General features: G+C 46.9%; 17 protein-coding genes and 17 long non-coding RNA genes across 74 annotated transcripts; 29 read left to right on the top strand and 5 right to left on the bottom strand.

Annotated features, from left to right (window-relative positions):
- The first annotated feature begins 19,167 nt into the window (after positions 1–19,167).
- LOC148385775 (uncharacterized) lies at positions 19,168–20,007 on the top strand. Its single transcript, XR_015863308.1, has 3 exons — positions 19,168–19,577; positions 19,755–19,801; positions 19,925–20,007. It is a non-coding gene; the product is annotated as an uncharacterized LOC148385775 (long non-coding RNA).
- Positions 20,008–60,761: 40,754 nt separating this feature from the next.
- On the top strand, positions 60,762–61,752 carry LOC148385774 (uncharacterized). Its single transcript, XR_015853169.1, has 3 exons — positions 60,762–61,322; positions 61,500–61,546; positions 61,670–61,752. It is a non-coding gene; the product is annotated as an uncharacterized LOC148385774 (long non-coding RNA).
- Positions 61,753–183,243: 121,491 nt separating this feature from the next.
- Positions 183,244–183,823, top strand: LOC148385773 (uncharacterized). The gene is made up of 3 exons (XR_015863341.1): positions 183,244–183,323; positions 183,460–183,564; positions 183,709–183,823. It is a non-coding gene; the product is annotated as an uncharacterized LOC148385773 (long non-coding RNA).
- Positions 183,824–195,458: 11,635 nt separating this feature from the next.
- Positions 195,459–422,057, top strand: LOC148385753 (uncharacterized). Of its 35 annotated transcripts, none has more exons than XR_015853117.1 (30): positions 195,459–195,556; positions 197,401–197,566; positions 215,107–215,184; positions 218,685–218,855; positions 237,386–237,463; positions 240,964–241,134; positions 259,048–259,125; positions 262,626–262,796; positions 280,731–280,808; positions 284,309–284,479; positions 302,348–302,425; positions 303,990–304,160; positions 304,284–304,361; positions 305,926–306,096; positions 323,403–323,480; positions 325,045–325,215; positions 325,339–325,416; positions 326,981–327,151; positions 344,366–344,443; positions 346,008–346,178; positions 346,302–346,379; positions 347,943–348,113; positions 364,481–364,558; positions 366,123–366,293; positions 384,914–384,991; positions 388,772–388,860; positions 415,738–416,071; positions 416,184–416,260; positions 416,728–416,904; positions 421,987–422,057. XR_015853117.1 is itself a non-coding variant. In XM_088356378.1 (27 exons), exons 3-27 carry the CDS (start codon positions 215,182–215,184, stop codon positions 392,373–392,375), a joined length of 2,865 nt encoding a protein of 954 aa, XP_088212504.1. In that variant the 5' UTR covers positions 195,459–195,556; positions 197,401–197,566; positions 215,107–215,181; the 3' UTR covers positions 392,376–392,390. The 35 variants fall into 35 exon arrangements, 7 of the variants coding, with proteins under 7 accessions (XP_088212504.1, XP_088212503.1, XP_088212507.1 ...); XR_015853119.1 differs by lacking the exon at positions 421,987–422,057 and adding an exon at positions 419,259–419,483; XR_015853120.1 differs by lacking the exon at positions 421,987–422,057 and adding an exon at positions 419,264–419,282.
- Positions 212,776–213,569, top strand: LOC148385772 (uncharacterized). Its single transcript, XR_015853154.1, has 2 exons — positions 212,776–212,897; positions 213,267–213,569. It is a non-coding gene; the product is annotated as an uncharacterized LOC148385772 (long non-coding RNA).
- Positions 235,056–235,849, top strand: LOC148385771 (uncharacterized). The gene is made up of 2 exons (XR_015853159.1): positions 235,056–235,177; positions 235,547–235,849. It is a non-coding gene; the product is annotated as an uncharacterized LOC148385771 (long non-coding RNA).
- LOC148385770 (janus kinase and microtubule-interacting protein 3-like) lies at positions 255,993–257,509 on the top strand. Of its 2 annotated transcripts, XM_088401166.1 has the most exons (5): positions 255,993–256,058; positions 256,120–256,342; positions 256,399–256,632; positions 256,712–256,837; positions 257,207–257,509. In XM_088401166.1, exons 2-4 carry the CDS (start codon positions 256,268–256,270, stop codon positions 256,826–256,828), a joined length of 426 nt encoding a protein of 141 aa, XP_088257292.1. In that variant the 5' UTR covers positions 255,993–256,058; positions 256,120–256,267; the 3' UTR covers positions 256,829–256,837; positions 257,207–257,509. The 2 variants fall into 2 exon arrangements, with proteins under 2 accessions (XP_088257292.1, XP_088257291.1); XM_088401165.1 differs by having other exon boundaries at positions 256,712–257,509.
- LOC148385769 (uncharacterized) lies at positions 274,139–276,362 on the top strand. The gene is made up of 4 exons (XR_015863521.1): positions 274,139–274,327; positions 274,452–274,565; positions 274,797–276,068; positions 276,205–276,362. It is a non-coding gene; the product is annotated as an uncharacterized LOC148385769 (long non-coding RNA).
- Positions 277,675–279,191, top strand: LOC148385768 (janus kinase and microtubule-interacting protein 3-like). 2 transcript variants are annotated; one of them, XM_088401162.1, is made up of 5 exons: positions 277,675–277,740; positions 277,802–278,024; positions 278,081–278,314; positions 278,394–278,519; positions 278,889–279,191. In XM_088401162.1, exons 2-4 carry the CDS (start codon positions 277,950–277,952, stop codon positions 278,508–278,510), a joined length of 426 nt encoding a protein of 141 aa, XP_088257288.1. In that variant the 5' UTR covers positions 277,675–277,740; positions 277,802–277,949; the 3' UTR covers positions 278,511–278,519; positions 278,889–279,191. The 2 variants fall into 2 exon arrangements, with proteins under 2 accessions (XP_088257288.1, XP_088257287.1); XM_088401161.1 differs by having other exon boundaries at positions 278,394–279,191.
- Positions 295,760–297,983, top strand: LOC148385767 (uncharacterized). Its single transcript, XR_015863522.1, has 4 exons — positions 295,760–295,948; positions 296,073–296,186; positions 296,418–297,689; positions 297,826–297,983. It is a non-coding gene; the product is annotated as an uncharacterized LOC148385767 (long non-coding RNA).
- LOC148385766 (janus kinase and microtubule-interacting protein 3-like) lies at positions 299,292–300,808 on the top strand. Of its 2 annotated transcripts, XM_088401238.1 has the most exons (4): positions 299,292–299,357; positions 299,419–299,931; positions 300,011–300,136; positions 300,506–300,808. In XM_088401238.1, exons 2-3 carry the CDS (start codon positions 299,719–299,721, stop codon positions 300,125–300,127), a joined length of 330 nt encoding a protein of 109 aa, XP_088257364.1. In that variant the 5' UTR covers positions 299,292–299,357; positions 299,419–299,718; the 3' UTR covers positions 300,128–300,136; positions 300,506–300,808. The 2 variants fall into 2 exon arrangements, with proteins under 2 accessions (XP_088257364.1, XP_088257363.1); XM_088401237.1 differs by having other exon boundaries at positions 300,011–300,808.
- On the top strand, positions 316,815–319,038 carry LOC148385765 (uncharacterized). Its single transcript, XR_015863523.1, has 4 exons — positions 316,815–317,003; positions 317,128–317,241; positions 317,473–318,744; positions 318,881–319,038. It is a non-coding gene; the product is annotated as an uncharacterized LOC148385765 (long non-coding RNA).
- On the top strand, positions 320,350–321,866 carry LOC148385764 (janus kinase and microtubule-interacting protein 3-like). Of its 2 annotated transcripts, XM_088401164.1 has the most exons (5): positions 320,350–320,415; positions 320,477–320,699; positions 320,756–320,989; positions 321,069–321,194; positions 321,564–321,866. In XM_088401164.1, exons 2-4 carry the CDS (start codon positions 320,625–320,627, stop codon positions 321,183–321,185), a joined length of 426 nt encoding a protein of 141 aa, XP_088257290.1. In that variant the 5' UTR covers positions 320,350–320,415; positions 320,477–320,624; the 3' UTR covers positions 321,186–321,194; positions 321,564–321,866. The 2 variants fall into 2 exon arrangements, with proteins under 2 accessions (XP_088257290.1, XP_088257289.1); XM_088401163.1 differs by having other exon boundaries at positions 321,069–321,866.
- LOC148385763 (janus kinase and microtubule-interacting protein 3-like) lies at positions 341,319–342,829 on the top strand. The gene is made up of 5 exons (XM_088401056.1): positions 341,319–341,378; positions 341,440–341,508; positions 341,585–341,662; positions 341,719–341,952; positions 342,032–342,829. Exons 2-5 carry the CDS (start codon positions 341,485–341,487, stop codon positions 342,146–342,148), a joined length of 453 nt encoding a protein of 150 aa, XP_088257182.1. The 5' UTR covers positions 341,319–341,378; positions 341,440–341,484; the 3' UTR covers positions 342,149–342,829.
- Positions 357,883–360,106, top strand: LOC148385762 (uncharacterized). Its single transcript, XR_015863518.1, has 4 exons — positions 357,883–358,071; positions 358,196–358,309; positions 358,541–359,812; positions 359,949–360,106. It is a non-coding gene; the product is annotated as an uncharacterized LOC148385762 (long non-coding RNA).
- Positions 360,202–362,933, top strand: LOC148385761 (janus kinase and microtubule-interacting protein 3-like). Its single transcript, XM_088400367.1, has 9 exons — positions 360,202–360,509; positions 360,726–360,788; positions 360,875–360,973; positions 361,063–361,296; positions 361,417–361,482; positions 361,544–361,612; positions 361,689–361,766; positions 361,823–362,056; positions 362,136–362,933. The coding sequence occupies exons 1-9, from the start codon at positions 360,441–360,443 to the stop codon at positions 362,250–362,252; spliced, it is 1,029 nt and encodes a 342-aa protein (XP_088256493.1). The 5' UTR covers positions 360,202–360,440; the 3' UTR covers positions 362,253–362,933.
- Positions 378,309–380,046, top strand: LOC148385760 (uncharacterized). Its single transcript, XR_015863525.1, has 3 exons — positions 378,309–378,497; positions 378,622–378,735; positions 378,967–380,046. It is a non-coding gene; the product is annotated as an uncharacterized LOC148385760 (long non-coding RNA).
- LOC148385759 (janus kinase and microtubule-interacting protein 3-like) lies at positions 381,855–383,365 on the top strand. Its single transcript, XM_088401156.1, has 5 exons — positions 381,855–381,914; positions 381,976–382,044; positions 382,121–382,198; positions 382,255–382,488; positions 382,568–383,365. Exons 2-5 carry the CDS (start codon positions 382,021–382,023, stop codon positions 382,682–382,684), a joined length of 453 nt encoding a protein of 150 aa, XP_088257282.1. The 5' UTR covers positions 381,855–381,914; positions 381,976–382,020; the 3' UTR covers positions 382,685–383,365.
- On the top strand, positions 396,702–398,997 carry LOC148385758 (uncharacterized). Its single transcript, XR_015863526.1, has 4 exons — positions 396,702–396,960; positions 397,087–397,200; positions 397,432–398,703; positions 398,840–398,997. It is a non-coding gene; the product is annotated as an uncharacterized LOC148385758 (long non-coding RNA).
- LOC148385757 (janus kinase and microtubule-interacting protein 3-like) lies at positions 399,093–399,906 on the top strand. Its single transcript, XM_088356455.1, has 3 exons — positions 399,093–399,400; positions 399,607–399,669; positions 399,756–399,906. Exons 1-3 carry the CDS (start codon positions 399,332–399,334, stop codon positions 399,879–399,881), a joined length of 258 nt encoding a protein of 85 aa, XP_088212581.1. The 5' UTR covers positions 399,093–399,331; the 3' UTR covers positions 399,882–399,906.
- On the top strand, positions 400,300–401,810 carry LOC148385756 (janus kinase and microtubule-interacting protein 3-like). The gene is made up of 5 exons (XM_088401027.1): positions 400,300–400,359; positions 400,421–400,489; positions 400,566–400,643; positions 400,700–400,933; positions 401,013–401,810. Exons 2-5 carry the CDS (start codon positions 400,466–400,468, stop codon positions 401,127–401,129), a joined length of 453 nt encoding a protein of 150 aa, XP_088257153.1. The 5' UTR covers positions 400,300–400,359; positions 400,421–400,465; the 3' UTR covers positions 401,130–401,810.
- LOC148385755 (uncharacterized) lies at positions 403,016–405,191 on the top strand. Its single transcript, XR_015853136.1, has 3 exons — positions 403,016–403,233; positions 403,357–403,434; positions 404,999–405,191. It is a non-coding gene; the product is annotated as an uncharacterized LOC148385755 (long non-coding RNA).
- LOC148385754 (uncharacterized) lies at positions 420,128–421,887 on the top strand. The gene is made up of 3 exons (XR_015863538.1): positions 420,128–420,316; positions 420,441–420,554; positions 420,786–421,887. It is a non-coding gene; the product is annotated as an uncharacterized LOC148385754 (long non-coding RNA).
- Positions 422,058–423,668: 1,611 nt separating the features above from the next.
- On the top strand, positions 423,669–425,179 carry LOC148385752 (janus kinase and microtubule-interacting protein 3-like). The gene is made up of 5 exons (XM_088401024.1): positions 423,669–423,728; positions 423,790–423,858; positions 423,935–424,012; positions 424,069–424,302; positions 424,382–425,179. The coding sequence occupies exons 2-5, from the start codon at positions 423,835–423,837 to the stop codon at positions 424,496–424,498; spliced, it is 453 nt and encodes a 150-aa protein (XP_088257150.1). The 5' UTR covers positions 423,669–423,728; positions 423,790–423,834; the 3' UTR covers positions 424,499–425,179.
- A 15,770-nt stretch (positions 425,180–440,949) lies between these two features.
- Positions 440,950–443,173, top strand: LOC148385751 (uncharacterized). The gene is made up of 4 exons (XR_015863520.1): positions 440,950–441,138; positions 441,263–441,376; positions 441,608–442,879; positions 443,016–443,173. It is a non-coding gene; the product is annotated as an uncharacterized LOC148385751 (long non-coding RNA).
- A 95-nt stretch (positions 443,174–443,268) lies between these two features.
- LOC148385750 (janus kinase and microtubule-interacting protein 3-like) lies at positions 443,269–445,781 on the top strand. Its single transcript, XM_088401463.1, has 10 exons — positions 443,269–443,576; positions 443,799–443,861; positions 443,948–444,046; positions 444,132–444,365; positions 444,486–444,551; positions 444,613–444,681; positions 444,758–444,835; positions 444,892–445,125; positions 445,205–445,330; positions 445,700–445,781. Exons 1-9 carry the CDS (start codon positions 443,508–443,510, stop codon positions 445,319–445,321), a joined length of 1,029 nt encoding a protein of 342 aa, XP_088257589.1. The 5' UTR covers positions 443,269–443,507; the 3' UTR covers positions 445,322–445,330; positions 445,700–445,781.
- A 14,087-nt stretch (positions 445,782–459,868) lies between these two features.
- LOC148385749 (uncharacterized) lies at positions 459,869–462,095 on the top strand. Its single transcript, XR_015863524.1, has 4 exons — positions 459,869–460,057; positions 460,182–460,295; positions 460,527–461,798; positions 461,935–462,095. It is a non-coding gene; the product is annotated as an uncharacterized LOC148385749 (long non-coding RNA).
- A 92-nt stretch (positions 462,096–462,187) lies between these two features.
- LOC148385748 (janus kinase and microtubule-interacting protein 3-like) lies at positions 462,188–463,781 on the top strand. Its single transcript, XM_088400673.1, has 6 exons — positions 462,188–462,495; positions 462,715–462,777; positions 462,864–462,962; positions 463,052–463,471; positions 463,533–463,601; positions 463,678–463,781. Exons 1-4 carry the CDS (start codon positions 462,427–462,429, stop codon positions 463,343–463,345), a joined length of 525 nt encoding a protein of 174 aa, XP_088256799.1. The 5' UTR covers positions 462,188–462,426; the 3' UTR covers positions 463,346–463,471; positions 463,533–463,601; positions 463,678–463,781.
- Positions 463,782–463,805: 24 nt separating this feature from the next.
- LOC148385747 (uncharacterized) lies at positions 463,806–468,375 on the bottom strand. Of its 2 annotated transcripts, XR_015863445.1 has the most exons (6): positions 468,132–468,375; positions 467,912–467,954; positions 467,714–467,791; positions 465,984–466,149; positions 465,783–465,860; positions 463,806–463,932 (listed from the first exon to the last, which is right to left on the bottom strand). It is a non-coding gene; the product is annotated as an uncharacterized LOC148385747 (long non-coding RNA). The 2 variants fall into 2 exon arrangements; XR_015863446.1 differs by lacking the exons at positions 465,783–465,860; positions 465,984–466,149 and having other exon boundaries at positions 463,887–463,932; positions 468,132–468,309.
- Positions 468,376–469,425: 1,050 nt separating this feature from the next.
- Positions 469,426–487,372, bottom strand: LOC148385746 (janus kinase and microtubule-interacting protein 3-like). The gene is made up of 13 exons (XM_088400844.1): positions 486,802–487,372; positions 486,578–486,624; positions 472,320–472,355; positions 472,165–472,235; positions 471,924–472,028; positions 471,469–471,779; positions 471,197–471,259; positions 471,012–471,110; positions 470,693–470,926; positions 470,500–470,559; positions 470,210–470,443; positions 470,005–470,130; positions 469,426–469,635 (listed from the first exon to the last, which is right to left on the bottom strand). Exons 6-12 carry the CDS (start codon positions 471,535–471,537, stop codon positions 470,014–470,016), a joined length of 876 nt encoding a protein of 291 aa, XP_088256970.1. The 5' UTR covers positions 471,538–471,779; positions 471,924–472,028; positions 472,165–472,235; positions 472,320–472,355; positions 486,578–486,624; positions 486,802–487,372; the 3' UTR covers positions 469,426–469,635; positions 470,005–470,013.
- Positions 487,373–488,099: 727 nt separating this feature from the next.
- Positions 488,100–493,222, bottom strand: LOC148385745 (janus kinase and microtubule-interacting protein 3-like). The gene is made up of 16 exons (XM_088400841.1): positions 493,021–493,222; positions 492,568–492,761; positions 492,330–492,443; positions 491,943–492,098; positions 490,982–491,882; positions 490,827–490,897; positions 490,586–490,690; positions 490,329–490,441; positions 490,131–490,247; positions 489,858–489,920; positions 489,673–489,771; positions 489,352–489,591; positions 489,165–489,224; positions 488,875–489,108; positions 488,670–488,795; positions 488,100–488,300 (listed from the first exon to the last, which is right to left on the bottom strand). The coding sequence occupies exons 9-15, from the start codon at positions 490,197–490,199 to the stop codon at positions 488,679–488,681; spliced, it is 882 nt and encodes a 293-aa protein (XP_088256967.1). The 5' UTR covers positions 490,200–490,247; positions 490,329–490,441; positions 490,586–490,690; positions 490,827–490,897; positions 490,982–491,882; positions 491,943–492,098; positions 492,330–492,443; positions 492,568–492,761; positions 493,021–493,222; the 3' UTR covers positions 488,100–488,300; positions 488,670–488,678.
- On the bottom strand, positions 488,953–513,678 carry LOC148385744 (janus kinase and microtubule-interacting protein 3-like). Of its 2 annotated transcripts, XR_015863475.1 has the most exons (9): positions 513,547–513,678; positions 513,274–513,336; positions 513,089–513,187; positions 512,768–513,007; positions 512,581–512,640; positions 512,291–512,524; positions 511,765–512,211; positions 509,989–510,035; positions 488,953–489,063 (listed from the first exon to the last, which is right to left on the bottom strand). XR_015863475.1 is itself a non-coding variant. In XM_088400843.1 (8 exons), exons 1-7 carry the CDS (start codon positions 513,613–513,615, stop codon positions 512,095–512,097), a joined length of 882 nt encoding a protein of 293 aa, XP_088256969.1. In that variant the 5' UTR covers positions 513,616–513,678; the 3' UTR covers positions 511,516–511,716; positions 512,086–512,094. The 2 variants fall into 2 exon arrangements, 1 of the variants encoding a protein (XP_088256969.1); XM_088400843.1 differs by lacking the exons at positions 488,953–489,063; positions 509,989–510,035 and adding an exon at positions 511,516–511,716 and having other exon boundaries at positions 512,086–512,211.
- Positions 513,679–513,687: 9 nt separating this feature from the next.
- Positions 513,688–516,614, bottom strand: LOC148385743 (uncharacterized). Its single transcript, XR_015863476.1, has 7 exons — positions 516,437–516,614; positions 515,984–516,177; positions 515,746–515,859; positions 514,398–515,514; positions 514,243–514,313; positions 514,002–514,106; positions 513,688–513,857 (listed from the first exon to the last, which is right to left on the bottom strand). It is a non-coding gene; the product is annotated as an uncharacterized LOC148385743 (long non-coding RNA).
- Positions 516,615–551,912: 35,298 nt separating this feature from the next.
- On the top strand, positions 551,913–556,949 carry LOC148385742 (janus kinase and microtubule-interacting protein 3-like). Its single transcript, XM_088401462.1, has 13 exons — positions 551,913–552,101; positions 552,226–552,339; positions 552,571–553,842; positions 553,979–554,083; positions 554,228–554,539; positions 554,755–554,817; positions 554,904–555,002; positions 555,092–555,325; positions 555,446–555,511; positions 555,573–555,641; positions 555,718–555,795; positions 555,852–556,085; positions 556,165–556,949. The coding sequence occupies exons 5-13, from the start codon at positions 554,471–554,473 to the stop codon at positions 556,279–556,281; spliced, it is 1,029 nt and encodes a 342-aa protein (XP_088257588.1). The 5' UTR covers positions 551,913–552,101; positions 552,226–552,339; positions 552,571–553,842; positions 553,979–554,083; positions 554,228–554,470; the 3' UTR covers positions 556,282–556,949.
- Positions 556,950–576,716: the final 19,767 nt, after the last annotated feature.

The following is a 576,716-nucleotide window of genomic DNA, read 5'->3' as shown; positions in this document are numbered from 1 at the left end:
CGCAGTCAAATGCCGCGGATATGACGTAATTGCCCGAACCTCCGCCAAAATTCAAATCTGTTGGCGCGATGGCCGTGAGCCACTGAGCAGCGACGATTATCAACAGAAATATCTTTATTTTCTGCTTGCAACTGGACCGTCTAGAGCGTACACGGTAAGTAACACTCATTGTGTTTAAGGAGATTTACGTTTGTAATAGCAGAAGTGTAGCCGCGTTGCGTTGTACGTGTGAAAATTGGTCGAGGCGAAATGTTAATGTTTAATTTCATTCCTTTAGGTTCCACGGTGTTTGTTGGCTGCAAGTTTTCCACTGCAAGAAGAGGCTCGTATCATTGACCAGGAGCGAGCTACAATGGTGAGTAGCCATAACATTTATGTTAAACACTTCCTATTTCATGTCTAACAGTACTTGATTTAACAAATAACCATAAATAAATACAGTGTGGGCACTGAAGTTAACATATGTGATTATACTGCCTAATCTGTCACGGAGTAGATTGTTGCAAAGTAATATAAGATCCAAAGTTGTAATTCAGAATAGTTTTCAAAAGAAGGCCATTAGAATTATATACAAGTCTGATTACCCTGAACAAGCTATTAATTAAATCACAAATTCTTCAATTCAAAGATTTGGTAGATTATCAGACAAATAATGTCTAACAGTAATTGATTTAACACATCACGATAAGTAGATTGAGTGTGGGCACTCTCAAGTTAACATATGTGATTATACTGCCTAATCTGTTACAGAGTATGTTGTTGCCAAGTAATGTAGAATAGATCCAAAGTAGTAATCCAGAATAGTTTTGAAGAGGCCATTAGAATGATAAACAAATCTGATTACCTTGAACATAATAACAAGCTAAGTGTTTAATATGTCCTATGAAGTCAAAATTGGGCACCATCATGTGGTGAAATTTGGAATTGCATCACATCCAATTTTGCCTGGGAACAAACAGATTACATAAATCTTAGTTTTGAATAAGCCACTCCTTCTCAAACAAGTAAACTCTGCCCATTTTGCGCAGTAGATGTTCTGTTAATATCTAGTATTTATACAAAGTCATAATTTAAATTGCTTTCAACCTTCATTCATCGGTTCAACCAACATTACTCGCTCTTATTACCAACTTGTATTGATTTAACTAAGCGTTTAATACTTCCTATCAGGTCTCAAATCGAGATTTGGCAAAATACAATTTCAGCAAATCCAATTTTGCCAGGGAACAAAAATAGATTAAATAAACTAAATAAGTCCTCTTCCCATTAAATAAATCAGAAAAGTCTGTCTTGTAACCAGTCCTCTTCAAACAAGTAAAGTCTGCCCATTTTGTGCCGTAGATTTTGTGTCTATGCCTAGTATTTAAACAAAATCATAATTTAAACGACTTCTTTCCTTCATTCACTTTGGAAATTTGGAATTGCAGCAAATCGAATTTTGGCAGGGAACAAAAATAGATCAATTAAACTAAATAAGTCTTCTTCCCATTAAATAAATTAAAAAAGTCTGTCTTGTAACCAGTCCTTTTCAAACAAGTAAAGTCTGCCCATTTTGTGCCGTCGATTTTGTGTTAATGCCTAGTATTTATACAAAATCATAATTTAAAGGACTTCATTCCTTCATTCACTTTGGAAATTTGGAATTGCAGCACATCAAATTTTGCCTGGGAAGAAAAGTAGATTAAATAAATTTAATAAGTCTTACTACTTCCCATTAAATAAATTAAATACGTCTTACTTGTTCCCACTCCTTTTCAAAACAGTAGTTTAAAACGAGGGCCCTTCACTCAATCTTGAACCCCAACCCCGCACGTTGTGTTGTATCTGTGAATGTTGGTTGTGGCCAAATGATAGTTTTCTTTCATTCGTTTAGGTTCCAAGAAAACTTGATGTAACTCTACTTTTAACTGCCGTTTCAGATAAGCGGGTATTACGTCGCAGTCATGTGCCGTGGATATGACGTAATTGCCCGAACCTCCGCCAAAATTCAAATCTGTTGGCGCGATGGCCGTGAGCCACTGAGCAGCGACGATTATCAACAGAAATATCTTTATTTTCTGCTTGCAACTGGACCGTCTAGAGCGTACACGGTAAGTAACACTCATTGTGTTTAAGGAGATTTACGTTTGTAATAGCAGAAGTGTAGCCGCGTTGCGTTGTACGTGTGAAAATTGGTCGAGGCGAAATGTTAATGTTTAATTTCATTCCTTTAGGTTCCACGGTGTTTGTTGGCTGCAAGTTTTCCACTGCAAGAAGAGGCTCGTATCATTGACCAGGAGCGAGCTACAATGGTGAGTAGCCATAACATTTATGTTAAACACTTCCTATTTCATGTCTAACAGTACTTGATTTAACAAATAACCATAAATAAATACAGTGTGGGCACTGAAGTTAACATATGTGATTATACTGCCTAATCTGTCACGGAGTAGATTGTTGCAAAGTAATATAAGATCCAAAGTTGTAATTCAGAATAGTTTTCAAAAGAAGGCCATTAGAATTATATACAAGTCTGATTACCCTTAACATAACAACAAGCTATTAATTAAATCACAAATTCTTCAATTCAAAGATTTGGTAGATTATCAGACAAATAATGTCTAACAGTAATTGATTTAACATCACGATAAGTAGATTGAGTGTGGGCACTCTCAAGTTAACAGATATGATTATACTGCCTAATCTGTTACAGAGTATGTTGTTGCCAAGTAATGTAGAATAGATCCAAAGTAGTAATCCAGAATAGTTTTGAAGAGGCCATTAGAATAATAAACAAATCTGATTACCTTGAACATAATAACAAGCTAAGTGTTTAATATGTCCTATGAAGTCAAAATTGGGCACCATCATGTGGTGAAATTTGGAATTGCATCACATCCAATTTTGCCTGGGAACCAACAGATTAAATAAATCTTAGTTTTGAATAAGCCACTCCTTCTCAAACAAGTAAACTCTGCCCATTTCGCGCAGTAGATGTTCTGTTAATATCTAGTATTTATACAAAGTCATAATTTAAATTGCTTTCAACCTTCATTCATCGGTTCAACCAACATTACTCGCTCTTATTACCAACTTGTATTGATTTAACTAAGCGTTTAATACTTCCTATCAGGTCTCAAGGCAAGATTTGGCAAAATACAATTTCAGCAAATCCAATTTTGCCAGGGAACAAAAATAGATTAAATAAACTAAATAAGTCTTCTTCCCATTAAATAAATCAGAAAAGTCTGTCTTGTAACCAGTCCTCTTCAAACAAGTAAAGTCTGCCCATTTTGTGCCGTAGATTTTGTGTCTATGCCTAGTATTTAAACAAAATCATAATTTAAACGACTTCTTTCCTTCATTCACTTTGGAAATTTGGAATTGCAGCAAATCGAATTTTGCCAGGGAACAAAAATAGATCAATTAAACTAAATAAGTCTTCTTCCCATTAAATAAATTAAAAAAGTCTGTCTTGTAACCAGTCCTTTTCAAACAAGTAAAGTCTGCCCATTTTGTGCCGTCGATTTTGTGTTAATGCCTAGTATTTATACAAAATCATAATTTAAAGGACTTCATTCCTTCATTCACTTTGGAAATTTGGAATTGCAGCACATCAAATTTTGCCTGGGAAGAAAAGTAGATTAAATAAATTTAATAAGTCTTACTACTTCCCATTAAATAAATTAAATACGTCTTACTTGTTCCCACTCCTTTACAAAAAAGTAGTTTAAAACGAGGTCCCTTCACTCAACCTTTAACCCTATTTATTCACCTTCTAGGCTAAGTGTTAAAGGCTAAGTGTTAAAGGCTAAGTGTTAAAGGCTAAGTGTTAGAGGCTAAGTGCCAGAGGCTAGGCGCCAGAGGCGAGTTTTTGTGGGCTGAAGTTTTAGTGGGGTTAGTGTGAATACAATCCAAAAGAATACAACAGAATACAATACAATAGAATATAATACATAGATTAAATTCAATAGCTCTTACTACTTCCCATTAAATAAATTAAATACGTCTTACTTGTTCCCAATCCTTTTCAAAAAAGTAGTTTAAAACGAGGGCCCTTCACTCAACCTTTAACCTCAACCCCGCACGTCACATTGTGTTGTATCTGTGAATGTTGGTTGTGGCCAAATGATAGTTTTCTTTCATTCGTTTAGGTTCCACGGTGTTTGTTGGCTATGTTTTCCACTGTCAGAAGGATGAAAATACAAAGTACAACGCTTGGACGTGGGCGAAGACGTCACCGGTGAGTCCTTCCTTCCTATTTATTTACCTTCTAGATGCTAGAGGCTAAGTGTTAGAGGCTAAGTGTTAGAGGCTAAGTGTTAAACACAATACGAACAACACAACGATACTGCACTGAACAACACGATACCGCACTGAGAAACACGATACCGCACTGAACAACACGATACCGCACTGAACAACACCATGCCGCACTGAACACCATGCCACACTGAACAACACCATCCCGCACTGAACAACACCATGCCGCACTAAACAACACCATGCCGCACTGAACAACACCATGCCTCACTGAACGACACCATGCCGCACTGAAAGACACCATGCCGCACTGAACGACACCATGCCGCACTGAAAGACACCATCCCGCACTGAACACCATGCCGCACTGAACAACACCATCCTGCACTGAACAACACCATCCCGCACTGAACAACACCATGCCGCACTGAACAACATTATGCCGCACTGAACATTATGCCGCACTGAACAACACCATGCCGCACTGAACAACACCATGCCGCACTGAACAACATTATGCCGCACTGAACAACACCATGCCGCACTGAACAACACCATGCCGCACTGAACAACACCATGCCGCACTGAACAACATTATGCCGCACTGAACAACACCATGCCGCACTGAACAACACCATCCTGCACTGAACAACACCATTCCGCATTGAACACCATGCCGCACTGAACAACACCATCCCGCACTGAACAACACCATCCCGCACTGAACAACACCATGCCGCACTGAACAACATTATGCCGCACTGAACAACATTATGCCGCACTGAACAACACCATGCCGCACTGAACAACACCATGCCGCACTGAACAACACCATGCCGCACTGAACAACATTATGCCGCACTGAACAACATTATGTCGCACTTAACAACACCATGCCGCACTGAACAACACCATGCCGCACTGAACAACACTATGCCGCACTGAAAAACACCATGCCGCACTGAACAACACCATCCCGCACTGAACAACACCATGCCGCATTGAACAACACCATGCCGCACTGAACAACACCATGCTGCACTGAACAACATTATGCTGCACTGAAAACACGATCCTGCATTGAACAACACCATGCCGCACTGAACAACACCTTCCTGCACTGAACAACACCATCCTGCACTGAACAACACCACCCCGCACTGAACAACACGATCCCGCATTGAACACCATCCCGCACTGAACAACACCATGCCGCACTGAACAACACCATTCCGCACTGAACAACACCATGCCGCACTGAACAACACCATGCCGCACTGAACAACACCATGCCGCACTGAACAACACCATGCCGCACTGAACAACATTATGCCGCACTGAACAACACCATGCCGCACTGAACAACACCATCCCGCACTGAACAACACCATGCCGCATTGAACAACACCATGCCGCACTGAACAACACCATCCTGCACTGAACAACACCATCCCGCACTAAACAACACCATGCCGCACTGAACAACATTATGGCGCACTGGACAACATTATGCCGCACTGAACAACACCATGCCGCACTGAACAACACCATGCCGCACTGAACAACACCATGCCGCACTGAACAACACCATGCCGCACTGAACAACATTATGCCGCACTGAACAACACCATGCCGCACTGAACAACACCATGCCGCACTGAACAACACGATCCCGCATTGAACAACACCATCCTGCACTGAACAACACCATGCCGCACTGAACAACACCATGCCGCACTGAACAACACCATTCCGCACTGAACAACACCATGCCGCACTGAACGACACCATCCTGCACTGAACAACACCATCCCGCACTGAACAACACCATGCCGCATTAAACAACACCATGCCGCACTGAACAACACCATCCTGCACTGAACAACACCATGCCGCACTGAACAACACCATGCCGCACTGAACAACACCATGCCGCACTGAACAACATTATGCCGCACTGAACAACATTATGCCGCACTAAACAACATTATGTCGCACTGAACAACACCATGCCGCACTGAACAACACCATGCTGCACTGAACAACATTATGCCGCACTGAACAACACGATCCCGCATTGAACAACACCATCCCGCAGTGAACAACACCATGCCGCATTGAACAACACCATGCCGCACTGAACAACACCATGCTGCACTGAACAACATTATGCTGCACTGAACAACACGATCCTGCATTGAACAACACCATGCCGCACTGAACAACACCATCCTGCACTGAACAACACCATGCCGCACTGAACAACACCATGCCGCACTGAACAACATTATGCCGCACTGAAAAACACCATGCCGCACTGAACAACACCATCCCGCACTGAACAACACCATGCCGCATTGAACAACACCATGCCGCACTGAACAACACCATGCTGCACTGAACAACATTATGCTGCACTGAACAACACGATCCTGCATTGAACAACACCATGCCGCACTGAACAACACCATCCTGCACTGAACAACACCATCCTGCACTGAACAACACCACCCCGCACTGAACAACACGATCCCGCATTGAACAACACCATCCCGCACTGAACAACACCATGCCGCACTGAACAACACCATTCCGCACTGAACAACACCATGCCGCACTGAACAACACCATGCCGCACTGAACAACACCATGCCGCACTGAACAACACCATGCCGCACTGAACAACATTATGCCGCACTGAACAACACCATGCCGCACTGAACAACACCATCCCGCACTGAACAACACCATGCCGCATTGAACAACACCATGCCGCACTGAACAACACCATCCTGCACTGAACAACACCATCCCGCACTAAACAACACCATGCCGCACTGAACAACATTATGGCGCACTGGACAACATTATGCCGCACTGAACAACACCATGCCGCACTGAACAACACCATGCCGCACTGAACAACACCATGCCGCACTGAACAACACCATGCCGCACTGAACAACATTATGCCGCACTGAACAACACCATGCCGCACTGAACAACACCATGCCGCACTAAACAACACGATCCCGCATCGAACAACACCATCCTGCACTGAACAACACCATGCCGCACTGAACAACACCATGCCGCACTGAACAACACCATTCCGCACTGAACAACACCATTCCGCACTGAACAACACCATCCTGCACTGAACAACACCATCCTGCACTGAACAACACCATCCCGCACTGAACAACACCATGCCGCATTGAACAACACCATGCCGCACTGAACAACACCATCCTGCACTGAACAACACCATGCCGCACTGAACAACACCATGCCGCACTGAACAACATTATGCCGCACTGAACAACATTATGCCGCACTGAACAACATTATGCCGCACTAAACAACATTATGTCGCACTGAACAACACCATGCCGCACTGAACAACACCATGCTGCACTGAACAACATTATGCCGCACTGAACAACACGATCCCGCATTGAACAACACCATCCCGCAGTGAACAACACCATGCCGCATTGAACAACACCATGCCGCACTGAACAACACCATGCTGCACTGAACAACATTATGCTGCACTGAACAACACGATCCTGCATTGAACAACACCATGCCGCACTGAACAACACCATCCTGCACTGAACAACACCTTTCCACACTGAACAACACCATGCCGCACTGAACAACATTATGCCGCACTGAACAACACCATGCCGCACTGAACAACACCATGCCGCACTGAACAACACCATGCCGCACTGAACAACACCATGCCGCAATGAACAACACCATCCCGCACTGAACAACACCATGCCGCATTGAACAACACCATGCCGCACTGAACAACACCATCCCGCACTGAACAACACCACCCCGCACTGAACAACACGATCCCGCATTGAACAACACCATCCCGGACTGAACAACACCATGCCGCACTGAACAACACCATTCCGCACTGAACAACACCATGCCGCACTGAACAACACCATGCCGCACTGAACAACACCATGCCGCACTGAACAACACCATGCCGCACTGAACAACATTATGCCGCACTGAACAACACCATGCCGCACTGAACAACACCATCCCGCACTGAACAACACCATGCCGCATTGAACAACACCGTGCCGCACTGAACAACACCATCCTGCACTGAACAACACCATCCCGCACTGAACAACACCATGCCGCACTGAACAACATTATGGCGCACTGAACAACATTATGCCGCACTGAACAACACCATGCCGCACTGAACAACACCATGCCGCACTGAACAACACCATGCCGCACTGAACAACATTATGCCGCACTGAACAACATTATGCCGCACTGAACAACACCATGCCGCACTGAACAACACCATGCCGCACTGAACAACACCATGCCGCACTGAACAACACGACGTCGCACTGAACAACACGACGCCGCACAGAACAACACGACGCCGCACAGAATAACACAATACCGCACAGAACAACACAATACCGCACAAACAGTTTTAGATAATATTACGTCGCAGTCATGTGACGCGGACATGACGTCAATAGGCGGAACTCACGGCAAAATTATAATCCGTGGGCGTGGCTTGCAACAGGAAGTAGGAAAGCGGCAGTTCTGGCAAACAAGACACAGCTGTTAGTAACACGATGACTAACAAGGCAAATATTTTTGTTTTCAGCTTGCAACTTGACCGTCTAGAGCGTACAAGGTAATTACAACTGTTTTTTTTTAGCCCTGAAAAGCAAGGGAGTGTGGCGTTTGGGAGGAATGTCGAACTCGGCGTCTGCTTCCAGCCACAGACGCCAAATTTCGACGATTATTTCGACTGGTCAACGGTTGTAAATTATTGCGTTGACTAAAAACTTTATTTAACTCTACTCTTAACTTTGCCGTTTCAGATATGCGGGTATTACACCGCGGAAATGACGTCAATAGGCTGAACTCTCGCCAAAATTCAAATCTGTGGGCGCAATGGCCTTGAGCGAGACACCGGATACAAACACGACGATTATCAACAGAAATATCTTTATTTTCCGCTTGCAAGTGGACCGTCTAGAGCGTACACGGTAAGTACAACTCATTGTGTTTAAAAAGATTTACGTTTGTGTAGTTTGCGTTGCGTTGTATCTGTGAATGTTGGTTGAGGCTAAATGTTAATGTTTAATTTCATTCCTTTAGGTTCCACGGTGTTTGTTGGCTGTATGTTTTCCACTGCAAGAAGAGGCTCGTATCATTGACCAGCAGGAGCTACAATGGTGAGTACCCCTTTCGTCTTCCATTTATGTCAAACACTTCCTATTTCATGTCTAACAGTACTCGATTTAACAAATAACCATAAATAAATAGTGTGGGCAGTCACGTTAACATATGTGATTATCCTGCCTAATATGTTTATCACAAATATGTCACTAATCACTAATATGTTTATTTGTTTATCACAACACCTTTGGACCTTCAGCAATCGATTATTTACCTTCATCTACATAGAGACAGAACGATGGTGTCTTAAACATCTCATTCATTTCACCAAATAACTTCACGCAGGTGGATAACGGCCGTCTCGGTCACGCTATGTTGCGTGATGCAGTTTTGAAGAACCAAATGCATTTATTCAATGAATAAGTCAAGCTAGTTCTATGTTTATGATGTTGTAAGTTACGGTACCGATTGAAGTTGAGTTCGAAGCCAGTGGAAAACAGCGCTGCGTTTGTGCTCTCCAGGTACAAATGTTGTGATCTCTGACTGACGACCGGGCGAGACTCGAGTAAGAGATGTCCAAACGAGCTCCGGCAGGGCGGGCCAAGGCGGAGCGAACGGACGCCCTTCAGGCCGCCAATGACGAGCTGAGAACCAAACTGATGGACGTCCAGTTAGAACTTCAGCAGGAGAAGAACAAGGTGAAAACCTCAACAGACAGACACTGCCTGCCTCCCTGCCTGCCTCCCTGCCTGCCTCCCTGCCTGCCTCCCTCCCTCCCTCCCAGTTTTCCCGATGTAGATTAGACATGCGTGTGCCATGACTGTGTCAGCCTACATCAACAAATGCACCGAGGACGTCAGCACCACTAAGAATATCATCACCCGGGGCAACCAACGACCCTGGATGACTGAGGAGGTACGTCAAACGCTACGAGCGCGGAACTCTGCCTTCAAGTCTGGCGACAAGGAGACACTGAGGACAGCGAGAGCCAACTTGAACCGTGCCATCAGGATAGCGAAGCGAGACCGCAGTCGAAAATTTCAGGATCGTTTCCACGACGTCAAAAACATCAGGAGTATGTGGCAAGGCATACGGGCGATTACAGACTACAACTCACCCTCCCCCCCCCCGGTGGGTGTAGTTGATGCTGACTTTCTAAATGGTCTAAATAACTTCTTTGGGAGGTTCGAGGCACTAAACGGCACTCCAGCAGTTAAAACTGTCCCCCATCAGGAAGAGGAGGTACTCTGCCTTGACTCCGCCGATGTGTTGAAGACCCTGAGGAGAGTCAACCCCTGTAAGGCCCCTGGCCCCGACAACATTCCTGGGCGTGTGTTCAGGGAATGTGCAAGTCATCTGGCTGGGGTCATCACAGACATTTTTAACACCTCGCTGGGCCAAGCCACAGTGCCGGCGTGCTTTAAGACTGCCTCCATCATTCCGGTGCCGAAGAAACCTCAAATCACCTCATTTAATGATTACCGGCCTGTTGCACTGACTCCGGTTATGATGAAGTGCTTCGAAAGGCTGCTTAAAGGTCACATCGTTTCCAGACTCCCCCTATTATTTGACCCGTTCCAGTTTGCCGACCGGCAAAACCGCTCCACTCAGGACGCCATCTCCTCCGTTCTTCACCTGAGCCTGGCTCACCTGGAGGAGAAGAACACCCATGTGCGGAGGCTGTTCCTGGACTTCAGCTCAGCGTTTAACACCATCATCCCACAGCATCTGGTAGGAAAATTGGAACACCTGGGCTTCAACACACCCCTTCGCAACTGGCTGCTAGACTTCCTCACCAACAGACCTCAGTCAGTCCGGGTCGGACAGAACACCTCTGATGTCATCACCCTCAGCACAGGCTCCCTTCAGGGCTGCGTCCTGAGCCCCCTGCTGTGCACCCTGATGACACACGACTGCGTCCTCAGGTTCACCACCAATCACATCGTGAAGTCAGCAGACGACACAACGGTGGTGGGGCTCATCAGAGACAACAACGACCTGGACTACAGAGAGGAGGTGGAGCAGCTGGTGGGCTGGTGCAGAGAAAACAGCCTGATCCTGAATGAGGAGAAGATGAAGGAGATCATCGTCGACTTCAGGAAAAAACAGCCTCACCACGCTCCACTGATCATCAACAGCTCAGCTGTGGAGGTGGTCAGCACCACCAAATTCCTGGGGGTCCACATCACAGAAGACCTCACCTGGACTATGAACACTACGGCACTGGTCAAGAGGGCACAGAAGCGCTTGTACTTCCTGCGGAGGATGAGGAGAGCCCACCTGCCCCCACCCATCATGAGGACGTTCTACAGGAGCACCATAGAGAGCATTCTGACAAGCTGTCTCTCTGTGTGGTGTGGAGGCTGCACCGCCTCCGATTGGAAGAACGTGAGGAGAGTGGTGAGGACAGCAGAGAGGATCATAGGGGCTCCTCTTCCCTCCATTCAGGACATTTCATCTCAGCGCTGCATGTCCCGTGCCCGTAACATCATCAATGACCCATCACACCCCCACCATGGACTGTTCTCCCTGCTGCCCTCTGGGAAGAGGTTTGCAGCATCCGCTGCAGGTCCACCAGGTTCTGCAACAGCTTTTTCCCTGCTGTCATCAGACTGTTGAACACTAGAACTGTTGAGCTCTAAACTGAACTCTGCATCACACATTCACAGAACTGTACTTTATGACACTACGGACCTCTATCTTGCACTATCTCGCACTACCAACTTTACTGAACTTGTATAAACCCTTTAAATAGAAGTTTAATACATGGTTTAGCATTCCTCTGCACACTCTTGAATACTGTTTTGCCTACTTGCACTATTGCATAATTATCACTGCTGCACTTTATACTTATTTTTAATATATATATATATATATATATATAGTATATATGTATATATATATATTTTCATAGGATATGTTACTTCTATTCAACTGCAATATCACTACTTTGTTGTAAGACGTATGCAACGGAATTTCGTTTTGTATGCACCATGTGCAGACAAGATGACAATAAAGTTTGTCTAAGTCTAAGTCATGTCAGGTCAGCTGTCTGGAGAGAGAGAGAAGTCAGGACCTGCGGGCGGAGCACCACCGTGCCACCGCCGCCATGACGGAACTCAAAAGCAAACTCCATGAGGAGAAGCAGAAAGAGTTAGCCATTACCAGGGAGACATTACTGCGGCAGCATGAAATGGAGCTGATGAGAGTGATCAAAATCAAAGATGGAGAGATCCAGCGACTGAATGCCTTGGTCCTCAGCCTGAGGGACGGCTCCATGGACAAGGTGATCCGCTCTATCCGTGTCTGACTATCCGCACGCCACGTCGGGCTTCGATGCGGCCGCTACCGTATTGTGTAGCTTGTCCCCAGTAAGCGTCGCGGCGCTCCGTTGCGGTCTCAACGGCCCGGTGTGGCGCAATGTCTGCTCAGGTGAGGAGGGGGGGCGCTTTGCTGGCGGAGGTGGAGGAGACGCGGCGGTGTCGGGAGACCGAGCGGTGTCGCCTCCACCAGGAGCGCGGAAGAAGCCCTGGCAGCGGCCCAGCAGGCCTGGCAGTCCCGAGCGGCCGAGCTCCTCCCGATCGGCTCATCACCAGCATCGGGAGGAGCTGAGCCGAACCAAGAGAGACTGCGAGAGGGAGATCCGCCGACTGGTAGGACTGATCAGATGCGCGGTGCGTGGCTATGTTCCCAATTTCGTTGTATACCTGCAGTGCAATGACACCTAAGGCATTCTATTCTATTCTATTTCACAAGAAGAAAATGTCCGGTTGCTCGCTTCGCTTTTGTCACAGCAAAGGTGTTCTAGTCGATTCCAGAAAAAAATTGGCCGGTTGCTCTCTTTGTTTTTGTCACAATTCTGGCAAATGAGTTTGCCCGCCTGCCTGAGCGCTCCCCGTTTGTACATCCAGACGGATGAGATCAAGCTGAAAGACAGAGCGGTTAGTGTTTTGGATGAAGCCCTGGGGCCGGCCACGTCCACCGCCTTCAGCTGCAGACTCAGGCTGCCGAGCAGCAGATCGCTGCCCTGAGGGATTCCCAAAGGGCGGGCCTAAACTACCCTGGAAGTGGGGTCAACGCCGCTACTAGCAATCCTCTTCATTGCGTAAGCCACCTCATCACACACTTGCAGTACGCATGACTTAGTTCGTTGCTGGAGGAAGGTAGCACAAAAACAGTTTTGAACTTTGAACGAGTGCTTGTGTGTGTGTGTTGCGGGGCGTTTTCAGTCTCAGGAGGATCGGGACACGCGACGGTTTCATCTGAAAATCGCTGAGCTCAGCGCAGTCATCAGGAAACTGGAGGATCGAAACGCCCTGCTTTCTGAAGAGCGCAATGAACTGGTAATTTATTGACGGCACGCTTGAAGGTTTGCGCTACGTTTGATGCGCGCCATCCAGCGAGGCACCCATTGCGCTTGCTTATTAGTTGAGCGGCGAGATGTCTTTTATTGGGAGCCAAAGCCACGATTCCGTTCAAACCGATGCAAAAGGAATGGATACGTTCTGGCCCGCGTGTTGTGCGTCTTTCACATCCCGCACTTCATGCTTGCAGCTAAAGCGACTGAGAGAAACAGAAAGCCAATTTCTGCCACTCCTGTACAAAAACAAACGCCTGAGCAGGAAGAATGAAGAACTCTCGCTGGTGCTGTGTCGCCTTGAAAACAAAGTGCGCTTTGTCACCCAGGAGAACGAGGAGATGGCAAGCTTGGTAAGTCGACGCGGACAACGGCGGCGTGCCAACAGAGTCCACTGCATTTGTGTTCCACAGAGAAGGCCTAGTTCGCTCAATGACCTGGACCGCGGTTGCGGCCAGCAGGACGGTGAAATGGAGTTCCTTCAAGTTGTGGAGCAGCGGCACATCATCGACGACTTGTCCAAGGTCTTCAGGCAGGCGACTCGGTGCACGTACGGCAGCGCCGCGCTCGCTCGCTGTCGCCAGGAAACCTTTTCCGTCCAAAGCTTGGCCGGCGGCCGCCATCCAAAAAATTGGCCCCTTAAATTCCGACCTTTCAAGCAGGAGCATTGTGCGCACGCGTTTGAACACGCTTTAGACTTGTTTTGCCGTTTTCAGCAGCTCAAAGCTCCCGTTTTGTCAGCGCCTTTGCCACTCGCTGTGCGCTGAAAACGACGGACTTGCCCGGCTGCTCAGCCCGTCAACCATGAGCCGCGAGCGCGACGTCATTGTCCGTAGGCAGCTAGTGGCAAAATGCACCCTGTTAGAGTTGCGCTCGCTCCAACTTATTTTGCAAGAACCACACGGGAGACAAGTAAGTTCTTTTGGACACCTGCAGGTGGAGAGTCCATCCGTTGTACGAATGAAGTCTGACTCTCGGCTCCTGCACGAGCATTTTAATTAAGAGAAACAGGGTGGGTGTAAGAGTGGATTGAATAGAGGAAGCCCTTGACCTCTAGTCAAAACATAGCAAGGGGTGTTTTACGACTTTGTGTAGGAAGGGATAAGCGATAGGGATAAATAAGGGATAAATAATATTATTTATTACAGGTCGCAGTCAAAGTCAAAGCAACACAATGATACGATAAAGATAATCTGGAAAACCCTGACACACCCTGTAGTTGTCACTTTTGGAAAAGACGAGCGTCCCTCCAATCATCGCCGGTGACGTGTTTTTCAGGCTCTGGAGACAGGAGCTCATGTCAGAAATGTCATTGTGAGTCGCGTTTGTTTCTGCGCCGGAGCCGTTCGTTCCCTTTGCATCCAAAGAATCTCAAAGGCGGATTATTTGTGTCGACAGGAGAGAGATTTGCTGCTACGATACCGACGTCGAGAATCTCTGAGGAGGAACAAAGCGTGAGGTCCTGCAAGGTGAGTCTGTTTGTTTGCGGCTGCTTGGTGTTGCGCAAGATGAAATGGCCTTTTTCTCGCTATCGTTCCTCTCGTCGATTCATCGTGAGGTGTCGCTTCAGTTTGTTCAGAGAGATGTTTGCTTCCGCGCCCGCAGGTCATCGAAACATTTTACGGCTACGACGAAGACGTGTTGGTGGACTCGGACGGATCGTCCTTGTCTTTTCACACCGACAGAACCCCCGACACGGAACCCGAAGAGGTAGCCCGCCATTTCTGCCAGCGTATTGGCACCAAACATTCCTCTTCAGCCTGGAATCGGACTCGTCTTTGCGTCGCGGGTGCTTTGTCGCCGGTCTGACTGATTCTGGTACTAGTGCTGTGTTGCATTGGTGTGTGCATGAAGAGGCGGAGCTTCGCTACCGCCAGCTGACGCAAGAATATCAAGCGCTGCAACGAGCCTACGCTCTGCTAGCCCAGACCAGCGAAAGGGGACTACGACGCCGAGAAGGAGATCAAGGTGGCGCCCCTTCCCGCAACCCCCGGCCGGGTCGCAGCCTCCCCGTTCTCACCCAGCCTCGGGTGTTCTCTGGTCTGAAAGGAGGAGGAGGAGCCTCCCTCCTCCTCCTTTCAGACCAGAGAAAAGCTGATGGTAGAAATGGGTCACTATCAAAGCAGAGTAGCAGATCTGGAGTCAGCGCTGAAGCAACAAGGACAGGTAAGCTCATCAATGAGCACACCTTTTTCTCAGACAAAATAGCTACATTCTTCAGTCACTCATCCGTCTGGCATTACTGGACCAACCCCCCCCCCCCCCCCCCCCCCGAACGTGGCTGGGAAAATGCGGAGAAAAGCAAATGTCATTTTCCAGTCAACCAAAGAATTTGTGGATGAAAATGACACAACATTCCAAAGCTGTCCACGCGTTTGTCTCTTCTAGAATGTCAAGTGGGTGGAGGAGAAGCAGCTGCTGCGTCAGAGCAATCAGCAGTTGGCCGAAAAGGTGACGGAAAGAAAGGCGCTGGGCGGAGTCGCTTGGCGTCACACCTGTCGGGAAGCCCCGCAGATGAGGTCTGACTGTCTTTTCAGGTCAGGCGGATGGAGGCGGAAGAAGCGCGTCTGAAAGAGCACATCCAGGATATCCGAGACCAAAACGAACTGCTTGAGTTCCGCATCCTGGAGCTGGAGGTGGGAAGACTCGCACAAGCGTGTTGAGGCCAGAGATGTGACGGACGGACGGACGGACGGACGGATGCATGCCTCTGCCTTTCAGGAGAGGGAGTGGCGCTCCCCCGTCTTGAAGTTTCTGCAAGTCCGTTTCCCAGACGGCCTCAGCCCTTTGCAGATCTACTGCGAGGCCGAGGGCGTGAGCGTACGTAAGGCGTCCCTCGCAACCCTAACCTTAACCCGAGGTCCCAGAACACCTTACATTGCTCCTTGCGCCTTTCCCCCGGACATCGTCATCAGTGATCTGATGAAGAAGCTGGACATCCTGGGCTATAACGCCGTAAGTGTATGTCGAACTCCTTATGTTCGCACTCCACGAGACTCGGCGGCTCAAATGTGACTTTTGGAAGGCTTTGCGCTGAAAGAAGCTTGTTGACGCTGTGCCTTTGGGCTCTTGCAGAATCTCACCAACGAGGAGCAGGTGGTCGTGATTCACGCCAGGACCCTTCTCACCCTAGCCGAGAAGGTAACGCGCACGTCCACGCACGCTCTCGCATTCTGCTTATGTGACAGCAGCCTTTCCTCAGTGGTTAGAATACATCAAAGTGACCAAGTCAGCACTTCAACAGAAGATGTTGGACATTGAAAGTGAGAAGGTAGACAGACACGCGACATCAGCCAAGGGGAACTCCGGCAATGTGCCCCAACAATTCTGACCTTGAGCTGTGCTAGGATATGTTCTGCAAGCAGAAGGGCTACCTGGATGAAGAGTTGGACTTCAGGAAGTGTTCCATGGACCAGGCTCATAAGGTAAGCCGCCCTCAAATCTCCCGCCGGACCACTGATGGACGAGGATTGCGGCCCAGAGGATCCTGGAGCTGGAGGCCATGTTGTACGAGGCGCTACCGCAGCGGGACTGCCCCGCCACGGACGGCGAAAAAGCCAGCCACGCTGGCGTGAATGACGTGCTGACGGCGGATCAGAGAGAAGAGCTTAGGAGCGCCGTGGACCAATGGAAGCGAGCCCTGATGTGCGAGTTGAGGGAGCGCGACGCTTGCATCCTCCAAGAGAGAATGGATCTGCTGCACAGCGCGCAACAGGTAAGGGCCCAAAGCCAGCCCGGCACTTACTTGCACGCTTACTGGCTTTTGAATGCCACTTTCCATTTGTCCGTCCTAGAGGAACAAAGAGCTGAAAGAATTCATCGAAGCTCAGAAGAGACAAATCAAACAATTGGAGGAGAAGTTTCTGTTTCTCTTTCTATTCTTCTCCTTGGCCTTCATTCTGTGGCCCTAACACCAGCTGGTGAGTGAGCTCCAGCGGCACCGCACTCGACACCTCCGATACACTGCCAGTCGGTCTCAGACGTTGGCAGACGCTCCGATGCCAACGTATACCCCCCGCCACGGTGACAGAGGCACCGCGTCACACCGGCGCTCATCCAATCAGAAGGCAGGAAAAGCAAATTCACATGCAGGGCACTTTTGAACCAGAAGAGAGCGCCACAAAAAACGGTTGTTGCCCCAAACGCGCACTAAAAAGGGTCAGAATAACAAGAGTCCCACTGGCCAGCCGGGGCCACCCGTCCAGCTGTTTCTTCAGGGGGGAAAAAAATTGGAGTCACCGGTGAGTACATTTTGCATTTAGCTCTGCTTTTCTGCTTCTGTCTTCAAGTGTGTGGCATCCTGCGATCAAAGAGTCAGCCAACCCCAAAGCGGTTGACCTCAACGTCCCACCACCATGCCTACCAGAGCAGGTGACGTGATGCTTTGGACATCCTTCCGTCTCAGATGCCCAAAAGTACTCTTTGCCACATCTGCGGCAATACGGTGTCTTTTCAAAGGTGCAAATAAATCCAGCGTGGGCGGAACACGCACGTCTTCGGTTTTTCCCGCTTTGTTTGTGTGACAGCTGTTGTGAAAATTTTATACAAATAAAGTTGTATAGTACAGGTTTGGCCAAGCCGCAACTCCCGAACCGCATGCGGCTCTTTTATGTTCATATCAACATTTGTGTGTGTGTGTGTGTGTGTGTGTGTGGGGGGGGGGGGTTGTGCGTGTTGGCTTCACTTGAGTTCAATTTGGTATTTTGGTCAAAAGCGCATGTGGTGAAATTCCACAAAGTAGGATGGGCAAACACATTTCTTTAAACTATGAGTGTCAATTGGGCTCTCGAAATGGCAGGGAAAAGATGCACAGCAAAACGAAAATACGTAGATGAACACAGGACGTTTTAATCAGAGTGGGAAAGTTTCTATTTTTTGTTGAACGTGATGGCAAACCATTCTGCCTGATATGTCAGACCTCAGCGCATTTCAAAGATTCAAATCTTCAGCGCCATGCACTTCAGCTCACTCCATGCTAACATTGATCAGGCGTCGAACCCGCATCATCATGCTTAAGAGGTGGCCATGCTAACCAGTGCGCCATTATGTCAACGCATAATAACTAAGTCTACTGGTCAAAACAGCGGTTACTATATGACGTCGCTACGTCGTGGTCACGTGACGCAGACAAGACGTCAATGGACGTGGGCAGAGTTAACTTGTTTAAAAGGGAGTAGGCAGAAGAAATATTTAATTTATTTAAATCTATTTTGAGTGCACACCATTATGCCAATGCATAACAACTGTAAATCTACTAAACAAAACAGCGGTTGCTATATGACATCTGCCACGTCGTGGTCACGTGACATACGTGACGTCGATGGGCGTAACTTTCGCCGGAATTCAAATCCGCGGGGAGAGTTAACTTGTTTAAAAGAGAGTGGGCAGAAGAATTATTTAATTTATTTAAATCTATTTGGTGTGTGCGCCATTATGTCAATGCATAACAACTGTAAGTCTACTGAACAAAACAGCGGTTGCTATTTGACGTCTGCCACGTCGTGGTCACGTGACGCGGACGTGACGTCGACGCCTACTTTACATCCCACCGATCACAGGACTCCTCGGCTGCATAACCGTGCCCCCTTCCCAACCAATCGGATTTGCTATACGCGAAAACGACGCCAATGGAAAGAGCTTCCGCCCAAATTTAAATCCGTGGGCGTGGCTCGCAGCAGGAAGTAGGAAAATGGCGGCGATGTTGACAAAGACACAGCGGATGGTAACATACGACTAACAAGAGAAATATTTTTATTTTCTGCTTGCAACTGGACCGTCCAGAGCGTACACGGTAAGTACAACTCATCGTTTTTAAAAAGAAGTACTTTTGTTGCCCTGAAAAGCGAGTGAGCGTGGCGTTTGTGGGGGACGTCGAATTTCGACGATTCTTTCTGGTCAACGGTTGTAAATGATTGTGTTGATTAAAAAAGAAAACTTGATGTAACTCTACTTTTAACTGCCGTTTCAGATAGATTTGGAATTGCAACACATCCAATTTTGCCTAGAGCGTACACGGTAAGTAACACTCGTTGTGTTTAAGGAGATTTACGTTTGTAATAGCAGAAGTGTAGCCGCGTTGCGTTGTACGTGTGAATGTTGGTCCGGGCGAAATGTTAATGTTTAATTTCATTCCTTTAGGTTCCACGGTGTTTGTTGGCTGCAAGTTTTCCACTGCAAGAAGAGGCTCATATCATTGACCAGGAGCGAGCTACAATGGTGAGTAGCCATAACATTTATGTTAAACACTTCCTATTTCATGTCTAACAGTACTTGATTTAACAAATAACCATAAATAAATACAGTGTGGGCACTGAAGTTAACATATGTGATTATACTGCCTAATCTGTCACCGAGTAGATTGTTGCAAAGTAATATAAGATCCAAAGTTGTAATTCAGAATAGTTTTCAAAAGAAGGCCATTAGAATTATATACAAGTCTGATTACCCTGAACAAGCTATTAATTAAATCACAAATTCTTCAATTCAAAGATTTGGTAGATTATCAGACAAATAATGTCTAACAGTAATTGATTTAACACATCACGATAAGTAGATTGAGTGTGGGCACTCTCAAGTTAACATATGTGATTATACTGCCTAATCTGTTACAGAGTATGTTGTTGCCAAGTAATGTAGAATAGATCCAAAGTAGTAATCCAGAATAGTTTTGAAGAGGCCATTAGAATGATAAACAAATCTGATTACCTTGAACATAATAACAAGCTAAGTGTTTAATATGTCCTACGAAGTCAAAATTGGGCACCATCATGTGGTGAAATTTGGAATTGCATCACATCCAATTTTGCCAGGGAACAAACAGATTACATAAATCTTAGTTTTGAATAAGCCACTCCTTCTCAAACAAGTAAACTCTGCCCATTTTGCGCAGTAGATGTTCTGTTAATATCTAGTATTTATACAAAGTCATAATTTAAATTGCTTTCAACCTTCATTCATCGGTTCAACCAACATTACTCGCTCTTCTTACCAACTTGTATTGATTTAACTAAGCGTTTAATACTTCGTATCAGGTCTCAAATCGAGATTTGGCAAAATACAATTTCAGCAAATCCAATTTTGCCAGGGAACAAAAATAGATTAAATAAACTAAATAAGTCCTCTTCCCATTAAATAAATCAGAAAAGTCTGTCTTGTAACCAGTCCTCTTCAAACAAGTAAAGTCTGCCCATTTTGTGCCGTAGATTTTGTGTCTATGCCTAGTATTTAAACAAAATCATAATTTAAACGACTTCTTTCCTTCATTCACTTTGGAAATTTGGAATTGCAGCAAATCGAATTTTGGCAGGGAACAAAAATAGATCAATTAAACTAAATAAGTCTTCTTCCCATTAAATAAATTAAAAAAGTCTGTCTTGTAACCAGTCCTTTTCAAACAAGTAAAGTCTGCCCATTTTGTGCCGTCGATTTTGTGTTAATGCCTAGTATTTATACAAAATCATAATTTAAAGGACTTCATTCCTTCATTCACTTTGGAAATTTGGAATTGCAGCACATCAAATTTTGCCTGGGAAGAAAAGTAGATTAAATAAATTTAATAAGTCTTACTACTTCCCATTAAATAAATTAAATACGTCTTACTTGTTCCCACTCCTTTTCAAAACAGTAGTTTAAAACGAGGGCCCTTCACTCAATCTTTAACCTCAACCCCGCACGTTGTGTTGTATCTGTGAATGTTGGTTGTGGCCAAATGATAGTTTTCTTTCATTCGTTTAGGTTCCAAGAAAACTTGATGTAACTCTACTTTTAACTGCCGTTTCAGATAAGCGGGTATTACGTCGCAGTCAAATGCCGCGGATATGACGTAATTGCCCGAACCTCCGCCAAAATTCAAATCTGTTGGCGCGATGGCCGTGAGCCACTGAGCAGCGACGATTATCAACAGAAATATCTTTATTTTCTGCTTGCAACTGGACCGTCTAGAGCGTACACGGTAAGTAACACTCATTGTGTTTAAGGAGATTTACGTTTGTAATAGCAGAAGTGTAGCCGCGTTGCGTTGTACGTGTGAAAATTGGTCGAGGCGAAATGTTAATGTTTAATTTCATTCCTTTAGGTTCCACGGTGTTTGTTGGCTGCAAGTTTTCCACTGCAAGAAGAGGCTCGTATCATTGACCAGGAGCGAGCTACAATGGTGAGTAGCCATAACATTTATGTTAAACACTTCCTATTTCATGTCTAACAGTACTTGATTTAACAAATAACCATAAATAAATACAGTGTGGGCACTGAAGTTAACATATGTGATTATACTGCCTAATCTGTCACGGAGTAGATTGTTGCAAAGTAATATAAGATCCAAAGTTGTAATTCAGAATAGTTTTCAAAAGAAGGCCATTAGAATTATATACAAGTCTGATTACCCTGAACAAGCTATTAATTAAATCACAAATTCTTCAATTCAAAGATTTGGTAGATTATCAGACAAATAATGTCTAACAGTAATTGATTTAACACATCACGATAAGTAGATTGAGTGTGGGCACTCTCAAGTTAACATATGTGATTATACTGCCTAATCTGTTACAGAGTATGTTGTTGCCAAGTAATGTAGAATAGATCCAAAGTAGTAATCCAGAATAGTTTTGAAGAGGCCATTAGAATGATAAACAAATCTGATTACCTTGAACATAATAACAAGCTAAGTGTTTAATATGTCCTATGAAGTCAAAATTGGGCACCATCATGTGGTGAAATTTGGAATTGCATCACATCCAATTTTGCCTGGGAACAAACAGATTACATAAATCTTAGTTTTGAATAAGCCACTCCTTCTCAAACAAGTAAACTCTGCCCATTTTGCGCAGTAGATGTTCTGTTAATATCTAGTATTTATACAAAGTCATAATTTAAATTGCTTTCAACCTTCATTCATCGGTTCAACCAACATTACTCGCTCTTATTACCAACTTGTATTGATTTAACTAAGCGTTTAATACTTCCTATCAGGTCTCAAATCGAGATTTGGCAAAATACAATTTCAGCAAATCCAATTTTGCCAGGGAACAAAAATAGATTAAATAAACTAAATAAGTCCTCTTCCCATTAAATAAATCAGAAAAGTCTGTCTTGTAACCAGTCCTCTTCAAACAAGTAAAGTCTGCCCATTTTGTGCCGTAGATTTTGTGTCTATGCCTAGTATTTAAACAAAATCATAATTTAAACGACTTCTTTCCTTCATTCACTTTGGAAATTTGGAATTGCAGCAAATCGAATTTTGGCAGGGAACAAAAATAGATCAATTAAACTAAATAAGTCTTCTTCCCATTAAATAAATTAAAAAAGTCTGTCTTGTAACCAGTCCTTTTCAAACAAGTAAAGTCTGCCCATTTTGTGCCGTCGATTTTGTGTTAATGCCTAGTATTTATACAAAATCATAATTTAAAGGACTTCATTCCTTCATTCACTTTGGAAATTTGGAATTGCAGCACATCAAATTTTGCCTGGGAAGAAAAGTAGATTAAATAAATTTAATAAGTCTTACTACTTCCCATTAAATAAATTAAATACGTCTTACTTGTTCCCACTCCTTTTCAAAACAGTAGTTTAAAACGAGGGCCCTTCACTCAATCTTGAACCCCAACCCCGCACGTTGTGTTGTATCTGTGAATGTTGGTTGTGGCCAAATGATAGTTTTCTTTCATTCGTTTAGGTTCCAAGAAAACTTGATGTAACTCTACTTTTAACTGCCGTTTCAGATAAGCGGGTATTACGTCGCAGTCATGTGCCGTGGATATGACGTAATTGCCCGAACCTCCGCCAAAATTCAAATCTGTTGGCGCGATGGCCGTGAGCCACTGAGCAGCGACGATTATCAACAGAAATATCTTTATTTTCTGCTTGCAACTGGACCGTCTAGAGCGTACACGGTAAGTAACACTCATTGTGTTTAAGGAGATTTACGTTTGTAATAGCAGAAGTGTAGCCGCGTTGCGTTGTACGTGTGAAAATTGGTCGAGGCGAAATGTTAATGTTTAATTTCATTCCTTTAGGTTCCACGGTGTTTGTTGGCTGCAAGTTTTCCACTGCAAGAAGAGGCTCGTATCATTGACCAGGAGCGAGCTACAATGGTGAGTAGCCATAACATTTATGTTAAACACTTCCTATTTCATGTCTAACAGTACTTGATTTAACAAATAACCATAAATAAATACAGTGTGGGCACTGAAGTTAACATATGTGATTATACTGCCTAATCTGTCACGGAGTAGATTGTTGCAAAGTAATATAAGATCCAAAGTTGTAATTCAGAATAGTTTTCAAAAGAAGGCCATTAGAATTATATACAAGTCTGATTACCCTTAACATAACAACAAGCTATTAATTAAATCACAAATTCTTCAATTCAAAGATTTGGTAGATTATCAGACAAATAATGTCTAACAGTAATTGATTTAACATCACGATAAGTAGATTGAGTGTGGGCACTCTCAAGTTAACAGATATGATTATACTGCCTAATCTGTTACAGAGTATGTTGTTGCCAAGTAATGTAGAATAGATCCAAAGTAGTAATCCAGAATAGTTTTGAAGAGGCCATTAGAATAATAAACAAATCTGATTACCTTGAACATAATAACAAGCTAAGTGTTTAATATGTCCTATGAAGTCAAAATTGGGCACCATCATGTGGTGAAATTTGGAATTGCATCACATCCAATTTTGCCTGGGAACCAACAGATTAAATAAATCTTAGTTTTGAATAAGCCACTCCTTCTCAAACAAGTAAACTCTGCCCATTTCGCGCAGTAGATGTTCTGTTAATATCTAGTATTTATACAAAGTCATAATTTAAATTGCTTTCAACCTTCATTCATCGGTTCAACCAACATTACTCGCTCTTATTACCAACTTGTATTGATTTAACTAAGCGTTTAATACTTCCTATCAGGTCTCAAGGCAAGATTTGGCAAAATACAATTTCAGCAAATCCAATTTTGCCAGGGAACAAAAATAGATTAAATAAACTAAATAAGTCTTCTTCCCATTAAATAAATCAGAAAAGTCTGTCTTGTAACCAGTCCTCTTCAAACAAGTAAAGTCTGCCCATTTTGTGCCGTAGATTTTGTGTCTATGCCTAGTATTTAAACAAAATCATAATTTAAACGACTTCTTTCCTTCATTCACTTTGGAAATTTGGAATTGCAGCAAATCGAATTTTGCCAGGGAACAAAAATAGATCAATTAAACTAAATAAGTCTTCTTCCCATTAAATAAATTAAAAAAGTCTGTCTTGTAACCAGTCCTTTTCAAACAAGTAAAGTCTGCCCATTTTGTGCCGTCGATTTTGTGTTAATGCCTAGTATTTATACAAAATCATAATTTAAAGGACTTCATTCCTTCATTCACTTTGGAAATTTGGAATTGCAGCACATCAAATTTTGCCTGGGAAGAAAAGTAGATTAAATAAATTTAATAAGTCTTACTACTTCCCATTAAATAAATTAAATACGTCTTACTTGTTCCCACTCCTTTACAAAAAAGTAGTTTAAAACGAGGTCCCTTCACTCAACCTTTAACCCTATTTATTCACCTTCTAGGCTAAGTGTTAAAGGCTAAGTGTTAAAGGCTAAGTGTTAAAGGCTAAGTGTTAGAGGCTAAGTGCCAGAGGCTAGGCGCCAGAGGCGAGTTTTTGTGGGCTGAAGTTTTAGTGGGGTTAGTGTGAATACAATCCAAAAGAATACAACAGAATACAATACAATAGAATATAATACATAGATTAAATTCAATAGCTCTTACTACTTCCCATTAAATAAATTAAATACGTCTTACTTGTTCCCAATCCTTTTCAAAAAAGTAGTTTAAAACGAGGGCCCTTCACTCAACCTTTAACCTCAACCCCGCACGTCACATTGTGTTGTATCTGTGAATGTTGGTTGTGGCCAAATGATAGTTTTCTTTCATTCGTTTAGGTTCCACGGTGTTTGTTGGCTATGTTTTCCACTGTCAGAAGGATGAAAATACAAAGTACAACGCTTGGACGTGGGCGAAGACGTCACCGGTGAGTCCTTCCTTCCTATTTATTTACCTTCTAGATGCTAGAGGCTAAGTGTTAGAGGCTAAGTGTTAGAGGCTAAGTGTTAAACACAATACGAACAACACAACGATACTGCACTGAACAACACGATACCGCACTGAGAAACACGATACCGCACTGAACAACACGATACCGCACTGAACAACACCATGCCGCACTGAACACCATGCCACACTGAACAACACCATCCCGCACTGAACAACACCATGCCGCACTAAACAACACCATGCCGCACTGAACAACACCATGCCTCACTGAACGACACCATGCCGCACTGAAAGACACCATGCCGCACTGAACGACACCATGCCGCACTGAAAGACACCATCCCGCACTGAACACCATGCCGCACTGAACAACACCATCCTGCACTGAACAACACCATCCCGCACTGAACAACACCATGCCGCACTGAACAACATTATGCCGCACTGAACATTATGCCGCACTGAACAACACCATGCCGCACTGAACAACACCATGCCGCACTGAACAACATTATGCCGCACTGAACAACACCATGCCGCACTGAACAACACCATGCCGCACTGAACAACACCATGCCGCACTGAACAACATTATGCCGCACTGAACAACACCATGCCGCACTGAACAACACCATCCTGCACTGAACAACACCATTCCGCATTGAACACCATGCCGCACTGAACAACACCATCCCGCACTGAACAACACCATCCCGCACTGAACAACACCATGCCGCACTGAACAACATTATGCCGCACTGAACAACATTATGCCGCACTGAACAACACCATGCCGCACTGAACAACACCATGCCGCACTGAACAACACCATGCCGCACTGAACAACATTATGCCGCACTGAACAACATTATGTCGCACTTAACAACACCATGCCGCACTGAACAACACCATGCCGCACTGAACAACACTATGCCGCACTGAAAAACACCATGCCGCACTGAACAACACCATCCCGCACTGAACAACACCATGCCGCATTGAACAACACCATGCCGCACTGAACAACACCATGCTGCACTGAACAACATTATGCTGCACTGAAAACACGATCCTGCATTGAACAACACCATGCCGCACTGAACAACACCTTCCTGCACTGAACAACACCATCCTGCACTGAACAACACCACCCCGCACTGAACAACACGATCCCGCATTGAACACCATCCCGCACTGAACAACACCATGCCGCACTGAACAACACCATTCCGCACTGAACAACACCATGCCGCACTGAACAACACCATGCCGCACTGAACAACACCATGCCGCACTGAACAACACCATGCCGCACTGAACAACATTATGCCGCACTGAACAACACCATGCCGCACTGAACAACACCATCCCGCACTGAACAACACCATGCCGCATTGAACAACACCATGCCGCACTGAACAACACCATCCTGCACTGAACAACACCATCCCGCACTAAACAACACCATGCCGCACTGAACAACATTATGGCGCACTGGACAACATTATGCCGCACTGAACAACACCATGCCGCACTGAACAACACCATGCCGCACTGAACAACACCATGCCGCACTGAACAACACCATGCCGCACTGAACAACATTATGCCGCACTGAACAACACCATGCCGCACTGAACAACACCATGCCGCACTGAACAACACGATCCCGCATTGAACAACACCATCCTGCACTGAACAACACCATGCCGCACTGAACAACACCATGCCGCACTGAACAACACCATTCCGCACTGAACAACACCATGCCGCACTGAACGACACCATCCTGCACTGAACAACACCATCCCGCACTGAACAACACCATGCCGCATTAAACAACACCATGCCGCACTGAACAACACCATCCTGCACTGAACAACACCATGCCGCACTGAACAACACCATGCCGCACTGAACAACACCATGCCGCACTGAACAACATTATGCCGCACTGAACAACATTATGCCGCACTAAACAACATTATGTCGCACTGAACAACACCATGCCGCACTGAACAACACCATGCTGCACTGAACAACATTATGCCGCACTGAACAACACGATCCCGCATTGAACAACACCATCCCGCAGTGAACAACACCATGCCGCATTGAACAACACCATGCCGCACTGAACAACACCATGCTGCACTGAACAACATTATGCTGCACTGAACAACACGATCCTGCATTGAACAACACCATGCCGCACTGAACAACACCATCCTGCACTGAACAACACCATGCCGCACTGAACAACACCATGCCGCACTGAACAACATTATGCCGCACTGAAAAACACCATGCCGCACTGAACAACACCATCCCGCACTGAACAACACCATGCCGCATTGAACAACACCATGCCGCACTGAACAACACCATGCTGCACTGAACAACATTATGCTGCACTGAACAACACGATCCTGCATTGAACAACACCATTCCGCACTGAACAACACCATTCCGCACTGAACAACACCATCCTGCACTGAACAACACCATCCTGCACTGAACAACACCATCCCGCACTGAACAACACCATCCCGCATTGAACAACACCATGCCGCACTGAACAACACCATCCTGCACTGAACAACACCATGCCGCACTGAACAACACCATGCCGCACTGAACAACATTATGCCGCACTGAACAACATTATGCCGCACTGAACAACATTATGCCGCACTAAACAACATTATGTCGCACTGAACAACACCATGCCGCACTGAACAACACCATGCTGCACTGAACAACATTATGCCGCACTGAACAACACGATCCCGCATTGAACAACACCATCCCGCAGTGAACAACACCATGCCGCATTGAACAACACCATGCCGCACTGAACAACACCATGCTGCACTGAACAACATTATGCTGCACTGAACAACACGATCCTGCATTGAACAACACCATGCCGCACTGAACAACACCATCCTGCACTGAACAACACCTTTCCACACTGAACAACACCATGCCGCACTGAACAACATTATGCCGCACTGAACAACACCATGCCGCACTGAACAACACCATGCCGCACTGAACAACACCATGCCGCACTGAACAACACCATGCCGCAATGAACAACACCATCCCGCACTGAACAACACCATGCCGCATTGAACAACACCATGCCGCACTGAACAACACCATCCCGCACTGAACAACACCACCCCGCACTGAACAACACGATCCCGCATTGAACAACACCATCCCGGACTGAACAACACCATGCCGCACTGAACAACACCATTCCGCACTGAACAACACCATGCCGCACTGAACAACACCATGCCGCACTGAACAACACCATGCCGCACTGAACAACACCATGCCGCACTGAACAACATTATGCCGCACTGAACAACACCATGCCGCACTGAACAACACCATCCCGCACTGAACAACACCATGCCGCATTGAACAACACCGTGCCGCACTGAACAACACCATCCTGCACTGAACAACACCATCCCGCACTGAACAACACCATGCCGCACTGAACAACATTATGGCGCACTGAACAACATTATGCCGCACTGAACAACACCATGCCGCACTGAACAACACCATGCCGCACTGAACAACACCATGCCGCACTGAACAACATTATGCCGCACTGAACAACATTATGCCGCACTGAACAACACCATGCCGCACTGAACAACACCATGCCGCACTGAACAACACCATGCCGCACTGAACAACACGACGTCGCACTGAACAACACGACGCCGCACAGAACAACACGACGCCGCACAGAATAACACAATACCGCACAGAACAACACAATACCGCACAAACAGTTTTAGATAATATTACGTCGCAGTCATGTGACGCGGACATGACGTCAATAGGCGGAACTCACGGCAAAATTATAATCCGTGGGCGTGGCTTGCAACAGGAAGTAGGAAAGCGGCAGTTCTGGCAAACAAGACACAGCTGTTAGTAACACGATGACTAACAAGGCAAATATTTTTGTTTTCAGCTTGCAACTTGACCGTCTAGAGCGTACAAGGTAATTACAACTGTTTTTTTTTAGCCCTGAAAAGCAAGGGAGTGTGGCGTTTGGGAGGAATGTCGAACTCGGCGTCTGCTTCCAGCCACAGACGCCAAATTTCGACGATTATTTCGACTGGTCAACGGTTGTAAATTATTGCGTTGACTAAAAACTTTATTTAACTCTACTCTTAACTTTGCCGTTTCAGATATGCGGGTATTACACCGCGGAAATGACGTCAATAGGCTGAACTCTCGCCAAAATTCAAATCTGTGGGCGCAATGGCCTTGAGCGAGACACCGGATACAAACACGACGATTATCAACAGAAATATCTTTATTTTCCGCTTGCAAGTGGACCGTCTAGAGCGTACACGGTAAGTACAACTCATTGTGTTTAAAAAGATTTACGTTTGTGTAGTTTGCGTTGCGTTGTATCTGTGAATGTTGGTTGAGGCTAAATGTTAATGTTTAATTTCATTCCTTTAGGTTCCACGGTGTTTGTTGGCTGTATGTTTTCCACTGCAAGAAGAGGCTCGTATCATTGACCAGCAGGAGCTACAATGGTGAGTACCCCTTTCGTCTTCCATTTATGTCAAACACTTCCTATTTCATGTCTAACAGTACTCGATTTAACAAATAACCATAAATAAATAGTGTGGGCAGTCACGTTAACATATGTGATTATCCTGCCTAATATGTTTATCACAAATATGTCACTAATCACTAATATGTTTATTTGTTTATCACAACACCTTTGGACCTTCAGCAATCGATTATTTACCTTCATCTACATAGAGACAGAACGATGGTGTCTTAAACATCTCATTCATTTCACCAAATAACTTCACGCAGGTGGATAACGGCCGTCTCGGTCACGCTATGTTGCGTGATGCAGTTTTGAAGAACCAAATGCATTTATTCAATGAATAAGTCAAGCTAGTTCTATGTTTATGATGTTGTAAGTTACGGTACCGATTGAAGTTGAGTTCGAAGCCAGTGGAAAACAGCGCTGCGTTTGTGCTCTCCAGGTACAAATGTTGTGATCTCTGACTGACGACCGGGCGAGACTCGAGTAAGAGATGTCCAAACGAGCTCCGGCAGGGCGGGCCAAGGCGGAGCGAACGGACGCCCTTCAGGCCGCCAATGACGAGCTGAGAACCAAACTGATGGACGTCCAGTTAGAACTTCAGCAGGAGAAGAACAAGGTGAAAACCTCAACAGACAGACACTGCCTGCCTCCCTGCCTGCCTCCCTGCCTGCCTCCCTGCCTGCCTCCCTCCCTCCCTCCCAGTTTTCCCGATGTAGATTAGACATGCGTGTGCCATGACTGTGTCAGCCTACATCAACAAATGCACCGAGGACGTCAGCACCACTAAGAATATCATCACCCGGGGCAACCAACGACCCTGGATGACTGAGGAGGTACGTCAAACGCTACGAGCGCGGAACTCTGCCTTCAAGTCTGGCGACAAGGAGACACTGAGGACAGCGAGAGCCAACTTGAACCGTGCCATCAGGATAGCGAAGCGAGACCGCAGTCGAAAATTTCAGGATCGTTTCCACGACGTCAAAAACATCAGGAGTATGTGGCAAGGCATACGGGCGATTACAGACTACAACTCACCCTCCCCCCCCCCGGTGGGTGTAGTTGATGCTGACTTTCTAAATGGTCTAAATAACTTCTTTGGGAGGTTCGAGGCACTAAACGGCACTCCAGCAGTTAAAACTGTCCCCCATCAGGAAGAGGAGGTACTCTGCCTTGACTCCGCCGATGTGTTGAAGACCCTGAGGAGAGTCAACCCCTGTAAGGCCCCTGGCCCCGACAACATTCCTGGGCGTGTGTTCAGGGAATGTGCAAGTCATCTGGCTGGGGTCATCACAGACATTTTTAACACCTCGCTGGGCCAAGCCACAGTGCCGGCGTGCTTTAAGACTGCCTCCATCATTCCGGTGCCGAAGAAACCTCAAATCACCTCATTTAATGATTACCGGCCTGTTGCACTGACTCCGGTTATGATGAAGTGCTTCGAAAGGCTGCTTAAAGGTCACATCGTTTCCAGACTCCCCCTATTATTTGACCCGTTCCAGTTTGCCGACCGGCAAAACCGCTCCACTCAGGACGCCATCTCCTCCGTTCTTCACCTGAGCCTGGCTCACCTGGAGGAGAAGAACACCCATGTGCGGAGGCTGTTCCTGGACTTCAGCTCAGCGTTTAACACCATCATCCCACAGCATCTGGTAGGAAAATTGGAACACCTGGGCTTCAACACACCCCTTCGCAACTGGCTGCTAGACTTCCTCACCAACAGACCTCAGTCAGTCCGGGTCGGACAGAACACCTCTGATGTCATCACCCTCAGCACAGGCTCCCTTCAGGGCTGCGTCCTGAGCCCCCTGCTGTGCACCCTGATGACACACGACTGCGTCCTCAGGTTCACCACCAATCACATCGTGAAGTCAGCAGACGACACAACGGTGGTGGGGCTCATCAGAGACAACAACGACCTGGACTACAGAGAGGAGGTGGAGCAGCTGGTGGGCTGGTGCAGAGAAAACAGCCTGATCCTGAATGAGGAGAAGATGAAGGAGATCATCGTCGACTTCAGGAAAAAACAGCCTCACCACGCTCCACTGATCATCAACAGCTCAGCTGTGGAGGTGGTCAGCACCACCAAATTCCTGGGGGTCCACATCACAGAAGACCTCACCTGGACTATGAACACTACAGCACTGGTCAAGAGGGCACAGAAGCGCTTGTACTTCCTGCGGAGGATGAGGAGAGCCCACCTGCCCCCACCCATCATGAGGACGTTCTACAGGAGCACCATAGAGAGCATTCTGACAAGCTGTCTCTCTGTGTGGTGTGGAGGCTGCACCGCCTCCGATTGGAAGAACGTGAGGAGAGTGGTGAGGACAGCAGAGAGGATCATAGGGGCTCCTCTTCCCTCCATTCAGGACATTTCATCTCAGCGCTGCATGTCCCGTGCCCGTAACATCATCAATGACCCATCACACCCCCACCATGGACTGTTCTCCCTGCTGCCCTCTGGGAAGAGGTTTGCAGCATCCGCTGCAGGTCCACCAGGTTCTGCAACAGCTTTTTCCCTGCTGTCATCAGACTGTTGAACACTAGAACTGTTGAGCTCTAAACTGAACTCTGCATCACACATTCACAGAACTGTACTTTATGACACTACGGACCTCTATCTTGCACTATCTCGCACTACCAACTTTACTGAACTTGTATAAACCCTTTAAATAGAAGTTTAATACATGGTTTAGCATTCCTCTGCACACTCTTGAATACTGTTTTGCCTACTTGCACTATTGCATAATTATCACTGCTGCACTTTATACTTATTTTTAATATATATATATATATATATATATATAGTATATATGTATATATATATATTTTCATAGGATATGTTACTTCTATTCAACTGCAATATCACTACTTTGTTGTAAGACGTATGCAACGGAATTTCGTTTTGTATGCACCATGTGCAGACAAGATGACAATAAAGTTTGTCTAAGTCTAAGTCATGTCAGGTCAGCTGTCTGGAGAGAGAGAGAAGTCAGGACCTGCGGGCGGAGCACCACCGTGCCACCGCCGCCATGACGGAACTCAAAAGCAAACTCCATGAGGAGAAGCAGAAAGAGTTAGCCATTACCAGGGAGACATTACTGCGGCAGCATGAAATGGAGCTGATGAGAGTGATCAAAATCAAAGATGGAGAGATCCAGCGACTGAATGCCTTGGTCCTCAGCCTGAGGGACGGCTCCATGGACAAGGTGATCCGCTCTATCCGTGTCTGACTATCCGCACGCCACGTCGGGCTTCGATGCGGCCGCTACCGTATTGTGTAGCTTGTCCCCAGTAAGCGTCGCGGCGCTCCGTTGCGGTCTCAACGGCCCGGTGTGGCGCAATGTCTGCTCAGGTGAGGAGGGGGGGCGCTTTGCTGGCGGAGGTGGAGGAGACGCGGCGGTGTCGGGAGACCGAGCGGTGTCGCCTCCACCAGGAGCGCGGAAGAAGCCCTGGCAGCGGCCCAGCAGGCCTGGCAGTCCCGAGCGGCCGAGCTCCGATCGGCTCATCACCAGCATCGGGAGGAGCTGAGCCGAACCAAGAGAGACTGCGAGAGGGAGATCCGCCGACTGGTAGGACTGATCAGATGCGCGGTGCGTGGCTATGTTCCCAATTTCGTTGTATACCTGCAGTGCAATGACACCTAAGGCATTCTATTCTATTCTATTTCACAAGAAGAAAATGTCCGGTTGCTCGCTTCGCTTTTGTCACAGCAAAGGTGTTCTAGTCGATTCCAGAAAAAAATTGGCCGGTTGCTCTCTTTGTTTTTGTCACAATTCTGGCAAATGAGTTTGCCCGCCTGCCTGAGCGCTCCCCGTTTGTACATCCAGACGGATGAGATCAAGCTGAAAGACAGAGCGGTTAGTGTTTTGGATGAAGCCCTGGGGCCGGCCACGTCCACCGCCTTCAGCTGCAGACTCAGGCTGCCGAGCAGCAGATCGCTGCCCTGAGGGATTCCCAAAGGGCGGGCCTAAACTACCCTGGAAGTGGGGTCAACGCCGCTACTAGCAATCCTCTTCATTGCGTAAGCCACCTCATCACACACTTGCAGTACGCATGACTTAGTTCGTTGCTGGAGGAAGGTAGCACAAAAACAGTTTTGAACTTTGAACGAGTGCTTGTGTGTGTGTGTTGCGGGGCGTTTTCAGTCTCAGGAGGATCGGGACACGCGACGGTTTCATCTGAAAATCGCTGAGCTCAGCGCAGTCATCAGGAAACTGGAGGATCGAAACGCCCTGCTTTCTGAAGAGCGCAATGAACTGGTAATTTATTGACGGCACGCTTGAAGGTTTGCGCTACGTTTGATGCGCGCCATCCAGCGAGGCACCCATTGCGCTTGCTTATTAGTTGAGCGGCGCGGCGAGTCGGTTGCCTGGTAGATGTCTTTTATTGGGAGCCAAAGCCACGATTCCGTTCAAACCGATGCAAAAGGAATGGATACGTTCTGGCCCGCGTGTTGTGCGTCTTTCACATCCCGCACTTCATGCTTGCAGCTAAAGCGACTGAGAGAAACAGAAAGCCAGTTTCTGCCACTCCTGTACAAAAACAAACGCCTGAGCAGGAAGAATGAAGAACTCTCGCTGGTGCTGTGTCGCCTTGAAAACAAAGTGCGCTTTGTCACCCAGGAGAACGAGGAGATGGCAAGCTTGGTAAGTCGACGCGGACAACGGCGGCGTGCCAACAGAGTCCACTGCATTTGTGTTCCACAGAGAAGGCCTAGTTCGCTCAATGACCTGGACCGCGGTTGCGGCCAGCAGGACGGTGAAATGGAGTTCCTTCAAGTTGTGGAGCAGCGGCACATCATCGACGACTTGTCCAAGGTCTTCAGGCAGGCGACTCGGTGCACGTACGGCAGCGCCGCGCTCGCTCGCTGTCGCCAGGAAACCTTTTCCGTCCAAAGCTTGGCCGGCGGCCGCCATCCAAAAAATTGGCCCCTTAAATTCCGACCTTTCAAGCAGGAGCATTGTGCGCACGCGTTTGAACACGCTTTAGACTTGTTTTGCCGTTTTCAGCAGCTCAAAGCTCCCGTTTTGTCAGCGCCTTTGCCACTCGCTGTGCGCTGAAAACGACGGACTTGCCCGGCTGCTCAGCCCGTCAACCATGAGCCGCGAGCGCGACGTCATTGTCCGTAGGCAGCTAGTGGCAAAATGCACCCTGTTAGAGTTGCGCTCGCTCCAACTTATTTTGCAAGAACCACACGGGAGACAAGTAAGTTCTTTTGGACACCTGCAGGTGGAGAGTCCATCCGTTGTACGAATGAAGTCTGACTCTCGGCTCCTGCACGAGCATTTTAATTAAGAGAAACAGGGTGGGTGTAAGAGTGGATTGAATAGAGGAAGCCCTTGACCTCTAGTCAAAACATAGCAAGGGGTGTTTTACGACTTTGTGTAGGAAGGGATAAGCGATAGGGATAAATAAGGGATAAATAATATTATTTATTACAGGTCGCAGTCAAAGTCAAAGCAACACAATGATACGATAAAGATAATCTGGAAAACCCTGACACACCCTGTAGTTGTCACTTTTGGAAAAGACGAGCGTCCCTCCAATCATCGCCGGTGACGTGTTTTTCAGGCTCTGGAGACAGGAGCTCATGTCAGAAATGTCATTGTGAGTCGCGTTTGTTTCTGCGCCGGAGCCGTTCGTTCCCTTTGCATCCAAAGAATCTCAAAGGCGGATTATTTGTGTCGACAGGAGAGAGATTTGCTGCTACGATACCGACGTCGAGAATCTCTGAGGAGGAACAAAGCGTGAGGTCCTGCAAGGTGAGTCTGTTTGTTTGCGGCTGCTTGGTGTTGCGCAAGATGAAATGGCCTTTTTCTCGCTATCGTTCCTCTCGTCGATTCATCGTGAGGTGTCGCTTCAGTTTGTTCAGAGAGATGTTCGCTTCCGCGCCCGCAGGTCATCGAAACATTTTACGGCTACGACGAAGACGTGTTGGTGGACTCGGACGGATCGTCCTTGTCTTTTCACACCGACAGAACCCCCGACACGGAACCCGAAGAGGTAGCCCGCCATTTCTGCCAGCGTATTGGCACCAAACATTCCTCTTCAGCCTGGAATCGGACTCGTCTTTGCGTCGCGGGTGCTTTGTCGCCGGTCTGACTGATTCTGGTACTAGTGCTGTGTTGCATTGGTGTGTGCATGAAGAGGCGGAGCTTCGCTACCGCCAGCTGACGCAAGAATATCAAGCGCTGCAACGAGCCTACGCTCTGCTAGCCCAGACCAGCGAAAGGGGACTACGACGCCGAGAAGGAGATCAAGGTGGCGCCCCTTCCCGCAACCCCCGGCCGGCTCGCAGCCTCCCCGTTCTCACCCAGCCTCGGGTGTTCTCTGGTCTGAAAGGAGGAGGAGGAGCCTCCCTCCTCCTCCTTTCAGACCAGAGAAAAGCTGATGGTAGAAATGGGTCACTATCAAAGCAGAGTAGCAGATCTGGAGTCAGCGCTGAAGCAACAAGGACAGGTAAGCTCATCAATGAGCACACCTTTTTCTCAGACAAAATAGCTACATTCTTCAGTCACTCATCCGTCTGGCATTACTGGACCAACCCCCCCCCCCCCCCCCCCCCCCCGAACGTGGCTGGGAAAATGCGGAGAAAAGCAAATGTCATTTTCCAGTCAACCAAAGAATTTGTGGATGAAAATGACACAACATTCCAAAGCTGTCCACGCGTTTGTCTCTTCTAGAATGTCAAGTGGGTGGAGGAGAAGCAGCTGCTGCGTCAGAGCAATCAGCAGTTGGCCGAAAAGGTGACGGAAAGAAAGGCGCTGGGCGGAGTCGCTTGGCGTCACACCTGTCGGGAAGCCCCGCAGATGAGGTCTGACTGTCTTTTCAGGTCAGGCGGATGGAGGCGGAAGAAGCGCGTCTGAAAGAGCACATCCAGGATATCCGAGACCAAAACGAACTGCTTGAGTTCCGCATCCTGGAGCTGGAGGTGGGAAGACTCGCACAAGCGTGTTGAGGCCAGAGATGTGACGGACGGACGGACGGACGGACGGACGGATGCATGCCTCTGCCTTTCAGGAGAGGGAGTGGCGCTCCCCCGTCTTGAAGTTTCTGCAAGTCCGTTTCCCAGACGGCCTCAGCCCTTTGCAGATCTACTGCGAGGCCGAGGGCGTGAGCGTACGTAAGGCGTCCCTCGCAACCCTAACCTTAACCCGAGGTCCCAGAACACCTTACATTGCTCCTTGCGCCTTTCCCCCGGACATCGTCATCAGTGATCTGATGAAGAAGCTGGACATCCTGGGCTATAACGCCGTAAGTGTATGTCGAACTCCTTATGTTCGCACTCCACGAGACTCGGCGGCTCAAATGTGACTTTTGGAAGGCTTTGCGCTGAAAGAAGCTTGTTGACGCTGTGCCTTTGGGCTCTTGCAGAATCTCACCAACGAGGAGCAGGTGGTCGTGATTCACGCCAGGACCCTTCTCACCCTAGCCGAGAAGGTAACGCGCACGTCCACGCACGCTCTCGCATTCTGCTTATGTGACAGCAGCCTTTCCTCAGTGGTTAGAATACATCAAAGTGACCAAGTCAGCACTTCAACAGAAGATGTTGGACATTGAAAGTGAGAAGGTAGACAGACACGCGACATCAGCCAAGGGGAACTCCGGCAATGTGCCCCAACAATTCTGACCTTGAGCTGTGCTAGGATATGTTCTGCAAGCAGAAGGGCTACCTGGATGAAGAGTTGGACTTCAGGAAGTGTTCCATGGACCAGGCTCATAAGGTAAGCCGCCCTCAAATCTCCCGCCGGACCACTGATGGACGAGGATTGCGGCCCAGAGGATCCTGGAGCTGGAGGCCATGTTGTACGAGGCGCTACCGCAGCGGGACTGCCCCGCCACGGACGGCGAAAAAGCCAGCCACGCTGGCGTGAATGACGTGCTGACGGCGGATCAGAGAGAAGAGCTTAGGAGCGCCGTGGACCAATGGAAGCGAGCCCTGATGTGCGAGTTGAGGGAGCGCGACGCTTGCATCCTCCAAGAGAGAATGGATCTGCTGCACAGCGCGCAACAGGTAAGGGCCCAAAGCCAGCCCGGCACTTACTTGCACGCTTACTGGCTTTTGAATGCCACTTTCCATTTGTCCGTCCTAGAGGAACAAAGAGCTGAAAGAATTCATCGAAGCTCAGAAGAGACAAATCAAACAATTGGAGGAGAAGTTTCTGTTTCTCTTTCTATTCTTCTCCTTGGCCTTCATTCTGTGGCCCTAACACCAGCTGGTGAGTGAGCTCCAGCGGCACCGCACTCGACACCTCCGATACACTGCCAGCCGGTCTCAGACGTTGGCAGACGCTCCGATGCCAACGTATACCCCCCGCCACGGTGACAGAGGCACCGCGTCACACCGGCGCTCATCCAATCAGAAGGCAGGAAAAGCAAATTCACATGCAGGGCACTTTTGAACCAGAAGAGAGCGCCACAAAAAACGGTTGTTGCCCCAAACGCGCACTAAAAAGGGTCAGAATAACAAGAGTCCCACTGGCCAGCCGGGGCCACCCGTCCAGCTGTTTCTTCAGGGGGGAAAAAAATTGGAGTCACCGGTGAGTACATTTTGCATTTAGCTCTGCTTTTCTGCTTCTGTCTTCAAGTGTGTGGCATCCTGCGATCAAAGAGTCAGCCAACCCCAAAGCGGTTGACCTCAACGTCCCACCACCATGCCTACCAGAGCAGGTGACGTGATGCTTTGGACATCCTTCCGTCTCAGATGCCCAAAAGTACTCTTTGCCACATCTGCGGCAATACGGTGTCTTTTCAAAGGTGCAAATAAATCCAGCGTGGGCGGAACACGCACGTCTTCGGTTTTTCCCGCTTTGTTTGTGTGACAGCTGTTGTGAAAATTTTATACAAATAAAGTTGTATAGTACAGGTTTGGCCAAGCCGCAACTCCCGAACCGCATGCGGCTCTTTTATGTTCATATCAACATTTGTGTGTGTGTGTGTGTGTGTGTGGGGGGGGGGGGGGTTGTGCGTGTTGGCTTCACTTGAGTTCAATTTGGTATTTTGGTCAAAAGCGCATGTGGTCAAATTCCACAAAGTAGGATGGGCAAACACATTTCTTTAAACTATGAGTGTCAATTGGGCTCTCGAAATGGCAGGGAAAAGATGCACAGCAAAACGAAAATACGTAGATGAACACAGGACGTTTTAATCAGAGTGGGAAAGTTTCTATTTTTTGTTGAACGTGATGGCAAACCATTCTGCCTGATATGTCAGACCTCAGCGCATTTCAAAGATTCAAATCTTCAGCGCCATGCACTTCAGCTCACTCCATGCTAACATTGATCAGGCGTCGAACCCGCATCATCATGCTTAAGAGGTGGCCATGCTAACCAGTGCGCCATTATGTCAACGCATAATAACTAAGTCTACTGGTCAAAACAGCGGTTACTATATGACGTCGCTACGTCGTGGTCACGTGACGCAGACAAGACGTCAATGGACGTGGGCAGAGTTAACTTGTTTAAAAGGGAGTAGGCAGAAGAAATATTTAATTTATTTAAATCTATTTTGAGTGCACACCATTATGCCAATGCATAACAACTGTAAATCTACTAAACAAAACAGCGGTTGCTATATGACATCTGCCACGTCGTGGTCATGTGACATACGTGACGTCGATGGGCGTAACTTTCGCCGGAATTCAAATCCGCGGGGAGAGTTAACTTGTTTAAAAGAGAGTGGGCAGAAGAATTATTTAATTTATTTAAATCTATTTGGTGTGTGCGCCATTATGTCAATGCATAACAACTGTAAGTCTACTAAACAAAACAGCGGTTGCTATTTGACGTCTGCCACGTCGTGGTCACGTGACGCGGACGTGACGTCGACGCCTACTTTACATCCCACCGATCACAGGACTCCTCGGCTGCATAACCGTGCCCCCTTCCCAACCAATCGGATTTGCTATACGCGAAAACGACGCCAATGGAAAGAGCTTCCGCCCAAATTTAAATCCGTGGGCGTGGCTCGCAGCAGGAAGTAGGAAAATGGCGGCGATGTTGACAAAGACACAGCGGATGGTAACATACGACTAACAAGAGAAATATTTTTATTTTCTGCTTGCAACTGGACCGTCCAGAGCGTACACGGTAAGTACAACTCATCGTTTTTAAAAAGAAGTACTTTTGTTGCCCTGAAAAGCGAGTGAGCGTGGCGTTTGTGGGGGACGTCGAATTTCGACGATTCTTTCTGGTCAACGGTTGTAAATGATTGTGTTGATTAAAAAAGAAAACTTGATGTAACTCTACTTTTAACTGCCGTTTCAGATAGATTTGGAATTGCATCACATCCAATTTTGCCTAGAGCGTACACGGTAAGTAACACTCGTTGTGTTTAAGGAGATTTACGTTTGTAATAGCAGAAGTGTAGCCGCGTTGCGTTGTACGTGTGAATGTTGGTCCGGGCGAAATGTTAATGTTTAATTTCATTCCTTTAGGTTCCACGGTGTTTGTTGGCTGCAAGTTTTCCACTGCAAGAAGAGGCTCATATCATTGACCAGGAGCGAGCTACAATGGTGAGTAGCCATAACATTTATGTTAAACACTTCCTATTTCATGTCTAACAGTACTTGATTTAACAAATAACCATAAATAAATACAGTGTGGGCACTGAAGTTAACATATGTGATTATACTGCCTAATCTGTCACGGAGTAGATTGTTGCAAAGTAATATAAGATCCAAAGTTGTAATTCAGAATAGTTTTCAAAAGAAGGCCATTAGAATTATATACAAGTCTGATTACCCTGAACAAGCTATTAATTAAATCACAAATTCTTCAATTCAAAGATTTGGTAGATTATCAGACAAATAATGTCTAACAGTAATTGATTTAACACATCACGATAAGTAGATTGAGTGTGGGCACTCTCAAGTTAACATATGTGATTATACTGCCTAATCTGTTACAGAGTATGTTGTTGCCAAGTAATGTAGAATAGATCCAAAGTAGTAATCCAGAATAGTTTTGAAGAGGCCATTAGAATGATAAACAAATCTGATTACCTTGAACATAATAACAAGCTAAGTGTTTAATATGTCCTATGAAGTCAAAATTGGGCACCATCATGTGGTGAAATTTGGAATTGCATCACATCCAATTTTGCCTGGGAACAAACAGATTACATAAATCTTAGTTTTGAATAAGCCACTCCTTCTCAAACAAGTAAACTCTGCCCATTTTGCGCAGTAGATGTTCTGTTAATATCTAGTATTTATACAAAGTCATAATTTAAATTGCTTTCAACCTTCATTCATCGGTTCAACCAACATTACTCGCTCTTATTACCAACTTGTATTGATTTAACTAAGCGTTTAATACTTCCTATCAGGTCTCAAATCGAGATTTGGCAAAATACAATTTCAGCAAATCCAATTTTGCCAGGGAACAAAAATAGATTAAATAAACTAAATAAGTCCTCTTCCCATTAAATAAATCAGAAAAGTCTGTCTTGTAACCAGTCCTCTTCAAACAAGTAAAGTCTGCCCATTTTGTGCCGTAGATTTTGTGTCTATGCCTAGTATTTAAACAAAATCATAATTTAAACGACTTCTTTCCTTCATTCACTTTGGAAATTTGGAATTGCAGCAAATCGAATTTTGGCAGGGAACAAAAATAGATCAATTAAACTAAATAAGTCTTCTTCCCATTAAATAAATTAAAAAAGTCTGTCTTGTAACCAGTCCTTTTCAAACAAGTAAAGTCTGCCCATTTTGTGCCGTCGATTTTGTGTTAATGCCTAGTATTTATACAAAATCATAATTTAAAGGACTTCATTCCTTCATTCACTTTGGAAATTTGGAATTGCAGCACATCAAATTTTGCCTGGGAAGAAAAGTAGATTAAATAAATTTAATAAGTCTTACTACTTCCCATTAAATAAATTAAATACGTCTTACTTGTTCCCACTCCTTTTCAAAACAGTAGTTTAAAACGAGGGCCCTTCACTCAATCTTTAACCCCAACCCCGCACGTTGTGTTGTATCTGTGAATGTTGGTTGTGGCCAAATGATAGTTTTCTTTCATTCGTTTAGGTTCCAAGAAAACTTGATGTAACTCTACTTTTAACTGCCGTTTCAGATAAGCGGGTATTACGTCGCAGTCATGTGCCGTGGATATGACGTAATTGCCCGAACCTCCGCCAAAATTCAAATCTGTTGGCGCGATGGCCGTGAGCCACTGAGCAGCGACGATTATCAACAGAAATATCTTTATTTTCTGCTTGCAACTGGACCGTCTAGAGCGTACACGGTAAGTAACACTCATTGTGTTTAAGGAGATTTACGTTTGTAATAGCAGAAGTGTAGCCGCGTTGCGTTGTACGTGTGAAAATTGGTCGAGGCGAAATGTTAATGTTTAATTTCATTCCTTTAGGTTCCACGGTGTTTGTTGGCTGCAAGTTTTCCACTGCAAGAAGAGGCTCGTATCATTGACCAGGAGCGAGCTACAATGGTGAGTAGCCATAACATTTATGTTAAACACTTCCTATTTCATGTCTAACAGTACTTGATTTAACAAATAACCATAAATAAATACAGTGTGGGCACTGAAGTTAACATATGTGATTATACTGCCTAATCTGTCACGGAGTAGATTGTTGCAAAGTAATATAAGATCCAAAGTTGTAATTCAGAATAGTTTTCAAAAGAAGGCCATTAGAATTATATACAAGTCTGATTACCCTTAACATAACAACAAGCTATTAATTAAATCACAAATTCTTCAATTCAAAGATTTGGTAGATTATCAGACAAATAATGTCTAACAGTAATTGATTTAACATCACGATAAGTAGATTGAGTGTGGGCACTCTCAAGTTAACAGATATGATTATACTGCCTAATCTGTTACAGAGTATGTTGTTGCCAAGTAATGTAGAATAGATCCAAAGTAGTAATCCAGAATAGTTTTGAAGAGGCCATTAGAATAATAAACAAATCTGATTACCTTGAACATAATAACAAGCTAAGTGTTTAATATGTCCTATGAAGTCAAAATTGGGCACCATCATGTGGTGAAATTTGGAATTGCATCAGATCCAATTTTGCCTGGGAACCAACAGATTAAATAAATCTTAGTTTTGAATAAGCCACTCCTTCTCAAACAAGTAAACTCTGCCCATTTCGCGCAGTAGATGTTCTGTTAATATCTAGTATTTATACAAAGTCATAATTTAAATTGCTTTCAACCTTCATTCATCGGTTCAACCAACATTACTCGCTCTTATTACCAACTTGTATTGATTTAACTAAGCGTTTAATACTTCCTATCAGGTCTCAAGGCAAGATTTGGCAAAATACAATTTCAGCAAATCCAATTTTGCCAGGGAACAAAAATAGATTAAATAAACTAAATAAGTCTTCTTCCCATTAAATAAATCAGAAAAGTCTGTCTTGTAACCAGTCCTCTTCAAACAAGTAAAGTCTGCCCATTTTGTGCCGTAGATTTTGTGTCTATGCCTAGTATTTAAACAAAATCATAATTTAAACGACTTCTTTCCTTCATTCACTTTGGAAATTTGGAATTGCAGCAAATCGAATTTTGCCAGGGAACAAAAATAGATCAATTAAACTAAATAAGTCTTCTTCCCATTAAATAAATTAAAAAAGTCTGTCTTGTAACCAGTCCTTTTCAAACAAGTAAAGTCTGCCCATTTTGTGCCGTCGATTTTGTGTTAATGCCTAGTATTTATACAAAATCATAATTTAAAGGACTTCATTCCTTCATTCACTTTGGAAATTTGGAATTGCAGCACATCAAATTTTGCCTGGGAAGAAAAGTAGATTAAATAAATTTAATAAGTCTTACTACTTCCCATTAAATAAATTAAATACGTCTTACTTGTTCCCACTCCTTTACAAAAAAGTAGTTTAAAACGAGGTCCCTTCACTCAACCTTTAACCCTATTTATTCACCTTCTAGGCTAAGTGTTAAAGGCTAAGTGTTAAAGGCTAAGTGTTAAAGGCTAAGTGTTAGAGGCTAAGTGCCAGAGGCTAGGCGCCAGAGGCGAGTTTTTGTGGGCTGAAGTTTTAGTGGGGTTAGTGTGAATACAATCCAAAAGAATACAACAGAATACAATACAATAGAATATAATACATAGATTAAATTCAATAGCTCTTACTACTTCCCATTAAATAAATTAAATACGTCTTACTTGTTCCCAATCCTTTTCAAAAAAGTAGTTTAAAACGAGGGCCCTTCACTCAACCTTTAACCTCAACCCCGCACGTCACATTGTGTTGTATCTGTGAATGTTGGTTGTGGCCAAATGATAGTTTTCTTTCATTCGTTTAGGTTCCACGGTGTTTGTTGGCTATGTTTTCCACTGTCAGAAGGATGAAAATACAAAGTACAACGCTTGGACGTGGGCGAAGACGTCACCGGTGAGTCCTTCCTTCCTATTTATTTACCTTCTAGATGCTAGAGGCTAAGTGTTAGAGGCTAAGTGTTAGAGGCTAAGTGTTAAACACAATACGAACAACACAACGATACTGCACTGAACAACACGATACCGCACTGAGAAACACGATACCGCACTGAACAACACGATACCGCACTGAACAACACCATGCCGCACTGAACACCATGCCACACTGAACAACACCATCCCGCACTGAACAACACCATGCCGCACTAAACAACACCATGCCGCACTGAACAACACCATGCCTCACTGAACGACACCATGCCGCACTGAAAGACACCATGCCGCACTGAACGACACCATGCCGCACTGAAAGACACCATCCCGCACTGAACACCATGCCGCACTGAACAACACCATCCTGCACTGAACAACACCATCCCGCACTGAACAACACCATGCCGCACTGAACAACATTATGCCGCACTGAACATTATGCCGCACTGAACAACACCATGCCGCACTGAACAACACCATGCCGCACTGAACAACATTATGCCGCACTGAACAACACCATGCCGCACTGAACAACACCATGCCGCACTGAACAACACCATGCCGCACTGAACAACATTATGCCGCACTGAACAACACCATGCCGCACTGAACAACACCATCCTGCACTGAACAACACCATTCCGCATTGAACACCATGCCGCACTGAACAACACCATCCCGCACTGAACAACACCATCCCGCACTGAACAACACCATGCCGCACTGAACAACATTATGCCGCACTGAACAACATTATGCCGCACTGAACAACACCATGCCGCACTGAACAACACCATGCCGCACTGAACAACACCATGCCGCACTGAACAACATTATAACGCACTGAACAACACCATCCCGCACTGAACAACACCATGCCGCACTAAACAACATTATGCCGCACTGAACAACATTATGCCGAAATGAACAACACCATGCCGCACTGAACAACACCATGCCGCACTGAACAACACCATCCTGCACTGAACAACACCATCCCGCACTGAACAACACCATGCCGCACTGAACAACACCATGCCGCACTGAACAACACCATGCCGCAATGAACAACACCATCCCGCACTGAACAACATTATGCCGCACTGAACAACATTATGCCGCACTGAACAACACCATGCCGCACTGAACAACACCATGCCGCACTGAACAACACCATCCTGCACTGAACAACACCATCCCGCACTGAACAACACCATGCCGCACTGAACAACATTATGGCGCACTGAACAACATTATGCCGCACTGAACAACACCATGCCGCACTGAACAACACCATGCCGCACTGAACAACACCATGCCGCAATGAACAACACCATCCCGCACTGAACAACACCATGCCGCACTGAGCAACACCATGCCGCACTGAACAACACCATCCTGCACTGAACAACACCATGCCGCACTGAACAACACCATTCCGCACTGAACAACACCATGCCGCACTGAACAACATTACGCTGCACTGAACAACACCATGCCGCACTGAACAACACCATGCCGCACTGAACAACACCATGCCGCATTGAACAACACCATGCCGCATTGAACAACACCATGCCGCACTGAACAACACCATCCTGCACTGAACAACACCATGCCGCATTGAACAACACCATGCCGCACTGAACAACACCATCCTGCACTGAACAACACCATCCCGCACTGAACAACACCATCCCGCATTGAACAACACCATCCTGCACTGAACAACACCATGCCGCACTGAACAACACCATGCCGCACTGAACAACACCATTCCGCACTGAACAACACCATGCCGCACTGAACAACACCATCCTGCACTGAACAACACCATCCCGCACTGAACAACACCATGCCGCATTGAACAACACCATCCTGCACTGAACAACGCCATCCTGCACTGAACAATACCATGCCGCACTGAACAACACCATGCCGCACTGAACAACACCATGCCGCACTGAACAACACCATGCCGCACTGAACAACATTATGCCGCACTGAACAACATTATGTCGCACTGAACAACACCATGCCGCACTGAACAACACCATGCCGCACTGAACAACATTATGCCGCACTGAAAAACACCATGCCGCACTGAACAACACCATCCCGCACTGAACAACACCATGCCGCATTGAACAACACCATGCCGCACTGAACAACACCATGCTGCACTGAACAACATTATGCTGCACTGAACAACACGATCCTGCATTGAACAACACCATGCCGCACTGAACAACACCATCCTGCACTGAACAACACCATCCTGCACTGAACAACACCACCCCGCACTGAACAACACGATCCCGCATTGAACACCATCCCGCACTGAACAACACCATGCCGCACTGAACAACACCATTCCGCACTGAACAACACCATGCCGCACTGAACAACACCATGCCGCACTGAACAACACCATGCCGCACTGAACAACACCATGCCGCACTGAACAACATTATGCCGCACTGAACAACACCATGCCGCACTGAACAACACCATCCCGCACTGAACAACACCATGCCGCATTGAACAACACCATGCCGCACTGAACAACACCATCCTGCACTGAACAACACCATCCCGCACTAAACAACACCATGCCGCACTGAACAACATTATGGCGCACTGGACAACATTATGCCGCACTGAACAACACCATGCCGCACTGAACAACACCATGCCGCACTGAACAACACCATGCCGCACTGAACAACACCATGCCGCACTGAACAACATTATGCCGCACTGAACAACACCATGCCGCACTGAACAACACCATGCCGCACTGAACAACACGATCCCGCATTGAACAACACCATCCTGCACTGAACAACACCATGCCGCACTGAACAACACCATGCCGCACTGAACAACACCATTCCGCACTGAACAACACCATGCCGCACTGAACGACACCATCCTGCACTGAACAACACCATCCCGCACTGAACAACACCATGCCGCATTAAACAACACCATGCCGCACTGAACAACACCATCCTGCACTGAACAACACCATGCCGCACTGAACAACACCATGCCGCACTGAACAACACCATGCCGCACTGAACAACATTATGCCGCACTGAACAACATTATGCCGCACTAAACAACATTATGTCGCACTGAACAACACCATGCCGCACTGAACAACACCATGCTGCACTGAACAACATTATGCCGCACTGAACAACACGATCCCGCATTGAACAACACCATCCCGCAGTGAACAACACCATGCCGCATTGAACAACACCATGCCGCACTGAACAACACCATGCTGCACTGAACAACATTATGCTGCACTGAACAACACGATCCTGCATTGAACAACACCATGCCGCACTGAACAACACCATCCTGCACTGAACAACACCATGCCGCACTGAACAACACCATGCCGCACTGAACAACATTATGCCGCACTGAAAAACACCATGCCGCACTGAACAACACCATCCCGCACTGAACAACACCATGCCGCATTGAACAACACCATGCCGCACTGAACAACACCATGCTGCACTGAACAACATTATGCTGCACTGAACAACACGATCCTGCATTGAACAACACCATGCCGCACTGAACAACACCATCCTGCACTGAACAACACCATCCTGCACTGAACAACACCACCCCGCACTGAACAACACGATCCCGCATTGAACAACACCATCCCGCACTGAACAACACCATGCCGCACTGAACAACACCATTCCGCACTGAACAACACCATGCCGCACTGAACAACACCATGCCGCACTGAACAACACCATGCCGCACTGAACAACACCATGCCGCACTGAACAACATTATGCCGCACTGAACAACACCATGCCGCACTGAACAACACCATCCCGCACTGAACAACACCATGCCGCATTGAACAACACCATGCCGCACTGAACAACACCATCCTGCACTGAACAACACCATCCCGCACTAAACAACACCATGCCGCACTGAACAACATTATGGCGCACTGGACAACATTATGCCGCACTGAACAACACCATGCCGCACTGAACAACACCATGCCGCACTGAACAACACCATGCCGCACTGAACAACACCATGCCGCACTGAACAACATTATGCCGCACTGAACAACACCATGCCGCACTGAACAACACCATGCCGCACTGAACAACACGATCCCGCATCGAACAACACCATCCTGCACTGAACAACACCATGCCGCACTGAACAACACCATGCCGCACTGAACAACACCATTCCGCACTGAACAACACCATGCCGCACTGAACAACACCATCCTGCACTGAACAACACCATCCCGCACTGAACAACACCATGCCGCATTGAACAACACCATGCCGCACTGAACAACACCATCCTGCACTGAACAACACCATGCCGCACTGAACAACACCATGCCGCACTGAACAACACCATGCCGCACTGAACAACATTATGCCGCACTGAACAACATTATGCCGCACTAAACAACATTATGTCGCACTGAACAACACCATGCCGCACTGAACAACACCATGCTGCACTGAACAACATTCTGCCGCACTGAACAACACGATCCCGCATTGAACAACACCATCCCGCAGTGAACAACACCATGCCGCATTGAACAACACCATGCCGCACTGAACAACACCATGCTGCACTGAACAACATTATGCTGCACTGAACAACACGATCCTGCATTGAACAACACCATGCCGCACTGAACAACACCATCCTGCACTGAACAACACCTTTCCACACTGAACAACACCATGCCGCACTGAACAACATTATGCCGCACTGAACAACACCATGCCGCACTGAACAACACCATGCCGCACTGAACAACACCATGCCGCACTGAACAACACCATGCCGCAATGAACAACACCATCCCGCACTGAACAACACCATGCCGCATTGAACAACACCATGCCGCACTGAACAACACCATCCCGCACTGAACAACACCACCCCGCACTGAACAACACGATCCCGCATTGAACAACACCATCCCGGACTGAACAACACCATGCCGCACTGAACAACACCATTCCGCACTGAACAACACCATGCCGCACTGAACAACACCATGCCGCACTGAACAACACCATGCCGCACTGAACAACACCATGCCGCACTGAACAACATTATGCCGCACTGAACAACACCATGCCGCACTGAACAACACCATCCCGCACTGAACAACACCATGCCGCATTGAACAACACCGTGCCGCACTGAACAACACCATCCTGCACTGAACAACACCATCCCGCACTGAACAACACCATGCCGCACTGAACAACATTATGGCGCACTGAACAACATTATGCCGCACTGAACAACACCATGCCGCACTGAACAACACCATGCCGCACTGAACAACACCATGCCGCACTGAACAACATTATGCCGCACTGAACAACATTATGCCGCACTGAACAACACCATGCCGCACTGAACAACACCATGCCGCACTGAACAACACCATGCCGCACTGAACAACACGACGTCGCACTGAACAACACGACGCCGCACAGAACAACACGACGCCGCACAGAATAACACAATACCGCACAGAACAACACAATACCGCACAAACAGTTTTAGATAATATTACGTCGCAGTCATGTGACGCGGACATGACGTCAATAGGCGGAACTCACGGCAAAATTATAATCCGTGGGCGTGGCTTGCAACAGGAAGTAGGAAAGCGGCAGTTCTGGCAAACAAGACACAGCTGTTAGTAACACGATGACTAACAAGGCAAATATTTTTGTTTTCAGCTTGCAACTTGACCGTCTAGAGCGTACAAGGTAATTACAACTGTTTTTTTTTAGCCCTGAAAAGCAAGGGAGTGTGGCGTTTGGGAGGAATGTCGAACTCGGCGTCTGCTTCCAGCCACAGACGCCAAATTTCGACGATTATTTCGACTGGTCAACGGTTGTAAATTATTGCGTTGACTAAAAACTTTATTTAACTCTACTCTTAACTTTGCCGTTTCAGATATGCGGGTATTACACCGCGGAAATGACGTCAATAGGCTGAACTCTCGCCAAAATTCAAATCTGTGGGCGCAATGGCCTTGAGCGAGACACCGGATACAAACACGACGATTATCAACAGAAATATCTTTATTTTCCGCTTGCAAGTGGACCGTCTAGAGCGTACACGGTAAGTACAACTCATTGTGTTTAAAAAGATTTACGTTTGTGTAGTTTGCGTTGCGTTGTATCTGTGAATGTTGGTTGAGGCTAAATGTTAATGTTTAATTTCATTCCTTTAGGTTCCACGGTGTTTGTTGGCTGTATGTTTTCCACTGCAAGAAGAGGCTCGTATCATTGACCAGCAGGAGCTACAATGGTGAGTACCCCTTTCGTCTTCCATTTATGTTAAACACTTCCTATTTCATGTCTAACAGTACTCGATTTAACAAATAACCATAAATAAATACAGTGTGGGCAGTCACGTTAACATATGTGATTATCCTGCCTAATATGTTTATCACAAATATGTCACTAATCACTAATATGTTTATTTGTTTATCACAACACCTTTGGACCTTCAGCAATCGATTATTTACCTTCATCTACATAGAGACAGAACGATGGTGTCTTAAACATCTCATTCATTTCACCAAATAACTTCACGCAGGTGGATAACGGCCGTCTCGGTCACGCTATGTTGCGTGATGCAGTTTTGAAGAACCAAATGCATTTATTCAATGAATAAGTCAAGCTAGTTCTATGTTTATGATGTTGTAAGTTACGGTACCGATTGAAGTTGAGTTCGAAGCCAGTGGAAAACAGCGCTGCGTTTGTGCTCTCCAGGTACAAATGTTGTGATCTCTGACTGACGACCGGGCGAGACTCGAGTAAGAGATGTCCAAACGAGCTCCGGCAGGGCGGGCCAAGGCGGAGCGAACGGACGCCCTTCAGGCCGCCAATGACGAGCTGAGAACCAAACTGATGGACGTCCAGTTAGAACTTCAGCAGGAGAAGAACAAGGTGAAAACCTCAACAGACAGACACTGCCTGCCTCCCTGCCTGCCTCCCTGCCTGCCTCCCTGCCTGCCTCCCTCCCTCCCTCCCAGTTTTCCCGATGTAGATTAGACATGCGTGTGCCATGACTGTGTCAGCCTACATCAACAAATGCACCGAGGACGTCAGCACCACTAAGAATATCATCACCCGGGGCAACCAACGACCCTGGATGACTGAGGAGGTACGTCAAACGCTACGAGCGCGGAACTCTGCCTTCAAGTCTGGCGACAAGGAGACACTGAGGACAGCGAGAGCCAACTTGAACCGTGCCATCAGGATAGCGAAGCGAGACCGCAGTCGAAAATTTCAGGATCGTTTCCACGACGTCAAAAACATCAGGAGTATGTGGCAAGGCATACGGGCGATTACAGACTACAACTCACCCTCCCCCCCCCCGGTGGGTGTAGTTGATGCTGACTTTCTAAATGGTCTAAATAACTTCTTTGGGAGGTTCGAGGCACTAAACGGCACTCCAGCAGTTAAAACTGTCCCCCATCAGGAAGAGGAGGTACTCTGCCTTGACTCCGCCGATGTGTTGAAGACCCTGAGGAGAGTCAACCCCTGTAAGGCCCCTGGCCCCGACAACATTCCTGGGCGTGTGTTCAGGGAATGTGCAAGTCATCTGGCTGGGGTCATCACAGACATTTTTAACACCTCGCTGGGCCAAGCCACAGTGCCGGCGTGCTTTAAGACTGCCTCCATCATTCCGGTGCCGAAGAAACCTCAAATCACCTCATTTAATGATTACCGGCCTGTTGCACTGACTCCGGTTATGATGAAGTGCTTCGAAAGGCTGCTTAAAGGTCACATCGTTTCCAGACTCCCCCTATTATTTGACCCGTTCCAGTTTGCCGACCGGCAAAACCGCTCCACTCAGGACGCCATCTCCTCCGTTCTTCACCTGAGCCTGGCTCACCTGGAGGAGAAGAACACCCATGTGCGGAGGCTGTTCCTGGACTTCAGCTCAGCGTTTAACACCATCATCCCACAGCATCTGGTAGGAAAATTGGAACACCTGGGCTTCAACACCCCCCTTCGCAACTGGCTGCTAGACTTCCTCACCAACAGACCTCAGTCAGTCCGGGTCGGACAGAACACCTCTGATGTCATCACCCTCAGCACAGGCTCCCTTCAGGGCTGCGTCCTGAGCCCCCTGCTGTGCACCCTGATGACACACGACTGCGTCCTCAGGTTCACCACCAATCACATCGTGAAGTCAGCAGACGACACAACGGTGGTGGGGCTCATCAGAGACAACAACGACCTGGACTACAGAGAGGAGGTGGAGCAGCTGGTGGGCTGGTGCAGAGAAAACAGCCTGATCCTGAATGAGGAGAAGATGAAGGAGATCATCGTCGACTTCAGGAAAAAACAGCCTCACCACGCTCCACTGATCATCAACAGCTCAGCTGTGGAGGTGGTCAGCACCACCAAATTCCTGGGGGTCCACATCACAGAAGACCTCACCTGGACTATGAACACTACGGCACTGGTCAAGAGGGCACAGAAGCGCTTGTACTTCCTGCGGAGGATGAGGAGAGCCCACCTGCCCCCACCCATCATGAGGACGTTCTACAGGAGCACCATAGAGAGCATTCTGACAAGCTGTCTCTCTGTGTGGTGTGGAGGCTGCACCGCCTCCGATTGGAAGAACGTGAGGAGAGTGGTGAGGACAGCAGAGAGGATCATAGGGGCTCCTCTTCCCTCCATTCAGGACATTTCATCTCAGCGCTGCATGTCCCGTGCCCGTAACATCATCAATGACCCATCACACCCCCACCATGGACTGTTCTCCCTGCTGCCCTCTGGGAAGAGGTTTGCAGCATCCGCTGCAGGTCCACCAGGTTCTGCAACAGCTTTTTCCCTGCTGTCATCAGACTGTTGAACACTAGAACTGTTGAGCTCTAAACTGAACTCTGCATCACACATTCACAGAACTGTACTTTATGACACTACGGACCTCTATCTTGCACTATCTCGCACTACCAACTTTACTGAACTTGTATAAACCCTTTAAATAGAAGTTTAATACATGGTTTAGCATTCCTCTGCACACTCTTGAATACTGTTTTGCCTACTTGCACTATTGCATAATTATCACTGCTGCACTTTATACTTATTTTTAATATATATATATATATATATATATATAGTATATATGTATATATATATATTTTCATAGGATATGTTACTTCTATTCAACTGCAATATCACTACTTTGTTGTAAGACGTATGCAACGGAATTTCGTTTTGTATGCACCATGTGCAGACAAGATGACAATAAAGTTTGTCTAAGTCTAAGTCATGTCAGGTCAGCTGTCTGGAGAGAGAGAGAAGTCAGGACCTGCGGGCGGAGCACCACCGTGCCACCGCCGCCATGACGGAACTCAAAAGCAAACTCCATGAGGAGAAGCAGAAAGAGTTAGCCATTACCAGGGAGACATTACTGCGGCAGCATGAAATGGAGCTGATGAGAGTGATCAAAATCAAAGATGGAGAGATCCAGCGACTGAATGCCTTGGTCCTCAGCCTGAGGGACGGCTCCATGGACAAGGTGATCCGCTCTATCCGTGTCTGACTATCCGCACGCCACGTCGGGCTTCGATGCGGCCGCTACCGTATTGTGTAGCTTGTCCCCAGTAAGCGTCGCGGCGCTCCGTTGCGGTCTCAACGGCCCGGTGTGGCGCAATGTCTGCTCAGGTGAGGAGGGGGGGCGCTTTGCTGGCGGAGGTGGAGGAGACGCGGCGGTGTCGGGAGACCGAGCGGTGTCGCCTCCACCAGGAGCGCGGAAGAAGCCCTGGCAGCGGCCCAGCAGGCCTGGCAGTCCCGAGCGGCCGAGCTCCGATCGGCTCATCACCAGCATCGGGAGGAGCTGAGCCGAACCAAGAGAGACTGCGAGAGGGAGATCCGCCGACTGGTAGGACTGATCAGATGCGCGGTGCGTGGCTATGTTCCCAATTTCGTTGTATACCTGCAGTGCAATGACACCTAAGGCATTCTATTCTATTCTATTTCACAAGAAGAAAATGTCCGGTTGCTCGCTTCGCTTTTGTCACAGCAAAGGTGTTCTAGTCGATTCCAGAAAAAAATTGGCCGGTTGCTCTCTTTGTTTTTGTCACAATTCTGGCAAATGAGTTTGCCCGCCTGCCTGAGCGCTCCCCGTTTGTACATCCAGACGGATGAGATCAAGCTGAAAGACAGAGCGGTTAGTGTTTTGGATGAAGCCCTGGGGCCGGCCACGTCCACCGCCTTCAGCTGCAGACTCAGGCTGCCGAGCAGCAGATCGCTGCCCTGAGGGATTCCCAAAGGGCGGGCCTAAACTACCCTGGAAGTGGGGTCAACGCCGCTACTAGCAATCCTCTTCATTGCGTAAGCCACCTCATCACACACTTGCAGTACGCATGACTTAGTTCGTTGCTGGAGGAAGGTAGCACAAAAACAGTTTTGAACTTTGAACGAGTGCTTGTGTGTGTGTGTTGCGGGGCGTTTTCAGTCTCAGGAGGATCGGGACACGCGACGGTTTCATCTGAAAATCGCTGAGCTCAGCGCAGTCATCAGGAAACTGGAGGATCGAAACGCCCTGCTTTCTGAAGAGCGCAATGAACTGGTAATTTATTGACGGCACGCTTGAAGGTTTGCGCTACGTTTGATGCGCGCCATCCAGCGAGGCACCCATTGCGCTTGCTTATTAGTTGAGCGGCGCGGCGAGTCGGTTGCCTGGTAGATGTCTTTTATTGGGAGCCAAAGCCACGATTCCGTTCAAACCGATGCAAAAGGAATGGATACGTTCTGGCCCGCGTGTTGTGCGTCTTTCACATCCCGCACTTCATGCTTGCAGCTAAAGCGACTGAGAGAAACAGAAAGCCAGTTTCTGCCACTCCTGTACAAAAACAAACGCCTGAGCAGGAAGAATGAAGAACTCTCGCTGGTGCTGTGTCGCCTTGAAAACAAAGTGCGCTTTGTCACCCAGGAGAACGAGGAGATGGCAAGCTTGGTAAGTCGACGCGGACAACGGCGGCGTGCCAACAGAGTCCACTGCATTTGTGTTCCACAGAGAAGGCCTAGTTCGCTCAATGACCTGGACCGCGGTTGCGGCCAGCAGGACGGTGAAATGGAGTTCCTTCAAGTTGTGGAGCAGCGGCACATCATCGACGACTTGTCCAAGGTCTTCAGGCAGGCGACTCGGTGCACGTACGGCAGCGCCGCGCTCGCTCGCTGTCGCCAGGAAACCTTTTCCGTCCAAAGCTTGGCCGGCGGCCGCCATCCAAAAAATTGGCCCCTTAAATTCCGACCTTTCAAGCAGGAGCATTGTGCGCACGCGTTTGAACACGCTTTAGACTTGTTTTGCCGTTTTCAGCAGCTCAAAGCTCCCGTTTTGTCAGCGCCTTTGCCACTCGCTGTGCGCTGAAAACGACGGACTTGCCCGGCTGCTCAGCCCGTCAACCATGAGCCGCGAGCGCGACGTCATTGTCCGTAGGCAGCTAGTGGCAAAATGCACCCTGTTAGAGTTGCGCTCGCTCCAACTTATTTTGCAAGAACCACACGGGAGACAAGTAAGTTCTTTTGGACACCTGCAGGTGGAGAGTCCATCCGTTGTACGAATGAAGTCTGACTCTCGGCTCCTGCACGAGCATTTTAATTAAGAGAAACAGGGTGGGTGTAAGAGTGGATTGAATAGAGGAAGCCCTTGACCTCTAGTCAAAACATAGCAAGGGGTGTTTTACGACTTTGTGTAGGAAGGGATAAGCGATAGGGATAAATAAGGGATAAATAATATTATTTATTACAGGTCGCAGTCAAAGTCAAAGCAACACAATGATACGATAAAGATAATCTGGAAAACCCTGACACACCCTGTAGTTGTCACTTTTGGAAAAGACGAGCGTCCCTCCAATCATCGCCGGTGACGTGTTTTTCAGGCTCTGGAGACAGGAGCTCATGTCAGAAATGTCATTGTGAGTCGCGTTTGTTTCTGCGCCGGAGCCGTTCGTTCCCTTTGCATCCAAAGAATCTCAAAGGCGGATTATTTGTGTCGACAGGAGAGAGATTTGCTGCTACGATACCGACGTCGAGAATCTCTGAGGAGGAACAAAGCGTGAGGTCCTGCAAGGTGAGTCTGTTTGTTTGCGGCTGCTTGGTGTTGCGCAAGATGAAATGGCCTTTTTCTCGCTATCGTTCCTCTCGTCGATTCATCGTGAGGTGTCGCTTCAGTTTGTTCAGAGAGATGTTTGCTTCCGCGCCCGCAGGTCATCGAAACATTTTACGGCTACGACGAAGACGTGTTGGTGGACTCGGACGGATCGTCCTTGTCTTTTCACACCGACAGAACCCCCGACACGGAACCCGAAGAGGTAGCCCGCCATTTCTGCCAGCGTATTGGCACCAAACATTCCTCTTCAGCCTGGAATCGGACTCGTCTTTGCGTCGCGGGTGCTTTGTCGCCGGTCTGACTGATTCTGGTACTAGTGCTGTGTTGCATTGGTGTGTGCATGAAGAGGCGGAGCTTCGCTACCGCCAGCTGACGCAAGAATATCAAGCGCTGCAACGAGCCTACGCTCTGCTAGCCCAGACCAGCGAAAGGGGACTACGACGCCGAGAAGGAGATCAAGGTGGCGCCCCTTCCCGCAACCCCCGGCCGGGTCGCAGCCTCCCCGTTCTCACCCAGCCTCGGGTGTTCTCTGGTCTGAAAGGAGGAGGAGGAGCCTCCCTCCTCCTCCTTTCAGACCAGAGAAAAGCTGATGGTAGAAATGGGTCACTATCAAAGCAGAGTAGCAGATCTGGAGTCAGCGCTGAAGCAACAAGGACAGGTAAGCTCATCAATGAGCACACCTTTTTCTCAGACAAAATAGCTACATTCTTCAGTCACTCATCCGTCTGGCATTACTGGACCAACCCCCCCCCCCCCCCCCGAACGTGGCTGGGAAAATGCGGAGAAAAGCAAATGTCATTTTCCAGTCAACCAAAGAATTTGTGGATGAAAATGACACAACATTCCAAAGCTGTCCACGCGTTTGTCTCTTCTAGAATGTCAAGTGGGTGGAGGAGAAGCAGCTGCTGCGTCAGAGCAATCAGCAGTTGGCCGAAAAGGTGACGGAAAGAAAGGCGCTGGGCGGAGTCGCTTGGCGTCACACCTGTCGGGAAGCCCCGCAGATGAGGTCTGACTGTCTTTTCAGGTCAGGCGGATGGAGGCGGAAGAAGCGCGTCTGAAAGAGCACATCCAGGATATCCGAGACCAAAACGAACTGCTTGAGTTCCGCATCCTGGAGCTGGAGGTGGGAAGACTCGCACAAGCGTGTTGAGGCCAGAGATGTGACGGACGGACGGACGGACGGACGGATGCATGCCTCTGCCTTTCAGGAGAGGGAGTGGCGCTCCCCCGTCTTGAAGTTTCTGCAAGTCCGTTTCCCAGACGGCCTCAGCCCTTTGCAGATCTACTGCGAGGCCGAGGGCGTGAGCGTACGTAAGGCGTCCCTCGCAACCCTAACCTTAACCCGAGGTCCCAGAACACCTTACATTGCTCCTTGCGCCTTTCCCCCGGACATCGTCATCAGTGATCTGATGAAGAAGCTGGACATCCTGGGCTATAACGCCGTAAGTGTATGTCGAACTCCTTATGTTCGCACTCCACGAGACTCGGCGGCTCAAATGTGACTTTTGGAAGGCTTTGCGCTGAAAGAAGCTTGTTGACGCTGTGCCTTTGGGCTCTTGCAGAATCTCACCAACGAGGAGCAGGTGGTCGTGATTCACGCCAGGACCCTTCTCACCCTAGCCGAGAAGGTAACGCGCACGTCCACGCACGCTCTCGCATTCTGCTTATGTGACAGCAGCCTTTCCTCAGTGGTTAGAATACATCAAAGTGACCAAGTCAGCACTTCAACAGAAGATGTTGGACATTGAAAGTGAGAAGGTAGACAGACACGCGACATCAGCCAAGGGGAACTCCGGCAATGTGCCCCAACAATTCTGACCTTGAGCTGTGCTAGGATATGTTCTGCAAGCAGAAGGGCTACCTGGATGAAGAGTTGGACTTCAGGAAGTGTTCCATGGACCAGGCTCATAAGGTAAGCCGCCCTCAAATCTCCCGCCGGACCACTGATGGACGAGGATTGCGGCCCAGAGGATCCTGGAGCTGGAGGCCATGTTGTACGAGGCGCTACCGCAGCGGGACTGCCCCGCCACGGACGGCGAAAAAGCCAGCCACGCTGGCGTGAATGACGTGCTGACGGCGGATCAGAGAGAAGAGCTTAGGAGCGCCGTGGACCAATGGAAGCGAGCCCTGATGTGCGAGTTGAGGGAGCGCGACGCTTGCATCCTCCAAGAGAGAATGGATCTGCTGCACAGCGCGCAACAGGTAAGGGCCCAAAGCCAGCCCGGCACTTACTTGCACGCTTACTGGCTTTTGAATGCCACTTTCCATTTGTCCGTCCTAGAGGAACAAAGAGCTGAAAGAATTCATCGAAGCTCAGAAGAGACAAATCAAACAATTGGAGGAGAAGTTTCTGTTTCTCTTTCTATTCTTCTCCTTGGCCTTCATTCTGTGGCCCTAACACCAGCTGGTGAGTGAGCTCCAGCGGCACCGCACTCGACACCTCCGATACACTGCCAGCCGGTCTCAGACGTTGGCAGACGCTCCGATGCCAACGTATACCCCCCGCCACGGTGACAGAGGCACCGCGTCACACCGGCGCTCATCCAATCAGAAGGCAGGAAAAGCAAATTCACATGCAGGGCACTTTTGAACCAGAAGAGAGCGCCACAAAAAACGGTTGTTGCCCCAAACGCGCACTAAAAAGGGTCAGAATAACAAGAGTCCCACTGGCCAGCCGGGGCCACCCGTCCAGCTGTTTCTTCAGGGGGGAAAAAAATTGGAGTCACCGGTGAGTACATTTTGCATTTAGCTCTGCTTTTCTGCTTCTGTCTTCAAGTGTGTGGCATCCTGCGATCAAAGAGTCAGCCAACCCCAAAGCGGTTGACCTCAACGTCCCACCACCATGCCTACCAGAGCAGGTGACGTGATGCTTTGGACATCCTTCCGTCTCAGATGCCCAAAAGTACTCTTTGCCACATCTGCGGCAATACGGTGTCTTTTCAAAGGTGCAAATAAATCCAGCGTGGGCGGAACACGCACGTCTTCGGTTTTTCCCGCTTTGTTTGTGTGACAGCTGTTGTGAAAATTTTATACAAATAAAGTTGTATAGTACAGGTTTGGCCAAGCCGCAACTCCCGAACCGCATGCGGCTCTTTTATGTTCATATCAACATTTGTGTGTGTGTGTGTGTGTGTGTGGGGGGGGGGGGGTTGTGCGTGTTGGCTTCACTTGAGTTCAATTTGGTATTTTGGTCTAAAGCGCATGTGGTGAAATTCCACAAAGTAGGATGGGCAAACACATTTCTTTAAACTATGAGTGTCAATTGGGCTCTCGAAATGGCAGGGAAAAGATGCACAGCAAAACGAAAATACGTAGATGAACACAGGACGTTTTAATCAGAGTGGGAAAGTTTCTATTTTTTGTTGAACGTGATGGCAAACCATTCTGCCTGATATGTCAGACCTCAGCGCATTTCAAAGATTCAAATCTTCAGCGCCATGCACTTCAGCTCACTCCATGCTAACATTGATCAGGCGTCGAACCCGCATCATCATGCTTAAGAGGTGGCCATGCTAACCAGTGCGCCATTATGTCAACGCATAATAACTAAGTCTACTGGTCAAAACAGCGGTTACTATATGACGTCGCTACGTCGTGGTCACGTGACGCAGACAAGACGTCAATGGACGTGGGCAGAGTTAACTTGTTTAAAAGGGAGTAGGCAGAAGAAATATTTAATTTATTTAAATCTATTTTGAGTGCACACCATTATGCCAATGCATAACAACTGTAAATCTACTAAACAAAACAGCGGTTGCTATATGACATCTGCCACGTCGTGGTCACGTGACATACGTGACGTCGATGGGCGTAACTTTCGCCGGAATTCAAATCCGCGGGGAGAGTTAACTTGTTTAAAAGAGAGTGGGCAGAAGAATTATTTAATTTATTTAAATCTATTTGGTGTGTGCGCCATTATGTCAATGCATAACAACTGTAAGTCTACTAAACAAAACAGCGGTTGCTATTTGACGTCTGCCACGTCGTGGTCACGTGACGCGGACGTGACGTCGACGCCTACTTTACATCCCACCGATCACAGGACTCCTCGGCTGCATAACCGTGCCCCCTTCCCAACCAATCGGATTTGCTATACGCGAAAACGACGCCAATGGAAAGAGCTTCCGCCCAAATTTAAATCCGTGGGCGTGGCTCGCAGCAGGAAGTAGGAAAATGGCGGCGATGTTGACAAAGACACAGCGGATGGTAACATACGACTAACAAGAGAAATATTTTTATTTTCTGCTTGCAACTGGACCGTCCAGAGCGTACACGGTAAGTACAACTCATCGTTTTTAAAAAGAAGTACTTTTGTTGCCCTGAAAAGCGAGTGAGCGTGGCGTTTGTGGGGGACGTCGAATTTCGACGATTCTTTCTGGTCAACGGTTGTAAATGATTGTGTTGATTAAAAAAGAAAACTTGATGTAACTCTACTTTTAACTGCCGTTTCAGATAGATTTGGAATTGCAACACATCCAATTTTGCCTAGAGCGTACACGGTAAGTAACACTCGTTGTGTTTAAGGAGATTTACGTTTGTAATAGCAGAAGTGTAGCCGCGTTGCGTTGTACGTGTGAATGTTGGTCCGGGCGAAATGTTAATGTTTAATTTCATTCCTTTAGGTTCCACGGTGTTTGTTGGCTGCAAGTTTTCCACTGCAAGAAGAGGCTCATATCATTGACCAGGAGCGAGCTACAATGGTGAGTAGCCATAACATTTATGTTAAACACTTCCTATTTCATGTCTAACAGTACTTGATTTAACAAATAACCATAAATAAATGCAGTGTGGGCACTGAAGTTAACATATGTGATTATACTGCCTAATCTGTCACGGAGTAGATTGTTGCAAAGTAATATAAGATCCAAAGTTGTAATTCAGAATAGTTTTCAAAAGAAGGCCATTAGAATTATATACAAGTCTGATTACCCTGAACAAGCTATTAATTAAATCACAAATTCTTCAATTCAAAGATTTGGTAGATTATCAGACAAATAATGTCTAACAGTAATTGATTTAACACATCACGATAAGTAGATTGAGTGTGGGCACTCTCAAGTTAACATATGTGATTATACTGCCTAATCTGTTACAGAGTATGTTGTTGCCAAGTAATGTAGAATAGATCCAAAGTAGTAATCCAGAATAGTTTTGAAGAGGCCATTAGAATAATAAACAAATCTGATTACCTTGAACATAATAACAAGCTAAGTGTTTAATATGTCCTATGAAGTCAAAATTGGGCACCATCATGTGGTGAAATTTGGAATTGCATCACATCCAATTTTGCCTGGGAACAAACAGATTACATAAATCTTAGTTTTGAATAAGCCACTCCTTCTCAAACAAGTAAACTCTGCCCATTTTGCGCAGTAGATGTTCTGTTAATATCTAGTATTTATACAAAGTCATAATTTAAATTGCTTTCAACCTTCATTCATCGGTTCAACCAACATTACTCGCTCTTATTACCAACTTGTATTGATTTAACTAAGCGTTTAATACTTCCTATCAGGTCTCAAATCGAGATTTGGCAAAATACAATTTCAGCAAATCCAATTTTGCCAGGGAACAAAAATAGATTAAATAAACTAAATAAGTCCTCTTCCCATTAAATAAATCAGAAAAGTCTGTCTTGTAACCAGTCCTCTTCAAACAAGTAAAGTCTGCCCATTTTGTGCCGTAGATTTTGTGTCTATGCCTAGTATTTAAACAAAATCATAATTTAAACGACTTCTTTCCTTCATTCACTTTGGAAATTTGGAATTGCAGCAAATCGAATTTTGGCAGGGAACAAAAATAGATCAATTAAACTAAATAAGTCTTCTTCCCATTAAATAAATTAAAAAAGTCTGTCTTGTAACCAGTCCTTTTCAAACAAGTAAAGTCTGCCCATTTTGTGCCGTCGATTTTGTGTTAATGCCTAGTATTTATACAAAATCATAATTTAAAGGACTTCATTCCTTCATTCACTTTGGAAATTTGGAATTGCAGCACATCAAATTTTGCCTGGGAAGAAAAGTAGATTAAATAAATTTAATAAGTCTTACTACTTCCCATTAAATAAATTAAATACGTCTTACTTGTTCCCACTCCTTTTCAAAACAGTAGTTTAAAACGAGGGCCCTTCACTCAATCTTTAACCCCAACCCCGCACGTTGTGTTGTATCTGTGAATGTTGGTTGTGGCCAAATGATAGTTTTCTTTCATTCGTTTAGGTTCCAAGAAAACTTGATGTAACTCTACTTTTAACTGCCGTTTCAGATAAGCGGGTATTACGTCGCAGTCATGTGCCGTGGATATGACGTAATTGCCCGAACCTCCGCCAAAATTCAAATCTGTTGGCGCGATGGCCGTGAGCCACTGAGCAGCGACGATTATCAACAGAAATATCTTTATTTTCTGCTTGCAACTGGACCGTCTAGAGCGTACACGGTAAGTAACACTCATTGTGTTTAAGGAGATTTACGTTTGTAATAGCAGAAGTGTAGCCGCGTTGCGTTGTACGTGTGAAAATTGGTCGAGGCGAAATGTTAATGTTTAATTTCATTCCTTTAGGTTCCACGGTGTTTGTTGGCTGCAAGTTTTCCACTGCAAGAAGAGGCTCGTATCATTGACCAGGAGCGAGCTACAATGGTGAGTAGCCATAACATTTATGTTAAACACTTCCTATTTCATGTCTAACAGTACTTGATTTAACAAATAACCATAAATAAATACAGTGTGGGCACTGAAGTTAACATATGTGATTATACTGCCTAATCTGTCACGGAGTAGATTGTTGCAAAGTAATATAAGATCCAAAGTTGTAATTCAGAATAGTTTTCAAAAGAAGGCCATTAGAATTATATACAAGTCTGATTACCCTTAACATAACAACAAGCTATTAATTAAATCACAAATTCTTCAATTCAAAGATTTGGTAGATTATCAGACAAATAATGTCTAACAGTAATTGATTTAACATCACGATAAGTAGATTGAGTGTGGGCACTCTCAAGTTAACAGATATGATTATACTGCCTAATCTGTTACAGAGTATGTTGTTGCCAAGTAATGTAGAATAGATCCAAAGTAGTAATCCAGAATAGTTTTGAAGAGGCCATTAGAATAATAAACAAATCTGATTACCTTGAACATAATAACAAGCTAAGTGTTTAATATGTCCTATGAAGTCAAAATTGGGCACCATCATGTGGTGAAATTTGGAATTGCATCACATCCAATTTTGCCTGGGAACCAACAGATTAAATAAATCTTAGTTTTGAATAAGCCACTCCTTCTCAAACAAGTAAACTCTGCCCATTTCGCGCAGTAGATGTTCTGTTAATATCTAGTATTTATACAAAGTCATAATTTAAATTGCTTTCAACCTTCATTCATCGGTTCAACCAACATTACTCGCTCTTATTACCAACTTGTATTGATTTAACTAAGCGTTTAATACTTCCTATCAGGTCTCAAGGCAAGATTTGGCAAAATACAATTTCAGCAAATCCAATTTTGCCAGGGAACAAAAATAGATTAAATAAACTAAATAAGTCTTCTTCCCATTAAATAAATCAGAAAAGTCTGTCTTGTAACCAGTCCTCTTCAAACAAGTAAAGTCTGCCCATTTTGTGCCGTAGATTTTGTGTCTATGCCTAGTATTTAAACAAAATCATAATTTAAACGACTTCTTTCCTTCATTCACTTTGGAAATTTGGAATTGCAGCAAATCGAATTTTGCCAGGGAACAAAAATAGATCAATTAAACTAAATAAGTCTTCTTCCCATTAAATAAATTAAAAAAGTCTGTCTTGTAACCAGTCCTTTTCAAACAAGTAAAGTCTGCCCATTTTGTGCCGTCGATTTTGTGTTAATGCCTAGTATTTATACAAAATCATAATTTAAAGGACTTCATTCCTTCATTCACTTTGGAAATTTGGAATTGCAGCACATCAAATTTTGCCTGGGAAGAAAAGTAGATTAAATAAATTTAATAAGTCTTACTACTTCCCATTAAATAAATTAAATACGTCTTACTTGTTCCCACTCCTTTACAAAAAAGTAGTTTAAAACGAGGTCCCTTCACTCAACCTTTAACCCTATTTATTCACCTTCTAGGCTAAGTGTTAAAGGCTAAGTGTTAAAGGCTAAGTGTTAAAGGCTAAGTGTTAGAGGCTAAGTGCCAGAGGCTAGGCGCCAGAGGCGAGTTTTTGTGGGCTGAAGTTTTAGTGGGGTTAGTGTGAATACAATCCAAAAGAATACAACAGAATACAATACAATAGAATATAATACATAGATTAAATTCAATAGCTCTTACTACTTCCCATTAAATAAATTAAATACGTCTTACTTGTTCCCAATCCTTTTCAAAAAAGTAGTTTAAAACGAGGGCCCTTCACTCAACCTTTAACCTCAACCCCGCACGTCACATTGTGTTGTATCTGTGAATGTTGGTTGTGGCCAAATGATAGTTTTCTTTCATTCGTTTAGGTTCCACGGTGTTTGTTGGCTATGTTTTCCACTGTCAGAAGGATGAAAATACAAAGTACAACGCTTGGACGTGGGCGAAGACGTCACCGGTGAGTCCTTCCTTCCTATTTATTTACCTTCTAGATGCTAGAGGCTAAGTGTTAGAGGCTAAGTGTTAGAGGCTAAGTGTTAAACACAATACGAACAACACAACGATACTGCACTGAACAACACGATACCGCACTGAGAAACACGATACCGCACTGAACAACACGATACCGCACTGAACAACACCATGCCGCACTGAACACCATGCCACACTGAACAACACCATCCCGCACTGAACAACACCATGCCGCACTAAACAACACCATGCCGCACTGAACAACACCATGCCTCACTGAACGACACCATGCCGCACTGAAAGACACCATGCCGCACTGAACGACACCATGCCGCACTGAAAGACACCATCCCGCACTGAACACCATGCCGCACTGAACAACACCATCCTGCACTGAACAACACCATCCCGCACTGAACAACACCATGCCGCACTGAACAACATTATGCCGCACTGAACATTATGCCGCACTGAACAACACCATGCCGCACTGAACAACACCATGCCGCACTGAACAACATTATGCCGCACTGAACAACACCATGCCGCACTGAACAACACCATGCCGCACTGAACAACACCATGCCGCACTGAACAACATTATGCCGCACTGAACAACACCATGCCGCACTGAACAACACCATCCTGCACTGAACAACACCATTCCGCATTGAACACCATGCCGCACTGAACAACACCATCCCGCACTGAACAACACCATCCCGCACTGAACAACACCATGCCGCACTGAACAACATTATGCCGCACTGAACAACATTATGCCGCACTGAACAACACCATGCCGCACTGAACAACACCATGCCGCACTGAACAACACCATGCCGCACTGAACAACATTATAACGCACTGAACAACACCATCCCGCACTGAACAACACCATGCCGCACTAAACAACATTATGCCGCACTGAACAACATTATGCCGAAATGAACAACACCATGCCGCACTGAACAACACCATGCCGCACTGAACAACACCATCCTGCACTGAACAACACCATCCCGCACTGAACAACACCATGCCGCACTGAACAACACCATGCCGCACTGAACAACACCATGCCGCAATGAACAACACCATCCCGCACTGAACAACATTATGCCGCACTGAACAACATTATGCCGCACTGAACAACACCATGCCGCACTGAACAACACCATGCCGCACTGAACAACACCATCCTGCACTGAACAACACCATCCCGCACTGAACAACACCATGCCGCACTGAACAACATTATGGCGCACTGAACAACATTATGCCGCACTGAACAACACCATGCCGCACTGAACAACACCATGCCGCACTGAACAACACCATGCCGCAATGAACAACACCATCCCGCACTGAACAACACCATGCCGCACTGAGCAACACCATGCCGCACTGAACAACACCATCCTGCACTGAACAACACCATGCCGCACTGAACAACACCATTCCGCACTGAACAACACCATGCCGCACTGAACAACATTACGCTGCACTGAACAACACCATGCCGCACTGAACAACACCATGCCGCACTGAACAACACCATGCCGCATTGAACAACACCATGCCGCATTGAACAACACCATGCCGCACTGAACAACACCATCCTGCACTGAACAACACCATGCCGCATTGAACAACACCATGCCGCACTGAACAACACCATCCTGCACTGAACAACACCATCCCGCACTGAACAACACCATCCCGCATTGAACAACACCATCCTGCACTGAACAACACCATGCCGCACTGAACAACACCATGCCGCACTGAACAACACCATTCCGCACTGAACAACACCATGCCGCACTGAACAACACCATCCTGCACTGAACAACACCATCCCGCACTGAACAACACCATGCCGCATTGAACAACACCATCCTGCACTGAACAACGCCATCCTGCACTGAACAATACCATGCCGCACTGAACAACACCATGCCGCACTGAACAACACCATGCCGCACTGAACAACACCATGCCGCACTGAACAACATTATGCCGCACTGAACAACATTATGTCGCACTGAACAACACCATGCCGCACTGAACAACACCATGCCGCACTGAACAACATTATGCCGCACTGAAAAACACCATGCCGCACTGAACAACACCATCCCGCACTGAACAACACCATGCCGCATTGAACAACACCATGCCGCACTGAACAACACCATGCTGCACTGAACAACATTATGCTGCACTGAACAACACGATCCTGCATTGAACAACACCATGCCGCACTGAACAACACCATCCTGCACTGAACAACACCATCCTGCACTGAACAACACCACCCCGCACTGAACAACACGATCCCGCATTGAACACCATCCCGCACTGAACAACACCATGCCGCACTGAACAACACCATTCCGCACTGAACAACACCATGCCGCACTGAACAACACCATGCCGCACTGAACAACACCATGCCGCACTGAACAACACCATGCCGCACTGAACAACATTATGCCGCACTGAACAACACCATGCCGCACTGAACAACACCATCCCGCACTGAACAACACCATGCCGCATTGAACAACACCATGCCGCACTGAACAACACCATCCTGCACTGAACAACACCATCCCGCACTAAACAACACCATGCCGCACTGAACAACATTATGGCGCACTGGACAACATTATGCCGCACTGAACAACACCATGCCGCACTGAACAACACCATGCCGCACTGAACAACACCATGCCGCACTGAACAACACCATGCCGCACTGAACAACATTATGCCGCACTGAACAACACCATGCCGCACTGAACAACACCATGCCGCACTGAACAACACGATCCCGCATTGAACAACACCATCCTGCACTGAACAACACCATGCCGCACTGAACAACACCATGCCGCACTGAACAACACCATTCCGCACTGAACAACACCATGCCGCACTGAACGACACCATCCTGCACTGAACAACACCATCCCGCACTGAACAACACCATGCCGCATTAAACAACACCATGCCGCACTGAACAACACCATCCTGCACTGAACAACACCATGCCGCACTGAACAACACCATGCCGCACTGAACAACACCATGCCGCACTGAACAACATTATGCCGCACTGAACAACATTATGCCGCACTAAACAACATTATGTCGCACTGAACAACACCATGCCGCACTGAACAACACCATGCTGCACTGAACAACATTATGCCGCACTGAACAACACGATCCCGCATTGAACAACACCATCCCGCAGTGAACAACACCATGCCGCATTGAACAACACCATGCCGCACTGAACAACACCATGCTGCACTGAACAACATTATGCTGCACTGAACAACACGATCCTGCATTGAACAACACCATGCCGCACTGAACAACACCATCCTGCACTGAACAACACCATGCCGCACTGAACAACACCATGCCGCACTGAACAACATTATGCCGCACTGAAAAACACCATGCCGCACTGAACAACACCATCCCGCACTGAACAACACCATGCCGCATTGAACAACACCATGCCGCACTGAACAACACCATGCTGCACTGAACAACATTATGCTGCACTGAACAACACGATCCTGCATTGAACAACACCATGCCGCACTGAACAACACCATCCTGCACTGAACAACACCATCCTGCACTGAACAACACCACCCCGCACTGAACAACACGATCCCGCATTGAACAACACCATCCCGCACTGAACAACACCATGCCGCACTGAACAACACCATTCCGCACTGAACAACACCATGCCGCACTGAACAACACCATGCCGCACTGAACAACACCATGCCGCACTGAACAACACCATGCCGCACTGAACAACATTATGCCGCACTGAACAACACCATGCCGCACTGAACAACACCATCCCGCACTGAACAACACCATGCCGCATTGAACAACACCATGCCGCACTGAACAACACCATCCTGCACTGAACAACACCATCCCGCACTAAACAACACCATGCCGCACTGAACAACATTATGGCGCACTGGACAACATTATGCCGCACTGAACAACACCATGCCGCACTGAACAACACCATGCCGCACTGAACAACACCATGCCGCACTGAACAACACCATGCCGCACTGAACAACATTATGCCGCACTGAACAACACCATGCCGCACTGAACAACACCATGCCGCACTGAACAACACGATCCCGCATCGAACAACACCATCCTGCACTGAACAACACCATGCCGCACTGAACAACACCATGCCGCACTGAACAACACCATTCCGCACTGAACAACACCATGCCGCACTGAACAACACCATCCTGCACTGAACAACACCATCCCGCACTGAACAACACCATGCCGCATTGAACAACACCATGCCGCACTGAACAACACCATCCTGCACTGAACAACACCATGCCGCACTGAACAACACCATGCCGCACTGAACAACACCATGCCGCACTGAACAACATTATGCCGCACTGAACAACATTATGCCGCACTAAACAACATTATGTCGCACTGAACAACACCATGCCGCACTGAACAACACCATGCTGCACTGAACAACATTATGCCGCACTGAACAACACGATCCCGCATTGAACAACACCATCCCGCAGTGAACAACACCATGCCGCATTGAACAACACCATGCCGCACTGAACAACACCATGCTGCACTGAACAACATTATGCTGCACTGAACAACACGATCCTGCATTGAACAACACCATGCCGCACTGAACAACACCATCCTGCACTGAACAACACCTTTCCACACTGAACAACACCATGCCGCACTGAACAACATTATGCCGCACTGAACAACACCATGCCGCACTGAACAACACCATGCCGCACTGAACAACACCATGCCGCACTGAACAACACCATGCCGCAATGAACAACACCATCCCGCACTGAACAACACCATGCCGCATTGAACAACACCATGCCGCACTGAACAACACCATCCCGCACTGAACAACACCACCCCGCACTGAACAACACGATCCCGCATTGAACAACACCATCCCGGACTGAACAACACCATGCCGCACTGAACAACACCATTCCGCACTGAACAACACCATGCCGCACTGAACAACACCATGCCGCACTGAACAACACCATGCCGCACTGAACAACACCATGCCGCACTGAACAACATTATGCCGCACTGAACAACACCATGCCGCACTGAACAACACCATCCCGCACTGAACAACACCATGCCGCATTGAACAACACCGTGCCGCACTGAACAACACCATCCTGCACTGAACAACACCATCCCGCACTGAACAACACCATGCCGCACTGAACAACATTATGGCGCACTGAACAACATTATGCCGCACTGAACAACACCATGCCGCACTGAACAACACCATGCCGCACTGAACAACACCATGCCGCACTGAACAACATTATGCCGCACTGAACAACATTATGCCGCACTGAACAACACCATGCCGCACTGAACAACACCATGCCGCACTGAACAACACCATGCCGCACTGAACAACACGACGTCGCACTGAACAACACGACGCCGCACAGAACAACACGACGCCGCACAGAATAACACAATACCGCACAGAACAACACAATACCGCACAAACAGTTTTAGATAATATTACGTCGCAGTCATGTGACGCGGACATGACGTCAATAGGCGGAACTCACGGCAAAATTATAATCCGTGGGCGTGGCTTGCAACAGGAAGTAGGAAAGCGGCAGTTCTGGCAAACAAGACACAGCTGTTAGTAACACGATGACTAACAAGGCAAATATTTTTGTTTTCAGCTTGCAACTTGACCGTCTAGAGCGTACAAGGTAATTACAACTGTTTTTTTTTAGCCCTGAAAAGCAAGGGAGTGTGGCGTTTGGGAGGAATGTCGAACTCGGCGTCTGCTTCCAGCCACAGACGCCAAATTTCGACGATTATTTCGACTGGTCAACGGTTGTAAATTATTGCGTTGACTAAAAACTTTATTTAACTCTACTCTTAACTTTGCCGTTTCAGATATGCGGGTATTACACCGCGGAAATGACGTCAATAGGCTGAACTCTCGCCAAAATTCAAATCTGTGGGCGCAATGGCCTTGAGCGAGACACCGGATACAAACACGACGATTATCAACAGAAATATCTTTATTTTCCGCTTGCAAGTGGACCGTCTAGAGCGTACACGGTAAGTACAACTCATTGTGTTTAAAAAGATTTACGTTTGTGTAGTTTGCGTTGCGTTGTATCTGTGAATGTTGGTTGAGGCTAAATGTTAATGTTTAATTTCATTCCTTTAGGTTCCACGGTGTTTGTTGGCTGTATGTTTTCCACTGCAAGAAGAGGCTCGTATCATTGACCAGCAGGAGCTACAATGGTGAGTACCCCTTTCGTCTTCCATTTATGTTAAACACTTCCTATTTCATGTCTAACAGTACTCGATTTAACAAACAACCATAAATAAATACAGTGTGGGCAGTCACGTTAACATATGTGATTATCCTGCCTAATATGTTTATCACAAATATGTCACTAATCACTAATATGTTTATTTGTTTATCACAACACCTTTGGACCTTCAGCAATCGATTATTTACCTTCATCTACATAGAGACAGAACGATGGTGTCTTAAACATCTCATTCATTTCACCAAATAACTTCACGCAGGTGGATAACGGCCGTCTCGGTCACGCTATGTTGCGTGATGCAGTTTTGAAGAACCAAATGCATTTATTCAATGAATAAGTCAAGCTAGTTCTATGTTTATGATGTTGTAAGTTACGGTACCGATTGAAGTTGAGTTCGAAGCCAGTGGAAAACAGCGCTGCGTTTGTGCTCTCCAGGTACAAATGTTGTGATCTCTGACTGACGACCGGGCGAGACTCGAGTAAGAGATGTCCAAACGAGCTCCGGCAGGGCGGGCCAAGGCGGAGCGAACGGACGCCCTTCAGGCCGCCAATGACGAGCTGAGAACCAAACTGATGGACGTCCAGTTAGAACTTCAGCAGGAGAAGAACAAGGTGAAAACCTCAACAGACAGACACTGCCTGCCTCCCTGCCTGCCTCCCTGCCTGCCTCCCTGCCTGCCTCCCTCCCTCCCTCCCAGTTTTCCCGATGTAGATTAGACATGCGTGTGCCATGACTGTGTCAGCCTACATCAACAAATGCACCGAGGACGTCAGCACCACTAAGAATATCATCACCCGGGGCAACCAACGACCCTGGATGACTGAGGAGGTACGTCAAACGCTACGAGCGCGGAACTCTGCCTTCAAGTCTGGCGACAAGGAGACACTGAGGACAGCGAGAGCCAACTTGAACCGTGCCATCAGGATAGCGAAGCGAGACCGCAGTCGAAAATTTCAGGATCGTTTCCACGACGTCAAAAACATCAGGAGTATGTGGCAAGGCATACGGGCGATTACAGACTACAACTCACCCTCCCCCCCCCCGGTGGGTGTAGTTGATGCTGACTTTCTAAATGGTCTAAATAACTTCTTTGGGAGGTTCGAGGCACTAAACGGCACTCCAGCAGTTAAAACTGTCCCCCATCAGGAAGAGGAGGTACTCTGCCTTGACTCCGCCGATGTGTTGAAGACCCTGAGGAGAGTCAACCCCTGTAAGGCCCCTGGCCCCGACAACATTCCTGGGCGTGTGTTCAGGGAATGTGCAAGTCATCTGGCTGGGGTCATCACAGACATTTTTAACACCTCGCTGGGCCAAGCCACAGTGCCGGCGTGCTTTAAGACTGCCTCCATCATTCCGGTGCCGAAGAAACCTCAAATCACCTCATTTAATGATTACCGGCCTGTTGCACTGACTCCGGTTATGATGAAGTGCTTCGAAAGGCTGCTTAAAGGTCACATCGTTTCCAGACTCCCCCTATTATTTGACCCGTTCCAGTTTGCCGACCGGCAAAACCGCTCCACTCAGGACGCCATCTCCTCCGTTCTTCACCTGAGCCTGGCTCACCTGGAGGAGAAGAACACCCATGTGCGGAGGCTGTTCCTGGACTTCAGCTCAGCGTTTAACACCATCATCCCACAGCATCTGGTAGGAAAATTGGAACACCTGGGCTTCAACACCCCCCTTCGCAACTGGCTGCTAGACTTCCTCACCAACAGACCTCAGTCAGTCCGGGTCGGACAGAACACCTCTGATGTCATCACCCTCAGCACAGGCTCCCTTCAGGGCTGCGTCCTGAGCCCCCTGCTGTGCACCCTGATGACACACGACTGCGTCCTCAGGTTCACCACCAATCACATCGTGAAGTCAGCAGACGACACAACGGTGGTGGGGCTCATCAGAGACAACAACGACCTGGACTACAGAGAGGAGGTGGAGCAGCTGGTGGGCTGGTGCAGAGAAAACAGCCTGATCCTGAATGAGGAGAAGATGAAGGAGATCATCGTCGACTTCAGGAAAAAACAGCCTCACCACGCTCCACTGATCATCAACAGCTCAGCTGTGGAGGTGGTCAGCACCACCAAATTCCTGGGGGTCCACATCACAGAAGACCTCACCTGGACTATGAACACTACGGCACTGGTCAAGAGGGCACAGAAGCGCTTGTACTTCCTGCGGAGGATGAGGAGAGCCCACCTGCCCCCACCCATCATGAGGACGTTCTACAGGAGCACCATAGAGAGCATTCTGACAAGCTGTCTCTCTGTGTGGTGTGGAGGCTGCACCGCCTCCGATTGGAAGAACGTGAGGAGAGTGGTGAGGACAGCAGAGAGGATCATAGGGGCTCCTCTTCCCTCCATTCAGGACATTTCATCTCAGCGCTGCATGTCCCGTGCCCGTAACATCATCAATGACCCATCACACCCCCACCATGGACTGTTCTCCCTGCTGCCCTCTGGGAAGAGGTTTGCAGCATCCGCTGCAGGTCCACCAGGTTCTGCAACAGCTTTTTCCCTGCTGTCATCAGACTGTTGAACACTAGAACTGTTGAGCTCTAAACTGAACTCTGCATCACACATTCACAGAACTGTACTTTATGACACTACGGACCTCTATCTTGCACTATCTCGCACTACCAACTTTACTGAACTTGTATAAACCCTTGAAATAGAAGTTTAATACATGGTTTAGCATTCCTCTGCACACTCTTGAATACTGTTTTGCCTACTTGCACTATTGCATAATTATCACTGCTGCACTTTATACTTATTTTTAATATATATATATATATATATATATATATAGTATATATGTATATATATATATTTTCATAGGATATGTTACTTCTATTCAACTGCAATATCACTACTTTGTTGTAAGACGTATGCAACGGAATTTCGTTTTGTATGCACCATGTGCAGACAAGATGACAATAAAGTTTGTCTAAGTCTAAGTCATGTCAGGTCAGCTGTCTGGAGAGAGAGAGAAGTCAGGACCTGCGGGCGGAGCACCACCGTGCCACCGCCGCCATGACGGAACTCAAAAGCAAACTCCATGAGGAGAAGCAGAAAGAGTTAGCCATTACCAGGGAGACATTACTGCGGCAGCATGAAATGGAGCTGATGAGAGTGATCAAAATCAAAGATGGAGAGATCCAGCGACTGAATGCCTTGGTCCTCAGCCTGAGGGACGGCTCCATGGACAAGGTGATCCGCTCTATCCGTGTCTGACTATCCGCACGCCACGTCGGGCTTCGATGCGGCCGCTACCGTATTGTGTAGCTTGTCCCCAGTAAGCGTCGCGGCGCTCCGTTGCGGTCTCAACGGCCCGGTGTGGCGCAATGTCTGCTCAGGTGAGGAGGGGGGGCGCTTTGCTGGCGGAGGTGGAGGAGACGCGGCGGTGTCGGGAGACCGAGCGGTGTCGCCTCCACCAGGAGCGCGGAAGAAGCCCTGGCAGCGGCCCAGCAGGCCTGGCAGTCCCGAGCGGCCGAGCTCCGATCGGCTCATCACCAGCATCGGGAGGAGCTGAGCCGAACCAAGAGAGACTGCGAGAGGGAGATCCGCCGACTGGTAGGACTGATCAGATGCGCGGTGCGTGGCTATGTTCCCAATTTCGTTGTATACCTGCAGTGCAATGACACCTAAGGCATTCTATTCTATTCTATTTCACAAGAAGAAAATGTCCGGTTGCTCGCTTCGCTTTTGTCACAGCAAAGGTGTTCTAGTCGATTCCAGAAAAAAATTGGCCGGTTGCTCTCTTTGTTTTTGTCACAATTCTGGCAAATGAGTTTGCCCGCCTGCCTGAGCGCTCCCCGTTTGTACATCCAGACGGATGAGATCAAGCTGAAAGACAGAGCGGTTAGTGTTTTGGATGAAGCCCTGGGGCCGGCCACGTCCACCGCCTTCAGCTGCAGACTCAGGCTGCCGAGCAGCAGATCGCTGCCCTGAGGGATTCCCAAAGGGCGGGCCTAAACTACCCTGGAAGTGGGGTCAACGCCGCTACTAGCAATCCTCTTCATTGCGTAAGCCACCTCATCACACACTTGCAGTACGCATGACTTAGTTCGTTGCTGGAGGAAGGTAGCACAAAAACAGTTTTGAACTTTGAACGAGTGCTTGTGTGTGTGTGTTGCGGGGCGTTTTCAGTCTCAGGAGGATCGGGACACGCGACGGTTTCATCTGAAAATCGCTGAGCTCAGCGCAGTCATCAGGAAACTGGAGGATCGAAACGCCCTGCTTTCTGAAGAGCGCAATGAACTGGTAATTTATTGACGGCACGCTTGAAGGTTTGCGCTACGTTTGATGCGCGCCATCCAGCGAGGCACCCATTGCGCTTGCTTATTAGTTGAGCGGCGCGGCGAGTCGGTTGCCTGGTAGATGTCTTTTATTGGGAGCCAAAGCCACGATTCCGTTCAAACCGATGCAAAAGGAATGGATACGTTCTGGCCCGCGTGTTGTGCGTCTTTCACATCCCGCACTTCATGCTTGCAGCTAAAGCGACTGAGAGAAACAGAAAGCCAGTTTCTGCCACTCCTGTACAAAAACAAACGCCTGAGCAGGAAGAATGAAGAACTCTCGCTGGTGCTGTGTCGCCTTGAAAACAAAGTGCGCTTTGTCACCCAGGAGAACGAGGAGATGGCAAGCTTGGTAAGTCGACGCGGACAACGGCGGCGTGCCAACAGAGTCCACTGCATTTGTGTTCCACAGAGAAGGCCTAGTTCGCTCAATGACCTGGACCGCGGTTGCGGCCAGCAGGACGGTGAAATGGAGTTCCTTCAAGTTGTGGAGCAGCGGCACATCATCGACGACTTGTCCAAGGTCTTCAGGCAGGCGACTCGGTGCACGTACGGCAGCGCCGCGCTCGCTCGCTGTCGCCAGGAAACCTTTTCCGTCCAAAGCTTGGCCGGCGGCCGCCATCCAAAAAATTGGCCCCTTAAATTCCGACCTTTCAAGCAGGAGCATTGTGCGCACGCGTTTGAACACGCTTTAGACTTGTTTTGCCGTTTTCAGCAGCTCAAAGCTCCCGTTTTGTCAGCGCCTTTGCCACTCGCTGTGCGCTGAAAACGACGGACTTGCCCGGCTGCTCAGCCCGTCAACCATGAGCCGCGAGCGCGACGTCATTGTCCGTAGGCAGCTAGTGGCAAAATGCACCCTGTTAGAGTTGCGCTCGCTCCAACTTATTTTGCAAGAACCACACGGGAGACAAGTAAGTTCTTTTGGACACCTGCAGGTGGAGAGTCCATCCGTTGTACGAATGAAGTCTGACTCTCGGCTCCTGCACGAGCATTTTAATTAAGAGAAACAGGGTGGGTGTAAGAGTGGATTGAATAGAGGAAGCCCTTGACCTCTAGTCAAAACATAGCAAGGGGTGTTTTACGACTTTGTGTAGGAAGGGATAAGCGATAGGGATAAATAAGGGATAAATAATATTATTTATTACAGGTCGCAGTCAAAGTCAAAGCAACACAATGATACGATAAAGATAATCTGGAAAACCCTGACACACCCTGTAGTTGTCACTTTTGGAAAAGACGAGCGTCCCTCCAATCATCGCCGGTGACGTGTTTTTCAGGCTCTGGAGACAGGAGCTCATGTCAGAAATGTCATTGTGAGTCGCGTTTGTTTCTGCGCCGGAGCCGTTCGTTCCCTTTGCATCCAAAGAATCTCAAAGGCGGATTATTTGTGTCGACAGGAGAGAGATTTGCTGCTACGATACCGACGTCGAGAATCTCTGAGGAGGAACAAAGCGTGAGGTCCTGCAAGGTGAGTCTGTTTGTTTGCGGCTGCTTGGTGTTGCGCAAGATGAAATGGCCTTTTTCTCGCTATCGTTCCTCTCGTCGATTCATCGTGAGGTGTCGCTTCAGTTTGTTCAGAGAGATGTTTGCTTCCGCGCCCGCAGGTCATCGAAACATTTTACGGCTACGACGAAGACGTGTTGGTGGACTCGGACGGATCGTCCTTGTCTTTTCACACCGACAGAACCCCCGACACGGAACCCGAAGAGGTAGCCCGCCATTTCTGCCAGCGTATTGGCACCAAACATTCCTCTTCAGCCTGGAATCGGACTCGTCTTTGCGTCGCGGGTGCTTTGTCGCCGGTCTGACTGATTCTGGTACTAGTGCTGTGTTGCATTGGTGTGTGCATGAAGAGGCGGAGCTTCGCTACCGCCAGCTGACGCAAGAATATCAAGCGCTGCAACGAGCCTACGCTCTGCTAGCCCAGACCAGCGAAAGGGGACTACGACGCCGAGAAGGAGATCAAGGTGGCGCCCCTTCCCGCAACCCCCGGCCGGGTCGCAGCCTCCCCGTTCTCACCCAGCCTCGGGTGTTCTCTGGTCTGAAAGGAGGAGGAGGAGCCTCCCTCCTCCTCCTTTCAGACCAGAGAAAAGCTGATGGTAGAAATGGGTCACTATCAAAGCAGAGTAGCAGATCTGGAGTCAGCGCTGAAGCAACAAGGACAGGTAAGCTCATCAATGAGCACACCTTTTTCTCAGACAAAATAGCTACATTCTTCAGTCACTCATCCGTCTGGCATTACTGGACCAACCCCCCCCCCCCCCCCCCCCGAACGTGGCTGGGAAAATGCGGAGAAAAGCAAATGTCATTTTCCAGTCAACCAAAGAATTTGTGGATGAAAATGACACAACATTCCAAAGCTGTCCACGCGTTTGTCTCTTCTAGAATGTCAAGTGGGTGGAGGAGAAGCAGCTGCTGCGTCAGAGCAATCAGCAGTTGGCCGAAAAGGTGACGGAAAGAAAGGCGCTGGGCGGAGTCGCTTGGCGTCACACCTGTCGGGAAGCCCCGCAGATGAGGTCTGACTGTCTTTTCAGGTCAGGCGGATGGAGGCGGAAGAAGCGCGTCTGAAAGAGCACATCCAGGATATCCGAGACCAAAACGAACTGCTTGAGTTCCGCATCCTGGAGCTGGAGGTGGGAAGACTCGCACAAGCGTGTTGAGGCCAGAGATGTGACGGACGGACGGACGGACGGACGGATGCATGCCTCTGCCTTTCAGGAGAGGGAGTGGCGCTCCCCCGTCTTGAAGTTTCTGCAAGTCCGTTTCCCAGACGGCCTCAGCCCTTTGCAGATCTACTGCGAGGCCGAGGGCGTGAGCGTACGTAAGGCGTCCCTCGCAACCCTAACCTTAACCCGAGGTCCCAGAACACCTTACATTGCTCCTTGCGCCTTTCCCCCGGACATCGTCATCAGTGATCTGATGAAGAAGCTGGACATCCTGGGCTATAACGCCGTAAGTGTATGTCGAACTCCTTATGTTCGCACTCCACGAGACTCGGCGGCTCAAATGTGACTTTTGGAAGGCTTTGCGCTGAAAGAAGCTTGTTGACGCTGTGCCTTTGGGCTCTTGCAGAATCTCACCAACGAGGAGCAGGTGGTCGTGATTCACGCCAGGACCCTTCTCACCCTAGCCGAGAAGGTAACGCGCACGTCCACGCACGCTCTCGCATTCTGCTTATGTGACAGCAGCCTTTCCTCAGTGGTTAGAATACATCAAAGTGACCAAGTCAGCACTTCAACAGAAGATGTTGGACATTGAAAGTGAGAAGGTAGACAGACACGCGACATCAGCCAAGGGGAACTCCGGCAATGTGCCCCAACAATTCTGACCTTGAGCTGTGCTAGGATATGTTCTGCAAGCAGAAGGGCTACCTGGATGAAGAGTTGGACTTCAGGAAGTGTTCCATGGACCAGGCTCATAAGGTAAGCCGCCCTCAAATCTCCCGCCGGACCACTGATGGACGAGGATTGCGGCCCAGAGGATCCTGGAGCTGGAGGCCATGTTGTACGAGGCGCTACCGCAGCGGGACTGCCCCGCCACGGACGGCGAAAAAGCCAGCCACGCTGGCGTGAATGACGTGCTGACGGCGGATCAGAGAGAAGAGCTTAGGAGCGCCGTGGACCAATGGAAGCGAGCCCTGATGTGCGAGTTGAGGGAGCGCGACGCTTGCATCCTCCAAGAGAGAATGGATCTGCTGCACAGCGCGCAACAGGTAAGGGCCCAAAGCCAGCCCGGCACTTACTTGCACGCTTACTGGCTTTTGAATGCCACTTTCCATTTGTCCGTCCTAGAGGAACAAAGAGCTGAAAGAATTCATCGAAGCTCAGAAGAGACAAATCAAACAATTGGAGGAGAAGTTTCTGTTTCTCTTTCTATTCTTCTCCTTGGCCTTCATTCTGTGGCCCTAACACCAGCTGGTGAGTGAGCTCCAGCGGCACCGCACTCGACACCTCCGATACACTGCCAGCCGGTCTCAGACGTTGGCAGACGCTCCGATGCCAACGTATACCCCCCGCCACGGTGACAGAGGCACCGCGTCACACCGGCGCTCATCCAATCAGAAGGCAGGAAAAGCAAATTCACATGCAGGGCACTTTTGAACCAGAAGAGAGCGCCACAAAAAACGGTTGTTGCCCCAAACGCGCACTAAAAAGGGTCAGAATAACAAGAGTCCCACTGGCCAGCCGGGGCCACCCGTCCAGCTGTTTCTTCAGGGGGGAAAAAAATTGGAGTCACCGGTGAGTACATTTTGCATTTAGCTCTGCTTTTCTGCTTCTGTCTTCAAGTGTGTGGCATCCTGCGATCAAAGAGTCAGCCAACCCCAAAGCGGTTGACCTCAACGTCCCACCACCATGCCTACCAGAGCAGGTGACGTGATGCTTTGGACATCCTTCCGTCTCAGATGCCCAAAAGTACTCTTTGCCACATCTGCGGCAATACGGTGTCTTTTCAAAGGTGCAAATAAATCCAGCGTGGGCGGAACACGCACGTCTTCGGTTTTTCCCGCTTTGTTTGTGTGACAGCTGTTGTGAAAATTTTATACAAATAAAGTTGTATAGTACAGGTTTGGCCAAGCCGCAACTCCCGAACCGCATGCGGCTCTTTTATGTTCATATCAACATTTGTGTGTGTGTGTGTGTGTGTGGGGGGGGGGGGGGTTGTGCGTGTTGGCTTCACTTGAGTTCAATTTGGTATTTTGGTCAAAAGCGCATGTGGTCAAATTCCACAAAGTAGGATGGGCAAACACATTTCTTTAAACTATGAGTGTCAATTGGGCTCTCGAAATGGCAGGGAAAAGATGCACAGCAAAACGAAAATACGTAGATGAACACAGGACGTTTTAATCAGAGTGGGAAAGTTTCTATTTTTTGTTGAACGTGATGGCAAACCATTCTGCCTGATATGTCAGACCTCAGCGCATTTCAAAGATTCAAATCTTCAGCGCCATGCACTTCAGCTCACTCCATGCTAACATTGATCAGGCGTCGAACCCGCATCATGCTTAAGAGGTGGCCATGCTAACCAGTGCGCCATTATGTCAACGCATAATAACTAAGTCTACTGGTCAAAACAGCGGTTACTATATGACGTCGCTACGTCGTGGTCACGTGACGCAGACAAGACGTCAATGGACGTGGGCAGAGTTAACTTGTTTAAAAGGGAGTAGGCAGAAGAAATATTTAATTTATTTAAATCTATTTTGAGTGCACACCATTATGCCAATGCATAACAACTGTAAATCTACTAAACAAAACAGCGGTTGCTATATGACATCTGCCACGTCGTGGTCACGTGACATACGTGACGTCGATGGGCGTAACTTTCGCCGGAATTCAAATCCGCGGGGAGAGTTAACTTGTTTAAAAGAGAGTGGGCAGAAGAATTATTTAATTTATTTAAATCTATTTGGTGTGTGCGCCATTATGTCAATGCATAACAACTGTAAGTCTACTAAACAAAACAGCGGTTGCTATTTGACGTCTGCCACGTCGTGGTCACGTGACGCGGACGTGACGTCGACGCCTACTTTACATCCCACCGATCACAGGACTCCTCGGCTGCATAACCGTGCCCCCTTCCCAACCAATCGGATTTGCTATACGCGAAAACGACGCCAATGGAAAGAGCTTCCGCCCAAATTTAAATCCGTGGGCGTGGCTCGCAGCAGGAAGTAGGAAAATGGCGGCGATGTTGACAAAGACACAGCGGATGGTAACATACGACTAACAAGAGAAATATTTTTATTTTCTGCTTGCAACTGGACCGTCCAGAGCGTACACGGTAAGTACAACTCATCGTTTTTAAAAAGAAGTACTTTTGTTGCCCTGAAAAGCGAGTGAGCGTGGCGTTTGTGGGGGACGTCGAATTTCGACGATTCTTTCTGGTCAACGGTTGTAAATGATTGTGTTGATTAAAAAAGAAAACTTGATGTAACTCTACTTTTAACTGCCGTTTCAGATAGATTTGGAATTGCATCACATCCAATTTTGCCTAGAGCGTACACGGTAAGTAACACTCGTTGTGTTTAAGGAGATTTACGTTTGTAATAGCAGAAGTGTAGCCGCGTTGCGTTGTACGTGTGAATGTTGGTCCGGGCGAAATGTTAATGTTTAATTTCATTCCTTTAGGTTCCACGGTGTTTGTTGGCTGCAAGTTTTCCACTGCAAGAAGAGGCTCATATCATTGACCAGGAGCGAGCTACAATGGTGAGTAGCCATAACATTTATGTTAAACACTTCCTATTTCATGTCTAACAGTACTTGATTTAACAAATAACCATAAATAAATACAGTGTGGGCACTGAAGTTAACATATGTGATTATACTGCCTAATCTGTCACCGAGTAGATTGTTGCAAAGTAATATAAGATCCAAAGTTGTAATTCAGAATAGTTTTCAAAAGAAGGCCATTAGAATTATATACAAGTCTGATTACCCCGAACAAGCTATTAATTAAATCACAAATTCTTCAATTCAAAGATTTGGTAGATTATCAGACAAATAATGTCTAACAGTAATTGATTTAACACATCACGATAAGTAGATTGAGTGTGGGCACTCTCAAGTTAACCTATGTGATTATACTGCCTAATCTGTTACAGAGTATGTTGTTGCCAAGTAATGTAGAATAGATCCAAAGTAGTAATCCAGAATAGTTTTGAAGAGGCCATTAGAATGATAAACAAATCTGATTACCTTGAACATAATAACAAGCTAAGTGTTTAATATGTCCTATGAAGTCAAAATTGGGCACCATCATGTGGTGAAATTTGGAATTGCATCACATCCAATTTTGCCTGGGAACAAACAGATTACATAAATCTTAGTTTTGAATAAGCCACTCCTTCTCAAACAAGTAAACTCTGCCCATTTTGCGCAGTAGATGTTCTGTTAATATCTAGTATTTATACAAAGTCATAATTTAAATTGCTTTCAACCTTCATTCATCGGTTCAACCAACATTACTCGCTCTTCTTACCAACTTGTATTGATTTAACTAAGCGTTTAATACTTCCTATCAGGTCTCAAATCGAGATTTGGCAAAATACAATTTCAGCAAATCCAATTTTGCCAGGGAACAAAAATAGATTAAATAAACTAAATAAGTCCTCTTCCCATTAAATAAATCAGAAAAGTCTGTCTTGTAACCAGTCCTCTTCAAACAAGTAAAGTCTGCCCATTTTGTGCCGTAGATTTTGTGTCTATGCCTAGTATTTAAACAAAATCATAATTTAAACGACTTCTTTCCTTCATTCACTTTGGAAATTTGGAATTGCAGCAAATCGAATTTTGGCAGGGAACAAAAATAGATCAATTAAACTAAATAAGTCTTCTTCCCATTAAATAAATTAAAAAAGTCTGTCTTGTAACCAGTCCTTTTCAAACAAGTAAAGTCTGCCCATTTTGTGCCGTCGATTTTGTGTTAATGCCTAGTATTTATACAAAATCATAATTTAAAGGACTTCATTCCTTCATTCACTTTGGAAATTTGGAATTGCAGCACATCAAATTTTGCCTGGGAAGAAAAGTAGATTAAATAAATTTAATAAGTCTTACTACTTCCCATTAAATAAATTAAATACGTCTTACTTGTTCCCACTCCTTTTCAAAACAGTAGTTTAAAACGAGGGCCCTTCACTCAATCTTTAACCTCAACCCCGCACGTTGTGTTGTATCTGTGAATGTTGGTTGTGGCCAAATGATAGTTTTCTTTCATTCGTTTAGGTTCCAAGAAAACTTGATGTAACTCTACTTTTAACTGCCGTTTCAGATAAGCGGGTATTACGTCGCAGTCAAATGCCGCGGATATGACGTAATTGCCCGAACCTCCGCCAAAATTCAAATCTGTTGGCGCGATGGCCGTGAGCCACTGAGCAGCGACGATTATCAACAGAAATATCTTTATTTTCTGCTTGCAACTGGACCGTCTAGAGCGTACACGGTAAGTAACACTCATTGTGTTTAAGGAGATTTACGTTTGTAATAGCAGAAGTGTAGCCGCGTTGCGTTGTACGTGTGAAAATTGGTCGAGGCGAAATGTTAATGTTTAATTTCATTCCTTTAGGTTCCACGGTGTTTGTTGGCTGCAAGTTTTCCACTGCAAGAAGAGGCTCGTATCATTGACCAGGAGCGAGCTACAATGGTGAGTAGCCATAACATTTATGTTAAACACTTCCTATTTCATGTCTAACAGTACTTGATTTAACAAATAACCATAAATAAATACAGTGTGGGCACTGAAGTTAACATATGTGATTATACTGCCTAATCTGTCACGGAGTAGATTGTTGCAAAGTAATATAAGATCCAAAGTTGTAATTCAGAATAGTTTTCAAAAGAAGGCCATTAGAATTATATACAAGTCTGATTACCCTGAACAAGCTATTAATTAAATCACAAATTCTTCAATTCAAAGATTTGGTAGATTATCAGACAAATAATGTCTAACAGTAATTGATTTAACACATCACGATAAGTAGATTGAGTGTGGGCACTCTCAAGTTAACATATGTGATTATACTGCCTAATCTGTTACAGAGTATGTTGTTGCCAAGTAATGTAGAATAGATCCAAAGTAGTAATCCAGAATAGTTTTGAAGAGGCCATTAGAATGATAAACAAATCTGATTACCTTGAACATAATAACAAGCTAAGTGTTTAATATGTCCTATGAAGTCAAAATTGGGCACCATCATGTGGTGAAATTTGGAATTGCATCACATCCAATTTTGCCTGGGAACAAACAGATTACATAAATCTTAGTTTTGAATAAGCCACTCCTTCTCAAACAAGTAAACTCTGCCCATTTTGCGCAGTAGATGTTCTGTTAATATCTAGTATTTATACAAAGTCATAATTTAAATTGCTTTCAACCTTCATTCATCGGTTCAACCAACATTACTCGCTCTTATTACCAACTTGTATTGATTTAACTAAGCGTTTAATACTTCCTATCAGGTCTCAAATCGAGATTTGGCAAAATACAATTTCAGCAAATCCAATTTTGCCAGGGAACAAAAATAGATTAAATAAACTAAATAAGTCCTCTTCCCATTAAATAAATCAGAAAAGTCTGTCTTGTAACCAGTCCTCTTCAAACAAGTAAAGTCTGCCCATTTTGTGCCGTAGATTTTGTGTCTATGCCTAGTATTTAAACAAAATCATAATTTAAACGACTTCTTTCCTTCATTCACTTTGGAAATTTGGAATTGCAGCAAATCGAATTTTGGCAGGGAACAAAAATAGATCAATTAAACTAAATAAGTCTTCTTCCCATTAAATAAATTAAAAAAGTCTGTCTTGTAACCAGTCCTTTTCAAACAAGTAAAGTCTGCCCATTTTGTGCCGTCGATTTTGTGTTAATGCCTAGTATTTATACAAAATCATAATTTAAAGGACTTCATTCCTTCATTCACTTTGGAAATTTGGAATTGCAGCACATCAAATTTTGCCTGGGAAGAAAAGTAGATTAAATAAATTTAATAAGTCTTACTACTTCCCATTAAATAAATTAAATACGTCTTACTTGTTCCCACTCCTTTTCAAAACAGTAGTTTAAAACGAGGGCCCTTCACTCAATCTTTAACCCCAACCCCGCACGTTGTGTTGTATCTGTGAATGTTGGTTGTGGCCAAATGATAGTTTTCTTTCATTCGTTTAGGTTCCAAGAAAACTTGATGTAACTCTACTTTTAACTGCCGTTTCAGATAAGCGGGTATTACGTCGCAGTCATGTGCCGTGGATATGACGTAATTGCCCGAACCTCCGCCAAAATTCAAATCTGTTGGCGCGATGGCCGTGAGCCACTGAGCAGCGACGATTATCAACAGAAATATCTTTATTTTCTGCTTGCAACTGGACCGTCTAGAGCGTACACGGTACGTAACACTCATTGTGTTTAAGGAGATTTACGTTTGTAATAGCAGAAGTGTAGCCGCGTTGCGTTGTTCGTGTGAAAATTGGTCGAGGCGAAATGTTAATGTTTAATTTCATTCCTTTAGGTTCCACGGTGTTTGTTGGCTGCAAGTTTTCCACTGCAAGAAGAGGCTCGTATCATTGACCAGGAGCGAGCTACAATGGTGAGTAGCCATAACATTTATGTTAAACACTTCCTATTTCATGTCTAACAGTACTTGATTTAACAAATAACCATAAATAAATACAGTGTGGGCACTGAAGTTAACATATGTGATTATACTGCCTAATCTGTCACGGAGTAGATTGTTGCAAAGTAATATAAGATCCAAAGTTGTAATTCAGAATAGTTTTCAAAAGAAGGCCATTAGAATTATATACAAGTCTGATTACCCTTAACATAACAACAAGCTATTAATTAAATCACAAATTCTTCAATTCAAAGATTTGGTAGATTATCAGACAAATAATGTCTAACAGTAATTGATTTAACACATCACGATAAGTAGATTGAAACGACTTCTTTCCTTCATTCACTTTGGAAATTTGGAATTGCAGCAAATCGAATTTTGCCAGGGAACAAAAATAGATCAATTAAACTAAATAAGTCTTCTTCCCATTAAATAAATTAAAAAAGTCTGTCTTGTAACCAGTCCTTTTCAAACAAGTAAAGTCTGCCCATTTTGTGCCGTCGATTTTGTGTTAATGCCTAGTATTTATACAAAATCATAATTTAAAGGACTTCATTCCTTCATTCACTTTGGAAATTTGGAATTGCAGCACATCAAATTTTGCCTGGGAAGAAAAGTAGATTAAATAAATTTAATAAGTCTTACTACTTCCCATTAAATAAATTAAATACGTCTTACTTGTTCCCACTCCTTTACAAAAAAGTAGTTTAAAACGAGGTCCCTTCACTCAACCTTTAACCCTATTTATTCACCTTCTAGGCTAAGTGTTAAAGGCTAAGTGTTAAAGGCTAAGTGTTAAAGGCTAAGTGTTAGAGGCTAAGTGCCAGAGGCTAGGCGCCAGAGGCGAGTTTTTGTGGGCTGAAGTTTTAGTGGGGTTAGTGTGAATACAATCCAAAAGAATACAACAGAATACAATACAATAGAATATAATACATAGATTAAATTCAATAGCTCTTACTACTTCCCATTAAATAAATTAAATACGTCTTACTTGTTCCCAATCCTTTTCAAAAAAGTAGTTTAAAACGAGGGCCCTTCACTCAACCTTTAACCTCAACCCCGCACGTCACATTGTGTTGTATCTGTGAATGTTGGTTGTGGCCAAATGATAGTTTTCTTTCATTCGTTTAGGTTCCACGGTGTTTTTTGGCTATGTTTTCCACTGTCAGAAGGATGAAAATACAAAGTACAACGCTTGGACGTGGGCGAAGACGTCACCGGTGAGTCCTTCCTTCCTATTTATTTACCTTCTAGATGCTAGAGGCTAAGTGTTAGAGGCTAAGTGTTAGAGGCTAAGTGTTAAACACAATACGAACAACACAACGATACTGCACTGAACAACACGATACCGCACTGAGAAACACGATACCGCACTGAACAACACGATACCGCACTGAACAACACCATGCCGCACTGAACACCATGCCACACTGAACAACACCATCCCGCACTGAACAACACCATGCCGCACTAAACAACACCATGCCGCACTGAACAACACCATGCCTCACTGAACGACACCATGCCGCACTGAAAGACACCATGCCGCACTGAACGACACCATGCCGCACTGAAAGACACCATCCCGCACTGAACACCATGCCGCACTGAACAACACCATCCTGCACTGAACAACACCATCCCGCACTGAACAACACCATGCCGCACTGAACAACATTATGCCGCACTGAACATTATGCCGCACTGAACAACACCATGCCGCACTGAACAACACCATGCCGCACTGAACAACATTATGCCGCACTGAACAACACCATGCCGCACTGAACAACACCATGCCGCACTGAACAACACCATGCCGCACTGAACAACATTATGCCGCACTGAACAACACCATGCCGCACTGAACAACACCATCCTGCACTGAACAACACCATTCCGCATTGAACACCATGCCGCACTGAACAACACCATCCCGCACTGAACAACACCATCCCGCACTGAACAACACCATGCCGCACTGAACAACATTATGCCGCACTGAACAACATTATGCCGCACTGAACAACACCATGCCGCACTGAACAACACCATGCCGCACTGAACAACACCATGCCGCACTGAACAACATTATAACGCACTGAACAACACCATCCCACACTGAACAACACCATGCCGCACTAAACAACATTATGCCGCACTGAACAACATTATGCCGAAATGAACAACACCATGCCGCACTGAACAACACCATGCCGCACTGAACAACACCATCCTGCACTGAACAACACCATCCCGCACTGAACAACACCATGCCGCACTGAACAACACCATGCCGCACTGAACAACACCATGCCGCAATGAACAACACCATCCCGCACTGAACAACATTATGCCGCACTGAACAACATTATGCCGCACTGAACAACACCATGCCGCACTGAACAACACCATGCCGCACTGAACAACACCATCCTGCACTGAACAACACCATCCCGCACTGAACAACACCATGCCGCACTGAACAACATTATGGCGCACTGAACAACATTATGCCGCACTGAACAACACCATGCCGCACTGAACAACACCATGCCGCACTGAACAACACCATGCCGCAATGAACAACACCATCCCGCACTGAACAACACCATGCCGCACTGAGCAACACCATGCCGCACTGAACAACACCATCCTGCACTGAACAACACCATGCCGCACTGAACAACACCATTCCGCACTGAACAACACCATGCCGCACTGAACAACATTACGCTGCACTGAACAACATTATGCCGCACTGAACAACACCATGCCGCACTGAACAACACCATGCCGCACTGAACAACATTATGCCGAAATGAACAACACCATGCCGCACTGAACAACACCATGCCGCACTGAACAACACCATCCTGCACTGAACAACACCATCCCGCACTGAACAACACCATGCCGCACTGAACAACACCATGCCGCACTGAACAACACCATGCCGCAATGAACAACACCATCCCGCACTGAACAACATTATGCCGCACTGAACAACATTATGCCGCACTGAACAACACCATGCCGCACTGAACAACACCATGCCGCACTGAACAACACCATCCTGCACTGAACAACACCATCCCGCACTGAACAACACCATGCCGCACTGAACAACATTATGGCGCACTGAACAACATTATGCCGCACTGAACAACACCATGCCGCACTGAACAACACCATGCCGCACTGAACAACACCATGCCGCAATGAACAACACCATCCCGCACTGAACAACACCATGCCGCACTGAGCAACACCATGCCGCACTGAACAACACCATCCTGCACTGAACAACACCATGCCGCACTGAACAACACCATTCCGCACTGAACAACACCATGCCGCACTGAACAACATTACGCTGCACTGAACAACACCATGCCGCACTGAACAACACCATGCCGCACTGAACAACACCATGCCGCATTGAACAACACCATGCCGCATTGAACAACACCATGCCGCACTGAACAACACCATCCTGCACTGAACAACACCATGCCGCATTGAACAACACCATCCTGCACTGAACAACACCATCCCGCACTGAACAACACCATCCCGCATTGAACAACACCATCCTGCACTGAACAACACCATGCCGCACTGAACAACACCATGCCGCACTGAACAACACCATTCCGCAATGAACAACACCATGCCGCACTGAACAACACCATCCTGCACTGAACAACACCATCCCGCACTGAACAACACCATGCCGCATTGAACAACACCATCCTGCACTGAACAACACCATCCCGCACTGAACAACACCATGCCGCACTGAACAACACCATGCCGCACTGAACAACACCATGCCGCACTGAACAACACCATGCCGCACTGAACAACATTATGCCGCACTGAACAACATTATGTCGCACTGAACAACACCATGCCGCACTGAACAACACCATGCCGCACTGAACAACATTATGCCGCACTGAAAAACACCATGCCGCACTGAACAACACCATCCCGCACTGAACAACACCATGCCGCATTGAACAACACCATGCCGCACTGAACAACACCATGCTGCACTGAACAACATTATGCTGCACTGAACAACACGATCCTGCATTGAACAACACCATGCCGCACTGAACAACACCATCCTGCACTGAACAACACCATCCTGCACTGAACAACACCACCCCGCACTGAACAACACGATCCCGCATTGAACACCATCCCGCACTGAACAACACCATGCCGCACTGAACAACACCATTCCGCACTGAACAACACCATGCCGCACTGAACAACACCATGCCGCACTGAACAACACCATGCCGCACTGAACAACACCATGCCGCACTGAACAACATTATGCCGCACTGAACAACACCATGCCGCACTGAACAACACCATCCCGCACTGAACAACACCATGCCGCATTGAACAACACCATGCCGCACTGAACAACACCATCCTGCACTGAACAACACCATCCCGCACTAAACAACACCATGCCGCACTGAACAACATTATGGCGCACTGGACAACATTATGCCGCACTGAACAACACCATGCCGCACTGAACAACACCATGCCGCACTGAACAACACCATGCCGCACTGAACAACACGACGTCGCACTGAACAACACGACGCCGCACAGAACAACACGACGCCGCACAGAATAACACAATACCGCACAGAACAACACAATACCGCACAAACAGTTTTAGATAATATTACGTCGCAGTCATGTGACGCGGACATGACGTCAATAGGCGGAACTCACGGCAAAATTATAATCCGTGGGCGTGGCTTGCAACAGGAAGTAGGAAAGCGGCAGTTCTGGCAAACAAGACACAGCTGTTAGTAACACGATGACTAACAAGGCAAATATTTTTGTTTTCAGCTTGCAACTTGACCGTCTAGAGCGTACAAGGTAATTACAACTGGTTTTTTTTAGCCCTGAAAAGCAAGGGAGTGTGGCGTTTGGGAGGAATGTCGAACTCGGCGTCTGCTTCCAGCCACAGACGCCAAATTTCGACGATTATTTCGACTGGTCAACGGTTGTAAATTATTGCGTTGACTAAAAACTTTATTTAACTCTACTCTTAACTTTGCCGTTTCAGATATGCGGGTATTACACCGCGGAAATGACGTCAATAGGCTGAACTCTCGCCAAAATTCAAATCTGTGGGCGCAATGGCCTTGAGCGAGACACCGGATACAAACACGACGATTATCAACAGAAATATCTTTATTTTCCGCTTGCAAGTGGACCGTCTAGAGCGTACACGGTAAGTACAACTCATTGTGTTTAAAAAGATTTACGTTTGTGTAGTTTGCGTTGCGTTGTATCTGTGAATGTTGGTTGAGGCTAAATGTTAATGTTTAATTTCATTCCTTTAGGTTCCACGGTGTTTGTTGGCTGTATGTTTTCCACTGCAAGAAGAGGCTCGTATCATTGACCAGCAGGAGCTACAATGGTGAGTACCCCTTTCGTCTTCCATTTATGTTAAACACTTCCTATTTCATGTCTAACAGTACTCGATTTAACAAATAACCATAAATAAATACAGTGTGGGCAGTCACGTTAACATATGTGATTATCCTGCCTAATATGTTTATCACAAATATGTCACTAATCACTAATATGTTTATTTGTTTATCACAACACCTTTGGACCTTCAGCAATCGATTATTTACCTTCATCTACATAGAGACAGAACGATGGTGTCTTAAACATCTCATTCATTTCACCAAATAACTTCACGCAGGTGGATAACGGCCGTCTCGGTCACGCTATGTTGCGTGATGCAGTTTTGAAGAACCAAATGCATTTATTCAATGAATAAGTCAAGCTAGTTCTATGTTTATGATGTTGTAAGTTACGGTACCGATTGAAGTTGAGTTCGAAGCCAGTGGAAAACAGCGCTGCGTTTGTGCTCTCCAGGTACAAATGTTGTGATCTCTGACTGACGACCGGGCGAGACTCGAGTAAGAGATGTCCAAACGAGCTCCGGCAGGGCGGGCCAAGGCGGAGCGAACGGACGCCCTTCAGGCCGCCAATGACGAGCTGAGAACCAAACTGATGGACGTCCAGTTAGAACTTCAGCAGGAGAAGAACAAGGTGAAAACCTCAACAGACAGACACTGCCTGCCTCCCTGCCTGCCTCCCTGCCTGCCTCCCTGCCTGCCTCCCTCCCTCCCTCCCAGTTTTCCCGATGTAGATTAGACATGCGTGTGCCATGACTGTGTCAGCCTACATCAACAAATGCACCGAGGACGTCAGCACCACTAAGAATATCATCACCCGGGGCAACCAACGACCCTGGATGACTGAGGAGGTACGTCAAACGCTACGAGCGCGGAACTCTGCCTTCAAGTCTGGCGACAAGGAGACACTGAGGACAGCGAGAGCCAACTTGAACCGTGCCATCAGGATAGCGAAGCGAGACCGCAGTCGAAAATTTCAGGATCGTTTCCACGACGTCAAAAACATCAGGAGTATGTGGCAAGGCATACGGGCGATTACAGACTACAACTCACCCTCCCCCCCCCGGTGGGTGTAGTTGATGCTGACTTTCTAAATGGTCTAAATAACTTCTTTGGGAGGTTCGAGGCACTAAACGGCACTCCAGCAGTTAAAACTGTCCCCCATCAGGAAGAGGAGGTACTCTGCCTTGACTCCGCCGATGTGTTGAAGACCCTGAGGAGAGTCAACCCCTGTAAGGCCCCTGGCCCCGACAACATTCCTGGGCGTGTGTTCAGGGAATGTGCAAGTCATCTGGCTGGGGTCATCACAGACATTTTTAACACCTCGCTGGGCCAAGCCACAGTGCCGGCGTGCTTTAAGACTGCCTCCATCATTCCGGTGCCGAAGAAACCTCAAATCACCTCATTTAATGATTACCGGCCTGTTGCACTGACTCCGGTTATGATGAAGTGCTTCGAAAGGCTGCTTAAAGGTCACATCGTTTCCAGACTCCCCCTATTATTTGACCCGTTCCAGTTTGCCGACCGGCAAAACCGCTCCACTCAGGACGCCATCTCCTCCGTTCTTCACCTGAGCCTGGCTCACCTGGAGGAGAAGAACACCCATGTGCGGAGGCTGTTCCTGGACTTCAGCTCAGCGTTTAACACCATCATCCCACAGCATCTGGTAGGAAAATTGGAACACCTGGGCTTCAACACCCCCCTTCGCAACTGGCTGCTAGACTTCCTCACCAACAGACCTCAGTCAGTCCGGGTCGGACAGAACACCTCTGATGTCATCACCCTCAGCACAGGCTCCCTTCAGGGCTGCGTCCTGAGCCCCCTGCTGTGCACCCTGATGACACACGACTGCGTCCTCAGGTTCACCACCAATCACATCGTGAAGTCAGCAGACGACACAACGGTGGTGGGGCTCATCAGAGACAACAACGACCTGGACTACAGAGAGGAGGTGGAGCAGCTGGTGGGCTGGTGCAGAGAAAACAGCCTGATCCTGAATGAGGAGAAGATGAAGGAGATCATCGTCGACTTCAGGAAAAAACAGCCTCACCACGCTCCACTGATCATCAACAGCTCAGCTGTGGAGGTGGTCAGCACCACCAAATTCCTGGGGGTCCACATCACAGAAGACCTCACCTGGACTATGAACACTACGGCACTGGTCAAGAGGGCACAGAAGCGCTTGTACTTCCTGCGGAGGATGAGGAGAGCCCACCTGCCCCCACCCATCATGAGGACGTTCTACAGGAGCACCATAGAGAGCATTCTGACAAGCTGTCTCTCTGTGTGGTGTGGAGGCTGCACCGCCTCCGATTGGAAGAACGTGAGGAGAGTGGTGAGGACAGCAGAGAGGATCATAGGGGCTCCTCTTCCCTCCATTCAGGACATTTCATCTCAGCGCTGCATGTCCCGTGCCCGTAACATCATCAATGACCCATCACACCCCCACCATGGACTGTTCTCCCTGCTGCCCTCTGGGAAGAGGTTTGCAGCATCCGCTGCAGGTCCACCAGGTTCTGCAACAGCTTTTTCCCTGCTGTCATCAGACTGTTGAACACTAGAACTGTTGAGCTCTAAACTGAACTCTGCATCACACATTCACAGAACTGTACTTTATGACACTACAGACCTCTATCTTGCACTATCTCGCACTACCAACTTTACTGAACTTGTATAAACCCTTTAAATAGAAGTTTAATACATGGTTTAGCATTCCTCTGCACACTCTTGAATACTGTTTTGCCTACTTGCACTATTGCATAATTATCACTGCTGCACTTTATACTTATATATATATATATATATATATATATATATATATATATATATATATATATATATATATATATATATATAGTATATATGTATATATATATATTTTCATAGGATATGTTACTTCTATTCAACTGCAATATCACTACTTTGTTGTAAGACGTATGCAACGGAATTTCGTTTTGTATGCACCATGTGCAGACAAGATGACAATAAAGTTTGTCTAAGTCTAAGTCATGTCAGGTCAGCTGTCTGGAGAGAGAGAGAAGTCAGGACCTGCGGGCGGAGCACCACCGTGCCACCGCCGCCATGACGGAACTCAAAAGCAAACTCCATGAGGAGAAGCAGAAAGAGTTAGCCATTACCAGGGAGACATTACTGCGGCAGCATGAAATGGAGCTGATGAGAGTGATCAAAATCAAAGATGGAGAGATCCAGCGACTGAATGCCTTGGTCCTCAGCCTGAGGGACGGCTCCATGGACAAGGTGATCCGCTCTATCCGTGTCTGACTATCCGCACGCCACGTCGGGCTTCGATGCGGCCGCTACCGTATTGTGTAGCTTGTCCCCAGTAAGCGTCGCGGCGCTCCGTTGCGGTCTCAACGGCCCGGTGTGGCGCAATGTCTGCTCAGGTGAGGAGGGGGGGCGCTTTGCTGGCGGAGGTGGAGGAGACGCGGCGGTGTCGGGAGACCGAGCGGTGTCGCCTCCACCAGGAGCGCGGAAGAAGCCCTGGCAGCGGCCCAGCAGGCCTGGCAGTCCCGAGCGGCCGAGCTCCGATCGGCTCATCACCAGCATCGGGAGGAGCTGAGCCGAACCAAGAGAGACTGCGAGAGGGAGATCCGCCGACTGGTAGGACTGATCAGATGCGCGGTGCGTGGCTATGTTCCCAATTTCGTTGTATACCTGCAGTGCAATGACACCTAAGGCATTCTATTCTATTCTATTTCACAAGAAGAAAATGTCCGGTTGCTCGCTTCGCTTTTGTCACAGCAAAGGTGTTCTAGTCGATTCAAGAAAAAAATTGGCCGGTTGCTCTCTTTGTTTTTGTCACAATTCTGGCAAATGAGTTTGCCCGCCTGCCTGAGCGCTCCCCGTTTGTACATCCAGACGGATGAGATCAAGCTGAAAGACAGAGCGGTTAGTGTTTTGGATGAAGCCCTGGGGCCGGCCACGTCCACCGCCTTCAGCTGCAGACTCAGGCTGCCGAGCAGCAGATCGCTGCCCTGAGGGATTCCCAAAGGGCGGGCCTAAACTACCCTGGAAGTGGGGTCAACGCCGCTACTAGCAATCCTCTTCATTGCGTAAGCCACCTCATCACACACTTGCAGTACGCATGACTTAGTTCGTTGCTGGAGGAAGGTAGCACAAAAACAGTTTTGAACTTTGAACGAGTGCTTGTGTGTGTGTGTTGCGGGGCGTTTTCAGTCTCAGGAGGATCGGGACACGCGACGGTTTCATCTGAAAATCGCTGAGCTCAGCGCAGTCATCAGGAAACTGGAGGATCGAAACGCCCTGCTTTCTGAAGAGCGCAATGAACTGGTAATTTATTGACGGCACGCTTGGAGGTTTGTGTTAGAGATTTGCTCACTCAAACAATATTTTGCATGAACCACACGGGAGACAAGCAAGTTCTTTTAGACACCTGCAGGTGGAGAGTTCACTCACTCCAGAATGAAGTCTGAACCCTCGTTCCTGCGATGGGATATTTATTAAGAGAAACAGAGTGGGGGTTTGGGTACACTGGCTAAAGCCCTTGTCCTCTAGTCTAAACATGTCAGGGGATGTTTTACGACCTTGTGATAAGGAGGACAAGGTAAGGTATTTATTACCTGTTGCATTCCAACATAATCCTATGATAAAGATAACCTGGAAAACCCTAACATCTCCCTCCTGATTTATCATATGAGTATGTCACCCCAAACAACAAAGACAAGTAAAAAAAAAAAAAACACATATATATGTATAATGAAGAAAGAAGAATAGGAAAAATAAAAAACAACAAACAATGATAGCAACACTTTCCAGTGAAGATGAGGCATTACCTCAACACCCCAGATCAAACTTATTGTGTAAGCGAAAAACCTGCTGGCCAGATGTTATTAGCAGGAAAATTCTTACACGGCCCCGTTGCCACAGGCGACCAGAATGCTATCATTAAAAAAAAGAAAAAGAAAAACAAAGAAACAGTACATCAGCGTATCCATTACTTGCGAAGCATATTTGATGGTCAAATCAACAAGTTTCCGTAATACATGCTCAACAGAACAGCATCTACGCAATCCACATCTCATTATCATTATCACATCTGTCACGTCTAAGAAGTTGTATATGTGCTCGCGTTTTCGTCAGCTGATGATGTTCTAGTCTGTAGGTGAGGTCTGTTACACACCGGCGCACACACTCGTGTCCAGTTGGCAGGCAGCATCGGACTACTCTTGTGACCACAAACCCATGATCCGTACTGAACAGGCACGTGCACTCATAGGATGCAGGTGAGGCAGTGCCTCTGAACTTCTGGATGAAGTAGGTCCCGTCCGATGGTGCAGCCATGTCGGTAGTAGAGCCCTTACACCTTGAAAACGGCTCTCTCATCCTGGCACACAGCGGTGATGTCCAAAACTCCCATCCAGTTTCCTCCTGGAGAGCAGTCGTCGTTAATGCATTTGTGGGTGCTGCAACCTTGGATGCAACATGTGTAGTCAGCAAGACTTGGAATGGTCCCTCCTGTCGTGGCTGGCCCAGTTCCTTCTTTTGATGACTTTGATGTAGACCCAGTCTCCTGGATTGATGGGGTTGTCGACCTGTGAGGAGGAAAGATCAGGCAGCAGTAAATTTGTCTTTGACACAGTTTGAGCGTCCTGATCATATAATCTGCCAAGGACTGTTCTTTATCTGTTGTTTGCAACTCTCGTCGTCAATTGTACTGCCCATTTAACTGGCAAATAGGAATGTTTGCGGGAAGAGTTTGAACACTTCCTAATGATTCCCTTTAACCAAAAACTATTTATGACAGGGGCGTTCCCATTTATTGCCTCCTAGTTTAAAAGAGATTGTCTTACCCATGCTTTCTTTCTCCTCACACGCTCGCACCCACACAGAGTGTGAACACACACACACACACACACACATCTGCATGCACACATACACAAAACGGCATACAAAGTTCAGACGAACGACAACAAGACTGTCACAATTTTACAGAGATTACTCACAAACAGAACACAGACAAAGGGATTCTAATCCATCTCTCATGTAGCTTCTTTTGATAGAATCTCCTATCGGTAACTGTATAGCAGACGTTTTAGCATATAATCCCATACTCTGCTCTCTCACTTCTACTTTTTCCTGTCGGTGCAGTCGTAGGTGGCCCCTATTGCAGTCATTGTCTTGTTAACTGTCGCCGTGTGACTCCTATGCATGATTGTGTGAATGTCAAAAATTGAACGTACCTAACTTTCTGACCATCAGACCTCCACTGTGGTACAAAAAACCTTACTGTTGTATTGAGTAGGTACATTGAGCAACCTAGCTCCCTCCTGACTGCCAAATGTCCTGTTCTAAAAGTTATATAACTCGACCTCTACGTCTTAAGCTTGATGAGCCAAAACACCAGATCTTGCTCTTGTTTCCTACCGTTTTAGCCTATTTGTTTTATCCAAATCCGTTCAACCTCTGATTATAATGCTTTTCTCTGGAGCCCTACGTATTTTTCAAATTTTTATTTATTTGTTTATCAAATCTCCTCAGTTCTGTCAAACTCAGTGCACAATGAATCTCCCTTCCACTTTGAACCAAGCTTCACCAAATTTGGTAACGCCGTACCAAGGAGTGCGATTTGGTTGTCGGACACTCCAAGTCCATATCTTTTTGCCGCACGTCACCCTCTCAAGTTGGTGTTCTTTTGTTGTTGCTTCAGAGCGACCCCATCCATCATTCTTGAATGAGTCCATTGTTCAAATGAGTCAATTTTCATCATTGTGAGTTCCTCCGCTTTTCACTGTCTTTTCTCGTCCCCGAGGATGTTGTCTGTCCTCCGGAGTGTACTTGTCCCCCTCCAAGCAAAGGAGTCTTTTCTTGTCCTTTGCCAAAGGTCAAAGGTGCTTCAGAGCCAGGCACCATTTTGTAGTTGTTCACGGCTGCAGGCGAAGACTCGGATTGGCTTTCAGGGACCCTGACACTGAGAATGACAGGCTGGGACGTCAAACTTGTAAGACTATCTCCAAATGTAGCTGCTTCCATCAGTTTGCTGGTAACGTTTGTTTACCAAACTTCAAATTCTTCTAATAACAGCGGTCTCGTTTTTATATCGTAAATCCTGCAACTCATCCTATTTATTTATTTATTTATTTATTTATTTTTTATTTTTTTTTTTTTTAGCTACATTTTATCTATAGTTCCAATTTAATCGGACAGTATGTTGTCTTCACTATCATTATTGAAAATCAACTCATCGAGGTCTGCTTTCCACATCAAGCCCTGATCTGTATGTCTTGACCTCTCACATGTTATTGTCATGCTTGCTCAAAAATGTGACTTAGAGTATGGTGCTGTGAATTCTCAATATCCCCAATGAAATTGGATCCCACCTCGTAGTTCTTATTGTTCTCATGTTCCTGTTAGCCTGCAATTGTCCAAATCAAAAATGTTTTCTTTTAACTGTCTTTCTTTTGAACCTCTAAATCTCTCGTGTTGCTAACCTATCTACACCAGAACAAAAAAATTTTTACCACAGTTTAACACCAAATGTATTCGAAAATTAATTATCATAAAGTGTTGTATTATTACTATCTTCCAATATCTGTCCTACTCACTCCCTCCTTTTGAGGCTTGGCAACGCCCATGCCTCACACCTTGACAAACTTTTTGGGAGAATGCGTTCTGTACTACATATGATTCCATCATCATTTAATTTGACTTCCTTTCCAAAACGCTTCTCAATTTCTCAGTTCACACATCTTCTACATGTGTTACTGGTTCTCCAGTTTTTTTCTAGTTAATTATCAATCCAAAAGCTACGTGTTTCTTTCTAACATTCAACCTGCACAAAATCACTCTTTCATCAAAGTCGCTCTACTAATTTTCTATAGTAGTCGCCAACGACTTCAACCATTCAACCTTTCATTCAGGCAATCATCCATCAATGCTCATCATATGCATCTCACACAGTCTCCAAAAAGGAGTCATACTATCACATTGGTCCCAATTCATCCAAGCTCACCACACAACATTCATATATCATTTTCAACTCAGGTTTCCTGGTAGAACAATCCACCAGTCCAAAAAAAACTTAACTAAACCAAACAACTGGCAAATTAATCTGAATTTTTTCTTTGTTTTTAAATTTGAAGAACTCAATCTCTCAGATTTAGCTTGCATTTAGAAGTTTGTTTAATCTTATAACACAACCAATCAATTATTCCTATTAAAGGTAGCATTGCAAAATCTTAAATTCACAATTTAGCTCCTTCCAATTCCTGAAAGCATGTTCTGTCGTTCTTTTTTCTTCGAATTTCTCATGTGGGCTCGACACTTAACATGCACTAGTGTGGATTAGTTTCTGCTCGCAAACAGACTTCTCTCTTTTCCTCTCATTTTTTTTTTTTTTTTTTTTCGTCAAATTGTTTCTGTTCTGCGGTGTAAATTGAATAGACAACAGTCTAGCAAATTTCTTTATACTAAAAGTTTAGGCAATCTTCATCAATTTGGGACTTTAACTTTAACTTTAACACATACGCACACACATGCACAGCTCTCGCGTGCAGAAGGTAGGTTCCAGCAACAATGATTCGTCACAGGCTGGCCATTTCCTGTGGTCGATCATGAGCTGGTCCCTCCCATGCACACGAGGACAGCACATTCTAATTTTATTTATTTATCTTCTAGAAGCAAGTTGCATTTCTTTACCACTTGATTTGCATATTTTAACTTTAGTGTAACGCAAATTGAGCTCTAGTCATTTGTAATTTGGGCATACAAACAGCATTGTCATACTTCTTGGATGGACAAGACTTCTAATAATCTAAAAAAATTCTAATAATCTGACAATGACATGTTTCTCAGTCATATGGGCATCTATTCTTTCTTTCTCGGTATGAGCATAAGCGGTCTAAGAGGAGGAAGCTTGTCATGCTAAAAATTTGGCTTTTCCTCTGCCCCTTCCTGCACCCTTTGATTGATATTGCTTTGCAGAACGACACTCTCGTGCAAAGTGTCCTCGTCTCCCACAGTTCCAACAGTTGTCTGAATCTGATGGGGGTTTTGATTTGAATAGTGGCTTGCGACGTTGTTGGTATCTAACTCTTCCTCTGCCCCTTTGGGAACTTTGGTAGAAGATTGTTGTATCTTCATTTAGATCATTATCATCATCTAGATGAAATACATCAAAACTTCTGCCTTTCTCAATCCCTTTGTCAGCGTCTCTGGGCCACTGCATGTTTTTTGTAAACCAAGCAGTGTCCGCTTCCACCAAGTGTTTCCTCACCCAACTGCCCAAGTCAGGGGGGAAACCAGTGAGGAGCGGAATTTTAAGATGTTGCTGATAAGCACTCTCATCTGCATCATTGAATGGGATGCCACTATGTACCCAGAATTCTTTTTCAAATCTCAATTGAATGGCGGCTTCATCACTTTTCAACTTTCCATCTTTTGTCTTTTGGATTTGTTCTCTTCTTTCTTGTGAAGCTTTCAACCACATTTTAGCACAATCCAATTCTCTCTCTTTTCTTTTCTTTTTCAGTCCATTTTTCTTTCTTTCCACGCTCTCTTCTAAAACATCAGCTACTATCTTCCACACTTCAACTTTCAATTTCCCTTCTACTCCATACTTTTTCTTCCACTTTGGCATATATTGCATACAATTAAGAAATCTACTCGCCATGTACTTCTCATCTCCGTCAAGAGGTAGAGATTTACCGTTTTTATTTCCCATATTAATTCTAGTAGGTTTAGGTTATACAATTACTTCTTCTCAAAAATATTATTATTATTATTACTTATTTATTTATTTGAGGATCCTCAATGCAGGTTTAAATTGACCTTTCAACAAATTACTAGCTTGTATTATTGCCGTGGATCAATGCTAGAACTGCTATTTAGTCAATTTATCCTATCAGTCACACACTCAATCACACAAGTTATCCCTGCCTACGCGAAGTCCTCCCTTTCTGCATAAAAAAGGGAGCTGCTTCATCCAGTGAGGGGACTCTACAACACCCCCCACCTTCCCTGGAAACTAAAGACAAAAGTCCTTGTCCCCAGCCCTGCCAACGCGAAGTTGTACTCTTTAGAATAGTGGTCGTCAAATAATGAACCACGGAGGTACTGAGATTTTATAACAGTTTGAGAACCACTGCTCCAAAAGAGACACCTCATCCAGAGGGGGACTCTACAACACCCCCTCCTTCCACAAAATTTACTTTTTCCTGTGCACTTCTACCTTTTTACGCGTTTCACAAACAACAACACAATCACACAGCTTCAGGCCTTTAACTTACTTGTCCCCTTGGTTCGTTGCACTGCCGGGTCCCGTCAATCCACCTCTGTCAGACGAAGGCAGACCTAAGATGCTGGCCCAGCGAAGAATTCTCTTCCCAGGACTTTCTTCTCCAGGTCCTCCTAATGGACGCTGGCTTGTCGACAATGCAGCACGTCCTCCTTCGTCAGCCAGATAGCGGGTATGAGGGATCCCGGGTTTCGGCACCAAAATGTTAGAGATTTGCTCACTCAAACAATATTTTGCATGAACCACACGGGAGACAAGCAAGTTCTTTTAGACACCTGCAGGTGGAGAGTTCACTCACTCCAGAATGAAGTCTGAACCCTCGTTCCTGCGATGGGATATTTATTAAGAGAAACAGAGTGGGGGTTTGGGTACACTGGCTAAAGCCCTTGTCCTCTAGTCTAAACATGTCAGGGGATGTTTTACGACCTTGTGATAAGGAGGACAAGGTAAGGTATTTATTACCTGTTGCATTCCAACATAATCCTATGATAAAGATAACCTGGAAAACCCTAACAGTTTGCGCTACGTTTGATGCGCACCATCCAGCGAGGCACCCATTGCGCTTGCTTATTAGTTGAGCGGCGCGGCGAGTCGGTTGCCTGGTAGATGTCTTTTATTGGGAGCCAAAGCCACGATTCCGTTCAAACCGATGCAAAAGGAATGGATACGTTCTGGCCCGCGTGTTGTGCGTCTTTCACATCCCGCACTTCATGCTTGCAGCTAAAGCGACTGAGAGAAACAGAAAGCCAGTTTCTGCCACTCCTGTACAAAAACAAACGCCTGAGCAGGAAGAATGAAGAACTCTCGCTGGTGCTGTGTCGCCTTGAAAACAAAGTGCGCTTTGTCACCCAGGAGAACGAGGAGATGGCAAGCTTGGTAAGTCGACGCGGACAACGGCGGCGTGCCAACAGAGTCCACTGCATTTGTGTTCCACAGAGAAGGCCTAGTTCGCTCAATGACCTGGACCGCGGTTGCGGCCAGCAGGACGGTGAAATGGAGTTCCTTCAAGTTGTGGAGCAGCGGCACATCATCGACGACTTGTCCAAGGTCTTCAGGCAGGCGACTCGGTGCACGTACGGCAGCGCCGCGCTCGCTCGCTGTCGCCAGGAAACCTTTTCCGTCCAAAGCTTGGCCGGCGGCCGCCATCCAAAAAATTGGCCCCTTAAATTCCGACCTTTCAAGCAGGAGCATTGTGCGCACGCGTTTGAACACGCTTTAGACTTGTTTTGCCGTTTTCAGCAGCTCAAAGCTCCCGTTTTGTCAGCGCCTTTGCCACTCGCTGTGCGCTGAAAACGACGGACTTGCCCGGCTGCTCAGCCCGTCAACCATGAGCCGCGAGCGCGACGTCATTGTCCGTAGGCAGCTAGTGGCAAAATGCACCCTGTTAGAGTTGCGCTCGCTCCAACTTATTTTGCAAGAACCACACGGGAGACAAGTAAGTTCTTTTGGACACCTGCAGGTGGAGAGTCCATCCGTTGTACGAATGAAGTCTGACTCTCGGCTCCTGCACGAGCATTTTAATTAAGAGAAACAGGGTGGGTGTAAGAGTGGATTGAATAGAGGAAGCCCTTGACCTCTAGTCAAAACATAGCAAGGGGTGTTTTACGACTTTGTGTAGGAAGGGATAAGCGATAGGGATAAATAAGGGATAAATAATATTATTTATTACAGGTCGCAGTCAAAGTCAAAGCAACACAATGATACGATAAAGATAATCTGGAAAACCCTGACACACCCTGTAGTTGTCACTTTTGGAAAAGACGAGCGTCCCTCCAATCATCGCCGGTGACGTGTTTTTCAGGCTCTGGAGACAGGAGCTCATGTCAGAAATGTCATTGTGAGTCGCGTTTGTTTCTACGCCGGAGCCGTTCGTTCCCTTTGCATCCAAAGAATCTCAAAGGCGGATTATTTGTGTCGACAGGAGAGAGATTTGCTGCTACGATACCGACGTCGAGAATCTCTGAGGAGGAACAAAGCGTGAGGTCCTGCAAGGTGAGTCTGTTTGTTTGCGGCTGCTTGGTGTTGCGCAAGATGAAATGGCCTTTTTCTCGCTATCGTTCCTCTCGTCGATTCATCGTGAGGTGTCGCTTCAGTTTGTTCAGAGAGATGTTCGCTTCCGCGCCCGCAGGTCATCGAAACATTTTACGGCTACGACGAAGACGTGTTGGTGGACTCGGACGGATCGTCCTTGTCTTTTCACACCGACAGAACCCCCGACACGGAACCCGAAGAGGTAGCCCGCCATTTCTGCCAGCGTATTGGCACCAAACATTCCTCTTCAGCCTGGAATCGGACTCGTCTTTGCGTCGCGGGTGCTTTGTCGCCGGTCTGACTGATTCTGGTACTAGTGCTGTGTTGCATTGGTGTGTGCATGAAGAGGCGGAGCTTCGCTACCGCCAGCTGACGCAAGAATATCAAGCGCTGCAACGAGCCTACGCTCTGCTAGCCCAGACCAGCGAAAGGGGACTACGACGCCGAGAAGGAGATCAAGGTGGCGCCCCTTCCCGCAACCCCCGGCCGGGTCGCAGCCTCCCCGTTCTCACCCAGCCTCGGGTGTTCTCTGGTCTGAAAGGAGGAGGAGGAGCCTCCCTCCTCCTCCTTTCAGACCAGAGAAAAGCTGATGGTAGAAATGGGTCACTATCAAAGCAGAGTAGCAGATCTGGAGTCAGCGCTGAAGCAACAAGGACAGGTAAGCTCATCAATGAGCACACCTTTTTCTCAGACAAAATAGCTACATTCTTCAGTCACTCATCCGTCTGGCATTACTGGACCAACCCCCCCCCCCCCCCCCCCCCGAACGTGGCTGGGAAAATGCGGAGAAAAGCAAATGTCATTTTCCAGTCAACCAAAGAATTTGTGGATGAAAATGACACAACATTCCAAAGCTGTCCACGCGTTTGTCTCTTCTAGAATGTCAAGTGGGTGGAGGAGAAGCAGCTGCTGCGTCAGAGCAATCAGCAGTTGGCCGAAAAGGTGACGGAAAGAAAGGCGCTGGGCGGAGTCGCTTGGCGTCACACCTGTCGGGAAGCCCCGCAGATGAGGTCTGACTGTCTTTTCAGGTCAGGCGGATGGAGGCGGAAGAAGCGCGTCTGAAAGAGCACATCCAGGATATCCGAGACCAAAACGAACTGCTTGAGTTCCGCATCCTGGAGATGGAGGTGGGAAGACTCGCACAAGCGTGTTGAGGCCAGAGATGTGACGGACGGACGGACGGACGGACGGATGCATGCCTCTGCCTTTCAGGAGAGGGAGTGGCGCTCCCCCGTCTTGAAGTTTCTGCAAGTCCGTTTCCCAGACGGCCTCAGCCCTTTGCAGATCTACTGCGAGGCCGAGGGCGTGAGCGTACGTAAGGCGTCCCTCGCAACCCTAACCTTAACCCGAGGTCCCAGAACACCTTACATTGCTCCTTGCGCCTTTCCCCCGGACATCGTCATCAGTGATCTGATGAAGAAGCTGGACATCCTGGGCTATAACGCCGTAAGTGTATGTCGAACTCCTTATGTTCGCACTCCACGAGACTCGGCGGCTCAAATGTGACTTTTGGAAGGCTTTGCGCTGAAAGAAGCTTGTTGACGCTGTGCCTTTGGGCTCTTGCAGAATCTCACCAACGAGGAGCAGGTGGTCGTGATTCACGCCAGGACCCTTCTCACCCTAGCCGAGAAGGTAACGCGCACGTCCACGCACGCTCTCGCATTCTGCTTATGTGACAGCAGCCTTTCCTCAGTGGTTAGAATACATCAAAGTGACCAAGTCAGCACTTCAACAGAAGATGTTGGACATTGAAAGTGAGAAGGTAGACAGACACGCGACATCAGCCAAGGGGAACTCCGGCAATGTGCCCCAACAATTCTGACCTTGAGCTGTGCTAGGATATGTTCTGCAAGCAGAAGGGCTACCTGGATGAAGAGTTGGACTTCAGGAAGTGTTCCATGGACCAGGCTCATAAGGTAAGCCGCCCTCAAATCTCCCGCCGGACCACTGATGGACGAGGATTGCGGCCCAGAGGATCCTGGAGCTGGAGGCCATGTTGTACGAGGCGCTACCGCAGCGGGACTGCCCCGCCACGGACGGCGAAAAAGCCAGCCACGCTGGCGTGAATGACGTGCTGACGGCGGATCAGAGAGAAGAGCTTAGGAGCGCCGTGGACCAATGGAAGCGAGCCCTGATGTGCGAGTTGAGGGAGCGCGACGCTTGCATCCTCCAAGAGAGAATGGATCTGCTGCACAGCGCGCAACAGGTAAGGGCCCAAAGCCAGCCCGGCACTTACTTGCACGCTTACTGGCTTTTGAATGCCACTTTCCATTTGTCCGTCCTAGAGGAACAAAGAGCTGAAAGAATTCATCGAAGCTCAGAAGAGACAAATCAAACAATTGGAGGAGAAGTTTCTGTTTCTCTTTCTATTCTTCTCCTTGGCCTTCATTCTGTGGCCCTAACACCAGCTGGTGAGTGAGCTCCAGCGGCACCGCACTCGACACCTCCGATACACTGCCAGCCGGTCTCAGACGTTGGCAGACGCTCCGATGCCAACGTATACCCCCCGCCACGGTGACAGAGGCACCGCGTCACACCGGCGCTCATCCAATCAGAAGGCAGGAAAAGCAAATTCACATGCAGGGCACTTTTGAACCAGAAGAGAGCGCCACAAAAAACGGTTGTTGCCCCAAACGCGCACTAAAAAGGGTCAGAATAACAAGAGTCCCACTGGCCAGCCGGGGCCACCCGTCCAGCTGTTTCTTCAGGGGGGAAAAAAATTGGAGTCACCGGTGAGTACATTTTGCATTTAGCTCTGCTTTTCTGCTTCTGTCTTCAAGTGTGTGGCATCCTGCGATCAAAGAGTCAGCCAACCCCAAAGCGGTTGACCTCAACGTCCCACCACCATGCCTACCAGAGCAGGTGACGTGATGCTTTGGACATCCTTCCGTCTCAGATGCCCAAAAGTACTCTTTGCCACATCTGCGGCAATACGGTGTCTTTTCAAAGGTGCAAATAAATCCAGCGTGGGCGGAACACGCACGTCTTCGGTTTTTCCCGCTTTGTTTGTGTGACAGCTGTTGTGAAAATTTTATACAAATAAAGTTGTATAGTACAGGTTTGGCCAAGCCGCAACTCCCGAACCGCATGCGGCTCTTTTATGTTCATATCAACATTTGTGTGTGTGTGTGTGTGGGGGGGGGGGGGGGGGGGGGTTGTGCGTGTTGGCTTCACTTGAGTTCAATTTGGTATTTTGGTCAAAAGCGCATGTGGTCAAATTCCACAAAGTAGGATGGGCAAACACATTTCTTTAAACTATGAGTGTCAATTGGGCTCTCGAAATGGCAGGGAAAAGATGCACAGCAAAACGAAAATACGTAGATGAACACAGGACGTTTTAATCAGAGTGGGAAAGTTTCTATTTTTTGTTGAACGTGATGGCAAACCATTCTGCCTGATATGTCAGACCTCAGCGCATTTCAAAGATTCAAATCTTCAGCGCCATGCACTTCAGCTCACTCCATGCTAACATTGATCAGGCGTCGAACCCGCATCATCATGCTTAAGAGGTGGCCATGCTAACCAGTGCGCCATTATGTCAACGCATAATAACTAAGTCTACTGGTCAAAACAGCGGTTACTATATGACGTCGCTACGTCGTGGTCACGTGACGCAGACAAGACGTCAATGGACGTGGGCAGAGTTAACTTGTTTAAAAGGGAGTAGGCAGAAGAAATATTTAATTTATTTAAATCTATTTTGAGTGCACACCATTATGCCAATGCATAACAACTGTAAATCTACTAAACAAAACAGCGGTTGCTATATGACATCTGCCACGTCGTGGTCACGTGACATACGTGACGTCGATGGGCGTAACTTTCGCCGGAATTCAAATCCGCGGGGAGAGTTAACTTGTTTAAAAGAGAGTGGGCAGAAGAATTATTTAATTTATTTAAATCTATTTGGTGTGTGCGCCATTATGTCAATGCATAACAACTGTAAGTCTACTAAACAAAACAGCGGTTGCTATTTGACGTCTGCCACGTCGTGGTCACGTGACGCGGACGTGACGTCGACGCCTACTTTACATCCCACCGATCACAGGACTCCTCGGCTGCATAACCGTGCCCCCTTCCCAACCAATCGGATTTGCTATACGCGAAAACGACGCCAATGGAAAGAGCTTCCGCCCAAATTTAAATCCGTGGGCGTGGCTCGCAGCAGGAAGTAGGAAAATGGCGGCGATGTTGACAAAGACACAGCGGATGGTAACATACGACTAACAAGAGAAATATTTTTATTTTCTGCTTGCAACTGGACCGTCCAGAGCGTACACGGTAAGTACAACTCATCGTTTTTAAAAAGAAGTACTTTTGTTGCCCTGAAAAGCGAGTGAGCGTGGCGTTTGTGGGGGACGTCGAATTTCGACGATTCTTTCTGGTCAACGGTTGTAAATGATTGTGTTGATTAAAAAAGAAAACTTGATGTAACTCTACTTTTAACTGCCGTTTCAGATAGATTTGGAATTGCATCACATCCAATTTTGCCTAGAGCGTACACGGTAAGTAACACTCGTTGTGTTTAAGGAGATTTACGTTTGTAATAGCAGAAGTGTAGCCGCGTTGCGTTGTACGTGTGAATGTTGGTCCGGGCGAAATGTTAATGTTTAATTTCATTCCTTTAGGTTCCACGGTGTTTGTTGGCTGCAAGTTTTCCACTGCAAGAAGAGGCTCATATCATTGACCAGGAGCGAGCTACAATGGTGAGTAGCCATAACATTTATGTTAAACACTTCCTATTTCATGTCTAACAGTACTTGATTTAACAAATAACCATAAATAAATACAGTGTGGGCACTGAAGTTAACATATGTGATTATACTGCCTAATCTGTCACCGAGTAGATTGTTGCAAAGTAATATAAGATCCAAAGTTGTAATTCAGAATAGTTTTCAAAAGAAGGCCATTAGAATTATATACAAGTCTGATTACCCCGAACAAGCTATTAATTAAATCACAAATTCTTCAATTCAAAGATTTGGTAGATTATCAGACAAATAATGTCTAACAGTAATTGATTTAACACATCACGATAAGTAGATTGAGTGTGGGCACTCTCAAGTTAACCTATGTGATTATACTGCCTAATCTGTTACAGAGTATGTTGTTGCCAAGTAATGTAGAATAGATCCAAAGTAGTAATCCAGAATAGTTTTGAAGAGGCCATTAGAATGATAAACAAATCTGATTACCTTGAACATAATAACAAGCTAAGTGTTTAATATGTCCTATGAAGTCAAAATTGGGCACCATCATGTGGTGAAATTTGGAATTGCATCACATCCAATTTTGCCTGGGAACAAACAGATTACATAAATCTTAGTTTTGAATAAGCCACTCCTTCTCAAACAAGTAAACTCTGCCCATTTTGCGCAGTAGATGTTCTGTTAATATCTAGTATTTATACAAAGTCATAATTTAAATTGCTTTCAACCTTCATTCATCGGTTCAACCAACATTACTCGCTCTTCTTACCAACTTGTATTGATTTAACTAAGCGTTTAATACTTCCTATCAGGTCTCAAATCGAGATTTGGCAAAATACAATTTCAGCAAATCCAATTTTGCCAGGGAACAAAAATAGATTAAATAAACTAAATAAGTCCTCTTCCCATTAAATAAATCAGAAAAGTCTGTCTTGTAACCAGTCCTCTTCAAACAAGTAAAGTCTGCCCATTTTGTGCCGTAGATTTTGTGTCTATGCCTAGTATTTAAACAAAATCATAATTTAAACGACTTCTTTCCTTCATTCACTTTGGAAATTTGGAATTGCAGCAAATCGAATTTTGGCAGGGAACAAAAATAGATCAATTAAACTAAATAAGTCTTCTTCCCATTAAATAAATTAAAAAAGTCTGTCTTGTAACCAGTCCTTTTCAAACAAGTAAAGTCTGCCCATTTTGTGCCGTCGATTTTGTGTTAATGCCTAGTATTTATACAAAATCATAATTTAAAGGACTTCATTCCTTCATTCACTTTGGAAATTTGGAATTGCAGCACATCAAATTTTGCCTGGGAAGAAAAGTAGATTAAATAAATTTAATAAGTCTTACTACTTCCCATTAAATAAATTAAATACGTCTTACTTGTTCCCACTCCTTTTCAAAACAGTAGTTTAAAACGAGGGCCCTTCACTCAATCTTTAACCTCAACCCCGCACGTTGTGTTGTATCTGTGAATGTTGGTTGTGGCCAAATGATAGTTTTCTTTCATTCGTTTAGGTTCCAAGAAAACTTGATGTAACTCTACTTTTAACTGCCGTTTCAGATAAGCGGGTATTACGTCGCAGTCAAATGCCGCGGATATGACGTAATTGCCCGAACCTCCGCCAAAATTCAAATCTGTTGGCGCGATGGCCGTGAGCCACTGAGCAGCGACGATTATCAACAGAAATATCTTTATTTTCTGCTTGCAACTGGACCGTCTAGAGCGTACACGGTAAGTAACACTCATTGTGTTTAAGGAGATTTACGTTTGTAATAGCAGAAGTGTAGCCGCGTTGCGTTGTACGTGTGAAAATTGGTCGAGGCGAAATGTTAATGTTTAATTTCATTCCTTTAGGTTCCACGGTGTTTGTTGGCTGCAAGTTTTCCACTGCAAGAAGAGGCTCGTATCATTGACCAGGAGCGAGCTACAATGGTGAGTAGCCATAACATTTATGTTAAACACTTCCTATTTCATGTCTAACAGTACTTGATTTAACAAATAACCATAAATAAATACAGTGTGGGCACTGAAGTTAACATATGTGATTATACTGCCTAATCTGTCACGGAGTAGATTGTTGCAAAGTAATATAAGATCCAAAGTTGTAATTCAGAATAGTTTTCAAAAGAAGGCCATTAGAATTATATACAAGTCTGATTACCCTGAACAAGCTATTAATTAAATCACAAATTCTTCAATTCAAAGATTTGGTAGATTATCAGACAAATAATGTCTAACAGTAATTGATTTAACACATCACGATAAGTAGATTGAGTGTGGGCACTCTCAAGTTAACATATGTGATTATACTGCCTAATCTGTTACAGAGTATGTTGTTGCCAAGTAATGTAGAATAGATCCAAAGTAGTAATCCAGAATAGTTTTGAAGAGGCCATTAGAATGATAAACAAATCTGATTACCTTGAACATAATAACAAGCTAAGTGTTTAATATGTCCTATGAAGTCAAAATTGGGCACCATCATGTGGTGAAATTTGGAATTGCATCACATCCAATTTTGCCTGGGAACAAACAGATTACATAAATCTTAGTTTTGAATAAGCCACTCCTTCTCAAACAAGTAAACTCTGCCCATTTTGCGCAGTAGATGTTCTGTTAATATCTAGTATTTATACAAAGTCATAATTTAAATTGCTTTCAACCTTCATTCATCGGTTCAACCAACATTACTCGCTCTTATTACCAACTTGTATTGATTTAACTAAGCGTTTAATACTTCCTATCAGGTCTCAAATCGAGATTTGGCAAAATACAATTTCAGCAAATCCAATTTTGCCAGGGAACAAAAATAGATTAAATAAACTAAATAAGTCCTCTTCCCATTAAATAAATCAGAAAAGTCTGTCTTGTAACCAGTCCTCTTCAAACAAGTAAAGTCTGCCCATTTTGTGCCGTAGATTTTGTGTCTATGCCTAGTATTTAAACAAAATCATAATTTAAACGACTTCTTTCCTTCATTCACTTTGGAAATTTGGAATTGCAGCAAATCGAATTTTGGCAGGGAACAAAAATAGATCAATTAAACTAAATAAGTCTTCTTCCCATTAAATAAATTAAAAAAGTCTGTCTTGTAACCAGTCCTTTTCAAACAAGTAAAGTCTGCCCATTTTGTGCCGTCGATTTTGTGTTAATGCCTAGTATTTATACAAAATCATAATTTAAAGGACTTCATTCCTTCATTCACTTTGGAAATTTGGAATTGCAGCACATCAAATTTTGCCTGGGAAGAAAAGTAGATTAAATAAATTTAATAAGTCTTACTACTTCCCATTAAATAAATTAAATACGTCTTACTTGTTCCCACTCCTTTTCAAAACAGTAGTTTAAAACGAGGGCCCTTCACTCAATCTTTAACCCCAACCCCGCACGTTGTGTTGTATCTGTGAATGTTGGTTGTGGCCAAATGATAGTTTTCTTTCATTCGTTTAGGTTCCAAGAAAACTTGATGTAACTCTACTTTTAACTGCCGTTTCAGATAAGCGGGTATTACGTCGCAGTCATGTGCCGTGGATATGACGTAATTGCCCGAACCTCCGCCAAAATTCAAATCTGTTGGCGCGATGGCCGTGAGCCACTGAGCAGCGACGATTATCAACAGAAATATCTTTATTTTCTGCTTGCAACTGGACCGTCTAGAGCGTACACGGTACGTAACACTCATTGTGTTTAAGGAGATTTACGTTTGTAATAGCAGAAGTGTAGCCGCGTTGCGTTGTTCGTGTGAAAATTGGTCGAGGCGAAATGTTAATGTTTAATTTCATTCCTTTAGGTTCCACGGTGTTTGTTGGCTGCAAGTTTTCCACTGCAAGAAGAGGCTCGTATCATTGACCAGGAGCGAGCTACAATGGTGAGTAGCCATAACATTTATGTTAAACACTTCCTATTTCATGTCTAACAGTACTTGATTTAACAAATAACCATAAATAAATACAGTGTGGGCACTGAAGTTAACATATGTGATTATACTGCCTAATCTGTCACGGAGTAGATTGTTGCAAAGTAATATAAGATCCAAAGTTGTAATTCAGAATAGTTTTCAAAAGAAGGCCATTAGAATTATATACAAGTCTGATTACCCTTAACATAACAACAAGCTATTAATTAAATCACAAATTCTTCAATTCAAAGATTTGGTAGATTATCAGACAAATAATGTCTAACAGTAATTGATTTAACACATCACGATAAGTAGATTGAGTGTGGGCACTCTCAAGTTAACAGATATGATTATACTGCCTAATCTGTTACAGAGTATGTTGTTGCCAAGTAATGTAGAATAGATCCAAAGTAGTAATCCAGAATAGTTTTGAAGAGGCCATTAGAATAATAAACAAATCTGATTACCTTGAACATAATAACAAGCTAAGTGTTTAATATGTCCTATGAAGTCAAAATTGGGCACCATCATGTGGTGAAATTTGGAATTGCATCACATCCAATTTTGCCTGGGAACAAACAGATTAAATAAATCTTAGTTTTGAATAAGCCACTCCTTCTCAAACAAGTAAACTCTGCCCATTTCGCGCAGTAGATGTTCTGTTAATATCTAGTATTTATACAAAGTCATAATTTAAATTGCTTTCAACCTTCATTCATCGGTTCAACCAACATTACTCGCTCTTATTACCAACTTGTATTGATTTAACTAAGCGTTTAATACTTCCTATCAGGTCTCAAGGCAAGATTTGGCAAAATACAATTTCAGCAAATCCAATTTTGCCAGGGAACAAAAATAGATTAAATAAACTAAATAAGTCTTCTTCCCATTAAATAAATCAGAAAAGTCTGTCTTGTAACCAGTCCTCTTCAAACAAGTAAAGTCTGCCCATTTTGTGCCGTAGATTTTGTGTCTATGCCTAGTATTTAAACAAAATCATAATTTAAACGACTTCTTTCCTTCATTCACTTTGGAAATTTGGAATTGCAGCAAATCGAATTTTGCCAGGGAACAAAAATAGATCAATTAAACTAAATAAGTCTTCTTCCCATTAAATAAATTAAAAAAGTCTGTCTTGTAACCAGTCCTTTTCAAACAAGTAAAGTCTGCCCATTTTGTGCCGTCGATTTTGTGTTAATGCCTAGTATTTATACAAAATCATAATTTAAAGGACTTCATTCCTTCATTCACTTTGGAAATTTGGAATTGCAGCACATCAAATTTTGCCTGGGAAGAAAAGTAGATTAAATAAATTTAATAAGTCTTACTACTTCCCATTAAATAAATTAAATACGTCTTACTTGTTCCCACTCCTTTACAAAAAAGTAGTTTAAAACGAGGTCCCTTCACTCAACCTTTAACCCTATTTATTCACCTTCTAGGCTAAGTGTTAAAGGCTAAGTGTTAAAGGCTAAGTGTTAAAGGCTAAGTGTTAGAGGCTAAGTGCCAGAGGCTAGGCGCCAGAGGCGAGTTTTTGTGGGCTGAAGTTTTAGTGGGGTTAGTGTGAATACAATCCAAAAGAATACAACAGAATACAATACAATAGAATATAATACATAGATTAAATTCAATAGCTCTTACTACTTCCCATTAAATAAATTAAATACGTCTTACTTGTTCCCAATCCTTTTCAAAAAAGTAGTTTAAAACGAGGGCCCTTCACTCAACCTTTAACCTCAACCCCGCACGTCACATTGTGTTGTATCTGTGAATGTTGGTTGTGGCCAAATGATAGTTTTCTTTCATTCGTTTAGGTTCCACGGTGTTTTTTGGCTATGTTTTCCACTGTCAGAAGGATGAAAATACAAAGTACAACGCTTGGACGTGGGCGAAGACGTCACCGGTGAGTCCTTCCTTCCTATTTATTTACCTTCTAGATGCTAGAGGCTAAGTGTTAGAGGCTAAGTGTTAGAGGCTAAGTGTTAAACACAATACGAACAACACAACGATACTGCACTGAACAACACGATACCGCACTGAGAAACACGATACCGCACTGAACAACACGATACCGCACTGAACAACACCATGCCGCACTGAACACCATGCCACACTGAACAACACCATCCCGCACTGAACAACACCATGCCGCACTAAACAACACCATGCCGCACTGAACAACACCATGCCTCACTGAACGACACCATGCCGCACTGAAAGACACCATGCCGCACTGAACGACACCATGCCGCACTGAAAGACACCATCCCGCACTGAACACCATGCCGCACTGAACAACACCATCCTGCACTGAACAACACCATCCCGCACTGAACAACACCATGCCGCACTGAACAACATTATGCCGCACTGAACATTATGCCGCACTGAACAACACCATGCCGCACTGAACAACACCATGCCGCACTGAACAACATTATGCCGCACTGAACAACACCATGCCGCACTGAACAACACCATGCCGCACTGAACAACACCATGCCGCACTGAACAACATTATGCCGCACTGAACAACACCATGCCGCACTGAACAACACCATCCTGCACTGAACAACACCATTCCGCATTGAACACCATGCCGCACTGAACAACACCATCCCGCACTGAACAACACCATCCCGCACTGAACAACACCATGCCGCACTGAACAACATTATGCCGCACTGAACAACATTATGCCGCACTGAACAACACCATGCCGCACTGAACAACACCATGCCGCACTGAACAACACCATGCCGCACTGAACAACATTATAACGCACTGAACAACACCATCCCACACTGAACAACACCATGCCGCACTAAACAACATTATGCCGCACTGAACAACATTATGCCGAAATGAACAACACCATGCCGCACTGAACAACACCATGCCGCACTGAACAACACCATCCTGCACTGAACAACACCATCCCGCACTGAACAACACCATGCCGCACTGAACAACACCATGCCGCACTGAACAACACCATGCCGCAATGAACAACACCATCCCGCACTGAACAACATTATGCCGCACTGAACAACATTATGCCGCACTGAACAACACCATGCCGCACTGAACAACACCATGCCGCACTGAACAACACCATCCTGCACTGAACAACACCATCCCGCACTGAACAACACCATGCCGCACTGAACAACATTATGGCGCACTGAACAACATTATGCCGCACTGAACAACACCATGCCGCACTGAACAACACCATGCCGCACTGAACAACACCATGCCGCAATGAACAACACCATCCCGCACTGAACAACACCATGCCGCACTGAGCAACACCATGCCGCACTGAACAACACCATCCTGCACTGAACAACACCATGCCGCACTGAACAACACCATTCCGCACTGAACAACACCATGCCGCACTGAACAACATTACGCCGCACTGAACAACACCATGCCGCACTGAACAACACCATGCCGCACTGAACAACACCATGCCGCATTGAACAACACCATGCCGCATTGAACAACACCATGCCGCACTGAACAACACCATCCTGCACTGAACAACACCATGCCGCATTGAACAACACCATCCTGCACTGAACAACACCATCCCGCACTGAACAACACCATCCCGCATTGAACAACACCATCCTGCACTGAACAACACCATGCCGCACTGAACAACACCATGCCGCACTGAACAACACCATTCCGCAATGAACAACACCATGCCGCACTGAACAACACCATCCTGCACTGAACAACACCATCCCGCACTGAACAACACCATGCCGCATTGAACAACACCATCCTGCACTGAACAACACCATCCCGCACTGAACAACACCATGCCGCACTGAACAACACCATGCCGCACTGAACAACACCATGCCGCACTGAACAACACCATGCCGCACTGAACAACATTATGCCGCACTGAACAACATTATGTCGCACTGAACAACACCATGCCGCACTGAACAACACCATGCCGCACTGAACAACATTATGCCGCACTGAAAAACACCATGCCGCACTGAACAACACCATCCCGCACTGAACAACACCATGCCGCATTGAACAACACCATGCCGCACTGAACAACACCATGCTGCACTGAACAACATTATGCTGCACTGAACAACACGATCCTGCATTGAACAACACCATGCCGCACTGAACAACACCATCCTGCACTGAACAACACCATCCTGCACTGAACAACACCACCCCGCACTGAACAACACGATCCCGCATTGAACACCATCCCGCACTGAACAACACCATGCCGCACTGAACAACACCATTCCGCACTGAACAACACCATGCCGCACTGAACAACACCATGCCGCACTGAACAACACCATGCCGCACTGAACAACACCATGCCGCACTGAACAACATTATGCCGCACTGAACAACACCATGCCGCACTGAACAACACCATCCCGCACTGAACAACACCATGCCGCATTGAACAACACCATGCCGCACTGAACAACACCATCCTGCACTGAACAACACCATCCCGCACTAAACAACACCATGCCGCACTGAACAACATTATGGCGCACTGGACAACATTATGCCGCACTGAACAACACCATGCCGCACTGAACAACACCATGCCGCACTGAACAACACCATGCCGCACTGAACAACACCATGCCGCACTGAACAACATTATGCCGCACTGAACAACACCATGCCGCACTGAACAACACCATGCCGCACTGAACAACACGATCCCGCATTGAACAACACCATCCTGCACTGAACAACACCATGCCGCACTGAACAACACCATGCCGCACTGAACAACACCATTCCGCACTGAACAACACCATGCCGCACTGAACGACACCATCCTGCACTGAACGACACCATCCCGCACTGAACAACACCATGCCGCATTAAACAACACCATGCCGCACTGAACAACACCATCCTGCACTGAACAACACCATGCCGCACTGAACAACACCATGCCGCACTGAACAACACCATGCCGCACTGAACAACATTATGCCGCACTGAACAACATTATGCCGCACTAAACAACATTATGTCGCACTGAACAACACCATGCCGCACTGAACAACACCATGCTGCACTGAACAACATTATGCCGCACTGAACAACACGATCCCGCATTGAACAACACCATCCCGCAGTGAACAACACCATGCCGCATTGAACAACACCATGCCGCACTGAACAACACCATGCTGCACTGAACAACATTATGCTGCACTGAACAACACGATCCTGCATTGAACAACACCATGCCGCACTGAACAACACCATCCTGCACTGAACAACACCATGCCGCACTGAACAACACCATGCCGCACTGAACAACACCATGCCGCACTGAACAACACCATGCCGCACTGAACAACACCATCCCGCACTGAACAACACCATGCCGCATTGAACAACACCATGCCGCACTGAACAACACCATGCTGCACTGAACAACATTATGCTGCACTGAACAACACGATCCTGCATTGAACAACACCATGCCGCACTGAACAACACCATCCTGCACTGAACAACACCATCCTGCACTGAACAACACCACCCCGCACTGAACAACACGATCCCACATTGAACAACACCATCCCGCACTGAACAACACCATGCCGCACTGAACAACACCATTCCGCACTGAACAACACCATGCCGCACTGAACAACACCATGCCGCACTGAACAACACCATGCCGCACTGAACAACACTATGCCGCACTGAACAACATTATGCCGCACTGAACAACACCATGCCGCACTGAACAACACCATCCCGCACTGAACAACACCATGCCGCATTGAACAACACCATGCCGCACTGAACAACACCATCCTGCACTAAACAACACCATCCCGCATTAAACAACACCATGCCGCACTGAACAACATTATGGCGCACTGGACAACATTATGCCGCACTGAACAACACCATGCCGCACTGAACAACACCATGCCGCACTGAACAACACCATGCCGCACTGAACAACACCATGCCGCACTGAACAACACCATCCTGCACTGAACAACACCTTTCCACACTGAACAACACCATGCCGCACTGAACAACATTATGCCGCACTGAACAACACCATGCCGCACTGAACAACACCATGCCGCACTGAACAACACCATGCCGCACTGAACAACACCATGCCGCAATGAACAACACCATCCCGCACTGAACAACACCATGCCGCATTGAACAACACCATGCCGCACTGAACAACACCATCCCGCACTGAACAACACGATCCCGCACTGAACAACACCATCCCGGACTGAACAACACCATGCCGCACTGAACAACACCATTCCGCACTGAACAACACCATGCCGCACTGAACAACACCATGCCGCACTGAACAACACCATGCCGCACTGAACAACACCATGCCGCACTGAACAACATTATGCCGCACTGAACAACACCATCCCGCACTGAACAACACCATGCCGCACTGAACAACATTATGGCGCACTGAACAACATTATGCCGCACTGAACAACACCATGCCGCACTGAACAACACCATGCCGCACTGAACAACACCATGCCGCACTGAACAACATTATGCCGCACTGAACAACATTATGCCGCACTGAACAACACCATGCCGCACTGAACAACACCATGCCGCACTGAACAACACCATGCCGCACTGAACAACACGACGTCGCACTGAACAACACGACGCCGCACAGAACAACACGACGCCGCACAGAATAACACAATACCGCACAGAACAACACAATACCGCACAAACAGTTTTAGATAATATTACGTCGCAGTCATGTGACGCGGACATGACGTCAATAGGCGGAACTCACGGCAAAATTATAATCCGTGGGCGTGGCTTGCAACAGGAAGTAGGAAAGCGGCAGTTCTGGCAAACAAGACACAGCTGTTAGTAACACGATGACTAACAAGGCAAATATTTTTGTTTTCAGCTTGCAACTTGACCGTCTAGAGCGTACAAGGTAATTACAACTGGTTTTTTTTAGCCCTGAAAAGCAAGGGAGTGTGGCGTTTGGGAGGAATGTCGAACTCGGCGTCTGCTTCCAGCCACAGACGCCAAATTTCGACGATTATTTCGACTGGTCAACGGTTGTAAATTATTGCGTTGACTAAAAACTTTATTTAACTCTACTCTTAACTTTGCCGTTTCAGATATGCGGGTATTACACCGCGGAAATGACGTCAATAGGCTGAACTCTCGCCAAAATTCAAATCTGTGGGCGCAATGGCCTTGAGCGAGACACCGGATACAAACACGACGATTATCAACAGAAATATCTTTATTTTCCGCTTGCAAGTGGACCGTCTAGAGCGTACACGGTAAGTACAACTCATTGTGTTTAAAAAGATTTACGTTTGTGTAGTTTGCGTTGCGTTGTATCTGTGAATGTTGGTTGAGGCTAAATGTTAATGTTTAATTTCATTCCTTTAGGTTCCACGGTGTTTGTTGGCTGTATGTTTTCCACTGCAAGAAGAGGCTCGTATCATTGACCAGCAGGAGCTACAATGGTGAGTACCCCTTTCGTCTTCCATTTATGTTAAACACTTCCTATTTCATGTCTAACAGTACTCGATTTAACAAATAACCATAAATAAATACAGTGTGGGCAGTCACGTTAACATATGTGATTATCCTGCCTAATATGTTTATCACAAATATGTCACTAATCACTAATATGTTTATTTGTTTATCACAACACCTTTGGACCTTCAGCAATCGATTATTTACCTTCATCTACATAGAGACAGAACGATGGTGTCTTAAACATCTCATTCATTTCACCAAATAACTTCACGCAGGTGGATAACGGCCGTCTCGGTCACGCTATGTTGCGTGATGCAGTTTTGAAGAACCAAATGCATTTATTCAATGAATAAGTCAAGCTAGTTCTATGTTTATGATGTTGTAAGTTACGGTACCGATTGAAGTTGAGTTCGAAGCCAGTGGAAAACAGCGCTGCGTTTGTGCTCTCCAGGTACAAATGTTGTGATCTCTGACTGACGACCGGGCGAGACTCGAGTAAGAGATGTCCAAACGAGCTCCGGCAGGGCGGGCCAAGGCGGAGCGAACGGACGCCCTTCAGGCCGCCAATGACGAGCTGAGAACCAAACTGATGGACGTCCAGTTAGAACTTCAGCAGGAGAAGAACAAGGTGAAAACCTCAACAGACAGACACTGCCTGCCTCCCTGCCTGCCTCCCTGCCTGCCTCCCTGCCTGCCTCCCTCCCTCCCTCCCAGTTTTCCCGATGTAGATTAGACATGCGTGTGCCATGACTGTGTCAGCCTACATCAACAAATGCACCGAGGACGTCAGCACCACTAAGAATATCATCACCCGGGGCAACCAACGACCCTGGATGACTGAGGAGGTACGTCAAACGCTACGAGCGCGGAACTCTGCCTTCAAGTCTGGCGACAAGGAGACACTGAGGACAGCGAGAGCCAACTTGAACCGTGCCATCAGGATAGCGAAGCGAGACCGCAGTCGAAAATTTCAGGATCGTTTCCACGACGTCAAAAACATCAAGAGTATGTGGCAAGGCATACGGGCGATTACAGACTACAACTCACCCTCCCCCCCCCGGTGGGTGTAGTTGATGCTGACTTTCTAAATGGTCTAAATAACTTCTTTGGGAGGTTCGAGGCACTAAACGGCACTCCAGCAGTTAAAACTGTCCCCCATCAGGAAGAGGAGGTACTCTGCCTTGACTCCGCCGATGTGTTGAAGACCCTGAGGAGAGTCAACCCCTGTAAGGCCCCTGGCCCCGACAACATTCCTGGGCGTGTGTTCAGGGAATGTGCAAGTCATCTGGCTGGGGTCATCACAGACATTTTTAACACCTCGCTGGGCCAAGCCACAGTGCCGGCGTGCTTTAAGACTGCCTCCATCATTCCGGTGCCGAAGAAACCTCAAATCACCTCATTTAATGATTACCGGCCTGTTGCACTGACTCCGGTTATGATGAAGTGCTTCGAAAGGCTGCTTAAAGGTCACATCGTTTCCAGACTCCCCCTATTATTTGACCCGTTCCAGTTTGCCGACCGGCAAAACCGCTCCACTCAGGACGCCATCTCCTCCGTTCTTCACCTGAGCCTGGCTCACCTGGAGGAGAAGAACACCCATGTGCGGAGGCTGTTCCTGGACTTCAGCTCAGCGTTTAACACCATCATCCCACAGCATCTGGTAGGAAAATTGGAACACCTGGGCTTCAACACCCCCCTTCGCAACTGGCTGCTAGACTTCCTCACCAACAGACCTCAGTCAGTCCGGGTCGGACAGAACACCTCTGATGTCATCACCCTCAGCACAGGCTCCCTTCAGGGCTGCGTCCTGAGCCCCCTGCTGTGCACCCTGATGACACACGACTGCGTCCTCAGGTTCACCACCAATCACATCGTGAAGTCAGCAGACGACACAACGGTGGTGGGGCTCATCAGAGACAACAACGACCTGGACTACAGAGAGGAGGTGGAGCAGCTGGTGGGCTGGTGCAGAGAAAACAGCCTGATCCTGAATGAGGAGAAGATGAAGGAGATCATCGTCGACTTCAGGAAAAAACAGCCTCACCACGCTCCACTGATCATCAACAGCTCAGCTGTGGAGGTGGTCAGCACCACCAAATTCCTGGGGGTCCACATCACAGAAGACCTCACCTGGACTATGAACACTACGGCACTGGTCAAGAGGGCACAGAAGCGCTTGTACTTCCTGCGGAGGATGAGGAGAGCCCACCTGCCCCCACCCATCATGAGGACGTTCTACAGGAGCACCATAGAGAGCATTCTGACAAGCTGTCTCTCTGTGTGGTGTGGAGGCTGCACCGCCTCCGATTGGAAGAACGTGAGGAGAGTGGTGAGGACAGCAGAGAGGATCATAGGGGCTCCTCTTCCCTCCATTCAGGACATTTCATCTCAGCGCTGCATGTCCCGTGCCCGTAACATCATCAATGACCCATCACACCCCCACCATGGACTGTTCTCCCTGCTGCCCTCTGGGAAGAGGTTTGCAGCATCCGCTGCAGGTCCACCAGGTTCTGCAACAGCTTTTTCCCTGCTGTCATCAGACTGTTGAACACTAGAACTGTTGAGCTCTAAACTGAACTCTGCATCACACATTCACAGAACTGTACTTTATGACACTACAGACCTCTATCTTGCACTATCTCGCACTACCAACTTTACTGAACTTGTATAAACCCTTTAAATAGAAGTTTAATACATGGTTTAGCATTCCTCTGCACACTCTTGAATACTGTTTTGCCTACTTGCACTATTGCATAATTATCACTGCTGCACTTTATACTTATTTTTAATATATATATATATATATATATATATATATATATATATATATATATATATATATATATAGTATATATGTATATATATATATTTTCATAGGATATGTTACTTCTATTCAACTGCAATATCACTACTTTGTTGTAAGACGTATGCAACGGAATTTCGTTTTGTATGCACCATGTGCAGACAAGATGACAATAAAGTTTGTCTAAGTCTAAGTCATGTCAGGTCAGCTGTCTGGAGAGAGAGAGAAGTCAGGACCTGCGGGCGGAGCACCACCGTGCCACCGCCGCCATGACGGAACTCAAAAGCAAACTCCATGAGGAGAAGCAGAAAGAGTTAGCCATTACCAGGGAGACATTACTGCGGCAGCATGAAATGGAGCTGATGAGAGTGATCAAAATCAAAGATGGAGAGATCCAGCGACTGAATGCCTTGGTCCTCAGCCTGAGGGACGGCTCCATGGACAAGGTGATCCGCTCTATCCGTGTCTGACTATCCGCACGCCACGTCGGGCTTCGATGCGGCCGCTACCGTATTGTGTAGCTTGTCCCCAGTAAGCGTCGCGGCGCTCCGTTGCGGTCTCAACGGCCCGGTGTGGCGCAATGTCTGCTCAGGTGAGGAGGGGGGGCGCTTTGCTGGCGGAGGTGGAGGAGACGCGGCGGTGTCGGGAGACCGAGCGGTGTCGCCTCCACCAGGAGCGCGGAAGAAGCCCTGGCAGCGGCCCAGCAGGCCTGGCAGTCCCGAGCGGCCGAGCTCCGATCGGCTCATCACCAGCATCGGGAGGAGCTGAGCCGAACCAAGAGAGACTGCGAGAGGGAGATCCGCCGACTGGTAGGACTGATCAGATGCGCGGTGCGTGGCTATGTTCCCAATTTCGTTGTATACCTGCAGTGCAATGACACCTAAGGCATTCTATTCTATTCTATTTCACAAGAAGAAAATGTCCGGTTGCTCGCTTCGCTTTTGTCACAGCAAAGGTGTTCTAGTCGATTCAAGAAAAAAATTGGCCGGTTGCTCTCTTTGTTTTTGTCACAATTCTGGCAAATGAGTTTGCCCGCCTGCCTGAGCGCTCCCCGTTTGTACATCCAGACGGATGAGATCAAGCTGAAAGACAGAGCGGTTAGTGTTTTGGATGAAGCCCTGGGGCCGGCCACGTCCACCGCCTTCAGCTGCAGACTCAGGCTGCCGAGCAGCAGATCGCTGCCCTGAGGGATTCCCAAAGGGCGGGCCTAAACTACCCTGGAAGTGGGGTCAACGCCGCTACTAGCAATCCTCTTCATTGCGTAAGCCACCTCATCACACACTTGCAGTACGCATGACTTAGTTCGTTGCTGGAGGAAGGTAGCACAAAAACAGTTTTGAACTTTGAACGAGTGCTTGTGTGTGTGTGTTGCGGGGCGTTTTCAGTCTCAGGAGGATCGGGACACGCGACGGTTTCATCTGAAAATCGCTGAGCTCAGCGCAGTCATCAGGAAACTGGAGGATCGAAACGCCCTGCTTTCTGAAGAGCGCAATGAACTGGTAATTTATTGACGGCACGCTTGGAGGTTTGTGTTAGAGATTTGCTCACTCAAACAATATTTTGCATGAACCACACGGGAGACAAGCAAGTTCTTTTAGACACCTGCAGGTGGAGAGTTCACTCACTCCAGAATGAAGTCTGAACCCTCGTTCCTGCGATGGGATATTTATTAAGAGAAACAGAGTGGGGGTTTGGGTACACTGGCTAAAGCCCTTGTCCTCTAGTCTAAACATGTCAGGGGATGTTTTACGACCTTGTGATAAGGAGGACAAGGTAAGGTATTTATTACCTGTTGCATTCCAACATAATCCTATGATAAAGATAACCTGGAAAACCCTAACATCTCCCTCCTGATTTATCATATGAGTATGTCACCCCAAACAACAAAGACAAGTAAAAAAAAAAAAAACACATATATATGTATAATGAAGAAAGAAGAATAGGAAAAATAAAAAACAACAAACAATGATAGCAACACTTTCCAGTGAAGATGAGGCATTACCTCAACACCCCAGATCAAACTTATTGTGTAAGCGAAAAACCTGCTGGCCAGATGTTATTAGCAGGAAAATTCTTACACGGCCCCGTTGCCACAGGCGACCAGAATGCTATCATTAAAAAAAAGAAAAAGAAAAACAAAGAAACAGTACATCAGCGTATCCATTACTTGCGAAGCATATTTGATGGTCAAATCAACAAGTTTCCGTAATACATGCTCAACAGAACAGCATCTACGCAATCCACATCTCATTATCATTATCACATCTGTCACGTCTAAGAAGTTGTATATGTGCTCGCGTTTTCGTCAGCTGATGATGTTCTAGTCTGTAGGTGAGGTCTGTTACACACCGGCGCACACACTCGTGTCCAGTTGGCAGGCAGCATCGGACTACTCTTGTGACCACAAACCCATGATCCGTACTGAACAGGCACGTGCACTCATAGGATGCAGGTGAGGCAGTGCCTCTGAACTTCTGGATGAAGTAGGTCCCGTCCGATGGTGCAGCCATGTCGGTAGTAGAGCCCTTACACCTTGAAAACGGCTCTCTCATCCTGGCACACAGCGGTGATGTCCAAAACTCCCATCCAGTTTCCTCCTGGAGAGCAGTCGTCGTTAATGCATTTGTGGGTGCTGCAACCTTGGATGCAACATGTGTAGTCAGCAAGACTTGGAATGGTCCCTCCTGTCGTGGCTGGCCCAGTTCCTTCTTTTGATGACTTTGATGTAGACCCAGTCTCCTGGATTGATGGGGTTGTCGACCTGTGAGGAGGAAAGATCAGGCAGCAGTAAATTTGTCTTTGACACAGTTTGAGCGTCCTGATCATATAATCTGCCAAGGACTGTTCTTTATCTGTTGTTTGCAACTCTCGTCGTCAATTGTACTGCCCATTTAACTGGCAAATAGGAATGTTTGCGGGAAGAGTTTGAACACTTCCTAATGATTCCCTTTAACCAAAAACTATTTATGACAGGGGCGTTCCCATTTATTGCCTCCTAGTTTAAAAGAGATTGTCTTACCCATGCTTTCTTTCTCCTCACACGCTCGCACCCACACAGAGTGTGAACACACACACACACACACACACATCTGCATGCACACATACACAAAACGGCATACAAAGTTCAGACGAACGACAACAAGACTGTCACAATTTTACAGAGATTACTCACAAACAGAACACAGACAAAGGGATTCTAATCCATCTCTCATGTAGCTTCTTTTGATAGAATCTCCTATCGGTAACTGTATAGCAGACGTTTTAGCATATAATCCCATACTCTGCTCTCTCACTTCTACTTTTTCCTGTCGGTGCAGTCGTAGGTGGCCCCTATTGCAGTCATTGTCTTGTTAACTGTCGCCGTGTGACTCCTATGCATGATTGTGTGAATGTCAAAAATTGAACGTACCTAACTTTCTGACCATCAGACCTCCACTGTGGTACAAAAAACCTTACTGTTGTATTGAGTAGGTACATTGAGCAACCTAGCTCCCTCCTGACTGCCAAATGTCCTGTTCTAAAAGTTATATAACTCGACCTCTACGTCTTAAGCTTGATGAGCCAAAACACCAGATCTTGCTCTTGTTTCCTACCGTTTTAGCCTATTTGTTTTATCCAAATCCGTTCAACCTCTGATTATAATGCTTTTCTCTGGAGCCCTACGTATTTTTCAAATTTTTATTTATTTGTTTATCAAATCTCCTCAGTTCTGTCAAACTCAGTGCACAATGAATCTCCCTTCCACTTTGAACCAAGCTTCACCAAATTTGGTAACGCCGTACCAAGGAGTGCGATTTGGTTGTCGGACACTCCAAGTCCATATCTTTTTGCCGCACGTCACCCTCTCAAGTTGGTGTTCTTTTGTTGTTGCTTCAGAGCGACCCCATCCATCATTCTTGAATGAGTCCATTGTTCAAATGAGTCAATTTTCATCATTGTGAGTTCCTCCGCTTTTCACTGTCTTTTCTCGTCCCCGAGGATGTTGTCTGTCCTCCGGAGTGTACTTGTCCCCCTCCAAGCAAAGGAGTCTTTTCTTGTCCTTTGCCAAAGGTCAAAGGTGCTTCAGAGCCAGGCACCATTTTGTAGTTGTTCACGGCTGCAGGCGAAGACTCGGATTGGCTTTCAGGGACCCTGACACTGAGAATGACAGGCTGGGACGTCAAACTTGTAAGACTATCTCCAAATGTAGCTGCTTCCATCAGTTTGCTGGTAACGTTTGTTTACCAAACTTCAAATTCTTCTAATAACAGCGGTCTCGTTTTTATATCGTAAATCCTGCAACTCATCCTATTTATTTATTTATTTATTTATTTATTTTTTATTTTTTTTTTTTTTAGCTACATTTTATCTATAGTTCCAATTTAATCGGACAGTATGTTGTCTTCACTATCATTATTGAAAATCAACTCATCGAGGTCTGCTTTCCACATCAAGCCCTGATCTGTATGTCTTGACCTCTCACATGTTATTGTCATGCTTGCTCAAAAATGTGACTTAGAGTATGGTGCTGTGAATTCTCAATATCCCCAATGAAATTGGATCCCACCTCGTAGTTCTTATTGTTCTCATGTTCCTGTTAGCCTGCAATTGTCCAAATCAAAAATGTTTTCTTTTAACTGTCTTTCTTTTGAACCTCTAAATCTCTCGTGTTGCTAACCTATCTACACCAGAACAAAAAAATTTTTACCACAGTTTAACACCAAATGTATTCGAAAATTAATTATCATAAAGTGTTGTATTATTACTATCTTCCAATATCTGTCCTACTCACTCCCTCCTTTTGAGGCTTGGCAACGCCCATGCCTCACACCTTGACAAACTTTTTGGGAGAATGCGTTCTGTACTACATATGATTCCATCATCATTTAATTTGACTTCCTTTCCAAAACGCTTCTCAATTTCTCAGTTCACACATCTTCTACATGTGTTACTGGTTCTCCAGTTTTTTTCTAGTTAATTATCAATCCAAAAGCTACGTGTTTCTTTCTAACATTCAACCTGCACAAAATCACTCTTTCATCAAAGTCGCTCTACTAATTTTCTATAGTAGTCGCCAACGACTTCAACCATTCAACCTTTCATTCAGGCAATCATCCATCAATGCTCATCATATGCATCTCACACAGTCTCCAAAAAGGAGTCATACTATCACATTGGTCCCAATTCATCCAAGCTCACCACACAACATTCATATATCATTTTCAACTCAGGTTTCCTGGTAGAACAATCCACCAGTCCAAAAAAAACTTAACTAAACCAAACAACTGGCAAATTAATCTGAATTTTTTCTTTGTTTTTAAATTTGAAGAACTCAATCTCTCAGATTTAGCTTGCATTTAGAAGTTTGTTTAATCTTATAACACAACCAATCAATTATTCCTATTAAAGGTAGCATTGCAAAATCTTAAATTCACAATTTAGCTCCTTCCAATTCCTGAAAGCATGTTCTGTCGTTCTTTTTTCTTCGAATTTCTCATGTGGGCTCGACACTTAACATGCACTAGTGTGGATTAGTTTCTGCTCGCAAACAGACTTCTCTCTTTTCCTCTCATTTTTTTTTTTTTTTTTTTTCGTCAAATTGTTTCTGTTCTGCGGTGTAAATTGAATAGACAACAGTCTAGCAAATTTCTTTATACTAAAAGTTTAGGCAATCTTCATCAATTTGGGACTTTAACTTTAACTTTAACACATACGCACACACATGCACAGCTCTCGCGTGCAGAAGGTAGGTTCCAGCAACAATGATTCGTCACAGGCTGGCCATTTCCTGTGGTCGATCATGAGCTGGTCCCTCCCATGCACACGAGGACAGCACATTCTAATTTTATTTATTTATCTTCTAGAAGCAAGTTGCATTTCTTTACCACTTGATTTGCATATTTTAACTTTAGTGTAACGCAAATTGAGCTCTAGTCATTTGTAATTTGGGCATACAAACAGCATTGTCATACTTCTTGGATGGACAAGACTTCTAATAATCTAAAAAAATTCTAATAATCTGACAATGACATGTTTCTCAGTCATATGGGCATCTATTCTTTCTTTCTCGGTATGAGCATAAGCGGTCTAAGAGGAGGAAGCTTGTCATGCTAAAAATTTGGCTTTTCCTCTGCCCCTTCCTGCACCCTTTGATTGATATTGCTTTGCAGAACGACACTCTCGTGCAAAGTGTCCTCGTCTCCCACAGTTCCAACAGTTGTCTGAATCTGATGGGGGTTTTGATTTGAATAGTGGCTTGCGACGTTGTTGGTATCTAACTCTTCCTCTGCCCCTTTGGGAACTTTGGTAGAAGATTGTTGTATCTTCATTTAGATCATTATCATCATCTAGATGAAATACATCAAAACTTCTGCCTTTCTCAATCCCTTTGTCAGCGTCTCTGGGCCACTGCATGTTTTTTGTAAACCAAGCAGTGTCCGCTTCCACCAAGTGTTTCCTCACCCAACTGCCCAAGTCAGGGGGGAAACCAGTGAGGAGCGGAATTTTAAGATGTTGCTGATAAGCACTCTCATCTGCATCATTGAATGGGATGCCACTATGTACCCAGAATTCTTTTTCAAATCTCAATTGAATGGCGGCTTCATCACTTTTCAACTTTCCATCTTTTGTCTTTTGGATTTGTTCTCTTCTTTCTTGTGAAGCTTTCAACCACATTTTAGCACAATCCAATTCTCTCTCTTTTCTTTTCTTTTTCAGTCCATTTTTCTTTCTTTCCACGCTCTCTTCTAAAACATCAGCTACTATCTTCCACACTTCAACTTTCAATTTCCCTTCTACTCCATACTTTTTCTTCCACTTTGGCATATATTGCATACAATTAAGAAATCTACTCGCCATGTACTTCTCATCTCCGTCAAGAGGTAGAGATTTACCGTTTTTATTTCCCATATTAATTCTAGTAGGTTTAGGTTATACAATTACTTCTTCTCAAAAATATTATTATTATTATTACTTATTTATTTATTTGAGGATCCTCAATGCAGGTTTAAATTGACCTTTCAACAAATTACTAGCTTGTATTATTGCCGTGGATCAATGCTAGAACTGCTATTTAGTCAATTTATCCTATCAGTCACACACTCAATCACACAAGTTATCCCTGCCTACGCGAAGTCCTCCCTTTCTGCATAAAAAAGGGAGCTGCTTCATCCAGTGAGGGGACTCTACAACACCCCCCACCTTCCCTGGAAACTAAAGACAAAAGTCCTTGTCCCCAGCCCTGCCAACGCGAAGTTGTACTCTTTAGAATAGTGGTCGTCAAATAATGAACCACGGAGGTACTGAGATTTTATAACAGTTTGAGAACCACTGCTCCAAAAGAGACACCTCATCCAGAGGGGGACTCTACAACACCCCCTCCTTCCACAAAATTTACTTTTTCCTGTGCACTTCTACCTTTTTACGCGTTTCACAAACAACAACACAATCACACAGCTTCAGGCCTTTAACTTACTTGTCCCCTTGGTTCGTTGCACTGCCGGGTCCCGTCAATCCACCTCTGTCAGACGAAGGCAGACCTAAGATGCTGGCCCAGCGAAGAATTCTCTTCCCAGGACTTTCTTCTCCAGGTCCTCCTAATGGACGCTGGCTTGTCGACAATGCAGCACGTCCTCCTTCGTCAGCCAGATAGCGGGTATGAGGGATCCCGGGTTTCGGCACCAAAATGTTAGAGATTTGCTCACTCAAACAATATTTTGCATGAACCACACGGGAGACAAGCAAGTTCTTTTAGACACCTGCAGGTGGAGAGTTCACTCACTCCAGAATGAAGTCTGAACCCTCGTTCCTGCGATGGGATATTTATTAAGAGAAACAGAGTGGGGGTTTGGGTACACTGGCTAAAGCCCTTGTCCTCTAGTCTAAACATGTCAGGGGATGTTTTACGACCTTGTGATAAGGAGGACAAGGTAAGGTATTTATTACCTGTTGCATTCCAACATAATCCTATGATAAAGATAACCTGGAAAACCCTAACAGTTTGCGCTACGTTTGATGCGCGCCATCCAGCGAGGCACCCATTGCGCTTGCTTATTAGTTGAGCGGCGCGGCGAGTCGGTTGCCTGGTAGATGTCTTTTATTGGGAGCCAAAGCCACGATTCCGTTCAAACCGATGCAAAAGGAATGGATACGTTCTGGCCCGCGTGTTGTGCGTCTTTCACATCCCGCACTTCATGCTTGCAGCTAAAGCGACTGAGAGAAACAGAAAGCCAGTTTCTGCCACTCCTGTACAAAAACAAACGCCTGAGCAGGAAGAATGAAGAACTCTCGCTGGTGCTGTGTCGCCTTGAAAACAAAGTGCGCTTTGTCACCCAGGAGAACGAGGAGATGGCAAGCTTGGTAAGTCGACGCGGACAACGGCGGCGTGCCAACAGAGTCCACTGCATTTGTGTTCCACAGAGAAGGCCTAGTTCGCTCAATGACCTGGACCGCGGTTGCGGCCAGCAGGACGGTGAAATGGAGTTCCTTCAAGTTGTGGAGCAGCGGCACATCATCGACGACTTGTCCAAGGTCTTCAGGCAGGCGACTCGGTGCACGTACGGCAGCGCCGCGCTCGCTCGCTGTCGCCAGGAAACCTTTTCCGTCCAAAGCTTGGCCGGCGGCCGCCATCCAAAAAATTGGCCCCTTAAATTCCGACCTTTCAAGCAGGAGCATTGTGCGCACGCGTTTGAACACGCTTTAGACTTGTTTTGCCGTTTTCAGCAGCTCAAAGCTCCCGTTTTGTCAGCGCCTTTGCCACTCGCTGTGCGCTGAAAACGACGGACTTGCCCGGCTGCTCAGCCCGTCAACCATGAGCCGCGAGCGCGACGTCATTGTCCGTAGGCAGCTAGTGGCAAAATGCACCCTGTTAGAGTTGCGCTCGCTCCAACTTATTTTGCAAGAACCACACGGGAGACAAGTAAGTTCTTTTGGACACCTGCAGGTGGAGAGTCCATCCGTTGTACGAATGAAGTCTGACTCTCGGCTCCTGCACGAGCATTTTAATTAAGAGAAACAGGGTGGGTGTAAGAGTGGATTGAATAGAGGAAGCCCTTGACCTCTAGTCAAAACATAGCAAGGGGTGTTTTACGACTTTGTGTAGGAAGGGATAAGCGATAGGGATAAATAAGGGATAAATAATATTATTTATTACAGGTCGCAGTCAAAGTCAAAGCAACACAATGATACGATAAAGATAATCTGGAAAACCCTGACACACCCTGTAGTTGTCACTTTTGGAAAAGACGAGCGTCCCTCCAATCATCGCCGGTGACGTGTTTTTCAGGCTCTGGAGACAGGAGCTCATGTCAGAAATGTCATTGTGAGTCGCGTTTGTTTCTACGCCGGAGCCGTTCGTTCCCTTTGCATCCAAAGAATCTCAAAGGCGGATTATTTGTGTCGACAGGAGAGAGATTTGCTGCTACGATACCGACGTCGAGAATCTCTGAGGAGGAACAAAGCGTGAGGTCCTGCAAGGTGAGTCTGTTTGTTTGCGGCTGCTTGGTGTTGCGCAAGATGAAATGGCCTTTTTCTCGCTATCGTTCCTCTCGTCGATTCATCGTGAGGTGTCGCTTCAGTTTGTTCAGAGAGATGTTCGCTTCCGCGCCCGCAGGTCATCGAAACATTTTACGGCTACGACGAAGACGTGTTGGTGGACTCGGACGGATCGTCCTTGTCTTTTCACACCGACAGAACCCCCGACACGGAACCCGAAGAGGTAGCCCGCCATTTCTGCCAGCGTATTGGCACCAAACATTCCTCTTCAGCCTGGAATCGGACTCGTCTTTGCGTCGCGGGTGCTTTGTCGCCGGTCTGACTGATTCTGGTACTAGTGCTGTGTTGCATTGGTGTGTGCATGAAGAGGCGGAGCTTCGCTACCGCCAGCTGACGCAAGAATATCAAGCGCTGCAACGAGCCTACGCTCTGCTAGCCCAGACCAGCGAAAGGGGACTACGACGCCGAGAAGGAGATCAAGGTGGCGCCCCTTCCCGCAACCCCCGGCCGGGTCGCAGCCTCCCCGTTCTCACCCAGCCTCGGGTGTTCTCTGGTCTGAAAGGAGGAGGAGGAGCCTCCCTCCTCCTCCTTTCAGACCAGAGAAAAGCTGATGGTAGAAATGGGTCACTATCAAAGCAGAGTAGCAGATCTGGAGTCAGCGCTGAAGCAACAAGGACAGGTAAGCTCATCAATGAGCACACCTTTTTCTCAGACAAAATAGCTACATTCTTCAGTCACTCATCCGTCTGGCATTACTGGACCAACCCCCCCCCCCCCCCCCCCCCGAACGTGGCTGGGAAAATGCGGAGAAAAGCAAATGTCATTTTCCAGTCAACCAAAGAATTTGTGGATGAAAATGACACAACATTCCAAAGCTGTCCACGCGTTTGTCTCTTCTAGAATGTCAAGTGGGTGGAGGAGAAGCAGCTGCTGCGTCAGAGCAATCAGCAGTTGGCCGAAAAGGTGACGGAAAGAAAGGCGCTGGGCGGAGTCGCTTGGCGTCACACCTGTCGGGAAGCCCCGCAGATGAGGTCTGACTGTCTTTTCAGGTCAGGCGGATGGAGGCGGAAGAAGCGCGTCTGAAAGAGCACATCCAGGATATCCGAGACCAAAACGAACTGCTTGAGTTCCGCATCCTGGAGATGGAGGTGGGAAGACTCGCACAAGCGTGTTGAGGCCAGAGATGTGACGGACGGACGGACGGACGGACGGATGCATGCCTCTGCCTTTCAGGAGAGGGAGTGGCGCTCCCCCGTCTTGAAGTTTCTGCAAGTCCGTTTCCCAGACGGCCTCAGCCCTTTGCAGATCTACTGCGAGGCCGAGGGCGTGAGCGTACGTAAGGCGTCCCTCGCAACCCTAACCTTAACCCGAGGTCCCAGAACACCTTACATTGCTCCTTGCGCCTTTCCCCCGGACATCGTCATCAGTGATCTGATGAAGAAGCTGGACATCCTGGGCTATAACGCCGTAAGTGTATGTCGAACTCCTTATGTTCGCACTCCACGAGACTCGGCGGCTCAAATGTGACTTTTGGAAGGCTTTGCGCTGAAAGAAGCTTGTTGACGCTGTGCCTTTGGGCTCTTGCAGAATCTCACCAACGAGGAGCAGGTGGTCGTGATTCACGCCAGGACCCTTCTCACCCTAGCCGAGAAGGTAACGCGCACGTCCACGCACGCTCTCGCATTCTGCTTATGTGACAGCAGCCTTTCCTCAGTGGTTAGAATACATCAAAGTGACCAAGTCAGCACTTCAACAGAAGATGTTGGACATTGAAAGTGAGAAGGTAGACAGACACGCGACATCAGCCAAGGGGAACTCCGGCAATGTGCCCCAACAATTCTGACCTTGAGCTGTGCTAGGATATGTTCTGCAAGCAGAAGGGCTACCTGGATGAAGAGTTGGACTTCAGGAAGTGTTCCATGGACCAGGCTCATAAGGTAAGCCGCCCTCAAATCTCCCGCCGGACCACTGATGGACGAGGATTGCGGCCCAGAGGATCCTGGAGCTGGAGGCCATGTTGTACGAGGCGCTACCGCAGCGGGACTGCCCCGCCACGGACGGCGAAAAAGCCAGCCACGCTGGCGTGAATGACGTGCTGACGGCGGATCAGAGAGAAGAGCTTAGGAGCGCCGTGGACCAATGGAAGCGAGCCCTGATGTGCGAGTTGAGGGAGCGCGACGCTTGCATCCTCCAAGAGAGAATGGATCTGCTGCACAGCGCGCAACAGGTAAGGGCCCAAAGCCAGCCCGGCACTTACTTGCACGCTTACTGGCTTTTGAATGCCACTTTCCATTTGTCCGTCCTAGAGGAACAAAGAGCTGAAAGAATTCATCGAAGCTCAGAAGAGACAAATCAAACAATTGGAGGAGAAGTTTCTGTTTCTCTTTCTATTCTTCTCCTTGGCCTTCATTCTGTGGCCCTAACACCAGCTGGTGAGTGAGCTCCAGCGGCACCGCACTCGACACCTCCGATACACTGCCAGCCGGTCTCAGACGTTGGCAGACGCTCCGATGCCAACGTATACCCCCCGCCACGGTGACAGAGGCACCGCGTCACACCGGCGCTCATCCAATCAGAAGGCAGGAAAAGCAAATTCACATGCAGGGCACTTTTGAACCAGAAGAGAGCGCCACAAAAAACGGTTGTTGCCCCAAACGCGCACTAAAAAGGGTCAGAATAACAAGAGTCCCACTGGCCAGCCGGGGCCACCCGTCCAGCTGTTTCTTCAGGGGGGAAAAAAATTGGAGTCACCGGTGAGTACATTTTGCATTTAGCTCTGCTTTTCTGCTTCTGTCTTCAAGTGTGTGGCATCCTGCGATCAAAGAGTCAGCCAACCCCAAAGCGGTTGACCTCAACGTCCCACCACCATGCCTACCAGAGCAGGTGACGTGATGCTTTGGACATCCTTCCGTCTCAGATGCCCAAAAGTACTCTTTGCCACATCTGCGGCAATACGGTGTCTTTTCAAAGGTGCAAATAAATCCAGCGTGGGCGGAACACGCACGTCTTCGGTTTTTCCCGCTTTGTTTGTGTGACAGCTGTTGTGAAAATTTTATACAAATAAAGTTGTATAGTACAGGTTTGGCCAAGCCGCAACTCCCGAACCGCATGCGGCTCTTTTATGTTCATATCAACATTTGTGTGTGTGTGTGTGTGTGTGGGGGGGGGGGGGGGGGGTTGTGCGTGTTGGCTTCACTTGAGTTCAATTTGGTATTTTGGTCAAAAGCGCATGTGGTGAAATTCCACAAAGTAGGATGGGCAAACACATTTCTTTAAACTATGAGTGTCAATTGGGCTCTCGAAATGGCAGGGAAAAGATGCACAGCAAAACGAAAATACGTAGATGAACACAGGACGTTTTAATCAGAGTGGGAAAGTTTCTATTTTTTGTTGAACGTGATGGCAAACCATTCTGCCTGATATGTCAGACCTCAGCGCATTTCAAAGATTCAAATCTTCAGCGCCATGCACTTCAGCTCACTCCATGCTAACATTGATCAGGCGTCGAACCCGCATCATCATGCTTAAGAGGTGGCCATGCTAACCAGTGCGCCATTATGTCAACGCATAATAACTAAGTCTACTGGTCAAAACAGCGGTTACTATATGACGTCGCTACGTCGTGGTCACGTGACGCAGACAAGACGTCAATGGACGTGGGCAGAGTTAACTTGTTTAAAAGGGAGTAGGCAGAAGAAATATTTAATTTATTTAAATCTATTTTGAGTGCACACCATTATGCCAATGCATAACAACTGTAAATCTACTAAACAAAACAGCGGTTGCTATATGACATCTGCCACGTCGTGGTCACGTGACATACGTGACGTCGATGGGCGTAACTTTCGCCGGAATTCAAATCCGCGGGGAGAGTTAACTTGTTTAAAAGAGAGTGGGCAGAAGAATTATTTAATTTATTTAAATCTATTTGGTGTGTGCGCCATTATGTCAATGCATAACAACTGTAAGTCTACTAAACAAAACAGCGGTTGCTATTTGACGTCTGCCACGTCGTGGTCACGTGACGCGGACGTGACGTCGACGCCTACTTTACATCCCACCGATCACAGGACTCCTCGGCTGCATAACCGTGCCCCCTTCCCAACCAATCGGATTTGCTATACGCGAAAACGACGCCAATGGAAAGAGCTTCCGCCCAAATTTAAATCCGTGGGCGTGGCTCGCAGCAGGAAGTAGGAAAATGGCGGCGATGTTGACAAAGACACAGCGGATGGTAACATACGACTAACAAGAGAAATATTTTTATTTTCTGCTTGCAACTGGACCGTCCAGAGCGTACACGGTAAGTACAACTCATCGTTTTTAAAAAGAAGTACTTTTGTTGCCCTGAAAAGCGAGTGAGCGTGGCGTTTGTGGGGGACGTCGAATTTCGACGATTCTTTCTGGTCAACGGTTGTAAATGATTGTGTTGATTAAAAAAGAAAACTTGATGTAACTCTACTTTTAACTGCCGTTTCAGATAGATTTGGAATTGCATCACATCCAATTTTGCCTAGAGCGTACACGGTAAGTAACACTCGTTGTGTTTAAGGAGATTTACGTTTGTAATAGCAGAAGTGTAGCCGCGTTGCGTTGTACGTGTGAATGTTGGTCCGGGCGAAATGTTAATGTTTAATTTCATTCCTTTAGGTTCCACGGTGTTTGTTGGCTGCAAGTTTTCCACTGCAAGAAGAGGCTCGTATCATTGACCAGGAGCGAGCTACAATGGTGAGTAGCCATAACATTTATGTTAAACACTTCCTATTTCATGTCTAACAGTACTTGATTTAACAAATAACCATAAATAAATACAGTGTGGGCACTGAAGTTAACATATGTGATTATACTGCCTAATCTGTCACGGAGTAGATTGTTGCAAAGTAATATAAGATCCAAAGTTGTAATTCAGAATAGTTTTCAAAAGAAGGCCATTAGAATTATATACAAGTCTGATTACCCTGAACAAGCTATTAATTAAATCACAAATTCTTCAATTCAAAGATTTGGTAGATTATCAGACAAATAATGTCTAACAGTAATTGATTTAACACATCACGATAAGTAGATTGAGTGTGGGGACTCTCAAGTTAACATATGTGATTATACTGCCTAATCTGTTACAGAGTATGTTGTTGCCAAGTAATGTAGAATAGATCCAAAGTAGTAATCCAGAATAGTTTTGAAGAGGCCATTAGAATGATAAACAAATCTGATTACCTTGAACATAATAACAAGCTAAGTGTTTAATATGTCCTATGAAGTCAAAATTGGGCACCATCATGTGGTGAAATTTGGAATTGCATCACATCCAATTTTGCCTGGGAACAAACAGATTACATAAATCTTAGTTTTGAATAAGCCACTCCTTCTCAAACAAGTAAACTCTGCCCATTTTGCGCAGTAGATGTTCTGTTAATATCTAGTATTTATACAAAGTCATAATTTAAATTGCTTTCAACCTTCATTCATCGGTTCAACCAACATTACTCGCTCTTATTACCAACTTGTATTGATTTAACTAAGCGTTTAATACTTCCTATCAGGTCTCAAATCGAGATTTGGCAAAATACAATTTCAGCAAATCCAATTTTGCCAGGGAACAAAAATAGATTAAATAAACTAAATAAGTCCTCTTCCCATTAAATAAATCAGAAAAGTCTGTCTTGTAACCAGTCCTCTTCAAACAAGTAAAGTCTGCCCATTTTGTGCCGTAGATTTTGTGTCTATGCCTAGTATTTAAACAAAATCATAATTTAAACGACTTCTTTCCTTCATTCACTTTGGAAATTTGGAATTGCAGCAAATCGAATTTTGGCAGGGAACAAAAATAGATCAATTAAACTAAATAAGTCTTCTTCCCATTAAATAAATTAAAAAAGTCTGTCTTGTAACCAGTCCTTTTCAAACAAGTAAAGTCTGCCCATTTTGTGCCGTCGATTTTGTGTTAATGCCTAGTATTTATACAAAATCATAATTTAAAGGACTTCATTCCTTCATTCACTTTGGAAATTTGGAATTGCAGCACATCAAATTTTGCCTGGGAAGAAAAGTAGATTAAATAAATTTAATAAGTCTTACTACTTCCCATTAAATAAATTAAATACGTCTTACTTGTTCCCACTCCTTTTCAAAACAGTAGTTTAAAACGAGGGCCCTTCACTCAATCTTTAACCTCAACCCCGCACGTTGTGTTGTATCTGTGAATGTTGGTTGTGGCCAAATGATAGTTTTCTTTCATTCGTTTAGGTTCCAAGAAAACTTGATGTAACTCTACTTTTAACTGCCGTTTCAGATAAGCGGGTATTACGTCGCAGTCAAATGCCGCGGATATGACGTAATTGCCCGAACCTCCGCCAAAATTCAAATCTGTTGGCGCGATGGCCGTGAGCCACTGAGCAGCGACGATTATCAACAGAAATATCTTTATTTTCTGCTTGCAACTGGACCGTCTAGAGCGTACACGGTAAGTAACACTCATTGTGTTTAAGGAGATTTACGTTTGTAATAGCAGAAGTGTAGCCGCGTTGCGTTGTACGTGTGAAAATTGGTCGAGGCGAAATGTTAATGTTTAATTTCATTCCTTTAGGTTCCACGGTGTTTGTTGGCTGCAAGTTTTCCACTGCAAGAAGAGGCTCGTATCATTGACCAGGAGCGAGCTACAATGGTGAGTAGCCATAACATTTATGTTAAACACTTCCTATTTCATGTCTAACAGTACTTGATTTAACAAATAACCATAAATAAATACAGTGTGGGCACTGAAGTTAACATATGTGATTATACTGCCTAATCTGTCACGGAGTAGATTGTTGCAAAGTAATATAAGATCCAAAGTTGTAATTCAGAATAGTTTTCAAAAGAAGGCCATTAGAATTATATACAAGTCTGATTACCCTGAACAAGCTATTAATTAAATCACAAATTCTTCAATTCAAAGATTTGGTAGATTATCAGACAAATAATGTCTAACAGTAATTGATTTAACACATCACGATAAGTAGATTGAGTGTGGGCACTCTCAAGTTAACATATGTGATTATACTGCCTAATCTGTTACAGAGTATGTTGTTGCCAAGTAATGTAGAATAGATCCAAAGTAGTAATCCAGAATAGTTTTGAAGAGGCCATTAGAATGATAAACAAATCTGATTACCTTGAACATAATAACAAGCTAAGTGTTTAATATGTCCTATGAAGTCAAAATTGGGCACCATCATGTGGTGAAATTTGGAATTGCATCACATCCAATTTTGCCTGGGAACAAACAGATTACATAAATCTTAGTTTTGAATAAGCCACTCCTTCTCAAACAAGTAAACTCTGCCCATTTTGCGCAGTAGATGTTCTGTTAATATCTAGTATTTATACAAAGTCATAATTTAAATTGCTTTCAACCTTCATTCATCGGTTCAACCAACATTACTCGCTCTTATTACCAACTTGTATTGATTTAACTAAGCGTTTAATACTTCCTATCAGGTCTCAAATCGAGATTTGGCAAAATACAATTTCAGCAAATCCAATTTTGCCAGGGAACAAAAATAGATTAAATAAACTAAATAAGTCCTCTTCCCATTAAATAAATCAGAAAAGTCTGTCTTGTAACCAGTCCTCTTCAAACAAGTAAAGTCTGCCCATTTTGTGCCGTAGATTTTGTGTCTATGCCTAGTATTTAAACAAAATCATAATTTAAACGACTTCTTTCCTTCATTCACTTTGGAAATTTGGAATTGCAGCAAATCGAATTTTGGCAGGGAACAAAAATAGATCAATTAAACTAAATAAGTCTTCTTCCCATTAAATAAATTAAAAAAGTCTGTCTTGTAACCAGTCCTTTTCAAACAAGTAAAGTCTGCCCATTTTGTGCCGTCGATTTTGTGTTAATGCCTAGTATTTATACAAAATCATAATTTAAAGGACTTCATTCCTTCATTCACTTTGGAAATTTGGAATTGCAGCACATCAAATTTTGCCTGGGAAGAAAAGTAGATTAAATAAATTTAATAAGTCTTACTACTTCCCATTAAATAAATTAAATACGTCTTACTTGTTCCCACTCCTTTTCAAAACAGTAGTTTAAAACGAGGGCCCTTCACTCAATCTTTAACCCCAACCCCGCACGTTGTGTTGTATCTGTGAATGTTGGTTGTGGCCAAATGATAGTTTTCTTTCATTCGTTTAGGTTCCAAGAAAACTTGATGTAACTCTACTTTTAACTGCCGTTTCAGATAAGCGGGTATTACGTCGCAGTCATGTGCCGTGGATATGACGTAATTGCCCGAACCTCCGCCAAAATTCAAATCTGTTGGCGCGATGGCCGTGAGCCACTGAGCAGCGACGATTATCAACAGAAATATCTTTATTTTCTGCTTGCAACTGGACCGTCTAGAGCGTACACGGTAAGTAACACTCATTGTGTTTAAGGAGATTTACGTTTGTAATAGCAGAAGTGTAGCCGCGTTGCGTTGTACGTGTGAAAATTGGTCGAGGCGAAATGTTAATGTTTAATTTCATTCCTTTAGGTTCCACGGTGTTTGTTGGCTGCAAGTTTTCCACTGCAAGAAGAGGCTCGTATCATTGACCAGGAGCGAGCTACAATGGTGAGTAGCCATAACATTTATGTTAAACACTTCCTATTTCATGTCTAACAGTACTTGATTTAACAAATAACCATAAATAAATACAGTGTGGGCACTGAAGTTAACATATGTGATTATACTGCCTAATCTGTCACGGAGTAGATTGTTGCAAAGTAATATAAGATCCAAAGTTGTAATTCAGAATAGTTTTCAAAAGAAGGCCATTAGAATTATATACAAGTCTGATTACCCTTAACATAACAACAAGCTATTAATTAAATCACAAATTCTTCAATTCAAAGATTTGGTAGATTATCAGACAAATAATGTCTAACAGTAATTGATTTAACATCACGATAAGTAGATTGAGTGTGGGCACTCTCAAGTTAACAGATATGATTATACTGCCTAATCTGTTACAGAGTATGTTGTTGCCAAGTAATGTAGAATAGATCCAAAGTAGTAATCCAGAATAGTTTTGAAGAGGCCATTAGAATAATAAACAAATCTGATTACCTTGAACATAATAACAAGCTAAGTGTTTAATATGTCCTATGAAGTCAAAATTGGGCACCATCATGTGGTGAAATTTGGAATTGCATCACATCCAATTTTGCCTGGGAACAAACAGATTAAATAAATCTTAGTTTTGAAGAAGCCACTCCTTCTCAAACAAGTAAACTCTGCCCATTTCGCGCAGTAGATGTTCTGTTAATATCTAGTATTTATACAAAGTCATAATTTAAATTGCTTTCAACCTTCATTCATCGGTTCAACCAACATTACTCGCTCTTATTACCAACTTGTATTGATTTAACTAAGCGTTTAATACTTCCTATCAGGTCTCAAGGCAAGATTTGGCAAAATACAATTTCAGCAAATCCAATTTTGCCAGGGAACAAAAATAGATTAAATAAACTAAATAAGTCTTCTTCCCATTAAATAAATCAGAAAAGTCTGTCTTGTAACCAGTCCTCTTCAAACAAGTAAAGTCTGCCCATTTTGTGCCGTAGATTTTGTGTCTATGCCTAGTATTTAAACAAAATCATAATTTAAACGACTTCTTTCCTTCATTCACTTTGGAAATTTGGAATTGCAGCAAATCGAATTTTGGCAGGGAACAAAAATAGATCAATTAAACTAAATAAGTCTTCTTCCCATTAAATAAATTAAAAAAGTCTGTCTTGTAACCAGTCCTTTTCAAACAAGTAAAGTCTGCCCATTTTGTGCCGTCGATTTTGTGTTAATGCCTAGTATTTATACAAAATCATAATTTAAAGGACTTCATTCCTTCATTCACTTTGGAAATTTGGAATTGCAGCACATCAAATTTTGCCTGGGAAGAAAAGTAGATTAAATAAATTTAATAAGTCTTACTACTTCCCATTAAATAAATTAAATACGTCTTACTTGTTCCCACTCCTTTACAAAAAAGTAGTTTAAAACGAGGTCCCTTCACTCCACCTTTAACCCTATTTATTCACCTTCTAGGCTAAGTGTTAAAGGCTAAGTGTTAAAGGCTAAGTGTTAAAGGCTAAGTGTTAGAGGCTAAGTGCCAGAGGCTAGGCGCCAGAGGCGAGTTTTTGTGGGCTGAAGTTTTAGTGGGGTTAGTGTGAATACAATCCAAAAGAATACAACAGAATACAATACAATAGAATATAATACATAGATTAAATTCAATAGCTCTTACTACTTCCCATTAAATAAATTAAATACGTCTTACTTGTTCCCAATCCTTTTCAAAAAAGTAGTTTAAAACGAGGGCCCTTCACTCAACCTTTAACCTCAACCCCGCACGTCACATTGTGTTGTATCTGTGAATGTTGGTTGTGGCCAAATGATAGTTTTCTTTCATTCGTTTAGGTTCCACGGTGTTTGTTGGCTATGTTTTCCACTGTCAGAAGGATGAAAATACAAAGTACAACGCTTGGACGTGGGCGAAGACGTCACCGGTGAGTCCTTCCTTCCTATTTATTTACCTTCTAGATGCTAGAGGCTAAGTGTTAGAGGCTAAGTGTTAGAGGCTAAGTGTTAAACACAATACGAACAACACAACGATACTGCACTGAACAACACGATACCGCACTGAGAAACACGATACCGCACTGAACAACACGATACCGCACTGAACAACACCATGCCGCACTGAACACCATGCCACACTGAACAACACCATCCCGCACTGAACAACACCATGCCGCACTAAACAACACCATGCCGCACTGAACAACACCATGCCTCACTGAACGACACCATGCCGCACTGAAAGACACCATGCCGCACTGAACGACACCATGCCGCACTGAAAGACACCATCCCGCACTGAACACCATGCCGCACTGAACAACACCATCCTGCACTGAACAACACCATCCCGCACTGAACAACACCATGCCGCACTGAACAACATTATGCCGCACTGAACATTATGCCGCACTGAACAACACCATGCCGCACTGAACAACACCATGCCGCACTGAACAACATTATGCCGCACTGAACAACACCATGCCGCACTGAACAACACCATGCCGCACTGAACAACACCATGCCGCACTGAACAACATTATGCCGCACTGAACAACACCATGCCGCACTGAACAACACCATCCTGCACTGAACAACACCATTCCGCATTGAACACCATGCCGCACTGAACAACACCATCCCGCACTGAACAACACCATCCCGCACTGAACAACACCATGCCGCACTGAACAACATTATGCCGCACTGAACAACATTATGCCGCACTGAACAACACCATGCCGCACTGAACAACACCATGCCGCACTGAACAACACCATGCCGCACTGAACAACATTATAACGCACTGAACAACACCATCCCGCACTGAACAACACCATGCCGCACTAAACAACATTATGCCGCACTGAACAACATTATGCCGAAATGAACAACACCATGCCGCACTGAACAACACCATGCCGCACTGAACAACACCATCCTGCACTGAACAACACCATCCCGCACTGAACAACACCATGCCGCACTGAACAACACCATGCCGCACTGAACAACACCATGCCGCAATGAACAACACCATCCCGCACTGAACAACATTATGCCGCACTGAACAACATTATGCCGCACTGAACAACACCATGCCGCACTGAACAACACCATGCCGCACTGAACAACACCATCCTGCACTGAACAACACCATCCCGCACTGAACAACACCATGCCGCACTGAACAACATTATGGCGCACTGAACAACATTATGCCGCACTGAACAACACCATGCCGCACTGAACAACACCATGCCGCAATGAACAACACCATGCCGCAATGAACAACACCATCCCGCACTGAACAACAGCATGCCGCACTGAGCAACACCATGCCGCACTGAACAACACCATCCTGCACTGAACAACACCATGCCGCACTGAACAACACCATTCCGCACTGAACAACACCATGCTGCACTGAACAACATTACGCTGCACTGAACAACACCATGCCGCACTGAACAACACCATGCCGCACTGAACAACACCATGCCGCATTGAACAACACCATGCCGCATTGAACAACACCATGCCGCACTGAACAACACCATCCTGCACTGAACAACACCATGCCGCATTGAACAACACCATGCCGCACTGAACAACACCATCCTGCACTGAACAACACCATCCCGCACTGAACAACACCATCCCGCATTGAACAACACCATCCTGCACTGAACAACACCATGCCGCACTGAACAACACCATGCCGCACTGAACAACACCATTCCGCACTGAACAACACCATGCCGCACTGAACAACACCATCCCGCACTGAACAACACCATCCCGCACTGAACAACACCATCCTGCACTGAACAACACCATCCTGCACTGAACAACACCATGCCGCACTGAACAACACCATGCCGCACTGAACAACACCATGCCGCACTGAACAACACCATGCCGCACTGAACAACATTATGCCGCACTGAACAACATTATGTCGCACTGAACAACACCATGCCGCACTGAACAACACCATGCCGCACTGAACAACACCATGCCGCACTGAACAACACCATGCCGCACTGAACAACACCATGCCGCACTGAACAACACCATGCCGCACTGAACAACACCATGCCGCACTGAACAACACCATGCCGCACTGAACAACATTATGCCGCACTGAACAACACCATGCCGCACTGAACAACACCATCCTGCACTGAACAACACCATTCCGCATTGAACACCATGCCGCACTGAACAACACCATCCCGCACTGAACAACACCATCCCGCACTGAACAACACCATGCCGCACTGAACAACATTATGCCGCACTTAACAACATTATGCCGCACTGAACAACACCATGCCGCACTGAACAACACCATGCCGCACTGAACAACACCATGCCGCACTGAACAACATTATAACGCACTGAACAACACCATCCCGCACTGAACAACACCATGCCGCACTAAACAACATTATGCCGCACTGAACAACATTATGCCGAAATGAACAACACCATGCCGCACTGAACAACACCATGCCGCACTGAACAACACCATCCTGCACTGAACAACACCATCCCGCACTGAACAACACCATGCCGCACTGAACAACACCATGCCGCACTGAACAACACCATGCCGCAATGAACAACACCATCCCGCACTGAACAACATTATGCCGCACTGAACAACATTATGCCGCACTGAACAACACCATGCCGCACTGAACAACACCATCCTGCACTGAACAACACCATCCCGCACTGAACAACACCATGCCGCACTGAACAACACCATGCCGCACTGAACAACATTATGCCGCACTGAACAACACCATGCCGCACTGAACAACACCATCCTGCACTGAACAACACCATTCCGCATTGAACACCATGCCGCACTGAACAACACCATCCCGCACTGAACAACACCATCCCGCACTGAACAACACCATGCCGCACTGAACAACATTATGCCGCACTGAACAACATTATGCCGCACTGAACAACACCATGCCGCACTGAACAACACCATGCCGCACTGAACAACACCATGCCGCACTGAACAACATTATAACGCACTGAACAACACCATCCCGCACTGAACAACACCATGCCGCACTAAACAACATTATGCCGCACTGAACAACATTATGCCGAAATGAACAACACCATGCCGCACTGAACAACACCATGCCGCACTGAACAACACCATCCTGCACTGAACAACACCATCCCGCACTGAACAACACCATGCCGCACTGAACAACACCATGCCGCACTGAACAACACCATGCCGCAATGAACAACACCATCCCGCACTGAACAACATTATGCCGCACTGAACAACATTATGCCGCACTGAACAACACCATGCCGCACTGAACAACACCATGCCGCACTGAACAACACCATCCTGCACTGAACAACACCATCCCGCACTGAACAACACCATGCCGCACTGAACAACATTATGGCGCACTGAACAACATTATGCCGCACTGAACAACACCATGCCGCACTGAACAACACCATGCCGCAATGAACAACACCATGCCGCAATGAACAACACCATCCCGCACTGAACAACACCATGCCGCACTGAGCAACACCATGCCGCACTGAACAACACCATCCTGCACTGAACAACACCATGCCGCACTGAACAACACCATTCCGCACTGAACAACACCATGCCGCACTGAACAACATTACGCTGCACTGAACAACACCATGCCGCACTGAACAACACCATGCCGCACTGAACAACACCATGCCGCATTGAACAACACCATGCCGCATTGAACAACACCATGCCGCACTGAACAACACCATCCTGCACTGAACAACACCATGCCGCATTGAACAACACCATGCCGCACTGAACAACACCATCCTGCACTGAACAACACCATCCCGCACTTAACAACACCATCCCGCATTGAACAACACCATCCTGCACTGAACAACACCATGCCGCACTGAACAACACCATGCCGCACTGAACAACACCATTCCGCACTGAACAACACCATGCCGCACTGAACAACACCATCCCGCACTGAACAACACCATCCCGCACTGAACAACACCATCCTGCACTGAACAACACCATCCTGCACTGAACAACACCATCCTGCACTGAACAACACCATGCCGCACTGAACAACACCATGCCGCACTGAACAACACCATGCCGCACTGAACAACACCATGCCGCACTGAACAACATTATGCCGCACTGAACAACATTATGTCGCACTGAACAACACCATGCCGCACTGAACAACACCATGCCGCACTGAACAACATTATGCCGCACTGAAAAACACCATGCCGCACTGAACAACACCATCCCGCACTGAACAACACCATGCCGCATTGAACAACACCATGCCGCACTGAACAACACCATGCTGCACTGAACAACATTATGCTGCACTGAACAACACGATCCTGCATTGAACAACACCATGCCGCACTGAACAACACCATCCTGCACTGAACAACACCATCCTGCACTGAACAACACCACCCCGCACTGAACAACACGATCCCGCATTGAACACCATCCCGCACTGAACAACACCATGCCGCACTGAACAACACCATTCCGCACTGAACAACACCATGCCGCACTGAACAACACCATGCCGCACTGAACAACACCATGCCGCACTGAACAACACCATGCCGCACTGAACAACATTATGCCGCACTGAACAACACCATGCCGCACTGAACAACACCATCCCGCACTGAACAACACCATGCCGCATTGAACAACACCATGCCGCACTGAACAACACCATCCTGCACTGAACAACACCATCCCGCACTAAACAACACCATGCCGCACTGAACAACATTATGGCGCACTGGACAACATTATGCCGCACTGAACAACACCATGCCGCACTGAACAACACCATGCCGCACTGAACAACACCATGCCGCACTGAACAACACCATGCCGCACTGAACAACATTATGCCGCACTGAACAACACCATGCCGCACTGAACAACACCATGCCGCACTGAACAACACGATCCCGCATTGAACAACACCATCCTGCACTGAACAACACCATGCCGCACTGAACAACACCATGCCGCACTGAACAACACCATTCCGCACTGAACAACACCATGCCGCACTGAACGACACCATCCTGCACTGAACAACACCATCCCGCACTGAACAACACCATGCCGCATTAAACAACACCATGCCGCACTGAACAACACCATCCTGCACTGAACAACACCATGCCGCACTGAACAACACCATGCCGCACTGAACAACACCATGCCGCACTGAACAACATTATGCCGCACTGAACAACATTATGCCGCACTAAACAACATTATGTCGCACTGAACAACACCATGCCGCACTGAACAACACCATGCTGCACTGAACAACATTATGCCGCACTGAACAACATGATCCCGCATTGAACAACACCATCCCGCAGTGAACAACACCATGCCGCATTGAACAACACCATGCCGCACTGAACAACACCATGCTGCATTGAACAACATTATGCTGCACTGAACAACACGATCCTGCATTGAACAACACCATGCCGCACTGAACAACACCATCCTGCACTGAACAACACCATGCCGCACTGAACAACACCATGCCGCACTGAACAACATTATGCCGCACTGAAAAACACCATGCCGCACTGAACAACACCATCCCGCACTGAACAACACCATGCCGCATTGAACAACACCATGCCGCACTGAACAACACCATGCTGCACTGAGCAACATTATGCTGCACTGAACAACACGATCCTGCATTGAACAACACCATGCCGCACTGAACAACACCATCCTGCACTGAACAACACCATCCTGCACTGAACAACACCACCCCGTACTGAACAACACGATCCCGCATTGAACAACACCATCCCGCACTGAACAACACCATGCCGCACTGAACAACACCATTCCGCACTGAACAACACCATGCCGCACTGAACAACACCATGCCGCACTGAACAACACCATGCCGCACTGAACAACACCATGCCGCACTGAACAACATTATGCCGCACTGAACAACACCATGCCGCACTGAACAACACCATCCCGCACTGAACAACACCATGCCGCATTGAACAACACCATGCCGCACTGAACAACACCATCCTGCACTGAACAACACCATCCCGCACTAAACAACACCATGCCGCACTGAACAACATTATGGCGCACTGGACAACATTATGCCGCACTGAACAACACCATGCCGCACTGAACAACACCATGCCGCACTGAACAACACCATGCCGCACTGAACAACATTATGCCGCACTGAACAACACCATGCCGCACTGAACAACACCATCCCGCACTGAACAACACCATGCCGCATTGAACAACACCATGCCGCACTGAACAACACCATCCTGCACTGAACAACACCATCCCGCACTGAACAACACCATGCCGCACTGAACAACATTATGGCGCACTGGACAACATTATGCCGCACTGAACAACACCATGCTGCACTGAACAACACCATGCCGCACTGAACAACACCATGCCGCACTGAACAACACCATGCCGCACTGAACAACATTATGCCGCACTGAACAACACCATGCCGCACTGAACAACACCATGCCGCACTGAACAACACGATCCCGCATTGAACAACACCATCCTGCACTGAACAACACCATGCCGCACTGAACAACACCATGCCGCACTGAACAACACCATTCCGCACTGAACAACACCATGCCGCACTGAACAACACCATCCTGCACTGAACAACACCATCCCGCACTGAACAACACCATGCCGCATTGAACAACACCATGCCGCACTGAACAACACCATCCTGCACTGAACAACACCATGCCGCACTGAACAACACCATGCCGCACTGAACAACACCATGCCGCACTGAACAACATTATGCCGCACTGAACAACATTATGCCGCACTAAACAACATTATGTCGCACTGAACAACACCATGCCGCACTGAACAACACCATGCTGCACTGAACAACATTATGCCGCACTGAACAACACGATCCCGCATTGAACAACACCATCCCGCAGTGAACAACACCATGCCGCATTGAACAACACCATGCCGCACTGAACAACACCATGCTGCACTGAACAACATTATGCTGCACTGAACAACACGATCCTGCATTGAACAACACCATGCCGCACTGAACAACACCATCCTGCACTGAACAACACCTTTCCACACTGAACAACACCATGCCGCACTGAACAACATTATGCCGCACTGAACAACACCATGCCGCACTGAACAACACCATGCCGCACTGAACAACACCATGCCGCACTGAACAACACCATGCCGCAATGAACAACACCATCCCGCACTGAACAACACCATGCCGCATTGAACAACACCATGCCGCACTGAACAACACCATCCCGCACTGAACAACACCACCCCGCACTGAACAACACGATCCCGCATTGAACAACACCATCCCGGACTGAACAACACCATGCCGCACTGAACAACACCATTCCGCACTGAACAACACCATGCCGCACTGAACAACACCATGCCGCACTGAACAACACCATGCCGCACTGAACAACATTATGCCGCACTGAACAACACCATGCCGCACTGAACAACACCATCCCGCACTGAACAACACCATGCCGCATTGAACAACACCGTGCCGCACTGAACAACACCATCCTGCACTGAACAACACCATCCCGCACTGAACAACACCATGCCGCACTGAACAACATTATGGCGCACTGAACAACATTATGCCGCACTGAACAACACCATGCCGCACTGAACAACACCATGCCGCACTGAACAACACCATGCCGCACTGAACAACATTATGCCGCACTGAACAACATTATGCCGCACTGAACAACACCATGCCGCACTGAACAACACCATGCCGCACTGAACAACACCATGCCGCACTGAACAACACGACGTCGCACTGAACAACACGACGCCGCACAGAACAACACGACGCCGCACAGAATAACACAATACCGCACAGAACAACACAATACCGCACAAACAGTTTTAGATAATATTACGTCGCAGTCATGTGACGCGGACATGACGTCAATAGGCGGAACTCACGGCAAAATTATAATCCGTGGGCGTGGCTTGCAACAGGAAGTAGGAAAGCGGCAGTTCTGGCAAACAAGACACAGCTGTTAGTAACACGATGACTAACAAGGCAAATATTTTTGTTTTCAGCTTGCAACTTGACCGTCTAGAGCGTACAAGGTAATTACAACTGTTTTTTTTTAGCCCTGAAAAGCAAGGGAGTGTGGCGTTTGGGAGGAATGTCGAACTCGGCGTCTGCTTCCAGCCACAGACGCCAAATTTCGACGATTATTTCGACTGGTCAACGGTTGTAAATTATTGCGTTGACTAAAAACTTTATTTAACTCTACTCTTAACTTTGCCGTTTCAGATATGCGGGTATTACACCGCGGAAATGACGTCAATAGGCTGAACTCTCGCCAAAATTCAAATCTGTGGGCGCAATGGCCTTGAGCGAGACACCGGATACAAACACGACGATTATCAACAGAAATATCTTTATTTTCCGCTTGCAAGTGGACCGTCTAGAGCGTACACGGTAAGTACAACTCATTGTGTTTAAAAAGATTTACGTTTGTGTAGTTTGCGTTGCGTTGTATCTGTGAATGTTGGTTGAGGCTAAATGTTAATGTTTAATTTCATTCCTTTAGGTTCCACGGTGTTTGTTGGCTGTATGTTTTCCACTGCAAGAAGAGGCTCGTATCATTGACCAGCAGGAGCTACAATGGTGAGTACCCCTTTCGTCTTCCATTTATGTTAAACACTTCCTATTTCATGTCTAACAGTACTCGATTTAACAAATAACCATAAATAAATACAGTGTGGGCAGTCACGTTAACATATGTGATTATCCTGCCTAATATGTTTATCACAAATATGTCACTAATCACTAATATGTTTATTTGTTTATCACAACACCTTTGGACCTTCAGCAATCGATTATTTACCTTCATCTACATAGAGACAGAACGATGGTGTCTTAAACATCTCATTCATTTCACCAAATAACTTCACGCAGGTGGATAACGGCCGTCTCGGTCACGCTATGTTGCGTGATGCAGTTTTGAAGAACCAAATGCATTTATTCAATGAATAAGTCAAGCTAGTTCTATGTTTATGATGTTGTAAGTTACGGTACCGATTGAAGTTGAGTTCGAAGCCAGTGGAAAACAGCGCTGCGTTTGTGCTCTCCAGGTACAAATGTTGTGATCTCTGACTGACGACCGGGCGAGACTCGAGTAAGAGATGTCCAAACGAGCTCCGGCAGGGCGGGCCAAGGCGGAGCGAACGGACGCCCTTCAGGCCGCCAATGACGAGCTGAGAACCAAACTGATGGACGTCCAGTTAGAACTTCAGCAGGAGAAGAACAAGGTGAAAACCTCAACAGACAGACACTGCCTGCCTCCCTGCCTGCCTCCCTGCCTGCCTCCCTGCCTGCCTCCCTCCCTCCCAGTTTTCCCGATGTAGATTAGACATGCGTGTGCCATGACTGTGTCAGCCTACATCAACAAATGCACCGAGGACGTCAGCACCACTAAGAATATCATCACCCGGGGCAACCAACGACCCTGGATGACTGAGGAGGTACGTCAAACGCTACGAGCGCGGAACTCTGCCTTCAAGTCTGGCGACAAGGAGACACTGAGGACAGCGAGAGCCAACTTGAACCGTGCCATCAGGATAGCGAAGCGAGACCGCAGTCGAAAATTTCAGGATCGTTTCCACGACGTCAAAAACATCAGGAGTATGTGGCAAGGCATACGGGCGATTACAGACTACAACTCACCCTCCCCCCCCCCGGTGGGTGTAGTTGATGCTGACTTTCTAAATGGTCTAAATAACTTCTTTGGGAGGTTCGAGGCACTAAACGGCACTCCAGCAGTTAAAACTGTCCCCCATCAGGAAGAGGAGGTACTCTGCCTTGACTCCGCCGATGTGTTGAAGACCCTGAGGAGAGTCAACCCCTGTAAGGCCCCTGGCCCCGACAACATTCCTGGGCGTGTGTTCAGGGAATGTGCAAGTCATCTGGCTGGGGTCATCACAGACATTTTTAACACCTCGCTGGGCCAAGCCACAGTGCCGGCGTGCTTTAAGACTGCCTCCATCATTCCGGTGCCGAAGAAACCTCAAATCACCTCATTTAATGATTACCGGCCTGTTGCACTGACTCCGGTTATGATGAAGTGCTTCGAAAGGCTGCTTAAAGGTCACATCGTTTCCAGACTCCCCCTATTATTTGACCCGTTCCAGTTTGCCGACCGGCAAAACCGCTCCACTCAGGACGCCATCTCCTCCGTTCTTCACCTGAGCCTGGCTCACCTGGAGGAGAAGAACACCCATGTGCGGAGGCTGTTCCTGGACTTCAGCTCAGCGTTTAACACCATCATCCCACAGCATCTGGTAGGAAAATTGGAACACCTGGGCTTCAACACCCCCCTTCGCAACTGGCTGCTAGACTTCCTCACCAACAGACCTCAGTCAGTCCGGGTCGGACAGAACACCTCTGATGTCATCACCCTCAGCACAGGCTCCCTTCAGGGCTGCGTCCTGAGCCCCCTGCTGTGCACCCTGATGACACACGACTGCGTCCTCAGGTTCACCACCAATCACATCGTGAAGTCAGCAGACGACACAACGGTGGTGGGGCTCATCAGAGACAACAACGACCTGGACTACAGAGAGGAGGTGGAGCAGCTGGTGGGCTGGTGCAGAGAAAACAGCCTGATCCTGAATGAGGAGAAGATGAAGGAGATCATCGTCGACTTCAGGAAAAAACAGCCTCACCACGCTCCACTGATCATCAACAGCTCAGCTGTGGAGGTGGTCAGCACCACCAAATTCCTGGGGGTCCACATCACAGAAGACCTCACCTGGACTATGAACACTACGGCACTGGTCAAGAGGGCACAGAAGCGCTTGTACTTCCTGCGGAGGATGAGGAGAGCCCACCTGCCCCCACCCATCATGAGGACGTTCTACAGGAGCACCATAGAGAGCATTCTGACAAGCTGTCTCTCTGTGTGGTGTGGAGGCTGCACCGCCTCCGATTGGAAGAACGTGAGGAGAGTGGTGAGGACAGCAGAGAGGATCATAGGGGCTCCTCTTCCCTCCATTCAGGACATTTCATCTCAGCGCTGCATGTCCCGTGCCCGTAACATCATCAATGACCCATCACACCCCCACCATGGACTGTTCTCCCTGCTGCCCTCTGGGAAGAGGTTTGCAGCATCCGCTGCAGGTCCACCAGGTTCTGCAACAGCTTTTTCCCTGCTGTCATCAGACTGTTGAACACTAGAACTGTTGAGCTCTAAACTGAACTCTGCATCACACATTCACAGAACTGTACTTTATGACACTACGGACCTCTATCTTGCACTATCTCGCACTACCAACTTTACTGAACTTGTATAAACCCTTTAAATAGAAGTTTAATACATGGTTTAGCATTCCTCTGCACACTCTTGAATACTGTTTTGCCTACTTGCACTATTGCATAATTATCACTGCTGCACTTTATACTTATTTTTAATATATATATATATATATATATATATAGTATATATGTATATATATATATTTTCATAGGATATGTTACTTCTATTCAACTGCAATATCACTACTTTGTTGTAAGACGTATGCAACGGAATTTCGTTTTGTATGCACCATGTGCAGACAAGATGACAATAAAGTTTGTCTAAGTCTAAGTCATGTCAGGTCAGCTGTCTGGAGAGAGAGAGAAGTCAGGACCTGCGGGCGGAGCACCACCGTGCCACCGCCGCCATGACGGAACTCAAAAGCAAACTCCATGAGGAGAAGCAGAAAGAGTTAGCCATTACCAGGGAGACATTACTGCGGCAGCATGAAATGGAGCTGATGAGAGTGATCAAAATCAAAGATGGAGAGATCCAGCGACTGAATGCCTTGGTCCTCAGCCTGAGGGACGGCTCCATGGACAAGGTGATCCGCTCTATCCGTGTCTGACTATCCGCACGCCACGTCGGGCTTCGATGCGGCCGCTACCGTATTGTGTAGCTTGTCCCCAGTAAGCGTCGCGGCGCTCCGTTGCGGTCTCAACGGCCCGGTGTGGCGCAATGTCTGCTCAGGTGAGGAGGGGGGGCGCTTTGCTGGCGGAGGTGGAGGAGACGCGGCGGTGTCGGGAGACCGAGCGGTGTCGCCTCCACCAGGAGCGCGGAAGAAGCCCTGGCAGCGGCCCAGCAGGCCTGGCAGTCCCGAGCGGCCGAGCTCCGATCGGCTCATCACCAGCATCGGGAGGAGCTGAGCCGAACCAAGAGAGACTGCGAGAGGGAGATCCGCCGACTGGTAGGACTGATCAGATGCGCGGTGCGTGGCTATGTTCCCAATTTCGTTGTATACCTGCAGTGCAATGACACCTAAGGCATTCTATTCTATTCTATTTCACAAGAAGAAAATGTCCGGTTGCTCGCTTCGCTTTTGTCACAGCAAAGGTGTTCTAGTCGATTCAAGAAAAAAATTGGCCGGTTGCTCTCTTTGTTTTTGTCACAATTCTGGCAAATGAGTTTGCCCGCCTGCCTGAGCGCTCCCCGTTTGTACATCCAGACGGATGAGATCAAGCTGAAAGACAGAGCGGTTAGTGTTTTGGATGAAGCCCTGGGGCCGGCCACGTCCACCGCCTTCAGCTGCAGACTCAGGCTGCCGAGCAGCAGATCGCTGCCCTGAGGGATTCCCAAAGGGCGGGCCTAAACTACCCTGGAAGTGGGGTCAACGCCGCTACTAGCAATCCTCTTCATTGCGTAAGCCACCTCATCACACACTTGCAGTACGCATGACTTAGTTCGTTGCTGGAGGAAGGTAGCACAAAAACAGTTTTGAACTTTGAACGAGTGCTTGTGTGTGTGTGTTGCGGGGCGTTTTCAGTCTCAGGAGGATCGGGACACGCGACGGTTTCATCTGAAAATCGCTGAGCTCAGCGCAGTCATCAGGAAACTGGAGGATCGAAACGCCCTGCTTTCTGAAGAGCGCAATGAACTGGTAATTTATTGACGGCACGCTTGAAGGTTTGCGCTACGTTTGATGCGCGCCATCCAGCGAGGCACCCATTGCGCTTGCTTATTAGTTGAGCGGCGCGGCGAGTCGGTTGCCTGGTAGATGTCTTTTATTGGGAGCCAAAGCCACGATTCCGTTCAAACCGATGCAAAAGGAATGGATACGTTCTGGCCCGCGTGTTGTGCGTCTTTCACATCCCGCACTTCATGCTTGCAGCTAAAGCGACTGAGAGAAACAGAAAGCCAGTTTCTGCCACTCCTGTACAAAAACAAACGCCTGAGCAGGAAGAATGAAGAACTCTCGCTGGTGCTGTGTCGCCTTGAAAACAAAGTGCGCTTTGTCACCCAGGAGAACGAGGAGATGGCAAGCTTGGTAAGTCGACGCGGACAACGGCGGCGTGCCAACAGAGTCCACTGCATTTGTGTTCCACAGAGAAGGCCTAGTTCGCTCAATGACCTGGACCGCGGTTGCGGCCAGCAGGACGGTGAAATGGAGTTCCTTCAAGTTGTGGAGCAGCGGCACATCATCGACGACTTGTCCAAGGTCTTCAGGCAGGCGACTCGGTGCACGTACGGCAGCGCCGCGCTCGCTCGCTGTCGCCAGGAAACCTTTTCCGTCCAAAGCTTGGCCGGCGGCCGCCATCCAAAAAATTGGCCCCTTAAATTCCGACCTTTCAAGCAGGAGCATTGTGCGCACGCGTTTGAACACGCTTTAGACTTGTTTTGCCGTTTTCAGCAGCTCAAAGCTCCCGTTTTGTCAGCGCCTTTGCCACTCGCTGTGCGCTGAAAACGACGGACTTGCCCGGCTGCTCAGCCCGTCAACCATGAGCCGCGAGCGCGACGTCATTGTCCGTAGGCAGCTAGTGGCAAAATGCACCCTGTTAGAGTTGCGCTCGCTCCAACTTATTTTGCAAGAACCACACGGGAGACAAGTAAGTTCTTTTGGACACCTGCAGGTGGAGAGTCCATCCGTTGTACGAATGAAGTCTGACTCTCGGCTCCTGCACGAGCATTTTAATTAAGAGAAACAGGGTGGGTGTAAGAGTGGATTGAATAGAGGAAGCCCTTGACCTCTAGTCAAAACATAGCAAGGGGTGTTTTACGACTTTGTGTAGGAAGGGATAAGCGATAGGGATAAATAAGGGATAAATAATATTATTTATTACAGGTCGCAGTCAAAGTCAAAGCAACACAATGATACGATAAAGATAATCTGGAAAACCCTGACACACCCTGTAGTTGTCACTTTTGGAAAAGACGAGCGTCCCTCCAATCATCGCCGGTGACGTGTTTTTCAGGCTCTGGAGACAGGAGCTCATGTCAGAAATGTCATTGTGAGTCGCGTTTGTTTCTACGCCGGAGCCGTTCGTTCCCTTTGCATCCAAAGAATCTCAAAGGCGGATTATTTGTGTCGACAGGAGAGAGATTTGCTGCTACGATACCGACGTCGAGAATCTCTGAGGAGGAACAAAGCGTGAGGTCCTGCAAGGTGAGTCTGTTTGTTTGCGGCTGCTTGGTGTTGCGCAAGATGAAATGGCCTTTTTCTCGCTATCGTTCCTCTCGTCGATTCATCGTGAGGTGTCGCTTCAGTTTGTTCAGAGAGATGTTCGCTTCCGCGCCCGCAGGTCATCGAAACATTTTACGGCTACGACGAAGACGTGTTGGTGGACTCGGACGGATCGTCCTTGTCTTTTCACACCGACAGAACCCCCGACACGGAACCCGAAGAGGTAGCCCGCCATTTCTGCCAGCGTATTGGCACCAAACATTCCTCTTCAGCCTGGAATCGGACTCGTCTTTGCGTCGCGGGTGCTTTGTCGCCGGTCTGACTGATTCTGGTACTAGTGCTGTGTTGCATTGGTGTGTGCATGAAGAGGCGGAGCTTCGCTACCGCCAGCTGACGCAAGAATATCAAGCGCTGCAACGAGCCTACGCTCTGCTAGCCCAGACCAGCGAAAGGGGACTACGACGCCGAGAAGGAGATCAAGGTGGCGCCCCTTCCCGCAACCCCCGGCCGGGTCGCAGCCTCCCCGTTCTCACCCAGCCTCGGGTGTTCTCTGGTCTGAAAGGAGGAGGAGGAGCCTCCCTCCTCCTCCTTTCAGACCAGAGAAAAGCTGATGGTAGAAATGGGTCACTATCAAAGCAGAGTAGCAGATCTGGAGTCAGCGCTGAAGCAACAAGGACAGGTAAGCTCATCAATGAGCACACCTTTTTCTCAGACAAAATAGCTACATTCTTCAGTCACTCATCCGTCTGGCATTACTGGACCAACCCCCCCCCCCCCCCCCCCCCGAACGTGGCTGGGAAAATGCGGAGAAAAGCAAATGTCATTTTCCAGTCAACCAAAGAATTTGTGGATGAAAATGACACAACATTCCAAAGCTGTCCACGCGTTTGTCTCTTCTAGAATGTCAAGTGGGTGGAGGAGAAGCAGCTGCTGCGTCAGAGCAATCAGCAGTTGGCCGAAAAGGTGACGGAAAGAAAGGCGCTGGGCGGAGTCGCTTGGCGTCACACCTGTCGGGAAGCCCCGCAGATGAGGTCTGACTGTCTTTTCAGGTCAGGCGGATGGAGGCGGAAGAAGCGCGTCTGAAAGAGCACATCCAGGATATCCGAGACCAAAACGAACTGCTTGAGTTCCGCATCCTGGAGATGGAGGTGGGAAGACTCGCACAAGCGTGTTGAGGCCAGAGATGTGACGGACGGACGGACGGACGGACGGATGCATGCCTCTGCCTTTCAGGAGAGGGAGTGGCGCTCCCCCGTCTTGAAGTTTCTGCAAGTCCGTTTCCCAGACGGCCTCAGCCCTTTGCAGATCTACTGCGAGGCCGAGGGCGTGAGCGTACGTAAGGCGTCCCTCGCAACCCTAACCTTAACCCGAGGTCCCAGAACACCTTACATTGCTCCTTGCGCCTTTCCCCCGGACATCGTCATCAGTGATCTGATGAAGAAGCTGGACATCCTGGGCTATAACGCCGTAAGTGTATGTCGAACTCCTTATGTTCGCACTCCACGAGACTCGGCGGCTCAAATGTGACTTTTGGAAGGCTTTGCGCTGAAAGAAGCTTGTTGACGCTGTGCCTTTGGGCTCTTGCAGAATCTCACCAACGAGGAGCAGGTGGTCGTGATTCACGCCAGGACCCTTCTCACCCTAGCCGAGAAGGTAACGCGCACGTCCACGCACGCTCTCGCATTCTGCTTATGTGACAGCAGCCTTTCCTCAGTGGTTAGAATACATCAAAGTGACCAAGTCAGCACTTCAACAGAAGATGTTGGACATTGAAAGTGAGAAGGTAGACAGACACGCGACATCAGCCAAGGGGAACTCCGGCAATGTGCCCCAACAATTCTGACCTTGAGCTGTGCTAGGATATGTTCTGCAAGCAGAAGGGCTACCTGGATGAAGAGTTGGACTTCAGGAAGTGTTCCATGGACCAGGCTCATAAGGTAAGCCGCCCTCAAATCTCCCGCCGGACCACTGATGGACGAGGATTGCGGCCCAGAGGATCCTGGAGCTGGAGGCCATGTTGTACGAGGCGCTACCGCAGCGGGACTGCCCCGCCACGGACGGCGAAAAAGCCAGCCACGCTGGCGTGAATGACGTGCTGACGGCGGATCAGAGAGAAGAGCTTAGGAGCGCCGTGGACCAATGGAAGCGAGCCCTGATGTGCGAGTTGAGGGAGCGCGACGCTTGCATCCTCCAAGAGAGAATGGATCTGCTGCACAGCGCGCAACAGGTAAGGGCCCAAAGCCAGCCCGGCACTTACTTGCACGCTTACTGGCTTTTGAATGCCACTTTCCATTTGTCCGTCCTAGAGGAACAAAGAGCTGAAAGAATTCATCGAAGCTCAGAAGAGACAAATCAAACAATTGGAGGAGAAGTTTCTGTTTCTCTTTCTATTCTTCTCCTTGGCCTTCATTCTGTGGCCCTAACACCAGCTGGTGAGTGAGCTCCAGCGGCACCGCACTCGACACCTCCGATACACTGCCAGCCGGTCTCAGACGTTGGCAGACGCTCCGATGCCAACGTATACCCCCCGCCACGGTGACAGAGGCACCGCGTCACACCGGCGCTCATCCAATCAGAAGGCAGGAAAAGCAAATTCACATGCAGGGCACTTTTGAACCAGAAGAGAGCGCCACAAAAAACGGTTGTTGCCCCAAACGCGCACTAAAAAGGGTCAGAATAACAAGAGTCCCACTGGCCAGCCGGGGCCACCCGTCCAGCTGTTTCTTCAGGGGGGAAAAAAATTGGAGTCACCGGTGAGTACATTTTGCATTTAGCTCTGCTTTTCTGCTTCTGTCTTCAAGTGTGTGGCATCCTGCGATCAAAGAGTCAGCCAACCCCAAAGCGGTTGACCTCAACGTCCCACCACCATGCCTACCAGAGCAGGTGACGTGATGCTTTGGACATCCTTCCGTCTCAGATGCCCAAAAGTACTCTTTGCCACATCTGCGGCAATACGGTGTCTTTTCAAAGGTGCAAATAAATCCAGCGTGGGCGGAACACGCACGTCTTCGGTTTTTCCCGCTTTGTTTGTGTGACAGCTGTTGTGAAAATTTTATACAAATAAAGTTGTATAGTACAGGTTTGGCCAAGCCGCAACTCCCGAACCGCATGCGGCTCTTTTATGTTCATATCAACATTTGTGTGTGTGTGTGTGTGTGGGGGGGGGGGGGGGGGGGGTTGTGCGTGTTGGCTTCACTTGAGTTCAATTTGGTATTTTGGTCAAAAGCGCATGTGGTGAAATTCCACAAAGTAGGATGGGCAAACACATTTCTTTAAACTATGAGTGTCAATTGGGCTCTCGAAATGGCAGGGAAAAGATGCACAGCAAAACGAAAATACGTAGATGAACACAGGACGTTTTAATCAGAGTGGGAAAGTTTCTATTTTTTGTTGAACGTGATGGCAAACCATTCTGCCTGATATGTCAGACCTCAGCGCATTTCAAAGATTCAAATCTTCAGCGCCATGCACTTCAGCTCACTCCATGCTAACATTGATCAGGCGTCGAACCCGCATCATCATGCTTAAGAGGTGGCCATGCTAACCAGTGCGCCATTATGTCAACGCATAATAACTAAGTCTACTGGTCAAAACAGCGGTTACTATATGACGTCGCTACGTCGTGGTCACGTGACGCAGACAAGACGTCAATGGACGTGGGCAGAGTTAACTTGTTTAAAAGGGAGTAGGCAGAAGAAATATTTAATTTATTTAAATCTATTTTGAGTGCACACCATTATGCCAATGCATAACAACTGTAAATCTACTAAACAAAACAGCGGTTGCTATATGACATCTGCCACGTCGTGGTCACGTGACATACGTGACGTCGATGGGCGTAACTTTCGCCGGAATTCAAATCCGCGGGGAGAGTTAACTTGTTTAAAAGAGAGTGGGCAGAAGAATTATTTAATTTATTTAAATCTATTTGGTGTGTGCGCCATTATGTCAATGCATAACAACTGTAAGTCTACTAAACAAAACAGCGGTTGCTATTTGACGTCTGCCACGTCGTGGTCACGTGACGCGGACGTGACGTCGACGCCTACTTTACATCCCACCGATCACAGGACTCCTCGGCTGCATAACCGTGCCCCCTTCCCAACCAATCGGATTTGCTATACGCGAAAACGACGCCAATGGAAAGAGCTTCCGCCCAAATTTAAATCCGTGGGCGTGGCTCGCAGCAGGAAGTAGGAAAATGGCGGCGATGTTGACAAAGACACAGCGGATGGTAACATACGACTAACAAGAGAAATATTTTTATTTTCTGCTTGCAACTGGACCGTCCAGAGCGTACACGGTAAGTACAACTCATCGTTTTTAAAAAGAAGTACTTTTGTTGCCCTGAAAAGCGAGTGAGCGTGGCGTTTGTGGGGGACGTCGAATTTCGACGATTCTTTCTGGTCAACGGTTGTAAATGATTGTGTTGATTAAAAAAGAAAACTTGATGTAACTCTACTTTTAACTGCCGTTTCAGATAGATTTGGAATTGCATCACATCCAATTTTGCCTAGAGCGTACACGGTAAGTAACACTCGTTGTGTTTAAGGAGATTTACGTTTGTAATAGCAGAAGTGTAGCCGCGTTGCGTTGTACGTGTGAATGTTGGTCCGGGCGAAATGTTAATGTTTAATTTCATTCCTTTAGGTTCCACGGTGTTTGTTGGCTGCAAGTTTTCCACTGCAAGAAGAGGCTCGTATCATTGACCAGGAGCGAGCTACAATGGTGAGTAGCCATAACATTTATGTTAAACACTTCCTATTTCATGTCTAACAGTACTTGATTTAACAAATAACCATAAATAAATACAGTGTGGGCACTGAAGTTAACATATGTGATTATACTGCCTAATCTGTCACGGAGTAGATTGTTGCAAAGTAATATAAGATCCAAAGTTGTAATTCAGAATAGTTTTCAAAAGAAGGCCATTAGAATTATATACAAGTCTGATTACCCTGAACAAGCTATTAATTAAATCACAAATTCTTCAATTCAAAGATTTGGTAGATTATCAGACAAATAATGTCTAACAGTAATTGATTTAACACATCACGATAAGTAGATTGAGTGTGGGGACTCTCAAGTTAACATATGTGATTATACTGCCTAATCTGTTACAGAGTATGTTGTTGCCAAGTAATGTAGAATAGATCCAAAGTAGTAATCCAGAATAGTTTTGAAGAGGCCATTAGAATGATAAACAAATCTGATTACCTTGAACATAATAACAAGCTAAGTGTTTAATATGTCCTATGAAGTCAAAATTGGGCACCATCATGTGGTGAAATTTGGAATTGCATCACATCCAATTTTGCCTGGGAACAAACAGATTACATAAATCTTAGTTTTGAATAAGCCACTCCTTCTCAAACAAGTAAACTCTGCCCATTTTGCGCAGTAGATGTTCTGTTAATATCTAGTATTTATACAAAGTCATAATTTAAATTGCTTTCAACCTTCATTCATCGGTTCAACCAACATTACTCGCTCTTATTACCAACTTGTATTGATTTAACTAAGCGTTTAATACTTCCTATCAGGTCTCAAATCGAGATTTGGCAAAATACAATTTCAGCAAATCCAATTTTGCCAGGGAACAAAAATAGATTAAATAAACTAAATAAGTCCTCTTCCCATTAAATAAATCAGAAAAGTCTGTCTTGTAACCAGTCCTCTTCAAACAAGTAAAGTCTGCCCATTTTGTGCCGTAGATTTTGTGTCTATGCCTAGTATTTAAACAAAATCATAATTTAAACGACTTCTTTCCTTCATTCACTTTGGAAATTTGGAATTGCAGCAAATCGAATTTTGGCAGGGAACAAAAATAGATCAATTAAACTAAATAAGTCTTCTTCCCATTAAATAAATTAAAAAAGTCTGTCTTGTAACCAGTCCTTTTCAAACAAGTAAAGTCTGCCCATTTTGTGCCGTCGATTTTGTGTTAATGCCTAGTATTTATACAAAATCATAATTTAAAGGACTTCATTCCTTCATTCACTTTGGAAATTTGGAATTGCAGCACATCAAATTTTGCCTGGGAAGAAAAGTAGATTAAATAAATTTAATAAGTCTTACTACTTCCCATTAAATAAATTAAATACGTCTTACTTGTTCCCACTCCTTTTCAAAACAGTAGTTTAAAACGAGGGCCCTTCACTCAATCTTTAACCCCAACCCCGCACGTTGTGTTGTATCTGTGAATGTTGGTTGTGGCCAAATGATAGTTTTCTTTCATTCGTTTAGGTTCCAAGAAAACTTGATGTAACTCTACTTTTAACTGCCGTTTCAGATAAGCGGGTATTACGTCGCAGTCATGTGCCGTGGATATGACGTAATTGCCCGAACCTCCGCCAAAATTCAAATCTGTTGGCGCGATGGCCGTGAGCCACTGAGCAGCGACGATTATCAACAGAAATATCTTTATTTTCTGCTTGCAACTGGACCGTCTAGAGCGTACACGGTAAGTAACACTCATTGTGTTTAAGGAGATTTACGTTTGTAATAGCAGAAGTGTAGCCGCGTTGCGTTGTACGTGTGAAAATTGGTCGAGGCGAAATGTTAATGTTTAATTTCATTCCTTTAGGTTCCACGGTGTTTGTTGGCTGCAAGTTTTCCACTGCAAGAAGAGGCTCGTATCATTGACCAGGAGCGAGCTACAATGGTGAGTAGCCATAACATTTATGTTAAACACTTCCTATTTCATGTCTAACAGTACTTGATTTAACAAATAACCATAAATAAATACAGTGTGGGCACTGAAGTTAACATATGTGATTATACTGCCTAATCTGTCACGGAGTAGATTGTTGCAAAGTAATATAAGATCCAAAGTTGTAATTCAGAATAGTTTTCAAAAGAAGGCCATTAGAATTATATACAAGTCTGATTACCCTTAACATAACAACAAGCTATTAATTAAATCACAAATTCTTCAATTCAAAGATTTGGTAGATTATCAGACAAATAATGTCTAACAGTAATTGATTTAACATCACGATAAGTAGATTGAGTGTGGGCACTCTCAAGTTAACAGATATGATTATACTGCCTAATCTGTTACAGAGTATGTTGTTGCCAAGTAATGTAGAATAGATCCAAAGTAGTAATCCAGAATAGTTTTGAAGAGGCCATTAGAATAATAAACAAATCTGATTACCTTGAACATAATAACAAGCTAAGTGTTTAATATGTCCTATGAAGTCAAAATTGGGCACCATCATGTGGTGAAATTTGGAATTGCATCACATCCAATTTTGCCTGGGAACAAACAGATTAAATAAATCTTAGTTTTGAAGAAGCCACTCCTTCTCAAACAAGTAAACTCTGCCCATTTCGCGCAGTAGATGTTCTGTTAATATCTAGTATTTATACAAAGTCATAATTTAAATTGCTTTCAACCTTCATTCATCGGTTCAACCAACATTACTCGCTCTTATTACCAACTTGTATTGATTTAACTAAGCGTTTAATACTTCCTATCAGGTCTCAAGGCAAGATTTGGCAAAATACAATTTCAGCAAATCCAATTTTGCCAGGGAACAAAAATAGATTAAATAAACTAAATAAGTCTTCTTCCCATTAAATAAATCAGAAAAGTCTGTCTTGTAACCAGTCCTCTTCAAACAAGTAAAGTCTGCCCATTTTGTGCCGTAGATTTTGTGTCTATGCCTAGTATTTAAACAAAATCATAATTTAAACGACTTCTTTCCTTCATTCACTTTGGAAATTTGGAATTGCAGCAAATCGAATTTTGGCAGGGAACAAAAATAGATCAATTAAACTAAATAAGTCTTCTTCCCATTAAATAAATTAAAAAAGTCTGTCTTGTAACCAGTCCTTTTCAAACAAGTAAAGTCTGCCCATTTTGTGCCGTCGATTTTGTGTTAATGCCTAGTATTTATACAAAATCATAATTTAAAGGACTTCATTCCTTCATTCACTTTGGAAATTTGGAATTGCAGCACATCAAATTTTGCCTGGGAAGAAAAGTAGATTAAATAAATTTAATAAGTCTTACTACTTCCCATTAAATAAATTAAATACGTCTTACTTGTTCCCACTCCTTTACAAAAAAGTAGTTTAAAACGAGGTCCCTTCACTCCACCTTTAACCCTATTTATTCACCTTCTAGGCTAAGTGTTAAAGGCTAAGTGTTAAAGGCTAAGTGTTAAAGGCTAAGTGTTAGAGGCTAAGTGCCAGAGGCTAGGCGCCAGAGGCGAGTTTTTGTGGGCTGAAGTTTTAGTGGGGTTAGTGTGAATACAATCCAAAAGAATACAACAGAATACAATACAATAGAATATAATACATAGATTAAATTCAATAGCTCTTACTACTTCCCATTAAATAAATTAAATACGTCTTACTTGTTCCCAATCCTTTTCAAAAAAGTAGTTTAAAACGAGGGCCCTTCACTCAACCTTTAACCTCAACCCCGCACGTCACATTGTGTTGTATCTGTGAATGTTGGTTGTGGCCAAATGATAGTTTTCTTTCATTCGTTTAGGTTCCACGGTGTTTGTTGGCTATGTTTTCCACTGTCAGAAGGATGAAAATACAAAGTACAACGCTTGGACGTGGGCGAAGACGTCACCGGTGAGTCCTTCCTTCCTATTTATTTACCTTCTAGATGCTAGAGGCTAAGTGTTAGAGGCTAAGTGTTAGAGGCTAAGTGTTAAACACAATACGAACAACACAACGATACTGCACTGAACAACACGATACCGCACTGAGAAACACGATACCGCACTGAACAACACGATACCGCACTGAACAACACCATGCCGCACTGAACACCATGCCACACTGAACAACACCATCCCGCACTGAACAACACCATGCCGCACTAAACAACACCATGCCGCACTGAACAACACCATGCCTCACTGAACGACACCATGCCGCACTGAAAGACACCATGCCGCACTGAACGACACCATGCCGCACTGAAAGACACCATCCCGCACTGAACACCATGCCGCACTGAACAACACCATCCTGCACTGAACAACACCATCCCGCACTGAACAACACCATGCCGCACTGAACAACATTATGCCGCACTGAACATTATGCCGCACTGAACAACACCATGCCGCACTGAACAACACCATGCCGCACTGAACAACATTATGCCGCACTGAACAACACCATGCCGCACTGAACAACACCATGCCGCACTGAACAACACCATGCCGCACTGAACAACATTATGCCGCACTGAACAACACCATGCCGCACTGAACAACACCATCCTGCACTGAACAACACCATTCCGCATTGAACACCATGCCGCACTGAACAACACCATCCCGCACTGAACAACACCATCCCGCACTGAACAACACCATGCCGCACTGAACAACATTATGCCGCACTGAACAACATTATGCCGCACTGAACAACACCATGCCGCACTGAACAACACCATGCCGCACTGAACAACACCATGCCGCACTGAACAACATTATAACGCACTGAACAACACCATCCCGCACTGAACAACACCATGCCGCACTAAACAACATTATGCCGCACTGAACAACATTATGCCGAAATGAACAACACCATGCCGCACTGAACAACACCATGCCGCACTGAACAACACCATCCTGCACTGAACAACACCATCCCGCACTGAACAACACCATGCCGCACTGAACAACACCATGCCGCACTGAACAACACCATGCCGCAATGAACAACACCATCCCGCACTGAACAACATTATGCCGCACTGAACAACATTATGCCGCACTGAACAACACCATGCCGCACTGAACAACACCATGCCGCACTGAACAACACCATCCTGCACTGAACAACACCATCCCGCACTGAACAACACCATGCCGCACTGAACAACATTATGGCGCACTGAACAACATTATGCCGCACTGAACAACACCATGCCGCACTGAACAACACCATGCCGCAATGAACAACACCATGCCGCAATGAACAACACCATCCCGCACTGAACAACAGCATGCCGCACTGAGCAACACCATGCCGCACTGAACAACACCATCCTGCACTGAACAACACCATGCCGCACTGAACAACACCATTCCGCACTGAACAACACCATGCTGCACTGAACAACATTACGCTGCACTGAACAACACCATGCCGCACTGAACAACACCATGCCGCACTGAACAACACCATGCCGCATTGAACAACACCATGCCGCATTGAACAACACCATGCCGCACTGAACAACACCATCCTGCACTGAACAACACCATGCCGCATTGAACAACACCATGCCGCACTGAACAACACCATCCTGCACTGAACAACACCATCCCGCACTGAACAACACCATCCCGCATTGAACAACACCATCCTGCACTGAACAACACCATGCCGCACTGAACAACACCATGCCGCACTGAACAACACCATTCCGCACTGAACAACACCATGCCGCACTGAACAACACCATCCCGCACTGAACAACACCATCCCGCACTGAACAACACCATCCTGCACTGAACAACACCATCCTGCACTGAACAACACCATCCTGCACTGAACAACACCATGCCGCACTGAACAACACCATGCCGCACTGAACAACACCATGCCGCACTGAACAACACCATGCCGCACTGAACAACATTATGCCGCACTGAACAACATTATGTCGCACTGAACAACACCATGCCGCACTGAACAACACCATGCCGCACTGAACAACACCATGCCGCACTGAACAACACCATGCCGCACTGAACAACACCATGCCGCACTGAACAACACCATGCCGCACTGAACAACACCATGCCGCACTGAACAACACCATGCCGCACTGAACATTATGCCGCACTGAACAACACCATGCCGCACTGAACAACACCATCCTGCACTGAACAACACCATTCCGCATTGAACACCATGCCGCACTGAACAACACCATCCCGCACTGAACAACACCATCCCGCACTGAACAACACCATGCCGCACTGAACAACATTATGCCGCACTTAACAACATTATGCCGCACTGAACAACACCATGCCGCACTGAACAACACCATGCCGCACTGAACAACACCATGCCGCACTGAACAACATTATAACGCACTGAACAACACCATCCCGCACTGAACAACACCATGCCGCACTAAACAACATTATGCCGCACTGAACAACATTATGCCGAAATGAACAACACCATGCCGCACTGAACAACACCATGCCGCACTGAACAACACCATCCTGCACTGAACAACACCATCCCGCACTGAACAACACCATGCCGCACTGAACAACACCATGCCGCACTGAACAACACCATGCCGCAATGAACAACACCATCCCGCACTGAACAACATTATGCCGCACTGAACAACATTATGCCGCACTGAACAACACCATGCCGCACTGAACAACACCATCCTGCACTGAACAACACCATCCCGCACTGAACAACACCATGCCGCACTGAACAACACCATGCCGCACTGAACAACATTATGCCGCACTGAACAACACCATGCCGCACTGAACAACACCATCCTGCACTGAACAACACCATTCCGCATTGAACACCATGCCGCACTGAACAACACCATCCCGCACTGAACAACACCATCCCGCACTGAACAACACCATGCCGCACTGAACAACATTATGCCGCACTGAACAACATTATGCCGCACTGAACAACACCATGCCGCACTGAACAACACCATGCCGCACTGAACAACACCATGCCGCACTGAACAACATTATAACGCACTGAACAACACCATCCCGCACTGAACAACACCATGCCGCACTAAACAACATTATGCCGCACTGAACAACATTATGCCGAAATGAACAACACCATGCCGCACTGAACAACACCATGCCGCACTGAACAACACCATCCTGCACTGAACAACACCATCCCGCACTGAACAACACCATGCCGCACTGAACAACACCATGCCGCACTGAACAACACCATGCCGCAATGAACAACACCATCCCGCACTGAACAACATTATGCCGCACTGAACAACATTATGCCGCACTGAACAACACCATGCCGCACTGAACAACACCATGCCGCACTGAACAACACCATCCTGCACTGAACAACACCATCCCGCACTGAACAACACCATGCCGCACTGAACAACATTATGGCGCACTGAACAACATTATGCCGCACTGAACAACACCATGCCGCACTGAACAACACCATGCCGCAATGAACAACACCATGCCGCAATGAACAACACCATCCCGCACTGAACAACACCATGCCGCACTGAGCAACACCATGCCGCACTGAACAACACCATCCTGCACTGAACAACACCATGCCGCACTGAACAACACCATTCCGCACTGAACAACACCATGCCGCACTGAACAACATTACGCTGCACTGAACAACACCATGCCGCACTGAACAACACCATGCCGCACTGAACAACACCATGCCGCATTGAACAACACCATGCCGCATTGAACAACACCATGCCGCACTGAACAACACCATCCTGCACTGAACAACACCATGCCGCATTGAACAACACCATGCCGCACTGAACAACACCATCCTGCACTGAACAACACCATCCCGCACTTAACAACACCATCCCGCATTGAACAACACCATCCTGCACTGAACAACACCATGCCGCACTGAACAACACCATGCCGCACTGAACAACACCATTCCGCACTGAACAACACCATGCCGCACTGAACAACACCATCCCGCACTGAACAACACCATCCCGCACTGAACAACACCATCCTGCACTGAACAACACCATCCTGCACTGAACAACACCATCCTGCACTGAACAACACCATGCCGCACTGAACAACACCATGCCGCACTGAACAACACCATGCCGCACTGAACAACACCATGCCGCACTGAACAACATTATGCCGCACTGAACAACATTATGTCGCACTGAACAACACCATGCCGCACTGAACAACACCATGCCGCACTGAACAACATTATGCCGCACTGAAAAACACCATGCCGCACTGAACAACACCATCCCGCACTGAACAACACCATGCCGCATTGAACAACACCATGCCGCACTGAACAACACCATGCTGCACTGAACAACATTATGCTGCACTGAACAACACGATCCTGCATTGAACAACACCATGCCGCACTGAACAACACCATCCTGCACTGAACAACACCATCCTGCACTGAACAACACCACCCCGCACTGAACAACACGATCCCGCATTGAACACCATCCCGCACTGAACAACACCATGCCGCACTGAACAACACCATTCCGCACTGAACAACACCATGCCGCACTGAACAACACCATGCCGCACTGAACAACACCATGCCGCACTGAACAACACCATGCCGCACTGAACAACATTATGCCGCACTGAACAACACCATGCCGCACTGAACAACACCATTCCGCACTGAACAACACCATGCCGCATTGAACAACACCATGCCGCACTGAACAACACCATCCTGCACTGAACAACACCATCCCGCACTAAACAACACCATGCCGCACTGAACAACATTATGGCGCACTGGACAACATTATGCCGCACTGAACAACACCATGCCGCACTGAACAACACCATGCCGCACTGAACAACACCATGCCGCACTGAACAACACCATGCCGCACTGAACAACATTATGCCGCACTGAACAACACCATGCCGCACTGAACAACACCATGCCGCACTGAACAACACGATCCCGCATTGAACAACACCATCCTGCACTGAACAACACCATGCCGCACTGAACAACACCATGCCGCACTGAACAACACCATTCCGCACTGAACAACACCATGCCGCACTGAACGACACCATCCTGCACTGAACAACACCATCCCGCACTGAACAACACCATGCCGCATTAAACAACACCATGCCGCACTGAACAACACCATCCTGCACTGAACAACACCATGCCGCACTGAACAACACCATGCCGCACTGAACAACACCATGCCGCACTGAACAACATTATGCCGCACTGAACAACATTATGCCGCACTAAACAACATTATGTCGCACTGAACAACACCATGCCGCACTGAACAACACCATGCTGCACTGAACAACATTATGCCGCACTGAACAACATGATCCCGCATTGAACAACACCATCCCGCAGTGAACAACACCATGCTGCATTGAACAACATTATGCTGCACTGAACAACACGATCCTGCATTGAACAACACCATGCCGCACTGAACAACACCATCCTGCACTGAACAACACCATGCCGCACTGAACAACACCATGCCGCACTGAACATTATGCCGCACTGAAAAACACCATGCCGCACTGAACAACACCATCCCGCACTGAACAACACCATGCCGCATTGAACAACACCATGCCGCACTGAACAACACCATGCTGCACTGAGCAACATTATGCTGCACTGAACAACACGATCCTGCATTGAACAACACCATGCCGCACTGAACAACACCATCCTGCACTGAACAACACCATCCTGCACTGAACAACACCACCCCGTACTGAACAACACGATCCCGCATTGAACAACACCATCCCGCACTGAACAACACCATGCCGCACTGAACAACACCATTCCGCACTGAACAACACCATGCCGCACTGAACAACACCATGCCGCACTGAACAACACCATGCCGCACTGAACAACACCATGCCGCACTGAACAACATTATGCCGCACTGAACAACACCATGCCGCACTGAACAACACCATCCCGCACTGAACAACACCATGCCGCATTGAACAACACCATGCCGCACTGAACAACACCATCCTGCACTGAACAACACCATCCCGCACTAAACAACACCATGCCGCACTGAACAACATTATGGCGCACTGGACAACATTATGCCGCACTGAACAACACCATGCCGCACTGAACAACACCATGCCGCACTGAACAACACCATGCCGCACTGAACAACATTATGCCGCACTGAACAACACCATGCCGCACTGAACAACACCATCCCGCACTGAACAACACCATGCCGCATTGAACAACACCATGCCGCACTGAACAACACCATCCTGCACTGAACAACACCATCCCGCACTGAACAACACCATGCCGCACTGAACAACATTATGGCGCACTGGACAACATTATGCCGCACTGAACAACACCATGCTGCACTGAACAACACCATGCCGCACTGAACAACACCATGCCGCACTGAACAACACCATGCCGCACTGAACAACATTATGCCGCACTGAACAACACCATGCCGCACTGAACAACACCATGCCGCACTGAACAACACGATCCCGCATTGAACAACACCATCCTGCACTGAACAACACCATGCCGCACTGAACAACACCATGCCGCACTGAACAACACCATTCCGCACTGAACAACACCATGCCGCACTGAACAACACCATCCTGCACTGAACAACACCATCCCGCACTGAACAACACCATGCCGCATTGAACAACACCATGCCGCACTGAACAACACCATCCTGCACTGAACAACACCATGCCGCACTGAACAACACCATGCCGCACTGAACAACACCATGCCGCACTGAACAACATTATGCCGCACTGAACAACATTATGCCGCACTAAACAACATTATGTCGCACTGAACAACACCATGCCGCACTGAACAACACCATGCTGCACTGAACAACATTATGCCGCACTGAACAACACGATCCCGCATTGAACAACACCATCCCGCAGTGAACAACACCATGCCGCATTGAACAACACCATGCCGCACTGAACAACACCATGCTGCACTGAACAACATTATGCTGCACTGAACAACACGATCCTGCATTGAACAACACCATGCCGCACTGAACAACACCATCCTGCACTGAACAACACCTTTCCACACTGAACAACACCATGCCGCACTGAACAACATTATGCCGCACTGAACAACACCATGCCGCACTGAACAACACCATGCCGCACTGAACAACACCATGCCGCACTGAACAACACCATGCCGCAATGAACAACACCATCCCGCACTGAACAACACCATGCCGCATTGAACAACACCATGCCGCACTGAACAACACCATCCCGCACTGAACAACACCACCCCGCACTGAACAACACGATCCCGCATTGAACAACACCATCCCGGACTGAACAACACCATGCCGCACTGAACAACACCATTCCGCACTGAACAACACCATGCCGCACTGAACAACACCATGCCGCACTGAACAACACCATGCCGCACTGAACAACACCATGCCGCACTGAACAACATTATGCCGAACTGAACAACACCATGCCGCACTGAACAACACCATGCCGCACTGAACAACACGATCCCGCATTGAACAACACCATCCTGCACTGAACAACACCATGCCGCACTGAACAACACCATGCCGCACTGAACAACACCATTCCGCACTGAACAACACCATGCCGCACTGAACGACACCATCCTGCACTGAACGACACCATCCCGCACTGAACAACACCATGCCGCATTAAACAACACCATGCCGCACTGAACAACACCATCCTGCACTGAACAACACCATGCCGCACTGAACAACACCATGCCGCACTGAACAACACCATGCCGCACTGAACAACATTATGCCGCACTGAACAACATTATGCCGCACTAAACAACATTATGTCGCACTGAACAACACCATGCCGCACTGAACAACACCATGCTGCACTGAACAACATTATGCCGCACTGAACAACACGATCCCGCATTGAACAACACGATCCCGCAGTGAACAACACCATGCCGCATTGAACAACACCATGCCGCACTGAACAACACCATGCTGCACTGAACAACATTATGCTGCACTGAACAACACGATCCTGCATTGAACAACACCATGCCGCACTGAACAACACCATCCTGCACTGAACAACACCATGCCGCACTGAACAACACCATGCCGCACTGAACAACACCATGCCGCACTGAACAACACCATGCCGCACTGAACAACACCATCCCGCACTGAACAACACCATGCCGCATTGAACAACACCATGCCGCACTGAACAACACCATGCTGCACTGAACAACATTATGCTGCACTGAACAACACGATCCTGCATTGAACAACACCATGCCGCACTGAACAACACCATCCTGCACTGAACAACACCATCCTGCACTGAACAACACCACCCCGCACTGAACAACACGATCCCGCATTGAACAACACCATCCCGCACTGAACAACACCATGCCGCACTGAACAACACCATTCCGCACTGAACAACACCATGCCGCACTGAACAACACCATGCCGCACTGAACAACACCATGCCGCACTGAACAACACCATGCCGCACTGAACAACATTATGCCGCACTGAACAACACCATGCCGCACTGAACAACACCATCCCGCACTGAACAACACCATGCCGCATTGAACAACACCATGCCGCACTGAACAACACCATCCTGCACTGAACAACACCATCCCGCACTAAACAACACCATGCCGCACTGAACAACATTATGGCGCACTGGACAACATTATGCCGCACTGAACAACACCATGCCGCACTGAACAACACCATGCCGCACTGAACAACACCATGCCGCACTGAACAACACCATGCCGCACTGAACAACATTATGCCGCACTGAACAACACCATGCCGCACTGAACAACACCATGCCGCACTGAACAACACGATCCCGCATTGAACAACACCATCCTGCACTGAACAACACCATGCCGCACTGAACAACACCATGCCGCACTGAACAACACCATTCCGCACTGAACAACACCATGCCGCACTGAACAACACCATCCTGCACTGAACAACACCATCCCGCACTGAACAACACCATGCCGCATTGAACAACACCATGCCGCACTGAACAACACCATCCTGCACTGAACAACACCATGCCGCACTGAACAACACCATGCCGCACTGAACAACACCATGCCGCACTGAACAACATTATGCCGCACTGAACAACATTATGCCGCACTAAACAACATTATGTCGCACTGAACAACACCATGCCGCACTGAACAACACCATGCTGCACTGAACAACATTATGCCGCACTGAACAACACGATCCCGCATTGAACAACACCATCCCGCAGTGAACAACACCATGCCGCATTGAACAACACCATGCCGCACTGAACAACACCATGCTGCACTGAACAACATTATGCTGCACTGAACAACACGATCCTGCATTGAACAACACCATGCCGCACTGAACAACACCATCCTGCACTGAACAACACCATCCCGGACTGAACAACACCATGCCGCACTGAACAACACCATTCCGCACTGAACAACACCATGCCGCACTGAACAACACCATGCCGCACTGAACAACACCATGCCGCACTGAACAACACCATGCCGCACTGAACAACATTATGCCGCACTGAACAACACCATGCCGCACTGAACAACACCATCCCGCACTGAACAACACCATGCCGCATTGAACAACACCGTGCCGCACTGAACAACACCATCCTGCACTGAACAACACCATCCCGCACTGAACAACACCATGCCGCACTGAACAACATTATGGCGCACTGAACAACATTATGCCGCACTGAACAACACCATGCCGCACTGAACAACACCATGCCGCACTGAACAACACCATGCCGCACTGAACAACATTATGCCGCACTGAACAACATTATGCCGCACTGAACAACACCATGCCGCACTGAACAACACCATGCCGCACTGAACAACACCATGCCGCACTGAACAACACGACGTCGCACTGAACAACACGACGCCGCACAGAACAACACGACGCCGCACAGAATAACACAATACCGCACAGAACAACACAATACTGCACAAACAGTTTTAGATAATATTACGTCGCAGTCATGTGACGCGGACATGACGTCAATAGGCGGAACTCACGGCAAAATTATAATCCGTGGGCGTGGCTTGCAACAGGAAGTAGGAAAGCGGCAGTTCTGGCAAACAAGACACAGCTGTTAGTAACACGATGACTAACAAGGCAAATATTTTTGTTTTCAGCTTGCAACTTGACCGTCTAGAGCGTACAAGGTAATTACAACTGTTTTTTTTTAGCCCTGAAAAGCAAGGGAGTGTGGCGTTTGGGAGGAATGTCGAACTCGGCGTCTGCTTCCAGCCACAGACGCCAAATTTCGACGATTATTTCGACTGGTCAACGGTTGTAAATTATTGCGTTGACTAAAAACTTTATTTAACTCTACTCTTAACTTTGCCGTTTCAGATATGCGGGTATTACACCGCGGAAATGACGTCAATAGGCTGAACTCTCGCCAAAATTCAAATCTGTGGGCGCAATGGCCTTGAGCGAGACACCGGATACAAACACGACGATTATCAACAGAAATATCTTTATTTTCCGCTTGCAAGTGGACCGTCTAGAGCGTACACGGTAAGTACAACTCATTGTGTTTAAAAAGATTTACGTTTGTGTAGTTTGCGTTGCGTTGTATCTGTGAATGTTGGTTGAGGCTAAATGTTAATGTTTAATTTCATTCCTTTAGGTTCCACGGTGTTTGTTGGCTGTATGTTTTCCACTGCAAGAAGAGGCTCGTATCATTGACCAGCAGGAGCTACAATGGTGAGTACCCCTTTCGTCTTCCATTTATGTTAAACACTTCCTATTTCATGTCTAACAGTACTCGATTTAACAAATAACCATAAATAAATACAGTGTGGGCAGTCACGTTAACATATGTGATTATCCTGCCTAATATGTTTATCACAAATATGTCACTAATCACTAATATGTTTATTTGTTTATCACAACACCTTTGGACCTTCAGCAATCGATTATTTACCTTCATCTACATAGAGACAGAACGATGGTGTCTTAAACATCTCATTCATTTCACCAAATAACTTCACGCAGGTGGATAACGGCCGTCTCGGTCACGCTGTGTTGCGTGATGCAGTTTTGAAGAACCAAATGCATTTATTCAATGAATAAGTCAAGCTAGTTCTATGTTTATGATGTTGTAAGTTACGGTACCGATTGAAGTTGAGTTCGAAGCCAGTGGAAAACAGCGCTGCGTTTGTGCTCTCCAGGTACAAATGTTGTGATCTCTGACTGACGACCGGGCGAGACTCGAGTAAGAGATGTCCAAACGAGCTCCGGCAGGGCGGGCCAAGGCGGCGCGAACGGACGCTCTTCAGGCCGCCAATGACGAGCTGAGAACCAAACTGATGGACGTCCAGTTAGAACTTCAGCAGGAGAAGAACAAGGTGAAAACCTCAACAGACAGACACTGCCTGCCTCCCTGCCTGCCTCCCTGCCTGCCTCCCTGCCTGCCTCCCTCCCTCCCAGTTTTCCCGATGTAGATTAGACATGCGTGTGCCATGACTGTGTCAGCCTACATCATCAACAAATGCACCGAGGACGTCAGCACCACTAAGAATATCATCACCCGGGGCAACCAACGACCCTGGATGACTGAGGAGGTACGTCAAACGCTACGAGCGCGGAACTCTGCCTTCAAGTCTGGCGACAAGGAGACACTGAGGACAGCGAGAGCCAACTTGAACCGTGCCATCAGGATAGCGAAGCGAGACCGCAGTCGAAAATTTCAGGATCGTTTCCACGACGTCAAAAACATCAGGAGTATGTGGCAAGGCATACGGGCGATTACAGACTACAACTCACCCTCCCCCCCCCCGGTGGGTGTAGTTGATGCTGACTTTCTAAATGGTCTAAATAACTTCTTTGGGAGGTTCGAGGCACTAAACGGCACTCCAGCAGTTAAAACTGTCCCCCATCAGGAAGAGGAGGTACTCTGCCTTGACTCCGCCGATGTGTTGAAGACCCTGAGGAGAGTCAACCCCTGTAAGGCCCCTGGCCCCGACAACATTCCTGGGCGTGTGTTCAGGGAATGTGCAAGTCATCTGGCTGGGGTCATCACAGACATTTTTAACACCTCGCTGGGCCAAGCCACAGTGCCGGCGTGCTTTAAGACTGCCTCCATCATTCCGGTGCCGAAGAAACCTCAAATCACCTCATTTAATGATTACCGGCCTGTTGCACTGACTCCGGTTATGATGAAGTGCTTCGAAAGGCTGCTTAAAGGTCACATCGTTTCCAGACTCCCCCTATTATTTGACCCGTTCCAGTTTGCCGACCGGCAAAACCGCTCCACTCAGGACGCCATCTCCTCCGTTCTTCACCTGAGCCTGGCTCACCTGGAGGAGAAGAACACCCATGTGCGGAGGCTGTTCCTGGACTTCAGCTCAGCGTTTAACACCATCATCCCACAGCATCTGGTAGGAAAATTGGAACACCTGGGCTTCAACACCCCCCTTCGCAACTGGCTGCTAGACTTCCTCACCAACAGACCTCAGTCAGTCCGGGTCGGACAGAACACCTCTGATGTCATCACCCTCAGCACAGGCTCCCTTCAGGGCTGCGTCCTGAGCCCCCTGCTGTGCACCCTGATGACACACGACTGCGTCCTCAGGTTCACCACCAATCACATCGTGAAGTCAGCAGACGACACAACGGTGGTGGGGCTCATCAGAGACAACAACGACCTGGACTACAGAGAGGAGGTGGAGCAGCTGGTGGGCTGGTGCAGAGAAAACAGCCTGATCCTGAATGAGGAGAAGATGAAGGAGATCATCGTCGACTTCAGGAAAAAACAGCCTCACCACGCTCCACTGATCATCAACAGCTCAGCTGTGGAGGTGGTCAGCACCACCAAATTCCTGGGGGTCCACATCACAGAAGACCTCACCTGGACTATGAACACTACGGCACTGGTCAAGAGGGCACAGAAGCGCTTGTACTTCCTGCGGAGGATGAGGAGAGCCCACCTGCCCCCACCCATCATGAGGACGTTCTACAGGAGCACCATAGAGAGCATTCTGACAAGCTGTCTCTCTGTGTGGTGTGGAGGCTGCACCGCCTCCGATTGGAAGAACGTGAGGAGAGTGGTGAGGACAGCAGAGAGGATCATAGGGGCTCCTCTTCCCTCCATTCAGGACATTTCATCTCAGCGCTGCATGTCCCGTGCCCGTAACATCATCAATGACCCATCACACCCCCACCATGGACTGTTCTCCCTGCTGCCCTCTGGGAAGAGGTTTGCAGCATCCGCTGCAGGTCCACCAGGTTCTGCAACAGCTTTTTCCCTGCTGTCATCAGACTGTTGAACACTAGAACTGTTGAGCTCTAAACTGAACTCTGCATCACACATTCACAGAACTGTACTTTATGACACTACGGACCTCTATCTTGCACTATCTCGCACTACCAACTTTACTGAACTTGTATAAACCCTTTAAATAGAAGTTTAATACATGGTTTAGCATTCCTCTGCACACTCTTGAATACTGTTTTGCCTACTTGCACTATTGCATAATTATCACTGCTGCACTTTATACTTATTTTTAATATATATATATATATATATATATATATATAGTATATATGTATATATATATATTTTCATAGGATATGTTACTTCTATTCAACTGCAATATCACTACTTTGTTGTAAGACGTATGCAACGGAATTTCGTTTTGTATGCACCATGTGCAGACAAGATGACAATAAAGTTTGTCTAAGTCTAAGTCATGTCAGGTCAGCTGTCTGGAGAGAGAGAGAAGTCAGGACCTGCGGGCGGAGCACCACCGTGCCACCGCCGCCATGACGGAACTCAAAAGCAAACTCCATGAGGAGAAGCAGAAAGAGTTAGCCATTACCAGGGAGACATTACTGCGGCAGCATGAAATGGAGCTGATGAGAGTGATCAAAATCAAAGATGGAGAGATCCAGCGACTGAATGCCTTGGTCCTCAGCCTGAGGGACGGCTCCATGGACAAGGTGATCCGCTCTATCCGTGTCTGACTATCCGCACGCCACGTCGGGCTTCGATGCGGCCGCTACCGTATTGTGTAGCTTGTCCCCAGTAAGCGTCGCGGCGCTCCGTTGCGGTCTCAACGGCCCGGTGTGGCGCAATGTCTGCTCAGGTGAGGAGGGGGGGCGCTTTGCTGGCGGAGGTGGAGGAGACGCGGCGGTGTCGGGAGACCGAGCGGTGTCGCCTCCACCAGGAGCGCGGAAGAAGCCCTGGCAGCGGCCCAGCAGGCCTGGCAGTCCCGAGCGGCCGAGCTCCGATCGGCTCATCACCAGCATCGGGAGGAGCTGAGCCGAACCAAGAGAGACTGCGAGAGGGAGATCCGCCGACTGGTAGGACTGATCAGATGCGCGGTGCGTGGCTATGTTCCCAATTTCGTTGTATACCTGCAGTGCAATGACACCTAAGGCATTCTATTCTATTCTATTTCACAAGAAGAAAATGTCCGGTTGCTCGCTTCGCTTTTGTCACAGCAAAGGTGTTCTAGTCGATTCCAGAAAAAAATTGGCCGGTTGCTCTCTTTGTTTTTGTCACAATTCTGGCAAATGAGTTTGCCCGCCTGCCTGAGCGCTCCCCGTTTGTACATCCAGACGGATGAGATCAAGCTGAAAGACAGAGCGGTTAGTGTTTTGGATGAAGCCCTGGGGCCGGCCACGTCCACCGCCTTCAGCTGCAGACTCAGGCTGCCGAGCAGCAGATCGCTGCCCTGAGGGATTCCCAAAGGGCGGGCCTAAACTACCCTGGAAGTGGGGTCAACGCCGCTACTAGCAATCCTCTTCATTGCGTAAGCCACCTCATCACACACTTGCAGTACGCATGACTTAGTTCGTTGCTGGAGGAAGGTAGCACAAAAACAGTTTTGAACTTTGAACGAGTGCTTGTGTGTGTGTGTTGCGGGGCGTTTTCAGTCTCAGGAGGATCGGGACACGCGACGGTTTCATCTGAAAATCGCTGAGCTCAGCGCAGTCATCAGGAAACTGGAGGATCGAAACGCCCTGCTTTCTGAAGAGCGCAATGAACTGGTAATTTATTGACGGCACGCTTGAAGGTTTGCGCTACGTTTGATGCGCGCCATCCAGCGAGGCACCCATTGCGCTTGCTTATTAGTTGAGCGGCGCGGCGAGTCGGTTGCCTGGTAGATGTCTTTTATTGGGAGCCAAAGCCACGATTCCGTTCAAACCGATGCAAAAGGAATGGATACGTTCTGGCCCGCGTGTTGTGCGTCTTTCACATCCCGCACTTCATGCTTGCAGCTAAAGCGACTGAGAGAAACAGAAAGCCAGTTTCTGCCACTCCTGTACAAAAACAAACGCCTGAGCAGGAAGAATGAAGAACTCTCGCTGGTGCTGTGTCGCCTTGAAAACAAAGTGCGCTTTGTCACCCAGGAGAACGAGGAGATGGCAAGCTTGGTAAGTCGACGCGGACAACGGCGGCGTGCCAACAGAGTCCACTGCATTTGTGTTCCACAGAGAAGGCCTAGTTCGCTCAATGACCTGGACCGCGGTTGCGGCCAGCAGGACGGTGAAATGGAGTTCCTTCAAGTTGTGGAGCAGCGGCACATCATCGACGACTTGTCCAAGGTCTTCAGGCAGGCGACTCGGTGCACGTACGGCAGCGCCGCGCTCGCTCGCTGTCGCCAGGAAACCTTTTCCGTCCAAAGCTTGGCCGGCGGCCGCCATCCAAAAAATTGGCCCCTTAAATTCCGACCTTTCAAGCAGGAGCATTGTGCGCACGCGTTTGAACACGCTTTAGACTTGTTTTGCCGTTTTCAGCAGCTCAAAGCTCCCGTTTTGTCAGCGCCTTTGCCACTCGCTGTGCGCTGAAAACGACGGACTTGCCCGGCTGCTCAGCCCGTCAACCATGAGCCGCGAGCGCGACGTCATTGTCCGTAGGCAGCTAGTGGCAAAATGCACCCTGTTAGAGTTGCGCTCGCTCCAACTTATTTTGCAAGAACCACACGGGAGACAAGTAAGTTCTTTTGGACACCTGCAGGTGGAGAGTCCATCCGTTGTACGAATGAAGTCTGACTCTCGGCTCCTGCACGAGCATTTTAATTAAGAGAAACAGGGTGGGTGTAAGAGTGGATTGAATAGAGGAAGCCCTTGACCTCTAGTCAAAACATAGCAAGGGGTGTTTTACGACTTTGTGTAGGAAGGGATAAGCGATAGGGATAAATAAGGGATAAATAATATTATTTATTACAGGTCGCAGTCAAAGTCAAAGCAACACAATGATACGATAAAGATAATCTGGAAAACCCTGACACACCCTGTAGTTGTCACTTTTGGAAAAGACGAGCGTCCCTCCAATCATCGCCGGTGACGTGTTTTTCAGGCTCTGGAGACAGGAGCTCATGTCAGAAATGTCATTGTGAGTCGCGTTTGTTTCTGCGCCGGAGCCGTTCGTTCCCTTTGCATCCAAAGAATCTCAAAGGCGGATTATTTGTGTCGACAGGAGAGAGATTTGCTGCTACGATACCGACGTCGAGAATCTCTGAGGAGGAACAAAGCGTGAGGTCCTGCAAGGTGAGTCTGTTTGTTTGCGGCTGCTTGGTGTTGCGCAAGATGAAATGGCCTTTTTCTCGCTATCGTTCCTCTCGTCGATTCATCGTGAGGTGTCGCTGCAGTTTGTTCAGAGAGATGTTTGCTTCCGCGCCCGCAGGTCATCGAAACATTTTACGGCTACGACGAAGACGTGTTGGTGATCTCGGACGGATCGTCCTTGTCTTTTCACACCGACAGAACCCCCGACACGGAACCCGAAGAGGTAGCCCGCCATTTCTGCCAGCGTATTGGCACCAAACATTCCTCTTCAGCCTGGAATCGGACTCGTCTTTGCGTCGCGGGTGCTTTGTCGCCGGTCTGACTGATTCTGGTACTAGTGCTGTGTTGCATTGGTGTGTGCATGAAGAGGCGGAGCTTCGCTACCGCCAGCTGACGCAAGAATATCAAGCGCTGCAACGAGCCTACGCTCTGCTAGCCCAGACCAGCGAAAGGGGACTACGACGCCGAGAAGGAGATCAAGGTGGCGCCCCTTCCCGCAACCCCCGGCCGGGTCGCAGCCTCCCCGTTCTCACCCAGCCTCGGGTGTTCTCTGGTCTGAAAGGAGGAGGAGGAGCCTCCCTCCTCCTCCTTTCAGACCAGAGAAAAGCTGATGGTAGAAATGGGTCACTATCAAAGCAGAGTAGCAGATCTGGAGTCAGCGCTGAAGCAACAAGGACAGGTAAGCTCATCAATGAGCACACCTTTTTCTCAGACAAAATAGCTACATTCTTCAGTCACTCATCCGTCTGGCATTACTGGACCAACCCCCCCCCCCCCCCCCCCCCGAACGTGGCTGGGAAAATGCGGAGAAAAGCAAATGTCATTTTCCAGTCAACCAAAGAATTTGTGGATGAAAATGACACAACATTCCAAAGCTGTCCACGCGTTTGTCTCTTCTAGAATGTCAAGTGGGTGGAGGAGAAGCAGCTGCTGCGTCAGAGCAATCAGCAGTTGGCCGAAAAGGTGACGGAAAGAAAGGCGCTGGGCGGAGTCGCTTGGCGTCACACCTGTCGGGAAGCCCCGCAGATGAGGTCTGACTGTCTTTTCAGGTCAGGCGGATGGAGGCGGAAGAAGCGCGTCTGAAAGAGCACATCCAGGATATCCGAGACCAAAACGAACTGCTTGAGTTCCGCATCCTGGAGCTGGAGGTGGGAAGACTCGCACAAGCGTGTTGAGGCCAGAGATGTGACGGACGGACGGACGGACGGACGGACGGATGCATGCCTCTGCCTTTCAGGAGAGGGAGTGGCGCTCCCCCGTCTTGAAGTTTCTGCAAGTCCGTTTCCCAGACGGCCTCAGCCCTTTGCAGATCTACTGCGAGGCCGAGGGCGTGAGCGTAGGTAAGGCGTCCCTCGCAACCCTAACCTTAACCCGAGGTCCCAGAACACCTTACATTGCTCCTTGCGCCTTTCCCCCGGACATCGTCATCAGTGATCTGATGAAGAAGCTGGACATCCTGGGCTATAACGCCGTAAGTGTATGTCGAACTCCTTATGTTCGCACTCCACGAGACTCGGCGGCTCAAATGTGACTTTTGGAAGGCTTTGCGCTGAAAGAAGCTTGTTGAGGCTGTGCCTTTGGGCTCTTGCAGAATCTCACCAACGAGGAGCAGGTGGTCGTGATTCACGCCAGGACCCTTCTCACCCTAGCCGAGAAGGTAACGCGCACGTCCACGCACGCTCTCGCATTCTGCTTATGTGACAGCAGCCTTTCCTCAGTGGTTAGAATACATCAAAGTGACCAAGTCAGCACTTCAACAGAAGATGTTGGACATTGAAAGTGAGAAGGTAGACAGACACGCGACATCAGCCAAGGGGAACTCCGGCAATGTGCCCCAACAATTCTGACCTTGAGCTGTGCTAGGATATGTTCTGCAAGCAGAAGGGCTACCTGGATGAAGAGTTGGACTTCAGGAAGTGTTCCATGGACCAGGCTCATAAGGTAAGCCGCCCTCAAATCTCCCGCCGGACCACTGATGGACGAGGATTGCGGCCCAGAGGATCCTGGAGCTGGAGGCCATGTTGTACGAGGCGCTACCGCAGCGGGACTGCCCCGCCACGGACGGCGAAAAAGCCAGCCACGCTGGCGTGAATGACGTGCTGACGGCGGATCAGAGAGAAGAGCTTAGGAGCGCCGTGGACCAATGGAAGCGAGCCCTGATGTGCGAGTTGAGGGAGCGCGACGCTTGCATCCTCCAAGAGAGAATGGATCTGCTGCACAGCGCGCAACAGGTAAGGGCCCAAAGCCAGCCCGGCACTTACTTGCACGCTTACTGGCTTTTGAATGCCACTTTCCATTTGTCCGTCCTAGAGGAACAAAGAGCTGAAAGAATTCATCGAAGCTCAGAAGAGACAAATCAAACAATTGGAGGAGAAGTTTCTGTTTCTCTTTCTATTCTTCTCCTTGGCCTTCATTCTGTGGCCCTAACACCAGCTGGTGAGTGAGCTCCAGCGGCACCGCACTCGACACCTCCGATACACTGCCAGCCGGTCTCAGACGTTGGCAGACGCTCCGATGCCAACGTATACCCCCCGCCACGGTGACAGAGGCACCGCGTCACACCGGCGCTCATCCAATCAGAAGGCAGGAAAAGCAAATTCACATGCAGGGCACTTTTGAACCAGAAGAGAGCGCCACAAAAAACGGTTGTTGCCCCAAACGCGCACTAAAAAGGGTCAGAATAACAAGAGTCCCACTGGCCAGCCGGGGCCACCCGTCCAGCTGTTTCTTCAGGGGGGAAAAAAATTGGAGTCACCGGTGAGTACATTTTGCATTTAGCTCTGCTTTTCTGCTTCTGTCTTCAAGTGTGTGGCATCCTGCGATCAAAGATTCAGCCAACCCCAAAGCGGTTGACCTCAACGTCCCACCACCATGCCTACCAGAGCAGGTGACGTGATGCCCAAAAGTACTCTTTGCCACATCTGCGGCAATACGGTGTCTTTTCAAAGGTGCAAATAAATCCAGCGTGGGCGGAACACGCACGTCTTCGGTTTTTCCCGCTTTGTTTGTGTGACAGCTGTTGTGAAAATTTTATACAAATAAAGTTGTATAGTACAGGTTTGGCCAAGCCGCAACTCCCGAACCGCATGCGGCTCTTTTATGTTCATATCAACATTTGTGTGTGTGTGTGTGTGTGGGGGGGGGGGGGGGGGGGGGGGGGGTTGTGCGTGTTGGCTTCACTTGAGTTCAATTTGGTATTTTGGTCAAAAGCGCATGTGGTGAAATTCCACAAAGTAGGATGGGCAAACACATTTCTTTAAACTATGAGTGTCAATTGGGCTCTCGAAATGGCAGGGAAAAGATGCACAGCAAAACGAAAATACGGAGATGAACACAGGACGTTTTAATCAGAGTGGGAAAGTTTCTATTTTTTGTTGAACGTGATGGCAAACCATTCTGCCTGATATGTCAGACCTCAGCGCATTTCAAAGATTCAAATCTTCAGCGCCATGCACTTCAGCTCACTCCATGCTAACATTGATCAGGCGTCGAACCCGCATCATCATGCTTAAGAGGTGGCCATGCTAACCAGTGCGCCATTATGTCAACGCATAATAACTAAGTCTACTGGTCAAAACAGCGGTTACTATATGACGTCGCTACGTCGTGGTCACGTGACGCAGACAAGACGTCAATGGACGTGGGCAGAGTTAACTTGTTTAAAAGGGAGTAGGCAGAAGAAATATTTAATTTATTTAAATCTATTTTGAGTGCACACCATTATGCCAATGCATAACAACTGTAAATCTACTAAACAAAACAGCGGTTGCTATATGACGTCTGCCACGTCGTGGTCACGTGACATACGTGACGTCGATGGGCGTAACTTTCGCCGGAATTCAAATCCGCGGGGAGAGTTAACTTGTTTAAAAGAGAGTGGGCAGAAGAATTATTTAATTTATTTAAATCTATTTGGTGTGTGCGCCATTATGTCAATGCATAACAACTGTAAGTCTACTAAACAAAACAGCGGTTGCTATATGACGTCTGCCACGTCGTGGTCACGTGACGCGGACGTGACGTCGACGCCTACTTTACATCCCACCGATCACAGGACCCCTCGGCTGCATAACCGTGCCCCCTTCCCAACCAATCGGATTTGCTATACGCGAAAACGACGCCAATGGAAAGAGCTTCCGCCCAAATTTAAATCCGTGGGCGTGGCTCGCAGCAGGAAGTAGGAAAATGGCGGCGATGTTGACAAAGACACAGCGGATGGTAACATACGACTAACAAGAGAAATATTTTTATTTTCTGCTTGCAACTGGACCGTCCAGAGCGTACACGGTAAGTACAACTCATCGTTTTTAAAAAGAAGTACTTTTGTTGCCCTGAAAAGCGAGTGAGCGTGGCGTTTGTGGGGGACGTCGAATTTCGACGATTCTTTCTGGTCAACGGTTGTAAATGATTGTGTTGATTAAAAAAGAAAACTTGATGTAACTCTACTTTTAACTGCCGTTTCAGATAGATTTGGAATTGCATCACATCCAATTTTGCCTAGAGCGTACACGGTAAGTAACACTCGTTGTGTTTAAGGAGATTTACTGTCAGGCAGGGGACAAGACGGAGGACTCGGATGCAGAGTCGTTTCTCTCTGGGTTTTATTCCAGCAAGCACACTGAGCAAAAGTACAAATCAAATCGCCTCTTGCGAGGGAAAACACGTGGCAAAAAGTACAAACAAAAGGTGTCGCACTGAGGCGAGTCAAAAGGCTAAAAGTACAAATCAAAACGCCTCTTACGAGGGAAAACACGTAGCACAAAGTACCAACTAAAGGAGTCGCACTGGGGCGAGACAAAAAGGCGATGGGGACCAAGGCACCAACAAAAGCGTCGCTCGGTGGCGAGACAAAAAGGAGGGTTCTTACAGAGAGTTCGGACATCAAGGGATCGCTGGTGGTCGGGACGAGGCAAGACACACTGGCACAAGACAAGGGGAAGACACGGACTAAATACACACAAAAGGGCGGGGGTACAGGTGATGACAATTAGCGTCGATTACGCAGGTGCACACAATCGGGATCAGGGAAGACAAGACAACCAAACACCGAGGAAGGAAACACGAACTGAAACGGAAGGGATGACAAAATAAAACCGGAAGTAAAGTTACGACAATTGACGAGACAAAAAACCGAAAAAATAAACGCGACCGCATGACAGAACCCCCCCCCTAGGGCCGGATCCCAGACGGCCCAGGAGCCCCAGGGTGAGCCGCATAAAAGTCATCAAACAGTCCTGGGTCCAAAATATAACTAGGCGGCACCCATTGCCGCTCCTCCGGCCCATAACCCTCCCAGTCCACCAGGTACTGCCAGCCCCGGCCTCTTCTGCGCACATCCAATAGTTGTTTCACGGTGTAGGCCGTCCCACCTCCCACAGTCCGCGGAGGCGGAGGCGGCGCAGGATCCGGCACCAATGGACTGTCCACCACCGGCTTGACCTTCCCGACGTGAAAGGTGGGGTGGACTGCAAGGGACCTGGGCAAGCGGAGACGCACCGCGGCCGGGTGGACGACCTTGGCGATGGGGAACGGACCCACGAAGCGAGGCGCCAGTTTCCTGGAGTCCCCCCGGTGGGGAAGATCCTTGGCGGACAGCCAGACACGTTGCCCTCGCTGGTACACGGGCGCCGGACGTCTCCTCCGGTCCGCCATCCGCTTGACCCGGTCCCCCTGTCGGACCAGCGTGGCCCGAGCCGCCGCCCAGACGCGATGACAGCGGCGCACCAAGGCGTGGGCCGAAGTCACCGTCACCTCCGGCTCACTGTCAGGGAAGACTGGGGGCTGGTAGCCGTACACACATTTGAACGGGGACATACCTGTGGCCGTGGTGGGCAGGGAGTTGTGGGCATACTCCACCCAGGAGAGGTTCTTGCTCCATGAGGCGGGGTTCTGGGAGACCAGGCAGCGGAGGCTTGTCTCCAACTGCTGGTTGACCCGTTCCGTCTGCCCGTTCGCCTCCGGATGATAACCTGACGTGAGGCTCACGGTGGCCCCTATGAGCCTGCAAAACTCCTTCCAAAACCTGGATACGAATTGGGGCCCCCTATCGGAGACAATGTCTTTCGGGAACCCATGAACCCGGAATATGTGGTCCATCATTACTACGGCTGTTCGTCTAGCGGACGGGAGCTTGGGCAAGGCGATAAAGTGAGCCATCTTTGAGAATCTGTCTACTACTGTGAGTATGGTGGTCCGCCCATGCGAGACCGGAAGTCCGGTGACGAAATCCATGGATATCTCCGCCCATGGACGCGAAGGAATGGGTAGGGGATGCAACAACCCCATACGGGCGCCGTGGGAGTTCTTGTTCCGGGCGCAGACGGGACAGGCTGCCACGTATTCCTTGATGTCAGCCCTCATGGAGGGCCACCAGAATCGCTGCTGAATGACAAACAGGGTTCTGCGTATACCTGGATGACAAGAGAGTCTGGAGGTGTGAGCCCAATGGATGACTTGGGATCGGAATTGATCTGGGACAAAAAGTCTGTTTTCTGGGCAGCCACTAGGGGGTGGCTTGTTTCCATTGGCCCGCTGTACCCAGCCTTCGATTGGCCAGGTCACGGCTCTCACCAGGCAATGAGGAGGCAGGATGGATTCGGGTTTCTTGAGTTCTGGATCTGAGTTGTAAACACGGGAGAGGGCGTCAGGCTTGGTGTTTTTGGATCCCGGTCTGTAAGATAGAGAAAAGTTAAAGCGATTGAAAAAAAGTGACCAGCGGGCTTGGCGGGTATTCAATCTTTTCGCTGACTTGATGTATTCAAGATTTTTATGGTCTGTCCAAACCAAAAAGGGCTGCTGAGCACCCTCCAGCCAATGTCTCCATTCTTCCAGTGCTAGTTTAACTGCCAACAGTTCGCGATCCCCCACATCATAATTTTGTTCGGCGGGTGTCAGCCGTCGAGACAGGAGCGCGCACGGGTGTAGTTTGTTATCGCTCTTGGCTCTCTGTGATAGGATGGCCCCGACTCCTTGATTGGAGGCGTCCACCTCCACCACAAACTGTAGCGACGGATCAGGAAGCGTGAGGATGGGAGCGGTGCTGAAACGATTCTTTAGCTCCTGGAAGGCCGCCTCCGCCTCTGCAGACCAGCGGAAGGGGACCTTAGGGGACGTGAGTGCGTGCAAGGGAGCCGCCGTGGCACTGAAGCCCTTGATGAACCGCCGATAGAAATTGGCAAAGCCCAGGAATTGCTGCACCTTTCTGCGTGAGTCGGGGGTAGGCCATTCCTTAACCGCGCTGACTTTCGCCGGGTCCATCTCAACCTTGCCCGGGGCCACGATGAAGCCGAGAAAAGATACGGTGTCCTTGTGGAATTCACTTTTCTCAGCCTTTACGTATAGTTTGTGTGCAAGAAGACGTCGCAGCACCGTCTCGACGTGAATCTGATGGGTCCTCAGATCTGGGGAATAAATCAAAATATCGTCCAAATATACATATACAAAACGGTCCAAACAGTCTCTCAAAACATCATTGATCATGGCCTGAAACACAGCGGGCGCATTGGTGAGACCAAATGGCATGACCAAGTATTCGAAGTGTCCTCGATGGGTGTTGAACCCGGTCTTCCATTCATCCCCTTCCCGGATGCGCACTAGATGGTATGCGTTGCGCAAATCTAACTTTGTAAACACCCGGGCTTGCTGTAGTTGGTCGAATACGGTCGACATCAGTGGGAGTGGATACCGGTTCTTGATTGTGATTTGATTGAGAGGACTATAATCAATACAGGGGCGTAGGGTGCCGTCCTTTTTGTCCACGAAAAAGAACCCCGCCCCCGCAGGCGACGATGATGGTCGAATCAGTCCTGCTTGCAGGGAGGAGTCTATATATTCGTTCATGGCTTGCTTTTCAGGGCCCGAAAGAGAATAAAGCCTCCCCTTAGGTATAGTTGCACCCGGCAGGAGTTCAATGGCGCAATCATACGGACGGTGGGGAGGTAGGGAGGTTGCCTTGGCCTTGCTGAATACCTCGGCCCATGGGTGGTAACACGCAGGGACCCCGGTTAAGTCGGGGGTTTGCGCGTCTCGAGCAGGAGGCACAGCGCGCGGGTTAGACCTGACACAGGAATCATGACAGTCGGGACCCCATCCCGTTATTTCCCCTGATCCCCAGTCTATGACGGGGTTGTGGCGCTGAAGCCATGGATACCCGAGAACGAGAGGGTTCATTGGAGAGGTCACGACATGTAGCCTTATATTCTCCTGGTGGGGACCTATTGACAACGAGACTGGTTCTGTTATGTGAGTTATTTCAAAAAGTGCCTGTCCATTGAGTGCCTTAGCTTTCACGGGGGTGTTTATCAGCTCAGTCTTTACCCCCCACCGGCGAGCAAATGCCCAGTCTATCAGGCTTTCATCTGCTCCTGAGTCGATTAGTACTTCGAGTTCTATTTCTCTTCCCATGTGTGTAATCCTGTCCTTGGGAAGCACGCGCTCCGGGGACGGAGCCGCAGAGAAGGCGCTCACCTTCAGGGTCCTCCTTACTGGACAGGAGAGAAGGAGGTGTCCGAGCTCACCGCAGTAGTAGCATCTTCCCTCTCGGCGTCGCCGTAACTTCTCCTCCTCGGTCAACTTAGCTCTGCCCAACTGCCTCGGTTCTGGCTCCTGGCGCTGCCGATCCCCGTCCAGCCCGGAGTGGTGAACGTCAGGGCCGGCTACTGGGACGAAGGCGGGGGTGGTCCTGCTTTGGTGCTTCCTCCACTCTTGCAGCCGGTTGCCAGTGCGGATAGCCAGAGCGATGAGGGCGTCGAGGTCGGTGGGAAGGTCTAAGGGGATTAGCTGATCCTGTATGGACCCAGAGAGGCCCCGGAGGAAGACGTCATATAGTGCCGTCGCGTTCCAACCGCACTCCGCGGCCAGCGTGCGGAACCGGATGGCGTAGTCCTCGACGGTGTCTTGTCCCTGGACTATCTGACAGAGTTGGCGAGCCTTTTCTCGGTCAGCGGAGATTGGATCGAACACCGTTCGCAGGGCCTTGATGAAAGCGGGGAGAGAGTGACAGGAGACGGAATCCCTGGCCCATTCCGCGGTGGCCCACGTGCGGGCCCTTCCCGTCAGGTATGAAACCATGTAGGCCACCTTGGAGCGCTCGGTGGGGAAATCTGCTGGGGCCCTCTCAAAATGCATCCCGCATTCTGTAATAAATGCCCGGCTAAGGCCGGGTTCACCGGAGTAGCGCTCTGGAGGAGCCAGTCTGGCACCGTCGGTCATGGGAGCTATGGCAAGGGGAGTAACTGAGGAAGCAGCGGGTGTACTGGAAGTCGCTGCTGGTCCCGCGTTCAAAAGCGAGAGCACGTCCTGCATTTGCTGACCCAGCTGTGCTACTTGGGTGGCGACCGCTCCTCTGAATTCTTCTTGGCACTTAGCGATTCCTCGGATTTCTTTCCCCAAGTCGCCCACTTGCTTCTGGTGCTGGGCGAGCTGTGAGGCATGGGAACGCACTGCGGCGCACAGGTGCTCCGACTCTGCCGAGTCCATGACTGGCCAGTGTGTACTGTCAGGCAGGGGACAAGACGGAGGACTCGGATGCAGAGTCGTTTCTCTCTGGGTTTTATTCCAGCAAGCACACTGAGCAAAAGTACAAATCAAATCGCCTCTTGCGAGGGAAAACACGTGGCAAAAAGTACAAACAAAAGGTGTCGCACTGAGGCGAGTCAAAAGGCTAAAAGTACAAATCAAAACGCCTCTTACGAGGGAAAACACGTAGCACAAAGTACCAACTAAAGGAGTCGCACTGGGGCGAGACAAAAAGGCGATGGGGACCAAGGCACCAACAAAAGCGTCGCTCGGTGGCGAGACAAAAAGGAGGGTTCTTACAGAGAGTTCGGACATCAAGGGATCGCTGGTGGTCGGGACGAGGCAAGACACACTGGCACAAGACAAGGGGAAGACACGGACTAAATACACACAAAAGGGCGGGGGTACAGGTGATGACAATTAGCGTCGATTACGCAGGTGCACACAATCGGGATGAGGGAAGACAAGACAACCAAACACCGAGGAAGGAAACACGAACTGAAACGGAAGGGATGACAAAATAAAACCGGAAGTAAAGTTACGACAATTGACGAGACAAAAAACCGAAAAAATAAACGCGACCGCATGACATTTACGTTTGTAATAGCAGAAGTGTAGCCGCGTTGCGTTGTACGTGTGAATGTTGGTCCGGGCGAAATGTTAATGTTTAATTTCATTCCTTTAGGTTCCACGGTGTTTGTTGGCTGCAAGTTTTCCACTGCAAGAAGAGGCTCATATCATTGACCAGGAGCGAGCTACAATGGTGAGTAGCCATAACATTTATGTTAAACACTTCCTATTTCATTTCTAACAGTACTTGATTTAACAAATAACCATAAATAAATACAGTGTGGGCACTGAAGTTAACATATGTGATTATACTGCCTAATCTGTCACCGAGTAGATTGTTGCAAAGTAATATAAGATCCAAAGTTGTAATTCAGAATAGTTTTCAAAAGAAGGCCAATAGAATTATATACAAGTCTGATTACCCTGAACAAGCTATTAATTAAATCACAAATTCTTCAATTCAAAGATTTGGTAGATTATCAGACAAATAATGTCTAACAGTAATTGATTTAACACATCACGATAAGTAGATTGAGTGTGGGCACTCTCAAGTTAACATATGTGATTATACTGCCTAATCTGTTACAGAGTATGTTGTTGCCAAGTAATGTAGAATAGATCCAAAGTAGTAATCCAGAATAGTTTTGAAGAGGCCATTAGAATGATAAACAAATCTGATTACCTTGAACATAATAACAAGCTAAGTGTTTAATATGTCCTATGAAGTCAAAATTGGGCACCATCATGTGGTGAAATTTGGAATTGCATCACATCCAATTTTGCCTGGGAACAAACAGATTACATAAATCTTAGTTTTGAATAAGCCACTCCTTCTCAAACAAGTAAACTCTGCCCATTTTGCGCAGTAGATGTTCTGTTAATATCTAGTATTTATACAAAGTCATAATTTAAATTGCTTTCAACCTTCATTCATCGGTTCAACCAACATTACTCGCTCTTATTACCAACTTGTATTGATTTAACTAAGCGTTTAATACTTCCTATCAGGTCTCAAATCGAGATTTGGCAAAATACAATTTCAGCAAATCCAATTTTGCCAGGGAACAAAAATAGATTAAATAAACTAAATAAGTCCTCTTCCCATTAAATAAATCAGAAAAGTCTGTCTTGTAACCAGTCCTCTTCAAACAAGTAAAGTCTGCCCATTTTGTGCCGTAGATTTTGTGTCTATGCCTAGTATTTAAACAAAATCATAATTTAAACGACTTCTTTCCTTCATTCACTTTGGAAATTTGGAATTGCAGCAAATCGAATTTTGGCAGGGAACAAAAATAGATCAATTAAACTAAATAAGTCTTCTTCCCATTAAATAAATTAAAAAAGTCTGTCTTGTAACCAGTCCTTTTCAAACAAGTAAAGTCTGCCCATTTTGTGCCGTCGATTTTGTGTTAATGCCTAGTATTTATACAAAATCATAATTTAAAGGACTTCATTCCTTCATTCACTTTGGAAATTTGGAATTGCAGCACATCAAATTTTGCCTGGGAAGAAAAGTAGATTAAATAAATTTAATAAGTCTTACTACTTCCCATTAAATAAATTAAATACGTCTTACTTGTTCCCACTCCTTTTCAAAACAGTAGTTTAAAACGAGGTCCCTTCACTCAATCTTTAACCTCAACCCCGCACGTTGTGTTGTATCTGTGAATGTTGGTTGTGGCCAAATGATAGTTTTCTTTCATTCGTTTAGGTTCCAAGAAAACTTGATGTAACTCTACTTTTAACTGCCGTTTCAGATAAGCGGGTATTACGTCGCAGTCAAATGCCGCGGATATGACGTAATTGCCCGAACCTCCGCCAAAATTCAAATCTGTTGGCGCGATGGCCGTGAGCCACTGAGCAGCGACGATTATCAACAGAAATATCTTTATTTTCTGCTTGCAACTGGACCGTCTACAGCGTACACGGTAAGTAACACTCATTGTGTTTAAGGAGATTTACGTTTGTAATAGCAGAAGTGTAGCCGCGTTGCGTTGTACGTGTGAAAATTGGTCGAGGCGAAATGTTAATGTTTAATTTCATTCCTTTAGGTTCCACGGTGTTTGTTGGCTGCAAGTTTTCCACTGCAAGAAGAGGCTCGTATCATTGACCAGGAGCGAGCTACAATGGTGAGTAGCCATAACATTTATGTTAAACACTTCCTATTTCATGTCTAACAGTACTTGATTTAACAAATAACCATAAATAAATACAGTGTGGGCACTGAAGTTAACATATGTGATTATACTGCCTAATCTGTCACGGAGTAGATTGTTGCAAAGTAATATAAGATCCAAAGTTGTAATTCAGAATAGTTTTCAAAAGAAGGCCATTAGAATTATATACAAGTCTGATTACCCTGAACAAGCTATTAATTAAATCACAAATTCTTCAATTCAAAGATTTGGTAGATTATCAGACAAATAATGTCTAACAGTAATTGATTTAACACATCACGATAAGTAGATTGAGTGTGGGCACTCTCAAGTTAACATATGTGATTATACTGCCTAATCTGTTACAGAGTATGTTGTTGCCAAGTAATGTAGAATAGATCCAAAGTAGTAATCCAGAATAGTTTTGAAGAGGCCATTAGAATGATAAACAAATCTGATTACCTTGAACATAATAACAAGCTAAGTGTTTAATATGTCCTATGAAGTCAAAATTGGGCACCATCATGTGGTGAAATTTGGAATTGCATCACATCCAATTTTGCCTGGGAACAAACAGATTACATAAATCTTAGTTTTGAATAAGCCACTCCTTCTCAAACAAGTAAACTCTGCCCATTTTGCGCAGTAGATGTTCTGTTAATATCTAGTATTTATACAAAGTCATAATTTAAATTGCTTTCAACCTTCATTCATCGGTTCAACCAACATTACTCGCTCTTATTACCAACTTGTATTGATTTAACTAAGCGTTTAATACTTCCTATCAGGTCTCAAATCGAGATTTGGCAAAATACAATTTCAGCAAATCCAATTTTGCCAGGGAACAAAAATAGATTAAATAAACTAAATAAGTCCTCTTCCCATTAAATAAATCAGAAAAGTCTGTCTTGTAACCAGTCCTCTTCAAACAAGTAAAGTCTGCCCATTTTGTGCCGTAGATTTTGTGTCTATGCCTAGTATTTAAACAAAATCATAATTTAAACGACTTCTTTCCTTCATTCACTTTGGAAATTTGGAATTGCAGCAAATCGAATTTTGGCAGGGAACAAAAATAGATCAATTAAACTAAATAAGTCTTCTTCCCATTAAATAAATTAAAAAAGTCTGTCTTGTAACCAGTCCTTTTCAAACAAGTAAAGTCTGCCCATTTTGTGCCGTCGATTTTGTGTTAATGCCTAGTATTTATACAAAATTTATACCAGCTCAGTGGCCTAGTGGTAGAGTGTCCGCCCTGAGACTGGAAGGTTGTGGGTTCAAACCCTGGCCGGGTCATACCAAAGACTATAAAAATGGGACCCATTGCCTCCCTGCTTGGCACTCAGCATTAAGGGTTGGAATTGGGGGGTTAGATCACCAAATGATTCCCGGGCGCGGCACCGCTGCTGCCCACTGCTCCCTTCGGGGATGGGTTAAATGCAGAGACAAATTTCACCGCACCCAGTTGTGTGTGTGACAATCATTGGGACTTCAAATCATAATTTAAAGGACTTCATTCCTTCATTCACTTTGGAAATTTGGAATTGCAGCACATCAAATTTTGCCTGGGAAGAAAAGTAGATTAAATAAATTTAATAAGTCTTACTACTTCCCATTAAATAAATTAAATACGTCTTACTTGTTCCCACTCCTTTTCAAAACAGTAGTTTAAAACGAGGGCCCTTCACTCAATCTTTAACCTCAACCCCGCACGTTGTGTTGTATCTGTGAATGTTGGTTGTGGCCAAATGATAGTTTTCTTTCATTCGTTTAGGTTCCAAGAAAACTTGATGTAACTCTACTTTTAACTGCCGTTTCAGATAAGCGGGTATTACGTCGCAGTCATGTGCCGCGGATATGACGTAATTGCCCGAACCTCCGATTCAAATCTGTTGGCGCGATGGCCGTGAGCCACTGAGCAGCGACGATTATCAACAGAAATATCTTTATTTTCTGCTTGCAACTGGACCGTCTAGAGCGTACACGGTAAGTAACACTCATTGTGTTTAAGGAGATTTACGTTTGTAATAGCAGAAGTGTAGCCACGTTGCGTTGTACGTGTGAAAATTGGTCGAGGCGAAATGTTAATGTTTAATTTCATTCCTTTAGGTTCCACGGTGTTTGTTGGCTGCAAGTTTTCCACTGCAAGAAGAGGCTCGTATCATTGACCAGGAGCGAGCTACAATGGTGAGTAGCCATAACATTTATGTTAAACACTTCCTATTTCATGTCTAACAGTACTTGATTTAACAAATAACCATAAATAAATACAGTGTGGGCACTGAAGTTAACATATGTGATTATACTGCCTAATCTGTCACGGAGTAGATTGTTGCAAAGTAATATAAGATCCAAAGTTGTAATTCAGAATAGTTTTCAAAAGAAGGCCATTAGAATTATATACAAGTCTGATTACCCTGAACAAGCTATTAATTAAATCACAAATTCTTCAATTCATAGATTTGGTAGATTATCAGACAAATAATGTCTAACAGTAATTGATTTAACACATCACGATAAGTAGATTGAGTGTGGGCACTCTCAAGTTAACATATGTGATTATACTGCCTAATCTGTTACAGAGTATGTTGTTGCCAAGTAATGTAGAATAGATCCAAAGTAGTAATCCAGAATAGTTTTGAAGAGGCCATTAGAATAATAAACAAATCTGATTACCTTGAACATAATAACAAGCTAAGTGTTTAATATGTCCTATGAAGTCAAAATTGGGCACCATCATGTGGTGAAATTTGGAATTGCATCACATCCAATTTTGCCTGGGAACAAACAGATTAAATAAATCTTAGTTTTGAATAAGCCACTCCTTCTCAAACAAGTAAACTCTGCCCATTTCGCGCAGTAGATGTTCTGTTAATATCTAGTATTTATACAAAGTCATAATTTAAATTGCTTTCAACCTTCATTCATCGGTTCAACCAACATTACTCGCTCTTATTACCAACTTGTATTGATTTAACTAAGCGTTTAATACTTCCTATCAGGTCTCAAGGCAAGATTTGGCAAAATACAATTTCAGCAAATCCAATTTTGCCAGGGAACAAAAATAGATTAAATAAACTAAATAAGTCTTCTTCCCATTAAATAAATCAGAAAAGTCTGTCTTGTAACCAGTCCTCTTCAAACAAGTAAAGTCTGCCCATTTTGTGCCGTAGATTTTGTGTCTATGCCTAGTATTTAAACAAAATCATAATTTAAACGACTTCTTTCCTTCATTCACTTTGGAAATTTGGAATTGCAGCAAATCGAATTTTGCCAGGGAACAAAAATAGATCAATTAAACTAAATAAGTCTTCTTCCCATTAAATAAATTAAAAAAGTCTGTCTTGTAACCAGTCCTTTTCAAACAAGTAAAGTCTGCCCATTTTGTGCCGTCGATTTTGTGTTAATGCCTAGTATTTATACAAAATCATAATTTAAAGGACTTCATTCCTTCATTCACTTTGGAAATTTGGAATTCCAGCACATCAAATTTTGCCTGGGAAGAAAAGTAGATTAAATAAATTTAATAAGTCTTACTACTTCCCATTAAATAAATTAAATACGTCTTACTTGTTCCCACTCCTTTTCAAAAAAGTAGTTTAAAACGAGGTCCCTTCACTCAACCTTTAACCCTATTTATTCACCTTCTAGGCTAAGTGTTAAAGGCTAAGTGTTAAAGGCTAAGTGTTAGAGGCTAAGTGCCAGAGGCTAGGCGCCAGAGGCGAGTTTTTGTGGGCTGAAGTTTTAGTGGGGTTAGTGTGAATACAATCCAAAAGAATACAACAGAATACAATACAATAGAATATAATACATAGATTAAATTCAATAGCTCTTACTACTTCCCATTAAATAAATTAAATACGTCTTACTTGTTCCCAATCCTTTTCAAAAAAGTAGTTTAAAACGAGGGCCCTTCACTCAACCTTTAACCTCAACCCCGCACGTCACATTGTGTTGTATCTGTGAATGTTGGTTGTGGCCAAATGATAGTTTTCTTTCATTCGTTTAGGTTCCACGGTGTTTGTTGGCTATGTTTTCCACTGTCAGAAGGATGAAAATACAAAGTACAACGCTTGGACGTGGGCGAAGACGTCACCGGTGAGTCCTTCCTTCCTATTTATTTACCTTCTAGATGCTAGAGGCTAAGTGTTAGAGGCTAAGTGTTAGAGGCTAAGTGTTAAACACAATACGAACAACACAACGATACTGCACTGAACAACACGATACCGCACTGAGAAACACGATACCGGACTGAACAACACGATACCGCACTGAACAACACCATGCCGCACTGAACACCATGCCACACTGAACAACACCATCCCGCACTGAACAACACCATGCCGCACTAAACAACACCATGCCGCACTGAACAACACCATGCCTCACTGAACGACACCATGCCGCACTGAAAGACACCATGCCGCACTGAACGACACCATGCCGCACTGAAAGACACCATCCCGCACTGAACACCATGCCGCACTGAACAACACCATCCTGCACTGAACAACACCATCCCGCACTGAACAACACCATCCCGCACTGAACAACACCATGCCGCACTGAACAACATTATGCCGCACTGAACAACATTATGCCGCACTGAACAACACCACGCCGCACTGAACAACACCATGCCGCACTGAACAACATTATGCCGCACTGAACAACACCATGCCGCACTGAACAACACCATGCCGCACTGAACAACACCATGCCGCACTGAACAACATTATGCCGCACTGAACAACGCCATGCCGCACTGAACAACACCATCCTGCACTGAACAACACCATTCCGCATTGAACACCATGCCGCACTGAACAACACCATCCCGCACTGAACAACACCATCCCGCACTGAACAACACCATGCCGCACTGAACAACATTATGCCGCACTGAACAACATTATGCCGCACTGAACAACACCATGCCGCACTGAACAACACCATGCCGCACTGAACAACACCATGCCGCACTGAACAACATTATAACGCACTGAACAACACCATCCCGCACTGAACAACACCATGCCGCACTAAACAACATTATGCCGCACTGAACAACATTATGCCGAAATGAACAACACCATGCCGCACTGAACAACACCATGCCGCACTGAACAACACCATCCTGCACTGAACAACACCATCCCGCACTGAACAACACCATGCCGCACTGAACAACACCATGCCGCACTGAACAACACCATGCCGCACTGAACAACACCATGCCGCAATGAACAACACCATCCCGCACTGAACAACATTATGCCGCACTGAACAACATTATGCCGCACTGAACAACACCATGCCGCACTGAACAACACCATGCCGCACTGAACAACACCATGCCGCACTGAACAACACCATGCCGCACTGAACAACACGATCCCGCATTGAACAACACCATGCCGCACTGAACAACACCATCCTGCACTGAACAACACCATCCCGCACTGAACAACACCATCCTGCACTGAACAACACCATCCCGCACTGAACAACACCATGCCGCACTGAACAACATTATGGCGCACTGAACAACACCATGCCGCACTGAGCAACACCATGCCGCACTGAACAACACCATCTCGCACTGAACAACACCATGCCGCACTGAACAACACCATTCCGCACTGAACAACACCATGCCGCACTGAACAACATTACGCTGCACTGAACAACACCATGCCGCACTGAACAACATTATAACGCACTGAACAACACCATCCCGCACTGAACAACACCATGCCGCACTAAACAACATTATGCCGCACTGAACAACACCATGCCGCACTGAACAACACCATCCTGCACTGAACAACACCATTCCGCATTGAACACCATGCCGCACTGAACAACACCATCCCGCACTGAACAACACCATCCCGCACTGAACAACACCATGCCGCACTGAACAACATTATGCCGCACTGAACAACATTATGCCGCACTGAACAACACCATGCCGCACTGAACAACACCATGCCGCACTGAACAACACCATGCCGCACTGAACAACATTATAACGCACTGAACAACACCATCCCGCACTGAACAACACCATGCCGCACTAAACAACATTATGCCGCACTGAACAACATTATGCCGAAATGAACAACACCATGCCGCACTGAACAACACCATGCCGCATTGAACAACACCATCCTGCACTGAACAACACCATCCCGCACTGAACAACACCATGCCGCACTGAACAACACCATGCCGCACTGAACAACACCATGCCGCAATGAACAACACCATCCCGCACTGAACAACATTATGCCGCACTGAACAACATTATGCCGCACTGAACAACATTATGCCGCACTGAACAACATTATGCCGCACTGAACAACATTATGCCGCACTGAACAACACCATGCCGCACTGAACAACACCATGCCGCACTGAACAACACCATGCCGCACCGAACAACACCATGCCGCACTGAACAACACGATCCCGCATTGAACAACACCATGCCGCACTGAACAACACCATCCTGCACTGAACAACACCATCCCGCACTGAACAACACCATGCCGCACTGAACAACATTATGGCGCACTGAACAACATTATGCCGCACTGAACAACACCATGCCGCACTGAACAACACCATGCCGCACTGAACAACACCATGCCGCAATGAACAACACCATCCCGCACTGAACAACACCATGCCGCACTGAGCAACACCATGCCGCACTGAACAACACCATCCCGCACTGAACAACACCATGCCGCACTGAACAACACCATTCCGCACTGAACAACACCATGCCGCACTGAACAACATTACGCTGCACTGAACAACACCATGCCGCACTGAACAACATTATTGCGCACTGGACAACATTATGCCGCACTGAACAACACGATCCCGCATTGAACAACACCATCCTGCACTGAACAACACCATGCCGCACTGAACAACACCATGCCACACTGAACAACACCATTCCGCACTGAACAACACCATGCCGCACTGAACAACACCATGCCGCACTGAACAACACCATGCCGCACTGAACAACATTATGCCGCACTGAACAACATTATGGCGCACTGAACAACATTATGCCGCACTGAACAACACCATGCCGCACTGAACAACATTATGCCGCACTGAACAACATTATGTCGCACTGAACAACACCATGCCGCACTGAACAACACCATGCCGCACTGAACAACATTATGCCGCACTGAAAAACACCATGCCGCACTGAACAACACCATCCCGCACTGAACAACACCATGCCGCATTGAACAACACCATGCCGCACTGAACAACACCATGCTGCACTGAACAACATTATGCTGCACTGAACAACACGATCCTGCATTGAACAACACCATGCCGCACTGAACAACACCATCCTGCACTGAACAACACCATCCTGCACTGAACAACACCACCCCGCACTGAACAACACGATCCCGCATTGAACAACACCATCCCGCACTGAACAACACCATGCCGCACTGAACAACACCATTCCGCACTGAACAACACCATGCCGCACTGAACAACACCATGCCGCACTGAACAACATTATGCCGCACTGAACAACACCATGCCGCACTGAACAACACCATGCCGCACTGAACAACACGATCCCGCATTGAACAACACCATCCTGCACTGAACAACACCATGCCGCACTGAACAACACCATCCTGCACTGAACAACACCATTCCGCACTGAACAACACCATGCCGCACTGAACAACACCATCCTGCACTGAACAACACCATCCCGCACTGAACAACACCATGCCGCATTAAACAACACCATGCCGCACTGAACAACACCATCCTGCACTGAACAACACCATGCCGCACTGAACAACACCATGCCGCACTGAACAACACCATGCCGCACTGAACAACATTATGCCGCACTGAACAACATTATGCCGCACTAAACAACATTATGTCGCACTGAACAACACCATGCCGCACTGAACAACACCATGCTGCACTGAACAACATTATGCCGCACTGAACAACACGATCCCGCACTGAACAACACCACCCCGCACTGAACAACACGATCCCGCATTGAACAACACCATGCCGCACTGAACAACACCATCCCGCACTGAACAACACCATGCCGCACTGAACAACATTATGCCGCACTGAACAACATTATGCCGCACTGAACAACACCATGCCGCACTGAACAACACCATGCCGCACTGAACAACACGACGTCGCACTGAACAACACGACGCCGCACAGAACAACACGACGCCGCACAGAATAACACAATACCGCACAGAACAAGACAATACCGCACAAACAGTTTTAGATAATATTACGTCGCAGTCATGTGACGCGGACATGACGTCAATAGGCGGAACTCACGGCAAAATTATAATCCGTGGGCGTGGCTTGCAACAGGAAGTAGGAAAGCGGCAGTTCTGGCAAACAAGACACAGCGGTTAGTAACACGATGACTAACAAGGCAAATATTTTTGTTTTCAGCTTGCAACTTGACCGTCTAGAGCGTACAAGGTAATTACAACTGTTTTTTTTTAGCCCTGAAAAGCGAGGGAGTGTGGCGTTTGGGAGGAATGTCGAACTCGGCGTCTGCTTCCAGCCACAGACGCCAAATTTCGACGATCATTTCGACTGGTCAACGGTTGTAAATTATTGCGTTGACTAAAAACTTTATTTAACTCTACTCTTAACTTTGCCGTTTCAGATATGCGGGTATTACACCGCGGAAATGACGTCAATAGGCTGAACTCTCGCCAAAATTCAAATCTGTGGGCGCAATGGCCTTGAGCGAGACACCGGATACAAACACGACGATTATCAACAGAAATATCTTTATTTTCTGCTTGCAAGTGGACCGTCTAGAGCGTACACGGTAAGTACAACTCATTGTGTTTAAAAAGATTTACGTTTGTGTAGTTTGCGTTGCGTTGTATCTGTGAATGTTGGTTGAGGCTAAATGTTAATGTTTAATTTCATTCCTTTAGGTTCCACGGTGTTTGTTGGCTGTATGTTTTCCACTGCAAGAAAAGGCTCGTATCATTGACCAGCAGGAGCTACAATGGTGAGTACCCCTTTCGTCTTCCATTTATGTTAAACACTTCCTATTTCATGTCTAACAGTACTCGATTTAACAAATAACCATAAATAAATACAGTGTGGGCAGTCACGTTAACATATGTGATTATCCTGCCTAATATGTTTATCACAAATATGTCACTAATCACTAATATGTTTATTTGTTTATCACAACACCTTTGGACCTTCAGCAATCGATTATTTCCCTTCATCTACATAGAGACAGAACGATGGTGTCTTAAACATCTCATTCATTTCACCAAATAACTTCACGCAGGTGGATAACGGCCGTCTCGGTCACGCTATGTTGCGTGATGCAGTTTTGAAGAACCAAATGCATTTATTCAATGAATAAGTCAAGCTAGTTCTATGTTTATGATGTTGTAAGTTACGGTACCGATTGAAGTTGAGTTCGAAGCCAGTGGAAAACAGCGCTGCGTTTGTGCTCTCCAGGTACAAATGTTGTGATCTCTGACTGACGACCGGGCGAGACTCGAGTAAGAGATGTCCAAACGAGCTCCGGCAGGGCGGGCCAAGGCGGAGCGAACGGACGCCCTTCAGGCCGCCAATGACGAGCTGAGAACCAAACTGATGGACGTCCAGTTAGAACTTCAGCAGGAGAAGAACAAGGTGAAAACCTCAACAGACAGACACTGCCTGCCTCCCTGCCTGCCTCCCTGCCTGCCTCCCTGCCTGCCTCCCTCCCTCCCAGTTTTCCCGATGTAGATTAGACATGCGTGTGCCATGACTGTGTCAGCCTACATCAACAAATGCACCGAGGACGTCAGCACCACTAAGAATATCATCACCCGGGGCAACCAACGACCCTGGATGACTGAGGAGGTACGTCAAACGCTACGAGCGCGGAACTCTGCCTTCAAGTCTGGCGACAAGGAGACACTGAGGACAGCGAGAGCCAACTTGAACCGTGCCATCAGGATAGCGAAGCGAGACCGCAGTCGAAAATTTCAGGATCGTTTCCACGACGTCAAAAACATCAGGAGTATGTGGCAAGGCATACGGGCGATTACAGACTACAACTCACCCTCCCCCCCCCCGGTGGGTGTAGTTGATGCTGACTTTCTAAATGGTCTAAATAACTTCTTTGGGAGGTTCGAGGCACTAAACGGCACTCCAGCAGTTAAAACTGTCCCCCATCAGGAAGAGGAGGTACTCTGCCTTGACTCCGCCGATGTGTTGAAGACCCTGAGGAGAGTCAACCCCTGTAAGGCCCCTGGCCCCGACAACATTCCTGGGCGTGTGTTCAGGGAATGTGCAAGTCATCTGGCTGGGGTCATCACAGACATTTTTAACACCTCGCTGGGCCAAGCCACAGTGCCGGCGTGCTTTAAGACTGCCTCCATCATTCCGGTGCCGAAGAAACCTCAAATCACCTCATTTAATGATTACCGGCCTGTTGCACTGACTCCGGTTATGATGAAGTGCTTCGAAAGGCTGCTTAAAGGTCACATCGTTTCCAGACTCCCCCTATTATTTGACCCGTTCCAGTTTGCCGACCGGCAAAACCGCTCCACTCAGGACGCCATCTCCTCCGTTCTTCACCTGAGCCTGGCTCACCTGGAGGAGAAGAACACCCATGTGCGGAGGCTGTTCCTGGACTTCAGCTCAGCGTTTAACACCATCATCCCACAGCATCTGGTAGGAAAATTGGAACACCTGGGCTTCAACACCCCCCTTCGCAACTGGCTGCTAGACTTCCTCACCAACAGACCTCAGTCAGTCCGGGTCGGACAGAACACCTCTGATGTCATCACCCTCAGCACAGGCTCCCTTCAGGGCTGCGTCATGAGCCCCCTGCTGTGCACCCTGATGACACACGACTGCGTCCTCAGGTTCACCACCAATCACATCGTGAAGTCAGCAGACGACACAACGGTGGTGGGGCTCATCAGAGACAACAACGACCTGGACTACAGAGAGGAGGTGGAGCAGCTGGTGGGCTGGTGCAGAGAAAACAGCCTGATCTTGAATGAGGAGAAGATGAAGGAGATCATCGTCGACTTCAGGAAAAAACAGCCTCACCACGCTCCACTGATCATCAACAGCTCAGCTGTGGAGGTGGTCAGCACCACCAAATTCCTGGGGGTCCACATCACAGAAGACCTCACCTGGACTATGAACACTACGGCACTGGTCAAGAGGGCACAGAAGCGCTTGTACTTCCTGCGGAGGATGAGGAGAGCCCACCTGCCCCCACCCATCATGAGGACGTTCTACAGGAGCACCATAGAGAGCATTCTGACAAGCTGTCTCTCTGTGTGGTGTGGAGGCTGCACCGCCTCCGATTGGAAGAACGTGAGGAGAGTGGTGAGGACAGCAGAGAGGATCATAGGGGCTCCTCTTCCCTCCATTCAGGACATTTCATCTCAGCGCTGCATGTCCCGTGCCCGTAACATCATCAATGACCCATCACACCCCCACCATGGACTGTTCTCCCTGCTGCCCTCTGGGAAGAGGTTTGCAGCATCCGCTGCAGGTCCACCAGGTTCTGCAACAGCTTTTTCCCTGCTGTCATCAGACTGTTGAACACTAGAACTGTTGAGCTCTAAACTGAACTCTGCATCACACATTCACAGAACTGTACTTTATGACACTACGGACCTCTATCTTGCACTATCTCGCACTACCAACTTTACTGAACTTGTATAAACCCTTTAAATAGAAGTTTAATACATGGTTTAGCATTCCTCTGCACACTCTTGAATACTGTTTTGCCTACTTGCACTATTGCATAATTATCACTGCTGCACTTTATACTTATTTTTAATATATATATATATATATATATATAGTATATATGTATATATATATATTTTCATAGGATATGTTACTTCTATTCAACTGCAATATCACTACTTTGTTGTAAGACGTATGCAACGGAATTTCGTTTTGTATGCACCATGTGCAGACAAGATGACAATAAAGTTTGTCTAAGTCTAAGTCATGTCAGGTCAGCTGTCTGGAGAGAGAGAGAAGTCAGGACCTGCGGGCGGAGCACCACCGTGCCACCGCCGCCATGACGGAACTCAAAAGCAAACTCCATGAGGAGAAGCAGAAAGAGTTAGCCATTACCAGGGAGACATTACTGCGGCAGCATGAAATGGAGCTGATGAGAGTGATCAAAATCAAAGATGGAGAGATCCAGCGACTGAATGCCTTGGTCCTCAGCCTGAGGGACGGCTCCATGGACAAGGTGATCCGCTCTATCCGTGTCTGACTATCCGCACGCCACGTCGGGCTTCGATGCGGCCGCTACCGTATTGTGTAGCTTGTCCCCAGTAAGCGTCGCGGCGCTCCGTTGCGGTCTCAACGGCCCGGGGTGGCGCAATGTCTGCTCAGGTGAGGAGGGGGGGCGCTTTGCTGGCGGAGGTGGAGGAGACGCGGCGGTGTCGGGAGACCGAGCGGTGTCGCCTCCACCAGGAGCGCGGAAGAAGCCCTGGCAGCGGCCCAGCAGGCCTGGCAGTCCCGAGCGGCCGAGCTCCGATCGGCTCATCACCAGCATCGGGAGGAGCTGAGCCGAACCAAGAGAGACTGCGAGAGGGAGATCCGCCGACTGGTAGGACTGATCAGATGCGCGGTGCGTGGCTATGTTCCCAATTTCGTTGTATACCTGCAGTGCAATGACACCTAAGGCATTCTATTCTATTCTATTTCACAAGAAGAAAATGTCCGGTTGCTCGCTTCGCTTTTGTCACAGCAAAGGTGTTCTAGTCGATTCAAGAAAAAAATTGGCCGGTTGCTCTCTTTGTTTTTGTCACAATTCTGGCAAATGAGTTTGCCCGCCTGCCTGAGCGCTCCCCGTTTGTACATCCAGACGGATGAGATCAAGCTGAAAGACAGAGCGGTTAGTGTTTTGGATGAAGCCCTGGGGCCGGCCACGTCCACCGCCTTCAGCTGCAGACTCAGGCTGCCGAGCAGCAGATCGCTGCCCTGAGGGATTCCCAAAGGGCGGGCCTAAACTACCCTGGAAGTGGGGTCAACGCCGCTACTAGCAATCCTCTTCATTGCGTAAGCCACCTCATCACACACTTGCAGTACGCATGACTTAGTTCGTTGCTGGAGGAAGGTAGCACAAAAACAGTTTTGAACTTTGAACGAGTGCTTGTGTGTGTGTGTTGCGGGGCGTTTTCAGTCTCAGGAGGATCGGGACACGCGACGGTTTCATCTGAAAATCGCTGAGCTCAGCGCAGTCATCAGGAAACTGGAGGATCGAAACGCCCTGCTTTCTGAAGAGCGCAATGAACTGGTAATTTATTGACGGCACGCTTGAAGGTTTGCGCTACGTTTGATGCGCGCCATCCAGCGAGGCACCCATTGCGCTTGCTTATTAGTTGAGCGGCGCGGCGAGTCGGTTGCCTGGTAGATGTCTTTTATTGGGAGCCAAAGCCACGATTCCGTTCAAACCGATGCAAAAGGAATGGATACGTTCTGGCCCGCGTGTTGTGCGTCTTTCACATCCCGCACTTCATGCTTGCAGCTAAAGCGACTGAGAGAAACAGAAAGCCAGTTTCTGCCACTCCTGTACAAAAACAAACGCCTGAGCAGGAAGAATGAAGAACTCTCGCTGGTGCTGTGTCGCCTTGAAAACAAAGTGCGCTTTGTCACCCAGGAGAACGAGGAGATGGCAAGCTTGGTAAGTCGACGCGGACAACGGCGGCGTGCCAACAGAGTCCACTGCATTTGTGTTCCACAGAGAAGGCCTAGTTCGCTCAATGACCTGGACCGCGGTTGCGGCCAGCAGGACGGTGAAATGGAGTTCCTTCAAGTTGTGGAGCAGCGGCACATCATCGACGACTTGTCCAAGGTCTTCAGGCAGGCGACTCGGTGCACGTACGGCAGCGCCGCGCTCGCTCGCTGTCGCCAGGAAACCTTTTCCGTCCAAAGCTTGGCCGGCGGCCGCCATCCAAAAAATTGGCCCCTTAAATTCCGACCTTTCAAGCAGGAGCATTGTGCGCACGCGTTTGAACACGCTTTAGACTTGTTTTGCCGTTTTCAGCAGCTCAAAGCTCCCGTTTTGTCAGCGCCTTTGCCACTCGCTGTGCGCTGAAAACGACGGACTTGCCCGGCTGCTCAGCCCGTCAACCATGAGCCGCGAGCGCGACGTCATTGTCCGTAGGCAGCTAGTGGCAAAATGCACCCTGTTAGAGTTGCGCTCGCTCCAACTTATTTTGCAAGAACCACACGGGAGACAAGTAAGTTCTTTTGGACACCTGCAGGTGGAGAGTCCATCCGTTGTACGAATGAAGTCTGACTCTCGGCTCCTGCACGAGCATTTTAATTAAGAGAAACAGGGTGGGTGTAAGAGTGGATTGAATAGAGGAAGCCCTTGACCTCTAGTCAAAACATAGCAAGGGGTGTTTTACGTCTTTGTGTAGGAAGGGATAAGCGATAGGGATAAATAAGGGATAAATAATATTATTTATTACAGGTCGCAGTCAAAGTCAAAGCAACACAATGATACGATAAAGATAATCTGGAAAACCCTGACACACCCTGTAGTTGTCACTTTTGGAAAAGACGAGCGTCCCTCCAATCATCGCCGGTGACGTGTTTTTCAGGCTCTGGAGACAGGAGCTCATGTCAGAAATGTCATTGTGAGTCGCGTTTGTTTCTGCGCCGGAGCCGTTCGTTCCCTTTGCATCCAAAGAATCTCAAAGGCGGATTATTTGTGTCGACAGGAGAGAGATTTGCTGCTACGATACCGACGTCGAGAATCTCTGAGGAGGAACAAAGCGTGAGGTCCTGCAAGGTGAGTCTGTTTGTTTGCGGCTGCTTGGTGTTGCGCAAGATGAAATGGCCTTTTTCTCGCTATCGTTCCTCTCGTCGATTCATCGTGAGGTGTCGCTTCAGTTTGTTCAGAGAGATGTTCGCTTCCGCGCCCGCAGGTCATCGAAACATTTTACGGCTACGACGAAGACGTGTTGGTGGACTCGGACGGATCGTCCTTGTCTTTTCACACCGACAGAACCCCCGACACGGAACCCGAAGAGGTAGCCCGCCATTTCTGCCAGCGTATTGGCACCAAACATTCCTCTTCAGCCTGGAATCGGACTCGTCTTTGCGTCGCGGGTGCTTTGTCGCCGGTCTGACTGATTCTGGTACTAGTGCTGTGTTGCATTGGTGTGTGCATGAAGAGGCGGAGCTTCGCTACCGCCAGCTGACGCAAGAATATCAAGCGCTGCAACGAGCCTACGCTCTGCTAGCCCAGACCAGCGAAAGGGGACTACGACGCCGAGAAGGAGATCAAGGTGGCGCCCCTTCCCGCAACCCCCGGCCGGGTCGCAGCCTCCCCGTTCTCACCCAGCCTCGGGTGTTCTCTGGTCTGAAAGGAGGAGGAGGAGCCTCCCTCCTCCTCCTTTCAGACCAGAGAAAAGCTGATGGTAGAAATGGGTCACTATCAAAGCAGAGTAGCAGATCTGGAGTCAGCGCTGAAGCAACAAGGACAGGTAAGCTCATCATTGAGCACACCTTTTTCTCAGACAAAATAGCTACATTCTTCAGTCACTCATCCGTCTGGCATTACTGGACCAACCCCCCCCCCCCCCCCCCCGAACGTGGCTGGGAAAATGCGGAGAAAAGCAAATGTCATTTTCCAGTCAACCAAAGAATTTGTGGATGAAAATGACACAACATTCCAAAGCTGTCCACGCGTTTGTCTCTTCTAGAATGTCAAGTGGGTGGAGGAGAAGCAGCTGCTGCGTCAGAGCAATCAGCAGTTGGCCGAAAAGGTGACGGAAAGAAAGGCGCTGGGCGGAGTCGCTTGGCGTCACACCTGTCGGGAAGCCCCGCAGATGAGGTCTGACTGTCTTTTCAGGTCAGGCGGATGGAGGCGGAAGAAGCGCGTCTGAAAGAGCACATCCAGGATATCCGAGACCAAAACGAACTGCTTGAGTTCCGCATCCTGGAGCTGGAGGTGGGAAGACTCGCACAAGCGTGTTGAGGCCAGAGATGTGACGGACGGACGGACGGACGGACGGATGCATGCCTCTGCCTTTCAGGAGAGGGAGTGGCGCTCCCCCGTCTTGAAGTTTCTGCAAGTCCGTTTCCCAGACGGCCTCAGCCCTTTGCAGATCTACTGCGAGGCCGAGGGCGTGAGCGTAGGTAAGGCGTCCCTCGCAACCCTAACCTTAACCCGAGGTCCCAGAACACCTTACATTGCTCCTTGCGCCTTTCCCCCGGACATCGTCATCAGTGATCTGATGAAGAAGCTGGACATCCTGGGCTATAACGCCGTAAGTGTATGTCGAACTCCTTATGTTCGCACTCCACGAGACTCGGCGGCTCAAATGTGACTTTTGGAAGGCTTTGCGCTGAAAGAAGCTTGTTGACGCTGTGCCTTTGGGCTCTTGCAGAATCTCACCAACGAGGAGCAGGTGGTCGTGATTCACGCCAGGACCCTTCTCACCCTAGCCGAGAAGGTAACGCGCACGTCCACGCACGCTCTCGCATTCTGCTTATGTGACAGCAGCCTTTCCTCAGTGGTTAGAATACATCAAAGTGACCAAGTCAGCACTTCAACAGAAGATGTTGGACATTGAAAGTGAGAAGGTAGACAGACACGCGACATCAGCCAAGGGGAACTCCGGCAATGTGCCCCAACAATTCTGACCTTGAGCTGTGCTAGGATATGTTCTGCAAGCAGAAGGGCTACCTGGATGAAGAGTTGGACTTCAGGAAGTGTTCCATGGACCAGGCTCATAAGGTAAGCCGCCCTCAAATCTCCCGCCGGACCACTGATGGACGAGGATTGCGGCCCAGAGGATCCTGGAGCTGGAGGCCATGTTGTACGAGGCGCTACCGCAGCGGGACTGCCCCGCCACGGACGGCGAAAAAGCCAGCCACGCTGGCGTGAATGACGTGCTGACGGCGGATCAGAGAGAAGAGCTTAGGAGCGCCGTGGACCAATGGAAGCGAGCCCTGATGTGCGAGTTGAGGGAGCGCGACGCTTGCATCCTCCAAGAGAGAATGGATCTGCTGCACAGCGCGCAACAGGTAAGGGCCCAAAGCCAGCCCGGCACTTACTTGCACGCTTACTGGCTTTTGAATGCCACTTTCCATTTGTCCGTCCTAGAGGAACAAAGAGCTGAAAGAATTCATCGAAGCTCAGAAGAGACAAATCAAACAATTGGAGGAGAAGTTTCTGTTTCTCTTTCTATTCTTCTCCTTGGCCTTCATTCTGTGGCCCTAACACCAGCTGGTGAGTGAGCTCCAGCGGCACCGCACTCGACACCTCCGATACACTGCCAGCCGGTCTCAGACGTTGGCAGACGCTCCGATGCCAACGTATACCCCCCGCCACGGTGACAGAGGCACCGCGTCACACCGGCGCTCATCCAATCAGAAGGCAGGAAAAGCAAATTCACATAAAGGGCACTTTTGAACCAGAAGAGAGCGCCACAAAAAACGGTTGTTGCCCCAAACGCGCACTAAAAAGGGTCAGAATAACAAGAGTCCCACTGGCCAGCCGGGGCCACCCGTCCAGCTGTTTCTTCAGGGGGGAAAAAAATTGGAGTCACCGGTGAGTACATTTTGCATTTAGCTCTGCTTTTCTGCTTCTGTCTTCAAGTGTGTGGCATCCTGCGATCAAAGAGTCAGCCAACCCCAAAGCGGTTGACCTCAACGTCCCACCACCATGCCTACCAGAGCAGGTGACGTGATGCTTTGGACATCCTTCCGTCTCAGATGCCCAAAAGTACTCTTTGCCACATCTGCGGCAATACGGTGTCTTTTCAAAGGTGCAAATAAATCCAGCGTGGGCGGAACACGCACGTCTTCGGTTTTTCCCGCTTTGTTTGTGTGACAGCTGTTGTGAAAATTTTATACAAATAAAGTTGTATAGTACAGGTTTGGCCAAGCCGCAACTCCCGAACCGCATGCGGCTCTTTTATGTTCATATCAACATTTGTGTGTGTGTGTGTGTGTGGGGGGGGGGGTTGTGCGTGTTGGCTTCACTTGAGTTCAATTTGGTATTTTGGTCAAAAGCGCATGTGGTGAAATTCCACAAAGTAGGATGGGCAAACACATTTCTTTAAACTATGAGTGTCAATTGGGCTCTCGAAATGGCAGGGAAAAGATGCACAGCAAAACGAAAATACGTAGATGAACACAGGACGTTTTAATCAGAGTGGGAAAGTTTCTATTTTTTGTTGAACGTGATGGCAAACCATTCTGCCTGATATGTCAGACCTCAGCGCATTTCAAAGATTCAAATCTTCAGTGCCATGCACTTCAGCTCACTCCATGCTAACATTGATCAGGCGTCGAACCCGCATCATCATGCTTAAGAGGTGGCCATGCTAACCAGTGCGCCATTATGTCAACGCATAATAACTAAGTCTACTGGTCAAAACAGCGGTTACTATATGACGTCGCTACGTCGTGGTCACGTGACGCAGACAAGACGTCAATGGACGTGGGCAGAGTTAACTTGTTTAAAAGGGAGTAGGCAGAAGAAATATTTAATTTATTTAAATCTATTTTGAGTGCACACCATTATGCCAATGCATAACAACTGTAAATCTACTAAACAAAACAGCGGTTGCTATATGACATCTGCCACGTCGTGGTCACGTGACATACGTGACGTCGATGGGCGTAACTTTCGCCGGAATTCAAATCCGCGGGGAGAGTTAACTTGTTTAAAAGAGAGTGGGCAGAAGAATTATTTAATTTATTTAAATCTATTTGGTGTGTGCGCCATTATGTCAATGCATAACAACTGTAAGTCTACTAAACAAAACAGCGGTTGCTATTTGACGTCTGCCACGTCGTGGTCACGTGACGCGGACGTGACGTCGACGCCTACTTTACATCCCACCGATCACAGGACTCCTCGGCTGCATAACCGTGCCCCCTTCCCAACCAATCGGATTTGCTATACGCGAAAACGACGCCAATGGAAAGAGCTTCCGCCCAAATTTAAATCCGTGGGCGTGGCTCGCAGCAGGAAGTAGGAAAATGGCGGCGATGTTGACAAAGACACAGCGGATGGTAACATACGACTAACAAGAGAAATATTTTTATTTTCTGCTTGCAACTGGACCGTCCAGAGCGTACACGGTAAGTACAACTCATCGTTTTTAAAAAGAAGTACTTTTGTTGCCCTGAAAAGCGAGTGAGCGTGGCGTTTGTGGGGGACGTCGAATTTCGACGATTCTTTCTGGTCAACGGTTGTAAATGATTGTGTTGATTAAAAAAGAAAACTTGATGTAACTCTACTTTTAACTGCCGTTTCAGATAGATTTGGAATTGCATCACATCCAATTTTGCCTAGAGCGTACACGGTAAGTAACACTCGTTGTGTTTAAGGAGATTTACGTTTGTAATAGCAGAAGTGTAGCCGCGTTGCGTTGTACGTGTGAATGTTGGTCCGGGCGAAATGTTAATGTTTAATTTCATTCCTTTAGGTTCCACGGTGTTTGTTGGCTGCAAGTTTTCCACTGCAAGAAGAGGCTCATATCATTGACCAGGAGCGAGCTACAATGGTGAGTAGCCATAACATTTATGTTAAACACTTCCTATTTCATGTCTAACAGTACTTGATTTAACAAATAACCATAAATAAATACAGTGTGGGCACTGAAGTTAACATATGTGATTATACTGCCTAATCTGTCACCGAGTAGATTGTTGCAAAGTAATATAAGATCCAAAGTTGTAATTCAGAATAGTTTTCAAAAGAAGGCCATTAGAATTATATACAAGTCTGATTACCCCGAACAAGCTATTAATTAAATCACAAATTCTTCAATTCAAAGATTTGGTAGATTATCAGACAAATAATGTCTAACAGTAATTGATTTAACACATCACGATAAGTAGATTGAGTGTGGGCACTCTCAAGTTAACATATGTGATTATACTGCCTAATCTGTTACAGAGTATGTTGTTGCCAAGTAATGTAGAATAGATCCAAAGTAGTAATCCAGAATAGTTTTGAAGAGGCCATTAGAATGATAAACAAATCTGATTACCTTGAACATAATAACAAGCTAAGTGTTTAATATGTCCTATGAAGTCAAAATTGGGCACCATCATGTGGTGAAATTTGGAATTGCATCACATCCAATTTTGCCTGGGAACAAACAGATTACATAAATCTTAGTTTTGAATAAGCCACTCCTTCTCAAACAAGTAAACTCTGCCCATTTTGCGCAGTAGATGTTCTGTTAATATCTAGTATTTATACAAAGTCATAATTTAAATTGCTTTCAACCTTCATTCATCGGTTCAACCAACATTACTCGCTCTTATTACCAACTTGTATTGATTTAACTAAGCGTTTAATACTTCCTATCAGGTCTCAAATCGAGATTTGGCAAAATACAATTTCAGCAAATCCAATTTTGCCAGGGAACAAAAATAGATTAAATAAACTAAATAAGTCCTCTTCCCATTAAATAAATCAGAAAAGTCTGTCTTGTAACCAGTCCTCTTCAAACAAGTAAAGTCTGCCCATTTTGTGCCGTAGATTTTGTGTCTATGCCTAGTATTTAAACAAAATCATAATTTAAACGACTTCTTTCCTTCATTCACTTTGGAAATTTGGAATTGCAGCAAATCGAATTTTGGCAGGGAACAAAAATAGATCAATTAAACTAAATAAGTCTTCTTCCCATTAAATAAATTAAAAAAGTCTGTCTTGTAACCAGTCCTTTTCAAACAAGTAAAGTCTGCCCATTTTGTGCCGTCGATTTTGTGTTAATGCCTAGTATTTATACAAAATCATAATTTAAAGGACTTCATTCCTTCATTCACTTTGGAAATTTGGAATTGCAGCACATCAAATTTTGCCTGGGAAGAAAAGTAGATTAAATAAATTTAATAAGTCTTACTACTTCCCATTAAATAAATTAAATACGTCTTACTTGTTCCCACTCCTTTTCAAAACAGTAGTTTAAAACGAGGGCCCTTCACTCAATCTTTAACCTCAACCCCGCACGTTGTGTTGTATCTGTGAATGTTGGTTGTGGCCAAATGATAGTTTTCTTTCATTCGTTTAGGTTCCAAGAAAACTTGATGTAACTCTACTTTTAACTGCCGTTTCAGATAAGCGGGTATTACGTCGCAGTCAAATGCCGCGGATATGACGTAATTGCCCGAACCTCCGCCAAAATTCAAATCTGTTGGCGCGATGGCCGTGAGCCACTGAGCAGCGACGATTATCAACAGAAATATCTTTATTTTCTGCTTGCAACTGGACCGTCTAGAGCGTACACGGTAAGTAACACTCATTGTGTTTAAGGAGATTTACGTTTGTAATAGCAGAAGTGTAGCCGCGTTGCGTTGTACGTGTGAAAATTGGTCGAGGCGAAATGTTAATGTTTAATTTCATTCCTTTAGGTTCCACGGTGTTTGTTGGCTGCAAGTTTTCCACTGCAAGAAGAGGCTCGTATCATTGACCAGGAGCGAGCTACAATGGTGAGTAGCCATAACATTTATGTTAAACACTTCCTATTTCATGTCTAACAGTACTTGATTTAACAAATAACCATAAATAAATACAGTGTGGGCACTGAAGTTAACATATGTGATTATACTGCCTAATCTGTCACGGAGTAGATTGTTGCAAAGTAATATAAGATCCAAAGTTGTAATTCAGAATAGTTTTCAAAAGAAGGCCATTAGAATTATATACAAGTCTGATTACCCTGAACAAGCTATTAATTAAATCACAAATTCTTCAATTCAAAGATTTGGTAGATTATCAGACAAATAATGTCTAACAGTAATTGATTTAACACATCACGATAAGTAGATTGAGTGTGGGCACTCTCAAGTTAACATATGTGATTATACTGCCTAATCTGTTACAGAGTATGTTGTTGCCAAGTAATGTAGAATAGATCCAAAGTAGTAATCCAGAATAGTTTTGAAGAGGCCATTAGAATGATAAACAAATCTGATTACCTTGAACATAATAACAAGCTAAGTGTTTAATATGTCCTATGAAGTCAAAATTGGGCACCATCATGTGGTGAAATTTGGAATTGCATCACATCCAATTTTGCCTGGGAACAAACAGATTACATAAATCTTAGTTTTGAATAAGCCACTCCTTCTCAAACAAGTAAACTCTGCCCATTTTGCGCAGTAGATGTTCTGTTAATATCTAGTATTTATACAAAGTCATAATTTAAATTGCTTTCAACCTTCATTCATCGGTTCAACCAACATTACTCGCTCTTATTACCAACTTGTATTGATTTAACTAAGCGTTTAATACTTCCTATCAGGTCTCAAATCGAGATTTGGCAAAATACAATTTCAGCAAATCCAATTTTGCCAGGGAACAAAAATAGATTAAATAAACTAAATAAGTCCTCTTCCCATTAAATAAATCAGAAAAGTCTGTCTTGTAACCAGTCCTCTTCAAACAAGTAAAGTCTGCCCATTTTGTGCCGTAGATTTTGTGTCTATGCCTAGTATTTAAACAAAATCATAATTTAAACGACTTCTTTCCTTCATTCACTTTGGAAATTTGGAATTGCAGCAAATCGAATTTTGGCAGGGAACAAAAATAGATCAATTAAACTAAATAAGTCTTCTTCCCATTAAATAAATTAAAAAAGTCTGTCTTGTAACCAGTCCTTTTCAAACAAGTAAAGTCTGCCCATTTTGTGCCGTCGATTTTGTGTTAATGCCTAGTATTTATACAAAATCATAATTTAAAGGACTTCATTCCTTCATTCACTTTGGAAATTTGGAATTGCAGCACATCAAATTTTGCCTGGGAAGAAAAGTAGATTAAATAAATTTAATAAGTCTTACTACTTCCCATTAAATAAATTAAATACGTCTTACTTGTTCCCACTCCTTTTCAAAACAGTAGTTTAAAACGAGGGCCCTTCACTCAATCTTTAACCCCAACCCCGCACGTTGTGTTGTATCTGTGAATGTTGGTTGTGGCCAAATGATAGTTTTCTTTCATTCGTTTAGGTTCCAAGAAAACTTGATGTAACTCTACTTTTAACTGCCGTTTCAGATAAGCGGGTATTACGTCGCAGTCATGTGCCGTGGATATGACGTAATTGCCCGAACCTCCGCCAAAATTCAAATCTGTTGGCGCGATGGCCGTGAGCCACTGAGCAGCGACGATTATCAACAGAAATATCTTTATTTTCTGCTTGCAACTGGACCGTCTAGAGCGTACACGGTAAGTAACACTCATTGTGTTTAAGGAGATTTACGTTTGTAATAGCAGAAGTGTAGCCGCGTTGCGTTGTACGTGTGAAAATTGGTCGAGGCGAAATGTTAATGTTTAATTTCATTCCTTTAGGTTCCACGGTGTTTGTTGGCTGCAAGTTTTCCACTGCAAGAAGAGGCTCGTATCATTGACCAGGAGCGAGCTACAATGGTGAGTAGCCATAACATTTATGTTAAACACTTCCTATTTCATGTCTAACAGTACTTGATTTAACAAATAACCATAAATAAATACAGTGTGGGCACTGAAGTTAACATATGTGATTAAACTGCCTAATCTGTCACGGAGTAGATTGTTGCAAAGTAATATAAGATCCAAAGTTGTAATTCAGAATAGTTTTCAAAAGAAGGCCATTAGAATTATATACAAGTCTGATTACCCTTAACATAACAACAAGCTATTAATTAAATCACAAATTCTTCAATTCAAAGATTTGGTAGATTATCAGACAAATAATGTCTAACAGTAATTGATTTAACATCACGATAAGTAGATTGAGTGTGGGCACTCTCAAGTTAACAGATATGATTATACTGCCTAATCTGTTACAGAGTATGTTGTTGCCAAGTAATGTAGAATAGATCCAAAGTAGTAATCCAGAATAGTTTTGAAGAGGCCATTAGAATAATAAACAAATCTGATTACCTTGAACATAATAACAAGCTAAGTGTTTAATATGTCCTATGAAGTCAAAATTGGGCACCATCATGTGGTGAAATTTGGAATTGCATCACATCCAATTTTGCCTGGGAACCAACAGATTAAATAAATCTTAGTTTTGAATAAGCCACTCCTTCTCAAACAAGTAAACTCTGCCCATTTCGCGCAGTAGATGTTCTGTTAATATCTAGTATTTATACAAAGTCATAATTTAAATTGCTTTCAACCTTCATTCATCGGTTCAACCAACATTACTCGCTCTTATTACCAACTTGTATTGATTTAACTAAGCGTTTAATACTTCCTATCAGGTCTCAAGGCAAGATTTGGCAAAATACAATTTCAGCAAATCCAATTTTGCCAGGGAACAAAAATAGATTAAATAAACTAAATAAGTCTTCTTCCCATTAAATAAATCAGAAAAGTCTGTCTTGTAACCAGTCCTCTTCAAACAAGTAAAGTCTGCCCATTTTGTGCCGTAGATTTTGTGTCTATGCCTAGTATTTAAACAAAATCATAAACGACTTCTTTCCTTCATTCACTTTGGAAATTTGGAATTGCAGCAAATCGAATTTTGCCAGGGAACAAAAATAGATCAATTAAACTAAATAAGTCTTCTTCCCATTAAATAAATTAAAAAAGTCTGTCTTGTAACCAGTCCTTTTCAAACAAGTAAAGTCTGCCCATTTTGTGCCGTCGATTTTGTGTTAATGCCTAGTATTTATACAAAATCATAATTTAAAGGACTTCATTCCTTCATTCACTTTGGAAATTTGGAATTGCAGCACATCAAATTTTGCCTGGGAAGAAAAGTAGATTAAATAAATTTAATAAGTCTTACTACTTCCCATTAAATAAATTAAATACGTCTTACTTGTTCCCACTCCTTTACAAAAAAGTAGTTTAAAACGAGGTCCCTTCACTCAACCTTTAACCCTATTTATTCACCTTCTAGGCTAAGTGTTAAAGGCTAAGTGTTAAAGGCTAAGTGTTAAAGGCTAAGTGTTAGAGGCTAAGTGCCAGAGGCTAGGCGCCAGAGGCGAGTTTTTGTGGGCTGAAGTTTTAGTGGGGTTAGTGTGAATACAATCCAAAAGAATACAACAGAATACAATACAATAGAATATAATACATAGATTAAATTCAATAGCTCTTACTACTTCCCATTAAATAAATTAAATACGTCTTACTTGTTCCCAATCCTTTTCAAAAAAGTAGTTTAAAACGAGGGCCCTTCACTCAACCTTTAACCTCAACCCCGCACGTCACATTGTGTTGTATCTGTGAATGTTGGTTGTGGCCAAATGATAGTTTTCTTTCATTCGTTTAGGTTCCACGGTGTTTGTTGGCTATGTTTTCCAGTGTCAGAAGGATGAAAATACAAAGTACAACGCTTGGACGTGGGCGAAGACGTCACCGGTGAGTCCTTCCTTCCTATTTATTTACCTTCTAGATGCTAGAGGCTAAGTGTTAGAGGCTAAGTGTTAGAGGCTAAGTGTTAAACACAATACGAACAACACAACGATACTGCACTGAACAACACGATACCGCACTGAGAAACACGATACCGCACTGAACAACACGATACCGCACTGAACAACACCATGCCGCACTGAACACCATGCCACACTGAACAACACCATCCCGCACTGAACAACACCATGCCGCACTAAACAACACCATGCCGCACTGAACAACACCATGCCTCACTGAACGACACCATGCCGCACTGAAAGACACCATGCCGCACTGAACGACACCATGCCGCACTGAAAGACACCATCCCGCACTGAACACCATGCCGCACTGAAAAACACCATCCTGCACTGAACAACACCATCCCGCACTGAACAACACCATGCCGCACTGAACAACATTATGCCGCACTGAACATTATGCCGCACTGAACAACACCATGCCGCACTGAACAACACCATGCCGCACTGAACAACATTATGCCGCACTGAACAACACCATGCCGCACTGAACAACACCATGCCGCACTGAACAACACCATGCCGCACTGAACAACATTATGCCGCACTGAACAACACCATGCCGCACTGAACAACACCATCCTGCACTGAACAACACCATTCCGCATTGAACACCATGCCGCACTGAACAACACCATCCCGCACTGAACAACACCATCCCGCACTGAACAACACCATGCCGCACTGAACAACATTATGCCGCACTGAACAACATTATGCCGCACTGAACAACACCATGCCGCACTGAACAACACCATGCCGCACTGAACAACACCATGCCGCACTGAACAACATTATAACGCACTGAACAACACCATCCCGCACTGAACAACACCATGCCGCACTAAACAACATTATGCCGCACTGAACAACATTATGCCGAAATGAACAACACCATGCCGCACTGAACAACACCATGCCGCACTGAACAACACCATCCTGCACTGAACAACACCATCCCGCACTGAACAACACCATGCCGCACTGAACAACACCATGCCGCACTGAACAACACCATGCCGCAATGAACAACACCATCCCGCACTGAACAACATTATGCCGCACTGAACAACATTATGCCGCACTGAACAACACCATGCCGCACTGAACAACACCATGCCGCACTGAACAACACCATCCTGCACTGAACAACACCATCCCGCACTGAACAACACCATGCCGCACTGAACAACATTATGGCGCACTGAACAACATTATGCCGCACTGAACAACACCATGCCGCACTAAACAACACCATGCCGCACTGAACAACACCATGCCTCACTGAACGACACCATGCCGCACTGAAAGACACCATGCCGCACTGAACGACACCATGCCGCACTGAAAGACACCATCCCGCACTGAACACCATGCCGCACTGAACAACACCATCCTGCACTGAACAACACCATCCCGCACTGAACAACACCATGCCGCACTGAACAACATTATGCCGCACTGAACATTATGCCGCACTGAACAACACCATGCCGCACTGAACAACACCATGCCGCACTGAACAACATTATGCCGCACTGAACAACACCATGCCGCACTGAACAACACCATGCCGCACTGAACAACACCATGCCGCACTGAACAACATTATGCCGCACTGAACAACACCATGCCGCACTGAACAACACCATCCTGCACTGAACAACACCATTCCGCATTGAACACCATGCCGCACTGAACAACACCATCCCGCACTGAACAACACCATCCCGCACTGAACAACACCATGCCGCACTGAACAACATTATGCCGCACTGAACAACATTATGCCGCACTGAACAACACCATGCCGCACTGAACAACACCATGCCGCACTGAACAACACCATGCCGCACTGAACAACATTATAACGCACTGAACAACACCATTCCGCACTGAACAACACCATGCCGCACTGAACAACATTACACTGCACTGAACAACACCATGCCGCACTGAACAACACCATGCCGCACTGAACAACACCATGCCGCATTGAACAACACCATGCCGCATTGAACAACACCATGCCGCACTGAACAACACCATCCTGCACTGAACAACACCATGCCGCATTGAACAACACCATGCCGCACTGAACAACACCATCCTGCACTGAACAACACCATCCCGCACTGAACAACACCATCCCGCATTGAACAACACCATCCTGCACTGAACAACACCATGCCGCACTGAACAACACCATGCCGCACTGAACAACACCATTCCGCACTGAACAACACCATGCCGCACTGAACAACACCATCCTGCACTGAACAACACCATCCTGCACTGAACAACACCACCCCGCACTGAACAACACGATCCCGCATTGAACACCATCCCGCACTAAACAACACCATGCCGCACTGAACAACATTATGGCGCACTGGACAACATTATGCCGCACTGAACAACACCATGCCGCACTGAACAACACCATGCCGCACTGAACAACACCATGCCGCACTGAACAACACCATGCCGCACTGAACAACATTATGCCGCACTGAACAACACCATGCCGCACTGAACAACACCATGCCGCACTGAACAACACGATCCCGCATTGAACAACACCATCCTGCACTGAACAACACCATGCCGCACTGAACAACACCATGCCGCACTGAACAACACCATTCCGCACTGAACAACACCATGCCGCACTGAACGACACCATCCTGCACTGAACGACACCATCCCGCACTGAACAACACCATGCCGCATTAAACAACACCATGCCGCACTGAACAACACCATCCTGCACTGAACAACACCATGCCGCACTGAACAACACCATGCCGCACTGAACAACACCATGCCGCACTGAACAACATTATGCCGCACTGAACAACATTATGCCGCACTGAACAACACCATCCTGCACTGAACAACACCATGCCGCACTGAACAACACCATGCCGCACTGAACAACACCATGCCGCACTGAACAACACCATGCCGCACTGAACAACACCATCCCGCACTGAACAACACCATGCCGCATTGAACAACACCATGCCGCACTGAACAACACCATGCTGCACTGAACAACATTATGCTGCACTGAACAACACGATCCTGCATTGAACAACACCATGCCGCACTGAACAACACCATCCTGCACTGAACAACACCATCCTGCACTGAACAACACCACCCCGCACTGAACAACACGATCCCGCATTGAACAACACCATCCCGCACTGAACAACACCATGCCGCACTGAACAACACCATTCCGCACTGAACAACACCATGCCGCACTGAACAACACCATGCCGCACTGAACAACACCATGCCGCACTGAACAACACCATGCCGCACTGAACAACATTATGCCGCACTGAACAACACCATGCCGCACTGAACACCACCATCCCGCACTGAACAACACCATGCCGCATTGAACAACACCATGCCGCACTGAACAACACCATCCTGCACTGAACAACACCATCCCGCACTAAACAACACCATGCCGCACTGAACAACATTATGGCGCACTGGACAACATTATGCCGCACTGAACAACACCATGCCGCACTGAACAACACCATGCCGCACTGAACAACACCATGCCGCACTGAACAACACCATGCCGCACTGAACAACATTATGCCGCACTGAACAACACCATGCCGCACTGAACAACACCATGCCGCACTGAACAACACGATCCCGCATTGAACAACACCATCCTGCACTGAACAACACCATGCCGCACTGAACAACACCATGCCGCACTGAACAACACCATTCCGCACTGAACAACACCATGCCGCACTGAACAACACCATCCTGCACTGAACAACACCATCCCGCACTGAACAACACCATGCCGCATTGAACAACACCATGCCGCACTGAACAACACCATCCTGCACTGAACAACACCATGCCGCACTGAACAACACCATGCCGCACTGAACAACACCATGCCGCACTGAACAACATTATGCCGCACTGAACAACATTATGCCGCACTAAACAACATTATGTCGCACTGAACAACACCATGCCGCACTGAACAACACCATGCTGCACTGAACAACATTATGCCGCACTGAACAACACGATCCCGCATTGAACAACACCATCCCGCAGTGAACAACACCATGCCGCATTGAACAACACCATGCTGCACTGAACAACACCATGCTGCACTGAACAACATTATGCTGCACTGAACAACACGATCCTGCATTGAACAACACCATGCCGCACTGAACAACACCATCCTGCACTGAACAACACCTTTCCACACTGAACAACACCATGCCGCACTGAACAACATTATGCCGCACTGAACAACACCATGCCGCACTGAACAACACCATGCCGCACTGAACAACACCATGCCGCACTGAACAACACCATGCCGCAATGAACAACACCATCCCGCACTGAACAACACCATGCCGCATTGAACAACACCATGCCGCACTGAACAACACCATCCCGCACTGAACAACACCACCCCGCACTGAACAACACGATCCCGCATTGAACAACACCATCCCGGACTGAACAACACCATGCCGCACTGAACAACACCATTCCGCACTGAACAACACCATGCCGCACTGAACAACACCATGCCGCACTGAACAACACCATGCCGCACTGAACAACACCATGCCGCACTGAACAACATTATGCCGCACTGAACAACACCATGCCGCACTGAACAACAACATCCCGCACTGAACAACACCATGCCGCATTGAACAACACCGTGCCGCACTGAACAACACCATCCTGCACTGAACAACACCATCCCGCACTGAACAACACCATGCCGCACTGAACAACATTATGGCGCACTGAACAACATTATGCCGCACTGAACAACACCATGCCGCACTGAACAACACCATGCCGCACTGAACAACACCATGCCGCACTGAACAACATTATGCCGCACTGAACAACATTATGCCGCACTGAACAACACCATGCCGCACTGAACAACACCATGCCGCACTGAACAACACCATGCCGCACTGAACAACACGACGTCGCACTGAACAACACGACGCCGCACAGAACAACACGACGCCGCACAGAATAACACAATACCGCACAGAACAACACAATACCGCACAAACAGTTTTAGATAATATTACGTCGCAGTCATGTGACGCGGACATGACGTCAATAGGCGGAACTCACGGCAAAATTATAATCCGTGGGCGTGGCTTGCAACAGGAAGTAGGAAAGCGGCAGTTCTGGCAAACAAGACACAGCTGTTAGTAACACGATGACTAACAAGGCAAATATTTTTGTTTTCAGCTTGCAACTTGACCGTCTAGAGCGTACAAGGTAATTACAACTGTTTTTTTTTAGCCCTGAAAAGCGAGGGAGTGTGGCGTTTGGGAGGAATGTCGAACTCGGCGTCTGCTTCCAGCCACAGACGCCAAATTTCGACGATTATTTCGACTGGTCAACGGTTGTAAATTATTGCGTTGACTAAAACCTTTATTTAACTCTACTCTTAACTTTGCCGTTTCAGATATGCGGGTATTACACCGCGGAAATGACGTCAATAGGCTGAACTCTCGCCAAAATTCAAATCTGTGGGCGCAATGGCCTTGAGCGAGACACCGGATACAAACACGACGATTATCAACAGAAATATCTTTATTTTCCGCTTGCAAGTGGACCGTCTAGAGCGTACACGGTAAGTACAACTCATTGTGTTTAAAAAGATTTACGTTTGTGTAGTTTGCGTTGCGTTGTATCTGTGAATGTTGGTTGAGGCTAAATGTTAATGTTTAATTTCATTCCTTTAGGTTCCACGGTGTTTGTTGGCTGTATGTTTTCCACTGCAAGAAGAGGCTCGTATCATTGACCAGCAGGAGCTACAATGGTGAGTACCCCTTTCGTCTTCCATTTATGTTAAACACTTCCTATTTCATGTCTAACAGTACTCGATTTAACAAATAACCATAAATAAATACAGTGTGGGCAGTCACGTTAACATATGTGATTATCCTGCCTAATATGTTTATCACAAATATGTCACTAATCACTAATATGTTTATTTGTTTATCACAACACCTTTGGACCTTCAGCAATCGATTATTTACCTTCATCTACATAGAGACAGAACGATGGTGTCTTAAACATCTCATTCATTTCACCAAATAACTTCACGCAGGTGGATAACGGCCGTCTCGGTCACGCTATGTTGCGTGATGCAGTTTTGAAGAACCAAATGCATTTATTCAATGAATAAGTCAAGCTAGTTCTATGTTTATGATGTTGTAAGTTACGGTACCGATTGAAGTTGAGTTCGAAGCCAGTGGAAAACAGCGCTGCGTTTGTGCTCTCCAGGTACAAATGTTGTGATCTCTGACTGACGACCGGGCGAGACTCGAGTAAGAGATGTCCAAACGAGCTCCGGCAGGGCGGGCCAAGGCGGAGCGAACGGACGCCCTTCAGGCCGCCAATGACGAGCTGAGAACCAAACTGATGGACGTCCAGTTAGAACTTCAGCAGGAGAAGAACAAGGTGAAAACCTCAACAGACAGACACTGCCTGCCTCCCTGCCTGCCTCCCTGCCTGCCTCCCTGCCTGCCTCCCTCCCTCCCAGTTTTCCCGATGTAGATTAGACATGCGTGTGCCATGACTGTGTCAGCCTACATCAACAAATGCACCGAGGACGTCAGCACCACTAAGAATATCATCACCCGGGGCAACCAACGACCCTGGATGACTGAGGAGGTACGTCAAACGCTACGAGCGCGGAACTCTGCCTTCAAGTCTGGCGACAAGGAGACACTGAGGACAGCGAGAGCCAACTTGAACCGTGCCATCAGGATAGCGAAGCGAGACCGCAGTCGAAAATTTCAGGATCGTTTCCACGACGTCAAAAACATCAGGAGTATGTGGCAAGGCATACGGGCGATTACAGACTACAACTCACCCTCCCCCCCCCCGGTGGGTGTAGTTGATGCTGACTTTCTAAATGGTCTAAATAACTTCTTTGGGAGGTTCGAGGCACTAAACGGCACTCCAGCAGTTAAAACTGTCCCCCATCAGGAAGAGGAGGTACTCTGCCTTGACTCCGCCGATGTGTTGAAGACCCTGAGGAGAGTCAACCCCTGTAAGGCCCCTGGCCCCGACAACATTCCTGGGCGTGTGTTCAGGGAATGTGCAAGTCATCTGGCTGGGGTCATCACAGACATTTTTAACACCTCGCTGGGCCAAGCCACAGTGCCGGCGTGCTTTAAGACTGCCTCCATCATTCCGGTGCCGAAGAAACCTCAAATCACCTCATTTAATGATTACCGGCCTGTTGCACTGACTCCGGTTATGATGAAGTGCTTCGAAAGGCTGCTTAAAGGTCACATCGTTTCCAGACTCCCCCTATTATTTGACCCGTTCCAGTTTGCCGACCGGCAAAACCGCTCCACTCAGGACGCCATCTCCTCCGTTCTTCACCTGAGCCTGGCTCACCTGGAGGAGAAGAACACCCATGTGCGGAGGCTGTTCCTGGACTTCAGCTCAGCGTTTAACACCATCATCCCACAGCATCTGGTAGGAAAATTGGAACACCTGGGCTTCAACACCCCCCTTCGCAACTGGCTGCTAGACTTCCTCACCAACAGACCTCAGTCAGTCCGGGTCGGACAGAACACCTCTGATGTCATCACCCTCAGCACAGGCTCCCTTCAGGGCTGCGTCCTGAGCCCCCTGCTGTGCACCCTGATGACACACGACTGCGTCCTCAGGTTCACCACCAATCACATCGTGAAGTCAGCAGACGACACAACGGTGGTGGGGCTCATCAGAGACAACAACGACCTGGACTACAGAGAGGAGGTGGAGCAGCTGGTGGGCTGGTGCAGAGAAAACAGCCTGATCCTGAATGAGGAGAAGATGAAGGAGATCATCGTCGACTTCAGGAAAAAACAGCCTCACCACGCTCCACTGATCATCAACAGCTCAGCTGTGGAGGTGGTCAGCACCACCAAATTCCTGGGGGTCCACATCACAGAAGACCTCACCTGGACTATGAACACTACGGCACTGGTCAAGAGGGCACAGAAGCGCTTGTACTTCCTGCGGAGGATGAGGAGAGCCCACCTGCCCCCACCCATCATGAGGACGTTCTACAGGAGCACCATAGAGAGCATTCTGACAAGCTATCTCTCTGTGTGGTGTGGAGGCTGCACCGCCTCCGATTGGAAGAACGTGAGGAGAGTGGTGAGGACAGCAGAGAGGATCATAGGGGCTCCTCTTCCCTCCATTCAGGACATTTCATCTCAGCGCTGCATGTCCCGTGCCCGTAACATCATCAATGACCCATCACACCCCCACCATGGACTGTTCTCCCTGCTGCCCTCTGGGAAGAGGTTTGCAGCATCCGCTGCAGGTCCACCAGGTTCTGCAACAGCTTTTTCCCTGCTGTCATCAGACTGTTGAACACTAGAACTGTTGAGCTCTAAACTGAACTCTGCATCACACATTCACAGAACTGTACTTTATGACACTACGGACCTCTATCTTGCACTATCTCGCACTACCAACTTTACTGAACTTGTATAAACCCTTTAAATAGAAGTTTAATACATGGTTTAGCATTCCTCTGCACACTCTTGAATACTGTTTTGCCTACTTGCACTATTGCATAATTATCACTGCTGCACTTTATACTTATTTTTAATATATATATATATATATATATATATATAGTATATATGTATATATATATATTTTCATAGGATATGTTACTTCTATTCAACTGCAATATCACTACTTTGTTGTAAGACGTATGCAACGGAATTTCGTTTTGTATGCACCATGTGCAGACAAGATGACAATAAAGTTTGTCTAAGTCTAAGTCATGTCAGGTCAGCTGTCTGGAGAGAGAGAGAAGTCAGGACCTGCGGGCGGAGCACCACCGTGCCACCGCCGCCATGACGGAACTCAAAAGCAAACTCCATGAGGAGAAGCAGAAAGAGTTAGCCATTACCAGGGAGACATTACTGCGGCAGCATGAAATGGAGCTGATGAGAGTGATCAAAATCAAAGATGGAGAGATCCAGCGACTGAATGCCTTGGTCCTCAGCCTGAGGGACGGCTCCATGGACAAGGTGATCCGCTCTATCCGTGTCTGACTATCCGCACGCCACGTCGGGCTTCGATGCGGCCGCTACCGTATTGTGTAGCTTGTCCCCAGTAAGCGTCGCGGCGCTCCGTTGCGGTCTCAACGGCCCGGTGTGGCGCAATGTCTGCTCAGGTGAGGAGGGGGGGCGCTTTGCTGGCGGAGGTGGAGGAGACGCGGCGGTGTCGGGAGACCGAGCGGTGTCGCCTCCACCAGGAGCGCGGAAGAAGCCCTGGCAGCGGCCCAGCAGGCCTGGCAGTCCCGAGCGGCCGAGCTCCGATCGGCTCATCACCAGCATCGGGAGGAGCTGAGCCGAACCAAGAGAGACTGCGAGAGGGAGATCCGCCGACTGGTAGGACTGATCAGATGCGCGGTGCGTGGCTATGTTCCCAATTTCGTTGTATACCTGCAGTGCAATGACACCTAAGGCATTCTATTCTATTCTATTTCACAAGAAGAAAATGTCCGGTTGCTCGCTTCGCTTTTGTCACAGCAAAGGTGTTCTAGTCGATTCCAGAAAAAAATTGGCCGGTTGCTCTCTTTGTTTTTGTCACAATTCTGGCAAATGAGTTTGCCCGCCTGCCTGAGCGCTCCCCGTTTGTACATCCAGACGGATGAGATCAAGCTGAAAGACAGAGCGGTTAGTGTTTTGGATGAAGCCCTGGGGCCGGCCACGTCCACCGCCTTCAGCTGCAGACTCAGGCTGCCGAGCAGCAGATCGCTGCCCTGAGGGATTCCCAAAGGGCGGGCCTAAACTACCCTGGAAGTGGGGTCAACGCCGCTACTAGCAATCCTCTTCATTGCGTAAGCCACCTCATCACACACTTGCAGTACGCATGACTTAGTTCGTTGCTGGAGGAAGGTAGCACAAAAACAGTTTTGAACTTTGAACGAGTGCTTGTGTGTGTGTGTTGCGGGGCGTTTTCAGTCTCAGGAGGATCGGGACACGCGACGGTTTCATCTGAAAATCGCTGAGCTCAGCGCAGTCATCAGGAAACTGGAGGATCGAAACGCCCTGCTTTCTGAAGAGCGCAATGAACTGGTAATTTATTGACGGCACGCTTGAAGGTTTGCGCTACGTTTGATGCGCGCCATCCAGCGAGGCACCCATTGCGCTTGCTTATTAGTTGAGCGGCGCGGCGAGTCGGTTGCCTGGTAGATGTCTTTTATTGGGAGCCAAAGCCACGATTCCGTTCAAACCGATGCAAAAGGAATGGATACGTTCTGGCCCGCGTGTTGTGCGTCTTTCACATCCCGCACTTCATGCTTGCAGCTAAAGCGACTGAGAGAAACAGAAAGCCAGTTTCTGCCACTCCTGTACAAAAACAAACGCCTGAGCAGGAAGAATGAAGAACTCTCGCTGGTGCTGTGTCGCCTTGAAAACAAAGTGCGCTTTGTCACCCAGGAGAACGAGGAGATGGCAAGCTTGGTAAGTCGACGCGGACAACGGCGGCGTGCCAACAGAGTCCACTGCATTTGTGTTCCACAGAGAAGGCCTAGTTCGCTCAATGACCTGGACCGCGGTTGCGGCCAGCAGGACGGTGAAATGGAGTTCCTTCAAGTTGTGGAGCAGCGGCACATCATCGACGACTTGTCCAAGGTCTTCAGGCAGGCGACTCGGTGCACGTACGGCAGCGCCGCGCTCGCTCGCTGTCGCCAGGAAACCTTTTCCGTCCAAAGCTTGGCCGGCGGCCGCCATCCAAAAAATTGGCCCCTTAAATTCCGACCTTTCAAGCAGGAGCATTGTGCGCACGCGTTTGAACACGCTTTAGACTTGTTTTGCCGTTTTCAGCAGCTCAAAGCTCCCGTTTTGTCAGCGCCTTTGCCACTCGCTGTGCGCTGAAAACGACGGACTTGCCCGGCTGCTCAGCCCGTCAACCATGAGCCGCGAGCGCGACGTCATTGTCCGTAGGCAGCTAGTGGCAAAATGCACCCTGTTAGAGTTGCGCTCGCTCCAACTTATTTTGCAAGAACCACACGGGAGACAAGTAAGTTCTTTTGGACACCTGCAGGTGGAGAGTCCATCCGTTGTACGAATGAAGTCTGACTCTCGGCTCCTGCACGAGCATTTTAATTAAGAGAAACAGGGTGGGTGTAAGAGTGGATTGAATAGAGGAAGCCCTTGACCTCTAGTCAAAACATAGCAAGGGGTGTTTTACGACTTTGTGTAGGAAGGGATAAGCGATAGGGATAAATAAGGGATAAATAATATTATTTATTACAGGTCGCAGTCAAAGTCAAAGCAACACAATGATACGATAAAGATAATCTGGAAAACCCTGACACACCCTGTAGTTGTCACTTTTGGAAAAGACGAGCGTCCCTCCAATCATCGCCGGTGACGTGTTTTTCAGGCTCTGGAGACAGGAGCTCATGTCAGAAATGTCATTGTGAGTCGCGTTTGTTTCTGCGCCGGAGCCGTTCGTTCCCTTTGCATCCAAAGAATCTCAAAGGCGGATTATTTGTGTCGACAGGAGAGAGATTTGCTGCTACGATACCGACGTCGAGAATCTCTGAGGAGGAACAAAGCGTGAGGTCCTGCAAGGTGAGTCTGTTTGTTTGCGGCTGCTTGGTGTTGCGCAAGATGAAATGGCCTTTTTCTCGCTATCGTTCCTCTCGTCGATTCATCGTGAGGTGTCGCTTCAGTTTGTTCAGAGAGATGTTCGCTTCCGCGCCCGCAGGTCATCGAAACATTTTACGGCTACGACGAAGACGTGTTGGTGGACTCGGACGGATCGTCCTTGTCTTTTCACACCGACAGAACCCCCGACACGGAACCCGAAGAGGTAGCCCGCCATTTCTGCCAGCGTATTGGCACCAAACATTCCTCTTCAGCCTGGAATCGGACTCGTCTTTGCGTCGCGGGTGCTTTGTCGCCGGTCTGACTGATTCTGGTACTAGTGCTGTGTTGCATTGGTGTGTGCATGAAGAGGCGGAGCTTCGCTACCGCCAGCTGACGCAAGAATATCAAGCGCTGCAACGAGCCTACGCTCTGCTAGCCCAGACCAGCGAAAGGGGACTACGACGCCGAGAAGGAGATCAAGGTGGCGCCCCTTCCCGCAACCCCCGGCCGGGTCGCAGCCTCCCCGTTCTCACCCAGCCTCGGGTGTTCTCTGGTCTGAAAGGAGGAGGAGGAGCCTCCCTCCTCCTCCTTTCAGACCAGAGAAAAGCTGATGGTAGAAATGGGTCACTATCAAAGCAGAGTAGCAGATCTGGAGTCAGCGCTGAAGCAACAAGGACAGGTAAGCTCATCAATGAGCACACCTTTTTCTCAGACAAAATAGCTACATTCTTCAGTCACTCATCCGTCTGGCATTACTGGACCAACCCCCCCCCCCCCCCCCCCGAACGTGGCTGGGAAAATGCGGAGAAAAGCAAATGTCATTTTCCAGTCAACCAAAGAATTTGTGGATGAAAATGACACAACATTCCAAAGCTGTCCACGCGTTTGTCTCTTCTAGAATGTCAAGTGGGTGGAGGAGAAGCAGCTGCTGCCTCAGAGCAATCAGCAGTTGGCCGAAAAGGTGACGGAAAGAAAGGCGCTGGGCGGAGTCGCTTGGCGTCACACCTGTCGGGAAGCCCCGCAGATGAGGTCTGACTGTCTTTTCAGGTCAGGCGGATGGAGGCGGAAGAAGCGCGTCTGAAAGAGCACATCCAGGATATCCGAGACCAAAACGAACTGCTTGAGTTCCGCATCCTGGAGATGGAGGTGGGAAGACTCGCACAAGCGTGTTGAGGCCAGAGATGTGACGGACGGACGGACGGACGGACGGACGGATGCATGCCTCTGCCTTTCAGGAGAGGGAGTGGCGCTCCCCCGTCTTGAAGTTTCTGCAAGTCCGTTTCCCAGACGGCCTCAGCCCTTTGCAGATCTACTGCGAGGCCGAGGGCGTGAGCGTACGTAAGGCGTCCCTCGCAACCCTAACCTTAACCCGAGGTCCCAGAACACCTTACATTGCTCCTTGCGCCTTTCCCCCGGACATCGTCATCAGTGATCTGATGAAGAAGCTGGACATCCTGGGCTATAACGCCGTAAGTGTATGTCGAACTCCTTATGTTCGCACTCCACGAGACTCGGCGGCTCAAATGTGACTTTTGGAAGGCTTTGCGCTGAAAGAAGCTTGTTGACGCTGTGCCTTTGGGCTCTTGCAGAATCTCACCAACGAGGAGCAGGTGGTCGTGATTCACGCCAGGACCCTTCTCACCCTAGCCGAGAAGGTAACGCGCACGTCCACGCACGCTCTCGCATTCTGCTTATGTGACAGCAGCCTTTCCTCAGTGGTTAGAATACATCAAAGTGACCAAGTCAGCACTTCAACAGAAGATGTTGGACATTGAAAGTGAGAAGGTAGACAGACACGCGACATCAGCCAAGGGGAACTCCGGCAATGTGCCCCAACAATTCTGACCTTGAGCTGTGCTAGGATATGTTCTGCAAGCAGAAGGGCTACCTGCATGAAGAGTTGGACTTCAGGAAGTGTTCCATGGACCAGGCTCATAAGGTAAGCCGCCCTCAAATCTCCCGCCGGACCACTGATGGACGAGGATTGCGGCCCAGAGGATCCTGGAGCTGGAGGCCATGTTGTACGAGGCGCTACCGCAGCGGGACTGCCCCGCCACGGACGGCGAAAAAGCCAGCCACGCTGGCGTGAATGACGTGCTGACGGCGGATCAGAGAGAAGAGCTTAGGAGCGCCGTGGACCAATGGAAGCGAGCCCTGATGTGCGAGTTGAGGGAGCGCGACGCTTGCATCCTCCAAGAGAGAATGGATCTGCTGCACAGCGCGCAACAGGTAAGGGCCCAAAGCCAGCCCGGCACTTACTTGCACGCTTACTGGCTTTTGAATGCCACTTTCCATTTGTCCGTCCTAGAGGAACAAAGAGCTGAAAGAATTCATCGAAGCTCAGAAGAGACAAATCAAACAATTGGAGGAGAAGTTTCTGTTTCTCTTTCTATTCTTCTCCTTGGCCTTCATTCTGTGGCCCTAACACCAGCTGGTGAGTGAGCTCCAGCGGCACCGCACTCGACACCTCCGATACACTGCCAGCCGGTCTCAGACGTTGGCAGACGCTCCGATGCCAACGTATACCCCCCGCCACGGTGACAGAGGCACCGCGTCACACCGGCGCTCATCCAATCAGAAGGCAGGAAAAGCAAATTCACATGCAGGGCACTTTTGAACCAGAAGAGAGCGCCACAAAAAACGGTTGTTGCCCCAAACGCGCACTAAAAAGGGTCAGAATAACAAGAGTCCCACTGGCCAGCCGGGGCCACCCGTCCAGCTGTTTCTTCAGGGGGGAAAAAAATTGGAGTCACTGGTGAGTACATTTTGCATTTAGCTCTGCTTTTCTGCTTCTGTCTTCAAGTGTGTGGCATCCTGCGATCAAAGAGTCAGCCAACCCCAAAGCGGTTGACCTCAACGTCCCACCACCATGCCTACCAGAGCAGGTGACGTGATGCTTTGGACATCCTTCCGTCTCAGATGCCCAAAAGTACTCTTTGCCACATCTGCGGCAATACGGTGTCTTTTCAAAGGTGCAAATAAATCCAGCGTGGGCGGAACACGCACGTCTTCGGTTTTTCCCGCTTTGTTTGTGTGACAGCTGTTGTGAAAATTTTATACAAATAAAGTTGTATAGTACAGGTTTGGCCAAGCCGCAACTCCCGAACCGCATGCGGCTCTTTTATGTTCATATCAACATTTGTGTGTGTGTGTGTGTGTGTGGGGGGGGTTGTGCGTGTTGGCTTCACTTGAGTTCAATTTGGTATTTTGGTCAAAAGCGCATGTGGTGAAATTCCACAAAGTAGGATGGGCAAACACATTTCTTTAAACTATGAGTGTCAATTGGGCTCTCGAAATGGCAGGGAAAAGATGCACAGCAAAACGAAAATACGTAGATGAACACAGGACGTTTTAATCAGAGTGGGAAAGTTTCTATTTTTTGTTGAACGTGATGGCAAACCATTCTGCCTGATATGTCAGACCTCAGCGCATTTCAAAGATTCAAATCTTCAGCGCCATGCACTTCAGCTCACTCCATGCTAACATTGATCAGGCGTCGAACCCGCATCATCATGCTTAAGAGGTGGCCATGCTAACCAGTGCGCCATTATGTCAACGCATAATAACTAAGTCTACTGGTCAAAACAGCGGTTACTATATGACGTCGCTACGTCGTGGTCACGTGACGCAGACAAGACGTCAATGGACGTGGGCAGAGTTAACTTGTTTAAAAGGGAGTAGGCAGAAGAAATATTTAATTTATTTAAATCTATTTTGAGTGCACACCATTATGCCAATGCATAACAACTGTAAATCTACTAAACAAAACAGCGGTTGCTATATGACATCTGCCACGTCGTGGTCACGTGACATACGTGACGTCGATGGGCGTAACTTTCGCCGGAATTCAAATCCGCGGGGAGAGTTAACTTGTTTAAAAGAGAGTGGGCAGAAGAATTATTTAATTTATTTAAATCTATTTGGTGTGTGCGCCATTATGTCAATGCATAACAACTGTAAGTCTACTAAACAAAACAGCGGTTGCTATTTGACGTCTGCCACGTCGTGGTCACGTGACGCGGACGTGACGTCGACGCCTACTTTACATCCCACCGATCACAGGACTCCTCGGCTGCATAACCGTGCCCCCTTCCCAACCAATCGGATTTGCTATACGCGAAAACGACGCCAATGGAAAGAGCTTCCGCCCAAATTTAAATCCGTGGGCGTGGCTCGCAGCAGGAAGTAGGAAAATGGCGGCGATGTTGACAAAGACACAGCGGATGGTAACATACGACTAACAAGAGAAATATTTTTATTTTCTGCTTGCAACTGGACCGTCCAGAGCGTACACGGTAAGTACAACTCATCGTTTTTAAAAAGAAGTACTTTTGTTGCCCTGAAAAGCGAGTGAGCGTGGCGTTTGTGGGGGACGTCGAATTTCGACGATTCTTTCTGGTCAACGGTTGTAAATGATTGTGTTGATTAAAAAAGAAAACTTGATGTAACTCTACTTTTAACTGCCGTTTCAGATAGATTTGGAATTGCATCACATCCAATTTTGCCTAGAGCGTACACGGTAAGTAACACTCGTTGTGTTTAAGGAGATTTACGTTTGTAATAGCAGAAGTGTAGCCGCGTTGCGTTGTACGTGTGAATGTTGGTCCGGGCGAAATGTTAATGTTTAATTTCATTCCTTTAGGTTCCACGGTGTTTGTTGGCTGCAAGTTTTCCACTGCAAGAAGAGGCTCATATCATTGACCAGGAGCGAGCTACAATGGTGAGTAGCCATAACATTTATGTTAAACACTTCCTATTTCATGTCTAACAGTACTTGATTTAACAAATAACCATAAATAAATACAGTGTGGGCACTGAAGTTAACATATGTGATTATACTGCCTAATCTGTCACCGAGTAGATTGTTGCAAAGTAATATAAGATCCAAAGTTGTAATTCAGAATAGTTTTCAAAAGAAGGCCATTAGAATTATATACAAGTCTGATTACCCCGAACAAGCTATTAATTAAATCACAAATTCTTCAATTCAAAGATTTGGTAGATTATCAGACAAATAATGTCTAACAGTAATTGATTTAACACATCACGATAAGTAGATTGAGTGTGGGCACTCTCAAGTTAACATATGTGATTATACTGCCTAATCTGTTACAGAGTATGTTGTTGCCAAGTAATGTAGAATAGATCCAAAGTAGTAATCCAGAATAGTTTTGAAGAGGCCATTAGAATGATAAACAAATCTGATTACCTTGAACATAATAACAAGCTAAGTGTTTAATATGTCCTATGAAGTCAAAATTGGGCACCATCATGTGGTGAAATTTGGAATTGCATCACATCCAATTTTGCCTGGGAACAAACAGATTACATAAATCTTAGTTTTGAATAAGCCACTCCTTCTCAAACAAGTAAACTCTGCCCATTTTGCGCAGTAGATGTTCTGTTAATATCTAGTATTTATACAAAGTCATAATTTAAATTGCTTTCAACCTTCATTCATCGGTTCAACCAACATTACTCGCTCTTATTACCAACTTGTATTGATTTAACTAAGCGTTTAATACTTCCTATCAGGTCTCAAATCGAGATTTGGCAAAATACAATTTCAGCAAATCCAATTTTGCCAGGGAACAAAAATAGATTAAATAAACTAAATAAGTCCTCTTCCCATTAAATAAATCAGAAAAGTCTGTCTTGTAACCAGTCCTCTTCAAACAAGTAAAGTCTGCCCATTTTGTGCCGTAGATTTTGTGTCTATGCCTAGTATTTAAACAAAATCATAATTTAAACGACTTCTTTCCTTCATTCACTTTGGAAATTTGGAATTGCAGCAAATCGAATTTTGGCAGGGAACAAAAATAGATCAATTAAACTAAATAAGTCTTCTTCCCATTAAATAAATTAAAAAAGTCTGTCTTGTAACCAGTCCTTTTCAAACAAGTAAAGTCTGCCCATTTTGTGCCGTCGATTTTGTGTTAATGCCTAGTATTTATACAAAATCATAATTTAAAGGACTTCATTCCTTCATTCACTTTGGAAATTTGGAATTGCAGCACATCAAATTTTGCCTGGGAAGAAAAGTAGATTAAATAAATTTAATAAGTCTTACTACTTCCCATTAAATAAATTAAATACGTCTTACTTGTTCCCACTCCTTTTCAAAACAGTAGTTTAAAACGAGGGCCCTTCACTCAATCTTTAACCTCAACCCCGCACGTTGTGTTGTATCTGTGAATGTTGGTTGTGGCCAAATGATAGTTTTCTTTCATTCGTTTAGGTTCCAAGAAAACTTGATGTAACTCTACTTTTAACTGCCGTTTCAGATAAGCGGGTATTACGTCGCAGTCAAATGCCGCGGATATGACGTAATTGCCCGAACCTCCGCCAAAATTCAAATCTGTTGGCGCGATGGCCGTGAGCCACTGAGCAGCGACGATTATCAACAGAAATATCTTTATTTTCTGCTTGCAACTGGACCGTCTAGAGCGTACACGGTAAGTAACACTCATTGTGTTTAAGGAGATTTACGTTTGTAATAGCAGAAGTGTAGCCGCGTTGCGTTGTACGTGTGAAAATTGGTCGAGGCGAAATGTTAATGTTTAATTTCATTCCTTTAGGTTCCACGGTGTTTGTTGGCTGCAAGTTTTCCACTGCAAGAAGAGGCTCGTATCATTGACCAGGAGCGAGCTACAATGGTGAGTAGCCATAACATTTATGTTAAACACTTCCTATTTCATGTCTAACAGTACTTGATTTAACAAATAACCATAAATAAATACAGTGTGGGCACTGAAGTTAACATATGTGATTATACTGCCTAATCTGTCACGGAGTAGATTGTTGCAAAGTAATATAAGATCCAAAGTTGTAATTCAGAATAGTTTTCAAAAGAAGGCCATTAGAATTATATACAAGTCTGATTACCCTGAACAAGCTATTAATTAAATCACAAATTCTTCAATTCAAAGATTTGGTAGATTATCAGACAAATAATGTCTAACAGTAATTGATTTAACACATCACGATAAGTAGATTGAGTGTGGGCACTCTCAAGTTAACATATGTGATTATACTGCCTAATCTGTTACAGAGTATGTTGTTGCCAAGTAATGTAGAATAGATCCAAAGTAGTAAGCCAGAATAGTTTTGAAGAGGCCATTAGAATGATAAACAAATCTGATTACCTTGAACATAATAACAAGCTAAGTGTTTAATATGTCCTATGAAGTCAAAATTGGGCACCATCATGTGGTGAAATTTGGAATTGCATCACATCCAATTTTGCCTGGGAACAAACAGATTACATAAATCTTAGTTTTGAATAAGCCACTCCTTCTCAAACAAGTAAACTCTGCCCATTTTGCGCAGTAGATGTTCTGTTAATATCTAGTATTTATACAAAGTCATAATTTAAATTGCTTTCAACCTTCATTCATCGGTTCAACCAACATTACTCGCTCTTATTACCAACTTGTATTGATTTAACTAAGCGTTTAATACTTCCTATCAGGTCTCAAATCGAGATTTGGCAAAATACAATTTCAGCAAATCCAATTTTGCCAGGGAACAAAAATAGATTAAATAAACTAAATAAGTCCTCTTCCCATTAAATAAATCAGAAAAGTCTGTCTTGTAACCAGTCCTCTTCAAACAAGTAAAGTCTGCCCATTTTGTGCCGTAGATTTTGTGTCTATGCCTAGTATTTAAACAAAATCATAATTTAAACGACTTCTTTCCTTCATTCACTTTGGAAATTTGGAATTGCAGCAAATCGAATTTTGGCAGGGAACAAAAATAGATCAATTAAACTAAATAAGTCTTCTTCCCATTAAATAAATTAAAAAAGTCTGTCTTGTAACCAGTCCTTTTCAAACAAGTAAAGTCTGCCCATTTTGTGCCGTCGATTTTGTGTTAATGCCTAGTATTTATACAAAATCATAATTTAAAGGACTTCATTCCTTCATTCACTTTGGAAATTTGGAATTGCAGCACATCAAATTTTGCCTGGGAAGAAAAGTAGATTAAATAAATTTAATAAGTCTTACTACTTCCCATTAAATAAATTAAATACGTCTTACTTGTTCCCACTCCTTTTCAAAACAGTAGTTTAAAACGAGGGCCCTTCACTCAATCTTTAACCCCAACCCCGCACGTTGTGTTGTATCTGTGAATGTTGGTTGTGGCCAAATGATAGTTTTCTTTCATTCGTTTAGGTTCCAAGAAAACTTGATGTAACTCTACTTTTAACTGCCGTTTCAGATAAGCGGGTATTACGTCGCAGTCATGTGCCGTGGATATGACGTAATTGCCCGAACCTCCGCCAAAATTCAAATCTGTTGGCGCGATGGCCGTGAGCCACTGAGCAGCGACGATTATCAACAGAAATATCTTTATTTTCTGCTTGCAACTGGACCGTCTAGAGCGTACACGGTAAGTAACACTCATTGTGTTTAAGGAGATTTACGTTTGTAATAGCAGAAGTGTAGCCGCGTTGCGTTGTACGTGTGAAAATTGGTCGAGGCGAAATGTTAATGTTTAATTTCATTCCTTTAGGTTCCACGGTGTTTGTTGGCTGCAAGTTTTCCACTGCAAGAAGAGGCTCGTATCATTGACCAGGAGCGAGCTACAATGGTGAGTAGCCATAACATTTATGTTAAACACTTCCTATTTCATGTCTAACAGTACTTGATTTAACAAATAACCATAAATAAATACAGTGTGGGCACTGAAGTTAACATATGTGATTATACTGCCTAATCTGTCACGGAGTAGATTGTTGCAAAGTAATATAAGATCCAAAGTTGTAATTCAGAATAGTTTTCAAAAGAAGGCCATTAGAATTATATACAAGTCTGATTACCCTTAACATAACAACAAGCTATTAATTAAATCACAAATTCTTCAATTCAAAGATTTGGTAGATTATCAGACAAATAATGTCTAACAGTAATTGATTTAACACATCACGATAAGTAGATTGAGTGTGGGCACTCTCAAGTTAACAGATATGATTATACTGCCTAATCTGTTACAGAGTATGTTGTTGCCAAGTAATGTAGAATAGATCCAAAGTAGTAATCCAGAATAGTTTTGAAGAGGCCATTAGAATAATAAACAAATCTGATTACCTTGAACATAATAACAAGCTAAGTGTTTAATATGTCCTATGAAGTCAAAATTGGGCACCATCATGTGGTGAAATTTGGAATTGCATCACATCCAATTTTGCCTGGGAACAAACAGATTAAATAAATCTTAGTTTTGAATAAGCCACTCCTTCTCAAACAAGTAAACTCTGCCCATTTCGCGCAGTAGATGTTCTGTTAATATCTAGTATTTATACAAAGTCATAATTTAAATTGCTTTCAACCTTCATTCATCGGTTCAACCAACATTACTCGCTCTTATTACCAACTTGTATTGATTTAACTAAGCGTTTAATACTTCCTATCAGGTCTCAAGGCAAGATTTGGCAAAATACAATTTCAGCAAATCCAATTTTGCCAGGGAACAAAAATAGATTAAATAAACTAAATAAGTCCTCGTCTTACTTGTTCCCACTCCTTTACAAAAAAGTAGTTTAAAACGAGGTCCCTTCACTCAACCTTTAACCCTATTTATTCACCTTCTAGGCTAAGTGTTAAAGGCTAAGTGTTAAAGGCTAAGTGTTAAAGGCTAAGTGTTAGAGGCTAAGTGCCAGAGGCTAGGCGCCAGAGGCGAGTTTTTGTGGGCTGAAGTTTTAGTGGGGTTAGTGTGAATACAATCCAAAAGAATACAACAGAATACAATACAATAGAATATAATACATAGATTAAATTCAATAGCTCTTACTACTTCCCATTAAATAAATTAAATACGTCTTACTTGTTCCCAATCCTTTTCAAAAAAGTAGTTTAAAACGAGGGCCCTTCACTCAACCTTTAACCTCAACCCCGCACGTCACATTGTGTTGTATCTGTGAATGTTGGTTGTGGCCAAATGATAGTTTTCTTTCATTCGTTTAGGTTCCACGGTGTTTGTTGGCTATGTTTTCCACTGTCAGAAGGATGAAAATACAAAGTACAACGCTTGGACGTGGGCGAAGACGTCACCGGTGAGTCCTTCCTTCCTATTTATTTACCTTCTAGATGCTAGAGGCTAAGTGTTAGAGGCTAAGTGTTAGAGGCTAAGTGTTAAACACAATACGAACAACACAACGATACTGCACTGAACAACACGATACCGCACTGAGAAACACGATACCGCACTGAACAACACGATACCGCACTGAACAACACCATGCCGCACTGAACACCATGCCACACTGAACAACACCATCCCGCACTGAACAACACCATGCCGCACTAAACAACACCATGCCGCACTGAACAACACCATGCCTCACTGAACGACACCATGCCGCACTGAAAGACACCATGCCGCACTGAACGACACCATGCCGCACTGAAAGACACCATCCCGCACTGAACACCATGCCGCACTGAACAACACCATCCTGCACTGAACAACACCATCCCGCACTGAACAACACCATGCCGCACTGAACAACATTATGCCGCACTGAACATTATGCCGCACTGAACAACACCATGCCGCACTGAACAACACCATGCCGCACTGAACAACATTATGCCACACTAAACAACACCATGCCGCACTGAACAACACCATGCCGCACTGAACAACACCATGCCGCACTGAACAACATTATGCCGCACTGAACAACACCATGCCGCACTGAACAACACCATCCTGCACTGAACAACACCATTCCGCATTGAACACCATGCCGCACTGAACAACACCATCCCGCACTGAACAACACCATCCCGCACTGAACAACACCATGCCGCACTGAACAACATTATGCCGCACTGAACAACATTATGCCGCACTGAACAACACCATGCCGCACTGAACAACACCATGCCGCACTGAACAACACCATGCCGCACTGAACAACATTATAACGCACTGAACAACACCATCCCGCACTGAACAACACCATGCCGCACTAAACAACATTATGCCGCACTGAACAACATTATGCCGAAATGAACAACACCATGCCGCACTGAACAACACCATGCCGCACTGAACAACACCATCCTGCACTGAACAACACCATCCCGCACTGAACAACACCATGCCGCACTGAACAACACCATGCCGCACTGAAAAACACCATGCCGCAATGAACAACACCATCCCGCACTGAACAACATTATGCCGCACTGAACAACATTATGCCGCACTGAACAACATTATGCCGCACTGAACAACACCATGCCGCACTGAACAACACCATCCTGCACTGAACAACACCATCCCGCACTGAACAACACCATGCCGCACTGAACAACATTATGGCGCACTGAACAACATTATGCCGCACTGAACAACACCATGCCGCACTGAACAACACCATGCCGCACTGAACAACACCATGCCGCAATGAACAACACCATCCCGCACTGAACAACACCATGCCGCACTGAGCAACACCATGCCGCACTGAACAACACCATCCTGCACTGAACAACACCATGCCGCACTGAACAACACCATTCCGCACTGAACAACACCATGCCGCACTGAACAACATTACGCCGCACTGAACAACACCATGCCGCACTGAACAACACCATGCCGCACTGAACAACACCATGCTGCACTGAACAACATTATGCTGCACTGAACAACACGATCCTGCATTGAACAACACCATGCCGCACTGAACAACACCATCCTGCACTGAACAACACCATCCTGCACTGAACAACACCACCCCGCACTGAACAACACGATCCCGCATTGAACACCATCCCGCACTGAACAACACCATGCCGCACTGAACAACACCATGCCGCACTGAACAACACCATGCCGCACTGAACAACACCATGCCGCACTGAACAACACCATGCCGCACTGAACAACACCATGCCGCACTGAACAACACCATGCCGCACTGAACAACACCATGCCGCACTGAACAACATTATGCCGCACTGAACAACACCATGCCGCACTGAACAACACCATCCCGCACTGAACAACACCATGCCGCATTGAACAACACCATGCCGCACTGAACAACACCATCCTGCACTGAACAACACCATCCCGCACTAAACAACACCATGCCGCACTGAACAACATTATGGCGCACTGGACAACATTATGCCGCACTGAACAACACCATGCCGCACTGAACAACACCATGCCGCACTGAACAACACCATGCCGCACTGAACAACACCATGCCGCACTGAACAACATTATGCCGCACTGAACAACACCATGCCGCACTGAACAACACCATGCCGCACTGAACAACACGATCCCGCATTGAACAACACCATCCTGCACTGAACAACACCATGCCGCACTGAACAACACCATGCCGCACTGAACAACACCATTCCGCACTGAACAACACCATGCCGCACTGAACGACACCATCCTGCACTGAACAACACCATCCCGCACTGAACAACACCATGCCGCATTAAACAACACCATGCCGCACTGAACAACACCATCCTGCACTGAACAACACCATGCCGCACTGAACAACACCATGCCGCACTGAACAACACCATGCCGCACTGAACAACATTATGCCGCACTGAACAACATTATGCCGCACTAAACAACATTATGTCGCACTGAACAACACCATGCCGCACTGAACAACACCATGCTGCACTGAACAACATTATGCTGCACTGAACAACACGATCCCGCATTGAACAACACCATCCCGCAGTGAACAACACCATGCCGCATTGAACAACACCATGCCGCACTGAACAACACCATGCTGCACTGAACAACATTATGCTGCACTGAACAACACGATCCTGCATTGAACAACACCATGCCGCACTGAACAACACCATCCTGCACTGAACAACACCATGCCGCACTGAACAACACCATGCCGCACTGAACAACATTATGCCGCACTGAAAAACACCATGCCGCACTGAACAACACCATCCCGCACTGAACAACACCATGCCGCATTGAACAACACCATGCCGCACTGAACAACACCATGCTGCACTGAACAACATTATGCTGCACTGAACAACACGATCCTGCATTGAACAACACCATGCCGCACTGAACAACACCATCCTGCACTGAACAACACCATCCTGCACTGAACAACACCACCCCGCACTGAACAACACGATCCCGCATTGAACAACACCATCCCGCACTGAACACCATGCCGCACTGAACAACACCATTCCGCACTGAACAACACCATGCCGCACTGAACAACACCATGCCGCACTGAACAACACCATGCCGCACTGAACAACACCATGCCGCACTGAACAACATTATGCCGCACTGAACAACACCATGCCGCACTGAACACCACCATGCCGCACTGAACAACACCATGCCGCATTGAACAACACCATGCCGCACTGAACAACACCATCCTGCACTGAACAACACCATCCCGCACTAAACAACACCATGCCGCACTGAACAACATTATGGCGCACTGGACAACATTATGCCGCACTGAACAACACCATGCCGCACTGAACAACACCATGCCGCACTGAACAACACCATGCCGCACTGAACAACACCATGCCGCACTGAACAACATTATGCCGCACTGAACAACACCATGCCGCACTGAACAACACCATGCCGCACTGAACAACACGATCCCGCATTGAACAACACCATCCTGCACTGAACAACACCATGCCGCACTGAACAACACCATGCCGCACTGAACAACACCATTCCGCACTGAACAACACCATGCCGCACTGAACAACACCATCCTGCACTGAACAACACCATCCCGCACTGAACAACACCATGCCGCATTGAACAACACCATGCCGCACTGAACAACACCATCCTGCACTGAACAACACCATGCCGCACTGAACAACACCATGCCGCACTGAACAACACCATGCCGCACTGAACAACATTATGCCGCACTGAACAACATTATGCCGCACTAAACAACATTATGTCGCACTGAACAACACCATGCCGCACTGAACAACACCATGCTGCACTGAACAACATTATGCCGCACTGAACAACACGATCCCGCATTGAACAACACCATCCCGCAGTGAACAACACCATGCCGCATTGAACAACACCATGCCGCACTGAACAACACCATGCTGCACTGAACAACATTATGCTGCACTGAACAACACGATCCTGCATTGAACAACACCATGCCGCACTGAACAACACCATCCTGCACTGAACAACACCTTTCCACACTGAACAACACCATGCCGCACTGAACAACATTATGCCGCACTGAACAACACCATGCCGCACTGAACAACACCATGCCGCACTGAACAACACCATGCCGCACTGAACAACACCATGCCGCAATGAACAACACCATCCCGCACTGAACAACACCATGCCGCATTGAACAACACCATGCCGCACTGAACAACACCATCCCGCACTGAACAACACCACCCCGCACTGAACAACACGATCCCGCATTGAACAACACCATCCCGGACTGAACAACACCATGCCGCACTGAACAACACCATTCCGCACTGAACAACACCATGCCGCACTGAACAACACCATGCCGCACTGAACAACACCATGCCGCACTGAACAACACCATGCCGCACTGAACAACATTATGCCGCACTGAACAACACCATGCCGCACTGAACAACAACATCCCGCACTGAACAACACCATGCCGCATTGAACAACACCGTGCCGCACTGAACAACACCATCCTGCACTGAACAACACCATCCCGCACTGAACAACACCATGCCGCACTGAACAACATTATGGCGCACTGAACAACATTATGCCGCACTGAACAACACCATGCCGCACTGAACAACACCATGCCGCACTGAACAACACCATGCCGCACTGAACAACATTATGCCGCACTGAACAACATTATGCCGCACTGAACAACACCATGCCGCACTGAACAACACCATGCCGCACTGAACAACACCATGCCGCACTGAACAACACGACGTCGCACTGAACAACACGACGCCGCACAGAACAACACGACGCCGCACAGAATAACACAATACCGCACAGAACAACACAATACCGCACAAACAGTTTTAGATAATATTACGTCGCAGTCATGTGACGCGGACATGACGTCAATAGGCGGAACTCACGGCAAAATTATAATCCGTGGGCGTGGCTTGCAACAGGAAGTAGGAAAGCGGCAGTTCTGGCAAACAAGACACAGCTGTTAGTAACACGATGACTAACAAGGCAAATATTTTTGTTTTCAGCTTGCAACTTGACCGTCTAGAGCGTACAAGGTAATTACAACTGTTTTTTTTTAGCCCTGAAAAGCGAGGGAGTGTGGCGTTTGGGAGGAATGTCGAACTCGGCGTCTGCTTCCAGCCACAGACGCCAAATTTCGACGATTATTTCGACTGGTCAACGGTTGTAAATTATTGCGTTGACTAAAAGCTTTATTTAACTCTACTCTTAACTTTGCCGTTTCAGATATGCGGGTATTACACCGCGGAAATGACGTCAATAGGCTGAACTCTCGCCAAAATTCAAATCTGTGGGCGCAATGGCCTTGAGCGAGACACCGGATACAAACACGACGATTATCAACAGAAATATCTTTATTTTCCGCTTGCAAGTGGACCGTCTAGAGCGTACACGGTAAGTACAACTCATTGTGTTTAAAAAGATTTACGTTTGTGTAGTTTGCGTTGCGTTGTATCTGTGAATGTTGGTTGAGGCTAAATGTTAATGTTTAATTTCATTCCTTTAGGTTCCACGGTGTTTGTTGGCTGTATGTTTTCCACTGCAAGAAGAGGCTCGTATCATTGACCAGCAGGAGCTACAATGGTGAGTACCCCTTTCGTCTTCCATTTATGTTAAACACTTCCTATTTCATGTCTAACAGTACTCGATTTAACAAATAACCATAAATAAATACAGTGTGGGCAGTCACGTTAACATATGTGATTATCCTGCCTAATATGTTTATCACAAATATGTCACTAATCACTAATATGTTTATTTGTTTATCACAACACCTTTGGACCTTCAGCAATCGATTATTTACCTTCATCTACATAGAGACAGAACGATGGTGTCTTAAACATCTCATTCATTTCACCAAATAACTTCACGCAGGTGGATAACGGCCGTCTCGGTCACGCTATGTTGCGTGATGCAGTTTTGAAGAACCAAATGCATTTATTCAATGAATAAGTCAAGCTAGTTCTATGTTTATGATGTTGTAAGTTACGGTACCGATTGAAGTTGAGTTCGAAGCCAGTGGAAAACAGCGCTGCGTTTGTGCTCTCCAGGTACAAATGTTGTGATCTCTGACTGACGACCGGGCGAGACTCGAGTAAGAGATGTCCAAACGAGCTCCGGCAGGGCGGGCCAAGGCGGAGCGAACGGACGCCCTTCAGGCCGCCAATGACGAGCTGAGAACCAAACTGATGGACGTCCAGTTACAACTTCAGCAGGAGAAGAACAAGGTGAAAACCTCAACAGACAGACACTGCCTGCCTCCCTGCCTGCCTCCCTGCCTGCCTCCCTGCCTGCCTCCCTCCCTCCCAGTTTTCCCGATGTAGATTAGACATGCGTGTGCCATGACTGTGTCAGCCTACATCAACAAATGCACCGAGGACGTCAGCACCACTAAGAATATCATCACCCGGGGCAACCAACGACCCTGGATGACTGAGGAGGTACGTCAAACGCTACGAGCGCGGAACTCTGCCTTCAAGTCTGGCGACAAGGAGACACTGAGGACAGCGAGAGCCAACTTGAACCGTGCCATCAGGATAGCGAAGCGAGACCGCAGTCGAAAATTTCAGGATCGTTTCCACGACGTCAAAAACATCAGGAGTATGTGGCAAGGCATACGGGCGATTACAGACTACAACTCACCCTCCCCCCCCCCGGTGGGTGTAGTTGATGCTGACTTTCTAAATGGTCTAAATAACTTCTTTGGGAGGTTCGAGGCACTAAACGGCACTCCAGCAGTTAAAACTGTCCCCCATCAGGAAGAGGAGGTACTCTGCCTTGACTCCGCCGATGTGTTGAAGACCCTGAGGAGAGTCAACCCCTGTAAGGCCCCTGGCCCCGACAACATTCCTGGGCGTGTGTTCAGGGAATGTGCAAGTCATCTGGCTGGGGTCATCACAGACATTTTTAACACCTCGCTGGGCCAAGCCACAGTGCCGGCGTGCTTTAAGACTGCCTCCATCATTCCGGTGCCGAAGAAACCTCAAATCACCTCATTTAATGATTACCGGCCTGTTGCACTGACTCCGGTTATGATGAAGTGCTTCGAAAGGCTGCTTAAAGGTCACATCGTTTCCAGACTCCCCCTATTATTTGACCCGTTCCAGTTTGCCGACCGGCAAAACCGCTCCACTCAGGACGCCATCTCCTCCGTTCTTCACCTGAGCCTGGCTCACCTGGAGGAGAAGAACACCCATGTGCGGAGGCTGTTCCTGGACTTCAGCTCAGCGTTTAACACCATCATCCCACAGCATCTGGTAGGAAAATTGGAACACCTGGGCTTCAACACCCCCCTTCGCAACTGGCTGCTAGACTTCCTCACCAACAGACCTCAGTCAGTCCGGGTCGGACAGAACACCTCTGATGTCATCACCCTCAGCACAGGCTCCCTTCAGGGCTGCGTCCTGAGCCCCCTGCTGTGCACCCTGATGACACACGACTGCGTCCTCAGGTTCACCACCAATCACATCGTGAAGTCAGCAGACGACACAACGGTGGTGGGGCTCATCAGAGACAACAACGACCTGGACTACAGAGAGGAGGTGGAGCAGCTGGTGGGCTGGTGCAGAGAAAACAGCCTGATCCTGAATGAGGAGAAGATGAAGGAGATCATCGTCGACTTCAGGAAAAAACAGCCTCACCACGCTCCACTGATCATCAACAGCTCAGCTGTGGAGGTGGTCAGCACCACCAAATTCCTGGGGGTCCACATCACAGAAGACCTCACCTGGACTATGAACACTACGGCACTGGTCAAGAGGGCACAGAAGCGCTTGTACTTCCTGCGGAGGATGAGGAGAGCCCACCTGCCCCCACCCATCATGAGGACGTTCTACAGGAGCACCATAGAGAGCATTCTGACAAGCTGTCTCTCTGTGTGGTGTGGAGGCTGCACCGCCTCCGATTGGAAGAACGTGAGGAGAGTGGTGAGGACAGCAGAGAGGATCATAGGGGCTCCTCTTCCCTCCATTCAGGACATTTCATCTCAGCGCTGCATGTCCCGTGCCCGTAACATCATCAATGACCCATCACACCCCCACCATGGACTGTTCTCCCTGCTGCCCTCTGGGAAGAGGTTTGCAGCATCCGCTGCAGGTCCACCAGGTTCTGCAACAGCTTTTTCCCTGCTGTCATCAGACTGTTGAACACTAGAACTGTTGAGCTCTAAACTGAACTCTGCATCACACATTCACAGAACTGTACTTTATGACACTACGGACCTCTATCTTGCACTATCTCGCACTACCAACTTTACTGAACTTGTATAAACCCTTTAAATAGAAGTTTAATACATGGTTTAGCATTCCTCTGCACACTCTTGAATACTGTTTTGCCTACTTGCACTATTGCATAATTATCACTGCTGCACTTTATACTTATTTTTAATATATATATATATATATATATATATATAGTATATATGTATATATATATATTTTCATAGGATATGTTACTTCTATTCAACTGCAATATCACTACTTTGTTGTAAGACGTATGCAACGGAATTTCGTTTTGTATGCACCATGTGCAGACAAGATGACAATAAAGTTTGTCTAAGTCTAAGTCATGTCAGGTCAGCTGTCTGGAGAGAGAGAGAAGTCAGGACCTGCGGGCGGAGCACCACCGTGCCACCGCCGCCATGACGGAACTCAAAAGCAAACTCCATGAGAAGAAGCAGAAAGAGTTAGCCATTACCAGGGAGACATTACTGCGGCAGCATGAAATGGAGCTGATGAGAGTGATCAAAATCAAAGATGGAGAGATCCAGCGACTGAATGCCTTGGTCCTCAGCCTGAGGGACGGCTCCATGGACAAGGTGATCCGCTCTATCCGTGTCTGACTATCCGCACGCCACGTCGGGCTTCGATGCGGCCGCTACCGTATTGTGTAGCTTGTCCCCAGTAAGCGTCGCGGCGCTCCGTTGCGGTCTCAACGGCCCGGTGTGGCGCAATGTCTGCTCAGGTGAGGAGGGGGGGCGCTTTGCTGGCGGAGGTGGAGGAGACGCGGCGGTGTCGGGAGACCGAGCGGTGTCGCCTCCACCAGGAGCGCGGAAGAAGCCCTGGCAGCGGCCCAGCAGGCCTGGCAGTCCCGAGCGGCCGAGCTCCGATCGGCTCATCACCAGCATCGGGAGGAGCTGAGCCGAACCAAGAGAGACTGCGAGAGGGAGATCCGCCGACTGGTAGGACTGATCAGATGCGCGGTGCGTGGCTATGTTCCCAATTTCGTTGTATACCTGCAGTGCAATGACACCTAAGGCATTCTATTCTATTCTATTTCACAAGAAGAAAATGTCCGGTTGCTCGCTTCGCTTTTGTCACAGCAAAGGTGTTCTAGTCGATTCCAGAAAAAAATTGGCCGGTTGCTCTCTTTGTTTTTGTCACAATTCTGGCAAATGAGTTTGCCCGCCTGCCTGAGCGCTCCCCGTTTGTACATCCAGACGGATGAGATCAAGCTGAAAGACAGAGCGGTTAGTGTTTTGGATGAAGCCCTGGGGCCGGCCACGTCCACCGCCTTCAGCTGCAGACTCAGGCTGCCGAGCAGCAGATCGCTGCCCTGAGGGATTCCCAAAGGGCGGGCCTAAACTACCCTGGAAGTGGGGTCAACGCCGCTACTAGCAATCCTCTTCATTGCGTAAGCCACCTCATCACACACTTGCAGTACGCATGACTTAGTTCGTTGCTGGAGGAAGGTAGCACAAAAACAGTTTTGAACTTTGAACGAGTGCTTGTGTGTGTGTGTTGCGGGGCGTTTTCAGTCTCAGGAGGATCGGGACACGCGACGGTTTCATCTGAAAATCGCTGAGCTCAGCGCAGTCATCAGGAAACTGGAGGATCGAAACGCCCTGCTTTCTGAAGAGCGCAATGAACTGGTAATTTATTGACGGCACGCTTGAAGGTTTGCGCTACGTTTGATGCGCGCCATCCAGCGAGGCACCCATTGCGCTTGCTTATTAGTTGAGCGGCGCGGCGAGTCGGTTGCCTGGTAGATGTCTTTTATTGGGAGCCAAAGCCACGATTCCGTTCAAACCGATGCAAAAGGAATGGATACGTTCTGGCCCGCGTGTTGTGCGTCTTTCACATCCCGCACTTCATGCTTGCAGCTAAAGCGACTGAGAGAAACAGAAAGCCAGTTTCTGCCACTCCTGTACAAAAACAAACGCCTGAGCAGGAAGAATGAAGAACTCTCGCTGGTGCTGTGTCGCCTTGAAAACAAAGTGCGCTTTGTCACCCAGGAGAACGAGGAGATGGCAAGCTTGGTAAGTCGACGCGGACAACGGCGGCGTGCCAACAGAGTCCACTGCATTTGTGTTCCACAGAGAAGGCCTAGTTCGCTCAATGACCTGGACCGCGGTTGCGGCCAGCAGGACGGTGAAATGGAGTTCCTTCAAGTTGTGGAGCAGCGGCACATCATCGACGACTTGTCCAAGGTCTTCAGGCAGGCGACTCGGTGCACGTACGGCAGCGCCGCGCTCGCTCGCTGTCGCCAGGAAACCTTTTCCGTCCAAAGCTTGGCCGGCGGCCGCCATCCAAAAAATTGGCCCCTTAAATTCCGACCTTTCAAGCAGGAGCATTGTGCGCACGCGTTTGAACACGCTTTAGACTTGTTTTGCCGTTTTCAGCAGCTCAAAGCTCCCGTTTTGTCAGCGCCTTTGCCACTCGCTGTGCGCTGAAAACGACGGACTTGCCCGGCTGCTCAGCCCGTCAACCATGAGCCGCGAGCGCGACGTCATTGTCCGTAGGCAGCTAGTGGCAAAATGCACCCTGTTAGAGTTGCGCTCGCTCCAACTTATTTTGCAAGAACCACACGGGAGACAAGTAAGTTCTTTTGGACACCTGCAGGTGGAGAGTCCATCCGTTGTACGAATGAAGTCTGACTCTCGGCTCCTGCACGAGCATTTTAATTAAGAGAAACAGGGTGGGTGTAAGAGTGGATTGAATAGAGGAAGCCCTTGACCTCTAGTCAAAACATAGCAAGGGGTGTTTTACGACTTTGTGTAGGAAGGGATAAGCGATAGGGATAAATAAGGGATAAATAATATTATTTATTACAGGTCGCAGTCAAAGTCAAAGCAACACAATGATACGATAAAGATAATCTGGAAAACCCTGACACACCCTGTAGTTGTCACTTTTGGAAAAGACGAGCGTCCCTCCAATCATCGCCGGTGACGTGTTTTTCAGGCTCTGGAGACAGGAGCTCATGTCAGAAATGTCATTGTGAGTCGCGTTTGTTTCTGCGCCGGAGCCGTTCGTTCCCTTTGCATCCAAAGAATCTCAAAGGCGGATTATTTGTGTCGACAGGAGAGAGATTTGCTGCTACGATACCGACGTCGAGAATCTCTGAGGAGGAACAAAGCGTGAGGTCCTGCAAGGTGAGTCTGTTTGTTTGCGGCTGCTTGGTGTTGCGCAAGATGAAATGGCCTTTTTCTCGCTATCGTTCCTCTCGTCGATTCATCGTGAGGTGTCGCTTCAGTTTGTTCAGAGAGATGTTCGCTTCCGCGCCCGCAGGTCATCGAAACATTTTACGGCTACGACGAAGACGTGTTGGTGGACTCGGACGGATCGTCCTTGTCTTTTCACACCGACAGAACCCCCGACACGGAACCCGAAGAGGTAGCCCGCCATTTCTGCCAGCGTATTGGCACCAAACATTCCTCTTCAGCCTGGAATCGGACTCGTCTTTGCGTCGCGGGTGCTTTGTCGCCGGTCTGACTGATTCTGGTACTAGTGCTGTGTTGCATTGGTGTGTGCATGAAGAGGCGGAGCTTCGCTACCGCCAGCTGACGCAAGAATATCAAGCGCTGCAACGAGCCTACGCTCTGCTAGCCCAGACCAGCGAAAGGGGACTACGACGCCGAGAAGGAGATCAAGGTGGCGCCCCTTCCCGCAACCCCCGGCCGGGTCGCAGCCTCCCCGTTCTCACCCAGCCTCGGGTGTTCTCTGGTCTGAAAGGAGGAGGAGGAGCCTCCCTCCTCCTCCTTTCAGACCAGAGAAAAGCTGATGGTAGAAATGGGTCACTATCAAAGCAGAGTAGCAGATCTGGAGTCAGCGCTGAAGCAACAAGGACAGGTAAGCTCATCAATGAGCACACCTTTTTCTCAGACAAAATAGCTACATTCTTCAGTCACTCATCCGTCTGGCATTACTGGACCAACCCCCCCCCCCCCCCCCCGAACGTGGCTGGGAAAATGCGGAGAAAAGCAAATGTCATTTTCCAGTCAACCAAAGAATTTGTGGATGAAAATGACACAACATTCCAAAGCTGTCCACGCGTTTGTCTCTTCTAGAATGTCAAGTGGGTGGAGGAGAAGCAGCTGCTGCCTCAGAGCAATCAGCAGTTGGCCGAAAAGGTGACGGAAAGAAAGGCGCTGGGCGGAGTCGCTTGGCGTCACACCTGTCGGGAAGCCCCGCAGATGAGGTCTGACTGTCTTTTCAGGTCAGGCGGATGGAGGCGGAAGAAGCGCGTCTGAAAGAGCACATCCAGGATATCCGAGACCAAAACGAACTGCTTGAGTTCCGCATCCTGGAGATGGAGGTGGGAAGACTCGCACAAGCGTGTTGAGGCCAGAGATGTGACGGACGGACGGACGGACGGACGGACGGATGCATGCCTCTGCCTTTCAGGAGAGGGAGTGGCGCTCCCCCGTCTTGAAGTTTCTGCAAGTCCGTTTCCCAGACGGCCTCAGCCCTTTGCAGATCTACTGCGAGGCCGAGGGCGTGAGCGTACGTAAGGCGTCCCTCGCAACCCTAACCTTAACCCGAGGTCCCAGAACACCTTACATTGCTCCTTGCGCCTTTCCCCCGGACATCGTCATCAGTGATCTGATGAAGAAGCTGGACATCCTGGGCTATAACGCCGTAAGTGTATGTCGAACTCCTTATGTTCGCACTCCACGAGACTCGGCGGCTCAAATGTGACTTTTGGAAGGCTTTGCGCTGAAAGAAGCTTGTTGACGCTGTGCCTTTGGGCTCTTGCAGAATCTCACCAACGAGGAGCAGGTGGTCGTGATTCACGCCAGGACCCTTCTCACCCTAGCCGAGAAGGTAACGCGCACGTCCACGCACGCTCTCGCATTCTGCTTATGTGACAGCAGCCTTTCCTCAGTGGTTAGAATACATCAAAGTGACCAAGTCAGCACTTCAACAGAAGATGTTGGACATTGAAAGTGAGAAGGTAGACAGACACGCGACATCAGCCAAGGGGAACTCCGGCAATGTGCCCCAACAATTCTGACCTTGAGCTGTGCTAGGATATGTTCTGCAAGCAGAAGGGCTACCTGCATGAAGAGTTGGACTTCAGGAAGTGTTCCATGGACCAGGCTCATAAGGTAAGCCGCCCTCAAATCTCCCGCCGGACCACTGATGGACGAGGATTGCGGCCCAGAGGATCCTGGAGCTGGAGGCCATGTTGTACGAGGCGCTACCGCAGCGGGACTGCCCCGCCACGGACGGCGAAAAAGCCAGCCACGCTGGCGTGAATGACGTGCTGACGGCGGATCAGAGAGAAGAGCTTAGGAGCGCCGTGGACCAATGGAAGCGAGCCCTGATGTGCGAGTTGAGGGAGCGCGACGCTTGCATCCTCCAAGAGAGAATGGATCTGCTGCACAGCGCGCAACAGGTAAGGGCCCAAAGCCAGCCCGGCACTTACTTGCACGCTTACTGGCTTTTGAATGCCACTTTCCATTTGTCCGTCCTAGAGGAACAAAGAGCTGAAAGAATTCATCGAAGCTCAGAAGAGACAAATCAAACAATTGGAGGAGAAGTTTCTGTTTCTCTTTCTATTCTTCTCCTTGGCCTTCATTCTGTGGCCCTAACACCAGCTGGTGAGTGAGCTCCAGCGGCACCGCACTCGACACCTCCGATACACTGCCAGCCGGTCTCAGACGTTGGCAGACGCTCCGATGCCAACGTATACCCCCCGCCACGGTGACAGAGGCACCGCGTCACACCGGCGCTCATCCAATCAGAAGGCAGGAAAAGCAAATTCACATGCAGGGCACTTTTGAACCAGAAGAGAGCGCCACAAAAAACGGTTGTTGCCCCAAACGCGCACTAAAAAGGGTCAGAATAACAAGAGTCCCACTGGCCAGCCGGGGCCACCCGTCCAGCTGTTTCTTCAGGGGGGAAAAAAATTGGAGTCACCGGTGAGTACATTTTGCATTTAGCTCTGCTTTTCTGCTTCTGTCTTCAAGTGTGTGGCATCCTGCGATCAAAGAGTCAGCCAACCCCAAAGCGGTTGACCTCAACGTCCCACCACCATGCCTACCAGAGCAGGTGACGTGATGCTTTGGACATCCTTCCGTCTCAGATGCCCAAAAGTACTCTTTGCCACATCTGCGGCAATACGGTGTCTTTTCAAAGGTGCAAATAAATCCAGCGTGGGCGGAACACGCACGTCTTCGGTTTTTCCCGCTTTGTTTGTGTGACAGCTGTTGTGAAAATTTTATACAAATAAAGTTGTATAGTACAGGTTTGGCCAAGCCGCAACTCCCGAACCGCATGCGGCTCTTTTATGTTCATATCAACATTTGTGTGTGTGTGTGTGTGGGGGGGGGGGGGTTGTGCGTGTTGGCTTCACTTGAGTTCAATTTGGTATTTTGGTCAAAAGCGCATGTGGTGAAATTCCACAAAGTAGGATGGGCAAACACATTTCTTTAAACTATGAGTGTCAATTGGGCTCTCGAAATGGCAGGGAAAAGATGCACAGCAAAACGAAAATACGTAGATGAACACAGGACGTTTTAATCAGAGTGGGAAAGTTTCTATTTTTTGTTGAACGTGATGGCAAACCATTCTGCCTGATATGTCAGACCTCAGCGCATTTCAAAGATTCAAATCTTCAGCGCCATGCACTTCAGCTCACTCCATGCTAACATTGATCAGGCGTCGAACCCGCATCATCATGCTTAAGAGGTGGCCATGCTAACCAGTGCGCCATTATGTCAACGCATAATAACTAAGTCTACTGGTCAAAACAGCGGTTACTATATGACGTCGCTACGTCGTGGTCACGTGACGCAGACAAGACGTCAATGGACGTGGGCAGAGTTAACTTGTTTAAAAGGGAGTAGGCAGAAGAAATATTTAATTTATTTAAATCTATTTTGAGTGCACACCATTATGCCAATGCATAACAACTGTAAATCTACTAAACAAAACAGCGGTTGCTATATGACATCTGCCACGTCGTGGTCACGTGACATACGTGACGTCGATGGGCGTAACTTTCGCCGGAATTCAAATCCGCGGGGAGAGTTAACTTGTTTAAAAGAGAGTGGGCAGAAGAATTATTTAATTTATTTAAATCTATTTGGTGTGTGCGCCATTATTGTCAATGCATAACAACTGTAAGTCTACTAAACAAAACAGCGGTTGCTATTTGACGTCTGCCACGTCGTGGTCACGTGACGCGGACGTGACGTCGACGCCTACTTTACATCCCACCGATCACAGGACTCCTCGGCTGCATAACCGTGCCCCCTTCCCAACCAATCGGATTTGCTATACGCGAAAACGACGCCAATGGAAAGAGCTTCCGCCCAAATTTAAATCCGTGGGCGTGGCTCGCAGCAGGAAGTAGGAAAATGGCGGCGATGTTGACAAAGACACAGCGGATGGTAACATACGACTAACAAGAGAAATATTTTTATTTTCTGCTTGCAACTGGACCGTCCAGAGCGTACACGGTAAGTACAACTCATCGTTTTTAAAAAGAAGTACTTTTGTTGCCCTGAAAAGCGAGTGAGCGTGGCGTTTGTGGGGGACGTCGAATTTCGACGATTCTTTCTGGTCAACGGTTGTAAATGATTGTGTTGATTAAAAAAGAAAACTTGATGTAACTCTACTTTTAACTGCCGTTTCAGATAGATTTGGAATTGCATCACATCCAATTTTGCCTAGAGCGTACACGGTAAGTAACACTCGTTGTGTTTAAGGAGATTTACGTTTGTAATAGCAGAAGTGTAGCCGCGTTGCGTTGTACGTGTGAATGTTGGTCCGGGCGAAATGTTAATGTTTAATTTCATTCCTTTAGGTTCCACGGTGTTTGTTGGCTGCAAGTTTTCCACTGCAAGAAGAGGCTCATATCATTGACCAGGAGCGAGCTACAATGGTGAGTAGCCATAACATTTATGTTAAACACTTCCTATTTCATGTCTAACAGTACTTGATTTAACAAATAACCATAAATAAATACAGTGTGGGCACTGAAGTTAACATATGTGATTATACTGCCTAATCTGTCACCGAGTAGATTGTTGCAAAGTAATATAAGATCCAAAGTTGTAATTCAGAATAGTTTTCAAAAGAAGGCCATTAGAATTATATACAAGTCTGATTACCCCGAACAAGCTATTAATTAAATCACAAATTCTTCAATTCAAAGATTTGGTAGATTATCAGACAAATAATGTCTAACAGTAATTGATTTAACACATCACGATAAGTAGATTGAGTGTGGGCACTCTCAAGTTAACATATGTGATTATACTGCCTAATCTGTTACAGAGTATGTTGTTGCCAAGTAATGTAGAATAGATCCAAAGTAGTAATCCAGAATAGTTTTGAAGAGGCCATTAGAATGATAAACAAATCTGATTACCTTGAACATAATAACAAGCTAAGTGTTTAATATGTCCTATGAAGTCAAAATTGGGCACCATCATGTGGTGAAATTTGGAATTGCATCACATCCAATTTTGCCTGGGAACAAACAGATTACATAAATCTTAGTTTTGAATAAGCCACTCCTTCTCAAACAAGTAAACTCTGCCCATTTTGCGCAGTAGATGTTCTGTTAATATCTAGTATTTATACAAAGTCATAATTTAAATTGCTTTCAACCTTCATTCATCGGTTCAACCAACATTACTCGCTCTTATTACCAACTTGTATTGATTTAACTAAGCGTTTAATACTTCCTATCAGGTCTCAAATCGAGATTTGGCAAAATACAATTTCAGCAAATCCAATTTTGCCAGGGAACAAAAATAGATTAAATAAACTAAATAAGTCCTCTTCCCATTAAATAAATCAGAAAAGTCTGTCTTGTAACCAGTCCTCTTCAAACAAGTAAAGTCTGCCCATTTTGTGCCGTAGATTTTGTGTCTATGCCTAGTATTTAAACAAAATCATAATTTAAACGACTTCTTTCCTTCATTCACTTTGGAAATTTGGAATTGCAGCAAATCGAATTTTGGCAGGGAACAAAAATAGATCAATTAAACTAAATAAGTCTTCTTCCCATTAAATAAATTAAAAAAGTCTGTCTTGTAACCAGTCCTTTTCAAACAAGTAAAGTCTGCCCATTTTGTGCCGTCGATTTTGTGTTAATGCCTAGTATTTATACAAAATCATAATTTAAAGGACTTCATTCCTTCATTCACTTTGGAAATTTGGAATTGCAGCACATCAAATTTTGCCTGGGAAGAAAAGTAGATTAAATAAATTTAATAAGTCTTACTACTTCCCATTAAATAAATTAAATACGTCTTACTTGTTCCCACTCCTTTTCAAAACAGTAGTTTAAAACGAGGGCCCTTCACTCAATCTTTAACCTCAACCCCGCACGTTGTGTTGTATCTGTGAATGTTGGTTGTGGCCAAATGATAGTTTTCTTTCATTCGTTTAGGTTCCAAGAAAACTTGATGTAACTCTACTTTTAACTGCCGTTTCAGATAAGCGGGTATTACGTCGCAGTCAAATGCCGCGGATATGACGTAATTGCCCGAACCTCCGCCAAAATTCAAATCTGTTGGCGCGATGGCCGTGAGCCACTGAGCAGCGACGATTATCAACAGAAATATCTTTATTTTCTGCTTGCAACTGGACCGTCTAGAGCGTACACGGTAAGTAACACTCATTGTGTTTAAGGAGATTTACGTTTGTAATAGCAGAAGTGTAGCCGCGTTGCGTTGTACGTGTGAAAATTGGTCGAGGCGAAATGTTAATGTTTAATTTCATTCCTTTAGGTTCCACGGTGTTTGTTGGCTGCAAGTTTTCCACTGCAAGAAGAGGCTCGTATCATTGACCAGGAGCGAGCTACAATGGTGAGTAGCCATAACATTTATGTTAAACACTTCCTATTTCATGTCTAACAGTACTTGATTTAACAAATAACCATAAATAAATACAGTGTGGGCACTGAAGTTAACATATGTGATTATACTGCCTAATCTGTCACGGAGTAGATTGTTGCAAAGTAATATAAGATCCAAAGTTGTAATTCAGAATAGTTTTCAAAAGAAGGCCATTAGAATTATATACAAGTCTGATTACCCTGAACAAGCTATTAATTAAATCACAAATTCTTCAATTCAAAGATTTGGTAGATTATCAGACAAATAATGTCTAACAGTAATTGATTTAACACATCACGATAAGTAGATTGAGTGTGGGCACTCTCAAGTTAACATATGTGATTATACTGCCTAATCTGTTACAGAGTATGTTGTTGCCAAGTAATGTAGAATAGATCCAAAGTAGTAATCCAGAATAGTTTTGAAGAGGCCATTAGAATGATAAACAAATCTGATTACCTTGAACATAATAACAAGCTAAGTGTTTAATATGTCCTATGAAGTCAAAATTGGGCACCATCATGTGGTGAAATTTGGAATTGCATCACATCCAATTTTGCCTGGGAACAAACAGATTACATAAATCTTAGTTTTGAATAAGCCACTCCTTCTCAAACAAGTAAACTCTGCCCATTTTGCGCAGTAGATGTTCTGTTAATATCTAGTATTTATACAAAGTCATAATTTAAATTGCTTTCAACCTTCATTCATCGGTTCAACCAACATTACTCGCTCTTATTACCAACTTGTATTGATTTAACTAAGCGTTTAATACTTCCTATCAGGTCTCAAATCGAGATTTGGCAAAATACAATTTCAGCAAATCCAATTTTGCCAGGGAACAAAAATAGATTAAATAAACTAAATAAGTCCTCTTCCCATTAAATAAATCAGAAAAGTCTGTCTTGTAACCAGTCCTCTTCAAACAAGTAAAGTCTGCCCATTTTGTGCCGTAGATTTTGTGTCTATGCCTAGTATTTAAACAAAATCATAATTTAAACGACTTCTTTCCTTCATTCACTTTGGAAATTTGGAATTGCAGCAAATCGAATTTTGGCAGGGAACAAAAATAGATCAATTAAACTAAATAAGTCTTCTTCCCATTAAATAAATTAAAAAAGTCTGTCTTGTAACCAGTCCTTTTCAAACAAGTAAAGTCTGCCCATTTTGTGCCGTCGATTTTGTGTTAATGCCTAGTATTTATACAAAATCATAATTTAAAGGACTTCATTCCTTCATTCACTTTGGAAATTTGGAATTGCAGCACATCAAATTTTGCCTGGGAAGAAAAGTAGATTAAATAAATTTAATAAGTCTTACTACTTCCCATTAAATAAATTAAATACGTCTTACTTGTTCCCACTCCTTTTCAAAACAGTAGTTTAAAACGAGGGCCCTTCACTCAATCTTTAACCCCAACCCCGCACGTTGTGTTGTATCTGTGAATGTTGGTTGTGGCCAAATGATAGTTTTCTTTCATTCGTTTAGGTTCCAAGAAAACTTGATGTAACTCTACTTTTAACTGCCGTTTCAGATAAGCGGGTATTACGTCGCAGTCATGTGCCGTGGATATGACGTAATTGCCCGAACCTCCGCCAAAATTCAAATCTGTTGGCGCGATGGCCGTGAGCCACTGAGCAGCGACGATTATCAACAGAAATATCTTTATTTTCTGCTTGCAACTGGACCGTCTAGAGCGTACACGGTAAGTAACACTCATTGTGTTTAAGGAGATTTACGTTTGTAATAGCAGAAGTGTAGCCGCGTTGCGTTGTACGTGTGAAAATTGGTCGAGGCGAAATGTTAATGTTTAATTTCATTCCTTTAGGTTCCACGGTGTTTGTTGGCTGCAAGTTTTCCACTGCAAGAAGAGGCTCGTATCATTGACCAGGAGCGAGCTACAATGGTGAGTAGCCATAACATTTATGTTAAACACTTCCTATTTCATGTCTAACAGTACTTGATTTAACAAATAACCATAAATAAATACAGTGTGGGCACTGAAGTTAACATATGTGATTATACTGCCTAATCTGTCACGGAGTAGATTGTTGCAAAGTAATATAAGATCCAAAGTTGTAATTCAGAATAGTTTTCAAAAGAAGGCCATTAGAATTATATACAAGTCTGATTACCCTTAACATAACAACAAGCTATTAATTAAATCACAAATTCTTCAATTCAAAGATTTGGTAGATTATCAGACAAATAATGTCTAACAGTAATTGATTTAACACATCACGATAAGTAGATTGAGTGTGGGCACTCTCAAGTTAACAGATATGATTATACTGCCTAATCTGTTACAGAGTATGTTGTTGCCAAGTAATGTAGAATAGATCCAAAGTAGTAATCCAGAATAGTTTTGAAGAGGCCATTAGAATAATAAACAAATCTGATTACCTTGAACATAATAACAAGCTAAGTGTTTAATATGTCCTATGAAGTCAAAATTGGGCACCATCATGTGGTGAAATTTGGAATTGCATCACATCCAATTTTGCCTGGGAACAAACAGATTAAATAAATCTTAGTTTTGAATAAGCCACTCCTTCTCAAACAAGTAAACTCTGCCCATTTCGCGCAGTAGATGTTCTGTTAATATCTAGTATTTATACAAAGTCATAATTTAAATTGCTTTCAACCTTCATTCATCGGTTCAACCAACATTACTCGCTCTTATTACCAACTTGTATTGATTTAACTAAGCGTTTAATACTTCCTATCAGGTCTCAAGGCAAGATTTGGCAAAATACAATTTCAGCAAATCCAATTTTGCCAGGGAACAAAAATAGATTAAATAAACTAAATAAGTCCTCGTCTTACTTGTTCCCACTCCTTTACAAAAAAGTAGTTTAAAACGAGGTCCCTTCACTCAACCTTTAACCCTATTTATTCACCTTCTAGGCTAAGTGTTAAAGGCTAAGTGTTAAAGGCTAAGTGTTAAAGGCTAAGTGTTAGAGGCTAAGTGCCAGAGGCTAGGCGCCAGAGGCGAGTTTTTGTGGGCTGAAGTTTTAGTGGGGTTAGTGTGAATACAATCCAAAAGAATACAACAGAATACAATACAATAGAATATAATACATAGATTAAATTCAATAGCTCTTACTACTTCCCATTAAATAAATTAAATACGTCTTACTTGTTCCCAATCCTTTTCAAAAAAGTAGTTTAAAACGAGGGCCCTTCACTCAACCTTTAACCTCAACCCCGCACGTCACATTGTGTTGTATCTGTGAATGTTGGTTGTGGCCAAATGATAGTTTTCTTTCATTCGTTTAGGTTCCACGGTGTTTGTTGGCTATGTTTTCCACTGTCAGAAGGATGAAAATACAAAGTACAACGCTTGGACGTGGGCGAAGACGTCACCGGTGAGTCCTTCCTTCCTATTTATTTACCTTCTAGATGCTAGAGGCTAAGTGTTAGAGGCTAAGTGTTAGAGGCTAAGTGTTAAACACAATACGAACAACACAACGATACTGCACTGAACAACACGATACCGCACTGAGAAACACGATACCGCACTGAACAACACGATACCGCACTGAACAACACCATGCCGCACTGAACACCATGCCACACTGAACAACACCATCCCGCACTGAACAACACCATGCCGCACTAAACAACACCATGCCGCACTGAACAACACCATGCCTCACTGAACGACACCATGCCGCACTGAAAGACACCATGCCGCACTGAACGACACCATGCCGCACTGAAAGACACCATCCCGCACTGAACACCATGCCGCACTGAACAACACCATCCTGCACTGAACAACACCATCCCGCACTGAACAACACCATGCCGCACTGAACAACATTATGCCGCACTGAACATTATGCCGCACTGAACAACACCATGCCGCACTGAACAACACCATGCCGCACTGAACAACATTATGCCACACTAAACAACACCATGCCGCACTGAACAACACCATGCCGCACTGAACAACACCATGCCGCACTGAACAACATTATGCCGCACTGAACAACACCATGCCGCACTGAACAACACCATCCTGCACTGAACAACACCATTCCGCATTGAACACCATGCCGCACTGAACAACACCATCCCGCACTGAACAACACCATCCCGCACTGAACAACACCATGCCGCACTGAACAACATTATGCCGCACTGAACAACATTATGCCGCACTGAACAACACCATGCCGCACTGAACAACACCATGCCGCACTGAACAACACCATGCCGCACTGAACAACATTATAACGCACTGAACAACACCATCCCGCACTGAACAACACCATGCCGCACTAAACAACATTATGCCGCACTGAACAACATTATGCCGAAATGAACAACACCATGCCGCACTGAACAACACCATGCCGCACTGAACAACACCATCCTGCACTGAACAACACCATCCCGCACTGAACAACACCATGCCGCACTGAACAACACCATGCCGCACTGAAAAACACCATGCCGCAATGAACAACACCATCCCGCACTGAACAACATTATGCCGCACTGAACAACATTATGCCGCACTGAACAACATTATGCCGCACTGAACAACACCATGCCGCACTGAACAACACCATCCTGCACTGAACAACACCATCCCGCACTGAACAACACCATGCCGCACTGAACAACATTATGGCGCACTGAACAACATTATGCCGCACTGAACAACACCATGCCGCACTGAACAACACCATGCCGCACTGAACAACACCATGCCGCAATGAACAACACCATCCCGCACTGAACAACACCATGCCGCACTGAGCAACACCATGCCGCACTGAACAACACCATCCTGCACTGAACAACACCATGCCGCACTGAACAACACCATTCCGCACTGAACAACACCATGCCGCACTGAACAACATTACGCCGCACTGAACAACACCATGCCGCACTGAACAACACCATGCCGCACTGAACAACACCATGCTGCACTGAACAACATTATGCTGCACTGAACAACACGATCCTGCATTGAACAACACCATGCCGCACTGAACAACACCATCCTGCACTGAACAACACCATCCTGCACTGAACAACACCACCCCGCACTGAACAACACGATCCCGCATTGAACACCATCCCGCACTGAACAACACCATGCCGCACTGAACAACACCATGCCGCACTGAACAACACCATGCCGCACTGAACAACACCATGCCGCACTGAACAACACCATGCCGCACTGAACAACACCATGCCGCACTGAACAACACCATGCCGCACTGAACAACACCATGCCGCACTGAACAACACCATGCCGCACTGAACAACATTATGCCGCACTGAACAACACCATGCCGCACTGAACAACACCATCCCGCACTGAACAACACCATGCCGCATTGAACAACACCATGCCGCACTGAACAACACCATCCTGCACTGAACAACACCATCCCGCACTAAACAACACCATGCCGCACTGAACAACATTATGGCGCACTGGACAACATTATGCCGCACTGAACAACACCATGCCGCACTGAACAACACCATGCCGCACTGAACAACACCATGCCGCACTGAACAACACCATGCCGCACTGAACAACATTATGCCGCACTGAACAACACCATGCCGCACTGAACAACACCATGCCGCACTGAACAACACGATCCCGCATTGAACAACACCATCCTGCACTGAACAACACCATGCCGCACTGAACAACACCATGCCGCACTGAACAACACCATTCCGCACTGAACAACACCATGCCGCACTGAACGACACCATCCTGCACTGAACAACACCATCCCGCACTGAACAACACCATGCCGCATTAAACAACACCATGCCGCACTGAACAACACCATCCTGCACTGAACAACACCATGCCGCACTGAACAACACCATGCCGCACTGAACAACACCATGCCGCACTGAACAACATTATGCCGCACTGAACAACATTATGCCGCACTAAACAACATTATGTCGCACTGAACAACACCATGCCGCACTGAACAACACCATGCTGCACTGAACAACATTATGCTGCACTGAACAACACGATCCCGCATTGAACAACACCATCCCGCAGTGAACAACACCATGCCGCATTGAACAACACCATGCCGCACTGAACAACACCATGCTGCACTGAACAACATTATGCTGCACTGAACAACACGATCCTGCATTGAACAACACCATGCCGCACTGAACAACACCATCCTGCACTGAACAACACCATGCCGCACTGAACAACACCATGCCGCACTGAACAACATTATGCCGCACTGAAAAACACCATGCCGCACTGAACAACACCATCCCGCACTGAACAACACCATGCCGCATTGAACAACACCATGCCGCACTGAACAACACCATGCTGCACTGAACAACATTATGCTGCACTGAACAACACGATCCTGCATTGAACAACACCATGCCGCACTGAACAACACCATCCTGCACTGAACAACACCATCCTGCACTGAACAACACCACCCCGCACTGAACAACACGATCCCGCATTGAACAACACCATCCCGCACTGAACACCATGCCGCACTGAACAACACCATTCCGCACTGAACAACACCATGCCGCACTGAACAACACCATGCCGCACTGAACAACACCATGCCGCACTGAACAACACCATGCCGCACTGAACAACATTATGCCGCACTGAACAACACCATGCCGCACTGAACACCACCATGCCGCACTGAACAACACCATGCCGCATTGAACAACACCATGCCGCACTGAACAACACCATCCTGCACTGAACAACACCATCCCGCACTAAACAACACCATGCCGCACTGAACAACATTATGGCGCACTGGACAACATTATGCCGCACTGAACAACACCATGCCGCACTGAACAACACCATGCCGCACTGAACAACACCATGCCGCACTGAACAACACCATGCCGCACTGAACAACATTATGCCGCACTGAACAACACCATGCCGCACTGAACAACACCATGCCGCACTGAACAACACGATCCCGCATTGAACAACACCATCCTGCACTGAACAACACCATGCCGCACTGAACAACACCATGCCGCACTGAACAACACCATTCCGCACTGAACAACACCATGCCGCACTGAACAACACCATCCTGCACTGAACAACACCATCCCGCACTGAACAACACCATGCCGCATTGAACAACACCATGCCGCACTGAACAACACCATCCTGCACTGAACAACACCATGCCGCACTGAACAACACCATGCCGCACTGAACAACACCATGCCGCACTGAACAACATTATGCCGCACTGAACAACATTATGCCGCACTAAACAACATTATGTCGCACTGAACAACACCATGCCGCACTGAACAACACCATGCTGCACTGAACAACATTATGCCGCACTGAACAACACGATCCCGCATTGAACAACACCATCCCGCAGTGAACAACACCATGCCGCATTGAACAACACCATGCCGCACTGAACAACACCATGCTGCACTGAACAACATTATGCTGCACTGAACAACACGATCCTGCATTGAACAACACCATGCCGCACTGAACAACACCATCCTGCACTGAACAACACCTTTCCACACTGAACAACACCATGCCGCACTGAACAACATTATGCCGCACTGAACAACACCATGCCGCACTGAACAACACCATGCCGCACTGAACAACACCATGCCGCACTGAACAACACCATGCCGCAATGAACAACACCATCCCGCACTGAACAACACCATGCCGCATTGAACAACACCATGCCGCACTGAACAACACCATCCCGCACTGAACAACACCACCCCGCACTGAACAACACGATCCCGCATTGAACAACACCATCCCGGACTGAACAACACCATGCCGCACTGAACAACACCATTCCGCACTGAACAACACCATGCCGCACTGAACAACACCATGCCGCACTGAACAACACCATGCCGCACTGAACAACACCATGCCGCACTGAACAACATTATGCCGCACTGAACAACACCATGCCGCACTGAACAACAACATCCCGCACTGAACAACACCATGCCGCATTGAACAACACCGTGCCGCACTGAACAACACCATCCTGCACTGAACAACACCATCCCGCACTGAACAACACCATGCCGCACTGAACAACATTATGGCGCACTGAACAACATTATGCCGCACTGAACAACACCATGCCGCACTGAACAACACCATGCCGCACTGAACAACACCATGCCGCACTGAACAACATTATGCCGCACTGAACAACATTATGCCGCACTGAACAACACCATGCCGCACTGAACAACACCATGCCGCACTGAACAACACCATGCCGCACTGAACAACACGACGTCGCACTGAACAACACGACGCCGCACAGAACAACACGACGCCGCACAGAATAACACAATACCGCACAGAACAACACAATACCGCACAAACAGTTTTAGATAATATTACGTCGCAGTCATGTGACGCGGACATGACGTCAATAGGCGGAACTCACGGCAAAATTATAATCCGTGGGCGTGGCTTGCAACAGGAAGTAGGAAAGCGGCAGTTCTGGCAAACAAGACACAGCTGTTAGTAACACGATGACTAACAAGGCAAATATTTTTGTTTTCAGCTTGCAACTTGACCGTCTAGAGCGTACAAGGTAATTACAACTGTTTTTTTTTAGCCCTGAAAAGCGAGGGAGTGTGGCGTTTGGGAGGAATGTCGAACTCGGCGTCTGCTTCCAGCCACAGACGCCAAATTTCGACGATTATTTCGACTGGTCAACGGTTGTAAATTATTGCGTTGACTAAAAGCTTTATTTAACTCTACTCTTAACTTTGCCGTTTCAGATATGCGGGTATTACACCGCGGAAATGACGTCAATAGGCTGAACTCTCGCCAAAATTCAAATCTGTGGGCGCAATGGCCTTGAGCGAGACACCGGATACAAACACGACGATTATCAACAGAAATATCTTTATTTTCCGCTTGCAAGTGGACCGTCTAGAGCGTACACGGTAAGTACAACTCATTGTGTTTAAAAAGATTTACGTTTGTGTAGTTTGCGTTGCGTTGTATCTGTGAATGTTGGTTGAGGCTAAATGTTAATGTTTAATTTCATTCCTTTAGGTTCCACGGTGTTTGTTGGCTGTATGTTTTCCACTGCAAGAAGAGGCTCGTATCATTGACCAGCAGGAGCTACAATGGTGAGTACCCCTTTCGTCTTCCATTTATGTTAAACACTTCCTATTTCATGTCTAACAGTACTCGATTTAACAAATAACCATAAATAAATACAGTGTGGGCAGTCACGTTAACATATGTGATTATCCTGCCTAATATGTTTATCACAAATATGTCACTAATCACTAATATGTTTATTTGTTTATCACAACACCTTTGGACCTTCAGCAATCGATTATTTACCTTCATCTACATAGAGACAGAACGATGGTGTCTTAAACATCTCATTCATTTCACCAAATAACTTCACGCAGGTGGATAACGGCCGTCTCGGTCACGCTATGTTGCGTGATGCAGTTTTGAAGAACCAAATGCATTTATTCAATGAATAAGTCAAGCTAGTTCTATGTTTATGATGTTGTAAGTTACGGTACCGATTGAAGTTGAGTTCGAAGCCAGTGGAAAACAGCGCTGCGTTTGTGCTCTCCAGGTACAAATGTTGTGATCTCTGACTGACGACCGGGCGAGACTCGAGTAAGAGATGTCCAAACGAGCTCCGGCAGGGCGGGCCAAGGCGGAGCGAACGGACGCCCTTCAGGCCGCCAATGACGAGCTGAGAACCAAACTGATGGACGTCCAGTTAGAACTTCAGCAGGAGAAGAACAAGGTGAAAACCTCAACAGACAGACACTGCCTGCCTCCCTGCCTGCCTCCCTGCCTGCCTCCCTGCCTGCCTCCCTCCCTCCCAGTTTTCCCGATGTAGATTAGACATGCGTGTGCCATGACTGTGTCAGCCTACATCAACAAATGCACCGAGGACGTCAGCACCACTAAGAATATCATCACCCGGGGCAACCAACGACCCTGGATGACTGAGGAGGTACGTCAAACGCTACGAGCGCGGAACTCTGCCTTCAAGTCTGGCGACAAGGAGACACTGAGGACAGCGAGAGCCAACTTGAACCGTGCCATCAGGATAGCGAAGCGAGACCGCAGTCGAAAATTTCAGGATCGTTTCCACGACGTCAAAAACATCAGGAGTATGTGGCAAGGCATACGGGCGATTACAGACTACAACTCACCCTCCCCCCCCCCGGTGGGTGTAGTTGATGCTGACTTTCTAAATGGTCTAAATAACTTCTTTGGGAGGTTCGAGGCACTAAACGGCACTCCAGCAGTTAAAACTGTCCCCCATCAGGAAGAGGAGGTACTCTGCCTTGACTCCGCCGATGTGTTGAAGACCCTGAGGAGAGTCAACCCCTGTAAGGCCCCTGGCCCCGACAACATTCCTGGGCGTGTGTTCAGGGAATGTGCAAGTCATCTGGCTGGGGTCATCACAGACATTTTTAACACCTCGCTGGGCCAAGCCACAGTGCCGGCGTGCTTTAAGACTGCCTCCATCATTCCGGTGCCGAAGAAACCTCAAATCACCTCATTTAATGATTACCGGCCTGTTGCACTGACTCCGGTTATGATGAAGTGCTTCGAAAGGCTGCTTAAAGGTCACATCGTTTCCAGACTCCCCCTATTATTTGACCCGTTCCAGTTTGCCGACCGGCAAAACCGCTCCACTCAGGACGCCATCTCCTCCGTTCTTCACCTGAGCCTGGCTCACCTGGAGGAGAAGAACACCCATGTGCGGAGGCTGTTCCTGGACTTCAGCTCAGCGTTTAACACCATCATCCCACAGCATCTGGTAGGAAAATTGGAACACCTGGGCTTCAACACCCCCCTTCGCAACTGGCTGCTAGACTTCCTCACCAACAGACCTCAGTCAGTCCGGGTCGGACAGAACACCTCTGATGTCATCACCCTCAGCACAGGCTCCCTTCAGGGCTGCGTCCTGAGCCCCCTGCTGTGCACCCTGATGACACACGACTGCGTCCTCAGGTTCACCACCAATCACATCGTGAAGTCAGCAGACGACACAACGGTGGTGGGGCTCATCAGAGACAACAACGACCTGGACTACAGAGAGGAGGTGGAGCAGCTGGTGGGCTGGTGCAGAGAAAACAGCCTGATCCTGAATGAGGAGAAGATGAAGGAGATCATCGTCGACTTCAGGAAAAAACAGCCTCACCACGCTCCACTGATCATCAACAGCTCAGCTGTGGAGGTGGTCAGCACCACCAAATTCCTGGGGGTCCACATCACAGAAGACCTCACCTGGACTATGAACACTACGGCACTGGTCAAGAGGGCACAGAAGCGCTTGTACTTCCTGCGGAGGATGAGGAGAGCCCACCTGCCCCCACCCATCATGAGGACGTTCTACAGGAGCACCATAGAGAGCATTCTGACAAGCTGTCTCTCTGTGTGGTGTGGAGGCTGCACCGCCTCCGATTGGAAGAACGTGAGGAGAGTGGTGAGGACAGCAGAGAGGATCATAGGGGCTCCTCTTCCCTCCATTCAGGACATTTCATCTCAGCGCTGCATGTCCCGTGCCCGTAACATCATCAATGACCCATCACACCCCCACCATGGACTGTTCTCCCTGCTGCCCTCTGGGAAGAGGTTTGCAGCATCCGCTGCAGGTCCACCAGGTTCTGCAACAGCTTTTTCCCTGCTGTCATCAGACTGTTGAACACTAGAACTGTTGAGCTCTAAACTGAACTCTGCATCACACATTCACAGAACTGTACTTTATGACACTACGGACCTCTATCTTGCACTATCTCGCACTACCAACTTTACTGAACTTGTATAAACCCTTTAAATAGAAGTTTAATACATGGTTTAGCATTCCTCTGCACACTCTTGAATACTGTTTTGCCTACTTGCACTATTGCATAATTATCACTGCTGCACTTTATACTTATTTTTAATATATATATATATATATATATATATATAGTATATATGTATATATATATATTTTCATAGGATATGTTACTTCTATTCAACTGCAATATCACTACTTTGTTGTAAGACGTATGCAACGGAATTTCGTTTTGTATGCACCATGTGCAGACAAGATGACAATAAAGTTTGTCTAAGTCTAAGTCATGTCAGGTCAGCTGTCTGGAGAGAGAGAGAAGTCAGGACCTGCGGGCGGAGCACCACCGTGCCACCGCCGCCATGACGGAACTCAAAAGCAAACTCCATGAGAAGAAGCAGAAAGAGTTAGCCATTACCAGGGAGACATTACTGCGGCAGCATGAAATGGAGCTGATGAGAGTGATCAAAATCAAAGATGGAGAGATCCAGCGACTGAATGCCTTGGTCCTCAGCCTGAGGGACGGCTCCATGGACAAGGTGATCCGCTCTATCCGTGTCTGACTATCCGCACGCCACGTCGGGCTTCGATGCGGCCGCTACCGTATTGTGTAGCTTGTCCCCAGTAAGCGTCGCGGCGCTCCGTTGCGGTCTCAACGGCCCGGTGTGGCGCAATGTCTGCTCAGGTGAGGAGGGGGGGCGCTTTGCTGGCGGAGGTGGAGGAGACGCGGCGGTGTCGGGAGACCGAGCGGTGTCGCCTCCACCAGGAGCGCGGAAGAAGCCCTGGCAGCGGCCCAGCAGGCCTGGCAGTCCCGAGCGGCCGAGCTCCGATCGGCTCATCACCAGCATCGGGAGGAGCTGAGCCGAACCAAGAGAGACTGCGAGAGGGAGATCCGCCGACTGGTAGGACTGATCAGATGCGCGGTGCGTGGCTATGTTCCCAATTTCGTTGTATACCTGCAGTGCAATGACACCTAAGGCATTCTATTCTATTCTATTTCACAAGAAGAAAATGTCCGGTTGCTCGCTTCGCTTTTGTCACAGCAAAGGTGTTCTAGTCGATTCCAGAAAAAAATTGGCCGGTTGCTCTCTTTGTTTTTGTCACAATTCTGGCAAATGAGTTTGCCCGCCTGCCTGAGCGCTCCCCGTTTGTACATCCAGACGGATGAGATCAAGCTGAAAGACAGAGCGGTTAGTGTTTTGGATGAAGCCCTGGGGCCGGCCACGTCCACCGCCTTCAGCTGCAGACTCAGGCTGCCGAGCAGCAGATCGCTGCCCTGAGGGATTCCCAAAGGGCGGGCCTAAACTACCCTGGAAGTGGGGTCAACGCCGCTACTAGCAATCCTCTTCATTGCGTAAGCCACCTCATCACACACTTGCAGTACGCATGACTTAGTTCGTTGCTGGAGGAAGGTAGCACAAAAACAGTTTTGAACTTTGAACGAGTGCTTGTGTGTGTGTGTTGCGGGGCGTTTTCAGTCTCAGGAGGATCGGGACACGCGACGGTTTCATCTGAAAATCGCTGAGCTCAGCGCAGTCATCAGGAAACTGGAGGATCGAAACGCCCTGCTTTCTGAAGAGCGCAATGAACTGGTAATTTATTGACGGCACGCTTGAAGGTTTGCGCTACGTTTGATGCGCGCCATCCAGCGAGGCACCCATTGCGCTTGCTTATTAGTTGAGCGGCGCGGCGAGTCGGTTGCCTGGTAGATGTCTTTTATTGGGAGCCAAAGCCACGATTCCGTTCAAACCGATGCAAAAGGAATGGATACGTTCTGGCCCGCGTGTTGTGCGTCTTTCACATCCCGCACTTCATGCTTGCAGCTAAAGCGACTGAGAGAAACAGAAAGCCAGTTTCTGCCACTCCTGTACAAAAACAAACGCCTGAGCAGGAAGAATGAAGAACTCTCGCTGGTGCTGTGTCGCCTTGAAAACAAAGTGCGCTTTGTCACCCAGGAGAACGAGGAGATGGCAAGCTTGGTAAGTCGACGCGGACAACGGCGGCGTGCCAACAGAGTCCACTGCATTTGTGTTCCACAGAGAAGGCCTAGTTCGCTCAATGACCTGGACCGCGGTTGCGGCCAGCAGGACGGTGAAATGGAGTTCCTTCAAGTTGTGGAGCAGCGGCACATCATCGACGACTTGTCCAAGGTCTTCAGGCAGGCGACTCGGTGCACGTACGGCAGCGCCGCGCTCGCTCGCTGTCGCCAGGAAACCTTTTCCGTCCAAAGCTTGGCCGGCGGCCGCCATCCAAAAAATTGGCCCCTTAAATTCCGACCTTTCAAGCAGGAGCATTGTGCGCACGCGTTTGAACACGCTTTAGACTTGTTTTGCCGTTTTCAGCAGCTCAAAGCTCCCGTTTTGTCAGCGCCTTTGCCACTCGCTGTGCGCTGAAAACGACGGACTTGCCCGGCTGCTCAGCCCGTCAACCATGAGCCGCGAGCGCGACGTCATTGTCCGTAGGCAGCTAGTGGCAAAATGCACCCTGTTAGAGTTGCGCTCGCTCCAACTTATTTTGCAAGAACCACACGGGAGACAAGTAAGTTCTTTTGGACACCTGCAGGTGGAGAGTCCATCCGTTGTACGAATGAAGTCTGACTCTCGGCTCCTGCACGAGCATTTTAATTAAGAGAAACAGGGTGGGTGTAAGAGTGGATTGAATAGAGGAAGCCCTTGACCTCTAGTCAAAACATAGCAAGGGGTGTTTTACGACTTTGTGTAGGAAGGGATAAGCGATAGGGATAAATAAGGGATAAATAATATTATTTATTACAGGTCGCAGTCAAAGTCAAAGCAACACAATGATACGATAAAGATAATCTGGAAAACCCTGACACACCCTGTAGTTGTCACTTTTGGAAAAGACGAGCGTCCCTCCAATCATCGCCGGTGACGTGTTTTTCAGGCTCTGGAGACAGGAGCTCATGTCAGAAATGTCATTGTGAGTCGCGTTTGTTTCTGCGCCGGAGCCGTTCGTTCCCTTTGCATCCAAAGAATCTCAAAGGCGGATTATTTGTGTCGACAGGAGAGAGATTTGCTGCTACGATACCGACGTCGAGAATCTCTGAGGAGGAACAAAGCGTGAGGTCCTGCAAGGTGAGTCTGTTTGTTTGCGGCTGCTTGGTGTTGCGCAAGATGAAATGGCCTTTTTCTCGCTATCGTTCCTCTCGTCGATTCATCGTGAGGTGTCGCTTCAGTTTGTTCAGAGAGATGTTCGCTTCCGCGCCCGCAGGTCATCGAAACATTTTACGGCTACGACGAAGACGTGTTGGTGGACTCGGACGGATCGTCCTTGTCTTTTCACACCGACAGAACCCCCGACACGGAACCCGAAGAGGTAGCCCGCCATTTCTGCCAGCGTATTGGCACCAAACATTCCTCTTCAGCCTGGAATCGGACTCGTCTTTGCGTCGCGGGTGCTTTGTCGCCGGTCTGACTGATTCTGGTACTAGTGCTGTGTTGCATTGGTGTGTGCATGAAGAGGCGGAGCTTCGCTACCGCCAGCTGACGCAAGAATATCAAGCGCTGCAACGAGCCTACGCTCTGCTAGCCCAGACCAGCGAAAGGGGACTACGACGCCGAGAAGGAGATCAAGGTGGCGCCCCTTCCCGCAACCCCCGGCCGGGTCGCAGCCTCCCCGTTCTCACCCAGCCTCGGGTGTTCTCTGGTCTGAAAGGAGGAGGAGGAGCCTCCCTCCTCCTCCTTTCAGACCAGAGAAAAGCTGATGGTAGAAATGGGTCACTATCAAAGCAGAGTAGCAGATCTGGAGTCAGCGCTGAAGCAACAAGGACAGGTAAGCTCATCAATGAGCACACCTTTTTCTCAGACAAAATAGCTACATTCTTCAGTCACTCATCCGTCTGGCATTACTGGACCAACCCCCCCCCCCCCCCCCCGAACGTGGCTGGGAAAATGCGGAGAAAAGCAAATGTCATTTTCCAGTCAACCAAAGAATTTGTGGATGAAAATGACACAACATTCCAAAGCTGTCCACGCGTTTGTCTCTTCTAGAATGTCAAGTGGGTGGAGGAGAAGCAGCTGCTGCCTCAGAGCAATCAGCAGTTGGCCGAAAAGGTGACGGAAAGAAAGGCGCTGGGCGGAGTCGCTTGGCGTCACACCTGTCGGGAAGCCCCGCAGATGAGGTCTGACTGTCTTTTCAGGTCAGGCGGATGGAGGCGGAAGAAGCGCGTCTGAAAGAGCACATCCAGGATATCCGAGACCAAAACGAACTGCTTGAGTTCCGCATCCTGGAGATGGAGGTGGGAAGACTCGCACAAGCGTGTTGAGGCCAGAGATGTGACGGACGGACGGACGGACGGACGGACGGATGCATGCCTCTGCCTTTCAGGAGAGGGAGTGGCGCTCCCCCGTCTTGAAGTTTCTGCAAGTCCGTTTCCCAGACGGCCTCAGCCCTTTGCAGATCTACTGCGAGGCCGAGGGCGTGAGCGTACGTAAGGCGTCCCTCGCAACCCTAACCTTAACCCGAGGTCCCAGAACACCTTACATTGCTCCTTGCGCCTTTCCCCCGGACATCGTCATCAGTGATCTGATGAAGAAGCTGGACATCCTGGGCTATAACGCCGTAAGTGTATGTCGAACTCCTTATGTTCGCACTCCACGAGACTCGGCGGCTCAAATGTGACTTTTGGAAGGCTTTGCGCTGAAAGAAGCTTGTTGACGCTGTGCCTTTGGGCTCTTGCAGAATCTCACCAACGAGGAGCAGGTGGTCGTGATTCACGCCAGGACCCTTCTCACCCTAGCCGAGAAGGTAACGCGCACGTCCACGCACGCTCTCGCATTCTGCTTATGTGACAGCAGCCTTTCCTCAGTGGTTAGAATACATCAAAGTGACCAAGTCAGCACTTCAACAGAAGATGTTGGACATTGAAAGTGAGAAGGTAGACAGACACGCGACATCAGCCAAGGGGAACTCCGGCAATGTGCCCCAACAATTCTGACCTTGAGCTGTGCTAGGATATGTTCTGCAAGCAGAAGGGCTACCTGCATGAAGAGTTGGACTTCAGGAAGTGTTCCATGGACCAGGCTCATAAGGTAAGCCGCCCTCAAATCTCCCGCCGGACCACTGATGGACGAGGATTGCGGCCCAGAGGATCCTGGAGCTGGAGGCCATGTTGTACGAGGCGCTACCGCAGCGGGACTGCCCCGCCACGGACGGCGAAAAAGCCAGCCACGCTGGCGTGAATGACGTGCTGACGGCGGATCAGAGAGAAGAGCTTAGGAGCGCCGTGGACCAATGGAAGCGAGCCCTGATGTGCGAGTTGAGGGAGCGCGACGCTTGCATCCTCCAAGAGAGAATGGATCTGCTGCACAGCGCGCAACAGGTAAGGGCCCAAAGCCAGCCCGGCACTTACTTGCACGCTTACTGGCTTTTGAATGCCACTTTCCATTTGTCCGTCCTAGAGGAACAAAGAGCTGAAAGAATTCATCGAAGCTCAGAAGAGACAAATCAAACAATTGGAGGAGAAGTTTCTGTTTCTCTTTCTATTCTTCTCCTTGGCCTTCATTCTGTGGCCCTAACACCAGCTGGTGAGTGAGCTCCAGCGGCACCGCACTCGACACCTCCGATACACTGCCAGCCGGTCTCAGACGTTGGCAGACGCTCCGATGCCAACGTATACCCCCCGCCACGGTGACAGAGGCACCGCGTCACACCGGCGCTCATCCAATCAGAAGGCAGGAAAAGCAAATTCACATGCAGGGCACTTTTGAACCAGAAGAGAGCGCCACAAAAAACGGTTGTTGCCCCAAACGCGCACTAAAAAGGGTCAGAATAACAAGAGTCCCACTGGCCAGCCGGGGCCACCCGTCCAGCTGTTTCTTCAGGGGGGAAAAAAATTGGAGTCACCGGTGAGTACATTTTGCATTTAGCTCTGCTTTTCTGCTTCTGTCTTCAAGTGTGTGGCATCCTGCGATCAAAGAGTCAGCCAACCCCAAAGCGGTTGACCTCAACGTCCCACCACCATGCCTACCAGAGCAGGTGACGTGATGCTTTGGACATCCTTCCGTCTCAGATGCCCAAAAGTACTCTTTGCCACATCTGCGGCAATACGGTGTCTTTTCAAAGGTGCAAATAAATCCAGCGTGGGCGGAACACGCACGTCTTCGGTTTTTCCCGCTTTGTTTGTGTGACAGCTGTTGTGAAAATTTTATACAAATAAAGTTGTATAGTACAGGTTTGGCCAAGCCGCAACTCCCGAACCGCATGCGGCTCTTTTATGTTCATATCAACATTGTGTGTGTGTGTGTGTGTGTGGGGGGGGGGGGTTGTGCGTGTTGGCTTCACTTGAGTTCAATTTGGTATTTTGGTCAAAAGCGCATGTGGTGAAATTCCACAAAGTAGGATGGGCAAACACATTTCTTTAAACTATGAGTGTCAATTGGGCTCTCGAAATGGCAGGGAAAAGATGCACAGCAAAACGAAAATACGTAGATGAACACAGGACGTTTTAATCAGAGTGGGAAAGTTTCTATTTTTTGTTGAACGTGATGGCAAACCATTCTGCCTGATATGTCAGACCTCAGCGCATTTCAAAGATTCAAATCTTCAGCGCCATGCACTTCAGCTCACTCCATGCTAACATTGATCAGGCGTCGAACCCGCATCATCATGCTTAAGAGGTGGCCATGCTAACCAGTGCGCCATTATGTCAACGCATAATAACTAAGTCTACTGGTCAAAACAGCGGTTACTATATGACGTCGCTACGTCGTGGTCACGTGACGCAGACAAGACGTCAATGGACGTGGGCAGAGTTAACTTGTTTAAAAGGGAGTAGGCAGAAGAAATATTTAATTTATTTAAATCTATTTTGAGTGCACACCATTATGCCAATGCATAACAACTGTAAATCTACTAAACAAAACAGCGGTTGCTATATGACATCTGCCACGTCGTGGTCACGTGACATACGTGACGTCGATGGGCGTAACTTTCGCCGGAATTCAAATCCGCGGGGAGAGTTAACTTGTTTAAAAGAGAGTGGGCAGAAGAATTATTTAATTTATTTAAATCTATTTGGTGTGTGCGCCATTATGTCAATGCATAACAACTGTAAGTCTACTAAACAAAACAGCGGTTGCTATTTGACGTCTGCCACGTCGTGGTCACGTGACGCGGACGTGACGTCGACGCCTACTTTACATCCCACCGATCACAGGACTCCTCGGCTGCATAACCGTGCCCCCTTCCCAACCAATCGGATTTGCTATACGCGAAAACGACGCCAATGGAAAGAGCTTCCGCCCAAATTTAAATCCGTGGGCGTGGCTCGCAGCAGGAAGTAGGAAAATGGCGGCGATGTTGACAAAGACACAGCGGATGGTAACATACGACTAACAAGAGAAATATTTTTATTTTCTGCTTGCAACTGGACCGTCCAGAGCGTACACGGTAAGTACAACTCATCGTTTTTAAAAAGAAGTACTTTTGTTGCCCTGAAAAGCGAGTGAGCGTGGCGTTTGTGGGGGACGTCGAATTTCGACGATTCTTTCTGGTCAACGGTTGTAAATGATTGTGTTGATTAAAAAAGAAAACTTGATGTAACTCTACTTTTAACTGCCGTTTCAGATAGATTTGGAATTGCATCACATCCAATTTTGCCTAGAGCGTACACGGTAAGTAACACTCGTTGTGTTTAAGGAGATTTACGTTTGTAATAGCAGAAGTGTAGCCGCGTTGCGTTGTACGTGTGAATGTTGGTCCGGGCGAAATGTTAATGTTTAATTTCATTCCTTTAGGTTCCACGGTGTTTGTTGGCTGCAAGTTTTCCACTGCAAGAAGAGGCTCATATCATTGACCAGGAGCGAGCTACAATGGTGAGTAGCCATAACATTTATGTTAAACACTTCCTATTTCATGTCTAACAGTACTTGATTTAACAAATAACCATAAATAAATACAGTGTGGGCACTGAAGTTAACATATGTGATTATACTGCCTAATCTGTCACCGAGTAGATTGTTGCAAAGTAATATAAGATCCAAAGTTGTAATTCAGAATAGTTTTCAAAAGAAGGCCATTAGAATTATATACAAGTCTGATTACCCCGAACAAGCTATTAATTAAATCACAAATTCTTCAATTCAAAGATTTGGTAGATTATCAGACAAATAATGTCTAACAGTAATTGATTTAACACATCACGATAAGTAGATTGAGTGTGGGCACTCTCAAGTTAACATATGTGATTATACTGCCTAATCTGTTACAGAGTATGTTGTTGCCAAGTAATGTAGAATAGATCCAAAGTAGTAATCCAGAATAGTTTTGAAGAGGCCATTAGAATGATAAACAAATCTGATTACCTTGAACATAATAACAAGCTAAGTGTTTAATATGTCCTATGAAGTCAAAATTGGGCACCATCATGTGGTGAAATTTGGAATTGCATCACATCCAATTTTGCCTGGGAACAAACAGATTACATAAATCTTAGTTTTGAATAAGCCACTCCTTCTCAAACAAGTAAACTCTGCCCATTTTGCGCAGTAGATGTTCTGTTAATATCTAGTATTTATACAAAGTCATAATTTAAATTGCTTTCAACCTTCATTCATCGGTTCAACCAACATTACTCGCTCTTATTACCAACTTGTATTGATTTAACTAAGCGTTTAATACTTCCTATCAGGTCTCAAATCGAGATTTGGCAAAATACAATTTCAGCAAATCCAATTTTGCCAGGGAACAAAAATAGATTAAATAAACTAAATAAGTCCTCTTCCCATTAAATAAATCAGAAAAGTCTGTCTTGTAACCAGTCCTCTTCAAACAAGTAAAGTCTGCCCATTTTGTGCCGTAGATTTTGTGTCTATGCCTAGTATTTAAACAAAATCATAATTTAAACGACTTCTTTCCTTCATTCACTTTGGAAATTTGGAATTGCAGCAAATCGAATTTTGGCAGGGAACAAAAATAGATCAATTAAACTAAATAAGTCTTCTTCCCATTAAATAAATTAAAAAAGTCTGTCTTGTAACCAGTCCTTTTCAAACAAGTAAAGTCTGCCCATTTTGTGCCGTCGATTTTGTGTTAATGCCTAGTATTTATACAAAATCATAATTTAAAGGACTTCATTCCTTCATTCACTTTGGAAATTTGGAATTGCAGCACATCAAATTTTGCCTGGGAAGAAAAGTAGATTAAATAAATTTAATAAGTCTTACTACTTCCCATTAAATAAATTAAATACGTCTTACTTGTTCCCACTCCTTTTCAAAACAGTAGTTTAAAACGAGGGCCCTTCACTCAATCTTTAACCTCAACCCCGCACGTTGTGTTGTATCTGTGAATGTTGGTTGTGGCCAAATGATAGTTTTCTTTCATTCGTTTAGGTTCCAAGAAAACTTGATGTAACTCTACTTTTAACTGCCGTTTCAGATAAGCGGGTATTACGTCGCAGTCAAATGCCGCGGATATGACGTAATTGCCCGAACCTCCGCCAAAATTCAAATCTGTTGGCGCGATGGCCGTGAGCCACTGAGCAGCGACGATTATCAACAGAAATATCTTTATTTTCTGCTTGCAACTGGACCGTCTAGAGCGTACACGGTAAGTAACACTCATTGTGTTTAAGGAGATTTACGTTTGTAATAGCAGAAGTGTAGCCGCGTTGCGTTGTACGTGTGAAAATTGGTCGAGGCGAAATGTTAATGTTTAATTTCATTCCTTTAGGTTCCACGGTGTTTGTTGGCTGCAAGTTTTCCACTGCAAGAAGAGGCTCGTATCATTGACCAGGAGCGAGCTACAATGGTGAGTAGCCATAACATTTATGTTAAACACTTCCTATTTCATGTCTAACAGTACTTGATTTAACAAATAACCATAAATAAATACAGTGTGGGCACTGAAGTTAACATATGTGATTATACTGCCTAATCTGTCACGGAGTAGATTGTTGCAAAGTAATATAAGATCCAAAGTTGTAATTCAGAATAGTTTTCAAAAGAAGGCCATTAGAATTATATACAAGTCTGATTACCCTGAACAAGCTATTAATTAAATCACAAATTCTTCAATTCAAAGATTTGGTAGATTATCAGACAAATAATGTCTAACAGTAATTGATTTAACACATCACGATAAGTAGATTGAGTGTGGGCACTCTCAAGTTAACATATGTGATTATACTGCCTAATCTGTTACAGAGTATGTTGTTGCCAAGTAATGTAGAATAGATCCAAAGTAGTAATCCAGAATAGTTTTGAAGAGGCCATTAGAATGATAAACAAATCTGATTACCTTGAACATAATAACAAGCTAAGTGTTTAATATGTCCTATGAAGTCAAAATTGGGCACCATCATGTGGTGAAATTTGGAATTGCATCACATCCAATTTTGCCTGGGAACAAACAGATTACATAAATCTTAGTTTTGAATAAGCCACTCCTTCTCAAACAAGTAAACTCTGCCCATTTTGCGCAGTAGATGTTCTGTTAATATCTAGTATTTATACAAAGTCATAATTTAAATTGCTTTCAACCTTCATTCATCGGTTCAACCAACATTACTCGCTCTTATTACCAACTTGTATTGATTTAACTAAGCGTTTAATACTTCCTATCAGGTCTCAAATCGAGATTTGGCAAAATACAATTTCAGCAAATCCAATTTTGCCAGGGAACAAAAATAGATTAAATAAACTAAATAAGTCCTCTTCCCATTAAATAAATCAGAAAAGTCTGTCTTGTAACCAGTCCTCTTCAAACAAGTAAAGTCTGCCCATTTTGTGCCGTAGATTTTGTGTCTATGCCTAGTATTTAAACAAAATCATAATTTAAACGACTTCTTTCCTTCATTCACTTTGGAAATTTGGAATTGCAGCAAATCGAATTTTGGCAGGGAACAAAAATAGATCAATTAAACTAAATAAGTCTTCTTCCCATTAAATAAATTAAAAAAGTCTGTCTTGTAACCAGTCCTTTTCAAACAAGTAAAGTCTGCCCATTTTGTGCCGTCGATTTTGTGTTAATGCCTAGTATTTATACAAAATCATAATTTAAAGGACTTCATTCCTTCATTCACTTTGGAAATTTGGAATTGCAGCACATCAAATTTTGCCTGGGAAGAAAAGTAGATTAAATAAATTTAATAAGTCTTACTACTTCCCATTAAATAAATTAAATACGTCTTACTTGTTCCCACTCCTTTTCAAAACAGTAGTTTAAAACGAGGGCCCTTCACTCAATCTTTAACCCCAACCCCGCACGTTGTGTTGTATCTGTGAATGTTGGTTGTGGCCAAATGATAGTTTTCTTTCATTCGTTTAGGTTCCAAGAAAACTTGATGTAACTCTACTTTTAACTGCCGTTTCAGATAAGCGGGTATTACGTCGCAGTCATGTGCCGTGGATATGACGTAATTGCCCGAACCTCCGCCAAAATTCAAATCTGTTGGCGCGATGGCCGTGAGCCACTGAGCAGCGACGATTATCAACAGAAATATCTTTATTTTCTGCTTGCAACTGGACCGTCTAGAGCGTACACGGTAAGTAACACTCATTGTGTTTAAGGAGATTTACGTTTGTAATAGCAGAAGTGTAGCCGCGTTGCGTTGTACGTGTGAAAATTGGTCGAGGCGAAATGTTAATGTTTAATTTCATTCCTTTAGGTTCCACGGTGTTTGTTGGCTGCAAGTTTTCCACTGCAAGAAGAGGCTCGTATCATTGACCAGGAGCGAGCTACAATGGTGAGTAGCCATAACATTTATGTTAAACACTTCCTATTTCATGTCTAACAGTACTTGATTTAACAAATAACCATAAATAAATACAGTGTGGGCACTGAAGTTAACATATGTGATTATACTGCCTAATCTGTCACGGAGTAGATTGTTGCAAAGTAATATAAGATCCAAAGTTGTAATTCAGAATAGTTTTCAAAAGAAGGCCATTAGAATTATATACAAGTCTGATTACCCTTAACATAACAACAAGCTATTAATTAAATCACAAATTCTTCAATTCAAAGATTTGGTAGATTATCAGACAAATAATGTCTAACAGTAATTGATTTAACACATCACGATAAGTAGATTGAGTGTGGGCACTCTCAAGTTAACAGATATGATTATACTGCCTAATCTGTTACAGAGTATGTTGTTGCCAAGTAATGTAGAATAGATCCAAAGTAGTAATCCAGAATAGTTTTGAAGAGGCCATTAGAATAATAAACAAATCTGATTACCTTGAACATAATAACAAGCTAAGTGTTTAATATGTCCTATGAAGTCAAAATTGGGCACCATCATGTGGTGAAATTTGGAATTGCATCACATCCAATTTTGCCTGGGAACAAACAGATTAAATAAATCTTAGTTTTGAATAAGCCACTCCTTCTCAAACAAGTAAACTCTGCCCATTTCGCGCAGTAGATGTTCTGTTAATATCTAGTATTTATACAAAGTCATAATTTAAATTGCTTTCAACCTTCATTCATCGGTTCAACCAACATTACTCGCTCTTATTACCAACTTGTATTGATTTAACTAAGCGTTTAATACTTCCTATCAGGTCTCAAGGCAAGATTTGGCAAAATACAATTTCAGCAAATCCAATTTTGCCAGGGAACAAAAATAGATTAAATAAACTAAATAAGTCCTCGTCTTACTTGTTCCCACTCCTTTACAAAAAAGTAGTTTAAAACGAGGTCCCTTCACTCAACCTTTAACCCTATTTATTCACCTTCTAGGCTAAGTGTTAAAGGCTAAGTGTTAAAGGCTAAGTGTTAAAGGCTAAGTGTTAGAGGCTAAGTGCCAGAGGCTAGGCGCCAGAGGCGAGTTTTTGTGGGCTGAAGTTTTAGTGGGGTTAGTGTGAATACAATCCAAAAGAATACAACAGAATACAATACAATAGAATATAATACATAGATTAAATTCAATAGCTCTTACTACTTCCCATTAAATAAATTAAATACGTCTTACTTGTTCCCAATCCTTTTCAAAAAAGTAGTTTAAAACGAGGGCCCTTCACTCAACCTTTAACCTCAACCCCGCACGTCACATTGTGTTGTATCTGTGAATGTTGGTTGTGGCCAAATGATAGTTTTCTTTCATTCGTTTAGGTTCCACGGTGTTTGTTGGCTATGTTTTCCACTGTCAGAAGGATGAAAATACAAAGTACAACGCTTGGACGTGGGCGAAGACGTCACCGGTGAGTCCTTCCTTCCTATTTATTTACCTTCTAGATGCTAGAGGCTAAGTGTTAGAGGCTAAGTGTTAGAGGCTAAGTGTTAAACACAATACGAACAACACAACGATACTGCACTGAACAACACGATACCGCACTGAGAAACACGATACCGCACTGAACAACACGATACCGCACTGAACAACACCATGCCGCACTGAACACCATGCCACACTGAACAACACCATCCCGCACTGAACAACACCATGCCGCACTAAACAACACCATGCCGCACTGAACAACACCATGCCTCACTGAACGACACCATGCCGCACTGAAAGACACCATGCCGCACTGAACGACACCATGCCGCACTGAAAGACACCATCCCGCACTGAACACCATGCCGCACTGAACAACACCATCCTGCACTGAACAACACCATCCCGCACTGAACAACACCATGCCGCACTGAACAACATTATGCCGCACTGAACATTATGCCGCACTGAACAACACCATGCCGCACTGAACAACACCATGCCGCACTGAACAACATTATGCCACACTAAACAACACCATGCCGCACTGAACAACACCATGCCGCACTGAACAACACCATGCCGCACTGAACAACATTATGCCGCACTGAACAACACCATGCCGCACTGAACAACACCATCCTGCACTGAACAACACCATTCCGCATTGAACACCATGCCGCACTGAACAACACCATCCCGCACTGAACAACACCATCCCGCACTGAACAACACCATGCCGCACTGAACAACATTATGCCGCACTGAACAACATTATGCCGCACTGAACAACACCATGCCGCACTGAACAACACCATGCCGCACTGAACAACACCATGCCGCACTGAACAACATTATAACGCACTGAACAACACCATCCCGCACTGAACAACACCATGCCGCACTAAACAACATTATGCCGCACTGAACAACATTATGCCGAAATGAACAACACCATGCCGCACTGAACAACACCATGCCGCACTGAACAACACCATCCTGCACTGAACAACACCATCCCGCACTGAACAACACCATGCCGCACTGAACAACACCATGCCGCACTGAAAAACACCATGCCGCAATGAACAACACCATCCCGCACTGAACAACATTATGCCGCACTGAACAACATTATGCCGCACTGAACAACATTATGCCGCACTGAACAACACCATGCCGCACTGAACAACACCATCCTGCACTGAACAACACCATCCCGCACTGAACAACACCATGCCGCACTGAACAACATTATGGCGCACTGAACAACATTATGCCGCACTGAACAACACCATGCCGCACTGAACAACACCATGCCGCACTGAACAACACCATGCCGCAATGAACAACACCATCCCGCACTGAACAACACCATGCCGCACTGAGCAACACCATGCCGCACTGAACAACACCATCCTGCACTGAACAACACCATGCCGCACTGAACAACACCATTCCGCACTGAACAACACCATGCCGCACTGAACAACATTACGCCGCACTGAACAACACCATGCCGCACTGAACAACACCATGCCGCACTGAACAACACCATGCTGCACTGAACATTATGCTGCACTGAACAACACGATCCTGCATTGAACAACACCATGCCGCACTGAACAACACCATCCTGCACTGAACAACACCATCCTGCACTGAACAACACCACCCCGCACTGAACAACACGATCCCGCATTGAACACCATCCCGCACTGAACAACACCATGCCGCACTGAACAACACCATGCCGCACTGAACAACACCATGCCGCACTGAACAACACCATGCCGCACTGAACAACACCATGCCGCACTGAACAACACCATGCCGCACTGAACAACATTATGCCGCACTGAACAACACCATGCCGCACTGAACAACACCATCCCGCACTGAACAACACCATGCCGCATTGAACAACACCATGCCGCACTGAACAACACCATCCTGCACTGAACAACACCATCCCGCACTAAACAACACCATGCCGCACTGAACAACATTATGGCGCACTGGACAACATTATGCCGCACTGAACAACACCATGCCGCACTGAACAACACCATGCCGCACTGAACAACACCATGCCGCACTGAACAACACCATGCCGCACTGAACAACATTATGCCGCACTGAACAACACCATGCCGCACTGAACAACACCATGCCGCACTGAACAACACGATCCCGCATTGAACAACACCATCCTGCACTGAACAACACCATGCCGCACTGAACAACACCATGCCGCACTGAACAACACCATTCCGCACTGAACAACACCATGCCGCACTGAACGACACCATCCTGCACTGAACAACACCATCCCGCACTGAACAACACCATGCCGCATTAAACAACACCATGCCGCACTGAACAACACCATCCTGCACTGAACAACACCATGCCGCACTGAACAACACCATGCCGCACTGAACAACACCATGCCGCACTGAACAACATTATGCCGCACTGAACAACATTATGCCGCACTAAACAACATTATGTCGCACTGAACAACACCATGCCGCACTGAACAACACCATGCTGCACTGAACAACATTATGCTGCACTGAACAACACGATCCCGCATTGAACAACACCATCCCGCAGTGAACAACACCATGCCGCATTGAACAACACCATGCCGCACTGAACAACACCATGCTGCACTGAACAACATTATGCTGCACTGAACAACACGATCCTGCATTGAACAACACCATGCCGCACTGAACAACACCATCCTGCACTGAACAACACCATGCCGCACTGAACAACACCATGCCGCACTGAACAACATTATGCCGCACTGAAAAACACCATGCCGCACTGAACAACACCATCCCGCACTGAACAACACCATGCCGCATTGAACAACACCATGCCGCACTGAACAACACCATGCTGCACTGAACAACATTATGCTGCACTGAACAACACGATCCTGCATTGAACAACACCATGCCGCACTGAACAACACCATCCTGCACTGAACAACACCATCCTGCACTGAACAACACCACCCCGCACTGAACAACACGATCCCGCATTGAACAACACCATCCCGCACTGAACAACACCATGCCGCACTGAACAACACCATTCCGCACTGAACAACACCATGCCGCACTGAACAACACCATGCCGCACTGAACAACACCATGCCGCACTGAACAACACCATGCCGCACTGAACAACATTATGCCGCACTGAACAACACCATGCCGCACTGAACACCACCATGCCGCACTGAACAACACCATGCCGCATTGAACAACACCATGCCGCACTGAACAACACCATCCTGCACTGAACAACACCATCCCGCACTAAACAACACCATGCCGCACTGAACAACATTATGGCGCACTGGACAACATTATGCCGCACTGAACAACACCATGCCGCACTGAACAACACCATGCCGCACTGAACAACACCATGCCGCACTGAACAACACCATGCCGCACTGAACAACATTATGCCGCACTGAACAACACCATGCCGCACTGAACAACACCATGCCGCACTGAACAACACGATCCCGCATTGAACAACACCATCCTGCACTGAACAACACCATGCCGCACTGAACAACACCATGCCGCACTGAACAACACCATTCCGCACTGAACAACACCATGCCGCACTGAACAACACCATCCTGCACTGAACAACACCATCCCGCACTGAACAACACCATGCCGCATTGAACAACACCATGCCGCACTGAACAACACCATCCTGCACTGAACAACACCATGCCGCACTGAACAACACCATGCCGCACTGAACAACACCATGCCGCACTGAACAACATTATGCCGCACTGAACAACATTATGCCGCACTAAACAACATTATGTCGCACTGAACAACACCATGCCGCACTGAACAACACCATGCTGCACTGAACAACATTATGCCGCACTGAACAACACGATCCCGCATTGAACAACACCATCCCGCAGTGAACAACACCATGCCGCATTGAACAACACCATGCCGCACTGAACAACACCATGCTGCACTGAACAACATTATGCTGCACTGAACAACACGATCCTGCATTGAACAACACCATGCCGCACTGAACAACACCATCCTGCACTGAACAACACCTTTCCACACTGAACAACACCATGCCGCACTGAACAACATTATGCCGCACTGAACAACACCATGCCGCACTGAACAACACCATGCCGCACTGAACAACACCATGCCGCACTGAACAACACCATGCCGCAATGAACAACACCATCCCGCACTGAACAACACCATGCCGCATTGAACAACACCATGCCGCACTGAACAACACCATCCCGCACTGAACAACACCACCCCGCACTGAACAACACGATCCCGCATTGAACAACACCATCCCGGACTGAACAACACCATGCCGCACTGAACAACACCATTCCGCACTGAACAACACCATGCCGCACTGAACAACACCATGCCGCACTGAACAACACCATGCCGCACTGAACAACACCATGCCGCACTGAACAACATTATGCCGCACTGAACAACACCATGCCGCACTGAACAACAACATCCCGCACTGAACAACACCATGCCGCATTGAACAACACCGTGCCGCACTGAACAACACCATCCTGCACTGAACAACACCATCCCGCACTGAACAACACCATGCCGCACTGAACAACATTATGGCGCACTGAACAACATTATGCCGCACTGAACAACACCATGCCGCACTGAACAACACCATGCCGCACTGAACAACACCATGCCGCACTGAACAACATTATGCCGCACTGAACAACATTATGCCGCACTGAACAACACCATGCCGCACTGAACAACACCATGCCGCACTGAACAACACCATGCCGCACTGAACAACACGACGTCGCACTGAACAACACGACGCCGCACAGAACAACACGACGCCGCACAGAATAACACAATACCGCACAGAACAACACAATACCGCACAAACAGTTTTAGATAATATTACGTCGCAGTCATGTGACGCGGACATGACGTCAATAGGCGGAACTCACGGCAAAATTATAATCCGTGGGCGTGGCTTGCAACAGGAAGTAGGAAAGCGGCAGTTCTGGCAAACAAGACACAGCTGTTAGTAACACGATGACTAACAAGGCAAATATTTTTGTTTTCAGCTTGCAACTTGACCGTCTAGAGCGTACAAGGTAATTACAACTGTTTTTTTTTAGCCCTGAAAAGCGAGGGAGTGTGGCGTTTGGGAGGAATGTCGAACTCGGCGTCTGCTTCCAGCCACAGACGCCAAATTTCGACGATTATTTCGACTGGTCAACGGTTGTAAATTATTGCGTTGACTAAAAGCTTTATTTAACTCTACTCTTAACTTTGCCGTTTCAGATATGCGGGTATTACACCGCGGAAATGACGTCAATAGGCTGAACTCTCGCCAAAATTCAAATCTGTGGGCGCAATGGCCTTGAGCGAGACACCGGATACAAACACGACGATTATCAACAGAAATATCTTTATTTTCCGCTTGCAAGTGGACCGTCTAGAGCGTACACGGTAAGTACAACTCATTGTGTTTAAAAAGATTTACGTTTGTGTAGTTTGCGTTGCGTTGTATCTGTGAATGTTGGTTGAGGCTAAATGTTAATGTTTAATTTCATTCCTTTAGGTTCCACGGTGTTTGTTGGCTGTATGTTTTCCACTGCAAGAAGAGGCTCGTATCATTGACCAGCAGGAGCTACAATGGTGAGTACCCCTTTCGTCTTCCATTTATGTTAAACACTTCCTATTTCATGTCTAACAGTACTCGATTTAACAAATAACCATAAATAAATACAGTGTGGGCAGTCACGTTAACATATGTGATTATCCTGCCTAATATGTTTATCACAAATATGTCACTAATCACTAATATGTTTATTTGTTTATCACAACACCTTTGGACCTTCAGCAATCGATTATTTACCTTCATCTACATAGAGACAGAACGATGGTGTCTTAAACATCTCATTCATTTCACCAAATAACTTCACGCAGGTGGATAACGGCCGTCTCGGTCACGCTATGTTGCGTGATGCAGTTTTGAAGAACCAAATGCATTTATTCAATGAATAAGTCAAGCTAGTTCTATGTTTATGATGTTGTAAGTTACGGTACCGATTGAAGTTGAGTTCGAAGCCAGTGGAAAACAGCGCTGCGTTTGTGCTCTCCAGGTACAAATGTTGTGATCTCTGACTGACGACCGGGCGAGACTCGAGTAAGAGATGTCCAAACGAGCTCCGGCAGGGCGGGCCAAGGCGGAGCGAACGGACGCCCTTCAGGCCGCCAATGACGAGCTGAGAACCAAACTGATGGACGTCCAGTTAGAACTTCAGCAGGAGAAGAACAAGGTGAAAACCTCAACAGACAGACACTGCCTGCCTCCCTGCCTGCCTCCCTGCCTGCCTCCCTGCCTGCCTCCCTCCCTCCCAGTTTTCCCGATGTAGATTAGACATGCGTGTGCCATGACTGTGTCAGCCTACATCAACAAATGCACCGAGGACGTCAGCACCACTAAGAATATCATCACCCGGGGCAACCAACGACCCTGGATGACTGAGGAGGTACGTCAAACGCTACGAGCGCGGAACTCTGCCTTCAAGTCTGGCGACAAGGAGACACTGAGGACAGCGAGAGCCAACTTGAACCGTGCCATCAGGATAGCGAAGCGAGACCGCAGTCGAAAATTTCAGGATCGTTTCCACGACGTCAAAAACATCAGGAGTATGTGGCAAGGCATACGGGCGATTACAGACTACAACTCACCCTCCCCCCCCCCGGTGGGTGTAGTTGATGCTGACTTTCTAAATGGTCTAAATAACTTCTTTGGGAGGTTCGAGGCACTAAACGGCACTCCAGCAGTTAAAACTGTCCCCCATCAGGAAGAGGAGGTACTCTGCCTTGACTCCGCCGATGTGTTGAAGACCCTGAGGAGAGTCAACCCCTGTAAGGCCCCTGGCCCCGACAACATTCCTGGGCGTGTGTTCAGGGAATGTGCAAGTCATCTGGCTGGGGTCATCACAGACATTTTTAACACCTCGCTGGGCCAAGCCACAGTGCCGGCGTGCTTTAAGACTGCCTCCATCATTCCGGTGCCGAAGAAACCTCAAATCACCTCATTTAATGATTACCGGCCTGTTGCACTGACTCCGGTTATGATGAAGTGCTTCGAAAGGCTGCTTAAAGGTCACATCGTTTCCAGACTCCCCCTATTATTTGACCCGTTCCAGTTTGCCGACCGGCAAAACCGCTCCACTCAGGACGCCATCTCCTCCGTTCTTCACCTGAGCCTGGCTCACCTGGAGGAGAAGAACACCCATGTGCGGAGGCTGTTCCTGGACTTCAGCTCAGCGTTTAACACCATCATCCCACAGCATCTGGTAGGAAAATTGGAACACCTGGGCTTCAACACCCCCCTTCGCAACTGGCTGCTAGACTTCCTCACCAACAGACCTCAGTCAGTCCGGGTCGGACAGAACACCTCTGATGTCATCACCCTCAGCACAGGCTCCCTTCAGGGCTGCGTCCTGAGCCCCCTGCTGTGCACCCTGATGACACACGACTGCGTCCTCAGGTTCACCACCAATCACATCGTGAAGTCAGCAGACGACACAACGGTGGTGGGGCTCATCAGAGACAACAACGACCTGGACTACAGAGAGGAGGTGGAGCAGCTGGTGGGCTGGTGCAGAGAAAACAGCCTGATCCTGAATGAGGAGAAGATGAAGGAGATCATCGTCGACTTCAGGAAAAAACAGCCTCACCACGCTCCACTGATCATCAACAGCTCAGCTGTGGAGGTGGTCAGCACCACCAAATTCCTGGGGGTCCACATCACAGAAGACCTCACCTGGACTATGAACACTACGGCACTGGTCAAGAGGGCACAGAAGCGCTTGTACTTCCTGCGGAGGATGAGGAGAGCCCACCTGCCCCCACCCATCATGAGGACGTTCTACAGGAGCACCATAGAGAGCATTCTGACAAGCTGTCTCTCTGTGTGGTGTGGAGGCTGCACCGCCTCCGATTGGAAGAACGTGAGGAGAGTGGTGAGGACAGCAGAGAGGATCATAGGGGCTCCTCTTCCCTCCATTCAGGACATTTCATCTCAGCGCTGCATGTCCCGTGCCCGTAACATCATCAATGACCCATCACACCCCCACCATGGACTGTTCTCCCTGCTGCCCTCTGGGAAGAGGTTTGCAGCATCCGCTGCAGGTCCACCAGGTTCTGCAACAGCTTTTTCCCTGCTGTCATCAGACTGTTGAACACTAGAACTGTTGAGCTCTAAACTGAACTCTGCATCACACATTCACAGAACTGTACTTTATGACACTACGGACCTCTATCTTGCGCTATCTCGCACTACCAACTTTACTGAACTTGTATAAACCCTTTAAATAGAAGTTTAATACATGGTTTAGCATTCCTCTGCACACTCTTGAATACTGTTTTGCCTACTTGCACTATTGCATAATTATCACTGCTGCACTTTATACTTATTTTTAATATATATATATATATATATATATATAGTATATATGTATATATATATATTTTCATAGGATATGTTACTTCTATTCAACTGCAATATCACTACTTTGTTGTAAGACGTATGCAACGGAATTTCGTTTTGTATGCACCATGTGCAGACAAGATGACAATAAAGTTTGTCTAAGTCTAAGTCATGTCAGGTCAGCTGTCTGGAGAGAGAGAGAAGTCAGGACCTGCGGGCGGAGCACCACCGTGCCACCGCCGCCATGACGGAACTCAAAAGCAAACTCCATGAGGAGAAGCAGAAAGAGTTAGCCATTACCAGGGAGACATTACTGCGGCAGCATGAAATGGAGCTGATGAGAGTGATCAAAATCAAAGATGGAGAGATCCAGCGACTGAATGCCTTGGTCCTCAGCCTGAGGGACGGCTCCATGGACAAGGTGATCCGCTCTATCCGTGTCTGACTATCCGCACGCCACGTCGGGCTTCGATGCGGCCGCTACCGTATTGTGTAGCTTGTCCCCAGTAAGCGTCGCGGCGCTCCGTTGCGGTCTCAACGGCCCGGTGTGGCGCAATGTCTGCTCAGGTGAGGAGGGGGGGCGCTTTGCTGGCGGAGGTGGAGGAGACGCGGCGGTGTCGGGAGACCGAGCGGTGTCGCCTCCACCAGGAGCGCGGAAGAAGCCCTGGCAGCGGCCCAGCAGGCCTGGCAGTCCCGAGCGGCCGAGCTCCGATCGGCTCATCACCAGCATCGGGAGGAGCTGAGCCGAACCAAGAGAGACTGCGAGAGGGAGATCCGCCGACTGGTAGGACTGATCAGATGCGCGGTGCGTGGCTATGTTCCCAATTTCGTTGTATACCTGCAGTGCAATGACACCTAAGGCATTCTATTCTATTCTATTTCACAAGAAGAAAATGTCCGGTTGCTCGCTTCGCTTTTGTCACAGCAAAGGTGTTCTAGTCGATTCCAGAAAAAAATTGGCCGGTTGCTCTCTTTGTTTTTGTCACAATTCTGGCAAATGAGTTTGCCCGCCTGCCTGAGCGCTCCCCGTTTGTACATCCAGACGGATGAGATCAAGCTGAAAGACAGAGCGGTTAGTGTTTTGGATGAAGCCCTGGGGCCGGCCACGTCCACCGCCTTCAGCTGCAGACTCAGGCTGCCGAGCAGCAGATCGCTGCCCTGAGGGATTCCCAAAGGGCGGGCCTAAACTACCCTGGAAGTGGGGTCAACGCCGCTACTAGCAATCCTCTTCATTGCGTAAGCCACCTCATCACACACTTGCAGTACGCATGACTTAGTTCGTTGCTGGAGGAAGGTAGCACAAAAACAGTTTTGAACTTTGAACGAGTGCTTGTGTGTGTGTGTTGCGGGGCGTTTTCAGTCTCAGGAGGATCGGGACACGCGACGGTTTCATCTGAAAATCGCTGAGCTCAGCGCAGTCATCAGGAAACTGGAGGATCGAAACGCCCTGCTTTCTGAAGAGCGCAATGAACTGGTAATTTATTGACGGCACGCTTGAAGGTTTGCGCTACGTTTGATGCGCGCCATCCAGCGAGGCACCCATTGCGCTTGCTTATTAGTTGAGCGGCGCGGCGAGTCGGTTGCCTGGTAGATGTCTTTTATTGGGAGCCAAAGCCACGATTCCGTTCAAACCGATGCAAAAGGAATGGATACGTTCTGGCCCGCGTGTTGTGCGTCTTTCACATCCCGCACTTCATGCTTGCAGCTAAAGCGACTGAGAGAAACAGAAAGCCAGTTTCTGCCACTCCTGTACAAAAACAAACGCCTGAGCAGGAAGAATGAAGAACTCTCGCTGGTGCTGTGTCGCCTTGAAAACAAAGTGCGCTTTGTCACCCAGGAGAACGAGGAGATGGCAAGCTTGGTAAGTCGACGCGGACAACGGCGGCGTGCCAACAGAGTCCACTGCATTTGTGTTCCACAGAGAAGGCCTAGTTCGCTCAATGACCTGGACCGCGGTTGCGGCCAGCAGGACGGTGAAATGGAGTTCCTTCAAGTTGTGGAGCAGCGGCACATCATCGACGACTTGTCCAAGGTCTTCAGGCAGGCGACTCGGTGCACGTACGGCAGCGCCGCGCTCGCTCGCTGTCGCCAGGAAACCTTTTCCGTCCAAAGCTTGGCCGGCGGCCGCCATCCAAAAAATTGGCCCCTTAAATTCCGACCTTTCAAGCAGGAGCATTGTGCGCACGCGTTTGAACACGCTTTAGACTTGTTTTGCCGTTTTCAGCAGCTCAAAGCTCCCGTTTTGTCAGCGCCTTTGCCACTCGCTGTGCGCTGAAAACGACGGACTTGCCCGGCTGCTCAGCCCGTCAACCATGAGCCGCGAGCGCGACGTCATTGTCCGTAGGCAGCTAGTGGCAAAATGCACCCTGTTAGAGTTGCGCTCGCTCCAACTTATTTTGCAAGAACCACACGGGAGACAAGTAAGTTCTTTTGGACACCTGCAGGTGGAGAGTCCATCCGTTGTACGAATGAAGTCTGACTCTCGGCTCCTGCACGAGCATTTTAATTAAGAGAAACAGGGTGGGTGTAAGAGTGGATTGAATAGAGGAAGCCCTTGACCTCTAGTCAAAACATAGCAAGGGGTGTTTTACGACTTTGTGTAGGAAGGGATAAGCGATAGGGATAAATAAGGGATAAATAATATTATTTATTACAGGTCGCAGTCAAAGTCAAAGCAACACAATGATACGATAAAGATAATCTGGAAAACCCTGACACACCCTGTAGTTGTCACTTTTGGAAAAGACGAGCGTCCCTCCAATCATCGCCGGTGACGTGTTTTTCAGGCTCTGGAGACAGGAGCTCATGTCAGAAATGTCATTGTGAGTCGCGTTTGTTTCTGCGCCGGAGCCGTTCGTTCCCTTTGCATCCAAAGAATCTCAAAGGCGGATTATTTGTGTCGACAGGAGAGAGATTTGCTGCTACGATACCGACGTCGAGAATCTCTGAGGAGGAACAAAGCGTGAGGTCCTGCAAGGTGAGTCTGTTTGTTTGCGGCTGCTTGGTGTTGCGCAAGATGAAATGGCCTTTTTCTCGCTATCGTTCCTCTCGTCGATTCATCGTGAGGTGTCGCTTCAGTTTGTTCAGAGAGATGTTCGCTTCCGCGCCCGCAGGTCATCGAAACATTTTACGGCTACGACGAAGACGTGTTGGTGGACTCGGACGGATCGTCCTTGTCTTTTCACACCGACAGAACCCCCGACACGGAACCCGAAGAGGTAGCCCGCCATTTCTGCCAGCGTATTGGCACCAAACATTCCTCTTCAGCCTGGAATCGGACTCGTCTTTGCGTCGCGGGTGCTTTGTCGCCGGTCTGACTGATTCTGGTACTAGTGCTGTGTTGCATTGGTGTGTGCATGAAGAGGCGGAGCTTCGCTACCGCCAGCTGACGCAAGAATATCAAGCGCTGCAACGAGCCTACGCTCTGCTAGCCCAGACCAGCGAAAGGGGACTACGACGCCGAGAAGGAGATCAAGGTGGCGCCCCTTCCCGCAACCCCCGGCCGGGTCGCAGCCTCCCCGTTCTCACCCAGCCTCGGGTGTTCTCTGGTCTGAAAGGAGGAGGAGGAGCCTCCCTCCTCCTCCTTTCAGACCAGAGAAAAGCTGATGGTAGAAATGGGTCACTATCAAAGCAGAGTAGCAGATCTGGAGTCAGCGCTGAAGCAACAAGGACAGGTAAGCTCATCAATGAGCACACCTTTTTCTCAGACAAAATAGCTACATTCTTCAGTCACTCATCCGTCTGGCATTACTGGACCAACCCCCCCCCCCCCCCCCCGAACGTGGCTGGGAAAATGCGGAGAAAAGCAAATGTCATTTTCCAGTCAACCAAAGAATTTGTGGATGAAAATGACACAACATTCCAAAGCTGTCCACGCGTTTGTCTCTTCTAGAATGTCAAGTGGGTGGAGGAGAAGCAGCTGCTGCCTCAGAGCAATCAGCAGTTGGCCGAAAAGGTGACGGAAAGAAAGGCGCTGGGCGGAGTCGCTTGGCGTCACACCTGTCGGGAAGCCCCGCAGATGAGGTCTGACTGTCTTTTCAGGTCAGGCGGATGGAGGCGGAAGAAGCGCGTCTGAAAGAGCACATCCAGGATATCCGAGACCAAAACGAACTGCTTGAGTTCCGCATCCTGGAGATGGAGGTGGGAAGACTCGCACAAGCGTGTTGAGGCCAGAGATGTGACGGACGGACGGACGGACGGACGGATGCATGCCTCTGCCTTTCAGGAGAGGGAGTGGCGCTCCCCCGTCTTGAAGTTTCTGCAAGTCCGTTTCCCAGACGGCCTCAGCCCTTTGCAGATCTACTGCGAGGCCGAGGGCGTGAGCGTACGTAAGGCGTCCCTCGCAACCCTAACCTTAACCCGAGGTCCCAGAACACCTTACATTGCTCCTTGCGCCTTTCCCCCGGACATCGTCATCAGTGATCTGATGAAGAAGCTGGACATCCTGGGCTATAACGCCGTAAGTGTATGTCGAACTCCTTATGTTCGCACTCCACGAGACTCGGCGGCTCAAATGTGACTTTTGGAAGGCTTTGCGCTGAAAGAAGCTTGTTGACGCTGTGCCTTTGGGCTCTTGCAGAATCTCACCAACGAGGAGCAGGTGGTCGTGATTCACGCCAGGACCCTTCTCACCCTAGCCGAGAAGGTAACGCGCACGTCCACGCACGCTCTCGCATTCTGCTTATGTGACAGCAGCCTTTCCTCAGTGGTTAGAATACATCAAAGTGACCAAGTCAGCACTTCAACAGAAGATGTTGGACATTGAAAGTGAGAAGGTAGACAGACACGCGACATCAGCCAAGGGGAACTCCGGCAATGTGCCCCAACAATTCTGACCTTGAGCTGTGCTAGGATATGTTCTGCAAGCAGAAGGGCTACCTGCATGAAGAGTTGGACTTCAGGAAGTGTTCCATGGACCAGGCTCATAAGGTAAGCCGCCCTCAAATCTCCCGCCGGACCACTGATGGACGAGGATTGCGGCCCAGAGGATCCTGGAGCTGGAGGCCATGTTGTACGAGGCGCTACCGCAGCGGGACTGCCCCGCCACGGACGGTGAAAAAGCCAGCCACGCTGGCGTGAATGACGTGCTGACGGCGGATCAGAGAGAAGAGCTTAGGAGCGCCGTGGACCAATGGAAGCGAGCCCTGATGTGCGAGTTGAGGGAGCGCGACGCTTGCATCCTCCAAGAGAGAATGGATCTGCTGCACAGCGCGCAACAGGTAAGGGCCCAAAGCCAGCCCGGCACTTACTTGCACGCTTACTGGCTTTTGAATGCCACTTTCCATTTGTCCGTCCTAGAGGAACAAAGAGCTGAAAGAATTCATCGAAGCTCAGAAGAGACAAATCAAACAATTGGAGGAGAAGTTTCTGTTTCTCTTTCTATTCTTCTCCTTGGCCTTCATTCTGTGGCCCTAACACCAGCTGGTGAGTGAGCTCCAGCGGCACCGCACTCGACACCTCCGATACACTGCCAGCCGGTCTCAGACGTTGGCAGACGCTCCGATGCCAACGTATACCCCCCGCCACGGTGACAGAGGCACCGCGTCACACCGGCGCTCATCCAATCAGAAGGCAGGAAAAGCAAATTCACATGCAGGGCACTTTTGAACCAGAAGAGAGCGCCACAAAAAACGGTTGTTGCCCCAAACGCGCACTAAAAAGGGTCAGAATAACAAGAGTCCCACTGGCCAGCCGGGGCCACCCGTCCAGCTGTTTCTTCAGGGGGGAAAACAATTGGAGTCACCGGTGAGTACATTTTGCATTTAGCTCTGCTTTTCTGCTTCTGTCTTCAAGTGTGTGGCATCCTGCGATCAAAGAGTCAGCCAACCCCAAAGCGGTTGACCTCAACGTCCCACCACCATGCCTACCAGAGCAGGTGACGTGATGCTTTGGACATCCTTCCGTCTCAGATGCCCAAAAGTACTCTTTGCCACATCTGCGGCAATACGGTGTCTTTTCAAAGGTGCAAATAAATCCAGCGTGGGCGGAACACGCACGTCTTCGGTTTTTCCCGCTTTGTTTGTGTGACAGCTGTTGTGAAAATTTTATACAAATAAAGTTGTATAGTACAGGTTTGGCCAAGCCGCAACTCCCGAACCGCATGCGGCTCTTTTATGTTCATATCAACATTTGTGTGTGTGTGTGTGGGGGGGGGGGGGGGGGTTGTGCGTGTTGGCTTCACTTGAGTTCAATTTGGTATTTTGGTCAAAAGCGCATGTGGTGAAATTCCACAAAGTAGGATGGGCAAACACATTTCTTTAAACTATGAGTGTCAATTGGGCTCTCGAAATGGCAGGGAAAAGATGCACAGCAAAACGAAAATACGTAGATGAACACAGGACGTTTTAATCAGAGTGGGAAAGTTTCTATTTTTTGTTGAACGTGATGGCAAACCATTCTGCCTGATATGTCAGACCTCAGCGCATTTCAAAGATTCAAATCTTCAGCGCCATGCACTTCAGCTCACTCCATGCTAACATTGATCAGGCGTCGAACCCGCATCATCATGCTTAAGAGGTGGCCATGCTAACCAGTGCGCCATTATGTCAACGCATAATAACTAAGTCTACTGGTCAAAACAGCGGTTACTATATGACGTCGCTACGTCGTGGTCACGTGACGCAGACAAGACGTCAATGGACGTGGGCAGAGTTAACTTGTTTAAAAGGGAGTAGGCAGAAGAAATATTTAATTTATTTAAATCTATTTTGAGTGCACACCATTATGCCAATGCATAACAACTGTAAATCTACTAAACAAAACAGCGGTTGCTATATGACATCTGCCACGTCGTGGTCACGTGACATACGTGACGTCGATGGGCGTAACTTTCGCCGGAATTCAAATCCGCGGGGAGAGTTAACTTGTTTAAAAGAGAGTGGGCAGAAGAATTATTTAATTTATTTAAATCTATTTGGTGTGTGCGCCATTATGTCAATGCATAACAACTGTAAGTCTACTAAACAAAACAGCGGTTGCTATTTGACGTCTGCCACGTCGTGGTCACGTGACGCGGACGTGACGTCGACGCCTACTTTACATCCCACCGATCACAGGACTCCTCGGCTGCATAACCGTGCCCCCTTCCCAACCAATCGGATTTGCTATACGCGAAAACGACGCCAATGGAAAGAGCTTCCGCCCAAATTTAAATCCGTGGGCGTGGCTCGCAGCAGGAAGTAGGAAAATGGCGGCGATGTTGACAAAGACACAGCGGATGGTAACATACGACTAACAAGAGAAATATTTTTATTTTCTGCTTGCAACTGGACCGTCCAGAGCGTACACGGTAAGTACAACTCATCGTTTTTAAAAAGAAGTACTTTTGTTGCCCTGAAAAGCGAGTGAGCGTGGCGTTTGTGGGGGACGTCGAATTTCGACGATTCTTTCTGGTCAACGGTTGTAAATGATTGTGTTGATTAAAAAAGAAAACTTGATGTAACTCTACTTTTAACTGCCGTTTCAGATAGATTTGGAATTGCATCACATCCAATTTTGCCTAGAGCGTACACGGTAAGTAACACTCGTTGTGTTTAAGGAGATTTACGTTTGTAATAGCAGAAGTGTAGCCGCGTTGCGTTGTACGTGTGAATGTTGGTCCGGGCGAAATGTTAATGTTTAATTTCATTCCTTTAGGTTCCACGGTGTTTGTTGGCTGCAAGTTTTCCACTGCAAGAAGAGGCTCATATCATTGACCAGGAGCGAGCTACAATGGTGAGTAGCCATAACATTTATGTTAAACACTTCCTATTTCATGTGTAACAGTACTTGATTTAACAAATAACCATAAATAAATACAGTGTGGGCACTGAAGTTAACATATGTGATTATACTGCCTAATCTGTCACCGAGTAGATTGTTGCAAAGTAATATAAGATCCAAAGTTGTAATTCAGAATAGTTTTCAAAAGAAGGCCATTAGAATTATATACAAGTCTGATTACCCCGAACAAGCTATTAATTAAATCACAAATTCTTCAATTCAAAGATTTGGTAGATTATCAGACAAATAATGTCTAACAGTAATTGATTTAACACATCACGATAAGTAGATTGAGTGTGGGCACTCTCAAGTTAACATATGTGATTATACTGCCTAATCTGTTACAGAGTATGTTGTTGCCAAGTAATGTAGAATAGATCCAAAGTAGTAATCCAGAATAGTTTTGAAGAGGCCATTAGAATGATAAACAAATCTGATTACCTTGAACATAATAACAAGCTAAGTGTTTAATATGTCCTATGAAGTCAAAATTGGGCACCATCATGTGGTGAAATTTGGAATTGCATCACATCCAATTTTGCCTGGGAACAAACAGATTACATAAATCTTAGTTTTGAATAAGCCACTCCTTCTCAAACAAGTAAACTCTGCCCATTTTGCGCAGTAGATGTTCTGTTAATATCTAGTATTTATACAAAGTCATAATTTAAATTGCTTTCAACCTTCATTCATCGGTTCAACCAACATTACTCGCTCTTATTACCAACTTGTATTGATTTAACTAAGCGTTTAATACTTCCTATCAGGTCTCAAATCGAGATTTGGCAAAATACAATTTCAGCAAATCCAATTTTGCCAGGGAACAAAAATAGATTAAATAAACTAAATAAGTCCTCTTCCCATTAAATAAATCAGAAAAGTCTGTCTTGTAACCAGTCCTCTTCAAACAAGTAAAGTCTGCCCATTTTGTGCCGTAGATTTTGTGTCTATGCCTAGTATTTAAACAAAATCATAATTTAAACGACTTCTTTCCTTCATTCACTTTGGAAATTTGGAATTGCAGCAAATCGAATTTTGGCAGGGAACAAAAATAGATCAATTAAACTAAATAAGTCTTCTTCCCATTAAATAAATTAAAAAAGTCTGTCTTGTAACCAGTCCTTTTCAAACAAGTAAAGTCTGCCCATTTTGTGCCGTCGATTTTGTGTTAATGCCTAGTATTTATACAAAATCATAATTTAAAGGACTTCATTCCTTCATTCACTTTGGAAATTTGGAATTGCAGCACATCAAATTTTGCCTGGGAAGAAAAGTAGATTAAATAAATTTAATAAGTCTTACTACTTCCCATTAAATAAATTAAATACGTCTTACTTGTTCCCACTCCTTTTCAAAACAGTAGTTTAAAACGAGGGCCCTTCACTCAATCTTTAACCTCAACCCCGCACGTTGTGTTGTATCTGTGAATGTTGGTTGTGGCCAAATGATAGTTTTCTTTCATTCGTTTAGGTTCCAAGAAAACTTGATGTAACTCTACTTTTAACTGCCGTTTCAGATAAGCGGGTATTACGTCGCAGTCAAATGCCGCGGATATGACGTAATTGCCCGAACCTCCGCCAAAATTCAAATCTGTTGGCGCGATGGCCGTGAGCCACTGAGCAGCGACGATTATCAACAGAAATATCTTTATTTTCTGCTTGCAACTGGACCGTCTAGAGCGTACACGGTAAGTAACACTCATTGTGTTTAAGGAGATTTACGTTTGTAATAGCAGAAGTGTAGCCGCGTTGCGTTGTACGTGTGAAAATTGGTCGAGGCGAAATGTTAATGTTTAATTTCATTCCTTTAGGTTCCACGGTGTTTGTTGGCTGCAAGTTTTCCACTGCAAGAAGAGGCTCGTATCATTGACCAGGAGCGAGCTACAATGGTGAGTAGCCATAACATTTATGTTAAACACTTCCTATTTCATGTCTAACAGTACTTGATTTAACAAATAACCATAAATAAATACAGTGTGGGCACTGAAGTTAACATATGTGATTATACTGCCTAATCTGTCACGGAGTAGATTGTTGCAAAGTAATATAAGATCCAAAGTTGTAATTCAGAATAGTTTTCAAAAGAAGGCCATTAGAATTATATACAAGTCTGATTACCCTGAACAAGCTATTAATTAAATCACAAATTCTTCAATTCAAAGATTTGGTAGATTATCAGACAAATAATGTCTAACAGTAATTGATTTAACACATCACGATAAGTAGATTGAGTGTGGGCACTCTCAAGTTAACATATGTGATTATACTGCCTAATCTGTTACAGAGTATGTTGTTGCCAAGTAATGTAGAATAGATCCAAAGTAGTAATCCAGAATAGTTTTGAAGAGGCCATTAGAATGATAAACAAATCTGATTACCTTGAACATAATAACAAGCTAAGTGTTTAATATGTCCTATGAAGTCAAAATTGGGCACCATCATGTGGTGAAATTTGGAATTGCATCACATCCAATTTTGCCTGGGAACAAACAGATTACATAAATCTTAGTTTTGAATAAGCCACTCCTTCTCAAACAAGTAAACTCTGCCCATTTTGCGCAGTAGATGTTCTGTTAATATCTAGTATTTATACAAAGTCATAATTTAAATTGCTTTCAACCTTCATTCATCGGTTCAACCAACATTACTCGCTCTTATTACCAACTTGTATTGATTTAACTAAGCGTTTAATACTTCCTATCAGGTCTCAAATCGAGATTTGGCAAAATACAATTTCAGCAAATCCAATTTTGCCAGGGAACAAAAATAGATTAAATAAACTAAATAAGTCCTCTTCCCATTAAATAAATCAGAAAAGTCTGTCTTGTAACCAGTCCTCTTCAAACAAGTAAAGTCTGCCCATTTTGTGCCGTAGATTTTGTGTCTATGCCTAGTATTTAAACAAAATCATAATTTAAACGACTTCTTTCCTTCATTCACTTTGGAAATTTGGAATTGCAGCAAATCGAATTTTGGCAGGGAACAAAAATAGATCAATTAAACTAAATAAGTCTTCTTCCCATTAAATAAATTAAAAAAGTCTGTCTTGTAACCAGTCCTTTTCAAACAAGTAAAGTCTGCCCATTTTGTGCCGTCGATTTTGTGTTAATGCCTAGTATTTATACAAAATCATAATTTAAAGGACTTCATTCCTTCATTCACTTTGGAAATTTGGAATTGCAGCACATCAAATTTTGCCTGGGAAGAAAAGTAGATTAAATAAATTTAATAAGTCTTACTACTTCCCATTAAATAAATTAAATACGTCTTACTTGTTCCCACTCCTTTTCAAAACAGTAGTTTAAAACGAGGGCCCTTCACTCAATCTTTAACCCCAACCCCGCACGTTGTGTTGTATCTGTGAATGTTGGTTGTGGCCAAATGATAGTTTTCTTTCATTCGTTTAGGTTCCAAGAAAACTTGATGTAACTCTACTTTTAACTGCCGTTTCAGATAAGCGGGTATTACGTCGCAGTCATGTGCCGTGGATATGACGTAATTGCCCGAACCTCCGCCAAAATTCAAATCTGTTGGCGCGATGGCCATGAGCCACTGAGCAGCGACGATTATCAACAGAAATATCTTTATTTTCTGCTTGCAACTGGACCGTCTAGAGCGTACACGGTAAGTAACACTCATTGTGTTTAAGGAGATTTACGTTTGTAATAGCAGAAGTGTAGCCGCGTTGCGTTGTACGTGTGAAAATTGGTCGAGGCGAAATGTTAATGTTTAATTTCATTCCTTTAGGTTCCACGGTGTTTGTTGGCTGCAAGTTTTCCACTGCAAGAAGAGGCTCGTATCATTGACCAGGAGCGAGCTACAATGGTGAGTAGCCATAACATTTATGTTAAACACTTCCTATTTCATGTCTAACAGTACTTGATTTAACAAATAACCATAAATAAATACAGTGTGGGCACTGAAGTTAACATATGTGATTATACTGCCTAATCTGTCACGGAGTAGATTGTTGCAAAGTAATATAAGATCCAAAGTTGTAATTCAGAATAGTTTTCAAAAGAAGGCCATTAGAATTATATACAAGTCTGATTACCCTTAACATAACAACAAGCTATTAATTAAATCACAAATTCTTCAATTCAAAGATTTGGTAGATTATCAGACAAATAATGTCTAACAGTAATTGATTTAACACATCACGATAAGTAGATTGAGTGTGGGCACTCTCAAGTTAACAGATATGATTATACTGCCTAATCTGTTACAGAGTATGTTGTTGCCAAGTAATGTAGAATAGATCCAAAGTAGTAATCCAGAATAGTTTTGAAGAGGCCATTAGAATAATAAACAAATCTGATTACCTTGAACATAATAACAAGCTAAGTGTTTAATATGTCCTATGAAGTCAAAATTGGGCACCATCATGTGGTGAAATTTGGAATTGCATCACATCCAATTTTGCCTGGGAACAAACAGATTAAATAAATCTTAGTTTTGAATAAGCCACTCCTTCTCAAACAAGTAAACTCTGCCCATTTCGCGCAGTAGATGTTCTGTTAATATCTAGTATTTATACAAAGTCATAATTTAAATTGCTTTCAACCTTCATTCATCGGTTCAACCAACATTACTCGCTCTTATTACCAACTTGTATTGATTTAACTAAGCGTTTAATACTTCCTATCAGGTCTCAAGGCAAGATTTGGCAAAATACAATTTCAGCAAATCCAATTTTGCCAGGGAACAAAAATAGATTAAATAAACTAAATAAGTCCTCGTCTTACTTGTTCCCACTCCTTTACAAAAAAGTAGTTTAAAACGAGGTCCCTTCACTCAACCTTTAACCCTATTTATTCACCTTCTAGGCTAAGTGTTAAAGGCTAAGTGTTAAAGGCTAAGTGTTAAAGGCTAAGTGTTAGAGGCTAAGTGCCAGAGGCTAGGCGCCAGAGGCGAGTTTTTGTGGGCTGAAGTTTTAGTGGGGTTAGTGTGAATACAATCCAAAAGAATACAACAGAATACAATACAATAGAATATAATACATAGATTAAATTCAATAGCTCTTACTACTTCCCATTAAATAAATTAAATACGTCTTACTTGTTCCCAATCCTTTTCAAAAAAGTAGTTTAAAACGAGGGCCCTTCACTCAACCTTTAACCTCAACCCCGCACGTCACATTGTGTTGTATCTGTGAATGTTGGTTGTGGCCAAATGATAGTTTTCTTTCATTCGTTTAGGTTCCACGGTGTTTGTTGGCTATGTTTTCCACTGTCAGAAGGATGAAAATACAAAGTACAACGCTTGGACGTGGGCGAAGACGTCACCGGTGAGTCCTTCCTTCCTATTTATTTACCTTCTAGATGCTAGAGGCTAAGTGTTAGAGGCTAAGTGTTAGAGGCTAAGTGTTAAACACAATACGAACAACACAACGATACTGCACTGAACAACACGATACCGCACTGAGAAACACGATACCGCACTGAACAACACGATACCGCACTGAACAACACCATGCCGCACTGAACACCATGCCACACTGAACAACACCATCCCGCACTGAACAACACCATGCCGCACTAAACAACACCATGCCGCACTGAACAACACCATGCCTCACTGAACGACACCATGCCGCACTGAAAGACACCATGCCGCACTGAACGACACCATGCCGCACTGAAAGACACCATCCCGCACTGAACACCATGCCGCACTGAACAACACCATCCTGCACTGAACAACACCATCCCGCACTGAACAACACCATGCCGCACTGAACAACATTATGCCGCACTGAACATTATGCCGCACTGAACAACACCATGCCGCACTGAACAACACCATGCCGCACTGAACAACATTATGCCACACTAAACAACACCATGCCGCACTGAACAACACCATGCCGCACTGAACAACACCATGCCGCACTGAACAACATTATGCCGCACTGAACAACACCATGCCGCACTGAACAACACCATCCTGCACTGAACAACACCATTCCGCATTGAACACCATGCCGCACTGAACAACACCATCCCGCACTGAACAACACCATCCCGCACTGAACAACACCATGCCGCACTGAACAACATTATGCCGCACTGAACAACATTATGCCGCACTGAACAACACCATGCCGCACTGAACAACACCATGCCGCACTGAACAACACCATGCCGCACTGAACAACATTATAACGCACTGAACAACACCATCCCGCACTGAACAACACCATGCCGCACTAAACAACATTATGCCGCACTGAACAACATTATGCCGAAATGAACAACACCATGCCGCACTGAACAACACCATGCCGCACTGAACAACACCATCCTGCACTGAACAACACCATCCCGCACTGAACAACACCATGCCGCACTGAACAACACCATGCCGCACTGAAAAACACCATGCCGCAATGAACAACACCATCCCGCACTGAACAACATTATGCCGCACTGAACAACATTATGCCGCACTGAACAACATTATGCCGCACTGAACAACACCATGCCGCACTGAACAACACCATCCTGCACTGAACAACACCATCCCGCACTGAACAACACCATGCCGCACTGAACAACATTATGGCGCACTGAACAACATTATGCCGCACTGAACAACACCATGCCGCACTGAACAACACCATGCCGCACTGAACAACACCATGCCGCAATGAACAACACCATCCCGCACTGAACAACACCATGCCGCACTGAGCAACACCATGCCGCACTGAACAACACCATCCTGCACTGAACAACACCATGCCGCACTGAACAACACCATTCCGCACTGAACAACACCATGCCGCACTGAACAACATTACGCCGCACTGAACAACACCATGCCGCACTGAACAACACCATGCCGCACTGAACAACACCATGCTGCACTGAACAACATTATGCTGCACTGAACAACACGATCCTGCATTGAACAACACCATGCCGCACTGAACAACACCATCCTGCACTGAACAACACCATCCTGCACTGAACAACACCACCCCGCACTGAACAACACGATCCCGCATTGAACACCATCCCGCACTGAACAACACCATGCCGCACTGAACAACACCATGCCGCACTGAACAACACCATGCCGCACTGAACAACACCATGCCGCACTGAACAACACCATGCCGCACTGAACAACACCATGCCGCACTGAACAACATTATGCCGCACTGAACAACACCATGCCGCACTGAACAACACCATCCCGCACTGAACAACACCATGCCGCATTGAACAACACCATGCCGCACTGAACAACACCATCCTGCACTGAACAACACCATCCCGCACTAAACAACACCATGCCGCACTGAACAACATTATGGCGCACTGGACAACATTATGCCGCACTGAACAACACCATGCCGCACTGAACAACACCATGCCGCACTGAACAACACCATGCCGCACTGAACAACATTATGCCGCACTGAACAACACCATGCCGCACTGAACAACACCATGCCGCACTGAACATTATGCCGCACTGAACAACACCATGCCGCACTGAACAACACCATGCCGCACTGAACAACACGATCCCGCATTGAACAACACCATCCTGCACTGAACAACACCATGCCGCACTGAACAACACCATGCCGCACTGAACAACACCATTCCGCACTGAACAACACCATGCCGCACTGAACAACACCATCCTGCACTGAACAACACCATCCCGCACTGAACAACACCATGCCGCATTGAACAACACCATGCCGCACTGAACAACACCATCCTGCACTGAACAACACCATGCCGCACTGAACAACACCATGCCGCACTTAACAACACCATGCCGCACTGAACAACATTATGCCGCACTGAACAACATTATGCCGCACTAAACAACATTATGTCGCACTGAACAACACCATGCCGCACTGAACAACACCATGCTGCACTGAACAACATTATGCCGCACTGAACAACACGATCCCGCATTGAACAACACCATCCCGCAGTGAACAACACCATGCCGCATTGAACAACACCATGCTGCACTGAACAACACCATGCTGCACTGAACAACATTATGCTGCACTGAACAACACGATCCTGCATTGAACAACACCTTTCCACACTGAACAACACCATGCCGCACTGAAAAACATTATGCCGCACTGAACAACACCATGCCGCACTGAACAACACCATGCCGCACTGAACAACACCATGCCGCACTGAACAACACCATGCCGCAATGAACAACACCATCCCGCACTGAACAACACCATGCCGCATTGAACAACACCATGCCGCACTGAACAACACCATCCCGCACTGAACAACACCACCCCGCACTGAACAACACGATCCCGCATTGAACAACACCATCCCGGACTGAACAACACCATGCCGCACTGAACAACACCATTCCGCACTGAACAACACCATGCCGCACTGAACAACACCATGCCGCACTGAACAACACCATCCTGCACTGAACAACACCATCCCGCACTGAACAACACCATGCCGCATTGAACAACACCATGCCGCACTGAACAACACCATCCTGCACTGAACAACACCATGCCGCACTGAACAACACCATGCCGCACTGAACAACACCATGCCGCACTGAACAACATTATGCCGCACTGAACAACATTATGCCGCACTAAACAACATTATGTCGCACTGAACAACACCATGCCGCACTGAACAACACCATGCTGCACTGAACAACATTATGCCGCACTGAACAACACGATCCCGCATTGAACAACACCATCCCGCAGTGAACAACACCATGCCGCATTGAACAACACCATGCCGCACTGAACAACACCATGCTGCACTGAACAACATTATGCTGCACTGAACAACACGATCCTGCATTGAACAACACCATGCCGCACTGAACAACACCATCCTGCACTGAACAACACCTTTCCACACTGAACAACACCATGCCGCACTGAACAACATTATGCCGCACTGAACAACACCATGCCGCACTGAACAACACCATGCCGCACTGAACAACACCATGCCGCAATGAACAACACCATCCCGCACTGAACAACACCATGCCGCATTGAACAACACCATGCCGCACTGAACAACACCATCCCGCACTGAACAACACCACCCCGCACTGAACAACACGATCCCGCATTGAACAACACCATCCCGGACTGAACAACACCATGCCGCACTGAACAACACCATTCCGCACTGAACAACACCATGCCGCACTGAACAACACCATGCCGCACTGAACAACACCATGCCGCACTGAACAACACCATGCCGCACTGAACAACATTATGCCGCACTGAACAACACCATGCCGCACTGAACAACACCATCCCGCACTGAACAACACCATGCCGCATTGAACAACACCATGCCGCACTGAACAACACCATCCTGCACTGAACAACACCATCCCGCACTGAACAACACCATGCCGCACTGAACAACATTATGGCGCACTGAACAACATTATGCCGCACTGAACAACACCATGCCGCACTGAACAACACCATGCCGCACTGAACAACACCATGCCGCACTGAACAACATTATGCCGCACTGAACAACATTATGCCGCACTGAACAACACCATGCCGCACTGAACAACACCATGCCGCACTGAACAACACCATGCCGCACTGAACAACACGACGTCGCACTGAACAACACGACGCCGCACAGAACAACACGACGCCGCACAGAATAACACAATACCGCACAGAACAACACAATACCGCACAAACAGTTTTAGATAATATTACGTCGCAGTCATGTGACGCGGACATGACGTCAATAGGCGGAACTCACGGCAAAATTATAATCCGTGGGCGTGGCTTGCAACAGGAAGTAGGAAAGCGGCAGTTCTGGCAAACAAGACACAGCTGTTAGTAACACGATGACTAACAAGGCAAATATTTTTGTTTTCAGCTTGCAACTTGACCGTCTAGAGCGTACAAGGTAATTACAACTGTTTTTTTTTAGCCCTGAAAAGCGAGGGAGTGTGGCGTTTGGGAGGAATGTCGAACTCGGCGTCTGCTTCCAGCCACAGACGCCAAATTTCGACGATTATTTCGACTGGTCAACGGTTGTAAATTATTGCGTTGACTAAAAGCTTTATTTAACTCTACTCTTAACTTTGCCGTTTCAGATATGCGGGTATTACACCGCGGAAATGACGTCAATAGGCTGAACTCTCGCCAAAATTCAAATCTGTGGGCGCAATGGCCTTGAGCGAGACACCGGATACAAACACGACGATTATCAACAGAAATATCTTTATTTTCCGCTTGCAAGTGGACCGTCTAGAGCGTACACGGTAAGTACAACTCATTGTGTTTAAAAAGATTTACGTTTGTGTAGTTTGCGTTGCGTTGTATCTGTGAATGTTGGTTGAGGCTAAATGTTAATGTTTAATTTCATTCCTTTAGGTTCCACGGTGTTTGTTGGCTGTATGTTTTCCACTGCAAGAAGAGGCTCGTATCATTGACCAGCAGGAGCTACAATGGTGAGTACCCCTTTCGTCTTCCATTTATGTTAAACACTTCCTATTTCATGTCTAACAGTACTCGATTTAACAAATAACCATAAATAAATACAGTGTGGGCAGTCACGTTAACATATGTGATTATCCTGCCTAATATGTTTATCACAAATATGTCACTAATCACTAATATGTTTATTTGTTTATCACAACACCTTTGGACCTTCAGCAATCGATTATTTACCTTCATCTACATAGAGACAGAACGATGGTGTCTTAAACATCTCATTCATTTCACCAAATAACTTCACGCAGGTGGATAACGGCCGTCTCGGTCACGCTATGTTGCGTGATGCAGTTTTGAAGAACCAAATGCATTTATTCAATGAATAAGTCAAGCTAGTTCTATGTTTATGATGTTGTAAGTTACGGTACCGATTGAAGTTGAGTTCGAAGCCAGTGGAAAACAGCGCTGCGTTTGTGCTCTCCAGGTACAAATGTTGTGATCTCTGACTGACGACCGGGCGAGACTCGAGTAAGAGATGTCCAAACGAGCTCCGGCAGGGCGGGCCAAGGCGGAGCGAACGGACGCCCTTCAGGCCGCCAATGACGAGCTGAGAACCAAACTGATGGACGTCCAGTTAGAACTTCAGCAGGAGAAGAACAAGGTGAAAACCTCAACAGACAGACACTGCCTGCCTCCCTGCCTGCCTCCCTGCCTGCCTCCCTGCCTGCCTCCCTCCCTCCCAGTTTTCCCGATGTAGATTAGACATGCGTGTGCCATGACTGTGTCAGCCTACATCAACAAATGCACCGAGGACGTCAGCACCACTAAGAATATCATCACCCGGGGCAACCAACGACCCTGGATGACTGAGGAGGTACGTCAAACGCTACGAGCGCGGAACTCTGCCTTCAAGTCTGGCGACAAGGAGACACTGAGGACAGCGAGAGCCAACTTGAACCGTGCCATCAGGATAGCGAAGCGAGACCGCAGTCGAAAATTTCAGGATCGTTTCCACGACGTCAAAAACATCAGGAGTATGTGGCAAGGCATACGGGCGATTACAGACTACAACTCACCCTCCCCCCCCCCGGTGGGTGTAGTTGATGCTGACTTTCTAAATGGTCTAAATAACTTCTTTGGGAGGTTCGAGGCACTAAACGGCACTCCAGCAGTTAAAACTGTCCCCCATCAGGAAGAGGAGGTACTCTGCCTTGACTCCGCCGATGTGTTGAAGACCCTGAGGAGAGTCAACCCCTGTAAGGCCCCTGGCCCCGACAACATTCCTGGGCGTGTGTTCAGGGAATGTGCAAGTCATCTGGCTGGGGTCATCACAGACATTTTTAACACCTCGCTGGGCCAAGCCACAGTGCCGGCGTGCTTTAAGACTGCCTCCATCATTCCGGTGCCGAAGAAACCTCAAATCACCTCATTTAATGATTACCGGCCTGTTGCACTGACTCCGGTTATGATGAAGTGCTTCGAAAGGCTGCTTAAAGGTCACATCGTTTCCAGACTCCCCCTATTATTTGACCCGTTCCAGTTTGCCGACCGGCAAAACCGCTCCACTCAGGACGCCATCTCCTCCGTTCTTCACCTGAGCCTGGCTCACCTGGAGGAGAAGAACACCCATGTGCGGAGGCTGTTCCTGGACTTCAGCTCAGCGTTTAACACCATCATCCCACAGCATCTGGTAGGAAAATTGGAACACCTGGGCTTCAACACCCCCCTTCGCAACTGGCTGCTAGACTTCCTCACCAACAGACCTCAGTCAGTCCGGGTCGGACAGAACACCTCTGATGTCATCACCCTCAGCACAGGCTCCCTTCAGGGCTGCGTCCTGAGCCCCCTGCTGTGCACCCTGATGACACACGACTGCGTCCTCAGGTTCACCACCAATCACATCGTGAAGTCAGCAGACGACACAACGGTGGTGGGGCTCATCAGAGACAACAACGACCTGGACTACAGAGAGGAGGTGGAGCAGCTGGTGGGCTGGTGCAGAGAAAACAGCCTGATCCTGAATGAGGAGAAGATGAAGGAGATCATCGTCGACTTCAGGAAAAAACAGCCTCACCACGCTCCACTGATCATCAACAGCTCAGCTGTGGAGGTGGTCAGCACCACCAAATTCCTGGGGGTCCACATCACAGAAGACCTCACCTGGACTATGAACACTACGGCACTGGTCAAGAGGGCACAGAAGCGCTTGTACTTCCTGCGGAGGATGAGGAGAGCCCACCTGCCCCCACCCATCATGAGGACGTTCTACAGGAGCACCATAGAGAGCATTCTGACAAGCTGTCTCTCTGTGTGGTGTGGAGGCTGCACCGCCTCCGATTGGAAGAACGTGAGGAGAGTGGTGAGGACAGCAGAGAGGATCATAGGGGCTCCTCTTCCCTCCATTCAGGACATTTCATCTCAGCGCTGCATGTCCCGTGCCCGTAACATCATCAATGACCCATCACACCCCCACCATGGACTGTTCTCCCTGCTGCCCTCTGGGAAGAGGTTTGCAGCATCCGCTGCAGGTCCACCAGGTTCTGCAACAGCTTTTTCCCTGCTGTCATCAGACTGTTGAACACTAGAACTGTTGAGCTCTAAACTGAACTCTGCATCACACATTCACAGAACTGTACTTTATGACACTACGGACCTCTATCTTGCGCTATCTCGCACTACCAACTTTACTGAACTTGTATAAACCCTTTAAATAGAAGTTTAATACATGGTTTAGCATTCCTCTGCACACTCTTGAATACTGTTTTGCCTACTTGCACTATTGCATAATTATCACTGCTGCACTTTATACTTATTTTTAATATATATATATATATATATATATAGTATATATGTATATATATATATTTTCATAGGATATGTTACTTCTATTCAACTGCAATATCACTACTTTGTTGTAAGACGTATGCAACGGAATTTCGTTTTGTATGCACCATGTGCAGACAAGATGACAATAAAGTTTGTCTAAGTCTAAGTCATGTCAGGTCAGCTGTCTGGAGAGAGAGAGAAGTCAGGACCTGCGGGCGGAGCACCACCGTGCCACCGCCGCCATGACGGAACTCAAAAGCAAACTCCATGAGGAGAAGCAGAAAGAGTTAGCCATTACCAGGGAGACATTACTGCGGCAGCATGAAATGGAGCTGATGAGAGTGATCAAAATCAAAGATGGAGAGATCCAGCGACTGAATGCCTTGGTCCTCAGCCTGAGGGACGGCTCCATGGACAAGGTGATCCGCTCTATCCGTGTCTGACTATCCGCACGCCACGTCGGGCTTCGATGCGGCCGCTACCGTATTGTGTAGCTTGTCCCCAGTAAGCGTCGCGGCGCTCCGTTGCGGTCTCAACGGCCCGGTGTGGCGCAATGTCTGCTCAGGTGAGGAGGGGGGGCGCTTTGCTGGCGGAGGTGGAGGAGACGCGGCGGTGTCGGGAGACCGAGCGGTGTCGCCTCCACCAGGAGCGCGGAAGAAGCCCTGGCAGCGGCCCAGCAGGCCTGGCAGTCCCGAGCGGCCGAGCTCCGATCGGCTCATCACCAGCATCGGGAGGAGCTGAGCCGAACCAAGAGAGACTGCGAGAGGGAGATCCGCCGACTGGTAGGACTGATCAGATACGCGGTGCGTGGCTATGTTCCCAATTTCGTTGTATACCTGCAGTGCAATGACACCTAAGGCATTCTATTCTATTCTATTTCACAAGAAGAAAATGTCCGGTTGCTCGCTTTGCTTTTGTCACAGCAAAGGTGTTCTAGTCGATTCCAGAAAAAAATTGGCCGGTTGCTCTCTTTGTTTTTGTCACAATTCTGGCAAATGAGTTTGCCCGCCTGCCTGAGCGCTCCCCGTTTGTACATCCAGACGGATGAGATCAAGCTGAAAGACAGAGCGGTTAGTGTTTTGGATGAAGCCCTGGGGCCGGCCACGTCCACCGCCTTCAGCTGCAGACTCAGGCTGCCGAGCAGCAGATCGCTGCCCTGAGGGATTCCCAAAGGGCGGGCCTAAACTACCCTGGAAGTGGGGTCAACGCCGCTACTAGCAATCCTCTTCATTGCGTAAGCCACCTCATCACACACTTGCAGTACGCATGACTTAGTTCGTTGCTGGAGGAAGGTAGCACAAAAACAGTTTTGAACTTTGAACGAGTGCTTGTGTGTGTGTGTTGCGGGGCGTTTTCAGTCTCAGGAGGATCGGGACACGCGACGGTTTCATCTGAAAATCGCTGAGCTCAGCGCAGTCATCAGGAAACTGGAGGATCGAAACGCCCTGCTTTCTGAAGAGCGCAATGAACTGGTAATTTATTGACGGCACGCTTGAAGGTTTGCGCTACGTTTGATGCGCGCCATCCAGCGAGGCACCCATTGCGCTTGCTTATTAGTTGAGCGGCGCGGCGAGTCGGTTGCCTGGTAGATGTCTTTTATTGGGAGCCAAAGCCACGATTCCGTTCAAACCGATGCAAAAGGAATGGATACGTTCTGGCCCGCGTGTTGTGCGTCTTTCACATCCCGCACTTCATGCTTGCAGCTAAAGCGACTGAGAGAAACAGAAAGCCAGTTTCTGCCACTCCTGTACAAAAACAAACGCCTGAGCAGGAAGAATGAAGAACTCTCGCTGGTGCTGTGTCGCCTTGAAAACAAAGTGCGCTTTGTCACCCAGGAGAACGAGGAGATGGCAAGCTTGGTAAGTCGACGCGGACAACGGCGGCGTGCCAACAGAGTCCACTGCATTTGTGTTCCACAGAGAAGGCCTAGTTCGCTCAATGACCTGGACCGCGGTTGCGGCCAGCAGGACGGTGAAATGGAGTTCCTTCAAGTTGTGGAGCAGCGGCACATCATCGACGACTTGTCCAAGGTCTTCAGGCAGGCGACTCGGTGCACGTACGGCAGCGCCGCGCTCGCTCGCTGTCGCCAGGAAACCTTTTCCGTCCAAAGCTTGGCCGGCGGCCGCCATCCAAAAAATTGGCCCCTTAAATTCCGACCTTTCAAGCAGGAGCATTGTGCGCACGCGTTTGAACACGCTTTAGACTTGTTTTGCCGTTTTCAGCAGCTCAAAGCTCCCGTTTTGTCAGCGCCTTTGCCACTCGCTGTGCGCTGAAAACGACGGACTTGCCCGGCTGCTCAGCCCGTCAACCATGAGCCGCGAGCGCGACGTCATTGTCCGTAGGCAGCTAGTGGCAAAATGCACCCTGTTAGAGTTGCGCTCGCTCCAACTTATTTTGCAAGAACCACACGGGAGACAAGTAAGTTCTTTTGGACACCTGCAGGTGGAGAGTCCATCCGTTGTACGAATGAAGTCTGACTCTCGGCTCCTGCACGAGCATTTTAATTAAGAGAAACAGGGTGGGTGTAAGAGTGGATTGAATAGAGGAAGCCCTTGACCTCTAGTCAAAACATAGCAAGGGGTGTTTTACGACTTTGTGTAGGAAGGGATAAGCGATAGGGATAAATAAGGGATAAATAATATTATTTATTACAGGTCGCAGTCAAAGTCAAAGCAACACAATGATACGATAAAGATAATCTGGAAAACCCTGACACACCCTGTAGTTGTCACTTTTGGAAAAGACGAGCGTCCCTCCAATCATCGCCGGTGACGTGTTTTTCAGGCTCTGGAGACAGGAGCTCATGTCAGAAATGTCATTGTGAGTCGCGTTTGTTTCTGCGCCGGAGCCGTTCGTTCCCTTTGCATCCAAAGAATCTCAAAGGCGGATTATTTGTGTCGACAGGAGAGAGATTTGCTGCTACGATACCGACGTCGAGAATCTCTGAGGAGGAACAAAGCGTGAGGTCCTGCAAGGTGAGTCTGTTTGTTTGCGGCTGCTTGGTGTTGCGCAAGATGAAATGGCCTTTTTCTCGCTATCGTTCCTCTCGTCGATTCATCGTGAGGTGTCGCTTCAGTTTGTTCAGAGAGATGTTCGCTTCCGCGCCCGCAGGTCATCGAAACATTTTACGGCTACGACGAAGACGTGTTGGTGGACTCGGACGGATCGTCCTTGTCTTTTCACACCGACAGAACCCCCGACACGGAACCCGAAGAGGTAGCCCGCCATTTCTGCCAGCGTATTGGCACCAAACATTCCTCTTCAGCCTGGAATCGGACTCGTCTTTGCGTCGCGGGTGCTTTGTCGCCGGTCTGACTGATTCTGGTACTAGTGCTGTGTTGCATTGGTGTGTGCATGAAGAGGCGGAGCTTCGCTACCGCCAGCTGACGCAAGAATATCAAGCGCTGCAACGAGCCTACGCTCTGCTAGCCCAGACCAGCGAAAGGGGACTACGACGCCGAGAAGGAGATCAAGGTGGCGCCCCTTCCCGCAACCCCCGGCCGGGTCGCAGCCTCCCCGTTCTCACCCAGCCTCGGGTGTTCTCTGGTCTGAAAGGAGGAGGAGGAGCCTCCCTCCTCCTCCTTTCAGACCAGAGAAAAGCTGATGGTAGAAATGGGTCACTATCAAAGCAGAGTAGCAGATCTGGAGTCAGCGCTGAAGCAACAAGGACAGGTAAGCTCATCAATGAGCACACCTTTTTCTCAGACAAAATAGCTACATTCTTCAGTCACTCATCCGTCTGGCATTACTGGACCAACCCCCCCCCCCCCCCCCGAACGTGGCTGGGAAAATGCGGAGAAAAGCAAATGTCATTTTCCAGTCAACCAAAGAATTTGTGGATGAAAATGACACAACATTCCAAAGCTGTCCACGCGTTTGTCTCTTCTAGAATGTCAAGTGGGTGGAGGAGAAGCAGCTGCTGCCTCAGAGCAATCAGCAGTTGGCCGAAAAGGTGACGGAAAGAAAGGCGCTGGGCGGAGTCGCTTGGCGTCACACCTGTCGGGAAGCCCCGCAGATGAGGTCTGACTGTCTTTTCAGGTCAGGCGGATGGAGGCGGAAGAAGCGCGTCTGAAAGAGCACATCCAGGATATCCGAGACCAAAACGAACTGCTTGAGTTCCGCATCCTGGAGATGGAGGTGGGAAGACTCGCACAAGCGTGTTGAGGCCAGAGATGTGACGGACGGACGGACGGACGGACGGACGGATGCATGCCTCTGCCTTTCAGGAGAGGGAGTGGCGCTCCCCCGTCTTGAAGTTTCTGCAAGTCCGTTTCCCAGACGGCCTCAGCCCTTTGCAGATCTACTGCGAGGCCGAGGGCGTGAGCGTACGTAAGGCGTCCCTCGCAACCCTAACCTTAACCCGAGGTCCCAGAACACCTTACATTGCTCCTTGCGCCTTTCCCCCGGACATCGTCATCAGTGATCTGATGAAGAAGCTGGACATCCTGGGCTATAACGCCGTAAGTGTATGTCGAACTCCTTATGTTCGCACTCCACGAGACTCGGCGGCTCAAATGTGACTTTTGGAAGGCTTTGCGCTGAAAGAAGCTTGTTGACGCTGTGCCTTTGGGCTCTTGCAGAATCTCACCAACGAGGAGCAGGTGGTCGTGATTCACGCCAGGACCCTTCTCACCCTAGCCGAGAAGGTAACGCGCACGTCCACGCACGCTCTCGCATTCTGCTTATGTGACAGCAGCCTTTCCTCAGTGGTTAGAATACATCAAAGTGACCAAGTCAGCACTTCAACAGAAGATGTTGGACATTGAAAGTGAGAAGGTAGACAGACACGCGACATCAGCCAAGGGGAACTCCGGCAATGTGCCCCAACAATTCTGACCTTGAGCTGTGCTAGGATATGTTCTGCAAGCAGAAGGGCTACCTGCATGAAGAGTTGGACTTCAGGAAGTGTTCCATGGACCAGGCTCATAAGGTAAGCCGCCCTCAAATCTCCCGCCGGACCACTGATGGACGAGGATTGCGGCCCAGAGGATCCTGGAGCTGGAGGCCATGTTGTACGAGGCGCTACCGCAGCGGGACTGCCCCGCCACGGACGGCGAAAAAGCCAGCCACGCTGGCGTGAATGACGTGCTGACGGCGGATCAGAGAGAAGAGCTTAGGAGCGCCGTGGACCAATGGAAGCGAGCCCTGATGTGCGAGTTGAGGGAGCGCGACGCTTGCATCCTCCAAGAGAGAATGGATCTGCTGCACAGCGCGCAACAGGTAAGGGCCCAAAGCCAGCCCGGCACTTACTTGCACGCTTACTGGCTTTTGAATGCCACTTTCCATTTGTCCGTCCTAGAGGAACAAAGAGCTGAAAGAATTCATCGAAGCTCAGAAGAGACAAATCAAACAATTGGAGGAGAAGTTTCTGTTTCTCTTTCTATTCTTCTCCTTGGCCTTCATTCTGTGGCCCTAACACCAGCTGGTGAGTGAGCTCCAGCGGCACCGCACTCGACACCTCCGATACACTGCCAGCCGGTCTCAGACGTTGGCAGACGCTCCGATGCCAACGTATACCCCCCGCCACGGTGACAGAGGCACCGCGTCACACCGGCGCTCATCCAATCAGAAGGCAGGAAAAGCAAATTCACATGCAGGGCACTTTTGAACCAGAAGAGAGCGCCACAAAAAACGGTTGTTGCCCCAAACGCGCACTAAAAAGGGTCAGAATAACAAGAGTCCCACTGGCCAGCCGGGGCCACCCGTCCAGCTGTTTCTTCAGGGGGGAAAAAAATTGGAGTCACCGGTGAGTACATTTTGCATTTAGCTCTGCTTTTCTGCTTCTGTCTTCAAGTGTGTGGCATCCTGCGATCAAAGAGTCAGCCAACCCCAAAGCGGTTGACCTCAACGTCCCACCACCATGCCTACCAGAGCAGGTGACGTGATGCTTTGGACATCCTTCCGTCTCAGATGCCCAAAAGTACTCTTTGCCACATCTGCGGCAATACGGTGTCTTTTCAAAGGTGCAAATAAATCCAGCGTGGGCGGAACACGCACGTCTTCGGTTTTTCCCGCTTTGTTTGTGTGACAGCTGTTGTGAAAATTTTATACAAATAAAGTTGTATAGTACAGGTTTGGCCAAGCCGCAACTCCCGAACCGCATGCGGCTCTTTTATGTTCATATCAACATTTGTGTGTGTGTGTGTGTGGGGGGGGGGGGTTGTGCGTGTTGGCTTCACTTGAGTTCAATTTGGTATTTTGGTCAAAAGCGCATGTGGTGAAATTCCACAAAGTAGGATGGGCAAACACATTTCTTTAAACTATGAGTGTCAATTGGGCTCTCGAAATGGCAGGGAAAAGATGCACAGCAAAACGAAAATACGTAGATGAACACAGGACGTTTTAATCAGAGTGGGAAAGTTTCTATTTTTTGTTGAACGTGATGGCAAACCATTCTGCCTGATATGTCAGACCTCAGCGCATTTCAAAGATTCAAATCTTCAGCGCCATGCACTTCAGCTCACTCCATGCTAACATTGATCAGGCGTCGAACCCGCATCATCATGCTTAAGAGGTGGCCATGCTAACCAGTGCGCCATTATGTCAACGCATAATAACTAAGTCTACTGGTCAAAACAGCGGTTACTATATGACGTCGCTACGTCGTGGTCACGTGACGCAGACAAGACGTCAATGGACGTGGGCAGAGTTAACTTGTTTAAAAGGGAGTAGGCAGAAGAAATATTTAATTTATTTAAATCTATTTTGAGTGCACACCATTATGCCAATGCATAACAACTGTAAATCTACTAAACAAAACAGCGGTTGCTATATGACATCTGCCACGTCGTGGTCACGTGACATACGTGACGTCGATGGGCGTAACTTTCGCCGGAATTCAAATCCGCGGGGAGAGTTAACTTGTTTAAAAGAGAGTGGGCAGAAGAATTATTTAATTTATTTAAATCTATTTGGTGTGTGCGCCATTATGTCAATGCATAACAACTGTAAGTCTACTAAACAAAACAGCGGTTGCTATTTGACGTCTGCCACGTCGTGGTCACGTGACGCGGACGTGACGTCGACGCCTACTTTACATCCCACCGATCACAGGACTCCTCGGCTGCATAACCGTGCCCCCTTCCCAACCAATCGGATTTGCTATACGCGAAAACGACGCCAATGGAAAGAGCTTCCGCCCAAATTTAAATCCGTGGGCGTGGCTCGCAGCAGGAAGTAGGAAAATGGCGGCGATGTTGACAAAGACACAGCGGATGGTAACATACGACTAACAAGAGAAATATTTTTATTTTCTGCTTGCAACTGGACCGTCCAGAGCGTACACGGTAAGTACAACTCATCGTTTTTAAAAAGAAGTACTTTTGTTGCCCTGAAAAGCGAGTGAGCGTGGCGTTTGTGGGGGACGTCGAATTTCGACGATTCTTTCTGGTCAACGGTTGTAAATGATTGTGTTGATTAAAAAAGAAAACTTGATGTAACTCTACTTTTAACTGCCGTTTCAGATAGATTTGGAATTGCATCACATCCAATTTTGCCTAGAGCGTACACGGTAAGTAACACTCGTTGTGTTTAAGGAGATTTACGTTTGTAATAGCAGAAGTGTAGCCGCGTTGCGTTGTACGTGTGAATGTTGGTCCGGGCGAAATGTTAATGTTTAATTTCATTCCTTTAGGTTCCACGGTGTTTGTTGGCTGCAAGTTTTCCACTGCAAGAAGAGGCTCATATCATTGACCAGGAGCGAGCTACAATGGTGAGTAGCCATAACATTTATGTTAAACACTTCCTATTTCATGTCTAACAGTACTTGATTTAACAAATAACCATAAATAAATACAGTGTGGGCACTGAAGTTAACATATGTGATTATACTGCCTAATCTGTCACCGAGTAGATTGTTGCAAAGTAATATAAGATCCAAAGTTGTAATTCAGAATAGTTTTCAAAAGAAGGCCATTAGAATTATATACAAGTCTGATTACCCCGAACAAGCTATTAATTAAATCACAAATTCTTCAATTCAAAGATTTGGTAGATTATCAGACAAATAATGTCTAACAGTAATTGATTTAACACATCACGATAAGTAGATTGAGTGTGGGCACTCTCAAGTTAACATATGTGATTATACTGCCTAATCTGTTACAGAGTATGTTGTTGCCAAGTAATGTAGAATAGATCCAAAGTAGTAATCCAGAATAGTTTTGAAGAGGCCATTAGAATGATAAACAAATCTGATTACCTTGAACATAATAACAAGCTAAGTGTTTAATATGTCCTATGAAGTCAAAATTGGGCACCATCATGTGGTGAAATTTGGAATTGCATCACATCCAATTTTGCCTGGGAACAAACAGATTACATAAATCTTAGTTTTGAATAAGCCACTCCTTCTCAAACAAGTAAACTCTGCCCATTTTGCGCAGTAGATGTTCTGTTAATATCTAGTATTTATACAAAGTCATAATTTAAATTGCTTTCAACCTTCATTCATCGGTTCAACCAACATTACTCGCTCTTATTACCAACTTGTATTGATTTAACTAAGCGTTTAATACTTCCTATCAGGTCTCAAATCGAGATTTGGCAAAATACAATTTCAGCAAATCCAATTTTGCCAGGGAACAAAAATAGATTAAATAAACTAAATAAGTCCTCTTCCCATTAAATAAATCAGAAAAGTCTGTCTTGTAACCAGTCCTCTTCAAACAAGTAAAGTCTGCCCATTTTGTGCCGTAGATTTTGTGTCTATGCCTAGTATTTAAACAAAATCATAATTTAAACGACTTCTTTCCTTCATTCACTTTGGAAATTTGGAATTGCAGCAAATCGAATTTTGGCAGGGAACAAAAATAGATCAATTAAACTAAATAAGTCTTCTTCCCATTAAATAAATTAAAAAAGTCTGTCTTGTAACCAGTCCTTTTCAAACAAGTAAAGTCTGCCCATTTTGTGCCGTCGATTTTGTGTTAATGCCTAGTATTTATACAAAATCATAATTTAAAGGACTTCATTCCTTCATTCACTTTGGAAATTTGGAATTGCAGCACATCAAATTTTGCCTGGGAAGAAAAGTAGATTAAATAAATTTAATAAGTCTTACTACTTCCCATTAAATAAATTAAATACGTCTTACTTGTTCCCACTCCTTTTCAAAACAGTAGTTTAAAACGAGGGCCCTTCACTCAATCTTTAACCTCAACCCCGCACGTTGTGTTGTATCTGTGAATGTTGGTTGTGGCCAAATGATAGTTTTCTTTCATTCGTTTAGGTTCCAAGAAAACTTGATGTAACTCTACTTTTAACTGCCGTTTCAGATAAGCGGGTATTACGTCGCAGTCAAATGCCGCGGATATGACGTAATTGCCCGAACCTCCGCCAAAATTCAAATCTGTTGGCGCGATGGCCGTGAGCCACTGAGCAGCGACGATTATCAACAGAAATATCTTTATTTTCTGCTTGCAACTGGACCGTCTAGAGCGTACACGGTAAGTAACACTCATTGTGTTTAAGGAGATTTACGTTTGTAATAGCAGAAGTGTAGCCGCGTTGCGTTGTACGTGTGAAAATTGGTCGAGGCGAAATGTTAATGTTTAATTTCATTCCTTTAGGTTCCACGGTGTTTGTTGGCTGCAAGTTTTCCACTGCAAGAAGAGGCTCGTATCATTGACCAGGAGCGAGCTACAATGGTGAGTAGCCATAACATTTATGTTAAACACTTCCTATTTCATGTCTAACAGTACTTGATTTAACAAATAACCATAAATAAATACAGTGTGGGCACTGAAGTTAACATATGTGATTATACTGCCTAATCTGTCACGGAGTAGATTGTTGCAAAGTAATATAAGATCCAAAGTTGTAATTCAGAATAGTTTTCAAAAGAAGGCCATTAGAATTATATACAAGTCTGATTACCCTGAACAAGCTATTAATTAAATCACAAATTCTTCAATTCAAAGATTTGGTAGATTATCAGACAAATAATGTCTAACAGTAATTGATTTAACACATCACGATAAGTAGATTGAGTGTGGGCACTCTCAAGTTAACATATGTGATTATACTGCCTAATCTGTTACAGAGTATGTTGTTGCCAAGTAATGTAGAATAGATCCAAAGTAGTAATCCAGAATAGTTTTGAAGAGGCCATTAGAATGATAAACAAATCTGATTACCTTGAACATAATAACAAGCTAAGTGTTTAATATGTCCTATGAAGTCAAAATTGGGCACCATCATGTGGTGAAATTTGGAATTGCATCACATCCAATTTTGCCTGGGAACAAACAGATTACATAAATCTTAGTTTTGAATAAGCCACTCCTTCTCAAACAAGTAAACTCTGCCCATTTTGCGCAGTAGATGTTCTGTTAATATCTAGTATTTATACAAAGTCATAATTTAAATTGCTTTCAACCTTCATTCATCGGTTCAACCAACATTACTCGCTCTTATTACCAACTTGTATTGATTTAACTAAGCGTTTAATACTTCCTATCAGGTCTCAAATCGAGATTTGGCAAAATACAATTTCAGCAAATCCAATTTTGCCAGGGAACAAAAATAGATTAAATAAACTAAATAAGTCCTCTTCCCATTAAATAAATCAGAAAAGTCTGTCTTGTAACCAGTCCTCTTCAAACAAGTAAAGTCTGCCCATTTTGTGCCGTAGATTTTGTGTCTATGCCTAGTATTTAAACAAAATCATAATTTAAACGACTTCTTTCCTTCATTCACTTTGGAAATTTGGAATTGCAGCAAATCGAATTTTGGCAGGGAACAAAAATAGATCAATTAAACTAAATAAGTCTTCTTCCCATTAAATAAATTAAAAAAGTCTGTCTTGTAACCAGTCCTTTTCAAACAAGTAAAGTCTGCCCATTTTGTGCCGTCGATTTTGTGTTAATGCCTAGTATTTATACAAAATCATAATTTAAAGGACTTCATTCCTTCATTCACTTTGGAAATTTGGAATTGCAGCACATCAAATTTTGCCTGGGAAGAAAAGTAGATTAAATAAATTTAATAAGTCTTACTACTTCCCATTAAATAAATTAAATACGTCTTACTTGTTCCCACTCCTTTTCAAAACAGTAGTTTAAAACGAGGGCCCTTCACTCAATCTTTAACCCCAACCCCGCACGTTGTGTTGTATCTGTGAATGTTGGTTGTGGCCAAATGATAGTTTTCTTTCATTCGTTTAGGTTCCAAGAAAACTTGATGTAACTCTACTTTTAACTGCCGTTTCAGATAAGCGGGTATTACGTCGCAGTCATGTGCCGTGGATATGACGTAATTGCCCGAACCTCCGCCAAAATTCAAATCTGTTGGCGCGATGGCCATGAGCCACTGAGCAGCGACGATTATCAACAGAAATATCTTTATTTTCTGCTTGCAACTGGACCGTCTAGAGCGTACACGGTAAGTAACACTCATTGTGTTTAAGGAGATTTACGTTTGTAATAGCAGAAGTGTAGCCGCGTTGCGTTGTACGTGTGAAAATTGGTCGAGGCGAAATGTTAATGTTTAATTTCATTCCTTTAGGTTCCACGGTGTTTGTTGGCTGCAAGTTTTCCACTGCAAGAAGAGGCTCGTATCATTGACCAGGAGCGAGCTACAATGGTGAGTAGCCATAACATTTATGTTAAACACTTCCTATTTCATGTCTAACAGTACTTGATTTAACAAATAACCATAAATAAATACAGTGTGGGCACTGAAGTTAACATATGTGATTATACTGCCTAATCTGTCACGGAGTAGATTGTTGCAAAGTAATATAAGATCCAAAGTTGTAATTCAGAATAGTTTTCAAAAGAAGGCCATTAGAATTATATACAAGTCTGATTACCCTTAACATAACAACAAGCTATTAATTAAATCACAAATTCTTCAATTCAAAGATTTGGTAGATTATCAGACAAATAATGTCTAACAGTAATTGATTTAACACATCACGATAAGTAGATTGAGTGTGGGCACTCTCAAGTTAACAGATATGATTATACTGCCTAATCTGTTACAGAGTATGTTGTTGCCAAGTAATGTAGAATAGATCCAAAGTAGTAATCCAGAATAGTTTTGAAGAGGCCATTAGAATGATAAACAAATCTGATTACCTTGAACATAATAACAAGCTAAGTGTTTAATATGTCCTATGAAGTCAAAATTGGGCACCATCATGTGGTGAAATTTGGAATTGCATCACATCCAATTTTGCCTGGGAACAAACAGATTACATAAATCTTAGTTTTGAATAAGCCACTCCTTCTCAAACAAGTAAACTCTGCCCATTTCGCGCAGTAGATGTTCTGTTAATATCTAGTATTTATACAAAGTCATAATTTAAATTGCTTTCAACCTTCATTCATCGGTTCAACCAACATTACTCGCTCTTATTACCAACTTGTATTGATTTAACTAAGCGTTTAATACTTCCTATCAGGTCTCAAGGCAAGATTTGGCAAAATACAATTTCAGCAAATCCAATTTTGCCAGGGAACAAAAATAGATTAAATAAACTAAATAAGTCCTCGTCTTACTTGTTCCCACTCCTTTACAAAAAAGTAGTTTAAAACGAGGTCCCTTCACTCAACCTTTAACCCTATTTATTCACCTTCTAGGCTAAGTGTTAAAGGCTAAGTGTTAAAGGCTAAGTGTTAAAGGCTAAGTGTTAGAGGCTAAGTGCCAGAGGCTAGGCGCCAGAGGCGAGTTTTTGTGGGCTGAAGTTTTAGTGGGGTTAGTGTGAATACAATCCAAAAGAATACAACAGAATACAATACAATAGAATATAATACATAGATTAAATTCAATAGCTCTTACTACTTCCCATTAAATAAATTAAATACGTCTTACTTGTTCCCAATCCTTTTCAAAAAAGTAGTTTAAAACGAGGGCCCTTCACTCAACCTTTAACCTCAACCCCGCACGTCACATTGTGTTGTATCTGTGAATGTTGGTTGTGGCCAAATGATAGTTTTCTTTCATTCGTTTAGGTTCCACGGTGTTTGTTGGCTATGTTTTCCACTGTCAGAAGGATGAAAATACAAAGTACAACGCTTGGACGTGGGCGAAGACGTCACCGGTGAGTCCTTCCTTCCTATTTATTTACCTTCTAGATGCTAGAGGCTAAGTGTTAGAGGCTAAGTGTTAGAGGCTAAGTGTTAAACACAATACGAACAACACAACGATACTGCACTGAACAACACGATACCGCACTGAGAAACACGATACCGCACTGAACAACACGATACCGCACTGAACAACACCATGCCGCACTGAACACCATGCCACACTGAACAACACCATCCCGCACTGAACAACACCATGCCGCACTAAACAACACCATGCCGCACTGAACAACACCATGCCTCACTGAACGACACCATGCCGCACTGAAAGACACCATGCCGCACTGAACGACACCATGCCGCACTGAAAGACACCATCCCGCACTGAACACCATGCCGCACTGAACAACACCATCCTGCACTGAACAACACCATCCCGCACTGAACAACACCATGCCGCACTGAACAACATTATGCCGCACTGAACATTATGCCGCACTGAACAACACCATGCCGCACTGAACAACACCATGCCGCACTGAACAACATTATGCCACACTAAACAACACCATGCCGCACTGAACAACACCATGCCGCACTGAACAACACCATGCCGCACTGAACAACATTATGCCGCACTGAACAACACCATGCCGCACTGAACAACACCATCCTGCACTGAACAACACCATTCCGCATTGAACACCATGCCGCACTGAACAACACCATCCCGCACTGAACAACACCATCCCGCACTGAACAACACCATGCCGCACTGAACAACATTATGCCGCACTGAACAACATTATGCCGCACTGAACAACACCATGCCGCACTGAACAACACCATGCCGCACTGAACAACACCATGCCGCACTGAACAACATTATAACGCACTGAACAACACCATCCCGCACTGAACAACACCATGCCGCACTAAACAACATTATGCCGCACTGAACAACATTATGCCGAAATGAACAACACCATGCCGCACTGAACAACACCATGCCGCACTGAACAACACCATCCTGCACTGAACAACACCATCCCGCACTGAACAACACCATGCCGCACTGAACAACACCATGCCGCACTGAAAAACACCATGCCGCAATGAACAACACCATCCCGCACTGAACAACATTATGCCGCACTGAACAACATTATGCCGCACTGAACAACATTATGCCGCACTGAACAACACCATGCCGCACTGAACAACACCATCCTGCACTGAACAACACCATCCCGCACTGAACAACACCATGCCGCACTGAACAACATTATGGCGCACTGAACAACATTATGCCGCACTGAACAACACCATGCCGCACTGAACAACACCATGCCGCACTGAACAACACCATGCCGCAATGAACAACACCATCCCGCACTGAACAACACCATGCCGCACTGAGCAACACCATGCCGCACTGAACAACACCATCCTGCACTGAACAACACCATGCCGCACTGAACAACACCATTCCGCACTGAACAACACCATGCCGCACTGAACAACATTACGCCGCACTGAACAACACCATGCCGCACTGAACAACACCATGCCGCACTGAACAACACCATGCTGCACTGAACAACATTATGCTGCACTGAACAACACGATCCTGCATTGAACAACACCATGCCGCACTGAACAACACCATCCTGCACTGAACAACACCATCCTGCACTGAACAACACCACCCCGCACTGAACAACACGATCCCGCATTGAACACCATCCCGCACTGAACAACACCATGCCGCACTGAACAACACCATGCCGCACTGAACAACACCATGCCGCACTGAACAACACCATGCCGCACTGAACAACACCATGCCGCACTGAACAACACCATGCCGCACTGAACAACATTATGCCGCACTGAACAACACCATGCCGCACTGAACAACACCATCCCGCACTGAACAACACCATGCCGCATTGAACAACACCATGCCGCACTGAACAACACCATCCTGCACTGAACAACACCATCCCGCACTAAACAACACCATGCCGCACTGAACAACATTATGGCGCACTGGACAACATTATGCCGCACTGAACAACACCATGCCGCACTGAACAACACCATGCCGCACTGAACAACACCATGCCGCACTGAACAACACCATGCCGCACTGAACAACATTATGCCGCACTGAACAACACCATGCCGCACTGAACAACACCATGCCGCACTGAACAACATTATGCCGCACTGAACAACACCATGCCGCACTGAACAACACCATGCCGCACTGAACAACACGATCCCGCATTGAACAACACCATCCTGCACTGAACAACACCATGCCGCACTGAACAACACCATGCCGCACTGAACAACACCATTCCGCACTGAACAACACCATGCCGCACTGAACAACACCATCCTGCACTGAACAACACCATCCCGCACTGAACAACACCATGCCGCATTGAACAACACCATGCCGCACTGAACAACACCATCCTGCACTGAACAACACCATGCCGCACTGAACAACACCATGCCGCACTTAACAACACCATGCCGCACTGAACAACATTATGCCGCACTGAACAACATTATGCCGCACTAAACAACATTATGTCGCACTGAACAACACCATGCCGCACTGAACAACACCATGCTGCACTGAACAACATTATGCCGCACTGAACAACACGATCCCGCATTGAACAACACCATCCCGCAGTGAACAACACCATGCCGCATTGAACAACACCATGCCGCACTGAACAACACCATGCTGCACTGAACAACATTATGCTGCACTGAACAACACGATCCTGCATTGAACAACACCTTTCCACACTGAACAACACCATGCCGCACTGAACAACATTATGCCGCACTGAACAACACCATGCCGCACTGAACAACACCATGCCGCACTGAACAACACCATGCCGCACTGAACAACACCATGCCGCAATGAACAACACCATCCCGCACTGAACAACACCATGCCGCATTGAACAACACCATGCCGCACTGAACAACACCATCCCGCACTGAACAACACCACCCCGCACTGAACAACACGATCCCGCATTGAACAACACCATCCCGGACTGAACAACACCATGCCGCACTGAACAACACCATTCCGCACTGAACAACACCATGCCGCACTGAACAACACCATGCCGCACTGAACAACACCATCCTGCACTGAACAACACCATCCCGCACTGAACAACACCATGCCGCATTGAACAACACCATGCCGCACTGAACAACACCATCCTGCACTGAACAACACCATGCCGCACTGAACAACACCATGCCGCACTGAACAACACCATGCCGCACTGAACAACATTATGCCGCACTGAACAACATTATGCCGCACTAAACAACATTATGTCGCACTGAACAACACCATGCCGCACTGAACAACACCATGCTGCACTGAACAACATTATGCCGCACTGAACAACACGATCCCGCATTGAACAACACCATCCCGCAGTGAACAACACCATGCCGCATTGAACAACACCATGCCGCACTGAACAACACCATGCTGCACTGAACAACATTATGCTGCACTGAACAACACGATCCTGCATTGAACAACACCATGCCGCACTGAACAACACCATCCTGCACTGAACAACACCTTTCCACACTGAACAACACCATGCCGCACTGAACAACATTATGCCGCACTGAACAACACCATGCCGCACTGAACAACACCATGCCGCACTGAACAACACCATGCCGCACTGAACAACACCATGCCGCAATGAACAACACCATCCCGCACTGAACAACACCATGCCGCATTGAACAACACCATGCCGCACTGAACAACACCATCCCGCACTGAACAACACCACCCCGCACTGAACAACACGATCCCGCATTGAACAACACCATCCCGGACTGAACAACACCATGCCGCACTGAACAACACCATTCCGCACTGAACAACACCATGCCGCACTGAACAACACCATGCCGCACTGAACAACACCATCCTGCACTGAACAACACCATCCCGCACTGAACAACACCATGCCGCACTGAACAACATTATGGCGCACTGAACAACATTATGCCGCACTGAACAACACCATGCCGCACTGAACAACACCATGCCGCACTGAACAACACCATGCCGCACTGAACAACATTATGCCGCACTGAACAACATTATGCCGCACTGAACAACACCATGCCGCACTGAACAACACCATGCCGCACTGAACAACACCATGCCGCACTGAACAACACGACGTCGCACTGAACAACACGACGCCGCACAGAACAACACGACGCCGCACAGAATAACACAATACCGCACAGAACAACACAATACCGCACAAACAGTTTTAGATAATATTACGTCGCAGTCATGTGACGCGGACATGACGTCAATAGGCGGAACTCACGGCAAAATTATAATCCGTGGGCGTGGCTTGCAACAGGAAGTAGGAAAGCGGCAGTTCTGGCAAACAAGACACAGCTGTTAGTAACACGATGACTAACAAGGCAAATATTTTTGTTTTCAGCTTGCAACTTGACCGTCTAGAGCGTACAAGGTAATTACAACTGTTTTTTTTTAGCCCTGAAAAGCGAGGGAGTGTGGCGTTTGGGAGGAATGTCGAACTCGGCGTCTGCTTCCAGCCACAGACGCCAAATTTCGACGATTATTTCGACTGGTCAACGGTTGTAAATTATTGCGTTGACTAAAAGCTTTATTTAACTCTACTCTTAACTTTGCCGTTTCAGATATGCGGGTATTACACCGCGGAAATGACGTCAATAGGCTGAACTCTCGCCAAAATTCAAATCTGTGGGCGCAATGGCCTTGAGCGAGACACCGGATACAAACACGACGATTATCAACAGAAATATCTTTATTTTCCGCTTGCAAGTGGACCGTCTAGAGCGTACACGGTAAGTACAACTCATTGTGTTTACGTTTACAAAAGATTTACGTTTGTGTAGTTTGCGTTGCGTTGTATCTGTGAATGTTGGTTGAGGCTAAATGTTAATGTTTAATTTCATTCCTTTAGGTTCCACGGTGTTTGTTGGCTGTATGTTTTCCACTGCAAGAAGAGGCTCGTATCATTGACCAGCAGGAGCTACAATGGTGAGTACCCCTTTCGTCTTCCATTTATGTTAAACACTTCCTATTTCATGTCTAACAGTACTCGATTTAACAAATAACCATAAATAAATACAGTGTGGGCAGTCACGTTAACATATGTGATTATCCTGCCTAATATGTTTATCACAAATATGTCACTAATCACTAATATGTTTATTTGTTTATCACAACACCTTTGGACCTTCAGCAATCGATTATTTACCTTCATCTACATAGAGACAGAACGATGGTGTCTTAAACATCTCATTCATTTCACCAAATAACTTCACGCAGGTGGATAACGGCCGTCTCGGTCACGCTATGTTGCGTGATGCAGTTTTGAAGAACCAAATGCATTTATTCAATGAATAAGTCAAGCTAGTTCTATGTTTATGATGTTGTAAGTTACGGTACCGATTGAAGTTGAGTTCGAAGCCAGTGGAAAACAGCGCTGCGTTTGTGCTCTCCAGGTACAAATGTTGTGATCTCTGACTGACGACCGGGCGAGACTCGAGTAAGAGATGTCCAAACGAGCTCCGGCAGGGCGGGCCAAGGCGGAGCGAACGGACGCCCTTCAGGCCGCCAATGACGAGCTGAGAACCAAACTGATGGACGTCCAGTTAGAACTTCAGCAGGAGAAGAACAAGGTGAAAACCTCAACAGACAGACACTGCCTGCCTCCCTGCCTGCCTCCCTGCCTGCCTCCCTGCCTGCCTCCCTCCCTCCCAGTTTTCCCGATGTAGATTAGACATGCGTGTGCCATGACTGTGTCAGCCTACATCAACAAATGCACCGAGGACGTCAGCACCACTAAGAATATCATCACCCGGGGCAACCAACGACCCTGGATGACTGAGGAGGTACGTCAAACGCTACGAGCGCGGAACTCTGCCTTCAAGTCTGGCGACAAGGAGACACTGAGGACAGCGAGAGCCAACTTGAACCGTGCCATCAGGATAGCGAAGCGAGACCGCAGTCGAAAATTTCAGGATCGTTTCCACGACGTCAAAAACATCAGGAGTATGTGGCAAGGCATACGGGCGATTACAGACTACAACTCACCCTCCCCCCCCCCGGTGGGTGTAGTTGATGCTGACTTTCTAAATGGTCTAAATAACTTCTTTGGGAGGTTCGAGGCACTAAACGGCACTCCAGCAGTTAAAACTGTCCCCCATCAGGAAGAGGAGGTACTCTGCCTTGACTCCGCCGATGTGTTGAAGACCCTGAGGAGAGTCAACCCCTGTAAGGCCCCTGGCCCCGACAACATTCCTGGGCGTGTGTTCAGGGAATGTGCAAGTCATCTGGCTGGGGTCATCACAGACATTTTTAACACCTCGCTGGGCCAAGCCACAGTGCCGGCGTGCTTTAAGACTGCCTCCATCATTCCGGTGCCGAAGAAACCTCAAATCACCTCATTTAATGATTATCGGCCTGTTGCACTGACTCCGGTTATGATGAAGTGCTTCGAAAGGCTGCTTAAAGGTCACATCGTTTCCAGACTCCCCCTATTATTTGACCCGTTCCAGTTTGCCGACCGGCAAAACCGCTCCACTCAGGACGCCATCTCCTCCGTTCTTCACCTGAGCCTGGCTCACCTGGAGGAGAAGAACACCCATGTGCGGAGGCTGTTCCTGGACTTCAGCTCAGCGTTTAACACCATCATCCCACAGCATCTGGTAGGAAAATTGGAACACCTGGGCTTCAACACCCCCCTTCGCAACTGGCTGCTAGACTTCCTCACCAACAGACCTCAGTCAGTCCGGGTCGGACAGAACACCTCTGATGTCATCACCCTCAGCACAGGCTCCCTTCAGGGCTGCGTCCTGAGCCCCCTGCTGTGCACCCTGATGACACACGACTGCGTCCTCAGGTTCACCACCAATCACATCGTGAAGTCAGCAGACGACACAACGGTGGTGGGGCTCATCAGAGACAACAACGACCTGGACTACAGAGAGGAGGTGGAGCAGCTGGTGGGCTGGTGCAGAGAAAACAGCCTGATCCTGAATGAGGAGAAGATGAAGGAGATCATCGTCGACTTCAGGAAAAAACAGCCTCACCACGCTCCACTGATCATCAACAGCTCAGCTGTGGAGGTGGTCAGCACCACCAAATTCCTGGGGGTCCACATCACAGAAGACCTCACCTGGACTATGAACACTACGGCACTGGTCAAGAGGGCACAGAAGCGCTTGTACTTCCTGCGGAGGATGAGGAGAGCCCACCTGCCCCCACCCATCATGAGGACGTTCTACAGGAGCACCATAGAGAGCATTCTGACAAGCTGTCTCTCTGTGTGGTGTGGAGGCTGCACCGCCTCCGATTGGAAGAACGTGAGGAGAGTGGTGAGGACAGCAGAGAGGATCATAGGGGCTCCTCTTCCCTCCATTCAGGACATTTCATCTCAGCGCTGCATGTCCCGTGCCCGTAACATCATCAATGACCCATCACACCCCCACCATGGACTGTTCTCCCTGCTGCCCTCTGGGAAGAGGTTTGCAGCATCCGCTGCAGGTCCACCAGGTTCTGCAACAGCTTTTTCCCTGCTGTCATCAGACTGTTGAACACTAGAACTGTTGAGCTCTAAACTGAACTCTGCATCACACATTCACAGAACTGTACTTTATGACACTACGGACCTCTATCTTGCGCTATCTCGCACTACCAACTTTACTGAACTTGTATAAACCCTTTAAATAGAAGTTTAATACATGGTTTAGCATTCCTCTGCACACTCTTGAATACTGTTTTGCCTACTTGCACTATTGCATAATTATCACTGCTGCACTTTATACTTATTTTTAATATATATATATATATATATATATAGTATATATGTATATATATATATTTTCATAGGATATGTTACTTCTATTCAACTGCAATATCACTACTTTGTTGTAAGACGTATGCAACGGAATTTCGTTTTGTATGCACCATGTGCAGACAAGATGACAATAAAGTTTGTCTAAGTCTAAGTCATGTCAGGTCAGCTGTCTGGAGAGAGAGAGAAGTCAGGACCTGCGGGCGGAGCACCACCGTGCCACCGCCGCCATGACGGAACTCAAAAGCAAACTCCATGAGGAGAAGCAGAAAGAGTTAGCCATTACCAGGGAGACATTACTGCGGCAGCATGAAATGGAGCTGATGAGAGTGATCAAAATCAAAGATGGAGAGATCCAGCGACTGAATGCCTTGGTCCTCAGCCTGAGGGACGGCTCCATGGACAAGGTGATCCGCTCTATCCGTGTCTGACTATCCGCACGCCACGTCGGGCTTCGATGCGGCCGCTACCGTATTGTGTAGCTTGTCCCCAGTAAGCGTCGCGGCGCTCCGTTGCGGTCTCAACGGCCCGGTGTGGCGCAATGTCTGCTCAGGTGAGGAGGGGGGGCGCTTTGCTGGCGGAGGTGGAGGAGACGCGGCGGTGTCGGGAGACCGAGCGGTGTCGCCTCCACCAGGAGCGCGGAAGAAGCCCTGGCAGCGGCCCAGCAGGCCTGGCAGTCCCGAGCGGCCGAGCTCCGATCGGCTCATCACCAGCATCGGGAGGAGCTGAGCCGAACCAAGAGAGACTGCGAGAGGGAGATCCGCCGACTGGTAGGACTGATCAGATGCGCGGTGCGTGGCTATGTTCCCAATTTCGTTGTATACCTGCAGTGCAATGACACCTAAGGCATTCTATTCTATTCTATTTCACAAGAAGAAAATGTCCGGTTGCTCGCTTCGCTTTTGTCACAGCAAAGGTGTTCTAGTCGATTCCAGAAAAAAATTGGCCGGTTGCTCTCTTTGTTTTTGTCACAATTCTGGCAAATGAGTTTGCCCGCCTGCCTGAGCGCTCCCCGTTTGTACATCCAGACGGATGAGATCAAGCTGAAAGACAGAGCGGTTAGTGTTTTGGATGAAGCCCTGGGGCCGGCCACGTCCACCGCCTTCAGCTGCAGACTCAGGCTGCCGAGCAGCAGATCGCTGCCCTGAGGGATTCCCAAAGGGCGGGCCTAAACTACCCTGGAAGTGGGGTCAACGCCGCTACTAGCAATCCTCTTCATTGCGTAAGCCACCTCATCACACACTTGCAGTACGCATGACTTAGTTCGTTGCTGGAGGAAGGTAGCACAAAAACAGTTTTGAACTTTGAACGAGTGCTTGTGTGTGTGTGTTGCGGGGCGTTTTCAGTCTCAGGAGGATCGGGACACGCGACGGTTTCATCTGAAAATCGCTGAGCTCAGCGCAGTCATCAGGAAACTGGAGGATCGAAACGCCCTGCTTTCTGAAGAGCGCAATGAACTGGTAATTTATTGACGGCACGCTTGAAGGTTTGCGCTACGTTTGATGCGCGCCATCCAGCGAGGCACCCATTGCGCTTGCTTATTAGTTGAGCGGCGCGGCGAGTCGGTTGCCTGGTAGATGTCTTTTATTGGGAGCCAAAGCCACGATTCCGTTCAAACCGATGCAAAAGGAATGGATACGTTCTGGCCCGCGTGTTGTGCGTCTTTCACATCCCGCACTTCATGCTTGCAGCTAAAGCGACTGAGAGAAACAGAAAGCCAGTTTCTGCCACTCCTGTACAAAAACAAACGCCTGAGCAGGAAGAATGAAGAACTCTCGCTGGTGCTGTGCCGCCTTGAAAACAAAGTGCGCTTTGTCACCCAGGAGAACGAGGAGATGGCAAGCTTGGTAAGTCGACGCGGACAACGGCGGCGTGCCAACAGAGTCCACTGCATTTGTGTTCCACAGAGAAGGCCTAGTTCGCTCAATGACCTGGACCGCGGTTGCGGCCAGCAGGACGGTGAAATGGAGTTCCTTCAAGTTGTGGAGCAGCGGCACATCATCGACGACTTGTCCAAGGTCTTCAGGCAGGCGACTCGGTGCACGTACGGCAGCGCCGCGCTCGCTCGCTGTCGCCAGGAAACCTTTTCCGTCCAAAGCTTGGCCGGCGGCCGCCATCCAAAAAATTGGCCCCTTAAATTCCGACCTTTCAAGCAGGAGCATTGTGCGCACGCGTTTGAACACGCTTTAGACTTGTTTTGCCGTTTTCAGCAGCTCAAAGCTCCCGTTTTGTCAGCGCCTTTGCCACTCGCTGTGCGCTGAAAACGACGGACTTGCCCGGCTGCTCAGCCCGTCAACCATGAGCCGCGAGCGCGACGTCATTGTCCGTAGGCAGCTAGTGGCAAAATGCACCCTGTTAGAGTTGCGCTCGCTCCAACTTATTTTGCAAGAACCACACGGGAGACAAGTAAGTTCTTTTGGACACCTGCAGGTGGAGAGTCCATCCGTTGTACGAATGAAGTCTGACTCTCGGCTCCTGCACGAGCATTTTAATTAAGAGAAACAGGGTGGGTGTAAGAGTGGATTGAATAGAGGAAGCCCTTGACCTCTAGTCAAAACATAGCAAGGGGTGTTTTACGACTTTGTGTAGGAAGGGATAAGCGATAGGGATAAATAAGGGATAAATAATATTATTTATTACAGGTCGCAGTCAAAGTCAAAGCAACACAATGATACGATAAAGATAATCTGGAAAACCCTGACACACCCTGTAGTTGTCACTTTTGGAAAAGACGAGCGTCCCTCCAATCATCGCCGGTGACGTGTTTTTCAGGCTCTGGAGACAGGAGCTCATGTCAGAAATGTCATTGTGAGTCGCGTTTGTTTCTGCGCCGGAGCCGTTCGTTCCCTTTGCATCCAAAGAATCTCAAAGGCGGATTATTTGTGTCGACAGGAGAGAGATTTGCTGCTACGATACCGACGTCGAGAATCTCTGAGGAGGAACAAAGCGTGAGGTCCTGCAAGGTGAGTCTGTTTGTTTGCGGCTGCTTGGTGTTGCGCAAGATGAAATGGCCTTTTTCTCGCTATCGTTCCTCTCGTCGATTCATCGTGAGGTGTCGCTTCAGTTTGTTCAGAGAGATGTTCGCTTCCGCGCCCGCAGGTCATCGAAACATTTTACGGCTACGACGAAGACGTGTTGGTGGACTCGGACGGATCGTCCTTGTCTTTTCACACCGACAGAACCCCCGACACGGAACCCGAAGAGGTAGCCCGCCATTTCTGCCAGCGTATTGGCACCAAACATTCCTCTTCAGCCTGGAATCGGACTCGTCTTTGCGTCGCGGGTGCTTTGTCGCCGGTCTGACTGATTCTGGTACTAGTGCTGTGTTGCATTGGTGTGTGCATGAAGAGGCGGAGCTTCGCTACCGCCAGCTGACGCAAGAATATCAAGCGCTGCAACGAGCCTACGCTCTGCTAGCCCAGACCAGCGAAAGGGGACTACGACGCCGAGAAGGAGATCAAGGTGGCGCCCCTTCCCGCAACCCCCGGCCGGGTCGCAGCCTCCCCGTTCTCACCCAGCCTCGGGTGTTCTCTGGTCTGAAAGGAGGAGGAGGAGCCTCCCTCCTCCTCCTTTCAGACCAGAGAAAAGCTGATGGTAGAAATGGGTCACTATCAAAGCAGAGTAGCAGATCTGGAGTCAGCGCTGAAGCAACAAGGACAGGTAAGCTCATCAATGAGCACACCTTTTTCTCAGACAAAATAGCTACATTCTTCAGTCACTCATCCGTCTGGCATTACTGGACCAACCCCCCCCCCCCCCCCCCCGAACGTGGCTGGGAAAATGCGGAGAAAAGCAAATGTCATTTTCCAGTCAACCAAAGAATTTGTGGATGAAAATGACACAACATTCCAAAGCTGTCCACGCGTTTGTCTCTTCTAGAATGTCAAGTGGGTGGAGGAGAAGCAGCTGCTGCCTCAGAGCAATCAGCAGTTGGCCGAAAAGGTGACGGAAAGAAAGGCGCTGGGCGGAGTCGCTTGGCGTCACACCTGTCGGGAAGCCCCGCAGATGAGGTCTGACTGTCTTTTCAGGTCAGGCGGATGGAGGCGGAAGAAGCGCGTCTGAAAGAGCACATCCAGGATATCCGAGACCAAAACGAACTGCTTGAGTTCCGCATCCTGGAGATGGAGGTGGGAAGACTCGCACAAGCGTGTTGAGGCCAGAGATGTGACGGACGGACGGACGGACGGACGGATGCATGCCTCTGCCTTTCAGGAGAGGGAGTGGCGCTCCCCCGTCTTGAAGTTTCTGCAAGTCCGTTTCCCAGACGGCCTCAGCCCTTTGCAGATCTACTGCGAGGCCGAGGGCGTGAGCGTACGTAAGGCGTCCCTCGCAACCCTAACCTTAACCCGAGGTCCCAGAACACCTTACATTGCTCCTTGCGCCTTTCCCCCGGACATCGTCATCAGTGATCTGATGAAGAAGCTGGACATCCTGGGCTATAACGCCGTAAGTGTATGTCGAACTCCTTATGTTCGCACTCCACGAGACTCGGCGGCTCAAATGTGACTTTTGGAAGGCTTTGCGCTGAAAGAAGCTTGTTGACGCTATGCCTTTGGGCTCTTGCAGAATCTCACCAACGAGGAGCAGGTGGTCGTGATTCACGCCAGGACCCTTCTCACCCTAGCCGAGAAGGTAACGCGCACGTCCACGCACGCTCTCGCATTCTGCTTATGTGACAGCAGCCTTTCCTCAGTGGTTAGAATACATCAAAGTGACCAAGTCAGCACTTCAACAGAAGATGTTGGACATTGAAAGTGAGAAGGTAGACAGACACGCGACATCAGCCAAGGGGAACTCCGGCAATGTGCCCCAACAATTCTGACCTTGAGCTGTGCTAGGATATGTTCTGCAAGCAGAAGGGCTACCTGGATGAAGAGTTGGACTTCAGGAAGTGTTCCATGGACCAGGCTCATAAGGTAAGCCGCCCTCAAATCTCCCGCCGGACCACTGATGGACGAGGATTGCGGCCCAGAGGATCCTGGAGCTGGAGGCCATGTTGTACGAGGCGCTACCGCAGCGGGACTGCCCCGCCACGGACGGCGAAAAAGCCAGCCACGCTGGCGTGAATGACGTGCTGACGGCGGATCAGAGAGAAGAGCTTAGGAGCGCCGTGGACCAATGGAAGCGAGCCCTGATGTGCGAGTTGAGGGAGCGCGACGCTTGCATCCTCCAAGAGAGAATGGATCTGCTGCACAGCGCGCAACAGGTAAGGGCCCAAAGCCAGCCCGGCACTTACTTGCACGCTTACTGGCTTTTGAATGCCACTTTCCATTTGTCCGTCCTAGAGGAACAAAGAGCTGAAAGAATTCATCGAAGCTCAGAAGAGACAAATCAAACAATTGGAGGAGAAGTTTCTGTTTCTCTTTCTATTCTTCTCCTTGGCCTTCATTCTGTGGCCCTAACACCAGCTGGTGAGTGAGCTCCAGCGGCACCGCACTCGACACCTCCGATACACTGCCAGCCGGTCTCAGACGTTGGCAGACGCTCCGATGCCAACGTATACCCCCCGCCACGGTGACAGAGGCACCGCGTCACACCGGCGCTCATCCAATCAGAAGGCAGGAAAAGCAAATTCACATGCAGGGCACTTTTGAACCAGAAGAGAGCGCCACAAAAAACGGTTGTTGCCCCAAACGCGCACTAAAAAGGGTCAGAATAACAAGAGTCCCACTGGCCAGCCGGGGCCACCCGTCCAGCTGTTTCTTCAGGGGGGAAAAAAATTGGAGTCACCGGTGAGTACATTTTGCATTTAGCTCTGCTTTTCTGCTTCTGTCTTCAAGTGTGTGGCATCCTGCGATCAAAGAGTCAGCCAACCCCAAAGCGGTTGACCTCAACGTCCCACCACCATGCCTACCAGAGCAGGTGACGTGATGCTTTGGACATCCTTCCGTCTCAGATGCCCAAAAGTACTCTTTGCCACATCTGCGGCAATACGGTGTCTTTTCAAAGGTGCAAATAAATCCAGCGTGGGCGGAACACGCACGTCTTCGGTTTTTCCCGCTTTGTTTGTGTGACAGCTGTTGTGAAAATTTTATACAAATAAAGTTGTATAGTACAGGTTTGGCCAAGCCGCAACTCCCGAACCGCATGCGGCTCTTTTATGTTCATATCAACATTTGTGTGTGTGTGTGTGTGGGGGGGGGGGGTTGTGCGTGTTGGCTTCACTTGAGTTCAATTTGGTATTTTGGTCAAAAGCGCATGTGGTGAAATTCCACAAAGTAGGATGGGCAAACACATTTCTTTAAACTATGAGTGTCAATTGGGCTCTCGAAATGGCAGGGAAAAGATGCACAGCAAAACGAAAATACGTAGATGAACACAGGACGTTTTAATCAGAGTGGGAAAGTTTCTATTTTTTGTTGAACGTGATGGCAAACCATTCTGCCTGATATGTCAGACCTCAGCGCATTTCAAAGATTCAAATCTTCAGCGCCATGCACTTCAGCTCACTCCATGCTAACATTGATCAGGCGTCGAACCCGCATCATCATGCTTAAGAGGTGGCCATGCTAACCAGTGCGCCATTATGTCAACGCATAATAACTAAGTCTACTGGTCAAAACAGCGGTTACTATATGACGTCGCTACGTCGTGGTCACGTGACGCAGACAAGACGTCAATGGACGTGGGCAGAGTTAACTTGTTTAAAAGGGAGTAGGCAGAAGAAATATTTAATTTATTTAAATCTATTTTGAGTGCACACCATTATGCCAATGCATAACAACTGTAAATCTACTAAACAAAACAGCGGTTGCTATATGACATCTGCCACGTCGTGGTCACGTGACATACGTGACGTCGATGGGCGTAACTTTCGCCGGAATTCAAATCCGCGGGGAGAGTTAACTTGTTTAAAAGAGAGTGGGCAGAAGAATTATTTAATTTATTTAAATCTATTTGGTGTGTGCGCCATTATGTCAATGCATAACAACTGTAAGTCTACTAAACAAAACAGCGGTTGCTATTTGACGTCTGCCACGTCGTGGTCACGTGACGCGGACGTGACGTCGACGCCTACTTTACATCCCACCGATCACAGGACTCCTCGGCTGCATAACCGTGCCCCCTTCCCAACCAATCGGATTTGCTATACGCGAAAACGACGCCAATGGAAAGAGCTTCCGCCCAAATTTAAATCCGTGGGCGTGGCTCGCAGCAGGAAGTAGGAAAATGGCGGCGATGTTGACAAAGACACAGCGGATGGTAACATACGACTAACAAGAGAAATATTTTTATTTTCTGCTTGCAACTGGACCGTCCAGAGCGTACACGGTAAGTACAACTCATCGTTTTTAAAAAGAAGTACTTTTGTTGCCCTGAAAAGCGAGTGAGCGTGGCGTTTGTGGGGGACGTCGAATTTCGACGATTCTTTCTGGTCAACGGTTGTAAATGATTGTGTTGATTAAAAAAGAAAACTTGATGTAACTCTACTTTTAACTGCCGTTTCAGATAGATTTGGAATTGCATCACATCCAATTTTGCCTAGAGCGTACACGGTAAGTAACACTCGTTGTGTTTAAGGAGATTTACGTTTGTAATAGCAGAAGTGTAGCCGCGTTGCGTTGTACGTGTGAATGTTGGTCCGGGCGAAATGTTAATGTTTAATTTCATTCCTTTAGGTTCCACGGTGTTTGTTGGCTGCAAGTTTTCCACTGCAAGAAGAGGCTCATATCATTGACCAGGAGCGAGCTACAATGGTGAGTAGCCATAACATTTATGTTAAACACTTCCTATTTCATGTCTAACAGTACTTGATTTAACAAATAACCATAAATAAATACAGTGTGGGCACTGAAGTTAACATATGTGATTATACTGCCTAATCTGTCACCGAGTAGATTGTTGCAAAGTAATATAAGATCCAAAGTTGTAATTCAGAATAGTTTTCAAAAGAAGGCCATTAGAATTATATACAAGTCTGATTACCCCGAACAAGCTATTAATTAAATCACAAATTCTTCAATTCAAAGATTTGGTAGATTATCAGACAAATAATGTCTAACAGTAATTGATTTAACACATCACGATAAGTAGATTGAGTGTGGGCACTCTCAAGTTAACATATGTGATTATACTGCCTAATCTGTTACAGAGTATGTTGTTGCCAAGTAATGTAGAATAGATCCAAAGTAGTAATCCAGAATAGTTTTGAAGAGGCCATTAGAATGATAAACAAATCTGATTACCTTGAACATAATAACAAGCTAAGTGTTTAATATGTCCTATGAAGTCAAAATTGGGCACCATCATGTGGTGAAATTTGGAATTGCATCACATCCAATTTTGCCTGGGAACAAACAGATTACATAAATCTTAGTTTTGAATAAGCCACTCCTTCTCAAACAAGTAAACTCTGCCCATTTTGCGCAGTAGATGTTCTGTTAATATCTAGTATTTATACAAAGTCATAATTTAAATTGCTTTCAACCTTCATTCATCGGTTCAACCAACATTACTCGCTCTTATTACCAACTTGTATTGATTTAACTAAGCGTTTAATACTTCCTATCAGGTCTCAAATCGAGATTTGGCAAAATACAATTTCAGCAAATCCAATTTTGCCAGGGAACAAAAATAGATTAAATAAACTAAATAAGTCCTCTTCCCATTAAATAAATCAGAAAAGTCTGTCTTGTAACCAGTCCTCTTCAAACAAGTAAAGTCTGCCCATTTTGTGCCGTAGATTTTGTGTCTATGCCTAGTATTTAAACAAAATCATAATTTAAACGACTTCTTTCCTTCATTCACTTTGGAAATTTGGAATTGCAGCAAATCGAATTTTGGCAGGGAACAAAAATAGATCAATTAAACTAAATAAGTCTTCTTCCCATTAAATAAATTAAAAAAGTCTGTCTTGTAACCAGTCCTTTTCAAACAAGTAAAGTCTGCCCATTTTGTGCCGTCGATTTTGTGTTAATGCCTAGTATTTATACAAAATCATAATTTAAAGGACTTCATTCCTTCATTCACTTTGGAAATTTGGAATTGCAGCACATCAAATTTTGCCTGGGAAGAAAAGTAGATTAAATAAATTTAATAAGTCTTACTACTTCCCATTAAATAAATTAAATACGTCTTACTTGTTCCCACTCCTTTTCAAAACAGTAGTTTAAAACGAGGGCCCTTCACTCAATCTTTAACCTCAACCCCGCACGTTGTGTTGTATCTGTGAATGTTGGTTGTGGCCAAATGATAGTTTTCTTTCATTCGTTTAGGTTCCAAGAAAACTTGATGTAACTCTACTTTTAACTGCCGTTTCAGATAAGCGGGTATTACGTCGCAGTCAAATGCCGCGGATATGACGTAATTGCCCGAACCTCCGCCAAAATTCAAATCTGTTGGCGCGATGGCCGTGAGCCACTGAGCAGCGACGATTATCAACAGAAATATCTTTATTTTCTGCTTGCAACTGGACCGTCTAGAGCGTACACGGTAAGTAACACTCATTGTGTTTAAGGAGATTTACGTTTGTAATAGCAGAAGTGTAGCCGCGTTGCGTTGTACGTGTGAAAATTGGTCGAGGCGAAATGTTAATGTTTAATTTCATTCCTTTAGGTTCCACGGTGTTTGTTGGCTGCAAGTTTTCCACTGCAAGAAGAGGCTCGTATCATTGACCAGGAGCGAGCTACAATGGTGAGTAGCCATAACATTTATGTTAAACACTTCCTATTTCATGTCTAACAGTACTTGATTTAACAAATAACCATAAATAAATACAGTGTGGGCACTGAAGTTAACATATGTGATTATACTGCCTAATCTGTCACGGAGTAGATTGTTGCAAAGTAATATAAGATCCAAAGTTGTAATTCAGAATAGTTTTCAAAAGAAGGCCATTAGAATTATATACAAGTCTGATTACCCTGAACAAGCTATTAATTAAATCACAAATTCTTCAATTCAAAGATTTGGTAGATTATCAGACAAATAATGTCTAACAGTAATTGATTTAACACATCACGATAAGTAGATTGAGTGTGGGCACTCTCAAGTTAACATATGTGATTATACTGCCTAATCTGTTACAGAGTATGTTGTTGCCAAGTAATGTAGAATAGATCCAAAGTAGTAATCCAGAATAGTTTTGAAGAGGCCATTAGAATGATAAACAAATCTGATTACCTTGAACATAATAACAAGCTAAGTGTTTAATATGTCCTATGAAGTCAAAATTGGGCACCATCATGTGGTGAAATTTGGAATTGCATCACATCCAATTTTGCCTGGGAACAAACAGATTACATAAATCTTAGTTTTGAATAAGCCACTCCTTCTCAAACAAGTAAACTCTGCCCATTTTGCGCAGTAGATGTTCTGTTAATATCTAGTATTTATACAAAGTCATAATTAAATTGCTTTCAACCTTCATTCATCGGTTCAACCAACATTACTCGCTCTTATTACCAACTTGTATTGATTTAACTAAGCGTTTAATACTTCCTATCAGGTCTCAAATCGAGATTTGGCAAAATACAATTTCAGCAAATCCAATTTTGCCAGGGAACAAAAATAGATTAAATAAACTAAATAAGTCCTCTTCCCATTAAATAAATCAGAAAAGTCTGTCTTGTAACCAGTCCTCTTCAAACAAGTAAAGTCTGCCCATTTTGTGCCGTAGATTTTGTGTCTATGCCTAGTATTTAAACAAAATCATAATTTAAACGACTTCTTTCCTTCATTCACTTTGGAAATTTGGAATTGCAGCAAATCGAATTTTGGCAGGGAACAAAAATAGATCAATTAAACTAAATAAGTCTTCTTCCCATTAAATAAATTAAAAAAGTCTGTCTTGTAACCAGTCCTTTTCAAACAAGTAAAGTCTGCCCATTTTGTGCCGTCGATTTTGTGTTAATGCCTAGTATTTATACAAAATCATAATTTAAAGGACTTCATTCCTTCATTCACTTTGGAAATTTGGAATTGCAGCACATCAAATTTTGCCTGGGAAGAAAAGTAGATTAAATAAATTTAATAAGTCTTACTACTTCCCATTAAATAAATTAAATACGTCTTACTTGTTCCCACTCCTTTTCAAAACAGTAGTTTAAAACGAGGGCCCTTCACTCAATCTTTAACCCCAAACCCGCACGTTGTGTTGTATCTGTGAATGTTGGTTGTGGCCAAATGATAGTTTTCTTTCATTCGTTTAGGTTCCAAGAAAACTTGATGTAACTCTACTTTTAACTGCCGTTTCAGATAAGCGGGTATTACGTCGCAGTCATGTGCCGTGGATATGACGTAATTGCCCGAACCTCCGCCAAAATTCAAATCTGTTGGCGCGATGGCCGTGAGCCACTGAGCAGCGACGATTATCAACAGAAATATCTTTATTTTCTGCTTGCAACTGGACCGTCTAGAGCGTACACGGTAAGTAACACTCATTGTGTTTAAGGAGATTTACGTTTGTAATAGCAGAAGTGTAGCCGCGTTGCGTTGTACGTGTGAAAATTGGTCGAGGCGAAATGTTAATGTTTAATTTCATTCCTTTAGGTTCCACGGTGTTTGTTGGCTGCAAGTTTTCCACTGCAAGAAGAGGCTCGTATCATTGACCAGGAGCGAGCTACAATGGTGAGTAGCCATAACATTTATGTTAAACACTTCCTATTTCATGTCTAACAGTACTTGATTTAACAAATAACCATAAATAAATACAGTGTGGGCACTGAAGTTAACATATGTGATTATACTGCCTAATCTGTCACGGAGTAGATTGTTGCAAAGTAATATAAGATCCAAAGTTGTAATTCAGAATAGTTTTCAAAAGAAGGCCATTAGAATTATATACAAGTCTGATTACCCTTAACATAACAACAAGCTATTAATTAAATCACAAATTCTTCAATTCAAAGATTTGGTAGATTATCAGACAAATAATGTCTAACAGTAATTGATTTAACACATCACGATAAGTAGATTGAGTGTGGGCACTCTCAAGTTAACAGATATGATTATACTGCCTAATCTGTTACAGAGTATGTTGTTGCCAAGTAATGTAGAATAGATCCAAAGTAGTAATCCAGAATAGTTTTGAAGAGGCCATTAGAATAATAAACAAATCTGATTACCTTGAACATAATAACAAGCTAAGTGTTTAATATGTCCTATGAAGTCAAAATTGGGCACCATCATGTGGTGAAATTTGGAATTGCATCACATCCAATTTTGCCTGGGAACAAACAGATTAAATAAATCTTAGTTTTGAATAAGCCACTCCTTCTCAAACAAGTAAACTCTGCCCATTTCGCGCAGTAGATGTTCTGTTAATATCTAGTATTTATACAAAGTCATAATTTAAATTGCTTTCAACCTTCATTCATCGGTTCAACCAACATTACTCGCTCTTATTACCAACTTGTATTGATTTAACTAAGCGTTTAATACTTCCTATCAGGTCTCAAGGCAAGATTTGGCAAAATACAATTTCAGCAAATCCAATTTTGCCAGGGAACAAAAATAGATTAAATAAACTAAATAAGTCCTCGTCTTACTTGTTCCCACTCCTTTACAAAAAAGTAGTTTAAAACGAGGTCCCTTCACTCAACCTTTAACCCTATTTATTCACCTTCTAGGCTAAGTGTTAAAGGCTAAGTGTTAAAGGCTAAGTGTTAAAGGCTAAGTGTTAGAGGCTAAGTGCCAGAGGCTAGGCGCCAGAGGCGAGTTTTTGTGGGCTGAAGTTTTAGTGGGGTTAGTGTGAATACAATCCAAAAGAATACAACAGAATACAATACAATAGAATATAATACATAGATTAAATTCAATAGCTCTTACTACTTCCCATTAAATAAATTAAATACGTCTTACTTGTTCCCAATCCTTTTCAAAAAAGTAGTTTAAAACGAGGGCCCTTCACTCAACCTTTAACCTCAACCCCGCACGTCACATTGTGTTGTATCTGTGAATGTTGGTTGTGGCCAAATGATAGTTTTCTTTCATTCGTTTAGGTTCCACGGTGTTTGTTGGCTATGTTTTCCACTGTCAGAAGGATGAAAATACAAAGTACAACGCTTGGACGTGGGCGAAGACGTCACCGGTGAGTCCTTCCTTCCTATTTATTTACCTTCTAGATGCTAGAGGCTAAGTGTTAGAGGCTAAGTGTTAGAGGCTAAGTGTTAAACACAATACGAACAACACAACGATACTGCACTGAACAACACGATACCGCACTGAGAAACACGATACCGCACTGAACAACACGATACCGCACTGAACAACACCATGCCGCACTGAACACCATGCCACACTGAACAACACCATCCCGCACTGAACAACACCATGCCGCACTAAACAACACCATGCCGCACTGAACAACACCATGCCTCACTGAACGACACCATGCCGCACTGAAAGACACCATGCCGCACTGAACGACACCATGCCGCACTGAAAGACACCATCCCGCACTGAACACCATGCCGCACTGAACAACACCATCCTGCACTGAACAACACCATCCCGCACTGAACAACACCATGCCGCACTGAACAACATTATGCCGCACTGAACATTATGCCGCACTGAACAACACCATGCCGCACTGAACAACACCATGCCGCACTGAACAACATTATGCCACACTAAACAACACCATGCCGCACTGAACAACACCATGCCGCACTGAACAACACCATGCCGCACTGAACAACATTATGCCGCACTGAACAACACCATGCCGCACTGAACAACACCATCCTGCACTGAACAACACCATTCCGCATTGAACACCATGCCGCACTGAACAACACCATCCCGCACTGAACAACACCATGCCGCACTGAACAACACCATGCCGCACTGAACAACATTATGCCACACTAAACAACACCATGCCGCACTGAACAACACCATGCCGCACTGAACAACACCATGCCGCACTGAACAACATTATGCCGCACTGAACAACACCATGCCGCACTGAACAACACCATCCTGCACTGAACAACACCATTCCGCATTGAACACCATGCCGCACTGAACAACACCATCCCGCACTGAACAACACCATCCCGCACTGAACAACACCATGCCGCACTGAACAACATTATGCCGCACTGAACAACATTATGCCGCACTGAACAACACCATGCCGCACTGAACAACACCATGCCGCACTGAACAACACCATGCCGCACTGAACAACATTATAACGCACTGAACAACACCATCCCGCACTGAACAACACCATGCCGCACTAAACAACATTATGCCGCACTGAACAACATTATGCCGAAATGAACAACACCATGCCGCACTGAACAACACCATGCCGCACTGAACAACACCATCCTGCACTGAACAACACCATCCCGCACTGAACAACACCATGCCGCACTGAACAACACCATGCCGCACTGAAAAACACCATGCCGCAATGAACAACACCATCCCGCACTGAACAACATTATGCCGCACTGAACAACATTATGCCGCACTGAACAACATTATGCCGCACTGAACAACACCATGCCGCACTGAACAACACCATCCTGCACTGAACAACACCATCCCGCACTGAACAACACCATGCCGCACTGAACAACATTATGGCGCACTGAACAACATTATGCCGCACTGAACAACACCATGCCGCACTGAACAACACCATGCCGCACTGAACAACACCATGCCGCAATGAACAACACCATCCCGCACTGAACAACACCATGCCGCACTGAGCAACACCATGCCGCACTGAACAACACCATGCCGCACTGAACAACACCATGCCGCACTGAACAACATTATGCCGCACTGAACAACACCATGCCGCACTGAACAACACCATCCCGCACTGAACAACACCATGCCGCATTGAACAACACCATGCCGCACTGAACAACACCATCCTGCACTGAACAACACCATCCCGCACTAAACAACACCATGCCGCACTGAACAACATTATGGCGCACTGGACAACATTATGCCGCACTGAACAACACCATGCCGCACTGAACAACACCATGCCGCACTGAACAACACCATGCCGCACTGAACAACACCATGCCGCACTGAACAACATTATGCCGCACTGAACAACACCATGCCGCACTGAACAACACCATGCCGCACTGAACAACACGATCCCGCATTGAACAACACCATCCTGCACTGAACAACACCATGCCGCACTGAACAACACCATGCCGCACTGAACAACACCATTCCGCACTGAACAACACCATGCCGCACTGAACAACACCATCCTGCACTGAACAACACCATCCCGCACTGAACAACACCATGCCGCATTGAACAACACCATGCCGCACTGAACAACACCATCCTGCACTGAACAACACCATGCCGCACTGAACAACACCATGCCGCACTGAACAACACCATGCCGCACTGAACAACATTATGCCGCACTGAACAACATTATGCCGCACTAAACAACATTATGTCGCACTGAACAACACCATGCCGCACTGAACAACACCATGCTGCACTGAACAACATTATGCCGCACTGAACAACACGATCCCGCATTGAACAACACCATCCCGCAGTGAACAACACCATGCCGCATTGAACAACACCATGCCGCACTGAACAACACCATGCTGCACTGAACAACATTATGCTGCACTGAACAACACGATCCTGCATTGAACAACACCATGCCGCACTGAACAACACCATCCTGCACTGAACAACACCTTTCCACACTGAACAACACCATGCCGCACTGAACAACATTATGCCGCACTGAACAACACCATGCCGCACTGAACAACACCATGCCGCACTGAACAACACCATGCCGCACTGAACAACACCATGCCGCAATGAACAACACCATCCCGCACTGAACAACACCATGCCGCATTGAACAACACCATGCCGCACTGAACAACACCATCCCGCACTGAACAACACCACCCCGCACTGAACAACACGATCCCGCATTGAACAACACCATCCCGGACTGAACAACACCATGCCGCACTGAACAACACCATTCCGCACTGAACAACACCATGCCGCACTGAACAACACCATGCCGCACTGAACAACACCATGCCGCACTGAACAACACCATGCCGCACTGAACAACATTATGCCGCACTGAACAACACCATGCCGCACTGAACAACACCATCCCGCACTGAACAACACCATGCCGCATTGAACAACACCATGCCGCACTGAACAACACCATCCTGCACTGAACAACACCATCCCGCACTGAACAACACCATGCCGCACTGAACAACATTATGGCGCACTGAACAACATTATGCCGCACTGAACAACACCATGCCGCACTGAACAACACCATGCCGCACTGAACAACACCATGCCGCACTGAACAACATTATGCCGCACTGAACAACATTATGCCGCACTGAACAACACCATGCCGCACTGAACAACACCATGCCGCACTGAACAACACCATGCCGCACTGAACAACACGACGTCGCACTGAACAACACGACGCCGCACAGAACAACACGACGCCGCACAGAATAACACAATACCGCACAGAACAACACAATACCGCACAAACAGTTTTAGATAATATTACGTCGCAGTCGTGACGCGGACATGACGTCAATAGGCGGAACTCACGGCAAAATTATAATCCGTGGGCCTGGCTTGCAACAGGAAGTAGGAAAGCGGCAGTTCTGGCAAACAAGACACAGCTGTTAGTAACACGATGACTAACAAGGCAAATATTTTTGTTTTCAGCTTGCAACTTGACCGTCTAGAGCGTACAAGGTAATTACAACTGTTTTTTTTTAGCCCTGAAAAGCGAGGGAGTGTGGCGTTTGGGAGGAATGTCGAACTCGGCGTCTGCTTCCAGCCACAGACGCCAAATTTCGACGATTATTTCGACTGGTCAACGGTTGTAAATTATTGCGTTGACTAAAAACTTTATTTAACTCTACTCTTAACTTTGCCGTTTCAGATATGCGGGTATTACACCGCGGAAATGACGTCAATAGGCTGAACTCTCGCCAAAATTCAAATCTGTGGGCGCAATGGCCTTGAGCGAGACACCGGATACAAACACGACGATTATCAACAGAAATATCTTTATTTTCCGCTTGCAAGTGGACCGTCTAGAGCGTACACGGTAAGTACAACTCATTGTGTTTAAAAAGATTTACGTTTGTGTAGTTTGCGTTGCGTTGTATCTGTGAATGTTGGTTGAGGCTAAATGTTAATGTTTAATTTCATTCCTTTAGGTTCCACGGTGTTTGTTGGCTGTATGTTTTCCACTGCAAGAAGAGGCTCGTATCATTGACCAGCAGGAGCTACAATGGTGAGTACCCCTTTCGTCTTCCATTTATGTTAAACACTTCCTATTTCATGTCTAACAGTACTCGATTTAACAAATAACCATAAATAAATACAGTGTGGGCAGTCACGTTAACATATGTGATTATCCTGCCTAATATGTTTATCACAAATATGTCACTAATCACTAATATGTTTATTTGTTTATCACAACACCTTTGGACCTTCAGCAATCGATTATTTACCTTCATCTACATAGAGACAGAACGATGGTGTCTTAAACATCTCATTCATTTCACCAAATAACTTCACGCAGGTGGATAACGGCCGTCTCGGTCACGCTATGTTGCGTGATGCAGTTTTGAAGAACCAAATGCATTTATTCAATGAATAAGTCAAGCTAGTTCTATGTTTATGATGTTGTAAGTTACGGTACCGATTGAAGTTGAGTTCGAAGCCAGTGGAAAACAGCGCTGCGTTTGTGCTCTCCAGGTACAAATGTTGTGATCTCTGACTGACGACCGGGCGAGACTCGAGTAAGAGATGTCCAAACGAGCTCCGGCAGGGCGGGCCAAGGCGGAGCGAACGGACGCCCTTCAGGCCGCCAATGACGAGCTGAGAACCAAACTGATGGACGTCCAGTTAGAACTTCAGCAGGAGAAGAACAAGGTGAAAACCTCAACAGACAGACACTGCCTGCCTCCCTGCCTGCCTCCCTGCCTGCCTCCCTGCCTGCCTCCCTCCCTCCCAGTTTTCCCGATGTAGATTAGACATGCGTGTGCCATGACTGTGTCAGCCTACATCAACAAATGCACCGAGGACGTCAGCACCACTAAGAATATCATCACCCGGGGCAACCAACGACCCTGGATGACTGAGGAGGTACGTCAAACGCTACGAGCGCGGAACTCTGCCTTCAAGTCTGGCGACAAGGAGACACTGAGGACAGCGAGAGCCAACTTGAACCGTGCCATCAGGATAGCGAAGCGAGACCGCAGTCGAAAATTTCAGGATCGTTTCCACGACGTCAAAAACATCAGGAGTATGTGGCAAGGCATACGGGCGATTACAGACTACAACTCACCCTCCCCCCCCCCGGTGGGTGTAGTTGATGCTGACTTTCTAAATGGTCTAAATAACTTCTTTGGGAGGTTCGAGGCACTAAACGGCACTCCAGCAGTTAAAACTGTCCCCCATCAGGAAGAGGAGGTACTCTGCCTTGACTCCGCCGATGTGTTGAAGACCCTGAGGAGAGTCAACCCCTGTAAGGCCCCTGGCCCCGACAACATTCCTGGGCGTGTGTTCAGGGAATGTGCAAGTCATCTGGCTGGGGTCATCACAGACATTTTTAACACCTCGCTGGGCCAAGCCACAGTGCCGGCGTGCTTTAAGACTGCCTCCATCATTCCGGTGCCGAAGAAACCTCAAATCACCTCATTTAATGATTACCGGCCTGTTGCACTGACTCCGGTTATGATGAAGTGCTTCGAAAGGCTGCTTAAAGGTCACATCGTTTCCAGACTCCCCCTATTATTTGACCCGTTCCAGTTTGCCGACCGGCAAAACCGCTCCACTCAGGACGCCATCTCCTCCGTTCTTCACCTGAGCCTGGCTCACCTGGAGGAGAAGAACACCCATGTGCGGAGGCTGTTCCTGGACTTCAGCTCAGCGTTTAACACCATCATCCCACAGCATCTGGTAGGAAAATTGGAACACCTGGGCTTCAACACCCCCCTTCGCAACTGGCTGCTAGACTTCCTCACCAACAGACCTCAGTCAGTCCGGGTCGGACAGAACACCTCTGATGTCATCACCCTCAGCACAGGCTCCCTTCAGGGCTGCGTCCTGAGCCCCCTGCTGTGCACCCTGATGACACACGACTGCGTCCTCAGGTTCACCACCAATCACATCGTGAAGTCAGCAGACGACACAACGGTGGTGGGGCTCATCAGAGACAACAACGACCTGGACTACAGAGAGGAGGTGGAGCAGCTGGTGGGCTGGTGCAGAGAAAACAGCCTGATCCTGAATGAGGAGAAGATGAAGGAGATCATCGTCGACTTCAGGAAAAAACAGCCTCACCACGCTCCACTGATCATCAACAGCTCAGCTGTGGAGGTGGTCAGCACCACCAAATTCCTGGGGGTCCACATCACAGAAGACCTCACCTGGACTATGAACACTACGGCACTGGTCAAGAGGGCACAGAAGCGCTTGTACTTCCTGCGGAGGATGAGGAGAGCCCACCTGCCCCCACCCATCATGAGGACGTTCTACAGGAGCACCATAGAGAGCATTCTGACAAGCTGTCTCTCTGTGTGGTGTGGAGGCTGCACCGCCTCCGATTGGAAGAACGTGAGGAGAGTGGTGAGGACAGCAGAGAGGATCATAGGGGCTCCTCTTCCCTCCATTCAGGACATTTCATCTCAGCGCTGCATGTCCCGTGCCCGTAACATCATCAATGACCCATCACACCCCCACCATGGACTGTTCTCCCTGCTGCCCTCTGGGAAGAGGTTTGCAGCATCCGCTGCAGGTCCACCAGGTTCTGCAACAGCTTTTTCCCTGCTGTCATCAGACTGTTGAACACTAGAACTGTTGAGCTCTAAACTGAACTCTGCATCACACATTCACAGAACTGTACTTTATGACACTACGGACCTCTATCTTGCACTATCTCGCACTACCAACTTTACTGAACTTGTATAAACCCTTTAAATAGAAGTTTAATACATGGTTTAGCATTCCTCTGCACACTCTTGAATACTGTTTTGCCTACTTGCACTATTGCATAATTATCACTGCTGCACTTTATACTTATTTTTAATATATATATATATATATATATATATATATATATAGTATATATGTATATATATATATTTTCATAGGATATGTTACTTCTATTCAACTGCAATATCACTACTTTGTTGTAAGACGTATGCAACGGAATTTCGTTTTGTATGCACCATGTGCAGACAAGATGACAATAAAGTTTGTCTAAGTCTAAGTCATGTCAGGTCAGCTGTCTGGAGAGAGAGAGAAGTCAGGACCTGCGGGCGGAGCACCACCGTGCCACCGCCGCCATGACGGAACTCAAAAGCAAACTCCATGAGGAGAAGCAGAAAGAGTTAGCCATTACCAGGGAGACATTACTGCGGCAGCATGAAATGGAGCTGATGAGAGTGATCAAAATCAAAGATGGAGAGATCCAGCGACTGAATGCCTTGGTCCTCAGCCTGAGGGACGGCTCCATGGACAAGGTGATCCGCTCTATCCGTGTCTGACTATCCGCACGCCACGTCGGGCTTCGATGCGGCCGCTACCGTATTGTGTAGCTTGTCCCCAGTAAGCGTCGCGGCGCTCCGTTGCGGTCTCAACGGCCCGGTGTGGCGCAATGTCTGCTCAGGTGAGGAGGGGGGGCGCTTTGCTGGCGGAGGTGGAGGAGACGCGGCGGTGTCGGGAGACCGAGCGGTGTCGCCTCCACCAGGAGCGCGGAAGAAGCCCTGGCAGCGGCCCAGCAGGCCTGGCAGTCCCGAGCGGCCGAGCTCCGATCGGCTCATCACCAGCATCGGGAGGAGCTGAGCCGAACCAAGAGAGACTGCGAGAGGGAGATCCGCCGACTGGTAGGACTGATCAGATGCGCGGTGCGTGGCTATGTTCCCAATTTCGTTGTATACCTGCAGTGCAATGACACCTAAGGCATTCTATTCTATTCTATTTCACAAGAAGAAATTGTCCGGTTGCTCGCTTCGCTTTTGTCACAGCAAAGGTGTTCTAGTCGATTCCAGAAAAAAATTGGCCGGTTGCTCTCTTTGTTTTTGTCACAATTCTGGCAAATGAGTTTGCCCGCCTGCCTGAGCGCTCCCCGTTTGTACATCCAGACGGATGAGATCAAGCTGAAAGACAGAGCGGTTAGTGTTTTGGATGAAGCCCTGGGGCCGGCCACGTCCACCGCCTTCAGCTGCAGACTCAGGCTGCCGAGCAGCAGATCGCTGCCCTGAGGGATTCCCAAAGGGCGGGCCTAAACTACCCTGGAAGTGGGGTCAACGCCGCTACTAGCAATCCTCTTCATTGCGTAAGCCACCTCATCACACACTTGCAGTACGCATGACTTAGTTCGTTGCTGGAGGAAGGTAGCACAAAAACAGTTTTGAACTTTGAACGAGTGCTTGTGTGTGTGTGTTGCGGGGCGTTTTCAGTCTCAGGAGGATCGGGACACGCGACGGTTTCATCTGAAAATCGCTGAGCTCAGCGCAGTCATCAGGAAACTGGAGGATCGAAACGCCCTGCTTTCTGAAGAGCGCAATGAACTGGTAATTTATTGACGGCACGCTTGAAGGTTTGCGCTACGTTTGATGCGCGCCATCCAGCGAGGCACCCATTGCGCTTGCTTATTAGTTGAGCGGCGCGGCGAGTCGGTTGCCTGGTAGATGTCTTTTATTGGGAGCCAAAGCCACGATTCCGTTCAAACCGATGCAAAAGGAATGGATACGTTCTGGCCCGCGTGTTGTGCGTCTTTCACATCCCGCACTTCATGCTTGCAGCTAAAGCGACTGAGAGAAACAGAAAGCCAGTTTCTGCCACTCCTGTACAAAAACAAACGCCTGAGCAGGAAGAATGAAGAACTCTCGCTGGTGCTGTGTCGCCTTGAAAACAAAGTGCGCTTTGTCACCCAGGAGAACGAGGAGATGGCAAGCTTGGTAAGTCGACGCGGACAACGGCGGCGTGCCAACAGAGTCCACTGCATTTGTGTTCCACAGAGAAGGCCTAGTTCGCTCAATGACCTGGACCGCGGTTGCGGCCAGCAGGACGGTGAAATGGAGTTCCTTCAAGTTGTGGAGCAGCGGCACATCATCGACGACTTGTCCAAGGTCTTCAGGCAGGCGACTCGGTGCACGTACGGCAGCGCCGCGCTCGCTCGCTGTCGCCAGGAAACCTTTTCCGTCCAAAGCTTGGCCGGCGGCCGCCATCCAAAAAATTGGCCCCTTAAATTCCGACCTTTCAAGCAGGAGCATTGTGCGCACGCGTTTGAACACGCTTTAGACTTGTTTTGCCGTTTTCAGCAGCTCAAAGCTCCCGTTTTGTCAGCGCCTTTGCCACTCGCTGTGCGCTGAAAACGACGGACTTGCCCGGCTGCTCAGCCCGTCAACCATGAGCCGCGAGCGCGACGTCATTGTCCGTAGGCAGCTAGTGGCAAAATGCACCCTGTTAGAGTTGCGCTCGCTCCAACTTATTTTGCAAGAACCACACGGGAGACAAGTAAGTTCTTTTGGACACCTGCAGGTGGAGAGTCCATCCGTTGTACGAATGAAGTCTGACTCTCGGCTCCTGCACGAGCATTTTAATTAAGAGAAACAGGGTGGGTGTAAGAGTGGATTGAATAGAGGAAGCCCTTGACCTCTAGTCAAAACATAGCAAGGGGTGTTTTACGACTTTGTGTAGGAAGGGATAAGCGATAGGGATAAATAAGGGATAAATAATATTATTTATTACAGGTCGCAGTCAAAGTCAAAGCAACACAATGATACGATAAAGATAATCTGGAAAACCCTGACACACCCTGTAGTTGTCACTTTTGGAAAAGACGAGCGTCCCTCCAATCATCGCCGGTGACGTGTTTTTCAGGCTCTGGAGACAGGAGCTCATGTCAGAAATGTCATTGTGAGTCGCGTTTGTTTCTGCGCCGGAGCCGTTCGTTCCCTTTGCATCCAAAGAATCTCAAAGGCGGATTATTTGTGTCGACAGGAGAGAGATTTGCTGCTACGATACCGACGTCGAGAATCTCTGAGGAGGAACAAAGCGTGAGGTCCTGCAAGGTGAGTCTGTTTGTTTGCGGCTGCTTGGTGTTGCGCAAGATGAAATGGCCTTTTTCTCGCTATCGTTCCTCTCGTCGATTCATCGTGAGGTGTCGCTTCAGTTTGTTCAGAGAGATGTTTGCTTCCGCGCCCGCAGGTCATCGAAACATTTTACGGCTACGACGAAGACGTGTTGGTGGACTCGGACGGATCGTCCTTGTCTTTTCACACCGACAGAACCCCCGACACGGAACCCGAAGAGGTAGCCCGCCATTTCTGCCAGCGTATTGGCACCAAACATTCCTCTTCAGCCTGGAATCGGACTCGTCTTTGCGTCGCGGGTGCTTTGTCGCCGGTCTGACTGATTCTGGTACTAGTGCTGTGTTGCATTGGTGTGTGCATGAAGAGGCGGAGCTTCGCTACCGCCAGCTGACGCAAGAATATCAAGCGCTGCAACGAGCCTACGCTCTGCTAGCCCAGACCAGCGAAAGGGGACTACGACGCCGAGAAGGAGATCAAGGTGGCGCCCCTTCCCGCAACCCCCGGCCGGGTCGCAGCCTCCCCGTTCTCACCCAGCCTCGGGTGTTCTCTGGTCTGAAAGGAGGAGGAGGAGCCTCCCTCCTCCTCCTTTCAGACCAGAGAAAAGCTGATGGTAGAAATGGGTCACTATCAAAGCAGAGTAGCAGATCTGGAGTCAGCGCTGAAGCAACAAGGACAGGTAAGCTCATCAATGAGCACACCTTTTTCTCAGACAAAATAGCTACATTCTTCAGTCACTCATCCGTCTGGCATTACTGGACCAACACCCCCCCCCCCCCCGAACGTGGCTGGGAAAATGCGGAGAAAAGCAAATGTCATTTTCCAGTCAACCAAAGAATTTGTGGATGAAAATGACACAACATTCCAAAGCTGTCCACGCGTTTGTCTCTTCTAGAATGTCAAGTGGGTGGAGGAGAAGCAGCTGCTGCGTCAGAGCAATCAGCAGTTGGCCGAAAAGGTGACGGAAAGAAAGGCGCTGGGCGGAGTCGCTTGGCGTCACACCTGTCGGGAAGCCCCGCAGATGAGGTCTGACTGTCTTTTCAGGTCAGGCGGATGGAGGCGGAAGAAGCGCGTCTGAAAGAGCACATCCAGGATATCCGAGACCAAAACGAACTGCTTGAGTTCCGCATCCTGGAGCTGGAGGTGGGAAGACTCGCACAAGCGTGTTGAGGCCAGAGATGTGACGGACGGACGGACGGACGGACGGACGGATGCATGCCTCTGCCTTTCAGGAGAGGGAGTGGCGCTCCCCCGTCTTGAAGTTTCTGCAAGTCCGTTTCCCAGACGGCCTCAGCCCTTTGCAGATCTACTGCGAGGCCGAGGGCGTGAGCGTACGTAAGGCGTCCCTCGCAACCCTAACCTTAACCCGAGGTCCCAGAACACCTTACATTGCTCCTTGCGCCTTTCCCCCGGACATCGTCATCAGTGATCTGATGAAGAAGCTGGACATCCTGGGCTATAACGCCGTAAGTGTATGTCGAACTCCTTATGTTCGCACTCCACGAGACTCGGCGGCTCAAATGTGACTTTTGGAAGGCTTTGCGCTGAAAGAAGCTTGTTGACGCTGTGCCTTTGGGCTCTTGCAGAATCTCACCAACGAGGAGCAGGTGGTCGTGATTCACGCCAGGACCCTTCTCACCCTAGCCGAGAAGGTAACGCGCACGTCCACGCACGCTCTCGCATTCTGCTTATGTGACAGCAGCCTTTCCTCAGTGGTTAGAATACATCAAAGTGACCAAGTCAGCACTTCAACAGAAGATGTTGGACATTGAAAGTGAGAAGGTAGACAGACACGCGACATCAGCCAAGGGGAACTCCGGCAATGTGCCCCAACAATTCTGACCTTGAGCTGTGCTAGGATATGTTCTGCAAGCAGAAGGGCTACCTGGATGAAGAGTTGGACTTCAGGAAGTGTTCCATGGACCAGGCTCATAAGGTAAGCCGCCCTCAAATCTCCCGCCGGACCACTGATGGACGAGGATTGCGGCCCAGAGGATCCTGGAGCTGGAGGCCATGTTGTACGAGGCGCTACCGCAGCGGGACTGCCCCGCCACGGACGGCGAAAAAGCCAGCCACGCTGGCGTGAATGACGTGCTGACGGCGGATCAGAGAGAAGAGCTTAGGAGCGCCGTGGACCAATGGAAGCGAGCCCTGATGTGCGAGTTGAGGGAGCGCGACGCTTGCATCCTCCAAGAGAGAATGGATCTGCTGCACAGCGCGCAACAGGTAAGGGCCCAAAGCCAGCCCGGCACTTACTTGCACGCTTACTGGCTTTTGAATGCCACTTTCCATTTGTCCGTCCTAGAGGAACAAAGAGCTGAAAGAATTCATCGAAGCTCAGAAGAGACAAATCAAACAATTGGAGGAGAAGTTTCTGTTTCTCTTTCTATTCTTCTCCTTGGCCTTCATTCTGTGGCCCTAACACCAGCTGGTGAGTGAGCTCCAGCGGCACCGCACTCGACACCTCCGATACACTGCCAGCCGGTCTCAGACGTTGGCAGACGCTCCGATGCCAACGTATACCCCCCGCCACGGTGACAGAGGCACCGCGTCACACCGGCGCCCATCCAATCAGAAGGCAGGAAAAGCAAATTCACATGCAGGGCACTTTTGAACCAGAAGAGAGCGCCACAAAAAACGGTTGTTGCCCCAAACGCGCACTAAAAAGGGTCAGAATAACAAGAGTCCCACTGGCCAGCCGGGGCCACCCGTCCAGCTGTTTCTTCAGGGGGGAAAAAAATTGGAGTCACCGGTGAGTACATTTTGCATTTAGCTCTGCTTTTCTGCTTCTGTCTTCAAGTGTGTGGCATCCTGCGATCAAAGAGTCAGCCAACCCCAAAGCGGTTGACCTCAACGTCCCACCACCATGCCTACCAGAGCAGGTGACGTGATGCTTTGGACATCCTTCCGTCTCAGATGCCCAAAAGTACTCTTTGCCACATCTGCGGCAATACGGTGTCTTTTCAAAGGTGCAAATAAATCCAGCGTGGGCGGAACACGCACGTCTTCGGTTTTTCCCGCTTTGTTTGTGTGACAGCTGTTGTGAAAATTTTATACAAATAAAGTTGTATAGTACAGGTTTGGCCAAGCCGCAACTCCCGAACCGCATGCGGCTCTTTTATGTTCATATCAACATTTGTGTGTGTGTGTGTGTGTGTGTGGGGGGGGGGGGGGGGGTTGTGCGTGTTGGCTTCACTTGAGTTCAATTTGGTATTTTGGTCAAAAGCGCATGTGGTGAAATTCCACAAAGTAGGATGGGCAAACACATTTCTTTAAACTATGAGTGTCAATTGGGCTCTCGAAATGGCAGGGAAAAGATGCACAGCAAAACGAAAATACGTAGATGAACACAGGACGTTTTAATCAGAGTGGGAAAGTTTCTATTTTTTGTTGAACGTGATGGCAAACCATTCTGCCTGATATGTCAGACCTCAGCGCATTTCAAAGATTCAAATCTTCAGCGCCATGCACTTCAGCTCACTCCATGCTAACATTGATCAGGCGTCGAACCCGCATCATCATGCTTAAGAGGTGGCCATGCTAACCAGTGCGCCATTATGTCAACGCATAATAACTAAGTCTACTGGTCAAAACAGCGGTTACTATATGACGTCGCTACGTCGTGGTCACGTGACGCAGACAAGACGTCAATGGACGTGGGCAGAGTTAACTTGTTTAAAAGGGAGTAGGCAGAAGAAATATTTAATTTATTTAAATCTATTTTGAGTGCACACCATTATGCCAATGCATAACAACTGTAAATCTACTAAACAAAACAGCGGTTGCTATATGACATCTGCCACGTCGTGGTCACGTGACATACGTGACGTCGATGGGCGTAACTTTCGCCGGAATTCAAATCCGCGGGGAGAGTTAACTTGTTTAAAAGAGAGTGGGCAGAAGAATTATTTAATTTATTTAAATCTATTTGGTGTGTGCGCCATTATGTCAATGCATAACAACTGTAAGTCTACTAAACAAAACAGCGGTTGCTATTTGACGTCTGCCACGTCGTGGTCACGTGACGCGGACGTGACGTCGACGCCTACTTTACATCCCACCGATCACAGGACTCCTCGGCTGCATAACCGTGCCCCCTTCCCAACCAATCGGATTTGCTATACGCGAAAACGACGCCAATGGAAAGAGCTTCCGCCCAAATTTAAATCCGTGGGCGTGGCTCGCAGCAGGAAGTAGGAAAATGGCGGCGATGTTGACAAAGACACAGCGGATGGTAACATACGACTAACAAGAGAAATATTTTTATTTTCTGCTTGCAACTGGACCGTCCAGAGCGTACACGGTAAGTACAACTCATCGTTTTTAAAAAGAAGTACTTTTGTTGCCCTGAAAAGCGAGTGAGCGTGGCGTTTGTGGGGGACGTCGAATTTCGACGATTCTTTCTGGTCAACGGTTGTAAATGATTGTGTTGATTAAAAAAGAAAACTTGATGTAACTCTACTTTTAACTGCCGTTTCAGATAGATTTGGAATTGCATCACATCCAATTTTGCCTAGAGCGTACACGGTAAGTAACACTCGTTGTGTTTAAGGAGATTTACGTTTGTAATAGCAGAAGTGTAGCCGCGTTGCGTTGTACGTGTGAATGTTGGTCCGGGCGAAATGTTAATGTTTAATTTCATTCCTTTAGGTTCCACGGTGTTTGTTGGCTGCAAGTTTTCCACTGCAAGAAGAGGCTCATATCATTGACCAGGAGCGAGCTACAATGGTGAGTAGCCATAACATTTATGTTAAACACTTCCTATTTCATGTCTAACAGTACTTGATTTAACAAATAACCATAAATAAATACAGTGTGGGCACTGAAGTTAACATATGTGATTATACTGCCTAATCTGTCACCGAGTAGATTGTTGCAAAGTAATATAAGATCCAAAGTTGTAATTCAGAATAGTTTTCAAAAGAAGGCCATTAGAATTATATACAAGTCTGATTACCCTGAACAAGCTATTAATTAAATCACAAATTCTTCAATTCAAAGATTTGGTAGATTATCAGACAAATAATGTCTAACAGTAATTGATTTAACACATCACGATAAGTAGATTGAGTGTGGGCACTCTCAAGTTAACATATGTGATTATACTGCCTAATCTGTTACAGAGTATGTTGTTGCCAAGTAATGTAGAATAGATCCAAAGTAGTAATCCAGAATAGTTTTGAAGAGGCCATTAGAATGATAAACAAATCTGATTACCTTGAACATAATAACAAGCTAAGTGTTTAATATGTCCTATGAAGTCAAAATTGGGCACCATCATGTGGTGAAATTTGGAATTGCATCACATCCAATTTTGCCTGGGAACAAACAGATTACATAAATCTTAGTTTTGAATAAGCCACTCCTTCTCAAACAAGTAAACTCTGCCCATTTTGCGCAGTAGATGTTCTGTTAATATCTAGTATTTATACAAAGTCATAATTTAAATTGCTTTCAACCTTCATTCATCGGTTCAACCAACATTACTCGCTCTTATTACCAACTTGTATTGATTTAACTAAGCGTTTAATACTTCCTATCAGGTCTCAAATCGAGATTTGGCAAAATACAATTTCAGCAAATCCAATTTTGCCAGGGAACAAAAATAGATTAAATAAACTAAATAAGTCCTCTTCCCATTAAATAAATCAGAAAAGTCTGTCTTGTAACCAGTCCTCTTCAAACAAGTAAAGTCTGCCCATTTTGTGCCGTAGATTTTGTGTCTATGCCTAGTATTTAAACAAAATCATAATTTAAACGACTTCTTTCCTTCATTCACTTTGGAAATTTGGAATTGCAGCAAATCGAATTTTGCCAGGGAACAAAAATAGATCAATTAAACTAAATAAGTCTTCTTCCCATTAAATAAATTAAAAAAGTCTGTCTTGTAACCAGTCCTTTTCAAACAAGTAAAGTCTGCCCATTTTGTGCCGTCGATTTTGTGTTAATGCCTAGTATTTATACAAAATCATAATTTAAAGGACTTCATTCCTTCATTCACTTTGGAAATTTGGAATTGCAGCACATCAAATTTTGCCTGGGAAGAAAAGTAGATTAAATAAATTTAATAAGTCTTACTACTTCCCATTAAATAAATTAAATACGTCTTACTTGTTCCCACTCCTTTTCAAAACAGTAGTTTAAAACGAGGGCCCTTCACTCAATCTTTAACCTCAACCCCGCACGTTGTGTTGTATCTGTGAATGTTGGTTGTGGCCAAATGATAGTTTTCTTTCATTCGTTTAGGTTCCAAGAAAACTTGATGTAACTCTACTTTTAACTGCCGTTTCAGATAAGCGGGTATTACGTCGCAGTCAAATGCCGCGGATATGACGTAATTGCCCGAACCTCCGCCAAAATTCAAATCTGTTGGCGCGATGGCCGTGAGCCACTGAGCAGCGACGATTATCAACAGAAATATCTTTATTTTCTGCTTGCAACTGGACCGTCTAGAGCGTACACGGTAAGTAACACTCATTGTGTTTAAGGAGATTTACGTTTGTAATAGCAGAAGTGTAGCCGCGTTGCGTTGTACGTGTGAAAATTGGTCGAGGCGAAATGTTAATGTTTAATTTCATTCCTTTAGGTTCCACGGTGTTTGTTGGCTGCAAGTTTTCCACTGCAAGAAGAGGCTCGTATCATTGACCAGGAGCGAGCTACAATGGTGAGTAGCCATAACATTTATGTTAAACACTTCCTATTTCATGTCTAACAGTACTTGATTTAACAAATAACCATAAATAAATACAGTGTGGGCACTGAAGTTAACATATGTGATTATACTGCCTAATCTGTCACGGAGTAGATTGTTGCAAAGTAATATAAGATCCAAAGTTGTAATTCAGAATAGTTTTCAAAAGAAGGCCATTAGAATTATATACAAGTCTGATTACCCTGAACAAGCTATTAATTAAATCACAAATTCTTCAATTCAAAGATTTGGTAGATTATCAGACAAATAATGTCTAACAGTAATTGATTTAACACATCACGATAAGTAGATTGAGTGTGGGCACTCTCAAGTTAACATATGTGATTATACTGCCTAATCTGTTACAGAGTATGTTGTTGCCAAGTAATGTAGAATAGATCCAAAGTAGTAATCCAGAATAGTTTTGAAGAGGCCATTAGAATGATAAACAAATCTGATTACCTTGAACATAATAACAAGCTAAGTGTTTAATATGTCCTATGAAGTCAAAATTGGGCACCATCATGTGGTGAAATTTGGAATTGCATCACATCCAATTTTGCCTGGGAACAAACAGATTACATAAATCTTAGTTTTGAATAAGCCACTCCTTCTCAAACAAGTAAACTCTGCCCATTTTGCGCAGTAGATGTTCTGTTAATATCTAGTATTTATACAAAGTCATAATTTAAATTGCTTTCAACCTTCATTCATCGGTTCAACCAACATTACTCGCTCTTATTACCAACTTGTATTGATTTAACTAAGCGTTTAATACTTCCTATCAAGTCTCAAATCGAGATTTGGCAAAATACAATTTCAGCAAATCCAATTTTGCCAGGGAACAAAAATAGATTAAATAAACTAAATAAGTCCTCTTCCCATTAAATAAATCAGAAAAGTCTGTCTTGTAACCAGTCCTCTTCAAACAAGTAAAGTCTGCCCATTTTGTGCCGTAGATTTTGTGTCTATGCCTAGTATTTAAACAAAATCATAATTTAAACGACTTCTTTCCTTCATTCACTTTGGAAATTTGGAATTGCAGCAAATCGAATTTTGGCAGGGAACAAAAATAGATCAATTAAACTAAATAAGTCTTCTTCCCATTAAATAAATTAAAAAAGTCTGTCTTGTAACCAGTCCTTTTCAAACAAGTAAAGTCTGCCCATTTTGTGCCGTCGATTTTGTGTTAATGCCTAGTATTTATACAAAATCATAATTTAAAGGACTTCATTCCTTCATTCACTTTGGAAATTTGGAATTGCAGCACATCAAATTTTGCCTGGGAAGAAAAGTAGATTAAATAAATTTAATAAGTCTTACTACTTCCCATTAAATAAATTAAATACGTCTTACTTGTTCCCACTCCTTTTCAAAACAGTAGTTTAAAACGAGGGCCCTTCACTCAATCTTTAACCCCAACCCCGCACGTTGTGTTGTATCTGTGAATGTTGGTTGTGGCCAAATGATAGTTTTCTTTCATTCGTTTAGGTTCCAAGAAAACTTGATGTAACTCTACTTTTAACTGCCGTTTCAGATAAGCGGGTATTACGTCGCAGTCATGTGCCGTGGATATGACGTAATTGCCCGAACCTCCGCCAAAATTCAAATCTGTTGGCGCGATGGCCGTGAGCCACTGAGCAGCGACGATTATCAACAGAAATACCTTTATTTTCTGCTTGCAACTGGACCGTCTAGAGCGTACACGGTAAGTAACACTCATTGTGTTTAAGGAGATTTACGTTTGTAATAGCAGAAGTGTAGCCGCGTTGCGTTGTACGTGTGAAAATTGGTCGAGGCGAAATGTTAATGTTTAATTTCATTCCTTTAGGTTCCACGGTGTTTGTTGGCTGCAAGTTTTCCACTGCAAGAAGAGGCTCGTATCATTGACCAGGAGCGAGCTACAATGGTGAGTAGCCATAACATTTATGTTAAACACTTCCTATTTCATGTCTAACAGTACTTGATTTAACAAATAACCATAAATAAATACAGTGTGGGCACTGAAGTTAACATATGTGATTATACTGCCTAATCTGTCACGGAGTAGATTGTTGCAAAGTAATATAAGATCCAAAGTTGTAATTCAGAATAGTTTTCAAAAGAAGGCCATTAGAATTATATACAAGTCTGATTACCCTTAACATAACAACAAGCTATTAATTAAATCACAAATTCTTCAATTCAAAGATTTGGTAGATTATCAGACAAATAATGTCTAACAGTAATTGATTTAACACATCACGATAAGTAGATTGAGTGTGGGCACTCTCAAGTTAACAGATATGATTATACTGCCTAATCTGTTACAGAGTATGTTGTTGCCAAGTAATGTAGAATAGATCCAAAGTAGTAATCCAGAATAGTTTTGAAGAGGCCATTAGAATAATAAACAAATCTGATTACCTTGAACATAATAACAAGCTAAGTGTTTAATATGTCCTATGAAGTCAAAATTGGGCACCATCATGTGGTGAAATTTGGAATTGCATCACATCCAATTTTGCCTGGGAACAAACAGATTAAATAAATCTTAGTTTTGAATAAGCCACTCCTTCTCAAACAAGTAAACTCTGCCCATTTCGCGCAGTAGATGTTCTGTTAATATCTAGTATTTATACAAAGTCATAATTTAAATTGCTTTCAACCTTCATTCATCGGTTCAACCAACATTACTCGCTCTTATTACCAACTTGTATTGATTTAACTAAGCGTTTAATACTTCCTATCAGGTCTCAAGGCAAGATTTGGCAAAATACAATTTCAGCAAATCCAATTTTGCCAGGGAACAAAAATAGATTAAATAAACTAAATAAGTCTTCTTCCCATTAAATAAAGCAGAAAAGTCTGTCTTGTAACCAGTCCTCTTCAAACAAGTAAAGTCTGCCCATTTTGTGCCGTAGATTTTGTGTCTATGCCTAGTATTTAAACAAAATCATAATTTAAACGACTCCTTTCCTTCATTCACTTTGGAAATTTGGAATTGCAGCAAATCGAATTTTGCCAGGGAACAAAAATAGATCAATTAAACTAAATAAGTCTTCTTCCCATTAAATAAATTAAAAAAGTCTGTCTTGTAACCAGTCCTTTTCAAACAAGTAAAGTCTGCCCATTTTGTGCCGTCGATTTTGTGTTAATGCCTAGTATTTATACAAAATCATAATTTAAAGGACTTCATTCCTTCATTCACTTTGGAAATTTGGAATTGCAGCACATCAAATTTTGCCTGGGAAGAAAAGTAGATTAAATAAATTTAATAAGTCTTACTACTTCCCATTAAATAAATTAAATACGTCTTACTTGTTCCCACTCCTTTACAAAAAAGTAGTTTAAAACGAGGTCCCTTCACTCAACCTTTAACCCTATTTATTCACCTTCTAGGCTAAGTGTTAAAGGCTAAGTGTTAAAGGCTAAGTGTTAAAGGCTAAGTGTTAGAGGCTAAGTGCCAGAGGCTAGGCGCCAGAGGCGAGTTTTTGTGGGCTGAAGTTTTAGTGGGGTTAGTGTGAATACAATCCAAAAGAATACAACAGAATACAATACAATAGAATATAATACATAGATTAAATTCAATAGCTCTTACTACTTCCCATTAAATAAATTAAATACGTCTTACTTGTTCCCAATCCTTTTCAAAAAAGTAGTTTAAAACGAGGGCCCTTCACTCAACCTTTAACCTCAACCCCGCACGTCACATTGTGTTGTATCTGTGAATGTTGGTTGTGGCCAAATGATAGTTTTCTTTCATTCGTTTAGGTTCCACGGTGTTTGTTGGCTATGTTTTCCACTGTCAGAAGGATGAAAATACAAAGTACAACGCTTGGACGTGGGCGAAGACGTCACCGGTGAGTCCTTCCTTCCTATTTATTTACCTTCTAGATGCTAGAGGCTAAGTGTTAGAGGCTAAGTGTTAGAGGCTAAGTGTTAAACACAATACGAACAACACAACGATACTGCACTGAACAACACGATACCGCACTGAGAAACACGATACCGCACTGAACAACACGATACCGCACTGAACAACACCATGCCGCACTGAACACCATGCCACACTGAACAACACCATCCCGCACTGAACAACATTATGCCGCACTGAACAACACCATGCCGCACTGAACAACACCATGCCGCACTGAACAACACCATGCCGCACTGAACAACATTATGCCGCACTGAACAACACCATGCCGCACTGAACAACACCATCCTGCACTGAACAACACCATTCCGCACTGAACAACACCATCCCGCACTGAACAACACCATCCCGCACTGAACAACACCATGCCGCACTGAACAACATTATGCCGCACTGAACAACATTATGCCGCACTGAACAACACCATGCCGCACTGAACAACACCATGCCGCACTGAACAACACCATGCCGCACTGAACAACATTATAACGCACTGAACAACACCATCCCGCACTGAACAACACCATGCCGCACTAAACAACATTATGCCGCACTGAACAACATTATGCCGAAATGAACAACACCATGCCGCACTGAACAACACCATGCCGCACTGAACAACACCATCCTGCACTGAACAACACCATCCCGCACTGAACAACACCATGCCGCACTGAACAACACCATGCCGCACTGAACAACACCATGCCGCAATGAACAACACCATCCCGCACTGAACAACATTATGCCGCACTGAACAACATTATGCCGCACTGAACAACATTATGCTGCACTGAACAACACCATGCCGCACTGAACAACACCATCCTGCACTGAACAACACCATCCCGCACTGAACAACACCATGCCGCACTGAACAACATTATGGCGCACTGAACAACATTATGCCGCACTGAACAACACCATGCCGCACTGAACAACACCATGCCGCACTGAACAACACCATGCCGCAATGAACAACACCATCCCGCACTGAACAACACCATGCCGCACTGAGCAACACCATGCCGCACTGAACAACACCATCCTGCACTGAACAACACCACGCCGCACTGAACAACACCATTCCGCACTGAACAACACCATGCCGCACTGAACAACATTACGCCGCACTGAACAACACCATGCCGCACTGAACAACACCATGCCGCACTGAACAACACCATGCTGCACTGAACAACATTATGCTGCACTGAACAACACGATCCTGCATTGAACAACACCATGCCGCACTGAACAACACCATCCTGCACTGAACAACACCATCCTGCACTGAACAACACCACCCCGCACTGAACAACACGATCCCGCATTGAACACCATCCCGCACTGAACAACACCATGCCGCACTGAACAACACCATTCCGCACTGAACAACACCATGCCGCACTGAACAACACCATGCCGCACTGAACAACACCATGCCGCACTGAACAACACCATGCCGCACTGAACAACATTATGCCGCACTGAACAACACCATGCCGCACTGAACAACACCATCCCGCACTGAACAACACCATGCCGCATTGAACAACACCATGCCGCACTGAACAACACCATCCTGCACTGAACAACACCATCCCGCACTAAACAACACCATGCCGCACTGAACAACATTATGGCGCACTGGACAACATTATGCCGCACTGAACAACACCATGCCGCACTGAACAACACCATGCCGCACTGAACAACACCATGCCGCACTGAACAACACCATGCCGCACTGAACAACATTATGCCGCACTGAACAACACCATGCCGCACTGAACAACACCATGCCGCACTGAACAACACGATCCCGCATTGAACAACACCATCCTGCACTGAACAACACCATGCCGCACTGAACAACACCATGCCGCACTGAACAACACCATTCCGCACTGAACAACACCATGCCGCACTGAACGACACCATCCTGCACTGAACGACACCATCCTGCACTGAACAACACCATCCCGCACTGAACAACACCATGCCGCACTGAACAACACCATGCCGCACTGAACAACACCATCCTGCACTGAACAACACCATGCCGCACTGAACAACACCATGCCGCACTGAACAACATTATGCCGCACTGAACAACATTATGCCGCACTAAACAACATTATGTCGCACTGAACAACACCTTGCCGCACTGAACAACACCATGCTGCACTGAACAACATTATGCCGCACTGAACAACACGATCCCGCATTGAACAACACCATCCCGCAGTGAACAACACCATGCCGCATTGAACAACACCATGCCGCACTGAACAACACCATGCTGCACTGAACAACATTATGCTGCACTGAACAACACGATCCTGCATTGAACAACACCATGCCGCACTGAACAACACCATCCTGCACTGAACAACACCTTTCCACACTGAACAACACCATGCCGCACTGAACAACATTATGCCGCACTGAACAACACCATGCCGCACTGAACAACACCATGCCGCACTGAACAACACCATGCCGCACTGAACAACACCATGCCGCAATGAACAACACCATCCCGCACTGAACAACACCATGCCGCATTGAACAACACCATGCCGCACTGAACAACACCATCCCGCACTGAACAACACCACCCCGCACTGAACAACACGATCCCGCATTGAACAACACCATCCCGGACTGAACAACACCATGCCGCACTGAACAACACCATTCCGCACTGAACAACACCATGCCGCACTGAACAACACCATGCCGCACTGAACAACACCATGCCGCACTGAACAACACCATGCCGCACTGAACAACATTATGCCGCACTGAACAACACCATGCCGCACTGAACAACACCATCCCGCACTGAACAACACCATGCCGCATTGAACAACACCATGCCGCACTGAACAACACCATCCTGCACTGAACAACACCATCCCGCACTGAACAACACCATGCCGCACTGAACAACATTATGGCGCACTGAACAACATTATGCCGCACTGAACAACACCATGCCGCACTTAACAACACCATGCCGCACTGAACAACACCATGCCGCACTGAACAACATTATGCCGCACTGAACAACATTATGCCGCACTGAACAACACCATGCCGCACTGAACAACACCATGCCGCACTGAACAACACCATGCCGCACTGAACAACACGACGTCGCACTGAACAACACGACGCCGCACAGAACAACACGACGCCGCACAGAATAACACAATACCGCACAGAACAACACAATACCGCACAAACAGTTTTAGATAATATTACGTCGCAGTCGTGACGCGGACATGACGTCAATAGGCGGAACTCACGGCAAAATTATAATCCGTGGGCCTGGCTTGCAACAGGAAGTAGGAAAGCGGCAGTTCTGGCAAACAAGACACAGCTGTTAGTAACACGATGACTAACAAGGCAAATATTTTTGTTTTCAGCTTGCAACTTGACCGTCTAGAGCGTACAAGGTAATTACAACTGTTTTTTTTTAGCCCTGAAAAGCGAGGGAGTGTGGCGTTTGGGAGGAATGTCGAACTCGGCGTCTGCTTCCAGCCACAGACGCCAAATTTCGACGATTATTTCGACTGGTCAACGGTTGTAAATTATTGCGTTGACTAAAAACTTTATTTAACTCTACTCTTAACTTTGCCGTTTCAGATATGCGGGTATTACACCGCGGAAATGACGTCAATAGGCTGAACTCTCGCCAAAATTCAAATCTGTGGGCGCAATGGCCTTGAGCGAGACACCGGATACAAACACGACGATTATCAACAGAAATATCTTTATTTTCCGCCTGCAAGTGGACCGTCTAGAGCGTACACGGTAAGTACAACTCATTGTGTTTAAAAAGATTTACGTTTGTGTAGTTTGCGTTGCGTTGTATCTGTGAATGTTGGTTGAGGCTAAATGTTAATGTTTAATTTCATTCCTTTAGGTTCCACGGTGTTTGTTGGCTGTATGTTTTCCACTGCAAGAAGAGGCTCGTATCATTGACCAGCAGGAGCTACAATGGTGAGTACCCCTTTCGTCTTCCATTTATGTTAAACACTTCCTATTTCATGTCTAACAGTACTCGATTTAACAAATAACCATAAATAAATACAGTGTGGGCAGTCACGTTAACATATGTGATTATCCTGCCTAATATGTTTATCACAAATATGTCACTAATCACTAATATGTTTATTTGTTTATCACAACACCTTTGGACCTTCAGCAATCGATTATTTACCTTCATCTACATAGAGACAGAACGATGGTGTCTTAAACATCTCATTCATTTCACCAAATAACTTCACGCAGGTGGATAACGGCCGTCTCGGTCACGCTATGTTGCGTGATGCAGTTTTGAAGAACCAAATGCATTTATTCAATGAATAAGTCAAGCTAGTTCTATGTTTATGATGTTGTAAGTTACGGTACCGATTGAAGTTGAGTTCGAAGCCAGTGGAAAACAGCGCTGCGTTTGTGCTCTCCAGGTACAAATGTTGTGATCTCTGACTGACGACCGGGCGAGACTCGAGTAAGAGATGTCCAAACGAGCTCCGGCAGGGCGGGCCAAGGCGGAGCGAACGGACGCCCTTCAGGCCGCCAATGACGAGCTGAGAACCAAACTGATGGACGTCCAGTTAGAACTTCAGCAGGAGAAGAACAAGGTGAAAACCTCAACAGACAGACACTGCCTGCCTCCCTGCCTGCCTCCCTGCCTGCCTCCCTGCCTGCCTCCCTCCCTCCCAGTTTTCCCGATGTAGATTAGACATGCGTGTGCCATGACTGTGTCAGCCTACATCAACAAATGCACCGAGGACGTCAGCACCACTAAGAATATCATCACCCGGGGCAACCAACGACCCTGGATGACTGAGGAGGTACGTCAAACGCTACGAGCGCGGAACTCTGCCTTCAAGTCTGGCGACAAGGAGACACTGAGGACAGCGAGAGCCAACTTGAACCGTGCCATCAGGATAGCGAAGCGAGACCGCAGTCGAAAATTTCAGGATCGTTTCCACGACGTCAAAAACATCAGGAGTATGTGGCAAGGCATACGGGCGATTACAGACTACAACTCACCCTCCCCCCCCCCGGTGGGTGTAGTTGATGCTGACTTTCTAAATGGTCTAAATAACTTCTTTGGGAGGTTCGAGGCACTAAACGGCACTCCAGCAGTTAAAACTGTCCCCCATCAGGAAGAGGAGGTACTCTGCCTTGACTCCGCCGATGTGTTGAAGACCCTGAGGAGAGTCAACCCCTGTAAGGCCCCTGGCCCCGACAACATTCCTGGGCGTGTGTTCAGGGAATGTGCAAGTCATCTGGCTGGGGTCATCACAGACATTTTTAACACCTCGCTGGGCCAAGCCACAGTGCCGGCGTGCTTTAAGACTGCCTCCATCATTCCGGTGCCGAAGAAACCTCAAATCACCTCATTTAATGATTACCGGCCTGTTGCACTGACTCCGGTTATGATGAAGTGCTTCGAAAGGCTGCTTAAAGGTCACATCGTTTCCAGACTCCCCCTATTATTTGACCCGTTCCAGTTTGCCGACCGGCAAAACCGCTCCACTCAGGACGCCATCTCCTCCGTTCTTCACCTGAGCCTGGCTCACCTGGAGGAGAAGAACACCCATGTGCGGAGGCTGTTCCTGGACTTCAGCTCAGCGTTTAACACCATCATCCCACAGCATCTGGTAGGAAAATTGGAACACCTGGGCTTCAACACCCCCCTTCGCAACTGGCTGCTAGACTTCCTCACCAACAGACCTCAGTCAGTCCGGGTCGGACAGAACACCTCTGATGTCATCACCCTCAGCACAGGCTCCCTTCAGGGCTGCGTCCTGAGCCCCCTGCTGTGCACCCTGATGACACACGACTGCGTCCTCAGGTTCACCACCAATCACATCGTGAAGTCAGCAGACGACACAACGGTGGTGGGGCTCATCAGAGACAACAACGACCTGGACTACAGAGAGGAGGTGGAGCAGCTGGTGGGCTGGTGCAGAGAAAACAGCCTGATCCTGAATGAGGAGAAGATGAAGGAGATCATCGTCGACTTCAGGAAAAAACAGCCTCACCACGCTCCACTGATCATCAACAGCTCAGCTGTGGAGGTGGTCAGCACCACCAAATTCCTGGGGGTCCACATCACAGAAGACCTCACCTGGACTATGAACACTACGGCACTGGTCAAGAGGGCACAGAAGCGCTTGTACTTCCTGCGGAGGATGAGGAGAGCCCACCTGCCCCCACCCATCATGAGGACGTTCTACAGGAGCACCATAGAGAGCATTCTGACAAGCTGTCTCTCTGTGTGGTGTGGAGGCTGCACCGCCTCCGATTGGAAGAACGTGAGGAGAGTGGTGAGGACAGCAGAGAGGATCATAGGGGCTCCTCTTCCCTCCATTCAGGACATTTCATCTCAGCGCTGCATGTCCCGTGCCCGTAACATCATCAATGACCCATCACACCCCCACCATGGACTGTTCTCCCTGCTGCCCTCTGGGAAGAGGTTTGCAGCATCCGCTGCAGGTCCACCAGGTTCTGCAACAGCTTTTTCCCTGCTGTCATCAGACTGTTGAACACTAGAACTGTTGAGCTCTAAACTGAACTCTGCATCACACATTCACAGAACTGTACTTTATGACACTACGGACCTCTATCTTGCACTATCTCGCACTACCAACTTTACTGAACTTGTATAAACCCTTTAAATAGAAGTTTAATACATGGTTTAGCATTCCTCTGCACACTCTTGAATACTGTTTTGCCTACTTGCACTATTGCATAATTATCACTGCTGCACTTTATACTTATTTTTAATATATATATATATATATATATATAGTATATATGTATATATATATATTTTCATAGGATATGTTACTTCTATTCAACTGCAATATCACTACTTTGTTGTAAGACGTATGCAACGGAATTTCGTTTTGTATGCACCATGTGCAGACAAGATGACAATAAAGTTTGTCTAAGTCTAAGTCATGTCAGGTCAGCTGTCTGGAGAGAGAGAGAAGTCAGGACCTGCGGGCGGAGCACCACCGTGCCACCGCCGCCATGACGGAACTCAAAAGCAAACTCCATGAGGAGAAGCAGAAAGAGTTAGCCATTACCAGGGAGACATTACTGCGGCAGCATGAAATGGAGCTGATGAGAGTGATCAAAATCAAAGATGGAGAGATCCAGCGACTGAATGCCTTGGTCCTCAGCCTGAGGGACGGCTCCATGGACAAGGTGATCCGCTCTATCCGTGTCTGACTATCCGCACGCCACGTCGGGCTTCGATGCGGCCGCTACCGTATTGTGTAGCTTGTCCCCAGTAAGCGTCGCGGCGCTCCGTTGCGGTCTCAACGGCCCGGTGTGGCGCAATGTCTGCTCAGGTGAGGAGGGGGGGCGCTTTGCTGGCGGAGGTGGAGGAGACGCGGCGGTGTCGGGAGACCGAGCGGTGTCGCCTCCACCAGGAGCGCGGAAGAAGCCCTGGCAGCGGCCCAGCAGGCCTGGCAGTCCCGAGCGGCCGAGCTCCGATCGGCTCATCACCAGCATCGGGAGGAGCTGAGCCGAACCAAGAGAGACTGCGAGAGGGAGATCCGCCGACTGGTAGGACTGATCAGATGCGCGGTGCGTGGCTATGTTCCCAATTTCGTTGTATACCTGCAGTGCAATGACACCTAAGGCATTCTATTCTATTCTATTTCACAAGAAGAAAATGTCCGGTTGCTCGCTTCGCTTTTGTCACAGCAAAGGTGTTCTAGTCGATTCAAGAAAAAAATTGGCCGGTTGCTCTCTTTGTTTTTGTCACAATTCTGGCAAATGAGTTTGCCCGCCTGCCTGAGCGCTCCCCGTTTGTACATCCAGACGGATGAGATCAAGCTGAAAGACAGAGCGGTTAGTGTTTTGGATGAAGCCCTGGGGCCGGCCACGTCCACCGCCTTCAGCTGCAGACTCAGGCTGCCGAGCAGCAGATCGCTGCCCTGAGGGATTCCCAAAGGGCGGGCCTAAACTACCCTGGAAGTGGGGTCAACGCCGCTACTAGCAATCCTCTTCATTGCGTAAGCCACCTCATCACACACTTGCAGTACGCATGACTTAGTTCGTTGCTGGAGGAAGGTAGCACAAAAACAGTTTTGAACTTTGAACGAGTGCTTGTGTGTGTGTGTTGCGGGGCGTTTTCAGTCTCAGGAGGATCGGGACACGCGACGGTTTCATCTGAAAATCGCTGAGCTCAGCGCAGTCATCAGGAAACTGGAGGATCGAAACGCCCTGCTTTCTGAAGAGCGCAATGAACTGGTAATTTATTGACGGCACGCTTGAAGGTTTGCGCTACGTTTGATGCGCGCCATCCAGCGAGGCACCCATTGCGCTTGCTTATTAGTTGAGCGGCGCGGCGAGTCGGTTGCCTGGTAGATGTCTTTTATTGGGAGCCAAAGCCACGATTCCGTTCAAACCGATGCAAAAGGAATGGATACGTTCTGGCCCGCGTGTTGTGCGTCTTTCACATCCCGCACTTCATGCTTGCAGCTAAAGCGACTGAGAGAAACAGAAAGCCAGTTTCTGCCACTCCTGTACAAAAACAAACGCCTGAGCAGGAAGAATGAAGAACTCTCGCTGGTGCTGTGTCGCCTTGAAAACAAAGTGCGCTTTGTCACCCAGGAGAACGAGGAGATGGCAAGCTTGGTAAGTCGACGCGGACAACGGCGGCGTGCCAACAGAGTCCACTGCATTTGTGTTCCACAGAGAAGGCCTAGTTCGCTCAATGACCTGGACCGCGGTTGCGGCCAGCAGGACGGTGAAATGGAGTTCCTTCAAGTTGTGGAGCAGCGGCACATCATCGACGACTTGTCCAAGGTCTTCAGGCAGGCGACTCGGTGCACGTACGGCAGCGCCGCGCTCGCTCGCTGTCGCCAGGAAACCTTTTCCGTCCAAAGCTTGGCCGGCGGCCGCCATCCAAAAAATTGGCCCCTTAAATTCCGACCTTTCAAGCAGGAGCATTGTGCGCACGCGTTTGAACACGCTTTAGACTTGTTTTGCCGTTTTCAGCAGCTCAAAGCTCCCGTTTTGTCAGCGCCTTTGCCACTCGCTGTGCGCTGAAAACGACGGACTTGCCCGGCTGCTCAGCCCGTCAACCATGAGCCGCGAGCGCGACGTCATTGTCCGTAGGCAGCTAGTGGCAAAATGCACCCTGTTAGAGTTGCGCTCGCTCCAACTTATTTTGCAAGAACCACACGGGAGACAAGTAAATTCTTTTGGACACCTGCAGGTGGAGAGTCCATCCGTTGTACGAATGAAGTCTGACTCTCGGCTCCTGCACGAGCATTTTAATTAAGAGAAACAGGGTGGGTGTAAGAGTGGATTGAATAGAGGAAGCCCTTGACCTCTAGTCAAAACATAGCAAGGGGTGTTTTACGACTTTGTGTAGGAAGGGATAAGCGATAGGGATAAATAAGGGATAAATAATATTATTTATTACAGGTCGCAGTCAAAGTCAAAGCAACACAATGATACGATAAAGATAATCTGGAAAACCCTGACACACCCTGTAGTTGTCACTTTTGGAAAAGACGAGCGTCCCTCCAATCATCGCCGGTGACGTGTTTTTCAGGCTCTGGAGACAGGAGCTCATGTCAGAAATGTCATTGTGAGTCGCGTTTGTTTCTGCGCCGGAGCCGTTCGTTCCCTTTGCATCCAAAGAATCTCAAAGGCGGATTATTTGTGTCGACAGGAGAGAGATTTGCTGCTACGATACCGACGTCGAGAATCTCTGAGGAGGAACAAAGCGTGAGGTCCTGCAAGGTGAGTCTGTTTGTTTGCGGCTGCTTGGTGTTGCGCAAGATGAAATGGCCTTTTTCTCGCTATCGTTCCTCTCGTCGATTCATCGTGAGGTGTCGCTTCAGTTTGTTCAGAGAGATGTTCGCTTCCGCGCCCGCAGGTCATCGAAACATTTTACGGCTACGACGAAGACGTGTTGGTGGACTCGGACGGATCGTCCTTGTCTTTTCACACCGACAGAACCCCCGACACGGAACCCGAAGAGGTAGCCCGCCATTTCTGCCAGCGTATTGACACCAAACATTCCTCTTCAGCCTGGAATCGGACTCGTCTTTGCGTCGCGGGTGCTTTGTCGCTGGTCTGACTGATTCTGGTACTAGTGCTGTGTTGCATTGGTGTGTGCATGAAGAGGCGGAGCTTCGCTACCGCCAGCTGACGCAAGAATATCAAGCGCTGCAACGAGCCTACGCTCTGCTAGCCCAGACCAGCGAAAGGGGACTACGACGCCGAGAAGGAGATCAAGGTGGCGCCCCTTCCCGCAACCCCCGGCCGGGTCGCAGCCTCCCCGTTCTCACCCAGCCTCGGGTGTTCTCTGGTCTGAAAGGAGGAGGAGGAGCCTCCCTCCTCCTCCTTTCAGACCAGAGAAAAGCTGATGGTAGAAATGGGTCACTATCAAAGCAGAGTAGCAGATCTGGAGTCAGCGCTGAAGCAACAAGGACAGGTAAGCTCATCAATGAGCACACCTTTTTCTCAGACAAAATAGCTACATTCTTCAGTCACTCATCCGTCTGGCATTACTGGACCAACCCCCCCCCCCCCCCCCCCCCCCCCCGAACGTGGCTGGGAAAATGCGGAGAAAAGCAAATGTCATTTTCCAGTCAACCAAAGAATTTGTGGATGAAAATGACACAACATTCCAAAGCTGTCCACGCGTTTGTCTCTTCTAGAATGTCAAGTGGGTGGAGGAGAAGCAGCTGCTGCGTCAGAGCAATCAGCAGTTGGCTGAAAAGGTGACGGAAAGAAAGGCGCTGGGCGGAGTCGCTTGGCGTCACACCTGTCGGGAAGCCCCGCAGATGAGGTCTGACTGTCTTTTCAGGTCAGGCGGATGGAGGCGGAAGAAGCGCGTCTGAAAGAGCACATCCAGGATATCCGAGACCAAAACGAACTGCTTGAGTTCCGCATCCTGGAGCTGGAGGTGGGAAGACTCGCACAAGCGTGTTGAGGCCAGAGATGTGACGGACGGACGGACGGACGGACGGATGCATGCCTCTGCCTTTCAGGAGAGGGAGTGGCGCTCCCCCGTCTTGAAGTTTCTGCAAGTCCGTTTCCCAGACGGCCTCAGCCCTTTGCAGATCTACTGCGAGGCCGAGGGCGTGAGCGTACGTAAGGCGTCCCTCGCAACCCTAACCTTAACCCGAGGTCCCAGAACACCTTACATTGCTCCTTGCGCCTTTCCCCCGGACATCGTCATCAGTGATCTGATGAAGAAGCTGGACATCCTGGGCTATAACGCCGTAAGTGTATGTCGAACTCCTTATGTTCGCACTCCACGAGACTCGGCGGCTCAAATGTGACTTTTGGAAGGCTTTGCGCTGAAAGAAGCTTGTTGACGCTGTGCCTTTGGGCTCTTGCAGAATCTCACCAACGAGGAGCAGGTGGTCGTGATTCACGCCAGGACCCTTCTCACCCTAGCCGAGAAGGTAACGCGCACGTCCACGCACGCTCTCGCATTCTGCTTATGTGACAGCAGCCTTTCCTCAGTGGTTAGAATACATCAAAGTGACCAAGTCAGCACTTCAACAGAAGATGTTGGACATTGAAAGTGAGAAGGTAGACAGACACGCGACATCAGCCAAGGGGAACTCCGGCAATGTGCCCCAACAATTCTGACCTTGAGCTGTGCTAGGATATGTTCTGCAAGCAGAAGGGCTACCTGGATGAAGAGTTGGACTTCAGGAAGTGTTCCATGGACCAGGCTCATAAGGTAAGCCGCCCTCAAATCTCCCGCCGGACCACTGATGGACGAGGATTGCGGCCCAGAGGATCCTGGAGCTGGAGGCCATGTTGTACGAGGCGCTACCGCAGCGGGACTGCCCCGCCACGGACGGCGAAAAAGCCAGCCACGCTGGCGTGAATGACGTGCTGACGGCGGATCAGAGAGAAGAGCTTAGGAGCGCCGTGGACCAATGGAAGCGAGCCCTGATGTGCGAGTTGAGGGAGCGCGACGCTTGCATCCTCCAAGAGAGAATGGATCTGCTGCACAGCGCGCAACAGGTAAGGGCCCAAAGCCAGCCCGGCACTTACTTGCACGCTTACTGGCTTTTGAATGCCACTTTCCATTTGTCCGTCCTAGAGGAACAAAGAGCTGAAAGAATTCATCGAAGCTCAGAAGAGACAAATCAAACAATTGGAGGAGAAGTTTCTGTTTCTCTTTCTATTCTTCTCCTTGGCCTTCATTCTGTGGCCCTAACACCAGCTGGTGAGTGAGCTCCAGCGGCACCGCACTCGACACCTCCGATACACTGCCAGCCGGTCTCAGACGTTGGCAGACGCTCCGATGCCAACGTATACCCCCCGCCACGGTGACAGAGGCACCGCGTCACACCGGCGCTCATCCAATCAGAAGGCAGGAAAAGCAAATTCACATGCAGGGCACTTTTGAACCAGAAGAGAGCGCCACAAAAAACGGTTGTTGCCCCAAACGCGCACTAAAAAGGGTCAGAATAACAAGAGTCCCACTGGCCAGCCGGGGCCACCCGTCCAGCTGTTTCTTCAGGGGGGAAAAAAATTGGAGTCACCGGTGAGTACATTTTGCATTTAGCTCTGCTTTTCTGCTTCTGTCTTCAAGTGTGTGGCATCCTGCGATCAAAGAGTCAGCCAACCCCAAAGCGGTTGACCTCAACGTCCCACCACCATGCCTACCAGAGCAGGTGACGTGATGCTTTGGACATCCTTCCGTCTCAGATGCCCAAAAGTACTCTTTGCCACATCTGCGGCAATACGGTGTCTTTTCAAAGGTGCAAATAAATCCAGCGTGGGCGGAACACGCACGTCTTCGGTTTTTCCCGCTTTGTTTGTGTGACAGCTGTTGTGAAAATTTTATACAAATAAAGTTGTATAGTACAGGTTTGGCCAAGCCGCAACTCCCGAACCGCATGCGGCTCTTTTATGTTCATATCAACATTTGTGTGTGTGTGTGTGTGTGGGGGGGGGGGGGGGGGTGGGGTTGTGCGTGTTGGCTTCACTTGAGTTCAATTTGGTATTTTGGTCAAAAGCGCATGTGGTGAAATTCCACAAAGTAGGATGGGCAAACACATTTCTTTAAACTATGAGTGTCAATTGGGCTCTCGAAATGGCAGGGAAAAGATGCACAGCAAAACAAAAATACGTAGATGAACACAGGACGTTTTAATCAGAGTGGGAAAGTTTCTATTTTTTGTTGAACGTGATGGCAAACCATTCTGCCTGATATGTCAGACCTCAGCGCATTTCAAAGATTCAAATCTTCAGCGCCATGCACTTCAGCTCACTCCATGCTAACATTGATCAGGCGTCGAACCCGCATCATCATGCTTAAGAGGTGGCCATGCTAACCAGTGCGCCATTATGTCAACGCATAATAACTAAGTCTACTGGTCAAAACAGCGGTTACTATATGACGTCGCTACGTCGTGGTCACGTGACGCAGACAAGACGTCAATGGACGTGGGCAGAGTTAACTTGTTTAAAAGGGAGTAGGCAGAAGAAATATTTAATTTATTTAAATCTATTTTGAGTGCACACCATTATGCCAATGCATAACAACTGTAAATCTACTAAACAAAACAGCGGTTGCTATATGACATCTGCCACGTCGTGGTCACGTGACATACGTGACGTCGATGGGCGTAACTTTCGCCGGAATTCAAATCCGCGGGGAGAGTTAACTTGTTTAAAAGAGAGTGGGCAGAAGAATTATTTAATTTATTTAAATCTATTTGGTGTGTGCGCCATTATGTCAATGCATAACAACTGTAAGTCTACTAAACAAAACAGCGGTTGCTATTTGACGTCTGCCACGTCGTGGTCACGTGACGCGGACGTGACGTCGACGCCTACTTTACATCCCACCGATCACAGGACTCCTCGGCTGCATAACCGTGCCCCCTTCCCAACCAATCGGATTTGCTATACGCGAAAACGACGCCAATGGAAAGAGCTTCCGCCCAAATTTAAATCCGTGGGCGTGGCTCGCAGCAGGAAGTAGGAAAATGGCGGCGATGTTGACAAAGACACAGCGGATGGTAACATACGACTAACAAGAGAAATATTTTTATTTTCTGCTTGCAACTGGACCGTCCAGAGCGTACACGGTAAGTACAACTCATCGTTTTTAAAAAGAAGTACTTTTGTTGCCCTGAAAAGCGAGTGAGCGTGGCGTTTGTGGGGGACGTCGAATTTCGACGATTCTTTCTGGTCAACGGTTGTAAATGATTGTGTTGATTAAAAAAGAAAACTTGATGTAACTCTACTTTTAACTGCCGTTTCAGATAGATTTGGAATTGCATCACATCCAATTTTGCCTAGAGCGTACACGGTAAGTAACACTCGTTGTGTTTAAGGAGATTTACGTTTGTAATAGCAGAAGTGTAGCCGCGTTGCGTTGTACGTGTGAATGTTGGTCCGGGCGAAATGTTAATGTTTAATTTCATTCCTTTAGGTTCCACGGTGTTTGTTGGCTGCAAGTTTTCCACTGCAAGAAGAGGCTCATATCATTGACCAGGAGCGAGCTACAATGGTGAGTAGCCATAACATTTATGTTAAACACTTCCTATTTCATGTCTAACAGTACTTGATTTAACAAATAACCATAAATAAATACAGTGTGGGCACTGAAGTTAACATATGTGATTATACTGCCTAATCTGTCACGGAGTAGATTGTTGCAAAGTAATATAAGATCCAAAGTTGTAATTCAGAATAGTTTTCAAAAGAAGGCCATTAGAATTATATACAAGTCTGATTACCCTGAACAAGCTATTAATTAAATCACAAATTCTTCAATTCAAAGATTTGGTAGATTATCAGACAAATAATGTCTAACAGTAATTGATTTAACACATCACGATAAGTAGATTGAGTGTGGGCACTCTCAAGTTAACATATGTGATTATACTGCCTAATCTGTTACAGAGTATGTTGTTGCCAAGTAATGTAGAATAGATCCAAAGTAGTAATCCAGAATAGTTTTGAAGAGGCCATTAGAATGATAAACAAATCTGATTACCTTGAACATAATAACAAGCTAAGTGTTTAATATGTCCTATGAAGTCAAAATTGGGCACCATCATGTGGTGAAATTTGGAATTGCATCACATCCAATTTTGCCTGGGAACAAACAGATTACATAAATCTTAGTTTTGAATAAGCCACTCCTTCTCAAACAAGTAAACTCTGCCCATTTTGCGCAGTAGATGTTCTGTTAATATCTAGTATTTATACAAAGTCATAATTTAAATTGCTTTCAACCTTCATTCATCGGTTCAACCAACATTACTCGCTCTTATTACCAACTTGTATTGATTTAACTAAGCGTTTAATACTTCCTATCAGGTCTCAAATCGAGATTTGGCAAAATACAATTTCAGCAAATCCAATTTTGCCAGGGAACAAAAATAGATTAAATAAACTAAATAAGTCCTCTTCCCATTAAATAAATCAGAAAAGTCTGTCTTGTAACCAGTCCTCTTCAAACAAGTAAAGTCTGCCCATTTTGTGCCGTAGATTTTGTGTCTATGCCTAGTATTTAAACAAAATCATAATTTAAACGACTTCTTTCCTTCATTCACTTTGGAAATTTGGAATTGCAGCAAATCGAATTTTGGCAGGGAACAAAAATAGATCAATTAAACTAAATAAGTCTTCTTCCCATTAAATAAATTAAAAAAGTCTGTCTTGTAACCAGTCCTTTTCAAACAAGTAAAGTCTGCCCATTTTGTGCCGTCGATTTTGTGTTAATGCCTAGTATTTATACAAAATCATAATTTAAAGGACTTCATTCCTTCATTCACTTTGGAAATTTGGAATTGCAGCACATCAAATTTTGCCTGGGAAGAAAAGTAGATTAAATAAATTTAATAAGTCTTACTACTTCCCATTAAATAAATTAAATACGTCTTACTTGTTCCCACTCCTTTTCAAAACAGTAGTTTAAAACGAGGGCCCTTCACTCAATCTTTAACCCCAACCCCGCACGTTGTGTTGTATCTGTGAATGTTGGTTGTGGCCAAATGATAGTTTTCTTTCATTCGTTTAGGTTCCAAGAAAACTTGATGTAACTCTACTTTTAACTGCCGTTTCAGATAAGCGGGTATTACGTCGCAGTCATGTGCCGTGGATATGACGTAATTGCCCGAACCTCCGCCAAAATTCAAATCTGTTGGCGCGATGGCCGTGAGCCACTGAGCAGCGACGATTATCAACAGAAATATCTTTATTTTCTGCTTGCAACTGGACCGTCTAGAGCGTACACGGTAAGTAACACTCATTGTGTTTAAGGAGATTTACGTTTGTAATAGCAGAAGTGTAGCCGCGTTGCGTTGTACGTGTGAAAATTGGTCGAGGCGAAATGTTAATGTTTAATTTCATTCCTTTAGGTTCCACGGTGTTTGTTGGCTGCAAGTTTTCCACTGCAAGAAGAGGCTCGTATCATTGACCAGGAGCGAGCTACAATGGTGAGTAGCCATAACATTTATGTTAAACACTTCCTATTTCATGTCTAACAGTACTTGATTTAACAAATAACCATAAATAAATACAGTGTGGGCACTGAAGTTAACATATGTGATTATACTGCCTAATCTGTCACGGAGTAGATTGTTGCAAAGTAATATAAGATCCAAAGTTGTAATTCAGAATAGTTTTCAAAAGAAGGCCATTAGAATTATATACAAGTCTGATTACCCTTAACATAACAACAAGCTATTAATTAAATCACAAATTCTTCAATTCAAAGATTTGGTAGATTATCAGACAAATAATGTCTAACAGTAATTGATTTAACACATCACGATAAGTAGATTGAGTGTGGGCACTCTCAAGTTAACAGATATGATTATACTGCCTAATCTGTTACAGAGTATGTTGTTGCCAAGTAATGTAGAATAGATCCAAAGTAGTAATCCAGAATAGTTTTGAAGAGGCCATTAGAATAATAAACAAATCTGATTACCTTGAACATAATAACAAGCTAAGTGTTTAATATGTCCTATGAAGTCAAAATTGGGCACCATCATGTGGTGAAATTTGGAATTGCATCACATCCAATTTTGCCTGGGAACAAACAGATTAAATAAATCTTAGTTTTGAATAAGCCACTCCTTCTCAAACAAGTAAACTCTGCCCATTTCGCGCAGTAGATGTTCTGTTAATATCTAGTATTTATACAAAGTCATAATTTAAATTGCTTTCAACCTTCATTCATCGGTTCAACCAACATTACTCGCTCTTATTACCAACTTGTATTGATTTAACTAAGCGTTTAATACTTCCTATCAGGTCTCAAGGCAAGATTTGGCAAAATACAATTTCAGCAAATCCAATTTTGCCAGGGAACAAAAATAGATTAAATAAACTAAATAAGTCTTCTTCCCATTAAATAAATCAGAAAAGTCTGTCTTGTAACCAGTCCTCTTCAAACAAGTAAAGTCTGCCCATTTTGTGCCGTAGATTTTGTGTCTATGCCTAGTATTTAAACAAAATCATAATTTAAACGACTTCTTTCCTTCATTCACTTTGGAAATTTGGAATTGCAGCAAATCGAATTTTGCCAGGGAACAAAAATAGATCAATTAAACTAAATAAGTCTTCTTCCCATTAAATAAATTAAAAAAGTCTGTCTTGTAACCAGTCCTTTTCAAACAAGTAAAGTCTGCCCATTTTGTGCCGTCGATTTTGTGTTAATGCCTAGTATTTATACAAAATCATAATTTAAAGGACTTCATTCCTTCATTCACTTTGGAAATTTGGAATTGCAGCACATCAAATTTTGCCTGGGAAGAAAAGTAGATTAAATAAATTTAATAAGTCTTACTACTTCCCATTAAATAAATTAAATACGTCTTACTTGTTCCCACTCCTTTACAAAAAAGTAGTTTAAAACGAGGTCCCTTCACTCAACCTTTAACCCTATTTATTCACCTTCTAGGCTAAGTGTTAAAGGCTAAGTGTTAAAGGCGAAGTGTTAAAGGCTAAGTGTTAGAGGCTAAGTGCCAGAGGCTAGGCGCCAGAGGCGAGTTTTTGTGGGCTGAAGTTTTAGTGGGGTTAGTGTGAATACAATCCAAAAGAATACAACAGAATACAATACAATAGAATATAATACATAGATTAAATTCAATAGCTCTTACTACTTCCCATTAAATAAATTAAATACGTCTTACTTGTTCCCAATCCTTTTCAAAAAAGTAGTTTAAAACGAGGGCCCTTCACTCAACCTTTAACCTCAACCCCGCACGTCACATTGTGTTGTATCTGTGAATGTTGGTTGTGGCCAAATGATAGTTTTCTTTCATTCGTTTAGGTTCCACGGTGTTTGTTGGCTATGTTTTCCACTGTCAGAAGGATGAAAATACAAAGTACAACGCTTGGACGTGGGCGAAGACGTCACCGGTGAGTCCTTCCTTCCTATTTATTTACCTTCTAGATGCTAGAGGCTAAGTGTTAGAGGCTAAGTGTTAGAGGCTAAGTGTTAGAGGCTAAGTGTTAAACACAATACGAACAACACAACGATACTGCACTGAACAACACGATACCGCACTGAGAAACACGATACCGCACTGAACAACACGATACCGCACTGAACAACACCATGCCGCACTGAACACCATGCCACACTGAACAACACCATCCCGCACTGAACAACACCATGCCGCACTAAACAACACCATGCCGCACTGAACAACACCATGCCTCACTGAACGACACCATGCCGCACTGAAAGACACCATGCCGCACTGAACGACACCATGCCGCACTGAAAGACACCATCCCGCACTGAACACCATGCCGCACTGAACAACACCATCCTGCACTGAACAACACCATCCCGCACTGAACAACACCATGCCGCACTGAACAACATTATGCCGCACTGAACATTATGCCGCACTGAACAACACCATGCCGCACTGAACAACACCATGCCGCACTGAACAACATTATGCCGCACTGAACAACACCATGCCGCACTGAACAACACCATGCCGCACTGAACAACACCATGCCGCACTGAACAACATTATGCCGCACTGAACAACACCATGCCGCACTGAACAACACCATCCTGCACTGAACAACACCATTCCGCATTGAACACCATGCCGCACTGAACAACACCATCCCGCACTGAACAACACCATCCCGCACTGAACAACACCATGCCGCACTGAACAACATTATGCCGCACTGAACAACATTATGCCGCACTGAACAACACCATGCCGCACTGAACAACACCATGCCGCACTGAACAACACCATGCCGCACTGAACAACATTATAACGCACTGAACAACACCATCCCGCACTGAACAACACCATGCCGCACTAAACAACATTATGCCGCACTGAACAACATTATGCCGAAATGAACAACACCATGCCGCACTGAACAACACCATGCCGCACTGAACAACACCATCCTGCACTGAACAACACCATCCCGCACTGAACAACACCATGCTGCACTGAACAACACCATGCCGCACTGAACAACACCATGCCGCAATGAACAACACCATCCCGCACTGAACAACATTATGCCGCACTGAACAACATTATGCCGCACTGAACAACACCATGCCGCACTGAACAACACCATGCCGCACTGAACAACACCATCCTGCACTGAACAACACCATCCCGCACTGAACAACACCATGCCGCACTGAACAACACCATCCCGCACTGAACAACACCATGCCGCATTGAACAACACCATGCCGCACTGAACAACACCATCCTGCACTGAACAACACCATCCCGCACTAAACAACACCATGCCGCACTGAACAACATTATGGCGCACTGGACAACATTATGCCGCACTGAACAACACCATGCCGCACTGAACAACACCATGCCGCACTGAACAACACCATGCCGCACTGAACAACACCATGCCGCACTGAACATTATGCCGCACTGAACAACACCATGCCGCACTGAACAACACCATGCCGCACTGAACAACACGATCCCGCATTGAACAACACCATCCTGCACTGAACAACACCATGCCGCACTGAACAACACCATGCCGCACTGAACAACACCATTCCGCACTGAACAACACCATGCCGCACTGAACAACACCATCCTGCACTGAACAACACCATTCCGCACTGAACAACACCATGCCGCATTGAACAACACCATGCCGCACTGAACAACACCATCCTGCACTGAACAACACCATGCCGCACTGAACAACACCATGCCGCACTGAACAACACCATGCCGCACTGAACAACATTATGCCGCACTGAACAACATTATGCCGCACTAAACAACATTATGTCGCACTGAACAACACCATGCCGCACTGAACAACACCATGCTGCACTGAACAACATTATGCCGCACTGAACAACACGATCCCACATTGAACAACACCATCCCGCAGTGAACAACACCATGCCGCATTGAACAACACCATGCCGCACTGAACAACACCATGCTGCACTGAACAACATTATGCTGCACTGAACAACACGATCCTGCATTGAACAACACCATGCCGCACTGAACAACACCATCCTGCACTGAACAACACCTTTCCACACTGAACAACACCATGCCGCACTGAACAACACCATGCCGCACTGAACAACACCATGCCGCACTGAACAACACCATGCCGCACTGAACAACACCATGCCGCACTGAACAACACCATGCCGCAATGAACAACACCATCCCGCACTGAACAACACCATGCCGCATTGAACAACACCATGCCGCACTGAACAACACCATCCCGCACTGAACAACACCACCCCGCACTGAACAACACGATCCCGCATTGAACAACACCATCCCGGACTGAACAACACCATGCCGCACTGAACAACACCATTCCGCACTGAACAACACCATGCCGCACTGAACAACACCATGCCGCACTGAACAACACCATGCCGCACTGAACAACACCATGCCGCACTGAACAACACCATGCCGCAATGAACAACACCATCCCGCACTGAACAACACCATGCCGCATTGAACAACACCATGCCGCACTGAACAACACCATCCCGCACTGAACAACACCACCCCGCACTGAACAACACGATCCCGCATTGAACAACACCATCCCGGACTGAACAACACCATGCCGCACTGAACAACACCATTCCGCACTGAACAACACCATGCCGCACTGAACAACACCATGCCGCACTGAACAACACCATGCCGCACTGAACAACACCATGCCGCACTGAACAACATTATGCCGCACTGAACAACACCATGCCGCACTGAACAACACCATCCCGCACTGAACAACACCATGCCGCATTGAACAACACCATGCCGCACTGAACAACACCATCCTGCACTGAACAACACCATCCCGCACTGAACAACACCATGCCGCACTGAACAACATTATGGCGCACTGAACAACATTATGCCGCACTGAACAACACCATGCCGCACTGAACAACACCATGCCGCACTGAACAACACCATGCCGCACTGAACAACATTATGCCGCACTGAACAACATTATGCCGCACTGAACAACACCATGCCGCACTGAACAACACCATGCCGCACTGAACAACACCATGCCGCACTGAACAACACGACGTCGCACTGAACAACACGACGCCGCACAGAACAACATGACGCCGCACAGAATAACACAATACCGCACAGAACAACACAATACCGCACAAACAGTTTTAGATAATATTACGTCGCAGTCATGTGACGCGGACATGACGTCAATAGGCGGAACTCACGGCAAAATTATAATCCGTGGGCGTGGCTTGCAACAGGAAGTAGGAAAGCGGCAGTTCTGGCAAACAAGACACAGCTGTTAGTAACACGATGACTAACAAGGCAAATATTTTTGTTTTCAGCTTGCAACTTGACCGTCTAGAGCGTACAAGGTAATTACAACTGTTTTTTTTTAGCCCTGAAAAGCAAGGGAGTGTGGCGTTTGGGAGGAATGTCGAACTCGGCGTCTGCTTCCAGCCACAGACGCCAAATTTCGACGATTATTTCGACTGGTCAACGGTTGTAAATTATTGCGTTGACTAAAAACTTTATTTAACTCTACTCTTAACTTTGCCGTTTCAGATATGCGGGTATTACACCGCGGAAATGACGTCAATAGGCTGAACTCTCGCCAAAATTCAAATCTGTGGGCGCAATGGCCTTGAGCGAGACACCGGATACAAACACGACGATTATCAACAGAAATATCTTTATTTTCCGCTTGCAAGTGGACCGTCTAGAGCGTACACGGTAAGTACAACTCATTGTGTTTAAAAAGATTTACGTTTGTGTAGTTTGCGTTGCGTTGTATCTGTGAATGTTGGTTGAGGCTAAATGTTAATGTTTAATTTCATTCCTTTAGGTTCCACGGTGTTTGTTGGCTGTATGTTTTCCACTGCAAGAAGAGGCTCGTATCATTGACCAGCAGGAGCTACAATGGTGAGTACCCCTTTCGTCTTCCATTTATGTTAAACACTTCCTATTTCATGTCTAACAGTACTCGATTTAACAAATAACCATAAATAAATACAGTGTGGGCAGTCACGTTAACATATGTGATTATCCTGCCTAATATGTTTATCACAAATATGTCACTAATCACTAATATGTTTATTTGTTTATCACAACACCTTTGGACCTTCAGCAATCGATTATTTACCTTCATCTACATAGAGACAGAACGATGGTGTCTTAAACATCTCATTCATTTCACCAAATAACTTCACGCAGGTGGATAACGGCCGTCTCGGTCACGCTATGTTGCGTGATGCAGTTTTGAAGAACCAAATGCATTTATTCAATGAATAAGTCAAGCTAGTTCTATGTTTATGATGTTGTAAGTTACGGTACCGATTGAAGTTGAGTTCGAAGCCAGTGGAAAACAGCGCTGCGTTTGTGCTCTCCAGGTACAAATGTTGTGATCTCTGACTGACGACCGGGCGAGACTCGAGTAAGAGATGTCCAAACGAGCTCCGGCAGGCGGAGCGAACGGACGCCCTTCAGGCCGCCAATGACGAGCTGAGAACCAAACTGATGGACGTCCAGTTAGAACTTCAGCAGGAGAAGAACAAGGTGAAAACCTCAACAGACAGACACTGCCTGCCTCCCTGCCTGCCTCCCTGCCTGCCTCCCTGCCTGCCTCCCTCCCTCCCTCCCAGTTTTCCCGATGTAGATTAGACATGCGTGTGCCATGACTGTGTCAGCCTACATCAACAAATGCACCGAGGACGTCAGCACCACTAAGAATATCATCACCCGGGGCAACCAACGACCCTGGATGACTGAGGAGGTACGTCAAACGCTACGAGCGCGGAACTCTGCCTTCAAGTCTGGCGACAAGGAGACACTGAGGACAGCGAGAGCCAACTTGAACCGTGCCATCAGGATAGCGAAGCGAGACCGCAGTCGAAAATTTCAGGATCGTTTCCACGACGTCAAAAACATCAGGAGTATGTGGCAAGGCATACGGGCGATTACAGACTACAACTCACCCTCCCCCCCCCCGGTGGGTGTAGTTGATGCTGACTTTCTAAATGGTCTAAATAACTTCTTTGGGAGGTTCGAGGCACTAAACGGCACTCCAGCAGTTAAAACTGTCCCCCATCAGGAAGAGGAGGTACTCTGCCTTGACTCCGCCGATGTGTTGAAGACCCTGAGGAGAGTCAACCCCTGTAAGGCCCCTGGCCCCGACAACATTCCTGGGCGTGTGTTCAGGGAATGTGCAAGTCATCTGGCTGGGGTCATCACAGACATTTTTAACACCTCGCTGGGCCAAGCCACAGTGCCGGCGTGCTTTAAGACTGCCTCCATCATTCCGGTGCCGAAGAAACCTCAAATCACCTCATTTAATGATTACCGGCCTGTTGCACTGACTCCGGTTATGATGAAGTGCTTCGAAAGGCTGCTTAAAGGTCACATCGTTTCCAGACTCCCCCTATTATTTGACCCGTTCCAGTTTGCCGACCGGCAAAACCGCTCCACTCAGGACGCCATCTCCTCCGTTCTTCACCTGAGCCTGGCTCACCTGGAGGAGAAGAACACCCATGTGCGGAGGCTGTTCCTGGACTTCAGCTCAGCGTTTAACACCATCATCCCACAGCATCTGGTAGGAAAATTGGAACACCTGGGCTTCAACACCCCCCTTCGCAACTGGCTGCTAGACTTCCTCACCAACAGACCTCAGTCAGTCCGGGTCGGACAGAACACCTCTGATGTCATCACCCTCAGCACAGGCTCCCTTCAGGGCTGCGTCCTGAGCCCCCTGCTGTGCACCCTGATGACACACGACTGCGTCCTCAGGTTCACCACCAATCACATCGTGAAGTCAGCAGACGACACAACGGTGGTGGGGCTCATCAGAGACAACAACGACCTGGACTACAGAGAGGAAGTGGAGCAGCTGGTGGGCTGGTGCAGAGAAAACAGCCTGATCCTGAATGAGGAGAAGATGAAGGAGATCATCGTCGACTTCAGGAAAAAACAGCCTCACCACGCTCCACTGATCATCAACAGCTCAGCTGTGGAGGTGGTCAGCACCACCAAATTCCTGGGGGTCCACATCACAGAAGACCTCACCTGGACTATGAACACTACGGCACTGGTCAAGAGGGCACAGAAGCGCTTGTACTTCCTGCGGAGGATGAGGAGAGCCCACCTGCCCCCACCCATCATGAGGACGTTCTACAGGAGCACCATAGAGAGCATTCTGACAAGCTGTCTCTCTGTGTGGTGTGGAGGCTGCACCGCCTCCGATTGGAAGAACGTGAGGAGAGTGGTGAGGACAGCAGAGAGGATCATAGGGGCTCCTCTTCCCTCCATTCAGGACATTTCATCTCAGCGCTGCATGTCCCGTGCCCGTAACATCATCAATGACCCATCACACCCCCACCATAGACTGTTCTCCCTGCTGCCCTCTGGGAAGAGGTTTGCAGCATCCGCTGCAGGTCCACCAGGTTCTGCAACAGCTTTTTCCCTGCTGTCATCAGACTGTTGAACACTAGAACTGTTGAGCTCTAAACTGAACTCTGCATCACACATTCACAGAACTGTACTTTATGACACTACGGACCTCTATCTTGCACTATCTCGCACTACCAACTTTACTGAACTTGTATAAATCCTTTAAATAGAAGTTTAATACATGGTTTAGCATTCCTCTGCACACTCTTGAATACTGTTTTGCCTACTTGCACTATTGCATAATTATCACTGCTGCACTTTATACTTATTTTTAATATATATATATATATATATATATATATATAGTATATATGTATATATATATATTTTCATAGGATATGTTACTTCTATTCAACTGCAATATCACTACTTTGTTGTAAGACGTATGCAACGGAATTTCGTTTTGTATGCACCATGTGCAGACAAGATGACAATAAAGTTTGTCTAAGTCTAAGTCATGTCAGGTCAGCTGTCTGGAGAGAGAGAGAAGTCAGGACCTGCGGGCGGAGCACCACCGTGCCACCGCCGCCATGACGGAACTCAAAAGCAAACTCCATGAGGAGAAGCAGAAAGAGTTAGCCATTACCAGGGAGACATTACTGCGGCAGCATGAAATGGAGCTGATGAGAGTGATCAAAATCAAAGATGGAGAGATCCAGCGACTGAATGCCTTGGTCCTCAGCCTGAGGGACGGCTCCATGGACAAGGTGATCCGCTCTATCCGTGTCTGACTATCCGCACGCCACGTCGGGCTTCGATGCGGCCGCTACCGTATTGTGTAGCTTGTCCCCAGTAAGCGTCGCGGCGCTCCGTTGCGGTCTCAACGGCCCGGTGTGGCGCAATGTCTGCTCAGGTGAGGAGGGGGGGCGCTTTGCTGGCGGAGGTGGAGGAGACGCGGCGGTGTCGGGAGACCGAGCGGTGTCGCCTCCACCAGGAGCGCGGAAGAAGCCCTGGCAGCGGCCCAGCAGGCCTGGCAGTCCCGAGCGGCCGAGCTCCGATCGGCTCATCACCAGCATCGGGAGGAGCTGAGCCGAACCAAGAGAGACTGCGAGAGGGAGATCCGCCGACTGGTAGGACTGATCAGATGCGCGGTGCGTGGCTATGTTCCCAATTTCGTTGTATACCTGCAGTGCAATGACACCTAAGGCATTCTATTCTATTCTATTTCACAAGAAGAAAATGTCCGGTTGCTCGCTTCGCTTTTGTCACAGCAAAGGTGTTCTAGTCGATTCAAGAAAAAAATTGGCCGGTTGCTCTCTTTGTTTTTGTCACAATTCTGGCAAATGAGTTTGCCCGCCTGCCTGAGCGCTCCCCGTTTGTACATCCAGACGGATGAGATCAAGCTGAAAGACAGAGCGGTTAGTGTTTTGGATGAAGCCCTGGGGCCGGCCACGTCCACCGCCTTCAGCTGCAGACTCAGGCTGCCGAGCAGCAGATCGCTGCCCTGAGGGATTCCCAAAGGGCGGGCCTAAACTACCCTGGAAGTGGGGTCAACGCCGCTACTAGCAATCCTCTTCATTGCGTAAGCCACCTCATCACACACTTGCAGTACGCATGACTTAGTTCGTTGCTGGAGGAAGGTAGCACAAAAACAGTTTTGAACTTTGAACGAGTGCTTGTGTGTGTGTGTGTTGCGGGGCGTTTTCAGTCTCAGGAGGATCGGGACACGCGACGGTTTCATCTGAAAATCGCTGAGCTCAGCGCAGTCATCAGGAAACTGGAGGATCGAAACGCCCTGCTTTCTGAAGAGCGCAATGAACTGGTAATTTATTGACGGCACGCTTGAAGGTTTGCGCTACGTTTGATGCGCGCCATCCAGCGAGGCACCCATTGCGCTTGCTTATTAGTTGAGCGGCGCGGCGAGTCGGTTGCCTGGTAGATGTCTTTTATTGGGAGCCAAAGCCACGATTCCGTTCAAACCGATGCAAAAGGAATGGATACGTTCTGGCCCGCGTGTTGTGCGTCTTTCACATCCCGCACTTCATGCTTGCAGCTAAAGCGACTGAGAGAAACAGAAAGCCAGTTTCTGCCACTCCTGTACAAAAACAAACGCCTGAGCAGGAAGAATGAAGAACTCTCGCTGGTGCTGTGTCGCCTTGAAAACAAAGTGCGCTTTGTCACCCAGGAGAACGAGGAGATGGCAAGCTTGGTAAGTCGACGCGGACAACGGCGGCGTGCCAACAGAGTCCACTGCATTTGTGTTCCACAGAGAAGGCCTAGTTCGCTCAATGACCTGGACCGCGGTTGCGGCCAGCAGGACGGTGAAATGGAGTTCCTTCAAGTTGTGGAGCAGCGGCACATCATCGACGACTTGTCCAAGGTCTTCAGGCAGGCGACTCGGTGCACGTACGGCAGCGCCGCGCTCGCTCGCTGTCGCCAGGAAACCTTTTCCGTCCAAAGCTTGGCCGGCGGCCGCCATCCAAAAAATTGGCCCCTTAAATTCCGACCTTTCAAGCAGGAGCATTGTGCGCACGCGTTTGAACACGCTTTAGACTTGTTTTGCCGTTTTCAGCAGCTCAAAGCTCCCGTTTTGTCAGCGCCTTTGCCACTCGCTGTGCGCTGAAAACGACGGACTTGCCCGGCTGCTCAGCCCGTCAACCATGAGCCGCGAGCGCGACGTCATTGTCCGTAGGCAGCTAGTGGCAAAATGCACCCTGTTAGAGTTGCGCTCGCTCCAACTTATTTTGCAAGAACCACACGGGAGACAAGTAAGTTCTTTTGGACACCTGCAGGTGGAGAGTCCATCCGTTGTACGAATGAAGTCTGACTCTCGGCTCCTGCACGAGCATTTTAATTAAGAGAAACAGGGTGGGTGTAAGAGTGGATTGAATAGAGGAAGCCCTTGACCTCTAGTCAAAACATAGCAAGGGGTGTTTTACGACTTTGTGTAGGAAGGGATAAGCGATAGGGATAAATAAGGGATAAATAATATTATTTATTACAGGTCGCAGTCAAAGTCAAAGCAACACAATGATACGATAAAGATAATCTGGAAAACCCTGACACACCCTGTAGTTGTCACTTTTGGAAAAGACGAGCGTCCCTCCAATCATCGCCGGTGACGTGTTTTTCAGGCTCTGGAGACAGGAGCTCATGTCAGAAATGTCATTGTGAGTCGCGTTTGTTTCTGCGCCGGAGCCGTTCGTTCCCTTTGCATCCAAAGAATCTCAAAGGCGGATTATTTGTGTCGACAGGAGAGAGATTTGCTGCTACGATACCGACGTCGAGAATCTCTGAGGAGGAACAAAGCGTGAGGTCCTGCAAGGTGAGTCTGTTTGTTTGCGGCTGCTTGGTGTTGCGCAAGATGAAATGGCCTTTTTCTCGCTATCGTTCCTCTCGTCGATTCATCGTGAGGTGTCGCTTCAGTTTGTTCAGAGAGATGTTCGCTTCCGCGCCCGCAGGTCATCGAAACATTTTACGGCTACGACGAAGACGTGTTGGTGGACTCGGACGGATCGTCCTTGTCTTTTCACACCGACAGAACCCCCGACACGGAACCCGAAGAGGTAGCCCGCCATTTCTGCCAGCGTATTGGCACCAAACATTCCTCTTCAGCCTGGAATCGGACTCGTCTTTGCGTCGCGGGTGCTTTGTCGCCGGTCTGACTGATTCTGGTACTAGTGCTGTGTTGCATTGGTGTGTGCATGAAGAGGCGGAGCTTCGCTACCGCCAGCTGACGCAAGAATATCAAGCGCTGCAACGAGCCTACGCTCTGCTAGCCCAGACCAGCGAAAGGGGACTACGACGCCGAGAAGGAGATCAAGGTGGCGCCCCTTCCCGCAACCCCCGGCCGGGTCGCAGCCTCCCCGTTCTCACCCAGCCTCGGGTGTTCTCTGGTCTGAAAGGAGGAGGAGGAGCCTCCCTCCTCCTCCTTTCAGACCAGAGAAAAGCTGATGGTAGAAATGGGTCACTATCAAAGCAGAGTAGCAGATCTGGAGTCAGCGCTGAAGCAACAAGGACAGGTAAGCTCATCAATGAGCACACCTTTTTCTCAGACAAAATAGCTACATTCTTCAGTCACTCATCCGTCTGGCATTACTGGACCAACCCCCCGAACGTGGCTGGGAAAATGCGGAGAAAAGCAAATGTCATTTTCCAGTCAACCAAAGAATTTGTGGATGAAAATGACACAACATTCCAAAGCTGTCCACGCGTTTGTCTCTTCTAGAATGTCAAGTGGGTGGAGGAGAAGCAGCTGCTGCGTCAGAGCAATCAGCAGTTGGCCGAAAAGGTGACGGAAAGAAAGGCGCTGGGCGGAGTCGCTTGGCGTCACACCTGTCGGGAAGCCCCGCAGATGAGGTCTGACTGTCTTTTCAGGTCAGGCGGATGGAGGCGGAAGAAGCGCGTCTGAAAGAGCACATCCAGGATATCCGAGACCAAAACGAACTGCTTGAGTTCCGCATCCTGGAGATGGAGGTGGGAAGACTCGCACAAGCGTGTTGAGGCCAGAGATGTGACGGACGGACGGACGGACGGACGGATGCATGCCTCTGCCTTTCAGGAGAGGGAGTGGCGCTCCCCCGTCTTGAAGTTTCTGCAAGTCCGTTTCCCAGACGGCCTCAGCCCTTTGCAGATCTACTGCGAGGCCGAGGGCGTGAGCGTACGTAAGGCGTCCCTCGCAACCCTAACCTTAACCCGAGGTCCCAGAACACCTTACATTGCTCCTTGCGCCTTTCCCCCGGACATCGTCATCAGTGATCTGATGAAGAAGCTGGACATCCTGGGCTATAACGCCGTAAGTGTATGTCGAACTCCTTATGTTCGCACTCCACGAGACTCGGCGGCTCAAATGTGACTTTTGGAAGGCTTTGCGCTGAAAGAAGCTTGTTGACGCTGTGCCTTTGGGCTCTTGCAGAATCTCACCAACGAGGAGCAGGTGGTCGTGATTCACGCCAGGACCCTTCTCACCCTAGCCGAGAAGGTAACGCGCACGTCCACGCACGCTCTCGCATTCTGCTTATGTGACAGCAGCCTTTCCTCAGTGGTTAGAATACATCAAAGTGACCAAGTCAGCACTTCAACAGAAGATGTTGGACATTGAAAGTGAGAAGGTAGACAGACACGCGACATCAGCCAAGGGGAACTCCGGCAATGTGCCCCAACAATTCTGACCTTGAGCTGTGCTAGGATATGTTCTGCAAGCAGAAGGGCTACCTGGATGAAGAGTTGGACTTCAGGAAGTGTTCCATGGACCAGGCTCATAAGGTAAGCCGCCCTCAAATCTCCCGCCGGACCACTGATGGACGAGGATTGCGGCCCAGAGGATCCTGGAGCTGGAGGCCATGTTGTACGAGGCGCTACCGCAGCGGGACTGCCCCGCCACGGACGGCGAAAAAGCCAGCCACGCTGGCGTGAATGACGTGCTGACGGCGGATCAGAGAGAAGAGCTTAGGAGCGCCGTGGACCAATGGAAGCGAGCCCTGATGTGCGAGTTGAGGGAGCGCGACGCTTGCATCCTCCAAGAGAGAATGGATCTGCTGCACAGCGCGCAACAGGTAAGGGCCCAAAGCCAGCCCGGCACTTACTTGCACGCTTACTGGCTTTTGAATGCCACTTTCCATTTGTCCGTCCTAGAGGAACAAAGAGCTGAAAGAATTCATCGAAGCTCAGAAGAGACAAATCAAACAATTGGAGGAGAAGTTTCTGTTTCTCTTTCTATTCTTCTCCTTGGCCTTCATTCTGTGGCCCTAACACCAGCTGGTGAGTGAGCTCCAGCGGCACCGCACTCGAAACCTCCGATACACTGCCAGCCGGTCTCAGACGTTGGCAGACGCTCCGATGCCAACGTATACCCCCCGCCACGGTGACAGAGGCACCGCGTCACACCGGCGCTCATCCAATCAGAAGGCAGGAAAAGCAAATTCACATGCAGGGCACTTTTGAACCAGAAGAGAGCGCCACAAAAAACGGTTGTTGCCCCAAACGCGCACTAAAAAGGGTCAGAATAACAAGAGTCCCACTGGCCAGCCGGGGCCACCCGTCCAGCTGTTTCTTCAGGGGGGAAAAAAATTGGAGTCACCGGTGAGTACATTTTGCATTTAGCTCTGCTTTTCTGCTTCTGTCTTCAAGTGTGTGGCATCCTGCGATCAAAGAGTCAGCCAACCCCAAAGCGGTTGACCTCAACGTCCCACCACCATGCCTACCAGAGCAGGTGACGTGATGCTTTGGACATCCTTCCGTCTCAGATGCCCAAAAGTACTCTTTGCCACATCTGCGGCAATACGGTGTCTTTTCAAAGGTGCAAATAAATCCAGCGTGGGCGGAACACGCACGTCTTCGGTTTTTCCCGCTTTGTTTGTGTGACAGCTGTTGTGAAAATTTTATACAAATAAAGTTGTATAGTACAGGTTTGGCCAAGCCGCAACTCCCGAACCGCATGCGGCTCTTTTATGTTCATATCAACATTTGTGTGTGTGTGTGTGTGTGTGTGTGGGGGGGGGGGGGGTTGTGCGTGTTGGCTTCACTTGAGTTCAATTTGGTATTTTGGTCAAAAGCGCATGTGGTGAAATTCCACAAAGTAGGATGGGCAAACACATTTCTTTAAACTATGAGTGTCAATTGGGCTCTCGAAATGGCAGGGAAAAGATGCACAGCAAAACGAAAATACGTAGATGAACACAGGACGTTTTAATCAGAGTGGGAAAGTTTCTATTTTTTGTTGAACGTGATGGCAAACCATTCTGCCTGATATGTCAGACCTCAGCGCATTTCAAAGATTCAAATCTTCAGCGCCATGCACTTCAGCTCACTCCATGCTAACATTGATCAGGCGTCGAACCCGCATCATCATGCTTAAGAGGTGGCCATGCTAACCAGTGCGCCATTATGTCAACGCATAATAACTAAGTCTACTGGTCAAAACAGCGGTTACTATATGACGTCGCTACGTCGTGGTCACGTGACGCAGACAAGACGTCAATGGACGTGGGCAGAGTTAACTTGTTTAAAAGGGAGTAGGCAGAAGAAATATTTAATTTATTTAAATCTATTTTGAGTGCACACCATTATGCCAATGCATAACAACTGTAAATCTACTAAACAAAACAGCGGTTGCTATATGACATCTGCCACGTCGTGGTCACGTGACATACGTGACGTCGATGGGCGTAACTTTCGCCGGAATTCAAATCCGCGGGGAGAGTTAACTTGTTTAAAAGAGAGTGGGCAGAAGAATTATTTAATTTATTTAAATCTATTTGGTGTGTGCGCCATTATGTCAATGCATAACAACTGTAAGTCTACTAAACAAAACAGCGGTTGCTATTTGACGTCTGCCACGTCGTGGTCACGTGACGCGGACGTGACGTCGACGCCTACTTTACATCCCACCGATCACAGGACTCCTCGGCTGCATAACCGTGCCCCCTTCCCAACCAATCGGATTTGCTATACGCGAAAACGACGCCAATGGAAAGAGCTTCCGCCCAAATTTAAATCCGTGGGCGTGGCTCGCAGCAGGAAGTAGGAAAATGGCGGCGATGTTGACAAAGACACAGCGGATGGTAACATACGACTAACAAGAGAAATATTTTTATTTTCTGCTTGCAACTGGACCGTCCAGAGCGTACACGGTAAGTACAACTCATCGTTTTTAAAAAGAAGTACTTTTGTTGCCCTGAAAAGCGAGTGAGCGTGGCGTTTGTGGGGGACGTCGAATTTCGACGATTCTTTCTGGTCAACGGTTGTAAATGATTGTGTTGATTAAAAAAGAAAACTTGATGTAACTCTACTTTTAACTGCCGTTTCAGATAGATTTGGAATTGCATCACATCCAATTTTGCCTAGAGCGTACACGGTAAGTAACACTCGTTGTGTTTAAGGAGATTTACGTTTGTAATAGCAGAAGTGTAGCCGCGTTGCGTTGTACGTGTGAATGTTGGTCCGGGCGAAATGTTAATGTTTAATTTCATTCCTTTAGGTTCCACGGTGTTTGTTGGCTGCAAGTTTTCCACTGCAAGAAGAGGCTCATATCATTGACCAGGAGCGAGCTACAATGGTGAGTAGCCATAACATTTATGTTAAACACTTCCTATTTCATGTCTAACAGTACTTGATTTAACAAATAACCATAAATAAATACAGTGTGGGCACTGAAGTTAACATATGTGATTATACTGCCTAATCTGTCACCGAGTAGATTGTTGCAAAGTAATATAAGATCCAAAGTTGTAATTCAGAATAGTTTTCAAAAGAAGGCCATTAGAATTATATACAAGTCTGATTACCCCGAACAAGCTATTAATTAAATCACAAATTCTTCAATTCAAAGATTTGGTAGATTATCAGACAAATAATGTCTAACAGTAATTGATTTAACACATCACGATAAGTAGATTGAGTGTGGGCACTCTCAAGTTAACATATGTGATTATACTGCCTAATCTGTTACAGAGTATGTTGTTGCCAAGTAATGTAGAATAGATCCAAAGTAGTAATCCAGAATAGTTTTGAAGAGGCCATTAGAATGATAAACAAATCTGATTACCTTGAACATAATAACAAGCTAAGTGTTTAATATGTCCTATGAAGTCAAAATTGGGCACCATCATGTGGTGAAATTTGGAATTGCATCACATCCAATTTTGCCTGGGAACAAACAGATTACATAAATCTTAGTTTTGAATAAGCCACTCCTTCTCAAACAAGTAAACTCTGCCCATTTTGCGCAGTAGATGTTCTGTTAATATCTAGTATTTATACAAAGTCATAATTTAAATTGCTTTCAACCTTCATTCATCGGTTCAACCAACATTACTCGCTCTTATTACCAACTTGTATTGATTTAACTAAGCGTTTAATACTTCCTATCAGGTCTCAAATCGAGATTTGGCAAAATACAATTTCAGCAAATCCAATTTTGCCAGGGAACAAAAATAGATTAAATAAACTAAATAAGTCCTCTTCCCATTAAATAAATCAGAAAAGTCTGTCTTGTAACCAGTCCTCTTCAAACAAGTAAAGTCTGCCCATTTTGTGCCGTAGATTTTGTGTCTATGCCTAGTATTTAAACAAAATCATAATTTAAACGACTTCTTTCCTTCATTCACTTTGGAAATTTGGAATTGCAGCAAATCGAATTTTGGCAGGGAACAAAAATAGATCAATTAAACTAAATAAGTCTTCTTCCCATTAAATAAATTAAAAAAGTCTGTCTTGTAACCAGTCCTTTTCAAACAAGTAAAGTCTGCCCATTTTGTGCCGTCGATTTTGTGTTAATGCCTAGTATTTATACAAAATCATAATTTAAAGGACTTCATTCCTTCATTCACTTTGGAAATTTGGAATTGCAGCACATCAAATTTTGCCTGGGAAGAAAAGTAGATTAAATAAATTTAATAAGTCTTACTACTTCCCATTAAATAAATTAAATACGTCTTACTTGTTCCCACTCCTTTTCAAAACAGTAGTTTAAAACGAGGGCCCTTCACTCAATCTTTAACCTCAACCCCGCACGTTGTGTTGTATCTGTGAATGTTGGTTGTGGCCAAATGATAGTTTTCTTTCATTCGTTTAGGTTCCAAGAAAACTTGATGTAACTCTACTTTTAACTGCCGTTTCAGATAAGCGGGTATTACGTCGCAGTCAAATGCCGCGGATATGACGTAATTGCCCGAACCTCCGCCAAAATTCAAATCTGTTGGCGCGATGGCCGTGAGCCACTGAGCAGCGACGATTATCAACAGAAATATCTTTATTTTCTGCTTGCAACTGGACCGTCTAGAGCGTACACGGTAAGTAACACTCATTGTGTTTAAGGAGATTTACGTTTGTAATAGCAGAAGTGTAGCCGCGTTGCGTTGTACGTGTGAAAATTGGTCGAGGCGAAATGTTAATGTTTAATTTCATTCCTTTAGGTTCCACGGTGTTTGTTGGCTGCAAGTTTTCCACTGCAAGAAGAGGCTCGTATCATTGACCAGGAGCGAGCTACAATGGTGAGTAGCCATAACATTTATGTTAAACACTTCCTATTTCATGTCTAACAGTACTTGATTTAACAAATAACCATAAATAAATACAGTGTGGGCACTGAAGTTAACATATGTGATTATACTGCCTAATCTGTCACGGAGTAGATTGTTGCAAAGTAATATAAGATCCAAAGTTGTAATTCAGAATAGTTTTCAAAAGAAGGCCATTAGAATTATATACAAGTCAGATTACCCTGAACAAGCTATTAATTAAATCACAAATTCTTCAATTCAAAGATTTGGTAGATTATCAGACAAATAATGTCTAACAGTAATTGATTTAACACATCACGATAAGTAGATTGAGTGTGGGCACTCTCAAGTTAACATATGTGATTATACTGCCTAATCTGTTACAGAGTATGTTGTTGCCAAGTAATGTAGAATAGATCCAAAGTAGTAATCCAGAATAGTTTTGAAGAGGCCATTAGAATGATAAACAAATCTGATTACCTTGAACATAATAACAAGCTAAGTGTTTAATATGTCCTATGAAGTCAAAATTGGGCACCATCATGTGGTGAAATTTGGAATTGCATCACATCCAATTTTGCCTGGGAACAAACAGATTACATAAATCTTAGTTTTGAATAAGCCACTCCTTCTCAAACAAGTAAACTCTGCCCATTTTGCGCAGTAGATGTTCTGTTAATATCTAGTATTTATACAAAGTCATAATTTAAATTGCTTTCAACCTTCATTCATCGGTTCAACCAACATTACTCGCTCTTATTACCAACTTGTATTGATTTAACTAAGCGTTTAATACTTCCTATCAGGTCTCAAATCGAGATTTGGCAAAATACAATTTCAGCAAATCCAATTTTGCCAGGGAACAAAAATAGATTAAATAAACTAAATAAGTCCTCTTCCCATTAAATAAATCAGAAAAGTCTGTCTTGTAACCAGTCCTCTTCAAACAAGTAAAGTCTGCCCATTTTGTGCCGTAGATTTTGTGTCTATGCCTAGTATTTAAACAAAATCATAATTTAAACGACTTCTTTCCTTCATTCACTTTGGAAATTTGGAATTGCAGCAAATCGAATTTTGGCAGGGAACAAAAATAGATCAATTAAACTAAATAAGTCTTCTTCCCATTAAATAAATTAAAAAAGTCTGTCTTGTAACCAGTCCTTTTCAAACAAGTAAAGTCTGCCCATTTTGTGCCGTCGATTTTGTGTTAATGCCTAGTATTTATACAAAATCATAATTTAAAGGACTTCATTCCTTCATTCACTTTGGAAATTTGGAATTGCAGCACATCAAATTTTGCCTGGGAAGAAAAGTAGATTAAATAAATTTAATAAGTCTTACTACTTCCCATTAAATAAATTAAATACGTCTTACTTGTTCCCACTCCTTTTCAAAACAGTAGTTTAAAACGAGGGCCCTTCACTCAATCTTTAACCCCAACCCCGCACGTTGTGTTGTATCTGTGAATGTTGGTTGTGGCCAAATGATAGTTTTCTTTCATTCGTTTAGGTTCCAAGAAAACTTGATGTAACTCTACTTTTAACTGCCGTTTCAGATAAGCGGGTATTACGTCGCAGTCATGTGCCGTGGATATGACGTAATTGCCCGAACCTCCGCCAAAATTCAAATCTGTTGGCGCGATGGCCGTGAGCCACTGAGCAGCGACGATTATCAACAGAAATATCTTTATTTTCTGCTTGCAACTGGACCGTCTAGAGCGTACACGGTAAGTAACACTCATTGTGTTTAAGGAGATTTACGTTTGTAATAGCAGAAGTGTAGCCGCGTTGCGTTGTACGTGTGAAAATTGGTCGAGGCGAAATGTTAATGTTTAATTTCATTCCTTTAGGTTCCACGGTGTTTGTTGGCTGCAAGTTTTCCACTGCAAGAAGAGGCTCGTATCATTGACCAGGAGCGAGCTACAATGGTGAGTAGCCATAACATTTATGTTAAACACTTCCTATTTCATGTCTAACAGTACTTGATTTAACAAATAACCATAAATAAATACAGTGTGGGCACTGAAGTTAACATATGTGATTATACTGCCTAATCTGTCACGGAGTAGATTGTTGCAAAGTAATATAAGATCCAAAGTTGTAATTCAGAATAGTTTTCAAAAGAAGGCCATTAGAATTATATACAAGTCTGATTACCCTTAACATAACAACAAGCTATTAATTAAATCACAAATTCTTCAATTCAAAGATTTGGTAGATTATCAGACAAATAATGTCTAACAGTAATTGATTTAACACATCACGATAAGTAGATTGAGTGTGGGCACTCTCAAGTTAACAGATATGATTATACTGCCTAATCTGTTACAGAGTATGTTGTTGCCAAGTAATGTAGAATAGATCCAAAGTAGTAATCCAGAATAGTTTTGAAGAGGCCATTAGAATAATAAACAAATCTGATTACCTTGAACATAATAACAAGCTAAGTGTTTAATATGTCCTATGAAGTCAAAATTGGGCACCATCATGTGGTGAAATTTGGAATTGCATCACATCCAATTTTGCCTGGGAACAAACAGATTAAATAAATCTTAGTTTTGAATAAGCCACTCCTTCTCAAACAAGTAAACTCTGCCCATTTCGCGCAGTAGATGTTCTGTTAATATCTAGTATTTATACAAAGTCATAATTTAAATTGCTTTCAACCTTCATTCATCGGTTCAACCAACATTACTCGCTCTTATTACCAACTTGTATTGATTTAACTAAGCGTTTAATACTTCCTATCAGGTCTCAAGGCAAGATTTGGCAAAATACAATTTCAGCAAATCCAATTTTGCCAGGGAACAAAAATAGATTAAATAAACTAAATAAGTCTTCTTCCCATTAAATAAATCAGAAAAGTCTGTCTTGTAACCAGTCCTCTTCAAACAAGTAAAGTCTGCCCATTTTGTGCCGTAGATTTTGTGTCTATGCCTAGTATTTAAACAAAATCATAATTTAAACGACTTCTTTCTTTCATTCACTTTGGAAATTTGGAATTGCAGCAAATCGAATTTTGCCAGGGAACAAAAATAGATCAATTAAACTAAATAAGTCTTCTTCCCATTAAATAAATTAAAAAAGTCTGTCTTGTAACCAGTCCTTTTCAAACAAGTAAAGTCTGCCCATTTTGTGCCGTCGATTTTGTGTTAATGCCTAGTATTTATACAAAATCATAATTTAAAGGACTTCATTCCTTCATTCACTTTGGAAATTTGGAATTGCAGCACATCAAATTTTGCCTGGGAAGAAAAGTAGATTAAATAAATTTAATAAGTCTTACTACTTCCCATTAAATAAATTAAATACGTCTTACTTGTTCCCACTCCTTTACAAAAAAGTAGTTTAAAACGAGGTCCCTTCACTCAACCTTTAACCCTATTTATTCACCTTCTAGGCTAAGTGTTAAAGGCTAAGTGTTAAAGGCTAAGTGTTAAAGGCTAAGTGTTAGAGGCTAAGTGCCAGAGGCTAGGCGCCAGAGGCGAGTTTTTGTGGGCTGAAGTTTTAGTGGGGTTAGTGTGAATACAATCCAAAAGAATACAACAGAATACAATACAATAGAATATAATACATAGATTAAATTCAATAGCTCTTACTACTTCCCATTAAATAAATTAAATACGTCTTACTTGTTCCCAATCCTTTTCAAAAAAGTAGTTTAAAACGAGGGCCCTTCACTCAACCTTTAACCTCAACCCCGCACGTCACATTGTGTTGTATCTGTGAATGTTGGTTGTGGCCAAATGATAGTTTTCTTTCATTCGTTTAGGTTCCACGGTGTTTGTTGGCTATGTTTTCCACTGTCAGAAGGATGAAAATACAAAGTACAACACTTGGACGTGGGCGAAGACGTCACCGGTGAGTCCTTCCTTCCTATTTATTTACCTTCTAGATTCTAGAGGCTAAGTGTTAGAGGCTAAGTGTTAGAGGCTAAGTGTTAAACACAATACGAACAACACAACGATACTGCACTGAACAACACGATACCGCACTGAGAAACACGATACCGCACTGAACAACACGATACCGCACTGAACAACACCATGCCGCACTGAACACCATGCCACACTGAACAACACCATCCCGCACTGAACAACACCATGCCGCACTAAACAACACCATGCCGCACTGAACAACACCATGCCTCACTGAACGACACCATGCCGCACTGAAAGACACCATGCCGCACTGAACGACACCATGCCGCACTGAAAGACACCATCCCGCACTGAACACCATGCCGCACTGAACAACACCATCCTGCACTGAACAACACCATCCCGCACTGAACAACACCATGCCGCACTGAACATTATGCCGCACTGAACAACACCATGCCGCACTGAACAACACCATGCCGCACTGAACAACATTATGCCGCACTGAACAACACCATGCCGCACTGAACAACACCATGCCGCACTGAACAACACCATGCCGCACTGAACAACATTATGCCGCACTGAACAACACCATGCCGCACTGAACAACACCATCCTGCACTGAACAACACCATTCCGCATTGAACACCATGCCGCACTGAACAACACCATCCCGCACTGAACAACACCATCCCGCACTGAACAACACCATGCCGCACTGAACAACATTATGCCGCACTGAACAACATTATGCCGCACTGAACAACACCATGCCGCACTGAACAACACCATGCCGCACTGAACAACACCATGCCGCACTGAACAACATTATAACGCACTGAACAACACCATCCCGCACTGAACAACACCATGCCGCACTAAACAACATTATGCCGCACTGAACAACATTATGCCGAAATGAACAACACCATGCCGCACTGAACAACACCATGCCGCACTGAACAACACCATCCTGCACTGAACAAAACCATCCCGCACTGAACAACACCATGCCGCACTGAACAACACCATGCCGCACTGAACAACACCATGCCGCAATGAACAACACCATCCCGCACTGAACAACATTATGCCGCACTGAACAACATTATGCCGCACTGAACAACATTATGCCGCACTGAACAACATTATGCCGCACTGAACAACACCATGCCGCACTGAACAACACCATGCCGCACTGAACAACACCATGCCGCACTGAACAAGACCATGCCGCACTGAACAACACGATCCCGCATTGAACAACACCATGCCGCACTGAACAACACCATCCCGCACTGAACAACACCATGCCGCACTGAACAACATTATGGCGCACTGAACAACATTATGGCGCACTGAACAACATTATGCCGCACTGAACAACACCATGCCGCACTGAACAACACCATGCCGCAATGAACAACACCATCCCGCACTGAACAACACCATGCCGCACTGAGCAACACCATGCCGCACTGAACAACACCATCCTGCACTGAACAACACCATGCCGCACTGAACAACACCATTCCGCACTGAACAACACCATGCCGCACTGAACAACATTACGCTGCACTGAACAACACCATGCCGCACTGAACAACACCATGCCGCATTGAACAACACCATGCCGCATTGAACAACACCATGCCGCACTGAACAACACCATGCCGCACTGAACAACACCATCCTGCACTGAACAACACCATGCCGCACTGAACAACACCATGCCGCACTGAACAACACCATCCTGCACTGAACAACACCATCCCGCACTGAACAACACCATCCCGCATTGAACAACACCATCCTGCACTGAACAACACCATGCCGCACTGAACAACACCATGCCGCACTGAACAACACCATTCCGCACTGAACAACACCATGCCGCACTGAACAACACCATCCTGCACTGAACAACACCATCCCGCACTGAAAAACACCATGCCGCATTGAACAACACCATCCTGCACTGAACAACACCATCCTGCACTGAACAACACCATGCCGCACTGAACAACACCATGCCGCACTGAACAACACCATGCCGCACTGAACAACACCATGCCGCACTGAACAACATTATGCCGCACTGAACAACATTATGTCGCACTGAACAACACCATGCCGCACTGAACAACACCATGCCGCACTGAACAACATTATGCCGCACTGAAAAACACCATGCCGCACTGAACAACACCATCCCGCACTGAACAACACCATGCCGCATTGAACAACACCATGCCGCACTGAACAACACCATGCTGCACTGAACAACATTATGCTGCACTGAACAACACGATCCTGCATTGAACAACACCATGCCGCACTGAACAACACCATCCTGCACTGAACAACACCATCCTGCACTGAACAACACCACCCCGCACTGAACACGATCCCGCATTGAACACCATCCCGCACTGAACAACACCATGCCGCACTGAACAACACCATGCCGCACTGAACAACACCATGCCGCACTGAACAACACCATGCCGCACTGAACAACACCATGCCGCACTGAACAACACCATGCCGCACTGAACAACATTATGCCGCACTGAACAACACCATGCCGCACTGAACAACACCATCCCGCACTGAACAACACCATGCCGCATTGAACAACACCATGCCGCACTGAACAACACCATCCTGCACTGAACAACACCATCCCGCACTAAACAACACCATGCCGCACTGAACAACATTATGGCGCACTGGACAACATTATGCCGCACTGAACAACACCATGCCGCACTGAACAACACCATGCCGCACTGAACAACACCATGCCGCACTGAACAACACCATGCCGCACTGAACAACATTATGCCGCACTGAACAACACCATGCCGCACTGAACAACACCATGCCGCACTGAACAACACGATCCCGCATTGAACAACACCATCCTGCACTGAACAACACCATGCCGCACTGAACAACACCATGCCGCACTGAACAACACCATTCCGCACTGAACAACACCATGCCGCACTGAACAACACCATCCTGCACTGAACAACACCATCCCGCACTGAACAACACCATGCCGCATTAAACAACACCATGCCGCACTGAACAACACCATCCTGCACTGAACAACACCATGCCGCACTGAACAACACCATGCCGCACTGAACAACACCATGCCGCACTGAACAACATTATGCCGCACTGAACAACATTATGCCGCACTAAACAACATTATGTCGCACTGAACAACACCATGCCGCACTGAACAACACCATGCTGCACTGAACAACATTATGCCGCACTGAACAACACGATCCCGCATTGAACAACACCATCCCGCAGTGAACAACACCATGCCGCATTGAACAACACCATGCCGCACTGAACAACACCATGCTGCACTGAACAACATTATGCTGCACTGAACAACACGATCCTGCATTGAACAACACCATGCCGCACTGAACAACACCATCCTGCACTGAACAACACCATGCCGCACTGAACAACACCATGCCGCACTGAACAACATTATGCCGCACTGAAAAACACCATGCCGCACTGAACAACACCATCCCGCACTGAACAACACCATGCCGCATTGAACAACACCATGCCGCACTGAACAACACCATGCTGCACTGAACAACATTATGCTGCACTGAACAACACGATCCTGCATTGAACAACACCATGCCGCACTGAACAACACCATCCTGCACTGAACAACACCATCCTGCACTGAACAACACCACCCCGCACTGAACAACATGATCCCGCATTGAACAACACCATCCCGCACTGAACAACACCATGCCGCACTGAACAACACCATTCCGCACTGAACAACACCATGCCGCACTGAACAACACCATGCCGCACTGAACAACACCATGCCGCACTGAACAACACCATGCCGCACTGAACAACATTATGCCGCACTGAACAACACCATGCCGCACTGAACAACACCATCCCGCACTGAACAACACCATGCCGCATTGAACAACACCATGCCGCACTGAATAACACCATCCTGCACTGAACAACACCATCCCGCACTAAACAACACCATGCCGCACTAAACAACATTATGGCGCACTGGACAACATTATGCCGCACTGAACAACACCATGCTGCACTGAACAACATTATGCTGCACTGAAAAACACGATCCTGCATTGAACAACACCATGCCGCACTGAACAACACCATCCTGCACTGAACAAAACCATGCCGCACTGAACAACACCATGCCGCACTGAACAACATTATGCCGCACTGAAAAACACCATGCCGCACTGAACAACACCATCCCGCACTGAACAACACCATGCCGCACTGAACAACACCATCCTGCACTGAACAACACCATGCCGCACTGAACAACACCATTCCGCACTGAACAACACCATGCCGCACTGAACAACATTACGCTGCACTGAACAACACCATGCCGCACTGAACAACACCATGCCGCATTGAACAACACCATGCCGCATTGAACAACACCATGCCGCACTGAACAACACCATGCCGCACTGAACAACACCATCCTGCACTGAACAACACCATGCCGCACTGAACAACACCATGCCGCACTGAACAACACCATCCTGCACTGAACAACACCATGCCGCACCGAACAACATTATGCCGCACTGAACAACACCATGCCGCACTGAACAACACCATCCCGCACTGAACAACATTATGCCGCACTGAAAAACACCATGCCGCACTGAACAACACCATCCCGCACTGAACAACACCATGCCGCATTGAACAACACCATGCCGCACTGAACAACACCATGCTGCACTGAACAACATTATGCTGCACTGAACAACACGATCCTGCATTGAACAACACCATGCCGCACTGAACAACACCATCCTGCACTGAACAACACCATCCTGCACTGAACAACACCACCCCGCACTGAACAACATGATCCCGCATTGAACAACACCATCCCGCACTGAACAACACCATGCCGCACTGAACAACACCATTCCGCACTGAACAACACCATGCCGCACTGAACAACACCATGCCGCACTGAACAACACCATGCCGCACTGAACAACACCATGCCGCACTGAACAACATTATGCCGCACTGAACAACACCATGCCGCACTGAACAACACCATCCCGCACTGAACAACACCATGCCGCATTGAACAACACCATGCCGCACTGAACAACACCATCCTGCACTGAACAACACCATCCCGCACTAAACAACACCATGCCACACTGAACAACATTATGGCGCACTGGACAACATTATGCCGCACTGAACAACACCATGCCGCACTGAACAACACCATGCCGCACTGAACAACACCATGCCGCACTGAACAACACCATGCCGCACTGAACAACATTATGCCGCACTGAACAACACCATGCCGCACTGAACAACACCATGCCGCACTGAACAACACGATCCCGCATCGAACAACACCATCCTGCACTGAACAACACCATGCCGCACTGAACAACACCATGCCGCACTGAACAACACCATTCCACACTGAACAACACCATGCCGCACTGAACAACACCATCCTGCACTGAACAACACCATCCCGCACTGAACAACACCATGCCGCATTGAACAACACCATGCCGCACTGAACAACACCATCCTGCACTGAACAACACCATGCCGCACTGAACAACACCATGCCGCACTGAACAACACCATGCCGCACTGAACAACATTATGCCGCACTGAACAACATTATGCCGCACTAAACAACATTATGTCGCACTGAACAACACCATGCCGCACTGAACAACACCATGCTGCACTGAACAACATTATGCCGCACTGAACAACACGATCCCGCATTGAACAACACCATCCCGCAGTGAACAACACCATGCCGCATTGAACAACACCATGCCGCACTGAACAACACCATGCTGCACTGAACAACATTATGGCGCACTGAACAACATTATGCCGCACTGAACAACACCATGCCGCACTGAACAACACCATGCCGCACTGAACAACACCATGCCGCACTGAACAACATTATGCCGCACTGAACAACATTATGCCGCACTGAACAACACCATGCCGCACTGAACAACACCATGCCGCACTGAACAACACCATGCCGCACTGAACAACACGACGTCGCACTGAACAACACGACGCCGCACAGAACAACACGACGCCGCACAGAATAACACAATACCGCACAGAACAACACAATACCGCACAAACAGTTTTAGATAATATTACGTCGCAGTCATGTGACGCGGACATGACGTCAATAGGCGGAACTCACGGCAAAATTATAATCCGTGGGCGTGGCTTGCAACAGGAAGTAGGAAAGCGGCAGTTCTGGCAAACAAGACACAGCGGTTAGTAACACGATGACTAACAAGGCAAATATTTTTGTTTTCAGCTTGCAACTTGACCGTCTAGAGCGTACAAGGTAATTACAACTGTTTTTTTTTAGCCCTGAAAAGCGAGGGAGTGTGGCGTTTGGGAGGAATGTCGAACTCGGCGTCTGCTTCCAGCCACAGACGCCAAATTTCGACGATTATTTTGACTGGTCAACGGTTGTAAATTATTGCGTTGACTAAAAACTTTATTTAACTCTACTCTTAACTTTGCCGTTTCAGATATGCGGGTATTACACCGCGGAAATGACGTCAATAGGCTGAACTCTCACCAAAATTCAAATCTGTGGGCGCAATGGCCTTGAGCGAGACACCGGATACAAACACGACGATTATCAACAGAAATATCTTTATTTTCTGCTTGCAAGTGGACCGTCTAGAGCGTACACGGTAAGTACAACTCATTGTGTTTAAAAAGATTTACCTTTGTGTAGTTTGCGTTGCGTTGTATCTGTGAATGTTGGTTGAGGCTAAATGTTAATGTTTAATTTCATTCCTTTAGGTTCCACGGTGTTTGTTGGCTGTATGTTTTCCACTGCAAGAAGAGGCTCGTATCATTGACCAGCAGGAGCTACAATGGTGAGTACCCCTTTCGTCTTCCATTTATGTTAAACACTTCCTATTTCATGTCTAACAGTACTCGATTTAACAAATAACCATAAATAAATACAGTGTGGGCAGTCACGTTAACATATGTGATTATCCTGCCTAATATGTTTATCACAAATATGTCACTAATCACTAATATGTTTATTTGTTTATCACAACACCTTTGGACCTTCAGCAATCGATTATTTACCTTCATCTACATAGAGACAGAACGATGGTGTCTTAAACATCTCATTCATTTCACCAAATAACTTCACGCAGGTGGATAACGGCCGTCTCGGTCACGCTATGTTGCGTGATGCAGTTTTGAAGAACCAAATGCATTTATTCAATGAATAAGTCAAGCTAGTTCTATGTTTATGATGTTGTAAGTTACGGTACCGATTGAAGTTGAGTTCGAAGCCAGTGGAAAACAGCGCTGCGTTTGTGCTCTCCAGGTACAAATGTTGTGATCTCTGACTGACGACCGGGCGAGACTCAAGTAAGAGATGTCCAAACGAGCTCCGGCAGGGCGGGCCAAGGCGGAGCGAACGGACGCCCTTCAGGCCGCCAATGACGAGCTGAGAACCAAACTGATGGACGTCCAGTTAGAACTTCAGCAGGAGAAGAACAAGGTGAAAACCTCAACAGGCAGACACTGCCTGCCTCCCTGCCTGCCTCCCTGCCTGCCTCCCTGCCTGCCTCCCTCCCTCCCAGTTTTCCCGATGTAGATTAGACATGCGTGTGCCATGACTGTGTCAGCCTACATCAACAAATGCACCGAGGACGTCAGCACCACTAAGAATATCATCACCCGGGGCAACCAACGACCCTGGATGACTGAGGAGGTACGTCAAACGCTACGAGCGCGGAACTCTGCCTTCAAGTCTGGCGACAAGGAGACACTGAGGACAGCGAGAGCCAACTTGAACCGTGCCATCAGGATAGCGAAGCGAGACCGCAGTCGAAAATTTCAGGATCGTTTCCACGACGTCAAAAACATCAGGAGTATGTGGCAAGGCATACGGGCGATTACAGACTACAACTCACCCTCCCCCCCCCGGTGGGTGTAGTTGATGCTGACTTTCTAAATGGTCTAAATAACTTCTTTGGGAGGTTCGAGGCACTAAACGGCACTCCAGCAGTTAAAACTGTCCCCCATCAGGAAGAGGAGGTACTCTGCCTTGACTCCGCCGATGTGTTGAAGACCCTGAGGAGAGTCAACCCCTGTAAGGCCCCTGGCCCCGACAACATTCCTGGGCGTGTGTTCAGGGAATGTGCAAGTCATCTGGCTGGGGTCATCACAGACATTTTTAACACCTCGCTGGGCCAAGCCACAGTGCCGGCGTGCTTTAAGACTGCCTCCATCATTCCGGTGCCGAAGAAACCTCAAATCACCTCATTTAATGATTACCGGCCTGTTGCACTGACTCCGGTTATGATGAAGTGCTTCGAAAGGCTGCTTAAAGGTCACATCGTTTCCAGACTCCCCCTATTATTTGACCCGTTCCAGTTTGCCGACCGGCAAAACCGCTCCACTCAGGACGCCATCTCCTCCGTTCTTCACCTGAGCCTGGCTCACCTGGAGGAGAAGAACACCCATGTGCGGAGGCTGTTCCTGGACTTCAGCTCAGCGTTTAACACCATCATCCCACAGCATCTGGTAGGAAAATTGGAACACCTGGGCTTCAACACCCCCCTTCGCAACTGGCTGCTAGACTTCCTCACCAACAGACCTCAGTCAGTCCGGGTCGGACAGAACACCTCTGATGTCATCACCCTCAGCACAGGCTCCCTTCAGGGCTGCGTCCTGAGCCCCCTGCTGTGCACCCTGATGACACACGACTGCGTCCTCAGGTTCACCACCAATCACATCGTGAAGTCAGCAGACGACACAACGGTGGTGGGGCTCATCAGAGACAACAACGACCTGGACTACAGAGAGGAGGTGGAGCAGCTGGTGGGCTGGTGCAGAGAAAACAGCCTGATCCTGAATGAGGAGAAGATGAAGGAGATCATCGTCGACTTCAGGAAAAAACAGCCTCACCACGCTCCACTGATCATCAACAGCTCAGCTGTGGAGGTGGTCAGCACCACCAAATTCCTGGGGGTCCACATCACAGAAGACCTCACCTGGACTATGAACACTACGGCACTGGTCAAGAGGGCACAGAAGCGCTTGTACTTCCTGCGGAGGATGAGGAGAGCCCACCTGCCCCCACCCATCATGAGGACGTTCTACAGGAGCACCATAGAGAGCATTCTGACAAGCTGTCTCTCTGTGTGGTGTGGAGGCTGCACCGCCTCCGATTGGAAGAACGTGAGGAGAGTGGTGAGGACAGCAGAGAGGATCATAGGGGCTCCTCTTCCCTCCATTCAGGACATTTCATCTCAGCGCTGCATGTCCCGTGCCCGTAACATCATCAATGACCCATCACACCCCCACCATGGACTGTTCTCCCTGCTGCCCTCTGGGAAGAGGTTTGCAGCATCCGCTGCAGGTCCACCAGGTTCTGCAACAGCTTTTTCCCTGCTGTCATCAGACTGTTGAACACTAGAACTGTTGAGCTCTAAACTGAACTCTGCATCACACATTCACAGAACTGTACTTTATGACACTACGGACCTCTATCTTGCACTATCTCGCACTACCAACTTTACTGAACTTGTATAAACCCTTTAAATAGAAGTTTAATACATGGTTTAGCATTCCTCTGCACACTCTTGAATACTGTTTTGCCTACTTGCACTATTGCATAATTATCACTGCTGCACTTTATACTTATTTTTAATATATATATATATATATATATATATATATATATATATAGTATATATGTATATATATATATTTTCATAGGATATGTTACTTCTATTCAACTGCAATATCACTACTTTGTTGTAAGACGTATGCAACGGAATTTCGTTTTGTATGCACCATGTGCAGACAAGATGACAATAAAGTTTGTCTAAGTCTAAGTCATGTCAGGTCAGCTGTCTGGAGAGAGAGAGAAGTCAGGACCTGCGGGCGGAGCACCACCGTGCCACCGCCGCCATGACGGAACTCAAAAGCAAACTCCATGAGGAGAAGCAGAAAGAGTTAGCCATTACCAGGGAGACATTACTGCGGCAGCATGAAATGGAGCTGATGAGAGTGATCAAAATCAAAGATGGAGAGATCCAGCGACTGAATGCCTTGGTCCTCAGCCTGAGGGACGGCTCCATGGACAAGGTGATCCGCTCTATCCGTGTCTGACTATCCGCACGCCACGTCGGGCTTCGATGCGGCCGCTACCGTATTGTGTAGCTTGTCCCCAGTAAGCGTCGCGGCGCTCCGTTGCGGTCTCAACGGCCCGGTGTGGCGCAATGTCTGCTCAGGTGAGGAGGGGGGGCGCTTTGCTGGCGGAGGTGGAGGAGACGCGGCGGTGTCGGGAGACCGAGCGGTGTCGCCTCCACCAGGAGCGCGGAAGAAGCCCTGGCAGCGGCCCAGCAGGCCTGGCAGTCCCGAGCGGCCGAGCTCCGATCGGCTCATCACCAGCATCGGGAGGAGCTGAGCCGAACCAAGAGAGACTGCGAGAGGGAGATCCGCCGACTGGTAGGACTGATCAGATGCGCGGTGCGTGGCTATGTTCCCAATTTCGTTGTATACCTGCAGTGCAATGACACCTAAGGCATTCTATTCTATTCTATTTCACAAGAAGAAAATGTCCGGTTGCTCGCTTCGCTTTTGTCACAGCAAAGGTGTTCTAGTCGATTCAAGAAAAAAATTGGCCGGTTGCTTTCTTTGTTTTTGTCACAATTCTGGCAAATGAGTTTGCCCGCCTGCCTGAGCGCTCCCCGTTTGTACATCCAGACGGATGAGATCAAGCTGAAAGACAGAGCGGTTAGTGTTTTGGATGAAGCCCTGGGGCCGGCCACGACCACCGCCTTCAGCTGCAGACTCAGGCTGCCGAGCAGCAGATCGCTGCCCTGAGGGATTCCCAAAGGGCGGGCCTAAACTACCCTGGAAGTGGGGTCAACGCCGCTACTAGCAATCCTCTTCATTGCGTAAGCCACCTCATCACACACTTGCAGTACGCATGACTTAGTTCGTTGCTGGAGGAAGGTAGCACAAAAACAGTTTTGAACTTTGAACGAGTGCTTGTGTGTGTGTGTTGCGGGGTGTTTTCAGTCTCAGGAGGATCGGGACACGCGACGGTTTCATCTGAAAATCGCTGAGCTCAGCGCAGTCATCAGGAAACTGGAGGATCGAAACGCCCTGCTTTCTGAAGAGCGCAATGAACTGGTAATTTATTGACGGCACGCTTGAAGGTTTGCGCTACGTTTGATGCGCGCCATCCAGCGAGGCACCCATTGCGCTTGCTTATTAGTTGAGCGGCGCGGCGAGTCGGTTGCCTGGTAGATGTCTTTTATTGGGAGCCAAAGCCACGATTCCGTTCAAACCGATGCAAAAGGAATGGATACGTTCTGGCCCGCGTGTTGTGCGTCTTTCACATCCCGCACTTCATGCTTGCAGCTAAAGCGACTGAGAGAAACAGAAAGCCAGTTTCTGCCACTCCTGTACAAAAACAAACGCCTGAGCAGGAAGAATGAAGAACTCTCGCTGGTGCTGTGTCGCCTTGAAAACAAAGTGCGCTTTGTCACCCAGGAGAACGAGGAGATGGCAAGCTTGGTAAGTCGACGCGGACAAGGGCGGCGTGCCAACAGAGTCCACTGCATTTGTGTTCCACAGAGAAGGCCTAGTTCGCTCAATGACCTGGACCGCGGTTGCGGCCAGCAGGACGGTGAAATGGAGTTCCTTCAAGTTGTGGAGCAGCGGCACATCATCGACGACTTGTCCAAGGTCTTCAGGCAGGCGACTCGGTGCACGTACGGCAGCGCCGCGCTCGCTCGCTGTCGCCAGGAAACCTTTTCCGTCCAAAGCTTGGCCGGCGGCCGCCATCCAAAAAATTGGCCCCTTAAATTCCGACCTTTCAAGCAGGAGCATTGTGCGCACGCGTTTGAACACGCTTTAGACTTGTTTTGCCGTTTTCAGCAGCTCAAAGCTCCCGTTTTGTCAGCGCCTTTGCCACTCGCTGTGCGCTGAAAACGACGGACTTGCCCGGCTGCTCAGCCCGTCAACCATGAGCCGCGAGCGCGACGTCATTGTCCGTAGGCAGCTAGTGGCAAAATGCACCCTGTTAGAGTTGCGCTCGCTCCAACTTATTTTGCAAGAACCACACGGGAGACAAGTAAGTTCTTTTGGACACCTGCAGGTGGAGAGTCCATCCGTTGTACGAATGAAGTCTGACTCTCGGCTCCTGCACGAGCATTTTAATTAAGAGAAACAGGGTGGGTGTAAGAGTGGATTGAATAGAGGAAGCCCTTGACCTCTAGTCAAAACATAGCAAGGGGTGTTTTACGACTTTGTGTAGGAAGGGATAAGCGATAGGGATAAATAAGGGATAAATAATATTATTTATTACAGGTCGCAGTCAAAGTCAAAGCAACACAATGATACGATAAAGATAATCTGGAAAACCCTGACACACCCTGTAGTTGTCACTTTTGGAAAAGACGAGCGTCCCTCCAATCATCGCCGGTGACGTGTTTTTCAGGCTCTGGAGACAGGAGCTCATGTCAGAAATGTCATTGTGAGTCGCGTTTGTTTCTGCGCCGGAGCCGTTCGTTCCCTTTGCATCCAAAGAATCTCAAAGGCGGATTATTTGTGTCGACAGGAGAGAGATTTGCTGCTACGATACCGACGTCGAGAATCTCTGAGGAGGAACAAAGCGTGAGGTCCTGCAAGGTGAGTCTGTTTGTTTGCGGCTGCTTGGTGTTGCGCAAGATGAAATGGCCTTTTTCTCGCTATCGTTCCTCTCGTCGATTCATCGTGAGGTGTCGCTTCAGTTTGTTCAGAGAGATGTTCGCTTCCGCGCCCGCAGGTCATCGAAACATTTTACGGCTACGACGAAGACGTGTTGGTGGACTCGGACGGATCGTCCTTGTCTTTTCACACCGACAGAACCCCCGACACGGAACCCGAAGAGGTAGCCCGCCATTTCTGCCAGCGTATTGGCACCAAACATTCCTCTTCAGCCTGGAATCGGACTCGTCTTTGCGTCGCGGGTGCTTTGTCGCCGGTCTGACTGATTCTGGTACTAGTGCTGTGTTGCATTGGTGTGTGCATGAAGAGGCGGAGCTTCGCTACCGCCAGCTGACGCAAGAATATCAAGCGCTGCAACGAGCCTACGCTCTGCTAGCCCAGACCAGCGAAAGGGGACTACGACGCCGAGAAGGAGATCAAGGTGGCGCCCCTTCCCGCAACCCCCGGCCGGGTCGCAGCCTCCCCGTTCTCACCCAGCCTCGGGTGTTCTCTGGTCTGAAAGGAGGAGGAGGAGCCTCCCTCCTCCTCCTTTCAGACCAGAGAAAAGCTGATGGTAGAAATGGGTCACTATCAAAGCAGAGTAGCAGATCTGGAGTCAGCGCTGAAGCAACAAGGACAGGTAAGCTCATCAATGAGCACACCTTTTTCTCAGACAAAATAGCTACATTCTTCAGTCACTCATCCGTCTGGCATTACTGGACCAACCCCCCCCCCCCCCCCCCCCCGAACGTGGCTGGGAAAATGCGGAGAAAAGCAAATGTCATTTTCCAGTCAACCAAAGAATTTGTGGATGAAAATGACACAACATTCCAAAGCTGTCCACGCGTTTGTCTCTTCTAGAATGTCAAGTGGGTGGAGGAGAAGCAGCTGCTGCGTCAGAGCAATCAGCAGTTGGCCGAAAAGGTGACGGAAAGAAAGGCGCTGGGCGGAGTCGCTTGGCGTCACACCTGTCGGGAAGCCCCGCAGATGAGGTCTGACTGTCTTTTCAGGTCAGGCGGATGGAGGCGGAAGAAGCGCGTCTGAAAGAGCACATCCAGGATATCCGAGACCAAAACGAACTGCTTGAGTTCCGCATCCTGGAGCTGGAGGTGGGAAGACTCGCACAAGCGTGTTGAGGCCAGAGATGTGACGGACGGACGGACGGACGGACGGATGCATGCCTCTGCCTTTCAGGAGAGGGAGTGGCGCTCCCCCGTCTTGAAGTTTCTGCAAGTCCGTTTCCCAGACGGCCTCAGCCCTTTGCAGATCTACTGCGAGGCCGAGGGCGTGAGCGTACGTAAGGCGTCCCTCGCAACCCTAACCTTAACCCGAGGTCCCAGAACACCTTACATTGCTCCTTGCGCCTTTCCCCCGGACATCGTCATCAGTGATCTGATGAAGAAGCTGAACATCCTGGGCTATAACGCCGTAAGTGTATGTCGAACTCCTTATGTTCGCACTCCACGAGACTCGGCGGCTCAAATGTGACTTTTGGAAGGCTTTGCGCTGAAAGAAGCTTGTTGACGCTGTGCCTTTGGGCTCTTGCAGAATCTCACCAACGAGGAGCAGGTGGTCGTGATTCACGCCAGGACCCTTCTCACCCTAGCCGAGAAGGTAACGCGCACGTCCACGCACGCTCTCGCATTCTGCTTATGTGACAGCAGCCTTTCCTCAGTGGTTAGAATACATCAAAGTGACCAAGTCAGCACTTCAACAGAAGATGTTGGACATTGAAAGTGAGAAGGTAGACAGACACGCGACATCAGCCAAGGGGAACTCCGGCAATGTGCCCCAACAATTCTGACCTTGAGCTGTGCTAGGATATGTTCTGCAAGCAGAAGGGCTACCTGGATGAAGAGTTGGACTTCAGGAAGTGTTCCATGGACCAGGCTCATAAGGTAAGCCGCCCTCAAATCTCCCGCCGGACCACTGATGGACGAGGATTGCGGCCCAGAGGATCCTGGAGCTGGAGGCCATGTTGTACGAGGCGCTACCGCAGCGGGACTGCCCCGCCACGGACGGCGAAAAAGCCAGCCACGCTGGCGTGAATGACGTGCTGATGGCGGATCAGAGAGAAGAGCTTAGGAGCGCCGTGGACCAATGGAAGCGAGCCCTGATGTGCGAGTTGAGGGAGCGCGACGCTTGCATCCTCCAAGAGAGAATGGATCTGCTGCACAGCGCGCAACAGGTAAGGGCCCAAAGCCAGCCCGGCACTTACTTGCACGCTTACTGGCTTTTGAATGCCACTTTCCATTTGTCCGTCCTAGAGGAACAAAGAGCTGAAAGAATTCATCGAAGCTCAGAAGAGACAAATCAAACAATTGGAGGAGAAGTTTCTGTTTCTCTTTCTATTCTTCTCCTTGGCCTTCATTCTGTGGCCCTAACACCAGCTGGTGAGTGAGCTCCAGCGGCACCGCACTCGACACCTCCGATACACTGCCAGCCGGTCTCAGACGTTGGCAGACGCTCCGATGCCAACGTATACCCCCCGCCACGGTGACAGAGGCACCGCGTCACACCGGCGCTCATCCAATCAGAAGGCAGGAAAAGCAAATTCACATGCAGGGCACTTTTGAACCAGAAGAGAGCGCCACAAAAAACGGTTGTTGCCCCAAACGCGCACTAAAAAGGGTCAGAATAACAAGAGTCCCACTGGCCAGCCGGGGCCACCCGTCCAGCTGTTTCTTCAGGGGGGAAAAAAATTGGAGTCACCGGTGAGTACATTTTGCATTTAGCTCTGCTTTTCTGCTTCTGTCTTCAAGTGTGTGGCATCCTGCGATCAAAGAGTCAGCCAACCCCAAAGCGGTTGACCTCAACGTCCCACCACCATGCCTACCAGAGCAGGTGACGTGATGCTTTGGACATCCTTCCGTCTCAGATGCCCAAAAGTACTCTTTGCCACATCTGCGGCAATACGGTGTCTTTTCAAAGGTGCAAATAAATCCAGCGTGGGCGGAACACGCACGTCTTCGGTTTTTCCCGCTTTGTTTGTGTGACAGCTGTTGTGAAAATTTTATACAAATAAAGTTGTATAGTACAGGTTTGGCCAAGCCGCAACTCCCGAACCGCATGCGGCTCTTTTATGTTCATATCAACATTTGTGTGTGTGTGTGGGGGGGGGGGGGGGGGGGTTGTGCGTGTTGGCTTCACTTGAGTTCAATTTGGTATTTTGGTCAAAAGCGCATGTGGTGAAATTCCACAAAGTAGGATGGGCAAACACATTTCTTTAAACTATGAGTGTCAATTGGGCTCTCGAAATGGCAGGGAAAAGATGCACAGCAAAACGAAAATACGTAGATGAACACAGGACGTTTTAATCAGAGTGGGAAAGTTTCTATTTTTTGTTGAACGTGATGGCAAACCATTCTGCCTGATATGTCAGACCTCAGCGCATTTCAAAGATTCAAATCTTCAGCGCCATGCACTTCAGCTCACTCCATGCTAACATTGATCAGGCGTCGAACCCGCATCATCATGCTTAAGAGGTGGCCATGCTAACCAGTGCGCCATTATGTCAACGCATAATAACTAAGTCTACTGGTCAAAACAGCGGTTACTATATGACGTCGCTACGTCGTGGTCACGTGACGCAGACAAGACGTCAATGGACGTGGGCAGAGTTAACTTGTTTAAAAGGGAGTAGGCAGAAGAAATATTTAATTTATTTAAATCTATTTTGAGTGCACACCATTATGCCAATGCATAACAACTGTAAATCTACTAAACAAAACAGCGGTTGCTATATGACATCTGCCACGTCGTGGTCACGTGACATACGTGACGTCGATGGGCGTAACTTTCGCCGGAATTCAAATCCGCGGGGAGAGTTAACTTGTTTAAAAGAGAGTGGGCAGAAGAATTATTTAATTTATTTAAATCTATTTGGTGTGTGCGCCATTATGTCAATGCATAACAACTGTAAGTCTACTAAACAAAACAGCGGTTGCTATTTGACGTCTGCCACGTCGTGGTCACGTGACGCGGACGTGACGTCGACGCCTACTTTACATCCCACCGATCACAGGACTCCTCGGCTGCATAACCGTGCCCCCTTCCCAACCAATCGGATTTGCTATACGCGAAAACGACGCCAATGGAAAGAGCTTCCGCCCAAATTTAAATCCGTGGGCGTGGCTCGCAGCAGGAAGTAGGAAAATGGCGGCGATGTTGACAAAGACACAGCGGATGGTAACATACGACTAACAAGAGAAATATTTTTATTTTCTGCTTGCAACTGGACCGTCCAGAGCGTACACGGTAAGTACAACTCATCGTTTTTAAAAAGAAGTACTTTTGTTGCCCTGAAAAGCGAGTGAGCGTGGCGTTTGTGGGGGACGTCGAATTTCGACGATTCTTTCTGGTCAACGGTTGTAAATGATTGTGTTGATTAAAAAAGAAAACTTGATGTAACTCTACTTTTAACTGCCGTTTCAGATAGATTTGGAATTGCATCACATCCAATTTTGCCTAGAGCGTACACGGTAAGTAACACTCGTTGTGTTTAAGGAGATTTACGTTTGTAATAGCAGAAGTGTAGCCGCGTTGCGTTGTACGTGTGAATGTTGGTCCGGGCGAAATGTTAATGTTTAATTTCATTCCTTTAGGTTCCACGGTGTTTGTTGGCTGCAAGTTTTCCACTGCAAGAAGAGGCTCATATCATTGACCAGGAGCGAGCTACAATGGTGAGTAGCCATAACATTTATGTTAAACACTTCCTATTTCATGTCTAACAGTACTTGATTTAACAAATAACCATAAATAAATACAGTGTGGGCACTGAAGTTAACATATGTGATTATACTGCCTAATCTGTCACCGAGTAGATTGTTGCAAAGTAATATAAGATCCAAAGTTGTAATTCAGAATAGTTTTCAAAAGAAGGCCATTAGAATTATATACAAGTCTGATTACCCTGAACAAGCTATTAATTAAATCACAAATTCTTCAATTCAAAGATTTGGTAGATTATCAGACAAATAATGTCTAACAGTAATTGATTTAACACATCACGATAAGTAGATTGAGTGTGGGCACTCTCAAGTTAACATATGTGATTATACTGCCTAATCTGTTACAGAGTATGTTGTTGCCAAGTAATGTAGAATAGATCCAAAGTAGTAATCCAGAATAGTTTTGAAGAGGCCATTAGAATGATAAACAAATCTGATTACCTTGAACATAATAACAAGCTAAGTGTTTAATATGTCCTATGAAGTCAAAATTGGGCACCATCATGTGGTGAAATTTGGAATTGCATCACATCCAATTTTGCCTGGGAACAAACAGATTACATAAATCTTAGTTTTGAATAAGCCACTCCTTCTCAAACAAGTAAACTCTGCCCATTTTGCGCAGTAGATGTTCTGTTAATATCTAGTATTTATACAAAGTCATAATTTAAATTGCTTTCAACCTTCATTCATCGGTTCAACCAACATTACTCGCTCTTATTACCAACTTGTATTGATTTAACTAAGCGTTTAATACTTCCTATCAGGTCTCAAATCGAGATTTGGCAAAATACAATTTCAGCAAATCCAATTTTGCCAGGGAACAAAAATAGATTAAATAAACTAAATAAGTCCTCTTCCCATTAAATAAATCAGAAAAGTCTGTCTTGTAACCAGTCCTCTTCAAACAAGTAAAGTCTGCCCATTTTGTGCCGTAGATTTTGTGTCTATGCCTAGTATTTAAACAAAATCATAATTTAAACGACTTCTTTCCTTCATTCACTTTGGAAATTTGGAATTGCAGCAAATCGAATTTTGGCAGGGAACAAAAATAGATCAATTAAACTAAATAAGTCTTCTTCCCATTAAATAAATTAAAAAAGTCTGTCTTGTAACCAGTCCTTTTCAAACAAGTAAAGTCTGCCCATTTTGTGCCGTCGATTTTGTGTTAATGCCTAGTATTTATACAAAATCATAATTTAAAGGACTTCATTCCTTCATTCACTTTGGAAATTTGGAATTGCAGCACATCAAATTTTGCCTGGGAAGAAAAGTAGATTAAATAAATTTAATAAGTCTTACTACTTCCCATTAAATAAATTAAATACGTCTTACTTGTTCCCACTCCTTTTCAAAACAGTAGTTTAAAACGAGGGCCCTTCACTCAATCTTTAACCCCAACCCCGCACGTTGTGTTGTATCTGTGAATGTTGGTTGTGGCCAAATGATAGTTTTCTTTCATTCGTTTAGGTTCCAAGAAAACTTGATGTAACTCTACTTTTAACTGCCGTTTCAGATAAGCGGGTATTACGTCGCAGTCATGTGCCGTGGATATGACGTAATTGCCCGAACCTCCGCCAAAATTCAAATCTGTTGGCGCGATGGCCGTGAGCCACTGAGCAGCGACGATTATCAACAGAAATATCTTTATTTTCTGCTTGCAACTGGACCGTCTAGAGCGTACACGGTAAGTAACACTCATTGTGTTTAAGGAGATTTACGTTTGTAATAGCAGAAGTGTAGCCGCGTTGCGTTGTACGTGTGAAAATTGGTCGAGGCGAAATGTTAATGTTTAATTTCATTCCTTTAGGTTCCACGGTGTTTGTTGGCTGCAAGTTTTCCACTGCAAGAAGAGGCTCGTATCATTGACCAGGAGCGAGCTACAATGGTGAGTAGCCATAACATTTATGTTAAACACTTCCTATTTCATGTCTAACAGTACTTGATTTAACAAATAACCATAAATAAATACAGTGTGGGCACTGAAGTTAACATATGTGATTATACTGCCTAATCTGTCACGGAGTAGATTGTTGCAAAGTAATATAAGATCCAAAGTTGTAATTCAGAATAGTTTTCAAAAGAAGGCCATTAGAATTATATACAAGTCTGATTACCCTTAACATAACAACAAGCTATTAATTAAATCACAAATTCTTCAATTCAAAGATTTGGTAGATTATCAGACAAATAATGTCTAACAGTAATTGATTTAACATCACGATAAGTAGATTGAGTGTGGGCACTCTCAAGTTAACAGATATGATTATACTGCCTAATCTGTTACAGAGTATGTTGTTGCCAAGTAATGTAGAATAGATCCAAAGTAGTAATCCAAAATAGTTTTGAAGAGGCCATTAGAATAATAAACAAATCTGATTACCTTGAACATAATAACAAGCTAAGTGTTTAATATGTCCTATGAAGTCAAAATTGGGCACCATCATGTGGTGAAATTTGGAATTGCATCACATCCAATTTTGCCTGGGAACCAACAGATTAAATAAATCTTAGTTTTGAATAAGCCACTCCTTCTCAAACAAGTAAACTCTGCCCATTTCGCGCAGTAGATGTTCTGTTAATATCTAGTATTTATACAAAGTCATAATTTAAATTGCTTTCAACCTTCATTCATCGGTTCAACCAACATTACTCGCTCTTATTACCAACTTGTATTGATTTAACTAAGCGTTTAATACTTCCTATCAGGTCTCAAGGCAAGATTTGGCAAAATACAATTTCAGCAAATCCAATTTTGCCAGGGAACAAAAATAGATTAAATAAACTAAATAAGTCTTCTTCCCATTAAATAAATCAGAAAAGTCTGTCTTGTAACCAGTCCTCTTCAAACAAGTAAAGTCTGCCCATTTTGTGCCGTAGATTTTGTGTCTATGCTTAGTATTTAAACAAAATCATAATTTAAACGACTTCTTTCCTTCATTCACTTTGGAAATTTGGAATTGCAGCAAATCGAATTTTGCCAGGGAACAAAAATAGATCAATTAAACTAAATAAGTCTTCTTCCCATTAAATAAATTAAAAAAGTCTGTCTTGTAACCAGTCCTTTTCAAACAAGTAAAGTCTGCCCATTTTGTGCCGTCGATTTTGTGTTAATGCCTAGTATTTATACAAAATCATAATTTAAAGGACTTCATTCCTTCATTCACTTTGGAAATTTGGAATTGCAGCACATCAAATTTTGCCTGGGAAGAAAAGTAGATTAAATAAATTTAATAAGTCTTACTACTTCCCATTAAATAAATTAAATACGTCTTACTTGTTCCCACTCCTTTACAAAAAAGTAGTTTAAAACGAGGTCCCTTCACTCAACCTTTAACCCTATTTATTCACCTTCTAGGCTAAGTGTTAAAGGCTAAGTGTTAAAGGCTAAGTGTTAAAGGCTAAGTGTTAGAGGCTAAGTGCCAGAGGCTAGGCGCCAGAGGCGAGTTTTTGTGGGCTGAAGTTTTAGTGGGGTTAGTGTGAATACAATCCAAAAGAATACAACAGAATACAATACAATAGAATATAATACATAGATTAAATTCAATAGCTCTTACTACTTCCCATTAAATAAATTAAATACGTCTTACTTGTTCCCAATCCTTTTCAAAAAAGTAGTTTAAAACGAGGGCCCTTCACTCAACCTTTAACCTCAACCCCGCACGTCACATTGTGTTTTATCTGTGAATGTTGGTTGTGGCCAAATGATAGTTTTCTTTCATTCGTTTAGGTTCCACGGTGTTTGTTGGCTATGTTTTCCACTGTCAGAAGGATGAAAATACAAAGTACAACGCTTGGACGTGGGCGAAGACGTCACCGGTGAGTCCTTCCTTCCTATTTATTTACCTTCTAGATGCTAGAGGCTAAGTGTTAGAGGCTAAGTGTTAGAGGCTAAGTGTTAAACACAATACGAACAACACAACGATACTGCACTGAACAACACGATACCGCACTGAGAAACACGATACCGCACTGAACAACACGATGCCGCACTGAACAACACCATGCCGCACTGAACACCATGCCACACTGAACAACACCATCCCGCACTGAACAACACCATGCCGCACTAAACAACACCATGCCGCACTGAACAACACCATGCCTCACTGAACGACACCATGCCGCACTGAAAGACACCATGCCGCACTGAACGACACCATGCCGCACTGAAAGACACCATCCCGCACTGAACACCATGCCGCACTGAACAACACCATCCTGCACTGAACAACACCATCCCGCACTGAACAACACCATGCCGCACTGAACAACATTATGCCGCACTGAACATTATGCCGCACTGAACAACACCATGCCGCACTGAACAACACCATGCCGCACTGAACAACATTATGCCGCACTGAACAACACCATGCCGCACTGAACAACACCATGCCGCACTGAACAACACCATGCCGCACTGAACAACATTATGCCGCACTGAACAACACCATGCCGCACTGAACAACACCATCCTGCACTGAACAACACCATTCCGCATTGAACACCATGCCGCACTGAACAACACCATCCCGCACTGAACAACACCATCCCGCACTGAACAACACCATGCCGCACTGAACAACATTATGCCGCACTGAACAACATTATGCCGCACTGAACAACACCATGCCGCACTGAACAACACCATGCCGCACTGAACAACACCATGCCGCACTGAACAACATTATAACGCACTGAACAACACCATCCCGCACTGAACAACACCATGCCGCACTAAACAACATTATGCCGCACTGAACAACATTATGCCGAAATGAACAACACCATGCCGCACTGAACAACACCATGCCGCACTGAACAACACCATCCTGCACTGAACAACACCATCCCGCACTGAACAACACCATGCCGCACTGAACAACACCATGCCGCACTGAACAACACCATGCCGCCATGAACAACACCATCCCGCACTGAACAACATTATGCCGCACTGAACAACATTATGCCGCACTGAACAACACCATGCCGCACTGAACAACACCATGCCGCACTGAACAACACCATCCTGCACTGAACAACACCATCCCGCACTGAACAACACCATGCCGCACTGAACAACATTATGGCGCACTGAACAACATTATGCCGCACTGAACAACACCATGCCGCACTGAACAACACCATGCCGCACTGAACAACACCATGCCGCAATGAACAACACCATCCCGCACTGAACAACACCATGCCGCACTGAGCAACACCATGCCGCACTGAACAACACCATCCTGCACTGAACAACACCATGCCGCACTGAACAACACCATTCCGCACTGAACAACACCATGCCGCACTGAACAACATTACGCTGCACTGAACAACACCATGCCGCACTGAACAACACCATGCCGCACTGAACAACACCATGCCGAATTGAACAACACCATGCCGCATTGAACAACACCATGCCGCACTGAACAACACCATCCTGCACTGAACAACACCATGCCGCATTGAACAACACCATGCCGCACTGAACAACACCATCCTGCACTGAACAACACCATCCCGCACTGAACAACACCATCCCGCATTGAACAACACCATCCTGCACTGAACAACACCATGCCGCACTGAACAACACCATGCCGCACTGAACAACACCATTCCGCACTGAACAACACCATGCCGCACTGAACAACACCATCCCGCACTGAACAACACCATCCCGCACTGAACAACACCATCCTGCACTGAACAACACAATCCTGCACTGAACAACACCATCCTGCACTGAACAACACCATGCCGCACTGAACAACACCATGCCGCACTGAACAACACCATGCCGCACTGAACAACACCATGCCGCACTGAACAACATTATGCCGCACTGAACAACATTATGTCGCACTGAACAACACCATGCCGCACTGAACAACACCATGCCGCACTGAACAACATTATGCCGCACTGAAAAACACCATGCCGCACTGAACAACACCATCCCGCACTGAACAACACCATGCCGCATTGAACAACACCATGCCGCACTGAACAACACCATGCTGTACTGAACAACATTATGCTGCACTGAACAACACGATCCTGCATTGAACAACACCATGCCGCACTGAACAACACCATCCTGCACTGAACAACACCATCCTGCACTGAACAACACCACCCCGCACTGAACAACACGATCCCGCATTGAACACCATCCCGCACTGAACAACACCATGCCGCACTGAACAACACCATTCCGCACTGAACAACACCATGCCGCACTGAACAACACCATGCCGCACTGAACAACACCATGCCGCACTGAACAACACCATGCCGCACTGAACAACATTATGCCGCACTGAACAACACCATGCCGCACTGAACAACACCATCCCGCACTGAACAACACCATGCCGCATTGAACAACACCATGCCGCACTGAACAACACCATCCTGCACTGAACAACACCATCCCGCACTAAACAACACCATGCCGCACTGAACAACATTATGGCGCACTGGACAACATTATGCCGCACTGAACAACACCATGCCGCACTGAACAACACCATGCCGCACTGAACAACACCATGCCGCACTGAACAACACCATGCCGCACTGAACAACATTATGCCGCACTGAATAACACCATGCCGCACTGAACAACACCATGCCGCACTGAACAACACGATCCCGCATTGAACAACACCATCCTGCACTGAACAACACCATGCCGCACTGAACAACACCATGCCGCACTGAACAACACCATTCCGCACTGAACAACACCATGCCGCACTGAACGACACCATCCTGCACTGAACAACACCATCCCGCACTGAACAACACCATGCCGCATTAAACAACACCATGCCGCACTGAACAACACCATCCTGCACTGAACAACACCATGCCGCACTGAACAACACCATGCCGCACTGAACAACACCATGCCGCACTGAACAACATTATGCCGCACTGAACAACATTATGCCGCACTAAACAACATTATGTCGCACTGAACAACACCATGCCGCACTGAACAACACCATGCTGCACTGAACAACATTATGCCGCACTGAACAACACGATCCCGCATTGAACAACACCATCCCGCAGTGAACAACACCATGCCGCATTGAACAACACCATGCCGCACTGAACAACACCATGCTGCACTGAACAACATTATGCTGCACTGAACAACACGATCCTGCATTGAACAACACCATGCCGCACTGAACAACACCATCCTGCACTGAACAACACCATGCCGCACTGAACAACACCATGCCGCACTGAACAACATTATGCCGCACTGAAAAACACCATGCCGCACTGAACAACACCATCCCGCACTGAACAACACCATGCCGCATTGAACAACACCATGCCGCACTGAACAACACCATGCTGCACTGAACAACATTATGCTGCACTGAACAACACGATCCTGCATTGAACAACACCATGCCGCACTGAAAGACACCATCCTGCACTGAACAACACCATCCTGCACTGAACAACACCACCCCGCACTGAACAACACGATCCCGCATTGAACAACACCATCCCGCACTGAACAACACCATGCCGCACTGAACAACACCATTCCGCACTGAACAACACCATGCCGCACTGAACAACACCATGCCGCACTGAACAACACCATGCCGCACTGAACAACACCATCCCGCACTGAACAACACCATGCCGCACTGAACAACATTATGCCGCACTGAACAACACCATGCCGCACTGAACAACACCATCCCGCACTGAACAACACCATGCCGCATTGAACAACACCATGCCGCACTGAACAACACCATCCTGCACTGAACAACACCATCCCGCACTAAACAACACCATGCCGCACTGAACAACATTATGGCGCACTGGACAACATCATGCCGCACTGAACAACACCATGCCGCACTGAACAACACCATGCCGCACTGAACAACACCATGCCGCACTGAACAACACCATGCCGCACTGAACAACATTATGCCGCACTGAACAACACCATGCCGCACTGAACAACACCATGCCGCACTGAACAACACGATCCCGCATTGAACAACACCATCCTGCACTGAACAACACCATGCCGCACTGAACAACACCATGCCGCACTGAACAACACCATTCCGCACTGAACAACACCATGCCGCACTGAACAACACCATCCTGCACTGAACAACACCATTCCGCACTGAACAACACCATGCCGCATTGAACAACACCATGCCGCACTGAACAACACCATCCTGCACTGAACACCATGCCGCACTGAACAACACCATGCCGCACTGAACAACACCATGCCGCACTGAACAACATTATGCCGCACTGAACAACATTATGCCGCACTAAACAACATTATGTCGCACTGAACAACACCATGCCGCACTGAACAACACCATGCTGCACTGAACAACATTATGCCGCACTGAACAACACGATCCCACATTGAACAACACCATCCCGCAGTGAACAACACCATGCCGCATTGAACAACACCATGCCGCACTGAACAACACCATGCTGCACTGAACAACATTATGCTGCACTGAACAACACGATCCTGCATTGAACAACACCATGCCGCACTGAACAACACCATCCTGCACTGAACAACACCTTTCCACACTGAACACCATGCCGCACTGAACAACATTATGCCGCACTGAACAACACCATGCCGCACTGAACAACACCATGCCGCACTGAACAACACCATGCCGCACTGAACAACACCATGCCGCAATGAACAACACCATCCCGCACTGAACAACACCATGCCGCATTGAACAACACCATGCCGCACTGAACAACACCATCCCGCACTGAACAACACCACCCCGCACTGAACAACACGATCCCGCATTGAACAACACCATCCCGGACTGAACAACACCATGCCGCACTGAACAACACCATTCCGCACTGAACAACACCATGCCGCACTGAACAACACCATGCCGCACTGAACAACACCATGCCGCACTGAACAACACCATGCCGCACTGAACAACATTATGCCGCACTGAACAACACCATGCCGCACTGAACAACACCATCCCGCACTGAACAACACCATGCCGCATTGAACAACACCATGCCGCACTGAACAACACCATCCTGCACTGAACAACACCATCCCGCACTGAACAACACCATGCCGCACTGAACAACATTATGGCGCACTGAACAACATTATGCCGCACTGAACAACACCATGCCGCACTGAACAACACCATGCCGCACTGAACAACACCATGCCGCACTGAACAACATTATGCCGCACTGAACAACATTATGCCGCACTGAACAACACCATGCCGCACTGAACAACACCATGCCGCACTGAACAACACCATGCCGCACTGAACAACACGACGTCGCACTAAACAACACGACGCCGCACAGAACAACACGACGCCGCACAGAATAACACAATACCGCACAGAACAACACAATACCGCACAAACAGTTTTAGATAATATTACGTCGCAGTCATGTGACGCGGACATGACGTCAATAGGCGGAACTCACGGCAAAATTATAATCCGTGGGCGTGGCTTGCAACAGGAAGTAGGAAAGCGGCAGTTCTGGCAAACAAGACACAGCTGTTAGTAACACGATGACTAACAAGGCAAATATTTTTGTTTTCAGCTTGCAACTTGACCGTCTAGAGCGTACAAGGTAATTACAACTGTTTTTTTTTAGCCCTGAAAAGCAAGGGAGTGTGGCGTTTGGGAGGAATGTCGAACTCGGCGTCTGCTTCCAGCCACAGACGCCAAATTTCGACGATTATTTCGACTGGTCAACGGTTGTAAATTATTGCGTTGACTAAAAACTTTATTTAACTCTACTCTTAACTTTGCCGTTTCAGATATGCGGGTATTACACCGCGGAAATGACGTCAATAGGCTGAACTCTCGCCAAAATTCAAATCTGTGGGCGCAATGGCCTTGAGCGAGACACCGGATACAAACACGACGATTATCAACAGAAATATCTTTATTTTCCGCTTGCAAGTGGACCGTCTAGAGCGTACACGGTAAGTACAACTCATTGTGTTTAAAAAGATTTACGTTTGTGTAGTTTGCGTTGCGTTGTATCTGTGAATGTTGGTTGAGGCTAAATGTTAATGTTTAATTTCATTCCTTTAGGTTCCACGGTGTTTGTTGGCTGTATGTTTTCCACTGCAAGAAGAGGCTCGTATCATTGACCAGCAGGAGCTACAATGGTGAGTACCCCTTTCGTCTTCCATTTATGTTAAACACTTCCTATTTCATGTCTAACAGTACTCGATTTAACAAATAACCATAAATAAATAGTGTGGGCAGTCACGTTAACATATGTGATTATCCTGCCTAATATGTTTATCACAAATATGTCACTAATCACTAATATGTTTATTTGTTTATCACAACACCTTTGGACCTTCAGCAATCGATTATTTACCTTCATCTACATAGAGACAGAACGATGGTGTCTTAAACATCTCATTCATTTCACCAAATAACTTCACGCAGGTGGATAACGGCCGTCTCGGTCACGCTATGTTGCGTGATGCAGTTTTGAAGAACCAAATGCATTTATTCAATGAATAAGTCAAGCTAGTTCTATGTTTATGATGTTGTAAGTTACGGTACCGATTGAAGTTGAGTTCGAAGCCAGTGGAAAACAGCGCTGCGTTTGTGCTCTCCAGGTACAAATGTTGTGATCTCTGACTGACGACCGGGCGAGACTCGAGTAAGAGATGTCCAAACGAGCTCCGGCAGGGCGGGCCAAGGCGGAGCGAACGGACGCCCTTCAGGCCGCCAATGACGAGCTGAGAACCAAACTGATGGACGTCCAGTTAGAACTTCAGCAGGAGAAGAACAAGGTGAAAACCTCAACAGACAGACACTGCCTGCCTCCCTGCCTGCCTCCCTGCCTGCCTCCCTGCCTGCCTCCCTCCCTCCCAGTTTTCCCGATGTAGATTAGACATGCGTGTGCCATGACTGTGTCAGCCTACATCAACAAATGCACCGAGGACGTCAGCACCACTAAGAATATCATCACCCGGGGCAACCAACGACCCTGGATGACTGAGGAGGTACGTCAAACGCTACGAGCGCGGAACTCTGCCTTCAAGTCTGGCGACAAGGAGACACTGAGGACAGCGAGAGCCAACTTGAACCGTGCCATCAGGATAGCGAAGCGAGACCGCAGTCGAAAATTTCAGGATCGTTTCCACGACGTCAAAAACATCAGGAGTATGTGGCAAGGCATACGGGCGATTACAGACTACAACTCACCCTCCCCCCCCCCGGTGGGTGTAGTTGATGCTGACTTTCTAAATGGTCTAAATAACTTCTTTGGGAGGTTCGAGGCACTAAACGGCACTCCAGCAGTTAAAACTGTCCCCCATCAGGAAGAGGAGGTACTCTGCCTTGACTCCGCCGATGTGTTGAAGACCCTGAGGAGAGTCAACCCCTGTAAGGCCCCTGGCCCCGACAACATTCCTGGGCGTGTGTTCAGGGAATGTGCAAGTCATCTGGCTGGGGTCATCACAGACATTTTTAACACCTCGCTGGGCCAAGCCACAGTGCCGGCGTGCTTTAAGACTGCCTCCATCATTCCGGTGCCGAAGAAACCTCAAATCACCTCATTTAATGATTACCGGCCTGTTGCACTGACTCCGGTTATGATGAAGTGCTTCGAAAGGCTGCTTAAAGGTCACATCGTTTCCAGACTCCCCCTATTATTTGACCCGTTCCAGTTTGCCGACCGGCAAAACCGCTCCACTCAGGACGCCATCTCCTCCGTTCTTCACCTGAGCCTGGCTCACCTGGAGGAGAAGAACACCCATGTGCGGAGGCTGTTCCTGGACTTCAGCTCAGCGTTTAACACCATCATCCCACAGCATCTGGTAGGAAAATTGGAACACCTGGGCTTCAACACCCCCCTTCGCAACTGGCTGCTAGACTTCCTCACCAACAGACCTCAGTCAGTCCGGGTCGGACAGAACACCTCTGATGTCATCACCCTCAGCACAGGCTCCCTTCAGGGCTGCGTCCTGAGCCCCCTGCTGTGCACCCTGATGACACACGACTGCGTCCTCAGGTTCACCACCAATCACATCGTGAAGTCAGCAGACGACACAACGGTGGTGGGGCTCATCAGAGACAACAACGACCTGGACTACAGAGAGGAGGTGGAGCAGCTGGTGGGCTGGTGCAGAGAAAACAGCCTGATCCTGAATGAGGAGAAGATGAAGGAGATCATCGTCGACTTCAGGAAAAAACAGCCTCACCACGCTCCACTGATCATCAACAGCTCAGCTGTGGAGGTGGTCAGCACCACCAAATTCCTGGGGGTCCACATCACAGAAGACCTCACCTGGACTATGAACACTACGGCACTGGTCAAGAGGGCACAGAAGCGCTTGTACTTCCTGCGGAGGATGAGGAGAGCCCACCTGCCCCCACCCATCATGAGGACGTTCTACAGGAGCACCATAGAGAGCATTCTGACAAGCTGTCTCTCTGTGTGGTGTGGAGGCTGCACCGCCTCCGATTGGAAGAACGTGAGGAGAGTGGTGAGGACAGCAGAGAGGATCATAGGGGCTCCTCTTCCCTCCATTCAGGACATTTCATCTCAGCGCTGCATGTCCCGTGCCCGTAACATCATCAATGACCCATCACACCCCCACCATGGACTGTTCTCCCTGCTGCCCTCTGGGAAGAGGTTTGCAGCATCCGCTGCAGGTCCACCAGGTTCTGCAACAGCTTTTTCCCTGCTGTCATCAGACTGTTGAACACTAGAACTGTTGAGCTCTAAACTGAACTCTGCATCACACATTCACAGAACTGTACTTTATGACACTACGGACCTCTATCTTGCACTATCTCGCACTACCAACTTTACTGAACTTGTATAAACCCTTTAAATAGAAGTTTAATACATGGTTTAGCATTCCTCTGCACACTCTTGAATACTGTTTTGCCTACTTGCACTATTGCATAATTATCACTGCTGCACTTTATACTTATTTTTAATATATATATATATATATATATATATATATATATATATATAGTATATATGTATATATATATATTTTCATAGGATATGTTACTTCTATTCAACTGCAATATCACTACTTTGTTGTAAGACGTATGCAACGGAATTTCGTTTTGTATGCACCATGTGCAGACAAGATGACAATAAAGTTTGTCTAAGTCTAAGTCATGTCAGGTCAGCTGTCTGGAGAGAGAGAGAAGTCAGGACCTGCGGGCGGAGCACCACCGTGCCACCGCCGCCATGACGGAACTCAAAAGCAAACTCCATGAGGAGAAGCAGAAAGAGTTAGCCATTACCAGGGAGACATTACTGCGGCAGCATGAAATGGAGCTGATGAGAGTGATCAAAATCAAAGATGGAGAGATCCAGCGACTGAATGCCTTGGTCCTCAGCCTGAGGGACGGCTCCATGGACAAGGTGATCCGCTCTATCCGTGTCTGACTATCCGCACGCCACGTCGGGCTTCGATGCGGCCGCTACCGTATTGTGTAGCTTGTCCCCAGTAAGCGTCGCGGCGCTCCGTTGCGGTCTCAACGGCCCGGTGTGGCGCAATGTCTGCTCAGGTGAGGAGGGGGGGCGCTTTGCTGGCGGAGGTGGAGGAGACGCGGCGGTGTCGGGAGACCGAGCGGTGTCGCCTCCACCAGGAGCGCGGAAGAAGCCCTGGCAGCGGCCCAGCAGGCCTGGCAGTCCCGAGCGGCCGAGCTCCGATCGGCTCATCACCAGCATCGGGAGGAGCTGAGCCGAACCAAGAGAGACTGCGAGAGGGAGATCCGCCGACTGGTAGGACTGATCAGATGCGCGGTGCGTGGCTATGTTCCCAATTTCGTTGTATACCTGCAGTGCAATGACACCTAAGGCATTCTATTCTATTCTATTTCACAAGAAGAAAATGTCCGGTTGCTCGCTTCGCTTTTGTCACAGCAAAGGTGTTCTAGTCGATTCAAGAAAAAAATTGGCCGGTTGCTCTCTTTGTTTTTGTCACAATTCTGGCAAATGAGTTTGCCCGCCTGCCTGAGCGCTCCCCGTTTGTACATCCAGACGGATGAGATCAAGCTGAAAGACAGAGCGGTTAGTGTTTTGGATGAAGCCCTGGGGCCGGCCACGACCACCGCCTTCAGCTGCAGACTCAGGCTGCCGAGCAGCAGATCGCTGCCCTGAGGGATTCCCAAAGGGCGGGCCTAAACTACCCTGGAAGTGGGGTCAACGCCGCTACTAGCAATCCTCTTCATTGCGTAAGCCACCTCATCACACACTTGCAGTACGCATGACTTAGTTCGTTGCTGGAGGAAGGTAGCACAAAAACAGTTTTGAACTTTGAACGAGTGCTTGTGTGTGTGTGTTGCGGGGTGTTTTCAGTCTCAGGAGGATCGGGACACGCGACGGTTTCATCTGAAAATCGCTGAGCTCAGCGCAGTCATCAGGAAACTGGAGGATCGAAACGCCCTGCTTTCTGAAGAGCGCAATGAACTGGTAATTTATTGACGGCACGCTTGAAGGTTTGCGCTACGTTTGATGCGCGCCATCCAGCGAGGCACCCATTGCGCTTGCTTATTAGTTGAGCGGCGCGGCGAGTCGGTTGCCTGGTAGATGTCTTTTATTGGGAGCCAAAGCCACGATTCCGTTCAAACCGATGCAAAAGGAATGGATACGTTCTGGCCCGCGTGTTGTGCGTCTTTCACATCCCGCACTTCATGCTTGCAGCTAAAGCGACTGAGAGAAACAGAAAGCCAGTTTCTGCCACTCCTGTACAAAAACAAACGCCTGAGCAGGAAGAATGAAGAACTCTCGCTGGTGCTGTGTCGCCTTGAAAACAAAGTGCGCTTTGTCACCCAGGAGAACGAGGAGATGGCAAGCTTGGTAAGTCGACGCGGACAAGGGCGGCGTGCCAACAGAGTCCACTGCATTTGTGTTCCACAGAGAAGGCCTAGTTCGCTCAATGACCTGGACCGCGGTTGCGGCCAGCAGGACGGTGAAATGGAGTTCCTTCAAGTTGTGGAGCAGCGGCACATCATCGACGACTTGTCCAAGGTCTTCAGGCAGGCGACTCGGTGCACGTACGGCAGCGCCGCGCTCGCTCGCTGTCGCCAGGAAACCTTTTCCGTCCAAAGCTTGGCCGGCGGCCGCCATCCAAAAAATTGGCCCCTTAAATTCCGACCTTTCAAGCAGGAGCATTGTGCGCACGCGTTTGAACACGCTTTAGACTTGTTTTGCCGTTTTCAGCAGCTCAAAGCTCCCGTTTTGTCAGCGCCTTTGCCACTCGCTGTGCGCTGAAAACGACGGACTTGCCCGGCTGCTCAGCCCGTCAACCATGAGCCGCGAGCGCGACGTCATTGTCCGTAGGCAGCTAGTGGCAAAATGCACCCTGTTAGAGTTGCGCTCGCTCCAACTTATTTTGCAAGAACCACACGGGAGACAAGTAAGTTCTTTTGGACACCTGCAGGTGGAGAGTCCATCCGTTGTACGAATGAAGTCTGACTCTCGGCTCCTGCACGAGCATTTTAATTAAGAGAAACAGGGTGGGTGTAAGAGTGGATTGAATAGAGGAAGCCCTTGACCTCTAGTCAAAACATAGCAAGGGGTGTTTTACGACTTTGTGTAGGAAGGGATAAGCGATAGGGATAAATAAGGGATAAATAATATTATTTATTACAGGTCGCAGTCAAAGTCAAAGCAACACAATGATACGATAAAGATAATCTGGAAAACCCTGACACACCCTGTAGTTGTCACTTTTGGAAAAGACGAGCGTCCCTCCAATCATCGCCGGTGACGTGTTTTTCAGGCTCTGGAGACAGGAGCTCATGTCAGAAATGTCATTGTGAGTCGCGTTTGTTTCTGCGCCGGAGCCGTTCGTTCCCTTTGCATCCAAAGAATCTCAAAGGCGGATTATTTGTGTCGACAGGAGAGAGATTTGCTGCTACGATACCGACGTCGAGAATCTCTGAGGAGGAACAAAGCGTGAGGTCCTGCAAGGTGAGTCTGTTTGTTTGCGGCTGCTTGGTGTTGCGCAAGATGAAATGGCCTTTTTCTCGCTATCGTTCCTCTCGTCGATTCATCGTGAGGTGTCGCTTCAGTTTGTTCAGAGAGATGTTCGCTTCCGCGCCCGCAGGTCATCGAAACATTTTACGGCTACGACGAAGACGTGTTGGTGGACTCGGACGGATCGTCCTTGTCTTTTCACACCGACAGAACCCCCGACACGGAACCCGAAGAGGTAGCCCGCCATTTCTGCCAGCGTATTGGCACCAAACATTCCTCTTCAGCCTGGAATCGGACTCGTCTTTGCGTCGCGGGTGCTTTGTCGCCGGTCTGACTGATTCTGGTACTAGTGCTGTGTTGCATTGGTGTGTGCATGAAGAGGCGGAGCTTCGCTACCGCCAGCTGACGCAAGAATATCAAGCGCTGCAACGAGCCTACGCTCTGCTAGCCCAGACCAGCGAAAGGGGACTACGACGCCGAGAAGGAGATCAAGGTGGCGCCCCTTCCCGCAACCCCCGGCCGGGTCGCAGCCTCCCCGTTCTCACCCAGCCTCGGGTGTTCTCTGGTCTGAAAGGAGGAGGAGGAGCCTCCCTCCTCCTCCTTTCAGACCAGAGAAAAGCTGATGGTAGAAATGGGTCACTATCAAAGCAGAGTAGCAGATCTGGAGTCAGCGCTGAAGCAACAAGGACAGGTAAGCTCATCAATGAGCACACCTTTTTCTCAGACAAAATAGCTACATTCTTCAGTCACTCATCCGTCTGGCATTACTGGACCAACCCCCCCCCCCCCCCCCCCCCCGAACGTGGCTGGGAAAATGCGGAGAAAAGCAAATGTCATTTTCCAGTCAACCAAAGAATTTGTGGATGAAAATGACACAACATTCCAAAGCTGTCCACGCGTTTGTCTCTTCTAGAATGTCAAGTGGGTGGAGGAGAAGCAGCTGCTGCGTCAGAGCAATCAGCAGTTGGCCGAAAAGGTGACGGAAAGAAAGGCGCTGGGCGGAGTCGCTTGGCGTCACACCTGTCGGGAAGCCCCGCAGATGAGGTCTGACTGTCTTTTCAGGTCAGGCGGATGGAGGCGGAAGAAGCGCGTCTGAAAGAGCACATCCAGGATATCCGAGACCAAAACGAACTGCTTGAGTTCCGCATCCTGGAGCTGGAGGTGGGAAGACTCGCACAAGCGTGTTGAGGCCAGAGATGTGACGGACGGACGGACGGACGGACGGATGCATGCCTCTGCCTTTCAGGAGAGGGAGTGGCGCTCCCCCGTCTTGAAGTTTCTGCAAGTCCGTTTCCCAGACGGCCTCAGCCCTTTGCAGATCTACTGCGAGGCCGAGGGCGTGAGCGTACGTAAGGCGTCCCTCGCAACCCTAACCTTAACCCGAGGTCCCAGAACACCTTACATTGCTCCTTGCGCCTTTCCCCCGGACATCGTCATCAGTGATCTGATGAAGAAGCTGGACATCCTGGGCTATAACGCCGTAAGTGTATGTCGAACTCCTTATGTTCGCACTCCACGAGACTCGGCGGCTCAAATGTGACTTTTGGAAGGCTTTGCGCTGAAAGAAGCTTGTTGACGCTGTGCCTTTGGGCTCTTGCAGAATCTCACCAACGAGGAGCAGGTGGTCGTGATTCACGCCAGGACCCTTCTCACCCTAGCCGAGAAGGTAACGCGCACGTCCACGCACGCTCTCGCATTCTGCTTATGTGACAGCAGCCTTTCCTCAGTGGTTAGAATACATCAAAGTGACCAAGTCAGCACTTCAACAGAAGATGTTGGACATTGAAAGTGAGAAGGTAGACAGACACGCGACATCAGCCAAGGGGAACTCCGGCAATGTGCCCCAACAATTCTGACCTTGAGCTGTGCTAGGATATGTTCTGCAAGCAGAAGGGCTACCTGGATGAAGAGTTGGACTTCAGGAAGTGTTCCATGGACCAGGCTCATAAGGTAAGCCGCCCTCAAATCTCCCGCCGGACCACTGATGGACGAGGATTGCGGCCCAGAGGATCCTGGAGCTGGAGGCCATGTTGTACGAGGCGCTACCGCAGCGGGACTGCCCCGCCACGGACGGCGAAAAAGCCAGCCACGCTGGCGTGAATGACGTGCTGATGGCGGATCAGAGAGAAGAGCTTAGGAGCGCCGTGGACCAATGGAAGCGAGCCCTGATGTGCGAGTTGAGGGAGCGCGACGCTTGCATCCTCCAAGAGAGAATGGATCTGCTGCACAGCGCGCAACAGGTAAGGGCCCAAAGCCAGCCCGGCACTTACTTGCACGCTTACTGGCTTTTGAATGCCACTTTCCATTTGTCCGTCCTAGAGGAACAAAGAGCTGAAAGAATTCATCGAAGCTCAGAAGAGACAAATCAAACAATTGGAGGAGAAGTTTCTGTTTCTCTTTCTATTCTTCTCCTTGGCCTTCATTCTGTGGCCCTAACACCAGCTGGTGAGTGAGCTCCAGCGGCACCGCACTCGACACCTCCGATACACTGCCAGCCGGTCTCAGACGTTGGCAGACGCTCCGATGCCAACGTATACCCCCCGCCACGGTGACAGAGGCACCGCGTCACACCGGCGCTCATCCAATCAGAAGGCAGGAAAAGCAAATTCACATGCAGGGCACTTTTGAACCAGAAGAGAGCGCCACAAAAAACGGTTGTTGCCCCAAACGCGCACTAAAAAGGGTCAGAATAACAAGAGTCCCACTGGCCAGCCGGGGCCACCCGTCCAGCTGTTTCTTCAGGGGGGAAAAAAATTGGAGTCACCGGTGAGTACATTTTGCATTTAGCTCTGCTTTTCTGCTTCTGTCTTCAAGTGTGTGGCATCCTGCGATCAAAGAGTCAGCCAACCCCAAAGCGGTTGACCTCAACGTCCCACCACCATGCCTACCAGAGCAGGTGACGTGATGCTTTGGACATCCTTCCGTCTCAGATGCCCAAAAGTACTCTTTGCCACATCTGCGGCAATACGGTGTCTTTTCAAAGGTGCAAATAAATCCAGCGTGGGCGGAACACGCACGTCTTCGGTTTTTCCCGCTTTGTTTGTGTGACAGCTGTTGTGAAAATTTTATACAAATAAAGTTGTATAGTACAGGTTTGGCCAAGCCGCAACTCCCGAACCGCATGCGGCTCTTTTATGTTCATATCAACATTTGTGTGTGTGTGTGTGTGGGGGGGGGGGGGGGGGGGGTTGTGCGTGTTGGCTTCACTTGAGTTCAATTTGGTATTTTGGTCAAAAGCGCATGTGGTGAAATTCCACAAAGTAGGATGGGCAAACACATTTCTTTAAACTATGAGTGTCAATTGGGCTCTCGAAATGGCAGGGAAAAGATGCACAGCAAAACGAAAATACGTAGATGAACACAGGACGTTTTAATCAGAGTGGGAAAGTTTCTATTTTTTGTTGAACGTGATGGCAAACCATTCTGCCTGATATGTCAGACCTCAGCGCATTTCAAAGATTCAAATCTTCAGCGCCATGCACTTCAGCTCACTCCATGCTAACATTGATCAGGCGTCGAACCCGCATCATCATGCTTAAGAGGTGGCCATGCTAACCAGTGCGCCATTATGTCAACGCATAATAACTAAGTCTACTGGTCAAAACAGCGGTTACTATATGACGTCGCTACGTCGTGGTCACGTGACGCAGACAAGACGTCAATGGACGTGGGCAGAGTTAACTTGTTTAAAAGGGAGTAGGCAGAAGAAATATTTAATTTATTTAAATCTATTTTGAGTGCACACCATTATGCCAATGCATAACAACTGTAAATCTACTAAACAAAACAGCGGTTGCTATATGACATCTGCCACGTCGTGGTCACGTGACATACGTGACGTCGATGGGCGTAACTTTCGCCGGAATTCAAATCCGCGGGGAGAGTTAACTTGTTTAAAAGAGAGTGGGCAGAAGAATTATTTAATTTATTTAAATCTATTTGGTGTGTGCGCCATTATGTCAATGCATAACAACTGTAAGTCTACTAAACAAAACAGCGGTTGCTATTTGACGTCTGCCACGTCGTGGTCACGTGACGCGGACGTGACGTCGACGCCTACTTTACATCCCACCGATCACAGGACTCCTCGGCTGCATAACCGTGCCCCCTTCCCAACCAATCGGATTTGCTATACGCGAAAACGACGCCAATGGAAAGAGCTTCCGCCCAAATTTAAATCCGTGGGCGTGGCTCGCAGCAGGAAGTAGGAAAATGGCGGCGATGTTGACAAAGACACAGCGGATGGTAACATACGACTAACAAGAGAAATATTTTTATTTTCTGCTTGCAACTGGACCGTCCAGAGCGTACACGGTAAGTACAACTCATCGTTTTTAAAAAGAAGTACTTTTGTTGCCCTGAAAAGCGAGTGAGCGTGGCGTTTGTGGGGGACGTCGAATTTCGACGATTCTTTCTGGTCAACGGTTGTAAATGATTGTGTTGATTAAAAAAGAAAACTTGATGTAACTCTACTTTTAACTGCCGTTTCAGATAGATTTGGAATTGCATCACATCCAATTTTGCCTAGAGCGTACACGGTAAGTAACACTCGTTGTGTTTAAGGAGATTTACGTTTGTAATAGCAGAAGTGTAGCCGCGTTGCGTTGTACGTGTGAATGTTGGTCCGGGCGAAATGTTAATGTTTAATTTCATTCCTTTAGGTTCCACGGTGTTTGTTGGCTGCAAGTTTTCCACTGCAAGAAGAGGCTCATATCATTGACCAGGAGCGAGCTACAATGGTGAGTAGCCATAACATTTATGTTAAACACTTCCTATTTCATGTCTAACAGTACTTGATTTAACAAATAACCATAAATAAATACAGTGTGGGCACTGAAGTTAACATATGTGATTATACTGCCTAATCTGTCACCGAGTAGATTGTTGCAAAGTAATATAAGATCCAAAGTTGTAATTCAGAATAGTTTTCAAAAGAAGGCCATTAGAATTATATACAAGTCTGATTACCCTGAACAAGCTATTAATTAAATCACAAATTCTTCAATTCAAAGATTTGGTAGATTATCAGACAAATAATGTCTAACAGTAATTGATTTAACACATCACGATAAGTAGATTGAGTGTGGGCACTCTCAAGTTAACATATGTGATTATACTGCCTAATCTGTTACAGAGTATGTTGTTGCCAAGTAATGTAGAATAGATCCAAAGTAGTAATCCAGAATAGTTTTGAAGAGGCCATTAGAATGATAAACAAATCTGATTACCTTGAACATAATAACAAGCTAAGTGTTTAATATGTCCTATGAAGTCAAAATTGGGCACCATCATGTGGTGAAATTTGGAATTGCATCACATCCAATTTTGCCTGGGAACAAACAGATTACATAAATCTTAGTTTTGAATAAGCCACTCCTTCTCAAACAAGTAAACTCTGCCCATTTTGCGCAGTAGATGTTCTGTTAATATCTAGTATTTATACAAAGTCATAATTTAAATTGCTTTCAACCTTCATTCATCGGTTCAACCAACATTACTCGCTCTTATTACCAACTTGTATTGATTTAACTAAGCGTTTAATACTTCCTATCAGGTCTCAAATCGAGATTTGGCAAAATACAATTTCAGCAAATCCAATTTTGCCAGGGAACAAAAATAGATTAAATAAACTAAATAAGTCCTCTTCCCATTAAATAAATCAGAAAAGTCTGTCTTGTAACCAGTCCTCTTCAAACAAGTAAAGTCTGCCCATTTTGTGCCGTAGATTTTGTGTCTATGCCTAGTATTTAAACAAAATCATAATTTAAACGACTTCTTTCCTTCATTCACTTTGGAAATTTGGAATTGCAGCAAATCGAATTTTGGCAGGGAACAAAAATAGATCAATTAAACTAAATAAGTCTTCTTCCCATTAAATAAATTAAAAAAGTCTGTCTTGTAACCAGTCCTTTTCAAACAAGTAAAGTCTGCCCATTTTGTGCCGTCGATTTTGTGTTAATGCCTAGTATTTATACAAAATCATAATTTAAAGGACTTCATTCCTTCATTCACTTTGGAAATTTGGAATTGCAGCACATCAAATTTTGCCTGGGAAGAAAAGTAGATTAAATAAATTTAATAAGTCTTACTACTTCCCATTAAATAAATTAAATACGTCTTACTTGTTCCCACTCCTTTTCAAAACAGTAGTTTAAAACGAGGGCCCTTCACTCAATCTTTAACCCCAACCCCGCACGTTGTGTTGTATCTGTGAATGTTGGTTGTGGCCAAATGATAGTTTTCTTTCATTCGTTTAGGTTCCAAGAAAACTTGATGTAACTCTACTTTTAACTGCCGTTTCAGATAAGCGGGTATTACGTCGCAGTCATGTGCCGTGGATATGACGTAATTGCCCGAACCTCCGCCAAAATTCAAATCTGTTGGCGCGATGGCCGTGAGCCACTGAGCAGCGACGATTATCAACAGAAATATCTTTATTTTCTGCTTGCAACTGGACCGTCTAGAGCGTACACGGTAAGTAACACTCATTGTGTTTAAGGAGATTTACGTTTGTAATAGCAGAAGTGTAGCCGCGTTGCGTTGTACGTGTGAAAATTGGTCGAGGCGAAATGTTAATGTTTAATTTCATTCCTTTAGGTTCCACGGTGTTTGTTGGCTGCAAGTTTTCCACTGCAAGAAGAGGCTCGTATCATTGACCAGGAGCGAGCTACAATGGTGAGTAGCCATAACATTTATGTTAAACACTTCCTATTTCATGTCTAACAGTACTTGATTTAACAAATAACCATAAATAAATACAGTGTGGGCACTGAAGTTAACATATGTGATTATACTGCCTAATCTGTCACGGAGTAGATTGTTGCAAAGTAATATAAGATCCAAAGTTGTAATTCAGAATAGTTTTCAAAAGAAGGCCATTAGAATTATATACAAGTCTGATTACCCTTAACATAACAACAAGCTATTAATTAAATCACAAATTCTTCAATTCAAAGATTTGGTAGATTATCAGACAAATAATGTCTAACAGTAATTGATTTAACATCACGATAAGTAGATTGAGTGTGGGCACTCTCAAGTTAACAGATATGATTATACTGCCTAATCTGTTACAGAGTATGTTGTTGCCAAGTAATGTAGAATAGATCCAAAGTAGTAATCCAGAATAGTTTTGAAGAGGCCATTAGAATAATAAACAAATCTGATTACCTTGAACATAATAACAAGCTAAGTGTTTAATATGTCCTATGAAGTCAAAATTGGGCACCATCATGTGGTGAAATTTGGAATTGCATCACATCCAATTTTGCCTGGGAACCAACAGATTAAATAAATCTTAGTTTTGAATAAGCCACTCCTTCTCAAACAAGTAAACTCTGCCCATTTCGCGCAGTAGATGTTCTGTTAATATCTAGTATTTATACAAAGTCATAATTTAAATTGCTTTCAACCTTCATTCATCGGTTCAACCAACATTACTCGCTCTTATTACCAACTTGTATTGATTTAACTAAGCGTTTAATACTTCCTATCAGGTCTCAAGGCAAGATTTGGCAAAATACAATTTCAGCAAATCCAATTTTGCCAGGGAACAAAAATAGATTAAATAAACTAAATAAGTCTTCTTCCCATTAAATAAATCAGAAAAGTCTGTCTTGTAACCAGTCCTCTTCAAACAAGTAAAGTCTGCCCATTTTGTGCCGTAGATTTTGTGTCTATGCCTAGTATTTAAACAAAATCATAATTTAAACGACTTCTTTCCTTCATTCACTTTGGAAATTTGGAATTGCAGCAAATCGAATTTTGCCAGGGAACAAAAATAGATCAATTAAACTAAATAAGTCTTCTTCCCATTAAATAAATTAAAAAAGTCTGTCTTGTAACCAGTCCTTTTCAAACAAGTAAAGTCTGCCCATTTTGTGCCGTCGATTTTGTGTTAATGCCTAGTATTTATACAAAATCATAATTTAAAGGACTTCATTCCTTCATTCACTTTGGAAATTTGGAATTGCAGCACATCAAATTTTGCCTGGGAAGAAAAGTAGATTAAATAAATTTAATAAGTCTTACTACTTCCCATTAAATAAATTAAATACGTCTTACTTGTTCCCACTCCTTTACAAAAAAGTAGTTTAAAACGAGGTCCCTTCACTCAACCTTTAACCCTATTTATTCACCTTCTAGGCTAAGTGTTAAAGGCTAAGTGTTAAAGGCTAAGTGTTAAAGGCTAAGTGTTAGAGGCTAAGTGCCAGAGGCTAGGCGCCAGAGGCGAGTTTTTGTGGGCTGAAGTTTTAGTGGGGTTAGTGTGAATACAATCCAAAAGAATACAACAGAATACAATACAATAGAATATAATACATAGATTAAATTCAATAGCTCTTACTACTTCCCATTAAATAAATTAAATACGTCTTACTTGTTCCCAATCCTTTTCAAAAAAGTAGTTTAAAACGAGGGCCCTTCACTCAACCTTTAACCTCAACCCCGCACGTCACATTGTGTTTTATCTGTGAATGTTGGTTGTGGCCAAATGATAGTTTTCTTTCATTCGTTTAGGTTCCACGGTGTTTGTTGGCTATGTTTTCCACTGTCAGAAGGATGAAAATACAAAGTACAACGCTTGGACGTGGGCGAAGACGTCACCGGTGAGTCCTTCCTTCCTATTTATTTACCTTCTAGATGCTAGAGGCTAAGTGTTAGAGGCTAAGTGTTAGAGGCTAAGTGTTAAACACAATACGAACAACACAACGATACTGCACTGAACAACACGATACCGCACTGAGAAACACGATACCGCACTGAACAACACGATGCCGCACTGAACAACACCATGCCGCACTGAACACCATGCCACACTGAACAACACCATCCCGCACTGAACAACACCATGCCGCACTAAACAACACCATGCCGCACTGAACAACACCATGCCTCACTGAACGACACCATGCCGCACTGAAAGACACCATGCCGCACTGAACGACACCATGCCGCACTGAAAGACACCATCCCGCACTGAACACCATGCCGCACTGAACAACACCATCCTGCACTGAACAACACCATCCCGCACTGAACAACACCATGCCGCACTGAACAACATTATGCCGCACTGAACATTATGCCGCACTGAACAACACCATGCCGCACTGAACAACACCATGCCGCACTGAACAACATTATGCCGCACTGAACAACACCATGCCGCACTGAACAACACCATGCCGCACTGAACAACACCATGCCGCACTGAACAACATTATGCCGCACTGAACAACACCATGCCGCACTGAACAACACCATCCTGCACTGAACAACACCATTCCGCATTGAACACCATGCCGCACTGAACAACACCATCCCGCACTGAACAACACCATGCCGCACTGAACAACATTATGCCGCACTGAACAACACCATGCCGCACTGAACAACACCATCCCGCACTGAACAACACCATGCCGCATTGAACAACACCATGCCGCACTGAACAACACCATCCTGCACTGAACAACACCATCCCGCACTAAACAACACCATGCCGCACTGAACAACATTATGGCGCACTGGACAACATCATGCCGCACTGAACAACACCATGCCGCACTGAACAACACCATGCCGCACTGAACAACACCATGCCGCACTGAACAACACCATGCCGCACTGAACAACATTATGCCGCACTGAACAACACCATGCCGCACTGAACAACACCATGCCGCACTGAACAACACGATCCCGCATTGAACAACACCATCCTGCACTGAACAACACCATGCCGCACTGAACAACACCATGCCGCACTGAACAACACCATTCCGCACTGAACAACACCATGCCGCACTGAACAACACCATCCTGCACTGAACAACACCATTCCGCACTGAACAACACCATGCCGCATTGAACAACACCATGCCGCACTGAACAACACCATCCTGCACTGAACAACACCATGCCGCACTGAACAACACCATGCCGCACTGAACAACACCATGCCGCACTGAACAACATTATGCCGCACTGAACAACATTATGCCGCACTAAACAACATTATGTCGCACTGAACAACACCATGCCGCACTGAACAACACCATGCTGCACTGAACAACATTATGCCGCACTGAACAACACGATCCCACATTGAACAACACCATCCCGCAGTGAACAACACCATGCCGCATTGAACAACACCATGCCGCACTGAACAACACCATGCTGCACTGAACAACATTATGCTGCACTGAACAACACGATCCTGCATTGAACAACACCATGCCGCACTGAACAACACCATCCTGCACTGAACAACACCTTTCCACACTGAACACCATGCCGCACTGAACAACATTATGCCGCACTGAACAACACCATGCCGCACTGAACAACACCATGCCGCACTGAACAACACCATGCCGCACTGAACAACACCATGCCGCACTGAACAACATTATGCCGCACTGAACAACACCATGCCGCACTGAACAACACCATCCCGCACTGAACAACACCATGCCGCATTGAACAACACCATGCCGCACTGAACAACACCATCCTGCACTGAACAACACCATCCCGCACTGAACAACACCATGCCGCACTGAACAACATTATGGCGCACTGAACAACATTATGCCGCACTGAACAACACCATGCCGCACTGAACAACACCATGCCGCACTGAACAACACCATGCCGCACTGAACAACATTATGCCGCACTGAACAACATTATGCCGCACTGAACAACACCATGCCGCACTGAACAACACCATGCCGCACTGAACAACATTATGGCGCACTGGACAACATCATGCCGCACTGAACAACACCATGCCGCACTGAACAACACCATGCCGCACTGAACAACACCATGCCGCACTGAACAACACCATGCCGCACTGAACAACATTATGCCGCACTGAACAACACCATGCCGCACTGAACAACACCATGCCGCACTGAACAACACGATCCCGCATTGAACAACACCATCCTGCACTGAACAACACCATGCCGCACTGAACAACACCATGCCGCACTGAACAACACCATTCCGCACTGAACAACACCATGCCGCACTGAACAACACCATCCTGCACTGAACAACACCATTCCGCACTGAACAACACCATGCCGCATTGAACAACACCATGCCGCACTGAACAACACCATCCTGCACTGAACAACACCATGCCGCACTGAACAACACCATGCCGCACTGAACAACACCATGCCGCACTGAACAACATTATGCCGCACTGAACAACATTATGCCGCACTAAACAACATTATGTCGCACTGAACAACACCATGCCGCACTGAACAACACCATGCTGCACTGAACAACATTATGCCGCACTGAACAACACGATCCCACATTGAACAACACCATCCCGCAGTGAACAACACCATGCCGCATTGAACAACACCATGCCGCACTGAACAACACCATGCTGCACTGAACAACATTATGCTGCACTGAACAACACGATCCTGCATTGAACAACACCATGCCGCACTGAACAACACCATCCTGCACTGAACAACACCTTTCCACACTGAACACCATGCCGCACTGAACAACATTATGCCGCACTGAACAACACCATGCCGCACTGAACAACACCATGCCGCACTGAACAACACCATGCCGCACTGAACAACACCATGCCGCAATGAACAACACCATCCCGCACTGAACAACACCATGCCGCATTGAACAACACCATGCCGCACTGAACATCACCATCCCGCACTGAACAACACCACCCCGCACTGAACAACACGATCCCGCATTGAACAACACCATCCCGGACTGAACAACACCATGCCGCACTGAACAACACCATTCCGCACTGAACAACACCATGCCGCACTGAACAACACCATGCCGCACTGAACAACACCATGCCGCACTGAACAACACCATGCCGCACTGAACAACATTATGCCGCACTGAACAACACCATGCCGCACTGAACAACACCATCCCGCACTGAACAACACCATGCCGCATTGAACAACACCATGCCGCACTGAACAACACCATCCTGCACTGAACAACACCATCCCGCACTGAACAACACCATGCCGCACTGAACAACATTATGGCGCACTGAACAACATTATGCCGCACTGAACAACACCATGCCGCACTGAACAACACCATGCCGCACTGAACAACACCATGCCGCACTGAACAACATTATGCCGCACTGAACAACATTATGCCGCACTGAACAACACCATGCCGCACTGAACAACACCATGCCGCACTGAACAACACCATGCCGCACTGAACAACACGACGTCGCACTAAACAACACGACGCCGCACAGAACAACACGACGCCGCACAGAATAACACAATACCGCACAGAACAACACAATACCGCACAAACAGTTTTAGATAATATTACGTCGCAGTCATGTGACGCGGACATGACGTCAATAGGCGGAACTCACGGCAAAATTATAATCCGTGGGCGTGGCTTGCAACAGGAAGTAGGAAAGCGGCAGTTCTGGCAAACAAGACACAGCTGTTAGTAACACGATGACTAACAAGGCAAATATTTTTGTTTTCAGCTTGCAACTTGACCGTCTAGAGCGTACAAGGTAATTACAACTGTTTTTTTTTAGCCCTGAAAAGCAAGGGAGTGTGGCGTTTGGGAGGAATGTCGAACTCGGCGTCTGCTTCCAGCCACAGACGCCAAATTTCGACGATTATTTCGACTGGTCAACGGTTGTAAATTATTGCGTTGACTAAAAACTTTATTTAACTCTACTCTTAACTTTGCCGTTTCAGATATGCGGGTATTACACCGCGGAAATGACGTCAATAGGCTGAACTCTCGCCAAAATTCAAATCTGTGGGCGCAATGGCCTTGAGCGAGACACCGGATACAAACACGACGATTATCAACAGAAATATCTTTATTTTCCGCTTGCAAGTGGACCGTCTAGAGCGTACACGGTAAGTACAACTCATTGTGTTTAAAAAGATTTACGTTTGTGTAGTTTGCGTTGCGTTGTATCTGTGAATGTTGGTTGAGGCTAAATGTTAATGTTTAATTTCATTCCTTTAGGTTCCACGGTGTTTGTTGGCTGTATGTTTTCCACTGCAAGAAGAGGCTCGTATCATTGACCAGCAGGAGCTACAATGGTGAGTACCCCTTTCGTCTTCCATTTATGTTAAACACTTCCTATTTCATGTCTAACAGTACTCGATTTAACAAATAACCATAAATAAATAGTGTGGGCAGTCACGTTAACATATGTGATTATCCTGCCTAATATGTTTATCACAAATATGTCACTAATCACTAATATGTTTATTTGTTTATCACAACACCTTTGGACCTTCAGCAATCGATTATTTACCTTCATCTACATAGAGACAGAACGATGGTGTCTTAAACATCTCATTCATTTCACCAAATAACTTCACGCAGGTGGATAACGGCCGTCTCGGTCACGCTATGTTGCGTGATGCAGTTTTGAAGAACCAAATGCATTTATTCAATGAATAAGTCAAGCTAGTTCTATGTTTATGATGTTGTAAGTTACGGTACCGATTGAAGTTGAGTTCGAAGCCAGTGGAAAACAGCGCTGCGTTTGTGCTCTCCAGGTACAAATGTTGTGATCTCTGACTGACGACCGGGCGAGACTCGAGTAAGAGATGTCCAAACGAGCTCCGGCAGGGCGGGCCAAGGCGGAGCGAACGGACGCCCTTCAGGCCGCCAATGACGAGCTGAGAACCAAACTGATGGACGTCCAGTTAGAACTTCAGCAGGAGAAGAACAAGGTGAAAACCTCAACAGACAGACACTGCCTGCCTCCCTGCCTGCCTCCCTGCCTGCCTCCCTGCCTGCCTCCCTCCCTCCCAGTTTTCCCGATGTAGATTAGACATGCGTGTGCCATGACTGTGTCAGCCTACATCAACAAATGCACCGAGGACGTCAGCACCACTAAGAATATCATCACCCGGGGCAACCAACGACCCTGGATGACTGAGGAGGTACGTCAAACGCTACGAGCGCGGAACTCTGCCTTCAAGTCTGGCGACAAGGAGACACTGAGGACAGCGAGAGCCAACTTGAACCGTGCCATCAGGATAGCGAAGCGAGACCGCAGTCGAAAATTTCAGGATCGTTTCCACGACGTCAAAAACATCAGGAGTATGTGGCAAGGCATACGGGCGATTACAGACTACAACTCACCCTCCCCCCCCCCCCGGTGGGTGTAGTTGATGCTGACTTTCTAAATGGTCTAAATAACTTCTTTGGGAGGTTCGAGGCACTAAACGGCACTCCAGCAGTTAAAACTGTCCCCCATCAGGAAGAGGAGGTACTCTGCCTTGACTCCGCCGATGTGTTGAAGACCCTGAGGAGAGTCAACCCCTGTAAGGCCCCTGGCCCCGACAACATTCCTGGGCGTGTGTTCAGGGAATGTGCAAGTCATCTGGCTGGGGTCATCACAGACATTTTTAACACCTCGCTGGGCCAAGCCACAGTGCCGGCGTGCTTTAAGACTGCCTCCATCATTCCGGTGCCGAAGAAACCTCAAATCACCTCATTTAATGATTACCGGCCTGTTGCACTGACTCCGGTTATGATGAAGTGCTTCGAAAGGCTGCTTAAAGGTCACATCGTTTCCAGACTCCCCCTATTATTTGACCCGTTCCAGTTTGCCGACCGGCAAAACCGCTCCACTCAGGACGCCATCTCCTCCGTTCTTCACCTGAGCCTGGCTCACCTGGAGGAGAAGAACACCCATGTGCGGAGGCTGTTCCTGGACTTCAGCTCAGCGTTTAACACCATCATCCCACAGCATCTGGTAGGAAAATTGGAACACCTGGGCTTCAACACCCCCCTTCGCAACTGGCTGCTAGACTTCCTCACCAACAGACCTCAGTCAGTCCGGGTCGGACAGAACACCTCTGATGTCATCACCCTCAGCACAGGCTCCCTTCAGGGCTGCGTCCTGAGCCCCCTGCTGTGCACCCTGATGACACACGACTGCATCCTCAGGTTCACCACCAATCACATCGTGAAGTCAGCAGACGACACAACGGTGGTGGGGCTCATCAGAGACAACAACGACCTGGACTACAGAGAGGAGGTGGAGCAGCTGGTGGGCTGGTGCAGAGAAAACAGCCTGATCCTGAATGAGGAGAAGATGAAGGAGATCATCGTCGACTTCAGGAAAAAACAGCCTCACCACGCTCCACTGATCATCAACAGCTCAGCTGTGGAGGTGGTCAGCACCACCAAATTCCTGGGGGTCCACATCACAGAAGACCTCACCTGGACTATGAACACTACGGCACTGGTCAAGAGGGCACAGAAGCGCTTGTACTTCCTGCGGAGGATGAGGAGAGCCCACCTGCCCCCACCCATCATGAGGACGTTCTACAGGAGCACCATAGAGAGCATTCTGACAAGCTGTCTCTCTGTGTGGTGTGGAGGCTGCACCGCCTCCGATTGGAAGAACGTGAGGAGAGTGGTGAGGACAGCAGAGAGGATCATAGGGGCTCCTCTTCCCTCCATTCAGGACATTTCATCTCAGCGCTGCATGTCCCGTGCCCGTAACATCATCAATGACCCATCACACCCCCACCATGGACTGTTCTCCCTGCTGCCCTCTGGGAAGAGGTTTGCAGCATCCACTGCAGGTCCACCAGGTTCTGCAACAGCTTTTTCCCTGCTGTCATCAGACTGTTGAACACTAGAACTGTTGAGCTCTAAACTGAACTCTGCATCACACATTCACAGAACTGTACTTTATGACACTACGGACCTCTATCTTGCACTATCTCGCACTACCAACTTTACTGAACTTGTATAAACCCTTTAAATAGAAGTTTAATACATGGTTTAGCATTCCTCTGCACACTCTTGAATACTGTTTTGCCTACTTGCACTATTGCATAATTATCACTGCTGCACTTTATACTTATTTTTAATATATATATATATATATATATAGTATATGTATATATATATATTTTCATAGGATATGTTACTTCTATTCAACTGCAATATCACTACTTTGTTGTAAGACGTATGCAACGGAATTTCGTTTTGTATGCACCATGTGCAGACAAGATGACAATAAAGTTTGTCTAAGTCTAAGTCTAAGTCATGTCAGGTCAGCTGTCTGGAGAGAGAGAGAAGTCAGGACCTGCGGGCGGAGCACCACCGTGCCACCGCCGCCATGACGGAACTCAAAAGCAAACTCCATGAGGAGAAGCAGAAAGAGTTAGCCATTACCAGGGAGACATTACTGCGGCAGCATGAAATGGAGCTGATGAGAGTGATCAAAATCAAAGATGGAGAGATCCAGCGACTGAATGCCTTGGTCCTCAGCCTGAGGGACGGCTCCATGGACAAGGTGATCCGCTCTATCCGTGTCTGACTATCCGCACGCCACGTCGGGCTTCGATGCGGCCGCTACCGTATTGTGTAGCTTGTCCCCAGTAAGCGTCGCGGCGCTCCGTTGCGGTCTCAACGGCCCGGTGTGGCGCAATGTCTGCTCAGGTGAGGAGGGGGGGCGCTTTGCTGGCGGAGGTGGAGGAGACGCGGCGGTGTCGGGAGACCGAGCGGTGTCGCCTCCACCAGGAGCGCGGAAGAAGCCCTGGCAGCGGCCCAGCAGGCCTGGCAGTCCCGAGCGGCCGAGCTCCGATCGGCTCATCACCAGCATCGGGAGGAGCTGAGCCGAACCAAGAGAGACTGCGAGAGGGAGATCCGCCGACTGGTAGGACTGATCAGATGCGCGGTGCGTGGCTATGTTCCCAATTTCGTTGTATACCTGCAGTGCAATGACACCTAAGGCATTCTATTCTATTCTATTTCACAAGAAGAAAATGTCCGGTTGCTCGCTTCGCTTTTGTCACAGCAAAGGTGTTCTAGTCGATTCAAGAAAAAAATTGGCCGGTTGCTCTCTTTGTTTTTGTCACAATTCTGGCAAATGAGTTTGCCCGCCTGCCTGAGCGCTCCCCGTTTGTACATCCAGACGGATGAGATCAAGCTGAAAGACAGAGCGGTTAGTGTTTTGGATGAAGCCCTGGGGCCGGCCACGTCCACCGCCTTCAGCTGCAGACTCAGGCTGCCGAGCAGCAGATCGCTGCCCTGAGGGATTCCCAAAGGGCGGGCCTAAACTACCCTGGAAGTGGGGTCAACGCCGCTACTAGCAATCCTCTTCATTGCGTAAGCCACCTCATCACACACTTGCAGTACGCATGACTTAGTTCGTTGCTGGAGGAAGGTAGCACAAAAACAGTTTTGAACTTTGAACGAGTGCTTGTGTGTGTGTGTTGCGGGGCGTTTTCAGTCTCAGGAGGATCGGGACACGCGACGGTTTCATCTGAAAATCGCTGAGCTCAGCGCAGTCATCAGGAAACTGGAGGATCGAAACGCCCTGCTTTCTGAAGAGCGCAATGAACTGGTAATTTATTGACGGCACGCTTGAAGGTTTGCGCTACGTTTGATGCGCGCCATCCAGCGAGGCACCCATTGCGCTTGCTTATTAGTTGAGCGGCGCGTCGAGTCGGTTGCCTGGTAGATGTCTTTTATTGGGAGCCAAAGCCACGATTCCGTTCAAACCGATGCAAAAGGAATGGATACGTTCTGGCCCGCGTGTTGTGCGTCTTTCACATCCCGCACTTCATGCTTGCAGCTAAAGCGACTGAGAGAAACAGAAAGCCAGTTTCTGCCACTCCTGTACAAAAACAAACGCCTGAGCAGGAAGAATGAAGAACTCTCGCTGGTGCTGTGTCGCCTTGAAAACAAAGTGCGCTTTGTCACCCAGGAGAACGAGGAGATGGCAAGCTTGGTAAGTCGACGCGGACAACGGCGGCGTGCCAACAGAGTCCACTGCATTTGTGTTCCACAGAGAAGGCCTAGTTCGCTCAATGACCTGGACCGCGGTTGCGGCCAGCAGGACGGTGAAATGGAGTTCCTTCAAGTTGTGGAGCAGCGGCACATCATCGACGACTTGTCCAAGGTCTTCAGGCAGGCGACTCGGTGCACGTACGGCAGCGCCGCGCTCGCTCGCTGTCGCCAGGAAACCTTTTCCGTCCAAAGCTTGGCCGGCGGCCGCCATCCAAAAAATTGGCCCCTTAAATTCCGACCTTTCAAGCAGGAGCATTGTGCGCACGCGTTTGAACACGCTTTAGACTTGTTTTGCCGTTTTCAGCAGCTCAAAGCTCCCGTTTTGTCAGCGCCTTTGCCACTCGCTGTGCGCTGAAAACGACGGACTTGCCCGGCTGCTCAGCCCGTCAACCATGAGCCGCGAGCGCGACGTCATTGTCCGTAGGCAGCTAGTGGCAAAATGCACCCTGTTAGAGTTGCGCTCGCTCCAACTTATTTTGCAAGAACCACACGGGAGACAAGTAAGTTCTTTTGGACACCTGCAGGTGGAGAGTCCATCCGTTGTACGAATGAAGTCTGACTCTCGGCTCCTGCACGAGCATTTTAATTAAGAGAAACAGGGTGGGTGTAAGAGTGGATTGAATAGAGGAAGCCCTTGACCTCTAGTCAAAACATAGCAAGGGGTGTTTTACGACTTTGTGTAGGAAGGGATAAGCGATAGGGATAAATAAGGGATAAATAATATTATTTATTACAGGTCGCAGTCAAAGTCAAAGCAACACAATGATACGATAAAGATAATCTGGAAAACCCTGACACACCCTGTAGTTGTCACTTTTGGAAAAGACGAGCGTCCCTCCAATCATCGCCGGTGACGTGTTTTTCAGGCTCTGGAGACAGGAGCTCATGTCAGAAATGTCATTGTGAGTCGCGTTTGTTTCTGCGCCGGAGCCGTTCGTTCCCTTTGCATCCAAAGAATCTCAAAGGCGGATTATTTGTGTCGACAGGAGAGAGATTTGCTGCTACGATACCGACGTCGAGAATCTCTGAGGAGGAACAAAGCGTGAGGTCCTGCAAGGTGAGTCTGTTTGTTTGCGGCTGCTTGGTGTTGCGCAAGATGAAATGGCCTTTTTCTCGCTATCGTTCCTCTCGTCGATTCATCGTGAGGTGTCGCTTCAGTTTGTTCAGAGAGATGTTCGCTTCCGCGCCCGCAGGTCATCGAAACATTTTACGGCTACGACGAAGACGTGTTGGTGGACTCGGACGGATCGTCCTTGTCTTTTCACACCGACAGAACCCCCGACACGGAACCCGAAGAGGTAGCCCGCCATTTCTGCCAGCGCATTGACACCAAACATTCCTCTTCAGCCTGGAATCGGACTCGTCTTTGCGTCGCGGGTGCTTTGTCGCTGGTCTGACTGATTCTGGTACTAGTGCTGTGTTGCATTGGTGTGTGCATGAAGAGGCGGAGCTTCGCTACCGCCAGCTGACGCAAGAATATCAAGCGCTGCAACGAGCCTACGCTCTGCTAGCCCAGACCAGCGAAAGGGGACTACGACGCCGAGAAGGAGATCAAGGTGGCGCCCCTTCCCGCAACCCCCGGCCGGGTCGCAGCCTCCCCGTTCTCACCCAGCCTCGGGTGTTCTCTGGTCTGAAAGGAGGAGGAGGAGCCTCCCTCCTCCTCCTTTCAGACCAGAGAAAAGCTGATGGTAGAAATGGGTCACTATCAAAGCAGAGTAGCAGATCTGGAGTCAGCGCTGAAGCAACAAGGACAGGTAAGCTCATCAATGAGCACACCTTTTTCTCAGACAAAATAGCTACATTCTTCAGTCACTCATCCGTCTGGCATTACTGGACCAACCCCCCCCCCCCCCCCCCCGAACGTGGCTGGGAAAATGCGGAGAAAAGCAAATGTCATTTTCCAGTCAACCAAAGAATTTGTGGATGAAAATGACACAACATTCCAAAGCTGTCCACGCGTTTGTCTCTTCTAGAATGTCAAGTGGGTGGAGGAGAAGCAGCTGCTGCGTCAGAGCAATCAGCAGTTGGCCGAAAAGGTGACGGAAAGAAAGGCGCTGGGCGGAGTCGCTTGGCGTCACACCTGTCGGGAAGCCCCGCAGATGAGGTCTGACTGTCTTTTCAGGTCAGGCGGATGGAGGCGGAAGAAGCGCGTCTGAAAGAGCACATCCAGGATATCCGAGACCAAAACGAACTGCTTGAGTTCCGCATCCTGGAGCTGGAGGTGGGAAGACTCGCACAAGCGTGTTGAGGCCAGAGATGTGACGGACGGACGGACGGACGGACGGACGGATGCATGCCTCTGCCTTTCAGGAGAGTGAGTGGCGCTCCCCCGTCTTGAAGTTTCTGCAAGTCCGTTTCCCAGACGGCCTCAGCCCTTTGCAGATCTACTGCGAGGCCGAGGGCGTGAGCGTACGTAAGGCGTCCCTCGCAACCCTAACCTTAACCCGAGGTCCCAGAACACCTTACATTGCTCCTTGCGCCTTTCCCCCGGACATCGTCATCAGTGATCTGATGAAGAAGCTGGACATCCTGGGCTATAACGCCGTAAGTGTATGTCGAACTCCTTATGTTCGCACTCCACGAGACTCGGCGGCTCAAATGTGACTTTTGGAAGGCTTTGCGCTGAAAGAAGCTTGTTGACGCTGTGCCTTTGGGCTCTTGCAGAATCTCACCAACGAGGAGCAGGTGGTCGTGATTCACGCCAGGACCCTTCTCACCCTAGCCGAGAAGGTAACGCGCACGTCCACGCACGCTCTCGCATTCTGCTTATGTGACAGCAGCCTTTCCTCAGTGGTTAGAATACATCAAAGTGACCAAGTCAGCACTTCAACAGAAGATGTTGGACATTGAAAGTGAGAAGGTAGACAGACACGCGACATCAGCCAAGGGGAACTCCGGCAATGTGCCCCAACAATTCTGACCTTGAGCTGTGCTAGGATATGTTCTGCAAGCAGAAGGGCTACCTGGATGAAGAGTTGGACTTCAGGAAGTGTTCCATGGACCAGGCTCATAAGGTAAGCCGCCCTCAAATCTCCCGCCTCTAGCCTCTAACACTTAGCCTCTAGCATCTAGAAGGTAAATAAATAGGAAGGAAGGACTCACCGGTGACGTCTTCGCCCACGTCCAAGCGTTGTACTTTGTATTTTCATCCTTCTGACAGTGGAAAACATAGCCAACAAACACCGTGGAACCTAAACGAATGAAAGAAAACTATCATTTGGCCACAACCAACATTCACAGATACAACACAATGTGACGTGCGGGGTTGAGGTTAAAGGTTGAGTGAAGGGCCCTCGTTTTAAACTACTTTTTTGAAAAGGATTGGGAACAAGTAAGACGTATTTAATTTATTTAATGGGAAGTAGTAAGAGCTATTGAATTTAATCTATGTATTATATTCTATTGTATTGTATTCTGTTGTATTCTTTTGGATTGTATTCACACTAACCCCACTAAAACTTCAGCCCACAAAAACTCGCCTCTGGCGCCTAGCCTCTGGCACTTAGCCTCTAACACTTAGCCTTTAACACTTAGCCTTTAACACTTAGCCTTTAACACTTAGCCTTTAACACTTAGCCTAGAAGGTGAATAAATAGGGTTAAAGGTTGAGTGAAGGGACCTCGTTTTAAACTACTTTTTTGAAAAGGAGTGGGAACAAGTAAGACGTATTTAATTTATTTAATGGGAAGTAGTAAGACTTATTAAATTTATTTAATCTACTTTTCTTCCCAGGCAAAATTTGATGTGCTGCAATTCCAAATTTCCAAAGTGAATGAAGGAATGAAGTCCTTTAAATTATGATTTTGTATAAATACTAGGCATTAACACAAAATCGACGGCACAAAATGGGCAGACTTTACTTGTTTGAAAAGGACTGGTTACAAGACAGACTTTTTTAATTTATTTAATGGGAAGAAGACTTATTTAGTTTAATTGATCTATTTTTGTTCCCTGGCAAAATTCGATTTGCTGCAATTCCAAATTTCCAAAGTGAATGAAGGAAAGAAGTCGTTTAAATTATGATTTTGTTTAAATACTAGGCATAGACACAAAATCTACGGCACAAAATGGGCAGACTTTACTTGTTTGAAGAGGACTGGTTACAAGACAGACTTTTCTGATTTATTTAATGGGAAGAAGACTTATTTAGTTTATTTAATCTATTTTTGTTCCCTGGCAAAATTGGATTTGCTGAAATTGTATTTTGCCAAATCTTGCCTTGAGACCTGATAGGAAGTATTAAACGCTTAGTTAAATCAATACAAGTTGGTAATAAGAGCGAGTAATGTTGGTTGAACCGATGAATGAAGGTTGAAAGCAATTTAAATTATGACTTTGTATAAATACTAGATATTAACAGAACATCTACTGCGCGAAATGGGCAGAGTTTACTTGTTTGAGAAGGAGTGGCTTATTCAAAACTAAGATTTATTTAATCTGTTTGTTCCCAGGCAAAATTGGATGTGATGCAATTCCAAATTTCACCACATGATGGTGCCCAATTTTGACTTCATAGGACATATTAAACACTTAGCTTGTTATTATGTTCAAGGTAATCAGATTTGTTTATTATTCTAATGGCCTCTTCAAAACTATTCTGGATTACTACTTTGGATCTATTCTACATTACTTGGCAACAACATACTCTGTAACAGATTAGGCAGTATAATCATATCTGTTAACTTGAGAGTGCCCACACTCAATCTACTTATCGTGATGTGTTAAATCAATTACTGTTAGACATTATTTGTCTGATAATCTACCAAATCTTTGAATTGAAGAATTTGTGATTTAATTAATAGCTTGTTCAGGGTAATCAGACTTGTATATAATTCTAATGGCCTTCTTTTGAAAACTATTCTGAATTATAACTTTGGATCTTATATTACTTTGCAACAATCTACTCCGTGACAGATTAGGCAGTATAATCACATATGTTAACTTCAGTGCCCACACTGTATTTATTTATGGTTATTTGTTAAATCAAGTACTGTTAGACATGAAATAGGAAGTGTTTAACATAAATGTTATGGCTACTCACCATTGTAGCTCGCTCCTGGTCAATGATACGAGCCTCTTCTTGCAGTGGAAAACTTGCAGCCAACAAACACCGTGGAACCTAAAGGAATGAAATTAAACATTAACATTTCGCCTCGACCAATTTTCACACGTACAACGCAACGCGGCTACACTTCTGCTATTACAAACGCAAATCTCCTTAAACACAATGAGTGTTACTTACCGTGTACGCTCTAGACGGTCCAGTTGCAAGCAGAAAATAAAGATATTTCTGTTGATAATCGTCGCTGCTCAGTGGCTCACGGCCATCGCGCCAACAGATTTGAATCGGAGGTTCGGGCAATTACGTCATATCCGCGGCACATGACTGCGACGTAATACCTGCTTATCTGAAACGGCAGTTAAAAGTAGAGTTACATCAAGTTTTCTTGGAACCTAAACGAATGAAAGAAAACTATCATTTGGCCACAACCAACATTCACAGATACAACACAACGTGCGGGGTTGAGGTTAAAGATTGAGTGAAGGGCCCTCGTTTTAAACTACTGTTTTGAAAAGGAGTGGGAACAAGTAAGACGTATTTAATTTATTTAATGGGAAGTAGTAAGACTTATTAAATTTATTTAATCTACTTTTCTTCCCAGGCAAAATTTGATGTGCTGCAATTCCAAATTTCCAAAGTGAATGAAGGAATGAAGTCCTTTAAATTATGATTTTGTATAAATACTAGGCATTAACACAAAATCGACGGCACAAAATGGGCAGACTTTACTTGTTTGAAAAGGACTGGTTACAAGACAGACTTTTTTAATTTATTTAATGGGAAGAAGACTTATTTAGTTTAATTGATCTATTTTTGTTCCCTGCCAAAATTCGATTTGCTGCAATTCCAAATTTCCAAAGTGAATGAAGGAAAGAAGTCGTTTAAATTATGATTTTGTTTAAATACTAGGCATAGACACAAAATCTACGGCACAAAATGGGCAGACTTTACTTGTTTGAAGAGGACTGGTTACAAGACAGACTTTTCTGATTTATTTAATGGGAAGAGGACTTATTTAGTTTATTTAATCTATTTTTGTTCCCTGGCAAAATTGGATTTGCTGAAATTGTATTTTGCCAAATCTCGATTTGAGACCTGATAGGAAGTATTAAACGCTTAGTTAAATCAATACAAATTGGTAATAAGAGCGAGTAATGTTGGTTGAACCGATGAATGAAGGTTGAAAGCAATTTAAATTATGACTTTGTATAAATACTAGATATTAACAGAACATCTACTGCGCAAAATGGGCAGAGTTTACTTGTTTGAGAAGGAGTGGCTTATTCAAAACTAAGATTTATGTAATCTGTTTGTTCCCAGGCAAAATTGGATGTGATGCAATTCCAAATTTCACCACATGATGGTGCCCAATTTTGACTTCATAGGACATATTAAACACTTAGCTTGTTATTATGTTCAAGGTAATCAGATTTGTTTATCATTCTAATGGCCTCTTCAAAACTATTCTGGATTACTACTTTGGATCTATTCTACATTACTTGGCAACAACATACTCTGTAACAGATTAGGCAGTATAATCACATATGTTAACTTGAGAGTGCCCACACTCAATCTACTTATCGTGATGTGTTAAATCAATTACTGTTAGACATTATTTGTCTGATAATCTACCAAATCTTTGAATTGAAGAATTTGTGATTTAATTAATAGCTTGTTCAGGGTAATCAGACTTGTATATAATTCTAATGGCCTTCTTTTGAAAACTATTCTGAATTATAACTTTGGATCTTATATTACTTTGCAACAATCTACTCCGTGACAGATTAGGCAGTATAATCACATATGTTAACTTCAGTGCCCACACTGTATTTATTTATGGTTATTTGTTAAATCAAGTACTGTTAGACATGAAATAGGAAGTGTTTAACATAAATGTTATGGCTACTCACCATTGTAGCTCGCTCCTGGTCAATGATATGAGCCTCTTCTTGCAGTGGAAAACTTGCAGCCAACAAACACCGTGGAACCTAAAGGAATGAAATTAAACATTAACATTTCGCCTCGACCAATTTTCACACGTACAACGCAACGCGGCTACACTTCTGCTATTACAAACGTAAATCTCCTTAAACACGAGTGTTACTTACCGTGTACGCTCTAGGCAAAATTGGATGTGATGCAATTCCAAATCTATCGGAAACGGCAGTTAAAAGTAGAGTTACATCAAGTTTTCTTTTTTAATCAACACAATCATTTACAACCGTTGACCAGAAAGAATCGTCGAAATTCGACGTCCCCCACAAACGCCACGCTCACTCGCTTTTCAGGGCAACAAAAGTACTTCTTTTTAAAAACGATGAGTTGTACTTACCGTGTACGCTCTGGACGGTCCAGTTGCAAGCAGAAAATAAAAATATTTCTCTTGTTAGTCGTATGTTACCATCCGCTGTGTCTTTGTCAACATCGCCGCCATTTTCCTACTTCCTGCTGCGAGCCACGCCCACGGATTTAAATTTGGGCGGAAGCTCTTTCCATTGGCGTCGTTTTCGCGTATAGCAAATCCGATTGGTTGGGAAGGGGGCACGGTTATGCAGCCGAGGGGTCCTGTGATCGGTGGGATGTAAAGTAGGCGTCGACGTCACGTCCGCGTCACGTGACCACGACGTGGCAGACGTCATATAGCAACCGCTGTTTTGTTTAGTAGACTTACAGTTGTTATGCATTGACATAATGGCGCACACACCAAATAGATTTAAATAAATTAAATAATTCTTCTGCCCACTCTCTTTTAAACAAGTTAACTCTCCCCGCGGATTTGAATTCCGGCGAAAGTTACGCCCATCGACGTCACGTATGTCACGTGACCACGACGTGGCAGATGTCATATAGCAACCGCTGTTTTATTTAGTAGATTTACAGTTGTTATGCATTGGCATAATGGTGTGCACTCAAAATAGATTTAAATAAATTAAATATTTCTTCTGCCTACTCCCTTTTAAACAAGTTAACTCTGCCCACGTCCATTGACGTCTTGTCTGCGTCACGTGACCACGACGTAGCGACGTCATATAGTAACCGCTGTTTTGACCAGCAGACTTAGTTATTATGCGTTGACATAATGGCGCACTGGTTAGCATGGCCACCTCTTAAGCATGATGATGCGGGTTCGACGCCTGATCAATGTTAGCATGGAGTGAGCTGAAGTGCATGGCGCTGAAGATTTGAATCTTTGAAATGCGCTGAGGTCTGACATATCAGGCAGAATGGTTTGCCATCACGTTCAACAAAAAATAGAAACTTTCCCACTCTGATTAAAACGTCCTGTGTTCATCTACGTATTTTCGTTTTGCTGTGCATCTTTTCCCTGCCATTTCGAGAGCCCAATTGACACTCATAGTTTAAAGAAATGTGTTTGCCCATCCTACTTTGTGGAATTTCACCACATGCGCTTTTGACCAAAATACCAAATTGAACTCAAGTGAAGCCAACACGCACAACCCCCCCCCCCCCCCCCCCCACACACACACACACACAAATGTTGATATGAACATAAAAGAGCCGCATGCGGTTCGGGAGTTGCGGCTTGGCCAAACCTGTACTATACAACTTTATTTGTATAAAATTTTCACAACAGCTGTCACACAAACAAAGCGGGAAAAACCGAAGACGTGCGTGTTCCGCCCACGCTGGATTTATTTGCACCTTTGAAAAGACACCGTATTGCCGCAGATGTGGCAAAGAGTACTTTTGGGCATCTGAGACGGAAGGATGTCCAAAGCATCACGTCACCTGCTCTGGTAGGCATGGTGGTGGGACGTTGAGGTCAACCGCTTTGGGGTTGGCTGAATCTTTGATCGCAGGATGCCACACACTTGAAGACAGAAGCAGAAAAGCAGAGCTAAATGCAAAATGTACTCACCGGTGACTCCAATTTTTTTCCCCCCTGAAGAAACAGCTGGACGGGTGGCCCCGGCTGGCCAGTGGGACTCTTGTTATTCTGACCCTTTTTAGTGCGCGTTTGGGGCAACAACCGTTTTTTGTGGCGCTCTCTTCTGGTTCAAAAGTGCCCTGCATGTGAATTTGCTTTTCCTGCCTTCTGATTGGATGAGCGCCGGTGTGACGCGGTGCCTCTGTCACCGTGGCGGGGGGTATACGTTGGCATCGGAGCGTCTGCCAACGTCTGAGACCGGCTGGCAGTGTATCGGAGGTGTCGAGTGCGGTGCCGCTGGAGCTCACTCACCAGCTGGTGTTAGGGCCACAGAATGAAGGCCAAGGAGAAGAATAGAAAGAGAAACAGAAACTTCTCCTCCAATTGTTTGATTTGTCTCTTCTGAGCTTCGATGAATTCTTTCAGCTCTTTGTTCCTCTAGGACGGACAAATGGAAAGTGGCATTCAAAAGCCAGTAAGCGTGCAAGTAAGTGCCGGGCTGGCTTTGGGCCCTTACCTGTTGCGCGCTGTGCAGCAGATCCATTCTCTCTTGGAGGATGCAAGCGTCGCGCTCCCTCAACTCACACATCAGGGCTCGCTTCCATTGGTCCACGGCGCTCCTAAGCTCTTCTCTCTGATCCGCCGTCAGCACGTCATTCACGCCAGCGTGGCTGGCTTTTTCGCCGTCCGTGGCGGGGCAGTCCCGCTGCGGTAGCGCCTCGTACAACATGGCCTCCAGCTCCAGGATCCTCTGGGCCGCAATCCTCGTCCATCAGTGGTCCGGCGGGAAATTTGAGGGAGGCTTACCTTATGAGCCTGGTCCATGGAACACTTCCTGAAGTCCAACTCTTCATCCAGGTAGCCCTTCTGCTTGCAGAACATAGAAGAGCCAAAAGGCACAGCGTCAACAAGCTTCTTTCAGCGCAAAGCCTTCCAAAAGTCACATTTGAGCCGCCGAGTCTCGTGGAGTGCGAACATAAGGAGTTCGACATACACTTACGGCGTTATAGCCCAGGATGTCCAGCTTCTTCATCAGATCACTGATGACGATGTCCGGGGGAAAGGCGCAAGGAGCAATGTAAGGTGTTCTGGGACCTCGGGTTAAGGTTAGGGTTGCGAGGGACGCCTTACGTACGCTCACGCCCTCGGCCTCGCAGTAGATCTGCAAAGGGCTGAGGCCGTCTGGGAAACGGACTTGCAGAAACTTCAAGACGGGGGAGCGCCACTCCCTCTCCTGAAAGGCAGAGGCATGCATCCGTCCGTCCGTCCGTCCGTCCGTCACATCTCTGGCCTCAACACGCTTGTGCGAGTCTTCCCACCTCCAGCTCCAGGATGCGGAACTCAAGCAGTTCGTTTTGGTCTCGGATATCCTGGATGTGCTCTTTCAGACGCGCTTCTTCCGCCTCCATCCGCCTGACCTGAAAAGGCAGTCAGACCTCATCTGCGGGGCTTCCCGACGGGTGTGACGCCAAGCGACTCCGCCCAGCGCCTTTCTTTCCGTCACCTTTTCGGCCAACTGCTGATTGCTCTGACGCAGCAGCTGCTTCTCCTCCACCCACTTGACATTCTAGAAGAGACAAACGCGTGGACAGCTTTGGAATGTTGTGTCATTTTCATCCACAAATTCTTTGGTTGACTGGAAAATGACATTTGCTTTTCTCCGCATTTTCCCAGCCACATTCGGGGGGGGGTTGGTCCAGTAATGCCAGACGAATGAGTGACTGAAGAATGTAGCTATTTTGTCTGAGAAAAAGGTGTGCTCATTGATGAGCTTACCTGTCCTTGTTGCTTCAGCGCTGACTCCAGATCTGCTACTCTGCTTTGATAGTGACCCATTTCTACCATCAGCTTTTCTCTGGTCTGAAAGGAGGAGGAGGGAGGCTCCTCCTCCTCCTTTCAGACCAGAGAACACCCGAGGCTGGGTGAGAACGGGGAGGCTGCGACCCGGCCGGGGGTTGCGGGAAGGGGCGCCACCTTGATCTCCTTCTCGGCGTCGTAGTCCCCTTCGCTGGTCTGGGCTAGCAGAGCGTAGGCTCGTTGCAGCGCTTGATATTCTTGCGTCAGCTGGCGGTAGCGAAGCTCCGCCTCTTCATGCACACACCAATGCAACACAGCACTAGTACCAGAATCAGTCAGACCGGCGACAAAGCACCCGCGACGCAAAGACGAGTCCGATTCCAGGCTGAAGAGGAATGTTTGGTGCCAATACGCTGGCAGAAATGGCGGGCTACCTCTTCGGGTTCCGTGTCGGGGGTTCTGTCGGTGTGAAAAGACAAGGACGATCCGTCCGAGTCCACCAACACGTCTTCGTCGTAGCCGTAAAATGTTTCGATGACCTGCGGGCGCGGAAGCAAACATCTCTCTGAACAAACTGAAGCGACACCTCACGATGAATCGACGAGAGGAACGATAGCGAGAAAAAGGCCATTTCATCTTGCGCAACACCAAGCAGCCGCAAACAAACAGACTCACCTTGCAGGACCTCACGCTTTGTTCCTCCTCAGAGATTCTCGACGTCGGTATCGTAGCAGCAAATCTCTCTCCTGTCGACACAAATAATCCGCCTTTGAGATTCTTTGGATGCAAAGGGAACGAACGGCTCCGGCGCAGAAACAAACGCGACTCACAATGACATTTCTGACATGAGCTCCTGTCTCCAGAGCCTGAAAAACACGTCACCGGCGATGATTGGAGGGACGCTTGTCTTTTCCAAAAGTGACAACTACAGGGTGTGTCAGGGTTTTCCAGATTATCTTTATCGTATCATTATGTTGCTTTGACTTTGACTGCAACCTGTAATAAATAATATTATTTATCCCTTATTTATCCCTATCGCTTATCCCTTCCTACACAAAGTCGTAAAACACCCCTTGCTATGTTTTGACTAGAGGTCAAGGGCTTCCTCTATTCAATCCACTCTTACACCCACCCTGTTTCTCTTAATTAAAATGCTCGTGCAGGAGCCGAGAGTCAGACTTCATTCGTACAACGGATGGACTCTCCACCTGCAGGTGTCCAAAAGAACTTACTTGTCTCCCGTGTGGTTCTTGCAAAATAAGTTGGAGCGAGCGCAACTCTAACAGGGTGCATTTTGCCACTAGCTGCCTACGGACAATGATGTCGCGCTCGCGGCTCATGGTTGACGGGCTGAGCAGCCGGGCAAGTCCGTCGTTTTCAGCGCACAGCGAGTGGCAAAGGCGCTGACAAAACGGGAGCTTTGAGCTGCTGAAAACGGCAAAACAAGTCTAAAGCGTGTTCAAACGCGTGCGCACAATGCTCCTGCTTGAAAGGTCGGAATTTAAGGGGCCAATTTTTTGGATGGCGGCCGCCGGCCAAGCTTTGGACGGAAAAGGTTTCCTGGCGACAGCGAGCGAGCGTGGCGCTGCCGTACGTGCACCGAGTCGCCTGCCTGAAGACCTTGGACAAGTCGTCGATGATGTGCCGCTGCTCCACAACTTGAAGGAACTCCATTTCACCGTCCTGCTGGCCGCAACCGCGGTCCAGGTCATTGAGCGAACTAGGCCTTCTCTGTGGAACACAAATGCAGTGGACTCTGTTGGCACGCCGCCGTTGTCCGCGTCGACTTACCAAGCTTGCCATCTCCTCGTTCTCCTGGGTGACAAAGCGCACTTTGTTTTCAAGGCGACACAGCACCAGCGAGAGTTCTTCATTCTTCCTGCTCAGGCGTTTGTTTTTGTACAGGAGTGGCAGAAACTGGCTTTCTGTTTCTCTCAGTCGCTTTAGCTGCAAGCATGAAGTGCGGGATGTGAAAGACGCACAACACGCGGGCCAGAACGTATCCATTCCTTTTGCATCGGTTTGAACGGAATCGTGGCTTTGGCTCCCAATAAAAGACATCTACCAGGCAACCGACTCGACGCGCCGCTCAACTAATAAGCAAGCGCAATGGGTGCCTCGCTGGATGGCGCGCATCAAACGTAGCGCAAACCTTCAAGCGTGCCGTCAATAAATTACCAGTTCATTGCGCTCTTCAGAAAGCAGGGCGTTTCGATCCTCCAGGTTCCTGATGACTGCGCTGAGCTCAGCGATTTTCAGATGAAACCGTCGCGTGTCCCGATCCTCCTGAGACTGAAAACGCCCCGCAACACACACACACAAGCACTCGTTCAAAGTTCAAAACTGTTTTTGTGCTACCTTCCTCCAGCAACGAACTAAGTCATGCGTACTGCAAGTGTGTGATGAGGTGGCTTACGCAATGAAGAGGATTGCTAGTAGCGGCGTTGACCCCACTTCCAGGGTAGTTTAGGCCCGCCCTTTGGGAATCCCTCAGGGCAGCGATCTGCTGCTCGGCAGCCTGAGTCTGCAGCTGAAGGCGGTGGACGTGGCCGGCCCCAGGGCTTCATCCAAAACACTAACCGCTCTGTCTTTCAGCTTGATCTCATCCGTCTGGATGTACAAACGGGGAGCGCTCAGGCAGGCGGGCAAACTCATTTGCCAGAATTGTGACAAAAACAAAGAGAGCAACCGGCCAATTTTTTTTCTTGAATCGACTAGAACACCTTTGCTGTGACAAAAGCGAAGCGAGCAACCGGACATTTTCTTCTTGTGAAATAGAATAGAATAGAATGCCTTAGGTGTCATTGCACTGCAGGTATACAACGAAATTGGGAACATAGCCACGCACCGCGCATCTGATCAGTCCTACCAGTCGGCGGATCTCCCTCTCGCAGTCTCTCTTGGTTCGGCTCAGCTCCTCCCGATGCTGGTGATGAGCCGATCGGAGCTCGGCCGCTCGGGACTGCCAGGCCTGCTGGGCCGCTGCCAGGGCTTCTTCCGCGCTCCTGGTGGAGGCGACACCGCTCGGTCTCCCGACACCGCCGCGTCTCCTCCACCTCCGCCAGCAAAGCGCCCCCCCTCCTCACCTGAGCAGACATTGCGCCACACCGGGCCGTTGAGACCGCAACGGAGCGCCGCGACGCTTACTGGGGACAAGCTACACAATACGGTAGCGGCCGCATCGAAGCCCGACGTGGCGTGCGGATAGTCAGACACGGATAGAGCGGATCACCTTGTCCATGGAGCCGTCCCTCAGGCTGAGGACCAAGGCATTCAGTCGCTGGATCTCTCCATCTTTGATTTTGATCACTCTCATCAGCTCCATTTCATGCTGCCGCAGTAATGTCTCCCTGGTAATGGCTAACTCTTTCTGCTTCTCCTCATGGAGTTTGCTTTTGAGTTCCGTCATGGCGGCGGTGGCACGGTGGTGCTCCGCCCGCAGGTCCTGACTTCTCTCTCTCTCCAGACAGCTGACCTGACATGACTTAGACTTAGACTTAGACAAACTTTATTGTCATCTTGTCTGCACATGGTGCATACAAAACGAAATTCCGTTGCATACGTCTTACAACAAAGTAGTGATATTGCAGTTGAATAGAAGTAACATATCCTATGAAAATATATATATATACATATACTATATATATATATATATATATATATATATATATATATTAAAAATAAGTATAAAGTGCAGCAGTGATAATTATGCAATAGTGCAAGTAGGCAAAACAGTATTCAAGAGTGTGCAGAGGAATGCTAAACCATGTATTAAACTTCTATTTAAAGGGTTTATACAAGTTCAGTAAAGTTGGTAGTGCGAGATAGTGCAAGATAGAGGTCCGTAGTGTCATAAAGTACAGTTCTGTGAATGTGTGATGCAGAGTTCAGTTTAGAGCTCAACAGTTCTAGTGTTCAACAGTCTGATGACAGCAGGGAAAAAGCTGTTGCAGAACCTGGTGGACCTGCAGCGGATGCTGCAAACCTCTTCCCAGAGGGCAGCAGGGAGAACAGTCCATGGTGGGGGTGTGATGGGTCATTGATGATGTTACGGGCACGGGACATGCAGCGCTGAGATGAAATGTCCTGAATGGAGGGAAGAGGAGCCCCTATGATCCTCTCTGCTGTCCTCACCACTCTCCTCACGTTCTTCCAATCGGAGGCGGTGCAGCCTCCACACCACACAGAGAGACAGCTTGTCAGAATGCTCTCTATGGTGCTCCTGTAGAACGTCCTCATGATGGGTGGGGGCAGGTGGGCTCTCCTCATCCTCCGCTGTAAGTACAAGCGCTTCTGTGCCCTCTTGACCAGTGCCGTAGTGTTCATAGTCCAGGTGAGGTCTTCTGTGATGTGGACCCCCAGGAATTTGGTGGTGCTGACCACCTCCACAGCTGAGCTGTTGATGATCAGTGGAGCGTGGTGAGGCTGTTTTTTCCTGAAGTCGACGATGATCTCCTTCATCTTCTCCTCATTCAGGATCAGGCTGTTTTCTCTGCACCAGCCCACCAGCTGCTCCACCTCCTCTCTGTAGTCCAGGTCGTTGTTGTCTCTGATGAGCCCCACCACCGTTGTGTCGTCTGCTGACTTCACGATGTGATTGGTGGTGAACCTGAGGACGCAGTCGTGTGTCATCAGGGTGAACAGCAGGGGGCTCAGGACGCAGCCCTGAAGGGAGCCTGTGCTGAGGGTGATGACATCAGAGGTGTTCTGTCCGACCCGGACTGACTGAGGTCTGTTGCTGAGGAAGTCTAGCAGCCAGTTGCGAAGGGGGGTGTTGAAGCCCAGGTGTTCCAATTTTCCTACCAGATGCTGTGGGATGATGGTGTCAAACGCTGAGCTGAAGTCCAGGAACAGCCTCCGCACATGGGTGTTCTTCTCCTCCAGGTGAGCCAGGCTCAGGTGAAGAACGGAGGAGATGGCGTCCTGAGTGGAGCGGTTTTGCCGGTCGGCAAACTGGAACGGGTCAAATAATAGGGGGAGTCTGGAAACGATGTGACCTTTAAGCAGCCTTTCGAAGCACTTCATCATAACCGGAGTCAGTGCAACAGGCCGGTAATCATTAAATGAGGTGATTTGAGGTTTCTTCGGCACCGGAATGATGGAGGCAGTCTTAAAGCACGCCGGCACTGTGGCTTGGCCCAGCGAGGTGTTAAAAATGTCTGTGATGACCCCAGCCAGATGACTTGCACATTCCCTGAACACACGCCCAGGAATGTTGTCGGGGCCAGGGGCCTTACAGGGGTTGACTCTCCTCAGGGTCTTCAACACATCGGCGGAGTCAAGGCAGAGTACCTCCTCTTCCTGATGGGGGACAGTTTTAACTGCTGGAGTGCCGTTTAGTGCCTCGAACCTCCCAAAGAAGTTATTTAGACCATTTAGAAAGTCAGCATCAACTACACCCACCGGGGGGGGGAGAGTGAGTTGTAGTCTGTAATCGCCCGTATGCCTTGCCACATACTCCTGATGTTTTTGACGTCGTGGAAACGATCCTGAAATTTTCGACTGCGGTCTCGCTTCGCTATCCTGATGGCACGGTTCAAGTTGGCTCTCGCTGTCCTCAGTGTCTCCTTGTCGCCAGACTTGAAGGCAGAGTTCCGCGCTCGTAGCGTTTGACGTACCTCCTCAGTCATCCAGGGTCGTTGGTTGCCCCGGGTGATGATATTCTTAGTGGTGCTGACGTCCTCGGTGCATTTGTTGATGTAGGCTGACACAGTCATGGCACACGCATGTCTAATCTACATCGGGAAAACTGGGAGGGAGGGAGGGAGGCAGGCAGGGAGGCAGGCAGTGTCTGTCTGTTGAGGTTTTCACCTTGTTCTTCTCCTGCTGAAGTTCTAACTGGACGTCCATCAGTTTGGTTCTCAGCTCGTCATTGGCGGCCTGAAGGGCGTCCGTTCGCTCCGCCTTGGCCCGCCCTGCCGGAGCTCGTTTGGACATCTCTTACTCGAGTCTCGCCCGGTCGTCAGTCAGAGATCACAACATTTGTACCTGGAGAGCACAAACGCAGCGCTGTTTTCCACTGGCTTCGAACTCAACTTCAATCGGTACCGTAACTTACAACATCATAAACATAGAACTAGCTTGACTTATTCATTGAATAAATGCATTTGGTTCTTCAAAACTGCATCACGCAACATAGCGTGACCGAGACGGCCGTTATCCACCTGCGTGAAGTTATTTGGTGAAATGAATGAGATGTTTAAGACACCATCGTTCTGTCTCTATGTAGATGAAGGGAAATAATCGATTGCTGAAGGTCCAAAGGTGTTGTGATAAACAAATAAACATATTAGTGATTAGTGACATATTTGTGATAAACATATTAGGCAGGATAATCACATATGTTAACGTGACTGCCCACACTGTATTTATTTATGGTTATTTGTTAAATCGAGTACTGTTAGACATGAAATAGGAAGTGTTTAACATAAATGGAAGACGAAAGGGGTACTCACCATTGTAGCTCCTGCTGGTCAATGATACGAGCCTCTTCTTGCAGTGGAAAACATACAGCCAACAAACACCGTGGAACCTAAAGGAATGAAATTAAACATTAACATTTAGCCTCAACCAACATTCACAGATACAACGCAACGCAAACTACACAAACGTAAATCTTTTTAAACACAATGAGTTGTACTTACCGTGTACGCTCTAGACGGTCCACTTGCAAGCAGAAAATAAAGATATTTCTGTTGATAATCGTCGTGTTTGTATCCGGTGTCTCGCTCAAGGCCATTGCGCCCACAGATTTGAATTTTGGCGAGAGTTCAGCCTATTGACGTCATTTCCGCGGTGTAATACCCGCATATCTGAAACGGCAAAGTTAAGAGTAGAGTTAAATAAAGTTTTTAGTCAACGCAATAATTTACAACCGTTGACCAGTCGAAATAATCGTCGAAATTTGGCGTCTGTGGCTGGAAGCAGACGCCGAGTTCGACATTCCTCCCAAACGCCACACTCCCTCGCTTTTCAGGGCTAAAAAAAAACAGTTGTAATTACCTTGTACGCTCTAGACGGTCAAGTTGCAAGCTGAAAACAAAAATATTTGCCTTGTTAGTCATCGTGTTACTAACCGCTGTGTCTTGTTTGCCAGAATTGCCGCTTTCCTACTTCCTGTTGCAAGCCACGCCCACGGATTATAATTTTGCCGTGAGTTCCGCCTATTGACGTCATGTCCGCGTCACATGACTGCGACGTAATATTATCTAAAACTGTTTGTGCGGTATTGTGTTGTTCTGTGCGGTATTGTGTTATTCTGTGCGGCGTCGTGTTGTTCTGTGCGGCGTCATGTTGTTCAGTGCGACGTCGTGTTGTTCAGTGCGGCATGGTGTTGTTCAGTAAGGCATGGTGTTGTTCAGTGCGGCATGGTGTTGTTCAGTGCGGCATAATGTTGTTCAGTGCGGCATGGTGTTGTTCAGTGCAGGATGGTGTTGTTCAGTGCGGCATGGTGTTGTTCAATGCAGGATCGTGTTGTTCAGTGCAGCATAATGTTGTTCAGTGCAGCATGGTGTTGTTCAGTGCGGCATGGTGTTGTTCAATGCGGCATGGTGTTGTTCACTGCGGGATGGTGTTGTTCAATGCGGGATCGTGTTGTTCAGTGCGGCATAATGTTGTTCAGTGCGGCATGGTGTTGTTCAGTGCGGCATGGTGTTGTTCAGTGCGACATAATGTTGTTTAGTGCGGCATAATGTTGTTCAGTGCGGCATAATGTTGTTCAGTGCGGCATGGTGTTGTTCAGTGCGGCATGGTGTTGTTCAGTGCGGCATGGTGTTGTTCAGTGCAGGATGGTGTTGTTCAGTGCGGCATGGTGTTGTTCAATGCGGCATGGTGTTGTTCAGTGCGGGATGGTGTTGTTCATTGCGGCATGGTGTTGTTCAGTGCGGCATGGTGTTGTTTAGTGCGGCATGGTGTTCAGTGCGGCATGGTGTTGTTCAGTGCGGCATAATGTTGTTCAGTGCGGCATGGTGTTGTTCAGTGCAGGATGGTGTTGTTCAGTGCGGCATGGTGTTGTTCAATGCAGGATCGTGTTGTTCAGTGCAGCATAATGTTGTTCAGTGCAGCATGGTGTTGTTCAGTGCGGCATGGTGTTGTTCAATGCGGCACGGTGTTGTTCACTGCGGGATGGTGTTGTTCAATGCGGGATCGTGTTGTTCAGTGCGGCATAATGTTGTTCAGTGCGGCATGGTGTTGTTCAGTGCGGCATGGTGTTGTTCAGTGCGACATAATGTTGTTTAGTGCGGCATAATGTTGTTCAGTGCGGCATAATGTTGTTCAGTGCGGCATGGTGTTGTTCAGTGCGGCATGGTGTTGTTCAGTGCGGCATGGTGTTGTTCAGTGCAGGATGGTGTTGTTCAGTGCGGCATGGTGTTGTTCAATGCGGCATGGTGTTGTTCAGTGCGGGATGGTGTTGTTCAGTGCGGGATGGTGTTGTTCAGTGCGGCATGGTGTTGTTCAGTGCGGAATGGTGTTGTTCAGTGCGGCATGGTGTTGTTCAGTGCGGCATGGTGTTGTTCAATGCGGCATGGTGTTGTTCAGTGCGGGATGGTGTTGTTCAGTGCGGCATGGTGTTGTTCAGTGCGGCATGGTGTTGTTCAGTGCGGCATGGTGTTGTTCAGTGCGGCATGGTGTTGTTCAGTGCGGCATGGTGTTGTTCAGTGCGGCATGGTGTTGTTCAATGCGGCATGGTGTTGTTCAGTGCGGGATGGTGTTGTTCAGTGCAGGATGGTGTTGTTCAGTGCGGCATGGTGTTGTTCAATGCGTCAGTGCGGCATAATGTTGTTCAGTGCGGCATGGTGTTGTTCAGTGCGGCATGGTGTTGTTCAGTGCGGCATGGTGTTGTTCAGTGCAGGATGGTGTTGTTCAGTGCGGCATGGTGTTGTTCAATGCGGCATGGTGTTGTTCAGTGCGGGATGGTGTTGTTCAGTGCAGGATGGTGTTGTTCAGTGCGGCATGGTGTTGTTCAGTGCGGAATGGTGCTGTTCAGTGCGGCATGGTGTTGTTCAGTGCGGCATGGTGTTGTTCAGTGCAGGATGGTGTTGTTCAATGCGGGATCGTGTTGTTCAGTGCGGCATGGTGTTGTTCAGTGCGGCATGGTGTTGTTCAGTGCGGCATAATGTTGTTCAGTGCGGCATGGTGTTGTTCAGTGCGGCATGGTGTTGTTCAGTGCGGCATGGTGTTGTTCAGTGCGGCATGGTGTTGTTCAGTGCGGCATAATGTTGTCCAGTGCGCCATAATGTTGTTCAGTGCGGCATGGTGTTGTTCAGTGCGGGATGGTGTTGTTCAGTGCGGCATGGTGTTGTTCAATGCGGCATGGTGTTGTTCAGTGCGGGATGGTGTTGTTCAGTGCAGGATGGTGTTGTTCAGTGCGGCATGGTGTTGTTCAATGCGGCATGGTGTTGTTCAGTGCGGGATGGTGTTGTTCAGTGCGGCATGGTGTTGTTCAGTGCGGCATGGTGTTGTTCAGTGCGGCATGGTGTTGTTCAGTGCGGCATGGTGTTGTTCAGTGCGGCATGGTGTTGTTCAGTGCGGCATGGTGTTGTTCAGTGCGGAATGGTGTTGTTCAGTGCGGCATGGTGTTGTTCAGTGCGGGATGGTGTTGTTCAATGCGGGATCGTGTTGTTCAGTGCGGGGTGGTGTTGTTCAGTGCAGGATGGTGTTGTTCAGTGCAGGATGGTGTTGTTCAGTGCGGCATGGTGTTGTTCAATGCAGGATCGTGTTGTTCAGTGCAGCATAATGTTGTTCAGTGCAGCATGGTGTTGTTCAGTGCGGCATGGTGTTGTTCAATGCGGCATGGTGTTGTTCAGTGCGGGATGGTGTTGTTCAGTGCGGCATGGTGTTTTTCAGTGCGGCATAATGTTGTTCAGTGCAGCATGGTGTTGTTCAGTGCGGCATGGTGTTGTTCAGTGCGACATAATGTTGTTCAGTGCGGCATAATGTTGTTCAGTGCGGCATGGTGTTGTTCAGTGCGGCATGGTGTTGTTCAGTGCGGCATGGTGTTGTTCAGTGCGGCATGGTGTTGTTCAGTGCAGGATGGTGTTGTTCAGTGCAGGATGGTGTTGTTCAATGCGGCATGGTGTTGTTCAGTGCGGGATGGTGTTGTTCAGTGCAGGATGGTGTTGTTCAGTGGGCATGGTGTTGTTCAGTGCGGAATGGTGTTGTTCAGTGCGGCATGGTGTTGTTGAGTGCGGCATGGTGTTGTTCAGTGCAGGATGGTGTTGTTCAATGCGGGATGGTGTTGTTCAGTGCGGGATGGTGTTGTTCAGTGCAGGATGGTGTTGTTCAGTGCGGCATGGTGTTGTTCAATGCGGCATGGTGTTGTTCAGTGCAGGATGGTGTTGTTCAGTGCGGCATGGTGTTGTTCAATGCGGCATGGTGTTGTTCAATGCGGCATGGTGTTGTTCAGTGCGGCATGGTGTTGTTCAGTGCGGCATGGTGTTGTTCAGTAGAGCGTAATGTTGTTCAGTGCGGCATGGTGTTGTTCAGTGCGGAATGGTGTTGTTCAGTGCGGGATGGTGTTGTTCAGTGCGGGATGGTGTTGTTCAGTGCGGCATGGTGTTGTTCAGTGCGGCATGGTGTTGTTCAGTGCGGGATGGTGTTGTTCATTGCGGCATGGTGTTGTTCAGTGCGGCATGGTGTTGTTCAGTGCGGCATAATGTTGTTCAGTGCGGCATAATGTTGTTCAGTGCGGCATGGTGTTGTTCAGTGCGGGATGGTGTTGTTCAGTGCAGGATGGTGTTGTTCAGTGCGGCATGGTGTTGTTCAATGCGGGATCGTGTTGTTCAGTGCGGCATGGTATTGTTCAGTGCGGCATGGTGTTGTTCAGTGCGGCATGGTGTTGTTCAGTGCGGCATAATGTTGTTCAGTGCGGCATAATGTTGTTCAGTGCGGCATAATGTTGTTCAGTGCGGCATAATGTTGTTCAGTGCGGCATAATGTTGTTCAGTGCGGGATGGTGTTGTTCATTGCGGCATGGTGTTGTTCAGTGCGGCATGGTGTTGTTCAGTGTGGCATGGTGTTGTTCAGTGCGGGATGGTGTTGTTCAGTGCAGGATGGTGTTGTTCAGTGCGGCATGGTGTTGTTCAATGCGGCATGGTGTTGTTCAGTTCGGGATGGTGTTGTTCAGTGCGGCATGGTGTTGTTCAGTGCGGCATAATGTTTTTCAGTGCGGCATGGTGTTGTTCAGTGCGGCATGGTGTTGTTCAGTGCAGCATAATGTTGTTCAGTGCGGCATGGTGTTGTTCAGTGCAGGATGGTGTTGTTCAGTGCGGCATGGTGTTGTTCAATGCAGGATCGTGTTGTTCAGTGCAGCATAATGTTGTTCAGTGCAGCATGGTGTTGTTCAGTGCGGCATGGTGTTGTTCAATGCGGCATGGTGTTGTTCAGTGCGGGATGGTGTTGTTCAGTGCGGCATGGTGTTTTTCAGTGCGGCATAATGTTGTTCAGTGCAGCATGGTGTTGTTCAGTGCGGCATGGTGTTGTTCAGTGCGACATAATGTTGTTCAGTGCGGCATAATGTTGTTCAGTGCGGCATGGTGTTGTTCAGTGCGGCATGGTGTTGTTCAGTGCGGCATGGTGTTGTTCAGTGCGGCATGGTGTTGTTCAGTGCAGGATGGTGTTGTTCAGTGCAGGATGGTGTTGTTCAATGCGGCATGGTGTTGTTCAGTGCGGGATGGTGTTGTTCAGTGCAGGATGGTGTTTTTCAGTGCGGCATGGTGTTGTTCAGTGCGGCATGGTGTTGTTCAGTGCAGCATAATGTTGTTCAGTGCGGCATGGTGTTGTTCAGTGCGGAATGGTGTTGTTCAGTGCGGCATGGTGTTGTTCAGTGCGGCATGGTGTTGTTCAGTGCGGCATGGTGTTGTTCAGTGCGGCATGGTGTTGTTCAGTGCGGGATGGTGTTCAATGCGGGATCGTGTTGTTCAGTGCGGCATGGTGTTGTTCAGTGCGGCATGGTGTTGTTCAGTGCGGCATGGTGTTGTTCAGTGCAGCATGGTGTTGTTCATTTCAGCATAATGTTGTTCAGTGCGGCATAATGTTGTTTAGTGCGGCATGGTGTTGTTCAGTGCGGGATGGTGTTGTTCAGTGCGTTATAATGTTGTTCAGTGCGGCATGGTGTTGTTCAGTGCGGCATGGTGTTGTTCAGTGCGGCATGGTGTTGTTCAGTGCGGCATAATGTTGTTCAGTGCGGCATAATGTTGTTCAGTGCGGCATGGTGTTCAGTGCGGGATGGTGTTGTTCAGTGCGGGATGGTGTTGTTCAGTGCGGCATGGTGTTCAATGCGGAATGGTGTTGTTCAGTGCAGGATGGTGTTGTTCAGTGCGGCATGGTGTTGTTCAGTGCGGCATAATGTTCAGTGCGGCATAATGTTGTTCAGTGCGGCATGGTGTTGTTCAGTGCGGGATGGTGTTGTTCAGTGCAGGATGGTGTTGTTCAGTGCGGCATGGTGTTCAGTGCGGGATGGTGTCTTTCAGTGCGGCATGGTGTCGTTCAGTGCGGCATGGTGTCTTTCAGTGCGGCATGGTGTCGTTCAGTGAGGCATGGTGTTGTTCAGTGCGGCATGGTGTTATTTAGTGCGGCATGGTGTTGTTCAGTGCGGGATGGTGTTGTTCAGTGTGGCATGGTGTTCAGTGCGGCATGGTGTTGTTCAGTGCGGTATCGTGTTGTTCAGTGCGGTATCGTGTTTCTCAGTGCGGTATCGTGTTGTTCAGTGCAGTATCGTTGTGTTGTTCGTATTGTGTTGTGTTGTTCGTAATGTGTTGTGTTGTTCGTATTGTGTTGTGTTGTTCATATTGTGTTGTTCATATTGTGTTGAGTTGTTCGTATTGTGTTGTGTTGTTCGTATTGTGTTGCCTTTAACACTTAGCCTCTAACACTTAGCCTCTAACACTTAGCCTCTAGCATCTAGAAGGTAAATAAATAGGAAGGAAGGACTCACCGGTGACGTCTTCGCCCACGTCCAAGCGTTGTACTTTGTATTTTCATCCTTCTGACAGTGGAAAACATAGCCAACAAACACCGTGGAACCTAAACGAATGAAAGAAAACTATCATTTGGCCACAACCAACATTCACAGATACAACACAATGTGACGTGCGGGGTTGAGGTTAAAGGTTGAGTGAAGGGCCCTCGTTTTAAACTACTTTTTTGAAAAGGATTGGGAACAAGTAAGACGTATTTAATTTATTTAATGGGAAGTAGTAAGAGCTATTGAATTTAATCTATGTATTATATTCTATTGTATTGTATTCTGTTGTATTCTTTTGGATTGTATTCACACTAACCCCACTAAAACTTCAGCCCACAAAAACTCGCCTCTGGCGCCTAGCCTCTGGCACTTAGCCTCTGGCACTTAGCCTCTAACACTTAGCCTTTAACACTTAGCCTTTAACACTTAGCCTTTAACACTTAGCCTTTAACACTTAGCCTAGAAGGTGAATAAATAGGGTTAAAGGTTGAGTGAAGGGACCTCGTTTTAAACTACTTTTTTGAAAAGGAGTGGGAACAAGTAAGACGTATTTAATTTATTTAATGGGAAGTAGTAAGACTTATTAAATTTATTTAATCTACTTTTCTTCCCAGGCAAAATTTGATGTGCTGCAATTCCAAATTTCCAAAGTGAATGAAGGAATGAAGTCCTTTAAATTATGATTTTGTATAAATACTAGGCATTAACACAAAATCGACGGCACAAAATGGGCAGACTTTACTTGTTTGAAAAGGACTGGTTACAAGACAGACTTTTTTAATTTATTTAATGGGAAGAAGACTTATTTAGTTTAATTGATCTATTTTTGTTCCCTGGCAAAATTCGATTTGCTGCAATTCCAAATTTCCAAAGTGAATGAAGGAAAGAAGTCGTTTAAATTATGATTTTGTTTAAATACTAGGCATAGACACAAAATCTACGGCACAAAATGGGCAGACTTTACTTGTTTGAAGAGGACTGGTTACAAGACAGACTTTTCTGATTTATTTAATGGGAAGAAGACTTATTTAGTTTGTTTAATCTATTTTTGTTCCCTGGCAAAATTGGATTTGCTGAAATTGTATTTTGCCAAATCTTGCCTTGAGACCTGATAGGAAGTATTAAACGCTTAGTTAAATCAATACAAGTTGGTAATAAGAGCGAGTAATGTTGGTTGAACCGATGAATGAAGGTTGAAAGCAATTTAAATTATGACTTTGTATAAATACTAGATATTAACAGAACATCTACTGCGCGAAATGGGCAGAGTTTACTTGTTTGAGAAGGAGTGGCTTATTCAAAACTAAGATTTATTTAATCTGTTTATTCCCAGGCAAAATTGGATGTGATGCAATTCCAAATTTCACCACATGATGGTGCCCAATTTTGACTTCATAGGACATATTAAACACTTAGCTTGTTATTATGTTCAAGGTAATCAGATTTGTTTATTATTCTAATGGCCTCTTCAAAACTATTCTGGATTACTACTTTGGATCTATTCTATATTACTTGGCAACAACATACTCTGTAACAGATTAGGCAGTATAATCATATATGTTAACTTGAGAGTGCCCACACTCAATCTACTTATCGTGATGTGTTAAATCAATTACTGTTAGACATTATTTGTCTGATAATCTACCAAATCTTTGAATTGAAGAATTTGTGATTTAATTAATAGCTTGTTCAGGGTAATCAGACTTGTATATAATTCTAATGGCCTTCTTTTGAAAACTATTCTGAATTACAACTTTGGATCTTATATTACTTTGCAACAATCTACTCGGTGACAGATTAGGCAGTATAATCACATATGTTAACTTCAGTGCCCACACTGTATTTATTTATGGTTATTTGTTAAATCAAGTACTGTTAGACATGAAATAGGAAGTGTTTAACATAAATGTTATGGCTACTCACCATTGTAGCTCGCTCCTGGTCAATGATACGAGCCTCTTCTTGCAGTGGAAAACTTGCAGCCAACAAACACCGTGGAACCTAAAGGAATGAAATTAAACATTAACATTTCGCCTCGACCAATGTTCACACGTACAACGCAACGCGGCTACACTTCTGCTATTACAAACGTAAATCTCCTTAAACACAACGAGTGTTACTTACCGTGTACGCTCTAGGCAAAATTGGATGTGATGCAATTCCAAATCTATCTGAAACGGCAGTTAAAAGTAGAGTTACATCAAGTTTTCTTTTTTAATCAACACAATCATTTACAACCGTTGACCAGAAAGAATCGTCGAAATTCGACGTCCCCCACAAACGCCACGCTCACTCGCTTTTCAGGGCAACAAAAGTACTTCTTTTTAAAAACGATGAGTTGTACTTACCGTGTACGCTCTGGACGGTCCAGTTGCAAGCAGAAAATAAAAATATTTCTCTTGTTAGTCGTATGTTACCATCCGCTGTGTCTTTGTCAACATCGCCGCCATTTTCCTACTTCCTGCTGCGAGCCACGCCCACGGATTTAAATTTGGGCGGAAGCTCTTTCCATTGGCGTCGTTTTCGCGTATAGCAAATCCGATTGGTTGGGAAGGGGGCACGGTTATGCAGCCGAGGGGTCCTGTGATCGGTGGGATGTAAAGTAGGCGTCGACGTCACGTCCGCGTCACGTGACCACGACGTGGCAGACGTCCTATAGCAACCGCTGTTTTGTTTAGTAGACTTACAGTTGTTATGCATTGACATAATGGCGCACACACCAAATAGATTTAAATAAATTAAATAGTTCTTCTGCCCACTCTCTTTTAAACAAGTTAACTCTCCCCGCGGATTTGAATTCCGGCGAAAGTTACGCCCATCGACGTCACGTATGTCACGTGACCACGACGTGGCAGATGTCATATAGCAACCGCTGTTTTGTTTAGTAGATTTACAGTTGTTATGCATTGGCATAATGGTGTGCACTCAAAATAGATTTAAATAAATTAAATATTTCTTCTGCCCACTCCCTTTTAAACAAGTTAACTCTGCCCACGTCCATTGACGTCTTGTCTGCGTCACGTGACCACGACGTAGCGACGTCATATAGTAACCGCTGTTTTGATCAGTAGACTTAGTTATTATGCGTTGACATAATGGCGCACTGGTTAGCATGGCCACCTCTTAAGCATGATGTTGCGGGTTCGACGCCTGATCAATGTTAGCATGGAGTGAGCTGAAGTGCATGGCGCTGAAGATTTGAATCTTTGAAATGCGCTGAGGTCTGACATATCAGGCAGAATGGTTTGCCATCACGTTCAACAAAAAATAGAAACTTTCCCACTCTGATTAAAACGTCCTGTGTTCATCTACGTATTTTCGTTTTGCTGTGCATCTTTTCCCTGCCATTTCGAGAGCCCAATTGACACTCATAGTTTAAAGAAATGTGTTTGCCCATCCTACTTTGTGGAATTTCACCACATGCGCTTATGACCAAAATACCAAATTGAACTCAAGTGAAGCCAACACGCACAACCCCCCCCCCCCCCCACACACACACACACACACACAAATGTTGATATGAACATAAAAGAGCCGCATGCGGTTCGGGAGTTGCGGCTTGGCCAAACCTGTACTATACAACTTTATTTGTATAAAATTTTCACAACAGCTGTCACACAAACAAAGCGGGAAAAACCGAAGACGTGCGTGTTCCGCCCACGCTGGATTTATTTGCACCTTTGAAAAGACACCGTATTGCCGCAGATGTGGCAAAGAGTACTTTTGGGCATCTGAGACGGAAGGATGTCCAAAGCATCACGTCACCTGCTCTGGTAGGCATGGTGGTGGGACGTTGAGGTCAACCGCTTTGGGGTTGGCTGAATCTTTGATCGCAGGATGCCACACACTTGAAGACAGAAGCAGAAAAGCAGAGCTAAATGCAAAATGTACTCACCGGTGACTCCAATTTTTTTCCCCCCTGAAGAAACAGCTGGACGGGTGGCCCCGGCTGGCCAGTGGGACTCTTGTTATTCTGACCCTTTTTAGTGCGCGTTTGGGGCAACAACCGTTTTTTGTGGCGCTCTCTTCTGGTTCAAAAGTGCCCTGCATGTGAATTTGCTTTTCCTGCCTTCTGATTGGATGAGCGCCGGTGTGACGCGGTGCCTCTGTCACCGTGGCGGGGGGTATACGTTGGCATCGGAGCGTCTGCCAACGTCTGAGACCGGCTGGCAGTGTATCGGAGGTGTCGAGTGCGGTGCCGCTGGAGCTCACTCACCAGCTGGTGTTAGGGCCACAGAATGAAGGCCAAGGAGAAGAATAGAAAGAGAAACAGAAACTTCTCCTCCAATTGTTTGATTTGTCTCTTCTGAGCTTCGATGAATTCTTTCAGCTCTTTGTTCCTCTAGGACGGACAAATGGAAAGTGGCATTCAAAAGCCAGTAAGCGTGCAAGTAAGTGCCGGGCTGGCTTTGGGCCCTTACCTGTTGCGCGCTGTGCAGCAGATCCATTCTCTCTTGGAGGATGCAAGCGTCGCGCTCCCTAAACTCGCACATCAGGGCTCGCTTCCATTGGTCCACGGCGCTCCTAAGCTCTTCTCTCTGATCCGCCGTCAGCACGTCATTCACGCCAGCGTGGCTGGCTTTTTCGCCGTCCGTGGCGGGGCAGTCCCGCTGCGGTAGCGCCTCGTACAACATGGCCTCCAGCTCCAGGATCCTCTGGGCCGCAATCCTCGTCCATCAGTGGTCCGGCGGGAGATTTGAGGGAGGCTTACCTTATGAGCCTGGTCCATGGAACACTTCCTGAAGTCCAACTCTTCATCCAGGTAGCCCTTCTGCTTGCAGAACATAGACGAGCCCAAAGGCACAGCGTCAACAAGCTTCTTTCAGCGCAAAGCCTTCCAAAAGTCACATTTGAGCCGCCGAGTCTCGTGGAGTGCGAACATAAGGAGTTCGACATACACTTGCGGCGTTATAGCCCAGGATGTCCAGCTTCTTCATCAGATCACTGATGACGATGTCCGGGGGAAAGGCGCAAGGAGCAATGTAAGATGTTCTGGGACCTCGGGTTAAGGTTAGGGTTGCGAGGGACGCCTTACGTACGCTCACGCCCTCGGCCTCGCAGTAGATCTGCAAAGGGCTGAGGCCGTCTGGGAAACGGACTTGCAGAAACTTCAAGACGGGGGAGCGCCACTCCCTCTCCTGAAAGGCAGAGGCATGCATCCGTCCGTCCGTCCGTCCGTCACATCTCTGGCCTCAACACGCTTGTGCGAGTCTTCCCACCTCCAGCTCCAGGATGCGGAACTCAAGCAGTTCGTTTTGGTCTCGGATATCCTGGATGTGCTCTTTCAGACGCGCTTCTTCCACCTCCATCCGCCTGACCTGAAAAGACAGTCAGACCTCATCTGCGGGGCTTCCCGACGGGTGTGACGCCAAGCGACTCCGCCCAGCGCCTTTCTTTCCGTCACCTTTTCGGCCAACTGCTGATTGCTCTGACGCAGCAGCTGCTTCTCCTCCACCCACTTGACATTCTAGAAGAGACAAACGCGTGGACAGCTTTGGAATGTTGTGTCATTTTCATCCACAAATTCTTTGGTTGACTGGAAAATGACATTTGCTTTTCTCCGCATTTTCCCAGCCACATTCGGGGGGGGGGTTGGTCCAGTAATGCCAGACGAATGAGTGACTGAAGAATGTAGCTATTTTGTCTGAGAAAAAGGTGTGCTCATTGATGAGCTTACCTGTCCTTGTTGCTTCAGCGCTGACTCCAGATCTGCTACTCTGCTTTGATAGTGACCCATTTCTACCATCAGCTTTTCTCTGGTCTGAAAGGAGGAGGAGGGAGGCTCCTCCTCCTCCTTTCAGACCAGAGAACACCCGAGGCTGGGTGAGAACGGGGAGGCTGCGACCCGGCCGGGGGTTGCGGGAAGGGGCGCCACCTTGATCTCCTTCTCGGCGTCGTAGTCCCCTTCGCTGGTCTGGGCTAGCAGAGCGTAGGCTCGTTGCAGCGCTTGATATTCTTGCGTCAGCTGGCGGTAGCGAAGCTCCGCCTCTTCATGCACACACCAATGCAACACAGCACTAGTACCAGAATCAGTCAGACCGGCGACAAAGCACCCGCGACGCAAAGACGAGTCCGATTCCAGGCTGAAGAGGAATGTTTGGTGCCAATACGCTGGCAGAAATGGCGGGCTACCTCTTCGGGTTCCGTGTCGGGGGTTCTGTCGGTGTGAAAAGACAAGGACGATCCGTCCGAGTCCACCAACACGTCTTCGTCGTAGCCGTAAAATGTTTCGATGACCTGCGGGCGCGGAAGCAAACATCTCTCTGAACAAACTGAAGCGACACCTCACGATGAATCGACGAGAGGAACGATAGCGAGAAAAAGGCCATTTCATCTTGCGCAACACCAAGCAGCCGCAAACAAACAGACTCACCTTGCAGGACCTCACGCTTTGTTCCTCCTCAGAGATTCTCGACGTCGGTATCGTAGCAGCAAATCTCTCTCCTGTCGACACAAATAATCCGCCTTTGAGATTCTTTGGATGCAAAGGGAACGAACGGCTCCGGCGCAGAAACAAACGCGACTCACAATGACATTTCTGACATGAGCTCCTGTCTCCAGAGCCTGAAAAACACGTCACCGGCGATGATTGGAGGGACGCTTGTCTTTTCCAAAAGTGACAACTACAGGGTGTGTCAGGGTTTTCCAGATTATCTTTATCGTATCATTATGTTGCTTTGACTTTGACTGCAACCTGTAATAAATAATATTATTTATCCCTTATTTATCCCTATCGCTTATCCCTTCCTACACAAAGTCGTAAAACACCCCTTGCTATGTTTTGACTAGAGGTCAAGGGCTTCCTCTATTCAATCCACTCTTACACCCACCCTGTTTCTCTTAATTAAAATGCTCGTGCAGGAGCCGAGAGTCAGACTTCATTCGTACAACGGATGGACTCTCCACCTGCAGGTGTCCAAAAGAACTTACTTGTCTCCCGTGTGGTTCTTGCAAAATAAGTTGGAGCGAGCGCAACTCTAACAGGGTGCATTTTGCCACTAGCTGCCTACGGACAATGATGTCGCGCTCGCGGCTCATGGTTGACGGGCTGAGCAGCCGGGCAAGTCCGTCGTTTTCAGCGCACAGCGAGTGGCAAAGGCGCTGACAAAACGGGAGCTTTGAGCTGCTGAAAACGGCAAAACAAGTCTAAAGCGTGTTCAAACGCGTGCGCACAATGCTCCTGCTTGAAAGGTCGGAATTTAAGGGGCCAATTTTTTGGATGGCGGCCGCCGGCCAAGCTTTGGACGGAAAAGGTTTCCTGGCGACAGCGAGCGAGCGTGGCGCTGCCGTACGTGCACCGAGTCGCCTGCCTGAAGACCTTGGACAAGTCGTCGATGATGTGCCGCTGCTCCACAACTTGAAGGAACTCCATTTCACCGTCCTGCTGGCCGCAACCGCGGTCCAGGTCATTGAGCGAACTAGGCCTTCTCTGTGGAACACAAATGCAGTGGACTCTGTTGGCACGCCGCCGTTGTCCGCGTCGACTTACCAAGCTTGCCATCTCCTCGTTCTCCTGGGTGACAAAGCGCACTTTGTTTTCAAGGCGACACAGCACCAGCGAGAGTTCTTCATTCTTCCTGCTCAGGCGTTTGTTTTTGTACAGGAGTGGCAGAAACTGGCTTTCTGTTTCTCTCAGTCGCTTTAGCTGCAAGCATGAAGTGCGGGATGTGAAAGACGCACAACACGCGGGCCAGAACGTATCCATTCCTTTTGCATCGGTTTGAACGGAATCGTGGCTTTGGCTCCCAATAAAAGACATCTACCAGGCAACCGACTCGACGCGCCGCTCAACTAATAAGCAAGCGCAATGGGTGCCTCGCTGGATGGCGCGCATCAAACGTAGCGCAAACCTTCAAGCGTGCCGTCAATAAATTACCAGTTCATTGCGCTCTTCAGAAAGCAGGGCGTTTCGATCCTCCAGGTTCCTGATGACTGCGCTGAGCTCAGCGATTTTCAGATGAAACCGTCGCGTGTCCCGATCCTCCTGAGACTGAAAACGCCCCGCAACACACACACACAAGCACTCGTTCAAAGTTCAAAACTGTTTTTGTGCTACCTTCCTCCAGCAACGAACTAAGTCATGCGTACTGCAAGTGTGTGATGAGGTGGCTTACGCAATGAAGAGGATTGCTAGTAGCGGCGTTGACCCCACTTCCAGGGTAGTTTAGGCCCGCCCTTTGGGAATCCCTCAGGGCAGCGATCTGCTGCTCGGCAGCCTGAGTCTGCAGCTGAAGGCGGTGGACGTGGCCGGCCCCAGGGCTTCATCCAAAACACTAACCGCTCTGTCTTTCAGCTTGATCTCATCCGTCTGGATGTACAAACGGGGAGCGCTCAGGCAGGCGGGCAAACTCATTTGCCAGAATTGTGACAAAAACAAAGAGAGCAACCGGCCAATTTTTTTTCTTGAATCGACTAGAACACCTTTGCTGTGACAAAAGCGAAGCGAGCAACCGGACATTTTCTTCTTGTGAAATAGAATAGAATAGAATGCCTTAGGTGTCATTGCACTGCAGGTATACAACGAAATTGGGAACATAGCCACGCACCGCGCATCTGATCAGTCCTACCAGTCGGCGGATCTCCCTCTCGCAGTCTCTCTTGGTTCGGCTCAGCTCCTCCCGCTGCTGGTGATGAGCCGATCGGAGCTCGGCCGCTCGGGACTGCCAGGCCTGCTGGGCCGCTGCCAGGGCTTCTTCCGCGCTCCTGGTGGAGGCGACACCGCTCGGTCTCCCGACACCGCCGCGTCTCCTCCACCTCCGCCAGCAAAGCGCCCCCCCTCCTCACCTGAGCAGACATTGCGCCACACCGGGCCGTTGAGACCGCAACGGAGCGCCGCGACGCTTACTGGGGACAAGCTACACAATACGGTAGCGGCCGCATCGAAGCCCGACGTGGCGTGCGGATAGTCAGACACGGATAGAGCGGATCACCTTGTCCATGGAGCCGTCCCTCAGGCTGAGGACCAAGGCATTCAGTCGCTGGATCTCTCCATCTTTGATTTTGATCACTCTCATCAGCTCCATTTCATGCTGCCGCAGTAATGTCTCCCTGGTAATGGCTAACTCTTTCTGCTTCTCCTCATGGAGTTTGCTTTTGAGTTCCGTCATGGCGGCGGTGGCACGGTGGTGCTCCGCCCGCAGGTCCTGACTTCTCTCTCTCTCCAGACAGCTGACCTGACATGACTTAGACTTAGACTTAGACAAACTTTATTGTCATCTTGTCTGCACATGGTGCATACAAAACGAAATTCCGTTGCATACGTCTTACAACAAAGTAGTGATATTGCAGTTGAATAGAAGTAACATATCCTATGAAAATATATATATATACATATACTATATATATATATATATATATATATTAAAAATAAGTATAAAGTGCAGCAGTGATAATTATGCAATAGTGCAAGTAGGCAAAACAGTATTCAAGAGTGTGCAGAGGAATGCTAAACCATGTATTAAACTTCTATTTAAAGGGTTTATACAAGTTCAGTAAAGTTGGTAGTGCGAGATAGTGCAAGATAGAGGTCCGTAGTGTCATAAAGTACAGTTCTGTGAATGTGTGATGCAGAGTTCAGTTTAGAGCTCAACAGTTCTAGTGTTCAACAGTCTGATGACAGCAGGGAAAAAGCTGTTGCAGAACCTGGTGGACCTGCAGCGGATGCTGCAAACCTCTTCCCAGAGGGCAGCAGGGAGAACAGTCCATGGTGGGGGTGTGATGGGTCATTGATGATGTTACGGGCACGGGACATGCAGCGCTGAGATGAAATGTCCTGAATGGAGGGAAGAGGAGCCCCTATGATCCTCTCTGCTGTCCTCACCACTCTCCTCACGTTCTTCCAATCGGAGGCGGTGCAGCCTCCACACCACACAGAGAGACAGCTTGTCAGAATGCTCTCTATGGTGCTCCTGTAGAACGTCCTCATGATGGGTGGGGGCAGGTGGGCTCTCCTCATCCTCCGCTGTAAGTACAAGCGCTTCTGTGCCCTCTTGACCAGTGCCGTAGTGTTCATAGTCCAGGTGAGGTCTTCTGTGATGTGGACCCCCAGGAATTTGGTGGTGCTGACCACCTCCACAGCTGAGCTGTTGATGATCAGTGGAGCGTGGTGAGGCTGTTTTTTCCTGAAGTCGACGATGATCTCCTTCATCTTCTCCTCATTCAGGATCAGGCTGTTTTCTCTGCACCAGCCCACCAGCTGCTCCACCTCCTCTCTGTAGTCCAGGTCGTTGTTGTCTCTGATGAGCCCCACCACCGTTGTGTCGTCTGCTGACTTCACGATGTGATTGGTGGTGAACCTGAGGACGCAGTCGTGTGTCATCAGGGTGAACAGCAGGGGGCTCAGGACGCAGCCCTGAAGGGAGCCTGTGCTGAGGGTGATGACATCAGAGGTGTTCTGTCCGACCCGGACTGACTGAGGTCTGTTGCTGAGGAAGTCTAGCAGCCAGTTGCGAAGGGGGGTGTTGAAGCCCAGGTGTTCCAATTTTCCTACCAGATGCTGTGGGATGATGGTGTCAAACGCTGAGCTGAAGTCCAGGAACAGCCTCCGCACATGGGTGTTCTTCTCCTCCAGGTGAGCCAGGCTCAGGTGAAGAACGGAGGAGATGGCGTCCTGAGTGGAGCGGTTTTGCCGGTCGGCAAACTGGAACGGGTCAAATAATAGGGGGAGTCTGGAAACGATGTGACCTTTAAGCAGCCTTTCGAAGCACTTCATCATAACCGGAGTCAGTGCAACAGGCCGGTAATCATTAAATGAGGTGATTTGAGGTTTCTTCGGCACCGGAATGATGGAGGCAGTCTTAAAGCACGCCGGCACTGTGGCTTGGCCCAGCGAGGTGTTAAAAATGTCTGTGATGACCCCAGCCAGATGACTTGCACATTCCCTGAACACACGCCCAGGAATGTTGTCGGGGCCAGGGGCCTTACAGGGGTTGACTCTCCTCAGGGTCTTCAACACATCGGCGGAGTCAAGGCAGAGTACCTCCTCTTCCTGATGGGGGACAGTTTTAACTGCTGGAGTGCCGTTTAGTGCCTCGAACCTCCCAAAGAAGTTATTTAGACCATTTAGAAAGTCAGCATCAACTACACCCACCGGGGGGGGGGAGAGTGAGTTGTAGTCTGTAATCGCCCGTATGCCTTGCCACATACTCCTGATGTTTTTGACGTCGTGGAAACGATCCTGAAATTTTCGACTGCGGTCTCGCTTCGCTATCCTGATGGCACGGTTCAAGTTGGCTCTCGCTGTCCTCAGTGTCTCCTTGTCGCCAGACTTGAAGGCAGAGTTCCGCGCTCGTAGCGTTTGACGTACCTCCTCAGTCATCCAGGGTCGTTGGTTGCCCCGGGTGATGATATTCTTAGTGGTGCTGACGTCCTCGGTGCATTTGTTGATGTAGGCTGACACAGTCATGGCACACGCATGTCTAATCTACATCGGGAAAACTGGGAGGGAGGGAGGGAGGCAGGCAGGGAGGCAGGCAGGGAGGCAGGCAGTGTCTGTCTGTTGAGGTTTTCACCTTGTTCTTCTCCTGCTGAAGTTCTAACTGGACGTCCATCAGTTTGGTTCTCAGCTCGTCATTGGCGGCCTGAAGGGCGTCCGTTCGCTCCGCCTTGGCCCGCCCTGCCGGAGCTCGTTTGGACATCTCTTACTCGAGTCTCGCCCGGTCGTCAGTCAGAGATCACAACATTTGTACCTGGAGAGCACAAACGCAGCGCTGTTTTCCACTGGCTTCGAACTCAACTTCAATCGGTACCGTAACTTACAACATCATAAACATAGAACTAGCTTGACTTATTCATTGAATAAATGCATTTGGTTCTTCAAAACTGCATCACGCAATATAGCGTGACCGAGACGGCCGTTATCCACCTGCGTGAAGTTATTTGGTGAAATGAATGAGATGTTTAAGACACCATCGTTCTGTCTCTATGTAGATGAAGGGAAATAATCGATTGCTGAAGGTCCAAAGGTGTTGTGATAAACAAATAAACATATTAGTGATTAGTGACATATTTGTGATAAACATATTAGGCAGGATAATCACATATGTTAACGTGACTGCCCACACTGTATTTATTTATGGTTATTTGTTAAATCGAGTACTGTTACACATGAAATAGGAAGTGTTTAACATAAATGGAAGACGAAAGGGGTACTCACCATTGTAGCTCCTGCTGGTCAATGATACGAGCCTCTTCTTGCAGTGGAAAACATACAGCCAACAAACACCGTGGAACCTAAAGGAATGAAATTAAACATTAACATTTAGCCTCAACCAACATTCACAGATACAACGCAACGCAAACTACACAAACGTAAATCTTTTTAAACACAATGAGTTGTACTTACCGTGTACGCTCTAGACGGTCCACTTGCAAGCAGAAAATAAAGATATTTCTGTTGATAATCGTCGTGTTTGTATCCGGTGTCTCGCTCAAGGCCATTGCGCCCACAGATTTGAATTTTGGCGAGAGTTCAGCCTATTGACGTCATTTCCGCGGTGTAATACCCGCATATCTGAAACGGCAAAGTTAAGAGTAGAGTTAAATAAAGTTTTTAGTCAACGCAATAATTTACAACCGTTGACCAGTCGAAATAATCGTCGAAATTTGGCGTCTGTGGCTGGAAGCAGACGCCGAGTTCGACATTCCTCCCAAACGCCACACTCCCTCGCTTTTCAGGGCTAAAAAAAACCAGTTGTAATTACCTTGTACGCTCTAGACGGTCAAGTTGCAAGCTGAAAACAAAAATATTTGCCTTGTTAGTCATCGTGTTACTAACCGCTGTGTCTTGTTTGCCAGAATTGCCGCTTTCCTACTTCCTGTTGCAAGCCACGCCCACGGATTATAATTTTGCCGTGAGTTCCGCCTATTGACGTCATGTCCGCGTCACATGACTGCGACGTAATATTATCTAAAACTGTTTGTGCGGTATTGTGTTGTTCTGTGCGGTATTGTGTTATTCTGTGCGGCGTCGTGTTGTTCTGTGCGGCGTCGTGTTGTTCAGTGCGACGTCGTGTTGTTCAGTGCGGCATGGTGTTGTTCAGTAAGGCATGGTGTTGTTCAGTGCGGCATGGTGTTGTTCAGTGCGGCATAATGTTGTTCAGTGCGGCATGGTGTTGTTCAGTGCAGGATGGTGTTGTTCAGTGCGGCATGGTGTTGTTCAATGCAGGATCGTGTTGTTCAGTGCAGCATAATGTTGTTCAGTGCAGCATGGTGTTGTTCAGTGCGGCATGGTGTTGTTCAATGCGGCATGGTGTTGTTCACTGCGGGATGGTGTTGTTCAATGCGGGATCGTGTTGTTCAGTGCGGCATAATGTTGTTCAGTGCGGCATGGTGTTGTTCAGTGCAGCATGGTGTTGTTCAGTGCGACATAATGTTGTTTAGTGCGGCATAATGTTGTTCAGTGCGGCATAATGTTGTTCAGTGCGGCATGGTGTTGTTCAGTGCGGCATGGTGTTGTTCAGTGCGGCATGGTGTTGTTCAGTGCAGGATGGTGTTGTTCAGTGCGGCATGGTGTTGTTCAATGCGGCATGGTGTTGTTCAGAGCGGGATGGTGTTGTTCAGTCCGGGATGGTGTTGTTCAGTGCGGCATGGTGTTGTTCAGTGCGGAATGGTGTTGTTCAGTGCGGCATGGTGTTGTTCAGTGCGGCATGGTGTTGTTCAATGCGGCATGGTGTTGTTCAGTGCGGGATGGTGTTGTTCAGTGCGGCATGGTGTTGTTCAGTGCGGCATGGTGTTGTTCAGTGCGGCATGGTGTTGTTCAGTGCGGCATGGTGTTGTTCAGTGCGGCATGGTGTTGTTCAGTGCGGCATGGTGTTGTTCAATGCGGCATGGTGTTGTTCAGTGCGGGATGGTGTTGTTCAGTGCAGGATGGTGTTGTTCAGTGCGGCATGGTGTTGTTCAATGCGTCAGTGCGGCATAATGTTGTTCAGTGCGGCATGGTGTTGTTCAGTGCGGCATGGTGTTGTTCAGTGCGGCATGGTGTTGTTCAGTGCAGGATGGTGTTGTTCAGTGCGGCATGGTGTTGTTCAATGCGGCATGGTGTTGTTCAGTGCGGGATGGTGTTGTTCAGTGCAGGATGGTGTTGTTCAGTGCGGCATGGTGTTGTTCAGTGCGGAATGTTGCTGTTCAGTGCGGCATGGTGTTGTTCAGTCCGGCATGGTGTTGTTCAGTGCAGGATGGTGTTGTTCAATGCGGGATCGTGTTGTTCAGTGCGGCATGGTGTTGTTCAGTGCGGCATGGTGTTGTTCAGTGCGGCATAATGTTGTTCAGTGCGGCATGGTGTTGTTCAGTGCGGCATGGTGTTGTTCAGTGCGGCATGGTGTTGTTCAGTGCGGCATGGTGTTGTTCAGTGCGGCATAATGTTGTCCAGTGCGCCATAATGTTGTTCAGTGCGGCATGGTGTTGTTCAGTGCGGGATGGTGTTGTTCAGTGCGGCATGGTGTTGTTCAATGCGGCATGGTGTTGTTCAGTGCGGGATGGTGTTGTTCAGTGATGGATGGTGTTGTTCAGTGCGGCATGGTGTTGTTCAGTGCGGCATGGTGTTGTTCAGTGCGGGATGGTGTTGTTCAGTGCGGCATGGTGTTGTTCAGTGCGGCATGGTGTTGTTCAGTGCGGCATGGTGTTGTTCAGTGCGGCATGGTGTTGTTCAGTGCGGCATGGTGTTGTTCAGTGCGGCATGGTGTTGTTCAGTGCGGCATGGTGTTGTTCAGTGCGGCATGGTGTTGTTCAGTGCGGCATGGTGTTGTTCAATGCGGCATGGTGTTGTTCAGTGCGGGATGGTGTTGTTCAGTGCAGGATGGTGTTGTTCAGTGCGGCATGGTGTTGTTCAATGCGTCAGTGCGGCATAATGTTGTTCAGTGCGGCATGGTGTTGTTCAGTGCGGCATGGTGTTGTTCAGTGCGGCATGGTGTTGTTCAGTGCAGGATGGTGTTGTTCAGTGCGGCATGGTGTTGTTCAATGCGGCATGGTGTTGTTCAGTGCGGGATGGTGTTGTTCAGTGCAGGATGGTGTTGTTCAGTGCGGCATGGTGTTGTTCAGTGCGGAATGTTGCTGTTCAGTGCGGCATGGTGTTGTTCAGTGCGGCATGGTGTTGTTCAGTGCAGGATGGTGTTGTTCAATGCGGGATCGTGTTGTTCAGTGCGGCATGGTGTTGTTCAGTGCGGCATGGTGTTGTTCAGTGCGGCATAATGTTGTTCAGTGCGGCATGGTGTTGTTCAGTGCGGCATGGTGTTGTTCAGTGCGGCATGGTGTTGTTCAGTGCGGCATGGTGTTGTTCAGTGCGGCATAATAGTGTCCAGTGCGCCATAATGTTGTTCAGTGCGGCATGGTGTTGTTCAGTGCAGGATGGTGTTGTTCAGTGCGGCATGGTGTTGTTCAGTGCGGAATTTTGCTGTTCAGTGCGGCATGGTGTTGTTCAGTGCGGCATGGTGTTGTTCAGTGCAGGATGGTGTTGTTCAATGCGGGATCGTGTTGTTCAGTGCGGCATGGTGTTGTTCAGTGCGGCATGGTGTTGTTCAGTGCGGCATAATGTTGTTCAGTGCGGCATGGTGTTGTTCAGTGCGGCATGGTGTTGTTCAGTGCGGCATGGTGTTGTTCAGTGCGGCATGGTGTTGTTCAGTGCGGCATAATGTTGTCCAGTGCGCCATAATGTTGTTCAGTGCGGCATGGTGTTGTTCAGTGCGGGATGGTGTTGTTCAGTGCGGCATGGTGTTGTTCAATGCGGCATGGTGTTGTTCAGTGCGGGATGGTGTTGTTCAGTGCAGGATGGTGTTGTTCAGTGCGGCATGGTGTTGTTCAATGCGGCATGGTGTTGTTCAGTGCGGGATGGTGTTGTTCAGTGCGGCATGGTGTTGTTCAGTGCGGCATGGTGTTGTTCAGTGCGGCATGGTGTTGTCCAGTGCGGCATGGTGTTGTTCAGTGCGGCATGGTGTTGTTCAGTGCGGCATGGTGTTGTTCAGTGCGGCATGGTGTTGTTCAGTGCGGCATGGTGTTGTTCAATGCGGCATGGTGTTGTTCAGTGCGGGATGGTGTTGTTCAGTGCAGGATGGTGTTGTTCAGTGCGGCATGGTGTTGTTCAATGCGTCAGTGCGGCATAATGTTGTTCAGTGCGGCATGGTGTTGTTCAGTGCGGCATGGTGTTGTTCAGTGCGGCATGGTGTTGTTCAGTGCAGGATGGTGTTGTTCAGTGCGGCATGGTGTTGTTCAATGCGGCATGGTGTTGTTCAGTGCGGGATGGTGTTGTTCAGTGCAGGATGGTGTTGTTCAGTGCGGCATGGTGTTGTTCAGTGCGGAATGTTGCTGTTCAGTGCGGCATGGTGTTGTTCAGTGCGGCATGGTGTTGTTCAGTGCAGGATGGTGTTGTTCAATGCGGGATCGTGTTGTTCAGTGCGGCATGGTGTTGTTCAGTGCGGCATGGTGTTGTTCAGTGCGGCATGGTGTTGTTCAGTGCGGCATGGTGTTGTTCAGTGCGGCATGGTGTTGTTCAGTGCGGCATGGTGTTGTTCAGTGCGGCATGGTGTTGTTCAGTGCGGCATGGTGTTGTTCAGTGCGGCATAATGTTGTCCAGTGCGCCATAATGTTTTTCAGTGCGGCATGGTGTTGTTCAGTGCGGGATGGTGTTGTTCAGTGCGGCATGGTGTTGTTCAATACGGCATGGTGTTGTTCAGTGCGGGATGGTGTTGTTCAGTGCAGGATGGTGTTGTTCAGTGCGGCATGGTGTTGTTCAATGCGGCATGGTGTTGTTCAGTGCGGGATGGTGTTGTTCAGTGCGGGATGGTGTTGTTCAGTGCGGCATGGTGTTGTTCAGTGCGGCATGGTGTTGTTCAGTGCGGCATGGTGTTGTTCAGTGCGGCATGGTGTTGTTCAGTGCGGCATGGTGTTGTTCAGTGCGGAATGGTGTTGTTCAGTGCGGCATGGTGTTGTTCAGTGCGGGATGGTGTTGTTCAATGCAGGATCGTGTTGTTCAGTGCGGGGTGGTGTTGTTCAGTGCAGGATGGTGTTGTTCAGTTCAGGATGGTGTTGTTCAGTGCGGCATGGTGTTGTTCAATGCAGGATCGTGTTGTTCAGTGCAGCATAATGTTGTTCAGTGCAGCATGATGTTGTTCAGTGCGGCATGGTGTTGTTCAATGCGGCATGGTGTTGTTCAGTGCGGCATGGTGTTGTTCAGTGCGGGATGGTGTTGTTCAGTGCGGCATGGTGTTGTTCAATACGGCATGGTGTTGTTCAGTGCGGGATGGTGTTGTTCAGTGCAGGATGGTGTTGTTCAGTGCGGCATGGTGTTGTTCAGTGCGGCATGGTGTTGTTCAGTGCAGGATGGTGTTGTTCAGTGCGGCATGGTGTTGTTCAATGCGGCATGGTGTTGTTCAGTGCGGGATGGTGTTGTTCAGTGCAGGATGGTGTTGTTCAGTGCGGCATGGTGTTGTTCAGTGCGGAATGTTGCTGTTCAGTGCGGCATGGTGTTGTTCAGTGCGGCATGGTGTTGTTCAGTGCAGGATGGTGTTGTTCAATGCGGGATCGTGTTGTTCAGTGCGGCATGGTGTTGTTCAGTGCGGCATGGTGTTGTTCAGTGCGGCATAATGTTGTTCAGTGCGGCATGGTGTTGTTCAGTGCGGCATGGTGTTGTTCAGTGCGGCATGGTGTTGTTCAGTGCGGCATGGTGTTGTTCAGTGCGGCATAATGTTGTCCAGTGCGCCATAATGTTGTTCAGTGCGGCATGGTGTTGTTCAGTGCAGGATGGTGTTGTTCAGTGCGGCATGGTGTTGTTCAGTGCGGAATGTTGCTGTTCAGTGCGGCATGGTGTTGTTCAGTGCGGCATGGTGTTGTTCAGTGCAGGATGGTGTTGTTCAATGCGGGATCGTGTTGTTCAGTGCGGCATGGTGTTGTTCAGTGCGGCATGGTGTTGTTCAGTGCGGCATAATGTTGTTCAGTGCGGCATGGTGTTGTTCAGTGCGGCATGGTGTTGTTCAGTGCGGCATGGTGTTGTTCAGTGCGGCATGGTGTTGTTCAGTGCGGCATAATGTTGTCCAGTGCGCCATAATGTTGTTCAGTGCGGCATGGTGTTGTTCAGTGCGGGATGGTGTTGTTCAGTGCGGCATGGTGTTGTTCAATGCGGCATGGTGTTGTTCAGTGCGGGATGGTGTTGTTCAGTGCAGGATGGTGTTGTTCAGTGCGGCATGGTGTTGTTCAATGCGGCATGGTGTTGTTCAGTGCGGGATGGTGTTGTTCAGTGCGGCATGGTGTTGTTCAGTGCGGCATGGTGTTGTTCAGTGCGGCATGGTGTTGTCCAGTGCGGCATGGTGTTGTTCAGTGCGGCATGGTGTTGTTCAGTGCGGCATGGTGTTGTTCAGTGCGGCATGGTGTTGTTCAGTGCGGCATGGTGTTGTTCAATGCGGCATGGTGTTGTTCAGTGCGGGATGGTGTTGTTCAGTGCAGGATGGTGTTGTTCAGTGCGGCATGGTGTTGTTCAATGCGTCAGTGCGGCATAATGTTGTTCAGTGCGGCATGGTGTTGTTCAGTGCGGCATGGTGTTGTTCAGTGCGGCATGGTGTTGTTCAGTGCAGGATGGTGTTGTTCAGTGCGGCATGGTGTTGTTCAATGCGGCATGGTGTTGTTCAGTGCGGGATGGTGTTGTTCAGTGCAGGATGGTGTTGTTCAGTGCGGCATGGTGTTGTTCAGTGCGGAATGTTGCTGTTCAGTGCGGCATGGTGTTGTTCAGTGCGGCATGGTGTTGTTCAGTGCAGGATGGTGTTGTTCAATGCGGGATCGTGTTGTTCAGTGCGGCATGGTGTTGTTCAGTGCGGCATGGTGTTGTTCAGTGCGGCATGGTGTTGTTCAGTGCGGCATGGTGTTGTTCAGTGCGGCATGGTGTTGTTCAGTGCGGCATGGTGTTGTTCAGTGCGGCATGGTGTTGTTCAGTGCGGCATAATGTTGTCCAGTGCGCCATAATGTTTTTCAGTGCGGCATGGTGTTGTTCAGTGCGGGATGGTGTTGTTCAGTGCGGCATGGTGTTGTTCAATACGGCATGGTGTTGTTCAGTGCGGGATGGTGTTGTTCAGTGCAGGATGGTGTTGTTCAGTGCGGCATGGTGTTGTTCAATGCGGCATGGTGTTGTTCAGTGCGGGATGGTGTTGTTCAGTGCGGGATGGTGTTGTTCAGTGCGGCATGGTGTTGTTCAGTGCGGCATGGTGTTGTTCAGTGCGGCATGGTGTTGTTCAGTGCGGCATGGTGTTGTTCAGTGCGGCATGGTGTTGTTCAGTGCGGAATGGTGTTGTTCAGTGCGGCATGGTGTTGTTCAGTGCGGGATGGTGTTGTTCAATGCAGGATCGTGTTGTTCAGTGCGGGGTGGTGTTGTTCAGTGCAGGATGGTGTTGTTCAGTTCAGGATGGTGTTGTTCAGTGCGGCATGGTGTTGTTCAATGCAGGATCGTGTTGTTCAGTGCAGCATAATGTTGTTCAGTGCAGCATGATGTTGTTCAGTGCGGCATGGTGTTGTTCAATGCGGCATGGTGTTGTTCAGTGCGGGATGGTGTTGTTCAGTGCGGCATGGTGTTTTTCAGTGCGGCATAATGTTGTTCAGTGCAGCATGGTGTTGTTCAGTGCGGCATGGTGTTGTTCAGTGCGACATAATGTTGTTCAGTGCGGCATAATGTTGTTCAGTGCGGCATGGTGTTGTTCAGTGCGGCATGGTGTTGTTCAGTGCGGCATGGTGTTGTTCAGTGCGGCATGGTGTTGTTCAGTGCAGGATGGTGTTGTTCAGTGCAGGATGGTGTTGTTCAATGCGGCATGGTGTTGTTCAGTGCGGGATGGTGTTGTTCAGTGCAGGATGGTGTTGTTCAGTGGAAATGGTGTTGTTCAGTGCGGAATGGTGTTGTTCAGTGCGGCATGGTGTTGTTGAGTGCGGCATGGTGTTGTTCAGTGCAGGATGGTGTTGTTCAATGCGGGATGGTGTTGTTCAGTGCGGCATGGTGTTCAATGCGGAATGGTGTTGTTCAGTGCAGGATGGTGTTGTTCAGTGCGGCATGGTGTTGTTCAGTGCGGCATAATGTTGTTCAGTGCGGCATGGTGTTGTTCAGTGCGGCATGGTGTTGTTCAGTGCGGCATGGTGTTGTTCAGTGCGGCATGATGTTGTTCAGTGCGGCATAATGTTGTTCAGTGCGGCATGGTGTTGTTCAGTGCGGCATGGTGTTGTTCAGTGCGGCATAATGTTCAGTGCGGCATAATGTTGTTCAGTGCGGCATGGTGTTGTTCAGTGCGGGATGGTGTTGTTCAGTGCAGGATGGTGTTGTTCAGTGCGGCATGGTGTTCAGTGCGGGATGGTGTCTTTCAGTGCGGCATGGTGTCGTTCAGTGCGGCATGGTGTCTTTCAGTGCGGCATGGTGTCGTTCAGTGAGGCATGGTGTTGTTCAGTGCGGCATGGTGTTATTTAGTGCGGCATGGTGTTGTTCAGTGCGGGATGGTGTTGTTCAGTGTGGCATGGTGTTCAGTGCGGCATGGTGTTGTTCAGTGCGGTATCGTGTTGTTCAGTGCGGTATCGTGTTTCTCAGTGCGGTATCGTGTTGTTCAGTGCAGTATCGTTGTGTTGTTCGTATTGTGTTGTGTTGTTCGTAATGTGTTGTGTTGTTCGTATTGTGTTGTGTTGTTCATATTGTGTTGTTCATATTGTGTTGAGTTGTTCGTAATGTGTTGTGTTGTTCGTATTGTGTTGCCTTTAACACTTAGCCTCTAACACTTAGCCTCTAACACTTAGCCTCTAGCATCTAGAAGGTAAATAAATAGGAAGGAAGGACTCACCGGTGACGTCTTCGCCCACGTCCAAGCGTTGTACTTTGTATTTTCATCCTTCTGACAGTGGAAAACATAGCCAACAAACACCGTGGAACCTAAACGAATGAAAGAAAACTATCATTTGGCCACAACCAACATTCACAGATACAACACAATGTGACGTGCGGGGTTGAGGTTAAAGGTTGAGTGAAGGGCCCTCGTTTTAAACTACTTTTTTGAAAAGGATTGGGAACAAGTAAGACGTATTTAATTTATTTAATGGGAAGTAGTAAGAGCTATTGAATTTAATCTATGTATTATATTCTATTGTATTGTATTCTGTTGTATTCTTTTGGATTGTATTCACACTAACCCCACTAAAACTTCAGCCCACAAAAACTCGCCTCTGGCGCCTAGCCTCTGGCACTTAGCCTCTGGCACTTAGCCTCTAACACTTAGCCTTTAACACTTAGCCTTTAACACTTAGCCTTTAACACTTAGCCTTTAACACTTAGCCTAGAAGGTGAATAAATAGGGTTAAAGGTTGAGTGAAGGGACCTCGTTTTAAACTACTTTTTTGAAAAGGAGTGGGAACAAGTAAGACGTATTTAATTTATTTAATGGGAAGTAGTAAGACTTATTAAATTTATTTAATCTACTTTTCTTCCCAGGCAAAATTTGATGTGCTGCAATTCCAAATTTCCAAAGTGAATGAAGGAATGAAGTCCTTTAAATTATGATTTTGTATAAATACTAGGCATTAACACAAAATCGACGGCACAAAATGGGCAGACTTTACTTGTTTGAAAAGGACTGGTTACAAGACAGACTTTTTTCATTTATTTAATGGGAAGAAGACTTATTTAGTTTAATTGATCTATTTTTGTTCCCTGGCAAAATTCGATTTGCTGCAATTCCAAATTTCCAAAGTGAATGAAGGAAAGAAGTCGTTTAAATTATGATTTTGTTTAAATACTAGGCATAGACACAAAATCTACGGCACAAAATGGGCAGACTTTACTTGTTTGAAGAGGACTGGTTACAAGACAGACTTTTCTGATTTATTTAATGGGAAGAAGACTTATTTAGTTTATTTAATCTATTTTTGTTCCCTGGCAAAATTGGATTTGCTGAAACTGTATTTTGCCAAATCTTGCCTTGAGACCTGATAGGAAGTATTAAACGCTTAGTTAAATCAATACAAGTTGGTAATAAGAGCGAGTAATGTTGGTTGAACCGATGAATGAAGGTTGAAAGCAATTTAAATTATGACTTTGTATAAATACTAGATATTAACAGAACATCTACTGCGCGAAATGGGCAGAGTTTACTTGTTTGAGAAGGAGTGGCTTATTCAAAACTAAGATTTATTTAATCTGTTTGTTCCCAGGCAAAATTGGATGTGATGCAATTCCAAATTTCACCACATGATGGTGCCCAATTTTGACTTCATAGGACATATTAAACACTTAGCTTTTTATTATGTTCAAGGTAATCAGATTTGTTTATTATTCTAATGGCCTCTTCAAAACTATTCTGGATTACTACTTTGGATCTATTCTACATTACTTGGCAACAACATACTCTGTAACAGATTAGGCAGTATAATCATATATGTTAACTTGAGAGTGCCCACACTCAATCTACTTATCGTGATGTGTTAAATCAATTACTGTTAGACATTATTTGTCTGATAATCTACCAAATCTTTGAATTGAAGAATTTGTGATTTAATTAATAGCTTGTTCAGGGTAATCAGACTTGTATATAATTCTAATGGCCTTCTTTTGAAAACTATTCTGAATTACAATTTTGGATCTTATATTACTTTGCAACAATCTACTCGGTGACAGATTAGGCAGTATAATCACATATGTTAACTTCAGTGCCCACACTGTATTTATTTATGGTTATTTGTTAAATCAAGTACTGTTAGACATGAAATAGGAAGTGTTTAACATAAATGTTATGGCTACTCACCATTGTAGCTCGCTCCTGGTCAATGATACGAGCCTCTTCTTGCAGTGGAAAACTTGCAGCCAACAAACACCGTGGAACCTAAAGGAATGAAATTAAACATTAACATTTCGCCTCGACCAATGTTCACACGTACAACGCAACGCGGCTACACTTCTGCTATTACAAACGTAAATCTCCTTAAACACAATGAGTGTTACTTACCGTGTACGCTCTAGACGGTCCAGTTGCAAGCAGAAAATAAAGATATTTCCGTTGATAATCGTCGCTGCTCAGTGGCTCACGGCCATCGCGCCAACAGATTTGAATTTTGGCGGAGGTTCGGGCAATTACGTCATATCCGCGGCACATGACTGCGACGTAATACCCGCTTATCTGAAACGGCAGTTAAAAGTAGAGTTACATCAAGTTTTCTTGGAACCTAAACGAATGAAAGAAAACTATCATTTGGCCACAACCAACATTCACAGATACAACACAACGTGCGGGGTTGAGGTTAAAGATTGAGTGAAGGGCCCTCGTTTTAAACTACTGTTTTGAAAAGGAGTGGGAACAAGTAAGACGTATTTAATTTATTTAATGGGAAGTAGTAAGACTTATTAAATTTATTTAATCTACTTTTCTTCCCAGGCAAAATTTGATGTGCTGCAATTCCAAATTTCCAAAGTGAATGAAGGAATGAAGTCCTTTAAATTATGATTTTGTATAAATACTAGGCATTAACACAGAATCGACGGCACAAAATGGGCAGACTTTACTTGTTTGAAAAGGACTGGTTACAAGACAGACTTTTTTAATTTATTTAATGGGAAGAAGACTTATTTAGTTTAATTGATCTATTTTTGTTCCCTGGCAAAATTCGATTTGCTGCAATTCCAAATTTCCAAAGTGAATGAAGGAAAGAAGTCGTTTAAATTATGATTTTGTTTAAATACTAGGCATAGACACAAAATCTACGGCACAAAATGGGCAGACTTTACTTGTTTGAAGAGGACTGGTTACAAGACAGACTTTTCTGATTTATTTAATGGGAAGAAGACTTATTTAGTTTATTTAATCTATTTTTGTTCCCTGGCAAAATTGGATTTGCTGAAACTGTATTTTGCCAAATCTTGCCTTGAGACCTGATAGGAAGTATTAAACGCTTAGTTAAATCAATACAAGTTGGTAATAAGAGCGAGTAATGTTGGTTGAACCGATGAATGAAGGTTGAAAGCAATTTAAATTATGACTTTGTATAAATACTAGATATTAACAGAACATCTACTGCGCGAAATAAGCAGAGTTACTTGTTTGAGAAGGAGTGGCTTATTCAAAACTAAGATTTATTTAATCTGAATGAAGTCCTTTAAATTATGATTTTGTATAAATACTAGGCATTAACACAGAATCGACGGCACAAAATGGGCAGACTTTACTTGTTTGAAAAGGACTGGTTACAAGACAGACTTTTTTAATTTATTTAATGGGAAGAAGACTTATTTAGTTTAATTGATCTATTTTTGTTCCCTGGCAAAATTCGATTTGCTGCAATTCCAAATTTCCAAAGTGAATGAAGGAAAGAAGTCGTTTAAATTATGATTTTGTTTAAATACTAGGCATAGACACAAAATCTACGGCACAAAATGGGCAGACTTTACTTGTTTGAAGAGGACTGGTTACAAGACAGACTTTTCTGATTTATTTAATGGGAAGAAGACTTATTTAGTTTATTTAATCTATTTTTGTTCCCTGGCAAAATTGGATTTGCTGAAACTGTATTTTGCCAAATCTTGCCTTGAGACCTGATAGGAAGTATTAAACGCTTAGTTAAATCAATACAAGTTGGTAATAAGAGCGAGTAATGTTGGTTGAACCGATGAATGAAGGTTGAAAGCAATTTAAATTATGACTTTGTATAAATACTAGATATTAACAGAACATCTACTGCGCGAAATAAGCAGAGTTACTTGTTTGAGAAGGAGTGGCTTATTCAAAACTAAGATTTATTTAATCTGTTTGTTCCCAGGCAAAATTGGATGTGATGCAATTCCAAATTTCACCACACGATGAAGCCCAATTTTGACTTCATAGGACATATTAAACACTTAGCTTGTTATTATGTTCAAGGTAATCAGATTTGTTTATTATTCTAATGGCCTCTTCAAAACTATTCTGGATTACTACTTTGGATCTATTCTACATTACTTGGCAACAACATACTCTGTAACAGATTAGGCAGTATAATCGTATATGTTAACTTGAGAGTGCCCACACTCAATCTACTTATCGTGATGTGTTAAATCAATTACTGTTAGACATTATTTGTCTGATAATCTACCAAATCTTTGAATTGAAGAATTTGTGATTTAATTAATAGCTTGTTCAGGGTAATCAGACTTGTATATAATTCTAATGGCCTTCTTTAGAAAACTATTCTGAATTACAACTTTGGATCTTATATTACTTTGCAACAATCTACTCGGTGACAGATTAGGCAGTATAATCACATATGTTAACTTCAGTGCCCACACTGTATTTATTTATGGTTATTTGTTAAATCAAGTACTGTTAGACATGAAATAGGAAGTGTTTAACATAAATGTTATGGACACTCACCATTGTAGCTCGCTCCTGGTCAATGATATGAGCCTCTTCTTGCAGTGGAAAACTTGCAGCCAACAAACACCGTGGAACCTAAAGGAATGAAATTAAACATTAACATTTCGCCTGGACCAACATTCACACGTACAACGCAACGCGGCTACACTTCTGCTATTACAAACGTAAATCTCCTTAAACACAACGAGTGTTACTTACCGTGTACGCTCTAGGCAAAATTGGATGTGATGCAATTCCAAATCTATCTGAAACGGCAGTTAAAAGTAGAGTTACATCAAGTTTTCTTTTTTAATCAACACAATCATTTACAACCGTTGACCAGAAAGAATCGTCGAAATTCGACGTCCCCCACAAACGCCACGCTCACTCGCTTTTCAGGGCAACAAAAGTACTTCTTTTTAAAAACGATGAGTTGTACTTACCGTGTACGCTCTGGACGGTCCAGTTGCAAGCAGAAAATAACAATATTTCTCTTGTTAGTCGTATGTTACCATCCGCTGTGTCTTTGTCAACATCGCCGCCATTTTCCTACTTCCTGCTGCGAGCCACGCCCACGGATTTAAATTTGGGCGGAAGCTCTTTCCATTGGCGTCGTTTTCGCGTATAGCAAATCCGATTGGTTGGGAAGGGGGCACGGTTATGCAGCCGAGGGGTCCTGTGATCGGTGGGATGTAAAGTAGGCGTCGACGTCACGTCCGCGTCACGTGACCACGACGTGGCAGACGTCCTATAGCAACCGCTGTTTTGTTTAGTAGACTTACAGTTGTTATGCATTGACATAATGGCGCACACACCAAATAGATTTAAATAAATTAAATAGTTCTTCTGCCCACTCTCTTTTAAACAAGTTAACTCTCCCCGCGGATTTGAATTCCGGCGAAAGTTACGCCCATCGACGTCACGTATGTCACGTGACCACGACGTGGCAGATGTCATATAGCAACCGCTGTTTTGTTTAGTAGATTTACAGTTGTTATGCATTGGCATAATGGTGTGCACTCAAAATAGATTTAAATAAATTAAATATTTCTTCTGCCCACTCCCTTTTAAACAAGTTAACTCTGCCCACGTCCATTGACGTCTTGTCTGCGTCACGTGACCACGACGTAGCGACGTCATATAGTAACCGCTGTTTTGATCAGTAGACTTAGTTATTATGCGTTGACATAATGGCGCACTGGTTAGCATGGCCACCTCTTAAGCATGATGTTGCGGGTTCGACGCCTGATCAATGTTAGCATGGAGTGAGCTGAAGTGCATGGCGCTGAAGATTTGAATCTTTGAAATGCGCTGAGGTCTGACATATCAGGCAGAATGGTTTGCCATCACGTTCAACAAAAAATAGAAACTTTCCCACTCTGATTAAAACGTCCTGTGTTCATCTACGTATTTTCGTTTTGCTGTGCATCTTTTCCCTGCCATTTCGAGAGCCCAATTGACACTCATAGTTTAAAGAAATGTGTTTGCCCATCCTACTTTGTGGAATTTCACCACATGCGCTTATGACCAAAATACCAAATTGAACTCAAGTGAAGCCAACACGCACAACCCCCCCCCCCCCCCCACACACACACACACACACACACACAAATGTTGATATGAACATAAAAGAGCCGCATGCGGTTCGGGAGTTGCGGCTTGGCCAAACCTGTACTATACAACTTTATTTGTATAAAATTTTCACAACAGCTGTCACACAAACAAAGCGGGAAAAACCGAAGACGTGCGTGTTCCGCCCACGCTGGATTTATTTGCACCTTTGAAAAGACACCGTATTGCCGCAGATGTGGCAAAGAGTACTTTTGGGCATCTGAGACGGAAGGATGTCCAAAGCATCACGTCACCTGCTCTGGTAGGCATGGTGGTGGGACGTTGAGGTCAACCGCTTTGGGGTTGGCTGAATCTTTGATCGCAGGATGCCACACACTTGAAGACAGAAGCAGAAAAGCAGAGCTAAATGCAAAATGTACTCACCGGTGACTCCAATTTTTTTCCCCCCTGAAGAAACAGCTGGACGGGTGGCCCCGGCTGGCCAGTGGGACTCTTGTTATTCTGACCCTTTTTAGTGCGCGTTTGGGGCAACAACCGTTTTTTGTGGCGCTCTCTTCTGGTTCAAAAGTGCCCTGCATGTGAATTTGCTTTTCCTGCCTTCTGATTGGATGAGCGCCGGTGTGACGCGGTGCCTCTGTCACCGTGGCGGGGAGTATACGTTGGCATCGGAGCGTCTGCCAACGTCTGAGACCGGCTGGCAGTGTATCGGAGGTGTCGAGTGCGGTGCCGCTGGAGCTCACTCACCAGCTGGTGTTAGGGCCACAGAATGAAGGCCAAGGAGAAGAATAGAAAGAGAAACAGAAACTTCTCCTCCAATTGTTTGATTTGTCTCTTCTGAGCTTCGATGAATTCTTTCAGCTCTTTGTTCCTCTAGGACGGACAAATGGAAAGTGGCATTCAAAAGCCAGTAAGCGTGCAAGTAAGTGCCGGGCTGGCTTTGGGCCCTTACCTGTTGCGCGCTGTGCAGCAGATCCATTCTCTCTTGGAGGATGCAAGCGTCGCGCTCCCTAAACTCGCACATCAGGGCTCGCTTCCATTGGTCCACGGCGCTCCTAAGCTCTTCTCTCTGATCCGCCGTCAGCACGTCATTCACGCCAGCGTGGCTGGCTTTTTCGCCGTCCGTGGCGGGGCAGTCCCGCTGCGGTAGCGCCTCGTACAACATGGCCTCCAGCTCCAGGATCCTCTGGGCCGCAATCCTCGTCCATCAGTGGTCCGGCGGGAGATTTGAGGGAGGCTTACCTTATGAGCCTGGTCCATGGAACACTTCCTGAAGTCCAACTCTTCATCCAGGTAGCCCTTCTGCTTGCAGAACATAGACGAGCCCAAAGGCACAGCGTCAACAAGCTTCTTTCAGCGCAAAGCCTTCCAAAAGTCACATTTGAGCCGCCGAGTCTCGTGGAGTGCGAACATAAGGAGTTCGACATACACTTGCGGCGTTATAGCCCAGGATGTCCAGCTTCTTCATCAGATCACTGATGACGATGTCCGGGGGAAAGGCGCAAGGAGCAATGTAAGATGTTCTGGGACCTCGGGTTAAGGTTAGGGTTGCGAGGGACGCCTTACGTACGCTCACGCCCTCGGCCTCGCAGTAGATCTGCAAAGGGCTGAGGCCGTCTGGGAAACGGACTTGCAGAAACTTCAAGACGGGGGAGCGCCACTCCCTCTCCTGAAAGGCAGAGGCATGCATCCGTCCGTCCGTCCGTCCGTCACATCTCTGGCCTCAACACGCTTGTGCGAGTCTTCCCACCTCCAGCTCCAGGATGCGGAACTCAAGCAGTTCGTTTTGGTCTCGGATATCCTGGATGTGCTCTTTCAGACGCGCTTCTTCCGCCTCCATCCGCCTGACCTGAAAAGACAGTCAGACCTCATCTGCGGGGCTTCCCGACGGGTGTGACGCCAAGCGACTCCGCCCAGCGCCTTTCTTTCCGTCACCTTTTCGGCCAACTGCTGATTGCTCTGACGCAGCAGCTGCTTCTCCTCCACCCACTTGACATTCTAGAAGAGACAAACGCGTGGACAGCTTTGGAATGTTGTGTCATTTTCATCCACAAATTCTTTGGTTGACTGGAAAATGACATTTGCTTTTCTCCGCATTTTCCCAGCCACATTCGGGGGGGGGGTTGGTCCAGTAATGCCAGACGAATGAGTGACTGAAGAATGTAGCTATTTTGTCTGAGAAAAAGGTGTGCTCATTGATGAGCTTACCTGTCCTTGTTGCTTCAGCGCTGACTCCAGATCTGCTACTCTGCTTTGATAGTGACCCATTTCTACCATCAGCTTTTCTCTGGTCTGAAAGGAGGAGGAGGGAGGCTCCTCCTCCTCCTTTCAGACCAGAGAACACCCGAGGCTGGGTGAGAACGGGGAGGCTGCGACCCGGCCGGGGGTTGCGGGAAGGGGCGCCACCTTGATCTCCTTCTCGGCGTCGTAGTCCCCTTCGCTGGTCTGGGCTAGCAGAGCGTAGGCTCGTTGCAGCGCTTGATATTCTTGCGTCAGCTGGCGGTAGCGAAGCTCCGCCTCTTCATGCACACACCAATGCAACACAGCACTAGTACCAGAATCAGTCAGACCGGCGACAAAGCACCCGCGACGCAAAGACGAGTCCGATTCCAGGCTGAAGAGGAATGTTTGGTGCCAATACGCTGGCAGAAATGGCGGGCTACCTCTTCGGGTTCCGTGTCGGGGGTTCTGTCGGTGTGAAAAGACAAGGACGATCCGTCCGAGTCCACCAACACGTCTTCGTCGTAGCCGTAAAATGTTTCGATGACCTGCGGGCGCGGAAGCAAACATCTCTCTGAACAAACTGAAGCGACACCTCACGATGAATCGACGAGAGGAACGATAGCGAGAAAAAGGCCATTTCATCTTGCGCAACACCAAGCAGCCGCAAACAAACAGACTCACCTTGCAGGACCTCACGCTTTGTTCCTCCTCAGAGATTCTCGACGTCGGTATCGTAGCAGCAAATCTCTCTCCTGTCGACACAAATAATCCGCCTTTGAGATTCTTTGGATGCAAAGGGAACGAACGGCTCCGGCGCAGAAACAAACGCGACTCACAATGACATTTCTGACATGAGCTCCTGTCTCCAGAGCCTGAAAAACACGTCACCGGCGATGATTGGAGGGACGCTTGTCTTTTCCAAAAGTGACAACTACAGGGTGTGTCAGGGTTTTCCAGATTATCTTTATCGTATCATTATGTTGCTTTGACTTTGACTGCAACCTGTAATAAATAATATTATTTATCCCTTATTTATCCCTATCGCTTATCCCTTCCTACACAAAGTCGTAAAACACCCCTTGCTATGTTTTGACTAGAGGTCAAGGGCTTCCTCTATTCAATCCACTCTTACACCCACCCTGTTTCTCTTAATTAAAATGCTCGTGCAGGAGCCGAGAGTCAGACTTCATTCGTACAACGGATGGACTCTCCACCTGCAGGTGTCCAAAAGAACTTACTTGTCTCCCGTGTGGTTCTTGCAAAATAAGTTGGAGCGAGCGCAACTCTAACAGGGTGCATTTTGCCACTAGCTGCCTACGGACAATGATGTCGCGCTCGCGGCTCATGGTTGACGGGCTGAGCAGCCGGGCAAGTCCGTCGTTTTCAGCGCACAGCGAGTGGCAAAGGCGCTGACAAAACGGGAGCTTTGAGCTGCTGAAAACGGCAAAACAAGTCTAAAGCGTGTTCAAACGCGTGCGCACAATGCTCCTGCTTGAAAGGTCGGAATTTAAGGGGCCAATCTTTTGGATGGCGGCCGCCGGCCAAGCTTTGGACGGAAAAGGTTTCCTGGCGACAGCGAGCGAGCGTGGCGCTGCCGTACGTGCACCGAGTCGCCTGCCTGAAGACCTTGGACAAGTCGTCGATGATGTGCCGCTGCTCCACAACTTGAAGGAACTCCATTTCACCGTCCTGCTGGCCGCAACCGCGGTCCAGGTCATTGAGCGAACTAGGCCTTCTCTGTGGAACACAAATGCAGTGGACTCTGTTGGCACGCCGCCGTTGTCCGCGTCGACTTACCAAGCTTGCCATCTCCTCGTTCTCCTGGGTGACAAAGCGCACTTTGTTTTCAAGGCGACACAGCACCAGCGAGAGTTCTTCATTCTTCCTGCTCAGGCGTTTGTTTTTGTACAGGAGTGGCAGAAACTGGCTTTCTGTTTCTCTCAGTCGCTTTAGCTGCAAGCATGAAGTGCGGGATGTGAAAGACGCACAACACGCGGGCCAGAACGTATCCATTCCTTTTGCATCGGTTTGAACGGAATCGCGGCTTTGGCTCCCAATAAAAGACATCTACCAGGCAACCGACTCGACGCGCCGCTCAACTAATAAGCAAGCGCAATGGGTGCCTCGCTGGATGGCGCGCATCAAACGTAGCGCAAACCTTCAAGCGTGCCGTCAATAAATTACCAGTTCATTGCGCTCTTCAGAAAGCAGGGCGTTTCGATCCTCCAGGTTCCTGATGACTGCGCTGAGCTCAGCGATTTTCAGATGAAACCGTCGCGTGTCCCGATCCTCCTGAGACTGAAAACGCCCCGCAACACACACACACAAGCACTCGTTCAAAGTTCAAAACTGTTTTTGTGCTACCTTCCTCCAGCAACGAACTAAGTCATGCGTACTGCAAGTGTGTGATGAGGTGGCTTACGCAATGAAGAGGATTGCTAGTAGCGGCGTTGACCCCACTTCCAGGGTAGTTTAGGCCCGCCCTTTGGGAATCCCTCAGGGCAGCGATCTGCTGCTCGGCAGCCTGAGTCTGCAGCTGAAGGCGGTGGACGTGGCCGGCCCCAGGGCTTCATCCAAAACACTAACCGCTCTGTCTTTCAGCTTGATCTCATCCGTCTGGATGTACAAACGGGGAGCGCTCAGGCAGGCGGGCAAACTCATTTGCCAGAATTGTGACAAAAACAAAGAGAGCAACCGGCCAATTTTTTTTCTTGAATCGACTAGAACACCTTTGCTGTGACAAAAGCGAAGCGAGCAACCGGACATTTTCTTCTTGTGAAATAGAATAGAATAGAATGCCTTAGGTGTCATTGCACTGCAGGTATACAACGAAATTGGGAACATAGCCACGCACCGCGCATCTGATCAGTCCTACCAGTCGGCGGATCTCCCTCTCGCAGTCTCTCTTGGTTCGGCTCAGCTCCTCCCGATGCTGGTGATGAGCCGATCGGAGCTCGGCCGCTCGGGACTGCCAGGCCTGCTGGGCCGCTGCCAGGGCTTCTTCCGCGCTCCTGGTGGAGGCGACACCGCTCGGTCTCCCGACACCGCCGCGTCTCCTCCACCTCCGCCAGCAAAGCGCCCCCCCTCCTCACCTGAGCAGACATTGCGCCACACCGGGCCGTTGAGACCGCAACGGAGCGCCGCGACGCTTACTGGGGACAAGCTACACAATACGGTAGCGGCCGCATCGAAGCCCGACGTGGCGTGCGGATAGTCAGACACGGATAGAGCGGATCACCTTGTCCATGGAGCCGTCCCTCAGGCTGAGGACCAAGGCATTCAGTCGCTGGATCTCTCCATCTTTGATTTTGATCACTCTCATCAGCTCCATTTCATGCTGCCGCAGTAATGTCTCCCTGGTAATGGCTAACTCTTTCTGCTTCTCCTCATGGAGTTTGCTTTTGAGTTCCGTCATGGCGGCGGTGGCACGGTGGTGCTCCGCCCGCAGGTCCTGACTTCTCTCTCTCTCCAGACAGCTGACCTGACATGACTTAGACTTAGACTTAGACAAACTTTATTGTCATCTTGTCTGCACATGGTGCATACAAAACGAAATTCCGTTGCATACGTCTTACAACAAAGTAGTGATATTGCAGTTGAATAGAAGTAACATATCCTATGAAAATATATATATATACATATACTATATATATATATATATATATATTAAAAATAAGTATAAAGTGCAGCAGTGATAATTATGCAATAGTGCAAGTAGGCAAAACAGTATTCAAGAGTGTGCAGAGGAATGCTAAACCATGTATTAAACTTCTATTTAAAGGGTTTATACAAGTTCAGTAAAGTTGGTAGTGCGAGAGGTCCGTAGTGTCATAAAGTACAGTTCTGTGAATGTGTGATGCAGAGTTCAGTTTAGAGCTCAACAGTTCTAGTGTTCAACAGTCTGATGACAGCAGGGAAAAAGCTGTTGCAGAACCTGGTGGACCTGCAGCGGATGCTGCAAACCTCTTCCCAGAGGGCAGCAGGGAGAACAGTCCATGGTGGGGGTCTGATGGGTCATTGATGATGTTACGGGCACGGGACATGCAGCGCTGAGATGAAATGTCCTGAATGGAGGGAAGAGGAGCCCCTATGACCCTCTCTGCTGTCCTCACCACTCTCCTCACGTTCTTCCAATCGGAGGCGGTGCAGCCTCCACACCACACAGAGAGACAGCTTGTCAGAATGCTCTCTATGGTGCTCCTGTAGAACGTCCTCATGATGGGTGGGGGCAGGTGGGCTCTCCTCATCCTCCGCTGTAAGTACAAGCGCTTCTGTGCCCTCTTGACCAGTGCCGTAGTGTTCATAGTCCAGGTGAGGTCTTCTGTGATGTGGACCCCCAGGAATTTGGTGGTGCTGACCACCTCCACAGCTGAGCTGTTGATGATCAGTGGAGCGTGGTGAGGCTGTTTTTTCCTGAAGTCGACGATGATCTCCTTCATCTTCTCCTCATTCAAGATCAGGCTGTTTTCTCTGCACCAGCCCACCAGCTGCTCCACCTCCTCTCTGTAGTCCAGGTCGTTGTTGTCTCTGATGAGCCCCACCACCGTTGTGTCGTCTGCTGACTTCACGATGTGATTGGTGGTGAACCTGAGGACGCAGTCGTGTGTCATCAGGGTGAACAGCAGGGGGCTCAGGACGCAGCCCTGAAGGGAGCCTGTGCTGAGGGTGATGACATCAGAGGTGTTCTGTCCGACCCGGACTGACTGAGGTCTGTTGCTGAGGAAGTCTAGCAGCCAGTTGCGAAGGGGGGTGTTGAAGCCCAGGTGTTCCAATTTTCCTACCAGATGCTGTGGGATGATGGTGTCAAACGCTGAGCTGAAGTCCAGGAACAGCCTCCGCACATGGGTGTTCTTCTCCTCCAGGTGAGCCAGGCTCAGGTGAAGAACGGAGGAGATGGCGTCCTGAGTGGAGCGGTTTTGCCGGTCGGCAAACTGGAACGGGTCAAATAATAGGGGGAGTCTGGAAACGATGTGACCTTTAAGCAGCCTTTCGAAGCACTTCATCATAACCGGAGTCAGTGCAACAGGCCGGTAATCATTAAATGAGGTGATTTGAGGTTTCTTCGGCACCGGAATGATGGAGGCAGTCTTAAAGCACGCCGGCACTGTGGCTTGGCCCAGCGAGGTGTTAAAAATGTCTGTGATGACCCCAGCCAGATGACTTGCACATTCCCTGAACACACGCCCAGGAATGTTGTCGGGGCCAGGGGCCTTACAGGGGTTGACTCTCCTCAGGGTCTTCAACACATCGGCGGAGTCAAGGCAGAGTACCTCCTCTTCCTGATGGGGGACAGTTTTAACTGCTGGAGTGCCGTTTAGTGCCTCGAACCTCCCAAAGAAGTTATTTAGACCATTTAGAAAGTCAGCATCAACTACACCCACCGGGGGGGGGGGAGAGTGAGTTGTAGTCTGTAATCGCCCGTATGCCTTGCCACATACTCCTGATGTTTTTGACGTCGTGGAAACGATCCTGAAATTTTCGACTGCGGTCTCGCTTCGCTATCCTGATGGCACGGTTCAAGTTGGCTCTCGCTGTCCTCAGTGTCTCCTTGTCGCCAGACTTGAAGGCAGAGTTCCGCGCTCGTAGCGTTTGACGTACCTCCTCAGTCATCCAGGGTCGTTGGTTGCCCCGGGTGATGATATTCTTAGTGGTGCTGACGTCCTCGGTGCATTTGTTGATGTAGGCTGACACAGTCATGGCACACGCATGTCTAATCTACATCGGGAAAACTGGGAGGGAGGGAGGGAGGCAGGCAGGGAGGCAGGCAGTGTCTGTCTGTTGAGGTTTTCACCTTGTTCTTCTCCTGCTGAAGTTCTAACTGGACGTCCATCAGTTTGGTTCTCAGCTCGTCATTGGCGGCCTGAAGGGCGTCCGTTCGCTCCGCCTTGGCCCGCCCTGCCGGAGCTCGTTTGGACATCTCTTACTCGAGTCTCGCCCGGTCGTCAGTCAGAGATCACAACATTTGTACCTGGAGAGCACAAACGCAGCGCTGTTTTCCACTGGCTTCGAACTCAACTTCAATCGGTACCGTAACTTACAACATCATAAACATAGAACTAGCTTGACTTATTCATTGAATAAATGCATTTGGTTCTTCAAAACTGCATCACGCAACATAGCGTGACCGAGACGGCCGTTATCCACCTGCGTGAAGTTATTTGGTGAAATGAATGAGATGTTTAAGACACCATCGTTCTGTCTCTATGTAGATGAAGGGAAATAATCGATTGCTGAAGGTCCAAAGGTGTTGTGATAAACAAATAAACATATTAGTGATTAGTGACATATTTGTGATAAACATATTAGGCAGGATAATCACATATGTTAACGTGACTGCCCACACTGTATTTATTTATGGTTATTTGTTAAATCGAGTACTGTTAGACATGAAATAGGAAGTGTTTAACATAAATGGAAGACGAAAGGGGTACTCACCATTGTAGCTCCTGCTGGTCAATGATACGAGCCTCTTCTTGCAGTGGAAAACATACAGCCAACAAACACCGTGGAACCTAAAGGAATGAAATTAAACATTAACATTTAGCCTCAACCAACATTCACAGATACAACGCAACGCAAACTACACAAACGTAAATCTTTTTAAACACAATGAGTTGTACTTACCGTGTACGCTCTAGACGGTCCACTTGCAAGCAGAAAATAAAGATATTTCTGTTGATAATCGTCGTGTTTGTATCCGGTGTCTCGCTCAAGGCCATTGCGCCCACAGATTTGAATTTTGGCGAGAGTTCAGCCTATTGACGTCATTTCCGCGGTGTAATACCCGCATATCTGAAACGGCAAAGTTAAGAGTAGAGTTAAATAAAGTTTTTAGTCAACGTAATAATTTACAACCGTTGACCAGTCGAAATAATCGTCGAAATTTGGCGTCTGTGGCTGGAAGCAGACGCCGAGTTCGACATTCCTCCCAAACGCCACACTCCCTCGCTTTTCAGGGCTAAAAAAAAACAGTTGTAATTACCTTGTACGCTCTAGACGGTCAAGTTGCAAGCTGAAAACAAAAATATTTGCCTTGTTAGTCATCGTGTTACTAACCGCTGTGTCTTGTTTGCCAGAATTGCCGCTTTCCTACTTCCTGTTGCAAGCCACGCCCACGGATTATAATTTTGCCGTGAGTTCCGCCTATTGACGTCATGTCCGCGTCACATGACTGCGACGTAATATTATCTAAAACTGTTTGTGCGGTATTGTGTTGTTCTGTGCGGTATTGTGTTATTCTGTGCGGCGTCGTGTTGTTCTGTGCGGCGTCGTGTTGTTCAGTGCGACGTCGTGTTGTTCAGTGCGGCATGGTGTTGTTCAGTAAGGCATGGTGTTGTTCAGTGCGGCATGGTGTTGTTCAGTGCGGCATAATGTTGTTCAGTGCGGCATGGTGTTGTTCAGTGCAGCATGGTGTTGTTCAGTGCGGCATGGTGTTGTTCAATGCGGCATGGTGTTGTTCACTGCGGGATGGTGTTGTTCAATGCGGGATCGTGTTGTTCAGTGCGGCATAATGTTGTTCAGTGCGGCATGGTGTTGTTCAGTGCGGCATGGTGTTGTTCAGTGCGACAATGTTGTTTAGTGCGGCATAATGTTGTTCAGTGCGGCATAATGTTGTTCAGTGCGGCATGGTGTTGTTCAGTGCGGCCTGGTGTTGTTCAGTGCGGCATGGTGTTGTTCAGTGCAGGATGGTGTTGTTCAGTGCGGCATGGTGTTGTTCAATGCGGCATGGTGTTGTTCAGTGCGGGATGGTGTTGTTCATTGCGGCATGGTGTTGTTCAGTGCAGCATGGTGTTGTTCAGTGCGGCATGGTGTTGTTCAGTGCGGCATGGTGTTGTTCAGTGCGGCATAATGTTGTTCAGTGCGGCATGGTGTTGTTCAGTGCAGGATGGTGTTGTTCAGTGCGGCATGGTGTTGTTCAATGCAGGATCGTGTTGTTCAGTGCAGCATAATGTTGTTCAGTGCAGCATGGTGTTGTTCAGTGCGGCATGGTGTTGTTCAATGCGGCATGGTGTTGTTCACTGCGGGATGGTGTTGTTCAATGCGGGATCGTGTTGTTCAGTGCGGCATAATGTTGTTCAGTGCGGCATGGTGTTGTTCAGTGCAGCATGGTGTTGTTCAGTGCGACATAATGTTGTTTAGTGCGGCATAATGTTGTTCAGTGCGGCATAATGTTGTTCAGTGCGGCATGGTGTTGTTCAGTGCGGCATGGTGTTGTTCAGTGCGGCATGGTGTTGTTCAGTGCAGGATGGTGTTGTTCAGTGCGGCATGGTGTTGTTCAGTGCGGGATGGTGTTGTTCAGTGCGGGATGGTGTTGTTCAGTGCGGCATGGTGTTGTTCAGTGCGGAATGGTGTTGTTCAGTGCGGCATGGTGTTGTTCAGTGCGGCATGGTGTTGTTCAATGCGGCATGGTGTTGTTCAGTGCGGGATGGTGTTGTTCAGTGCGGCATGGTGTTGTTCAGTGCGGCATGGTGTTGTTCAGTGCGGCATGGTGTTGTTCAGTGCGGCATGGTGTTGTTCAGTGCGGCATGGTGTTGTTCAGTGCGGCATGGTGTTGTTCAATGCGGCATGGTGTTGTTCAGTGCGGGATGGTGTTGTTCAGTGCAGGATGGTGTTGTTCAGTGCGGCATGGTGTTGTTCAATGCGTCAGTGCGGCATAATGTTGTTCAGTGCGGCATGGTGTTGTTCAGTGCGGCATGGTGTTGTTCAGTGCAGCATGGTGTTGTTCAGTGCAGGATGGTGTTGTTCAGTGCGGCATGGTGTTGTTCAATGCGGCATGGTGTTGTTCAGTGCGGGATGGTGTTGTTCAGTGCAGGATGGTGTTGTTCAGTGCGGCATGGTGTTGTTCAGTGCGGAATGTTGCTGTTCAGTGCGGCATGGTGTTGTTCAGTGCGGCATGGTGTTGTTCAGTGCAGGATGGTGTTGTTCAATGCGGGATCGTGTTGTTCAGTGCGGCATGGTGTTGTTCAGTGCGGCATGGTGTTGTTCAGTGCGGCATAATGTTGTTCAGTGCGGCATGGTGTTGTTCAGTGCGGCATGGTGTTGTTCAGTGCGGCATGGTGTTGTTCAGTGCGGCATGGTGTTGTTCAGTGCGGCATAATGTTGTCCAGTGCGCCATAATGTTGTTCAGTGCGGCATGGTGTTGTTCAGTGCGGGATGGTGTTGTTCAGTGCGGCATGGTGTTGTTCAATGCGGCATGGTGTTGTTCAGTGCGGGATGGTGTTGTTCAGTGCAGGATGGTGTTGTTCAGTGCGGCATGGTGTTGTTCAATGCGGCATGGTGTTGTTCAGTGCGGGATGGTGTTGTTCAGTGCGGCATGGTGTTGTTCAGTGCGGCATGGTGTTGTTCAGTGCGGCATGGTGTTGTTCAGTGCGGCATGGTGTTGTTCAGTACGGCATGGTGTTGTTCAGTGCGGCATGGTGTTGTTCAGTGCGGCATGGTGTTGTTCAGTGCGGAATGGTGTTGTTCAGTGCGGCATGGTGTTGTTCAGTGCGGGATGGTGTTGTTCAATGCGGGATCGTGTTGTTCAGTGCGGGGTGGTGTTGTTCAGTGCAGGATGGTGTTGTTCAGTGCAGGATGGTGTTGTTCAGTGCGGCATGGTGTTGTTCAATGCAGGATCGTGTTGTTCAGTGCAGCATAATGTTGTTCAGTGCAGCATGGTGTTGTTCAGTGCGGCATGGTGTTGTTCAATGCGGCATGGTGTTGTTCAGTGCGGGATGGTGTTGTTCAGTGCGGCATGGTGTTTTTCAGTGCGGCATAATGTTGTTCAGTGCAGCATGGTGTTGTTCAGTGCGGCATGGTGTTGTTCAGTGCGACATAATGTTGTTCAGTGCGGCATAATGTTGTTCAGTGCGGCATGGTGTTGTTCAGTGCGGCATGGTGTTGTTCAGTGCGGCATGGTGTTGTTCAGTGCGGCATGGTGTTGTTCAGTGCAGGATGGTGTTGTTCAGTGCAGGATGGTGTTGTTCAATGCGGCATGGTGTTGTTCAGTGCGGGATGGTGTTGTTCAGTGCAGGATGGTGTTGTTTAGTGGGCATGGTGTTGTTCAGTGCGGAATGGTGTTGTTCAGTGCGGCATGGTGTTGTTGAGTGCGGCATGGTGTTGTTCAGTGCAGGATTGTGTTGTTCAATGCGGGATGGTGTTGTTCAGTGCGGCATGGTGTTCAATGCGGAATGGTGTTGTTCAGTGCAGGATGGTGTTGTTCAGTGCGGCATGGTGTTGTTCAGTGCGGCATAATGTTGTTCAGTGCGGCATGGTGTTGTTCAGTGCGGCATGGTGTTGTTCAGTGCGGCATGGTGTTGTTCAGTGCGGCATGGTGTTGTTCAGTGCGGCATAATGTTGTTCAGTGCGGCATGGTGTTGTTCAGTGCGGCATGGTGTTGTTCAGTGCGGCATAATGTTCAGTGCGGCATAATGTTGTTCAGTGCGGCATGGTGTTGTTCAGTGCGGGATGGTGTTGTTCAGTGCAGGATGGTGTTGTTCAGTGCGGCATGGTGTTCAGTGCGGGATGGTGTCTTTCAGTGCGGCATGGTGTCGTTCAGTGCGGCATGGTGTCTTTCAGTGCGGCATGGTGTCGTTCAGTGAGGCATGGTGTTGTTCAGTGCGGCATGGTGTTATTTAGTGCGGCATGGTGTTGTTCAGTGCGGGATGGTGTTGTTCAGTGTGGCATGGTGTTCAGTGCGGCATGGTGTTGTTCAGTGCGGTATCGTGTTGTTCAGTGCGGTATCGTGTTTCTCAGTGCGGTATCGTGTTGTTCAGTGCAGTATCGTTGTGTTGTTCGTATTGTGTTGTGTTGTTCGTAATGTGTTGTGTTGTTCGTATTGTGTTGTGTTGTTCATATTGTGTTGTTCATATTGTGTTGAGTTGTTCGTATTGTGTTGTGTTGTTCGTATTGTGTTGCCTTTAACACTTAGCCTCTAACACTTAGCCTCTAACACTTAGCCTCTAGCATCTAGAAGGTAAATAAATAGGAAGGAAGGACTCACCGGTGACGTCTTCGCCCACGTCCAAGCGTTGTACTTTGTATTTTCATCCTTCTGACAGTGGAAAACATAGCCAACAAACACCGTGGAACCTAAACGAATGAAAGAAAACTATCATTTGGCCACAACCAACATTCACAGATACAACACAATGTGACGTGCGGGGTTGAGGTTAAAGGTTGAGTGAAGGGCCCTCGTTTTAAACTACTTTTTTGAAAAGGATTGGGAACAAGTAAGACGTATTTAATTTATTTAATGGGAAGTAGTAAGAGCTATTGAATTTAATCTATGTATTATATTCTATTGTATTGTATTCTGTTGTATTCTTTTGGATTGTATTCACACGAACCCCACTAAAACTTCAGCCCACAAAAACTCGCCTCTGGCGCCTAGCCTCTGGCACTTAGCCTCTAACACTTAGCCTTTAACACTTAGCCTTTAACACTTAGCCTTTAACACTTAGCCTTTAACACTTAGCCTAGAAGGTGAATAAATAGGGTTAAAGGTTGAGTGAAGGGACCTCGTTTTAAACTACTTTTTTGAAAAGGAGTGGGAACAAGTAAGACGTATTTAATTTATTTAATGGGAAGTAGTAAGACTTATTAAATTTATTTAATCTACTTTTCTTCCCAGGCAAAATTTGATGTGCTGCAATTCCAAATTTCCAAAGTGAATGAAGGATGAAGTCCTTTAAATTATGATTTTGTATAAATACTAGGCATTAACACAAAATCGACGGCACAAAATGGGCAGACTTTACTTGTTTGAAAAGGACTGGTTACAAGACAGACTTTTTTAATTTATTTAATGGGAAGAAGACTTATTTAGTTTAATTGATCTATTTTTGTTCCCTGGCAAAATTCGATTTGCTGCAATTCCAAATTTCCAAAGTGAATGAAGGAAAGAAGTCGTTTAAATTATGATTTTGTTTAAATACTAGGCATAGACACAAAATCTACGGCACAAAATGGGCAGACTTTACTTGTTTGAAGAGGACTGGTTACAAGACAGACTTTTCTGATTTATTTAATGGGAAGAAGACTTATTTAGTTTATTTAATCTATTTTTGTTCCCTGGCAAAATTGGATTTGCTGAAATTGTATTTTGCCAAATCTTGCCTTGAGACCTGATAGGAAGTATTAAACGCTTAGTTAAATCAATACAAGTTGGTAATAAGAGCAAGTAATGTTGGTTGAAGCGATGAATGAAGGTTGAAAGCAATTTAAATTATGACTTTGTATAAATACTAGATATAACAGAACATCTACTGCGCGAAATGGGCAGAGTTTACTTGTTTGAGAAGGAGTGGCTTATTCAAAACTAAGATTTATTTAATCTGTTTGTTCCCAGGCAAAATTGGATGTGATGCAATTCCAAATTTCACCACATGATGGTGCCCAATTTTGACTTCATAGGACATATTAAACACTTAGCTTGTTATTATGTTCAAGGTAATCAGATTTGTTTATTATTCTAATGGCCTCTTCAAAACTATTCTGGATTACTACTTTGGATCTATTCTACATTACTTGGCAACAACATACTCTAACAGATTAGGCAGTATCTGTAATCTGTTAACTTGAGAGTGCCCACACTCAATCTACTTATCGTGATGTGTTAAATCAATTACTGTTAGACATTATTTGTCTGATAATCTACCAAATCTTTGAATTGAAGAATTTGTGATTTAATTAATAGCTTGTTGTTATGTTAAGGGTAATCAGACTTGTATATAATTCTAATGGCCTTCTTTTGAAATTACTATTCTGAATTACAACTTTGGATCTTATATTACTTTGCAACAATCTACTCGGTGACAGATTAGGCAGTATAATCACATATGTTAACTTCAGTGCCCACACTGTATTTATTTATGGTTATTTGTTAAATCAAGTACTGTTAGACCAGACTCGCCAACAGCTTCTTTCTCCAGGCTGTTAGGGCCCTGAACTCGCTACCCCCTTCTGCGTAGCGTGCGGCACTGTTGCGCTATTTTCGGGAATGTCTGCTGTACGCGTTTTTATTTATTTATTGTTGTGTTATTTATTCATTATTTATTCAGCACGCTTTTGTTATACTTGTTTACTGTTTGTTGTGAGCCATGTCTTGTCACCGTGGGATAGGGGGGAACGAAATTTCGGTTTCTTTGTGTGTCTTTGGCATGTGGAGAAATTGACAATAAAGCTGACTTTGACTGACTTTGTTAGACATGAAATAGGAAGTGTTTAACATAAATGTTATGGCTACTCACCATTGTAGCTCGCTCCTGGTCAATGATACGAGCCTCTTCTTGCAGTGGAAAACTTGCAGCCAACAAACACCGTGGAACCTAAAGGAATGAAATTAAACATTAACATTTCGCCTCGACCAATTTTCACACGTACAACGCAACGCGGCTACACTTCTGCTATTACAAACGTAAATCTCCTTAAACACAATGAGTGTTACTTACCGTGTACGCTCTAGACGGTCCAGTTGCAAGCAGAAAATAAAGATATTTCTGTTGATAATCGTCGCTGCTCAGTGGCTCACGGCCATCGCGCCAACAGATTTGAATTTTGGCGGAGGTTCCGGCAATTACGTCATATTCGCGGCACATGACTGCGACGTAATACCCGCTTATCTGAAACGGCAGTTAAAAGTAGAGTTACATCAAGTTTTCTTGGAACCTAAACGAATGAAAGAAAACTATCATTTGGCCACAACCAACATTCACAGATACAACACAACGTGCGGGGTTGAGGTTAAAGATTGAGTGAAGGGCCCTCGTTTTAAACTACTGTTTTGAAAAGGAGTGGAAACAAGTAAGACGTATTTAATTTATTTAATGGGAAGTAGTAAGACTTATTAAATTTATTTAATCTACTTTTCTTCCCAGGCAAAATTTGATGTGCTGCAATTCCAAATTTCCAAAGTGAATGAAGGAATGAAGTCCTTTAAATTATGATTTTGTATAAATACTAGGCATAAACACAAAATCGACGGCACAAAATGGGCAGACTTTACTTGTTTGAAAAGGACTGGTTACAAGACAGACTTTTTTAATTTATTTAATGGGAAGAAGACTTATTTAGTTTAATTGATCTATTTTTGTTCCCTGGCAAAATTCGATTTGCTGCAATTCCAAATTTCCAAAGTGAATGAAGGAAAGAAGTCGTTTAAATTATGATTTTGTTTAAATACTAGGCATAGACACAAAATCTACGGCACAAAATGGGCAGACTTTACTTGTTTGAAGAGGACTGGTTACAAGACAGACTTTTCTGATTTATTTAATGGGAAGAGGACTTATTTAGTTTATTTAATCTATTTTTGTTCCCTGGCAAAATTGGATTTGCTGAAATTGTATTTTGCCAAATCTCGATTTGAGACCTGATAGGAAGTATTAAACGCTTAGTTAAATCAATACAAGTTGGTAATAAGAGCGAGTAATGTTGGTTGAACCGATGAATGAAGGTTGAAAGCAATTTAAATTATGACTTTGTATAAATACTAGATATTAACAGAACATCTACTGCGCAAAATGGGCAGAGTTTACTTGTTTGAGAAGGAGTGGCTTATTCAAAACTAAGATTTATGTAATCTGTTTGTTCCCAGGCAAAATTGGATGTGATGCCATTCCAAATTTCACCACATGATGGTGCCCAATTTTGACTTCATAGGACATATTAAACACTTAGCTTGTTATTATGTTCAAGGTAATCAGATTTGTTTATCATTCTAATGGCCTCTTCAAAACTATTCTGGATTACTACTTTGGATCTATTCTACATTACTTGGCAACAACATACTCTGTAACAGATTAGGCAGTATAATCACATATGTTAACTTGAGAGTGCCCACACTCAATCTACTTATCGTGATGTGTTAAATCAATTACTGTTAGACATTATTTGTCTGATAATCTACCAAATCTTTGAATTGAAGAATTTGTGATTTAATTAATAGCTTGTTCAGGGTAATCAGACTTGTATATAATTCTAATGGCCTTCTTTTGAAAACTATTCTGAATTACAACTTTGGATCTTATATTACTTTTCAACAATCTACTCGGTGACAGATTAGGCAGTATAATCACATATGTTAACTTCAGTGCCCACACTGTATTTATTTATGGTTATTTGTTAAATCAAGTACTGTTAGACATGAAATAGGAAGTGTTTAACATAAATGTTATGGCTACTCACCATTGTAGCTCGCTCCTGGTCAATGATATGAGCCTCTTCTTGCAGTGGAAAACTTGCAGCCAACAAACACCGTGGAACCTAAAGGAATGAAATTAAACATTAACATTTCGCCTGGACCAACATTCACACGTACAACGCAACGCGGCTACACTTCTGCTATTACAAACGTAAATCTCCTTAAACACAACGAGTGTTACTTACCGTGTACGCTCTAGGCAAAATTGGATGTGATGCAATTCCAAATCTATCTGAAACGGCAGTTAAAAGTAGAGTTACATCAAGTTTTCTTTTTTAATCAACACAATCATTTACAACCGTTGACCAGAAAGAATCGTCGAAATTCGACGTCCCCCACAAACACCACGCTCACTTGCTTTTCAGGGCAACAAAAGTACTTTTTTTTTAAAAACGATGAGTTGTACTTACCGTGTACGCTCTGGACGGTCCAGTTGCAAGCAGAAAATAAAAATATTTCTCTTGTTAGTTGTATGTTACCATCCGCTGTGTCTTTGTCAACATCGCCGCCATTTTCCTACTTCCTGCTGCGAGCCACGCCCACGGATTTAAATTTGGGCAGAAGCTCTTTCCATTGGCGTCGTTTTCGCGTATAGCAAATCCGATTGGTTGGGAAGGGGGCACGGTTAGGGTTAGGGTTAGGTATTATGAGTTTTACTCGCTAAACCTTCCCCAAAGGGTCCGCCGACCCTGTCGGTTAGATAGAAGGCAACGGAAGGCACGGGCCTACGCATGTCTCACCAGTAAACCTCGCCGTACCAGGTCACATAAAATCTGGATTGGGTACGAAGGACGGCGAAGTGAGACTGCACTTCTGCCAGAACCTCCCCCGAGTAGCTGAGGCGCCACCCAGGTCTTCGGCCAGCAAGATGGAAAAAATGAGAGAAGAAGAAAAAAATGAGAGAAGAAAAAAAAGCAACCTAAAGTCCTACCCTTGGATTACATTATGTCTATTCACTTTGAATCATTGTTTCCCTCATATCTTGTTTTTATATTCAACCAACCGCTTTCTTAGAAGTTAGGGGTTAGGGTCCGCTAAAGAGTTCCTCCCCCGAAGGAGAGGAGCAAAGGCACAGTCCTCCTATCCTTACCTGCCACCCATAACCGGCTCCAAAGTATCCTACCCATTGCGGACACGCCAGCCATGTTGGCCCGGACGACGTTGGGGTTGAGAAAGATATTTCTTTTACCTTGAACTTGTGTTTGTGCTTATTGTATGTTTGATTTTGACTGTACTTACCCGATCTGGTCACCTCTGAGGAAAAAAAACCTAATTTAAAGTCCTACCCTTGGATTACCTTTGTCTATTCCCTTTGAACTATTTTTGAACTAATATTTCGTTTTTATATTCAACCAACCATTTTCTTTAGAGGTTAAGGTTAGGGATTAGGGGTTAGGGGTTAGGGGTTAGGTTTAGGGATTAGGAGTTAGGTTTAGGGATTAGGGGTTAGTTTCCTCTTTTTAGGGATTAGGGGTTAGGTTTAGGGTTAGGTTTAGGGATTAGGTTCAGGGATCAGGGGTTAGATCTAGGGATTAAGGGTTAGGTTTAGGGATTAGGGGTTAGGTTTAGGGATTAGGGGTTAGGACTAGGTCTATAAGGTTTACTCGCTACACATTCCCCAAAGGGTCCGCCGACCCAGCCGGCCAGACAGAAGGCCGCGGAGGGCACAGGCCGACGCGTGTCCCCCTCAACAAACCCCGCCGCACCGGAGTCGCACAAACTCCGGAACGAAGGACAGCGAAGCGAGACCGCACCTCAACCAGAACCCCCCCCCCGGAGCAGCCGAGGCGCCCCCCCCCCCCGGGGACTCCAGCCAGCAAGACAAAAAAACAGCGAGACACGAGAGAAGAAAGTCCCACCCCTGGACCACATCACGTCTACCAACCTTGCAGCATTCTTGACCCAATATCTTGTTTCTATACTCAACCAACCACTTTCTTCAAAAGGGGTCCCATTAAGTCGTCCTTATTGTCCTGGGTAATTTGAACGTCATAATTTTGTAGACACGTCATCAGTAGTGGACCTTGGGGTCACAGAGTGTTTCGGCCATTATCACCAGACACCCTCGCCCAAGGGAGGCCCAGCCGGGGTCGATCAAGCCCCGGAGTGTGTCTACATCCTCAATCGAAATCTCAGTAATTGTCTAGTCAACTGTCCAGCTTTACCGCAGACAGCATAAATCAATTGGTCAGTCTGTTAGTCCTTTTGTTGTGCTGATTTGTTCAACCGTTAAACATATGTACAAAACCTTTGTATTCCTTTGTATGGCATGCCCCAAGTCTGGTAAAACATAGTTTAGGGCTAACCTGGTATAGTTTTGCTTCGCCCGCTCCCGCATATCTTATCTCAATAAAGTCTAGCATAGCGTAGTCCAGCATAGCCTAGTCTTGACGATTAAACAAGTTTCACCTGTTACTCTCAAAGAATCGGAAGAATCTTCCATATTAACCGGAAGCCAAATTCTTCCCCAATGCCCCTCCCCCGAGTCACAGTCCTACCGCCGAGCACCTCCTCCCAAGAGCCTCAGTGAAGCAACTGACAGCTCTCGTCATAAAATCACGTTCCCACATCTAACTGATAAGCACTAAAAAAATATATCGGCAAACCCTATTGGTACTGTTTAATTGGGTTAGTCGTGCAACATTTAAATGTAAATTGAATTCACAATCTAAATCCAATCACATATTCAGGAATACATTCATCTACATAAATCGCGATTCCCCTAAGTCCCGCCCCCCGGAAACACTCAAACTCCTGTCAATCACTCTAGCGGCTGTTTTTTCTGTAAACCCCCTATCTTCCAAACCCTCCCATCGCCCCAATCAACGATCAATATGAAACAAAATTCTCCTAAAACCCCTGGTATTATTAAAGTGTATAACCCGATTCCCTTCATTCGTAAAAGTAATTTATAACATTCATACGATCGTATATTCGTAACCAAATCCCCGTAAGCGTATCGTAGCTAATGTTTTGAGCGTTAGCTGTGTTTCCTTTATTGATATCCGGTCCCATTCATCCGGCAATTTAATATTTTCTCTTTTCGTTCTCTTTTAGCTGAGCATACTCCCGCACATCCTATACCAATAAATTCCAGCATAGCGTAGTACCGCATAACGTAGCTTTAGCAATTAAAAAGAATCGGAAGAATCTTCCACCTTACCTGGAAAGAAGGTCTTCCCCAGTACCCCTCTCCTGAGTCACACTGACGGCTCTCGTCATCCCATCACGTTCCCACCTCTATCAGACAAGCCCTAAAACATTCGGTAAACCCTATTGGTACCGTTTAATTGGGTTAGTCATGAAACATTTAAATGTAAATTGAATTCATCCTCTAAATCGAATCATATATTTAGAAATACATTCCTCTAACTAAATTGCCATCCCCCTAAGTCCCGCCCCCCGGAAACACTCGTAAACTCCTGTCAATCACTCTGGCGGCTCTTTTTTCCGTAATCACCCTATCTTACAAAACCTCACAACGCCCAAATAAACGATCAATATGCAATAAAATTTTCCTAAATCCCCTGGTATTATTAAAGTGTGTAATCCGATCCCCTTCATTCGTAGAATTAATTTATAACATTACTACGATCGTATATTCGTAACAAAATCCCCGTAAACGTATCGTAGCTAATGTTATGAGCGTTAGCTGTGTTTCCTTTATTGATATCCGGTCCCATTCATCCGGCAATTTAATATTTTCTCTTTTCGTTCTCTTTTAGCTTAGCATACTCTCACATATCCTATGCCAATAAAGGCTAGCATAGCGTAGTACCGTATAATTTAGCTTTAGCGATTAAAAAGGGTTCACCTGTTTTTCTCAAAAAGAATCGGAAGAATCTTCCACAGTACCTGGAAAGAAGGACTTCCCCAGTGCCACTCTCCTGAGTCACAGCGCCACCGCCGAAAGCCAACCCTTCCTTTCTCTTTTCTTTTCTCTCCCACGAGCCTCAGCGAAGCAACTGACGGCTCTCGTCATCCAATCACGTTCCCACATCTAACTGATAAGCACTAAGACATTCGGTAAATCCTATTGGTACCATTTAATTAAGTTAGTCGTGAAACATTTAAGTGTAAATTGAATTCATCATCTAAATCAAATTATATATTTAGAAATACATTCATCTACGTAAATCGCGATCCCCCTAGGTCCCGCCCCCCGGAAGTACTCGTACGCTCCTGTCAATTACTCTGCCGGCTCTTTTTTTCTAATCCCCCTATTTTCCCAAACCTCCCCTCGTCCAAATAAATAATTCACATGGAATAAAATTCTCCTCCACCCCCTGGTATCATTAAAGTGTGTTACCCGATTCCATTAATTCGTAGAATACGATCGTATATTCGTAACAAAATCACTATAAGCGTATCGTGGCTAATGTTATGAGCATTAGCGATGCGGAAGTACCCATAAGCCCCAGCAAAGCCCAATGGCGTCTCCCCTAGCCACTAATAGTACCGAAGCCGTTCCATAATTCATAAGAATTAAATAAATTGTAATTCCACCGCTTGCCACCGTTCCTTTATTTATACCCGGTCCCATTGATCCACCAATTTAATAGCGATCATTGAAATAGTTACCTATTTGGGGCGATATCGTCCTGCGCGTACTGCAGCTAACAAGCATTAGCAACCCCGAAGTACCCATAAGCCTTTGCGAAAAGTCATGGCGGCCCCCTTAATACAATATTATTATTAAACTTGCCCCTCGCAATCACCATAATAAAATCCATTTAGATCAGTATTGTTTACTTGCACCACCCGGTCCCCTCCGTCCGTAAAAAAACACACTCACTCACCTTAATCCGACTTTGCATTCGGAGTCAGTAGCCCCGTATACAACGTAGCTAGTCAATATTAGCCAAACCGGAAGTTTCACACTCCCCATTGCGTCATGGCAACCCTCCGTCAACCATTCTGCAAATCAAAGTATCCGTTAGAACAAACCAGATTAAAATCACGTCTAGAGTTGAAAAACCTTTCCATACCACTTAATAGTGTTTTCCAACGTATTCATTTCTGAATTTAAAGGGTATCATTAATCCCCTAATATTTGCGTCTAGCCGAGCCCTATTCGTACCACCGCGATTTAGTGTGCCAAGGGCGCCCTCAAGCGTCCCATCACGTACTATGTTTTCCTTTTATGTGTTTGAAGAGAAATCCTTCTTTTTTTTATATTTTTTTCTTTTTCTTTTAAAGTTTGCTTAAAATCCAAAATATAATTCGATTATAGTTCCCCCTTTTTTTTGTTTTGCAATTTAATTAAATTTAATCGTAAATTTTTAGATTTGGTAGGATTAAAATTCATTCTGGAATCTCATTGCATTTAGGATCAAAATAAGGTTCAGTTTAGACTAATTTTGTTGAAATTTGGTACAATTTCCTAATTAATTTAGAGTTAAGGGTTAGGGTCAGAGGTCAAGGGTAGAATTAGGGTTTGGGTTAGGTTTCCTTTCTGAATCTGAATTTATGTAAGTTTTGTGAATTGATTAAGTGTTAGGATTTAATGTTAGAGTAGAGTCCAAATAAGAATGAAGATTAGAATTTGGTGTCCGAGTTGGGCACTTTATCTATGTTGTCAGGAAAACCAGCCAACCAGAGTTAGACTCTTTGACTAAATGGAAAGTGTCAGGAGCCCCCGGATGTGACGTACAATGTCATACCTCTGTCAGGGCTAAGTTCCTCATTCACCTTCAGTCCCGGTCCAAACTCCTTTCAGCCGTCTCCCAACACATAAACCTCCCCCACAAGAACTTAAACCCAGGAACAATTATGATATTTTCCCTAATTTCTATATATCGTTTTGGGAGGGCATTCCCTTTAAATTTTCTTAAACGTGTAAACTCTAACCCTAGAATTTCCATTTTAACCCAGATATTCAAGTGTTTTCCGTTTCCGTTGTTGTTAAATTGAGTCCCAGTGGATATTTAGTTTTCAGCCGCTTGACCCATCTCATTTCCGCGTTTTCCCTATCCCTTTGTGTCCAGCCCGCACAGTTTTCCAAAATCCGTATTCTCAAGTTACGTAACCCGTGCAGGCGGAAATGGCGTACTACATGAGTGTTACGCTTCTGGTTATGTGTGATGCTATAGCGGTGCGAATGCAGTCTGCTTCTGACATCATTTCGAGTCTGTCCCACATACATAACTCCACACAACCGACAGCTCATACAGTAGACCGCATTCCGCGTAGACAAGGCCTTACCCGTCTGTGTGAAGAAATGTTCTTTCTTCTGAGAGTCTGTTATCACTCCTATTGATCTCCTGGCTGCACGAGAGGACCCACTTTTCATTTTAGTGCTAACCAACAAATCTTTTAAATTTGGATTCCTTTTGAAGGCTGAAACCACCTTATGTTTCGCCTTCAGGTCAGTCAGCGCCGACGCTTCCAAATTCTGTTTAATTTTTCTGTGAACATTGACTGTGTAAGAGTTGTAAGTCGAAATTAGAGGAAGTACCATCTTTTTAACCCCCTGAGTGTCCCCTCTTCTTCCTTTTTTCCTTGTCTGTAGCTTAATCGTGCGAAGAAATGACCGAGAATAACCTCGTTGTTGTAATGACCTGAACAAGACTTTGGTCGCTTCTTCCCTATCTTCTGTGCGAGTGCAAATCCTCCCGAATCTCAAGAGTTGTGAATAAACCAAACCCCCAAACGTGTGTCTAGGGTGAAAACTCTTTTTGTGTAGTAGCGCATGAGTATCTGTGGATTTAAAAAATACTCTGACATCAAGTACCCCTGTTGTATGAAATTCCGGTCCCTTATATGTAGTTGTGTCAAGAAAATTTATTTCCCTCTCGCTAATCTGTGCCGTCAGCTTAATTGAAGGGTGGTGGCCATTTACGGTTTTAAGAAACACGTCAAATTCTTCCCTAGAATCTCCCCAAATTCCCCAAATATCATCTAAGAACCTCAGGTAAACTATAGGTTTCTTAGAGCACTGTGTCAAGGCGTTCTCCTCCCATTCAGCCATATAGATATTGGCATAGGCTGGAGAGAAACGTTTCCCCATTGCTGTCCCCTTGACCTGTAAAAAATACTCATTGTCAAATTGAAAATCATTCTTAGTCAGATTGAGTTCCAGCAATGCCAAAATGTGTTCATCCGGGCGGCCCACAATCGGATTACGTGCCAAAACATTGCGTACCGCCTCTAAACCCTTAGCAGTTTCAATATTAGTATACAAGTTTTCAACATCCATGGAAAACAACCAACAGGTCTGTGGCAAGGTCAAGGTCCGTACTTTTGAAACAAAATCATTAGTATCTTTGATGTAACTCGGATGTAGAATTGACAAGGGATTCAAGTAATAATCTACTAGCTCAGCCGAGCCGTAGGATTCGCTACTACAATCTGATACGATGGGACGTCCTGGCGGCATTTCATAGGGCCAGGGCCACGATGCCGGGTCTTTATGAATCTTGGGTAGGAGATAAAAGTATCTCGGACGTGACGGGGACGCTCCTGTTAAATACAAGAATTGTTTTTTAGTAATGTGGTGCTCTTTTCTCATTTGATCTAATATTGTGTGGACTAACTTTTCTGTATCCGGATAAATCGGTTTTTGGATCGAATGGTAATACTCCGTATTGCGAAGTTGTCGATGAGCCTCTCTCACGTAATTTTTCCGGTCCATAATGACCACCGCTGACCCTTTATCTGCTGGCTTAATAATCAATTCCTCTGCCGAACTTAATTCGTCCAGGGCTCTTCTTTCGCCCTCTGTCAAATTTGGCATCTCTCTTGGGACTTCCACTTGTTTTAGGACCGCTCTGTCTTTGTGTATTAATACTTTCATCTCCCTAGGTACTTCATCATCCTTGGGCTCCCACATTGAAGCCGACTGGAATTTGGGTGGTGCTGCCGTCGTTGAAGTTCCAAAATAAGAGTCTAGTTTTAACCTTCTATGGTACTGTCGCACATGGGCCTTGGTGATCTTTCTCTGATCCGTCATCATGGTTGCGGTGGGGACGAATGTAAGCCCCTTCCCCAGAAGCTCCCTATGATCTTTCGTCAAACTAAAGGAGGTCGACAGGTTGACCACTGGATCAGTCAGGGTTATCTCCTTGAGTGGGGGGAGGCTTCTTGGCATAAAAAAGGTTTTCCACAAGGTCCACATCTCTTCAGCCGTGTCCGTTGTCCAATGGATGTTGTCCGGTCCTGTGGTAAACAGTCTTGATGGTAAGCGTTGAATCGAATGGCCCGTTTCCTCTATTATATCATTCAGTTCCCTAAGGTTGGCTTGGATCTCCAAAGGAAGTGATTGGGAATAATTAATTTTAGGAATGAATATTTTAGCATAAGGAAAAGTGGCCTTAGCTGCTCCCAGCAATCTGGCTATCTCCTTGGATATGAATATTGGGATGACCCTACCTCTATTGTTAAGGCCAAAGGATAAAATGACCCCTAGCACGTTGGGAGAGGTCGCAGTTCTGTTTCTGAGTAGGTGAATCCCATGGCTGATTTTAGCTCCCGGATAACAGTCCACTTGTACTTCACGGTCTTCGATTTTCGGCAATTTGGCTAAGTTTGAATCAACTTCAATCAACCATCTTCTCTGGGGAAACAAAAACCAATTTGCCCTCTTATTCCCTTCATGTTCGTGTCTGGTGTACATCGATTGTGGTTCGGTTTGTGTGTCACGTGACTGGAAGGATGTTGTTTCCAGTAATTTCGGTCGTGGTGTCTCACTTCTCCTACTTGGTGTTTCTGACGCGTTAGGACCAGTAGGTTCCTGGTATTTCCTCATTATTCCCTCAATGCGCTTCATTAGAGTCTCTGTCGTCGGTTCGTGGAAAGCTGTCGAGTTCTCCTCTTGAGTCGGTGAAGGTAAGTCCTCCATCTGCTCGTCAAGGTAAGTCGTTTGGGGCGCCCTCCCTTCCTCCATGTGTTGGGCATCCCTCTGTTCCCCTGAGTGGTGGGTGAGCTTCCTACTCCTCTTTTTCTTTTTCTTCATCTTCTTAACTTCACCTTGTTGAGTGTGGTGGGTGAGTGTCTTACTTCTCTTTCTCTTTTTCTTAATCTTCTTAATCTTCTTAACTTCACCTTGTTGAGTGTCTTTTTTTAGGTAACTTGGGTCAACTGCGGAGCTGGACTTCTCAGGTGCCCTCTTCCTGGGCCTCCTTACCCGGCGTCTCATCTGCCTCCTCCCAGGCAGCAATGGGAGAGGTCCTGTCATTCCCAGCGATTCCAGCACTTTCACTGTTGCTGACCCCACTTGCGGGTTGACCACCCGGTAGCGTCTGAGGACCCAACGTTGGGCAACTTGCCACGCTCTTGATCCATCCACCAAAGGAAGGGAGCCTATTCTCTTTCTCAGGGATTGCTCCCCTTGTTCATAGTGCTCCTGTAAAATCTGAGAAGCGGACTCACCCCAGGTACGTGCAATATCGGTCAAACGCTTGGCTGTGTCCGGCTTAGGTTGACTGGGGGTCACTGCTTTCTCAAGTCGGTCCTGTAGACGACTCAGGTGTTGAGTTGTAGTTGTTGTACCTCTCTGTTCACACCGATTCCATGTGTTCCACTGAAACTTGTAGAGGCTAAAGATGGCTCTAACCAGGCTCCCAAACTCGTCTCTCTGCGTCATTTTTATCCTAGCCAATAACAAGAAAGTGAGAATTAGAGAAATCTAAAAGAGAGGGACCATGGATAGGCACTGGGAAATGGAACCATTTCAACCAAAACCCTGGGGTTTCTGACCCCACACATGGTCCTCTCCCTCTCCGACCCTTGACAGAAGGGGAGGAGGGACGGGAGGGAGAAGCTGTTTACCAAGAAAGTAAGAGTTAGAGAAAATTTAAGAAAAGAGAGATACCACGGAAAGGCAATGGGAAATGCGAGCATCTCAACCAAAGCCCGCAAAGCATGCGACCCGATAATTTGGCTTAAGGTAATACTGGGATGTCCGAAGGGCACTGGCTGGTTAGGTATTTTGAGTTTTACTCGCTAAACCTTCCCCAAAGGGTCCGCCGACCCTGTCGGTTAGATAGAAGGCAACGGAAGGCACGGGCCTACGCATGTCTCACCAGTAAACCTCGCCGTACCAGGTCACATAAAATCTGGATTGGGTACGAAGGACGGCGAAGTGAGACTGCACTTCTGCCAGAACCTCCCCCGAGTAGCTGAGGCGCCACCCAGGTCTTCGGCCAGCAAGATGGAAAAAATGAGAGAAGAAGAAAAAAATGAGAGAAGAAAAAAAAGCAACCTAAAGTCCTACCCTTGGATTACATTATGTCTATTCACTTTGAATCATTGTTTACCTCATATCTTGTTTTTATATTCAACCAACCGCTTTCTTAGAAGTTAGGGGTTAGGGTCCGCTAAAGAGTTCCTCCCCCGAAGGAGAGGAGCAAAGGCACAGTCCTCCTATCCTTACCTGCCACCCATAACCGGCTCCAAAGTATCCTACCCATTGCGGACACGCCAGCCATGTTGGCCCGGACGACGTTGGGGTTGAGAAAGATATTTCTTTTACCTTGAACTTGTGTTTGTGCTTATTGTATGTTTGATTTTGACTGTACTTACCCGATCTGGTCACCTCTGAGGAAAAAAAACCTAATTTAAAATCCTACCCTTGGATTACCTTTGTCTATTCCCTTTGAACTATTTTTGAACTAATATTTCGTTTTTATATTCAACCAACCATTTTCTTTAGAGGTTAAGGTTAGGGATTAGGGGTTAGGGGTTAGGTTTAGGGATTAGGAGTTAGGTTTAGGGATTAGGGGTTAGTTTCCTCTTTTTAGGGATTAGGGGTTAGGTTTAGGGTTAGGTTTAGGGATTAGGTTTAGGGATCAGGGGTTAGATCTAGGGATTAAGGGTTAGGTTTAGGGATTAGGGGTTAGGGTTAGGGTTAGGGTTAGGGGTTAGGGTTAGGGTTAGGTATTTTGAGTTTTACTCGCTAAACCTTCCCCAAAGGGTCCGCCGACCCTGTCGGTTAGATAGAAGGCAACGGAAGGCACGGGCCTACGCATGTCTCACCAGTAAACCTCGCCGTACCAGGTCACATAAAATCTGGATTGGGTACGAAGGACGGCGAAGTGAGACTGCACTTCTGCCAGAACCTCCCCCGAGTAGCTGAGGCGCCACCCAGGTCTTCGGCCAGCAAGATGGAAAAAATGAGAGAAGAAGAAAAAAATGAGAGAAGAAAAAAAAGGAACCTAAAGTCCTACCCTTGGATTACATTATGTCTATTCACTTTGAATCACTGTTTACCTCATATCTTGTTTTTATATTCAACCAACCGCTTTCTTAGAAGTTAGGGGTGAGGGTCCGCTAAAGAGTTCCTCCCCCGAAGGAGAGGAGCAAAGGCACAGTCCTCCTATCCTTACCTGCCACCCATAACCAGCTCCAAAGTATCCTACCCATTGCGGACACGCCAGCCATTTAGGCCCGGACGACTTTGGGCTTGAGAAAGATATTTCTTTTACCTTGAACTTGTGTTTGTGCTTATTGTATGTTTGATTTTGACTGTACTTACCCGATCTGGTCACCTCTGAGGAAAAAAAACCTAATTTAAAGTCCTACCCTTGGATTACCTTTGTCTATTCCCTTTGAACTATTTTTGAACTAATATTTCGTTTTTATATTCAACCAACCATTTTCTTTAGAGGTTAGGGTTAGGGGTTAGGGTTAGGGTTAGGGTTAGGGTTAGGGGTTAGGGTTAGGGTTAGGGGTTAGGGTTAGGGTTAGAGTTTTATGTCAGCAATTTGCGTTTCGTTCCGGATAATTTCCCATCTACTTATTTTAGCTTATTAACTTGTTGTTTTCGCTCTTGTGCATTTTTGTTTCTTTTCTTGCAGGTACCGATTGGGCGTGAATATGTGATCTCGGCCTAGGTAAGTATAACTGTGTTTCCTTTTTTCAGGTTTGTACCAGGTAAGTATTGTTTTTTGATATTGTAAATATTTACATCCAACCACTTTTCAGGTTTATGTTCAATTTTGTGTTTATGTTTCCTTTTTTCAGGTTTGTATCAGGTAAGTATTGTTTTTTGATAGTGTAAATATTTACTTCCAACCACTTTTTAGTTTATATTCAATTTTGTGTTTGTGTTCAAATTTTTGACTTCTTAATTTCCAATTTTTGACTTACAGGTTGAAATTTTTTTCATATTGGGAGTCAGGGAGGGATTTGGATTAGGGTTAGGGTTAGGGTTGGGGTTAGGGTTTGGGTTAGGGTTAGGGTTGGGGTTAGGGTTTGGGGTTAGTTTCGGCATCTTTTGTGCCTTCCTCAGGTCTGGCACACGGAAATTGCAGCTAAATTTAGAGCTAGAATTTGGAGCTGTTTCCTCCTTCATGGCCGCATTGAGACTGAGTTTCCTGCTTTGAGCGGTCCTTATATAGTTTTATGTCAGCAATTTGCGTTTCGTTCCGGATAATTTCCCATCTACTTATTTTAGCTTATTAACTTGTTGTTTTCGCTCTTGTGCATTTTTGTTTCTTTTCTTGCAGGTACCGATTGGGCGTGAATATGTGATCTCGGCATAGGTAAGTATAACTGTGTTTCCTTTTTTCAGGTTTGTACCAAAAATGCACAAGAGCGAAAACAACAAGTTAATAAGCTAAAATAAGTAGATGGGAAATTATCCGGAACGAAACGCAAATTGCTGACATAAAACTATACAAGGACCGCTCAAAGCAGGAAACTCAGTCTCGATGCGGCCATGAAGGAGGAAACAGCTCCACATGCAATAAAACTAAATTTAGCTGCAATTCCCGTGTGCCAGACCTGAGGAAGGCACAAAAGATGCCGAAACGTTGTCAATGGCAAACTAGCGCCGATAGGAAAACAATTAGACGCAAAATTATAATTTACCCACGCTCTACCCAGATAGGAGAGCGCATGGATGCCGCACAGAGCAAGATGCTCTCGCTCCACCCAGATAGGGGAGTCGATGAATTAAGTGCGAGGTACGACTAATTTGACCGCAAATGCAGCTGTCAATCTATCATGCCAAGTCGAGACTCATTTATTACATACATAACAAAGGCGACCGGATAGGCAAAGTACAAAAACAAAAACAAACAACAACTACAAAGCAAGTACATGTTTATTAAGCCCAATTAGGCCTGACCAGCATGGCTGGCGCAGCCACGACATACAGTGTGCTCTGGGGCTGGTTGTGGGACGTGGGCGTGGATGGTAGGACCGTGCCTTTGCTCCTCTCCTTCGGGGGAGGAACTCCCTTCTTAATCCTAACTCGCCTGTGCCACCTCCACTGCCCCCCCACGTTTCCAGTTTCCATTCAGCTTCTGCTGCGTCTGTGCGCTGTCCCCTAAACCGATCCTACCCTAACCCTAACCCTAACCTAACCCCAAACCCTAACCCTAACCCCAACCCTAACCCTAACCCAAACCCTAACCCTAACCCAAACCCTAACCCTAATCCAAATCCCTCCCTGACTCCCAATATGAAAAAAATTTCAACCTGTAAGTCAAAAATTGGAACTTAAGAAGTCAAAAATTTGAACACAAACACAAAATTGAATATAAACTAAAAAGTGGTTGGAAGTAAATATTTACACTATCAAAAAACAATACTTACCTGATACAAACCTGAAAAAAGGAAACATAAACACAAAATTGAACATAAACTAAAAAGTGGTTGGATGTAAATATTTACAATATCAAAAAACAATACTTACCTGGTACAAACCTGAAAAAAGGAAACACAGTTATACTTACCTATGCCGAGATCACATATTCACGCCCAATCGGTACCTGCAAGAAAAGAAACAAAAATGCACAAGAGCGAAAACAACAAGTTAATAAGCTAAAATAAGTAGATGGGAAATTATCCGGAACGAAACGCAAATTGCTGACATAAAACTCTAACCCTAACCCTAACCCCTAACCCTAACCCTAACCCTAACCCCTAACCCTAACCCTAACCCCTAACCCTAACCTCTAAAGAAAATGGTTGGTTGAATATAAAAACAAGATATGAGGTAAACAGTGATTCAAAGTGAATAGACATAATGTAATCCAAGGGTAGGACTTTAGGTTCCTTTTTTTTCTTCTCTCATTTTTTTCTTCTTCTCTCATTTTTTCCATCTTGCTGGCCGAAGACCTGGGTGGCGCCTCAGCTACTCGGGGGAGGTTCTGGCAGAAGTGCAGTCTCAGTTCGCCGTCCTTCGTACCCAATCCAGATTTTATGTGACCTGGTACGGCGAGGTTTACTGGTGAGACATGCGTAGGCCCGTGCCTTCCGTTGCCTTCTATCTAACCGACAGGGTCGGCGGACCCTTTGGGGAAGGTTTAGCGAGTAAAACTCAAAATACCTAACCCTAACCCTAACCCTAACCCTAACCCCTAACCCTAACCCTAACCCTAACCCCTAATCCCTAAACCTAACCCTTAATCCCTAGATCTAACCCCTGATCCCTAAACCTAATCCCTAAACCTAACCCTAAACCTAACCCCTAATCCCTAAAAAGAGGAAACTAACCCCTAATCCCTAAACCTAACTCCTAATCCCTAAACCTAACCCCTAATCCCTAACCTTAACCTCTAAAGAAAATGGTTGGTTGAATATAAAAACGAAATATTAGTTCAAAAATAGTTCAAAGGGAATAGACAAAGGTAATCCAAGGGTAGGACTTTAAATTAGGTTTTTTTTCCTCAGAGGTGGCCAGATCGGGTAAGTACAGTCAAAATCAAACATACAATAAGCACAAACACAAGTTCAAGGTAAAAGAAATATCTTTCTCAACCCCAACGTCGTCCGGGCCAACATGGCTGGCGTGTCCGCAATGGGTAGGATACTTTGGAGCCGGTTATGGGTGGCAGGTAAGGATAGGAGGACTGTGCCTTTGCTCCTCTCCTTCGGGGGAGGAACTCTTTAGCGGACCCTAACCCCTAACTTCTAAGAAAGCGGTTGGTTGAATATAAAAACAAGATATGAGGTAAACAATGATTCAAAGTGAATAGACATAATGTAATCCAAGGGAAGAAGAGGCTCATATCATTGACCAGGAGCGAGCTACAATGGTGAGTAGCCATAACATTTATGTTAAACACTTCCTATTTCATGTCTAACAGTACTTGATTTAACAAATAACCATAAATAAATACAGTGTGGGCACTGAAGTTAACATATGTGATTATACTGCCTAATCTGTCACCGAGTAGATTGTTGCAAAGTAATATAAGATCCAAAGTTGTAATTCAGAATAGTTTTCAAAAGAAGGCCATTAGAATTATATACAAGTCTGATTACCCTGAACAAGCTATTAATTAAATCACAAATTCTTCAATTCAAAGATTTGGTAGATTATCAGGCAAATAATGTCTAACAGTAATTGATTTAACACATCACGATAAGTAGATTGAGTGTGGGCACTCTCAAGTTAACATATGTGATTATACTGCCTAATCTGTTACAGAGTATGTTGTTGCCAAGTAATGTAGAATAGATCCAAAGTAGTAATCCAGAATAGTTTTGAAGAGGCCATTAGAATGATAAACAAATCTGATTACCTTGAACATAATAACAAGCTAAGTGTTTAATATGTCCTATGAAGTCAAAATTGGGCACCATCATGTGGTGAAATTTGGAATGGCATCACATCCAATTTTGCCTGGGAACAAACAGATTACATAAATCTTAGTTTTGAATAAGCCACTCCGTCTCAAACAAGTAAACTCTGCCCATTTTGCGCAGTAGATGTTCTGTTAATATCTAGTATTTATACAAAGTCATAATTTAAATTGCTTTCAACCTTCATTCATCGGTTCAACCAACATTACTCGCTCTTATTACCAACTTGTATTGATTTAACTAAGCGTTTAATACTTCCTATCAGGTCTCAAGGCAAGATTTGGCAAAATACAATTTCAGCAAATCCAATTTTGCCAGGGAACAAAAATAGATTAAATAAACTAAATAAGTCTTCTTCCCATTAAATAAATCAGAAAAGTCTGTCTTGTAACCAGTCCTCTTCAAACAAGTAAAGTCTGCCCATTTTGTGCCGTAGATTTTGTGTCTATGCCTAGTATTTAAGCAAAATCATAATTTAAACGACTTCTTTCCTTCATTCACTTTGGAAATTTGGAATTGCAGCAAATCGAATTTTGCCAGGGAACAAAAATAGATCAAGTGAACTAAATAAGTCTTCTTCCCATTAAATAAATTAAAAAAGTCTGTCTTGTAACCAGTCCTTTTCAAACAAGTAAAGTCTGCCCATTTTGTGCCGTCGATTTTGTGTTAATGCCTAGTATTTATACAAAATCATAATTTAAAGGACTTCATTCCTTCATTCACTTTGGAAATTTGGAATTGCAGCACATCAAATTTTGCCTGGGAAGAAAAGTAGATTAAATAAATTTAATAAGTCTTACTACTTCCCATTAAATAAATTAAATACGTCTTACTTGTTCCCACTCCTTTTCAAAAAAGTAGTTTAAAACGAGGTCCCTTCACTCAACCTTTAACCCTATTTATTCACCTTCTAGGCTAAGTGTTAAAGGCTAAGTGTTAAAGGCTAAGTGTTAGAGGCTAAGTGCCAGAGGCTAGGCGCCAGAGGCGAGTTTTTGTGGGCTGAAGTTTTAGTGGGGTTAGTGTGAATACAATCCAAAAGAATACAACAGAATACAATACAATAGAATATAATACATAGATTGAATTCAATAGCTCTTACTACTTCCCATTAAATAAATTAAATACGTCTTACTTGTTCCCAATCCTTTTCAAAAAAGTAGTTTAAAACGAGGGCCCTTCACTCAACCTTTAACCTCAACCCCGCACGTCACATTGTGTTGTATCTGTGAATGTTGGTTGTGGCCAAATGATAGTTTTCTTTCATTCGTTTAGGTTCCACGGTGTTTGTTGGCTATGTTTTCCACTGTCAGAAGGATGAAAATACAAAGTACAACGCTTGGACGTGGGCGAAGACGTCACCGGTGAGTCCTTCCTTCCTATTTATTTACCTTCTAGATGCTAGAGGCTAAGTGTTAGAGGCTAAGTGTTAGAGGCTAAGTGTTAAAGGCAACACAATACGAACAACACAACACAATACGAACAACTCAACACAATATGAACAACACAATATGAACAACACAACACAATACGAACAACACAACACAATACGAACAACACAACACAATACGAACAACACAACACATTACGAACAACACAACACAATACGAACAACACAACGATACTGCACTGAACAACACGATACCGCACTGAGAAACACGATACCGCACTGAACAACACGATACCGCACTGAACAACACCATGCCGCACTGAACACCATGCCACAGTGAACAACACCATCCCGCACTGAACAACACCATGCCGCACTAAACAACACCATGCCGCACTGAACAACACCATGCCTCACTGAACGACACCATGCCGCACTGAACAACACCATGCCGCACTGAACAACACCATGCCGCACTGAACAACACCATCCCGCACTGAACAACACCACCCCGCACTGAACAACACGATGCTGCACTGAACAACATTATGCTGCACTGAACAACACGATCCTGCATTGAACAACATTATGCCGCACTGAACAACATTATGCCGCACTGAACAACACCATGCCGCACTGAACAACACCATGCCGCACTGAACAACACCATGCCGCACTGAACAACATTATAACGCACTGAACAACACCATCCCGCACTGAACAACACCATGCCGCACTAAACAACATTATGCCGCACTGAACAACATTGTGCCGAAATGAACAACACCATGCCGCACTGAACAACACCATGCCGCACTGAACAACATTATGCCGCACTGAACAACACGATCCCGCATTGAACAACACCATCCCGCACTGAACATCACCATGCCGCATTGAACAACACCATGCCGCACTGAACAACACCATGCTGCACTGAACAACATTATGCTGCACTGAACAACACGATCCTGCATTGAACAACACCATGCCGCATTGAACAACACGATCCCGCATTGAACAACACCATCCCGCACTGAACAACACCACCCCGCACTGAACAACACGATCCCGCATTGAACAACACCATCCCGGACTGAACAACACCATGCCGCACTGAACAACACCATTCCGCACTGAACAACACCATGCCGCACTGAACAACACCATGCCGCACTGAACAACACCATGCCGCACTGAACAACACCATGCCGCATTGAACAACATTATGCCGCACTGAACAACACCATGCCGCACTGAACAACACCATCCCGCACTGAACAACACCATGCCGCATTGAACAACACCATGCCGCACTGAACAACACCATACTGCACTGAACAACACCATCCCGCACTGAACAACACCATGCCGCACTGAACAACACCATCCTGCACTGAACAACACCATGCCGCATTGAACAACACCATGCCGCACTGAACAACACCATGCCGCACTGAACAACACCATGCCGCACTGAACAACATTATGCCGCACTGAACAACATTATGCCGCACTGAACAACACCATGCCGCACTGAACAACACCATGCCGCACTGAACAACACCATGCCGCACTGAACAACACGACGTCGCACTGAACAACACGACGCCGCACAGAACAACACGCCGCCGCACAGAATAACACAATACCGCACAGAACAACACAATACCGCACAAACAGTTTTAGATATTACGTCGCAGTCATGTGACGCGGACATGACGTCAATAGGCGAAACTCACGGCAAAATTATAATCCGTGGGCGTGGCTTGCAACAGGAAGTAGGAAAGCGGCAATTCTGGCAAACAAGACACAGCGGTTAGTAACACGATGACTAACAAGGCAAATATTTTTGTTTTCAGCTTGCAACTTGACCGTCTAGAGCGTACAAGGTAATTACAACTGGTTTTTTTTAGCCCTGAAAAGCGAGGGAGTGTGGCGTTTGGGAGGAATGTCGAACTCGGCGTCTGCTTCCAGCCACAGACGCCAAATTTCGACGATTATTTCGACTGGTCAACGGTTGTAAATTATTGCGTTGACTAAAAACTTTATTTAACTCTACTCTTAACTTTGCCGTTTCAGATATGCGGGTATTACACCGCGGAAATGACGTCAATACGCTGAACTCTCGCCAAAATTCAAATCTGTGGGCGCAATGGCCTTGAGCGAGACACCGGATACAAACACGACGATTATCAACAGAAATATCTTTATTTTCTGCTTGCCAGTGGACCGTCTAGAGCGTACACGGTAAGTACAACTCATTGTGTTTAAAAAGATTTACGTTTGTGTAGTTTGCGTTGCGTTGTATCTGTGAATGTTGGTTGAGGCTAAATGTTAATGTTTAATTTCATTCCTTTCGGTTCCACGGTGTTTGTTGGCTGTATGTTTTCCACTGCAAGAAGAGGCTCGTATCATTGACCAGCAGGAGCTACAATGGTGAGTACCCCTTTCGTCTTCCATTTATGTTAAACACTTCCTATTTCATGTCTAACAGTACTCGATTTAACAAATAACCATAAATAAATACAGTGTGGGCAGTCAAGTTAACATATGTGATTATCCTGCCTAATATGTTTATCACAAATATGTCACTAATCACTAATATGTTTATTTGTTTATCACAACACCTTTGGACCTTCAGCAATCGATTATTTCCCTTCATCTACATAGAGACAGAACGATGGTGTCTTAAACATCTCATTCATTTCACCAAATAACTTCACGCAGGTGGATAACGGCCGTCTCAGTCACGCTATGTTGCGTGATGCAGTTTTGAAGAACCAAATGCATTTATTCAATGACTAAGTCAAGCTAGTTCTATGTTTATGATGTTGTAAGTTACGGTACCGATTGAAGTTGAGTTCGAAGCCAGTGGAAAACAGCGCTGCGTTTGTGCTCTCCAGGTACAAATGTTGTGATCTCTGACTGACGACCGGGCGAGACTCGAGTAAGAGATGTCCAAACGAGCTCCGGCAGGGCGGGCCAAGGCGGAGCGAACGGACGCCCTTCAGGCCGCCAATGACGAGCTGAGAACCAAACTGATGGACGTCCAGTTAGAACTTCAGCAGGAGAAGAACAAGGTGAAAACCTCAACAGACAGACACTGCCTGCCTCCCTGCCTGCCTCCCTGCCTGCCTCCCTCCCTCCCTCCCTCCCTCCCAGTTTTCCCGATGTAGATTAGACATGCGTGTGCCATGACTGTGTCAGCCTACATCAACAAATGCACCGAGGACGTCAGCACCACTAAGAATATCATCACCCGGGGCAACCAACGACCCTGGATGACTGAGGAGGTACGTCAAACGCTACGAGCGCGGAACTCTGCCTTCAAGTCTGGCGACAAGGAGACACTGAGGACAGCGAGAGCCAACTTGAACCGTGCCATCAGGATAGCGAAGCGAGACCGCAGTCGAAAATTTCAGGATCGTTTCCACGACGTCAAAAACATCAGGAGTATGTGGCAAGGCATACGGGCGATTACAGACTACAACTCACCCTCCCCCCCCCGGTGGGTGTAGTTGATGCTGACTTTCTAAATGGTCTAAATAACTTCTTTGGGAGGTTCGAGGCACTAAACGGCACTCCAGCAGTTAAAACTGTCCCCCATCAGGAAGAGGAGGTACTCTGCCTTGACTCCGCCGATGTGTTGAAGACCCTGAGGAGAGTCAACCCCTGTAAGGCCCCTGGCCCCGACAACATTCCTGGGCGTGTGTTCAGGGAATGTGCAAGTCATCTGGCTGGGGTCATCACAGACATTTTTAACACCTCGCTGGGCCAAGCCACAGTGCCGGCGTGCTTTAAGACTGCCTCCATCATTCCGGTGCCGAAGAAACCTCAAATCACCTCATTTAATGATTACCGGCCTGTTGCACTGACTCCGGTTATGATGAAGTGCTTCGAAAGGCTGCTTAAAGGTCACATCGTTTCCAGACTCCCCCTATTATTTGACCCGTTCCAGTTTGCCGACCGGCAAAACCGCTCCACTCAGGACGCCATCTCCTCCGTTCTTCACCTGAGCCTGGCTCACCTGGAGGAGAAGAACACCCATGTGCGGATGCTGTTCCTGGACTTCAGCTCAGTGTTTAACACCATCATCCCACAGCATCTGGTAGGAAAATTGGAACACCTGGGCTTCAACACCCCCCTTCGCAACTGGCTGCTAAACTTCCTCACCAACAGACCTCAGTCAGTCCGGGTCGGACAGAACACCTCTGATGTCATCACCCTCAGCACAGGCTCCCCTCAGGGCTGCGTCCTGAGCCCCCTGCTGTTCACCCTGATGACACACGACTGCGTCCTCAGGTTCACCACCAATCACATCGTGAAGTCAGCAGACGACACAACGGTGGTGGGGCTCATCAGAGACAACAACGACCTGGACTACAGAGAGGAGGTGGAGCAGCTGGTGGGCTGGTGCAGAGAAAACAGCCTGATCCTGAATGAGGAGAAGATGAAGGAGATCATCGTCGACTTCAGGAGAAAACAGCCTCACCACGCTCCACTGATCATCAACAGCTCAGCTGTGGAGGTGGTCAGCAGCACCAAATTCCTGAGGGTCCACATCACAGAAGACCTCACCTGGACTATGAACACTACGGCACTGGTCAAGAGGGCACAGAAGCGCTTGTACTTCCTGCGGAGGATGAGGAGAGCCCACCTGCCCCCACCCATCATGAGGACGTTCTACAGGAGCACCATAGAGAGCATTCTGACAAGCTGTCTCTCTGTGTGGTGTGGAGGCTGCACCGCCTCCGATTGGAAGAACGTGAGGAGAGTGGTGAGGACAGCAGAGAGGATCATAGGGGCTCCTCTTCCCTCCATTCAGGACATTTCATCTCAGCGCTGCATGTCCCGTGCCCGTAACATCATCAATGACCCATCACACCCCCACCATGGACTGTTCTCCCTGCTGCCCTCTGGGAAGAGGTTTGCAGCATCCGCTGCAGGTCCACCAGGTTCTGCAACAGCGTTTTCCCTGCTGTCATCAGACTGTTGAACACTAGAACTGTTGAGCTCTAAACTGAACTCTGCATCACACATTCACAGAACTGTACTTTATGACACTACGGACCTCTATCTTGCACTATCTCGCACTACCAACTTTACTGAACTTGTATAAACCCTTTAAATAGAAGTTTAATACATGGTTTAGCATTCCTCTGCACACTCTTGAATACTGTTTTGCCTACTTGCACTATTGCATAATTATCACTGCTGCACTTTATACTTATTTTTAAGTATATTTTAGTATATGTATATATATATATATTTTCATAGGATATGTTACTTCTATTCAACTGCAATATCACTACTTTGTTGTAAGACGTATGCAACGGAATTTCGTTTTGTATGCACCATGTGCAGACAAGATGACAATAAAGTTTGTCTAAGTCTAAGTCTAAGTCATGTCAGGTCAGCTGTCTGGAGAGAGAGAGAAGTCAGGACCTGCGGGCGGAGCACCACCGTGCCACCGCCGCCATGACGGAACTCAAAAGCAAACTCCATGAGGAGAAGCAGAAAGAGTTAGCCATTACCAGGGAGACATTACTGCGGCAGCATGAAATGGAGCTGATGACTGAATGCCTTGGTCCTCAGCCTGAGGGACGGCTCCATGGACAAGGTGATCCGCTCTATCCGTGTCTGACTATCCGCACGCCACGTCGGGCTTCGATGCGGCCGCTACCGTATTGTGTAGCTTGTCCCCAGTAAGCGTCGCGGCGCTCCGTTGCGGTCTCAACGGCCCGGTGTGGCGCAATGTCTGCTCAGGTGAGGAGGGGGGGCGCTTTGCTGGCAGAGGTGGAGGAGACGTGGCGGTGTCGGGAGACCGAGCGGTGTCGCCTCCACCAGGAGCGCGGAAGAAGCCCTGGCAGCGGCCCAGCAGGCCTGGCAGTCCCGAGCGGCCGAGCTCCGATCGGCTCATCACCAGCATCGGGAGGAGCTGAGCCGAACCAAGAGAGACTGCGAGAGGGAGATCCGCCGACTGGTAGGACTGATCAGATGCGCGGTGCGTGGCTATGTTCCCAATTTCGTTGTATACCTGCAGTGCAATGACACCTAAGGCATTCTATTCTATTCTATTTCACAAGAAGAAAATGTCCGGTTGCTCGCTTCGCTTTTGTCACAGCAAAGGTGTTCTAGTCGATTCCAGAAAAAAATTGGCCGGTTGCTCTCTTTGTTTTTGTCACAATTCTGGCAAATGAGTTTGCCCGCCTGCCTGAGCGCTCCCCGTTTGTACATCCAGACGGATGAGATCAAGCTGAAAGACAGAGCGGTTAGTGTTTTGGATGAAGCCCTGGGGCCGGCCACGTCCACCGCCTTCAGCTGCAGACTCAGGCTGCCGAGCAGCAGATCGCTGCCCTGAGGGATTCCCAAAGGGCGGGCCTAAACTACCCTGGAAGTGGGGTCAACGCCGCTACTAGCAATCCTCTTCATTGCGTAAGCCACCTCATCACACACTTGCAGTACGCATGACTTAGTTCGTTGCTGGAGGAAGGTAGCACAAAAACAGTTTTGAACTTTGAACGAGTGCTTGTGTGTGTGTGTTGCGGGGCGTTTTCAGTCTCAGGAGGATCGGGACACGCGACGGTTTCATCTGAAAATCGCTGAGCTCAGCGCAGTCATCAGGAAACTGGAGGATCGAAACGCCCTGCTTTCTGAAGAGCGCAATGAACTGGTAATTTATTGACGGCACGCTTGAAGGTTTGCGCTACGTTTGATGCGCGCCATCCAGCGAGGCACTCATTGCGCTTGCTTATTAGTTGAGCGGCGCGGCGAGTCGGTTGCCTGGTAGATGTCTTTTATTGGGAGCCAAAGCCACGATTCCGTTCAAACCGGTGCAAAACGAACGGATACGTTCTGGCCCGCGTGTTGTGCGTCTTTCACATCCCGCACTTCATGCTTGCAGCTAAAGCGACTGAGAGAAACAGAAAGCCAGTTTCTGCCACTCCTGTACAAAAACAAACGCCTGAGCAGGAAGAATGAAGAACTCTCGCTGGTGCTGTGTCGCCTTGAAAACAAAGTGCGCTTTGTCACCCAGGAGAACGAGGAGATGGCAAGCTTGGTAAGTCGACGCGGACAACGGCGGCGTGCCAACAGAGTCCACTGCATTTGTGTTCCACAGAGAAGGCCTAGTTCGCTCAATGACCTGGACCGCGGTTGCGGCCAGCAGGACGGTGAAATGGAGTTCCTTCAAGTTGTGGAGCAGCGGCACATCATCGACGACTTGTCCAAGGTCTTCAGGCAGGCGACTCGGTGCACGTACGGCAGCGCCGCGCTCGCTCGCTGTCGCCAGGAAACCTTTTCCGTCCAAAGCTTGGCCGGCGGCCGGCATCCAAAAAATTGGCCCCTTAAATTCCGACCTTTCAAGCAGGAGCATTGTGCGCACGCGTTTGAACACGCTTTAGACTTGTTTTGCCGTTTTCAGCAGCTCAAAGCTCCCGTTTTGTCAGCGCCTTTGCCACTCGCTGTGCGCTGAAAACGACGGACTTGCCCGGCTGCTCAGCCTGTCAACCATGAGCCGCGAGCGCGACGTCATTGTCCGTAGGCAGCTAGTGGCAAATTGCACCCTGTTAGAGTTGCGCTCGCTCCAACTTATTTTGCAAGAACCACACGGGAGACAAGTAAGTTCTTTTGGACACCTGCAGGTGGAGAGTCCATCCGTTGTACGAATGAAGTCTGACTCTCGGCTCCTGCACGAGCATTTTAATTAAGAGAAACAGGGTGGGTGTAAGAGTGGATTGAATAGAGGAAGCCCTTGACCTCTAGTCAAAACATAGCAAGGGGTGTTTTACGACTTTGTGTAGGAAGGGATAAGCGATAGGGATAAATAAGGGATAAATAATATTATTTATTACAGGTCGCAGTCAAAGTCAAAGCAACACAATGATACGATAAAGATAATCTGGAAAACCCTGACACACCCTGTAGTTGTCACTTTTGGAAAAGACGAGCGTCCCTCCAATCATCGCCGGTGACGTGTTTTTCAGGCTCTGGAGACAGGAGCTCATGTCAGAAATGTCATTGTGAGTCGCGTTTGTTTCTGCGCCGGAGCCGTTCGTTCCCTTTGCATCCAAAGAATCTCAAAGGCGGATTATTTGTGTCGACAGGAGAGAGATTTGCTGCTACGATACCGACGTCGAGAATCTCTGAGGAGGAACAAAGCGTGAGGTCCTGCAAGGTGAGTCTGTTTGTTTGCGGCTGCTTGGTGTTGCGCAAGATGAAATGGCCTTTTTCTCGCTATCGTTCCTCTCGTCGATTCATCGTGAGGTGTCGCTTCAGTTTGTTCAGAGAGATGTTTGCTTCCGCGCCCGCAGGTCATCGAAACATTTTACGGCTACGACGAAGACGTGTTGGTGGACTCGGACGGATCGTCCTTGTCTTTTCACACCGACAGAACCCCCGACACGGAACCCGAAGAGGTAGCCCGCCATTTCTGCCAGCGTATTGGCACCAAACATTCCTCTTCAGCCTGGAATCGGACTCGTCTTTGCGTCGCGGGTGCTTTGTCGCCGGTCTGACTGATTCTGGTACTAGTGCTGTGTTGCATTGGTGTGTGCATGAAGAGGCGGAGCTTCGCTACCGCCAGCTGACGCAAGAATATCAAGCGCTGCAACGAGCCTACGCTCTGCTAGCCCAGACCAGCGAAAGGGGACTACGACGCCGAGAAGGAGATCAAGGTGGCGCCCCTTCCCGCAACCCCCGGCCGGGTCGCAGCCTCCCCGTTCTCACCCAGCCTCGGGTGTTCTCTGGTCTGAAAGGAGGAGGAGGAGCCTCCCTCCTCCTCCTTTCAGACCAGAGAAAAGCTGATGGTAGAAATGGGTCACTATCAAAGCAGAGTAGCAGATCTGGAGTCAGCGCTGAAGCAACAAGGACAGGTAAGCTCATCAATGAGCACACCTTTTTCTCAGACAAAATAGCTACATTCTTCAGTCACTCATCCGTCTGGCATTACTGGACCAACCCCCCCCCCCCCCCGAACGTGGCTGGGAAAATGCGGAGAAAAGCAAATGTCATTTTCCAGTCAACCAAAGAATTTGTGGATGAAAATGACACAACATTCCAAAGCTGTCCATGCGTTTGTCTCTTCTAGAATGTCAAGTGGGTGGAGGAGAAGCAGCTGCTGCGTCAGAGCAATCAGCAGTTGGCCGAAAAGGTGACGGAAAGAAAGGCGCTGGGCGGAGTCGCTTGGCGTCACACCTGTCGGGAAGCCCCGCAGATGAGGTCTGACTGTCTTTTCAGGTCAGGCGGATGGAGGCGGAAGAAGCGCGTCTGAAAGAGCACATCCAGGATATCCGAGACCAAAACGAACTGCTTGAGTTCCGCATCCTGGAGCTGGAGGTGGGAAGACTCGCACAAGCGTGTTGAGGCCAGAGATGTGACGGACGGACGGACGGACGGACGGACGGATGCATGCCTCTGCCTTTCAGGAGAGGGAGTGGCGCTCCCCCGTCTTGAAGTTTCTGCAAGTCCGTTTCCCAGACGGCCTCAGCCCTTTGCAGATCTACTGCGAGGCCGAGGGCGTGAGCGTACGTAAGGCGTCCCTCGCAACCCTAACCTTAACCCGAGGTCCCAGAACACCTTACATTGCTCCTTGCGCCTTTCCCCCGGACATCGTCATCAGTGATCTGATGAAGAAGCTGGACATCCTGGGCTATAACGCCGTAAGTGTATGTCGAACTCCTTATGTTCGCACTCCACGAGACTCGGCGGCTCAAATGTGACTTTTGGAAGGCTTTGCGCTGAAAGAAGCTTGTTGACGCTGTGCCTTTGGGCTCTTGCAGAATCTCACCAACGAGGAGCAGGTGGTCGTGATTCACGCCAGGACCCTTCTCACCCTAGCCGAGAAGGTAACGCGCACGTCCACGCACGCTCTCGCATTCTGCTTATGTGACAGCAGCCTTTCCTCAGTGGTTAGAATACATCAAAGTGACCAAGTCAGCACTTCAACAGAAGATGTTGGACATTGAAAGTGAGAAGGTAGACAGACACGCGACATCAGCCAAGGGGAACTCCGGCAATGTGCCCCAACAATTCTGACCTTGAGCTGTGCTAGGATATGTTCTGCAAGCAGAAGGGCTACCTGGATGAAGAGTTGGACTTCAGGAAGTGTTCCATGGACCAGGCTCATAAGGTAAGCCGCCCTCAAATCTCCCGCCGGACCACTGATGGACGAGGATTGCGGCCCAGAGGATCCTGGAGCTGGAGGCCATGTTGTACGAGGCGCTACCGCAGCGGGACTGCCCCGCCACGGACGGCGAAAAAGCCAGCCACGCTGGCGTGAATGACGTGCTGACGGCGGATCAGAGAGAAGAGCTTAGGAGCGCCGTGGACCAATGGAAGCGAGCCCTGATGTGCGAGTTGAGGGAGCGCGACGCTTGCATCCTCCAAGAGAGAATGGATCTGCTGCACAGCGCGCAACAGGTAAGGGCCCAAAGCCAGCCCGGCACTTACTTGCACGCTTACTGGCTTTTGAATGCCACTTTCCATTTGTCCGTCCTAGAGGAACAAAGAGCTGAAAGAATTCATCGAAGCTCAGAAGAGACAAATCAAACAATTGGAGGAGAAGTTTCTGTTTCTCTTTCTATTCTTCTCCTTGGCCTTCATTCTGTGGCCCTAACACCAGCTGGTGAGTGAGCTCCAGCGGCACCGCACTCGACACCTCCGATACACTGCCAGCCGGTCTCAGACGTTGGCAGACGCTCCGATGCCAACGTATACCCCCCGCCACGGTGACAGAGGCACCGCGTCACACCGGCGCTCATCCAATCAGAAGGCAGGAAAAGCAAATTCACATGCAGGGCACTTTTGAACCAGAAGAGAGCGCCACAAAAAACGGTTGTTGCCCCAAACGCGCACTAAAAAGGGTCAGAATAACAAGAGTCCCACTGGCCAGCCGGGGCCACCCGTCCAGCTGTTTCTTCAGGGGGGGAAAAAATTGGAGTCACCGGTGAGTACATTTTGCATTTAGCTCTGCTTTTCTGCTTCTGTCTTCAAGTGTGTGGCATCCTGCGATCAAAGATTCAGCCAACCCCAAAGCGGTTGACCTCAACGTCCCACCACCATGCCTACCAGAGCAGGTGACGTGATGCTTTGGACATCCTTCCGTCTCAGATGCCCAAAAGTACTCTTTGCCACATCTGCGGCAATACGGTGTCTTTTCAAAGGTGCAAATAAATCCAGCGTGGGCGGAACACGCACGTCTTCGGTTTTTCCCGCTTTGTTTGTGTGACAGCTGTTGTGAAAATTTTATACAAATAAAGTTGTATAGTACAGGTTTGGCCAAGCCGCAACTCCCGAACCGCATGCGGCTCTTTTATGTTCATATCAACATTTGTGTGTGTGTGTGTGTGTGGGGGGGGGTTGTGCGTGTTGGCTTCACTTGAGTTCAATTTGGTATTTTGGTCAAAAGCGCATGTGGTGAAATTCCACAAAGTAGGATGGGCAAACACATTTCTTTAAACTATGAGTGTCAATTGGGCTCTCGAAATGGCAGGGAAAAGATGCACAGCAAAACGAAAATACGTAGATGAACACAGGACGTTTTAATCAGAGTGGGAAAGTTTCTATTTTTTGTTGAACGTGATGGCAAACCATTCTGCCTGATATGTCAGACCTCAGCGCATTTCAAAGATTCAAATCTTCAGCGCCATGCACTTCAGCTCACTCCATGCTAACATTGATCAGGCGTCGAACCCGCAACATCATGCTTAAGAGGTGGCCATGCTAACCAGCGCGCCATTATGTCAACGCATAATAACTGTAAGTCTACTGATCAAAACAGCGGTTACTATATGACGTCGCTACGTCGTGGTCACGTGACGCAGACAAGACGTCAATGTACGTGGGCAGAGTTAACTTGTTTAAAAGGGAGTGGGCAGAAGAAATATTTAATTTATTCAAATCTATTTTGAGTGCACACCATTATGCCAATGCATAACAACTGTAAATCTACTAAACAAAACAGCGGTTGCTATATGACATCTGCCACGTCGTGGTCACGTGACATACGTGACGTCGATGGGCGTAACTTTCGCCGGAATTCAAATCCGCGGGGAGAGTTAACTTGTTTAAAAAAGAGTGGGCAGAAGAATTATTTAATTTATTTAAATCTATTTGGTGTGTGCGCCATTATGTCAATGCATAACAACTGTAAGTCTACTAAACAAAACAGCGGTTGCTATATGACGTCTGCCACGTCGTGGTCACGTGACGCGGACGTGACGTCGACGCCTACTTTACATCCCACCGATCACAGGACCCCTCGGCTGCATAACCGTGCCCCCTTCCCAACCAATCGGATTTGCTACACGCGAAAACGACGCCAATGGAAAGAGCTTCCGCCCAAATTTAAATCCGTGGGCGTGGCTCGCAGCAGGAAGTAGGAAAATGGCGGCGATGTTGACAAAGACACAGCGGATGGTAACATACGACTAACAAGAGAAATATTTTTATTTTCTGCTTGCAACTGGACCGTCCAGAGCGTACACGGTAAGTACAACTCATCGTTTTTAAAAAGAAGTACTTTTGTTGCCCTGAAAAGCGAGTGAGCGTGGCGTTTGTGGGGGACGTCGAATTTCGACGATTCTTTCTGGTCAACGGTTGTAAATGATTGTGTTGATTAAAAAAGAAAACTTGATGTAACTCTACTTTTAACTGCCGTTTCAGATAGATTTGGAATTGCATCACATCCAATTTTGCCTAGAGCGTACACGGTAAGTAACACTCGTTGTGTTTAAGGAGATTTACGTTTGTAATAGCAGAAGTGTAGCCGCGTTGCGTTGTACGTGTGAATGTTGGTCCAGGCGAAATGTTAATGTTTAATTTCATTCCTTTAGGTTCAACGGTGTTTGTTGGCTGCAAGTTTTCCACTGCAAGAAGAGGCTCATATCATTGACCAGGAGCGAGCTACAATGGTGAGTAGCCATAACATTTATGTTAAACACTTCCTATTTCATGTCTAACAGTACTTGATTTAACAAATAACCATAAATAAATACAGTGTGGGCACAATATGTGATTATACTGCCTAATCTGTCACCGAGTAGATTGTTGCAAAGTAATATAAGATCCAAAGTTGTAATTCAGAATAGTTTTCAAAAGAAGGCCATTAGAATTATATACAAGTCTGATTACCCTGAACATAACAACAAGCTATTAATTGAATCACAAATTCTTCAATTCAAAGATTTGGTAGATTATCAGACAAATAATCCATCCATCCATCCATCCATTTTCTGAACCGCTCAGTCCCCACGGGGGTCGCGGGCGTGCTGGAGCCTATCCCAGCCGTCATCGGGCAGTAGGCGGGGGACTCCCTGAACTGGTTGCCAGCCAATCGCAGCAGACAAATAATGTCTAACAGTAATTGATTTAACACATCACGATAAGTAGATTGAGTGTGGGCACTCTCAAGTTAACATATGTGATTATACTGCCTAATCTGTTACAGAGTATGTTGTTGCCAAGTAATGTAGAATAGATCCAAAGTAGTAATCCAGAATAGTTTTGAAGAGGCCATTAGAATGATAAACAAATCTGATTACCTTGAACATAATAACAAGCTAAGTGTTTAATATGTCCTATGAAGTCAAAATTGGGCACCATCATGTGGTGAAATTTGGAATTGCATCACATCCAATTTTGCCTGGGAACAAACAGATTACATAAATCTCAGTTTTGAATAAGCCACTCCTTCTCAAACAAGTAAACTCTGCCCATTTTGCGCAGTAGATGTTCTGTTAATATCTAGTATTTATACAAAGTCATAATTTAAATTGCTTTCAACCTTCATTCATCGGTTCAACCAACATTACTCGCTCTTATTACCAACTTGTATTGATTTAACTAAGCGTTTAATACTTCCTATCAGGTCTCAAATCGAGATTTGGCAAAAGTACAATTTCAGCAAATCCAATTTTGCCAGGGAACAAAAATAGATTAAATAAACTAAATAAGTCCTCTTCCCATTAAATAAATCAGAAAAGTCTGTCTTGTAACCAGCCCTCTTCAAACAAGTAAAGTCTGCCCATTTTGTGCCGTAGATTTTGTGTCTATGCCTAGTATTTAAACAAAATCATAATTTAAACGACTTCTTTCGTTCATTCACTTTGGAAATTTGGAATTGCAGCAAATCGAATTTTGCCAGGGAACAAAAATAGATCAATTAAACTAAATAAGTCAGCTTCCCATTAAATAAATAAAAAAAGTCTGTCTTGTAACCAGTCCTTTTCAAACAAGTAAAGTCTGCCCATTTTGTGCCGTCGATTTTGTGTTTATGCCTAGTATTTATACAAAATCATAATTTAAAGGACTTCATTCCTTCATTCACTTTGGAAATTTGGAATTGCAGCACATCAAATTTTGCCTGGGAAGAAAAGTAGATTAAATAAATTTAATAAGTCTTACTCCTTCCCATTAAATAAATTAAATACGTCTTACTTGTTCCCACTCCTTTTCAAAAAAGTAGTTTAAAACGAGGTCCCTTCACTCAACCTTTAACCCTATTTATTCACCTTCTAGGCTAAGTGTTAAAGGCTAAGTGTTAAAGGCTAAGTGTTAAAGGCTAAGTGTTCGAGGCTAAGTGCCAGAGGCTCGGCGCCAGAGGCGAGTTTTTGTGGGCTGAAGTTTTAGTGGGGTTAGTGTGAATACAATCCAAAAGAATACAACAGAATACAATACAATAGAATATAATACATAGATTAAATTCAATAGCTCTTACTACTTCCCATTAAATAAATTAAATACGTCTTACTTGTTCCCAATCCTTTTCAAAAAAGTAGTTTAAAACGAGGGCCCTTCACTCAACCTTTAACCTCAACCCCGCACGTCACATTGTGTTGTATCTGTGAATGTTGGTTGTGGCCAAATGATAGTTTTCTTTCATTCGTTTAGGTTCCACGGTGTTTGTTGGCTATGTTTTCCACTGTCAGAAGGATGAAAATACAAAGTACAACGCTTGGACGTGGGCGAAGACGTCACCGGTGAGTCCTTCCTTCCTATTTATTTACCTTCTAGGTGCTAGAGGCTAAGTGTTAGAGGCTAAGTGTTAGAGGCTAAGTGTTAAAGGCAACACAATACGAACAACACAACACAATACGAACAACTCAACACAATATGAACAACACAATATGAACAACACAACACAATACGAACAACACAACACAATACGAACAACACAACACATTACGAACAACACAACACAATACGAACACAACGATACTGCACTGAACAACACGATACCGCACTGAGCAACACGATACCGCACTGAACAACACAATACCGCACTGAACAACACCATGCCGCACTGAACACCATGCCACACTGAACAACACCATCCCGCACTGAACAACACCATGCCGCACTAAACAACACCATGCCGCACTGAACAACACCATGCCTCACTGAACGACACCATGCCGCACTGAAAGACACCATGCCGCACTGAACGACACCATGCCGCACTGAAAGACACCATCCCGCACTGAACACCATGCCGCACTGAACAACACCATCCTGGACTGAACAACACCATGCCGCATTGAACAACACCATGCCGCACTGAACAACATTATGCCGCACTGAACATTATGCCGCACTGAACAACACCATGCCGCACTGAACAACACCATGCAGCACTGAACAACATTATGCCGCACTGAACAACACCATGCCGCACTGAACAACACCATGCCGCACTGAACAACACCATGCCGCACTGAACAACACCATGCCGCACTGAACAACACCATGCCGCACTGAACAACACCATGCCGCACTGAACAACACCATCCTGCACTGAACAACATTATGCCGCACTGAACAACACCATGCCGCACTGAACAACACCATGCCGCACTGAACAACACCATCCTGCACTGAACAACACCATGCCGCATTGAACAACACCATGCCGCACTGAACAACACCATCCTGCACTGAACAACACCATCCCGCACTGAACAACACCATCCCGCATTGAACAACACCATCCTGCACTGAACAACACCATGCCGCACTGAACAACACCATGCCGCACTGAACAACACCATTCCGCACTGAACAACACCATGCCGCACTGAACAACACCATCCTGCACTGAACAACACCATCCCGCACTGAACAACACCATGCCGCATTGAACAACACCATGCCGCACTGAACAACACCATCCTGCACTGAACAACACCATGCCGCACTGAACAACACCATGCCGCACTGAACAACACCATGCCGCACTGAACAACACCATGCCGCACTGGACAACATTATGCCGCACTGAACAACACTATGTCGCACTGAACAACACCATGCCGCACTGAACAACACCATGCTGCACTGAACAACATTTTGCCACACTGAACAACACCATACCGCACTGAACAACACCATCCCGCACTGAACAACACCATGCCGCATTGAACAACACCATGCCGCACTGAACAACACCATGCTACACTGAACAACATTATGCTGCACTGAACAACACGATCCTGCATTGAACAACACCATGCCGCACTGAACAACACCATCCTGCACTGAACAACACCTTCCCGCACTGAACGACACCATGCCGCACTGAACGACATTATGCCGCACTGAACGACACTATGCCGCACTGAACGACACCATGCCGCAATTTACAACACCATCCCGCACTGAACAACACCATGCCGCATTGAACAACACCATGCCGCACTGAACAACACCATCCTGCACTGAACAACACCACGCCGCACTGAAAAACACGATCCCGCAATGAACAACACCATCCCGCATTGAACAACACCATGCCGCACTGAACAACACCATTCCGCACTGAACAACACCATGCCGCACTGAACAACACCATGCCGCACTGAACAACACCATGCCGCACTGAACAACACCATGCCGCACTGAACAACATTATGCCGCACTGAACAACACCATGCCGCACTGAACAACACCATCCCGCACTGAACAACACCATGCCGCATTGAACAACACCATGCCGCACTGAACAACACCATCCTGCACTGAACAACACCATCCCACACTAAACAACACCATGCCGCACTGAACAACATTATGGCGCACTGGACAACATTATGCCGCACTGAACAACACCATGCCGCACTGAACAACACCATGCCGCACTGAACAACACCATGCCGCACTGAACAACACCATGCCGCACTGAACAACACCATGCCGCTCTGAACAAAACGATACCGCATTGAACACCATCCCGCACTGAACAACACCATGCCGCATTGAACAACACCATGCCGCACTGAACAACACCATGCCGCACTGAACAACACCATCCTGCACTGAACAACACCATGCCGCACTGAACAACACCATGCCGCACTGAACAACACCATGCCGCACTGAACAACAGTATGCCGCACTGAACAACACCATGCCGCACTGAACAACACCATCCCGCACTGAACAACACCATGCCGCACTGAACAACACCATCCTGCACTGAACAACACCATGCCGCACTGAACAACACCATGCCGCACTGAAGAACATTATGCCGCACTGAACAACATTATGCCGCACTGAACAACATTATGTCGCACTGAACAACACCATGCCGCACTGAACAACACCATGCTGCACTGAACAACATTATGCCGCACTGAACAACACGATCCCGCATTGAACAACACCATCCCGCACTGAACAACACCATGCCACACTGAACAACACCATGCTGCTCTGAACAACATTATGCTGCACTGAACAACACGATCCTGCATTGAACAACACCATGCCCCACTGAACAACACCATCCTGCACTGAACAACACCTTTCCACACTGAACAACACCATGCCGCACTGAACAACATTATGCCGCACTGAACAACACCATCCCGCACTGAACAACACCATGCCGCATTGAACAACACCATGCCGCACTGAACAACACCATCCTGCACTGAACAACACCAGCCCGCACTGAACAACACCATGCCGCACTGAACAACATTATGGCGCACTGAACAACATTATGCCGCACTGAACAACACCATGCCGCACTGAACAACACCATGCCGCATTGAACAACACCATGCCGCACTGAACAACACCATCCTGCACTGAACAACACCATGCCGCACTAAACAACACCATGCCGCACTGAACAACATTATGGCGCACTGGACAACATTATGCCGCACTGAACAACACCATGCTGCACTGAACAACACCATGCCGCACTGAACAACACCATGCCGCACTGAACAACACCATGCCGCACTGAACAACACCATGCCGCACTGAACAACACCATGCCGCTCTGAACAAAACGATACCGCATTGAACACCATCCCGCACTGAACAACACCATGCCGCATTGAACAACACCATGCCGCACTGAACAACACCATGCCGCACTGAACAACACCATCCTGCACTGAACAACACCATGCCGCACTGAACAACACCATGCCGCACTGAACAACACCATGCCGCACTGAACAACATTATGCCGCACTGAACAACACCATGCCGCACTGAACAACACCATCCCGCACTGAACAACACCATGCCGCACTGAACAACACCATCCTGCACTGAACAACACCATCCCGCACTGAACAACACCATGCCGCACTGAACAACATTATGGCGCACTGAACAACATTATGGCGCACTGAACAACATTATGCCGCACTGAACAACACCATGCCGCACTGAACAACACCATGCCGCACTGAACAACACCATGCCGCACTGAACAACATTATGCCGCACTGAACAACATTATGCCGCACTGAACAACACCATGCCGCACTGAACAACACCATGCCGCACTGAACAAGACGACGTCGCACTGAACAACACGACGCCGCACAGAACAACACGACGCCGCACAGAATAACACAATACCGCACAGAACAACACAATACCGCACAAACAGTTTTAGATAATATTACGTCGCAGTCATGTGACGCGGACATGACGTCAATAGGCGGAACTCACGGCAAAATTATAATCTGTGGGCGTGGCTTGCAACAGGAAGTAGGAAAGCGGCAATTCTGGCAAACAAGACACAGCGGTTAGTAACACGATGACTAACAAGGCAAATATTTTTGTTTTCAGCTTGCAACTTGACCGTCTAGAGCGTATAAGGTAATTACAACTGTTTTTTTTTAGCCCTGAAAAGCGAGGGAGTGTGGCGTTTGGGAGGAACGTCGAACTCGGCGTCTGCTTCCAGCCACAGACGCCAAATTTCGACGATTATTTCGACTGGTCAACGGTTGTAAATTATTGCGTTGACTAAAAACTTTATTTAACTCTACTCTTAACTTTGCCGTTTCAGATATGCGGGTATTACACCGCGGAAATGACGTCAATAGGCTGAACTCTCGCCAAAATTCAAATCTGTGGGCGCAATGGCCTTGAGCGAGACACCGGATACAAACACGACGATTATCAACAGAAATATCTTTATTTTCTGCTTGCAAGTGGACCGTCTAGAGCGTACACGGTAAGTACAACTCATTGTGTTTAAAAAGATTTACGTTTGTGTAGTTTGCGTTGCGTTGTATCTGTGAATGTTGGTTGAGGCTAAATGTTAATGTTTAATTTAATTCCTTTAGGTTCCACGGTATTTGTTGGCTGTATGTTTTCCACTGCAAGAAGAGGCTCGTATCATTGACCAGCAGGAGCTACAATGGTGAGTACCCCTTTCGTCTTCCATTTATGTTAAACACTTCCTATTTCATGTCTAACAGTACTCGATTTAACAAATAACCATAAATAAATACAGTGTGGGCAGTCAAGTTAACATATGTGATTATCCTGCCTAATATGTTTATCACAAATATGTCACTAATCACTAATATGTTTATTTGTTTATCACAACACCTTTGGACCTTCAGCAATTGATTATTTCCCTTCATCTACATAGAGACAGAACGATGGTGTCTTAAACATCTCATTCATTTCACCAAATAACTTCACGCAGGTGGATAACGGCCGTCTCGGTCACGCTATGTTGCGTGATGCAGTTTTGAAGAACCAAATGCATTTATTCAATGAATAAGTCAAGCTAGTTCTATGTTTATGATGTTGTAAGTTACGGTACCGATTGAAGTTGAGTTCGAAGCCAGTGGAAAACAGCGCTGCGTTTGTGCTCTCCAGGTACAAATGTTGTGATCTCTGACTGACGACCGGGCGAGACTCGAGTAAGAGATGTCCAAACGAGCTCCGGCAGGGCGGGCCAAGGCGGAGCGAACGGACGCCCTTCAGGCCGCCAATGACGAGCTGAGAACCAAACTGATGGACGTCCAGTTAGAACTTCAGCAGGAGAAGAACAAGGTGAAAACCTCAACAGACAGACACTGCCTGCCTCCCTGCCTGCCTCCCTCCCTCCCTCCCAGTTTTCCCGATGTAGATTAGACATGCGTGTGCCATGACTGTGTCAGCCTACATCAACAAATGCACCGAGGACGTCAGCACCACTAAGAATATCATCACCCGGGGCAACCAACGACCCTGGATGACTGAGGAGGTACGTCAAACGCTACGAGCGCGGAACTCTGCCTTCAAGTCTGGCGACAAGGAGACACTGAGGACAGCGAGAGCCAACTTGAACCGTGCCATCAGGATAGCGAAGCGAGACCGCAGTCGAAAATTTCAGGATCGTTTCCACGACGTCAAAAACATCAGGAGTATGTGGCAAGGCATACGGGCGATTACAGACTACAACTCACCCTCCCCCCCCCGGTGGGTGTAGTTGATGCTGACTTTCTAAATGGTCTAAATAACTTCTTTGGGAGGTTCGAGGCACTAAACGGCACTCCAGCAGTTAAAACTGTCCCCCATCAGGAAGAGGAGGTACTCTGCCTTGACTCCGCCGATGTGTTGAAGACCCTGAGGAGAGTCAACCCCTGTAAGGCCCCTGGCCCCGACAACATTCCTGGGCGTGTGTTCAGGGAATGTGCAAGTCATCTGGCTGGGGTCATCACAGACATTTTTAACACCTCGCTGGGCCAAGCCACAGTGCCGGCGTGCTTTAAGACTGCCTCCATCATTCCGGTGCCGAAGAAACCTCAAATCACCTCATTTAATGATTACCGGCCTGTTGCACTGACTCCGGTTATGATGAAGTGCTTCGAAAGGCTGCTTAAAGGTCACATCGTTTCCAGACTCCCCCTATTATTTGACCCGTTCCAGTTTGCCGACCGGCAAAACCGCTCCACTCAGGACGCCATCTCCTCCGTTCTTCACCTGAGCCTGGCTCACCTGGAGGAGAAGAACACCCATGTGCGGATGCTGTTCCTGGACTTCAGCTCAGCGTTTAACACCATCATCCCACAGCATCTGGTAGGAAAATTGGAACACCTGGGCTTCAACACCCCCCTTCGCAACTGGCTGCTAGACTTCCTCACCAACAGACCTCAGTCAGTCCGGGTCGGACAGAACACCTCTGATGTCATCACCCTCAGCACAGGCTCCCCTCAGGGCTGCGTCCTGAGCCCCCTGCTGTTCACCCTGATGACACACGACTGCGTCCTCAGGTTCACCACCAATCACATCGTGAAGTCAGCAGACGACACAACGGTGGTGGCGCTCATCAGAGACAACAACGACCTGGACTACAGAGAGGAGGTGGAGCAGCTGGTGGGCTGGTGCAGAGAAAACAGCCTGATCCTGAATGAGGAGAAGATGAAGGAGATCATCGTCGACTTCAGGAGAAAACAGCCTTACCACGCTCCACTGATCATCAACAGCTCAGCTGTGGAGGTGGTCAGCAGCACCAAATTCCTGAGGGTCCACATCACAGAAGACCTCACCTGGACTATGAACACTACGGCACTGGTCAAGAGGGCACAGAAGCGCTTGTACTTCCTGCGGAGGATGAGGAGAGCCCACCTGCCCCCACCCATCATGAGGACGTTCTACAGGAGCACCATAGAGAGCATTCTGACAAGCTGTCTCTCTGTGTGGTGTGGAGGCTGCACCGCCTCCGATTGGAAGAACGTGAGGAGAGTGGTGAGGACAGCAGAGAGGATCATAGGGGCTCCTCTTCCCTCCATTCAGGACATTTCATCTCAGCGCTGCATGTCCCGTGCCCGTAACATCATCAATGACCCATCACACCCCCACCATGGACTGTTCTCCCTGCTGCCCTCTGGGAAGAGGTTTCGCAGCATCCGCTGCAGGTCCACCAGGTTCTGCAACAGCTTTTTCCCTGCTGTCATCAGACTGTTGAACACTAGAACTGTTGAGCTCTAAACTGAACTCTGCATCACACATTCACAGAACTGTACTTTATGACACTACGGACCTCTATCTTGCACTATCTCGCACTACCAACTTTACTGAACTTGTATAAACCCTTTAAATAGAAGTTTAAGGGTTAGGGTTAGGGTTAAGGTTAGGGGGTTAGGGTTAGGGTTAGGGTTAGGGTTGCGGTAGGAGCCCCCCCTCCTGTTGGAAGCAGGGGCAAAAGCACGGTCCATCCGTCCGGCACACCTCCCAGCGCCCAGCCCAGGGTTCTGATGAGCAAAACGGCGGCGTCGGCCATAGTGGACCGTGGTCCAACCTTGCTCCATGGCTCGAATTCGCCTTTGTTATATATGTAATAAAATTGTTTTTATCCGACAAAATTGTTTTTAATATGGTTGTTTTTATTGAAACAGTTTTTAATAAAATTTCTTTTGTTAGATTTTGTTTGGCCAATATATAATGTAAGTGTGCCTTGACAATGTTTCGGCCGCTAGGGCCTTCCTCAGGTCTGGCACACAAACAAACAAAAATGAAATTGATGCTGATATCCACTGTTTGTAATTGCTGCTGAGTTGTTTTCTCTTTGCTCTCTCTCCACGCACTGAGCGTCTGTTGCGCCGCGCGTCCTTTTATAGTCTCTGTTTGGTTAGAGTTTCTATTTTCAAATTTTAGTTTTTGTTTCTGACTTTTTCTTTTTTGGAAATAAAATTGGTTTTAGCCTCATTGAATGTTTTCCAATTACGATTTGATATTATGAATTATGATTTTGAATATTTTATTGTTTTGTTTTTTGTTTTGATTTTTTTATTTTTGTTTTTTAATATATTGTTTCTCATTTTTCTTACTGCAGGTAAGTAGATTATTCAGGTAGGTATTTACGTATATATTTTGTGAATTATAATTTTGAATTTTTTATTGTTTTGTTTTTGTTTTGTTTTTTAATTTTTGTTTCTCATTTTTCTTACTGCAGGTAAGTGGTTAGTTGAGGTAGGTATTAACGTATATATTTTTTTGATTGATTTTTGTCTTTTCTAATTTTTTAGGTGGGCATGGTCCGGGGACCAGAGGCGTGGTACCAATTTGAGGTAAGTATCCAAGGTAGGTATCTAAGGTAAGTGAGTCCGAATTGATTTTAATAAATTTGTCCTAATTATGTTAATTGAGCCTGCTGTTCGGAATTTCTGTTCCTAGTAGGACATAAAAAGGGAATTGGATTGAGGTAAGGATTAGGGTTAGGGTTAGGGTTGGGGTTAGGGTTAGGGTTGGGGTTAGGGTTAGGGTTAGGATTGGGGGTAGGGTTGGGTGTTAGGACATGGAATACGCCTAGGTCCCCCTTGGGTGGGGCTTAGAACGAAGATTATATCGAGGCCGAATGCCAGGGTCGTGGAGTTCTTCGACCTCCCATTCCGTTGAATCATCGGATTCAGTTGACTCATCGGCGAGGGACCCGAGTTCAGGTTCCCCCAATGGGTCAATGATGGGGTCCAGATTGGGGTTCGGGTTCAGCACTCCGACCTCATATGAAGTCGGACCTCGACCGTCAACCCAACGTGCAGTAGGGCTACGCGAATGCGATGGCATACAGAAGACCGATTTTCGGTTCTTCCCACCCTCTCGAGCCACCGTCCTCTGGGCCTGGACTGGCATGGAAGATGCCAAGGGCACCGAAACTGAACTCGGTGTCGGTGAAGTCTGGGCCAGGACTGGCGTCAACAGAGCCACGGGCACCGGAACTCGACTTGGTGCCGGCGACGACTGGGTCCGAATTGGCGTCAATAGAGTCACGGGCTCCGTCATTGGAGTCACGGGCTCCAGATCCGGACGTGGTGTTGGAGGGGAAGTGGGGCTAGGTGAATCAGGAGGTAGATCCACCGTGCTTGCCCTGATCTGCCCCGCTACATAGTCCAAAGTGTCCTGCGAGAGCCGCGGAAAATTTCAACCTTAAGTCAAAAATTGAAAATAAGAAGTCAAAAATTTGAACATAAACACAAAATTGAATATAAACTAAAAAGTGGTTGGAAGTAAATATTTACACTATCAAAAAACAATACTTACCTGATACAAACCTGAAAAAAGGAAACATAAACACAAAATTGAATATAAACTAAAAAATGGTTGGAAGTAAATATTTACATTATCAAAAAACAATACTTACCTGATACAAACCTGAAAAAAGGAAACACAGTTATACTTACCTATGCCGAGATCACATATTCACGCCCAATCGGTGCCTGCAAGAAAAGAAACAGAAATTCACAAGAGCGAAAACAACAAGTTAATAAGCTAAAATAAGTAGATGGGAAATTATCCGGAACGAAACGCAAATTGCTGACATGGAACTATATAAGGACCGCTCAAAGCAAGAAACTCAGTCTCGATGCGGCCATGAAGGAGGAAACAGCTCCACATGCAATGAAACTAAATTTAGCTAAAATTCCCGTGTGCCAGACCTGAGGAAGGCACAAAAGATGCCGAAACGTTGTCGATGGCCACACGGAGGAAATAAAAGGGAGCGCAAACTAGTGCCGATAGGAAAACAATTAGACGCAAAATTATAATTTACCCACGCTCTACCCAGATAGGAGAGCGCATGGATGCCGCACAGAGCAAGATGCTCTCGCTCCACCCAGATAGGGGAGTCGATGAATTAAGTGCGAGGTACGACTAATTTGACCGCAAATGCAGCTGTCAATCTATCATGCCAAGTCGAGACTCATTTATTACATATATAACAAAGGCGACCGGATAGGCAAAGTACAAACACAAAAACAAACAACAACTACAAAGCAAATACATGTTTATTAAGCCCAATTTGGCCTGACCAGCATGGCTGGCGCAGCCACGACGGGCGGTGTGCTCTGGGGCTGGTTGTGGGACGTGGGCGTGGATGGTAGGACCGTGCCTTTGCTCCTCTCCTTCGGGGGAGGAACTCCCTACTTAACCCTAACCCTAACCCTAACCCTAACCCCTAACCCTAACCCCTAACCCCTAACCCTAACCCTAACCCTAACCCTAACCCTAACCTGACCCCATTTCCCGACAAGACAAAAACGTCAACCTGCAAGTTAAAATTGAAAATAAACAAGTCAAAATCTGAACGTAAACACAAATTTGAACAATAATGGCAAATAAGCACTATTTGAGACCAAAAGGCAGTTAAAAGTAAATACTTACCTCAAATAAAACCACAATACTCACCCAAACCAAAAAAATGTGCATACCTATCAAATTGAATGTAAACAATTGCAAATAAGCATTATTTGGGACAAAAAAAGCAGTTAAAAGTAAATACTTACCTTAATTAAAACCATAATACTTACCCAAAACAAAAAAATATACTTACCTATTCCGGAGATCACAAATCCACGCCCAATCGGTGCCTGCAAGAAAACAAGTTACCATGCTAAAGAAACAAGCGCAAATCGCTGGCTCCGCCCACTTGGAGGAGTGTATAGAAGCACCGTTCGGAGCAAGAGCTCTCAGTCTCGATGCGGCCGTGGAGGAGGAAGCAGCTCCCCATGTGATGAAACTAAACTAAATTTAGATGCAATTCCTGTGTGCCAGACCTGAAGAAGGCACAAAAGATGCCGAAACGTTGTCGATGGCCACACAGATGAACAAAATTTAGCGCAAAATGACGCCGGTACAAAACCAATTGGAAACAAATAGTAATTTACCCACGCCTTTCCGTGGTATCTGCGGGTTTTGGTTGAGATGCTCGCATTTCCCATTGCCTGGTTAGGACCATCTCTCTCTCTCTCTCTCTCTCTCTCTCTCTCTCTCTCTCTCTCTCTCTCATTCTCTCTTTTTTTCTCTCTCTCTCTCTCTCTCTCTCTCTCTTGCTCTCTCTCTCTCTCTTTCTCTCTTTCTCTCTAACCCTAACCCTCCCCTCTCTCTCTCTCTATCTCTCTCTCTCTCTCTCTCTCTCTCGCTCTCTCGCTCTCTCTCTCTTTCTCTCTAACCCTAACCCTGACCCTAATCCTAACCCTAACCTCTCTCTCTCTCTCTCTCTCTCTCTCTCTCTCTCTCTCTCTCTCTCTCTCTCTCTCTCTCTCTCTCTCTCACTCTCTCTCTCTCTCGCTCTCTCTCTCTCTCTTTCTCTCTAACCCTAACCCTGACCCTAATCCTAATCCTAACCCTAACCTCTCTCTCTCTCTCTCTCTCTCTTTCGCTCTCTCTCTCTCTCGCTCTCTTGCTCTCTCGCTCTCTCGTTTTCTCTTTCTCTCTCTCTCTCCCTCTATCCCTCTCTCGCTCTCTCGCTCTCTCGCTCTCTCTCTCTCTCTCTCTCTCTTTTTCTCTCTCTCTCTCTCTCTCTCTCTCTCTCTCTCTCTCGCTCTCTCTCTCTCTCTCTTCTCTTTTTTTTAATGTTGACCAAAATAAAAAAGAAAAGTCTAAACTTTAATCAGACTATTCTTAACTCGAACAAAATTCTAAGGGAGTTTTCTTTCCAGACTAAAAGAGAAGATAGAGGCCGGGAGAGTACACAGGAGGGCGCCATAGACACATAAAATGGCTGTCTGGCAAACAGGGCTTAGTTGGATAGAATCACTAATTGGTTATTATTATCTTTTAAATGTAGAAATAAATAAGTGGGGAAAACGCTAATAGATAGTATTAAATTGTTTTTTTAACATTTTGTTTGATTTTGATCGCTTTTGGGGTGGATATTGTAATAAATCCGCTTGGGGACAGTTGGTTGCCATGACAATGCAAGCGTCATCACGGATACTTCCGGCTTGGCTAACGTTTACTAGCCACTTGACGCGCACGGCTATTTCGTTTTAATTGCACGGTTTTATTATTGTGGTGGGCGAGTGGATTTACGGACAATAGTGATCGGGTAGTGCGAGTTAACAAAAGCAATCGAAATGTATTCTGTTATTATCACTTGGATGGGTAATTTTAATAATATTTTCGATTAACAGGGTCCACGACGACATTTTGCAGGGGTTATAGATACTTCCGGGTTGCTAGTGCGAGGGCTTGTGGGTACTTCCGGGTTGCTAATGCCCAGGCGCCGGTACGCCAAAAAAGAAAAGAGAAAAAGAAGGAGGAAGAGCGATTTCGTCCTAAATATGCGATCTTATTAATGTTAGCAATTGAATTTACGGATAAATGGGACCGGTTAATACATTTGAATAATACCAATGACCTTAATGGAAGTTTATTCGCTTTTTAACACTTTGTGGTATGAGTTTTGGAAAATATTTGTGGTACGGAAGCCGTTGGGATATTTGGCAAGGGCTTTGGGTACTCCGGCTTGCTAATGCTAAATAGCCGCGATTTGCGTTAATCGATTTATTTCCAAATATGTTGTTGCGAATTAAATTTGCGGTTGCAGGGGAACAGTTAACACAATTAAACGGCACAAATGTGTTTTATCTAACTTTATTTAGTGCATATCACATTGTTAGATAGGTTTAGGGACGGGATTGGTTGACGAGCCGCCGTGACACTTCGCTGAGGATCATGGGAATTTGCCATTGACAGTGACACCGTGAACCAAGAAAGTGGCGCTGGGAATGACAATCTCCTAAGGTAAGATTATTCCGGTTGATAAATGTCAGATAAACAGATGATACGAACACAGTTCCTTTGATAAAATAATATTAATTGCGTGGATATAATGGTTTAAAGGGTTTTCATCACAATTGGACTACAGACAGACCTCCAATTATGCTGATAAACTTGGCCAGAAACTTGAATGAAATAATATAACACTGCGTTAAATACAAACATACGTAATGATGGTTTAAATTCAATGAATCAATAAATTAAAAGAGACAAAGACTGAATTGATCTTTTCTGTCTGCGTTAAAGCTGGGCAGTTGACTTGACAAATAACTGTAATTTTAATTGACCAGGTAGACACACTCCGGGGCTCGATCAACCCCGGCGGGGCCTCCCTTGGGCGAGGGTGTCTGGTGATAATGGCCGAAACACTCTGTGACCCCAAGGTCCACTACTGATGACGTGTCTACAAAATTATGACGTTCAAATTACCCACAACAAGGACGACTTAATGGGACTCTTTGTAAACAAAACGGTTGGTTTTAAAACAATATATAATAAAAAAATATATTAGTTCAAACACAACTAGGAGTTAATAGACACAATTTAAGACAAGGGTAGTCTCATAGGTCTGTACTTTTCTGTCGCTTTTCACTGTATTTCCATCTTGCTGGCCGAAGACCTGGGTGGCGCCTCAGCTACTCGGGGGAGGTTCTGGCAGGAGTGCAGTCTCACTTCGCCGTCCTTCGTACCCAATCCAGATTTTATGTGACCTGGTACGGCGAGGTTTACTGGTGAGACATGCGTAGGCCCGTGCCTTCCGTTGCCTTCTAGCTAACCGACAAGGTCGGCGGACCCTTTGGGGAAGGTTTAGCGAGTAAAACTCAAAATACCTAACCCTAACCCTAACCCTAACCCTAACCCTGACCCTAACCCTGACCCTAACCCTGACCCCCATCCTACTCCTAGCTCCAGTCCTATCCTCGCCCCTAACCCTAACCCTAACCCCAACCCTAACCCTAACCCCAACCCTAACCCTAACCCTAACCTGGAGCTGCGGTTTCCCGCTCCCACTCCGCTCCCACAGCGACCTAGACACACACCTGTTGCCAAAAAGAAGACCCAGGATTCGGAGCCAGGGGAAGTGGTTGAGATCCAAACCCAAAAATTGACAGTGTCCCTACGACCGCAAAGGAAGATTGCAGTTGTGGCCAGTAAACCCAACCACTTCCCTCCCCACCAGGACCGCCCAAGAGGGGTGTCTACACAAGGGAGTCGGGCTTTGTCCCCTAACCCCAATCCTAACCCTGCCCTCAACCTTAACCCTACCCCCAACCCTGACCCTACCCCCAACCCTAAACCTAACCCTAACCCCAACCCCAACCCCAACCCTAACCCCAACCCTTACCCCAATCCCAGTCCCTATTTACGTCCCACCAGGAACAGAACTTCCAAAAAGTCGGACAATTAACATAATTAGGACATATTGGTTTCACTTTATTCAGACCCACTTACACCTAATACCTACCTGGATACTTACCTCCAATTGGAACCACGCACCATGCCCACCTGAAAAAAGCAAGAAAAAAATTGACAAAACGGAATAAAACAAAAATATAAACAAAAGTCACCAAATGTTCTCAATAATATAATTACAAATTTGCAAAAACCCAATATACATAATCCACCTACCTATATACTACTTACCTGTACTTTGAACCGCAATCCGAGATCCTAGACCACGTCTACTTGAAAAACAAAAAAAACATCAAAAGACATAGAAAAACAATTAAAAAACATTAAAAAACAAAAAACAAAAATAGAATGTTTACATTATTCTACAATACTAATTCCAAGTTGACCAAATTTTAATTATTATGTTTAAACCTAATATGAAGGCTAGTTTAATTATGAAAATTAATTGGAAAATGCAAATATAAGCTAAAACACGTTACATTTCTAAAACGAAATTTCAAAAAAAAAAAAGATATAAAACTTCAACCGAGCTAAGGGTATAAAAGGAATCCGCAAGGCAAAGGGCCTTTTAGTGCGAATTTGGACTGCAAGCAAGACACATTGTTGCACCTTACAAAACAAAAATAGTTTTTCATATAATACATGTGTGCCAGACCTGATGAAGGCTTGAGATAGCCGAAACGTTGTCAGGGCACACATTGCATATTGGCCAGAATAAATCAAAAAAGAAACTTTATTTAAAAACAACAACTTTATTAAATATATAACAAAGGCAAATTCTGAATCCACAGCCATGGATCAGGTTTGGACGACGGTCCGCTATGGCCGACGCCACCGCGTTGCCCGCCAGAACCGTGAGCTGGGGGCTGATTGGAATCCCGGATGGATGGACCGTGCTTTTGCCTTTCCCTCCTCTAGGAGGGGGGGCTCCCACCATAACCCTAACCCTAACCCTCCGGCCAAGCTTTGGACGGAAAAGGTTTCCTGGCGACAGCGAGCGAGCGCGGCGCTGCCGTACGTGCACCGAGTCGCCTGCCTGAAGACCTTGGACAAGTCGTCGATGATGTGCCGCTGCTCCACAACTTGAAGGAACTCCATTTCACCGTCCTGCTGGCCGCAACCGCGGTCCAGGTCATTGAGCGAACTAGGCCTTCTCTGTGGAACACAAATGCAGTGGACTCTGTTGGCACGCCGCCGTTGTCCGCGTCGACTTACCAAGCTTGCCATCTCCTCGTTCTCCTGGGTGACAAAGCGCACTTTGTTTTCAAGGCGACACAGCACCAGCGAGAGTTCTTCATTCTTCCTGCTCAGGCGTTTGTGTTTGTACAGGAGTGGCAGAAACTGGCTTTCTGTTTCTCTCAGTCGCTTTAGCTGCAAGCATGAAGTGCGGGATGTGAAAGACGCACAACACGCGGGCCAGAACGTATCCATTCCTTTTGCCTCGGTTTGAACGGAATCGTGGCTTTGGCTCCCAATAAAAGACATCTACCAGGCAACCGACTCGCCGCGCCGCTCAACTAATAAGCAAGCGCAATGGGTGCCTCGCTGGATGGCGCGCATCAAACGTAGCGCAAACCTTCAACCGTGCCGTCAATAAATTACCAGTTCATTGCGCTCTTCAGAAAGCAGGGCGTTTCGATCCTCCAGTTTCCTGATGACTGCGCTGAGCTCAGCGATTTTCAGATGAAACCGTCGCGTGTCCCGATCCTCCTGAGACTGAAAACGCCCCGCAACACACACACACAAGCACTCGTTCAAAGTTCAAAACTGTTTTTGTGCTACCTTCCTCCAGCAACGAACTAAGCGTACATGCGTACTGCAAGTGTGTGATGA

Source organism: Syngnathus floridae, chromosome 16, assembly GCF_059516105.1.
Source record: "Syngnathus floridae isolate MCC-2025c chromosome 16, RoL_Sflo_1.0, whole genome shotgun sequence".
Taxonomy (NCBI): domain Eukaryota; kingdom Metazoa; phylum Chordata; class Actinopteri; order Syngnathiformes; family Syngnathidae; genus Syngnathus; species Syngnathus floridae.
The sequence above is the reverse complement of the archived record's forward strand: the minus strand, read 5'-3'. Positions and strand labels throughout refer to the sequence as shown.

Coding starts and splice junctions, on each gene's coding strand:
- LOC148385753 (XM_088356377.1), top strand. Junction 304,161..304,283: donor GACCGTCTAGAGCGTACACG/GTAAGTAACACT, acceptor TCATTCCTTTAG/GTTCCACGGTGTTTGTTGGC. Junction 325,417..326,980: donor ACCAGGAGCGAGCTACAATG/GTGAGTAGCCAT, acceptor CTGCCGTTTCAG/ATAAGCGGGTATTACGTCGC.
- LOC148385770 (XM_088401166.1), top strand. CDS start 256,268: ATGTTCTGCAAGCAGAAGGGCTACCTGCATGAAGAGTTGGACTTCAGG. Junction 256,343..256,398: donor CCATGGACCAGGCTCATAAG/GTAAGCCGCCCT, acceptor ATTGCGGCCCAG/AGGATCCTGGAGCTGGAGGC. Junction 256,633..256,711: donor TGCTGCACAGCGCGCAACAG/GTAAGGGCCCAA, acceptor TGTCCGTCCTAG/AGGAACAAAGAGCTGAAAGA.
- LOC148385768 (XM_088401162.1), top strand. CDS start 277,950: ATGTTCTGCAAGCAGAAGGGCTACCTGCATGAAGAGTTGGACTTCAGG. Junction 278,025..278,080: donor CCATGGACCAGGCTCATAAG/GTAAGCCGCCCT, acceptor ATTGCGGCCCAG/AGGATCCTGGAGCTGGAGGC. Junction 278,315..278,393: donor TGCTGCACAGCGCGCAACAG/GTAAGGGCCCAA, acceptor TGTCCGTCCTAG/AGGAACAAAGAGCTGAAAGA.
- LOC148385766 (XM_088401238.1), top strand. CDS start 299,719: ATGTTGTACGAGGCGCTACCGCAGCGGGACTGCCCCGCCACGGACGGT. Junction 299,932..300,010: donor TGCTGCACAGCGCGCAACAG/GTAAGGGCCCAA, acceptor TGTCCGTCCTAG/AGGAACAAAGAGCTGAAAGA.
- LOC148385764 (XM_088401164.1), top strand. CDS start 320,625: ATGTTCTGCAAGCAGAAGGGCTACCTGCATGAAGAGTTGGACTTCAGG. Junction 320,700..320,755: donor CCATGGACCAGGCTCATAAG/GTAAGCCGCCCT, acceptor ATTGCGGCCCAG/AGGATCCTGGAGCTGGAGGC. Junction 320,990..321,068: donor TGCTGCACAGCGCGCAACAG/GTAAGGGCCCAA, acceptor TGTCCGTCCTAG/AGGAACAAAGAGCTGAAAGA.
- LOC148385763 (XM_088401056.1), top strand. CDS start 341,485: ATGTTGGACATTGAAAGTGAGAAG. Junction 341,663..341,718: donor CCATGGACCAGGCTCATAAG/GTAAGCCGCCCT, acceptor ATTGCGGCCCAG/AGGATCCTGGAGCTGGAGGC. Junction 341,953..342,031: donor TGCTGCACAGCGCGCAACAG/GTAAGGGCCCAA, acceptor TGTCCGTCCTAG/AGGAACAAAGAGCTGAAAGA.
- LOC148385761 (XM_088400367.1), top strand. CDS start 360,441: ATGGTAGAAATGGGTCACTATCAAAGCAGAGTAGCAGATCTGGAGTCA. Junction 361,297..361,416: donor ACATCCTGGGCTATAACGCC/GTAAGTGTATGT, acceptor GGGCTCTTGCAG/AATCTCACCAACGAGGAGCA. Junction 361,613..361,688: donor TGGACATTGAAAGTGAGAAG/GTAGACAGACAC, acceptor GAGCTGTGCTAG/GATATGTTCTGCAAGCAGAA.
- LOC148385759 (XM_088401156.1), top strand. CDS start 382,021: ATGTTGGACATTGAAAGTGAGAAG. Junction 382,199..382,254: donor CCATGGACCAGGCTCATAAG/GTAAGCCGCCCT, acceptor ATTGCGGCCCAG/AGGATCCTGGAGCTGGAGGC. Junction 382,489..382,567: donor TGCTGCACAGCGCGCAACAG/GTAAGGGCCCAA, acceptor TGTCCGTCCTAG/AGGAACAAAGAGCTGAAAGA.
- LOC148385757 (XM_088356455.1), top strand. CDS start 399,332: ATGGTAGAAATGGGTCACTATCAAAGCAGAGTAGCAGATCTGGAGTCA. Junction 399,401..399,606: donor CGCTGAAGCAACAAGGACAG/GTAAGCTCATCA, acceptor TGTCTCTTCTAG/AATGTCAAGTGGGTGGAGGA. Junction 399,670..399,755: donor ATCAGCAGTTGGCCGAAAAG/GTGACGGAAAGA, acceptor CTGTCTTTTCAG/GTCAGGCGGATGGAGGCGGA.
- LOC148385756 (XM_088401027.1), top strand. CDS start 400,466: ATGTTGGACATTGAAAGTGAGAAG. Junction 400,490..400,565: donor TGGACATTGAAAGTGAGAAG/GTAGACAGACAC, acceptor GAGCTGTGCTAG/GATATGTTCTGCAAGCAGAA. Junction 400,644..400,699: donor CCATGGACCAGGCTCATAAG/GTAAGCCGCCCT, acceptor ATTGCGGCCCAG/AGGATCCTGGAGCTGGAGGC.
- LOC148385752 (XM_088401024.1), top strand. CDS start 423,835: ATGTTGGACATTGAAAGTGAGAAG. Junction 423,859..423,934: donor TGGACATTGAAAGTGAGAAG/GTAGACAGACAC, acceptor GAGCTGTGCTAG/GATATGTTCTGCAAGCAGAA. Junction 424,303..424,381: donor TGCTGCACAGCGCGCAACAG/GTAAGGGCCCAA, acceptor TGTCCGTCCTAG/AGGAACAAAGAGCTGAAAGA.
- LOC148385750 (XM_088401463.1), top strand. CDS start 443,508: ATGGTAGAAATGGGTCACTATCAAAGCAGAGTAGCAGATCTGGAGTCA. Junction 443,862..443,947: donor ATCAGCAGTTGGCCGAAAAG/GTGACGGAAAGA, acceptor CTGTCTTTTCAG/GTCAGGCGGATGGAGGCGGA. Junction 444,552..444,612: donor TTCTCACCCTAGCCGAGAAG/GTAACGCGCACG, acceptor GCCTTTCCTCAG/TGGTTAGAATACATCAAAGT.
- LOC148385748 (XM_088400673.1), top strand. CDS start 462,427: ATGGTAGAAATGGGTCACTATCAAAGCAGAGTAGCAGATCTGGAGTCA. Junction 462,496..462,714: donor CGCTGAAGCAACAAGGACAG/GTAAGCTCATCA, acceptor TGTCTCTTCTAG/AATGTCAAGTGGGTGGAGGA. Junction 462,963..463,051: donor TCCGCATCCTGGAGCTGGAG/GTGGGAAGACTC, acceptor TCTGCCTTTCAG/GAGAGTGAGTGGCGCTCCCC.
- LOC148385746 (XM_088400844.1), bottom strand. CDS start 471,537: ATGGTAGAAATGGGTCACTATCAAAGCAGAGTAGCAGATCTGGAGTCA. Junction 471,260..471,468: donor CGCTGAAGCAACAAGGACAG/GTAAGCTCATCA, acceptor TGTCTCTTCTAG/AATGTCAAGTGGGTGGAGGA. Junction 471,111..471,196: donor ATCAGCAGTTGGCCGAAAAG/GTGACGGAAAGA, acceptor CTGCCTTTTCAG/GTCAGGCGGATGGAGGCGGA.
- LOC148385745 (XM_088400841.1), bottom strand. CDS start 490,199: ATGGTAGAAATGGGTCACTATCAAAGCAGAGTAGCAGATCTGGAGTCA. Junction 489,772..489,857: donor ATCAGCAGTTGGCCGAAAAG/GTGACGGAAAGA, acceptor CTGTCTTTTCAG/GTCAGGCGGATGGAGGTGGA. Junction 489,225..489,351: donor TGGGCTATAACGCCGCAAGT/GTATGTCGAACT, acceptor TTCTGCAAGCAG/AAGGGCTACCTGGATGAAGA.
- LOC148385744 (XM_088400843.1), bottom strand. CDS start 513,615: ATGGTAGAAATGGGTCACTATCAAAGCAGAGTAGCAGATCTGGAGTCA. Junction 513,337..513,546: donor CGCTGAAGCAACAAGGACAG/GTAAGCTCATCA, acceptor TGTCTCTTCTAG/AATGTCAAGTGGGTGGAGGA. Junction 513,008..513,088: donor TCCGCATCCTGGAGCTGGAG/GTGGGAAGACTC, acceptor TCTGCCTTTCAG/GAGAGGGAGTGGCGCTCCCC.
- LOC148385742 (XM_088401462.1), top strand. CDS start 554,471: ATGGTAGAAATGGGTCACTATCAAAGCAGAGTAGCAGATCTGGAGTCA. Junction 555,326..555,445: donor ACATCCTGGGCTATAACGCC/GTAAGTGTATGT, acceptor GGGCTCTTGCAG/AATCTCACCAACGAGGAGCA. Junction 556,086..556,164: donor TGCTGCACAGCGCGCAACAG/GTAAGGGCCCAA, acceptor TGTCCGTCCTAG/AGGAACAAAGAGCTGAAAGA.